The following is a 576716-nucleotide window of genomic DNA, read 5'->3' as shown; positions in this document are numbered from 1 at the left end:
AACCAAACAGTCACACGTTGAGGATAGATAGGCTTTTTAACGATAACTCTTTGGTTTTCCGAGCCCCAGATGAGACAATTTTGCTTGTTGACGAAGCCACCGAGGTGGAAATGGGCCTCATCACTCAAGATGATTTGCATTTGATTCACTCAAGTGAATTTTAATAATTTCAATGTGATGTTGAAGCGTGTATCGTTCCATTTTTATTAATGTCGCAGTTTCTAATTGTCAAATGTCAAAAAATAACAGCTTCAAAAGTAACATCTACCGAAATAGCGGGCTATTCAAAATAACACCTCTTATTGGAAAACCCTATGGAAAACCGGTGGCTACTGAATCTCATGTAGGTAAATCACCTATTATTAACCACACGCGTTTTGAAACATTTCTTTTCGCAGTAAGACAAATGTAAGGAAAAATATTTTCCCTTATTGAGCGGTATGGTGTTTGACAAATACTTCAACGCCGTTTGATGTTTTACTACTACAATGTTGTAGAAAGGAAAAATTGTTTAACAATTCACAACATTTTACTATACCGAAAAAAATTAAAAAAGTAGACCGCAGTCTGCAAAAAAGTAGAAATAAGTTTTCCTGATTCGGCCTATGTAGCTGCGTTTTAGTGTTTGAAATTCATTTGCTTAAAATAAATTTCCATAACAAGGTGAGACCTCTCGACTATCGCGGATAAAAATCGGAACAGTGTCCAATTGAATATTAAAAGGCAGCTATGAGTGTTGGCGTAGTCGCTCATTGATTCAAAGTATTTGTCCGGATGGTAGAAGGAACTCGAACACCGATTAAGACCAACTGCCTGGAGCCAGTGCGACGATGGCATCCCCAATCGTCGTATTTTGTTATGCTGGAGGAAATGGTGAGGGAAAGGATAAGCCAAAGAAGATGTTTAGGAAGTACCTGGCTGCTTATAAATTTGGCCATTTCAAGCAACGTTTCGATTCTGAATGAGATTTTGTTCACCAGGGCAATAGTAATATTAGGTATGAATCTACCACTCATACCGCAAATTAACTACCTATGAATTAATATTATTTCAATTATTTGTGAACTTACACATTCAATTAATATAATATTGTTACGATTTCAACTGATAAAACTACTGAAAAAATACTGTAAAAATAAAATCTAATAACTTGGAGCTATGAGATTGAAAAACAGAATATTTATAGAGTAAAAAAACTAGTTCAAGGCCTCGTGAAAAGTGAAAAGCTTTATCTTTTTTCGACCAAAACAAATCTTCAGAAGTAAATAAAATTTTAAAAGGCCGAGTTCTAGGTATCTTTTGATAAACCAAAAAAGGATAACATCTTTTCGCTTCATTTGAATTTTAGCAGAAGTTAATCCGAACAGACGGAAATACAAATCTCAATAAAAAAACTTTGAAGCAGACAGGAGATATTAAAAATTTCAAAAAAATGTCTAATATTTTTTTTTTGGAATTTCGATTTATTACAAGATTTTATCTTTGAACGATTTGTTGTTCTATTACATCCAAATATCAAGTTTTCCACATGGAGAACGTAATAAGGGTGGGTAAATACATTTAGGGACTTAATGAATGGTTGTGAACACCTGACTTTTTTAAGATCGCTTGTGAGATCAAATCAAATAAGGTTCTGATTCCCATCGAGATGGGGTCTAACAACCAAAGGTAATTAGTCTAGTATAGATGCTACATATTACATTTATCTTTAACTATACAGTAGTAGGCATACACCTTTAGATCATCGACACGCTGCAGTAGCGAGGGAACTCAAATTATTTTCTTTAATTAGAATTAGGGAATGAATTTTTATTTTTTATTTTTATTTATTAATACAATACATGAAAATACATTAAAACATTTATTTATATATGGTACATTACATTACCATACTAGGCGACTGCCTGTTTCATGGTGACCAATGGAATATAGTTATGTGAGGTATAGTGTAAAAATATTAACTAAATATATTAACGTGTTGAAAATAGTAAAGATTACAGTAGAAAATTTAAAACGGAAATGGAAAATATAAAATAGAAAACAGAAAAACAAAATTAAAAAAAATAATAAAATAGAATAAGACATGCTATTGTAAAATAGAAAACAGAAAAACGAAAAAAAAATTATAGTAAAAAATTATAGTAGTCAATTATGTCAGGGATTATCATAGCAGAACATTTCGGTTTAATTGTGCAAAAATCATCGAAGCGCTGCAGTAGCGCAGAAGCCCAACTAGTATTTATAAGAGTTTTTTTTATTTATTTTTAAATTCACTTACGAACAGATAAATTAATAGTGTTGATAAATTTGGGTGAAAAATATGTTTTTTTCGCTTTACGCGAATAATTGTAGAAGCGCTGCAGAAATTTGGGATACAAATTAGTAATGTAATATTATGCATGCCTTCCAGAATGAATATTGAAGAAATAATTTAAACCATGTTGTAAGTACCGAAAAGATCAAATTCATTGATTTAACTTATAAAAGTATAGATTGCCACTGTAGATAATTTGGGGATATTTGACCGTTAAGATGACGGCGCAGATAAGAGATCCTCCACGGCTACCCCTAAGTTTAACCCTACAGGGCCGAGATGGTTATCGTGCGGCAGTAAAGGACGGAACCCTTAAATAAAGGAGCAATTGCTACAAATGTAGCACATTGTTCACTTCGGATGGGACAAATGTCCCGACTGGAGGGAAACAAATGACGGGGCTGGATGTCTTGAGGGGATTATTAAACAATAACCTCCTTGGGAATTTGTTCTGTATTTTGTATATTCAAGGACATGTTTTTCTTTACGATTTTGTTCTCTCAAGACGAGGATTCTCGTCTTCGTTTAAGTAGGTCGTATACCGAGGGTTAAGAAACGATACCACGTAAAAACAGGTTGAACAACTGAAAATTATAATACGTAACACACTTTGTTTGACTATTTAAAAAATGTTTTGTAGATTTATTAATTGTTATTTTTGGAAATACGATGACACAGAGCGAATTAGGTAGGTACGCACGGAGAAATATGAGCATTGCGAATTTATTAAAAATCTCTTCAAGTATTGGTAATCAGGTTGAAAACGGGATTGCAGTCCGTTTCCTGATAAAGTTTTAATAAATTCCTAATATATCAGAACACGTGTTCGTGCACCTGCATTTGTCTTAATAATATTCAAAGACAAAATGCGAAAATATTAGAATTTTTATGAACACGTGTTCCGACATCCTGATATTACGTTAGTATTTTACTGAAAGTTTATTTGGAAACCTATCAAATCATTCGCTTAAGGCCTGCAATCCCTTGTTTAAGTGAATTACGAATAATTTTAAGAGATTTATAATAAATTAGCGATATTCAAAATTAGTCATTTTCCTCCGTGTGTTTGTATACAATTTATGAACTTTTTATATTTTATAAATGAATTTGGGACATTTACAACATGTTGGGAACAGCATAAATGTAAGAAATATTAATTACGAATGAAATAAAAATTCTCATTTTTTACATAATTTGCCCTGTTTTTAGTGTCGGGATTTTCTAGCTCAATAAAGTATTTATGAATGTGTTGCGAAATTATTAATTTAAATGTCAACGTTTTCACAATACGCCTTATTTTGTCTTTTTTCCGTAAAGAAAAAAACTATATATCAAAGCTTGAGCAAAGTCGGGTAGTAATAAATAGCTAAGATTGAAAAGTCTCAACCCGTTGTCCCACGGGTCGGAGAGCAATCGACATAAACCAAGTGCTGTTAGACGAGTTAGCGAGCTTAATTTTCAGTGCGGGGTCTTACAGCATTCGGTTTATATTGATTTTTTACCGACCGGTTGGACGTCGGGCTAACTTTCTATGGTAGGAGTATAAGTAGTAAGTACCATTTGATAAAATGGCACATATTGTTATGTTTGCATATATTTCAATTTCTGTTGGCAAGTTGCCAACTACGTTGCCTCTACGGACTTAAAGCAATAATAAATTTGTTGTTGTTCAAATGAATAGGCATTGCCTCACCGAAACTATGTATTATATAATATTCATGACTAAATTTGTTAACATTACCAACAAACATGATTTCCTGATGATGGACCATGTACGGCTGTCCCAAGCATTGGCTAAAGGAGGTTAATACCACAAAATTAAATCACTACTATATTTTTTTAATGTAGAAGTCTCAAATCATCTGAAATCTGAATAGGGTTAAGTGAAATATTATCTATTGAATTAACTGTACTAGAAAATACTACACTTATCCTAGATTAGTAAAGTCAATTCACCATAATTTTCACCTCACGCACTCACCAGAATAACTAAACTATAGACAGCCTGATAATTATATAATATGTATTACAGTTTCAGTAAATTTCGTATTCGAAAGATCGTCCTTCAAAGTTAAAATTAACCACACACTACCATTTACCACATGCAATCACGACATAAGTTTTCCTGTAAAAATGTTTAAATTGGATTTACGACTAGGATTTTCGATGTGAAACACCTTTTGGCGCAACTAGGAGGGTAGAATGGGACGACGCTGTTGCACGAAAGGACGCTTTAAGCGGCCAGCCTGGCGACGCGTCGGCTCTTTCCGCCCGGCCGCCAAAACTCTGTGCGCTATATTTGATTCTATTCCCACCAAAATAATCACCTCCCTAGTATCTTTCAAAGAACCATCTTGAAACACAGTTTATAACAAACTTAATCGGTAGATATTCAATGTTGTTCCCATTTGACCACAGCGTTGCCGTTGCGTGACATAAGCGATAGTTGTCGGCGCTGCTTTGCCGCTAACTATGCGTCGATTGCCGATTGTGTTGGTTCCAGGAATCTCAACTGAACTTTACAGATAAGAGAAAACTATTCGTGCTCTACAGTTTGAAACTCAACTTCTGAATCAATCGCTATCTTCTTCCACTTCAAGAAACAGTTAACAGTTCCTGTATTGGGTCATTGTAATGTAGAAGACGCACACTTTTGGTGAATGCTCATTGCTCAGTACTGAACAATAAAAAGACATTTTAGAATGTAAATATCCAATAAAAGCATCGCCTCAAAGTCGTACAACACTTCTTTGCAAATTAAAGTTTTTGAAAGTAAAAAAAAAAGTATTGTGTTGCTAATTCACACTTTTAGCTACACCTACCCACCCTGGAGATTCAAATTTGAAAGGAAAAGGAAAGTGGCTGTAACGAAAGGTAAGCATTTAAAGTTTGTTGATTTTGGAAAAATACTATTCAGCTTATTATACCGGTATTTCAATGGAAGGTGCACCGAGGAACTGTCATCATTGATTTCTTTGGCAATGCAAGGTGTCGGTAAATACCAAAGATATTAGAAGAACGAGATGTGCTATGCGCAGTTCGTACTGAGTGGAATTGTTTTGCCGAGTGTCGCCGGTTTTGTTCACCAATACTACTGCACACCTTCGCTTACGCTAAGGTATCCGCACTAATACATAGAACAGATTTCTGTGCGTACACGTCCCGATACCGTTCAAAGTACCCTAATTAGGTTGTACTCCGGCTACTGTCCGGCGGCCAACATAGCATATCTCGTTCTTCTAATATCTTTGGTAAATACACTAAACGCTCGCCAAAAATATGTCAAATGAGAACGTACCGTTTCAACGATTCGTTATGGACTTCAACAGCTCGGATGTGGTATTATTTGCCAGTCTCTTCGTTCCCTCCTTCTTTTTCTCAAAATAACCTCCACACAGCATCCCCACAGACGACGTAGGCCCTGATGGAAATTATCTTTCTCAGAGCCTCCGTGTGGAGTAAATGTAAAAAAATATACAAAAAATCTTAACGTCTTTAAACATTCAGGATGTCCCACAAAATGTATCTCAATAATGCATGTCTCTGTGATCAATAATCTCTTGTGAGTCAAAAATTTCACAAAAAATACGACAAAAAATCATAACTCGAAAACTACAAAAAGTCGCATAACATACATTAGAGTGATTTGGGTAGCCTTAGGGGTGCTCTACCTCTGGACCGCTTGAAATTATTTTTTTTGGTCACCCTGTATAGGGAATATCGTTAAGTAATTACTAATTTATCATTAAAAAAACACCCAAGCGTGAATAGTTGCCATAATATTTGATCAAAATAACTTAAATAGACGTTATAAACAAAAATGTATCAATATTTCTTTCCTTATACTCCACAAACTAAATACATGCCATGATTTTGTTGTGTTATCCTTGCATTTAATTCTAAACAGAAACAAACTAAAATTAAATTAAAAAAGAAAAAAAAAACAGAATGTTGCCGTTCATCAAGATTTCTTTCTTCTTAGCTCCCTTCTATAGAAACCGGATAAATAATGAAGGAATTAACCATTGTTATTGCAATTTATGGGTTAGAGTCCACTGATCTGAGGATCGCTCCTCAACATCCTATCTTGCCAAGTACCTATCGTAGCTGGTGTCGTGTACACCGCTGTAGCAGAGAATAGAGGAATTGTAGAACCTTATCCGTATCCGGCGGAAGCCCCACTATCTGTTCAACCGATACATTATGAAACTAGCAGAAAATTAATAATCTGGGGTCCCTTTTCGTTCTCACTGGAGTAGTTAAATTAGATTAATGTTCCACGTTTAATTATTTGGTTTGTACGGAAAATTAAGAGTTTAATTAATTAGATTAATATTAATTTTCTACATAATTCTAATTTTCTTCATGAGGCTCAAACTACACAAAATTATTTATCGATAAACATCTTGAAAACTACAATGTTTTTTAATTACTAATTTCAACTACCGCTTTAAAAACGTTTATGAATAACATTTAAAGTAGGTGGGTAGTTTAAATTTAGGTTTTCGATTTGGGGCTCGATAACGTACGCAATCTTATCCACAAACATAATGTTTATCGTTTTATATTATACATCTTAGGGTTATCTTTTCTGACATAACAATATGGGAAGTTTTTGGTTCAATAACAAAAATTGTTAAATTCTTAACCGTATCTTTACAGTTTCGCAGCGAGATGAATTCATACAGTCGTATGAATTTTCATAATAAAATTCTTATCTAAGGCGTCGGTATAAAAAACATGAACGAAATTCACATCAGCTTACAGCCATATTTTTACTGGCAAATTTCTCAAAAAACCCAATGATTTTCCAATTTTATTTGTCGCAACGCGGAGACGTTCAGAGATCGTGCCGCCCGTACACAACCCACAACACCCCGTGGAAATCTCGTATTTACACAACATAAAGTTTTATCGTCTGAAAATATACAAAGCGTTCTTTCTTTATCGAAAACGCATAAAAATAGTGGGTGCCGATGTGCAAAAAACATATGGAAATTGATGATCGTGAACAGAAGAATCGATGCGAATGTTTTACCAACGTTCAGCGAATGTTACAATGCCCGATGGAAATATCTCAAAATCTCTTTGTTTTCCAGTGCATTTCATTTGGTTCTGATAGCCTGAATACATTACTCTTCTCTTGAAATTCATCAAAACTGTCATTATGATATAATGGATATTACCTGAAATTGCACTAAATCATTCAGAATCGCAGATGTATTAAGCGAATTGGTAATGGTTTTATTCGTCTGAATAATAAACATCATTTTGTAAAATATTATTCTACGGTATCAATGTAGGTTATGTAAAGTATTATTCATGCATTGAAAATTCTATGTAGCATGCACCAAATAATGTAAACCATCCAATCGACAGAAAACGACGTAAAACTAGACTGTCAATTGGCTAGTGGATAGATACAGTTGCAACCGTTAGATATTTTCTTTATTTTATGTGTCTTGTTTTGTTTCATTAAGAGTTATTAATATTACCTTCTTCTTCAAATATACTTAACAAATACGTACCAACATAAATAAGAGATGATGTATTTTAGTAGCTATTTTTTCAAAGGTATACGTACTACCAAACTAATAAACTTCCTCAAAAGAACTGATTATCATATTATATATTAAAAAAAATATATATATTTGAACTGTCATTGTATTGACTTCAGATATATATAAATGCACTTCATCAAAATGTATGTTTTCATAAAAAAAATATTCGTAGTTTCATCAAAATTATTGTAACGCATTTCAAGATTATCCCGTTCCAAGAGAAAAATATTCAAATCAGTTCGCTGAAGCGAAAGATAGTACCAATTTATTAAATTTTAAATGTAATCCGTTCAAACTTTTCACTCACTTTGTTTTTAATCAACTAATGGAATTTCATCGTTTGCTTCTCTCTACTAGGAGGTAACTAAATCAAATAAAAGGGGAAATTCGAGAACATTGTTTTAAAAATGAGTTCTACGATTGCTTGCTGGGAAAAAAAATATATAAAAAAAACGTTTTGTATTGCCGATTAAGGCGATGCCATACGTAGTAATGCAAAATCATGTGTTTTTAGTTTGAAAATTTGGTCGCCTAGAAATGTTTCAGACGCTTTAATTAAATATTTCAAGTAGAATACATCTTTGCCTTTGAAATAATAGAGTATTTTTTAGATAAGTTCTTTTATAAGCCCAGAAAAAAATAATGTAAAGGCCTATGAAAAATGCTTTAAAGTTCAAAATCTCCTACTTACGAACCCATTTTCGGTTGTAATTTTATTGTAAAGTGTGGGAAAATAAGTTATTTATAAAATGATGGAAAAAAATAAATATTAATGCCTGAACATCCATAAAATAAAATAAAAGGCACTTTTTGGCCATGTTTTTTTCTTCCATAAATCAAAACTGGCGGATGGTGTTAAGCGGGAATTTAAACCTGATCGCCATCTACGTAAGGGTTGTTATTGATAGCGGCTCAATTTAAAATACTACACGACGTAGTGCATCGCCTTAAAAACTTTACTACGCAATTTATAAAAACAAATAGGGTACTGATATCCAAATATACGTATTTTAAATATTGAACGTTATTTTTAAGCAATTGTGTGCTTTGTATAATCGTGTATAATCTGTGGTCGAGGGGTAAGGCTCTCGACTATTAAGCTGTAGGTCCCGGGTTCAAATCCCTTTCGTGCACAAATAAATTTTATTTTAGTTATTTGTTTTATTTCCCAAATTATTAATTTAAAATAATATATTATATGTTAGTCACGTTCCAGAGTGGAAGATACTTTCAGTATCATCATGGTGTAAGACTACCATTAAGAATTGAAACTTTGCTTAGTATGAATTTCGTGTTTGGCGACTAGATCTGAATAGCCAGACATGTTCCCACCTTTCTCCACCCCATCTCTTTTCCCTCTCTTCTACTTTTACATAACATACTCTGGCTCCAGACTTTTGTGCGGTTTCACAGTAAATAAAACTTCTATATTTTATGTGGCTATTTTCAATAATAAATATTTATTATTCATATATTTTTTATATTCCATATGCTTAGTTATAAAAAAATGCACCATCTAATTCGCCAATAAACCGAGCTCTTTATACTCTAAATAATATTTGTCTTTCACTGCCCAAATTCAAACGTGGCATCATGTCAATAATTTAAACTGTTCAATGCGCATACATACAGACACATACACACAAACACTCACACATACATTACACACGTCACACACACCCGTATATACTACACACGTCACTTGGTAATTAAGGAATAAACATACCACTTAGCAGGCATTACAAGGAAACATATCATAGCTATCCAACATGAAGTATCTTATTCCTGTATATTGTTTCATCTCTCTTAATCATGTACTGTTTGTTTCTATAATAAAAAAAATAAAATTTATTGCAAAAAATATTACAATTAGAACTGTTTCACACATTCCTTCCGAATGCAATGTCCAATTACCTGTAACCAGTCCGACCAAAGATATTAGAAGAACGAGATATGCTATGGTGGCCGCCGGACCGTAGGCGGAGTACTACCTAATTAGGGTACTTTGAATACTATCGGGACGTGTACGCACAGAAATCTGTTCTATGCATTAGTGCGGATACCTTAGCGTAAGCGAAGGTGTGCAGTAGTATTGGTGAACAAAACCGGCGACACTGGGCAAAACAATTCCACACAGTATGAACTGCTCATAGCACATCTCGTTCTTCTAATATCTTTGAGTCCGACACACAGTAGAACTTAGTTTACCTCTTAGTAACCAATAGGCATACCCAAAATATACAAAACTGACATCCTCCTTGTATACGGCTAGCAGATTCGTAAATTAACTAATTACTACTAATAGCTACTAATTCCGTAGAAATCACAAGTACGCCTAACAATTGAATTTGTGAGCCACCTGTAGATTTGTTCAAACGGGGACGATTCATTTGATTGACAATCCATTGTTAGCAGACCGATTTCAATCTCCAACGCACAGATGCAATGTAAGCATGCAGAGTCTGTTCTACAGCTATTTTAATAGAGCCTGCTCTAAGGAGCTAACATCGTTGATCCTTGTTGTAAACTCGACGTACTCGACAGACATAAACACGACGGACACGAATGGAACACCCGTTGACGGTTGATCTTGGCTTCATGAGAACGGGCCATTTTATCGACTCGTTTTTGTATAAGTCGGCTCGTATGTGGAACGAGCTACCGCCATCTGTTTTTCCCCCTTCATATAATCCTGGGCATAGAACGCTGTCGATCCGTTTCAGTGTGCTTAGTAATGTGTGTCTTCTTTCTATTCGTGCCTGATACGTTCATAGTACGGTCATGGTATACTCCGGTTGTATGGGCATTTTTTTAAAGTAAGAAAAGTATTTAACGAACCAATTCGTGATATCTCATTAGGTAAAGTTTTTCTTTAATTATTTAGTTTTTTTTCTTTTCTTCTTTTCTTTTTTTTTCGTTTTCTTTCAACGATTACACCAATCATAAGCACCTATTTTAATGACACCATTCACAAAAAAATATGTAGCAAATGAAAATACCGAGGATACCGACATTTTTTAAATAACAAATTCTATGTTTATAACATACTGATACTTTTTTATAGTATAAAGATGTTATATAACAATTTTTTATATGACAAATTCGATGATTACAACATTCTGATATTTTTTTATAATATCAAGATATTACTTAACATTTTTTACATAACAAATTCGATGTTCACAACATACTGATACTTTTTTATATAATCAATATATTATTTCTAATAATTTCAAATAAAATATGGTACCTTGTTTCATAGTAATAACTTATATTATCGAGAGTGACAACTAGTCAGAATCCAAGCTGTGTCTGAAATAATTTAATCAAAATTTTTATTTTTCGAATTAATTAACGAGTGAAATTTCAAATTTTAATATTTACTTATTGAAGATAATATTACCGATTATTAAAAAAAAAAAACGAAACAGAAAAATTAGAAAAAGATATGGTCTTAAGTATTAAATAATTAAATTTTGTATAAGTTTATTGAAAATATCTAAACATCCAGTTACTCCAAAACTATCCCCATTCCGTTCTCTTTTCCCATTTTTGATGTTGTTTCACTGACATAAAAATAAACGCGCTCATTTACGTACCTGATTATACAATCTCAAATCGTATACCTTGTCAAATACCAAAACAAAGCATCTTCTCGAAAGAAGTTTCCGCAATTCATAACCTATTATTATCGCACCTAGTTAATTTTATGATATTCGATATCGTGTTTTGATGTTCAAACATTTTGCAGTCATACGGTAATAACGTTTATAATATGGAGGTTGGGAAGTACTGTTTTAGTATTATTATGAATACTTATATTTAACAGGCCTTTACCCGAATATTACCTACCAACGATACAAGGCAACCAGAAATTGCCTTGTGGTTACTTTTGTGGTTATAATATAGCTATCATCAAACTTCTGTCAGTTGCAATGTATTATCACTCTATAAAGACGATCGCCATTATATCGAAACGGCTCATTTCACTTTAATATTTTGGTGATCATCAATACCTGTAATTATTTTTTGTTACAAATTTCCTATGCAACACTTCGGTACGTCACTGTGCTTAATAATTTGAGAAGACATTAAACCTATGTGGGTACCTTTTTCCTGGCTGACTCTACTTTTAAGAAAATATTGTAACCAACACACAAATATTTCCCAGTTGAACGTAATTCCAGGGAACACTGTAATGTAGTGTAGTACACGCGCGCCCAGTGTCAACTGTTGTCAGAGTTACGTTCTTTCTCTATTTGACCCATGTATACCTTAAGGTAACACAAGACTCTAATAACGGCGGTTTGCTCGAGACTTTCATTTTAATTAATTCCGAAAAATTTGTAACAATAAAATATATATGAATGAAATTTTTATTTAAGCTTTATAAAACAGTACTTTCCCATTCAAATATTTTATATACGTATTACAAGTTTTAACGTTTTTCAACTATAAAATTGGGGGTAAGCGGTAACTTCTCGAGGGATCCAAACAGAAACATTTGAGATTTTAGTAATACGTTCATCACAAATAATTAAAATAATCAGCACGGAAACAAACTGCTACGGCAAAGTCGACCGTAGGTCCATCCATTACGTCGGGCCGCGCGCCTAATATTGTTTTTACATGACTTCATCACTTCTATCGTTAAGCTTCCCGCTTTATTTAAGAGATTTGTGGGGCAAATTTCGGCCGCAGGTATATCCAATATACCAGGGCCGCGCATTGCATATTTTTGTGGGTCGCTTCTTCACTTACGTCTTTAAGATTCCGGCATTATTTTAGGGTATTTTTCGTTTCAAGAGTAACTATTTTTCCTCGATGAAAGTACAATAAAACTATGTATTTACAATTAAGTCACGTAAAAAAATGATAAAGATGTCACATTAAAAGTATCTCCTTTAACTTTAATATGAATTTATTATAAAAACATAATATGTTCATATATTGTAAAATATTAACTACTACACGAGTGAATTACTTTATTACTAAATATTTGTTTCACTTGGTGTAAAATATAATATTAAAATAAATATAAAATTAAAAAAAAAACTCCATTCAATGTTTATACTAAAAAATTGAATTCGGGTCCATTTAGAACAGAGGTTCCCAAAGTGGTCTATATAGACCCCCAGGGGTCAATATCGGCATGCTGGGGGTCTATGTCAGCGAGAAAAAAATTTGGGGGTCCACGAGATTCAAATGGGGGTACACACGAGCGGACCTCCATTTACCTCAAGTCAACATTTAGGAGTACCGTAAATGACACAATAGAATTAACACAAATATAAAAGACTGAGAAATTACTTATTTGATATTTGTATTTTTATATTTCCTAAAGTTGTTAATTGAGGTATACAAATAGAATCTACGTTCCTTTTCTCGTCAGAATTAATTATTCAAGCAAAACATTGCACATTGGAAGCAGCAAATTTTCCTAGTTCCACAACTTGTTTTTGAAAAACTTCCAGGGTAGTAATGACGTTCAACATTTAAATGCACTTCACACAGGCTTCAAAACTAAGTTTGATGACGTTTTGACTATGGAAATGGAACGTTGAAGAATCGGTTATCATGTGACAAGAAGAACTGACTGGGATAAGCACTGTCAAAGAACTTAAGGGGCATTTCTGTAGGGCTAGCTACAGAAAAAATTTCCCGTTGCTTATCCTGCTTCATTTTTATTTGGTGTAATACCTCACGCCCCTGTCTGCACAGTGTAAAGACAGAGGAACTATACCGCCACCCGGTTGTAGGACAGAAAAGGGAAGGGAATCTTTTTACTAAAAAAATAAATGATAATCACATGGGCCGTTAATAGTTTTAGGAAAATTCAATATTCGGCAAGCAGGGGGTCTACGGAAAAAAAAAAAATTGGCTAGTGGTCCACGGGGCAAAAAAGTTTGGGAACCTCTGATTTAGACCCATGTATACCGTATTCGTATTTGAAAATATGTATGGAGTTATGGACGGGTTGTTTCACAAAATTTGAACAGTTCATCAAATTTTAAAGCTTATATTCAAGTTCGATGTAAGTACCATTCAAGTTTTGCTACTATCCAAGTACAGTGAATCTACTGGCCTATGATAAAATAATAAAAAAACTTTAATAGCACTTACAAAGAATTTGGATTTTATCTCTTAAATCTTATGAATTCTTCAAATTCAGTGAAACAACACGTTCTAAGAGTTAAACAATGGTTTTTTTTCTCCTATACATTTTTGACAGGAGGTACTTTCTCTCTGTGCTTCGCTATTAATGACTTCCTTACAGCAATTGCAAAGTAAATATTTGATTATCATTATTTATTCACTAGCTGTTCCCCGCCACGTGTTGCTTTGGCTCAGTCTGTCTGTGCAGATACAGAAAGAGTAGCGCGTGTTTATTTTACGTCCAGGAGACAAATGACATCGATATGATATGGGTATATAAAAACACACTCGTTTTTTAATGCAATGTCGACTCAAAATTTCATAGTAATCGGTGAAGAACTTTGGGATATTTAATATTTTGAACAAACGAACATTTTCATTTTTATTAACATAGATTAAGCTTATTTCAATAAAAATAGAAGAAAGCTTAAATTGTGATTTGCTCCTACATAAAAAAAGTACATTTCGAAAATTCTTTAATAAACTTTAGGAAAAAGTTTTTTCTTATTTTAAAACAAAGAAATATGACTGTCACAAAATAAACCCTTTGGTGGAACTCACCGTTTCTTTCAACAAACAAATATTTTTTTATGAAATGTGACTTCAAAATAAAGTAAATATCTTTCTAAAAATCTGAGGATCAACAAATTTGTCATACCACCATTAAACCACCTCCATAATTGACGTATGAATCTCAGACAGCGTCGGTAATCCCCATTTCCCTTAGATAAGCGTAATATAATTTTCATGACAGACATTTTATCAGTGGGAAATTTTATCGGTTTGTTTTATGCCAGATAATGCAATATTATGCTTTTCATTACATCGGTAATGGCAAGTCTGTGAATATACAGGTATAAAACCAGTATCTTACGGTAAAAGGTTAAACTCTAAGAAATAACGGCTTAATCATTAAGTAATGGAAAAGGGCTCTTTTATGTAAGCGAAATGACAATGTGGCTGTTAAATAAAACTCATTATGGCGCAGATTCTCAGTCTGCTGTGTTTTGCCAACTAGCCATTACGACCACCATCAACAACATTTTTTGAAATTTTCATTAGTAGTTTAGAAAATAAAGTATTCGGTACTAAAAAAGTAAGATTTTTTTTTAAAGAAATACAAACATTCCCGGATTACGAATAACCTGACGATATTTGAAAACTTCCTACTACCACCACAGTAAGCTGAAAAGATTGCTTGTTGTGAATTGAACACACTGCGCCTGGGTGGGACCCAAACGCGATGTCAACTCGGCCACCGACCGATCGAGAAGATATGTTTAGTTTTGGTTTTAAAGATTTTTGTTACAGTATCATTGAACATTTTCATGCTACAATAGTATCCGAGACCTTCAAAAAGTCTCACAAAAATCATCTTTTGCAAAGCTGGATTGCAAAATTAAAGGAAATTAATTAAGACGCTTTGAATATTGAAGAAAAATCGCCCAGCATACACATTTACCATAGAAGTAATAACATATATAATAATCATGTGTATTCTCGGGATAACGCCATTTGAAGATTCCTATGATTTAATTAATTTAAAAAATCTGCTTGGTTTTATAATGAATACAGTAAAAAAGATAATTGGTTGAATGAAATTAAACCTTGTCTCAATGAAAAAAAGGAAAATATAAAATTTGTTATCGTTTCTTAACGCTTTATTGAACTTTACACGTATTAAACTATTTTACTGGCCAATTTAAAAGAAAACAAATCTTTATTTTACCGAGCGTATTAAAGCGAGTGGACATTTTTCAGAGAAAACAAAGCTCGTTATTTAAGGCTGTATAGTGTGTTATGTATAATATACCCTCGAAGTTCGCAAGGGTCTAAGTCTGGGGGTTGGTTGGTTATGTCAGCAAGATTTCCGGAAACGGATGTTGCCCGCGGGCCACCCTTTGTGGCGCCAGCAGGAAACTCAGGATCCCATTGAAAATTACATAAAATCCTGAAAAAACGTCAACCCAAATTACGCAATTTGGGCAAAATTTATTTCTTAAGGAATTAATATTTTTGTGATCCTTATAAATATCATGTTTTCGGATGATTTAAAAAATAATTCGGTCTTAGTAATATTGATAAGGATCACAACATGAAAGATTTTAATTACCGACATCTTTTTTGACATTATTTTTCCTCCGCATAAAGCCCAAAGCAATTGCCATAATTTTTAGGAATTTAAGGAATGTATGAAACAATCTCTTAATCATTTGGAAAGGCAGGTAGATATTTTATACACCATAAAGGACAAGGGAATTGTAAAATAACCACTAAGACTCGGAACAGACACAGAAGATGAATTTTTTATAGTTCGAATTAATTATTGACGGCATATGTTTTTTAATGCGCTTGTTTACAAAACATTAAGTAAAGCAGAAAATTACAACAAAATTCTTTCAAAGCCAATTGATAATTAAAAGTAAACATTGCTGATTCGGAAAATATAAAAAAAAACATTGCAAACTTATAAACGAGGGTCACTAACAAATCTTTCTCAAAAAAGTACAACTTTTTGTTAATTTTTGTTTTACTAAAATTCCTTAATTTTTACATTTTAATAATTGGTATGCCTACAATACATCACCCCTCGACCGTCTCCGTGGTCGAGGAATAGGTTCTCGACTAGTAAGTCGAAGGTCGTGAAACTTTATTTGATTAATTTGTGTTATTTCACAATTCATTAATTTAAAAAAAGTATAAAGTATACTTGCGGCACGTTCCAGAATGGAATATAATCTCAGTATCGCCCTAGTGTAAGACCACCATTCAGAGTTGAAACGTTGCTTGAAATGGCTTTAGCCTTGTTTGGTGACCAGATCTGAAAACCACCTTCTTATCTTTATCGCGTCCCCACTGGCTTGAGCCTAAAATATACCCCTGTTGGGGATACCATAGTCTCACTGGCATACATTTAAAAAAATTATGATTAGCGCAATTTGACATTGATGATCGTGGAAAAATGTTTATGATACATTTTTTACTAATGCGATGACTTTTTACTAACACGATGACTTTTTTTTCATAATAATTAATAAACTAGGTTTATTTCTATGTAAAATTAAGATTGGCAGGATTAGGACGTGTTATTTAGCGTTAAGCTTTGTGCAAGCAGTGCAAAGCGTAATTAAGTTTTGCACCTTTTTATTCAACAGTTTACCTTCTAGTTAGCAGTTGTAGTTAATGGCTCCTTCGTAAATTAACTACTTGGCTTAAAGAGATGAACGGACCCACTAAGAACGTTCAGGTTTCTAGCGGGGTAAGTTAAAATAATCTAGTTACACGGTAAGTTTAAAAAATCTTTTGCGTTGTTATTAATTAGTTTGTTAAAATTTGTTTTCAGTTGTATATATTTTTTCTCTATTCATAAAAATATATTTGAATACAGTTTTTTACATGCTTTTCAACTACCACACTTGACACATGTCCGTATTATGGTAGTCGAAATTTGGGTAAAATTATTTTTAGCTGAAAATATATATGTTCTAAAGGTGTCTGGTGAACACCAAACTGCATTCAAAATGCAATTCACTTTGTATTTAGTATCACGAAAACAATTAATTCTCGTTGGGAGCAAATAGAAAAGCCAAAGAAAAACTCAGACGCAACAACCAGAAGCCGCCCTGTGGCGCCATTCTCGGGTACGAAATAATTACATTTTTACTCAATGGACGAATTAAAGACCATAAAATGCTTTTAACGGAACGTAAAACAATATTGAGATTTAAAATAGCGTAGTTTACCTGCTTTGTCCATCCCAAATACACCTAATATACTGTTTGTGTTGTTTTCATCTATTCGTTTAAATGCGTTCAGTGGCGTTTAAAGTAGTGAAAAAACTATTTAAATTAACATTTAATAAATTTAATTATCATATTCTAAAATTGTTAAGTAAAGTAGCTCTTATATCATTATTTCTTAATTTTTACGTGAAATGATTTGAATATTCATCCAGGTTTATCCATTCCAAAAATGCAACTTCGACATTCTGTAAAAATTGTCAAATTTAAAAAATTTGTTATTATTTCATCACGGACTGTTTGTTTACAGTACTTAGATTATAACAGAACCTGAATAGAACCTTCACAGAAAATGAATGTTAACATTCTTTGAAATAACCCATCCTACTTAGTGTCTTGTACACTTCAATGGTAGATTCTTACTAACATTTCACACTTGTGTGAAAATACACACATTTTGCCCTATTTATTCCTCAAGTTAAAAATCTCTCAAAAGTATAAAAAACTTTGGGAAATTATTTTTTGTACTTAACTAGAAAAACGAAAGTTTTTAAAAAATAAATTCAAATATTGGATTTATTTTAGAAAATAAATTCAACATTAGAAATTTTTCAAAAAATAAATCTTATTTTTTTTTTTAAAGTGGTTCAATCAAATTATATACCTAACAATTTTTGAATTATTTTTTGTTCAAAAATTCAAATGTTGGATTTTAACCATAAACTGGTAGGTATATAATTTGATCGAACCACTTTTAAATGTTTTTCTCAATTAGGATCCTGATGATCGGTAAAAATAAAACGATAAATATGGACAGCAAACCCTGGAATACCCAAAATATTCAACATGTTACCAAGCAACATAAAAAATGGCGAATTACCTAAGAGATTCAGATATATGCTGAAACATGGCTACTAAGCAGAGATACTCTGTATTAGTAATACTATTGATAATGGCAGTGGTTAGTGATAAATATTATGTATTAATTGTATTGTAATTAGTAATGATATGATGTACATATTGAACATATGTTATATTGTAATTGAACATGAACATACTGTTGACAAACTGCTTAATTGCGTAGCACAAAGGGTAACAATTATTTTACAAGCAATAATTATTCGCCTGAAACACTCATCCACATTGAAAAATCTCCAGATAAAAGATACATGACGCCAACGGGACTCATGTATCTTTTATCATGTATCGGGTCATGTATCTTTTATCAGGAGATTTTTCAATGTGGATGAGTGTTTCAGGCGAATAATTATTGCTTGTAAAAAAATTGTTACCCTTTGTGCTATGCATAAAAAAATCTTGTCTTAAACATTAGTTTACCAAAAAAATAATGCTTAATTGCGGTTTAATGGGATTGTTCTTTAAAGAATAATAAAAAAAGCAACATGTATTTTCTATTGTATTCACGTTGGTTTATGCTACTGATATATGAATATACACCTCGTGATTTTTTTATTAACATATTAAAAATATTTAAGTACCTACCATGATAAAACGTCTCAGCAAAATAAGACGGATTTGGTATTTTTGGAATCCGACTGAGAAAATGATTTTGTCAACAAGAGATTACAGTCAAAAGTTTCTTAACGTAATCTTTTGGAATGCTGTTATTATATCTTACAAGGTTACACTTTCTGTTTATTTCTTTGGATAAGTTTTATTCAAGGGAAAAGTGAAAAACTTTTTTCAGAAGTTCGTCACTTCCTTCATATAACCATAGGTTATAGTAATAGTAGCAAGTCTGAAATAATATAGCAAGTCATAAAATAATGAATTTCTACAATTTATATTGACAAAATAATTGGTCTTTCCACAGGTTATGATTTAAGATTTTCACGGCCAAAACTATTTTTGTTATTTGTTATTGGGGTGTTTTGCGGTGTTGCGCTAACTTCTTCTTTAGCCAACGTTTCGGACAGCATTTGCAGTGTCCATTGTCACATCTGCCCTGATGATGGACACTGCAATGTTGTCCGAAACGTTGGCTAAAGAAGGAGTTAGCGCAACACGGCATAACACCCCAATAACAAATAACAAAAATTTCCACAGTTGGTTAGTATTGAGTTACAAATATGTTAGTTACAGTGTAAAATTACTAAAATATTTGTTTTATTTATTTATTACATTACATTAGATACATGTATATAGCAAAAATGACAAGATAATAATATTGCAATAACTATATAAGTATATTAAAAATATGTACAAGAGTTATTTTGAATTTTAGGTCGATATTAGTTCATAGCTAGGCAGATTGCCCGTCCTAAGGAACAAAATGCTGTTAAAATTGCTTAAAATTTATTCTTTAAAATTAAAGTGTTGTTGTATTTTTCTAATCTGTTTAATCTGATAAATACTTAAAAAAACAATTTTAAGGGGGTACCGCTCACCTCGTATATAAATATAATATACATGTCTTAAAGTTTAAAATTATTGTAGAAAATACCTTGAGCAGGTTGAATTGTTATATAAAAGATGAACTATTAATCTAAACAACTTTATTATCATCATTTTATTTGTGCTTTATAGCGAGATGGTTTAGTAAACCTTAACATTCGGGAAAAAGCCTTATATTTAATATTGGTTATACGAGACTAAAGTAAGCTAGCGTTAAATTATAACATGATCATTAGAATGATGTTTATATTGTTTTTTCAAATGTAACTAAAAGTCAATCTTTCAAGGTAAGTGAAGCTGTAATGGTTCAGACAGAATGGAAAATCTAATCAAATAAAGTTTTTTTAAAAGGGTGGTCTTTAAATAGGGCTGAAGGCTGAACCATACTTCATAAAAAAAACATTTTATTTGCAAATAGATACATCGGTTAAGTATGAGATAAAAAGAATATTAGTGGCAATTTAGGTAAAAGTTTGGTTTTGGTACAACCTTTGTTTATTATATATACCAATTAAATTTAAAAAAACACGTGTTTTTTGAGAAACTAAGTTTATGATTCATCAAATATCATCATGAAAACACAAATAAGAAACAATATCGTTATCTTGTAAAGAGAGGTTTTAAAAGTATGTGTCTCTGTAATTTTTCGATTATAAGAGTTGATGGTAAATGACATGAGGAGTAAGAAGAGAAAAATATTGCGTGAGATAAGAGAACCTCGATTACCTTTCGGTCAATGGGAATCAAGATTGATTTGTAGAGCGATGGTTCATCTGAGAGGTTTTTTATGATAATAAAAAGAAAAATAGAGAATCAAACATAACTATCAATGAAGTGAGGCATCTAGATAAAATAAGAGGGAAAATTGGTTTACTATTTAAATTATGATAAGTGTAAAATGTGTAAAACATTTCTTACAATGAGTGTTAAATTAGTTGACGACAATAACACATGGACCAGTGACTGCTGGTATGGGCCGATCAGCGAAGCTACCGCCAATTTGTTCGGTTTTCTACGCAGCCTACTAAGAAAGTTTGTTACTTAGTAATTGTTATTATTTACTTGAAGCTTTTAAATATCATAATTGTCTAAGGCAAAGTGAACAAAAGCTAATTAAAAACAAAAAATTGAAATTTCCCACAAGAGTCCCAACTGCTCTGCCAGTGAGATTATGGCATCCCCAATTGGGGTATGTCGTAAGGCAAAGGTGACAGGGAGGGAAAGGAGATGGGAAGAGGAAGGTGGGGAAGGACTTGGCTACCCAGAGCTGGTCACCAAATACGGTCAAAGTCATTTCAAGCAACGTTTCAATTCAGAATGGTTATCTTACACGAGGGTGATAATGATAGTATCTTTCACTTTGGAACGTGACGCAAACATACTATATATTATTTTATATTGGTGAATTGTAAAATAACACAAAAAAACAAATTAAATTTTCTTGCGCACGCCTGGATTTTAAACCGTGAACTCAAGCTTGCTAGTCGAGGCAAAATAACATCAAATCTAACTGTAAAATATAGAGTTTTTATATATAAGGCATTGAAATAGTATTCCAATAAGCTATTTATTCGCTTAGAAATTAACAAGAGACACAACTTACCTTCAATGAAACATATTATATTATTGACTTCTATTGCTACACTTTCTTATACCCAATTATTTTAACGTACGACGTAACATATTGCGTGGCTAAGTTTTATGTAAGAGAAATGTGACGCGATGCGAGAGGAAATAAGATTTCCATATAATGTACAAAAATTCCAGTCGCCTCGACCAAAACAAAAAAAAACATGTCTAAGTGAAATAAATGCATTGCTCAAAATAAATTGTGGTACGTTATGTAGGTCCTCATAAAATCAATCATCCTTTTTCTACAATTTCCTATTTATAAGAAAGTTGGAGATTACAGCATTCATTTGGTCGACCTTTGATTGCAGTTGCTTGCTTTTTAATTTTTTTGTAGCAATTAACTCAACGGGCAATTTTCCCTTAAGAAACGACAGGTTGTGTTTTAACTTTGCTTTACGGCAAAGGTAATTTTTTTTCAATTGCTTGGAACCTTGTGGCTTCTGAAGTGAATTGGTTTCGAACGTTGGGTGCTTTATAGAGATTAACGAAAGGTTTTTTTTAAATTAACCCCACAAAAGAGGTCATAAGAAAAATAATTTCTTTCAGGGCCTGTATCATCTTTTGGGATGCTGTGTTTGTTTCTGTGGATGTTTGGTTTCCCAAACCAGCCAATCCCGATCTGGACACACCTCAACCGATGAACCCGGGCGCCTCTGCTAAATCACCAAACGTAGCGAACCATTTGGGGTGACCTATGGCAGAGGTATTGGTTATCGAATAAACGGTTCCCGGGGCGGAGGTACCCAAACCCGCCTCCCTAATTGTACATGTACATTTCAAATAACCGTCGTGGTCAAATAGATTCCGATACTTTGGTTAGTGACTAGTAGTACAAAGATACATTTTAAATAAAATACTACACAAAGTTGTTATAAATATTATACCATATTGAAAAAAATCTTAAAATTACTGAAAGTATTTTATCTACACAAGAAGGTGAATACAAATGTTCCTTTAGGAAAAAAAACAGCAAACCTTTTTACTAAACAAACTTACTACCATACCCTCTCTCTTTAGACATAGGTGGAGTGGACGGAATACTTCACAGCTCTGTCTTAACACTGATTAGTACATCGTTTCGGTCCAATTAATCATTATTTTATTTAACTTGATCGTTATGTCTTCTTACTAATATGTACATAAGATGTGTGTTATCCTTACACTACTCTACAAGTTCAAATCACTACCTAATAATAATAATTGGACAATTTATATAACGCCGTTTTTGTGAAAAATAACCTCAATCAACATCTTAAATTAACTTAGTAATCAGAACTTTATAGTAACGTAATTAGAGTGCAGTGTGTTATAAATGAATAATCGAAAACTCTTCTAAAAAATATTCGAAATTCGCTGAAGTAGAACTTGGGACGAGAATCGGTAACTGTAGGTACGCCAGATGTTTTCAACGGAATTCTTGGAAACTCTGAAGGCACTAACAAGTGCCCAGGGTAATTTATTATCCCGACAGTCGCCGTTTATTGCGGGTACATTGCACCACTAACACAATCGCCAAGAACAAGATTACATGGAGATGAATGATGGACTTGAAGAACGTCACGGCGGTGCTGCCAAGGTCTGTTATCTATGTAAGGATACTGTGTCAGCGCTTTATTAGCAGCAGACACATACCTATACGGATGACCAACCTCGTGCTGGCACTGTTGGTGGATTCTCTCACTCTCTCGCTGCAGCAGCTGGTCCAGTTTCCTCGCCCAGCGCCCCTAAGGTGATATCTCACAAAAGCGGCGCTATACAAATTGTCCAATAAATAAGGGCCTAAATGACATATAAATGTGGAGTGATTAAAAAAAAGAATATTTGATTCACATGCACATAATGAATAGTTATATAAATAAAACAAGAGTGTAGTGTGAAGCAAAACTTCATTACGTGGGTATTATAGTATTTATTTTCACAATTCTATGGTAAGAATAAATAATTTTATAATTTATTTGTACTTTTTCTTTGAAGTTAAATAGTAAAACATTAAGTTATACATAATGTGAACTTCTGAACTTAAGTTATTTTATAATAATACTTTTCTGAAGAAGATTATGGTTTAACCAAAACTAGTTGATGTAATGTGTAAATTCTAACAGTGGTAAAAAAAGTATTTCGTTTATGTTTAACGTCATGTCAAAAAGTTCTTCAACGATGTTATTTTATTTAGTTCCCCAAACTAACACCGGCCTTGTTTTTTTCGCATTAACCATATTAATTGTAGTGCATCTATTTTAACTGATTTCAGCCAATATTTCAGGTACACTGACTGCCATACACCAGAATTGGCATAACTGGAACTATATTACGACATTTTATATCTTATGATTTGAGAAAATAAATAAAAAAATCTTGATGTAAGGTAAGGTACCAATAATTTTGTTAATATGACATTACCAAGAATTTTTATTTATTTTTAATAAATAATGGTACACCAATACAATAAATGGGATGGATGGTTAAAAAAATATATTTCCTGGGAGTTGATAAGAAACTCCAGAGACCTTCATTATTTTTTGATAAAGTTATGTTTCGGGAAAATTGTTATTTCGTCCTCGTAAAAGACAATTTCTCAACACCGCGAGCAAACATCGTTACAGGGCTATGGCTACGAAATTAGATTGGGTGGTTTGTTATGGACAAAGGAAATTTCGGCAATAAGAAGGAGTAGGAACTTATTAGGTATTATAAGGAGTACAACATAACGACAATGTTACCAGGTCAGAAATATCAAGAAAGTCTGAAGATCACATTTTATGTTTCAAAAGTTTGTAGGCCTTTATTATAACATAATTATTTTAGTTCAGAATGTAAAATTTTGTTTTTTAATGATCCCATTTTTTATTTTATCTATTATAATAACCGTAATACGATGTCCTGCAATTTTTGCTGTCAAGAAAACCTGAAACTATGTTTATATTCGGTTTTAGGATTTTAAGAGTCTGTTAGAGTATGAAATGTAAGAGTATGAAATGTAAGAGTATGAAAATAACAGTATTACAGTTATACAATAGAAGAATACAAATGGACTTGTAAGTGTAAAAAATGCGTTCATTTCAAAATATTAAAAAAATATAAAATTAGTGAAAAAACGTCTACTTTTATGAAGAAGAAAAGAAAAAAGTGTAAATAAAGTCTTTGAATCGGGAGATATTTTCAATTTGTTTTGATATTTGTTATCTCTTGTGCTATGCGTAAAAAACCTTGTCTTATAAGCATTAGCTTATCATTTATAACTTATATATTTTAACTTGTAATACATTAAAAAAATATATATTTGACAAGTCAAAATATTTCACCAACAAATGTAGATATAATATGTCTCGACGCCATCTAGTGAGAAATTTAGCACTAAAAAGGCCTTTCCTACAAAAATAAAGTTGGTTGCTTACAGGGGAAAAAAATAATAAGCACTAATTGAAGTACTAGTACATATTGATTGAATTACTAGTACATATTGATTGAAGTACTAGTACATATTGAATTATTTGGCGTGATGGAAATAAACCGACGTAGCTCAGTAGTCCAGAGCATCTGACCAGACATCAGAAAGTGCGGGTTCAATTCCCCTTCGGCGGCATTTATTTTTATTTGGGAGATATTTTCAATTTGTATTGATATATCTGGCGACTAATTATTGCTTATAATAATTTGATAAACTAAGTCAATAAGAAAACGTTTAAAAATGGTTTTCTGCTCTGCAAAATACTCCTTTAGTCCTCACCACTCTGAAAATCGTTAAAAAAACGGTTTAAAACTTATAAGATAATAATTTTTAGCTTTCAAAATGATTGTGCTAACATTCTTTTTAAAATAAGAACCTTATTTGCTGAAGTGTAACTTTTGATCATATTAAATCATAAATACATTTTCCCCGTACGACCAACTGCATTAAAGTTAGTCAGTTGGTTTGTATGAACTTAAATTTGTCACAACTTTCCTGAAAGATAAAAACATTAGGAAGTTCACATGTGGGTCCCGCTTCACTCTACCCTTGCAATATCATGAAACTGTATAGTTTGTTGTTGTGAGTTTTAAGTTTTCCACCCCAGGGGCTGCTCCAGTGGGGGGATGCAATATACACCCTCGGAGGACGGGCCAAAAAACACACCCACCGCGATGCTAATGGCTGGAATAAAACAATACGCGAATCCAATGCAATAATACAAAAGGAAACGGTATAATCTTTGATTAATGTGAAAATGGTATGTACGTTAAGTATTTGTGAACAATATTCTTTCTTCCCGGATTCAAGAAAAATAATGAAAGGCGTGCAACATTTCCATGTTTTTATTATTATATTGTAAATTTATTCAGAAAAGATTTTTTTTAATATTGTGATATCAATATTTGATAATAAATTTTGATAAAAAAGCAATAGAACGAGAGAAAACAATATATATACATATGTACACCACTATATCAATAAAATGGTCTAGTGGCGCGGTTATCGCCGGTCAATCCTCTAGCGACTTCATAGTACATCCTTCCTTATTGCCAAAACAACATTTTTCGCTTATTATGATGGTAGTAGAAGGTACCCTTTTAAATCTTTTCAGGTTATTTGTAACCTGGGAATATGAAATTGCCAAAAAAACAATTTCGGTTTACCAACGCCGAGGTGTTAATTAGAGGAACTACGAGTACAAGCATTATGATGTACGTAATATTATATTAATAGACCAACGAATTCAAATTTTAAATTAAAACTTGTAAATCAATATAAAAAAGTGTTTATAATTCTGTAGCAGACCAGCAATATGGATTGTTAGGCGATAAATTTTCTTCTAATGAATCTTGATTTCTCAATTTCAAAACTTTATCCGGGTAATGAGACAGAAAAAAACAATAAATTTAAACTTTAATTACGCATAAAATATTATTGTTCCTAAAGAATATTTTTTTTGTATTAATACATATGAATAAGGATTATGTTAGGACATATTTACGATTATGCACCCAATTCAAATAAACTAATTCAAAAATGTAAAAGAATGTATAAGGTTAAATATATGTTGAAAAAATTGCTATCTGAAAAAGAGGCATTGATAATAAAAAAAGTAATGGTAAAAAAATAAATAAATTATCTACACCTGCTGACCAGCCATGGGTTTGGCTTAGCAGGACTTTAAAGTAACTGTTTTTTAATATGAATACCGCACAAGAGTCCCATCTGCTCCCAACCGTCTGGAGCCGTTGAGACTATGGAATCTCAAATTGAGGTATGTTATGAGGCTGAAGGTAGTGGGAAGGAGATAGAAAAGAGAAAGGTGAGGGGTACTTGGCTATTCAGATCTGTTCACCAAACACGGCTAAAGCCATTTCAATCTACGTTTCAATTTTGAATGGTGGTCTTACACCAGGACGATACTGAGAACATCTTCCACTTTAGAACGTGCCGCAAGTATTAAATAATATTTTTTATTAATAAATTGAGAAATAACACACACATATATATAAAAAAATAAATACCTAATGCACGCCGGATTTGAATCCGCAACTTTAGAATTGCTATTCAAAAGCCTCACCTCTTGACCTCGGAGACCGTCAAATGGAAGTTTTCAAAATTAAAAATGTATATATAAAGACATGATATCTTTACTAATGTGGAGTTATTTAAATCCATTCTTCAATACATAAAGTTATATAAATGACTTATATTGTCTAAACTTTCGAGTACGTACTCTTAATAATCTAAATAAAAGCTTACGCCTCCGGGCATTCCATATATTTTTATCTCGTGGCATATTATAATGAAGGGTCGGTTGCTTCGCGTCCCTCAGCCCGCCGCTCGGGTCCGGGTCGTGTGTGACTTCATTACAGGCCGTGTATTCTGTACAATTAAACCGCAGGATGGACGGCGGTCCACAAAATGAATGTTGACTGAAGAAAGGTCAGAGTGGTATAAAAAATAAATTACATCTCCCTGATTCTAATCTCTGAAAGCGAGAATGTTTACCCGGGAAATTTTTAAAGCCGTGATATTAATCTGCATAATGCCCGCATTTGTATTCATCTTTGGTTTCCGAGGAAAAAATATCCCGCGCGTTTCATCAGTTATATGCGATTGAATTGAACGTATAAAATTTAACGTTGGATTATGAGTTTTTAACGTTTACTTAGTCGGATTTGCAGCCGCAGTTAAGGAATCTCTTTGTTCATATTTTGATATTAAAAATAAAGCAGAAAATCAGCTTATCCAACGAAAAAATGTTTTATGTGCTGACTTTGAAATGTGCTTTAATTTGTCATAAATGGGGTATGATGAGAAATTGTTTGTTTTATTATAAATGTAATCTGACACTATTATTATGCTAACGTCTGAACGGTTTCGGACCTGCGATTGGAAAAATTCAAATCTTATGTTTCGGGTAAATTACGCATAAATTCCCGTAAGTGCTATAAAAATCTCCCTAAATAATTTAAATATGCTACTGATAATAATTCCGCAGGCTACCCGGAGTGCAGGACACGTGATATTTTTTTTGAAAATCATGTTCGGGATATACGTATCGACAATCAATTTCTTGTTCCATATAATGCATTCCTTAGCAAAAAATATGATGTTTATATTAATGTTCAAATTTGTTCCTCTGTGGACGGTATTAAATATATATATTAAGGTTTTGATTGTGCTAAAATCGAAATAAGACAAGAAACCGGAAATTTGGAAGAGAATGCGTTTATTCAATATGATGAAATTAAGCAATATATCAATTGTCGGTATGTAAGTGCCCCTGAAGATGTCTGAAAAATCATATACATGATCAACCTCACTCAATTTTACTTCTAGCTTTACATTTACCGACAGCCAATCTGTTTTTGTAGAGGGGCGGGAGGAACAGGATCTCAGGGAAGCATCTACAATGAACACTTCTTTAAGAGCGTGGTTACAATTGAATCTTCAAGCTATTGACGGATGCTCTATTCTGTATCAAGATGTATTAAATAATTATGACTTTTCAGCTGGTAAAAATGGACGAGGTGACATCAGGGAGGCGGCAACATCATTGGACGAATACCTTCAATTTCTCCGAGAAATATAGAACTGTATCATTTACGGCTGATTCTTAGATGGCTGGAGCTACATCCTTTGAATTTTTGTGAACTGTTGATGGCAATTTACTAGTTACTTTTCATGATGCGGCACGTGAACTGAAGCTTATTGACGACGAAATGGACGCAGTGCATGACGGAGGCTTTATTGTATTTGATGCCTAAAATTTTTCGACATCTATTTGTTTTAATTTTAATACAATGTATCCCTTTGGATCCATTGCAGTTGTGGAATGATTTCAACAAATATATGTCTGAAGATCTTTTTCACCATTGTGTTTAATTAATCTTTGTTTTTTAAATATACCGGATATGTTCATAATAGAGAATTTATCTGGCAGAATACAGGGCTTACCTGAACCCGATGAAAGTTACAGTTTTGGTTTGTGAATGTGAATGATTTAAATGTAATTTCTGAAAACACTTTGAGTGAATTGATGGCAGCCAAACTCTATGACGAACAACTTCAGACATATAATTCTATTTAGAATAAGTTTTTTTCAGATGAAAAAGATGACAATTAATGTTTCTTCATTGACGTCCCAAAAGTTTTTTCAGTCACTTAGACAGGCATTGCAGCTCTCTTGCTTCTAGGTGGGGTAACGTGTCATACTGCATTTAATTTACCCCTTAATTTACAGGACAATACAACATGTAAGGTCACATCGTAGAACCGGAAAATTATAACAGAAGCAGATATTATAATATGGGATGAAGCACCGATGGCCCCAGGTGTAGCTCGTAATTGAGCGTACTATACGTAATATCACGGGAAATGATTCTGTTTTTCGTAAAAAAGTTGTCGTTTTGGGCGGAGACTTTCGTAAGATCAAACCGTTCAATTAAAAAGAAATGTCAAAGCTTTGGAAAGTGATTTTTTTTTCAAATGGTTTTTGGGCTTAGGAGATGGAAAACTTCCTCCTGTAGAAGAAACATTAGAGTGATCTGTGCTTATTCCCCATGGAAATATTTTCCAAAATATTATTCAATGTATTTACGGTGAGACACATACAAGTGCTGATGCTTTACTAATGAGCCAACGTACCATATTGTGCCCCAAAAATAGTCATGTTTGTGCAATCAATGAGGATGTACTTGAACGGTTGGAAAAACAAATTAAGACTTTTCATTCTGTTGATACCATCATTAATGAAGAAGGAGATTAAGATTGTGATGAGAAGTCGAATTTTCCTGTTGAATATTTAAATTCTATAAACCCAAATGACTTTCCACCACACATATTAAATCTTAAAATTGTGCCATCATTATGTTACTTAGAAAATTATCTGTCGGTGATGTACTTCGTAATGGAACGAGAATGGTTGTTTAAATTTTAACTGTAACTTAATTCAAGCTAAAATCATTACAGGGAACAGAAAAGGTACATTCGTTCATTCCTCGAATTTGATTTGTCGGATATGCCAATACCATTCAATATGTGTAGGAAACAGTTTCCAGTCAAATCAGCTTTTTCAATGACCATCAATAAATCTCAAGGACAAACTTTTGAACGGGATTGACTGTTACTTCCTGAACCAGTATTTTCTCATAGACAGTTGTACGTTGCATGTTCCAGAGTACGAGCGTAGTCATCGTCATTAATACAGATTGACGGTTACTTATTGACTAGACAGTGGCAAGTTTTGACAGGATAGTATATGGATAATATGGTTTTTTAAGAGATTTTTTCCTTATGAAATTATATTATATTATGTTGTTAATTGTTAAAAATAAAAGTATAATAAATTATAGGTACTTGCTTCAAAATTTTGGTTTTTCGGGTCCCTTGAAATGAAAATGACCCAATTTATCCAACATATAAGATTTTCCCGCCTAAGAATTTAATTCTTCAGATAGTTTCGGAGTATTTACTAGCCCAGTCAATGAAGGTTTTGTGTCGGAACTAATTCTCCGGAAACTGAATTTTCACAGATGTTAGAAGACCTTTAGACATATATTTTTACAAAAGTCCCCGACTTTCCCCTTTGTGCTTCCTTCCCCACCCCCTATTTAATATATTTTTCAAAACCTTTCGGAATACGCTAATATCTCCTTACAGATTATTTTTTTTTTAGTTTTTAATTAGTTACTCTAAAAAATTGTATTCTTTCATTTTTGCGAGAAAAGCTATACAATCTCTACAATTTATTAGTAAGGGAAAAATATTAGTTTTTAAAATAGTATTTCAGAATATATTTTCACATAACTTTTTCTGAGCCTGTTAACGGCCTGTTAATCAGATTACTGGAACATTTTGTTTGACGACTCCTCCAGGTTGCCCTTGCCTGAGGGATGTATATCGGTCGATTACGCTGATGACAAATTGTTTTTGGTCTCGGGGAACAGCAGAAAAGAAGTAGAGTGCAAAGCTGAAGAAGGTTTAAGTGCAATTTTAGAATGGGGTAAGAGAAATCGTTTGACCTTCGCTCCCCAAAAGACCATGGGTCTCCTGATGAAGGGCTCCCTCAATAGAGGGAGAAATCCCTGCATCAAAATGGGAGATTCAAACATCAAATTTGCGGAAACCACTAGGTATTTAGGCGTTCTCTTGGATCGATCGTCCTCTTTCTTGGCACATGTCAAGAGTGTATCAAGCAGGGCCCAAGCCCTCTTCTTGAAACTGAGAAGGATCTCAACTGCCGAGTGGGGATTGCATTCTCCAGCGCTTCGCCTTCTATACAGAGGGGTGTATGTGTCGCAAGTCACCTATGCAGCCTCTGTGTGGGAGCACCACCTGAATAATGTACTGATCCAGTCGGCACTCAAGAGGGGCCAGCGAATCCCCCTGTTGGCACTCTCTGGTGCCTATAGAACAGTTGCCTCGGACGCTTTGCCAGTTTTGGCCGGCATATTGCCAATTGATTTAGAAATTAGGGAGGTGCTAACAAAGAAGAAGCTTATCAGAGGAAGACCTGCTACTCACCTAGGTGTTAACTTAATACCAGGCGGATCTGTGTCTCTCCCTGCTCTTCTTAGAGAGATGCATGAAATAACGCTGAGTGAATGGCAAGCGCGATGGGACAGGTCAAATTCGGGAAGATGGACTTACTCATTCTTCCCGTCTGTTAAACTCAGAATGGAAGGGGCATATTTAAACCTGGATCACCATGTGACCCAACTTCTCTCCGGGCATGGGGAATTCAGGGGGAGACTTCACAGTCTCGCCCTGTCCCCCCATCCAAACTGCGCATGTGGCAATACTGACCAGACTGCCGAGCATATTCTGTGGCATTGTGAGATTTTGACGGATGCAAGAGAGGAAATATTGGAAGGTCTGAACGTCATCACACGACCGGTATGGAATGCCGATCTCGTTTCGAATAAGGTGAACTTTGAGTGCCTGAGGAAGTTTACAAAGGTTTGGGTAGAGAGATGGCCTGATCTTAGAGTCGCTGATTAGATTAAAATCATTCAGAGTTTCAGGTGCCATGTGTGACTGCTTCTGGTTTCCTCGGTTAATTCTTTTCCTGCTCTCATATTACCTTCGTTATGATGTCTGTATATTTCTTTTTTTATTTTCATTTTATATTAAGGTTTGCAATCACCTTTGCATTATATATTTGATTTTTTTTTTTTTTTGCTGTTTTCTTTTTAATTTTGTCTGTTAATGCTTCTCTTCTTTCCATAGTAACTGCTATTATTTTAATTATTTCCTTTGTTATGATTGTTTCTATTTCAGCAGGATTCCATGCGAGACTGACCCCTTGAGCGATGGTAGTGATGACATCATCGCTCAATCCGTCATAATGAATTTAATTAATATAATTTGAGTTTTTAATTAACTTGTCCTTTATCATTTTTTTTCTTCTTTCTTTTGCTTTACATATCATTAGGAGTGTGTGCAGTAAGCCGGAACTGAACTTTAATCGTCCTGTACCGTCTTCAACCCGTTTTGGGTGTGAAATAGACTTCGTCCCTGCCTAATCAGACGCCTCCTACACCGGACAAGTGTTCACACAGAGTCGACTGCGCCTCCCCCATCGCCATGGCGGGCTTGAGGAATGGCCGAGCAAGCTCGACAACCTTCCGCCCACCCTCCGAATGCCTGACGCTCACTTAGTCCCTAGGGTCTTCGGGCACGCCCCCAACCTTCACACATACTTTTTCTTCAGGGCATAATCAGGTAATCCGGCGGAGAGGCGCGGTAGTCGTTCTTTGTGTACGGACAGACCGATCGCCATGCACATTCTCGATGGGACTGCCAGTGGACGGGTGTAATACTCTCCGGTAATATTTATATATGTTTAAACGTAGATTCCTACAATATAAACATGAATGTATATGTGTTTCCTTTCTTTTTTTTTTTTCTTTCTCTACAGATGGCCTAGGCTTTAAGCAGTTATTTCGTCCTGTATTATTTTTAGGCCTATTTTATTTTACTATACCTGTACATATTTTAATATTGTTATTTGTGTTTTTGTGTAATATTGTAGGCATCCCGCAGCCTAACCACTATGCAGGGACATTGGAGGTCTAGATTCATTTTAAAATAAATGTAGAGTCGTTAAACAAAAAAAATTAGAGTCCTTGTGAGAGCCCTGAAGGAGTAACCATTTGTTACTTATACCAGGGCGGGTAAGCGGTGGATGACCTCCAGTGAGCCTGTTAACAAAAAAAATAAATCAAAAACACTTTTAGACAATATTTTTAACTATAAAATAATGTATATAATGATGGGTTTTCATTTATAATAAGGCACGTAGGCTGTTAATAAGGAGCACGGCGCGCGGCGCCTCGAACGCGCAGCGGTTCGCGGAGCAGCGAGAAATTACAAAAACCTAAGGAGTGTAATGATTAATTCAAGTGTTTGCTTTTTTTTATAACAAATTCATTTAACTTTGAAGAGTTTAATTGTTATTTACCAGTTTTAGTTCGGAGTGGAGGGGGGTAATATAAAATATTTTCCCCTGCCCAATGAAGCGCTTTCATTATCCACTAACCGCCGTGCCCCGGTCTGGCTAAACAGTTATATTATGTTGTATGATTGTTTCTTACTTATTATTTAAATAAAAGTATGTGGGAAATTTATGGGAATCAGTTTACTCATCCCCAACAGTAACCCACATGCTCCATGGACATGAATATTCTCTGGCAAACAGAGCTTACAATTTAACAGCAGCGTCTCTTGTCCACGCAATGAGAGAAGAATACCAAGATATTGATGGGAAATTAAGACAAATAGAAAATATGTATCAAGATTTTGTTACGTGAAAAAAAGATACGGAGGAGGTTAATAATGATGACAATCTAAAAGAGACGATTCCATATACTGAAGCAAGTGAAGACAGGATTAAGGAATCATCGAGTAGAACTGCCAAGTTGTGGCTTTACCTTTTACATTTCATCGACCTCATGCTTAGATTTATATTTGCAGAGAAGTCCGGGAATCAGAAAATGCACCAAAATACTATTGTTGATATGATTCTACCCAGCAGGACATTTAGCATACGCAAAGTCAGCACATATGTACGTTCAAAGTATGTTGCAACTTGAATCAAGAATAACTAAAGAAGAATATTAAGTATTCACTGAAAATGGGTACTTTACAATAAGAAGAAGCGACAAATATTGGTCCGGTACGTGGACGGACATGATCATCGAGCAGTGTCTCATGCGACCAATGAAGTCAGTAGGAGATTTGACACTTGGGCGCGGAATCTCTGACAGCGCTTTGTCAAAGTGGAAACTTGGAACCACTTACTGCGTGAAAGTGCAAGAGAGCATTGAAGAATTCATCGATATAGAATTTAATTTTACTGAAAAGCATGTTGAGCTGCGCGAATCACGGAAGAAAATGGATGAGCTAAATACAGGAAAATATACTTCATGGCTAAGACAGCACAGCCCGTTCACCAAGCTCTCGGGGGAACTGGTGTCTTTATCTTCCGGGTTTATTTCAGATAATAGTGTCAATTGTGATAACGCTTATGATGTGGGCCTGGCAGCTATGCAAAAAATGAAAAGATGTCATTTTGGAGATATACAACTGAAAAGGAAAGACGTGGTGACTACCCAGCAAGATTCAAATCCGCAACTGTTAGGACGAGACAAGTTGCAGTAAACCCCCAGCAGCTATTTCACAGAATACTGTGCATTATTGATAGTCCTAGCAAGCTTTAGACCTACTAAGGATATGAATTGGCTTCAAGACCCCTTCTATTTTTGATGAAGTCTCCCTTCGTAAAGGAACAAATTCATGTATGGCGAAAGTATTCATGACGAAGTTGATTTGGAAAATGCTGCAATAGTCATCGATGGGGGATACCTCCTACACTCTGTTGTTTGGCAAACTTAAACTACTTACGGAGACATCATTAAATCATACTCACGTTTCGTCCATACTAAATTTGGCAAACATTCTATTGTCGTTTTCGATGGATACCCTGAAGAACCAACTGTAAAATATGAAGAGCAAAGACGAAGGTCGGCTAACAACTCATCGTCTGATATTGAATTTTCACTACACGTTGTTTGACTAAGAAGGAAGCTTTCTTATCTAATAAGAAAAACAACAAAAAATAATGATTGAAACACTGTGTCATGAATTTAGTGAATCTGGTTTGAAAACAGTCACGGCCGCAGGTGATGCCAATATTGATATTGTACTAACTGGCATCGAACAACTCATCATGTTCTCAAAAGTGATTGTTGTTGGCACGGATAGTGATCTTTTGGTATTACTTGTAAGTCTTGCTCCTGAAAGAAAATCTATTTTTTCTGTAAAGATGTTGGTAGAAAGGCCCCTTCAAGAACTTAAGAAACCTATAATATTACATAAAGATATTCAAAAACACATGCTATTTACCCATGCCATTACGTGCATCTTTATATGGGTTAGGAAAGATAAAAGCTGTTGACATGATGAAAAAAAAATCCCAAAGCAAAACGCGCAGCTGAGGCATTTCTGGAAAAAGTTTGCAACTGAAAAGAACTTTTTGCAAAATGGAGAAAAATTTGCTCTCGCCATGTATGGTCTTGGTAGCTACTCTAATTGAAACGAAGCTCGATACTATAAGTTTACCAGACTAACGACAAAATAAACTTTTAAATCTAAATTTGACTTGGCAAAACTACCACCGACTTCAGAATGGTGTCATCAACATTTGTTGAGAGTTTATTTGCAAGTACAGTTTTGGTTAAGAAACAAAATAAACCCTATAAACTGGGGATGGAGGTATGAAAATGGTGGAAAGCAGAAATTTTTGAAACCGTTTGCTCCTGATGACCTTCTTCTCTGGTGTCATGTTCCTGCAAGTCTGGATGTGGAAATTTCTGTAGCTGCAGAAAATCTGGATTCACCTGCTCTGCCATGTGCTAAAACCGCAACTGATTATCATGTCTGAACACACCCCAGTATGACGAATAAATAAAAGACTCTTGACTAGAAAATTATTTGAATATTTGCCTAATTTTGTCATAGATAATATTGATGAAGTATATAATAAAATTTACAAACCGTTTTGTCATTATAAAATTTTTAGAGGTATATTTTAAGAAGCTTGTTTGAAAGTAAACCATTTTAGAACTATGCAGTATTTTAAGTGATTTGTTGTTTCGGTATTTTATTGTTGATAGGTGCACAAAATAAAACAAGTGAGAATTTCGACAAACAAATTTTTAGAACTTCGCCATAACATAAGGTCTGCAATATTTTAATGTTGTGAAAGGGTAGTCCCACGCTATTGTAGGTATTTTTGGCTTATTTCACATAACTTTATTTAAATAATAAGTTACAAACAATCACACAACATAATATGACTGTTTAGCCAGACCGGGGCACGGCGGTTGGTGGATAATGAAAGCGCTTCATTGGGCAGGGGAAAATATTTTATATTACCCCCCTCCCCTCCGAACTAAAACTGGTAAATAACAATAAAACTCTTCAAAGTTAAATGAATTTGTTATAAAAAAAAGCAAACACTTGAATTAATCATTACTTTCCTTAGGTTTTTGTAATTTCTCGCTGCGCCGCGAACCGCTGCGCGTTCGAGCTGCCGCGCGCCGTGCTCCTTATTAACAGCCTACGTGCTTTATTATAAATGAAAACCCATCATTATATACATTATTTTATAGTTAAAAATATTATCTACAAGTTTTGTTGATTTTTTTTTTGTTAACAAGCTCAGAAAAAAACTTATGTGCATTCTGTGTGCAAACTTGTTATATTCTGAAAAACTATTTTAAAAACTGATATTTTTCCCTTACTAATAAATTGTAGAAATTGTATAGCTTTTCTCGCAAAAATGAAAAAATACAATTTTTTCGAGTAACTAATTAAAAACTAAAAAAAAAAAAATAATCTGATTTAATAAAACCATTAAGGAGATATTAGCGTATTCCAAAAGGCTTTGAAAAATATATTAAAGAGGGGGTGGGGAAGGAAACACAAGAGGGAAAGTCGGGGACTTTTGTAAAAATACACGGCTAAAGGTCTTCTAACATCTGTGAAAAATTCAGCTTCCGGGGAATTAGTTCCGACATTGGGTCTTTTTTCCCTTCATTGACTGGGCTACTTTGACAATCTTTTGGTAACAGCGTAATATTATTATTATTAGGGTATATTATTTCATAAAGTTATGTGTAAGATTGTAATATGTTGATTTTTTTTTCCGAATTACATATATATACTTTTCAATTTAATTACGATTTGAAAATGAAATCATTTTGATTGAATGAGAGAGTAAACATTTTTCTCATAGACGAGATTTATGTTGGGGTGAAGGGTGTTCCTCTCATTGTCCGCGCTCTGACTACTGCAGAATTTGATACTATTATATATCTACTCATTGACCCATTTTTTTCCCAATATCTACCTATTAAATGTTACTGTTGTTAGTATTACTTAAACTGGGCGAAGCCCAACCAAGTCGCTCGCAGGGCCTAGCGGTTAAAATTATTAAATTAACAATTTTGGTGGTGTCCTATGTTTTTGTGTTCAACACTCAGATTCAATGAACTCTAAAACTAGGATTTGCTTTGGTTTTCAAAAGTGAAACTAATCGTTATAATTCATAAATAATTCTATTTTTGGAATGCGTTTCTTTTGTTTAAATTATTGTAAGATGTTAAGTGTGAGGCAATACTTTTAGGTTTACAAGTCCAATATTTACAATATTCCGTCATGGGTCTGCGCTAGTATTTAACAAAAACAAAAACATTTCCGTTGTATTCCTACGTTTGATTAAATTATTTTTATGAATTTTAAAGCTTTGTGATTTATTACATAAATATTATTTGAAAAAAATGTCGCTTTTAATAAGACTAAGTGGATCACAAACAATGATTTTCACAAATAATATCAATTTATTTATTATAATATTTTATCTGACCTTGACATTTCATTCACTTATTGACAATATTCGTAAAAAAATAAGGATAAAGAAAAAAAACTTTTTCTCCCTGAAAATTTTGACCAAAATTAAATACTTATGGGGTACTATCTCAATCGCTAAGCGGAGACCTAGCAAAGAGATAGTGCAACACTAGTGATTAAGCGTTATTGATGACAACTGTCACTTGATTATTATAACTGCTATTTGATTATTATGACGTTTATATTGATACTCACTATAGTTTTTATTTAACAGATAATTGATTTACAATATTTGTTTTTTTGTCATTTCTTGAACCATAAAAAATAAATGGTTATTCTGACAACAAATAGATAGCTACGCTATTTAAGTCACATGTAAATTGATAATCATTTAAATTATTTACGGTTTGTCATCGTTGGCAAATAATTCTTTTAAATTATTATTAACTATAAACTTTTTTTATTCTCACCCTTTGTACATGTTTTTTTTATATTTTACTATTTATCCTTAACTTTACTTTATATTAAACTTTTACAGTTTATACAGTTTAATATACTTTTTACGGTGACCGGATAAATCATCACATCTTTAAAAAGTTATATAAAGTCATGGAAAGTGATGAAATAAAAACTTTACAAACTAGGTTAGGTAAGGTCAGGTTAGGTTGAACTTTTTTTTCATCGTTTCTAATGACTTTATATCACTTTTTAAGAGTGTGTTGAATTGTCACTGTGTTGAGTTATCATGGAACCACTTTTTACATATTCTTATGCTGTATACTTTTTAACTTTAAATTAAACCTTTACATTTTACACAGTATACTATACTTTAAACTTTATTTTTTATACTTTTACAATTTATAGCATATAGTATACTTTAAACTTTATACTTCATTCTTTGTATTTAACCTTTTCACTTTGTTACGTATATTATATTTAAAACTTTTTTCTTTAGTCTGTATACTTTAAACCTTATACCTTTTAATTTTATATTTAACATTTTTACGTTATCGTAAATTATACTTTAAACTTTCTACTTTATATGTTAATGGAACATGTTGTGCCGTTTGCATTTAAATAAATAAATTCTGTGAATTTGAGCGAACAATTAATTTGTTAAAGCGACCGTTAAACTAGGAATACTTCTCTAATTCATGCTAAGAAATAAGAATAAAAATTCAGACTCAAAGGAAGTTATGTTATTCCATGACCACGGTGTTTATATACAGTGTACACCCTTACCAAATGTTATAATTTATTCACGGGGCATAAAAAGAAAATGTTGGTTTACTGTAATCACGTCCCCTCTTTTATCCTGTCTAAGTAACTCCCCCTAATCTTGACTGCTCTACAAACCGAATGAGCGTTAGCCTAATTTTATTTTTACACAAAGCACTCCCTACTTACTCGGAGATAAAACTTATTCTTATTGCGTGGATCGCTTCGGAAATTATTCAAAAAGGCGCCCGGCCCCGACTCACATACGCATGTAATTGGGCGCGGGCCGGAATAATTCCGATGTCGAGATTACGGCCCTGGACAAATGTTACTTACCAAGGATGCAGCATCAATGTGAAGTTATGCTTAAAAACGTTACAAAACAGATGCTGTTTATGTTATTTCCAAGGCCTCAGCATACAGAAATCGACAATTATCACGTGTTAATCATTTGAATGCGTTAAATCAATATTTTCTTCTGAAGCAAAGGGATTAAATTACTCATTAAAATATAGTTAAGAAACTACCTTCTGCCCGTATACAGAAATTTACCCACTTTCCTATAGTAAAGTATTAAAAACATTTGAGTTATTTTAGAGATTTTATAAAATTGCAGTATAAAGAAAGACAATAAGAGTGATTTGAAATTTTCATGGATTTTCACGTAATATCGTGATTTATTTTGGGATATTAAATCGTGTTGCGCTTTCTCTTTCTATAGCGAGCATTTTGGACTGCGTTACAGTGTTCACAGCCAATGACAGATGTAATGATTGACACTGTAGAATTGTGGAAGGAGGAAGAGCTACACGGCGTAATACCCCAAAATTCACGACAAAGATAATTATTTTCATAAAAAAATTGAACTCAGATACTTAACTTTAGGTGTACCTACTTAATAATCAATTAATAGTATTTAATTAATCCTAAAATAGAAAAACAAAATTCAGTCGACAGATATATTTTTTTATTTACTAGAACCTATTACTTTTTTTTAGGTTTTTCGATTTTTTTAAATATTTTATTTAAGGAATAGCTCAAATTTAAGTCTCGTATTTTGATAGCTTGTGGAGATGTTCGAAATATTAGTAGATAAGTTAATCAGAACAGTAGATCAGAGACGTGGCGATGGGCAAAAAGGGTTTTGGAATGTTTTGTAAAATATTTTTGAACAGTTTCGTAATAAAATATTATTGGAATCGAATATGTTCTTGTGAAAGATCGCCAATCTGGATATTGAATTGAAGCGATACTACCTAAGCAAACCTACAGCACCAAATGAAATTGCAGCCTGCTTTGCAAACCTATTTCTCGGCTTGTCCTTTATTACAATAACAGCGCAGAGTAATATTTTATATTTTAATATATTATGTGTTTTAAATAAATTGTATGACAATGGCTTTGAACAATGGCAACAATGATAAAATACTTGCAAAACTTATAATAAAATTATAAAAATTGATTGAAATGAAATTCTATAAAAAAATCGAAATAATTCAGAGAATAAACTTATCTTTAATTTGCGTAATATAAACTTTACACAAGGTCACAAAAAATATTGTTAATTTTTTTTGCTGGATGCGCTCTCTCAAAGAGACCGTGTATTAAATCCGTTTTATAGTAGGTAGCTCCTTCTCAGCGTTATTCACCTTACTCCACGCTCATACCGCGGAAATTTAGTGGGTGATTAATGATACATTTTTTCATTAGCGCCAAAAAAAGTTAAGATAAATTTATAATATTTAAATGGTTTGCAAACCGTTCGTATTTAATATGCCTTTATATTAAATATTTCTTTGCACTCGTATTTAAAATTTGGGATGTTTTTCATGGCCATTATTTTTATCCGATTAAGTGCATTATACGCTAAAGTAAAGCTAAAACTACACTGTTTTTGCACAACAATAATCATGAATAACATTTCAAAGTTTCGCAATATGAACGTGTTTTATAAATAAAATATTGTAATAGAGTAAGGGGATGAATCTAAACATTAGATCGTTCCCCTCACACTCATACAGCATCTCTTGTTAAGTTTTCATCACGAGCAAATATCCTGATATTTCTGGAGGGTGGTTGGTTGGTTTGGTGCCTGGGGCTAATGCCGGCCAGGCGGGGTATTGAGGCATGAATACCAAGCGTTTGCGGATAAGTCCGGGAATTTTTACCCCAAGAAATTCCATTTGTTTCGAGTCTTCCGAAATCCCGCGGTTACGTGAGCCAATTTGCGGGTTGACCAATGGAGCAAATGAGCTAAACACGGGTGTGAGGGATAATCTCACGTGTGTTTAGCTTTGTTTTCTCTTCTATTCAATGTATTTATAATTTTATCCATCACCATGAAGATACCAGAGTATTATTGTTCTACATTTTGTGCATGCCCGAGATATATTTTTACACTATTTAAACACTTCAGTTTTGTGAAGCAAACTGGCCAGTAACGATATAATAATAGAATCAAAAACTCTGCAACCTTCCACCAACTGGGAGACTGATTCTAAGAAATAAATATCGATTCGATGCATATAAATAAATGTTTTTCACTAGTTTTCCGCCAATAGCAGTTGTTTACATCGTAAAACCAGACATATTCCAAGGAATTTTCAAAAAACCATTTCTATGAATATGAATAGTTATTTTGGGGCAACTTATATCCCTTTTAAAGTAAAAAAAAATAGATATCAATTTAACAAATCAAGGCTGGCGTAAAATTCACATTTTAAATATAAATAACAAATCAAATGCAAGGAATGTATTTTTTTTAAATAAAGACAAGCATTCCGGGTTACGAATAACCTGACAAAATCTCCAACTACTATTACAGTAAGTGGAAAATATTGCTTGTGTCGTGATGGATGACTTAACCAGCTGAGGAGTTAAACTCACGACGCCTAGGTGGGTACCAGACGCGATGCCAACTCAACAACTGACTGGTCAATAATTATTACTATTTTTATTAATAAACAATTTCCTTCTGCAAAGTTAGTACTTGTAACATAAAAGTAATGTTATTAATAGGATTTTAAAAAATCAGCAATACTAGATGACCTTTTGTTTACTGTTAGAAAATTTAAAATAGAAAGATAAAAAAAAGATACGGCATTTGGAAATTGAACCGAGGACATTGGCCTTATCAGGGGCTGCTCTACCAACTGCGTTAATGGGGTCTTATTTAACTGTATCGTACTTCGACTAAGAACTGCCAATATTATCTACATTTTTCTCATTGCACATTTGGTAAAGCAGCGCCCTGGCAATGCGAAAGTCTTGGTTTCCAGTCCCAGTTGTAATAATATCTTTTCTGATTTTAAGTTTCAAATTGAACTTTAAAAATCGTTAATTATAACATAAATCATTATGTATTACAATTTGAGGTTTTGCTCATTAAGTTATTCCAAAAATAAATAAATAAAAATGATCCCATCACGTCGGGGTCACCAATATGGGGGCTATAACTTACCTTTACAGCGCCGACCATTTAAATGTGTGTTGTGATAATAAAAAGATGTAGTTTGATAACTATATGTTTAGTGAAAATACGTTACACTATAACACGAAATTAATATCAGAAGGATTTTATAGGAGCCAAGAACTGTCAACTGCCAGGCCGGACTCGAGAAACAGGAATGGCGTCCGTTGACCGAAACTCGCGAGAGCTCTGTTTTCGGGTGGCGATCCCTAAAAATATGTTTCCATATAAAAATATTATTTGAAGTTGTTTGCCAGTTCTTGACTCCACAAATTAGATTTTTATATTACGTTCACTCAGAACCAGAATGGTTTTCAGTAACGTTTTCTTTTATCCTCTTCAATGCATGGAACCTGGACACAAATTTAATCAAGCGATTTATATGGAATATTTGATGATATAAAATAATGTGTCAAAGGTGCTTCCTTTGAATACCTTAGATATGGAAACACCAATATACTCCTATGACGAAGCGCTAAATACATGACTACCGATCTTGGTAGATATGGTAGAGAAAAAAACCACGACTGTGGCTTAGAAACATTTTTTAAAAGTGAATACCGCACAAGAGTCCCAACTCTTTGTGATGGCCTCCGTGGTCGAGGGGTAAGGCTCTCGACTAGCAAGCTGGAGGTCGCGGGTTCAAATCCCGGCGTGAGCAAGTAAATTTAATTACATTAATTTGTGTTATTCCACAAATTACTCATTGAAAATAATATATCGTATATTTGCGGCACGTTCCGGAGTGGAATATACTCTCACTATCGTTCTAGTGTAAACCACTACTAACCTGTTAACCGGGCGGGACGTATAAATACGTCAAACGTAAACAGTATCGGGTACGGGTAGGACGTATAAATACGTCCTTGAAATATATGTTGCGCCCTGGAACGAGCGGGGCGTATATTTCCGAACATATCACACGGAAATTGAGTTTTTAATTTTTACATTTTTTTTTTTTAAACTCAATGTTTTTCTTTTATCTGTGTGCTTTTATTTATTGTTCTGTAGTTATAACCTTTTTTATATTTTTTGTAATCTTTATGATTGTTTGTAAATATTCAATTTTTTTAATTCGATGTTTTCACTTTTTATGATGCATAAATAAAAATAAAATTAACGTCCACCTGGCGTGACGTATTGATACGTCCTAGTGAAGGAGTTCGCGCCCGTTGTATGCTGCGTAATTCAAAACTGAACTCCCCGGTTAACGGGTTAAGAATTGAAACGTTCCTTGAAATGGAGTTGGCCGTATTTGGTGACCAGATCTGAATAGCCAGGCGCTTCCCCACCTTCCTATTCCCCATCTCCTTCCCCTCCCCACTACCGATAGCCCCACGACATACTCTCTTGTCAAGTTTCAGATTAAAAAATATATTTATTTAAAAAAAATGTTCAAGTATGGCATCAAAATGGTATCCCTAATTAGTGAATGTTGTGAGGCTGAAGGTAGCGGAGAAGAGGAGGTGGAGAAGGGAAAGGTAGAGATGTACCTGACTATTCAGATCTGGTCACCAAACACGGCTAAAGCCATTCAATCAACGTTTCAAATTAGTTGATGTTAACTCCATACAAGATGCCCTCGAAAAAATCATTCAGGGCCTGTCATTAAGTTCAGAAATAGACAGCTAGCCTCCCATAAGAAGGACAGAAAAAGGTAAAGCAGATAGTCTTGCATTTAAAAAATCATGTTTATCACATGAACCTATCCATTACATTATTTAACCCCATATTGTCTCTGTTTCTATCAGATTATTTGATAATGTGGGGAACATCATGTGCTGTTCTCGGGATGAGACCCCATTCCATAATGAATGTGAAAAAAATGTTTTATTTGTATCACTTTGTATTGGTTAAGTTTTTAGATTCTCACGGCCAAAAGCATTTTGGTTGTTTGTTTTTGGGGTGTTATGCCGTGTTGCGCTAACTCCTTCTTTAGCCGACGTTTCGGACAGCGTTGCAGTGTCCATCATCAGGGCAGATCCGGTAGACATCACATCTTCGGATCTACCGGATCTGCCCTGATGATGGACACTGCAACGCTGTCCGAAACGTCGGCTAAAGAAGGAGTTAGCGCAACACGGCATAACACTTTGTATTGGTATACGAGGTTGCAATCAGTTCTGGCTGCCAAAAAACGTAGAACAAAGTTAAAAATTGTTATATAATTTTAGCATTAATGTACCAATACACATATTTGATATTCAAATGACTTGAAAATTTTATCCGATTAAACTATGCGAGTGTTCCTTTTAATTGGTGTTGTTGAAGTCGTCTTCCATGTTAAAGGGGACATCGCACATCTATCCCCGGGGGCGGTTGGCAGAAACAGCTAACTTGCTTGACAGGGACTAATTGGAAGGGCGCGCCCTAAGGTAAAAGCCGCTTAAATATATGACTAATTTGAAAAATTAACCATACTAAACCAGCATTGTCTATAGCAAGATTTTTTTTCAATGTGTACCCTTTTAGTGAATAAAACTCTCTGTTTAACATACATGTATTACGTACATAGTGAGAACATACCATGAATAATTATTTCATTGACTTGACATACCATCATAAATATTTGGCATTGAGCATATTGCTCTGCTACTGCTCCCATCCGTCTAGAGCCAGCGAGATAATGGCATCCCCAATTGGGATAGACGAGAGGTAGTAAGTAGAGGAAAGAGATAGGATAAAACAAGGTGGGGTAGTACCTAGCTATTCGTATCTTGTCACTAAAAACGGCCAAATCAATTTCTAGCAACGTTTAAATTCTGAATGGTGGCTTAAACCATGGTGACACTGAAAGTATCTTTCACTTTGGAACGCGCCGTAAATATGAATTTATAATTTTAAATAAGTAATTTGTGAAGTAACAAAAATTAAGATAATTAAATTTACATGCACACGCCGGGATTTGAACCCGCGAAATTCGATTTGCTAGTCGACAGCCTTACCGAGAAATATATACAAATTAAAAATATTTCATATTGTGCCTTAAAAGGTAGGATTCTGTTATATTAAAATTTATTTTGTACTCTATTTTATTTTATTTCAGCCCAGCATTATTTTATTTTTTATTTCATATTATTATTTTTATAAAATTTTAACATGAAAGTTTAAAGCACCCAATGAGGCCAATATTATCAAATATTTTATGTATTGCATCTAAAAAAAGAACCATAATAAAAAAAACAATTAACTGAATAAGTAACGATAAACAATAATGTTCCGTTAACCGGTGCAAGATTTGTCAAGGAGTGTCGTTGCGTCTCTCCCCACTTATGGTCTCCTGGATCGTGGAAGTAACAACACTTCACAGACGCGTGTGAAAATTAAATTTTGTTCAGCAAAGTGTATTGTGTCTCCTTGTCACCTTTGAAAAACCTTTCATTATTAAAATGCGGTCATTAAATTATATATTTGTGTATTTTTTATTGTTCCAATTTTTTAACTTTCTTTTCTACCTAATTATTATTAAATTGAAATAATTGCAAATAGAATTCATTGACATCGTAAGATTTAAATACAATGGCTTGTTGCAGAGTGGCCTCTGCAAAGACCACCTGTACTTTTATTTGATCGTGACGCAAATCACCAAATCAAGGAACAAATTTAATTTAAAACGAAGAAAGTTAATTGAGGGGAAGAATTTGTAGAATTAAATGTGATGTTATAACATAGTATAATTTGTTCCTCAATAATGAATACAAGGCACGCTAAGGAAATTGTCTGTTATTTTAGCTTTTCTAAGAGCACGGAAAGCTAAAATCACAAAGTATCTAATTTGAAGCTCTTTTCAAAATACACATAATTAAAATTTATTTCTTTTATTACTATCATATCTTGTTTGTGCTTGCTATTTAAATAAACATTGGGATACAATATTACAAGGCAGTTTTTTTGTTTATTATTATATATTATTTGGAAGTGATCGTAATTTATAAACCTCCAACGCGTTTTATTAGTAATTTCGACCAAAACAGATAGATTTTAATTTTATTTTAATTTTATCACCTTTTATTAAAAAATGTATTGACAATGTATTGCTATAATTTTAATATTTTTTTACCTTTTCCAGAAAGCCTAAATAGCTTGTATTATAAAAAACATTAATGTATAAACTACATCGAATTCTAATTGTCAGATACGAGATACTTACAAAAATAATTCAATAAAATTTATACATTAATATTATCAATTTGTTTTTATAATACTAAATAACTTGCATTATAATTTTTTTTAACAATATTAATGTATAAGCTGTTAGAGGAGGTACGCTGTCAAGGCGTTTTCATATTCGCAGTACAAACGTGACAAATATACTATTAAACGCATTCTGCACTTCGCTGTACACGTCAGAATTGTGGGTGGATTAGGTACTCTGCATCCCAATGGCATAAGCTGAAAGTCGCTAACAATAATGCTTATCGTCAACTATTCCGCCTACCGAGATACTGCAGCGCCACGGAAATGTTCCTGGAGGGACGAGTATATACTTTCAGAGCGCTTCTCCGCCACCACGTGGTAAGTTTATGGCGCAGACTGCGCCAATGAAGTAACACAATCATCACTGCCATGGTTGCCTGCATAGAGTCCCCCTGATGGCCCTCTGGAGACGGGAGATGTCCAAATATCGTCCATAAACGGCTGCTTACGTATATTTTTGTGTTTATCTTTTTTAACTTAAATTCCGCATTTTTTTGCCTATCTATGTATTTTTATTTTTCTTATTATAATTATACATATTATTTAAAATACGGAATGTATTGCATTGCACTACCGCTGCATAGATTCTGGAATAAATTGTTATTATTATTTATTTATTTATTAACGGACATCGTCCAAATTACAAAATAATAACACGAAACCAGTAAAATGAAAAATACAGGATTAGACAATGTACATGAAAGTAAAGACATAAGGCAGATATAATATAAGAAAATAAAGTGACAAGTCGAATCAAGTCAAGACTACTACCAATACTGTTTGAAAACTGACTGATCATGAGCTGAAATAAGTATCCTTCAAATGGTTTTAGAGAAATATATAGAATAAACACTATTACCTGTATAATGCAATCACACAAAATAGTTTTTGCAAATAATGCGAATTATTTTTGTAAATAGCCATCGATTTCTAATTGTCAGAGAAGAGACGTAAAAGCTTAAAAGTATATTATTCTCGACAATAAGGCTAAACTAGAAAAAGAACCCGAGTCAAAACTTTAACGACAGCGGTTAGGCAACTAGGCTGCCTTAAACAAGCTGGGATTTTTTTAATGAACAACAAACGAAAACGTCCTTTATGTCCTGTCTGCTCTCGCTTATTGTTTCAATACAACCGTATTTACGCAAAGGTCCCGAGAGAAAGTTGGACTCTTATCTTGTGGAGAACAATGAAAAGAAAGATGCTTAATACTCGTATATTGCCGCGGGACCGTAAAACAAAATAAATAAATCCGTCAACGAACAACAGTTATTTAAGTGTTCCTACGAAGAAAGTAAGGGTCATCATGAAACTGTAGAGCACTTGAATACTTTAGCCGTTTAATGAGGAAAGAAACACTGGAAAAATTCAAAACCATTAATTGTTACATCGATACCATATTTGCAAACAATAATCACACCTGACAAGAATTTTCAAAAAACAAAAAACAAAAAAAATGCGTGACTATGACTATGACTATGACTTATTATGACTATGTTCAAAATGAATCTATTACTAGAAAGTTCTAAGTGCACTCGGAACGCGAGAATGGTTTCCGCTGAGTTGCGTCCACAAATGAGTCCGCAAATCTAAACAAATCACCTGAAAATGATTTTAAGTTAAGAATCCTTGTGAGAGTCCCCAAATTTAATCAAAACTGCACCCAGAAAACGAAAATGGTTTTCGTCCGATTTTTTCAGCTTATAGTCTGCAACAAGAATTTTAAAACTGCGCTTCAAATCAAAACCTCCTAGATACTCGTACACAAGGTTTTGTTAAAACACAATAATGGTTTCCTTCTTAAGGCGAAGCTTAAAGCTAAATCACTATTTTGATTAATCTTTATAACGAATTGGTGTACATTATGAATACAAAAAAAATATGTTTAGATAAATTGAAGGTTTTCCTATCGTTTCGCTTGAGTAGATTACAAATAAAAAAATGTTATCCCACAAATATTATCCCCGATATCCCACAAACATTCAGCTTTTCACTCCATGATACATCGATTGATTATACCGTACCAATAAACAAAAATAATTTAAACAAAGAATTATCTATAATCAAACAAATTGCTGTAAATAACGGGTATGAGACAAAACTAATAGACAATATTCTATAATAAAAAATTGAAACAAATAGCATCAAATAAATTTCTTTTTAATAAATCTAATAATAATATAAATATTAATCACTAATTCCAGTGGCGTAAAGTAATGTATACAAATAACTTTTCTTCTTTAAGTGTAAAAAAATTCCCTCCAGAAATAAAGCCCGTCTTTTATACTAATAATAACTTAGGTAAATACTTAATTAACTTAAAAAACTTAATTGTAATGATTGTTCTGTTTTTTATATCGAAAAAACGGCCCGGAACGTAAACATAAGAATAAAATAACACCTGAGGTGTTTAAATAATAATGTTTTTTCAGAAATCGCGAATTTATCGAATGAAACCATTCATTTGATAAAACCTCTGGGACTAAAATATTACATAAAAATTGAATTGGAATTAGGTTAAACAATTTAGAAGCCCTTGAAATTAAAAAAAGCCGTCAATAATAAATCAAATATAATCAACAATCAAATCAATTTAACTGATAGTCCAATATTTAATTTATTCCGTTAACCTCTGATAAAACTGTTTCCTCCCTTCCCCTTCCCTACCAACCGATCATGTAATCAGTCTACATCCTTTCTCGTTCCACCACCAATAAGGTGTCTGCTCTTTTATTTCTATCTCTTTCACTCATGTCTGTTATTTTATTTCTATCTCCTTCACTCATTGTTTTATTTTCTTCTATATATATATATATATATATGTGTGTCTGTATGAAAATAGCTTTAGTCGATATAATAAGCCCTGACGAAGCTTGAGCTAAGCGAAACCTGGTTGGCTGTTAATATTAATTCATAATAAAAGTGGTGTTTTACAAAGTGTATTTTTTCATTTAATATATAATGTCACATCACAAAGTGTTTGCTTCCTTCGATAAAATAAAAATCCAACAATCAGCTGGTATAAACCGGCTAGAAATAGTGAATCAAAGAGCCTGCCTTCATTTTTCAATACTGTTTGCAAACTGACTGATCATGAGCTGAAATAAATACCCTTTAAATGGTTTTAGAGAAATATATAGAATAAACACTATTAGCTATATAATGCAATCACACACAATAGTTTTGGCAAACAATACGAAATACCACCGGGGTACTGGGAACATTATTCAATGTACCACAGAGGGGTCATGCCATTGCAGGAAATTCGTGTTCTTGGACTTCTGCTAGCGATTAGAGATGTCTGGTTTTGTGCCGTGTCAAGGCATGCACCCTTCTGTCCGAAATCGTTTGCGACAAGGATCAGTTGCGACGAGGGAGGGCGAGCAGAACTTAAATACTATGCATTGTCGTATTGCACTCAAAGTGAGCCCATGATAATGTTGCCCTGCACGTACCAGGTACCTAACTGCGGGTTCATTCAGTTTGATAACATATGAGAATACTGCTTGAAAAGATAAATTAACTAATTAACTCAACTAATTTTATGTCTTGGGTACCAAAAATCAGACCTTTTTTTTCAAAAAGGTAAGCTTTTTTAAATTTACCCCACACAGAAGGTGCTGAGGAAAGTAATTTCCCTCAGCACCTATTTTATCTTTTGGGAAGTCTTGCAGTGTGGAAGGTCTTTTTTAAGGAATATAGGAACCGAAGTTTTGGGAAGGTAACGGGTATAATAGTTGGGTAAAAATCTAGGTATCATTGTGTTCAGGAGTAAAGAACATGTGAATATATCCCTCCCAGTACGGCGCAAGGCGATGGGTCTAAAGACCAGTTGGAAAGGTCAAAGGGTCTCCACCAACTGGATTTTCCCGATCACGCAAAAAGAAAAAAAAAAGATTTAAAAATTAGTACCACACCATCAGTCAGAGGGTGATTATTCAGTGTGTACGAATGATTTTTAGTTGATGCATTTCCACTGGGAAATTTTAATTGACTACAAAATGCATTGAATGATTTTTTTTAACATTTGGACCATAAACGTCATCATCATAGTTGTATGCCTTAATGGCAATCACAATTTTCATTAATGTAACCAATCTGCTGAAATAATAATCGTTTCCAGAATATATGCTAGGTTAGTTAGTGCAATGCAATACATTCCACATTTCCAAATATAAAAAAGGAAATTAGACAAATATTAAGGAAAAATTTACTGCAAAAAATAATAATATATATATACATAAAATGAAATAAAAAAGTAATCAAAAAATTACAATTTAAAATGCGGAAAAGAAGTGAAAAATATTCAACACGAAAGTGTATACAATCCAGCCGTTTATGAAGGAAATTTGACCGTATCCTTTTATTTATTTACCTTTATATAGAGTCCATTAAAATATCATTTCAGACACAACAAACAAGATAGGAAAATTAAATTAATTTGAATAAACCAATTTAATGACACCCCCTGCTACCCTCTCCCCCAAATGTAATGTGAGCCTTAAATATAAGCCTTAACATACTTAAACCGGTTACGGTCAAATATAAATCATAGTGGAAAAAAGTTTTTAAACCTTTTATAGTAATGGAATTCGACAACGGATTGTCAGTATCAAAAATAGAGATTTATTGATAATTTCGATATCTTATCATCGTTCCCGAGCCCGACTGCAGATCGTTAACGTACCAAAAACAGTCCGATTCGAATACAATAAGTACAAATAATCTTTTTCAATTGTTGTTTGTTCGTTGGCGATTTTCAGTCATGCTCGAGAGCGAAGACAAGTTACCTACATGTTTATCAATCGACCGTGCTAGATACCCAGGTTTAAACTCAAATTCTTCATATATGTACCTTTATAACATAATGCTTAGAACAAAGCAACAATACTGAACCTACATAATTTAATATTCATTGATATGAACTGTCATAAAGCAATGAGATATACATTTTTTTAGATTTTTTTTAAGACGAATTGCGTCAGGTAGAATTGTTGCTGCTTCCGGGTTAAATAAACAAAGCATGAACAGGAAAACTTTTCACATTCTTCAGGAATTAAATTAAAGCCTCAAGAATTTCACCCGCCAACTTTTTCCCGGGCTTAACAAAGTGCTCGAAAATTGATTCCTTTTTTTTATTTTTCAACACAGTTTTTGAGGGCATGTTACACAGTGAATTATAGCTCGTTTAGCCAACACGAAGTTATACTTAGCTCCGTACAACTTCTTCAACCCTCCAGGAATCGAGTTTCAAAGAAATAAAAGTAAAGTAAATTATTTCCTGAATAATTTTACCGAACTTGGTGACGTAGCCCATTGGGTAAATAGATTTCACATCCCAATGCTTAAATGTTTGTCTGAAACAATATTTTTTAGTTAATATAAAAAAAATTGATTTCATTATCTTTTGTTTTTATTTTTTAATAAAAAAAAAATATATATACAGGATTTTCGGGGATAAAGCACTAACTTCAGTGGGGTGATTCTACATAGTCTTAGAAGTAGAAAAAGCAAATAACTTTTTAAATTGTTGGCATGGGAAAATAAGTATTCTTCTATGAAAAATATTTTAGTATTGGAAATAAAATAGGATTTTCGAAAAAGTTGTTTTTTTTACTTCTACCATCATGTAGAATCACCTTCCGAAGTGCGTGCACTTTACCCAAGGGCACCCAGTATATTAAATGCATATTGTGTAGTGTGTAGATGCACTATGTTTCACGAAAAATACCACATTTAAAAAAGTGTTCATTATTTCATAATAATTATACACTACGCGTGAATGACATTTTTATTTTCGTTTTATTAACATACACAGGGTAGGATAAACAAACGCTTTTTCAATGGTTCCTAAAATAAAGTAGGGAACTCATCATTTTAATCGACAGGTGACAACCTTTTACTTTTAGATTCTGAATATATAAATGTATGTATCATTATATTTTATATGTATTTATAAGGTACTAATACCCACAACTGACGCGAATAACTTTAGCAAGTAAAAAACAAACATTAAAACGACATTTTGTTAATTTTACTAACTAACCATCACGCCATTTCTCTGAAGGTAGGCAGATAGGACGGACCTCCAAACAACTCGGTTTTTCCACACATTCCTCGCCTCATCCACATTCATACATCGTCTCATGCATACTCTTATATTGCTCTGATTCTTGAGATGGCCCTACTCAAATATCTGATTCACTTGATCGTGCCGTGTCTTCGTCGGGCCTCTCTGATTTCTTTTACCATTAGCGTCATATATTTTATATCTTATTTGATATCTACATTTCTCACGCGACCATACATGGTTTCACCACACATAAACCTCAGGGATCTAATTTCTACAGCATTCAGTCTACAATTCATCCTTCCTCATCAGTTACATGCTTCTTTGCCATACATTAGGGTAGGTACCAGAACTCCATTGTGGTCTGCTAACTTTGCTTCTTTAGATACTTTTTTTACAAGCGCCATCCGTGCTCAGTCATCCATTAATGGAGTTACGTGCATTTACCCTTATTTCCGTATCTGTGTCAAGCTTCCGATTTCTCGTAAACATACTTCCCAAATACATCAAACTCATCCACCTGCTCCAAGTATTCATAATTCACAACTTTATTGCACACTCTATATTATAAAATATAGTTTTTTAAATTAAGTTTAACCCTGAATAGGAAATGTTTTAATTTCATTTTAAGTGCTGTTGTGTGTAAGTTGTATCCCCCGGTAGGTACCTGCTGGAGAACTTTTTCTGCTTAAGAAGTTGTTTACGTTTGCGATTATACGAACATGTTGAAAAGTTGGTTGGCGGAACTTTTCGGGGTAAATGGGGCCAACTTAAAAATGTTGTACGGCTGAGTGAAGTTAAACGATTCGGGACGCTCGAGTGTATGCATTATTACGTTGCTTATTATAAGTATTCTATTATGTTTGGCAAGTTACTCTCTTGTTGATAAAATCTTGTTTTGAGTGTTTGACTTGGTGGACTTTGAAGCACCAAAAGCTTAAATATTTACGTAGCACGTATTTGAGGTAAATATAGCACCTAATAAGATTATTTAAAGAGTATTTTTTGCGTTTTTTATTCAATCACAAGGAGAAAGGATTAAGTTGTGTTTTCGGGATTCGATTTACATTAGGATAAATTAATATAAAATACTCATTGCAAGACTATAAACCAAAACACGCTAAAAATTGTTATTATTACCCAAGTTTGTATCACTACCGACAACAAAAAACGAAGAAACTGATCTGTTTTATCTACAGTTATCACTATGTATTATTCCAAAATATTCGAATAATTTAATAACATTTTTAACGATAAAAGTACTAATAACTTATTAAACACTTAATTAATGTCATCGCTTTTTTACTAATTTAACAGATTTTCAAAATGTCCACCTTCAGCTTGCATCTTGCAATCAAGAGGATGGTGAGTTACTCCCTTAGTGAGATGGAAGGATGCTTGTTAAATGAAATGTTTTACTTTGAATTTAACTGTAATGTTATGAAATGAGGTAATGACAACTAGCTACAAATGACACAGTCTGTACGTTGGAGTGACGCGAGCTACGAATGATTACGATTCGATCCCGAGCCTAGCCGATGTTAGGATGCAGAGCTCAGTCAAGTTTCTTGCATCGACAGAATAATTTAGGAACTCAAACAGTTAACATGTATCCAGTAAAACTTATTTGAAATCATTTATGTTAGTATATATCATGTAATTTTGATGAACCGAGCAAGTTATTGAAGACTCCCGTAATCAATACATTCAATCGAGAATAAATATACAAGTAATTCAAGACATTACAATAAATGAAATTTATTGAAGAAAATTAATACAAATTACGAACATTTAAGAAAACCCCGTGGTAGTGAGATAATGCAGCCATTTATCTTATTTTGGAAGAAATGCACCGATAAACCGCCTATGAGAATTTAAAACACGCTTATAAAAAAATATCAAAAAGTCCCAACTGCTCCCAACCGTCTAGAGCCAGTGAGAATATGGCATCCCCAATTGGGGTAAGTTGTGAGGCTGTAAGCGGTGATGAAGAGAATGAGATGTAGAAGAGGAAGGCGGGGGAGTACTTGGCTATTCAGATCTGGTCACCAAGCACGGTTAAAGCCATTTCAAGCAACGTTGCAATTCTGAATAGTGGTCTTATACCAGGGTGATACTGAGAGATACAGATACACCATATATTATTTTAATTGAATAAATTGTGAAAAAATACAAATAAATCAAACACAATTTACTTGCGCGTGCCGGGAATTGAACGCGTGACCGTCAGCTTGCTAGTCGACCATGGAGGATTGGAAGGCAATATTTTTTTTTATCAAAGCAACCAAAATGTGCTTTTCATTTAATAAACTACTTCCAACTAGTTTTAATAATAATAAAATCCACAGCCTATCGTATCAGCAGAAAAAGCTCAAACTAGTGAACTCTGACAGTCAATAATTGAAGTAGGTTCTGTTCTTCAATACGACGTCAACAATACAATGTTGCTCATTTAGCCAAGACCCGAACCACTCCGCATGCCCTAAGCATCGTAATCAATAGTCCTTCGACCGTATTTGGGTAAACAAAAAGATTAATTCATAATTCGGAACTCGAAGCAAGGGGAAATTACTCCCAGTGCCTAGTGCCTACCTAATATATTATCGAAGCTCGCGTTTGCCTACCAACTAATGAAATTGACGGCGAAATTGGGTCTAACGAGACTAACCCATCAACTTAGGGGGTTATTTTGGTCGTTATATTATATTAAGAACTGCGTAGCGCAAATTATTTATCCGATTATTTAGACGCTGAGTAAGTTTATTGGTGATGTAAATGGTCGTTTGATTCGTTAGAGATAAAATGGTAAGTACCTACACATAAGTTCTAAACTAAATGTTTATCTTGTTTTGATGTAATTTAGGAAAATAATTTTTGATTATAAAACTGAATAATTTGCTATCAATATTTTTAACAACCTTCATAAATACAATTAAAGATTTTAGTTTTTTTAGCTATGGTACATACTTATCCACCTTTTATGGGCTATAAGAGGAGTCATTTTGAAGTAATCTTTGTTTCTTTTGTGGATGTCTTTCCAAAATTGTTAGTTACAACAATATTTTGTGAAAAACAGTGTTTTTTTACTTTTGTGCATTGAGGATTAAACACTATGCTTGCTTAAGTGGCCTCAAATATTATTGTAACATATGCTACACTAAATGAAAACTTCCCAAAAGTGTCAACAAGGAAAAAAATTCTGTACCTATCTAATACGATAGTAATGGCGTGACGATGAAAATATTAATTTTAATAATCTCGTTTTTTTTCTAATTACCAAAATAACAACAAATTCAGTCGTTTTCGTTATTTGATCATAATAGTCACCGTAATACAAATATTCAATTTCATTCTGTTGATTCAACGGGTTCTATTAGAGCAAATATTTTGTTACGATTTCGGTCTAGTTTATATAATTATATTCAAGTAATACTGTCAAAGATACGAATGTAACTAGCAATGTGGTAAATAATGTCCAGTTGAATCATGCTTAGGAATATGGAAGTCAGAGAAGACCTTCGTTGGTCAGTGAAATTTGCCAAAGTTTGGATTCCACTGGCTTGTACTAAAAGTTGTTGATAAATTAATACAATCTAATCAATAATTTTAATAGGTACACGGAGAAAAATGACATAAGTTATTGGTAATTCTGAATGAAAACGGGTTTGCGTGACTTACGAATAAATTAACAGCTTTCCTGATAAACTTTTAGTAAATTATTATCAAAGAAAATCGCCTTGCAGTTATTAAATTACCAAATATTTGAAGAGATTCATAATCAATAAGCAACAGTCACCATTACGTAAACAATAAAAAAATCACGTTACTACCGCACCACGGTTACATAATCTGCTTGATAACCAGAGTCAGTGAAACCTTCGCATCCCGCATTAGGGTTTGTTGTAAGGCTGCACGTATTGGAGGGAAAAAGGAGAGTGACGAGGGGTTTTGGCTATTTAAATCTGGCCACCAACCACTATTTAAGCAATTTAAAGCAATATTCAAATTATCAATGTCGGTGTTTCACCTGGTGATATAGAAAGTATCTATCAATCTGGAACTATACGATATATTATATTTTTGAAAAAAAAAACTACTTTGTTTGTAAACCACTTTATTGAGAACTTAAACACGTATAAAACATTTTTTTATTTTAACTGCTGCTCACGTCTGGAGCCAGTGAGACTATGGCATCCCCAATTGGGGGATGTTGTGAGGCTGAAGGTAAGTGGGGAAGGGAAAGAGGAAGGTGGGGAAGTACCTGGCTATTCAGATCTAGTCACTAAACACGGCTAAAGCCATTTGGAGCAACGTTTCAATTCTGAATGGTGGTCTTACACCAGGGCGATACTGGTAGTATCTTCCACTCTGGAACGTGCCGCAAATATGCTATATATTATTTTAATTAATTAATTGTGAAATAACACAAATTAATCAAATAAAATTTATTTGCGCACGCCGGGTTTGAACCCGCGACCTTCGGAATGGCAGTCCAATGCGTTACCACTGGACTATGCCGGCCGTCAAACATCAACCGGTTCACCTACTCAATAAAGTTGCTTTTACACATTTAATTTATTATTAAAAATTATCACAATTGCAGCATTTCAAGATTTCAAAAGAGCATTTGAAACGATAGAAAGGAAAAAACTTTCGGAAAAATTAGAAGTTATAGGTCTTTCTGAAGTAGCTCTAAATCTTTTCAAAGAAAAAATCCACGAAAGAAAACAGGTAACAAAAGTTGAAAGCTCAGAAACAGAACCAATAGAAAACGACCTCAGTGTTCCGCAAGGGTCGGTATTAGGTCCAATTTTATTCATTATTTACATAAATGATCGAATTGAAACCATAAAGCATTACAAAATTAGATTATTTGCAGACGATACATTAATCTATATTTTATGTGTAGAGTAGAATGATGCAATCAACAAACTAAATGAATACCTATAAAATATAGAAAAATGGTTGAAATTAAACAAATTTAAACTAAATTTTAACAAAACAAAGTGTATGGAAACAGGCAACAAAACGCATAACACAGATTTAAAATTGACAATCAACAATGAAAAAAATTTTAAATTAAAAGGAAATTAAGTACCTGGGTGTAATAATTGATTCAAAACTCATTTTTACAGCAGATTTTGAATATGTGCTAAAGAAGGTATCAAAAAAGTCAACTTTCTCAAAAGATTAAGAAATAAACTAAATGGAAACACTACCGAGCTCATTTATAAAACTATAGTTACTCCACACTTAGGTTATTGCTCTACTATGATATATTTGGCCAATGAAGGAAGTTTTAATAAACTAGATGTTAAACAGAATCGAGCTATGAGATGTATACTGGGAAAAGGCAAATACGCAAGCATTAATCAAATGAGAGAGCAGCTAAATTCGATTCCAATTTAAAAGAGACCGTTTTTTAATGTGTTAATTTTTGTGCATAAAGTCATGAACAAACAAATGCAAAAATATTTTAAGGATGAAATTGATTTTAATAGTGATGTTCATAATTACGAAACCAAAAATGTAAATAGAATAAGATTGCCACATATGAAGAAATCAAAATCACAGAACTGCCTAGTGAATAAAAGACTAAATATGTATGATGAAATGCCTGAATGTATGAATAAACGTGTTTATTGTCAAAATATTTAAAGTTAGAAAATGAAATATTATCATCTTGTTTATATTCAAATGTTGTTTAAACTAACTAATAAATAATAAAAAAATTATCAATATTTTAATAATGTCTAGCAACAGAGTAATTGCTACTTATGGACGTTTACTATAAATTATAATTTATTGATAGAATTAAATATTAAAAATAGCACAATTTAATTTATATAAAAATTACGTGCGTACCAGCGACTTTCAGATTCTTAATCGTAAACCATACTCATCAAAAGTTTATCAAATTTGCATTAAGTTTATACGTTTAACTTGAGTGCAAGAATATATTGATGAGAATTCTGATAACATATAACTAAGGTTAGGTTGATTTAAAAATGTGCATGAACATAATCATCCAAAATAACACCTGGTAAAGAAGTCAGAACTAAATGGTTATAAAAGTTTCGTCGCGTACGAAATGCTAAAAACTTTTGCTAATGCATTCTAGGTTTTAAAATATGTTGATTATACTACCCACATTAGAAAATAAATAAATACAGTATACGTCATTTAAAATGCTTTAGATATAACATTTCATTTATGCCACAAATAGCACTACATGTCGTGTCATGTCATATGATGGTCTTACATAACCAGACAACCTTACCGATGACTACTTGTGTATCATATTTTATTCAACTGGTATGTTTACCATTTACCTTATATAAATACGCAATATTATATCCGCTCACAAAACGTACACGCTTTCGCTTAAATCGAATGAAATATTAAACTAGGTATACATTAAAAATTCTTCAGTTTTCAGACAAATTGAACATTCTTTGTGTGGAATATTCAATATTATGGCAACTATATCGGAAAAGGCTATAATAAAAATACATACCCTGCGGATTAAAGCCTCCCGGTATCCCAAGCGGCAGACGAGCCTGTTCAATGGAATTTAAACCACCTCCTAATATTCTTAAAAGCCTCTAATACATTGATGGATATTTTACTAGATTGGTCATAACATTAGTGCGTTAAAAGTCCAGAATGTCTAGATAAACTTTTACGTACCAAAAATTATTTAGTTTTAGATGTGTTTACCTCATTTTTTTACCGAGCTTGGAGCTGGTGAGACCTTGATATTCCCGATTAAAAGGAGTGAAAACGGTAAGGAGGTGAGGAGGAGAAAAGCCTAGATGTTTGGATTTCCAGATCTTGTTATCACGGATAAAGCCGTTTCAAGCAACTGATGTTTCTAAACTGTGATTTTCACTAAGGCGACAGTGTATATCGCGTATTTTTGTATGTCATTTTAATTGAACTGTATATTGTATTAGTTAACAAGAAGTTTATTAGAAAACTAATATAGGGGGGTTGCTACACCATTTGATTATGGAACTTAAGTGACTGGTCTGAGTGCAGTTCCGCTGATTTTGCAGATTGAAGATTTGCCTAGTGATAGCCGACTTCTGATAGGAGCGAGTAATAAAATAAGAAAAATAAGTACAACAAATCACAAACACAAATAAATTTTGTTGATATAAACAACCTGACTATGCTGATCTTATTTTAGTATCATAAAGGAAATGCGAAGATGAATGTATTTGGAAAAGAAAAGAATTAAATTGAAATTTGAGAAATAAAAAGACATAATAGGATAATTGGAAGAAATAAACAAAAATAAGAAAATAGAACAAAACAGTGGTGAAGTGTATTATATTGTTATGAATATTATCTGTCTGCAGAAGATAAATCCTTTGCTGTTACCGGTTTTTTTATCCGTTTGCGAATTTTGTGTTTTAAATTTTCTTTTTTGACAGTTGAATGTCTTTTTTGGAAGTTACGTAATGTCTTTATTCATAAATGGTAGTTTTAAGAGTCATGTTTTGATGTTTACGTCTTGTTTCGTACTTGTGTTGTGCAGTTTGATAGATGTTTTTGGTAATGTATATAATATATATGATGTAATATCGACTACCATAACATGGGCATGAGCCTAGTATGGTAGTCAAAAAGCATGTTCAAAACTTGGTATAAAAACATAAATGAATAAAGAAAAAAAGAGTTGCTGTATATTTAGTAGAGCATAGACCTTATAACAGTATTGTCGAGAAGCTTAAAGGTTTTTATGTAATAACTATAATAAAGGCTTTTTGAGCACTGTCGAGAGGGTCCACATTAGTTTTGGCAGCCTCACTCCTACCAATCGAGTGATAATTATTGATGGTTGCGAAAGATGGTTTCGTTTTTTTACTAATGGTGGTCTCTAGTACATTTGAAATCAGTGCCTAACGCTTGCATTAAGTTCCTTTCCAGCTTAGACAGTCTATGGCAGGAAAACAGAAATAAACATGTGATGTGGTAATAAATTTACTGATGCATCTCCCGTCTATCGGATAGGAGAAATTGTAAAAAAGAAAGGATTGTGCGATCAGCTGAATATTTTTTATGGAATGGATGAATGGATTTCCGGTGGCACCTTGTTTGACATCTTTAAATGTGAAAGCATAATATTCATTTCAGTTTTTGATGTAGAAGAATAAAGAGAAGAAATGTCAATTAATATTTGGTAAACATGGAATTTTTTTTTGTCCATCTTTTCTTTATGTTCCCTCAGGGTTAGATCGTTGTATTTGTTATAAATACTAACAAATAAAATTACTAAATGAATTATAATTTCCACGTGTTTCGATAGCTCTTGAAAGTGTTATAATATTAACACCACCGTTTTTCCATTTTCCAAATTATGTGTGATAAAGGGGATTTTTTTAAATATAAATTTACCAGTATAGCCGAAACAACGCAACAGAACTACACTCGCACCAATAACTTAGGTTGCAAATCCGTGAGTTAATAAATGACTTTCAAAAATCATAAATATGTTACAGGTCGTATCATGTATTCAAGCTCAAATGTGAAATATTCTATCGAGTATGCTAGCACAATTGTCAAATATTGTATCATGTTTACAAGCACAATTGTCAAAGATCGTTTCATGTATGCAAGCACAATTGTTAAAGATCGTATCATGTTTACAAGCACAATTGTTAAGAATCGTATCATGTTTGCAAGAACAATTGTCAAAGATCCTATCATGTATGCAAGCACAATTGTTAAAGATCCTATCATGTTTGCAAGCACAATTGTTAAGAATCGTATCATGTTTGCAAGCACAATTGTCAAAGATCGTATCATGTATGCAAGCACAATTGTAAAGATAGTATCATGTATGCAAGTACAATTGAAAATTTTGGTAAATTTACAAACCTGATAATTTGAAAAAAAACAACCCAAACACAGCATGACTACCGTCATAATGTTCCCAGCTTACTTTACGAGAAAATGTAATGAACCTTATTTGCATGTGAAAATGACGGTAATCCATTATGGTTTTCTGGCGAGCTGATAAAATTATTATTTCTCTTTGTTGACATAATGAAACACGGGGTGGCAGCGGCAGGACGTGTACAAGATCCCACCTCCGATGTTCACCATATTATTCACCAGCTCGTGTTACTCCGTCACTAAATAATACAATGAGTCCCAGGTTTTGTGATTTATTTTAATGAAATTCCCATCTTTAACGTGGCTTTCGTGAGCGAAAAAATCAAATTTTTATTCCATCAAGCTTTTATTTTTTTGCTAACCACTCCTCAGACCTTTGATTGAATCTTCAAAATTGTTTCGTTTTCGAGTTCAAGTTTTAGGTAATTTTTTTATTTCAGATTGTGGGAAAAAAAGCGCAATCCTCATGATCCGTCATACTTCACACATTCCATAAAGAATATACAGCCGGGTTGTTAAGGGGGCACAAAAGAGTGCTGATACCTACCTTATTATACTGATGAAGGATGAAAGGAGACTGATTGCCAAAGAAATGAGATCCCTGAGGCGTATGTGTGGCAAAAACATGTATGATCGTGTGAGAAATGTGGAGACTCGAAGCAAGCAAGACTGATGGAAGCGTAATGACTCATTACGAAGTAGAAAAGGTCGGGGACGCCCTCCGAGGAAGACATGTCACAAGGCACGTGTGAACCCAATACTTGAGTCGGGTCATGTCTAAAGTCAGAATAACAGGAATAAATGTATGAGACCATTTATGAATGTGAATGGGCCAAGACAAAGTTGTTTGGTGGTCCATCCTCTTTCCATATATCTGCGGAAAAAATAAGTTTAGAAGTTAGTTATGTAAATGGGCAAACCTAGCAAACTTTAACCAGCAATTCACGAGCTTGTTTTAAGTTGAAACTGTAGATAGCATTTTAGTGATTTTTTGTTGAATTTTTTCAGTATTATACAAATAGTAAAAGGGTGTTAAAATTACAAATATATATTAATAGTATCTACTTCACGCAAGTATGGAGGGTCATTACCGTATATTAAAATTTTAAACCTGATGAAAGACAACTGAAGAGAATCAAGTTTTATCCTTTAAGTGGAATGAGAGCGCAAAATAAAGTGTATTCAGCAGAACATTAGGGCAGAGGCGTGCAGGGAATTTCTATCCGGTTTTTTCAATTTCCCAATTCAACACTTTTCAACTGCTATTTTGAAGGCTGAAAAGTCAGTTTTTTTCCAGTTCACTCCAGATTTTTGTGTGTGGTTTTTCTGAGAGGAAATAATTTTTGAAATTAAAAGTTAATAGTTTAAGCTTAACAAAAAATTCACAAGGACGGCAACCCCCATGACAGGGGGTTAACTACTCGATATGTAGCAAAATGAAAATATTTATTCTTATGTAAGATACTCTAAGTATTGTGAATCAATACATCAATAAATTAAAAAATGGCCTTAGCTGCATTTAGAGACCAGAAATAAATCTTTAAAATTCTTCCGAACATTATTTGTAACATATTTCTTTCCCTCTTCCACTATAATCACAAAATTCTTCACATTAAGATGCCGTATTTACTCTAGGCGTCTAAGACACTAATGCGCTATCAGAACAACACCATCATTTTATTATGAGAGGCGGGTTCGACTGCCGCCCGGGAACCATTTATTGGATAAGCAACACCTCTGATTTAGGTCTCTAAGTGATACGCTACGTTTGGTGATTTAGCAGGGGTGTCTGGGTTCATCGGATGAGGCGTATTCAGGATGTGCCTGTCCATCAGTTGCGTGGTTTCCCAGATCGAGAGAGTCCGGTTAGGGCAGACCCTTTGGCCTCTCCACTGGTCTCTTGACGCATCGCCTTGCGCCGCAGTTGTAGGGATATATTCATATTTCCGTCACTCCTGAATACAGTGATACATGGATTCCTACCCAACCCTCATATTTTTTACATTTTCCGAACTTTCAATCTTTCATTTCCTTAAAAAAAACCTCCACACTGCATCCCAAAAGATCACATAGGTCCTGAGGGAAATTATTTTCCTCACGGCCTCCTGTGTGAAGTTTATGTAAAATAAACTTACCTTTTAGAAAAAAATAATTATTTAATTATTGGTACCCATAACATAAAGTCAGTTGAGTAGTAATATATAATTTATCTTATTGAGCAGTATTCTCAAAGGTTTTCAAACTGAATGAATCCGGAGTTAGGTACCTAGTACATGCAGGTCAACATTATCATGGGCTTTAAGAGTGCAATAAGACAATGAATATTATTTACGTTCTGCTTGCCCTCCCTTTTGATTTCGGACTTCCTTTGGATTTCGCAGCCTTTGATTTCGGACGGAAGGGTGCATGCCTTGACGCGACACGGAACCAGAAACCTCTAATTGCTATCAGAAGTCCAAAAACACGAATTTTCTCCAATGACATGCCCCCTCTGTGGTACGTTGAATAATGTGATGCTTCGTATTATTTGCCAACACATTTGCGTATGATTGCATTACACTGGTAATAGTGTTTATTCGATATATGTCAATATTTAAGCTCATGATCAGACAGTCTAAAGTAATTTATGTAAAAAAATATCGTCAAAAAAATAAGTAAATGTTTGAGGCACCCTTCTTCGCCCGACAAAATCAAATCCATTTATAATGAGTACCGTTGCTTCTGAAAACATATATTATTCGAACTAACATTTTCAAACAACTGAGCTTTTAAAACAATGCTTTGAAAAATAATATCGGTATGAATTCATTAAAACATGAAGATTCTAATCCGGGATTTATCTTTTGCGATGGCGAATTAAACCTTTTAAGTCTCTGCCTCTGAAAACAATTTTAATACAAGCAATAAGCGGGCGCAGTTTTTGATAATAATAATTTCTATCAAATAAAATCCCTACTTGATGAACGGAAAGCGACGGATTAGAAGCAATTAAAGGCCTGTGCTCAGAAAAATTTTATGAAAATTTTGATTATTCAAGGTAATGACTTCTCTGTCGTCATTTAAATAGTAGACCGAAGGTGAATAATGAAGGCGACACGAGACTCTAATAACAGGAGTTTGCTCCTCGCTCACATTTGAATTATTATTTTTTTTTAATTTTCTTTATTCATAAAAATATATTAGGATACAGGTTTTTTACATGCTTTTTGACTTATTAATAAAATAATATTAATAATACTTATTTCTGATGAACATATTACTAATATCTCAAATGCTTCTGGAGGGATCCCTACAGATGCAGGTATTAATATTTTTAACATAAAAATATTTTATTTAAAATTTGTTTGAAATTTTTATAAATCGTTTTTCAACTATAAAATTAGCGATAAGTACCAGATTTTATTTTTCTAGACGATGAAGTAGAAACTTTTCAAGGGATCCCTTTAGAAACCATTGAAATTTGAGTAATACGTTGATCAGAAATAATTAAAATATATGGAAGAAACCAATCACTTTGTGGCTTGACATTATACAAAATGAAAAAGTTATTTGTTTTAAACCTTTTCTAGGCCTGCTAGGGCAAAGTCGACCGTAGGTAGGTACGTTCATTTAGCCGGAACGCGCGCTGAATATTGTTTTACATGACTTCATCATTTACGTCGTTAAAAATTCCAAATTCCACGGAAAATACAACCGCAGGTCTATCTATCTACAATAGGGCAATAGACGAGTCAATACAGTATTTTCTCGCCTATTAGCGGCACTACAGCAGTTTTCAACATTTTCAATATTTTATGATTTCAAAAAATAAACGGATACTCGTGTTTACCGACATTGATTCATCAATACGATTGGAAGTGAAATTAAATCATGGTAACCTGATAAATCATCACAATGATAATTCACCACATCTTTAAAAAGTTATATAAAGTCATGGAAAGTGATGAAACAAAAAGTTTATTAACTGGGTTATATAGGTTAGGTTATGTTAGGTAAGGTTAAAAAATTTTTTTTTCATCGTTTCTAATGACTTTATATCACTTTTTAAAAGTGTGTTGAATTGTCACTGTGTTGAGTTATCATGGAACCTTAAATTACATGTCAAAAAAATGATGTGTCTTATTGGTAATGCGGTTTGGCATTATCTGTATTTGAGCACCGCCAAGTAAACGAAAACAAACCAAGTGACGAATTAACGATAGTATAAAACGTTGACTTTCTTTAAAAAAAAATCTTAATTTATCCAGAAATAGGCTCGTGATAAACATAGATGATTGATTTGGCTTATGAAATCCCAACGAAAACGGCTACAGCCAGCGGCGTATCCATTCTTAGTGAAAATTTACACGAATGGAGTATTTGTCTGGAGCAAGTTTATTTTTTTAGAGTTTTCAAAGAATTTGACGATTTCCCTTTTGCCTACTTATCCAACTAACTAATTATCACGCCGTTTCCCCGCTGGGGTAGACAGAGCGGACGGGCCGCCAAACGACTAGGTTTTGCACACACTCCTTGCCTCATTCACATTCATATATCATGACATACGTACTCTTATATCATTCACTTGATCGGGCCATGTTTTCCTCGATTTTTGCAACCATTCACATTTGCGTCATATATTTTCCTTGCACTTCTTTCTTCGCTCATTCGCTCTACATGCCCAAACCATTTAAGCGTCCCTTCCATAATCTTACTCATTACGCTTATATCAGCCTTGCATTCTTTGTGGAACTCCACATTTCTCACACGATCATACATGCTTTTACCACACATACGACTCAGGGATTTCTTTCCTATGGCATTTAGTTTACTTTCACCCTTCCTGTGCCAGTTCCATGCCTCACTGCAATACATCAAGGTAGGTACTATTCCATTGTGGGCTGCTATCCTAAGGCAATTTTTTGTTAGCGCCAACTGCGTTCAGTCCTCCATTTATAAATATCTCTGCTAACTCACGCGAACGTACTTCCTAAATCAGATCATCATTACCTACCGTCATTGATTACACAGATAGTGAATACGCTCCACATTAAAACTTCCAAAACATTAGAAAATTGCAAGTAAACACAACATAAAGTGTCGAAGTAGTTAAATCACTTCATCTTCGAAATATTCAATCAGTTAGATTTTTAAATTATCGTGTGTGCTGTGCAGTGCTGTGTTTTAAAAATATTAAAATAACAATTTTCAACTGGTAAACATACCAAACGCGCAGGCGCATTATCAGTCCGTCATTACTATCGCCATTGGTCGAAAGTGTCGTCACTTTTGAATAGTGCTAAACAGTTTGCGGGAAACAGGCGTTTGTGTATAAACTAATTACGAATAAAGTTAACATATTTTTAACTCTTTTTAATTAAATTTTAATATGGATTTAAACGAGAACTCTCTTAACTATATGACCAAGGCCAAGGATCTACTCTGTTCGCTGATAAAAATTATTAATGACCCCGGCAACAAATTTACGAAGGAGCAAATGGGTAAAATTACCCCGATAACAACGGATCTGTTAGGAACCACAGGATTGATGGCTGTTCGTATGGGAATGTTGGAAGGAGAATTGTCAACATTAAAAAGTGTAACGGATACTCAGTCTATTGTTACTAACCCGACAAATACTTCATCTTCAATAAATGATTTGCTCGCAGAGGCCGAGGAAAGAAAAACCCGGTCAAAGAACATTATTTTATTTAATGTTCCCGAAAGTATTTCAGAATCAACAACAACAATTATTAATATGGACAGCGATAAAGTACTTTCAGCGATTAGTGATATAAATAATGAATTAATACCGAGTGTGGTTAAGTCGTACAGACTTGGTGTAAAAAAGTCCAACAAAATTAGACCGATTAAGGTCGAATTCAATGACTCTGTCTCGGCTCGTGAGGTTTTGACCAGGAACGCAAAACTGAAAAACGGTATAAAGGCCAGTAACGACCAAACACCATTGCAGAGGACTCAACTTCTAGATTTACGCCAACAACTCGAGACGAGGAAGAACAACGGTGAAACCAATATAACTATCAAATATGTGAACTCTGTACCTAAAATTATTGAATGTGCGCCAAAAAACTGAAACAACAAAAAATAAAATGCTACTACCAAAATGTGAGAGGGATCCGCACTAAACTTCCCATGTTGCTGACTTCGGCGGCAACTATCAGCAGTGATATCTTCATTTTAACCGAAACATGGCTCGACTCAGGAATCAATTCGGCCGAATTAGGCTTCCCTAATTTCAACATCTACCGTATGGATAGGAATTCTAAAACAAGTGCCAAAACGAGAGGAGGTGGTGTAGCCATTGCTATCTCAAAATATCTCAGTTCTTCAAAAATATCCACAAAAAACACATCCATCGAGCAACTATTTGTCAATGTGAACACTTCTAGAGGTAAAATAATAGTGGGATGTGCATACTTACCTCCGAATTCTGATGTCCAAAGCTACAGCAATCACTGCGACGAGGTTGAATCAATTTGTGCTAAATATCCTAATACTAAACTACTTCTAGTTGGTGATTACAATCTGCCACATTATGATTGGTGTAATATGAATTCTGTCAATTCTTGTTCTAATGTTAATATTCGTGTTATTAGAGATATGGCACTGTTCTTAGGTCTAACACAATGTAATAATGTTCATAATATAGGAGGTCGTACGTTGGATTTGGCACTGTCAAATGTGTCTGACATCTGTGTTGTGAGAAGTACCGAAATTCTATTACCTGTCGATGTTTACCATCCACCACTAGAAATATGCATGTCTAATCTCAAACCAATTCCTATCGTAAAAAAGGTAGTAGAAACTCGAAATTTCAAAAAAGCCGACTATGTTAAAATTTCAAATTTCCTTAAACAGACTGACTGGTCATTCTTTGATAGCGACGATGATATTAATGTACACCTTAAAAAATTTTACTTCATCGTTAATTCTGCAATTGAACAATTTGTTCCTTTAACGACTTACAGAGAAACTCTATACCCAAAATGGTTCTCAAAAGACCTGATAGACTTAATTTACCTCAAAAAATTATCTCATAAGAGATTCAAACAAAGTCGCCTGGCCATCGATTATACTGCGTTTCAAAAATTGAGGGCAGAGTGCAATAAGCTCTCCGCAAAATGTTACAAAAATTACATTAGTGATGTCGAAGGCTCTATCATGGACGACTCAAATTTCTTTTGGAAATATGTTAAATCCCAAAAAGAAAATGGTACTTACATACCTAGTAGTGTGTCATTCGATTCTAAATTATCCCAAAATCTTCAGGAAACTGTTAATCTTTTTGCTGATTTTTTTAGCGGCGTTTACATTAATGCAAGTGAAGACAGCAATATTTCGTGCTTTGATTTGGTTGAAACTCTTGATATATCTGACTGTAATGTAACCATAGACGATATTATATCTAAGCTGAAGAGTCTTGATTCCCGAAAATCCGCAGGACCTGATAATGTTCCGCCCAGGTTTTTAGTAAATTGTATGCATACATTGTCATATCCTATTCATAAGTTATTTACAAAGTCACTCTCATCAGGTGTATTCCCGGACCTTTGGAAGTTTAGTCTTTTAACGCCCATTTTCAAAAAAGGTAATAAGAGCGAAGTAACAAATTATAGGCCAATATGTATAATGTCTACTTTACCCAAACTTTTTGAAAGCCTAGTACTAGATAAGTTGATATCCCGAATCAATCGAACCATCTCTCCCCTTCAACATGGATTCATTAAAGGTAGATCTACTCTTACCAATTTGATATTGTACACGAATGATATCGTTAATGCCCTTAATGCATCACATCAAACTGATTCCATATATACTGACTTCAGTAAGGCATTTGATAAAGTAAACCACAAAATATTATTACGTAAACTAAAATTGTTGGGAATAAGAGGGAGTATGTTGGAATGGTTTAAGAGTTATCTATTAGGAAGGTACTTAGCAGTCAAGATAGATTCGTTCACTTCTTATACATTTGCTGCCTCGAGCGGAGTACCACAGGGATCTCACTTGGGCCCAATTTTATTTTGTTTGTTTATCAATGATATTGTTAATATTTTTACCAATGTTAAAGTCCTGTTATTTGCCGACGATCTGAAGATATACAGAATAATCAAAGACGATGACGATCGCGCAATTTTGCAGTTGAACCTTAATAAACTATGTGCGTGGTGTTCTGTCAATGATTTGCAACTAAATTTAGGTAAATGCCAGATTATCAGTTTTTACAAAGGCAAAAATCCACTTAATTTTTCCTATTTTATGAATGGTGCTAATCTTCTTCGTGTATCACAGATTCGTGATCTTGGTGTTATATTCCACGAGAGTCTACAGTTTAACGAACACATCGATGAAATAACAAGCGATGCGATGAGAATACTAGGTTTTATTTTGAGAATGGGAGCAAATTTTAAAAGTATGTCAACATTAAAACATCTGTATTGCTCGTTAGTACGAAGCAAATTAGAATACAATTCCACCGTATGGTCACCGTACTACAAGGTCCATTCTCAATCATTAGAAAAGGTACAAAATAAATTCCTTCGGTACATTAATTTTAAAATGAAAATTCCAATCGAATTTATAAATTACAATAACTTGCTTGCTGAAACTAAACTTCTTAAATTATCTGATAGAAGAGTGTTAATTGATTTGCTATTTTTATTCAAAATTATTAAATCTTTAATTGACAGCCCTAATTTGTTGGAACTTATTTGCATTAATGTTCCTGCTAGGCAAACTCGCAGTAAAGATACTTTTAAATTTAACAAGAACCTCAACACTAATTATTCTATTTTTTCACCAATTCCTAGAATTCACAACCTTGCGAATAAATACTGTGAACTTATAGATATATTTGGTTTTGTCAATTTTGTGAGCTTTAAAAGGCAACTTATTTCGATTCTATCGGCTAATAATTAACTTTTATAGCTTTAATAATTTTATTACATCTTCTCCCATTCGAAACCTTTCAAGTAAATTATATCCATATTTGTTTGTTTTTTATTTGCTCTACTATACACTTATAATTGTATGCATATACCTACTAACTACTTTTTATACATAACACTATGTTCCATCTCAGATCTTATTATTTCTTATTCATGTCGATATTGCTAAATTCTATTAGTTTTTGCTTTTTACAGGTGCAACTCTTATTTTGTTTTTTTTTTTTTTTTTTTTTTAAATCTCTGTTATAATGTTCTTTACCTCACGAGTAAGTTACACTCTAATTTATATTGGTTTATCGATTTGTTAAACACACAATTAATACTGGGTTTAAACACACCCACTTACTTACTTTTTATGTTGAACTTTCTTTTACTTACTATTTCATGCTTGGGTATATTTTATATTGAATCCATCTTATTAGTGTTTTGCTAATTTGCACAAAATTTTATTATATGTGTTGCTTTCTTACAATTAACTCCATTTATCTTCTTATGTTCAATTATTGTAATCAATGTAAATGTATATTTTCATGTAAAAGCCCATAAGGGCGTAAATAAAATAATAAATAAATAAATAAATGCACTACTCATATCCGAACATCTGTGCACGCCACTGTCGTAGGTATTGAAAATTCATTGCCTTTTCTCGTTTGCCACAAAGACACGCAAGAAGACTGTGCACTGAAGGATTTTTAATCTACGAATTGGAAAAAAATGCACTTCCATAGAGTCATTCTAGGCTGCAGCCAATTCAATAAGACAAGGCACGATAAGAATAAGAACACAATACGGTTATAAGTAAAGTCTTATTAACAAACCATCATATTTTTTATAGACATGTCTTAACTGAAAACCAATGAGCACCCATACGTTGAACATATATTCATCCAAAGTACTTGTTTGTCGTAGGGACCAAACAAGATATTGAAATGATCAGATCAGAGAATTATCACACAACTCACCCCGTTGCTAGAGTTAAGACCCATTAGAACTACCCCTACCCTTGCCCCGTAGCCCATGAATATTATTTTACATAATCGCTTACATAATTGCGAAAAGGGGGTGAATAAAGACATCAGTGGTGTGGCTTTTCAACTCCCCCTGGAAGAGCTAACAGGGCTTAGGGTGTCAAAATTTCGACGGGACCAGTAGGTTTTGGAGAGAAAATAATTTAACTTTTAATGGGATTTGAATAAACGTGTACATAATTATTTTAATTCGCAAAAAGTTTACATTAACAATTTTTGATCAATTTGTGTTCGAAGATCAATAATAAAGTTATTAGCAGTTTTTTCAACTTCGGTGTAATATTTACAACGCTCTGCTTTTGGTATCATCAAAATAAGATTCATAATGAGGTACCTGCAACGAATATAATAAACCTTTTTGCAAATAATTTTTTTAAATCTATTCATCAAAGTGAAACTCTTTTACCTGTAGAGGCTTTTTTTTTTAAACTTTGTTCGGTTTACTGTTTTTAACAATGTCAGTTTCCAACTTTTCATAGAATTTCAAACAGGTGCACTTTGAACTTATTATTTACTTTTATTATTTTTATTTGTTTATTATTTGTATTTTTTACAATAAATATGCAATGTTTACAAGTCATACTGTTTTTATTTATCCTAAACTTCCATTAAAAGCATTTGCTTGTAGATGGAAGAGGAGTGCACATTTGCGAAAAAATAATAAAACTAGGTTACAAAATACAAAAAAAAATACAAAATTAAAATCCATACAAATTATAATTCTACCTTCCATAAAAAAAATTTGTATTATGAATTAAATATAAATATTCAGTATTTAAAATGTTAATTTCGGATAACGTACCTGGAATCAATATATATTATCAGGTTAAAGTTTGCAACAAAACATAACAAATATTTTCACAAATAAACCAAGGAAAAACACGCTTAAAATGTTATGCCTTTTTTTAATTTAGCGTATTTAGTTATTGTCATGGCAGCAAAATTCACTTTGATCTTTGGGAAATTTAAAATATGTTGGTTTTTTTCAAAATATGTTCACACAGATAAAAAAATCGCTGGTGGAAAATGTTATTTTTGCGCTAACTAAAAACTACAGTATTCCGTCTGACTAGCTCGTTCGTTCAGTCCTTGTCACTCCGTGGCAGGTGAACCAACACGACTTATCACGGCGTGGTGGAGTAACAGATGTTTTAGTGGCAAGACGGATAATAGTAGTTAAGTTGGACAACTAAATAATATAAAGATCGGCTAAATTAACATTACAAAAATAAAGACTACAAGTTTATTGTTCCGAAATAGTGCAAATGCGTGTGAATTGGATTTCAGGAAAATGTAGCAGCAGAAGATAATTGGTGGAAAAACCGTCCAACGAATGAAATCTCATTTAACCATACCATGTTTTTTAGAAGTTTGCGGGAATATTTTCATTTCTGTCAATAAATTCAAGCCTAAGATATAATTTAGTAACATTTTATCTAACTTGTGTACAAACCTATTCAGTCGTTTATGAATACTTACATAAATAATTTCGCTAACCTTTAAAAAAATATATATATTTACGGATTTTGATTTATTTCTTAAATCTCATTGATTCAGGGTATATTCATTATAGTTTTAATAGAATAAAAACTTTCTGTAAACATTTTGAAAGGAAAGAAGGATTTTATGATAACTGATGCTGAAAATTCTGGATTTTTGTTGAATTTTAGGGTATTTTCACAGAATTTGAAGAATTCATCAAATTTCGTAGTTAATATTCAAATTCTGTAACAGTGCAATTCAAGTTCTATTACAAACCAAGTACTGTAAAACGTCCGACCCATGATAAAATGATAATATGATAAATTTTAACCTTGAAATTTGATCAATTTTTCAAATTCTGTTAAGTGACCCGTCTTGAGATGTAAACATTTCTTTCTGAAAAAATTACACAATGAATAAGTAGGTACGTAGAAGTATTTCATTATTTGATTCATCAGTATTTTCATTAGATTTATAGTTATACGAAAAATTTGTACTTAGGTATATCCATTTTTTATAAACATTCTTACCTTAAATTTTCTGAATTTATTCCGTGTGATAAAAATGAATATGCTTCATAAACTTTTTGGAAAGAACTGAAAAACAGAATCTAAATAAAAAGGAAAACTACACCATTTCATAAAACCAAACACACTTAACCTACGCAAAATATACTACCATTTCCACTCCACCCTGAGAAAAATGAAGGCCGGCCTGCCGGACCGTAACTATTATTTCCAGGGAATTAAATATCCGGCAAAATAATTCTTATTTAAAGTCCAACCCCTTCCAGAGCGCTTCCGCTACCCTTGGCGGGAATCCCGGGGGTGTCGTGCGAGAGAAAACACACTGCCAAGCGCCCCTATGCTCGTTCACTGGCACTAGCCGACTGCTGTTTGTATTAATGTGCAAAGGAATTAAATTACTCTCTTATGCATTAAACATTATGAAATTAATACATTTAACTACGGTTTTCTTTTGTCAATTCCATATTTTTTCTTGTATAATTCTATCACTCGATATCCTTACTTGAATTTGTTGTAAGCAATACGTATGTATTATTTGTTAAAAAAAATTGTATTTAATATATTTTGAGTTACAACTTCTCTCTTGGCTCACATTGGCTGTTTTTACAGGTATCTCCAATTAAGGTATATTGTGACCCTAGTAAATAAATTTAATTTTTTATTTAAAATCAATTTAATTAAAAAAATATATTCAGCCGTACAATATACCCCAATTGGGAATGTCATAGTCCCACTTGGGTCGTTTGTGCGTTATTCACATTAAAATATCAATGTATGCTAGAAACATTGCACGATTTAAAGATGATACATGTAGTATGACTTATAGAGGTAAGATAGACCGACGAATTGAAAAAAAAACTGCCGCTATGAGTACACATCTTTTTTGACAAGAGGGTTGTAACGATACAAATATTAGTATTAATCGTTAACTGCTTTAAATGAAAACCATTTGAAATATTTAATTAAATTGCCTTGCATTTTTTACTTACTTTCTGAACAAAATTTTCTAATATATATTATCTTCCGGTGTCAGGGCGACATTATAAAGACGCAAATTACACGAACCAATTGTACGTTAGCAGAACTACACAAGAACAGAATTACACATGGACGAAAATACACGTGAGAGAATTACACTATAATAACACTCGAATAACACACATCAAAAAATCTGTTTTACCAATAAGTTTAATTTTTACAGTCTTCAGGTGCATTCTAAATTTATTTAATGTTGAAAACAAAAATAAAATTTAAGTCAGGTTAGGTTAGGTAATTTCGAAATTGATATATTATATTTAGATGAGACATGAAGCGAAAAAATGGGTTCAAGTTATGTAAATGCAATTACTCTGATTTGGCACCACCTCTAACGCCAAACGACCGGAAAAATAAAATCCGGTCTCTCCGCCCCGATTATAACATTCTTATAGTGGAACACGATTCGGCGGGATATATAACATTTTATACAATTACAATTTTGTGCATTATTATATTCTTTCCTAATGTAATCTGGTGTTCGTGTTTTAAGAAAGGATTGCTCGTTAATATAAGAAAAAAACTGTGGGTACAGTGATATAAAATACAAATATAAGAAGGAAATGTTTTAATGAAGGTATAATTTAAGTGATTTGTTTTTGAGGTGTTATGCCGGGTTGCGCTATTTCCATTTTTACCCAACGTTTCGGACAGCATTACACGTCTGATACTGTAATGCCGTTCGAAACATTGAGTAAATAAGGAGGTAGGGCAAAACGGCACTATACCATAAAAATATTACTTTCATACTTTTGGCCTTGAAAATCTCAATTAATATCCAAAAGAAGTAGAAGTATACGGAGAAATAGAAAACAATTTAAAAAAATTCAGAACTTCGTAAATGATGGCAATAAAGTACATACTTACATAGGAGAGATAATTTTATAGTTTGTTTTGGAAATAGTCGGTCTATAAATATATCTGCGGTATTTACTTATGGTCTAATCGATACCCAGCCGATAGTAGAGAGTAGATAACCCGGAAGGCAGAATGCCTCCACACACTAAGCTTTTGGATTTTAACCAATGAATCTTCAGAGATAAGATCCCGAAAGACAAATTGAATCCGGAACAAGCGGCAAAGTACTTTATGTTAAGTGATGTAGCCTGTGTGTATCTGGATATAACTTGCCAACCTTCAGATAACTTCTTTCGCATTGGAATTGGGGCAAAGTTACGACAGTTAGTTTCGCATGAAAGTTCTTCTATCTCTGTAAGTCTCTCTATGTTACATTAAAAAACATCTGATATTAAAAAAAACAACTTTGTAATATGTATACATTATAACTGTACCTACCTATTTTATCCAATAAATAAATAAATAAAAAAAATGATATAAAATCTAACCCATCAACAATGACATTATAAAAATACAAGATACGTCATATTCATACGAATCAAAAAAAATGTAGCACTGCTTATGAAAATAATAGCCATTCAAAGAAAATTGTAAGATGAATGGCCCGCTAACGTATGTTCACTGGACCTATTTTTGTAAAACGCTGCGTGGTGTCTCAGTAACATGTCTTCACTGAATTAATTCATTTAAACGCTCCAAATTATTAATTATTACAGTAGAATCATAAAACATATTTTTTTCGCTTGTTGATTTGTCTATATCTGTATCTCTCAATTTGTCTCCAAAACGAAATGCTCGTGTTTATTCGTTAATCTGGCGGCGTTGACGTTACGCCGGAAAACCTTGGTGACAGCCGTCTTCCCAGACATTGGCGGGTTTATGCCACAATGACGTTGTAGTCAGTTGGAACCGTTTCAGAATGATGTTAGGTACATGGAGTTAAAGGTCCCATCGTGATTGGCAAGATGGACTACTCAAATTCAGGCGTGGATCGTCAATCGGAGTTATTTTTCTGGAAATACTTTTTGCTAGAAAGGGTTCACGTCGCATTCAGTTACCAAATGAAAGAAGTATTGTGTTGCAGCGGGTTTAATACATAGAGCAGTACATGGCGTCACAATATGAGACAGACATTAGTAGTATTAAACAACACAAAACATGGGTGATAAACATCTCTGGGTTCCGGGGTATTGAAGTTAATATTATGGCAGGACACGCCACAGCAGAGAAAAAAAAACAGGTTAATAGCGAACTCACGTGCATCTTGAGTATTGCGTTGGTTGAGATTTGGGCAATCCCTTGAGTCGGCCAGGCAGGTAAAAATGAACTACCTATCGTTTGGTTTATTCAAATAAGATTTCCATCTTATTCGAATGGGCTGGCTGCTATCCGACGGGAGGCCTTTGGGAGGCGTCTGACTCAAAGCGTTTGAGTCAAACGCGGAAACTTTTGGCACCACAATTGACGTGCCCGAGAACTAGGGGCGTTGGTTTTGTACCGGCGAGTCACGGGTCTTGGCCGCGGGTCTAGTTTGTGCGGCGTTCGAGCACGACTGGCGCCGTTTTTGCGGCACATGCTAAAAACTGGTAGGATTTTCTCCGGCATTTAGTCCGTAACTATGGCTTATTTGCGTTACGTAACAATGTGCGGTTTTAAATAGTTTTTGAAATGAATAATTATGATAAGCAGAAAAAAACTTTCAATTTTTAATGCATTTTTGATGGTATTCAAAGTTTGTGAAAATATTCCACTATCAATCCTTCAATAATTATTATGATGTCATATGAATTTTCACGGTTGATTTAGCGGCGCTTTAAGATACTCTGTGCTAGTTGATTAATACATAACATTCAAACAATATCGATTTGAAAAACACCCAGGAAAAAAACAGTAAAAAAACAGAACTTCTTATTCCTGTGGCAGATTTGGCTAACGTACATATCCGAAAAACGGAGGATTACAAATTTGATTCTCGGTAAAACTTTTTTTTTCGGGGTTTTTCTTATTTACGATAGTTTTAAAATAAAAAATACGAAAAAAAAAATTATATTTTAATACTATCGATTCGAACAACAAATAGTAATCTTCGCACATAATCAAGTAGGTAGCTCCCAAACGTATAAAGCGACGTACTCGTACTTGAGTTTGTGCAGTACTAGCAGCTAGTCACCATTAAAAAATCTGCTAGACCTATACAATTTGCCTAGATGCTTGGAAGCCAAATTTATTTAGGCTTCTATGGATGGCGATTATTTGATATCTATGTGCTATAAATTATACTCTGGTTATGAACAAAGACAATTTTACGTTCCAATTTCAAAGTATCATAGGATTCATCATAAAATTACGACAATCAAATATGGCTCCTTGCCAGGGTTGGCACAATCTCAGTAGAGCGGCTGATTTAAAGCACCACTGCCAGAATTATACAAAAATAAGCCTCGCCCTGGGCCCTGGGTGCTTACATAATATTAGGGGTGCTTCAAGCGCATGTTTATGGACAGCCCTATGAACCTGGAGAACCACCCACAGTTAACTCTGCCAGATTTACCGACTCGTCTCAGAGTTGTAAGGCTAAATTGGCCAATGTTCAAACGCTCGGTTGAAAAAACATGGAAAACCAAAAAAATATATTTTTAAACATGGAAACTGTAAGTAATTTAAAAAAATACTTTTAATACTATAATTTGTGAAACTTAGATAAAATTAGATAAATTACATATTAGGATTAAACGGTGTTAGAAAGAAAAAAACACTAAGCTTTATATTAAAATATTGATTATTTCGTGATTTATTTATTTTTTCCGAAAATGAGTTACTTGTTAGGAGAGGATTTGTTGTTCAACACAATCAAAATGCAGTTTCAAATGTTGGGTAACATTAATCATATTTACTAAGTTTTTATAAAAAAACACATCTTATATAAGAAGCTATATTTCACTTTCACGAAACGAACTAGTGTGAAAGTGACATGTAACAGTAATTACGGATTATACTTATGTACATTGTTATGTCAGATATTAAAGTTCTTAAAAATTGTTAGATCACACACTTTTACTTTTTAATAGTTGCTTTATTAGTGGAAAAACACAAGTTCTCGGTTAGGTTACTCGCATGATATAATAAGGTGAGTCAAAATATTTTTGAAATGTAAAAGAATTGTGGTATGATTCACGAATGAAAAAAAAAACAAAAAGTTGAGTATACTAACTTTATTCAGTTCGAAAACAGAATTTGAATTAAACTACGAGTGTTTATTTTGTATATAGAATAAAGAAAATGTATACCAATATTTATTTCATAGCGATATCGTGATCCACGATATTGTATTCATGAATATTATCAAGGATGTGACGAAAGTTCCTACGTGTAAATTCAATGAGCTATTCGTGTTTACATCCGTTTCTCGCAGCCGAATAAAAAAGTCAAATTATTTATTTATTCTACTTGTGAGTAGTAAAACTCTACTTAACATGTCTACAAAAAGTTATATACTTTATCGACGGACACGCAAAACGCTCGTGAATGCCGGTGGACATTGAAATAAAAAAATAAAAAAAGGTTTACTGGCTTTTTTCGAGATAAATGTTGGTATCTCTCAGTTTATGCGCCTCATCCTACATAAAGTTTAATACTCCTTTTTAATACCAACCGTTAGTTGAATCCGCAGCCGAAATACTATCCGTATTTAGGAGTGGGTACATTGGCCAACATAATCATTTTACTGGGCGTACAAATTCAGCTAAGCTAGAATAGCTGAATATAAAACTAAGCTCTACGGCTCTGCTAGTTATGGCTCTGATATGACATAACTGGAATATCAACTGAAATACTCACAATTAAATTGTCTCATAGGCGTTGAATGCAAAATGGCAGTATTACCACAAATCAGACTAAGTGATATAACTGACCAATAATGATACAATAACAGAACTTGCAAAAGAATCTTCGCAAGGCTTGAAAATCAACTTTGAAATTCGATGCATATTTCAAATTATGTAAAACAACCCGTGTTAAGATAGTATTAGCGATTCTCAAACAAAAATCAGAAAAAGGTACGGGAGCATCTAGGAATTGAACCCAGGACCTTAGACCTGCCGGGGCGCTGCTCTGAAATTGAGCTAATCCGACCCTGTTTCTTTCGATTATATTAAACTGTATCATACTTCGACTAAGAACTGCCAAAATTATCTTCATTTTCTTAACGCATATTTTTATTGGCTGCTATCTTTATTTTAAATTTTCAATCGTATGCCTGTATCAAATAAGTTTGATCAATAACTATTTGGTTTTTACACGAGATCGGTTCATTTGTTTCATCATGTTTGAACTTTTGTTAGCAAGACTAAGGACGGGTTGTTTCGGAGAATTTGAACAATTCATCAAATTTCAACGTTCATTTCCGGGTTCTGTGAAAGTCCTATTCAAGTTCTGTTATTATATCTTTATAGGCTAGGTGCTTGAAAAAACTGAAATTAAAACAGAACTTCAAAAAATCTTTCACAGAACTTGAAAATGAACGTTGAAATTTGATGAATTGTTCAAATTCTCCGAAACAACCCGTCCTAAACCGGTAGGTTTGGGAAAGTCGAATTAATCAAATGAAACTTAATTTGATCACTGATGAAATTCAAAAGAAATAATATGATAAGTTGTTTCATTATCAATATTAAAATATCGAAAAGTATTCAATTAGTTAGAAAATACAAACATGAAACATAAATAAGGCCTCAGCACGGGCAAGCCACCCAGTGAGGCCTACATTACTGGAAAACATAAATTGTAACAAAATAGTGTACCAAATAAAAAAAAAAATATATATATGTATAAAATAGTAGATTTGATGAAAATCATTTTATAATGATATATTAAAACAGTTTAAAACTTTTTTCCACATACTCTATTTTTACCTTGGTAAAGGTAACATAAAGGTACCTTTACCAAGGTAAAATAGAGTATGTGGAAAAGTGAAAAAATATTAAAATTATTGCAATATATCATTAAAATGGAATTCCACCACGGATAGTCAGAGTCAAAAAAAAATGATGTATTTTAAAATATTTAACATGTTTAAATTAATAAATTGTAATAATACTTGATTCTTTTTATTTCATCTTGTTTATGAAAAATAAGGTTTGTTTGAATATTTAAGTGTTATTTTTTATTTATAATAAATGGTTAATAATATATAAATACTTCACTTTCTAACTACATATAATACAGCTTTGTAATACGAATGCATAAGACAATAATAATTTTTACATTACTTTAATATTGATTACTATAATATTTTAATATTACCATTTGTTATTTCGGCTACAGGCATTATATCTAGCTCTCATTCAAAAATTTAGGTGTATTAGATCTGTGAAAAAATTATATGTAAATATACAAAAATCAGTAATTTAAAATACATGTACGATTACGAAATTTTTCCCTCGATCCACCGCCTTGCACCTGAATGGAATGGATGAATTCATACATCTGTCTCTCCTTGGATAAACTGACCCCAGATTCCCAACCACCCCTCAAACCTTTTCTATCCCACAGAACTCTCTTTAATCTCCTTAAAAGATCCTCTACACAGCATTCCTAATAATGATACGGGTCTTCAGGGAAATTATTTTCCTCAAGGCCTCCCGTGTGGAGCTAATAAATAAAATAAGAAGAAGATCGCCATACATCAGTTCCATTTGCGAGCTTTTCAAAACATCATTTGCGGCAAAAACTTGGCACGTAATTCGCATTTATTTAGAAATAAGAATATTTACTCAAATTTGCGAATAAAAGTTCCCGTTGTTAATGATGATGGCGCGAAGGGGATACATAAGAAAGCGTTACGACTAGCCCCCGTTTCCCCAATTTACATGGGGCGGAAAAGAATAATGCTACGCGGTGACATCTACGTTAACTACTCTGAATATTTTATTTTTAATTCCGTTTCCGCTGATAGGCCCGGCTCGGCGTGAAAAGGTTCGAGGGAATATTAAATTTGAATGGCGAAAAACGTGGCCAAAGCACGCGTGCCTAGAATGAGCAATTTGTTTATACCATTCTGCTAATAAATGTATTGTCACGGGACATTCTCCTGATGACAACATTAGCCTGAAAAGAAAATTAGTTGTAGAGGATTACGGCGGCCCAAAGCGCAGAAAGAAATAGCCCCTTAAAATATTCCAGATAAGGATGTAACGGTATGATTTTTCGTTAATCGCTAAGACTCCCGTTATTTGTGAGTTTAATATTATTTTGTTTTTATTAAATGGATTATTCAAGCCATAAATCTTCTACTCATTTTAAGAAGCGCGTGATGGTAATTTTAATTCTATAAAAAAAGTTTTCTCTTCGGTAGGTTAGGTACTTCGTTAAATTATCCCCCAAAAATTTAATTATGAAACTAGATTTTTAATATTTTTGTAGGAAAATGAGGCCTTTACGATGCTTCAATAGAAATAATGTTCATACAGGGTGACGCATAATGATATTTATGGTTTGAATTCGTTATTACCGCTATCCCGTTTTTTAATAATTTGATATCTTGTCTATGATTTAATATTCAATAGCCATAAGAATAAGCCACCTGAAATTTTTTATTTGTCGTATACGATTATTTCTTTTAAATAATTTTCAGGTAAATTCACATTTGTTTTTTATGTTGTCTTATTATTATTTTTGTATTACCATTTGTATAACGATATATGTACAACATTGTATTATTGTTTTGATATTTTCTTTTATATATTTTTATATTTTCTTATTTATGTTACCACCATTATTAAATTACAGGCATTTGCCTAGTTTGGGGTTGAATAGAATAAATAAATAAATAAATAAATAAATTATATGTAAAATTACAAGGAGGAAATCCATAATTGGTTTTATTTGGCTATAAGCTACAAATATATAATTTGAAAAAATTTCAACTGTAGATTTCGCGAAATTAATGAAACTTGAAAATATATATTTATTTTTTATTTCAGAGTAATTGTTTTTTGGTATATTATACAAATAGGGAATTTTATCGACCTAAATGTAAATGATTAAGTCTCGAAAATTGTGGTCATTTTCAACTTTCTCAATTTCGCTCTTTTCAATACATTTCCATCACTTTACGCAAAATTTCTAGTGCTGATACGGATTTCATAGCAATGAATTTAATATTGGTTGTCAGTTTGGGGATGGTGGCTGGCTTATTGAAGTACACTCCTTCTATGAAATAGGTTGAAAGATAGCAGCCGAGAGCTGTTAAATTCGGTGAATGCGGCGGCCAAGTAAGTCACTATTGCGCAAAATAACACGTTTGTCGAAGACGTTGCGAAACAGGCAATGATTTTTCTTCGTTGTTCAGTTGTGCATCGTTCCAAATTAAATTCCCCAAAAGTCTTGTGAGTGAAATTCTGAAAAAAAAGAAACAACAAAAAGTAATAACAAATTTAAACTTTATGTCAATTTGCGCAACAACAAACGTTATGTTAAAAGTTCAGCATAAACTATATACAATTTTTCATAAAATAATTATCATCTGTTTTGTTATAAAATGGGTTTCAAAGCGTGTATCGGGCTAAGTACGAGCAAACAGAATATAATCCATTTACACTACCTTATTTTAGTAAAATCGGTAATTTCCATACAAAGTCAGAAAATCTTTTTGTTTATACAGAAAACACTATCTTATAGTGAGTTCTATCATCATCAAATTTACACATTATTTTCAGCTTACAACTTATTTTTACAAAAAAAAAATTGAATACGGCAAATAATATTATTTTTTTCAAAAATACTACTGAAATAATACATTGAAAACTCGATGTCTAGTATTATTAATCAACTTATATAAAAAAAATATGTGAGAAAAACTATGTCGTTCAATTTATATATACCTTTATTATATCTAATCGTTGGTTGAATAGATACTTCGATAAAAAAATTCCATATTTAAAATATTTAAAATAGAACTTTTATTATTTGAGACTTGAGAGTGGGGCAATACCTACTCTGTACATAATGTGCACTGCCAAGTCCATGAAAAACGACCATTGTTGGGCGGAGAAAGTTTGTGAGGATCTTAGGCGCCCTATGATTAGTTGGGGCCTTAAATATTGGCGCCTGAAAACCTGAATATTACCCCCATTAATAAAACCCCCTCCCTAACACAAAGCCCACCCGTTTCCTTTTCATTTTAGCGCAGCAATTAGCAATAAGAAATGAGCATTATAATTCCATAGAAGAAATAGTTAGATTAGAAAGCGAGCTATAAGAGAGAAAAACATTATTAAGTCATTAATTCCAAGCTAATGCAATAATTGTTACGCAAATTGGCACATTCTGCATGCAAAAGATTCATCAACGGTCAAAGAATGCTGAGTGGGTATTGAAAGAAAGTAATTATGCTACGTGTTGTTAAAAAATTATAAATCCGCACATCAATCAAACTTTTGTACAGCTAAAAATAACTAGCTTGTATACCTTATCTGACGGTATGATTCCAGTTAGGTATTTCAACATATATTTATTTCATAGATTTTTTATCTGCATATATCTCGTTTTCTAGTGATTTCATTTCAAATGCAGCACAGATTAATCTCATCAAAGTGATTCAAAATTTAATTTTTAACTTAAAAATATATTCAATGAAACTCTGCTATTTATGTCTGAGATACATGAATACGCGAGTATCTTTATAGCCATGCTTTCGTTAAGGTTTATTTGTATTTAAAACTGCTTTTAATTTTCTGAATACTCTGAAACTGAAAACGATTGAAACCAAAACCAAGATCTACGCAGTTTCGCCGAATTATTTGTGTTTAATATTGAAACAGTTTCATGATTATTCCAATGTTGTATGTTCTATTGAAATTGTCACTTATTTGTATTGTTTTCCTTTTCGAAAAGCCAAGTTGGAAGTAACGATAACTGAAGAAAGAAGACGAGACGCCAGTGTTATAAATTTGTGATTAACATACACATGTAATTTGCTTTTCATTGGAATTCTCATAGTCTTTGGGAGTGCATGGTATTTCGCTTCTTGGATCTTGAAAAGATAATTTAATAGTGCAAATTGCATCCCCAAGATTAATATTGTCGTGTGGTGAATTTAAACCGAGTCAAGTGGTGAAAATATTACATTAATGGTGATTGTATAAGATACGTAGATAAGTATACATCCGTTACCTTTAGTTGTATTGAATGTTAAAGAAACTAACCTCATCACCAGGTAAAGGTCACATTCTCCTCATATTTCTGTGTGTAATGAAATGATTGATTATTTTTTTTTATTTACATACAGTTAGTTCATTTGATAATAAAACAATTTTTGCATATTGATTTAATTTGGGGTTTAATGCCGGTTTTGGGGTTTAATGGGGTTTAATTGCGCTACTCTCTTCTTTAGCCAATGTTTCGGACAGCATAATAGTATCTATCATCAAGGCAGATGTCAGATGCCTTAATAATGGACACTATAATGCTGTCCGACGAAAGCATGACTGTCTTTTTGTCTTGCTTTGATTTTTGTTTAAAGAAAGAGGTAGCACAACACGGCGCAATACCCTTAAACTATGTCATTATAATATTTTTGGCGGTGAAAATCAAAAATCAATTGATTTTTTTGTTTTAATCATAATTGAACGCATAATGAGGAGAAATCCTGCGCTTAATATTATATTTCGTATTTATCATCTTTATAAGAAAATACTAAGATGTTCAGTAAGTTTAAGTTAGCCTCAAATCCAAATTTAAGATGTTTATAAAAAAGAGTGCGCAGCCGTTTCTTTAAATGTCTATCAAAAGATGAAAACGTTTCCGGATAATTTTGACTAAAATATTGTAATAAAAGTGTTTTCCAGTATTCTTACACGTCAAGTAATCGTGAACACTGATTTTGTTGATAACTCTAAAGTTACCAATGTAGATAAAATATTAATAAAACTTCTTCAATAACTGCAAATTCACTTTGTAGCGTCATTTTAATTTAAATAAAATAAATTACTTTGTATAAGCCACTATTTAATCGAATACATCGAAATGTTTCAAAACCAATGGTTTATTTATATACATACATTATATTTTAAATTATATGAAAATAAAATACTTTTTTATAAGCCTTTATTTAATCGAATAACATCGACATGTTTCGAAAACAATGGCTTCTTCGTCAGGATACACATAATGTTACAATGAAAATTAACAAATTTAAAAATATAGAAAAATGACATGGACAAAATATTATAATGACTGTGATGAATTAATTATGATTTTAACAATAATTATTTGAAATAATATAAATTATCATAAAATGGTCAGTTATTAAATGTATGTATACATCAAAAACTTTTATAAGCTAACACATTTATTTATACATGAAAATTTTTTATAAACTAACACATTTATCTACACATCAAAAACCTTTATAAACTATCTCACTTACGTATACATTAAAAACTAACCCTTTTTTTGTAAATTAACACATTTATGTTAACATCAAAAACGTTTATAAACAAACAATTTTTTAATACATATAAAACCTTTATAACATAAAATTTTTTTGTATAACTGAATCAAAAGGTTAATAAGATTAAGTAACAAGATCAAGTTATTTGTTTTATATAAATACAGCTTTTTTAAGGCCATTTGTACACCATTTCACTTTATTATAATACTGCGATCAAATACTCTCGACATTATACTTTATTATTTAAAAAAATGGGAACTGATTTATCAAAAATTAAGATTTCAGAAAATCCCGTTACGTTTTACGAGCCGGCGCTAGTTTAATTCTATTTTTGAATGAAATGAATAATTATTACTCATTTTAAAGCGACTTATGCCTTTCATTTTAATTTAGTATAACGGCATGTTTGTTTTGTTTGCTGGGTAAAAATGTGAAGACCGCTTATAGTAAGTTTCGAGTTTCAGCGCGGTTGGAATTTTTCCAAAACGAGATGAACGTCAGACATCATTATTTTTGGCGGCAATATATTTACTTCCCGCTTAACATTCCATCGTGTTTCGCTTACTCGGGAAAAAGGGAGTGGAGAGGAGAAACAGTGACATATCACATTTATCATCACGTACATGTAATGGTCCTGCCATTGAGAGCCCCGATGAAGCTTCTCTTTCTACTAAATGCAATGTTTAAGAGAAAGAGGGAGAGGTTATGATGAAACTTTAATCTATCCTTCGGCATTTCTTTACATGTGTTTTTCACGTTTCAGAGTTTTTTTCAAGTGGAACGTCGTCTAGGCTTCTAATAAACAAGTTGGCATTTTGAAGTTGATGGATTTTTGTTGAAGAAAACATCAAATATACGTTCAGCTTGCTGCCAAAAACACTTATATTCAAAGGGTTTCGTGTTTCAGCTTTAGACAAACAAAGCTTATTTTATGAATGAATTATTTAAATTTATGAAAATGTTGTAGGTTCCATTGTATTGTATGGGTACCTACCTATTCGTATATTGAAAAGTGTTGTAGGTACCATTGTATTATATGGGTACCTACCTATTCGTATATTGAGAAGTATTGTAGGTACCATTGTATTATATGGGTACCTACCTATTCGTATATTGAAAAGTGTTGTAGGTACCATTGTATTATATGGGTACCTACCTATTCGTATATTGAGAAGTGTTGTAGGTACCATTGTATTATATGGGTACCTACCTAAACGTATATTAAAAAGAGCAAGATCTTTGAGATGACGCATGCCTAATGGATTTATTAGTCCAACCGAGTAATTTAAAGATACGACATATTTAATATTACATACGATGGCGGTAAATAATTTATGATATTGAAACTGTTGAAAACATATTTATAATTGGATCGGTCGATGGCTGAGTTGACATCGAGTTTGAATCCCATCCAGTCGTAGTGTGTTCAATCAAAACCTCCTAGATCACACTCTTCTATGATCAAGGAGGTTTTGGTTCAATTCTTCGGCTGGATAAGTCCTGCATCACAACACAGGCAACATTTTCCGCTTACTGTGGTGGAAGTAGGGGATTTTCAAATTTCCTCAGGTTATTCGTAACCTGCAAATGTTTTTGTTGTGTTCCCTCCAACAGTTCTCCAACTGGCCACTGGCTGCCATCTTGCTAACTTCCACGCAAGCTCTATGCACTGCCTTCTATGAGTGCATATGTGAAGCTCTTACTCCCCAACAGTTTTTATTTCTTTCAACGAACAAAAATTCTCCATTCCGTATAAAGTTAATGTCAATAACAAGAAAATTACCATATATAACAGATTACACTGCATTGCATTGACATAAGCTGAAATTTGCTTCCAATAATGCTTTTTTATTTTTTATTATATATTACACACTTTACAAATATAAGGCAAAAAATTCTCGATAAACTACTTTTAAGCAGTTTGTCTAACGGGTTCTTTACATTATAAATCTTATTATGGTGAGTTTAGTTACATTTTTACAATTATATGTATAAAACAAAAAAATATAACTTTTACAGAAATATAGTAAAAGAAAATTATGAAAAAGATTAATAACAATTTTAAATGTCTTTAGAATAATATATCATTGTAAGCTAATACAAATTAATTATTTTAAGCCATGTCACCAATTGTTTGTTTTGGGCACAATTTTTTTAATTTCAACAGGTAACATATTAAAACAACTGGGAATCATATAGTTTAACGCTCTTTGTCCATATTTATTTACATGCTTAGGTACAATAAGTCCTTCATTAAAGTTAAAACGAGTATTATGATTGTATTCTAGCCTGTTTATATATAAGGGGTTATTTATGTGCTGAAATATAACTTTGTACCACAAAATGCTCTCACTGAAAGAATTTTGAGACTGATAGAAGTATGGAATATTATGCATTTCTTTGTATAAATTTTTTTCAGCTAGTAATTTAAACAATGAATTTTGCACGGATTGAACATGGTCGATATTAGTTTTACAGGAAAATCCCAAAACTGTTATTCCATACCTTTTTATTATTATTGGAAGCGAATTTTATTTCGGAGATTTTCCTGGATGGATGAGTGAATTCTTTCATAGCACTTCTTTGCCACCCATGGAAAGCTTATGGCACAAACTATGTTAATTGCATAAAACAATCATCACTGGCATGGTTGCCTGGATATAGTCCTCCCTGATGGCCCTCTGGAGACGGAAACTGTCAAATTTCCTCCATAAACGGTTGCTTGCATACATTTTTGTGTTAAACAATTTTCACCTGTGTATTGTTATTTTGCTTAGTGATTTTTTTTACTATTTTTCTAATTCCTATTTTGTTATTTCGAAATATTGAATGTATTGTGTTCTACTACCCCTGCATACATTCTGGAATAAACTACTGTTATAATAATAATTATTATTTTTATAACACAGAATTGTTTGGTTTGTCTTAGTTGTTTTATTATAAGGGTTTGGATTATTATTAGTTATAACAAGCAAAGTAATTCGAAATCTTATTTAAATTTGATTTGTTATATATTTTGTGATTGTTACTAGTTTTCTAATTAGAAACGCAAAACCGCCGGTTCTGAATTTCAGAAAAAATAAATAAAAAACTCTTCTCTTTTGCTAAAGGCATATATTTTTTGCGGCTTTCTATAAGAAATCTCAATGACCATGAAATGCTCCCGTCTTTCACAAGGAAAGCTTTTACGTATTTCATACTCAGTCTGGGAAAGGCTGACATTTGGCAGTTTGGAAATATCGTAAAATCGTAGCTTAGCAAAGGTCTTTATAATCTGTCTGCTAAACAATAACGAGCGATACGTTGAAAAGATATTATTTTATACGCCAGTTAAAAGCATTATGAAATAAAACATTTTTACGGCTGTTTATATTTGCAGACGGCAGGGCTTTATGGAATTAATCATCTTCAAGGCAAAGGTAAGGTCGTTTAATACAGTGGTTAATTTCACAAAGATGGTAAGGAAAAGGAGGCTAATTTATCTCTGTTCCATCATAAACACCGTTCTCTACAGGGGGAACGAACCCATAAGGTACCTTATTACAAAAAGAATGCCCCGTTTTAAGAAACTCAGTAAAGTCTTCATTACATTTCCCATTTTAAAATGTAAATTAAAAAGCAGAGTGTTCTTTTCCCGTAGCTCGTGTAGAGCTCCTGTATCTTCATCATCTTCCCAAGCACCGTTGGAATAATGAAAAGTATGTTTTATACAGAAACAAATAAAAATACGGAAATTAAATCACTAGTGTTAACTTTTTGCTGGGTGTGTATAGTGTAATACTTATTACGCGAGGCGTTCCTCATTCGAAGCATTGCTTAATGCTTGTTTTTTATGTTTAAAAAATCACTGAGAATTTGGCAAGGTGTGTTATGTACTTTAAAAATTTCTTTGTTCCGTTATTTGTTTAAAATGTGAAAGTTTTGAAAAAATATTTTTAAAATTTTTATTATTGCGTATCTACGGAAATCACCCCTGGCTATACCCAGCTGCTTATATCCTGGGTATCACCAATTACCACTTCTCAGAGACACTCAGAGGTATTGAAATAAAATTCTGGCTCAAATAAATTAACTTCCTTTATTGTAGGGCGAGCTGCACCAATTTGTTCATGAACTCACCCGTGGGGAGAGCCACGTTATTTCAAAATATAGTTGGTCAAAATATCGATTTGTTTTTCATTTCCTACAAAACTATTACAAGGTTTTTGTTACTTTAAATACATTGTGTAAACGGTCCAATTATTACGATCTACTTTTAAATCTGAAATGTCATTAAAAAATGCATACATTTAATAAAATATCTATTTGGGTGAGGTATTACCTTAAAAATGAATGTTGTTGTTATTAGAAGTTTGTAAATTGATTGCACCGTTTTTAATACAGTATAATTTCTCTCAAGGCCAAAAGGATGCTGTGGAGGGTCTATTTAATAATACTAATAATGGGATAACTTCCATAGCGCCGTTATTGTGAAAAATCACCTTAAGGGCGCTGTGTAAAGAAAAAAAGGAAGGAGGAGTGGTTATGCAAATGGAAACAGTAAAATGTAGTAATCTGTGTGACGGTGTATCCAGGAGTGAGACATGAACCCGGAAATCATTGCTAAGAACCTGGTTGGCTGGTTCTTAGCAATGATTTCCGGGCTCATGTCTCACTCCTGGATACACCGTCCCACAGATTACTATAGAAATATAGTAAAAGAAAATTATGAAAAACATAAATAACAATTTAAAAATTCTCTAGAAAAATATATCATTGTAAGCTAATACAATTTAATTCTTTTAAGCCAAGTCTTCAGAAAGTTCACCAATTGTTTGTTTTGGTCACAATTTTTTTTAATTTCAACAGGTAACATATTAAAACAACTGGGAATCATATAATTTAACGTTCTTTGTACACATTTATTTACATGCTTAGGTACAATAAGTCATTCTTTAAAGTTAAAACGAGTATTAAGATTGTGTTCTAGCCTGTTTATATATAAGGGGTTATTTACGTGCTGAAATATAACTTTGTACCACAGAATTGCTCCCACTGAAAGAATTTTGAGACTTTAAAAGAAGTATGGAATATAATGCCTTTCTTTGTATAAATTTTTTTCAGGTAGTAATTTAAACAATGAATTTTGCACGGATTGAACATGGTCGATATTATTTTTACTGGAAAATCCCAAAACTGTTATTCCATACCTTTTTATTATTATTGGAAGCGAATTTTATTTCGGAGATTTTCCTGGATGGACGAGTGAACTCTTTCATAGCACTTCTTCGCCACCCATGGAAAGCTTATGGCACATATTACGTTAATTGCATAAAACAATCATCACTGGCATGGTTGCCTGGATATAGTCCCCCCTGATGGCCCTCTGGAGACGGAAACTGTCAAATTTCCTCCATAAACGGCTGCTTGCATACATTTTTGTGTTAAAAAATTTTCACCTGTGTATTATTATTTTGCTTAGTGATTTTTTTACTATTTTTCTAATTCCTATTTTGTTATTTCGAAATATTGAATGTATTGTGTTGCACTACTCCTGCGTACATTCTGGAATAAACTGCTGTTATAATAATTATTATTATTTTTATAACACAGAATTGTTTGGTTTGTCTTAATTGTTTTATTATAAGGGTTGGGATTATTATTAGTTATAACAAGCAAAGTAATTCGAAAGCTTACTTAAAATTGATTTGTTATATACAGATTACTACATTTTACTGTTTCCATTCGCATAACTACTCCTCCTTCCTTGGGGTGACCAATGAGGTATCAGATATTCCCAGGGCAGTGCTACACACACCGCCTCCCTAATTAATCTGGAAATGATTATAGAATTATTTTTTAGTATTTTGTTGTAGTTTTTTACAATAATTAGAAATTTTTTGCTATTTTCATTAGAAAGCATATTAGTTCTCTAAGGGCGCGTTTCGCTTACAATAACAAAATCATATACTGTATGCGAAAAGTAATAAAAAACATAACGTTTTAAATTTAACATTCAAAAAAATTAAGCAATGAAAACTTACTAACAAAACATTCATACCATTCATAAAAATTCCAGAAAGATTAAATCGAAAAATCACCTTTCAAAATATTTAAAAAAAATGACTATCGCCTGAACGAGCAGCTAAAACACAATAAAACAAATAGCGAGAAAAAGTCAGCAATGTTAGAAAAGGTCGTTTTTCTTCGCGCTTTCTGTGCGGGAAGATAAATATTCTGAAATCTATGTACGAGTATTTTCAAATACATGAACGGTACGAAAGGGTTATTAAAGATTTTTATTGTAAAATTAACTCAAAATTTTTATTGGCATGGAATTGGCTTCTGGGTGATAAAACAATGCAACATGGCCCCACGTAAGGAAATTTAAATAAAACAAATTTTTGTAAGCAATAATTACTAGCCTGAAACACAAATATTAATTGAAAAATTTTTCCGAGAAAAAAGATATGCCGCCGATGGGGATTGAACACGCACCTTCTGATTGCAGAGTCAAATGAACGGAACCAATGTGCTACGTCAACTTATTTTTTAATAATTCAATAAATGGTATTATTTCATTTAATTTAATTTAATTTATATTTGTTTTTGAGACCAAAAATTATTGCTTATAATATTTTTTTATTCTTTGTGCTTTGCATAAAAACCTTGTCTTGGAAACATAAGTTTACCTTTAATTAAAAAAAAAATAGTAAAATAAAACATTTTTGTCATTATAGAAATGTGTATTATCATTGATACAACATGTTTTAATGAAGAGAAATAGATTATTTTTTATAAAAATGTATTTTTGTTATTATTAAGTGTATGAAAAATAGGTACTTCAAACATTTTTTGAGAGAATATTTAAAATTCGCTAAAGCCCATTTTTAATTCCAATATCTAAAGGTTTAACCCTTTCACACCTGAATTAAAACAGACAGTGGTAGAACATATTTGATGCTTGATAACAATTAGTGAGTTATTTGAAAATTTTTGGTGTACGTCGAAAAGGGCGTGGTTCGTATACAATGAAAAATCGTTCACTATTCACAAAAAATAGAAAATTTTATTTAATTTTTAAAAAAATATCAAAAAGTAAACATTGAAAAAATACTTTAAAAGCTAAAATTTTAAATATATCTGTAAATTATTAAGAACCTAAAAATAACATTTCAAATAAAAAAAATGGCAACCTTCTTAACTAGAAGATAAAATCTATTTTTTAAATAGCGCGCAAGGCTATTTATACTAGCAATTGAAAAACGAAAAACCTCATTTTTTTATTCGATACGGCGAAAAAATCATAATTCTATTATATATATAAATATATAAATCCAAGGGTGACCGGATAAATCATCACTATGATAATTCATCGCATCTTTAAAAAGTTATATAAAGTCACGGAAAGTGATGAAACAAAATTTTTATTAACTGGGTTAAGTAAGTTCGGTTAGGTTAGGTTTAAAAGAAAAATTGTCATCGTTTCTAATGACTTTATATCACTTTTTAAAAGTGTGTTGAATTGTCACTGTGTTGAGTTATCATGGAACCATTTCCAAGATATACACATTGATTCTACAACAATTGGACAAATTATATTACTAAATAAGGAAAATTTAACACAAATATAATGTTTGCAATCACGTTACGGTTTGAATTTATCGTCAAAATAATACATCAACCTAGTGCTTTATAAATTATTGAAATGTTGTCTATTTTGCCCGTTGTCGCCGTTTCAATAATGAAGCGCTTTGTTTGTGCCTAGTTTCATCACACGTGGGACCGACGGAATAATTGATTTACTGATTAGTAATTAATTTAGCATGAAGAGACAGGTAGTCATTGTTGAGCTGGGGTAGAGCCGTTTTACCGACTATACCTAATTTTCGGTTTTCACTGAAACTGAAGAGAGGATGGTGGGACAAAGAACCGAGGGGTGGATGTTTCTATTGTTGACCGGATAAATCATCAAAATGATAATTCATCACATCCTTAAAAAGTTATATAAAGTCATGGAAAGTGATGAAACAAAAACTTTATTGACTGTGTTACGTAGGTTAGGTTAGGTTAAAAAAAAAATTTCATCGTTTTTAATGACTTTATATCACTTTTTAAAAGCGTGTTGAATTGTCACTGTGTTGAGTTAGCATGGAATCGTTTCTATCATGATGGGTTGTTTCACAGAATTAGAACAATTAATCAAATTTCAAAGTTGATTTTCAAGTTCTGTGAAGGTTCTATTAAAGTTCTGTTATCTCATCATTACTAGACAATTGTATCATAAAACTGAAATTATAACAGAACTTGGAAAGAAGTTTTACAAAACTTGATAATCTCGTTGAAACAACACGTCCTTAGTGTCTTCATAGATATTTTCACAAAAAAGACTTATGCAATATTTTCTACAATATTATAATTAAAAAGTACCTACAGCCTCTTATTAGATGAGTACCTTGACGGATGCAACTTTTAGTTCTCACGTCAAGACTCTACTTTTGTTTTCATAACGATTTTTAAATGATTCTAATAGCCCCCCCCCCACTGTCCCTACACGGCACAACATACATTTACAAATACCATATTCGTAGACTGATAAAATTTTGAACATTTGACCTTTCATGATGTAAAAATATAGTACCAACCTATCCAAATAGATTGGGTTTTTAATGTTAATCTTTCATTGAAAAATTAATAATTTTGAAAACACAAAAAAAAAACTTTCGTAACATAGTTTAGAAGGTTCAATGATAACTCAACACAGTGACAATTCAACACACTTTTAAAAAGTGATATAATGTCATTAGACGATGAAATTTTTTTTTAACCTAACCTAACCCAACCTACTTAACCCAGTTAAATTTTTTTTTGTTTCATCACTTTCCATGACTTTATATAACATTTTAAAGATGTGACGATTTATCCGGTTTACCAGTTTAGAATAACAGCAGAATTTTAGAACAGCAAATATAATAGTTGCATTATGAGGATGGGGCTCAAAAACCTCTCATATTTCGTACTGGAATTGAACAGACCCTTACGGAGTGTTGTATAAGTTTTCGTTAGCATATAGGGATATGCGAATGACCATTTTAATACAGGTGTGCACCGTGGGAAATTTTCAAAGCTAAAGTTTTAAATTAGAAAAAAAAATTATTTTCTGTTATTTCACAATTTAAATAATAATATACTCTCAGTATTTCCCTGGTGTAAGACCAATATTTAGAATTAAAACGATGCCAGGTACCCCACCTCCCTCTTTACCATTTCCTTCCGCTTCCCACTACCTTCAGCCAAACAACATACCCCAATTGGAGAAGCCATAGTCTCACTGTCTCCAGACGGCTGGGAGTAGTTGTATGGTATTCACATAAAAAAGTACTTCATAAAAATGAATAAATACCTCCCGCCTCAAATGATATCTTCTGATATAATATATTTTGAAATTAAAAATCTCTTAAGAGAATGATCGTCAACATTTTGGGTGATTAATTTTTAGGGCCATTGGTTCATCTGGCACTAAACATAGGTATTTATAAAAAAATATAGGGTATTCAAATAAGAGGTGTTATGTGTATTTAAATCCGGCCACAAAATGATTTTTTGTGGCCGGAATAGGATGGTATAAATCTGGACAACGTTTACTTTCAACAAGACGCTACGTGCCACACAAGCAACGAAACTATTGATCTTTTACGGGAAAAGTTTCCGGACCGTGTTATCTCTCAAAGAGGTGATCACAATTGGCCACCAAGATCTTGTGATTTTTGGGGCCACGTGAAAGAGAAGGTCTACGTCAACAGCCCAGCGTCGATTCAAGACCTCAAAAATGGAATTGGTGAGGCTATCGAGGACATAAGACAGCCGCTTTGCGATTTGGTTATGGAAAATTTCATGAAAAGGATATGGTCCTGTAGGCGTGGTCGTAGTGGTCATTTGCTGATGTTATTTTTCACTATTAACGGCATACCTTCTTCTTTATAATGAAATAAACATTTGATCATTTATATTAAAAAATGGCATTTTTCTTTGAATATCAAAATAACACCTCTTATTGGAAAACCCTATACTACCGACACGCCGTGTCTTTAAAATGAAACATTGAAATATTGGAGATTTTGCCCGACGCTGTACAAGTAAATAAAATATAAAATCTCTTCGTAAAAGCGAGTATTTTAGTAAAAGCAAGTGATTATTTTGAGTAAGTTACTAGTATTTTGATAAATTCTAAGGGAAAATATCAACATTAACGGAATTATATTATTTACCTGGCACGTGGATTCGAGGTAATAATTAAAACTAATTGGATACGGTGGTAACGTTGAAACAAAATATTTTATGTTCTTATTACTGCTTGTAAATACAGATAGGCGAAACATAACGCGTTTAAAGGAATTCAAGGCTGTCAAAGAAGTATAATACATATTTTTTCTATTATTTCATCAAAAAGTTGAGTGCAAGTTCAGTTGTAACAATTACTAATTTGAAAATATGTTTTACTGCAAGTTTAGTTTATTTCATTTGCATACTTCAATACTTCGATTTTACTCCAGAAAGACTTGGCACGATCGAGTGAATACTATTCGTATATTTTAAGAAGCAGCATAACATAATAGTATTTATGTTTTAGACATCTTTGTAAGGTGTTCGAAGTTAGGAGTGTGTGCCATGTTTGAATGATGGTTATTTATGTAGGTATTGTTAAATTATCAAATAAACCCTTCAGTACTTTCAACACTTTCGTTCAGTTTGCAATGTTGTCTGTGTATTTCGAGTGGGTTTTATATAAAATGACACTAAACCGCGCTATATAAATGCCATGTTATTATTGTATTTTTTTTAATTTTCGTAAAAAAAATAATGTTTTAGAAACTAGATAAAATTATCTTTCCGGAGTAAGCATTTCAAATAAACATTAGGAATGCAAAATAAGAAAATTTTAATATCAAACGTGAAAAATGTTGTCAAAAATGCTAACCACATTTTTGCTCCCATCGCAAAAAATTGAGAGAACTCGATATATCGAAAACACATTCTTTTTGTTCGGCAAATTTGTAAGAAAACTGTACCTTCACTTTTATCTTGTTCATATAAAATATATATATATTTTTATATAGGTTAACTTATTGTTACGATAGCGGCTCTAAATATGAATTATTCATTTTGGCTATTTTTAGAAGTTAATTTATGGCATCCGGATGAGAATTAAATTCCTAAAAGAATTATCATTTCTCTTTCTAACGTCAAAATAATACGTATTTTCTCATGATAGAAAAAAAGAAAAAAATACTTATATGAATATGAACGCCCGGTCATATATGACCCCAAAACGCTGGAGGGGAACGAAGCAGTGCATATAACTTTTTAGAATTCTCATTAAATAGGGATTGACACAGTTATCAATGGTAGATGCTAATCCGCCATGTTATTCTAATGAACTTCAATGAAAATGTGACACGAACCGCATGCGTTTTCCAACACGTGACGTTTTGTTAGAGTTTTTACTCAATCCATCGTGTTATATTTTAACTGATTCCCGTAAGCTGGAACGCAACGTGTTTGATTGTAGACCCTCCTAAGGAGAAGAGACAAATTTATGGAAATTTGACAAATGAAATTTGGCAGAAATTACCGGTGATTGTAAATCAAATTTGCATTTGAATCAACTGAAGACGTTGGGGAAAGTCAAAGATTATGGACAAAAATGAATATTTACATATAAAATACATCGAAATGAATTTTCTTTCCATTAGGAAACTTGTAACATTAAGTAACTTGTTATTCTTTTTACATCTGCCTGGGTTATAAATTAATATATTTTACATGAAAAGATAAATATTCGTTTTTTCTGCACACTTCCCTCGTCAAACGTTTAAATTCCAAGGGCCAGAATTTTGGAGGTGGGCTAAATTATTCATCACATCCTGGAAACCCTGGAAAAATACAAATCCAAAATGTTTTTATTTCACATTACAGAATTATGTTATAAAAATGACGGAATTTTTTAGATTTTTAACTCAAATAAATTACGTTAAAGAGAAACGCAGACTTCAAATTAATTATAATAATAATTCCCTCTTATACAATGAAGTGTAAGGGGGATGAACAAAATAAAAACAGCACATTTTGAATGAAACGTTTTCTTAATCATCTGAGGACCATATCTAATGAAAGCTTCCTATGTTTATTTACGGAACAGGCAGTACCTTACTTCTTTTGTTCGAGAATGTTGACATTGATACTATTAAGGAAATGTACATTTTTCAAATTATGGTTCTGGCTAAAAATTTATGATTTTAAAAGCGATTTATGAAAGTTTTTGTGGTAATTTAATATTTGGCTGGTTGGGTTCGTGGTTCAGTTCAATTACTATGCAGGGTGAAAAATTATGGGATGGATACGCATTTCAGTGACACGTTTAAAGTAGCTGGTTGGAAAATCAATAAAAAAACACGTCATTCGCATTCAAATGAAGATTAGATTGAAGCACTAATTACCGATCGATGGTAGCCTATTTTTAGTACGGAAACCTCCGAAAGAGAGCTGTAAACATTTTGACTCTATATTTAGGGGTGTAACTCTGAAAAATTATATTTATAAAACACATCCATGTTTAATATTGTTTATTGACCAGAATTGTAAACTTGTAATTCACAACATTCCTTTTCAATATATATTTTCCAACCCAACATTCTTTCACCTCATGTACCAGTATAGTTAATAATATAGTTTTATCGAATCATAGCGCTTGGAATTTTTTCTTCTTGTGCAACCTACTTGTAGGGATATATAAATTTAAAAAAATGAAATCCTTTTTTCCCATTATGTTCGAAATCACATAAAAAGTTCTGGCCGTTACTGACAAAAGTATTGCGGACCTGGTGTAAACGGCTACTGTCGCAATAACCACAGACCGGCCGTGATAGACCAAGTCTTTTTAAGTCAAGTAATTTTGGACAATATGCTGTCCTAGTTCTTGTATATTCAATAGACCTTTTTTGAAAAACTGAGTTACGAATGCCTTTATGTTCATTAGCCTATTGCGCATTAATGAAGCTAAAAAAAACATATTTTTTGGTTTTGAAGTGACATTTTCAGCATTTTTCGAGTGCCAATATCCACTCACGCAACAATGTTTTAGTTATTATTTATTCAAACTCCCGGATATTGAACATTCAAACACGCTATGAATATAACATTTTTTAACATCCCGCAGAACGTTGAGGTCTTAAATGTTCTATCTCCACTTTTAACCAATCAGGAGTTGTAGCAGTTCACTTTTGCCCCGCTACATTTATGGTAATTCTTTACACAACTCTATCTGCAGACAGCTTTTCTCTCTGGGACTCTCGGTCTATGGTTGATGGCAGAGCAGCGCGACTGACGATCTCCGGTCAAGCAGTATCAAACGGGCGGCCTTGGATCGATGACAGGATGACGGGAAGGATTCGAGCAACTACTCCAGACGACAGACAGTACGTGAGATTTTGATAGCTGATTAACTAGCTGTTGTAATCGCTGGTCATCATGTTAACCTTTATACATTTTACAAAGGCTAGTTAAGATGAGCGGCCATGTTGATTTTTAGTTGCTTTTTAAAAACTAAATTGTTCCACTGAAAATACGTTTAATTGCAAATATATACTGTTATTGAACTGAAAAATGACTTCACCGACTCCAAAATGAATAAACCTTAGACCAGTAGCTCAAATAAAAATGTTCAGTCTTAAAATTATGTCATTTGTAGGCTTTGTTACCATATTTTACATGTACTTCTTGAATGAAGGCAAATATGTAGGATGCTTCATTTATTATTTATTTTGTTCAATTATTTAATTATACTCTTAGGCTTTTACCTAAAGTGAGTCTTAATAAATTATATAAGTCCGTTAAAACTTATTTTCATTCAAGAAATACAACAAAAGAGCCAGGACATGGATAAAATGAATAAAAGACATCTACGACACATATTAAGTCCGTTATCACTGCTGAGATCGCTGATGAAAACGAAGTCCAAATCTTTCAATTATTAATTCATTCATTTAAAAGTTTCTGATTTTTGGTTTTTTAGTAACATAAAAAAAAACTAATGTAGGAACTACAATAAAACCAACTGGGTACACGATTAACAATCATAAATGTATTGTTATACTAACGCAGACCCATAAACTATAATTTTCGGATTTTAAAAGCTGAAAGTATTTAATAAAGTAAATATAAATAGTATTTGAATAATAAAATAAAATAATATTTTACTCACGATAGTCAACATAAATATAAATCTCACGGCAAATAAGACCTTTCGAAAGAAAAAAAAATCTTTCTAAAGTGAGTAAACTTTAAAAATCACATTTGTCAAATTTAGGTAATGAAACAATAAAAAACAAACCAACACACATTTCAAATAAAGAATTATTAATTTATTTATTCGATTTAATACTAATCAGTTCCAATTTTTAATTGAAAATTGAACTTGAATAATTTTACGCATCAATCGGGATTTTTTTTGATGGAATACCGCACACAGGCTCAACTGCTCCCAACCATCTGGAGCCAGTGAGACTATGAAATCCCTAATTGGGGTATTTTCGTATATTGTGAGGCTGAAGATAGTGTGGAGGGCAAGGATATGGAGAGAAGAAAGAAAGAAAGGAGGAGGAAGGAGAAGAGAGAAGGTAAGTGAGTACCTATTCAGATCTGGTCACCAAACACGGCTAAAGCCATTTCAATTCTGATGGTGGTCTTTACACCATATCCTCCACACTGAAACATGCCGCAACTAAACTATATATTATTTTAAATGAATAATTTGTGAAATAACATAAATGAATCTAATAAAATTTACCTACGCACGCCGGGGTTTGAACCCGCGACCTCCGCATCTATGGTCAAGAGTATTCCTAGACCACGGAGGCCGTAATACGTAAGATGAGTATTTCACATCACGTATGCACCGACAACTGACAGTAGTATATTAGCGGTAGATACCTTTGTACTTGTACGTTGTTTTCAAACTTACATAATATTTGGATGATTTATGTAGAGCAGTTTTTGTGAAAAATCACCTCAAGGACGCTGTTTGTATATTTTAAAGTAATACTTTAAGTCAACACTAACTAAGATAAAAGTGAAGTGTTTGAAATCTGAAAATCCCCCTGTATGTACAATTTACCACTAATTTGCTAATTGAACAAAAAATACCTCAAACTTATAGGAGCCGAATTGTTCAATCTCCAGATGACATGTTCAATTTCCAAAATAATCGTTCATCATTTTCGGTTCCATGATAACTCAACACAGTGATAATTTAACACACTTTTAAAATGTGATATTAAGTCATTAGAAACGATGAAAAAAAATTAAACCTTACCTAACCCAACCTAACCTAATTTACCTAACCCAGTTAAAAAAAATTTTTTTCTTCACTTTCCATGACTTTATATAATTTTTAAAGATGTGATGAATTATAATTGTCATGATTTATCTTGTCACCATTATTTTCATGCCATGTTCAACGTCCACCTTTAAAGTCATAATATGGGCATATTATAGCTTCAATCTTTTAAAAATGATCTTTAAACATTTCCTGATACACATATGTATTAAACAAAATAACCAAAATCGAGAATGTTTTAGAATTAACCTGTAAAAACAAAAAAAAAACGTCTCCTGTAAAATTTGCTAAATGGTCTATTGAACATACAAGCACTAAGGCAGTGAATAATTAAAAAAATATCAAACCACTACATTTTTTATCTGGAAATTTTAATATGTAAAATTTCAATTAAAGGCATTGCATGAATGAACTGCCAACACCATGTTTGTTTCTTTTACTTTGAAATGATATTTTTTTGTTGAAATCTAGAAAAAAACTAAAACGAATATTTTATGCACAAATTACAAGCAATAATTATTCGCCTGAAACACTCATCCACATTGAAAAATCTCCTGATAAAAGATACATGACGCCAACGGGACTCGAACCCGTGTCCTTTCGATTTCCGGTCGACAGCTCTGACCACTGAGCTATGGCGGCTTATCTCTGATCCGCGAAATAATTCAATATATACTAGTGCTTCATTCAACAATTACTGCTTGTTACATTTTTTCACCTGAAAACAACCAACTTTATTTTATATGAGAAAGGCATTGTAAGTGCTAACTCTCTCACTAGATGGCGTCGAGACAAATTGACTACATTTTTAGGTGAAATACTAGAACTTGTCAAATATTTTTTTTTTTTTTTTTGGTAAACTAATGTACATTAGTTTACCAAAAAAAATATGAAAAAGTCATGTTTAAGTTTTATTCTGTACAAGTAGAAAGATTTTATAAAAATCTAATAATTTTGAAAAAAGAACGAACGCCTGACCGATTTCATATAAAAAATATTTAAGAATTACTTATATTCCTAATTATACAAAAAAACCATTGTACTACCGAATGGTTTTTGAACATTCCAAAGGTTTAGTACTTGTCTATTTTAATATACAAAATGCCCGATGAAGTTTTTCACAAAAAAAAATAAAATTGTCATTTTATAATATATTTAGGGCCAGTTGTGTGGCAATATTTAAACAATTTATCAAATTTCAAAGTTATTAATCTAATTTCGTGAAGATTTTAATTAGTTAGTTGTTTTAACTGAAATGATCACAAAACATGAATTTCAATTTTCAAATTGGATAAATCGTTCAAGTTCTGTGAAACAACCCGCTCTAAGTCTCAGTTCTTTGGAAATATGCATGATAAATTAAAATATAAAAATATTATGTTCTAAAGTTATTAAAAAAAGTAAAAAAATTGTTTTTGTTCATGGCAATAAATTAATGTGACAACATTTAATCATGAAAATAGACAACTTTTCAATACTTTATAAGTCTCCAGAATTATGAAAAGGGCGGTCGAGTGAATACTTTTCTTTCCAAACATAAATATTGTCGTTCCTACTCAAATTTGACTAAGTCAGATAACGCTATCCGTGCAGTAAATCGGCCCAACTTCGCCCGGCATGTTAGCGGTGCCCTTCAGGCGGTAGCTTTCTCAGGATACCTCTGCGATGCTCCGAATTACAAAACTTTCAATGTACATACCAAGATAATTATTCCTAAAATAAAGTAAAATCTTAACGACATAAGTAAAGAAGCCCTGTACACAAATATGCGAAGCGCGGCCCTGGTGTATTGGACAGACCCGCGGTTGAATTTGCTTTAGCAAATCTCAAAAATATAGTGGGAATCTGAACGACATAAGTGATGATGTCGTGTAAAAATAATATATGGCGCGCGGCCCTGCGTAGTTTCTATAGCAGGCCAAGAAAATTGATCTTTCCATGGGATTTATTATAATCATACGAAATTGAAATACTTTGCATAAACCAATTTTAATCACAAATAATCTCCATGTTTCAAGGACAAAGGCTTCTTCATCAAGATAATGAAAATTAACGAATTTAAATTAGAAATTTTTGAATTTGTAAAATGTATTTAAATTTAAAATTTTTATGTTCGGTAACTTTAATTTTCTTAATATATACATGTAGATGATTATTGGACAAAATTAGTTAGTACAAAGTATTTAATTTTCATACAAATAAAATAACGCTACAAAGTAATTTTGCAACTATTGAAGAAAAGAAAAAAAATACTGAAAGCATTTCTGATGAACGTGTTACCAAAATCTCAGACGTTTCTAGACGAATGCCTCGGGAAGTTATTGATTGATTGTTTAGAAAAATAAAATTAAGTGCTTACCCTTAATTTTATAGTCGAAACGTTTTATAAATTTTTCAAACCGTTTCACATAAAACATTTTGATGGTAAGGGACTGTTTTTATTAATTTTAAATAGAAATAACTTACATCCGTAGGGATCGCTCTAAATATATATATACACATTTTGAGAGAACTCAATATTTCGAAAACACATTAGTTTTGTTTAGAAAATTTGTAAGAAAACTTTACCTTCACTTTTAATTCGCTTAAATAAAAAAAATATAAGAAATAGTTTAAGAAAACAAAAGTTAAACCGATTGTTAGGATAGCGGCGCGAAATGTGAATTTCTCATTTTGGTTATTTTTAGGATTTTATTTATGAATTCCAGTATAATACTGTACAGTAGGCAAACTGGAAAGTTTGCAAAAGAACTGCAAAAACGAAAAAAAATAAAACATTGTGTATTTTCGCGTGGTAGAAGAAGAGAAAAAATAATTTTATAAAATATCGTCGCCCAGTCATATATGACTCTAAAACGCTGAAAGGGTTAACTTTATAACCATATCACTTATTAGCTTGTGACCTTTGGTGTTTTCGCCAAACTTTCACTACTCTACTAACAGACACATGTCTATCACATACATGGCGGTGTGTTCATTAGCCCTTTCACACCGCATTATGGTTTCCACATATATAAAATATGTAATACTTGATAATACCTCAGAAAATTATTTGAAAATTTTTGGTACTTTATTTTTTTTTTTTAGAAATTATTCTATGTTAATTTGGATTAACTTTGGATGTCAGAGGGTTTTTTTGTAAATATTTTTTTTATGTAAAATAAAAATAACCCAAAAGCAATACAAATAATTGTTTCATATCAAAAATGCACATTTACAATGCATTGATAATCTCAAAGGTACAAATAAATATCATTTTAACTAAAATCCATTCAGATATAAAGAAATAATCTGGGATAATAAATCTTTATTATTATTTTTTTATTATTTTTTATTATTATTATTTTTTTTTTCTTAGAAAGCAATCATTTTGTGGTTTAAAATTTTAATGAAATTAATGAAATAAAACAATATATATTTTTAAAACTGAAAGTTTTTATTTTGTACCCTGACGATGCTCGAGTGAAGCGAAACCGGTCGGTCTTAAAATTAATAAAAATTCGTCGTTTTAAACAAAAAAAAAAAATATTGTTTAATTTCATTAAAATCTTTTAATATTCGCCATAATAGCTCAAAAAACATGTCCGTCACTACCAGTGTTAATTTGAATGAACATTGAAATTCATTTACAATACTCTGGCGAATTACTGTGAACAGTGAATTAAACTGATGTTATAACTAAAGAACACATCAATGCGTTAAAATATTTGTAATTCGAGTAGAAAATATTGGTATCTCACCTTAAATTAAGTAATCAATGACGGGAGAAATTCGATGAAACTCACAATCACCAGATTTCAAAATATCTATCGTTGTCGTGGCGGGAATAAGGATTTCGCCGAAATTTTCGAAAAAATAGACGCCAAAGATAAGACTACAAGCTATAAGAAAACAAAAACATGGCTTTTCTAAATCGCTACCGTTACGGTAAACAAATCACAAAATTCATATTAATTTAAATTAACACTTAGGCTGAAAGGGTTAAGGCGACACAACCCGGTCACAACAATGGTGACCGGATAAATCATCAAAATGATAATTCATCACATCTTTAAAAAGTTATACGTATCCATGGAAAGTGATGAAACAAAAACTCTATTAACTGGGTTAGGTAGGTTAGGTTTGGTTAGGTAGGTTAGGTTAGGTTAGGTTTAAATGTTTTTGTTTTTAATGACTTTATATCACTTTTTAAAAGTGTGTTGAATTGTCACTGTGTTGAGTTATCATAAAACCCACTCTAATAACGAGAGTTTAACGAGACCCACATTTTAATTAATTCCACGTATTCGTAACGACAATGTTCAGGATGTCCGGGGGTAAAGTTCGTTAACTTCGGGAGGTTATTCTAGATGATGGTAGAAGTAAAAAGAATATACATTTTCCCATACAAACAATTCAACTTTTATACCTAAAAACATTAAAACAACCTTTTTTCCGTTTGATACATACTACGAAAAGATAATTTTATCTAATAAGTGTGATGAACTTGCCCTGAGATAAATTTTTTTATTATTGATTTATTATGGTGAGAAAGAAATTTTCAGTTGATCTCACGAAATAGAGACTTCCAGATGTTGGATAGCTGATTTAAAAATAAGTGTTTAGATTTATTAGGGTAGAAAAAAAAACTTGGAACATGCACTATATCGTCAAAGACCTCCGGGGTGGTTTGAATTCTTAGATTTTATTCAGTGGAGTAGCGACGAATTTAGTTTGGGGCGGATAGAAAAAAAACCCTAACAGAGCCAATAAGAAACAATTAAAATCCGCTAAGCAACGCTACTAAAGTGACTTATTAAGTAGGGAATACGCCGTGAAATATAGTTACGTAATTTTTCTAAGGATTTAGACGAATTATAATTATGAATAGCGAGGTAAATAACATTGTAGCAGGACGAGTTTGGAAGTTGCTTACTTAAATTAAAATCCTGCAAGAAGATTTAAAAATAATACTTATAAATAGAAGATATTTAATACATCCTAGAATTAAATTGGTAATTTAGAAGCCGAACGAACTGATAGGCCGACACGCCACTGGACTGGAAGGGTCAAGTTTAATCCTTTGAACAAAGAATTGGACAGTTTACTTGAGAAGTAACAATTTATTGGTTTTGAAACGATTTAAATTAATGTGACGGGTTCTAGAGCTCATAATTGATGGGGTCTTTTAGTGCGTTTCTGTCCTTGAATACACAAAATTTCAAGAATTCAAAAGACATAAATTAGATATCGCATATGGCGAAAGGCGGGGTTGGTTTGGGAAGGGAGTCTGGATTTGAAAGCGCGGAGAGACGGTCGAGACAGTCAGCGTGGAAAAGCGGGGGAAGATAGTCTAGATTGGGGACAGTTAGCGTGGAAGAACGGGAGAAGGAAGTCGATAGCCAGCATCGGTCAGCGTTGTAGTATAGTCAAGTCGATTAAAAGCTAGGAGATGCGTCAACAAAGAATTTATGATTTATGACACGAACACGGCTAAAGTCATTTAGTGTAGAAAGAGTGGTTTTTCTAACAGCATGGGTGTTTTACTGCATGTGACTGTGTTTGGTTTTTTATAATTATTTGGATTGCACTGAGATGATCTGGTAAGTCCCATTATAATCTAATTATTAACCCTCATTTCCTGTGGATTTCTTAGAGAAATAAATGCGTTCCAATAAATAAAATAATTCAATTGTATTTTGAAGTAAGAGTATTTAACTTGAATACTATAGGTAATTATGTTAAAATCTTCAACAGAAGAATTGAGTTCGGACCCTTTTAGCAAGAGGGGCCATAAATCACCTATTGTGTTAAGGCCTCCTGGGCACTTGGTTAGTTTTAACACTTTAGATTATCGAACAATGCGCACTATTTGGGTTATGAGCTAGACTAATTTTTGCAATTTAGAATGATTTAATAATTATCCAGTAGTTATATTTAGCGTCAAAATTTATAAAATATAAACCATTGTAATTATGCGATGTTTTTATAATCCGGCGAACGGTTATTAGTCGAAACAATCAGATACCTATAGGCGGAGTGGTAACGAATGGAACGGTTAATTTTATGCTTCAATGCCTGTTATTTGACAATGAGTTATCGTATCCTCCTTGGGAATTCAACTTATTCTTCACGGAATTCATAGAATATATTTAATTAAATATAACTTATTCAAAAATCACTCTCACTTAGCCGTGTGCCGTGAGCGCACCATTATTTCAACTATTAGAGCCACGTGCGTATACCTACGTACCACTTATACCTACTTCCAAGTTCGTTTTATGAACTTTGTGAAGGCTACGGTGCATTGTAGTTATTACAGGGGTTTCTCTGTTAGCATATAATTTTAATTCATTTTTGAATCGGGATAACGCAGCGGATTGAAGCTAGCCGCCGAGAGAATGCATCTGTCTAGCATTCCTATTCTGTCAAGTGAGATTTTCATTTTTCATAAGTTTGGCGGGGACGGAGTGTACGAATTTTCCGCAGGCTGTCCTATCTTACCAAAGCAACAAAAGCGAAGGGAACGAAATTTGTAATTGGCTTGCCTAATAGGGACTTTTGTATTAGCAAAGTCGATAACCCTGGGTACCGAGATAACGTCTATTTCAGTAGAGCAGCGCCGGCTTTTCCCCTGCTCAGGTGTGGTTGAGTTATTCCCGTAAAAGCATCGGTTTCTGTCGAAGGTGTTGGAGGACCAGCCTTAGATAGTCACTGGATAGACCCCTGTTTCGAGTATTTTCAGCTGGTGAGAGGACGCTTTCACGGAGTTCCAATCGAAGGGAACGAAGATTGCTAATGGGCTTTCCTACTTGAGTTAGCTTGGTAGACGAAGGAACAAAGCGGATAAGGGCTATGCTATTCTTGTCTGGCGTATGGGGGGGATTTTCTCGCTGACAGAACGAAGGGATCGTGACGAATATGAAGTTGTTTCGGTGATTTCTGACGTCTTTTCTGTCAAATTCAATAAATACTTACCCCACTATAGGAGGAGAAGTCATCCAGAATTAGGTTGGGAATTGACTCCGACTGAAACCGTTTGAGCTGACGGAGATCGGATGATTTTAGATTCACGACCTGATGATTCCAGTATCCCTGATCCTTAGCGCCGGAAATCGAGTATATCATTTTCTACCATTCTTTGATATTTGAAGCGAATGGAGGGTAACAAACGATAGAGCGAATGACCATGACTTTGAAGTGGGGTAAAATCTCCCGTCTCGGAAACATTCGTTTTGTCGGATGGACGCCCTCATTCAAATTAAATATTGAAATGACTTTTTTGAGTGTGGACGAAAGACTTGAAGTATGTTCTGTATTGCACATATGGTAAACATGTGTCATTACCTCTACTGGGACGAGAAGCTGTTTAGACTGGCGCCAGGAGCTATTTGGAGTAGCGTGACTGCAGAGGCGAAGGCGCACAAACTGAAGCTGAATTCATCATTATTCTTACGAGCGCAAACCAGAGGGGTGTTCACGGGATTTCCGAACTCCTGACGTTGCTGATGCAAACCACTTCAGTATATGTTTATGTTTGAGGTTAGTAGAGTAGACTCCTAACTTTCGGCATACTGGCGAAGCTTAACTCATCATCGATTTGGGGGAGGTTGACGCGACCTAAACCTCGCGCTACCCACGTGACCCAAATGGTTCCTGACATCAGGCTATCATGCCCACCGAACCGGAGCAGCTCCTCGTACCTAACGGTATAAAATGAATCTTCATCATTCATCATCATCATCAACATCATCATTTACCACCAAGGACCCACATCCCACCTTCATCACCCTCCGGCAGGAGGCAAAACATGTCATTATTTCATCTGTCGCTGAGCGATATTCAATTAATTTCTCGAGGTGTTGGGATTGGACCATCAACTTGGCTGCTCTCGAGCTGGTCACGTTGATGGATGGGATTTGGACGGAGACCAATCGAAAACAACACATGTTTTGTCTCTAGCTATTCCTTAAAAATACCTACTCATAGAAATAACTCACAAAACTAACAATCCATAGTCAAATCATTAACTTAGAATCTTGTGCATCTTGAATTTAATTGTCCATAGCGAATTTCATGTACTTGTAATAAATTGTCTCATTATATTAGCACATTAACGACTGTAGCAACCTGAAACGTTTGGGCGAGAAAACGAGGTAGGAAAAGGTAGTTAAAATCAGGGTAGTCGGTCATTGTCTTATTTTCAAACCATACAGAATGTAACACGCCTCATCTAAAAAGAACCAAAGTTACCACAACCAATTGAAAGGATCCTTCAATGAATTAATCACTGTCGAAACAAAAAATTGACACAATGTGACATATTAATTCGTTAAGATTGAAGGGTTGATGAACCGTGAGAAGTTGAAAATCAAACGTAACAACATATTAGTTCGTTAAGATGGTAGTGTAGAACGTTAAAAACATTACATAAGATAAAATACTTTTTGTTTTAAAACCACGAGTTTTTAATAATTTTTAGAACCGACCGGTTTTGCTTTACTCAAGCATTTTCAGGGTACAAATCATTATAATTATTAACCGGTCGGTTCTAAAAATTATTAAAAACTCGTGGTTTTAAAACAAAGAGTATTTTATTTTATTAAATATGTCAAACCACAAAGTGATTGCTCTTTACTATACTAATAATTTTATCTAGTTTCTAAAACAGTTTTTTTTTCAACTAAAACTAAAAAAATAAGATATAGATAGCGCATTTGAAATTCACAGAAAACATTGCAAAATGTGATGAAAATACTGAAGGGTTAGACACACAATATTGTCAACAACTTAAAAAACTAAAATTATTAATGGGTTAAATATACGTTAACCGCGAGTGAAACCCTTAAACCTGTCAATTATAATTTAATAACATGTTTTGACTGAATATTACTTGTTGACGTATACCATTATAAACGTACTAGAGGAGACGAATTCCAGCAAAAAGTAATTTATCAACAATGTGCCGTTCGGTTCCTATTATGATAACTTTTTACCGTGTAGTTTTTTTGCAGTGTTTAATATTTATTTAATTTTTTTTAGCAGTGTTTTTAATCTAATTTTTAAAAATGAACTAGCTTTTGAAGGGCCAAACTGAAAAATATATATATTTGTAAGCCCACCCTGAAATAAAAAAACTCATCGAACGATTTTTCACTACTTACAATAACACAATGGAAAGCTATTCAGACTTCACTTTAGATATTAATTGGATTACAGAGTGCAATAACATCCCGGGATATGATAACCAAACATTCGTATCCAAATAAACAGTTTTCTAATTTCATTTGCCAATAAAACTTTCAAAATAAAAATAAAGTCTATAAAAAGTTTTGTGATATATTTCGCATAGATTTAAAAAAAAAAAAATTTATAATGAATACCTCACAAGAGTCCCAACTGCTCCCGTCTGGAGCCAGTGAGACTATGGCATCCCCGATTGGGGGATGTTGTGAGGCTGAAGGTAAGTGGGGAAGGGAAAGAGGAAGGTGGGGAAGTACCTGGCTATTCAGATCTAGTCACTAAACACGGCTAAAGCCATTTGGAGCAACGTTTCAATTCTGAATGGTGGTCTTACACCAGGGCGATACTGGTAGTATCTTCCACTCTGGAACGTGCCGCAAATATTCTATATATTATTTTAATTAATTAATTGTGAAATAACACAAATTAATCAAATAAAATTTATTTGCGCACGCCGGGTTCGAACCCGCGACCTTCGGAATGGCAGTCCAATGCGTTACCACTGGACTATGCCGGCCGTCTAAATATAAATGATTGTTTCACTGTATTATAATTTAAACCCAGGTACCAACTATCAACCAATAAATTCATTTATAAATATATTTTTTATTCTGTAAATGAAGACTAACTCGGGTTACGAATAACCTGAAAATATTTGAAAATCTCCTACTACCATCACAATAAACTGAAAATGTTACTTCGTTTGTGATGGAGAATAATTGAGGAATTGAACACACGACGCCTAGGTGGTACCCAAACGCGATGCCAACTCAACCATTGACCGGTCAGTGAATTATAAATTTTCCTATATAGCTTTAAAGTCTTGAGACCATACCTCATTTACTAGTGCTACGGAATATGAATATCAATGAATTTTAATTATTAATTTTGAAATATTTTTAGCCGTGTTTGGTGCCAAGATGTGAAATGCCAACTACATCCAAAATTTTCTCTAACAATCTACTTCCCTTGCTCACTCTCTTCAGCATCACAATGTACACCGATTGGCATGCCATATTCACGCTGAATTCGGACAAAAAATATCAGGGTTTTGAAATGAATTCAAAAAATTAACCTCGTAGTTGTAATTTTTTTTGGCAAGTTATCAAAAGAAATTAAAAAAAATATAATAGAACTGATTCAGAATTTTAAATGGAAAAGGTTTGTACAAATAGGTAATTTATATGAATGAATAATGAACATGAAATTATGATTCGCATTAAACGTCCAAAATATTTATTGCATGTTGGTGAGGATCGTGTTTCAACACTAACACCTTTTCAGAGTTGGTTATTGAATGACCAAGGTCAATGTTATTTCCACAAGTAGGTAGTTAAAACTTCCAAGGTTACAAAGAAATAATGTAGAAATTATTCCGACAAATTCATCAATCAATGCAAATGGTTGGTACAATAAATTCCGACGTTGTTCCCTTTCCGCCTCCGATGAAACACCGATTTACCACCACGACGATGACGGATAGGTGTCTGGTAACAGTACCGTGGCACCGACGGCACCGGCAAACTATGAGCCTGACTAATTGGAAAAGTTGCCAGTTTCCCAAGCGAAAATAAATACACAGCCTCAAACAAAGTTATCTCTGGGTTTTTAAGCTCTGACATCGGACAAAGGAATGTTGGACGGCGCTTTCATTGCCATTTCTGAAATTCATTAAAGTTGAGTAAAAAAATTGTTTGAATAACACCAGTCTCTCAAAAACAAATAATTTTATAAAGCGATATAATATTTTTAATCATAATATCAATAAAATATATATTGTATAAAACGCATTCTGAAAATATAGAAAGTGTAAAAAAAAATTATTAACTTTAAACTGAATATTCCAATCCAAAATATTAACCATGTCCTTTTGATAAAACAACTTAACTTAATAACGCTGTCAGATAGGCGGATCATTTCTGACCTTTTACAATTAAATACAATTATTAATAATTTTGTAATTATTTTAGTTTCTTCTCAACGGACTGAGATGTTGTTTTTTGTGAAGTGAAAATGCAAAAAAAATAACAATGGCGTTACAAGGCGTTTTATTAATCTCAGCCTGTTGGAGGGAGAAAAAACGACAACCTGCCATCTGTCCTTAAAAGTCCAAACTATGTGAACCACAACCAAACTCAGGTTCAACTTCTGGTTTGGATCTTTACTTAATTTTAACAATAATTGCATTGAAAACCCTGAAATTCTCGTCAAAATAAAATTTTACGTACCGACAAGAAATACGAAGCAAAGTGCTACCTTTTTCTGTGACAATTTTAAAACCAACTATGAAACTCATACACCTTTAAATAGACTACACCATTTTGGCAATAAATTTGAGAATATTGTAGACATGTTTAAAGATTCCGTAATAGTTATAAAACGAAATCTTTTTAATCACTTCACTAAGATGTATGAATTGACGACTCCGTAGTGAATACACTTTTTTTATATTTCTATGCTTCTTATACATATTTTGCTTTCCATAATCGACACTATTAATTTACCTTAATTTAATCATAAATCATTATTTTTTGTTAACTATTTACCTAACGCAACTTTATTACTTATTACCTATCTTTGTGAAAGCCCATGAGGGTGTAAATAAATAAATATGATCTGTCCGTTTTTCTGAACGGCATCACACAACTTGTTCTATTATAGCAATAATCAAAACGTTTAAAAATTAAAATATGTAAATTCAAAAGGAAATTCAATAACTTAAATTTAAATTGCTCTTAGTAAACAAATGTTTGCATTCATTAACTCTTCAGGCCTAAGATATATTAATATACCAGGAGTATTTCCGCTTTGCAATACAATCCAAATAAATGGAAATCTGCCTTTGAAAGGTGATGAAATACTTTCAAATTTTATTATTAAAAATATACATATTTGTTCGAAATGTTAACTTCGCTTTTTGTAGTTTTTAATATAAAAACAATTATTAAAAATATCGTAGTTACATTAGTTTTTTCCAAATTGCGGTCCGAAACATTGGGTTCAGAAATATGCACATTTTAATTCTACCGTGTTTAACTAAGATTTTAATATAAAGGTTGGCGTTTTCTTTTTAACACAATTTTGGTAGGACATATTTATCATCACAATAGGAGACAACAATTTCTGTAAGATCATAATAGTTGTTCCCAAAAGCGAACAAATTTGCCTGAAGGTTTAAATAGGAAAAGAATTTCGATTAGAATTTCAAATTAAACCGTTTATAGTCAAAAATTTAAAAAAAAAAACTCATTTCAAGGTTGTACCTTTCTAGATTCGTATATTATATTGTAAGTCGTCCACGTGGCTAAATAGTGCAAAAATGAATATCACAAGCAATCAGAACTTTGAATAATACGTTAATAAATATCTAGAAAATCACCGGTTTGTTTTATTTGTGTGTGATTAGTGCGGATTTCTTGTTGTTAGTTTCTCTAGGTAACTCCATGGCGCTACCAACTCCGCGGTGCTGACCCAGATGCTAGGTGGGAATTAACAATGGTCCCGTGTAATCCTGTACAGCTCACGTGGCCGGGTGGGGGCAGTAACGTGTCTGTGTCCAGTGTGTATACAGATACACTGTACCAGTGAAGTCAATTTAAGCCTTCAGCGCCGCGTACAAGACGTGTAAAACTATAATTTATGGGCATTTGATGGCAGAAAAGGAAACACTTTTAATTTATTGTTAAAATACATTGAGATTTTTAATAATGATTGGTTAAACTTTTCTTTCCCGTGCTGTGAACTGAATTGACATGCCTCTCTGACATGATTCTAAATATTTAAATGTCTCAGTAAATGGTCACCGGATAACTCATCAAAATGACAACTCAACATATTTTTAAAAGTGATATTAAGTCCTGAAAAATTATGTAACAAAACTAGGTTAGGTTAACATTTTAGTTTTTTTCATCGCTTTTAATGACTTTATATCACCTTTTAAGTGTGTGTAGAATTGTTATTGTGTTATCATGGAACCATTTTGTCGTCTGATTTAAAAGACGCTTGGTAATCAAAGAAACTAGAATACTGTTTGGATCAGATATTATCTGTAAATAACATATTTCTATGTATTGTTATCAAGTTTATTTATTGAACATATTTTAATTTTAAGATTGTTTTTAAAATATTCAATAATACTATCTACTACTTAATAAAAAAACAGTATTTACTATGCGTGACAGGTGTTTTGCCTTCTAAAGGCGTACAGTGTGTTAATGCCTTCAGAAGGCGAAAAAGGTGTAACGCGTAGTGGTAATAACACGGCAAACTTCTTTATGAACATATTTTTGAATTAATCAAATAATAAAATTATTTAACATGCACAAGTATTAAGGCGAAGCTTAGTGCCAAATCACTATTTTGATCAATCTTTATAACGAATTGGTGTACATAATGAATACCTACCAAAAATATGCTTTAGATAAATTGAAGGTTTTCCTATCGTTTCGCTTGAGTAAAATATAAATAAAAAAATAAATAACTCAATAAAAAAAAAAATATAAATTACTAAAAAAAATATTTTTTCAATAGAAATAAATGTATGAACGCGTAAAGGAAACAACTTAAAAAAAAATCAGTATTTTAGCTGATATCTGTTACAGTTTCACTTGATTATTTTTTTTTATTATAAAATTAGTTACAATAGAAATAAAAACCAGTTTTGTGCTTGAAATCGAACGTTTATAGACTCCGTTCGTCAAACAATTTCAATGCTTATTACCTACAATATAAGGTATACCAAGAATATACACATTATTGGCTTGTAGCTTCCTCTTAAGTCAAAAGTAGGAAGATTAATAAATTATTGAATTTCTTAAATGTTTTTTTAGCATTTAGTGAAATATTTTAACCATATTAATTGTCATCAAAATATGTTCAGCGAGGATGGAAAAACACAATCGTTTCATTAACCGAATTCTCTTTTTGAATTCTACCGTTTTCAAATAAATTGTGACCTGTAATACATTTCAACAATCAGGTGGGTTATCAATAACATTAAATATTTTGTGCAATTTCCACTATGCCTACAAAATTAAAGATACAAATCTGTATGAAGGTGCCCTGAAGAAAGTTGTAACTCGGAAAGCCTAAAAAATATAATGAACTCGTTTCTCATGGCCCAGCACGGCGTCACCGGCAATTCTGTGGAAAGGCTGCAGCACCGTGAAAGTGACGGAAATCTTCGATGGCAAGAAACTCTAATTACATTTTAAACTTTTGGCGGGCGGATTTTCCCCCCGTGATCGGTTTAAGTGTGATAATTGCCTTTAAGAGAACGAGCTCTTTTACGAAAAATATACTCATGAGCACATTTAAAAGAAATATATTCATGAGCACATTTAAAAAAAATATAATCATGAGCACATTTAAAAAAAATAAACTCATGAGCACATTTAAAAAAATATACTCATGAGCACATTTAAAAAAAATAAACTCATGAGCACATTTAAAAAAAAGCGGTGGTGGCCATAATATGCTCAATTAAAGATTTGAGTTATGAGTGAGTTAAATAGGTTACCAAAATTAAGAGCATGAAATATTTTTACTTATGTTACATCTCAACCTCTTTATAAAGAAGTAGTGATCATTTGACTTTGCGAAACACTTATTGTTTTTTTTACAGTAAAACAGAAACTAATTAAGTTTATTGTTAAATTCATCTTAATTAACTCATTTTAACGGCTTAACTGTTGTCCCTTAAGACAGGAAGACGTGCGAAATACTAAAGACATCAGACAGCCGCACAAATCTGACATTGATGGAGTTAACCTTTATGTATGGACGTCATATTTTAACAACACTACCCTGAACAAGTAGCCTCACAGGCTCCTATATTAGCAAGTGATTTTTAGAATTATATTGTATAGAATTATATCTATATTAAATCATAGGTTTTTACAAACAAAAATACGTGCATACTTAAATATTTTTTATTAAAAAATCTAGGATCATACAAATTTAGCAATTATTGCACTTTTTGGTAATTTCGGCTATAGCTAGGTTTTGAGCTGTTAAAATCTGAACTTATTTATAAAAAATATACATTTTTATGTAAAATTCTACAATACTATGAAGAAAAAAAATAAAAAATGCATAACAAAAATAATTGACGATCGTTGCACAAAGTATTTTTGGGGATCTGGAGAGAGGCACGAAATGAAAGTCGGTCGTGAAGGTCACAGTGTTTATTTGTGAGTCAGGTAGCCGTGATGAGAGTTGACGTAGTACAGATGTTGTATTCTCCGGATGCAGGCGGTGAGGTGCTGGTCAAGAGCGGGTCAGTGAGTCGACGCCGGACGCTGGTGACCGGACTCGATGACTGTCAGGCACTGGCGAAGAACGTGGGTCTTCAGGTACTGCAGTGCTGACGGGAAGGCCGACGATACGATGGACCTGTCGGCAGGAAGGCCGGAGTTACGGTGGACCTGTCGGCGGTGAACGGGAGGTGCGTAGACCAGTGAGGAAGCTGCGTGTCCTCGTGGTGGTCATAGTGCATGAATGAAGCGCTAGTCAGATGCGCTGGAACCAGGGCGCTATGATCCGTTGTAGCGCTGGCCAGGGACGGCGGCTGGGGCCAAGGCTCTATGATGATATCCCGATGGAGTCCATAACGCGCGGGTAAGTTGAGCCTCGTTGAGCCTTGTTAACTGACGGCTGATTGATAACTGACTGACAGTTCGCTGCGTCGGGCTTATTTATACGACACAGCCGACGGCAACATTAGGTGGGAGGAATTGCAAGAGACACTCGCTCAGTCTGGGCCTTAATGGAACTTTTGGCGGCGCTGCTATTACGCAAAGGCGATAAGCTAGAACCTTCGAGCGAGTTGGCGTAATGTGCCAGACCGACTTGCAACGTATTGTCGTAGGTAGGTCGCGTTGTTTACGATTATTTCTCGGTAGTAATTAGTAAGTACTTAGGTAGGTCAAGCTGTTTACTATTAATGAGTTAATCTGGATTATTCTCTCGACGCCACATATTATTGATATTAGAAAACTAAAAACCCTGCCATTGATCACCCCAAGTGGTTTGTTACGTTTGGTGACTTATCAGGGGTGTTCGGGTTCATGGGGTGAGGTTTGTCTATGTCTTGGCGGTGGATGATTTTGACCACCTACTGTGTTCTCCAGTTGGACTCTCTTGTCTCATTGCCTTGCACCGCAGTGAGAGGGATTAATTCATACGACCGTCACTCCTGGGCACATTGGCCTCCAGATTCCTATCGATCCCTCATAAATCCATTTACTCACAATTACCTATCCTTTTTTCTTCCCAGAACTTTCTCCTTCCTTTCCCTTAAAATCCTTCCACACAGCAACCCCAAAGATGACATAGACCCGATGGGATTTTTTTTCCTCAGAGCCTCTTGTGTGGAGAGAATGAAAAAAATTTCAGGCGCATAGTCTTGCTGCACTCAAAACAAGCATAGGTGGTCATTCAATCCTTCTCTGTGGGACAAAGTCTGCATCTTTTTTCAGTCCTTTGCATGACTGCTGGTGCCTGGACATTGATCGTAACCATATCTTTTCCTAAAACTCAAGTCATTGCTTTCTCCTATTTAATATGTAGATTAGACGTCGTTGCATATGACGCAAACATTACTCGTAATATTTTTCTAGCCGGTTGTTGAAGTGAACTTTGAGATTGTCGATTGGAACCCCAATAAGCGGTTTTACTAATTTCTGCCATTTTTATTAGAAAATCCAAAACAAACATTAACACTTTATAAATATATTTTATATGACAACTGTTGACTTTGCAGTCTGACAGGCCCAGCCAATTCTAAGGTATTACTAACGTGTTATGCATTGAGCGACGCAACCTCCTTCCTCGTTGGTCGGTTTGATGCTAAAACTGAAGCTACTGGGAAGATCAGCCGTGCAGAGCGGAGGAAAGTATGTGAAATTAAGAAACCAGTATTGTTGCGGAGCCTGTGAGGCTAAAAATTCATGTTTATTAAAGCAAATTTCGCTGTCAAAGGGGTATTATTTATGAATATTCTTTTTAATACCGGTTACTACCATTCTACACGAAAATAGGTCAATAAGAAAATAATATGGCAAATATCAGTCAAAATGGGGAATGTTTCGTTGGGAGTGCCTAAAGGATTCTAATTGGAACCGCTACTATTTCATATTAAACAGCTAAAAAAATGATACCAGAAAGAGCTAGAGACTCTAATATATATATATATAGATATATATAAATATATATATTTTCTAATCTACGAGTAATGTTTGCGTCATATGCAACGACGTCTAATCTACATAAATAGGAGAAAGCAATGACTTGAGTTTTAGGAAAAGATATGGTTACGATCAATGTCCAGGCACCAGCAGTCATATATATATATATATATATATATATATATATATATATATATATATATATATATAAATATATAGTTGAAATTAATAAAATACTTCGTTTTTACCACTTTTATTGTTTATAAATACCAACATGTTACATAAGCAACGCTAATTATAATCTATTATTTATAATTAGTATTATTAAAATCCTGAAGAAGTGAGCGTTGCTCATGAAACATGTTGGTATTTATAAACAATAAAAGTGGTAAAAACGAAGTATTTTATTAATTTCAATTAAAATGGTGCCACAAAATAAGTTTGCTGTGTTAGAAGAAGAAATATATATTTAATAAAATTTCTCACCCATTACAAACATTAAATTTAATAACAGAACTAAATTAACATTTATTTAGATGTATTCAAAAAAAATACGAACATAATAAATAACAAATTTCAGGCAGTGGTGAAAATCGCGTCAAGAGACTCTTTGAATCTATAAGATTGCCCTTTGGAATCTCTCCTCGCTGACGCAAAATATATCGATATCGGAAGAGATTTGATTCAGGAGCAATGTTTATACTCCTCCCCACTTGGAGAACCATTTGTAAGACTGGTATAGCTTGTATATTTATGTACCCTATGAAATATTTTTTTGTTTCCGATTCAAAGAATTAGCTGTAAGCTTGATAGTAAATTAAAAAAAAATAGAATTTAAAAAATACGATGAAATAAGAATATAACGCCATATTTTTTTTACAAATTATTGCTCGAAGCAAAAGAGTTTGAGACGAATATTTTAATTTAAATTTAAGAGCCAGTAGAAAAAAGATTTGGTATTCTTTATAGCTTCATGCATATTCAGCACGTATTTTTACTTTTTATAGTGAAAAATAGACTCATCTTCATAATTTTATCAATATAAATACAAAATTTGCTAAACAAGTTATCTTTTCACTTTCAAAATGTGATTTTTCTTTTGAAGTTAACAATTTTGAATGCTCGTCGAAAGTCGAACTTTCTGGTTCAAATAAATTACAACCATATTTTATCGCGCTAGCGGAAACTTCCATATCTCGACATTCAATTTCTTTTCAATCACAATTTAAAATGCGGAAAGTGTCGAAGTTTCCTTTCCAACAGTTTTGCATTCGAAACAGGTAACATCATCAGGGTCGTGATAGGAACTTCCGAGATCTTAACCCTTGAACCAGATCTTTATTTGTTGCTTTGATTATCTATGTACAGGTACACAAAGGTGCATTTACATGCTCTGTAATTATAAACTGATTTTTATATTTCTTAAATTTAATTATTGAAGACAATATAAGCAATTTTCAAACGAAAATTTGAAACAGAAAAATCATACAAAGATACGGTCGCATCTAGGACTTAAACCCAGGACTCTCGCCTTGCCGAAGCGCTGCTTTGCCAAAGCTGAGCTCCGACAAGATCAAGGTCCAAGGTGTATCATATTATTCAAATATTTTTCTTTAAAATGTCGCAATATCTAGGTATATTAGTCATACTACGCTAAAACTAATCGAAATGAGTTAATAATGCAAGTACCTCACGAAGGTAAATAATCAATTATATTCCGTTACAAGCGTCCATAAATATTCTAAGCTATCTAAGCAGTATATACTGGATCGTGAATCAGGTACGGTACTATAAAACTGTGTCATATTTACAAAATTTTCAAACTAAACGTAAAAATAAAACACTCAACATCATGGTTTTTTGATAATTTAATTTGAAAAAAAAAAACAGTTTGTTCATGAACGAGTTCTGTTAGTTAATAATAATAATATTTAAAAAATATATATAACATCATGTGATGGAAAACTTAATGATACAAACAGATTTAACACTTATGAAAAAGCGTGCGTAAGGCTGTATTCTGGTGAAGATACACATAATCGGTCTTGCTTAAAAAACGTGATAAAATTTATTCAATTGATAAATGACCGTGTATGTGAAAACCTCACTAATTGAAACGCAAAATTGTTCATGGAAAGATAATAAGATATGTACATTTTTATCCAGTCACATGGGGTTGTTTATCTGTTGTAAACACTTGAAATAGTAATATTTTTTCAATGTATTTTAAATGTTTTATATATTTCTTCATTTTGAAAATATCGTAAAGAAAATACCATTTTATAAACTAGATAAATTTAGTTCATAGTTAAGAAAATAAGCGTCTCTATCATGTACTGTTATTCCAATAATACAACTCATACATTTGGTTATGTAGTCATACAATAAAACGTTAAAACATCTACCGATAAGGAAGCAATTATGTTTACGCATAACCCTTCCTGTTGGGTCAACCAAACTCAGGTGTTGGGGCTATTTGACTCAGGGTATAGGGTTAGTTGACCATTACAGAATAAAAAGATAAGATAAATGCAGTAAAAAATATGAAAACACATATTTCATATACGGATTATTTATTCAATGACAATTGTGTACTTTTAGAGTTACATTAAAATAATAGAAGGTTATTGTGACTAAAGTGAATAATTTAAAAAAATAAACTTCCTATTCATAATATATTGATAAAAAAATGCTAAAACTTATGGCTTATGGTAAAAAAATAAACATAAGATACTTATAAATAGATAAAAGAGAGATAAATTAGTGGTTATTATTACTGTTAACGATAATTTTATGTTTTTATTTGAAAGCATTATTTCCGGAAATCGACTGGTGAAACAAAAAAAAATTACCGCCATTCGCTTACAGAAAACGCACAATTGTCATATACTACACGATTTGATTTCTTAGGGCAAACCAAAAAACAATCAAATTGAAGTAAAAAATCTACTCACCGAAGCAAATATCGAAAATAATTTCTAAGTTAAACCACACTTTCGTGGCGGTCCAAAGGGACACACATACTAATCCACACCGGCCACATTCCAGACAGGAAGGACTTAGAGTCCCCTTTGTTGAGAACGAGACGAGTTATCACCGATGAGTCTTCTAATAATGCACGAATAGTCTACTAACCCCGGTCTCCCATACATATGTTCCCAGGTGAATTTAGGAATAGGTACCTGTTAGACGTTGTCTTCGAAACTATCGTAACCGGTTCCAATGTTCCAATATTGTTTCAATAATATATTTTGTGCTCCAATCTGCTGGATAATGTTGCTATAGTGAAAGACAACTTACGATATATGAACATGAATATATGAGCATAGGGCAGAAGTGGTAGATAAAGGTAATCGCATCATTTAATATTCATATCAAATTGAAGACCAAGAGTTCGAATCCCGGCGTGCGCAAGTGAATTTTATTTGATAAATTTGTGTTATTTCACCATTCAATCATTTAAATTGATATATAGTATACTTGCGGAAATTTCCAGAGTGGAAGATACTCTTATTATTTTCCTTGTGTAAGACCACCATTCAGAATTGAAACATTGTTTACAATGACTAGATCTGAATAGCCAGGTACTTCTCCACCTACCAAATTAACATCTCTTCCCTCCCTACTACCTCAAATCTCACAACATACCCCGATTGGGGATGCTATGGTCTCACTGGCAGAATCCACATAAACAAAAAAATTGACTTTTAAAAAAAAATCGTTCTTCAAAAAAATATATAAAAATAATATTTTGTTACTCAATGTCTGTTTGGTACCCGGCGGCACGCTTCCAGGGTTAAACAGAATTCGGGAAGTTTTTAGTAAGAGTGATATCACGCCCTCTTGTATTATTAAATGAACAACTTTCTTTGATGCTTTAACTGAGCACCTGTCACAAGTTCCGGAGGAAGCCATCCGCCAAGACTATAGCACTGAACACCGAATATTTTGGAAAATCAAAGAAAAATTATGAGGAACTTTTCCGCTACTTGCGAATTCCTCTGACAAAGCGATTGATTTAAAGAAGTTTAACAAAAAACGTCTTTGAATTGTTGTGGTTTTAAAACATTTCTTGGAAAATTCTGTAAAAATAATATTAGAGCTACAATAGCGTACTTGTTACCTTTATTCAAAAATAGACGTTTCAATAATTTTTATATTGATAAGGTAAATTTCTGACAGAAAGGAACTATAACATTATTGTATTAAAAACTGTAGGTTGCGGGTAAAAGAACCCTAGGAAATATTTATTTATTCATTACAAGATATTATCATTACAAAATGAAAACAAATTTATAATGTTTTATTCCCAGTGAGCTTACAAAACTCATTTCACGAAAGACAACATTAGATTAAAGACAAGACAACATAAACACATTAAAATAAATAAACGCAGAAGTTATTTTGGAGTTCCAAAGAAAGAATGTGTCAGTCATTAATAAAACTGCTGAGGAAATAGCTTTTAAGAGCTTTTGCCAATGTTTTTACAATAGCTAAGGAAGTATCAAAATTTGGACTATTAGCTTTAATTAGCGAATTGACACTATAAAAACCATTGAAATCCACGTTTCTCACTCTCATTTGTCATTCTGCTGGGATGATGGAACACCACATTCCAGTGGTGGTTCGTAGTCATTATTAATAGGGGTTCAATAAAAGTTTAGAGAGGAAAGTTAACTTGTTTTTATCTCCGTTCAAATAAAAATCCATATTTTTTGCTTTATTTTAAAATCCCCAACTGAGGTATGTTGTGAGCCTGAAGGTAGAGGGAAGGAGAAGGGGAAAATGATGTGATAGTGATCATCTAAAATATTCATTTTTAGGCCTCTTAATAATTGACATTTAAGGAATATTGCATGTTTGGTATGCTTTTTGTCAAACAGGAAAATTATGTATTAATATTTTTTTCGGTGTTCGGTGTTCGGCCTTTTTCTGAAATAAAATTGATGTCAAAATAATATAAAAGCTACATAGTGAGATATTGTATAAAATACAAAAGTATTTTCAACGGGGTAAGCGTTCTATAACACGGAGCAGCCATTGTCCACTAATCAAAGGACTCCGGCGATGTTAGCTCAAAAGGACAATCCTTTTTAAAGTATGCTACAGCCCTATCCGTGTCATTTTTACTATATTCAATGTCGTATTTGTTTAAATTTTTGACCTGGCAATTAAAAAAAAATATGATTTGAAATAATGATTTATCACTTGAGATTTTATCATTTTTAAAAGTATTTTATTTTACATTGTTTCTAACAGGAGGCTCAGAAGAAATTAATTTCACTTAGGGCCTTTGTCATTTTTGAGGATGCAATGTTTAAAAAAATATATTTGAATCAGAGGAATTTCGTGAAACGTGAGACACATGAGGGTATTTGAGGGTCAGCGTCTTCAGGAGTGATTTACGTTTAAATCCATTCTTCTCACTGCGCTGCAAGGCAATGAATGAGTCGAGAGAGTTAAACATGAGAGTTCAAAGGGTCTCCCTCAACCAGCCTCTCCCGATCCAGCCCGCCACACAGTAAATGGGCAAACTTCACACCGTGAACCCGGGCACTAATTCTCACTAAACATGTTGAGTTTTTGGTTTTCCAATGAATTCCCAAGACGATGGTACCCATACCCGCCTTCCAAATTGTAAGATATTTAGTAACCAGAAGTCTGGGGTTCATATTACAAAAAAAGATTTTTATTTTGTATTTAAGGATACAAGAACGTTCCAAAATTCTTCTTTACCATCCCTACCTCTCCATTCTTCCTTCAGTCTAACTACATTCTCTTCATACCGTAGTTACACAGCCTACTGAAGTTTGAACTCTTTACGCGGTATCACATAAAACAACACCAGCAAAACTGCCAAAGCAGCTTGTCAGCGGGTCAAACTCACAAAATTATTATAAAAACAATAAATCATAAATATACCGAGAAACCACAATGTACAAAATAGAGATAGAAGAATAACATTAGAAGTGACTGAATTCAAAGACATAAAATACACAGAGAGATAGATATAACATAAGCAACATACTCATATGAATACACAGACTCAAAGGCATACAGCATACTCAAAACACTCAGTACAAATAAGGTATAGTTAAACATATCGCTCGTTTGCTGCAATTATGACACAATTCAAAATAAGCCAATTTGATTTGATTAACGTCGTTATAAGACTTATTCTTGGACTTTATCAAAACAGTGTTTAGGCTTTGACTTGACGTTATCCTCTTCATCTAAATTGTGTTTTACTTTTTGTCATTGCTCTATTTATGTTCGAATGCTCTCTTTTTGCAGTCTTCTTTTTTTCCATTCTTGTGATATTATATTGAATGGTTAATTCGTCCTTAAAATATGAAATAAATAAATCACATCAAAATAATGTATTTCTTAGAAAATCAAACACAATTTGAAGGTATTCAACCATACACGAATGTCGCACATACTGGTACGTTGACATAAAACGTTGTGGGTACACACAGTTCAATCTCGGTCGGCGATAGGAGTACGAAGAAAACTTACCGTGTCGTGTGTTGTTCATGTATTTTGATAAGGGTTGCTTTTGGTATGTCGGTTTCAGTCCCGTTTGTCAGGATACTGGAACACTGAAATACTTCTCGAATAATACTGAAATGGAACTGAAATATAGGCTACAACAACGATGAAGTAAAAACAAGTTAACATGTTAGTTTTCTTATTCGAAAAACCTAACACTAAATTTATTGACAAAGCATTTAATGTAAATAGATAAATGAATATATAATTAGCAACCTAAAATTTAAAAAAAAATAAACGTTTTTGATTTCACCTTTCTGGCAAACCTTTACCTTTCTGTAGTATTTGTGTTTGATTATTTTCAGGGTAATCTTCACTTTGTAGCTCTTACTAGTAACATAAATTTCGAAGTCACGAGTTGAAATATCTTTCTTTACAATTGTTTGAAGTTTTCAAAGATCGCTCGGCCACGGAAAGCCTAGCTTTGTAGCGATCTTTACATAGCATTATTATCAATGCTTATAGAGACTTCTAAAGATAACGCGTAAGATGTCTTTAGTGAATACAATAAAACTCTCCTTGAAAACTTGCACCGACCTGTCCTGCAATTGGATATGAAAGGTGGTGTGGAATGCTGGGGAACGAAACATTTTTTGGCTGGGTAACATCCGTCTCTCAAATAATGTTCATAGGTATGGTGGACGGTCGATAACATGTGATGTTTGGTATTTAAACCAACATTATTAAGTGAAAAGAACAACGCAAGATTAAGGTTTCTTCGATTTGGAGTTCTATGTGAAACCGCAAAATCAAGAAGAAAGTGTTTTAAATATTTTATTTTGTTTGGTTTTACGCCCAGCCTGGCTTGTAAATAGATTTTAAGAACAGAATACACCTAGTGAGCTTTCAAAAATTATACAAAATAATTTTAAAGCATGATATAGCAGACTGATAAACTATATATGAAACAGTATTAGTAAAAAAATTAACAATAACATTAACAATATATAAACTAGAACAATATTACATACAAAAAAAATCACTCAAACTACATTATGTACTAACGCTACTTTAATTTTTAGAATTCAAATGTATGATTAGGTTGTGTATGTATGTATTTTGTGTTGCATTTAATTGTAATTTTTTTCCAATTTAGAATGAAACATTTAAAATTCATTTATTATCTGGGTTTTATGCAGTTCAGCAATCTAATGGTAATAGTTACACGCACTCCCTGTGTGGAAGTAGAGAGGTGGGCAGCGGTGTGATTTACCGAGGAATTCGGCTTCGATCCTCGCTAGAACGACTGTCAACTCCATGGTTTATATTATTTGTTTCAAAACTGTTTATTTATAGTCACATATCCGGGCAAGGAAGTTTGGTGGAAAAAATCCACAAGCTAAATAAAATCAGTATGATATCGGAGAAAAACGTTCCTGACTTTTTATAGTTTTTTAGGTTTTACCGATGGCTTTGGATAAAAGGATTTACTAATGATTTGAAAATGTGTTTGTCAGGATTTCAAGAAAATTATCAGTTTTAAGCAAAAAAAAACATCACTTTAATTTAACAGAATAAATTTTTAGCAATTTAACAGCATTTGGTTCCTTAGGACGGGCAATCTGCCTAGCTAGGAACTAATATCGACAATTCATAATAATACTTGAACGTTTTTTTTTATATACTTATACAGTTATTGCAATATTATTATTTGGTCCTTTTTGCTATATACATGTTTCTAATGTAATGTTATAAAAAAAAAACAAAGCCTATTTTTCAACATATTAAACACGCCTGATATAAAAATATCTGATTACAAAAATCCATAAATAAAAAAATAAAAATATTTTATTCCTTGAATTCATAAATAAAAAGGATTAACACCTGCCATAACATTATTTAAGTTTAAGTTTTCTGCTTTATGAATACAAAATGTTGCTGAAAAAATATTTAAAATTATATTTACACACCGCTACATGGAAAAAAACCCTTCGACGAGTATTAGAAAAAAATAGTATTTCGAATTATGTATTTATTTTGCAGATATCGTGTTTAATACAAATTAATTTTTAAAAATGAATTATGTGAGTACATGTTGTTAGAATTTCACCTTTTCAAGAGTTAATGGGCTAATGAGATAATGGGCTTGTGTTAGAGGCCTTGTGTTTTGCGATACATGACGCAGCCCAAATAAGCAATTAACCGACCCTACTTAAATAATTAAACTGAAAAGTGAAACATCCCGAATTGTGAGTTCAAAAGATAGAGAATATTACTCTATATTAGATGAAAGCATGAAACTTCGTTTCATTTCGGTATTTTCAGATACTATTATCGTAACTCACTTTTCAGAACAATACTGTTAATGAAAAGGGTCTGCACTATTCTTTTCTTCAGTTTTATAACTTCTAAATTAAAAACGATTACAAATCACTACAATGGATGTAGAAATAATATATTGCCAAGCTTTGTTTTGCTATTAGTATTAACCGCTCAAGTGATAATTATGTATAAGTATGTATGAGACGATGTATGTGTGAATGAGGCAGGGAGTGGGTGCCAAGACCGAGTTGTTTGGTGGTCCGTCCTCTCTGCCTACCCCTGCGGGGAAACGGCGTGATGGTTAGTTAGTTAGTTAGTTAAGTGATAATTACCCACATTTGGGTAACACCGCTAATGCCCTAGAGCGAAAGCTACCCTATTGTGGGTAGCTGCAGGCAGATGATTTTTATAAATTTATTTTAAAATTTCCACAATCAGCAAGGTAATATATTTAGTCACTAACTTGATAAGACTTAAGTTGAATACCAAAATATGACACTAATATTCCTGTCATAGAATATTCCAGATAATGTCACAAACCGTATAGTTTGTGTGTATACTTTCTAACAAGTCCCAATCTATTAATGTCCTAAGAATTGATTTTTTTAACGTCTGTGAGTGTATAAATTTAACCAATAGACCATAGACATTTTAAAGAAATAGTAATATACAATATTACCCCAAATAAATAGGTAGAAGGTAGGGCAATTTCTGGTGAATAATGTGAAGAGTTCACACGTTTTTGAATTTTACGATATACAACAAATAATATATATATATAAAACTAAAAAAATGAGATAGACGGCGACGTAAGGTGAATTCACTGGAAATAAACAAAAGCAACGTAGGCAATTTATATTTGTCCGTGTTAATATTGGGAGGTACCTATGACTTTTATCAATAATGGTAATCCCAAACCAAACCCCCAGAAATGCGTTGTTTTTAAATACGCTATCGTTCGAGTATTTAACGTACTTCTTAAACCATATATTTTTAAAATTTAAATAATTTTAAAATTTGGTAAGCCTTAATTAGTTCACTCGAGTTCCTTATTGCGCTTTGCACATTACACATACACAACCACTACATCAGACACAAGTTTGGGGATACTATTAATATATTTACTGACTCCTGACTCTATTCTAAGAATCTAAACCACCACAAAAATGAAAATGAAAATTAAAATTAATTTACAATTAAAATTAAAATTAAAATTAAAATTAAAATTAAAATTAAAATTAAAATTAAAATTAAAATTAAAATTAAAATAAAAATTAAAATTAAAATTAAAATTAAAATTAAAATTAAAATTAAAATTAAAATTAAAATTAAAATTAAAATTAAAATTAAAATTAAAATTAAAATTAAAATTAAAATTAAAATTAAAATTAAAATTAAAATTAAAATTAAAATTAAAATTAAAATTAAAATTAAAATTAAAATTAAAATTAAAATTAAAAATTAAAAATTAAAATTAAAATTAAAACATTTTTTTCAATGCACCCTTCTAGCCTTAACCATCTGGGCGTCATTTTCATAGTTTGTACATTACTCTTATTACATCGCATTGCAATCTTGTCAGGTCTCCTCATTCGTAGTATGGTTATACATAGTTTTACTACAGACAAACATGCCTCAGGGATCACATTTCTACCGCATTCAGTATTCTTTATACTTTCCTCCACCAATCCCAAGCCTCACTGCCTACCACCGGCGCTGCATCAGAGCTCCGTTCCGCGCTGCTTGCCTTGCTTCGAAATTGGACAATATTTCAAACTTTAAATTTTTTAATTAATAATCACCACATACTTTTGAGATTAAAATTTTACGAAGATAAGTATGTAAGATATAATTATAAAAAAACAGATTTAGAATATTTTTCTTACTTCTCTCCACTAAGATTTCCTGTGCTGAGGCAAACTGGGTCTTGTATAGAGGGTGTTCAGCGACTTTATGGTCCAACTTCAAGGCTGGATATTTTTTGTAACTTATATGACGATTGTTTTTAATAAACTATTCAGTTCTTTTTCTGATAATTCCTTAAACCAAGGTTTGCTAGACTTGGTGCGTAGTTATTAATCGATTTGATTTATTGATACCGGGTGGCAGATTGTTGTAAATATTTTCACCCTGAAATTCAGAGAAATTTTTAGATACTTAGATAAAAGTCATAGAGGCACAAAAAATAATTGAATGCGTTTAATCCCAGAAATATGTCATATCAATAGACCAAGAACGGAATGCTTCAGAGAATTTCAACAATTCAACAATTTACCATATTTCGAAGTTAATATTCAAATTCTTTCCACATTCTGTTGGATTAGTACCAATTTGAAAAAGGAATTTTAATATAATATACTCAGCATTTAAATTAACTTCGAAGTATGATGAATTGTTCAAATTCCATGAAACAACTCAAACTAACCTTTCAAATTGCATATATATGTCGCATTTCTCTGAGCTTTGCATTAACAAATAATGGTTACTTAAAGAATTTCAAGACACGATTTTCCTTTTTAAGTTTTTATTTTTTTAAAGGAACTATAAAAATATTATTGGTGTTTTGTAACCAATGTGGGTTCAACCAATTGTCATCTTGGGTACGGAGAAGGTTAAATTAAAAAAAATATTATTATCAGGCCAAAAGAATCCATGCAAGTTACGTCTATTCCCAAGCCCTTGGAACTATTTTCCGCAATTTATTTTTCAACTTAATTGGCTTACCTGTTCTCATAAAAGTTTATTCCATTACTTTTTCCACCACGAACTGAGAGCGGAAATAGATCCTCGCTTATAATATTAGATTTAAGAATTTTCTGCAATTGCTTTAACTTCATTTTTTGTGATGGATCTCTGATACCTCCAATGCAAAGAGTATTTTTTACTGCTTCGTGGAAGACTAAAGTGGAATTTTATGAGAGAAGAAAGATCTTGAATTTCTAGTAATTCTGTAAAATGAACAATACGGTAATGGAATTAAATATTAAACACTGGAATTCACAAGTGGAAATAATAAAAGGAGAAATTATAATAAATTGAAATTTCTTTTGAAAAACGAAAGCACGAATATAATATTAATAATTGAAACCATGATAATATTCAAATATTAAACTTTGGGGATTTGGTAATCAATGTGATAGTCAGAGACAATAAAAGGTAGTGGTTGTGATGTCACAGCATTTATTTGAGTGAGTCAGTAACATAGTTGTGAGATGACTCCGGACCGATGATCATGAAAATCAGGTGTAAGCCGAAATGACGGCGGCGGAGGATGACACAGTGTTAGTGGACACCAGACTTGAGGATGTGTTCAGCATTGGCGAAGACGTGGAGTTTTCCAGGTACTCCAGTGTGAAACAGTGTAACCGAAGGTATGATGGACATGGTCAGCAGATGTGCGGGAGATATAGGCCGGCGACGATGTCGCGTGGCCGAGGCGCGAGGCCAAGGTGTTGCAGGGTCTAGAAACGTGAGAAACGCAGGCCAGTGATGATATCCAGAACCAGAGAGCTGATGTGATCCCGAGGAGTCCATAATCCGTAGCCTCTTTTTAAGGTCTGAGCAAAGACAGGCGTAGTAGAGTAGGTCCGTGGCCTGTAGAGGCGCAGTAGGCAACGAGCAGTCGCTCTCAGGTTGGTTACTGTTGTACTGCTAATTAATGACTGACTGAGTACGTCTTAAGGCGCCGTTTTATAGCGTCCAATGCGTCAAGAATCTTCAGGCCTGCACCGAATGTTAGTATCGTATCAAGTTACGAGTTCTAGCTACGATGTGTTTTGTACGGGCGAACGTTTCCGAATATTCTAGTAGCATCGCTACAGAACTATAAAATCTTGGAAAAGTAGAAACAAGAAGATAAAACTGATGGAATCTTCTGTGGCTGTTGCACTTAAAGTTTTTGTTTTACGTTTGTTTTTTTAAATTTTATTCGGTTTTGCGCCCAAACGGGATTTGATTGTACAGAAGTAATCGTTATACTAAGCACCGTTTTCCTAAGATAACTAAAAATCCAACTCAATAATTTACATTTGATGCCCAGCAATCTGAGTAAATATAGAAAAATATGTGGTATCAAACCTTCCCTAAAATCAGTTTATATACTGTCTACCTGTTGTTTGAGACCAAAGCATACAGATGTGTAATTTTCAGAAATCATTGAAGTACTTAAGGTTGAGCGACCTGTGATAAAGCCGTGTTGGTTAGGAACAATAATGTTGTTGATAGGTTTTACAATGATATTTTGCACTAATTTCTCAAAAAGTTTCGATAAAACAGACGTTATATAAACTGGTATGTAGTTAGATAAATGGTTTTTGTCGCCTTTTTATGAATAAGGTTTCAATAACTATTTTTCCGGAATGAGCCGTAAAAGACCCCGAAGATATAAACTTGTTAAAGAGTTTAAATAGAGGATACATCAAACTACTAACACAAGTTATGAACAATATTGGAGGAATACCATCCGGTCCATCAGATTTGTTGCTATCTAATTATATAATTATTTTATATGGCTTCCATTTAATTATTAATTTACTAACGGACCATGTCCGATTTAAATACATTACATATTACACCAAGTGAAGTGTAACAACAATGGTTAATTTAAAAAAATTACTCTTATGACAAAAATAGGGCACATAAACATAGGGCACATATTTCTGTGTTTCAGTTAATAATAAAATGTCATATGAAAAGGTGAGTGAATTCATTAAGTTGCTGCAATTTCGTACGCATTCCTCTAACATTTTGATAATATTCATTCAGTTTTAAGAGTACATTATGTTTGTTCATTTTTTGCTTGGTTTTTGATAATCTAAGGAATTCCATTAAAATGATTAAATCAATTTCATCCTTTTCTTTTCTTTCTTCCATTTACTTCCAGAGGTCAGTTAAATGTTCCCTTCATTGGAGGGTCCTATCCAATTTCATTTTTATTTCATTATGCTAAGTATTTTTATTAAAAAAATAATTAGTTTCGCCAGCTTTGAGTCTTTAAATTGTACTTAAATAGGTCTGATTTTGTTTAAAATTTTAATACCAAGCCTGTAAATTTTAACTTCAGGTTTGAACTCGCTATTTATTTCACTAACAACAGATAAGACTTTTATATCCTCCAAGATATTCTTCATGCTTGAGATAGTACTAGATTTGAGGACGTTTAGTAAAATCAAATTCTTGGTGCGAGTTTTGATAATAAGATAGTTTGGTTAGTATTTTTGCCATTTGATCTTTAGTGATTTTTAAAGAGGGACCGGTAATGGAACTATGGATGTCAGTGATCTCTTTCTTGGCTTTATTTAAAAGAGAGAGTGCTTCATTCTGATTAATTTTGGAAGCGTTACTCAGAGGAATTCGTCATTATACTCGTTGAATAGAAACACTGGTTAGGGCGAGACGTAAGAGTCACTGCGCAGAGGAGTTTAAATTAATAATTTTAAGACTGTTGATAATAATGTTGGCACTAAAACTTATTTGAGAACACTATTTATTTAGTTTTATAAATTTTGATATATTTTGGACGATACTTGTTAAATAAATTAATTGTTCAAGAACAAAACACACACTTGACAGCTGTCATTGACATGTTATCGTTATAATTATTTTTCTGAATAATTAAATATATATATACATACAAAATAACTCTCTCAGTTATTCACCTCTAATTATTCCACCACTAAATGACCGTCATTTTACTAGATGAAAGCAAATAATCAAGTACTATTATTCGCCGGTATTAATATATCATATTCAGTAAACCGCCTAGTGGATTTTTTGGATTGAATAAGTTTACGAAATGGAGTTTTCTCGCAAACGTTAATATGAAAACTTCTTAAAAAAAAAAAAAAAATTAACGTAAATGAAAAAAAATTATTATATTCACTTTTTTGTTCCATTTGGTAAAAAACACCTTAAAAAACTATCCCCCTCAAAATTATACACGTCTATCATGTACCGTTTTAAATATATATCGAAACATTTATCTATTGCATGATTTGAAGACATTTAGCTATTAGATATACACTGTAGTTTATATTACATTTTTTTAAAGATATGCAAATATTTCCACTTCCACCATTAAAAGCTGAATATATTGCTTTTTCAATTACAGAAGATACAGCCTGCCAAGGAGTTGAACCTTGCCACATTTGTCAACTCAGTCACTGATCCGTTAATTCAAACAGAAATGGAGGAAAAATACGACATTTTTTCAGCTGAATCCATTAGTTTTTCTCAGTAAAAGTTCTCGATCGATAAACACAGACTTTAAAATTGACATAATTTTCAGCTTCGAAAAAAATATTTGTTTTTCATGTAATAAGACCATGTTGTTTGTTTTACATTGTTCAATCGTTCAATAAGAAAAAAAATCTACTAAAGGGAGTTTTCATACTAATTAGCCGAATTTAGTATAATACAGATATGTTGCTGAGAAATACATTATAAATAACACACGTTGTATGTGTAAATTATGAAGTGTTAATAAATAAAATTCAAATACATAAAAAACCGTTCTAACCGCAAACAAATATCTCGTTAAAATGGCCGTTGAATGAAACTTCAGCTTTACTCCGATGCACAATGAACAATGTCTCACTTCTAACATAAAGTTAGCCATTTTCTACTGGGGGCACATTCCCCAACAGTAGGGATATAACGGGTGTCACTGCTAATGCTAGCCGCATTCTGTGACGGTAATTGTAAAAATGGAATATCCATTAGTGCCTTATTCGCTGGAGACACGAAGGGGTCGGAATATCAGGCGGATGTGGAAATAAACGGATAACGCATTTCATAAGTTTTTTTGGGACACCTTACAGTGATCTGAATGTACGGTGCACAATCAATAAGACTATAACGTTATTAGGGCGAGATTACTGTATATACATATTTTTTAAAATTTATTTATTAAAAAAAAACAGTTTTTAACATAAAAAACATACTCTGCACATCTCATTAGGGCATTCTTGTATCAAGATGTGCAGCTTTAAAATTATATCATAAATTCATATACAAACACAAACATTATATGACAATGCCAATATATACATATTTTCATTGGAATAGAATGGCAAACAATTAAATGCAATTAAACAAAAGCATTTCGTGATGTAAGTATTTATCTTACTTTTTGCTGATGACCTCAAAATTTTTACAATTATTCAAAACATTTATCATTGTAATATTCTTCAAGAAAATATCAACAAACATAATTACATGTACGTAATATTGGTGTTTAAATCCTTGCAGTTGACTGGGGTTCGGATAGATCGGACATGAGTAGGCAAAGTTTGAAATACATGAATTATGTAAAGGATAAATAAAATTACATCAAGGATAACATTACAAAGCAAATTACAAACAAAATTAAATAAGGTTTACAATAAAAACACATAAATTTGTTTTTGACCACTATAGTTTTATTTTCACTCTACCGGTTTCGGAAGAACCCTTCCTTCGTCAGGAGAATATTAAAAACTGATCTAAATTAAAAATCTTATTTTCTAAGTTAACTAAGTTAGCAAATTTATGTGTTTTTATTGTAAATTATGATGAGCCACAAAGTGAATGCTTTTTACAATTACGTTAAATAAGGTTTTTTACATTAAATATCAAGTACAAATAACGTATGAACAAAGCACACAAACACTACATATAAAGTGACCGGTCGGTGGCTGAAGTGACATGGCGTTCGGGTCCCACTCAGGCGTTGTGCGTTCAATCCCTCCGCTGGCTAAGTCCTCCATCACAACACACGCAACATTTTTCACTCTCTGTATTGGTAGTAGGAGATTTTAAAATATTGTCAGGTTATTGGTAACCGGGAATGTTAGTTTTTCTTAAAAAAAAGTAGGGTAGCAAAGTACAAACATAATAAAAATAATAAAGTTAAAACAAAGTACAAACAAAAGTACAAACGAAGTGCGTACCAACTCATGTAAAAAGGTTCTGATATCATGTAATTTATCATAAATATTGAAAACGATCTCGTTTTCGTCTTTCTACGCTCTCCGTTGCGTTAAGGCTCCATGACAACGTAGGTATTAAGGCCTTAATAAGCAACTATGGTGACGGATAATGGAAACATCAATGCAAGCTGTGCAAATAATAATATTGCGGGAAAAAATCTCAGAAATGTATTCTTTTTAAAGTTACGACAAAAGAAAATAATTCCCTGTCAAAACGGCACATTGTGGTCGGAGAACCAATCATAATAATATGGTGTCAAAGGTATTTTGTTTAATAACTTTTGAATCCTTTAGAACAATATCACCGGAGAAATTTTATAAAATTAATTTTTTTTTCGTCAAGCAAGTATCTTTTAATTTATCGGTTATTGCTATAATATGAAAATGTATTATACATTTTGTTATTATTCTTGTAGTTAAAGTTTCTAAATATAAAAAGAAAACATATATTGACGATGTTAAGTATTGGTTTTCTATTAATATAACATGAAATAAATACAGTAAAGCTAATTTTACTATCAGAAGTTTGTGAATCTAAGGGAGATTAACTATTAAATCCGGAGATTTAACCCCTCAGATATTTTGAGATTATTGATTTATACAGAAATATTTCCGTACAACATTAATTTCCAAATAGGTTCGCTGTTTTTAAATGTATCCCATAATGAATTACTATTTTTGAAGGCAGATGAAGAGATCTTTCAGATTTAAATATTACAAACTGGTACAATATATGAGAAATAAAACGATTTTTACGATTGTTTTGTTGCTTTCAGATTGTTTTCCTCCTGGTAAACTGTAAATATACCATTTTGTACGTAAATAAAATAAAATATTTAATTAAAAATATTTTTCACTTCATATGAAGATGATTAATAAAACATTCACAAAATTTGACAAATATTTCGCAAGCTTTCAAAATTTTATGGTTATTGAGTTTTTGGAATATATTGTAATTATTTAAAAGTTTTAAGCGTTTAGATGAACATACAAAGCATAGTATTGCCTCTTTCTAACAACTATTATATCATATATTTTACCGTACTACAAAACGAAAATGAACAACTTTTATCAAATCGAGTGAATTTCGGCATATTATGCCAAGTTTGCAAAACGTCTTGAGTGATCGCACACCATAATATGTCATTTTTGACTCGCAGAATTCGCTCATTTATGATTTTTTAATAATGTTGTATAAATCCTAATAATATAAGGTGAACGATAAAATAAAGTATATTTAAATTCTTGGGTATATAGCAATATAATCAGTTTATATGTATTATAATTCAGGGGTATGATTTTTTTTTAATGAGGGCGAGAAATTTCCAACTCGAACATATATTCCAGTTATTGACGCGAGCACTCGAGTGGTTAAGAGTTCATCTCAAAAAATTGAATCATGTTTGGAAGTGGCTGTGTTGTTACACGTTGGTAGAGTGTAATTATAAAATTTTACGATGTGTTATTTAGTTAAAATCCCTCTTGAAATAAAAAAAGTTAGCTCACTGTAACGTCACACCCGACACGCCATAGATTTGGTGCGTTTTGGCGAAAGTTGAAAAATTAAATCTTAAAAAATTTTTTACTATATCATCAAAAACAAAAAATACTGATTTTTAGATAAAGTCATTATTGATTTAAAAGTTGAGTTTACAATTGAAAAGAGTTAATTAATGTATTAATGTACTGATTTTTCAGTGGGAAAGTATTTTAAGGTCAAATATTTTATCAAATTTTTCTGCAATACCATTACCTTTTTATATTATTTTTATGTTAAAAAATTATAATGGTGTTGACGTGAAAAGTATTCGCGCTAAAAAGCTGATCAGAAAACGGTTTAAAAAAGTGTTCTTAGACTGAAAATCTAGTTTTGAAAAGGCGATCATATCAGTTTTATAAAGCATAAAATCCACCACGTATAAATGGAAGCAGTTTGTTTCGAAACTAGTTTTTAATTTGTGGAATCCCCCGAGCAGCCGTCCAATAACATCCACGATCGGCAAATGCTATAACGCGCGCCATACAAGAAGTGGCCCTCCGAGATTGCACGGCGAGCATCGATGAAGAAATAACTAGAATTTCCCGTTAACAAATATTACTGGGAAGCCAGCAAGATGGAACATGACGTTGTTGATTGTGATACCAGGTGAGCCTCTTATAGCAGAGAAAATCCACAGAGATGACCATATATTATATATTGCCAAAATAAATAATATTCCACAAAATGATTGGTTGAAACATGCATTACATGTTGTAGATATAAATTTGAATGATTAAATTATTTAATATTATTAATAAATCTAAACCACTATCCATAACTTTTAATTATCTGTTTATTTCACCCCGAAGTCTTAGTAAATTTCGTGCTCCACGTGGTGACCGGTAGTTGATGCAATCGATTTTAAGGTAAAATATGGGAAATGTTTACCCAAATACAAGGTTTTTGTGAACATCTTTTACCATCACGGAAATTAAAAAAAATGGGTGTGTCAAGCCTACGCAAGACAGAAGTGAAACTTCTAGTATTCTTCTCTCTCTCTCTTTTCATTTCATTCTCTCTTTTTTTCTGTCTATTGACATATTTATAAGTAGCATGTGATAAAAAAAATTAAAAGTTATAAAAAAAGAAAAAAAAAATTAGTTAAAGCGGGGATCGAACCTCGGTTCTTCACGACCACAGTCGTGCGCTCTGCCTGTAGACAGCGAAGATGAGTTAGGAGAGTGAGTTAAACTAGGTATATAATATTAGCTAGGCTCCTATAGCGAAATGATCCCGTTTTTTCGTCACGGTCATGAGTCGGTTTTACTCCGGTCCTCGAAATTGCATGACGCGCGTAAAGAAGTTTCACTTCAAAAAATTCCTGCAAAGTTATGGATGTAATTACGATCTTTTTCAAGCGCGTATGTAATGATTATTTTTATCAACGTCGCATACACCTTGCTAATGTTTTCAGTATTATTAGGGCTTTTTTATACTAATTTTCATATATTTATTGGCAGGTAGAATAGAAATTAATATTGTTTAGTGTTTGCCAACGACCATACCATGTTGAACACACCGGTTCTCGTCCGATCACCGAAGTTAAGCAACATTGGGCGCGGTCAGTACTTGGATGGGTGACCGCTTGGGAACACCGCGTGCCGTTGGCCCATTTTTTATGGTAATTTTATGTTTTTTTTTATTTTTTTATCGTTACTATCATTAATAATATCATAAAATTCTTTAACTTTTCAAGTATGCTACAGGCCTAAAATATTACTTAGTGGATTGATATTATGGTCAACCATTGAAAAAAAAAATTCCTGCAAAGTTATGGATGTAATTACGATCTTTTTCAAGCGCGTATGTAATGATTATTTTTATCAACGTCGCACACACCTTGCTAATGTTTTCAGTATTATTAGGGCTTTTTTATACTAATTTTCATATATTTATTGGCAGGTAGAATAGAAATTAATATTGTTTAGCGTTTGCCAACGACCATACCATGTTGAACACACCGGTTCTCGTCCGATCACCGAAGTTAAGCAACATTGGGCGCGGTCAGTACTTGGATGGGTGACCGCTTGGGAACACCGCGTGCCGTTGGCCCATTTTTTATGGTAATTTCATGTTTTTTTTATTTTTTTATCGTTACTATCATTAATAATATCATAAAATTCTTTAACTTTTCAAGTATGCTACAGGCCTAAAATATTACTTAGTGGATTGATATTATGGTCAACCATTGAAAAAAAAAAATGGGTGTGTCAAGCCTACGCAAGACAGAAGTGAAACTTCTAGTATTCTTCTCTCTCTCTCTTTTCATTTCATTCTCTCTTTTTTTCTGTCTATTGACATATTTATAAGTAGCATGTGATAAAAAAAATTAAAAGTTATAAAAAAAGAAAAAAAAAATTAGTTAAAGCGGGGATCGAACCTCGGTTCTTCACGACCACAGTCGTGCGCTCTGCCTGTAGACAGCGAAGATGAGTTAGGAGAGTGAGTTAAACTAGGTATATAATATTAGCTAGGCTCCTATAGCGAAATGATCCCGTTTTTTCGTCACGGTCATGAGTCGGTTTTACTCCGGTCCTCGAAATTGCATGACGCGCGTAAAGAAGTTTCACTTCAAAAAATTCCTGCAAAGTTATGGATGTAATTACGATCTTTTTCAAGCGCGTATGTAATGATTATTTTTATCAACGTCGCATACACCTTGCTAATGTTTTCAGTATTATTAGGGCTTTTTTATACTAATTTTCATATATTTATTGGCAGGTAGAATAGAAATTAATATTGTTTAGTGTTTGCCAACGACCATACCATGTTGAACACACCGGTTCTCGTCCGATCACCGAAGTTAAGCAACATTGGGCGCGGTCAGTACTTGGATGGGTGACCGCTTGGGAACACCGCGTGCCGTTGGCCCATTTTTTATGGTAATTTTATGTTTTTTTTTATTTTTTTATCGTTACTATCATTAATAATATCATAAAATTCTTTAACTTTTCAAGTATGCTACAGGCCTAAAATATTACTTAGTGGATTGATATTATGGTCAACCATTGAAAAAAAAAATTCCTGCAAAGTTATGGATGTAATTACGATCTTTTTCAAGCGCGTATGTAATGATTATTTTTATCAACGTCGCACACACCTTGCTAATGTTTTCAGTATTATTAGGGCTTTTTTATACTAATTTTCATATATTTATTGGCAGGTAGAATAGAAATTAATATTGTTTAGCGTTTGCCAACGACCATACCATGTTGAACACACCGGTTCTCGTCCGATCACCGAAGTTAAGCAACATTGGGCGCGGTCAGTACTTGGATGGGTGACCGCTTGGGAACACCGCGTGCCGTTGGCCCATTTTTTATGGTAATTTCATGTTTTTTTTATTTTTTTATCGTTACTATCATTAATAATATCATAAAATTCTTTAACTTTTCAAGTATGCTACAGGCCTAAAATATTACTTAGTGGATTGATATTATGGTCAACCATTGAAAAAAAAAATTCCTGCAAAGTTATGGATGTAATTACGATCTTTTTCAAGCGCGTATGTAATGATTATTTTTATCAACGTCGCACACACCTTGCTAATGTTTTCAGTATTATTAGGGCTTTTTTATACTAATTTTCATATATTTATTGGCAGGTAGAATAGAAATTAATATTGTTTAGTGTTTGCCAACGACCATACCATGTTGAACACACCGGTTCTCGTCCGATCACCGAAGTTAAGCAACATTGGGCGCGGTCAGTACTTGGATGGGTGACCGCTTGGGAACACCGCGTGCCGTTGGCCCATTTTTTATGGTAATTTTATGTTTTTTTTTATTTTTTTATCGTTACTATCATTAATAATATCATAAAATTCTTTAACTTTTCAAGTATGCTACAGGCCTAAAATATTACTTAGTGGATTGATTATTTTTTTATCGTTAACATCATAAACAATCTTATATCATTCTTTAACTTTTCAAGTATGCTACAGGCCTAAAATATTACTTAGTGGATTGATATTATGGTCAACCATTGAAAAAAAAAAAGGCGTTAAAAACAAAAAAATAATGTGCGATGGCCGAGAATCGAACTCGGATCAACTGCTTGGAAAGCAACTACGCTGACCATTACACCACCAACGCCAGTTGTCGAGATGAGCTAAGAAGCATTTATATTTTACTTCAAAACTTTGACTAGATCAAATGAACTTTAATCGGTCCCGCATTTTCGTTTCGGTCATGAGTTCGTTTTACTCCGGTCCTCGAAATTGCATGACGCGGGTAAAGAAGTTTCACTTCAAAAATTCCTGCAAAGTTATGGATGTAATTACGATCTTTTTCAAGCGCGTATGTAATGATTATTTTTATCAACGTCGCACACACCTTGCTAATGTTTTCAGTATTATTAGGGCTTTTTTATACTAATTTTCATATATTTATTGGCAGGTAGAATAGAAATTAATATTGTTTAGTGTTTGCCAACGACCATACCATGTTGAACACACCGGTTCTCGTCCGATCACCGAAGTTAAGCAACATTGGGCGCGGTCAGTACTTGGATGGGTGACCGCTTGGGAACACCGCGTGCCGTTGGCCCATTTTTTATGGTAATTTTATGTTTTTTTTTATTTTTTTATCGTTACTATCATTAATAATATCATAAAATTCTTTAACTTTTCAAGTATGCTACAGGCCTAAAATATTACTTAGTGGATTGATTATTTTTTTATCGTTAACATCATAAACAATCTTATATCATTCTTTAACTTTTCAAGTATGCTACAGGCCTAAAATATTACTTAGTGGATTGATATTATGGTCAACCATTGAAAAAAAAAAAGGCGTTAAAAACAAAAAAATAATGTGCGATGGCCGAGAATCGAACTCGGATCAACTGCTTGGAAAGCAACTACGCTGACCATTACACCACCAACGCCAGTTGTCGAGATGAGCTAAGAAGCATTTATATTTTACTTCAAAACTTTGACTAGATCAAATGAACTTTAATCGGTCCCGCATTTTCGTTTCGGTCATGAGTTCGTTTTACTCCGGTCCTCGAAATTGCATGACGCGGGTAAAGAAGTTTCACTTCAAAAAAAATACATACAAAATGTTTTTTCAGAGTGGAATTCCAATATCACAAAAAAACTGTGTATTAAAGCGCTAATCCATTTGCTAACTAACTAACTAACTAACCATCACGCCGTTTCCCCGCAGGGGTAGGCAGAGAGGACGGACCGCCAAACAACTCGGTCTTGGCACACACTCCTTGCCTCATTCACATTCATACATCGTCTCATACATACTCTTCTATTATTCTGACTCTTAACATGGCCCGACTCGAGTATCTGATTCACTTGATCGTGCCATGTCTTCCTCGGGCGTCCCCGACTTCTGCTACCATTCACATTTGCATCATATATCCTCCTTACACTCCTATCTTCGCTCATTCGCTCTACATGCCCAAACCATCTAAGCGTCCCTTTCTTAATCTTACTCATTACGCTTACATCAGCCTTGCACTCTTTGCGGATCTCCACATTCCTCACACGATCAAACATGGTTTTACCACACATACGCCTCAGGGATCTCATTTCAACAGCATTTAATCTACTTTCATCCTTTCTTTGCCAGTTCCATGCCTCACTTCCATACATCAAGGTAGGTACCAGCACTCCGTTGTGGACTGCTAACTTCGCTTCTTTGGACAATTTTTTGTTAGCGCCTACGGCGTTTAGTCCTCCATTAACGGAATTACCTGCATTTACCCTTCTTTCGATATCTCTGTCAGCCTTCCCATCTCTCGTAAACATACTTCCTAAATACACAAACTCATCCACCTGCTCCAAATATTCCCCATTCACAATTATATTGCACACTGTTTTCGTACTCTCTCTTTCAAACACCATTACTTTAGACTTACTTACATTCATCATTAACTCATTCTTCATGCATACTTCGTTCATCCTAGACACGATTAGACATTTGCGTAAACTTAAAAGAATTTTTTCACTTGAATATACGTTTTGTTAGTCATCTTTCAAAATATTTAGACGAATTATTTGTTTACGCCCGTACACACGCAATATAAATATGAATAAATAGTTTTGTACGCATAAGAACTCAATTTTAAAAGAAAGGAATATAAAGCTACTTGAGCTGAGATGTTCAGTGTCACTGATGCAGAGCTGATACGTTCGCAAACTTTAAAACCGCAGTTTTATAGCATCTATCACCCACTTTAGCCGGGGTATAATAAACCGCCGGTGGATCAGTCAAGCCAGCCGGCGAGTCGATAGTCTTAACACAGCTTTCTTTGGGTCTGATCATTAACTATCCTGGATCTTGATTCTTGACAAAGTCACTCAACTCAAACAACGAGTGGTTCGACCCAGTTCCAGTGGAATGTCTTTTAATTTTTGGCGTATGCAATTATGTACCTTCGAAGAGACAAGAATTAGAACATAAACCAATGTATGTACTTTTGACGGAGATTGTGAGCAGTCTGGATTGGAGAATCGATACCAAAAACAATAGCCGGTAATCGAGAGTCGACTGTTTGGCTCGCTGATGGATCAACAACGAGAGTCTGCGACCAACGAGCCAACGAGTAATATCGTTCTAATGGATCAGCGCCTAAAAGTGTTACAACTTTTTTTTCGTTTTCTTCTTATTAAATGAAATAAATAATAAATAAAGAATAAACTTGTATTGCTCATATTTTTTTTTAATTCTACTTAAGTTCGAATGCTGTACCGCAATAAAGTGGTCTTTAGTATGCACTAGTTAGGACGAGCATTTATAAAAAATATTAATTTATTAGGGACCCATTTTTTCAAATGCTTTCTTATACGATTATGCATATTATCAAAATATAGAAATTTTTAAAAACCTTAATTTTTTCAGTATTATAAAACTCTAGTCACATTCAAAGGAAAAATAATATCCTCCTTACCATAAACCTACATTAAATTCAAATTTACTTAATAATCCAAAATTAAATAGGTACATCTTATGTCCAGAAAAACCATAATTTCCATGCCAAAAAACTTTCAACTGACATGCCGTTACAAATGCAATTAAAAACACCATGAACATAAAAAAAGTTTATACGACATGTAAATATGGTTAATTTAACATAAATATTAGGAAATCATTAAAATTATGAAGTAACAGCAACACAAATTACTGTCAATATGAAAATATTTTATTTAATGTTTTTTTATTTTGTGGAAATATTTTGTGTTCATGAAAATGATAAAATCATTATATAACACTCATAAAACAACCTAATTTCCGACTCGGAGCAGTAACATCTACTTTAGTTTGTATTTTGAAATAGTCATTAACAAAAAAAAGAACTACATGTGGGTTAAAACCTAGTTAAAGCCACTGCATATGAAGTTTTACCCATTAACAGGTGGAGCATTGAAACCAAAAAATGACGGTTTAAAAAATTAAGATTAAAACTTTACAGACTAATAATTTCATGTATTCAACACCAATGGAACCAAACTGCTGAGCTACCAGAGCCAGGTCCCTCTTATCGCAAGTTCTACTGATTGCGATTTGAAAATACTTTTAATTTTACAGTAATTGATGCCAGAAACGCAAGGCTTTATTCAAAAGCTTACAAAGTTTTTCACGTCTAAGCTTCTGGTTTTCCTTAGAGATTATCGGTGAAACTTGTGAAACAGTCAAGAACGATACGCAGGCCTTACGGTAATTTGTCACGTGATGGAGGTTGTATAACAATTAACCATTGATTTCTCATTGAAAAGGTGGGATATTTAATAAAATTAATAATGATTAAATAATTAAATAGTATTGACAATAATACAGTCACCTTTAAAAGTGGTGTTCCGGATCAAAGAATCTAAGTTAAGATTGCACTCGTCAAATTTACAATGTTGAAGTTCATTTGACGTTAAGACCGTCGCATCTTCTTGAAAACCAAGTTCCGCAAATCTGAACTAAAAAACGTTTGTAAAATATTTAAAAATCGCCAAATTAACAGCCTGATATAGTAGATACAAACATAATCTAGAATGGAAAAGCTTAGATTGAGTTTCATTGATCGTTGATCATTTATTGTTTCAGAAGATTGAAAAAAGTTAATGGTTTGAAAGAAAAACACAAGGTAAAATGTTAGTCGATCGTTTTTTTTATCATCTAAATTAAAACAGTGTAAAAGTTGGATGAAATGCAATGCGTAAGACAAATACAAATGAAAAGCATTTTCTTTAGATGGAGCTTAAAATAATGTTGTGTTAAGCTGAATATATCATTCGCGGATTCATTCATTTGCGGAGAACGTTGCTTGTGGAATGTTGGCGACGTTAAAAAGCAGAGGACGTCTGGCGTGACGCCTAGGTGAGAATCCAACGCTTTCGTCAACTCAACTACTAACTGGTTATTTGAATTCACAATACTTTGTGTTTAAGGCGATGCCATACGTAGTAATGCAAAATCATGTGTTTTTGGTTTGAAAATTTGGTCAAAATAAAATAAAATGCACTTTTTGGCTATGTTTTTTTCTTGCATAAATCAAAACAGGCGGATGGTGTTAAGCGGGAATTTAAACCTTATCACCATCTACGTAAGGGTTGTTATTGATAGCGGCTCAATTTAAAATATTACACGACGTAGTGCATCGCCTTAAAGTCACTTTATTTTGAAAAAAAAGAGTTATTTGTTCGGTTTTTCCCCTTGTATTGTTATCAATGTCTATACTTACAATTTCAGGTATGAAAAAAATAGTATCGTGTTCTAGTTAAAGCAAATGGAAAGCTGATATACAAATTGAACCGAACTAGATTTAGTTTTCCATCAAATAACTAGGCCTCATCTCGAGAACTTTATGCCTTTAAGTACAATGTACAGTGAGTATTACGTAAACGACTATACGCAAGGTTATATACCTCATGTTATTATTAAGTTATATCGACCTTTTTGACTTTTCAAAATTTGCCCGTGTGACAAGTGGCGTTGTTCTGTTAGTAAGTGCTTTATCCAATAAGGAAGTTTTTTATCAACGGAACTTTTTATATAATTGGTATTGAGGACTAGACGGTGGTGGCATTTTATGCGACAGAAGTCAGCGCTCGAAGCGAAAATACCGAATATTAAAAAAAAAACAAAATCCATTTCACGAAACTATGCGAAAACCAAAATTTCTAAAATAAAATTTAAATTATTGCTTGTTCAATGATGGAGGTCTTGACTTGCAGAGGATTGAAATCGCAATGCCTGTGTGAACCCGATGCCTTCTATTACTCGGCTAGCTATAATAATCCGGATGGTAAGGAAGTATGTGAGGGGAAGGGGAAGTCAAAGGAAAAGGTTGGGAAATTGGCTAAGCGCAGCTAAAAATCATTTAAAATCAAGAAACACCCCCATTAAAATATTATTTCAGAAAAAAAATTAGGGTATCAAAATTTCAGCAAAATGCTGTAACGTACTTTAAACAAAGACATTAATTAATGTTTCAGATGCCTGCCGGCTGGTCCTTGTGCCTATTAATCGTTTAAAATTTAATTTAATTTTGGTTCATGTAGCGTCGCTTCGTTTTCCTGTTATTTTCGAGGAGATCGTAAAGTTCCGCTCGCGATCTGATTTTATTAGTACAGGCATTTTGTCACTTCGTTGTGCATGTTTTGGAGGTTATAACTACAGCACTTTTCATTTTTGATGAATTTTTTATAGCAACACTGAGAAAATATTAGCAATATAAGGTATATTATGCTGTGTTGAAAAGTGAAATGCTTATTCGAGTATAATGGAAAAATAGTAAATAATGACAGGTTGTTTAAAGGTTATAACTGTTGAAAACACAAGATATTAAAATAAACTATAGCAATGAAAGAAAATTAAAGAAAATGAAGTAATTTAAATTGGATCTTAGACTCTATTGCATATTAAATAATTACCGCACTAGGGGACTTGTTAACTTATATTTGGGTCAACAAAACAATGTAATAAATAGTATGAAGTCGTTCTTATTCAATTGCATCCACAATGAGATTTAAATAATTAAAAAATAATGATTGTATGTGTAATTTAATTAATATCATTCCTTGAAATAGTAATAGAAAAACAGATGAATTGCTTCCTACAGTTTACAGCCAATGAATTCACCTACATACATACATACCCTTTATACATACAGACACAACTTTATCCAATTTTCTATGACTTTGAGTGTGTGTTATATGTACTTATGTTTCCTGTGTTATATCTAGCACTTATAATGTTATTCTTCTCTATTTTCCGCATGGTGATTTCTCGTTATATTTGTGCTTTAGATTCATACTTATTAGTGTGAATTTGACCTGCTTAAAAACTACTTTGTCAGTTCAGCCGTTATTTGTAATAAATAATGAAAAACACAATTTAAAAAAAAGTTGTCTTAGAGAAAAGATATTCTAAAATAATGTATTACATACTTACGTGAGTTACAAAATAAATAAAAAAAAAATGGGTGTGTCAAGCCTACGCAAGACAGAAGTGAAACTTCTAGTATTCTTCTCTCTCTCTCTTTTCATTTCATTCTCTCTTTTTTTCTGTCTATTGACATATTTATAAGTAGCATGTGATAAAAAAAATTAAAAGTTATAAAAAAAGAAAAAAAAAATTAGTTAAAGCGGGGATCGAACCTCGGTTCTTCACGACCACAGTCGTGCGCTCTGCCTGTAGACAGCGAAGATGAGTTAGGAGAGTGAGTTAAACTAGGTATATAATATTAGCTAGGCTCCTATAGCGAAATGATCCCGTTTTTTCGTCACGGTCATGAGTCGGTTTTACTCCGGTCCTCGAAATTGCATGACGCGCGTAAAGAAGTTTCACTTCAAAAAATTCCTGCAAAGTTATGGATGTAATTACGATCTTTTTCAAGCGCGTATGTAATGATTATTTTTATCAACGTCGCATACACCTTGCTAATGTTTTCAGTATTATTAGGGCTTTTTTATACTAATTTTCATATATTTATTGGCAGGTAGAATAGAAATTAATATTGTTTAGTGTTTGCCAACGACCATACCATGTTGAACACACCGGTTCTCGTCCGATCACCGAAGTTAAGCAACATTGGGCGCGGTCAGTACTTGGATGGGTGACCGCTTGGGAACACCGCGTGCCGTTGGCCCATTTTTTATGGTAATTTTATGTTTTTTTTTATTTTTTTATCGTTACTATCATTAATAATATCATAAAATTCTTTAACTTTTCAAGTATGCTACAGGCCTAAAATATTACTTAGTGGATTGATATTATGGTCAACCATTGAAAAAAAAAATTCCTGCAAAGTTATGGATGTAATTACGATCTTTTTCAAGCGCGTATGTAATGATTATTTTTATCAACGTCGCACACACCTTGCTAATGTTTTCAGTATTATTAGGGCTTTTTTATACTAATTTTCATATATTTATTGGCAGGTAGAATAGAAATTAATATTGTTTAGCGTTTGCCAACGACCATACCATGTTGAACACACCGGTTCTCGTCCGATCACCGAAGTTAAGCAACATTGGGCGCGGTCAGTACTTGGATGGGTGACCGCTTGGGAACACCGCGTGCCGTTGGCCCATTTTTTATGGTAATTTCATGTTTTTTTTATTTTTTTATCGTTACTATCATTAATAATATCATAAAATTCTTTAACTTTTCAAGTATGCTACAGGCCTAAAATATTACTTAGTGGATTGATATTATGGTCAACCATTGAAAAAAAAAATTCCTGCAAAGTTATGGATGTAATTACGATCTTTTTCAAGCGCGTATGTAATGATTATTTTTATCAACGTCGCACACACCTTGCTAATGTTTTCAGTATTATTAGGGCTTTTTTATACTAATTTTCATATATTTATTGGCAGGTAGAATAGAAATTAATATTGTTTAGTGTTTGCCAACGACCATACCATGTTGAACACACCGGTTCTCGTCCGATCACCGAAGTTAAGCAACATTGGGCGCGGTCAGTACTTGGATGGGTGACCGCTTGGGAACACCGCGTGCCGTTGGCCCATTTTTTATGGTAATTTTATGTTTTTTTTTATTTTTTTATCGTTACTATCATTAATAATATCATAAAATTCTTTAACTTTTCAAGTATGCTACAGGCCTAAAATATTACTTAGTGGATTGATTATTTTTTTATCGTTAACATCATAAACAATCTTATATCATTCTTTAACTTTTCAAGTATGCTACAGGCCTAAAATATTACTTAGTGGATTGATATTATGGTCAACCATTGAAAAAAAAAAAGGCGTTAAAAACAAAAAAATAATGTGCGATGGCCGAGAATCGAACTCGGATCAACTGCTTGGAAAGCAACTACGCTGACCATTACACCACCAACGCCAGTTGTCGAGATGAGCTAAGAAGCATTTATATTTTACTTCAAAACTTTGACTAGATCAAATGAACTTTAATCGGTCCCGCATTTTCGTTTCGGTCATGAGTTCGTTTTACTCCGGTCCTCGAAATTGCATGACGCGGGTAAAGAAGTTTCACTTCAAAAATTCCTGCAAAGTTATGGATGTAATTACGATCTTTTTCAAGCGCGTATGTAATGATTATTTTTATCAACGTCGCACACACCTTGCTAATGTTTTCAGTATTATTAGGGCTTTTTTATACTAATTTTCATATATTTATTGGCAGGTAGAATAGAAATTAATATTGTTTAGTGTTTGCCAACGACCATACCATGTTGAACACACCGGTTCTCGTCCGATCACCGAAGTTAAGCAACATTGGGCGCGGTCAGTACTTGGATGGGTGACCGCTTGGGAACACCGCGTGCCGTTGGCCCATTTTTTATGGTAATTTTATGTTTTTTTTTATTTTTTTATCGTTACTATCATTAATAATATCATAAAATTCTTTAACTTTTCAAGTATGCTACAGGCCTAAAATATTACTTAGTGGATTGATATTATGGTCAACCATTGAAAAAAAAAATTCCTGCAAAGTTATGGATGTAATTACGATCTTTTTCAAGCGCGTATGTAATGATTATTTTTATCAACGTCGCACACACCTTGCTAATGTTTTCAGTATTATTAGGGCTTTTTTATACTAATTTTCATATATTTATTGGCAGGTAGAATAGAAATTAATATTGTTTAGCGTTTGCCAACGACCATACCATGTTGAACACACCGGTTCTCGTCCGATCACCGAAGTTAAGCAACATTGGGCGCGGTCAGTACTTGGATGGGTGACCGCTTGGGAACACCGCGTGCCGTTGGCCCATTTTTTATGGTAATTTCATGTTTTTTTTTATTTTTTTATCGTTACTATCATTAATAATATCATAAAATTCTTTAACTTTTCAAGTATGCTACAGGCCTAAAATATTACTTAGTGGATTGATATTATGGTCAACCATTGAAAAAAAAAATTCCTGCAAAGTTATGGATGTAATTACGATCTTTTTCAAGCGCGTATGTAATGATTATTTTTATCAACGTCGCACACACCTTGCTAATGTTTTCAGTATTATTAGGGCTTTTTTATACTAATTTTCATATATTTATTGGCAGGTAGAATAGAAATTAATATTGTTTAGTGTTTGCCAACGACCATACCATGTTGAACACACCGGTTCTCGTCCGATCACCGAAGTTAAGCAACATTGGGCGCGGTCAGTACTTGGATGGGTGACCGCTTGGGAACACCGCGTGCCGTTGGCCCATTTTTTATGGTAATTTTATGTTTTTTTTTATTTTTTTATCGTTACTATCATTAATAATATCATAAAATTCTTTAACTTTTCAAGTATGCTACAGGCCTAAAATATTACTTAGTGGATTGATTATTTTTTTATCGTTAACATCATAAACAATCTTATATCATTCTTTAACTTTTCAAGTATGCTACAGGCCTAAAATATTACTTAGTGGATTGATATTATGGTCAACCATTGAAAAAAAAAAAGGCGTTAAAAACAAAAAAATAATGTGCGATGGCCGAGAATCGAACTCGGATCAACTGCTTGGAAAGCAACTACGCTGACCATTACACCACCAACGCCAGTTGTCGAGATGAGCTAAGAAGCATTTATATTTTACTTCAAAACTTTGACTAGATCAAATGAACTTTAATCGGTCCCGCATTTTCGTTTCGGTCATGAGTTCGTTTTACTCCGGTCCTCGAAATTGCATGACGCGGGTAAAGAAGTTTCACTTCAAAAACAGAATTGATGCAGAATCCGAGGAAGCGACCTTAAAACAAAGTTAGTATAAATACATTATATTTCCTTAAAAATTAGCTATTATAATTATTATTAAAATTTCATCAAAGTTCAAGAATGTATTATTTAATGTATATTTGTCGCAAAACCTTCAACAATACGCATCATGAAAACAATTTAAGTTGATGACTGTTTCAGAAGGTATACGAATTATAGAAGCTAAAACACTCACAAAATATACATATTAAAACACTCACGAAATGTACACATTAAAACGCCGAATAAGTTTTCCCTTACATAACCGTCGATATCTTTAACCCACTGATAACCCATGCACTAGAAATGCCCTCCATACAGTTTGAATGGAAACCAATGCCGCCGCAGACTTTAATTTTTTTATTCTAGTCCATTTACCCAAAACCTCCTAGATCACAAGGCCGGGACATTCATTTGAAGCAGCCTACTAACTTGTATGAAGTTCTTAAAAAAAAAAAAAATGAATTCAATTTATTCTTATTTATTAAAACATTTTTAAATTCTGCTTCAATTCAGTTTTTATTTTTTTATTTTGTAACTTACATAAGTAAGTAATACATTATTTTTAGAATACCTTTTTTCTTTTTTAAGAAGTATGAAACTAAAGAACAAATGTAACGAGAAACCACAATGTGGAAAATAGAGAAGAATAACATTACAAGTGATAGATTTAACACAGGAAACCGTATACACAACACACACTCAAAGTCTAGAAAATTTTAAAAATTTGTGTCTTTATGTATAAAGGGTTTAATTAATTAAAAAAATGTTTTAGTTAATTTAAAAAAAAATTGTAAAAATACATTTTTTGAGATTCCCACACAAGTTAGAAGGCTGATTTGATTCAGTGTCCCGACCTTTTGATTAGGAATTTTTGATTTACCACGCTCTCTGTCACTCTTATTATACTATTATGCCTGTCATCGTAATTGCCATCCCATTTGACCGAAACAATTGTTTTATAATCCTGATGAAACACAGTTCTGTTTTTAAAATTTAAGCAAACAATTGTGAGACTTTTAGATCACGAAACATGCCTACATCACATTTTTTGTGTTTTCTTTATTCAACGCTATGAGAGCAAGTTGGAAAATTATGGAAACCAAAGTAATAGATAGCCTGCATCTTTATCAACCTTGTTTTTCTATGTGAATTTTCTACTTCTCCATGGCCATTGTTAAAGATAGGCTAAAAGAAACACGCAACAACTAGCCGATCAAATAATGGTACCCGTGTCTGCTGTTTCAAAGGTTTATTGCCTAAATACATCCCTTCCTCTTTTGTTTTGAACTTTTTAAATGGAATTTGTCGCATAGACGCTACTTCATATTAACAACGAATAACAAAAAGTCATTCAATAAATACACCACGGCAAACAAGATTCGGTGTTCTAACTATTAATTTTTTATCACGAATTATATATTCAATTTTTAAATATATTAATTAAAATATACAAAATATCGAGTACCTACCGGCAGATAGGTGATAGGCGTGCGTAAGGTAAACATATTATTACAAAAGCAATCAGTAACTGAAGAAAGCTTTTGTTTAATTGCGCTTGTTTATGAAAAGCTGCAAATTAATAATTTATTTGATAACTTATTGAAATTTTCTTATCGAAGCTTTATTTATTTCCTCATTATAGTGCCAGTTAAACATAAAAATTTGTCTACAGGTTAATTAACAGTTATTAAAACACTTTTCATAAATATAAAAAGACATTTATACCGCTGAAAATAGAGGTAATAGATATAATGCAATTATAACGGAATATAAAAAAAACATAATATTTAACCGCAGTACAATATTATATTAAACGGATAAGAATTTTCTGGTAAGAGCTTTGCAAATATTCCAAAGATGGCGGCCTGTTCAAAATATGGAAAAATTGTTTTTGGTAAGATAGATTTTTATTACCATTATTTTTTTCTTAAATGATTTTACTGATAAAACTTTTGTGAATAAGTAGGTTGTGAATAGGTCTCAGTGACTCAAATGGTAGAGTACCTACTGTCCTGGTAAGACTAGAAGATGAGGGTTCGAGTCCTATTTTATTTTTTGGTATTTCATTCTATTCTAATATTTTATTGAGAGTTTTTATTTTTATAAATGTTGAAATATTTAATTATCTTTTTGGATGGTGATGCAACAAAAAACAATTAATATTATTGTAGAAAGCAATCACTTATCGATTTGACATATTTCCTTTCTAAAAATTATTAAAACTCTTGGTTTTAAAACAAAAAGTATTTTATTTTATTTAAAACTATTAATATTGATTGTGTGGCACCAGTTCATATAAAATATATATTTACATATTATTTAAAAAAATTTCTTTCCGCCTTTTGACTAGAATTAAATAAAATACACATTTTAATTACATGTAAAGAGTAGCTACCTATATTTTTTGTTGGTACTACTGAACTAGGTCAAACATTAGTAGGTCACTTTCTTATTAGGGATTAAATCAAAGGCAGTGTTTTCACACGGAGCGAGATGACATGAAAGGTTAAAATGCGTGTTAGCATGTTTTACTGAGGACCTATGTACTTGAAGTACCTACATACTTTACCATACATAAGGTTTCTTACGTGTTAGGGTTTCGTCATTAAAATTTACACACGCCGTTTTTACGCCACGCACAACAATTTTACTGTCTCCAAAAAATGCAAAATATTACTTTGAACATTTACAGTCTTATTAATAAATAATCTCATCACAATTTACATAAATTATAAATTATACATATATTTTACAAAGACTGTACAATTTGTATTTCGCATTATTACTAATAAAACATGTCTCTAACTGCGATGCGAAAGAACTGACCATATCAAATTTTGGCATACTGGCGCATTTTCTGGCAAGATGAGTAATAAGACTAATATGTCTTAATTTGCGATTTGTGATGTGTGATTAAAATAAGTTTTTCTTCATTATTTCTATTCTGATGACCTATTCAGTAATATATTACTATAATTTAACATATATATTTACTATTATTTGTGTTATTTTTCCTTGGTTTTAATCCATTAATAATGTAATTTTGTATTTTAAAATTCATGTTGCCGGAAAAAGCGAGGTTATGTCGTACATTTTAATAACATAAACGCCTTGTGCACGTGTAGGTAAATACAAGGTTAAAAAAATCAAAGAATATATTATTTTATATTTCTTTAATAATTATATTTTAATTGTATTTAATTGTATGGATGAGATAAAAAGTCAAGCGAGAAGTTACTTGCAAGCTCCTTAAATAAAATACTTTTTTTTTTAAATATTCAACTCTCTGAAATTTCTGTTTTAAGTTTTTTTTCAACTTTTTTCATGTATAAAATTAAAATATTGAAATTTCAAACACTGAAATCTAGAAGGTAATTTATTAGTGGTACTTTTTTACGACATCTTTAAAGTGAAAAAATATAGAAAATTTAAAATACCTCGCAAAAATTCAAAAATTCGATGAGAAATTATAATTATTTCAAGTTTATCAAACGGAAAAGCAAATCTTTTGGCAGGTTAAACAATGTTTAAATCTTATTTGTCTTAACATGAACTGTTTTACGTCACTTTTCGTTTTGCGTTTCAATAAGTGCGTTTATCACATACACGGTCGTTTATCAATTGAATGAAATTTTCTCCACGCTTTTTAATATATTAATGAACATTTTTTTTACTGCAATTCTGGGGAAATAACAATTTGAAGTCTGATACTGTAGCAGATTTTATGGTGAATGAATATTAATGAAGATTGTGCCTTTTTAATGAAAAATTACATTAATTAAATATATGTTTTAGTGATTTTTGTCACAAGATTTAAGGCCTGAGACTACTACCATTTTTTGCACTCTACAATGATTTAAAATGTCTTCATTTAATGAAGACTTCACCCAACCTGAATATTAATACCAAGGCTTTCGTTCTACTGGAATATTTATCACCTAGACGTAATGAAATACTGAACTTCACAAAATAAAATTAAACACACATTTTTGCGTTTTTTTGCATAGATCGAAGAAAGAGGCTAACGTTATGCGAAAAAGTAATCGCTACCTAAGTGAGGAGTGAGTCATTTTGTTACTTTTGTATCGGAGTTCAATTTGTTGAATTCGAAACCATAAGCGTTTGGTCTGTGGGGTATTGTGAATATAATATATGAGATCTTCAGAACACTTCGTATCTACGAAAATCAAAACGAACCCGCCAGTGGATCTACTTGTGGCCGGGAAGATTCTAGACTCTACCAGGCGTAAGTGTCCCTTATACAGGGTGTATCGGCACTAACCCGACAAACTTTAATCAGCTATTCCTTAGCACATTTGGAGTAAAAAATGTTATGGGCACTTTGTTGTCCGGTAGCATTTTTTTTTCAATTAAAAACAAAAAAAAATTAAATTTCCACACTACATCACTGTCATTGGCATTGCTTTTCGGGTTTAACAGCTGTTATAAGCAAGTATGTCGAAAAGCGTCTTCGCTCTTTCGCACACACTAAATAATAATAGTTAAAAATGAGACGAATGGTGCCGTGCCATTTCGTTGTGATTGTAAAAGTGCGCCAATATAGGTACACACGTTCATTATTCAACGGAATTCGAATAAAATATGACCAGATGGGTTTTCAAACATTGACAAAGGATAAAACAGTGGTGAAATGTGGAGAAAATATGAATAATAATTTTTTTATTAAAAAAAACGTTACCTGACAGCAAAGTGCACATAAGATTTTTTACTCCAAATATGCTAAGGAATAGCTGGTTAAAGTTTGTCGGGTACGTGCCGATACACCCTGTATAAAGCGGCTATGTCGAAGTATCTGTTCAGTTTTTGGCACTCAGTCGATCAGTCTCGTTCCGACGTTCAGCTGCAACTACCGACAGGCGGTCGTTCTGCCCCCCCCACGACTCACCGTGCCCACACACCAGGCCGTATACTCTTTCACCAAAAATGAAATTATATTATATTAAATTAAATATTTGTGAAATAATCCGTTATTAAAAGAAGGCTACAATTAACAAACGCCTCTGTGAGAATTAATAGCAAGCCCATTCACGATTACATAATCTGCCAACCAGGTCCACCGCACCTTCAGCTCTTTCCTCACTGGAGCACCTGAGAGACCAATGTTCTTCAATACCAGAGATGAGTCACATACAAGTCTGGTCTCCGCTTCTACGCAGTCGAACTACTTGCTTCACTTCACTCCACTACCGTCCATCTTCGCTAATAAAGGTGTAAAAATATTTTATTTATAAATTTTGGATAGTCGAGACCACAAAAATGTGATACGATCGTGCATTACTCTTATTTTGTTATTTTACAGGCACCACATAAGAGATTTCCTGGAAAGAATTGTTTCTAGCTTGGAGAAATTTTTCGGAGATGGAGATGTTTCTGGGAATAAATAAGAATACTTCAAGAAATTTTAGCTTCAACAACTGCAAAAGAGTGAAGAATTTTTATGTGAAACCGCACAAGAGTTCCCACTTCTCCCAACCGTCTAGAGGTGAGACTATGGCATCCCCAATCGGGGTATGTTGTGAGGCTGAGGGAAAAGAGATGGGGAAGAGTAAGGTGGGAAGTACCTGGTTATTCAATTCTGAATGGTGGTCTTACACCAGTGCGATACTGAGAGTATCTTTCACTCTGGTACATGCCAAAAATATACTATATTATTGTACATGAGTAGGTATATTGTAAAATAACACAAGTTCATCAAATAAAATTGACTTGTGCACGCCAGTATTTGAACCGGCGACCTCTGGCTTGCTAGTCCAGAGCCTTACCACTTGACCACGGAGGCCGTCAGGTGATCAAAAACTGTTGAAAAGCAAACATTGGCATTTTTTCCGATAATTTCTGGCGGCAAAATTTCTGACCAAAAACGCCAAAAAATGATTTTTTTAAAACAAAGTTTTTTTCTCGCTAAATTATATTTAAGCGTATTAAAAAAATAATAATTCTTAGACATTTTTTAATTAATATTACGGTTAAATTTACACAGGTGGGTTACAAGTACCTACTTGGTGTGTTTTTAGCGTCTAGCTTATATGAATCGACAAACTGTTCGTCGTTTCTTTAAAACTGCCGTAAATAAATCGATACGGTTCGATTATCGGATCAGGTGAGGGTTTAGTTAACCGTATCCCCCAGAGCACCTTCAACTCTCTCAACTATAGTAAGCCGCACGCTATAGTAATTCCAAACTTATTTTATTGTTATAATATTATATATACGAATAATACCGACAAAAGGTGAACTAGGGTTACCTGGACCAACAGGCTGCTAATATGTACTCGGGCGGTCGAAGTGTAATGAAGTTCGTATTATATGAGCCAGGAATGGCATGAGCCTGTCTTTCACCCATACATAAAAATTAACAACATTCTGCATGCAGACCGTTAAATTTATAAAAAGTAACTTCAATAAAAAAATTAAAGAAACAGTATCAATGAAATAAAACAATTATTTTATTTTATAACCACGATTTTATTTTATTTATTATGACCGGCTGTTAGAATATATGCATTGGGTTCACATTCAAATTTGAATCGGTGAAAATGTTTTGATGAAGGTTTTTAAGCACTGGTAAAATGTTTACAGTTGCTGTCAATTTGATTCAATTCGACAACATTAGTGAACAGATAGTATCATTTTAAATAGTGTTCTTCGATGTTAAAAGCGGGTATTCTTAAGAATAAAAAAACGTCTTAACTCCCATACAAAATAATGCGCCAGAGACCCGAAAAATAAAAAAAATAAAACTTTATGAATGATTTGAAGCATAAAATAACAATTAAAAGTAACTATAAAATATATAGAGGTATTTAAATTAGAAAGACATACAAAAATTAAAAATCGACTGCAGTTTTTCATTCACCCTAAAAAACATGGACCTTAAAAGCCCTGGACAGAGCATTAGTGTGATTTTGTTTGAATGGCATTGAAGTCAAATGTAAGGTGTTGGGAAATTACCTGGCAGCCATCTTGTATGACTAACTTTTGAACTGATTTGTATCCAAAGTGATGCTTTGAACTATTATATTTTATTTTAGTGTTGTTATTGCAGTTATAACGGCTTATGACTTTTTTGGTATTTGATGATTCAAAAATGGGATATGTGATTAAAAAATTCAAGTAGGTTTTGGTATTTATCATACATCTCCCCCCTGCATCGTCAGGGTACGAATGAAACCAGTAAAAATATGCTGTGTTTGCTTATGATTTTACCATTTAGACCATATTTTTAGGTTCTGTAAATTTGGCACACTATGGCAAACGATCCCTCTAATCGTTTTGGCAAACTTGGCATAATATGTCAAAAATTGCTTGGAAAATTGGGTGGATATACATATATTGAGAAAGACAAAATATAACATAGAAGAAAGGAACAGTAAGATAGCATGTAATTAAAAAAAAAGAAAAACAAATGGCAACAGAGAGAAGGAAACGCTAAATCGAAATAACATGTATGCTTTAACCGTCTCGTTCTCTCTGTTACATAATGGGTAGAATAGAATTAACCATTATGTGCACATTATTTGTCTCTTTCTCCCTGTTACATTACGGGTTATTTGGAAATAACTCTAAATACAAAGTGACTGTTTTCCACAAAAAAAAACTGTGTTGGTAGTTGACAACGGCAGCATGATAACGATTCCTTTCACAGTCCTTTGTTTGAGAATGACGAGTATGTTGAGTGAGCAGGTGGAATGTGTTATTTTTTTTCATTAGTCAGTGCCTCTTCAAGACTCTTTTTTGTATTTCAACAAAATCCAACCTATTGTTATATTTTTCGTTTATTTTCAGATATTTTGTAAGTATTAAAAATATCTAAAAAATCATTGACAATGATAATATCAACAATTTTCAATGAAAATATCTTGGGGTTACTGCTCGTTGGTAGCAAATTTATTGACATTTTCGTGTAATTTATTTAATATGTGTTTTTTTGGGGAAAATGTTCAATTATTTTGGTTATTCAATTTACTACACATTATTTACAGCATGCTTGCAATATTTCACAGCGTTTCAACATTTTTTCCTTCTACTTTCACGATAAAGAATATAATTTACCGCTGCCTTTCGAAAATGAATGCCATTCGTGGAAAATCATTTTATGTATCCATTTTTTATAAGTTTAGCCATAAAGCCATATTATTTCTATTATGTTTCTCTTGTTGTTGGTAACTACCTTTTTTGCATTAACGATGATTTTAATGTTTATCTATTAAAATCTATGTCTGGAATAAGTTTGTTTCCTATTTTGTGTCGTTAAGTATGTTTTAAGGTCATGTTTTTTAAAAAATATTGAACACTAGTGATTTAGAAAAAAATAAGTTTAACATTATTTTCCAAAACCCTGACTTCATAATGAAGATCAAACTTTGAAATTAAGTTAACTTCAAATCATGTTTTTGTAAGTTACCAACTTTTGGAAGCAACCACACGATATGAATTGAAGGGAAAGTAAGATGCAGAAAAATAGGTAACGGTTTCAACTAAGTCTCGAACCCAGGCACGCTATTCTTCGAGACTGGCACTTTAACGACTGGGCCATTGGCACCTAATTACAATCTGCAATTTTTATCAATTTCATGCTTCCGTTTTTGAGTTACTAAGATTTTCTTCAATTATTTCCCATTTGCATATTGTTATTCATATTTTCATTGGGAGTTGTTGATATAATTTTCATCAATGATTACTTATTAGAAGGATGTTTATACGTTTCAATAAGCTATCCTTAATTTAAAAATGTACATACATATAGCATTTTTCATTTGAAAAATTTTGAAAATGGTCAGTAAGCACAATGAAAAAATGTGGAGGGAATGATGGGTTTGCATACTTTTATAAAAATGTATTGTATGGAAACGTAACGAAATACACGAAACACAATGAAAAATCTCACACATTCCACAGCAAACGAGCAAAAATCGCTTACTTACATGATCGATCATAAAAAAAACTACATGAACTACGATAAGCAGTGGCGGCTCGTGACTTTTGTGTGTACTAGAGTGATTATATTATAAAGATGTAGCTGAAAACGAAATTTCAGTTTGGCCGTTTTCTGAAAATACTCTCACAAAAAATCGATTTTTCAAATAAAATAAAAAAAAACATTTTCAGCTACAAAAACATTATTAATGCCATTTTTTGTAATATTAGCAACCCAAAAGTCACAAGCCGCCACTGTTTATAAGAATAGTATATAACATGGATTAAAAGATAATATTTCATGAAAAACACTAAAATACAGTTTTTAAATTTTGCATGAAATTATTATGATAATATTTTCGTCAATCTCGCGATTATCGAAACCTAATACTTCCACCCCTTCTTGGAACATGACAACGAGACACGTGGCCTGTATTGGGGGAAAGTATAGACCTAACCTTAGCAATTAGCTCTTCGTGAGGTGTCACAATTAAATCGTCTGAAAAACTGTCATCCCTTTCTGTGGTTTTCCTTCTTAAAATGCATTGAAATCAAATATTTTCAAATTCATTATCATGTCGGTTGATACTGCCCGGAATCGCCCGGGTGTCATATTTATCAAAATTTCCAATTTCCTTTTTGACATAACGAAAAAATCTGCTTTTTTGACCAAAATAATTATGAATTAATGTGTCACTGTTGTTTTTAAACAAAAAATAAAGAGATGAATTTTACAGTACTTGAAAAAATTGCAATAATTGCATGACACCTTTTCTGATTTATTTATTGAGAGTCATATCAATATATTTACGTCAGGGACACACTACTGTCCTGTGTGGCAGCCATAGTTGGGTGACAATTTTCAAAATATATGCAAATCCAAAGTAACACTTTCATACCCGCATTATTGTTTCCACATATACAAAATATGTAATGCTTCGGTATAATTTTTGATGTTTAATTTTTTTTTCGTTTATTTGGCTTATTTTTAAATAATAAGGTAAAATAAACATAACACAAAAGTAATACAAATAACTGTTTCATGTCGAAAATGCACATTTACAATGTAGTGATAACCTCTAAGGTTTAAAACAAATAACATTTCAACTAAAATTCATTCAGAAATAAAGAAATAATCTAGGATAATAATCTTTAAAAATTCGCCATACTAGTCTAAAATATGTCCGTCACTACCAGTGTTAAATTGAATGAACATTGAAATTCATTTACAATATTCTGGAAAATGACTGTGAACAGTGAATTGAACTGATGTTGTTATTATAAAAACATATCCTTATGCGTTAAAATATTTGTAATTCGAGTAGAAAATATTGATATCTCACCTAAATGAAGTAATCAATGACGGCAAAAATTAGATGAAACTCACAATCGGCAGATGTCAAAATATTAATGGTTTTTGTGGCGGGAATAAGGATTTCACAATGACGCCACAGAAAAGATGACAAGCTATAAAAAAACAAAAAAACATGGCTTTTCTAAATCACTGCCGTAACGGTAACAAAAATCGCAAAGTTCTTGTTAATTTGAATTCACACTGTGGCTGAAAGGGTTAAGACGTAGAAACAATTTTTGTTACCGTTAGGTAACAAAAATCGCAAAGTTCTTGTTAATTTGAATTCACACTGTGGCTGAAAGGGTTAAGACGTAGAAACAAGTTTTGCAGGTAAATTAGAATATACTATTGAAATATTTTACACAAGATGTTACAGCGAACCTTTGACAAGTTTTTCGATTTGACGATTTCTAATGTTGCCTGTTTTCAAAGTGTACATCTTGATGTTGAATTTTAAGTTTCTAATCGGGTTATTTTTCTTTCACAATAAACATTACATATCTGTTTTAATTTATCCTTGCTTTTGAAACTTATCATTGAATCATTAAGTTTGTTAACATAATAAATTATTACTAATATTTCGGGGATTACAACACTTTTATTTAGTTTAAAACTGATTTAAAGCTTGTGATGAAAGGCTTTAAATCACAGTGAAAAAACAGATAAACCATAGCTGCAAAAAAATATACAAATTATTTATGAAAACGGACATGCTAACGACATCTGGCGGAGAAAGAATTGATCCAGCTTGCTTGCAGTAGGCACCTGTAATAGTTGGAATTAAATCAAGGTTCCGGGACGAAAGCAGAGAGGTCGTAAAATTGTCTAGCACGAGAAAGAAACCCCCTTTCTAGGCCTAAAAATAAATATTGAATTTTGTCAACCAATAGATCTAAACAAAGAGCTATAAAATTTTGAGTAACCAATCAGTGAACGGAGGGGCGTGTGTCTACGAAAGACAAAGGAATGAACTATGGACCCGACATTAAAATAGATAATTAACGACATTTCGATTCCCACAGAAATTAGAGGTGAACGCACTTTAGGGTAAGCATCGACTTTCAAGGTGACAAACTCCTGGGAATGTTTACAATAACTGAGAAATTTAGGAGGTAGCGAACCATTGTAATCGAGTGCTTTGAAGTTTTCATGTTGGAAAAACACACACACGAAAATGCAATGAAAAAAATTATAAACGTGATAGTATAAAAAAGGACGGGAAAAGCGAAGGAAAGTTACTGGCGGAATTTTCAACTGTAGTGCAATTATTTATGATAGAAGTAGGGTGTCGAGTTCGAAAAAATCGTACTAAAGAGAGGTGAGAGTTTTGGAAACAATGGAAATTAATCGTTATCAATTTAAGATGAAACGGACATATTGGTAAATCAATTTTGAATGAAAATTTCGCAAAAAAAATAGACATTTTAGAAAAGTGCGGCGACCGAATGGAAGGATAATACAGAGATTTTTGAACTGCTACAAAGGTCCTAGGGACATGAAAATTGAGTATCAGAAGAAGACAGTAAAACTAAACATATAGCGATAGATTAGATTCAGGAAAAGTAGACATTTTACATAATTATTAGGTTAGATAGATATTAGAGCTACACAAGATTACAGAGGGATCGAAACAAGATAAAAGGTTGACGGTCTCATGTGTATTTTGGAATATAAACAATCGAAATCCGAACATGATTTTTATTTACGTTAAGGTAATAAACGATTGGAGAGACGATTAATTTTAACTTGGACCTTATGGAATGTTTATTTAAAGCAAAAGAGATTAAAACTAATGGTTCTAAAATTAAACTAAATTTACGGCCGTAGTACATAAAATCTGAGACGTAAACATATGTCCAGACGTATAATTTATGTGAAATCTTGTAAGTGAGGGATGGAGAATGGGCGGAGATTGGGTCAGACAATAAAAGTGACAGATATCCCAGAGTCAAATTAGGTATATCTCCCATAGAAGTGTGGAAAACTATATATTAATTAATAATAAATGAAGTATGAAATTTTCCTGGAGACCACACACATCGGGAAAAGTGGAGAAAAGATAAAAGAAAGGGTAAAGAACGGAGATAAAGAATAATCCAAGTGGAGAAAAGTGATACAATTCAAATTTATCCGTGAAATAAATAAATACGACTTGGAAAATAATTAGTTATAGAGTTATGAGAAATAACAAAAGAATAAAGAAGACATTGTGCAAGAAAACGTCGCGGATAAAAGAAAATCCAAAAAGATAAGGAAAAACTCAAATCTGCGACATAAAGATAGAAAGTACGGGTGGAAATGGAAAAGCTCATATAAGTGACAATAAAATTAAGTAGAATTTAAACAAATCGAAATTCAAAAATGCGTAGTAAAGATTTCGACATGGATTTAAACAATTTTCGCACGAGATGCATGAAATTGAGATCTATATATATGTTATTGAGGACGGACCTATCGCGAATTGAGAAAAAAAAGGAACGCAAAATCATGAGATTTTAACTACATTTTGTATGAACAGAGGACAAAGGAAGCTTGGGCGATTAACGCAGGCTTACCCGATTTGGACCCTATCGATTTAGAGTCGTGAGATAAAAATTAACCACCGCCCAGAGCCGGAAAACAGAAGATCGTATGTAGGAACAAGTGAAATTAGGGGGAGATGTGTTCGGATTTGCGAGTTGTTAAAAGACAGAATTGATTATCAAAGAAAATTCAGATACGTCTTTTGGAACCTGAGAAGGGTATAAAATGGCGGTGCAGACCAGTTTTCGGGGAGTCAGTCGAGATTTTGAAAACGGAGTTTACGTCGCAGTACTACGTCTATTGGTAAAATTCTAGTGAAATAATCTAAGTGTTAAATTTTGAAAAAGTCTAAGTTTAAATTCTGAACAAGTCCCTGGACTTAGGAAGTTTTGTGAAAAGTTAGAAATTTTAAATTCAGTTTAAATTCCTTTGAAAATCCCATCAGTGAAGTTTTGTTGAGTCAGTTTAATTTAGTGAAAATAAATATAATTTAAACTCAGTGCTTAAAAAGTGTTTAGTGAAGTGCAAAAAAGTGATTACTGAATTAAAAATTAAATCAAAATTTAAAAATAATTATTTCATTCAAAGTGAAGTTTAAAATTCGATTGAGAGTTTTGTCGTTCATTTAGAGTGGATGTGCTCGTGAATTGAAATTTAAAAATAGATTATAATTTAACATCAATTTGAAAGAAAATAAAATAATAATAGAAATAAACATTTACATCTTAGTTTAAAATAAACACAATTTAAACAGTTCGAAAAAGAAATAACAACAAATGCTCAAACCTTTGTTCTAAAAGTAAAAGTTTGAAAAAAATCTAATTTATTAAGAATCGAGTTAATTAAAAGGTTGCGCAATTCGGAAAAATTTTCGTATAAATTTATATAAAAGAAATTTAGAATCAATAAATTGATCGATTAAAACCCATCGTGCGCATAGCGACCGTGTTAAAAGTGTTTGTCGTTCTAATCGGAATTTTAAACATCAAGCCATTATTTCGAAAAAGAATTTGAGATAGCTATCACTCAAAGCCTAAACTAGAAAAGTGTTATTAAATCAACGGGTTTTCTGGATTAGGATTTCGTTCGAAAGAAAAATCAATTATCAGCAAATTTATATGATTCAAGCAAGAATAAAATATTAAATAGGAATAAATAGTCGAAAAGATTTATTTTGAAATTAGTTGTAAAATTCAGTTAATTAGGTAGGATTTTCTTCGGCAAGATTTGTTGTGTGGCACCCAACCGGAAAAATCTTTTAGAGGGTGAGTTTTCCTTTTATAAATGATTTTCAGGCCCAAGGAGTGAGGAGGCACAGCTGATCAATGGTATATCATTTAAATTATTAAAACAACAAAACAAAGAATTACACATCAAAATATGTATATTGTGTATTTGTGTATATATATATAAATATAAAATAATATATTGTATATAAAGAATATATATATGAGTAATGTAATTATATATATGTATTTTATTTATTAATCGAAGCATCGAAATGGTAGCGATTTTTAATCCCTACCCGAGGACATATCTATATTATTGAAAAAGAAAATATGTATTTATTAATATTCCAGACTATGTAGAATCATATATTTTATATTTATTTATTAATATATGTACTCTTTTTTAACATATTTTGACAATCGAGATATGTGTACTTATATATATATATATATTTATTCTTCAATTAAACTCTAGTAAATTTACTAAATTCGGAAAATGAAAAATAGTTTAACTTCAATAAAGGAATTAAAAATATTTAAATTAACTATGCACAGTGAACGGTGGCATAACTGAATCATAAGGAGAGCGCGAGATATTTTAAAATAAACAATCTCACATCTGGGTTAGTGGGTCAGATGAGATGTTTACCCTGTTCAATTTGTTGATAAAACAAAGCATACACTGAAGAATTGGGTCAGTCAACTGCATAGTTTGAAAACGACCTTGGCCATAACTAGATAATTTATCAGGGTTATAAGGATAATAACCAGGATGTCATTGTACAATGTGCAGCGATTTTTGCGTATTCACAAATACCTATCATTCACAAACAACAATTGAAAATCACGGTTTAGCAAGAATTATATCGAAAAAATTACATGAAACATTTGAATACCATTGATTAGATAGTCGCATAGATTTTATTAGTTACCTGAAACAGCTGGAAGCTGCGTGCTTACAAATACCTATCATTCACAATCGACAATTGAAAATCACGGGTTAGTAAGATTTATATTGAATAATTATACGAAACATTTGAATATTATTGATTGGGTGCTCATACAGAACCCCATCAGTTGCCTGAGACATGTGAGAGTCGGGTACTCTCTAATGTGGCAACCAACTACTTGAAACAATTGGAAAATCACGGGATAGGATGAACAAAATTAATGTTGAAACCTGGAGGTAAAATTTAAAACAAATACAGTTCATCAATAGGAGGCAGTGGTCGCTCCTAGAACAAGACCATTAACCAAACCAAATAGAGATGGCGATTCTCTAAAATAAAAACGTCAAAACCAAACAAACAAAAAGCCTGGAGTTCGATAGCTCTCCAAAACAAACTATCATAATATCTTATTCTACTAGTATTTATTAGTATAACCTTATTCTTACGTATATATTCGGTTACCAAGCCTAGAGTTTCGCAGAACTCTTCGTGCGAGATCCGAGCTTGGAATGCGAGGTAGATAGCCTCGTATTGCGAGTTATAAACCTTTCCCAAACTGTATGTATACATATATTTATTCGTATGTACTGTTTACTGGAGGATGCGGACCTGCATACAGCTTGCATTTTAGGTCTTCCGGACCACTCTCGCATCCTCTCTTAAACGTGGAATGAGGATTCACGACCCGTAAGTCCACACCAACCGTGAGTATATGATTGTATATAGGACGAAACCGGTTCGCCCTAAGTAAATTGTAGTCCAAGGAGGGGTCGGAATTTGGGGGTATCGGGACTCGAGGGAAAACTTGAAGGCAGTGCATGATGACGTGGAAGGCTTTTTGGGACGCGATAACTTAGGTATCAATCAAAGAGCCGTGTCAAAGGATTGTGCGAATTTCTCGCTGACTCAAGATCATCTCGTTTACTTGCAGGAGGATTTGGAGCCAAATTATGCCAGCAAATGGGCTATTCCGAGTTCGTCAAATATGCAATTAACTAATTACATTAACCTACTAAATCAATCTTTACATGTACCTTATAGCAGCAGAATCATAAAGGAGTGGCGCCAAACTGACACAAGAGTTTACCAAAATCAAATTTACTAACAATTAACCATTTGAGTTATATTTAATTACCTGTCCAAATAAACATGTATAATATCTTTTATCAGCGTTTAACTACGACTTTGTTAGGGTGCAGGGAATCAGAATAATTACAATAGGAAAGTTAGCTCATTCAGGGAATTCATTTAAGTCTAGGTTTGCAATGGAAAGACCAATTAAATTGTGAAACTCGACGCCTCGATCAGAACCAAGGGGGTTACCACAAAAATGAAGGTAATTAAAATCCTATATCATAAATCAAAAAATTACACAACGTTTGATGGAATTTAATTACAATATAAATACGGAAATATTTGCGTTCAAGTTCGTAAATAACGTATTAATTAGTTAAGTACATATGTCTATAAAGATATATAGTACAAGAGAGTTTTAAGTAGCTTTCTGTAGATACCAAAGAAAAGGGTCCAATTTTCATGGAGGCTTATGTGTTGTAGGGGAGGAATTTTCCATCCCTGCGAACACATATGCAAAGCCTTAGAGAAAAAATTAAATATCGGTCATAGCCAAGAGAGAAGAAAATTTTATATTGTTTTAAACAAATAAAAGAATGGCGAAAAAGGCGAAATATTACAAGCTTAGCACTACTTTTGGAAATAAAACCACAAAACGAACCTGTATTTGGTTCAGGTTTAAAAAAAAATATATGTGACACCTCGCAAGAACGCCCCTGTCTGTACAGTGTAAAGGCATGAGAAGGTATAGGCTGTAGGAAGGTATTTGTTGTTGCGGGTCTTGAAGAGGCTTGGATTATATGAAAGAGGAAAAACAGATACCGGGTCCAAGAAGTGGCCCGTTCTCACGAAGCCAACATCAACTGTTGACAGATGTTCCGTTCGTGTACGTCGAGTTTCACAAGCGTGCATCGGTGCACCGGAGATCAATGGTGCTTGCTCCCTAGAGCAGGCTCCACTAAAATACATGTAGAACACACTCAGCATATCTATATTGCGTCTGTTATCAAATGATTGTCAATCAAACGGACCGCCATTATTGAATATAACTAAAAATGAATAAAAACATTTGTCATTAGATAAGTTGGAAATAGTACTACGCGTACGACTAGTCGGCAGACGATGTAGCACTGACGAGCTTGATCGATGGTCCTCGGTACCATCAACCAACGCGTAGCGAATCGCGTGGCACTACAGCTCTTCATTCATTCACTTACATATGGTTGCAAGTGACCGACGTACGCGTGGCACTATTTACCGGAGTCTCTATGTATAGGTTATTTTCATTTTATCTCTCAAGCGATATATTGGTTTATCATTTTCAAATTGATATAGAATACTTGATTCCTTATTTGATTTAAACGAACGCAGCACATCTTAGGACTTGTAATGACACATTTGACAGAGTAAATTTAATTTGAAAAAGCCTGGCGGGTTTAAGCAGAAACTAAAACCTTAACGCCACCACCGAAAGGAGCGTGTGATCTCGTTTGATTTATGTACAAGGAATGAGGTCTCCTGGACTGCCTCCGTGGTCTCGACTATCAAGCCAAAAGTTTTGGGTTCAAATCCCGGCGTGCGCAAGTAAATTTTGTTTGAATGATTTATTTTATTTCACAATTAACTTATTTAAAATAATATTTACGGCACGTTTTAGAGCAGAAGATACTCTCAGTATCGCTCTGGTGTAAGACCGCCATTCAGAATTAAAAAGTTGCTTGAAATTGCTTTGGCCATGTTTAGTGACCAGATCTGAATAGACAGATACTTCCCCATCTTCATTTTCCCCATCTCATTCCCTTCCCCGTTACCTTTAGCCTCACAAAATATCACAATTGGGGATGAAATAGTCTCACTGGCTCAAAAGCTTGGGACATCGTGGTACATTTGTTGAAATACTAATATCGAAATAAGAATTATTTTATTGAATCGCATCTAATGTGACGCCACGACGCACCATTGCATGCGTTTTACCCAAGTTCCTATCCAAAAAAAAAAATTCTCATTAGCTCTATAAATACAGTACATTTTCATAAAAAAAATGAAGAGACGACCTCATACTAATAACATTTCCAAGACCGTTGAGATTTTTTACAGTAGCCTTGAAGGATTCGAGAGGATCATTAATTACACACTGAAATATGTTATTATGTTACTTTTCCTCTTTTTTAAATAATGTATCTAAAAATATGTAGTTTATATTACATGTGTATTGTAAATGAATACACAATCTGTAATGCAAATTTTGTTTTCTTTATTTTAATAACCTGCACAGTAATTATAATGGTTCATCAAATATAATATTTTTATATGAATTTATTTACAAAAGTAGTTACTAATTTCACAATATAATTGGAGAACAATAAATCGAAATTATTTATTTATTTTTCACCCAGATGAGCTTTGACATGATTGAGGACAAGTTTTATCGTGCTTAATAATAATTATCGAATGGATTTAATTCAAATATCTGGGTCGCAATACATTTCTTAACCACACAATGAATCAATTATGACAATCTGTGTGCCGTAATTTATACCTTATTTTACGGAACAATGTTTGGTGTAATTAAATTAGCAGACCACAACGCACAGCCCCGTATCTTGAATTCGGTCAGACTAATAAATGATTAATGTATTATTAAAGATGTGTTACATTCATTTGGTCAACGTTTAATGGAATTTTGGAGACTTGTAAAACAGAAATTTTATTTTGTCGATATATTTCCGAGAAAATACAAAAACGACACATGACTGGAGCTAAAATATTAAGGTACCTAGATTGTAATCTGTGAATATTTCCTCACTTGATATTAATTTATTGAATAAAACCTTATCCTCAGCACGGGAGATCTGAGTGAGAATATCATTTTTTCTATTTTTTACATAAAAAAAGATAATAGAAATCTCGATATCGTAGAACTATATTTAATTAAAATCAAATTTGATAATATAATTATTAAGTTCTGCAAGTATTTTTTGGTTTATGTTATTTTTAAATCTTTCAAGTCCATTTTAAAACTGCAAGAAAACATACAGTTTGAAAAAGGCCTTGAAAGCTGAAACAGCTGTAACAATAACAAAAACCAAAAAATACTAGCAGAACTTAATAATTATATTATTAAATTTGATTTTAATTAAATTTATAAAAAAATTAAATAGAGTTCTATGAAATAAACAGAAATACAATAAATAATATAATAAAATACTTGCTTAAATTATAATTTGCATACATGGTACTCCCCCACCGTCCTCTTCTCCATTTTTTTACTTTCCCCACCACCTTCAGCCTCAAAACATACTCCAATTGGAAATGCCATAGTCATATTAGCTCCAGATGGTTGGGAGCAGTTGGGACTCTTGTGCAGTATTCAAATCAAGAAAAATGTTTAAAGCAGTAGGTACTTCTGTATTCAACGATGCTATTAGTCGTTTTATATAATTATGGATTTAATAATAACTGCGTTACTAAAAACACTATTTTTAAACAAAATACTTTTATAAAAAAATACTTTTTATTGAAACGAAATGATGCTGTAAACACTGTTTCCGTTCGTAACAGCCCGTCTTGGCCTAAAATTAAGTAAAATAAATCATGCATTGCAAAAAAAAAATATTTATGTAATTTGACAATATTTGCAATTTTTTCATTGCCGCCTTTGTTATTGTATTCTATTTTATTTATTAAATTAATTTCAATAAATCAAGAAATCAGGCAATTATTTTCCGATAATTTTTATATTTTTATTTTCAGTTGCGAACTTACCAAATACAAGAGGTCCTTAAAATAATATATCTTTGATGATTTGTGAATAATGTTATGTCTCTATTGTTTATATTTTTTATGATTTGATTTATATCTACAACCTCTCCCCATGGCTATAAATGTATTGATAAATGTTTTATTTTGTAAATTTTAAGTTTTGTATAATATTATGTTTTTTTATAATTTTTTGATTTCATATTCTTTCCTTACAAATTTAAATTACTTATTCCTTACTATGCTGTCTCAATAGAAGTAAAGTCACTTGGAGGAAATCTATAATTGATTTTATTTTGCCTTTATAATACTTATGTACAACCTAAAATAAATTGAAACTGTCGATTTCCTGAAAATTAATAAAAAAAATTACCTTTTTATAGGCTTCTGGAAATGGGTTGTTTGAAACGAGGTGAAGAGGATTTTTTGGCAATAAACCAATAGCTATATGAGCATTAAAGGAGGTTTTTGGTTTTTGAATAATGTGCATAAATCCACCACATTGCTGATTTATTAGGAAGCCAAAAACTTTTTTCTACTTGAGAATCCCTCTCCTTAATTTTTTATTATCTTTCTCGTGGTGACAATAATATAATATCTAAGAATTTTATATTTCATGTCAACCATCGATGGTGCCAATTTATCTACGTGATGTTAAATTATTTGACGTAGGTATAACATTTATAATAATGCAGATGATGTGGATAGAATCGAACATAATTTAAAAACAAATAAACTTTTTGCAATTTTCTTTTTAAAATGAAAGACAAACATTCCCAAGTTACGAATAAGCTGACAATATTTTAAAATCTGCTACCCTCTACCACATGTTGCTTGTATTATGAAAGAGGACTTAACCAGCCGAGGTTGAGACCAAAACGCGATGCCCACTCAGCCACTGACCGGTCGAAAAAGTTCTTCTCCCGTGCAACAATTATTCTTTAAAAAAAACTTAAAAAACTTATAAGCATAATAGCGGGACGCCCCTGTTAGACAAGAGTATAATATGTTATAAGGACGGTAATAAAGTAATATCGAAAATAACGATTTCACAAAAAAAATTAATAATTAAAATGAAATTTTGTAAAGCCGCGTACTTCACAGTTCTATAACCTTCAAGCCCAACCGCACGAAATTTAACAAATACAGTGATCAATGAAGTACAAGCTTTAATAATAAACGGAATTCTTGAAATTCATATCAATTGTACGATAAATAATTGTTTGTAAATTATTATCGGTATCTAAACAACGACTTATTTGACTTATCGGTAAGCATCTAGGCTATGGGCGTGATCCGTGGATGGTTTCGAAAACCGGCGGAGAAAACGATTAAAAAAACTTTCGCAACCTCACCCCATTCCTTTTCTCAGTCTTTTTCTATTAAAAATTGTTTGAAATTAAGAACTTTAAATTAAAGTGTATGTATTCCAGAGTGGTAGATTGGTCGCCAGTTTAAGAATTAGGACTTCCTTTAGAAACCTGCAGTTGTAGATATATCACGCGTTTTTTCAAAATTCTTTTATATTTAGTGTGGTAGATTTAAAGCCAGTTAAAGAATTGGGTATACCGTTAGAAACCTGCAGGTGTGAACAGCATTCGCCTCATAAAAAAATTGTTGGAAATTTTGAAAATTATGTTTAAGTGTACGTTCCAGAGTGTCAGATTCATGGCCACTCTAAGAATTAGACCTTCCGCTAAAAACCTGCAGGAGTAAACATAGCACAGGCTTTAAAAAATATCCTCTGTCTTCCTAAAATACCAGCTTTCTAAATATCACGAAAACAGGTAGGTTTCAAATTGCCAGTCTAATAAACATAGCACAGGATATGTAAAAAAAGCACTCAGTTGGTTTGAAAAATACCTGACACGTAAATATAGACCATGTTAAGCATATTTAAATGAGCTGTTTGTTTTAAGCGGGTAAAAATAGCACTTGGCATGTAGGAAAACAAGAACACCAGCAATGGAAAATAATGTTCATGAATGTAAATGCAATAATCTACACTGCGTTCTTAACGAAATTGCTGTACAGTACTAATAAAGGCTACTTACTAAACGTAGCGTCTGCTGATGCTTGTTGTTTACGTTATTCTATTTTTAGTAAATTTATCATTATTAGAGTACCTCTCGCCTTGCAGCACCTTCGGTGAATAACGTCAACCTTTCCACATTCGTGCCTCATACCTCGTCCAGGGTCTAGTAGGAATTAGTCAGTAGGAAACAGTTAATACCAGTCCATCGGGCGGACTTATGCTCGAAGTTTTGGGGTATGGGAACCACCAGAGAGTTTTACCTTATTGACGAGCAGTTTGGTCGAGCGCAGGGATTAATGCACTGCTTAGTGCCCGAGTTAATCTCACCCAGCAGACAGCATCGGCCCAATACCGGGAAGTTCATACAATCAGGGCTTCTTTGGGTATTGCATCGTTCAATTTTAGTTCTACTAAAAAGTGAGCTTTTAGAAAAGTTCTTGCGAATTATCATCCATTAAAAAAATGTAAATAATTAATGTGTGATTGGACAATATAAAAAGAAATTACGATTATTCATATATGTAATTTTTTAGTTTTTGAAAAATCTGATTTAATCATCTTTTACAAATACAAAAAGTACAACCATTACTAATGAATATATATTTATCTTTAACCATAATTAAATGAATGCAATTCTTTATTTGAAAATATTTTCGATAGTTGTAAACTTCTGTATTTTTAATACTTTTGAATGTAGCTATTGTTTTCGTTAATGAATTAATGTAAATCTTAGAAGCGGAAATTAACCCACTTCCCGACAATATATTCCCGATACAATTTTGCTGAAACTCGGCACATAAAATTATTGTTGATGACAATGCATTTTATCAACTTTTGGTGTCAATCAAGTACACACGCGAAGATATGCGCATTTCTCTGAAATTGGTTGACAATTCATCAGGCAAAGTCGGTGGCGTGGTTGGATTCGGTCCCTGGGAAGGAAGGTACAATCCTTAGCCATATCAATAAATCAAAAAAATTGAAGAAATTTAAAAAAACTTTATTTTTAGGCTTGATTTATTAATGACTAACTATTTTATGGCCTTGAAAAGTCGTATATTAGCAGATTTATCTGAAAATCATTCAAATTAATCGAAAAATCATGATCTGCTTACCACGTATACTTTTTTTTTACATTAGCTCCTCACAGGAAGCCCTGAGAAAAAAAAAATTCCGGATTAGGGGTGGGTAAAAGTCTGGGGGTCAATACACATCGATACACATACTTGCCTCTCCAATTGTGTACGATACAATTACGACAAAATATTAAAATTGATAATTTTTTTATTTTCTGAGAATAATATTCCTCTTAAGGTTCTATTATTTAATTAGGTGTCATTTAAATAAGTGAATTCCTAACAACCTAACAACAATTTTTGAACCAGAAAAAAAAATCGAGTGAAGTAAAAGTAGGGTTAGATTTCGAATTATTTCGATTGATAGAAGTAAATTTGAAGGTTGAATATAAACTAAACATCATGCAGTAAGATGGTGTTTCAGTGTTATATAAGGCTCATTTTATGGTGACTACCGCAGTTTTATTAATATTTGTTAAAATCTGTTGGATAAACATCTTTCTGTTCCCTCAATTTCTTTTATTCAAGATAAGGAATAAAAAATCGCATAGTCAGTTATTTGATTTGGTCATGTCACCAAGTTTATAATTATGTACCTATCACCTAATGGGTAGGTTTAAAATTTTTTTTTAATTGTATTTACATTTTGTAACACCCTTTGAACACGAAGTTAGAATATGTTAGAGGAAAACGCTATGTACTTAATTCCAGGCTTAGGGTTTAGGGCGGTTTAATTCTCTAATAAATGGAACATATCAAATGATCACAGACAAATATGTTTTATGTCTTTTCCGATTCCGAAAATATGGGTTTGGTTTGGATGGTTTTTGAACGTTTACTTTAAGACCTTTGAATCTGATAAAAAAACACCGTTAGCTTTGAGTGTTTTATGCGAGCAGTTTGATATGCTAATTTAAGTAATATCATTTATCTAATCAAACAAATGATGATGCAAATGTATCACATGATAAGTTGGCAACGCGTTTGGGTCCCACCCTTGCGTCGTGTGTTTAATTCCTCGACTGGCTCCATCACGTAGTAGAAGATTTTCAAATATTGTCAGGTTATTCGTAACTGGGGAAAAACAGGTTTACCGCATGGTTTTCACGGTTCTGCTCAAAATCTTTTATCTTCGGCTGCTGTCAAAAGTCAAATAAATATGTACCATATCTAACATTTAAAGGGTTATGGAACGAAATTTTTAAAATTATTAACTGATTGTGGAAGACAACATTGACACATTGTTTTGGTTATGTCCTTAATAATGAACGATAGTGGGGTAGTCAAACAGCAACAGTTGTAAAATTATTGTTTGTATTCAATAATGGTGGTGGTCCAAAAATAGACATTTTCACTTGATAACTTAATTTTTTTTTTAATACCCGGCAACCCGGGCGTTTATTATAATAACATGATCAATATTACAAACATGAAAGTAACCCGCCTCACTAGAAGATTTCTGTTCTGAGGCGGGTACATATATTTGCTTACACATACACATACACATACATTTATATAAGTATATATATATATATATATATATATATCAATATATTCATGGAGCATTCCATATATAGTTACATAAAAACAGGAATTTCGTAGGAACTTTAAATTTACAAAATGGTAGCGTCTAAATCTCACAATCATAACATATCAAAAAATAGTTTAAACAACAGTATTAGGTATTGATAAACTAGCCATGCGTAAAACATAAGCAGTTTTAATAAGAAAGAGTAAATCCCTGTAAATGTAAATGACACATGTATGTAAATAAGCAATGAGAATTAGACTAAGAAGGGATTGCTAGAAACTTGCTGATGCATGCCCTTTTTTGTGTAGTAACCATGTGTTGAAATGTTTAAGTTAACTGTTTGGGTGTTTATGAGTGTTGCAGTAAGTGGTTTCTTTTAGGAAGGTCTTGAAGATGTAAGGTGCTAGGAAGGATTCCTGCTTTTTGGCAAAGGTTGAATTAATTTTTGGCACTAGAAGTTGATTCTTATAATATAATATATAATTCTTCATAATTATAGCTACATTACATTTAAAATTAAGTAAACGAAAAGTCACAAAGCTTTCCTTCTGCCGTTGTCCCACACTGTATAACACTGTAAGCTGCCCGTGGTGAATCAGATTTAAAAAAAAAAAAAAAAAACTTGCACAGAATAATTATTTTAACGTCCCACCGCAGAATCTTGTAATACTAATAAATATTTAAATATTGAAGACAATATAAGTGATTTCTAAACGAAAATCTGAAACAGAAAAGTCAGAAAAGGAAATGGTCACATCTGGGACTCGAACCCTTGTCCTTGTCTTTCCGGGACAGTGCTCTACCAACTGAGCTAATGGGACCCTATTCCCCTCGGTCACTTTTAACTGTATCATACTTCAAATAAGAACTACTAACATTGTCCTCATTTTTTCACCGCACATTTTTATTGGCAACTATCTTTATGTATGATCGCAAGATTCAAACCGAGGGGAATAGGGTCCCATTAGCTCAGTTGGTAGAGCACTGTCCCGGAAAGACAAGGGTCTTGGGTTCGAGTCCCAGATGTGACCGTTTCTTTTTCTGATTTTTCTCTTTCAGATTTTCGTTTAAAAATCACTAATATTGTCTTCAATATTTAAATATTACAATTTGAGGTTTTACTCAATAAAGTTATTCCGAAAAATAAATACTAATAAATATATTTAATGCACTACTGCCTTATCATAAAATTCCTATCCATCACTAAATTATGTCTGCTTTAGCTTACTGGCTATGCTTATTCTGCCTTAGGCCATTTCACGAAAACCTTAATAAAAAAACATCGATCCTGGTTACTAAAAAATACTTGAGCGATTTGTTCTGTTCATACCAGTTTCAAACGTTATTACTCTGCTAGTAATCGGCTGTTTAACTTAGGTTTCAAATATAAAGAGAACGCTTTTCTGTTAACAGACTGACCTTTGCATGTCTGTCACGCACGTTTAGCTAACCAGTATGTGAATTGTTTTCTAAATTAAATTACGTAGTTTCGTTTTCATTATAAAAGTGACTCATCGCGTCTTCGGGAAAAACTGATATAAGAATTTCAATGTTTTATGTATTCTCAGAAATTAGCTGTAAAAGAAACGCCATTATTCTGTCAAAAACTACTGACAAGCTCCGAATAATATCAAATACGAGTAATTTTGCATAAACAAGGACTTAATTCTAAAATACCTTAAAGAGGATTAACGGAAGGTGACATATACATGATGTTTACATCGATACACGATCAATAAGTGACTACAAAAAACGCTTTGTGTAAATTGATTTAAACACTTTTTTTGAGAATATATTTATTATTTTGATGGATACTCCGTAAAATAATCAAAAATAAAAAGCATAAATTAACAACCACTCGATTAAAGATTAACCAATTTACAAACACCGTGACTATCGTGTAGAAACACAACTTCACTTATCCGAATTATATTTTTTTTTTGCACAACCCGTTTTTTGTTTCGTAGAATAAATGGTTTAATTGTATAAAATATTTAAAAAACCTCGTTCGAAAAATTTGAGAACCGCAAACGAATGAATTTCGTTGGTTTTTATATCTTCACTCGCCAAAATGTTTTTATGAAACCGCTATGTCTGGGTTTGATACTCTTGTACCAAATAATAAATTTTAATTACAATTTTGAAAAAACTCTAACAGTGAAGATAAAAGGATACCACTTTTGGTGTATGCGGGAGCTTGATGTCATACTAGAATTCATTTACCCCAATAACGCACGATAGCAAATCTAATACAACTGATGGCTGCCTATAACTTATGATGGTACAATAGAGTCCAAGGTACATTTGTTATAAATTTACTGTGTAATTTTTTAGAAGATTCATGACTAAATTGGTCTAGACTTAATAAATCACTGAGATTTTACCAAAGCGCATTTATTTTAAGTATGTTTTAAAAAAGATTGCTACGTAAGGTTCAATATAATATTTATTTACGACTAATGCCATAAAATTTATTTTAAAACAAGAGAGTTGAGAAAAGAGATTTTCTTGCTTGATTAAATAATCATTAAAAAAAATATTCCATACGCATGACATAGGTAACTAGGAATTCTTATGTTGTGCGTTATATAGTAAATAATTAAACTATTTTTAGACATTAGTATACAATACAAATATAGAGGTCTGTTAAAATGTATTATGCTGTCTTTTTAAAATTAGTTCCACACAGGAGGCGCTGATGAAAAAAATTAGACAAATTTCTATGACATTTTCTTACAATTTGGTTGGCGGATCGCCCCGGAAACCATTTATTTGATATCCAACACCCCTGCCATAGATCGCCCCAAGTGGTAACCTACGTTTAGTGCCTTAGCAGGGGTGCCGTGTTCATCAGGGTGGGGTTTGTCGAGGTCTTGGCGGCGGGTATGTTTGTCTACCTACTACTTGGCAAGTCGGATCGGAACAGACTAGTTGAGGGAGACCTTGCACCGCGGTGGGAGGAAAGGATTCATTCGTCACTCCTGAACAAATTGACCCTCAAAACCCATACCTTCTTTTCTCTAAAACGACTTTCCGCACGGCATCCCAAAAGATGACATAGGCCCTGTAAGAAATTTTATTTCGCAATTGTGTGGGGTTAGTGTAAAAAAATTTATGTTTTTAAAGTTATGTAACGGTTTTCATTCTAAGGTAGTTCTGATCGTTGCTCTAATTATTTGTGAAAATAAACTTTTTGTTAAAGTCTGTCAAGCACCGTGACTAAACAAAACAAATAAGAATTTTCATACACGTATGTCTTCCCGCAATCATTGGTATATTTATCAAGTGATCATTGCTCCTGTGCGTTTTTATCATAGCTACAAAAATCTTAATTGTAAAGTCGTTGTATATCTTTGTCTTCAGGACAGTTTTTTTTGTCTATATTCATAAAAATTTAAATTGTTATAGTTTTTTGTTTCCACAGCCACCATACTAGGCACGTGCTCATATTATGGTAGCCATATCCGTAGTACTTTGGCTCAACTTGCAACTTATTTCATGTTTGTCTAATGCCCTAGGTTTTCTGCAAATGTCAACCATATTGTAAGTTAAACCCCTTTTACAGAAAATTATAATTATTTTCCATGCATTGTTAATATACAAAGAGTGTGATTTAATATTTTTTAAAACACTTATTTCGGTATTTTACTATGTCTATCCGTAACTCAAGTACGATGATCACTACAACTTTTGTTTTAAATTCAATGGTCATCTTCAAAATTAAGAGTTAGGGGATGTTTGGATAATTCAGACAAGCGATAAAATACCTACCTATAATGTTGCATTTTCAACGTAACATTATTTAAATTGCCATTGTCATTATTGGTACTGATTTGTTGAGGATTCAGACTTTCCGCAATTTTTCATGAGTCTTTAGTTTTGTTCTACGACTTTTACCTGATCGTATTATAAGCGGTTTTCTATTATATTAATAGAATTATTATCATTAAATTTTCAAATCTACGACCGTATTACTTGTTCATCCTTTGCTAGTTACTTTTTTTCGAAATCCTGTAGAGATATTTCCTTATTTAAATACCGTATTGTACAACCCTCTTCGATTTAGATCCGGATCACAGTTTCAGCAAATATCTCTTGGCCGGGTTTTCAAGAACACACGGCAACTGCAATTGGAAGATTATGTAATTTTATAGTTTCAGCTCATTTTCAAAAGGATAAAATTTTTAACCCATCGGCAAATGGTACTAAAAAGTTAACATTATTTGATATTATTAATAGAAAGTACTTAGGTAACAAGCATCGATCCAACGTAAAACATATTTGGAACCCTTTGTTGCCTTATTAAAAAAAAAAATTGGTTAATTTTATACTCATACAACATTTATTTTGACATCACTACACTCGGATTTACAGCGGTCTTTTTAAATAGACATAATACAAAAACCTTTATGGCAATGTACTAAAGAAATATTGGTGGAAACAAGTTATTCTTCGTAAATAATTAATAAGTTAACAGGTGTACTATTTTTAGCGTCTAGTTGTTTTTTAGTGTTTTATTTGGCTATATTTACGAGGTCGTTTATTTCCTTAGCGTTGAATATATTATTCACGCATACAATGTACTAGTTTTGTTTTAGGAACAGAATTTGGATTTGAATGTTAAATTAAATTATATAGCCACCTTTTTTCAGAAAAGTCCTTTGATTTTATTTGACAAATGCGATAAAACAAATGCCAGGACAAAGTAAAAAAAATCCGATAAACTGATTTTTAGTTTTATTTTAGCCTGAAATTCATAATTAAATTGAGTCTGAAATAGCCCCCGTGTGTCTTCTCCTTAAATGCATTGCAGAACATGGTTTTCAAATATATATATATAGATATAACACTCCCTCTTTTTTAAATTAATTTTAGGTTATTGGGGTGAAAAGAAAATGGGGTAGAATGACATTTCATATTCAAATAATTATTCTATCCTTATTTTATTATTTAGTTTTATTATAAAACATTGATATTACTAGAATTTAAACAACTACAAAAAAAGTAGTCATGGTGTGCTGCCATAAGGCGGGTTGTCTGTATGTTCTTCCATGTTTTTTCTAATTTAATAAACAAATCACAATAAAATTCTTTTGTTGGTAAATTTAGTTAAATTTTATTTCAAAACAATACCCAAAAAGATTATGGAAATCAGAACGCTGGCAATATTTCTGTTGGATTTTCTACTTAAAAAGAATTACAAATAAAAAAATAACCAAAACACTTAGTTCTGGCCAGTTTTATTGTTAAAAACTAAGTGTTGAGTTTTCAAAATTTGCCACGGTGCCACAAAATAAGTTTGTTGTGTTTAAGGAATTAAAATTAATACACTGGTGATATGTTTCAGACTGATTTATAGCAACTTCACGCAAAACAGAAGCAGACAGCTTTTTGCCGTGTTTGGTTGTTCTAAGTGGAGGCAAAAAATTTAGTGCGTTGATTAAGTATTACCATAAATATTGGTAAATTTAAGTTATGACAGGCGAATAAAACATATTTTCGTGAAGTAAGGGGAGAACCGTTTAAAGCAACAAGCCAAAATTTCGAGGGATTTATTAACCTAGCGTGCTTGGAGGAAATTGGTTTTCGCGATAGATTAATATAAAATAAAACATATAGCTAGGAAATTTATTTTGCTAACTAGAATTTACTCATTATTTTAGAGAACAGCATTTAAAAGTTATCGTGCGAGAAAGAAAAACTTGGTTACACTAGTTAGAGCTTATCTGAATCGTATTTATCATCTCGCTGCTTTCAATTATGGTAGAAAAACTAATATACTCTTTAAAAATAATGCAAAATACACAAACTGCTCACAGATATAAGCAGAAAGTTTTTGCATTTTTTACTACGGTTTAAGTTAAAGTGGAGTATTTTATGGAATGTTGTACAAACAGCTCAATAATATGAAAGTGTGAACACATAAACGACCTTACATAATAACGGATCAAATTAATTGGGAATACACAACGTGATAACTACACTTGGGTCAGAGGGAAAGATATTGTTTCCTGAAAAATGATGGGTGAATTTCCGGATACAAAAAAAGTGTCTTAGCAGCACAATCTCTATAGAGCATATAATGGAAAAAAAGGACAAAGAAACACAATTTTCAATTAAATTGCATAAATAAGCAAATAAATATCTAGGATACTACATAAAAATATTTTGTGTTTTTTACTTTGAAGCGTAATCATACAAAAACCATTTACAAAGGAATATAACGAAAATAGATGGAATACTTAACACAAATACAAGGTGAAAATATTAATTTAATATGACCCGTCGTATTTAGTCAAAAAATGCTTTATTAATTTCCAATATGAATACACGCGAACGAATGCTAACAAATCACCAACATTACGTAATAAATGTATTAACTATTCATTATCAACGAGAACATAATAATTGAAAAAAAAATTAAAGGAGAAGATTATTTTTTATAAATGAATATAATAATAGTGAATGGTTGATGAACCTGCCTACATTTGCCTATTATTTTAATAAAATACATTAACGCTTTTCCTATTTGTTTGATAATGCTTTAATAATAGAGGCCTCCCTAAAATAAAAATCTTGAAAACAATTCAAAAGTATAATTGATTTATATATTGAATAGTTTGAACACGATACATTTTAAATAGAAATTTAAAAAAAAAAGTATATATATATGGTTAATATATATATATTAACCGATGAAATAAATAGTAGTTTATTGTTTTATATAATTGTCGCACAAGCGTCTCAACAGCCAATGAAACTATGGCATCTCCAGTTGAAGTATTGGCTGACTATGAAGATTTATGGTCACCGAACACGGTTAATATCATTTCGTTAAACCTTTAGATTCTGAATAGTGATCTTTCAGCAAGGCGATACTGAAAGTATATTCCACCTTGAAATGTGCCGCATATTTGCCATCTATAAGTTTAAATTATTTAAATGTGAAACAATACAAAAAATAAAATAAAATTTACTTGTTCTCGCCGAGATTTCTGCCCACTTTCTTAGGATTCGGATGCAAAGTCTTGCTCAGTAAATTGATTTTTTTATTTATTTATTAGTTAGCAATTTTTCACAAGATTCCTTGCTTCTCCCAAAATACGGAACAATGCCTTTGTCAAAAACACTGTAGGTGCGTCGAATATCATATGTAAACTATATTTTTGTTTTTTGTAAAAAATTAAAACAGCATGACGTTTTTTTACAACATTTTATACTACCATTTTTTATTACAAGGGTTTCAGAATTTAATGGAGAAGTTTTACTCAACTTAATTTCAATTTTTTTTGTCAAATAGCAGCTTGTTTGCTTATTACGGCAGTGAACTTTATTACCTTGCACCATGAACCTATCATAAACCATATCGAAATCCCATTTAACCTGCTGTATGCTTGGGAGGGTCTGACAGGCTCAAGGCATTTCAAAAAAACTATAACTCTTTCAAATTTTGTGCGCGAATGTCGTGCGTTCAGTAGCTATATAAACCTTTGTTTTGAGCACTCAATTTTCTTCTGCCAAAAACATGCCATTTTCTAAGCCAAAAATACTTACGAAGCTTCATCATAAATATTATTTTCTAAATTAGGTTTTGAAAAATGGTTCTCATACAACACAAGATGTGTCATTTTGTTTACGAGTTTATTATGTTTCACGCAATTATAAAAAAAGCGTAAATTTTTGTTGGGTAAAAATTAGACGGTTCGTTTTGGGCTCACGGTGAATAATAAAGTCGTAATTAATGATTGCTGTTTATGCTAAATATATAAAAGACTCTTTCATAAAAGAAATAAAAAAATAAAATGAAAATACGGTCATCTGGCATGAGGAAGGTTAAAAACAAAATTGTTTTTTGTTATGTTACCATCCTGCCAGAATGTAATGTCTGATCATATTACCATTTTAGGCATAAATATGTACGGTAATTAATTACTGTAAGTTAATGTGTAATAATTTGTAGTAGATGAAAGCTATAATAATGTCAGCGTCGTAAATTGTGATGATCGAAAGATAAACACGTCTGATTGTTCATGCATCGGCACCCTGAGGAAGACAAACAAAACGAAATCTCTTACAATAATGTCATTTGAGTGTGAGTATAACAAGGAACAACACCCACTCCCCGGCGGGCGTAGCGCGACACCGCTGCCGCCGGCTCGTAGCTCGTAGCTAGCAGCTCGTAGCGCCGCTGCTGACGCGATGCCTCAACCGCCTCAGTCGCGCACCACCGGCCGTAGCGATTACCCGCGTACACCGCTACGAACTCTCCGTACTCGAACTTCTACGATATACACTGTGCGCGAATGCTCTCATACTCTCCACTCGCCGTTCGGTTCCACATCCAGAGTCGTAAAGTTAGTTACGTGCTAAATCGTGGATGTCCCGTTAATGGTTGTACAATCCCGTGATATATTCGGTTAGTTTTGAACGCGAACAGTAAGTACTACGCAAGATATATTATTATTATTCTTTCTGCCGAAAGATATCAAAGTAGATATCTTAGTTACTACTGCAGTGTTATCTTATTTTTGAGATCGTGTTTATCGTCGTTTTTTTCACAAGTGCTTCATTCTACTATAAAATTGTGTTTTTAAGTGTCGCGCTTTACCTAAACCATAAGCATTGTTGTATTGTGAACCCTGATGGTTTTATGTAAGTGTGCTTTTTAATGAATATCGTTAGCTTAATTAAAACATCAATATTGAAAAGACATTGATTTTTTTCCTGTGTGACAAAAGCAAACATTGAACTCTTGAAAAGTGATGACCTAGTTGGAGCCACAGGTAATTTTTTTTTATACCATCGTCGTTAATATTGAAGAAAGACAAGGTAGTAAATGATTGATTTTTGGCATGTTTTTCTAGTTAAGTTTATAAATATATAAATATATATCAAGTCGTTTTCAATAATGCAAAATTCTTATTGGTTTATAAATAACTGTGTAAATAAACTTAAATACATATTTCCCCATATTAATGAAAAAAATTAGTCTGTCAAATCTATATTTTGTAGATAAATCTTACTCTCCTTTTGAACTACTAATATTTTATATCATTGCTTATAACGAGAAATAAAATTAATTAATTTTCTTACACTTTACAAATTTGGGTTTTGATTTTCCAGATAAATTAAGAGTTTGGAAATACTCTTTCTTTGTTGTCATCAATCACTTGTAATTACGTTTTGACTGATTTTACTAAAATCCTCAGTAAAAAAAAACTCGTTTGTAAAAAAAATTGGAACTTTGAAAAATTGCGGTAAAAAAGATATTAATTGAATAAATTATTAACAATTTTATTATATTCTGTGTTCCCGAGAAATGACAAAAACCATGCATTTCTTAATAGATACTTACCGGAAAATTTTTCGTCGTAAAATATCTTGGTACATTCCGTGAAATATAAAAAAAAAATTATGTAAAGCACACAAATCAGAAGCATAGCACGACTAAAAACATCTTATTTTTTTATATTGGCAAGTGTAATTGTTTTTCTGACCTTGCATATATTTCAATACATTCCACAGGAAAGAACAGACAAAACATATTGGCATTAAACAAATTATGTGGGTACATACTTTCCACACCCTGCAAATAACTATTATTTGATTGATACTATACCAAAATAATGTAAAAAATTGCTGTTATTTGAGAACCCTATGAAAATATTTAAGATTTGAAATTAACTCTATTTTGTCTTTAATTGTTGTACTTTAAACTATTGCTAATATGTTTTACTTAGATATAAATATGATAATTAGCAGAATATGTATTCAAACAATGATATTTCTGTGCATTTTATAAAGCATTACATAATATAATTCGAGATCATTTTGCGTATAGCTTTCCCTGCACAGGGTTGTCTGGTTCCTTGAGCTTATTGCATTTCTCACTACGCGACTGAGAGCACTGAGAAAATAATGGATCTAATATTCTTTTCCCTTTTTTTGTGTTTACGATACTTACATGTGAAATATTGCCGTGAAAATATACGTTAGAGAAGTAAATGTTCAGTAAGGTGGGATAAGGAGAAACAAAGAAAGTAAAACAAAGAGACCTGTTAATAGTTTTTCGCGATTTATTCGAAGAAAAGGTTGAAATGTATTATTATAGGTTTTAAAACATTTCTCTGGGAAAGATTTTAATATTTTACGGAGCAGAAATATCGTTTTTCCTGCCACATTTGTTTGGTTGGAAACTTTTTGCAACCTATTTGAGAAATTTTTAGATTTTTTTTTATGTAGCCTTAAGAAAAACTGTCTTTGTTTTCCAAATCACATAACAAGGAATAAGAAAGTCATGATTTTCCCTTCAAGTGGTTTTGCATTTAATAAATAGCATAATACGTAAACTTAATACAGACGATTAATAATTGTCGAGGAGTGATTGCGTAGGGGGTGCTAATTATTATTATTTTTTTAAAATTATTATGATATTGTATATTATATATTATTAATAAAAAAATCAATTCACATCTTTCCATATTTTTTTAATTATGCAATTTCATGCTATTTTATGTAGAAATGTTAAGCATACAGCTGTTTGCTTAATTTGACAGCATGAGGGGAAGTTTTTATTATTCAACATTTAAAAAAAAAAGTTTTCTTAAAGTTGGTTTATTACGTTTACAAGGTTTACTTAAACTTTAAACAACAAGCTTGTTAGTAAAGTATTTCAAACGTACGTATACGTGTAAGCATTTTTAAAAAAAATTTCACAACTCAAGTAATTTTTTAACATTCTATTATTTTTCCTGCCTTATTACCGGGACCATGTTAGCTTATTCAAATTTCACAAGAGGAATTATTTTCTTAGTAGCTACCTGTGTAAATAAATTCTGCGAAATTCGTATAAGCTTATTGAAGAGTACGTAAGAATTTACGTTTTATTCCAGCACTCAAGATTTTGATTAAAGATTTCAGTGGCAGCGTATCAGACCGTTTCATTAAAACAAAGTTCCAGCGCGGTTAAAACAGCGGTTAGGTAGGAGAGGTTATGAGAGCTCGATAAAATTAGGTATTTATATAAACTTCAATAATATTATTAAAGCAATTATCAAACTTGAAACAGGGACGAAAGGGTTCGCCTCTCAGTAAGATTTTGAGCTAACCCGGTTCCACGCAAAAACGTTTTAACTACATAGCTTTTACGTTCTCCAAGTTTCCCCGAGAATCTTTGGGAACTTGAAACTTCCCTTAAATATTAGTCGACCTAATTTAGAGCGGCCCGCCTTTTTAGCAGATTTAAATTATTGAACATTCGTCATAATAATAATACTGCTGAAATTCGGGAATTGTTGTAATAATAATATTTGTTTTCTGGTTTATTCGAACAACCCTCGAAATTTATTGTTTAGGGAACATCAAAGAAATAAACATTTTCCGTTATAACCTTTCCTAATTTCTTGGGTCTTTAAATATTCTATGAAGGAGCATTTCAGTGGTAAATTTCACCTGTTGTTATGTTGATATGAGTTAACGAAATAAAAAAAATCAATCATAGGTATGATTTTAATGAAAAATGATTTATAAAAACTATCTATGGTTCGCCGAGTAATGGTATTTACGACACCAGAACAAACATAACAACGCTTATTTCACGGGTGAATTCGAATTTATTGAATGTTTATTACTTTGTTTCCTTCTATTCAAATGATGGATTTGCTTTGAATACTTCATTTGATCGATAAAAAGCACACGGAACGGGAGAATTTCAAATGCAATGAACAATGAATCAACGGGGTCACATTAATCTTTGATTGTAAGCATTATCGATTACATTTTCATAGAATGTAAGTTGTTTGTACGTAAAATGTAGATACATTCATTTACTCGCCTCCCACGTTGAATCAGTTACTAATATTCTGAAAATTATGTGTTTAATGTACATTTTTGTTGTTTAAGAACACAGTTTTTTATACTGATAATTAACATTTCACGTGTTTTGTTTTTGTTCTATTTATGTTGGTTAAATTTGTGTATATGTTTTTCTTCTACATCACAAACGATGATGTTTTTTTTTAAAGTATGTACTTATACGCATTGTACCATAAACTAAAAGTTAAGAAACTCATTGTAAGATCCTATAAACACAATAAACATTTGTAATATATAATTAAAATTTACAATAAATATTTAATAATAAAATAAAATAAAATACTTTTTGTTTTAAAACCACAAGTTTTTAAGAATTTCAATAGGTTTCGCTTTATTTTATTAAATAGTGAATGCTTTCTACAATAATAAATATTTAATAGTAATATTATTTAATTATACTTATTAAAAAGATACATTACAGTATTAATCTTTAAGATATTCGTTCAAATAATAAAGTTTAAGAATTTAAGACATTTAGTATTTGGTTGCACGTTTTCTCGTTAGTTAAATCACTATACTTTTTTAACATTCTAAAGATTTTAGTCCAAATTGAGTTGAGTGAATTTTGGATATATTCATACAGCGCCCTTGAGGTGACTTTGCACAAAAACTGCGCTTCATAAATCATCCAAATATTATTATTATTATCAGTACCTAAGTAAAGAAAAACACCTTTTTTACAAAATATTATAACAAAAAAAAATTACGCTGTAGACATATTAATATGATGAACTAAATTTTACAATCATGTTATAGGAAACAAAATGTTAGCTACTAATTTAAAAAAACATGTAAAATGCTTTATTGTAATTTTTTTCAGTCCTACTAAAAATATCTGCTCCTTCTGCATATTGGCTACCCGAGATGTTTACAAAGGAGTTTATAAATAAATTCGTATTCGAATTATTGTTGCAGTAAAAGATAGTTTTAGTTGGTGTTATTCTATTAGAAAAACGGAATGAAATCAATTGCAATAATGCGGGCTGTCAATAAGGGGAAAATGACATCAAATACCGATTTTCCGTCGGACAGCTTTATTAATGTTAGATTATTATTATACAGATATAGTTTATATTCTTAATAAGAGTATTAGATTTGTAACTATAATGTCTTAAAGATTTATGCTACATTTTTTCAATAGAATCTGTTTGAACCTCATAATATTAGGTAAGTTATACTCTATTGGGCTCCGAACTAATGAAGTATACACACATTTTTATATTATGTATGTAGTTTGTTGTAGTTTCTTTTGTTGTGTTGGTATACGTCGTGATTGTAATTGAGTGTGGTGTTAGTTTGTGCCGTGATTGGATTACGAGAGTGTTGAATTTATTGCAAATGGTGTTAAATGGAAGTATTTGAGAGTTTATGTGCAATATGACTTTGACGTGTATGTCTATATTTCGTGAAAGATGATATTTTTTGTCACGGATGGTATCTATTGTTAAAAATGAATACCGCGTTAGCAAGAAAAACATATGTGTTTAAACCATTTGTGTATCTATGTAGAATTTTCTTATGAAAACTTTCAAATCATTATATAAATAATTTTCATAACCAAAGGTACTCTTAAAATTCATATAATACAAAAAAATAAACATTTCACCTTTTTTTAATAATAAAAAATTACATCTTTTTTTTATTATTTTATAATTCATTTTTGACCCGATTGCAATTACTCCATAAGATTTCTATATTTTATGCTTTGTGTTATTATATTGAGCACCTTCCTGCCGGAAAAGTAAGGGATGTTATGACAGCAAATCTATCGGAACTCAATTTTTGGCGCAGAGTAAATCTGCGGATAATTGAAACGTTCGATCCCATAGGATTTGCCGAATATTTTTTCAATACAGTGAATAATACTACGTCTATTCCATATTTTGTCATAAAAACACATTGGTTATAAAAAAAATAATTATTTTCATAATAATATTATTATGAAAATCTTTGAGAATATGATTTTTTCAGATCTGCCTTACGAATATCCACGTAAAAATTTTTAAGAAAAAAAAGTGAATGCTTAAATGTCAACAAAAATTCAATAAGTATATAATAAAAAATCTTGATGATTGGTAGAGCGCCGTTTTGGCGTTGTACATTGTTTATACTTCGTACGAAAAAAAAACCTACTCTCAATATATCGGTAAGAGACAACTATTATGATTCAAAACTTTCCGTTGTTTGAAATGGTTTTAGCCACGTTTGTTGACTATATATTACTAGCCAAACGAGCCTTTTTCTTCCTTTTTGGTTTTCTTTTGGCCTCACAAATCCCCCAATATGTATTTTTACATTATTCCACTGGCTTCGGATATCTTGTGCGAAATAACATAAAAAAGTTTTTATTTGAAAAATTATTTTGTCCTTTAAATGTCCTACAACTTTAAGAATGCAATTAAGTTTCATCATCACGGTGACAATTAAGTTTCTTCATCACGATGACAATTATTATTTTAAACAAGTCTCAAACTTGGACAAAGGGAATGCTTAATATTATAACGGCAGAAATCGTCGACCAGTCCAAAGTGAATTTGGCGACAAAATTGACTAATATGATTTTGAATAAGAATAAATCAATAAAATCGGTTGATTTAAATCCTAATGAACGGACGCAGAAATCAAATTAATTTGTTCTCACTTCAATCCTCCCATGAAATTTGTAAACGATAATTTGAGATATTCCAGGATTTCTGACTTTCCCCATATTTTACCCGAGCACAGAAAATTTAAATCAATTATTCAAATTTGTTCGTCTTTCTGTTACTTCTATCTACTATTAATAATTTATCACCGGTAACACTTAAATTAAACAAATTTTCGCGCTCCTCTTGGTTTATCCACCGTTTTTTAATCTGAATTTAATTTTTTTGCCTTATTACCCCAAAGTTCGGTATTAATTATCTTCGCTTCTTCGTAAATATACTAAATTAAAGTATTTATTTTTTATTAAAACCGTAAAAAGGGTGAATTTATCGCTTTTTTCTTAGAAGATTTAATCAAGACTTCAAAATGACTGATATTGAAAAAAACTTTTAAATGTTTGAAATTTAATAATTTTTTAACCAACTTAAGTAATGTTACCATGTAATTGAATAAAATTAATTTACAGGTATGAAAACTGAACAATAAACACTACAAATTCAACAAAATTTTACTTTATTGAAATTATTATATTTTTCCGAATTTATTTAAACTTCCATTCGATTTCGAAAAATCCTTCCACGTCAGTACAAAAATCTTAACAAATATAAATACTAGAATACGTACCTATAATGAATATAATTAAATATATAGTGTTTTAGAAAAATAACTCCAATGAAGAAAGGACATGGTAGCGTAAATAACAAGGTGTAAAAATATATATAAAGATTATCGATTGCACGATAATAAAACTAAATGTTGTCTATCATAAAAAAATATATATAAAGGATTATCGATTGCACGATAATATAACTAAATGTTGTCTATCATTCAAAGAATATAATACTATAAGCTACATGAAACTAAACCATACACATAAAAAATAACGGTCACAACAAGGTAACGAACCCAAGATCTTTTGCCTTAACGGGACAGCGTCTAAACCACTCGATAATTGGGACCAATTTACTAAACGTCATGCCCGTTTTTTTTTATTTTCTGTGTCTTGTTCTGTTTCATGTTATGTTCAGATTTGTAAGAATTATCTTTTTCTTCAGTGGTATATTGCATTGATGGGTAAAACTTAAATAATGTAGACTTCTTCGAAAGTCGCATTCAACAACTGTTTCCTAGATCGGAGTTAAACCTACTTCTGTGGCCTATCGAACTCTTCGAAAGTTTCTATGTTATTAATGTACAGAGTGGGGGTATTTTAATGTTTCATTATTTTTGTTCCAAGAAGGGGAAAGGCTGTAGTTTTCAAACAGTCCGAAAAAGTCTCGAGAGTGGAGGGTGATCTGTCTTTGGCAGGTATAAAATTAAACATCACCGGGAAAACACAATCCCACGCCAGTTCGGGGCAGACTTCCGATTAGACTAAATAAATTACTTCATCGACGACTTTGTTTTAATGATGGTATACCATTTCAAAAAGTGAAATAATTAGGAATGTAATCATTGAAGATAATATTAATATCTCTCCGTTTATTAATAAAAGATTTCGTCGCATCTAGGAATTAAACACAGTACCTTCGCCTTGCCGGGGCTTTGCTCTACCACTTAGTTATTCCGACTTTCAGTAATATCCAAGAACTACCAAAAAGTTCTTAATTTTCTTCAGGCATATTTTTTAACAACTGTTTTTTTATACGTGATTGCATGATTTTACCAGAATGTTATCTCAATCTAGATAGATAGCCGCCAAAATACGCGTTAATAAAATGAAGATAATATTGGTAATTCTTAGTCTTTGTGTGTATTTTGTCAATTGTAGGTACAATTATTGTTGTAAAAAGGGTCTCAGCAGAAAATATATTGTTTTTAAGATTACCGTAATTCTTAAACTTTGAATTATTGAAGAAGAAAATTGTACTAGTACCAAAAAACACTTCATTCATGCAGTAAATTGTTATTTATTAATGGGTTTTCGCAAAACAAGAACAATTCAAATCGTAGTTGACGGCTCTTCTTCCTCTCCGCAACAAATCAATGCGGGGGTTCCACAAGGATCTGTGCTGTTGCCGACGCTGTTTTTGTTGCACATCAACGATCTCGTTGAATGTTCACCGATTCATTGATACAGTGAAGACAGCACGGTTTACGAGAGTTATGTTTTTAACAAGCTCCCTATCACTTTTGGAAAGTTCCCAAAAGGTATGAGACAAAAAGTTGTCCACCATCTTGAGATGGTACGTGGCTGGGGTAAAGCCAATCTGGTTGGTTTCAACGTCTCAAAAACCCAAGCGTTACTGATTTCAGCCAATAGGAAGGTCAAAGACTGTCTGGTGAAATTTGATGGATGCAATCTCCCCAATAAATACTCTATTGAAATGCTTGGAGTAAGTATACCGGGCCAGCTCAAGTATCAGGGCTCTACAGAAGCCCGAGTAAATCTGGCTTCCAATAAACTGGACGTCTTATGAAAGGCTAGCAGTTTCTTCAATAGTTACCAGCTGCTTACCTTACAGAAATCCCAAGTACGCTTAACAATTTAATTTGGGATATATCTCTGGGTTGTAGCCCCACAATACTTGATAACACCTACTTGTTTCTGTGTAAAGAAGGGTGGTCCATCCGATTGACAATCCATTGTTAACAGACCGATTGCCATCTCTAATAGAAGGATGCAATGTGGGTATGCTGAGTATGTTCTACGGATATTTTAATGAATCCTGCTCTATTGAGCTAGCAGCATTGTTCCCTAGTGTACCGGTGCACGTGCGTGAAAATCAACGCACACAAGCGGAACACCTGTTTTCATTTGATGTTAGCTTCATGAGAACGGGCCGCTTCTTCGACTTGTTTTTGCGTAAGACGGCTCGTGTTTGGAACGAGTTACTGGCATCTATTTTTCCTTCTTCATATAATACATTCCTTTTCTAGACCAGAATTAACAAATCGCTTCCTACAGCCCCTATTTTAACTCGCCTCACAGCGCCGCCCAACCGGGCGCAACATAGCTCCACTGCACAGATCGTGGCGCTCTTGTGACGTGTAATAAAAAAATGTATCGAAATTTGATTGTCAAACCATTCGATTAACCAATGTTTCTGCATAACGAATTATGATTTACCCCCAAAACGTTGAATTATTGATTTTGTCTTCATTGTCATTTTTATTGAAAGCGTCAACAATCATTTTGAAATGAGAACATTAAATTCGGGCGATAACGTGTTTATCCAGCGTGTGAGTTTGGTTTCCTGCTCTTTAGAATGTTGCCATGTTTCATTTTAATTCATTCAAACAACCACATGAATAGGCAACGCAAAAACCAAACTAGACAAAACGCAAAACCCCAAGATTAGAATTGTGTTGCCTACCAATTTTTGAGTACTTCTTTTTGTAGCAAAATAGATAAATAATAGCATCATTGCAATCTGACCCAACAACCAATGCTTTGCATGTCAATATTAATGGTGGTACATTTTATTAAATTTAAACAATTCCACCCAAAGCACATCACAGCGAACCATTAACGGGAAAGTAAAAATAATCTCCAAAGAGACTTTAAAAATTTTGGTACCTAACTCTTTTTTGAGTTTTACATATACAGTGGTGAATTTTTCAGGATAGTGGATACAAAAAACTTAATTATAAAAATTCAACGATACTTAACGACTTGACTAGCTACAACATAAATATTTTACAATTTTTGGAAAAAGTGCTAATGGAGACATTATGTTTTTTCTTCTTTTATTATCATTTAAACCCACAAAACTATTTGCGTAGTTTGTCAGCAGCTTCATATAAATAACACTACATTTAGTAACATGGAACATTTTCAAGCGGTATGTATGTATAATAATGATGATGATAAATGACCAGGTAGATATTGACATTAAGATTCTTATATTTAAATTTAACAGTTATATCAACAGGTTAAATTGTAAAAATTTCAAATCAACATTATTCCCTTTTTCTGATTGATTCGTGTATTTTTATGGCAGCTAAAGTAAGTTGTGGAAAGTTTGTTTTTTTTAAATGTCAAATAAATTACATTATCGTGAAATATTTATTATTGTTTTCATAATTTTACTTTATTTTCCATTATTTACGTTTCACTTCTTCCATGTGTAGCACACAAGCATTGTTCCATTATCAGTGCCAAACTGACAACAGTTTTCCCAAGTGAAAGCTGGATTTTGACCATCCCAATAACTCATTGTTTAGTGGTACTACGTTGACAAAATTGCGAAGGGGTAATATGAAAGCATTCGCTTGAATTAAATATCTGAAACGGAAGAAGGAATTTATGCCTCTGTATTTCCGAATCAGTAAGTTCTTTAACAACTTTAATTACAAGCCCTCCTTGTTCCAGCTACGCTACTCTCTACTTCGTGCTTTGTGTACTGTATTTGTGAACCTACGCTTTGCACTTCGAGATATTAAATTATTTGATAAGCTTTACGGCAGAGGTATTACAGCTTGCACTCAGGGATAGATGAGAAGGTTTGAAACACTGTAAAGGGTTCAAATTTTTTAAAATTATTATTTAGGCCACAATCTCTTTTATTGTAGTTCGCGAAACCTGCTTGTTACCGATTTGGTGTATAACGTGATGACATTTTAAATATATGTATATAATGTCTATTTAATATATATATATATATACTTGATTTTTCAAATTGGGATATTATCAAATATATTGATATAAATCACGTGTGGTGAAGGTAATATAAATTAAATGCTCATCATTACTAATACATTTAACTGGATTAGAATTAATATTTTACCGGTCAAAATAGCGCCGCAAATAACAAATAATAAATGTAGAAAATAAAAATCATTTCTTTAGGTTTTTTAGATATAAAATTCTGGAGTACATTATTTTGTTGAATCTTCTAAGATTTAGCCAGAGTTAGCAATTAAAGCGCCCGAAAATATATATATTTACTTGATTACAAAACGTTGACTTTTCTATACTATGTATAAATATAATATGCATGTTTTTTATACATATACCTTCCGGAAGAAATATTATAAGTGAAAACCGTATTAAGTTTTGTTGCGTAGTTAAGGTGAACTAAGCGCACAAACAGACAATCACGAAAAGCTACTTTATTTTAAAATTTAGCAGCAGTTTAGTGATTCCATTTGGTTACTTGAATATCTTTGTTTTTGAACAGAGTAAGTAATTATACGGGACGTGTTTGCCTGTACAAGAAAAGACTAAATAGAAGCATCGGCACACATCAGCCCTCAACATGGGCAATGATCTAAGTAAAACACCGTAAGGTGTTCTATCCAAACCATCATAAAAGAAAGACGATTCAAATCATAATTCACATTTTAATTAGATGTATTGTACTGGTATACAGAACGTACAAAAGGGTGTAGCATATAGTTAGCTATTTTTTACAGCCAACCCAATTCACAAGAAATAGTTATATGTATTTCAATACAACTGGGTTTTAATACACAGATAGAAACGGAGACAATCGGAATTCTTTCAATGATAATTTCAGATTGGAGCACATTATGCATCATCGCGACATACAATACAGCAAATGGCGCAGGCAACTGCTACAGCAGTGGCCAGTTCAATTGGTAGCCAGGAGGAATTGGCCAGCCTCTAGGTTATCAGTATCAGTGGCTAATTCAGTCGGTAGCAAGGAGGAATTGGCCAGCCTCTGGGTTGTCAACATCAGTGGCTAATTCAGTCGGTAGCCAGGAGGAATTGGCCAGCCTCTAGATTATCAGCATCGGTGGCTAATTCAGTCGGTAGCCAGGAAGAATTGGCCAGCCTCTAGGTTGTCAGCGTCAATGCAGCAAGGATTGGCCAGACTTAAGGTGATCAGCGGCATTGGGCAGTTAAGTCGGTAGCCAGCAGGAATTCAGCGGCGGCATGGTCATTTGATTATAAGGGCCGGCACACGGAGACGCCCCACTATGGTAATGATGACAGATGCCTCTGGCTCAACTGATGCCCGCAGTAAACAGCTCATTGCACTTAGTAAATAGCCCTATGTACATAAATAGACTGGAACACACTTACAATACTCGATTTACATTAAATGAAGGAACTAATCGTACCAAAGCATGTAAACAAATATGGAAAAAGAACGCTAGACTACATGATACCAAATTGTTTAAATATGTTACCTGCAGAAATCAAAAAATGTACAAATATAAAAAGAAATTTTTTGTTGAAAAATTGGCTAGCTGAAAGAAATAGTTTGTACTAGACTCTAATACAAACTATTTCTAACTGCATACGCTTTAATTGTTTTTTGTTTTTATTTTTATTGTATTACACCTCTCATGATATGAATGTATACATTTGATATAATCTGTTTAAGTTAAAAGCACCCAATGACAAACTACTTTAAAGTAGTTTATTGGGACTTTTTGATTTTTGTATATTATTTTGATATTAAATAAAAAAAAAAAAAAAAAAAAAAAGTTTGTAATATTTTTAAATGATTGTGCCGTGATGGAGTAAAAGAAGCAAATACAGCTTTCAGTTGACGCTCAGAAATTGTAAGAACAGATCGCGTTGTTACCGGCTTAGTTTTAAAACTTGAATCCACCAATATTTTGTTTTAATTATATTTTTATTTAAAATATCTCCTACAAGCGTTTGTGTGACGTCAGCTTGCAAAAACATGTTTACGTTTTCAAAAGCAGGCATTGTGGTGCGAATATTATTTTGCCCGGTAACAGCTCTGCAGGTGTGCAACTTTAGCCGCGATTGATATTAAATGCAATAAAATCATTTTTCATGCAATCATATAGTACCCCACTGAGAGACAGCCTGGGTTCACATTGCCTCGCAAAACCTGGTCCGCTATCAACAGGTTAAGGTGCTCCTATAGCCGCAGTGCCCACATGATGCACAGATGGGGCCTTAAAGAGTCGGCGATGTGTGAATGTGGTGCGGTGGAGACCAACGAACATATTGTCAACGAATGCCCGCTCCATTCATTCCCCGGCGGGATTGATGAGGTCCACATGGCGACGCCTGAGGCCCTAGATTGGCTTGCAGATCTAAATGTCCCCCTCTGACCCCTCTACCATACGAAAGAAGAAGCTAACTCGAGTAAGGCTCGTTAAAAGTTAAGGAAGTATTTTTTTTCACATTTTCGTGTATGTATGAATGCATCGTTTTATTTTACCTGATTTTTTTTTAATGCATTTTATCAATAAAAACCCTAGCATTAAATGGTTTACTCCATATGCCCAAACTAAACATCGCTTTCTTAATCTAACTAATTACACTTATTTCAGTTTTGCATTCTTTGCCAAGTGAATAGTGGCTATAAAAGTCCTGATTGAATTTTAGAGATTCTATTTCATTTTTGACCGTCATACAAGTTGTATTTTATTTCTGACCACTCTGAGTTTACATCGCGTCTGATTCCCACCCAGGCGCGGGGAGTTTAATTCCTTGGCTGGCTAAGTCCTCCATTATGACACAAAGAAATTATCAAATATTATACGGTAAATCCTTTTAATGTGGTTTTTAGTTTTGGTTTAGCCATCTAATATCGGATACTAAGAAGTATTTATGAGGATTTGATGGATTTTAATTGCCTCATTTGTGTAATAACTGTAAATCGTCTAATTTCGTCTAATAAGCCGGACCACTCTCCGAATATCTTTGAACACGCCTATTTGACTACTTATGTGGTTCAGATTTGCACTTTAGTTTAGTGCATGTAGTAGGAAGAATTCGACCGTAGCTACAGTGGACCATGGCTATGATGGACCTACGCGTAGGTTCATCAATACGCTGAGGCCGGGCGTCGCATACTTTTTTACACGTCTTCTTTACTTACGTCTTTTAAATTACTGTTGTTAATCCAGTGGCTATGCGAGGAGAGGTTAGGCCTGCTACGGACGGAGGCCGCTGAAGTAGCGCAGAACAGGAAGCGCCTAGCAAACGCTTGTGATGGGTCACCGAACCAAGTAGAACAAGAGTAATGAGTAGAGATTCCTAATGTTATTTTAATTTATTGTTTAAGAAAGACAAACATTCCCGGGTCTCACTGGTCCTAGAAGTTTCATTCCATTTAAACGCCCATAGGGCTTTTACATACAATGCAATTATATTTTTTAAATAAAATAACAGTAAAGAGTTTAAATAATATATAAGAATATACAGATTACATAAAATATAAGATTTAACAATGCATAGGTTAACAAAATATAGGTAACATGAAACAAAAGTTTACGAAACTTAGGTAACATGAAATTTAAGTAACTGAAATAAAAATATATGATCTGCCAATATCCTCCAAATCAATTGAATAGAAAAGGATGAAATTGTTGTTCACATTAGCCTATAAACTATGTAACTCTAATTAACAATCTCTATTTCGCAAGATTAGGATAAAAATCGATAAAAAGTCTAATAGAAAAACATTTAGTAAAGTATTACAATATTGAACCAAGTATCACAATATTAAACCAAACATTATAATATTAAACTAAGTATTACAATATTAAGTTAAGTATTATAATATTAAACAAAGTACTATAATATTAAGTTAAGTACTACAATATTAAACTAAGTATTATAATATTTATTTATTTAAACGTATTTTGTACAGTAGTAGAAATAGTTCGCACATACTCCGTTTAATGTTTGCCAAGTTCATATTTGACATACAGATTTAATAATAATGTGTTTATAGGCTCATAGACATTCAGTACCGTTAGTGTTCACGCAATATTTATTCCCTGCACTGTGTAGTCGGTTCATTACTGAATTTATTTCTGCTTTGGTACCTGCAATGTTACAATGGTAAGGTACCTTCTGACGAACCGTTCTACTAGGCACATGGAAGTCGATCAACCTAAGGAGTTCAGGGGAGTCAAACATGTTATTAACAATTTTATAAAGAAAAAAGAGATCAGAACATATTCTTCTTTCTTTTAATGTGGCAAGGCCCATGACTTTCAACAGTGAGGTGTAGTTAATGTTTTCAATAGGAATACCTAATCTATAATTTATGTTACGTAAAAATTTATGTTGGATTCGCTCGATAGATTTTTCATGAATATTGTAAAATGGATTCCAAATGGTTGAGTTGAATTCTAAGTGGCTTCTGACAATGGATGAATACAATATTTTTAAAGTTTTAAAATTTTTTAAATCTTTTGAAATTCTTAATATGAAACCCAACATTTGCATCGCTTTAGTGGTTATATTGTTAATGTTGGAGATAAATGTTAATTTGGTGTCAAATATTATCCCCGGGTCTTTTATTTCGGGTACAGATACTAAGACTTGATTATTCATACAGTATGTGAAAATCAATGGGTTTTTCTTCCTATAAAATTTCATGACTTGACACTTTTTTACATTGAGGGTTAATTTATTTAGGATACACCAATCAGAAAAGCTAATGAGATTTGATTGTAATAATAAGCAGTCATTAATATTGTCAATAATTCGGTAAATTTTCATATTATCTGCGAACATCAAAATAAAGACACGTTTAAATACATTTGTAACGTCATTTATAAATATGTTGAAAAGAATGGGTCCTAGATGTGATCCCTGGGGCACACCGCTTGTAGCTGAAAAAGTGTAGGACAGTTGACCTTTAATGCAGACAGTAAGTTCTCAATTAGACTGATAATTCTTAAACCAGGATAGTACGTTACCGGTTATGCCAATTTTCGCCAGTTTGCTAACAAGAATTTTATGGCAAACCTTATCAAACGCTTTGCTGAAATCAGTATATATAGAATCGACTTGTTGTCTATTAGCAAGTGCATTTTTTATATAATTTTCGTACAGGGATAGATTGGTTAAGGTTGATCTGTTTGAAACAAAACCATGTTGGCAAGTTGTAATGATGGATTTCACGCTGGGGTTTATCTCTAGAAGAATTAATTTTTCAAAAATCTTGGGTATTGATGATTGGATACAAATTGGACGATAATTTTCAATTGCAGATTTATCCCCGCATTTAAATATTGGAGTTAAGTAACTTTTTTTCCAAAGTTTTGGGAAATTTCCCGTTGACAGAGACTTATTAAATAATATGAACAACGGAATGGATAAGCTGTCTGCACAGTTTTTAATCAAGATGGGTGGAATTTGATCCGGCCCGGAACTTAATTTTGGTTTAAGTGTTTTAAGATAATTTGTAATGTCGGTGATGTTAATATTAATACTTGATAATTGCAAGTTTATATCAGAATTAAATTCCGGAATTTGTTCATCTGAAATGTCAGGTTCAAACGCATCTTTAAAGAAATCGGCAAACATGTCAACAATTTATTTTATGTTGCTAGAACTCCTTTGTTTATGATTTATAGTTCCGGGGATCCCGACTTCATTTTTTTTCATAGACTTTACGTGTTTCCAGAAATGTTTTACATCATGATTTATAGTAATTTCCACTTCCATTATATAATTTTTATAACTATTTTTAGACAAATTTTTGCAAGCTTTCCTGACACTTTTAAATTTAATATAATTAGATACAGATCTATGTTCTTTATAGATTTTATGAGATTCTTTTTTACAATTTATCAAGTGAATTAATTCCTTAGTGAACCATATTGGATACGTTGATTCTTTATGTTGGGTAAGAGGAATATTATTAGAAATTACATTATTGAGTTGCAAATAAAAATAGTCAGTATTGTAATCAATATCACCGTCATTTAGACTTGTCCAGTCAATGTTAGACAGTACCTCATTAACTTTATTGTAATCTGCGTTTTTAAAATTATAACAAATTCTTGAGATTTTAAGATTATCATTTCCAGTGTAGGGTATAGAAATTATAAGCGTAGGATGGTGTTTATCTATAGGGACAATGAACTCAGGAGATTTGTATACATTTACATTATCTTCATTTGAGAATATCAAATTGAGAATGCGATTGTTAAGATTAGGTACGTTATTAAATTGAGAAAGATTTAAATAAGAACACATATCCAGAATATCCCTTTCACAATCAGAAATTGGCGAGTAATTAGGATCATTAAACTTACAATTCGGTAGGTTGTAATCACCACAGACAATTATTTTGTGTGTTGGATATTTTGGTTTTACATACTCGACGTCCTCACAGTGATTTTTGTATATCGACAAGTCCGAGTTGGGAGGAATATATACACTGCCAATAATAGTTTTACATGATTTTTCGCTTAATAGTACAAATATTTGCTCAAGATCATAATTTTTATGTTTAATTAATTTAGAGCTAGTGCTTTTATTTACTGCTATTAAGACGCCCCCTCCTCTTGATTTGGCACTAGTATTATGACTCCGGTCCATTCGGTATATGTTGTGATTCGGTAATCCGAGCTCCGCTGAATGAATGGAAGGTTCCAACCAGGTTTCGGTGAGTACGATGACGTCTTGTGTGATGGTTGGAGCTGTAACTTTGAATTTGCCGAGTTTTGATTTGATACCCCTGATATTTTGGTAGTAGATGCAGCATGATCCCGGTTTATGTTTATTAGCTGGCCTCTGTAATTTCACATCTACCACCTTCGTGCGTAATTCTATAACATTTCTGATATTGTGATAGTACAGGTTACATTTATTTAGTTGGAGTTTTTTGGCAAAACATTGATTATTTTGGGGAGGTTATTAATATATTTTATAGTTAAATTTGGCTCGCCATTTTTCTGTCTAGTTTCCAGTTCGTCCCGAAGCATCATAAGTTGTTTTCTTTGTTGACTCGTCTGATCGTTGCCGGCTTTAACACCATCTTTGAATTTTTTGTTATTAATTAAGATTGTCCGGACTAAATGCTCCTCATTAAGTTTTATCTTGATTGGTCTACATTTATTTGAAATTTTCTTCGTTCCCAACCTGTACATTTTAATGTCTTGAGTATTAATGGTTATATCAATATTTTTCAGGGCCGTAGTAACTTTTTTAATATCATCGGAAATATTTATAGATGTTAGATCTGACGTACTCTCCGGGATAATCAAGAGAATTATGTTGCCGAATAGTTGGTACTTTTGTGCAGTTTCACTTAATTAAAGAAAAAAACACTCATTTAACACTCACTTAACACACATTTAATGATATGAATCACATACCCTTAGCAAATATTCGTATCGTTTTCAGTGTAGGAGTTACTACTAAACAAAGATTTGTATCGTTTTCAGCGTAGGAGTTACTACTAAACAAAGATTTGTATCTTTTTCAGTGTAGGAGTTACTACTAAACAAAGATTTGTATCGTTTTCAGTGGAGGAGTTACTACTAAACAAAGATTTGTATTTTTTTCAGTGGTACCGCAACATGATATCAATTTACAAACATAAACACACCCTTCACCACAATCTACAAATCTGATGATGGACACTGTGACACTGTCGAAAACGTCGATTAAAGAAGGAGGAAGACATAATAACCCAAAAATTAATCACCATGGTACTAATAAAATTAAAATAATAAAATATTTCATAATTAAATTCCCGTGAAATTATTCCGGTTTAAGTATTTCCTTTCATCGTTCCCGTTATTAATAATTAGAGAGCTGAGGATATTAATTATACATATTAGGCAAGAATTAATATCGATAATTCCCCTACTAACGTATGCCTAATCACCCCGACTCTAGGAAATCCAGAAATCCTCCCATAGCAGGGGTGGGAATAGTGGTATGGGATTTTATTGGGGCAACTATATTGAGTGGTGCGATTTCACACCACATTTAAAACACACACTTAGTTAAATTGATATAAAATAAGCATATTTTAATGTGTGTATTTTTGGTAGAAAGATATTCATGTAGTGAACATATTAAAAAAAAGATAAAACGTTTTGATGGTTACTGACGCATTCTTTGATAAGACAAATAGCTATTGACGTGTTATTAATTCTTCTAAAACGATATAAATCTTTGTTTAGTATTAACTCCTACACTGAAAACGATACAAATCATTGTTTAGTAGTAACTCCTACACTGAAAACGATACAAATCTTTGTTTAGTAGTAACTCCTACACTGAAAACGATACGAATATTTGCTAAGATTAGGTGATTCATCTCATTAAAAAAAATTTGAAAACCGCACAAGGGTCCTAACTGTTCCCAACATTCTAGGGCCAGTGACACTATTCAATCCCCAATTGGGGTTTGTTGTGAGGCTGAATGTAGTGGGGACGAGAAGAAGATGGGGAAGAGAATGGTCGGGAAGTATCTGGCTATTCAAATCTGGTCACCAAACATGGTCAAAGTCATTTCAAGCAATGCTTCAATTCTGGATGTTGGTGTTAATCCAGGATGATACTGAGAGTATCTTTCACTCTGGAACGTGCCGGAAAAATACTATATATTATTTTAAATGGAATATTAACATTATTTATAAAATCAGTTTAAATATTCAAAAATAAATCACTTCCTCGTGTTGAATTTACCGTTTATTCATTTAAAGTCACAAAAATTTTTAAGACAAACAATATAAAGGAAACAATATAATTCATAAGAATGTTGCACATTCTCTCAAAATGACTAAAATCTTCTGGCGTTAGTGACGTATGTGCTCACATATTTACTGAAATCGTAAATTCTTTCTTTTCATTCGTATGGATAGTATTTTTTTAACCACCCAGTCGTTTGACAAAGGCCCCGCAAATTTATGCTAATTATCAAACATTTTAAAACAGTAATCTGCCATGAGTATATGTGCCTCGCCAATTAAACTGAACACCAACGTAATTCAATACGTACTATGGTTGAAATGAATCTACCTTATATAACTAGCTGCCCATTTCTCTATTCGTACCTACGTCAAATTTTCAAATCTTAAATAAAAAGTTATTTTGTTAACTCTGAAGACAAACTTGTTCGGTTTTGCGAAGAAACAGCTATTACCCGTAGAGTCAATTTGTTCGCTTTTTGGAACAACTCATTGGTCTCATAGAAATGTTTGTGTTTCCCTTGCCATCATAATTAGAAATATGAACTAAAAGGTGTTAGAAAGAGAAAACACCAAGCTTTATATTCAAATATAGAAATAGCCCACAGAATAATTAAAATTTACTCCTTTATGAAACCAACGCATTATGAGAAAAAAAAGTACTTTGTGATTTTTTATTAATTATTTTATATAAAATATTAAAAAAAAATTGAGGTGACGATAAAGTTTATAATACATCTGTCTGGTAAGTTTTTTTCTCTTATAAGTAACTTTTGTTTAGCGCTTGGAAAAAAATATATGTGAGCCATTTTAAATAAAGTTTTTAGTTTTCGTGTATATTCAGAAATAACCCAATTATTTGGATTTTATTGAAAACGGAAATAAACACACATTTTCCAACTTACTGACAGCATTTTTAAGATTTATTTAGGTCAATATGGCAGAGGGTTGAAGGGTTAAATCCAATTACGCAACTTTACATCGTTGCTAATAAAATTGCAACATTCATACCTATTTAATTTGTATAATATTTATTTATTTATTTGTTAAGACATACACAGTACAATTAGATATTTTTAGTTATTACCTATTAGTACCTATTACGTATGTCCATAAAATATCATTACGTAATTTCGCCTGAGATTGTTATAAAAGGAAGGAAGTGTGTGGATAATAATAAAAATAATAAATGAATTGAAAACAAGAATTATAATAAGCTCACGAATTGTAATTGACTGTTAATAAATAGGAGTTTTGAAAAATGATGTGAAAATATTTGTGAAATATGTCACGCTAAGAAATTTAATAAGTTAGTTTTGTATGTTAGAAAGGAATCATGAAAGATATCTAAATGAAGTAATTTTTCGTAATGGGTGTATGTTGTGATTGCGCGAGTAATAACTGAATTGTTTGCTGCATTGGTATTGTTGGCTTCAATATGAAATAGTGTAGTGTGCCTGGTACGCCTCGTTGGAACATTTAAACCAATGACGGATAGCAATTCGGGACTATCTATTTTATTATTAAGCAGATTATGTAGAAACAACAGGTCTGACAATGGGCGTCTTTTTTGTAAAGTTGACATATTATTTGTAGTATTGTTGTATTTCTTGAGTAAATTTAATAGTGATTCGTTCGACAGTTTATTTCAATCAACCAATAAACACGCATCCGGGGCTTACAAAAAATTTACTTACAATTAATTAATTTACTTGCGAAAATGGCTTTAATAAAACTCACTTACAATAAATGTCAACCAAACGAAATATTTAACATTTTCAATAACAGCCAGAGGACAACCAGCTGAGGATTATGCTCTCAAAATACATAATTGTAAGGAAAAAACTTAACGCAATCATGTCACTACCCCACCATAACACCCTCCAGAAATATAAAATATCTCGGCGTTGAAATCGATGAAAATTTTCGATGGGACACTCACATAAATAGCATTAAAAAGAAACTAACAAAGCTCATGTACTACTTTAGAAACGTACGCAATATACCAAATAAAAATGATATGTATAAAGTCTACTATGCTCTTTGCTAATCATGCATAGAATATGGGATTATTGGATGGGAATCTGCCTCAAACTTTCTTAAGAAATTTTTTTTTTCCTTTCTTTGAAGCAGCTCGTTAAAACACAAAAAATAATAATAAAAATAATCCTGAAAGTACCCATAAGGACTCCATCATAAGAAATTTTTTAAAAATTTAACGTGTTCAGCATTATAAAACTGTACTAAAAAATGCACAACTCAATTTTAAAGAAAAATATGAGTACCTTGCTGAACAACACACCTACACTATAAGGACGAAATCCTCAAATCTACTAAACATTCCAAAATTAAATACATCTATCGGCCAGAAAAACCACTATTTCCATGCTATAAAATTATATAATGCCCTTCCTATTGAAATTAAAAACATCATGGATATAGAAAAGTTCAAAAAAGACATCAAATTATGGCTAACTAAACATGAAAATGAGGAAATCATTAAATTTATGAAGTAACCCCAACGCAACCTACAGACAACAAACATTAAACTTTTTGCTTAATTTATTTTGTATTTTGTGGGAACCAACAAATAAGAAGATGAGGAAATCATGATCAATACACATACAACAACCTACAGTCCGCCTCGGAACAGGAATACCTTACTTTATAATGCCGTTAAATAAAAAAAATAAAAAAAAACCTCTACTAACAGAAAATTTGTGTATTTGTCCTCCTGCAAAATTACAGTATTATTACTACTGCATGCAAATTTTCTCTGTTATTGTATAAAACGATAACTTTTTAGAGTTAAAATTTTAAGCCCAGAATAGGAATTATTTTATAATTTTACTGTAAATTTATTACGATTAAAGTTGTGCATTAAAATAAATTTTAATTTAATAAGAATGCGTTAAATTTTTTATAATCTTACTCGTAATACGTTTTTGCCTTACCAGGGTCGAGATTTCCATTCGTGGTAATAACCACTAAATTTATCATGGTAGGTATAAAGCCTAAAATTTAAAAAAAATATTTAAAAATAGGCATTTGTTATTTAATCACCTAAGAAATTAATCGCAGTGTATAATTTTGAAACCGCACTCTTGAATAGTTATTATTTGTGACTCGTAAGCTTTATGCTTACCGTTATCGATAAATTATCAACCTTCTGTAAATAGTTATTGTAAATTGATAAAGATATATTCTTCGAATTCACATAATTTTTAGTTATTTTAATATTCCCTTTACCTTGGCAATAATGAAATGCAATTATTATATCCGGAACTCGACGACCGGTGGGAATGTTGCGTTATTTTAACTGTTTTTTTTAGTGGAAGGTGCTCTGTTCCATTTCTTATGTTTCGTATCAACGAAAAAATGTTTTTTTTTCTAGATCCTGTTTCTCCCTAACTCTCTATTAAATGGATTATTTTCAAACAAAATATTTTCTGATGTAATCTCTCCACTTCTGCCCTGAGGGAAATATTCGACATTTTCAATGTCACCTACAGACAATTCAGTAACTATCTTATAACGCATGTGACAAAATAGTAAAACTGCCTGTGTAAACCTTTTAATTTGTAATCTTCTCCATGATATATTGGTTTATAACCGTTTCATGGAGAACATGAAAAAATAAATAGATAAATAAATATTAGGGTATCCTGTATGAAAATATTTAAAGACATTTGAGTTAAGGAATTATTTTGAATTATTATAAAAAACAACGTTTCCTGCCCTGCAAAAAAACGATGTCGCAAGAAGTATCAAGTAAATTCGCGTTTCTGTAAGAAAATCTAATTCCACTATAAGGACAGAGGTCTTTACTTATGTTCCAATGTCACAGAAATATCATCCATCTAGTTGAGACGTACGGTCGTGTCAAGCATGGTCAACCTTAAAGGGCTAGCGGGGTCTAAATGGGACAAGCGGGACACGTAACGGGTGAAAGCAGTCCAGAGCGACCACCGTAGAGCCATAGCAACGCGCCGTAGCGAACCGCTACGACCGGACAACTAATTGCACTCATCAATCGCGGAAGCGCATCTTATTCGCCGGCAATTACTTTCGGTGTCCTGACAGTTCAGTCACCAGAGGACGCTTTGTAGAATCCAGTTATTTTATTTTAAATGAAAACATGATATTTTTTATAAAACTAAATACTATCGCTCAAGAAATTTAAGAATCAGTTTACTTTTATTTATTTTTACATATATGAAAACATAATATTTATTTGTTTCATTATTGCAAAAAAGTCCCGTTAAAATGCTAGATAGCAGATTGTCAACAGGTTCTTAATAAAAATCTACTTTATAATTAAAAAAAGTTTGGATCTATGCATATATCATTTTTTGAAAGTGAATACCGCACAAGATTCCCAACTCTTTGTGAAGGCCTCCATGGTCAAGGGGAAAGGTTCTCGACTAGCTATCTGAGGGTCGCGGGTAGAAATACCTGCGTACGCTAGTATTTTTTGTTTGATGAATTAGTGAAAAATAATATACAGTATACTTGCGCCGTGTTCCGAAGGTGTTCTCAGTATCGCCCTGGTGTAATACCACCATTCAGAATTGAAACTTGTTTGGTGACCAGATCTAAATAGCCAGGTACTCTCTCACCTCTTACTCATCTCCTTCTTTTCCTCACTACCTTCAGTCTCACTGTACGGGACGTGTTTGCCTGCACAAGAAAATACTGTAAATAATAAGTACCGGCACACATCATACATCAATGCCCTCAACCTGGGTAATGATTTGAGTAAAACACCGTGATGTCTTCTCTCCAAACCGTCATAAAAATAAAGACAATTCTAATTGAAATTCACATTTCAATTACATGTATTTTACTGGTACACAGAACGTACAAAGGGGTGTAACTTAAGGTAGGTATTTCCTATGTTTTACAGCCAACCCAATTCACAAGAAGTAGTTATATGTATTTCAATACTAATGTGTTTTAAAACACAGACAAGATATTAATAATAGAAACTGAGACAATCGGAATGTTTTCAGCGATGATTTCAGGTTGGAGCACATTGTGCATCTGTTGATTGTGATCAGCACGCCATACGATACAGCAAATGGCGCAGGCGACTGCTACAGCAAATGGCCAGTAATATGGTTGGTTTATAAACTACGTTGTCCGGTACCCGCGCGGCATTTCTCTCTCATTGTACCTCGCGCTCGTTGCCTTTTCTTTGTTCTACTATTATCTACTACCGCAGGACGTGTAATCAATGTAGACAATGTTTCAAAGAGAAAAGATCTTACAGTACAGAGCTGAAGAAGTTAACCTTGAGAAAGTATATTACCTGGTTGGTGTTTGGATCTCAAATTCATATCATATTCGATCTCAAGTATTATTAATACCTACCTTGCTACCTAGCTACCCTATATTCTAATATTTGCTGAATATTGCTGTGGAGCATACGAGCAGATTAAACTCCAACCTCCCTCCGATCCCCTGAGCACGTGTTTCAAGTCATAACAAATCAGTACCCACTGCGAGTTCCTATCGCATCAGGACCGGAGGGTTCCAAGCTGAAGAGGGGTGGTTTCTCCACAGCTTTTACCTCTTTGATGATGACCCACGGTGATTTCATTATAAATATACACTTGGTTGTGATACAGTTCTTGAAGAGCTATTGCCTTGTCGGTATTGCCATTCCGATTCCAACGATTGGATTTTACTTATACATACCTACCAAGTATTCCCTCTCTCCAAACTACGTCAGGTTAGCTGGCACGTTGACCATAAAGCGGTGTCTTGAAGTTTGTTGTTTGAAGTCTGCCGGCAGATAGTTTTGATTTTACATTTTGTTATTTCAAAAAAATATATCACATATAGTTTGAAAGTTGCGTCGCTTGAGATTCAAAAAAATTGAGCATATGTTCTTACACGCAACTTTGTTGCTATATTTAAGATATCAGTGAATAAAGGTTTGGAACTAAGTGGTTAGAAGTATTGGGTTCACGCCTGGATTCCAGCGGGTTCAGTCTTACAAAACCACACAAACAAAAAAAAATATAGTAGTAGGGAGGATTCAAATATATTCATGTCATTCATAAAATGAGAGTAGTTGGTTTTCAATACACCAAAACTTTATACTTCAGTTTTGTCGTTCGTCAAAAATTGAGCCTAAGGATTACTTGCCTGGAATTCTAGTTTTTTCCATTTTTCAACGGGGATCGTTTATACAACCTTTAAGCAATTTCAAAGCGTTTTACTTCTATACCTGTGAAGTCTCAATATTCTTTTTTCGGTCTACAAAAAGCACATAATCTCGGGTAAATAAAATATTAAGCACCCACGCCAGAAGAAGAAAAAAGAAATTGTTCCAGTGGGTAAGTGATTTTCTCCAGCTTCAAAGAATTTATTTAGTACTTGACGTGGTTAAGTCATATGTTCCTGGCATTTGCTCTCCGCTTCGTAAAACATCTCTCATGCTTGTATTTACGAGAATTTTTATTTTGAATTGCGCCAAGCAATAAAAGTTACTGAGCTTACTCGGTTTCTGAAACCACCACGTTACGATGTGAACCACTTATTAAATGGTAAATGTTATATATTTAACTTTGATTAAAAACCTTGTAATTATGTATGTAATGCTTTATATCTGTACCTCAGAAGTCAAAGGTCGGTTGTCACATTTTTTAAATTGTTCAGGAGAGAGGAAATAGTAAAATTTTTTAGGACAACCGTCTTTATACCTCTGTGTAGATAGTGAAAAAACTAAAAAAGTCTCATACATAACTCATTTTCACAATAAACTTTACAACCAACCTTTGACTTTTGAGATACAGATTTTAACACGATTTCAGAGAAAAGTAATTTGTAAACTGTGAAACTGAATTTTCTTGAAATAAATACTTCCATGACTGGGAGATCTTTTATTCTTTAGTCTTCAATGTAGCAACTCTCACTTAAATGAATCTGATGCCTACCACCATTGTCATCTTTATTTACAAGCCATGTTTTAGGCAATACACTGCCAATTAAATAGACCTGTTTTGACTGTGTTTAACATGAATTTTATAAGTGGCCTTAGTTCATGCGAAAGAATGAAACCATTTACTTAGCGTTTTTTATAACGTTTCTGAAATATTTTATATTCTATATTGAAAAAAAATTAGTGATGATATAAAAAAAATAATGTGGGATATTTACAATTATAACATAGTTTAAAACAATATTCTTCTATGTAACACAGCGTAACAATTAAATTATAATTCGCTAGTTCAAAAATTAATGATTATTTAGGCTATATAAATATAAAGGCTGGAATATTGTTGCCTTCATTAGTAAATGGGTCTTTTCACATTGAAATTGTTGTCCCCGTCAAGCATGCAGTACGGCCTGTAAATAAAGATGGTGGTGCTACTACTGTGTTTTAACCACTACCACTATTATTACGCGAGGAGCAGTGAGCGGGTACTTGATTTTGTAGTTTCCGGTCGTTCGGCGCCAGAGCGTTGGAAGTCAAATTGGACGGTTGGAGATAAAAAATTGGAACCATTGTTTCTCTTCGTGTCTCATTTAAATATGATACAGCATTGCCGATAGTCTTAATTCCCGACAAATCAATTCTAATTTTGAAAACGATAATAAAAAAAACTGTTAATATTATATTAACAGAAAGTACTTTATCGTTTGTCTGGATTTTCAATTAGAAAAAAATTAAGCTTAAATTCAAAGCAAAAGTTGTAGAGATAATTTTACCAGAATTGCAATTATTAACCTAAATTAGTATTTTTGATTAATTAATTTTCGTTATATCGTAAAATAATCTAATGAATAATGTTGCTGGAAAATGTCTACGATTTCATATCGACATAAAATAAGGCGCAAAATGGAGTCATACTAATTAATTACGATGTGGGTACATTTAAAACGCATCACAAATGGAAATATAATAGTCTACTTTCATTACTTCATATTGAATCAAAATGTGAGTACAGTATATTTTTTTAAAGGATGTGGAAATTACTATTGATTCATACTTTAATATTCAAAAGAAAATGTTTACAGTAAGGCTTAACGTTGGCATTTCAGCTATGCAATTCCAAGGTTTTTTGAAGCTCCACATCGCCCGAGGTTCGTTTATGATTTATTTTTAGCTTGGTTCGTAGGATTATTGAAAGTGCTTCAATATTTTGGTAAAAATACATTTAATATATAACTAACTTCATTATGTATTTTATAATTTTTTAGAACGATCCTTGGTTATATTAATCAGATTGGGACATTTTAAAAATCACCCTGGTGAAAAACAACCAATCTGCTTCAAGTACTGCGAAAGCTCTTTTAAGGCAAATTTTAATGCTACATAACTATTTTCATTGATCTTTATAATGAATTGGTGTACATTATGAATACCAAATACATATGTTTTGGATAAATTGAGGGTTTTTTCTAACGTTTCGTTTGAGGAGAATACAAATAAAAAAAAAATAATCAATAAATAAATATAAATGTAAACTACTAAAAAAAAATTTTTTCAATATAAATGTATAAACGCGTAAAGGAAACAACATTAAAAATACAGTATTATATCTAAGATTATCGGTGACAGTTTCACTTGATTAGCTTTTTTGCTTTCTTATAAAATAACTTACAAAATAAATAAAAAATCATTTTTGTGCTTGAAATCGAAAGTTTCTAGACTCCGCTTGTCAAGCGATTTAATACCTATTACCTATAACATAAGTTACACCAAGAATATACACATTTTTGGTTTGTAGCTTCCCTTTTAAGTTCTGTTATGATTTAAGCACTGTGAAATAACCAGCCCCTATCATTTACGTTATGTTATATTGTTGTTTTTAATTTATTGTCTTTAGTTTAAGTTACTATTGTTTTTAATTAAATTAAAAAACTTATTTTAAAAATCCAAAAGTGCGTTAATAAATAAATAATACAATAATAACATAACTTAAAGAGAACTTTCACAGAATTTGAATATTAACTTTGAAATTTCATAAATTATCAAAGTTCTCTGAAACGTCCATTTCATTCCAACTAATGAAAATATATTTTATAACTAACTTCATTATGTATTTTATAATTTTTTAGAACGATCCTTGGTTATATTAAGTTACTATTGTTTTTAATTAAATTAAAAATCTTATTATAAAAATCCAAAAGTGCGTTAGTAAATAAATAATACAATAATAACATAACTTAAAGAGAACTTTCACAGAATTTGAATATTGACTTTGAAATTTCATAAATTATCAAAGTTCTCTGAAACGTCCATTTCATTCCAACTAATGAAAATATATTTTGTTAATTGTTGAGCATGATATACAGATCGAGAATTTTAAGGAAAATATGTTTTACGTTCTTAGCACAACACACTGATATCAAGGAAGTCCTGTCGGTGTAATTATTGGGGATAGATTTTGTCACGGAAATTTTATGCTAGCTTTGCACATTTTCCAAATCACCCACTCTTTGACAATTCTAGTTAGATTCATTTATCGAAAGGTACAGCTTTGCACTTATCCCCGTAATTACTTTCACCGTCCCTAGCACCTCATTACGGCACCCTAGACTCTAGCACATAGTACTATCTAGGTTCGATGTCTATAAGTAAGGACAAAACGGTACGCTAACATAAACTATGGTTGGTTTAGATATTAATTCCTTGCTGTTTTCAATGTCATAGAGCTATACAAAGAATGTGGCAGTCCAATTGTCGCAATTACAGAACGTTAAATCAATCCGTTTGAAAATTTAACACCTAGTTAGGTACCTACTGGACAAATTGTATTGAGTGCCTGACTTAACTGGTGCTACACCATTTCTTTTGCAGTATGCAGGTTTTCGAACAACGATAAGTTATTTGTCAGGTGTGGTCATGGATGTATTTTTGCACTTTGGTTCAATACAATAAAATTAGTGACGAGATGCTAATATTTTACCTAGTGTTATTCAATGTTGAAAGCGGGTAATCTAAATAATAAAAAAATGTCTCGACTATCATACAAAATACAGCGCCGGTTGAAAAAGAAGTATTTTTGTGAGAATAGTGACTGGAGATGTCAAGTCTCCAAGAGTAAAAAAATGTTAGGTACTTGATGATTTTCATGTAAGGTGGTCATCATTGATGAAAAAACTAATGACCATCTATAAAAAAACAAAAAAAAAAAAGGATTGGAGATCTTTTTTGTCATTATAATTTGTCATACCCTGATTATGAAAATGAATTTCTAAGTGATTGTAATGGCAATTGATGATGGCATAATAATTAATTATATTTATGTAGAATTACATCTCGTCGCTAACTAACTAACTAACCGTCACACCGTTTCACCGCAGGGGTAGGCAGAGAGGACGGACTGCAAAACAACTCGGTCTTGGCACACATTTCTTGCCGCATTCACATTCATACATCGTCTCTTATATACTCTTCTATTATTCTGACTCTTGACATAGCCTGATTCAAGTATCTGATTCACATGATCGTGGAATATCTTCATCGGGCGTCCCCGACTTCTGCTACTATTCGCATTTGCGTCATATATTCTCCTTACTTACTTACCTACTTGTCCAAACAATGAAAGCGTCCCTTTTTTAATCTTACTCATTACACTTATATCAGCCTTGCACTCAGCGGATTGCCACATTTCTCACACGATCATACATTGTTTACACACAAACGCCTCAGGGATCAAATTTCTACAGCATTCAGTCTGCTTTGATCCTTTCTCTGCCAGTTCCATGCCTCACTTCCATACATCACGGTAAGTACCGGCACTCTTTTGTGGACTGCTAGCTTCGCTTCTTTGGGAATGTTTTTGCTAGCGCCAACTGCGTTCAGTCCTTCATTAATGGAGTTACCTGCATTTATCCTTCTTTCAATATCTCAGTCAGCCTTCCCATCTCTCCTAAACATACTTCCTAAATACACAAGCTCATCCACCTGCTCCAAGTTTTCCTCATTCACAATTTCGTTGCTACCTCGGTACATTTGAGAAATTTAAGCGAACATCAACATTCTTTTTAGATTTTGCACAATATTGTCGAAAGTAAACGAAAATTTTTAAGAGAAAGGTGTTGAGAAATATGAGCAACGTACAAAGACATATGAATATATAGACTAGAAATTAAAGGTGAGGGGTAAAATCAACTGTTGAAGAACGAAGGGGGTAAAGCTGACTGTGATTCGTCAATAAATCAATCTGACAGTATATAGGCATCTCGCATTATAATATCACCATTTAGTTCTTAAAAGTAAAATCTGCTTTTGAATGAATAGACATTTTTACATGGGAGCGCAAATTACTCGCCACGTTATGAACAAATTTGCGAAGTCCAAATTCGGCAAAAAAAAATTCTTCTATTTTCAGAGTCGAATATTTTGTTTACGTATTTAGTTAAGACACTTTTATAAGTGTTCATAATTTACTTCCCAGTAACAACGATGCGCACACTTGAGAATCGCTACATTCGACCAATGTTGGCTCGATGTGATAGTATATGTTTCAACAACTGATTCATATTATACGACGTGAATAAGCTTAAAATGATGCTTACATATGGAATGTAATACGACAATTGGGTTTATTCTCTTTTTCACATCTATTTTTACAAGTTTTCATATCACAAGCCACTATTTTGCCGTGTTATTTCATAAAATGCCTCGACCATAGCTCGACGCTAGTTCAAACAAAAATGATGACGTCACATTCTCAAGATTCACGGGAAGCCATACGCGAGCCCAGCCGGCTCCAATGGAACCGGTATGGGGAGTGGGGAATAATACGCTTTTAATCACTTAGGGCAGGTCTACTAATATTCATATGTCTATGGCAATTTAAATATTATCAATACGTATTTTAACATAAGATCCGCCCCCTTTTGTATATTTGACCCTATGCTATGAATTTAATGAGTATTTTTATAGAAGATAATGTTTAATAGACTAATGTGTTTTGTAATTGATTACATACTACTACAATTTCTCGCCAGAGTCGCCAAAATGAGAGCTATTAAATTTTCTCTACCGTAACTAAATTGCAAAATATATTGACTTTTACGATTGGGTTAGGTAAGTTTGATTTTGGTACACCATTAGTACGAGTAAGGTGGGTCTTTTATATTCTGCGTGATGCATAGGCGGGGACAAAGAGTCGGCGATGTGTGAATGCGTTGCGGTCTACCTTACATGAAATCAACAAATGGTCGCTCCATTCACTCTGCGGTGGAATTGATGATGTCCACAGGACGACGCCTAAGGCCCTAGACTGGCTAATATACCTACGTATTCCCCTTTGATTCTCCACATAAATAAAAAATAAGAAATGTATGAAAATTAAATACTTTGTATAAACTAATTTTAATCAATTATAATCGAAATGTTTCGAAACCAATGGTTTGATCGTCAGAATGGTGAAAATTAACAAATGAAAAAATATAAAATTATGAACAGATAAGTACTGTAGACAAAAATTTTATAATGAGAGGTGATTAATTGCTTATTATTATATAGGGTAATTCCGGGGGAGATGGCCCTAGTAACTTTAAGACTCTATTGTGAAGAAATTATGATGAATAAAACATTTAATCGCTATAGAACATAAACTTTATTTATTAATCTTATCAAATATTAACGATAAATCACTTCAACTAATGAAAACAATATAATTTTAAACTTTAAAAAAAAACTAGGATTGGCCATCTCTCCCAGAGTGTCCGGGGGTGATGGCCATAGTGGCAGGGGGGAGATGGCCAGTACTTTTTTGCCTTTCCCTTTGCCCTTGTGACATTTTAACTCCATTCTTTTCTTATTGCCTCAATAAGAACACATGTCCTCAAACTCGGTGCAATTTTCATGCACCCAAAGCATGCAAATATTGCATTGTATCCAATCTTCAACTAATTGTGTCCTTTAATAATTATCACCGCAACCTCTGCAATTATCTTTTTCTCTATCTTCAGATTCACTTTCAGAGGTATCGTTGAAAACGATGGGAATTTCTTCACAACTGCTATCAGACAACCTACGAATTGCTTTTCGTTTCTTAACAGTATTTTTTTTCTTAGGTCTTTCAGACTTAATTTTCGTTTTTATTATTTTTGTTTTTTTTATCTTTCTTCCCTTTTTTCCTTTTCATTTTCTTTCATTTTTCGTTTTTCCATATGCTCTTCAAATGTCAAGTGAATGCTTACTTGTTTGGCTTGTTTCCGAACCTGGTTTAGTTTTACAGGCAGTGGAGATACTTCGTTCAGTAATCTAGTCGGTGTTGATTGGTTCACAGTCTGAAAGGATGTACTTGGGCCTGAATCTGAAATTGATTGGACCTGCGCTGCATGTTCGATGTTTCTTTCAATAGGTTGCTCGATGTTCTCACTAAATGCGTACTCCAGAATGGCTCCTGGATTTAATGGGAAAACTCCTGCTGCCCTGAATCCTGATATTTCATTTCCACTTGTCACTGATTTTCCCCAGGCTTGGTTTAATAAGAAGCCAAATTGTTGTCTTGTTAGACGGCGTCCGGGGTGCTGTTTCATCCATAACCTGCAGGATTCGTAGAAGAAAGTTTTCACAGACTTGAACACAGCCACATCCAGTGGCTGTAGATAGTGGGATGTGTGTGATGGCATTGACAGTAAAACGATGTCATTATCATTAGTAAACTCTAGCATTTTAACTGAGTTGCAGTGTGTAGAATGACTGTCAAGCAAAAGGTTTTCGAGGAAAGAAATGCGATTTAATCCATTCTAGAAATAGGTCAGCGGTTATATAGGCAGATTTTTTGTGACATATAAACCACTGAACCTGGAGGCAGTCCATCTTCAAATTCAGGTTTCTTCCTTTGCTCTTTCATAATACATGCAGGAGGTATAAAATTACCTTCAGCATTGCAGCAACCAATTACCGTGATCGTTTCTCCTTTTTCTGTAGACGTTGACATAGCTACAGCTTTGGAGCCTCTTTCAGCCAAAACGTGACCTGGTCGATTATTCAATTGCAACCCAGACTCGTCCATGTTGTAAATATGGCCAGGTTTATTTATTAGGTCATTATCACTGAAAATCCTCTCAAGCATTTCAAAATAGGCGTTTACTTCTGCTTTATTCATCCCTTGACTTCTAGCATATGACACCCCTTCTGATTTTCTTAATGAAATATTGGAATTCCTTCTCAAAAACAATTGAACCCAATCATAGCCCGCCTTCTCAGATTTCATATTGAATCTGTGTTTAATTCCTAATTGCTCAGCATACCTACTTGAATGAAATTCTTCTTAAATCATCGATAGTCAACGGAAAGCCTCTCGATTGCATGTCTTTTATATGCTTGCTCAGTCTTTTTTCGTTATCTACACCAAAGGTTGATGATGGTCCCATAGATCACTTTGTGTATTTGTTTTGTTTTAACCTTCTTTTTAGTGTTTTTCTTGGGATATGGTAGACAAAAGAGGCCCTATAAACAGTCATCCCTCCACTTTGTACTTCTTCCATAGCATTTTTTAAGTCTTCTTGGCTCCAGGCACCTCTTCCAGCAGCTGCCTTCCGTATGTATTGGTTAGGCATCGGTAGAAAATATTAAATATTAAAAATAAATTAAAATTAGGACATTAAATTTTATGGCTATCTCTCCCGTAAATACTATGGCCATCTTTGCCGATTGTCCGGGTGAGATGGCCACATGACATAATAAAAGCAACTTCTCAATTTATTAGTTAATTTTGAGGTTAGAACACGAGAAAGTTTTTTACTTCACAAAAAAATCACGAAAACGGGCAAAACTTTGAAAACTTTAACGTAAGTATGTTAATATCTTAACCCCTTTAGCTTAAATCGAACGTGTTATTAAAAAACAATGTCTAATTACTCACCTTTCCATAATTTTTACGCACAAAACTCCGCTAATACTTGTTGCCCGTGCCGAAACGAAGCGAACTGAGTTAAAAGAAGCGCCATCTATGAATTATTCCTACAACTTTTTTCTATTGGCCATCTCTCCCGTACGGCCATCTCCCCTGGAATTACCCTAACAAAAAAATACATTAAATAAATTAAATTATAGTTATAATAATAACTAAAATGCATATATAACAAAAATTAAATTAAAGGTATCATAAATATTAGTATCAATGCGAACATAAATTTGAGAGATGGCCATTTTTTTTTGGTTATTAACCTACCGACAGGCGCGCCTTGGTGAATCAATCGCAAGACCGGGCGCGTGCCGCACTGCATGCGGTGTATCTAAAATGCAATATTTTCAAAATGTTGTCGTGTATATGAGGAAAATTAATGTTTAAGACGGATAAAGTTGTTTTGCATAATTCAAATTTATTTAGAGAATCACAAAATACAACGTAGTGTCACTACAAAACATTAAATACAGAATGCAAACATGAAAAAGAGATATAAAATGTTATAATAATAAATAGTGAATAATCACATTCCGCTTGACAACTTTTTTAAACCCTTACACTTTTTTTTTACAATTTTTCTTCATTATTCGGACAAAGAAACCGTTTATGTCAAAACATGTCGATTACTGATTAAAAGTTGTGTTTACAAAGTATTTCATTTTAATACAATTAAAATGACGCCACAAAGTTATTTTGCCACTATTGAAGAAATAAAAAACAGAATTTTTAAGTATTCACAAATATACCTATGCATTGAAACATAAAACGGGTAACAATTTGGCACTAAACTAATATTTTTAATCATTATTTATTAATTATACTCTAATCGATTAGTTAGTTTGATTTTAAAAAAATGTGGATACAATCTAAAACACTAAAAACAAGACATTTGCTTACCATTCTCGTGGCATGATCCAAGAATTAAAAAATAAACTATTTACTAAAATAATTTCACCATCGTATTTATAACTTAGGCGCGTTTTTATTCAAAGCAGTTAAATAATTAATGACAATAATAAAAAACAGTAAACAAAATATTGTTTTGACACCTAAAAATATAATCTTTGGGTTTGAAATAAAACGGACCCAAAATAATTCAATTATAATGATAGCTAGATAGTTTGGAAACAAGTCGTGCTTTCAATAAAGTGTCTTTGTACGGAATCACGCTTCTGTTCTTGTTTAGCTCTGACAAAGTTTATAGGCAGATTTAGTATCAGGTGTTGTTAGGTGAGTGTGAATAGGTACCTATCCTGGCGCCATTCAGCTCATAGGTGATTACTCCGACTTCTGAATACACAAAACAAAGTTACGAACGAGTAGGTAGACCTCCTATGTACAGGATGTCAAGAATAAACTACTACACAGATTTACAACCAGTGATTTACGTGGGAGCATAATAATGTACCGTTGCTTGAAATCTGTACGTTCGTTTTAATTTTTGCGTAAATTGTAACTAAACAACATACTTCGATTTTTTTTGTGGATATCTATGGATATTTGGTGGAGTCTCTACTGCTCCCAACCGTCCATAAAACCGGTGTGAATATGGCTGTATTTATAATTAGGATATATTGTGGACTGAGGTGGTTGGGAGGAGAAGGAGACGGGGAAAAGGAAGGTGGAGAAATACCTTGCTATTCAGCCATTTACTTTTAATAACTGAATGGTGGTCTTTCGCCAGGGTGATACTTACTGACAGTTTCTACTACTCTAAATATACTATACAGGGCATAGTCTATGATACAGGGTATAACGATACACATCTGCCTACCTTTATGCGGTGATTTCTGACATTATTTGGACTACAAATGTTAATAAAATTATAGTTAACGGTGACATGTATTGTCGTTGTTTTTTTTTTTTATTATTTTGACGGCGCGCCGTCGCGATATTTGAGGATAGTAGAGGAAGATTCCTGTTAAAGGGAAATTTTTCTGTTAACCTTCATAATTCGTCTGTCAAAAGTAAAATGGGAACAGTCATCTGTGTTTTACTTTAAGAAATATTTAAGCTATAAATATTCCTTACAATTTTTTGAAATTATCAAGCACAAGAGCCTTAAAAACCGAATTAGAAAAAAATTAAAACTGTCCCTTTCTTAAGCATCTCACTTTGAAAAAGACACTGGCATACCTTGAACGAGACATTCGTCTAACGTAGTCTGTTGGATAGGTAGAGTGATTTATTTTGTGAACAATCATAATATTACATATTTGTAATAAGCATTTACTTTGTGGCTCGTCATAATTTGCAATAATTACAATTATTTACAATATCATAATGTCATAATTTACAATAATAACAGTTTTAATATTCTCCTGATGAAGGAAGGGTGCTTCCAAGACCGGTAGAGTACAATTTAAATTAAAGTGGTCTAAAACAAATTTATATCTTTTATTGTAAATCATAAAATTGGTTGATACTTGTATCTAAGTATATCACGTAGACATATTGTTATTTTATTATTGTAAAAAAAATCTAAAAATCACTTCAAAAGTGTTTCAGCTTAATTTGTGGAGAAATATTGTGGCTGTCTGATGGATATTCTGGGGTTTCTTTTTAAAAACCCACTAAGCCAATGTATACCAGTTCGTCCACTCTTCCGATAAATTTATCGTCGACGGCAATCCATCACCGCGTAAATCATATTTGGCCACTTTTCAGGAGAGACATAAAACCACTTTTCTTAATATATTTACATCGAAATCGCGGCAAATCATTTTATTTTTCATGTTCAATTGTCTTTACAATTATGTATTTAAACACATATACGTTTTTAACCGAAAATAAAATAATAAATGACTTAAGCGGTGATGTTCAGTAAAATACGGCAAAAGTTTAGACTTACGCGGAAATTTATTCTTGTTGGGAGTTGTGATGTTTGGATACTCACATAAAATAAACGAGACAAACATACTCCAAAAAATTTTTTTGTTTAGAATATGAGAAGATTTATTGACAGGCGGCCCTTGAAGAAAGACATTCACACGGAACAGGGCGCAGGGACGGGCAGTCGAGTTTGGAACTTGGGTGGATTGACAGTCCCGAGAAAGGGATACAAATCAGAAGTGTTGTTTGAAATTGCAGTTAATTATTGAATTCAAATGGTATTAGAGAATATTGCGGAATATTGAATTAAAGTGAAAGATTATTGATCCGGTGTTTGTGTGAAGTGAAAGTGATTCGACTCAGTGGGAAAACAATTAATAATAATGACAATAATAATAATTGGATAATTTGTAGAGCGCCGTTTTGTAAAAACCCACCTCAGGGGCGCCAGGTGTTGTGCAATCGCGATTGTGTTATAGAGTTGTGTTGATTTAAACGTGATTTCGTATACAGTTCGAACTAGATTGCTTGTCTTAAAAACATGAAAATAATAAAAATATTGGTTGCGTTTTAAAATAGAGTGAATGTACTTAAAGGCAGGAAGTGTTTAATCGGGCTAAGTTATTGATTTGGCGAGATGGCATTCTATCCACGGAGACCGAAAACCAGAGAATCAAATAGATTATTAACTGTGGGTTCGAATCCTAACAGATTAGGGAGGTACAATTTTATTTACAGGAATATTTAATTACCCTTTTATAAGCGTAGGGAGGAGGTCGAAAATTAAAGTGATTTAGCTATATAGTGTAACCAGGTAAGCTTCACGCTGAGAATGAGAGGTGCCTAACTGGGTGAGTTTTTTATATTATTTATTAAATTCCAGAGGACCCCCTTTAAAAGACGGATACAACTAAGTTTACGACACCTGCCGCCCAAATAATGTTATCATTAAAAGGAATACCCTAGACGGATTGTCAATCAGCTGTGAGTGAGAGACAGGCCAATGACTTTTCATATATAGGCCGAGAGGCGCGGAGTACAGTCAGTCAAAGGGGAAGTTTTGCTAGCGTATGCCGTCCCAAATTGAAAGCGTTCGGATGCAACCAGACGGAACAAAATGAAAACTTTTCTTCTGTTATTTGACTTTTCTAATTAAATACTTTTCATCTATTGTTTGACTTTCTAAGTTACGAATTGGGATGCACGAAAACAAATCTAAAGTCGAAAGAGGGAGATGGTAATCTCCGAAATAAAACTACCAACCGAACAACTTTTCTCAACAGGTATCTTTCGAGAGGTAGGCAGCCTCTTTAAATTAAATGCAAAACATCAAACCAATTATCCGTTTATACCTTACCTGAGAGGATAGGTATTCAGTAGGAGTTACCCATACCTAATACACGAGGATGCTAGTAACCTCATAAAATAAATACTGGAACCAAATATTAAAATACAGACAGTCCTCATCCCAAATTTGGCATATCGAGTAGACCTTACATATATCTCACATGATAATTGGCTGAATGGGTAGGCACACAACCTATCGTTAATAAGCGGGCAAAATGTCGACAAGATCGTCGTGTGTTATATATGTATTGACCTAGAAAGGGATGTAAATCCCCGACGGCGTGGGAGTTACAACGTTTTCTGGAGGTGGCACGTAACTTAGGACCTTGCGTGTCACATTTTCGCGACTAGATTCGTGATAAAGGGATGTTATGGTTTTCCCCTTCTACACTCAGTAAAGTAGTTTATCCTGGAGGTGTTTGAGATTGGGGCAATTCTGAAATTGGTGAAGAGACCTGGTTTTCTTTATTCTGGCGTGAAGGTTGCCGATTTGGAACAAGGGGAGACCCGGCCGGTTGTGATATCCAGACACGCAGATATCGATCGCCTTGCTCAAATTATCATCCATCAGTTTTGTTTGGTAAGCGGAGGAGCCAATCTTAACTTGAAAAAAAATTCATTTCCTTTCCTCTCCTTCCCCTCCCGAAATATATACATGGATGGCGCCGACAACTAACACCATAAATTTATCGTATGTATATCACATATATAAAATCTAACACTTTATTAATTCACATTACCCTACGATAGGTAGAATCGAGTAGCTAGGGGGGGGTGAGCAGGCGACTTAGAAGATAAGGTTTATGAAGTGGTTTTGAAAAACAGCGGTAATGGATTCAACTCACTCTATCTCAAAAGAACCAAGGGATACCACACAAAACATAAATAACTAGGTTTCTAAACCGAGAAACAAAAACCCAACACAACGTTCGGTGAAGCCTTTTTATACTGAACCGTCACGTGAAATGAGTACGTTCAAGGTCGTACGTCACGTAGACAAACTAGGATGTACACACTTGAAGGGGTGTGTAATAAAGAAAAGACGGCAGGGAGGACCTTCCTACCCCGGATATATATATAACCAAAGCCTTATGGAAAAGTTACCTACGGGACTTAAGGAAAATGTATCGTAGAAAGAAGAGAAGGAAAAGTTTGAAGTAGAAAGGGCAGATCATTACATCTGATGCCGCAAACCAGGAGAGATAGATATACAAGCTGGTTTGAGTTCATTGCTGTTGTTGAAAAAAAAAAAAATGGATTTCATAAACCTTATTAATTCACATTAACAGCAAAAGAAATGGTACCTATCGTCAAAAATGATAACAGAGACATCGTACTTCAAAGGCGAAATAGAATAAACAGACAGACCCGGAAAACATTGAATTCATTGTGACGACAAAAAACATCTAAAATGTTCATAAACAACGAAGCCAAAGGATAAACAAACATCGAAATCGGATTAATTATAACACAAGAATAAGATAGCTGGGACAAATCTAAAATAAACATTGCATCGGATATCGTGAAGTATATGGCATATTTTATACCGTTGATATTAGAATAACTGTAAACAATTATTGTTTATTCCAGATCTAAAAGGCAGAGAATGTTTAAGTCATAAATAACACAGACGGACAAAAAACCATCGGATCACAGCCGAGGACACAAAATAAATCAACATGAAAATAAATAACACTCGAACATAATACAAATAACGCATTGAGATGAAAAAAAACACAAAGTTAAGTCAAGTACTGTTATGTAATAAACAAAACTCGGAGTTTAAAATTCTAAAATAAACAAGTGTGACATGACATATTGAATTTCTACCCATAGCGACACGAAACACTTGAAAAAGCTGAGGGCGGAAAAAAACTCACCAGTAGAACAAGCCGATAATCACGGAAACCAAAAAATAAACAGATGGTAGGTTGCGAAGAAAAAACCGAAGAACAGGGGCGCTCAACATTTTGGAAGAATTAAAATAAAATTTAAAATAAAAATAAAAAAATAAATACAGAGGTATTCGAGAAACGTAAATTACCTATAGTTATTTCTAATCCCATCGACTAACACGAGGAAGCGAGATTACCCGCTGGGCTTAGAACTAAAGGGAGGCTGTGATGTTTGGATACTCACATAAAATAAACGAGACAAACATACTCCAAAAAATTTTTTTGTTTAGAATATGAGAAGATTTATTGACAGGCGGCCCTTGAAGAAAGACATTCACACGGAACAGGGCGCAGGGACGGGCAGTCGAGTTTGGAACTTGGGTGGATTGACAGTCCCGAGAAAGGGATACAAATCAGAAGTGTTGTTTGAAATTGCAGTTTATTATTGAATTCAAATGGTATTAGAGAATATTGCGGAATATTGAATTAAAGTGAAAGATTATTGATCCGGTGTTTGTGTGAAGTGAAAGTGATTCGACTCAGTGGGAAAACAATTAATAATAATGACAATAATAATAATTGGATAATTTGTAGAGCGCCGTTTTGTAAAAACCCACCTCAGGGGCGCCAGGTGTTGTGCAATCGCGATTGTGTTATAGAGTTGTGTTGATTTAAACGTGATTTCGTATACAGTTCGAACTAGATTGCTTGTCTTAAAAACATGAAAATAATAAAAATATTGGTTGCGTTTTAAAATAGAGTGAATGTACTTAAAGGCAGGAAGTGTTTAATCGGGCTAAGTTATTGATTTGGCGAGATGGCATTCTATCCACGGAGACCGAAAACCAGAGAATCAAATAGATTATTAACTGTGGGTTCGAATCCTAACAGATTAGGGAGGTACAATTTTATTTACAGGAATATTTAATTACCCTTTTATAAGCGTAGGGAGGAGGTCGAAAATTAAAGTGATTTAGCTATATAGTGTAACCAGGTAAGCTTCACGCTGAGAATGAGAGGTGCCTAACTGGGTGAGTTTTTTATATTATTTATTAAATTCCAGAGGACCCCCTTTAAAAGACGGATACAACTAAGTTTACGACACCTGCCGCCCAAATAATGTTATCATTAAAAGGAATACCCTAGACGGATTGTCAATCAGCTGTGAGTGAGAGACAGGCCAATGACTTTTCATATATAGGCCGAGAGGCGCGGAGTACAGTCAGTCAAAGGGGAAGTTTTGCTAGCGTATGCCGTCCCAAATTGAAAGCGTTCGGATGCAACCAGACGGAACAAAATGAAAACTTTTCTTCTGTTATTTGACTTTTCTAATTAAATACTTTTCATCTATTGTTTGACTTTCTAAGTTACGAATTGGGATGCACGAAAACAAATCTAAAGTCGAAAGAGGGAGATGGTAATCTCCGAAATAAAACTACCAACCGAACAACTTTTCTCAACAGGTATCTTTCGAGAGGTAGGCAGCCTCTTTAAATTAAATGCAAAACATCAAACCAATTATCCGTTTATACCTTACCTGAGAGGATAGGTATTCAGTAGGAGTTACCCATACCTAATACACGAGGATGCTAGTAACCTCATAAAATAAATACTGGAACCAAATATTAAAATACAGACAGTCCTCATCCCAAATTTGGCATATCGAGTAGACCTTACATATATCTCACATGATAATTGGCTGAATGGGTAGGCACACAACCTATCGTTAATAAGCGGGCAAAATGTCGACAAGATCGTCGTGTGTTATATATGTATTGACCTAGAAAGGGATGTAAATCCCCGACGGCGTGGGAGTTACAACGTTTTCTGGAGGTGGCACGTAACTTAGGACCTTGCGTGTCACATTTTCGCGACTAGATTCGTGATAAAGGGATGTTATGGTTTTCCCCTTCTACACTCAGTAAAGTAGTTTATCCTGGAGGTGTTTGAGATTGGGGCAATTCTGAAATTGGTGAAGAGACCTGGTTTTCTTTATTCTGGCGTGAAGGTTGCCGATTTGGAACAAGGGGAGACCCGGCCGGTTGTGATATCCAGACACGCAGATATCGATCGCCTTGCTCAAATTATCATCCATCAGTTTTGTTTGGTAAGCGGAGGAGCCAATCTTAACTTGAAAAAAAATTCATTTCCTTTCCTCTCCTTCCCCTCCCGAAATATATACATGGATGGCGCCGACAACTAACACCATAAATTTATCGTATGTATATCACATATATAAAATCTAACACTTTATTAATTCACATTACCCTACGATAGGTAGAATCGAGTAGCTAGGGGGGGGTGAGCAGGCGACTTAGAAGATAAGGTTTATGAAGTGGTTTTGAAAAACAGCGGTAATGGATTCAACTCACTCTATCTCAAAAGAACCAAGGGATACCACACAAAACATAAATAACTAGGTTTCTAAACCGAGAAACAAAAACCCAACACAACGTTCGGTGAAGTCTTTTTATACTGAACCGTCACGTGAAATGAGTACGTTCAAGGTCGTACGTCACGTAGACAAACTAGGATGTACACACTTGAAGGGGTGTGTAATAAAGAAAAGACGGCAGGGAGGACCTTCCTACCCCGGATATATATATAACCAAAGCCTTATGGAAAAGTTACCTACGGGACTTAAGGAAAATGTATCGTAGAAAGAAGAGAAGGAAAAGTTTGAAGTAGAAAGGGCAGATCATTACAGAGTTAGGTATATAATATCATTAGGTATAGTTTTAAAACACGGGAACGTGGAAACAAATGTTATTTTTTTTTTTTTTAATAATAATAATATTTTACAACAAAGTAATATTATGTTACATGACATTATTTAGACAAATAAAATAGTAGATAGATACCTTATCATAAAAATACACAAAATTATTAGTTACTCAATGACACCGACAATCATCAACGTAAAAATTTAGCTCATCAATTTTTTTATTTAAAAAAAATAGACTTACACTGTAGGTACCTCGTGTAATGTTAAAAATATAAAAAATAAAGTTATTGATATAGTAATGAATCATAATAGCTATGACAATCTTGCGGTATTACAGATTTCAGTTCATGTAAATGTTTCCACATGGATTCTTTTATTTTAATTCTATCTTTGTAAATATTTGGAATCTATATTATCTTTAACTTTTTCTTAATGTGCCTTATTTTTACGTACGATGTGTCTTTTCCAAACCTCATCGCTAATATTCCCAACGTCGTGACCACAACATGTGTCACACCGATCTTTTTTGGGCATAAAAATACTCATGTTTTCTTTTTTAAACACATTTTCGAAAGTTCTGCAACTCATGGGACTTCCTACATTTTCCTTACAATAATCTAAATACATATCATACAGTTGAGCCAAGCTTTTGATTATTGGTTCTAAGTACAGCTTTTTTGTAGATTTTCGACAATAGTGCGATTCGAGTTTTGGAAGATCGTGAAAAAACTTCAGTAATAACATTTTTTTAGAATTTTCTCCTGTTGTTCGTCACCTGTTCTGATTCGTCATGGATGACATCGGAATCATTGCAGATTCTGATTTTTCTGCCCAATACCTAACGGTCCATTCCTTAATCCCCAGGGTATTCAAAAACGAAATTTTGCAAACTTGGGCTGTAATATTTTCAATGGGCAAAAAATACACCAACGTGCCTTGTCTACGAGAAGCACTTGTTTCCGATCTTCTTTGTTTGGGTTCTTTTTTCATTACATTAGATGCAACAAATTGTTTTCTCTGATCTCAATTTAGTTTTGACCAAAACATTTGGAAAATAGATTCTCTAGAACCTTGGTTAAGTTTGGGACAGTTTCGTAGTTTTGATCGAATGCACATTTTGGATTTGCAAGCTGGACATATTTGACGAGCTTCTTTAGGCACATCGTGTGCCATGTTGAATTTCCCATCTTGCAGTAAACTTCTTCTGTAGCCTAAATAATCTTTCCCTTGCATCCTCAATTTCTTTTTTAATAATCTTGATAAATCTGCGTGTATGTCGCCATCACTCGGCCGATTTGATGGGGATGCTATTATTTCCGAGGGAGATAATATAGTACCTGGTGTAGGAGTACTGTAATCCACCACCTGCATTTCAATTGAAGTTGAATCAACTATAATCTTTTCATTATTTATTATGACAAAAGATGTTGAATTATTATTAATGACATTAGGTAATATGTTGGCATATGTATTCAGGAGATACCATCGAGATCAACTCCGCACTGTCTTCTGTTGTTGGTGGCTGATTTTGGGAATAATCAAGAAAATTCCAAATTATTTATATCAATGTTTTCTATATTTTCATTTGTAGAACATTCACCAACTTTTTTTCCACTGCCCTGTTTGTCAGATAATGTATTTATTCCGAGTTCTTTGCACATGGCATCAACAAATAACTCATCATCGCCAGAATCGAACATTTTGTTACTGAAATAAAAAATAAAAAAATAATTAATATATTTGTTTCGCTATATACTATTAGTAAAGTAATAGTAAAGTATAATATATAATTATTAGTAAAGTCACAAAAATTAAAAAGGACAAATCAAAAAATAATGAATCAGCGCGTATCTCACGTTTTCCGATACAATGAAACGAATCATTGCGAAGTGTATCAACGCGTAAGTTCATAATGATTAATAATAACGTCTACCGTGTGCACAAAACAATGTTTGCAATATATAATTACTTAGTCTCATAATACATACCTTTTGTAAGACATCCGATGAACAGAAAACTCATAAATTTAAAAAAAACTGTTGTAATCAGCGAAATAACGCGTTGCGGCAATGACGGTCATGATGACGGTTGGTCAACGACTGAGATAGGCGATGATTTTACCCAAACGGAAGGCAAATGAGATGCGCGGTGATACTATTTTCGTTGTAGGACTATTTCCTTACATTGAAAAAATCCTATAATAATCCCAACGATGTAGGTTTATGACCGCCGTCGAATGGCATTTCAGGATGACTTACGCGGTGATGTTACATACGCGGTGATGGAATGCCGTCGACGTTATATGATTGACCATAGATAGTTGAAATGTAAGCTTTCTTGTTTGGATTGTAGTTAGTGCATCGCATATTTTTCCAGCGGTCTTTTAATATGAAGCAATGATATCTTCTTGTTTCAGAAAAACACTTTTATTTCTTATATTAGGTCTATAATAAAACTTCTTACCACGAGATATCGTCCTTTGCCTATTTTACATGCCTGGCAAGCGCAGATTATCCTATTCCACATATTTTGCAACCGACTTCACACTTTGTTGTTGTTGTTACAACTTCATCGACCGCAGCTTCAATTTGTGCTGCAGTTTTTCATATTTTTGGCATTGATACGAATAGTAAATCTCATTTAAATAAATCTAATGCGAAGGTGTAGGAATGTTTCTTCAACAAAAAAATAAATATTCCATGAATGGCACTCACTACAATGAAAGGGACGTTACTTTCGTAATAAGTGCACGTGTCCGTTTCAAAGAAAATCGGGTAAATAACTTAAACACGATACAAAATATACTTACACTGAAGCAAATAGGCAAAAGTACCTACAGACAAAAATATTTAAATGAGAGGTGATTAATTAGTTATTATTTTAAAGATTCTATAAAATTAATTAAATAAACATAAAATAATTCATTATAACGTTTATGTATTAGTCAAAAAAGGGATGGTTATTTAAAAAAAAGATTTTCATTAATATTTACTTGACGAAAAAAATTACGTGTTTCCAAGATGTGGTTGGAAAATTCAGAATAGTAATTATTTTTCAAACAAAATTATTACCTTAAAAACATCAAAATTCTTGGTCGTTTACATTTTCTACACATTTTGTTATTTACAATGTTTCGGACCTTGAAGGTAAAATGTTTTTGACTTAAACCCTGCATACCCAATTTGTACCGATTTAAAACAACTCTCCCGTTAACTCTTTAAGTTTTTAAGTTACAAAAAAAATATGTGTTATTTTTTAAGATAATACTTGTACATTTGTTATGCCGAAACGTTGATTATATGATATTCATAAGCTCAGAAAATTATCAAAAACACGTTTTGTTTTATTATTTAATATGTTACAAACATGAAAAAATTACAGTGTGTGTTTAAATGCAACCAGAGCATTTTTCAAGAGATTTTTGCTCTATTTCAGTCGAGTTTTATTAAATATTTTCACCTATTTTGTTTAATTATCATCGTTTTTTGTAATATAAGTGCGCTCCCTCTAACATTCGTATTATATATCTTTCTTTCAAACCATCTCTGAAGACTTACTACGGAGCCTTAATGGATATGACTGTCTAAAAAGCTGAGTTTTGGTGATATCTACTAAATAACAGACAAATATTGTCCACTTCATTTGATTTTTGTGCGAAGGCATATTCCGATATAAACACTATCTTCATACAATAAAGAAGAAAAGTGCCTTCTTAGGCCAGTGCAATTAGCGCCAAAAAGGGGGTCGCGATCGAAGTAATTCCGGTAGTCCCAATTTTTTTATATGTTATATAAACTGATCCCCTGATGTAAAATCTGATTTTCCGACCTTGGCGCACCTGTGCTCGCGCCGCCATTTTGAAAAAACTGGCTGAAATCGGGCCAAAATCTAGTTTTTCCCAAATATCTCATTTCCAATGCAAATTTTGGCTAAAGTATCTTAACAAGTATAATATAACATAAAATAACCTACAACTTTTGTTAAATAAAATTTCTTCTATCTCTAATAGGTACCGAGGTAGAAAGTCGTAAAGGTGCGTATATTTTTGAAAAAACAGGTTTTTTGCGGGACGAAGTTTGGTTTTTTATAAATACCTCGTTTCCAGTGGAATTTCATGAAAATTTTATTGATACCAATTATGTAGAACATAAAATTTAAAAAAAAGCTGTGCCGTTTTTATGTTTATATAGTTTTTTACCGATATAAAGAATAAACAAATCTAGGTAGGTACGCACAGAAAATCTATCACGGTTTATTATCACGTTATTAGATTTTTTTTTGCATTTTTAAATACAAACATCTATAAATTTACTAGAGGGCACTTCGGTATGGGGGGGCTACCCCTTACCCTTCTACTCCTCCCCTCCGGTTCCCTTCAGTTGCCGCATGTCACGTGTTGAGCCTGGAGCGGAGCTTGACAGCGTCAGTGTCACAGCAGCGTTCAGTTCGAAATGATTCAGTGCAATCGAGTATGAAAGATTTACAAAAGAGGGCTACTTTACGATCCGACGGTCTCATAAATTTTGGTCAGGGATTTGGTCTGACATGACCATCGAACAAACTCTGATGAGATCGATGAAAACATCTGGAGGTTTGACCCAAGGACGGGGAATCACAGACAGTTCCATCCTTCGTTGGACTGCTGGATTCGTTTATCTGCATAACATTTGTGAGGGTACCGAGTCATTTTGTGGGATTGAATCAGGAACGTCAGAGCAACATGTAGAGATGAGGCCTGCAAGAATTTAGAGGGATGATCGAGACGTTCAAACTCTCATTGATTGGTTTGCTTGCCATGAACCATTTCCTAAAACAAACGTGATTATGTCTATTAACAGTGGCACAATCGGGAATAGCAAAGTCACTTGTCACATTGCTGAAAAGATGGGGAAATTAGCTATGTCTAAAGTTATCAACAAGAACTTTGGAAACCTACACTTAAAACGTAATGATGCAATAGTTTATCTTGCGGCGGTGACCAGCAGTGTCAAAAATCAGGGTGTGACTATGTCAATAGATTTATAAATGCTATTCCATCGTATGTGTATTGCCAAAAAGTCTGAAAGTGAACTTAAATAATATTTTCAATATGAACTCTCTCCTGTACCATTGTGTCTTTTCTCAGAAGAAGGCATGCGCAAAAGAACGAAGTCTATATTTTATTCATCATTAAACCCTCTACCAAATAATACAGAACTGGGAAGCAGTAAAATACAGGTAATTGATGGAGGATATTTACTGCACAAAGTTGTATGGGGCTCGTGCTCAACCTTTTTCAGTAATTTTCCAGCAATATGTCAGATATGTACAAAATCACTATGGATCCAATGCAGTAGTGGTATTCGATGGATACCCAGATTCTATGGAAAAGAAAAGCACTAAAGGGGTGGAAAGAGCACGGCGTGCCAGAGTTACAACTTCTGCTAAAGTTTTGTTTTTTGAAAGCATGCACCCACAAGTGCCACAGGAAAAGTTTCTGGGAAATGAGAAGAACAAGTCTCGTTTTATTTCCCTACTCAGAACCTCATTTGCACGATCCCACATAACAACAGTACAAGCTGAAGAGGATGCTGACGTTCTCATAGTGAACACAGCAAATTCATTGTCATCTCAACATGATGTAGTCATAATCGTTGGTCAGGATATTGATCTGCTGGTACTCCTCACAGCTCTCTCACCTCTCAACGTATATTACCAAAAAGTTCTAACGCGTTGTACTCGAAAAAATGTTTTAAACACATTGAAATAGTTGAAAACATTTTATTACTTCATGCCATAAGTGGTTGCGATACAACTGGAGCTCCGTTCGGTCAAGGCAAACACAAATTTTGTAATATTCTTCTCAAGAACCACTCAGTGAATGAACTTGTTCGTGTATTTCAAGACCCAAAAGCAAAGACAGAAACAATCCCTTTGGCTGCCGAACAACTATTTGCACTTTTGTATGGCGGCAACGAGAAATCAAATTTGGAAAATTTAAGGTACATCATTTTCGTCAAAGGAGTAAAAAAGAACAAATTCAATTTATCCAGGCTACCACCCACCAAAGATGCAGTCCAGCAACACGCTTCAAGAACATACTTGCAAGTGCAGACTTGGCTTGATCACGATAAAGATCCGACTGAATGGGGGTGGAAAAAGGATGCTGTTGGGTTACTTACTCCAGTAACAATGTTGAAGGAAGCTGCACCTCAGGCCTTGCTGAACTTCATATCATGTCAATGTAAAAAAGGTTGCGCTGGAAAGTGCACCTGCAGAAAGTCGGGTTTGAAATGTTCCCTACTCTGCATTCATTGCAATGGCAACTCCTGCGAGAATGCTGTAGAAGCCTTCGTTGATCAAGGTGACAGGAATATGATGACCCAGTCGCCACAAATTTGGGTGATAAGACAGATGAAGAAGCTATTCAGGGCCAGAAGTAAGAAACTATAGTCAAGGGCTCGTACTTCTGTCTAAACTGATCTACCATTAATTTTATTTTTTGTTATGCTGACAACTTAACTAATAAAGAAAAGAATGTCAATAAATGTTAATTTTAAGAAAATACCTTTTTTTTATCTTTTTTATGTATCTTATCATCTTAATTGTATTAATAATCTTAAATGTATGTTGTGATTATGTTGATAGGCATGTCAGACCAAGCTGCGAGCACAAATGTAGTGGCTTGGCCTATTTTAGTGGTCTTCCCATTGGGAATGTATGGCGACCGATATGCTGAAATAGTCTATCTACTATATTTATAGCTAGGTCTGACACAGGCATGACGATTGTTGTCAACGTATATGTTCTTAGAACAATAATTGTTAAAGAAAAATAAAATCAAGGAATGCCAAGTTTAAAACACCTAACCTCAGTTTCAATTTTTGGCCTGGTTTTGGTGGATTAGAGTTTGGATACGTAATAGAGATAAAAAATATAAATTATATACCTATTTCTTTAACGAAATTTTATTTTCTACAAAATTATTATCAATAAATTTTTCACAAAATTGTACTGGAAACGAGGTATTTATAAAAAACCAAACCTAGTCGAGCAAAAAACTTGTTTTTTCAAAAATATACGCACCTTTACGACTTTCTACCTCGGTACCTATTAGAGATAGAAGAAATTTTTTTCAACAAAAGTTGTAGGTTATTTTATGTTATATTATACTTGTTAAAATACTTTAGCCGAAATTTGCATTGGAAATGAGATATTTGGGAAAAATTAGATTTTGGCCCGATTTCGGCCGGTTTTTTCAAAATGGCGGCGCGAGCACAGGTGCGCCAAGGTCGGAAAATCAGATTTTACATCAAGGGATCAGTTTATATAACATATAAAAAAATTGGGACTACCGGAATTACTTCGATCGCGAATCGCTAATTGCACTGGCCTATCTGTACAAAATTTAATGGAAAAAAGTGCAACTGACTTAGTACCTTTTGGTTCTTTACCATTTGGCACACGATCTGTCCCTCTCGCACTTGTCTGAAATTGTAAGTAATTAGAATCATTTGACATAATCACTGACAACCCTGTCATTGAAACATTATTATATATATGATATATAACTCCAATATACACTTAGTAGTTGGCAAATTTCTTGTATTCTCCAAGCTGTTTGCAATAAATAAAATACATATTATGATCAATGTATGATAGTCACCCCTTATATTAATTAAGTAACGCTGAAGCTTACCCGTTGAAACAGCAAAGTTGTTGTGTAATATGTACAAATATTAAGTTTATTGCGAGGGTTAAACAAAGCTTCGGTTTGTGATCATCTGTCACCTCAGCAGTGGAGTTCTAGTAGTAACTAGGCGCTTGTAGTCTGCACGGTGTTCTGTGACTCTCCGTAGATACTGCGAACTACTTGCGCACTTTGAACCCAAACAGTCACAGGAACTTTGGAAAGTTTCTCCGATTATTAACTGAGGAGCGGAGTAGTAATTTAATGATGTGGTAGAAGCGTCACAGCCACTGAAGAGACAAATCAACAGAAGATTGTTGTGGGCGTGTCCGTCTGCCTAATTTACCTAAAATTTTGAATAAATTTAATTTTTTGAACAAAAACGTAATTTCATTGGCCAGTCTTGAAGGCCAGAAGTGTAAAGCATATTAAATAGGCAAATTATTTAGGTGGGATAATTCATTATTATTTGACGTTTCATTTAAAGCAGACGTTTGGTTTGTCCAATTATTGCCATTATTGAATATTCGCAAATCAAATATATTTAGGATTTGGGAGGCGGATGTGGGTACCGTCGCCCCTGGAAACATTCATTGGATAACCAATACCTCTGCTATAGGTGACCCAAAGTGGTTTGCCATGTTTTTTATGTCTCACTGGATGAGTGAGACTCCTTTACTTCTACAGCCGGACTCTCTTAAAAAATTTCCTTGCACAGCAGTGGGAGAGATAGATTCATTCATATGTGTATACTGACCCGCGGGTTCCTTCCCACCCCTCATGCATTTTTTCTTCCCAGAACTTCCTTTCCTTCCTTCTCTAAAACGACCCTTTACAGAGCATTCCCAAAGATGACATGCGTGGAACTAATGTAAAAAATTATATGATAATATATATTTGGGGTAATAAGCATTGTGGCGCTTTGTCGGATTTAGCCAACGTTTAACCTTGCACTTTTCATCATTCACATCCGCCATGATTTTGAATATTGCAAGGCAATCCGATAAGTTGGCGATGAAAAGCAAAAGAGTGCAATATGTCTAACTACCCCAAATCTCAATCCTAATTGTGCTGATATTAGAATAGAAAGCGATGGAGTATTTCTAGAAGAATGGAAGAGTTCGAATAAAATGAACACAAAACAAAACTATTTAAATTCAAAACAATTAAGTTGTGTGGCTGGAAGATTTTTATCCGAAACTATTTATGATTATTAATGACGGTCTAATGAACTGAGATTTCGTCAACTCGACTTGTTTTGTATTATTAATTATGTTACTAATAGTTATTTGACCACAACTCACTTAAAACATTTAGCAATTCATACAATAAAATAATGAATACAATGCAAATAATTAATAATTTAATATATATATTTATTTTATTTTATTTCATTTATTACAAAATAATACATTACAAAAGTTATAATGTATTATTCCCAGTGAGTTTATAAAACTCATTTCGGGAAAGACAACATTATATTAAAGACAAAACAACAAAAATAAATTAAAATAAATAAACTCAGGAGTTATTTTGGAGTTTCAAAGAAAGAATGTATCAGTCATTAATAAAACTGCTGAGGAAATAGCTTTTAAGAGCTTTTGTCAACGTTTTTTTGTTCGATGCTGGAAATTTTAGATTACTAGGTAATGCGTTGTATTGCTACTGTGCAATGTATTGTAAGGAGTTAATTCCAAATGTCGTCGTGTAAGTAGATGACGATAAGTGTATTTGATTTTGTGATCGTGTTTTGTGCTGGTGTATGTCGGAATTAAATACTGGTTAAGTGTTGGTGTGTGAGGAGTGTTGAATTATTTGTAGAATGCCAGTTGTCATGTTATACTTTGGCAGATAGTATAATAAGCAGATAATTTTAATAAATATATTTGTGTAATTAATATTATTTTATATATAATAATGTCAGCTTCCCAGGAATGATTTTAATGTCTACTTTTTCAAAAGCTGAAGTTCATTTCATCTTTCCCGGGCACATTGTCAAAATAAACATTTTTTTCATATATGACATTTCATAAGCATTTTCTAGTCTCCGTATTTTATTTTTCACAAAAACTTGCTTTTAAACTTGTATAAAGCTGATTATTACTATCGCTAACTTCAAATAGTCAAGAATTCTCGAGTTCTTTTTATAAAATCATTCATTTTCATAAAGTTATTTGACATCTTATATAACTTTACTTTCTTTACAAACTAAAGACATTAGGAGAATACCTGTAAATGAATTTAAATGTTAGGTGAGGTTCTATTTATAAACTCATTGAAACCATATTTTTCTCATTTTGATTTACTCCTTCCCAGTTTAGAAAGATTTATTGTCAAGCAATTTTCACTACAAAATTTTAGTAGTGTAACATGCAAGGATGACCCACCTTATGGCGCGTTCTCATCTGGACTATTCTCTGTAAATCTGTGATCAATTTATAGAATTTAAGTCGAATCAACTTTTGGTTTCAATTTCATACATATTTCTGTTCTCACAGATGTATTTCATAGATTGACATAGATCATAGAGTATATCGGGTGTGATCCCGGCATTAGTAGAATGCGTTATAATGTATTTTATTGCTATACTCTCAGTATCGTTATAGTGAAACACCATTATGGGGTTTTTTCACAAATTATGAATATTGTTTTAATATGAAGAAGATTTTAAAGTTTATTTTTCTGTTTATGATTATTATACTAAAATATGTACTTAATTTAAAATTATTGATTTCAAAAACCATCAAAACCGCAAATTCCGAAACGGTTCAAACTAGATATAAAATAATTATGAAATACAAAACGCCAACATCGCCTGGCGTGACGTAAACGCCGCCAAATTCAAGAATTGAAACAATTATATCGTTTTTTTTTTAAATAGCACGTTTTAAATCGAATTAAAATTTATTCGTCAACATAAAAATATTGAAATTTCCTTAAAAAAACAGATAAAATATCCTACTCAAAATCGAAGCGTTGCGTTGCTTAAAATAGCTAAAGATTGGACAGATGAATAGTTAAGTTCTTCCCCCTAACCATCTCTTTTCGTTCCCCAATTCCTTCAGCTTCACAAAACACCCCAATTGGGGATGCCCCTATCTCACTAACCCGTACTGTTGAGAGCATTTCTAACTTTTGTGCGGTATTCACAATAAAAAAAGCAAATAAATTAACTTATTATATTGAAAACAATCTCAATTATAGTTATTTGGGTAGTGATTATAAAGATGTTGATGACATGTTTAACGGATCATTCACTAAATATAAACAGGTCTCAGAAGAATTTATATCGGAAAGCAGGTCAACAAATTTTGTTCATCAAACTGCCTAACTCGACTAATTTCGTTAATTTATTTTACAATGTATTCCCAATCTACTATTTTTTCATCTTGTATGATGGAGTATTTTGTTACGTTATGTGAATATTTTTGTGTTAAAAAAATAAACATGTAAATATAACACTAAACAATTTAAAAAAAAAAAACAGAATTGAACCACGATCATCGGCTTTTAAGGCAACTACGCTGACTATTGCACTACTTACCAACTATTGTATATTTTATAATGTTGCGTAGGTACATCACATCCGAAATCATTTTGTTTATATTAATTTCGACATTTCTGATAACATCTTGTACTTGTCTTGCTCGTTCCATTCTCATTTATTTTGAGACAAAGCACAAGATGTTTGTAAGTTTGTTGTTTTCTTTTGGTTTGTAGGAGAATTTGTACGAAATAAAATTCTAGATAAAGTCCAGAGCGGAAGCTCAAACTGTTTGGTTTTAGGTATTTTTTAGCAAGCGAAATATTTTCTGATCAGGGTATTGTGACAATGAGGGAATATTGAAATATTTTCTGCTCATAGTATTGTGACAATGAGGGAATATTGAAATATTTTCTGCTCATGGTATTGTGACAAAGAGGGAATATTGAAATATTTTCTGCTCGGGGTATTATGATAAACAGGGAATATTTAACGATGTTGATTCCAAAACTGAATTTTCTATACATTGTATTTTGAAATTTTACATACAGAAACATGACACCAATAAATTAAATAAATAATTAATCTTCTGCCTATTTGCTTATACATATATTGTTGGCTTAGTGGAAATAAGGGACACATTTTTTATTTGTTAATAAATCACTCGGATAATTTAAACAAAGTTACGATTAACATGTAATTTTTAAAATAAATAATATATTCAATGTTAATCCACAAACTTAATTAGACCAAATAAATAATTAAATATTTTGATAATGATTTAAACAGATGGAGGGTTTGTACATATTACGATAAATCTTACCAGGGCTGCCTTAAGTTTTTCTCAGTAATTATTTTTTCTTTACTAATATTCATATTTTTTTATGAAGGGGATTGAAATATTGACACTCCTTAATAGAAATAACATCTTGGATCACAGTTTATTACTTTGGTAATAAAAAAATTATGTTCGGTATTTTTTCTCCAAATTACAATTAATCAAATCGACTATTAGCGCCATTTTTTTACATTTTAACGGTCGTTGATATACTCCAATTCTCAGCATGTTTCAGTTTGCGATCAAATTGTGACCAGCTGTTAAGCATAGCGGCTGTGTTGTAAATTGGTGTTTAACGGGGACCGTTAAAAAAACGAAAACGTGAAACACACCACTCTATGCAAAATCGAATCAATTTTGGAACAGTTAAAATTATCATGAATCACTTTATACATGAGAATATCATGAAGAACTACAGAATATGCTGTAAATTCATCATCAAATTATCTGGAGTTCTATATAGACGGTTGCCAACCGCTATTCTTCCAAAAATGGTCTGTTTCTGTTCTCAACTATTCTGTGTTTAACTTCTTCCTTCTACGGAAAGGTACGAAAATATTTCTCCCGGTTTCTGAAGTTTGGCTCCACGTCATAGAGGCTTAACGGATATTAAAAACGTTTGTCACTCTCCGCTGGAAAAATATGTTGCATTCGTAGAAATACAAACTGGGAAATTTTCCTTTTTTTAAAACAGTTTGAAAATAACTGGTTAATTTTAATATTTTTTACGTAAAATGGTTGTAGATGTTCTAAAAATTCAATCTAAAATATACCTGCGTGATAAATTACTCCAAAAATTTTCACAACTCTTGTGATTTTGTGGAACTCCATTTAACTTTTCTGTTATTTAAAGACGCATTCGGTCATCTTACGTAATCATTAATTGGGGCTTCACGACAGCAATCTTATGAAAATATATATAATATTTTTTATTTCCATCTTTCTAATGTTATTTGTTCACAGAGTCCCAATAGCCCTAAGAGCCGAATATTAAATCCCTAATAATTTTTTGTGACTGAAACCTGAAATAAACGGGGATGGGAAGTATGAATGTGTCATTTTGATACGTAAATGCATTCTTTACACTATTTTAAAAATGTGAGTATTGCACAAGAGTAATTCCCAACTACTCCCGACTAGAATCAGTGAGACTGTGGCATCCCCAATTGGGAAATGTTGTGAATCTGAAGATAATAGGTTGGGAAATGTGTGGTGAAGAGGAAAGTAAGGAAATACCTGGACACGAATGAAACCATTTCAATCAATTTTTTGTTCCTTAAAAATTCTAACCAGGGCGATACTGATTATTGCCAAATAATAAAATGCTTATAGATTAATTAAAACAAATTTCATGAGAAATATGAAACTATTGTAAAATAAATAAAGTTATAATTTTAAAACCCAGACTTCTGCATCTGGAGCCAAGAAACTAACATCTACGGCACGGAGGCCATTGTATTTGTCGTCAATTGATATATTTAGTGAAAATATTGAAAAAAAATCTAACAGAACTTCACGGGTGATTGCATGAATAACTTCTTCTCTTTCAAAGGACATTGAAAATAAGGAAAATTAGCATATTTACACAGAATCAATAAGCAATAAATGAAAAAGTGATCAATTATTTCTGTTCTTCTTGTCTCTTTAGTTAATCAATTCAAGAACACATTCATTAGATGCATGTTTATATCGTGTATAGTGAGACTATGCAAATTTGTAATTATGTTGCCAATGTGCGTTCAGTGTTTTGTTAGCTGGCTGTCTATTTAGTAAATTTTACTTTAGAATGTTAGAAGCTGAGCAGTGGAGAGAACATCAAGATACATTACAAAGTGGAATTATTATTACAAATTAATGATGTCAATTCTACACACTGGCAACAAAATTCTTGTAAAATTATATCAATTTCCCTAAAATATACATCCAAGCTTTATTCCGAAAATGCTACCCTACAAATATGTTCATCCCTCTTTATGGATATTACACCCTAATTTTGCGAGCACAAAAGAATTATTACTTTATTCAATGAAACAAACGCGTTTTAAACTCGTATAATTAGCCTTTTCTCCCAAAACCTACACTTATGTACAAATAATCACAATACCAAACAACGTCGGTTCCGAACCGCAAGTTTATTATATTCAAGTACACACACTTTAACATAACTACTGAACAATTTGTAACAAGGCTATTTATTTCCATTGTTCTTAAGTTATCCCTATGCAAAGGGTAAGCAATCAATAAAATAATAATATCTAGGCTTTGATCTGATCTGATCGAAGAGATTCTGAAAGATGAACATGAATTAAAATAAAATTAAAACTGTTTATAGTATTTAAAAAGCATAACATTATTGCTGTTACTCGTCTGCTATCTTACTAGCTGAATCCATTTAAACTTGAAAAATAGATACCCGTTAAAAGGATAGTTTTGGCAATTCATAAATTCAAATATGAGTTTAATAAAAATGTCGGAATATAATATCGTTTCAGAAGCTCACTTGGTAGAGTGTTGATCCTAGTAAAACTGGAGAAACCGATGTGAGTTGTTGTTATGTGTTCTTCATTGATTAAGTATTTGTTTTCTTTTTACTACTTAACGTAAGTAATACGCAATAATAAGTGATTTTTGGGTGTTTAGAAAATTCAAATGGAAGAAACTTTACCAATATAAATTTCTCCTTCTTTATAAGGGACATTAACAACTTTTTACTAAATATTTCTCGAGAAAGTACATAGTATTATTCTGCTAGAATGTTAAACTGATGGACGTACCAGACCTCAAACCTTAAAAGTAATGGTCGTAAATCACTTTCTTGTTGACTTCTAACTTCTAACTTCTCGAGAAACTAAGAAAATAGTGAAAATAAGATGTGAGAGTTCTTTATTTTGTATAAAATACAACTTCCACTTTATATGAATGGTTGCTTGCCTATAATCATCACGGGATGAAAATGCAATTTCATATTAGTTTTAAAATTCCAAACTCGAAAAAATAGAATTGTGGACAACTATACTCACAATGAACGATGAAAGAAAATAAAAATTGATTATCAACAGAACAGCAACTCCTGATAGGTAATGCAGAATAAAACCTATTGAAATCGAACACAAATAGTTTTATTTCTATTACATGTTGTTGGTATGATAGTGGTAGTCTTTCGATATTACCCCAAGATAAATTATTAAGTTTATTAAACCGAGTACAAGTTTACTGATACGTCTTGTTTAACTAACAGCTGGGATGTGAGAGAGCGATCTAACTAGTACATTCGCATTTATAACTCTATCACCTTTCTGTTTAGATATGTACTGACAGAGTCAACCACACTACTTTTCAATAGTAATATAATTCTGTAAAATTAACTAAAAAGTGATTTTCATGAATGCAAGCTTAATATCAGTAATGAATGTATGTTTAAATCAGTATTTCACAAAGTGGTCTTTATCGATTTCTAGTGGTCAATTTCGAACTGAAGAGGGTCCATGTCAATGAAAATAAAAATTGGGGTCAAATGGGGGTTCACGAGTGTGGAAATTATACATTTGAGATATCAAATGTGCTAGAGATAAGTAGTAGCAACGCATTGCGCCTATACTATAGCAACGTTTGACCAAAATTGTAAAACTCGTTTAATTCTTTATCAACAACAATAACGACTAGTGGTGTTGTGTCTACGAAAATTTATAAATAAAATAGAAAAAGAGGATACGAAAATATTGTGGGATATTATCTCTGTTCTAAGTGTATGAAAGAGACATCATGATTATATTTAATAGTTTAAATGGGAAGGTCTTCGTTTGTTCCATGTCTTTTTACCAGTAGCTTCAGCATAAGTAACATGTATCAGTGGTGCGACATTAAAGTGTAAAAATCGTACCTACACTCGAGTGGTACTCGAAACCTACCATGTTATATTACTGAGACCATCCACTGATCTTTACCAGAAGATCACCAAATACTTACAGTGGATCCAGTCTTCCATAAGTAAGTGCAGCAGGTCACTACAGATTAGCACAGTCAGAACATTACAATCTCATACTCTTTGTAAATAAGATTTCCGCAGTTGTTATGTCTTCGCTCTTGTATTTTTAAAGCTTAATAGCTTTCTTAATCAAAAAATCCTTAAATAACCCCTTTGTAATGTTCAACAATTAAAAGTACGGATATTTTTAATATTTCGTTTTTTTTCAATTATGTCAGTTTATTCCTGCCTTTGAAATTTGAGATTTAAATGCCGACTTAAGGTGCTTATTTTTGATAATGTTATAAAAACTCTGACTTAAATTAGATTGCGTCGACTCAACCTAAACAAAGATTTTGTTACAAGAAAAATGAAGTTAAAAATACTTAATCCAATTTGAAAATGTACACTTATTTAAATTTTCACAATAATTTTATGGAAGAAGAGATGAGAGAAAAAAAATTGAATTCTTCTGTTGAAAAATATTTTTCGACGGGAAAATAAACATTCGAATTTCGAAAAAAGTTATTTTTCTTTTTACTTCTACAATCATGTAGAGTCACCTCTCGAAGTTAGTGCACTTTACCCCCAGACACCCAGTATTACACTGTGAAAAATGGGTATTCAAATTAAAAATTCAAATCAAAAATTCAAATAAATCAAATTATGAGGTTATCCTGTTTAAAACGGGATTGCAGGCCGTTTCATTTTCAAACCTAATACTACGGACCGGTTGTTTCAGAGAATTTGAACAATTCTTCAAATTTCAAAGTTAATTTTCAAGTTCTGTGAAAGATAAAGCTTATTCCAAGAATAATTAATAAAATAATAATTAAAAGTCAAGTTATGTTGACATTTCAGTTTTGTTAAGTAACTGGCCAGAAATGATATAATAACGGAACTGAACACAAGCAACATTTTCGGCTTTCTGTGGTGGTAGTAGGAGATTTTCAAACATTGTTGGGTTATTCGAACCTGCGAATGTTTGTCGTTCTTTTTAAAAATTTAAAATTTAAAAATTTAAATTTAAATTTAAGACAGAACCTGAAAATGAACGTTGAAATTTGAGGGATTTTTCGAATTCTATTAAACATTTAAATTATTTCATCGTTTTAAAGAGGTTTTAATAAACTTTTAATGTTTTTTTGTCTGTAATTTTTCTCCGTGAAATACATAGATACATACATGCAGGGTGTAACAGCGTATACTAAAGGATTTTAAACCGATGGATTTTATTTTAACTAAGCATATTTGTTTCAATTAAAAACAAAAGGAAAAAAATCTATCACGCGTTGCCATTGATCGGATCTAGTGATTTGGTTATCATGTTGTTGTTACTCAGTTACCGTACTGCAGGGTTACGATTCTCCAATTCAGGCCACTCGCAATCGCCACCGAAAGTACATATTGGTAGATGTTCTTATTTTTGAGTCTCGACGAGGGTACATACTAACATACGCCAAACGTCAAAACTCATTCCACTCGACCAACGAGTGGATCGAACCACTCGTTGTTGAGAATTGAGGCCCTAGAACGAGACGGAGTTCGCATCACGTGGTGCTTTTTCATTCCAAATATTATGCTAAGGAATCGTTTAGTTAAAACCCTTAAACGTGCTGTTACGCCCCGTATATGCTGAACGGTAGAGAATATAGAGTTACATTACCATTAAAAATATATATCTTTTTCCTTTCATTGTATATTTATTTCAAGTTTATTTTTAAATAAAAAGAAAAAATGTATAAAACAATTACAACTTATCAATTGGTAATAAAACAAAATTCTGTTCATTGGAATAAAAAAACAGCCTCATGTTTGAGAGATTAATGTAGTAATCATACCGAAAATTATTTCGTCAATTATTTGTAAGAATGAAAAAATATAATCTCCACAGAAAGACAGAAAAACAATAATTATTCCATAATGTATTTTACTCTGTATCCCAACGGTGAAATGAGCACTTAGAAATAACTCTGGCTCGGTGATTCCTTTGAGCACTGCGTTACACGTTGGTACATTGTCGCTTGTTGTACGCCCGGCGGCGAACGAATAAACCACCCAAAGTTCTCTTCTATAAACAGTAGTTGTGATACATAGCGCCCTCGCAGGGGAATGTTGGAACAAATTCTTGTAGTAAACTGAACACATTGCTTTACTCCAAAGTAAATTTTTTTTTAATATTATTTACTTGCGTATTAAATGCGTTCTAAATTAATTAAAAGGATTTACATTTAAAAAAATGGTAGCAGATGCGCGTCGTTTGCATATAACTTTGATGAAAACCACAATAAATTTAGAATGATAATATGTACTTGTAAAATATTTTGTGATTAGATATGACTTAATTTGTATCTAGTGAATCTACCTTGCAAACTTTCTCTCTCCGATGTAATTTCCCATCCACTCTCACCTTAGATAATCAAATATTTCCATGCAAGGGATGCGGGGGACGCCATAGATTAAAAAAGCCTACTTAAACTACGTTAATATAATAGGTAGTTAAAATAGCTTAAGGCGATGCACTACGTCGTGTAATATTTTAAATTGAGCCGTTATCAATAACAACCCTTACGTAGATGGCGATAAGGTTTAAATTCCCGCTTAACACCATCCGCCTGTTTTGATTTACGCAAGAAAAAAACATGGCCAAAAAGTGCCTTTTATTTTATTTTGTGAATGTTCAGGGATAAATATTTAATTTTTTTTCGATCATTTTATAAATAACTTAATTTTTCACATTATACAATAAAATCATAACCGAAAATGGGTTCGTAAGTAGGAGATTTTGAACTATTCAAGCAGTTTTCATAGGCCTTTACATTATTTTTTTCTGGGCTTATAAAAAGACTTATCTAAAAACGACACGATTATTTCAAAGGCCAAGATGTATTCTACTTGCAGTATTTAATTAAAGCATCTGAAACATTTCTAGGCGACCAAATTTTCAAACCAAAAACACATGATTTTGAATTACTACGTATGGCATCGCCTTAAGTGGGTTTAAACTATGTTAATAGGTAGTTAAATAGATGTTTAAGTAGGTTTAAACATAGTTATAATATATATGTAATTAAAGAAATCGATTTAAGAGGCAAGTTTGGCAATTATTTGTGAGTTAATGGTAGTTGTTAAACGGATATAACGAAATTTAAAATATGAATTTATTATGGGTTTTAATTTTAAATTGTCGCTTTTAAATTTAATTTTTTTTTTAGAATGTTTTATTTTCTTATGAATATATTTTTTTTTAAATTGTAGATTAGGTATTTTTTTAATTAAGATTAACAATCGAAAAATTGTCAAAGTTGCCTCTAAAATCGTGAAAAGTTGTTATTTTTAATGGCCAATATTTTCTAATTTAAAACACAAATAAATAAAGCAGCGCTTATTCGTAATAGATATTTGCTAAAATTTTTGATTAAAAAAATATATTATTTAGTTTTGTCAAGTATTTTGGCCTGAAATCGAAATTTAAGTTTTGTGTTTTACTTTATATTTAAATTTAGAAGTTAGACAAAGAATATATTATATGTACATCTCCAAGAAACGTGAAGGCTATATATAGGTACATATTAAAAATATATGTAATTTAAATATTTCAAAAATGTATGTGTTGTTTTTAATAATAAAATTTGAAAGCTTATTTCATAACCTTTCAAAAAACAGTTTTTAATTTTCAGATACGTTCAGAAATATTTCATTAATTTGGATTTTATTGCAAAGCGGAAATACTCCAATCTTCTGAAAAAATATGCCAGAGGCCTGAGGAGTTAAAAATTTTTAGAAAACATTGTTTTTTTTTCGAAAAATATTAATTTTAACTGTATTCAATAACAGCACGTAGCACCATAAGTTAACAAGGTCACGTGAAACCGCCCATTACCACTAAAGTTGAGTTCCTAGCTGGAGTGTTCGGTGTACGGTGTAGGGTATATGGTGTACAGGCGCATAGAGTTACAAGGGAGGTGTTACGGTGTTCTCCCCAACACAGTACCCACACTGCCTAGTAACTGCCTAATAACTGCCTACACTGCCTGCTCAATGTGTAATATACAGTGGGTACTCGGGTTCAGAAGGGGCATTTAACCCAACAATAAGTGACTGTGGTGTTATGCAAGTTTTGATATTGTTGGCAACGCTGTTTTTGTTGTTGTTGTTGTTTTTTTACATTAACCCCACACAATAGGCCCTGAGGAAAATAATTTCATTCAGAACCTTTGTCATCTTTGGAGATGCTGTGAGGAGGGTCTTTTAAAGGAAAGGAAATTGTAGGTAGGAAAAAGGTAAGAGGGCTGGGTAGGAATCTAGGTTTCAGTGTGTCCAGGTGTGACGGACGTATAAATCAATCCCTCGCGGTCGAGAGTGACCAGTTGGGGATTTCAAAGGGTTTCTTAGGCCTGGTCAAACTGGCTTTTGCCGATCCGGCCCGCCATGCAGGAGGTGGGCAGACACATTCTGGACTAAAACTAGATACACCTCTATGAACCCGGGTACTCTTGCTAAGTCACCAAGTGTAGCAAACGACTTATGGTAGAGGTGTTGGTTATCCGATAAATTAACTTCTCTCGATCTCGAACGGGTCTCAATCGGTCTCAACCGGTTTCAACTCGGTCTAAACCGGGAATCGAACCAATAATCTCTGTCTTACCGAGACAATACCTCAACCAACTCGGCCATTGTGAACAAATTATTTTACGTAATTTTTTGTCGATCTCATATTTCAAATGCAGAATTAACAATATTAAATTCAACAAATCTTTCCCAACACTTGTCCCGGTAAGACAAAGATCCTGGGTTCGATTCCTGGTTGAGTCCTCACCTTTTGATTTGTCTGTATATCGGATCGTCTTCATCTGTTTCATGTCCCTTTTAAATTTATTAGTATTACCTTTGTCTTCAAGATATAAGATACATTGATGGGTAGGTAAAACCTTCAAAAGTTATAAAAAAAAGTTAACCCAATAAAATTGAACACTAGTATTAATCACTTTAAACACTATTCGACAGCTGGATTAAATGGCGTAAACAAGTTAAAAATACCAATGGGTAATAACAATTGTGGGTACCTCACAAGAGTTCCAACTGCACCCAACCATCGATATGGAATGAAATTTGACATGCCCAGGGAATGTTGTGAGGCATACGGGTAAGGGAAGTACCTGGCTATTTACTTCAATTTCACGTATTGAAATGGAAGTCCCTTCCTGCAATTTCACGTATTGAAAAGTTTTTTTTTCATGCTACAATTTTATTGTCAAACTTGTACATTATACAAATGGACAAAAATGTAATACTGCATTTTGTGTACCCTTTACCTATTAATATTTCCTAAAGTGAAAAATTAAAGGTTTTTGGAATATTTTTTTAAAATTACTAATATTGAATAACTTCATAGACTGCCCTCAAATGTTAAAAGTTATAAATATTCGTGTTCTTGTTAAATCTACTCAACTCTACTATGTTTTCACACTGTGACCCTAGCACTAACTATTCACATCACTCTGCAATCCCAATTAGCGGTATTTCTCCGAACTGCCAATACATTTACAGACCCTTACGATATGTTTAAAACCTCTCCATCCTAAGCAAATCAAAATCAATTTTTCTGAATATCACTGATATGTTTCCGTATTATACTTATAAAATGATGAATATTTATGGTACTGAAATGTTAAATTTACCGATATGTTATTTCTGTATAATGTTTTCAAACTTTTGACATGTGTAATGTTTGTAAAAACTAGAAGTATATAAATAAAAACATTCCGAACACGAGTAAGGTGGGTAGAATTCCCAGTAACAATTATCCAATTTGAATAATAACACTTCTAATTGAATAATTCTTCAGAAACTTTTTCGAATTAACCACTATTCCTTTTATGTATTCCTTCGGAAGGAGTTTGTACTTTTATATAAATAAGGGGAATTCTACCCACAGGTTGAAAATTTTCTAACTTGGCAATTCTTTACTAACTTTGTGAAAATAACCATAATTACTATTATTTTTCCCATCGAAAGGAGGTTGTACCTGTGTTTTTATAATTTCATAAAATAAGATATATAATTTTTTAATAACAATTATTTTGCTGTTGATTATGTTTGTATATCTGCCTTTGAAGGAAAGCGATAATTTAGAAAAAGGTGTGTTTGCAGAAAATGTATGCTTTTTTTCTGAATTACTTTGTAAATCGCTCTAAAAACCGTACACTCATTTCATTTTATCTCTCTTCAGTTTTATCGAGAAGCTTTACACATGAACACTCATCCATCATTTTATTTCATGACACGCTTTCAATTTGCTTAAAAGCATATTGAATATAAATTTTTTATCCTTTATAACTTCCTAATATTGTACATTTCATGCCAAAACTAATCTAATGCAATAAAATGACAGGTTTGTGTAATTTAAAACAGAAAATCTCAATTCATGAATGAACATTAGTGAGATATTTATGTACCTAGTCAACATTGATAACCGGTAAATGATTATTTTTAAACAAATATTTTCGAGGAAGGTATTCATTATTGAAAACTACGGTAAATAACATTGAAAAAAATACGCTCTAGGTTACGCGTGGTTTAATTAAATAGGTAATAAACGGATATGTTAACTAGAATAGAGAAGATACAGGTGTTCCAACCACAACAAATATTAAATATTTGTCAAAACATTATAAAAGTAAAAACAAGAGTCGTACAAGATACTATATTAACAAGATTAGTAAAATTAGTGTTACTTTTTAAAATTTTACTGAAATTTATCCCTTCAACAAAATTTAGAAAAGCTTTCTTGTACCTCGATCAATAACAAATTTAAAGAATCTTTCTTGTACCTCGATCAATAACAAATGTTAGGAAGCTTTCTTGTACCTCGATAAATAAAAAATGTTAGGAAGCTTTCTTGTACCTCGATCAATAAAAAATGTTAAGAAGCTTTCTTGTAACTCGATAAATAACAAATGTTAGGAAGCATTTTTTTTATCTAGATCAATAAAAAAATTGACGATGTTTTCTTGTGCCTCGATCATTAATAAATTTAAGGAAGCTTTCTTGTACCTCCATCAATAACCATTATAGGTAAATTCAAGTTTTCAAATAAAAGTTTTATAGCAAAATTATGCTTTTGTAAAATGATAAGTATTTTTTTTCTATTTGTTTACAACGATACGTGTTTTCATTAAGTAAATGGTGACGTTTATTTTCATAGAATGAAATATTTGCCTTCTTTGAATTTCGCAAAGTTATTACACGTTTCCCTTCCATTGTTCGGGGTTGATTAAGGTCTCCCTTTGCTTTGTACAAAAACTTTTCTTTTTACAATCTGCTGCCCTTATTAAATTACTGTGGCAACTTTTGTTATTTCGCTTTTTGAAATATTGGAGTCTTTGAAGCCCCTCATGCAAACGAATAAGTGAGTTTGCAACATCTTAATTGAATTTATTAAAAACGCCCTTTCTCCCATTAACGATACAAACGAGAATATTTCGTTTCAACTTAATGTTTCTTTTCACATCGTTTTCAAAGCAATTAAAACGCAATAATGGTGTTAACATAATAATGTAAATAATTTTAACTTTCTGACTGACATACATTTTGCCAAGCAACGATGCCTTCATAGCCAAAAAATTGAAAAATTTATATATTTTTTTTAATTTTTGATCTAATTAAAAAATCTTTTTTACAGTTATTGTAGTGTTTGACAAAATAAATGCTTCCATGTTTTATGATAAGTGGATATTTTTCGATTGAATACAATTATTTGACTGAATACTTACACTTGCATGCGTTTTACTAAGCTAGCTGCCTGAAAAACAAATGTTTTTTTATAATTACTGTTTGAAAGCGATAATAATATGTATTTAGTAAATATTAAATTTGACTAAAAATTGAGACAAAGCGTAAATTAGAAAATAGTGAGTCAAGATCAAAAAACCCTCATATAAATAAATTCCGATTGCACCTGTATACGCTTAGGTGAAAACGTGTCAAATTTAGATTTTAAAAAGATTTAAATATTGAAGACAATATTAGTGATTTTTAAACGAAAATCTGAAACAGGAAAATCAGAAAAGGAAACGGTCACATCTGGGACTCGAACCCAGGACCCTTGTCTTTCCGGGACAATGCTCTACCAACTGCGCTAATGGGACCCTATTCCCCTCGGTCACTTTTAACTGTATCATACTTCGAATAAGAACTACCAACATTGTCTTCATTTTTTCACCGCACATTTTTATTGGCAACTATCTTTATGTATGATCGCAAGATTCAACCCGAACTAAATGCAATCCAGACAGCGTCTTTTAGATAGACCTATCTTATTTTTTATTTTTAATGTGCGACATCTGTTGACTTTTCTGCAAGTCTAGAATGAATATTTATTTTTCGGAATAACTTTATTGAGTAAACCTCAAATTGTAATATTTAAATATTGAAGACAATATTAGTGATTTTTAAACGAAAATCTGAAACAGGAAAATCAGAAAAGGAAACGGTCACATCTGGGACTCGAACCCAGGACCCTTGTCTTTCCGGGACAATGCTCTACCAACTGCGCTAATGGGACCCTATTCCCCTCGGTCACTTTTAACTGTATCATACTTCGAATAAGAACTACCAACATTGTCTTCATTTTTTCACCGCACATTTTTATTGGCAACTATCTTTATGTATGATCGCAAGATTCAACCCGAACTAAATGCAATCCAGACAGCGTCTTTTAGATAGACCTATCTTATTTTTTATTTTTAATGTGCGACATCTGTTGACTTTTCTGCAAGTCTAGAATGAATATTTATTTTTCGGAATAACTTTATTGAGTAAACCTCAAATTGTAATATTTAAATATTGAAGACAATATTAGTGATTTTTAAACGAAAATCTGAAACAGGAAAATCAGAAAAGGAAACGGTCACATCTGGGACTCGAACCCAGGACCCTTGTCTTTCCGGGACAATGCTCTACCAACTGCGCTAATGGGACCCTATTCCCCTCGGTCACTTTTAACTGTATCATACTTCGAATAAGAACTACCAACATTGTCTTCATTTTTTCACCGCACATTTTTATTGGCAACTATCTTTATGTATGATCGCAAGATTCAACCCGAACTAAATGCAATCCAGACAGCGTCTTTTAGATAAACCTATCTTATTTTTTATTTTTAATGTGCGACATCTGTTGACTTTTCTGCAAGTCTAGAATGAATATTTATTTTAATATAATATAAATATTTAAATATTACAATTTGAGGTTTACTCAATAAAGTTATTCCGAAAAATAAATATTTAAAAAGATTATTACATTGTTACAATTATATATAATAAATGGCATAAAAACGAACTATATGTTTAAAATATTTCTACGCCAATAAAATGAACTAACTTAACAGTGTGGTGAAGAAGTAAAAAGTAATATCATATAGTATATAATAACAGAGGATTTGATAACAAAAACAAAAAATATTGCTTGAAATGAATAAAATGCATTTTATTAACGATATTACGAGTGTTCAGTTTTTTTTTATTATCAATTTAAATTTTTACTTAAATAATACCAATTATGTTATTTTTTATGCTTCCCGGGAAAACCATTAAAATATTTTATTCCTTTGTAAATCTAATTACACGTTTGTACAAATTTTCCCGAATCTCGCCTTTACACCTCTTTTATCTTATCATGACTAAAAAACATAAATTGGTAGGTACCTAGTGGGTAGGTAATGATTTTTGTTAAAAAATTAAGTAAAAAAATATTTAAGTGTCGTCATTGCTTATGTAGATACGACAAATAAAATCGCTAAGTTATTACAATCTATCAAATGAAACCTTATAGTTAATTTAGCCTTAATTTTATAAGAATATGTAAACGGAAAGTAAAAAATCTTTTAATTATTGAAGATAATATTAGCGATTTCTAAACGAAAATCTGAAACAGAAAAATCAGAAAAGGATTTTTTTTTATATTAACTCCACACAGGAGGCCATGAAAAAAATGATTTCCCACAGGGCCTATGTCATCTTTGGGGATGCAGTGTGGAGGGTCTTTTTGTGGAGAGGAAGGAGTGAACATGGGTCTTGAAGAGTCCCATGTTGTAGGAGGGAGGAAACACAGAGGCCGGCAGTTCGTTCCACAGCCGAGCTGTTGAACTTAAGAACGAATCGTAGAAGCGACCCGTTCTCATGTGACAAATGTCAACCGTATACAAATGTTGGGCGCGCGTTTGGCGTGTATCCCGACTACGCACCGGTGCCGAAGGGATCAATGACGCTAGTTCCTCAGAGCATCTTCCATTGTAATACCGATAGAACAAGGACAGCATACCTACCTGACGCCTGTGCTCTAAAGATTGCAGTCCGTTTGTTAAGATTGGGGAATCTATCGAACGGACCGCCCGTTTTTGCACAGAGTCAAGGGTTTTTTTCAGGTATTTAGGGGCTCCAGACCAGAGATGGCTGCCAAATTCGACAGTAGGGCGCACTTGCTATTTGTACAGGGTCAGCAGTTGTGTACTATTAAAGTATCTGCGGGCCCTGTACAGTACGCCCAGCTTCTGAGAGGCCAGCTTTACTCTCTTGCTTCGATGGAGCCCCCGTACCTGAGCTGGTCACTTATAGTTAAACCAAGCATATCAATGGAAGGCCTGTTCGGAAGATTGCTTCCGTTGAAGGAAGATACTCTCAGTATCGCCAGAGTGGAAGATACTCTCAGTATCGCCCTGGTGTAAGACCACCATTCAGAATTGAAACGTTGCTCCAAATGGCTTTAGCCGTGTTTAGTGACTAGATCTGAATAGCCAGGTACTTCCCCACCTTCCTCTTTCCCTTCCCCACTTACCTTCAGCCTCACAACATCCCCCAATTGGGGATGCCATAGTCTCACTGGCTCCAGACGGGAGCAGCTGGGACTCTTGTGAGGTATTCACTATAAAAAAAATAAATAAAAAAAAACTAGATTATCATTTAGATCCCTTTTAGACGTAATCAGACAGGATTGGGTCTTTGAAACATTAAATTTGACGAGATTATTTTTACCCCAGGAGGAAATACTCTCGAGATAACCGTCCATTCTCTGCTTTAAAGCCCTCCAAGCCGTTGGAGTTTGTGTGCCCTTTGGGGGCTTGTCAAACAAAAAGCTATCATGAACTGTACTGTCATCCGCGTAAGAATTAATCGGTGCACAAGTCAAAAGGTCATTGATGTGCAACAAAAACAAAGTCGGAGACAGAACCGATCCCTGTAGGACGCCAGCATTTATAGAGTGTGAGGATGAGGTGAAACCGTCAGCAACTGCCTGAATTGACCTATCCCTTAAAAAGTCAGCAATCCACGTACACGGGGATGCGGAAAGACCGTAAGAAGGCAATTTGTTGACAAGTCGTCGGTGCCAGACCCGGTCAAAGGCCTCGGATATGTCTAGTGCGACCGTTTGGGTCTCACCGTGACGTTCTAGGCACCGCCCCCAAACATGCGACACATACGCGAGAAGATCACCGCGCGAGCAGTTTCACCGGAATCCTTATTGACGGTCGTTGATAATTTTGTTCTTCTCGAGGTATGTGAACAGTTTGTCGTTGATCACACGTTCCATCACTTTGGACAGAACTGATGTGATCGCTATGGGGCGGTAGTTGGCCGGGTTGGAGCGGTCACCTTTCTTGGGAATAGGGTGAATGACCGCTTTTTTCCAACCAGAGGGCACAGTGCCACACTTCAGGGACATTTTGAAGAGCTTTGTCAAAACTGGAACTATTTCCGCAGCACACCTCTGCAATACCAGGGCAGGTATTCCATCAGGTCCACTAGCTTTGTTAACATCGAGCCCCCGTATAACGTGGAGTACATCCCGATGCCGGATCCTCAGCTTTTTCATATAGAAACCGCAGTAAGGAACCGACGGCGGAACAGCACCTCCGTCATCGAGGGTCGAGTTTTCCGCAAACATTTTCCCTAATAAGTTAGCCTTTTCGGTGGCGGTGTTTGCTAGTGAGCCGTCAGGTCTGGTAAGAGGTGGCAAACTGGGTTTGAAAAAATTCCGACCTATTGAGCCCGCAAGGGACCAGAATGCTCTGCTGCCATGCGGGCAGGCAGCCAGCTTTTTGCTGATCTGCAGGTCGTGTTCGAATTTTGACCTATTAATGATTCTTTTGCATTCCTTTGCCGATTTGTTGTATGCTGGTCTGCTTTCGGGCGTTCGAGATGTGTTGTAGGCTCGGCAAGCCGCGTTTTTTCGTCGAACTGCTTCGGAGCATTGTCGACTGAACCACGGCTTTGAGCCCACACCAGTTTCTTTAGTAGTCGATTGTATGAAGCCATACATCGCCGATTTGATGACTTCACCAATCTCCTGGGAACATCTTGAAGGGTCCGAAGTCCGAAAACAAACAGCTGACCACGGAAAAGCGTTGAAATGGGCCCGCATACCGAACCAATCTGCTGACCTATAGTGCCACACTTTTCTCCTCAGCCTCTCATTGGTTGGTCTGAGGCTAACGGAGATTGATGTCGTCACTAGGCAGTGGTCAGATGATCCCAGAGGCGCTGTGACGTCAATCTTATAACCGTGTGGCACAGTAGTTAAGAATAGGTCTAACAGATTGGAACGGTGAGTCTGGACATCAGGAACCCTTGTAGGCTCCTGAACCAGTTGCTCTAATACGTAGCAAATGGCAAAGGATCCGAAATCAAAAATCCGCCTGTCAGCCAGCCGAGTCCGTTGGGCCTGAAAACTTCAACCATGGTTCGTTATGAACATTGAAGTCCCCCAGAACAATAAACTCGGCCGAAGGGTAGCGGGGCAAGAAATCATCAATAGTATCTCTCAAATGTTTGAAGAGCTCGGAAGTGTCTGATTCGCTATGGTTCGGTGAGCGGTATAGACATGCGTAGAATCTTGCCGTACTGGCAAAATCGACGTGCACCCACATTACGTCGAATCTGGAGTTTTCCAGACTCAATAGTCGTACACAGTTGACGTCAGCTCGACTATAGAGGCAGACTCCTCCTTTGAGTCGGTACTTGCTTGCAAGGGTAAAGCCCGGGCAGTCCAGATAGGAAGAGTCTGGCGGCTCGGCTATCTGAGTTTCGGATTTTTTTTGGGACGTTGGGACAAAAGATGGTGATGAACAGAATTTAAATTAGTGTGCAGACCGCGAATGTTGGAAAAATTTACCAACAGTTTTGGCCCACACAGGGGACGCCTGCTACTTGCCGCTGTAATGATGTTAAGTTTGTTTTTATGTATATTCATGATTTTAATTTTTTTTTAAGGGTATGAGGTGAAAGGAAGGTCTGGAATGGAAAGGTATGAGGGGTGGGTAGGAATCTGGGGTTCAGGCTGTCCAGGAGTGATGAGCGTTTGGTTCCAGCCCACCCACTGCGGTGCTAGGCGATAGGCTGGGAGAGTCCGGCTGGAGAGGGCATTCAATGCTCCCCAAACGCTGCTGCTGGGTCCCCTCCGGTCACGAACCGGCACAACAGCAGTGGCAGGGTTTTTTCACTCGCTGATGGGGCAGCCCACCCTTAGTCGTGAGCCTGAGGGTCGGGCCCCTGTACTATCGAGCGGCCCGGACAGCGGTAACCGGTTGTAAATGGTCTCCCTCAACCAGCATCTCCCAACCGGCCCGCCACGCAGAAGGTGGGCCGACGCACCCGCCACCAAGACCTGGGCAAACCTTAACCCATGAACCCGGGCAACACTGCTAAATCACCAAACGTAGTGAACCACTTGGGGTGACCTGTGGCAGAGGTGTTGGTCATCCAATAAATGGTTCCCAGGGCGGAGGTACCCATTCCCGCATACCAAATTGTAGATAGAGGATACGGTTACATCTAGGACCTAGAAAAATCAGCAAACGATCACATCTAGGACCTAGATGTGACCGTATCCTTTTCTGATTTTTCTGTTTCAGAATTTTGTCAAGCAATCGATAATATTGTCTTCAATAGTTAAAATATTACAATTTGAGGTTTTACTCAATAAAGTTATTCCGAAAAATAATTAAAAAATTCTCGTTTAACGGGACCAAAATTCTCCTCGTTCTCAAATTGATTGAGAATAATTCGACAAATCTTTTTTTTTTCGATATTTTACCTGGCGCCTTTATATGAGTAAGTACATAATACTACGGCCATCAGAAAGGGTCGACATTCCGAAGTATAACTAGCTGGAATCTATCAATGTTTCCGACGTAACAACCTCTTGACATAAGCAAGTGAAACTGCGTACAGTTATAAGGGCACAAGTATCAACTTATACTTGAAAATATTGACACGCTATCCGTCAAAACTCTTGAAGTCGTTACTTATGACGTGTATTTCTGCCTAAAAAATTAAAGTAGAAGTTTTTTTTCACAAAAAGTTGTTCGTGGCACTTAAAATTGAGCTAATGTGCGGAACTTCAGAGGTGATATGGAAAAAAGGCAATAGACAGGTTCATATACTATTATTAATGGACTTACCATATAATTTCCTATCGATTTGTGAACAAACCATCCTTCAAGTACATACAACCTAGGAAATTCTGTTTCTGTTTTAAATAAAGGCTACATACCTACATGATAAATTGAAGATTCTAAAACTTGTCAGACGAAAACGTGATAAAATATATGTTGTAATTAATCATAATTAAAAATTATGTCAGAAATTATTTTGAAAGAGGTTAATGATAAGGTATTTAAAAAAATAGGTCTTAGTACAATAATTCGACAGCATAGAAAAAAGGCAATCCAAACAAAGAGAAAACAGTATTTTTTGTAGATTTCACCAAAACATTCAGAAAATTTGTTTTTAAAAAAAATTCGCTGGTTCGACCCGGTCAAAACATTTCAATATGGGAAGTTTATAAACTGGCCAATAATTCTGTAACCTTAGAAGGTCACTTCACATATAACTTTTTTTACAACTCACCTGATGCAAGTGATGCAGTGGCGGCTATCGCTAAGGAGGGTTGGAACTGCGCACTGCTTAAACTTAGGTCAATCTAAAAATAATAATTACATACCACAAATTACAACAAATAACAGTCATGAAATGAATACCATTAAATATTAAGTTTAATTCAACCGGCTTAAATTTTCGTTATTCCGCTTTTCACGCGGTGCGAGCGGATTCCTTATCGCCCACTAAGGAATGCCACCTAGCAATATCAATTTATTGTTTTTACGCACATAATGTGATTGTTGAGAATTGTATTGAAATTTCTCTAAAACATGAGCGGCACTCATAAATGCCTTGGAACTCTTCGACAAGGCGGAAATATCCTAAGAAGCAATACATTAACTTGCCGCGCTGAGATGGCACCTCTTTAGTTTTCAGCTTGGATACGGATAGTTCCAGCAGGTCCGATATAAGCTCCAAAATTTCTGAAATTGTTTACCTGCACCTGGCGTACGGGATAGACTGACGATCTTTTAAGCCCACTACCAATTTTTGTGAGTACCTACAAACTGCCACTGCAAGTAGCAACAAATAAAGGCTCTTAAAAATATAATCTCACTTTCATAAATTCTAAGAACTGCGATACTTATAAAATACTTATGTTTAATCTAGGAGACGAAAATAGAGTTTATTGAAAATCTTTTTTTACTAACGAAATCGTATACCATAATTTTTACTTTAAAGAACTAGAATAATACACGTTGTACGTGCGATCTATTGAAGACGGAGGCAACCAGAAAACACAAGACAAAAAAACCCCAGACGTCATTAAGGATACGTCATTAAGCTCACTTCAGCTGAAGAAGAATCTAGAAAAAGATTTTGACGTGACCAAAGAAGTAACAAAGGGTTTCCATATGTTTTTTGTCCAAGAGTTGCTGATTATACTAGAGTTCACACGAAGAGTTATAAAATATTTTTTTTTTGTTATGGTTAAAGGGCAATTTTCTAGTAGTTTTTACTTGAAATTACGCCAATTAAACTGTATAACGCGGCTTAGGTATGCCTGTAGAGGGTCATTCTTTGCGGAAATTACATGTTATACATTAGGGTGTATCGATTTTTAACTTTTTTTTTGTTTTCAAATTCCAAGTTGAAAAAAAGTTGCTACTAGGTACTACAACTTACCACAAAAAAAATTGGATTTTTAAAAAAATGTTTAGGTCTCCCGCACAAGGCCCAAAGTTTTAATTTTTTTCAAAAAAATTTAAAATTTTTTTAAAATTAAAAAAAATAAAATCGTAACTTTTGTGTTTATTCTAAGTTAAAAAACAGTAATATTAGGGAATAAAAATAAATAGGTAGTTTAAACTTTAAAAAAACATGGTTTTTATATGTACACAAAATTACGAAATTTCATCAAAATTAACAAACTTTAGGGCTTGTGCGGGAGACCTAAAATCCATTTTTTATAAAAAAAAATCGTTTCTTACTTATTTTTATGCCCTAATATTACTGTTTTTTAACTTGGAATAAACACAAAAGTTACGATTTTATTTTTTTAAATTAAAAAAAATTGATATTTTTTGAAAAAAGTTAAAACTTTAGGCCTTGTGCGGGAGACCTAAACATTTTTTTAAAAATCCAAAACTTTTTGTGGTAAGTTGTGGTACCTAGTAGCAACATTTTTTCATCTTGGAATTTGAAAACAAAAAAAAAGTTAAAAATCGATACACCCTATTATACATATACATATCTATTATCTAAGGTCTCTAAATAAAATGTATATATTGTATATATGCAAATAGGTACGAATATTTCAGTAACATTGTTTACTGAATATCTACTCCTTAAAACAAAATAAACACTTGTAAAAGCGTCATATTTATGCAAAGATATTGAACATTTAGATTCGCCAGTGCGGGGATCATAAATCGCAGTTCTTGGTGCAAATCTTGTATTTTTGACCAAAAATCCAAACTGACCCAGAAATGTGCCAATTTTGTTACATACCATAAGTTCAAATCAAACTTTGCCAAGCAATAAGAAATTTTGCAGAAAAACCGACAAATAAATCAAGGAATGTGATTCAAGACTGATCACTTTCATAATTCATTTTCTATCTACTCATACTAATAAACGAAACGGCCCGATGCCGCGATGAGCAGAAACACGTTGGTTGAAAAATCGGTACTAAAACATTTATTAGAATCCTGAAGTCATGGGTTAGTGTACAATGCCAAAAAAATATCTTTGATATTTAGTGGAAGTAACAGTTGTTGGTCAAATATCAACAGCTAAAGTAAATATAAATAAATAGAGAGTCAGAGAAGAGCCAACATGCTTGCCGGAGATTAAACAGGTGTAGTCGTCTGGTAAAGAAACGGATATTCCATATATAATGCACTTGCCTGTACAGTGTACACTTGTGAACTCTGGCCTAGAATCACAGAAAGTGTAATGAATACACTCCGAGTACAGAATAATCACGAGTACAGGATACTTTTTGACCATCCCCGGGCGAAGCCGATCCTCTCAGATGTTTGTGGAGGGAAAGGTCCATGGTTTTGCTGCTTTGATGCACCACACCGTAATCAGATCTAGTCAGAAAAATATACAAGTACATCCAATGTCCTTTTTTTTGCTTTTACGGTTTTATGTCATCATGTTATTATTTTAAATTCTTCATTTCTTTCTTTTTACATTATTCAAACATTGTCTTATTATCCCTTATGTGGCTGACAGAGCATTGCACACACATCTGTTTATTTTAAATGGTTGACTGAGCATTGTACATACCTCTATTTATTTACATGACTGACAGAGTATTGCACATGTCTCTGTTTCTTTACATGATTGACAGATCATTGCACACACCTCTGTTTCTTTACATGGCTGATAGAGCATTGCACACACCTCTGTTTCTCTACCCGATTGACAGAGCATTGCGAACCCCTCTGTTTCTTTACATGGCTGACAGAGCACTGCACACACATCTCTTCCGCTAAATTAAACAAACAATGTAAGAACATTTTGATAAAATTTGAACCCTTCACAATGTTTTAAACCTACTACATAAACATCAAACACTAGTTGATGTTAGTGGACGATCGACATGTTTAAAAAATACCAAATAATATATTTATCTAGCAATATCGACGCTTACAAAGGACGTGTAACTTGATTACTTGTTTACAGTTTAATTCAATAAAAACGTGCATAATTTTAAAGATTTAGAAAGGCAAATGTTTTTTTTACACTAGAGAAGAAGATATTAATAATAAATCTCAATGAAACATGAAGTAGAACAACTCAAAAAATAAAAAGATAACGGTCACAACTAGGAATCGAACCCAGGATATTTTGTCTTACCGGGAAAGCGCTTTAACCACTCGATCATTGGGACCTAGTTATTAAACGTCATTTTTGTCGATCTCATGTTTCAAATTTAGAATTAACAATATCATCTTGCAACCAATTTTTTCCCATATTTTTGCCGGCTGCATTTTTAAATGATCTTAAAGTTTCTAATGAAATCGATTTATAACCTAGATAGTGTCTCGGATAAACAAATCCGATTTTTATTGAAATGCATGTGCAATTTTTTTTTTTAATTTTTATAATATACATAGACTGTGTTTTGATAAAACCCTTTAAGTCACATATTTTGGGAATGTTATTTTCCAGTGGTTTCACAAGGAATAGTAATAGTAATCTTCAAAGTACGACATGGTAAGGTATTTTGTGATTGGAATTTGTAATACTAAAAACCAAATGTATACTACAATTTTTTTGTTGGAATTTTTGAGTAGATGAAGTTACTCAACCATCATTTTACATTAAAAAAAATTGAAAAAGAAATAACCATTTTGATACAAACTTCAAATTTTTTATTAGTTTTACGAATTTGTAAATTTGTTACTTTATGTCGGCTCCTGTATTATGTGGCTTGAAGGGTTTTACAAAACCAGAGTCAAATTATTTACTTATCGAAGAAGAAGATAATACAAATAAGTCTACACGAAACTTGAATCAGAACCAGGCAGAGAAAACAAAAGATAACGGTCGCAACTGGGAATCCAACCAAGGATCTTTGTCTTGCCGCGACAACGCCTCTAAACTAAAGACTCTCGGCCATTGTGCCCTGATTTTTAGCATCAAATTTATCGATCTCTTATTCAAACTCAGAATTAACAATATTATCCTCAACTAATTTTCCAATATTATTATTATACAGGGTGTCCGGGGTAAAGTGCGCTAACGTCGGGAGGTGATTTTACATGATGGTAGTACAAGTAAAATAGATAAACGACATTTTTCGAAATTCCCATATTTATTTTCATATACAAAAATATTTTTCAATTTAAGAATGTTTATTTTCCCTTACAAAAAATCAAATAATTACACTTAAAACTACTTAAATCATTGAAATTTCTAAAAAAGTCGTTTCTTTCTTCCTCTTTTTTACTTGTATTATCATGTAGAATCACCCCCAGAAGTTAGCACTTTACTTCCGGATACCCTGTATTATTAATCATTTTTCAATACGTATGCAGTTATATTTATTTGCGCGTAAAACGAAATTTATACTTCCTACGTTGAAATACATGCAAAAAAAATAAGGGTCAGTTGTTTCACAGAATTTGTACAATTCATTAAATATCTAAGTTATTTTTCAAGTTATGTGAAAGATCTATTTATGATCTGTTATTTTTTCACTTTTGTTGACAGAATGGCCCATATATAACTTGAAAATTTTACGTATTGTTCAAATTCTATAAAACAATTCATCCTAAGGGATATTGACAATTGATGATGTTATTGTACAAAGCTAGTATAACCTTTAAGACGGGTTTTTTAGAGAATTCTTCAAATTTAAAGGTCATTTTTGAAGTTCTGTGAAAGATCTTTTCAAGTTCTTACACTATTTCAGTTCTCTCAAGCAACTGGTTTATAATGATACAATAACAAAACTTGAAGGACTTTCACAGAACTTGAAAATGAAAGTTGAAGTTTCTAAAAGTTGTTCAAATTCTGTGAAACATACATAAACATTCACTTTCTTTAACTTTAAATTGTACGTTTGGAAGGTAATCTTATTTAAGGCGATGCACTACGCAGTAATGCAAAATCATGTGTTTTTGGTTTGAACATTTGGTTGCCTAGAAATGTTTCAGATGCTTTAATTAAATACTGCGAGTAGAATACATCTTGGCCTTTGAAAGAATCGAGTATTTTTAAGATAAATTTTTTATAAACCCAGAAAAAAATAATGTATAAGGCCTATGAAAACTGCTTTAAAGTTCAAAATCTTCTACTTACGAATCCATTTTCGATTTTTATTTTATTTTATAATGAGGAAAATTAATTTATTTATAAAATGATTGGAAAAATCTTAAATATTTATGCCTGAACATCCACAAAATAAAATAAAAGGCACTTTTTGGCCATGTTTTTTTCTTGCATAAATCAAAACCGGCGGATGGTGTTAATCGGGAATTTAAACCTTATCGCCATCTACGTAAGGGGTGTTATTGATAGCGGCTCGATTAAAGATATTACACGACGTAGTGCATCGCCTTAAATTGTTTTTGTTGTAATTTTTGCGAGTATTTATAAACCAATAGACTTATTTCCAAGGAATGAATTCACTAATAAATCATTCACTGAAAAAACTTTTTGTGTATATTATTAACTTTGACAGTATTATGCCGCTTTCCATATCGACATGAAAAAGAAATAATTACATGGTTGAAATGTAAAATATATTGATTTAACCGAAATTGGCGTAATATAATTGGTAGCAGTATAAAATATTAAAACTTTAACTGTGCAGGTTTATTTATTGGTTATTCGTACTTTATAACAATACCAATAATATAACGTCAATTAAACCGCCATTTTCATTGAAGGGAATATTTTAAATCAATTTCTATTCATTTTATTGATCAAAATATTTTATAAATCTGATATATTTAAGATTTTATGCCTAAAACAGCAAAATATTTTTTTCTAAAATAAACTAGCATAATATTGTTCTTCTGTTTTTATCCTTGAGTAATAGTTAATTTCTTTTTGTTTGTTACAGGAGCTGGATTGAAGGAAATCAGTGCAATGCCTTTAAAGATTCAACGCAAACTCAAATAATTCCATAGAATCAAGAAAATGTTTACTATAAATAAGTGAAATATTGTGAAAATAAAAAATAAATTGTTATTTTGTGCCTCTCAATGAAGAGGCATCAATAACATTATATTTTAAAATTAAACAATCAAAATAAAAACAGAGTGATATCTCGGTACTAGTTCGGTACTACTAACTAAGTCACCATGAAGCCGGCGCATCTGATTATTTCTCTCGCTGGATTCTTCTCCCTCTCAATGACTGATGCTAAAATAGGTAAGTTTATATTTATTTTCCAAAGACCACCAAAATTATCAAAATCTGACGGGGTACGCGTGACGCCATACGTACCTCGGTTTTATCGGTTAACACTACGGTCAATTCCACTCGGTTTGGTATGAAATCAACAAAGCCCGTGAATTCTTTTGAAATAATTTGTTAATCACAGTGCAACTTCGGACAACATTGTCCACATTCTAATGCGATGTTAGAACGTTAGAACCCGCCGATCAATCACAGGGCTTTTTTTTCTCGATTGCGATTTTTATGGTTATAAATTACTATTTAATAATTATATATAATATAATTTAAATATCCATAATCACCTTTGTTAAACTATATGCATATATGTTTTTTGAGCCCTAATATTTTTATTCATTGCGGTCCATCGATACTAATTCACTATTTGCCATGCCAGATTTAGTCTTACAAAAAAACCAAAACAACGATTTGATAAAATACTATTTAGATATTTTATGAACACTTGGTATTTTATTTTGTTCGCTTCTTGTTAAATAAATAAAAATATTTTTTATTAATTTCTTCAATATTTTGAAATTTTTTTTGCTTTCTTGAGTACTTTTTACTTCTTGTAAAATACATAAATTTGTTATTTTAGTACGTAAGTTTATATTTTTTCTTGTTCTAAAATAAGTTTAAATAGCAAATCGGTATTAGGTACTAACATCTTGCAAGATTTACATAAAATAAAATATCTATTTTTCGGAAAAACTTTATTGAGTAAAACCTCAAATTGTAATATTTAATTATTTAAGACAATATTAGCGATTTATAAACAAAAATCTGAAGCAGAAAAATCAGAAAAGGATACGGTCACATCTAGGACTCGAACCCAGGACCCTTGTCTTTCCGGGACACCGCTCTACCAACTGACCTAATGGGACCCTATCCCCTTCGGTCACTTTCAGTTGGTAGAGTGGTGTCCCGGAAAGACAAGGGTCCTGGGTTCGAGTCCTAGATGTGACCGTATCTTTTTCTGATTTTTCTGTTTCAGATTTTTGTTTAGAAATCGCTAATATTGTCTTCAATACTTAAATAAAATATCGTTTATCCCACCTAAACTATTTTGCATTGTACATATAATACAATTTATTTAGAATTGTGTAAGAAACATAATATGGTGCTTTGTTTTATATTTTGAAAACATAATTAAGATACCTAACGGCAAATTAATTTTACAAAACAATATTCAACAGCTTAAATTTTAATTCCCAATTCTTAAGCGATTGTTAATATTCGATGTTAATTGGTGAGATAATAAAACTTTATCAAAGAGCTTTCTATTTCTTCTCTGCCTTTTGGGCTAATTATTTCAGTTTTAAGAAAATACCTTACCCAAACAAAATTATAAAATGGAAAATTCTACGGAATTTTAATCATGGCTTTTCATTTTTCTATAATAAAAAATGCTTTGTTAAGGCTTTAGTAAATTTAAAACAGAGTGGATGAAAAAATATAAAACACCTTCTTAAAACCGCCTGGTAGTATCTTAGTATCGATAGCTTAAAAAAAATTGGTATTATTTTTAATTTTCATTTAATTTTTTGAACTTTATTTTAAATACTAACCTTTGATGCATATAATAATATTAAGATCTTTGTCTTGCTAGCAATTTTAGGAGATGAAAATGAAAAAAAAAAATTGTTCGCTTTGACAATTTTAAATGCTTGTAGCTACTACACAATATGCGAAATTTAATAATTATAAAAATATTAAAATATCCTCCTGAAACATGGCCGGCTTACCTTTATCATTTAACAAAACGATAAAAGCTGAATAAAATTTTGTAAGTACTGCCTTCGTTACGATAAAGTTACGATATAATGAAAAAAAGTATAAGTATTAAACATAATAGCTAACAATGACTAAAGGTATTGCTAACAATAACTCCAATAACTTAATCAAAAAGAGTACACATTTATTCACATCACTTAACTTTAAACTTCTTTCACATTTTATGTTGTATGTATAAGATTAATAACACCCCTCAATTAAATTCATATTTTAAAAGTATTTACTAAAAAAATTGTGGCAGTGGGTCCAAAATAAACATTTTTTTGAGTAACTGCTCCTAATCTCTAACGTGTGATGCTACAAAATCATCGCACTCTATATATAATATATATTTTCTATATTAAAGTATATTACTATATTAATTAATAAGGTTAAAACCCTCCAGTTCAGTGTTTGGAATAGGCGTAGGCGTCTCTAATTTTTATCAGATTTAGCTATTCTATGAATATATTTTTAATGATAATGAACTTAACGTACAGCGTGTAAATATAAACACAATAAAAAGTATTATAAATAGTAAATACAAACCTTCCAACAGCGAATTAGTTAGAATAACAATACATACACAAGCGAAATTAAAGTGTGGGTTGAGAGAAAACAAACCAAAAATTATTCTAGGTAACTTTCACGTAGTCAAAGTCTGCAGATCTTTTCAAATCATCAACCTATCTACTCTGCTTCTCTTTCCTAACAAAACTAAATACTGCAACGTAGAATGGGGCGAATGGAGCATATTTAAAAATGATGAAGTGAATGGTAAATTAAGTTGGAGACGCCGGAGGAAGACATGACACGGTCAAGGGAATAAAATATTTGAGTCGGATCATGTCAAGAGTCGAAATAATGGTAGAGTATGCATGATCATACCATTATACAATGGGAGGACGCAATACAGTAGTATCAGTTATACGCGCCCTACTTGAGGCGCTGTATCTCTTTCTAGAAGCCAATGTTCACTAATACGCTGATTTATACAATTTATTGGGTTTACGACCGGCGATCGCTGCTTATCATCTGTATAAAATAACTTACCAAGATCACTGATAAAGCGGTCGAGTGCAACAGAGGGCGACAAAACTTAGAAAACATTCTATTTTTGCTGACATAATCTTGGAGTTCAATATAGGCCAACCTCATCAACTGTAGAGTGGGACAATATGTTTGTAAAATATAAGGCGTAATTATAGTTCATGAACTCGTACTTCAATTGATATTAGTCCATCAATAAATTATCTGACAATTTACGTAATTGGCATTTCTTTACGCCTTGGAAAGGCTAACGTGGTAACCAGCTGGCTACTGTCGTCAACTTAAATCTTCAGTACAGTACAGAGCCACGACCATAGTCTGACTCATACAGATGTATGAATTTAAATGAAACAAGAAGTGTGTACTAATCTGTTTTCTGTGCCTATCTAAACAAATAATGTTTTGCACCATACCTATATGTCTCAATTACATAATGTACAATTCAAATCTGACAGTGTTTTTGTCTCAGTTTTGTGACAAAAGGTTAAAAAAACTAAAAAGTTTAGGTGGGAAACATTAATCTGATGCGTGTTTTGTTGTATATTGGAATACGTCTGACAGAAATGTACTTCCGATAGGGAGGAAATGTCTCTTGTCAGCTAGAGATAAGGCCCGGCCCTGAGGGGAGTAAACAAAGCGTTAACTGATACGCGGCACGCTAACTTCGATAAATACACTTTGGTTAAGTGCTCCGAGAGCGAGGAAACCTCAAATACTGCAATCGATCACAAAAATTCTCGGACAATATTTTAGATAAATAAAAATGAATGGGTTTTCAACATCTCTATTCCAGCACTAATATTTTATGGAGCGTGATAAAAACTTACTACTCCTCCGTAAGGAAAAAAATGTGAGTTGTGTTTTTCTAGTATTTCGATAAAGTACTGACTTTATAAACACATATTATACGTAAAGTAATACTGAACTTTCTTTTATTTACATTAGCTCTACACAAAAGGTTCTGAAGAAATTAATTCCCTTCAGGGCCTATGTCTTGTGTCTTGTGTGGAGGGTCTTTTTAGGAAAGGAATGATGTGAAGTTCTGAGAAGGAAAAAGTAAGAAGGGGTAGGTTGGAATCTGGGGGTTAGTGAGTCCAGAAGTGACGGACGTATGGATCCATCCCTCATACTGCAATGCAAGCAATGTTCCGAGAAAATTCTATTGGAGAGGTCAAATTTCTCCCGCAAACCAGTCTCTCCCGATCTGGCCTGCCATGCAGTTGGTGGACAGACAAATCCGCCGCCAAGACCCGGATAAATCTGACCCAATGAAGCGGCCACCTCTGCTAAGTCACCAAACGTAGCGAACCACTTGGGGTGACCAACGGCAGAGATGTTGATTATTCACTAAATGGTTTTAGGGTGCGGCGGTAACCATACCCGCCTCCCAAATTAAAAATTATAAACTTAATATAAAGTTTCCAAAACAACATTTTTTGTTGTTGAGAGTAAGGTTTATTAAATTGATTTGAGGATAAAATCTCTCAAACTACAATTTAAATTTATCATATTTAATAATTTAAGTTTTGTGAAAGTTCTATCGTTTTCTCATTATTCACTTATGGGCCGGTTAATTACAGTAACAGAACTTCAATAGGACTTTAACAGAACATGAATATTTACTTTGAAATTTGTTCAAATTCTTTGAAAAAATCCATCTTTATTCGCAACTAAGTCGTCTAAATATGACACACGTATCTAAGATAGTTATCAATATAAAAAGAGACGCCCACACATACTTTTAATTCTAACCGATGACGCTTCAGTTCCATGAAAAATATTAACTTTCTCTTCATTATTTACAACATATTTGAAGGGTTTACCTTCATTGTAATATATCATTAAAGCAGAAGAAGATAATACTTATAAATCAAAATGAAACATGAAATAGAACAAGACACAGAAAAACAAAAAAAAACGATCACAACTAGGAATCGAACCCAGGATCTCTTGTCTTACCGGGATATGCGTCTTAAACCACTAGAAAATTGGGACCTATTTACTAAACGTCATATTAGTCTCATATCTCACATTTCAAATTCAGAATTAACAATATCATCATGCAAATAATTTTTCCAGTATTTTTGGAATTTATTTGTTAACATTAATATGTACTATTTCACGTTTCGTTTTGATATATTAGTGCTCTCTTCTTCTTCAATGATATTTTATTTATGACACTTTGAAATAATGTGCCTAAAAAACGTAATACAAGTTTAAATCCCATTGTAAATCTGAGTTGGTTACATCAACTAGAAATATTTACGTATATGAAGAGTTTAAAAAAAGTTAGCCCAGAAGTTATAATAGCTGTAAAGCGATTCTATGTTTTGTTCAACATTCCAACAGTGGATATTCGCACCATTTTTATTTTGGGATCCAATCATAAAACCTAAGCAAACGTTCCAGCTGTATTTTAAGATATTTTTTTAGTCTCTTCTTTGCCTCGCCCGTAAGTAAAGTACATAATGTTTCAGACCTTCGTGACTCTGAGGCATCGATTTTTTTAAAAGGCTGGCCTTAGAGCAAAAACTCTCACACGCTTTATGATGCTTGCCCTTAACAATCTGTATTAATTGCGCTAAATGTACTCGAGGAGAAATACACTCCAATGTTATTGTGTTATTATTGCAACGTGGAAATTCGTCTAAAATAATTATTGAATGTTTCAATTAATCTTACAAAAATAGTGAAAGTCTAAAAAAGCAATGGTTTGACTGAGGATTGAAAAATCCTCCCCAGGGACTGACTAAAGTGCATACCGCTACCGGCCAAAAAATTTAAGCCAAATCCGAAATTGGATAAGACCGAGATTTATTTCGTATGTTAACTGTTGTAATTTTTTAAATTAATTGTTCAATTTCAGAAAAATGCGTGTGTGTACTTAAATGCCACCACAAGTTGATAGAATACATTGTTATCGACAACTACTCTGATCCTTGGGAAGTTCACTTCATTCATACATTCATTCGAAAAACACAAAAGTAATATTTAAATAGATTTATTTAAAAATGTTATCTTCGAAATGTTTTACCATGTTTTGTAACCCTAATACATAAATATAAATAAATAAATATTGAATAAATTTAATGATTAAAAAAAATTGTTTTAAATCACTTCATTTTGGAAAATTTGATAATATTTTAGTAAGGTGGTTTAAAAGTGAATAAATATAAAACTGAATTTGAAGTGAATTGATAGGTTTTCTTATAAACTTTAAGTAAAATACGATTTGCTATCGTGATGTCGAAACACGTGTTCATGAAAATTTTAATATATTGGCATTTCGTCATTGTATATTTTAGAAAAATGCAGATGCATGAATACGTTTTCCTACATATTAAGAATGTACTAAAAGTTTAATAGTAAACGAGCTGCAATCCCGTTATAAACTGGATATTATTAAATTAGCAATTCTCATTTTTCTCCTTTCGGCAGTAGGGCCTTTTGTAGAATATCAGAAATTTCATAACTGAAGTACAGCTTTATGCAAAGATATTAGTTCTTCTAATATCTTTGGCTTTATGTCAAGTTTCAAATGGTTATTATTATTGTATCATCGAGGTCCTCTGCCACATACCTGTATACAACAAACGATTCATTAATTAATATGCGTAGAAATTAATTTCACGGTGTTCATTGAATAATAAGTAATGTTAAATTCTATCCACTGCAAGCGATAGCACACCATACAAAGTCATAGCTTCGAAAATCAATCAATTTGTAATTAAAGTGCGACCGACAAGTGGTTGAGCCTGTGAACCCGCGTATTTCCTTTGCCAGTCATGGCTGGCGGTGCCTTCGCCCCCGGGGAGCGTTTTATCCCTAACGAATCAATTATAAATTGATTAATCCACACTTTGTGTCACTCGCCGGCTACATCTAACGGTAAACAGTCAGTGGCCATGCTATCTGCCCTTTGATTGGCCGTTCTCATTAATCCGCCTACAAGTTGGCGAACTAGATTCAAATATTTATGTACGGCACGAGGGGCTAATGGAAAATGTCTGATGGGGTAGTTATGGTGATTCCGTACATTGGTTATGAAAACAAACTCACAGAAAGTGAGTTTGCACAACGATCGCAATGCGTGCTTTCAACCCCTGTTGACATTACTTAGGTATTTAAATGCCTACCAGATTTTTAAGCTTGTTTTCGTTTGGATTTTAAAACAAAATACTAGTTAAAGCAAGCCCAGAATAAAGCTTACCAAACGATTTGGGTACAGATGACGTCACAATATTTGTCAATCTCTTCGCAATAGCGGTGCGGTCGGAATTGAATGACGATTAGATATAGATCTCGATTTTTAAATCGAAATAATAAGAAAATCAACCCGTTATTGCCTTTTAAACTGTCAAGACAAAAAATACTTAAGAATACTAGCTTACAAATCTGGATTACATCGGAATCTCGGTAACTATACTGAAAGACTTACTCACTTTAAAGAAGTCTCACTCGCCAAAAGAAGAAACATATCAGATATAATCTCTCTGTTTAAAATAATTAACAATGTGTAGGATTCATCTTTAATTAATCAAATTAACCTTAATATATGACCGAAATCAACAAGAAACCCTGTAACCTTTTGGATCGATACTTGTCGTAGTTTACACATCTATGCATATATTATGCTTATGTGTGTGTTTGTATTTAAATGTGTATGTGTTTGTTATGTATTTATCTATGTATGTGTCTTTAGATGTGTGCATGTATGCGTATATATACATGTACGAGTATAATATATTTGTAAGTATGCATGCATCTTTCTTCCTAATAATTGATTTCAATCCTCCTTGTTTTTATATACATTCTTGATATCAAATTTATTTTAACTGTAACTAACCAATAACTATTACACAAAGAATATTGAGATGAATATTGTGCTCACTTATAGTTAGAAACATAATTATAACCATGTATAAATGTAAATTTCTGTAAGAAGTATGTGATATATGACTTGTCTGATGCAAGCAAATAAATAAATAAATCAAAGACATCGTTTGAAAATTTAATCATGAATGGCTATTATTTCGTAGCTCTTACGATTATAATTTAATAAAAACAACCAAAATACAATTTCTATAATATTTGCTCATGTCCTTTTTTTCTACTTCTGATTTGTGTTCAGTAATTAAATATGAAGCAAAATTAGTAATAAAGAGAGCAAGAAATAATGATGAAATATTATTATTTCATCTCTTGGGCATGACTGACAAAACATAAATTATATAATTATCATCTCACATAACACTATTTCAATCGTTCACAATCAATTGATTGCACCCACACAAAATGTATAAAGATAAATGTACAGGCGTGATAGAAAATTCATCTTCATGATTATAGATTTCGCCCGTTCCCAAGCCATTCACGAAGCGTGCGTGAAACTGAGATATCGATCTCTCAGGGCGACCTATATTCCCCTAAGGAACGAATCGAGGTTCGGAGTAAAAGAATCATGGGGATGAAACGGAAAACCCGGGAGGTTTATTGAACGAGGGTTGGGTAATGACGAAGTGCCGTGCATTTTTCACGTACCAGTTCATTGAGTTACATCAGATGGGAGCACGTGGAAGTACCCGTTTTTGATGTGCACCATATTTCACGGGCGCTGTTACAAAACGTATTTCAGATAAAGTGTTTCGGAAATAAATCGCCCCAAAAACATAATATTTTACTGGTGTTTTTCTGCAGACCGAGTAGCATCACGTATAGCGTTGATGCAATGTTTTTAAAATTGAAATTGTGAAAGTGAATTAATGAACGGTGATGAATCAGGTTTAAAGACAGCATACAAATCATTTCGGAATATGGGGCGAACAAAATTAAAACCCAGACGTGGTTTCAGCATTTTAATGATGTTTGAACATTAAACACCTTCCTTACTATGGAGTAAAGATAGCTTCCCATAAAACTGAAATAACAAAATTTACGAGAATAAATAACTTGTCAGGTATTTTCTAGGTTAGTGATTGGTTTTTAGGGCTATATTTCTCAGAGAAAATAATTTCCCTCAGGGCGTATGTCATCTCTCGGGATGCTGTGCTGAGGGTCTTTTTAAAGGAAACAAAGAGAAGGTTCTGGTAAGGTGAAAGATATGAGGGTTGAGTAGGAATCAATGGCTCGAGTGACCAGTTTGAGAGGTCAAAGGGTCTCCCAAAACCAGCCTCTCCCGATCTGGCACGCCACGAAGCTGTTGGGCAGGCGTATCCCGAGCTCACCTCACCCGATGAACCCTGGCAGCCCTGCTAAGTCACCAAACTTAGCGAACCCCTTGGAGTGACCTATGGCAGGGGTGTTGTTTATCCAATGAATGGTTCTCGGAGCTAATATTAGAAATATACGTTACGTTAGAAAAAAAAATATTTACAATATATAAAAATATATTTAAATATATACAAGATCTATGAAAAGAGCGATGGATTTATTTCCCCGGTCAATATTATTTGAAATAATATCTGTCAGCTTAGCAAAAGCATTTTACGTTCATGGACCTGGTTGAAAACCTGTTTTTTTATAGGATCGTATGAAATTCTAGGTAGGTGCTGAGATGAGTTTTGTAATATATTTTCATAATGATTTGAGGAGAGATTTTGAGCGATAATTGTGTACTTCCGATTTATTTCCATTTTTATGAATTGATATAACAATTTATTGTTTTAAGTGGTTTGGAAAAATGCCCGACTTGAAACTAAGATTGCAGATTAATGCAATAGGACTTGTTCAAAGCGATTTCAATACTTTAGCATATTTGAGGAAACTTTGTTTGGCCCACAAGCATTCGATGTATTTAGTTCGTCTATCATTTTTATGAAATCTATAGTCGTTGTTTGTGTCTCATCTGTTTTAAGATTATGAACATTTGAGAGTATGTTGGCTAGTTCAGATTAATTTTTTTACATTTATCAAATATTTTGTTCACGAGTAAGCTCTCACTAAAGTGAAATAGTCGTTAGCAAAATTAGCCATACTTTTAGGGTAAGAAGTATTTATTTTTAAAAGTCTAACGATTGTATTAAATAAGATTTATTAAGTTAAAATAATATCTGGTTATCTTTTAGCATTTTTGTGAAGATAATTGCGTCTGATAGATTTGACGAGGCCAGGATAGATCCATGGCATGAGTTGATATTGTTTGTTCGGAATAACTTTGCTGTCAGTTTTGTTAGTTATGTAGTATTGCTAATTCATAATAAAACTCCTGCAGTACTTGGTCAGTATATATGGTATATTACGTTTTGCCACTTTATGTACGCAACTCTTCAAGCATGCTTGTATCGAACATGAACAATTGTTTTATTGCATTAAATTTTAATTGGGACTAAAGTTGAACACCTGCAAGTTTGATGACCCCTTTTTCCAAATCATGATATTTACCAGTTGAAATATCTATCAATCTGTTACCAGGCGGCAAAAAGTCTGAATCTAACATGTTAGATAACCCTATTTTCTAAAACAAAATCAAAATATTGACAAAAAAAATCGCTGGGCGAAATAATTATTGGCACTAAAAATACCTGCCTTTTGAAAACGTGAACATGTTTTTTTATGTATACCAGTACAATACTTGTAATTAAAATGTGAATTTTCTCCAAATCTCCAATCTGAAATTATCATTGAAAGAATTCCGATTGTCTCAGTTTCTATCTGTGTATTAAAGCCCAGTTGTATTGAAATACATATAACTATTTTTTGTGAATTGGGTTGGCTGTAATAAATAGAAAGTACCTATAAGCTACACACCTTTGTACGTTCTGTGTACCAGTACAATACATCTAATTAAAATGTGAATTTTGATTTGAATCGTCTTTCTTTTATGATGGTTTGGATAGAACACCTCACGGTGTTTTACTTAATTCATTACGCAGGTTGAGGACTGATGTGTGCCTGTGCTTATTATTAACAGTCCTTTCTTGTGCAGGCAAACACGTCCCGTACAATGCTGCTGCTATTAATTCTTGAAATATATTTATTTTTAGCAGGGGCGCAAGAATTAGTTTTTAGGCCTAGAGTTGTGGTATAATGCTGTGTGTATACCGTAATGAGTCTATAGAATTAATGTGATTTAAGCAAGATTTACTCGGGCCTTATACTCTGATGAGTGTGAAAACATACATAATCATCAGATTGACGATGATTGTCTAGAATAGTGTTAGTATTCAGGTCTCCGATGATTATTTGCTGTTCTGGGTTATTTTTGTGGTTAACGATAGAATGGAGTAAATTTAGAAAGCTATCGATGTTGTGGAATGATGGTGATTTATAGATTGCACATGTACACATGTTTTTGTTAAGCACAATTATTAGACAGTTTGCTTGTGATAAAGTAAGTTTGTTAACTTGCGTTTGTATACCATCTCTCACCTAATATCAATACCGCTAGCTTTATTTATAACATTAGTTGAGTGATACTTAGTTTAATTTTGTATCTCTTTGGAGGTGTAGTATTTATTGATCCAGCACTCAGTAAAAAAAATATGAATGTATATTAATAGTCGAATGTAAAATTGTGTTGTTCTAGAAATACAAGGAAGTCATCAATGTTGTTCATACTTCTAATGTTCTGGCGTTTGACTTTTTCACCGCACAAGTCCCCAAAAAATGATTCATGCCTTTAAGATTATCAATTACATTTCTGTTACATGTGAGTATAGTTTCATCAGAGATATCAAAAGATTAATTTTTTTTTCAAAGTTATTTAATACGAAGTATACCCACCACTATAAAATTTGGGATCGTGCATATATGTGCATATATGTGTAATGTATGAGGAAAATAAAATGTACATGTTTGTATCTGTAAGCCTTGTAATTAGTAAAATTTGGGATCCTACTTATTTGTGTGTGTTTTATGACTAAAGTAAAATGTGTGTATGTTTTATAATTACTAAATTTTGGGATCGTATATATTTGTATGTGATGTATGAGTAAAGTAATATGTTTATGCATGTTTTAGTAAGTCATGGTATGAGAAGGGTATTTTCAGAGGTGATGTGTATAACTTGCGATTCTGTGGTTTGTCGTTTGTAGACAGGTCTCGCTTTTACCCATACGTAAGCTAGTTTTTTTTATACCGTCTTCTTTGCTAGGTTATTAATAACACCACTCTAAATTTTTCAGTGAATATACGAAAAAAATCTCAAAAATTTGAGATTCGGTTTAGTCAGTAAGGGAGATCGTTATGAAGCTTGGAGTATGCAGTATAGAGGAGTGTTTGGAGATCTATGTGAAATCTTATACTGAATAGTTAAATATAAACCGGCAGAAAATATAGAGGCGGCCAAAACTCCAAGGGCTTCAAAACCGATGAGGAAAATAGCTTTTAAGCAACAGATATCGAAACTTATATTTTAACGATATCATTTTTTTGATAAAATATTAAAGCAGTCCTAGCTGCTCTGATCCAATGGAAATATGATGGTGTTATGTTGCGAGAACAATAGTGGTATGTTGTGTGACTGTAGGACGAGTGCAGGGAAAGAGATGGGGTATAGTAAGGTTGGGCTACTCGTGTCTGGTGAGAACCATTTCGAGCAATGTTTTGATTCCGAATGGTGGTATTACGTACTTTCTTAGTATAATAATGAGAGCGTATTTACCACTCTGAAACATGCCGCAAATAACATTGGATAGGCGATGACGTTACAATACATCACGGCCTATTAATGTCTCGCAAAATTAAGGGAAAATGTGACAAGTAAGAAACTCTTATGTTCCAGTAAATTCTTAATCCAAGCGTTGTTCATGTATGAAAAATATAAACATTCAAAGAATATGTATGCATGAACGATATAAACAAAGTGACCGCGTGGCGTTTTCGTATCTAAAAGTTTTATCCAATAATATGCACTACACCACGGGCGTGAAGATACGCTCACTATACCAATACGGAATACTGTATAAAACGACCTACTGTTAGTAGTTTGTCTTTATTATTATACATATGTGGTGCTACAGTTGATGTCTCATTTTCTCAAAGCTGACACTTGTACAAGCCCGTTCGCATGACGGATTTTAAGGTGTCACATGATCTAGTCAGTGCCATTCCATAATAGAGCAACGACGGTGCGCAAAGAGAGACGATTGTTATTGAAACTCGTTGTTGCTGATTTGCGTGTTGTTTTCACATAATTATTTAAATAAACAGAGTACTTAATTAGACTATTTTAAACAGTGAAGCTTACTAAGCGACAGCACAAACCTTAATTTGGCGGTTGTGCGTCCTGGCCTTGTATTATAGTCGGCCTTTCATTTCAATGACACATAAAAACTTTCAGCGGGAAATAATCGATATAATTGTATTATTTATAATAATCGAAAATAATAAATAATTGCGTGTAATGTAAATTCAATGCTATTCCTTGGCTTTTACTACTCCGGAGTAATGTAATACTTTTTCATCATACACGATAGTATTTTGGCAAATTTCGAATGCAATTAACTTAGAAGTAGCACATGACCTTACGCTACGCGTGACAGTTTAGTACTAAAACTACGACATTGAAAGCACGACAATTATCGTTTTTTTTTTGCTTGCTACTTTAAGAGTTCTACAATAAGCCAACACATATTATTTTGTTTATTTTTTACACATATTTTTTTGTTATCATAGGTAAATTACCTTGCACAAAGAAAAATGAGAATTACATTGTTTTTTATTAATTGTATTTTAGTTTATTGGGGAAATAAACAGTTATACACGTTTTATATACGGAATTACATTTTACATGTTTGCATGAAACAGTTGTTTCCACAAAAAGTCATGTTACATTCAGAAAAAAAAATTATAAGGAATCTCTTCAAATTATTAGTAATCCGGTTAAAAACGGAATTGCAGGCCTTAAAGAATGAGTTAACAGATTTCCTGGTAAACTTTTATCAAATAAAGAATATATATGCGTATTATCCAAGGTGGATATTTTCAGTTGCGAACTTACCAAATACAAGAGGTTCATAAAAGAATATTTCTCTTACTGTTTGTGAACAATGTTATATCTCTATTGTTATTATTTCTATTATGATTTGATTTATATCCACAACCTATCTACATGGCTATAAATGTTTTGTTTTGTAAATTTTTCGTTTTATATAATCTTTTGTTTTGTTTAAATTTTTGAATTCATATTCCTTTCTTATAAATGTAATTTACTGATTCCTTATTATACTGTCTCAGTAGAGGTAAAGTCACAAGGAGGAAATCTATATATAATACTTATGTACAAACTGAAATAAATGAAAATTGTCGATTTCCCGAAAATTTATAAATAAATAAATTATCACGATATCGGAACACGTGTTCATGGATACCCTATTATTTTCGCATTTCGTCATTATACATTATCAAGACTAATGCACGATCATTAACACGTGTTCCGATATATTAGGAAATTACAAAAAGTTAATCAGGAAACGGCCTGCAATCCCGTTTTAACCGGATAACCAACAATTTGAATAGATTCGAAATACTCATTTAAAATACAAACTTTAAAAAATAATTTTAAAATTCTTAATCTTCCACACAGGCTACAAAAAAATATCTAATTTAATATTTTATTATTATAAGAATAAATATTATGAATTTAAAAGCAATCAGTTAATTTTTATGAGCATTATTCCATTTAGTAAATTGTCTTCTATACTCGCAGAAGTCTCCAACAATTTATAATATTATAAATTAATTATGGTAATTTCAAGTTAATTTCCTACCAAAAGTTCTTTTCACAAAGCGAATTTTTGAACCATAAAATTCCGTTTAATAATATTTTATGATGAACATGAACTTTCACTCCCTAACTCTGACCTTAGATCGTTAGTGAGCTTTCGAAGGTAGCCTTCGCAACAATGTGCGGCGGGTTGTACTTAACTAGGTCAGAAATTAGCATTTTAAAAGCTATTCAGCGCGATTTACGTGTGATACCTAGAGATCTATACATTAAAATGTGTAGACTTAACAATTTGAATGATAACTAGATATTCATTAGTATTTTTGAATTTACTTCAAGTGAAAAAAATATTCATTGTACTTGACAAAATACACGGGCTTAGCTTATATAAAGAGTTAGTACCTAGTTATGTTAATGCTGAGTATAAAATGTTCAAAATTTAGTACATATAAAATAATAGGTAGGTATCTAAATAAGAGTATAATGTGTGATATGTTAGAGTGGATTCGATTTTCTTGATTATATCAAATACTGTAGATCAGCGTTTCCTAAGCTTTATTTTCTTTTTGAGATATTGATATTCTCAAAAATTATTTCTAGAATTAATTAGTTAACAATTCGGGAGAGAGACCATTCACATGTTCTGAATGCAACTATTTACGTTTCTTAACACTATCACTATCTAAAAAAACATATCTAAACACAATGAAGTGTTTTAATATTGAAAAATCAACTTAATTGCCAAAATTGCTTAAAGTCGTTGAGAAAAAAACCATTTCTATATTTGAAACGAGGCTGTCATTAAATTTTTTTTAAAGATTCACTTCCTTACTAGCTCTGGAAAGAAAACATTTCAATGTTATAAAAGTAGTTAAAACCAAAAATTAACGATTGCAATGCATGAAGGTGGTCGGGAGAGAAATCACTCCAATTTCCGTACGCAAATATTGATTTTTTCGAAATCTTAAAAAAGTGCATTCTTATGTCAAGAGATACAAAGTTTACAGAGTTTCGGTAGATTTTCTACGAATATCATTGGTTTTTTCAAAATATAAAAAAAATTGATTTATTGCATCGTCCGTGACGGAACGTACGCGACTCGTAGTTTGGAAAACAATGGTGTGGATTGATTATATTAACCGTGGTGCTAGAATTTTTAGAAACTTATAAAGGTGTTTTAAATTTTATACAACTAATTAAGAACCGTTTACCATACAAAAATGGTTGAATATAAATTGTGTAAAACTTAAAAACACATTGATTACTAAGGGGGCTAATGTTTTAAAAAGTATTGGATATTTAATTTAATGACGAAAACATAATTATAAATTGAAATATTGATAAAATATTTTTTTATTTTAATAAGGTTTAAATCATTTACGGCTGGTTAGTGTTATTATTATTACGATGATGTGATATCCATTGAAAAGTTTAAAAAAAAAATAGACCAAGAGCCATGTTTTTTTAAGGTTATTGTTCAGCATGAAATAAATTGTTGACGTGTTTTGACTGAGAGCTAAAGTTATTTCTGACGCATAGCCACTAACGAACCCAGCTAGTAAAACCACCAGTTAATATCCCGTGAATGTTTTTAATAAATAGCAGGCAGCTGTGAGTTTTTTTCTGATAAAATTGTTTGTATTTTCAAATATCACGGACATAAATACAACAACCATTTTCTTTATGAACAGACCTTGTAATAAAATATTTCAAAATCATGTTAGCAATACTTATATTTAGAACTAGTATTACATTTATTTTGAGTATAAGAGGCAAAACTTTAGCAATCAACTTGTTCTCATCTTCTAAAGCAGGGGTAGGTATCCTTTTCACCGTCGGGGCCATTTGGGTGTTTTTATCGTTACATTCTGAACACAAAACCGGTTTTAACATATGAGTTAATTCTTATGCAAGTTCCCAACTTTAATTCAAACTACAAATAGAAAACGAAAATGTTTTCATCCAATTTTTGCAGCAATTAGAATTTTAAAACTGCTTTTTAAATGTGAGAATAGTTTCCTTGATAAACGCGTCTGCAAGTGAATTCACAACTGAACTTTTATCTACAGGTGCGTCCCCAGTTTAATTAGCATTACATTCATAATTTCCTATCAGTTAAGTAATTATAACTTAAAATTTAAAATGGTTGTTGGACCGCCCATTAATTTGTATCTAAACTGCTCTCGAGTAACGTAGGTGCGGACTAATTAAGTATTTGTCAGTTTTGTAACACCTTTCTGTAGGTTTTGTATTAATGTCTTAAAAATTTTCGTGACACTCCGTGAAAGAAATCCGATCTCGAATTCAGAAAGTAATTTTTATGCACATTTTTTGGGGTTAGCAGGCCGCACAGTGCTCGCGGGCTGCATATTCGCCACCCCTGCTAAGAGTAAAATTCTAAAAACGTTGTTCATCATTAAAATATTTCATAATAATATATGGTTTGGTACTAAATATTATGCTGCTTAGATTGCTTAAGGCAAAATTCGTAGAAAAAAACTTTAGACTGTATTTTTCAAATATAAGATTCGATGACAAATGTTTCATGTCAATCTTGTCATATTTTATAAATCATCGGGAACACGTGCAAATTTATTTAAACTTTTATGAAAGCTTTTATATCACTGTCCGTAACCGGAACTGTATTCTCCTCAATGTATAGGTACTTATTTTTTAAACATAGTTCTATTTATCAATTTACATGGAGCTTGTAATAAAGACATATTCAATTTATTAGAACTAGCTGTACCCCACCATGCGTTGCTGTAGCTCAGTCTGTCTGTGAAGATAGAGAAACAATATATTATGTATATAAAAACACACGCATATTCCAATGCAACATTTTGTCAAGGTCTTTTAGATAATAGTGAAGATCTTTCGGGTATTTAAGATTTTGAACAAACGAACATTGACTTTTTTATTAATATAGACTAGATGACTTCTACCCGGTGTTGTTCGGGGGTAGTGAAAGGTTTGGAGTAAAGTTTTGAGGTTTTTAATTATGGTATACCTTAAAATTGGGTGTACATATTTTCAATGTGGAAATAATATCGAGTTTGATCACCTTCAAGCAGCTTAATCTAGTTCAATCAACGTTTCGAATCTGATTGGTTGTCTTTCGGGACAAATATTTAAAAAAAAAGTGAATACCACACAAGCGTCTAAACTGCTCCCTACTAAGCCAGTGAGCCTATGGCATCTCCAAATTGGGCATGTTGTATGGCTGAAGTTATGGGAGTGGAAAAAGAGCCACCAATACGGCTAAAGCCACTTTAAGCAACATTTCGATTCTTTCTTTCACCAAGACAACAATGTGAATATGTACCACTCTAGAACGTATATATGTACTATAATTTATTTTAAATGATTCGTTTAGTGATAATACAGTTTGATTAAATAAAATTTACTAGAGCACGCAGGGTTTCGAACCCGCGACTTCCAAATTCTTGCACGTCGACACCGGAGGTCGCCTTGATAATGATAGAATCTTTCACTCTGTGATGTGAGGACTGGCCATGTGCAGGCGTAATTGGAGAAGTCCACCCAAAGAAGACAAGGTGCCGATAATAACCTAATGCCTGATACAGCGCCTTTGAGATTTTTACTGGCGACCGGCGCCGTTTGACTCAGTCCAGGTAAATTGATTTGTGACTCTAAATTTGAAAGGAATTGATAAACGTCGCTACATACCCAGTCTCTAAAGGCATTTCCAGGATGAGAGGGGACTAAGGGCGGGCGTTTCAAATTAGTTTGAATTTTTTTAAACCTTTTGATACTATCGATACGTATAAATACATTTTCTATTGTTTAATTATCAAAGCAACTACATTTTCGTAATGTTTTATTTAAAAATTGCTCGCAGGTTCATGAATTAATGAAGAAAATGGAGGAATATATAAAATAGAATTAGTAAAAAACTATTCCTAACAAATCTTGTTAATATTCGCACATGTTAACACTCTTAAGAAAGTAAAAAAAAAAAATTATTGGTACATTAGAATTTTTTTATAAAAAGGTGTTTTTTGCACACGTTTTGTAACGTGAGCCGGACTGGGTGATTTACCCGTGTTAAGGCCCCAATTCTATGATTTTACGATACAAAATAATTTCTCAACAATTTTGTCACAAACAAATTAGTTTGAATTGTCGTATTCAGTAATCAAATATGCTGGCAGCTAAATATAGAGTAGTTATTTTCATTTTCAAATGTATCATTAATTCATTGAAATATTCCTTTAGTTACTAGAATTTAAGACAAATTTGAAGTTTTCGTTTTCGATTCAATAGAAACATCAAAGGTATATCAAGTATTCAGTTAATGTGTTGTTTGTACACTAATTACATTCGATGATTGAGGTTCGACACATACGCATAATTATTCATCCCATAATTTGTTTCGAATTTCAATTTGAAGTGTTTGTGCTTTAACTGTGTTGATTTATCTAAGTCATTCAACGCACCAGATCATCTAGTCTGAAAGTAGTTGGAACGAAGGGATTTTGTATTAGTTAATAGCGTAAAGTAAGTTTTCTCAGAACCTACGTCATCTTTGGAGATCATGTATGGAGAGTCCTTTTGAGGAGAGGAAGACCCATGTTTTGGGAGGGAAGAAAAACACAGAGGCCGCAAATCGTTCTATAGTCGAGCTGTTGAACTCAAGAACGAATCATTCAAACGATCCTTTTTAGTGGGCAAATTTCAACCGTGCACAAATTCTGGGCGCGTGTTTATCTCTATACACCGGTGCCGAAGGGAAAATATTCTAGTTCTTCGGACCGTATTCCATTGAAATATCAGTAGAACAAGTAACATATTTCATCCTGACGCCTATGATCTAAAGATTGCATTCCGTTTGATAAGATAGTTATGTTTTTTTTTTTTTTTTTTTTAAACTTCCGATTTAGTTGTCCGGGTTAAGTCTTCCCCAAAGGAAAACTTAACCCTTCCACTCACTTTTCCACAAATGATCAGCTAGTCAATCAACACTATGTAAGTGCATTATATAAGTAAAATAAATACAAAACAATACAAGAACAACAACACGTCAAATCACCAGATATCAAATGGGAAAAAAAAAAATTCACCGTCTCCAGATATTTTCATATCAGAGGGTTCGGCTCGGTAGAACTTCTAACAGGGCCTATAAATCCTACTGATCCCTCAACATAAATATTTAAAAAATCTTTTGTTATCCTACATGTATTCAAAATGACCGACTTTTGCATCTTTATATATAAATTTTTTGATAGATCTAATACGCCTAAATTTTTAATTAGAGAGCTAGGTAAAATGCCAGTAGCCGAAATAACGAATGGTAATATTTTTATAGTCTGAGAATGCCAAATTCTTTTTATTTCATTTCCTAAATCTGTGTATTTTCTTATTTTTTCACTAACAGATTTTTGAATATTACAGGAATTTGGAATAGCAACATCAATGATATAAGTTATTTTTTTAATTTTGTCATGTAAAACTATATCGGGTCTATTATGACTAATCGCTCGGTCTGTTAGTATAGTTTTATCATAATATATTTTATAAAATTCGTTTTCTAAAAATGAATTTGGTTCGTATTCATAATATGGTACTACATTACGGCAGTCAATCAAGTTATGTTTAATTACCAAATTTTGGTGAATTATTTTTAAAACTTGATTGTGCTAATAATAATACTATTCCCATGGCCAAAAGCATTATTATAATTGATATACCAATTGGCGATCCCTTAATGAGTTCAATAACTCTTGGGAATACAACATCGTTTTGTTGTATGTTTAAAAAAAAAAAAAAAAAAAAAAAAATAGGTAAGTATTGCACTTCCTCCTGATTTAGGAGAATCATCTGCCATGTTTATAACGGTTAATTATCCCAAAAATCATTAATTCTGCTAGCTAATGGATTATTCATCTTTAAATTCGAGTCCAACGCAACCATGTTTTGTTCACAATTCTTTAACAACTCTTTAATTGAGAGTAAAAAAAAAATCAATGTCTGTAACTCATAAATATACTCCCAAATAAGTCGAAAAACTTTTAAATCGAAATCCTGACTGAAGCCTGGTTTTAGTAGGTAAATTATTTCGTTCCATGTTCGTCAAAGTTTCTCCAATATGATGGTTAAGTTTAAACACCCAAAACACGTAAAGTTATAAGCCCGTGTTTATGCTTTAGACAAATAATAAGACTCGGATACGGTGTTGATACCACCGTACTGTGAAAGCTAATTAAGAAAACATCAGAAAACAGCTGAGGTGCTGAGAAAGACACGTGTCTGTCACAGCTGCCGCGAAATATTCGTAAAAGCCTTATTAATTTTGTGGGAATAGATAACAACAATTTTATTCTTATTATGAAAGCTCTTCGGTGTTGCTTTTTCTGATGAATTCATAACTCCAGAAATACGGTAAAACTGAGCCTTTCCATTTGTTAATTACAAAGACGAGAGGATTTTTTTATATTAATATTAGCAAAAATAACTACACTTGGTTTTTCCAATTTTATAATGTTTTGTTTGTGGTTTTCACACAATCGTTGCAAACACCTGGAGCCGGCGGGACTATGCCGAACCCAATTCAGGTATATTTTGAGGGTGATTAGAAAGTAGGAGGAAAGCGATGGGGAAGAGAAAAAGTACAACGTTAATCAGATCTGGTTACTAAATACGATTAAAACAATTTGAGCAAGATTTTGATTCTAAATTTTAGTCTTTCACCAGTGTGATACTGAGACTACTTACCTGGCTGAAATTGTGCATGGACATGTTATGAGTCTATAGGATAGGTATTGTTGAGGAAGGTCTTATTGGAAGTATTATTTTTTTGAATTTTTATTTTTTTATTATTAGATAAAGAAGTATAAATAGTGTTCGTTTATTTTCTCTTTTTTTTATAAATGCTGTGGTCGTGTGTCTAAGTCCATTTGTAGATAAAAAAAGCATATGTTACATAGTTCAAATTTTCTAATTTTTAATAAGTTAATCTCTTGGTATAGTTTTATTGTGGGGGTATCTGGGTTATGATTGAAGAGGTTTTTTTTCCGATCAAGTATTTGAGTCTGTGTTTCCGCATATTTTCAATAGATAATTTAGCAGTCAGCGGAACAACGGTATGTCCTCTAGGGGGGCATTGTGAGACAATGAGTAGTAAAAGCAAAGTGAAAATATTTTTCATATTGGTTCTCATCACTGAGTAAGCAAGGGTTAATTTCTGAATTTTAGTTTTTCGCAGGACGAAGAGAAGTGTGCTGTGAGGCCGAAAGTTGTGGGGAGGGGAAATAAATGGGGAAGAAAAATGTCAAAAAGTACCTGGCTATTCAGTTCTGGTCACCAAACACGGTTTAAGCCATTTTAGAAGTAATATTTTTACTGTGAATGATGGTCTTAAGGCGAAGCTTAAAGCTAAATCACTATTTTGATTAATATTTATAACGAATTGGTGTACATTAAGAATACTAAAAAATATGATTTAGATAAATTGAAGGTTTTCCTATCATTTCGCTTGAATAGAATACAAATTAAAAAATAAATTATTCAGTAAAAAATATAAATGTAAACAACTAAAAAAATATTTTTTCAACAGAAATGGATGAACGCGTAAAGGAAACAACTTTAAAAAAATACATTATGGCTATAAAGCCACATTATGGCTATAAATATAATACATTATGGCTATAAATATATATACAAAATGGCTATAAAGCCAAGATTATCTGTGACAGTTTCACTTGATTAACTTTTTTGCTTTCTTATAAAATTATTTACAAAATAAATAAAAACCAATTTTATGCTTGAAATCGAACGTTTCTAGACTCCGTTTTAATGCTTATTACCTACAATATAAGGTATGCCAAGAATATACACATTTTTTGGCATGTAGCTTCCTTTTAAGCCAGAGCCGTACGAGACTATCTTCTGTTCAGTAGATTTTCTGTATTATTTTGTTAAAATTAAAAAAAAAAACTGACAAACAGTCATTACTAATATTTGCTTTACCGCATCTCTTGCCAGTTGTTATCATCATTTGAAACAATATTCAGCAGTAAAACAAAGTCATGCTTTATTGTTATCCATTACTATCCAAAAATCAATAAATATTTGGAAACATGACCAGTAGATTTTTTTGAAGTGAAACTTCTTTAGGCGCGTAATGGATTTTCGGGGACGGAGTAAAACCGAGTCAGGATCGACACGAAAATGCGGGTACCCCCACCACCGCTCACCGTTCACTGTCCCTCTCTCACCATATGCGCTTGTTGAGGTGGGGGAGCCGCTCACGAACGTTCTCTCTCTTCTCTTCTTTCCTCTCTCTCAGACACCAGCGAACTGCGCCACGCCAAGCATCAGCTGCTTGGTTAGTATACTGCGTCGTGAGTGTAATACGAGTGAAATACGTAATTGATTGTGGTTCATACGGTTTGGTACAGAATTTCAGTGTTAAAAATGAGTAGTGACGAGATAGAGGTGATGAACACATCATTGTCATTGTAATTTCTTTGTAATTTTTAATTGTAATATTGTTATTTATGTAATATTGTATACTTGTGAATAAATTGAAAATTTTTGGAACTATACATTAATCGAACGTCATTCATCTATAAGAAAATATTAGAAAAAGCAAATCCATGCTTCGTCGTTGAATTATTTAACCTCTAATTTTCAAACTAACCTAAGAGAGAAAATAGAGATGATGAAATGAAAATAGAGAGAGAGGAATACTAGAAGTTTCACTTCTGTCTTGCGTAGGCTTGACACACCCACTTTTTTTTTCCATTATTTCTGGCTTTCACCCTTCAAGGGTGTTCCTGGCCATCATTTAAAATTATTGAGAAATGAAAAGTGAATTTAAATATTAATTTTATTTAAATAGGTAAATTTCAAAATTATAGTGAAAATTGGAGTTGAGTTCAGATTTAGAAGAGATGAGATGTTGAATGGAGGGGAGGTAAGTACTTGTACTTTGACCTCTCGGTGAGAATCTTTGACCTCTCCAAGTGCTATCTGGACCCATCGCCTTGTGCCGGGAAGGGATATATTCATATCTCAGTCACTCCTGGACAATTTGATTCCTAGATTCCTACCTAACCTTCATACCTTTTACCTTCCCAGCACTTCTTCTCATTCTTTTCCTTAAAAAAACCCTCCACGAAAGATGCCAAAAGATGACATAGACCCTAAGGGAAAATATGGGCCTCCAGTGTGGGGTTAATATTAAAAAAAATTAACCACACGGATAGATCAAGTCTGCTACCGCAAATTCGACCGAAGGTCCATCCATTACTCCGGGCCGCACGCCAAATATTGTTTGTATATTCACCATCACTTATGTCTTTGAGATTATCGCTTTATTTTAGAGATTCACTAGGGCAAATTCAACAGCAGGTCTGTCCAATATACCAGGGCCACACGTCGCATATTTTCGTGCATGGCTTCTTCACTTACGTCGTTAAGATTTCGACTTTATTTATTTAGATGATAATAAAAATAGCGACATGTCTTCCATGCTTAGAAATGCAAACCTTCGTTAATTTCCCAGAGGACTTGAAGGTTCGTTAATTGAGCCATTCTGTAGTATTTCAAATTAGATATGGTTTTCAAAAGGAGTGCGATGGTTTCATGTAGCTACTTGGGCTATTTTATCAGTGAAGTAATTAGAACTACAATTTATTTTAAATAAAAATATAAACATTTATTCAATGGAAGATGTTATGACGACCTTCACAGCAATGAGATTATGGACTATTAAAAATTAAATTGCTAATTTTATGAGGGTTTCTCATTCTTGAGTTCATATTCAAGATTTTGCGTTAGACTGGCTGTAATAGAGTTAGATCTGAATAGTCAGGTTCTTCACAATATTCATCCTTACCATATTCTACTCCTGTCCACTTTTAATTTTTTATTTAATTTATTTAAGGCGAAGCTTAAAGGCTTAAGGGCCTTAAGGTATACCATGAATAAACACATTTTTGGCTTGTAGCTTCTTCTTAACATCCAGAGGGCTTTCACATACATTAAGAGGTTTTTATGAATCACAACATTAAGCTGGGAATAATACTACTGTCTTTAGTTCTCTTGTGCGTTGTCAAATACAAACGGTAAAACAGATTAGTGTTTAAAACCCTGGTTTGATTTTTCCTTTCATGAAGTTCATCCTGCAAATCTGTCATAAATAGACTTGCAACTTCGATCTAAGTTATTGGCAAAATCTGTATAACCTTTATTTATTTTTTAAATTGATACATATTTTTGCTCGTCGCTTACAAAATATTTTTATTTTTTATTATCTAAACCTGCCCATATATACTATTTTGGTTTTGTAAGTAGATTTATACGGTTTCCTAATCTACTACGGAAATTGCATTTTGGACCTTCGTTTTTATTGTGTTATACTTTTTTTAAACTATTCACTGATGTAATAATTTGATTTAATTTGATTCTAATAATTTCGAAAAAATTATGACCAAGTAATTTAGATACATTTTTTTTAATTTTTCGTTCCGGTGTTTTTTAATTTTTTTTTGTATTTTTAAATATTTATTTATTCTTTAAATATAATATTTTAAAGCAATTTGCTATTCAGTTAGTTAATGAATGCAGAATAAATAGATTTTTTCAAATTCTAACGAGTATTGATACTGGTCTCGGAAAATACGTCGTCTGGTAAAGCGGTAAACGTTTATCTGGTATAATAAGTATTTTGCTATATTATCTTATGCAGTACAGTACTCGTGGAGTAATATTTCACAAAAGTTTCAATGTGAAATTTACCAGGTGTTGAAAATTTTATTTGTATACATAAATACATGTAACCCATCTTACGTATTCTCGAAAAGGAATTAAATTTATAACAGTGTGTGATATATCCACATAAGTTTTAAGTAAGTAACAACCTGAATCATGTAATACCTGACACGTGTTCTGTAAAATGACACTTTGACGATGACATTAACCCACGTACTGTGGAAACATGTTAAGTTTGTGCACGTGCATTACGTTAAACTTTCCTCTGGGAGGCTTACAATTTGGATCGTAGCACGAACGCGAAATCTTTATGTTTACTGACATTATTTGGTTAAGTTCGAGTTTCCATTTTGCATGAATTCTGTTCTTTGTCACACTAACCGGAAAACTTAGGAACTTGAGATTATAACTGCAGCTCTACAGAGGTGTCTTTTCTGACATTGTCAAGAAAATCTTTCTATTCTCGAATTATTTGTACGGTTTTATTTCAAATAAATTATATTTTAATGAAAATGTCAATAATTTATGAATGAGTCTTTTAATATAGACAATTTCTTCTTTTACTTTGATCTTCTAGTCACACAATAGGAAAAATTAGTATTGTGATTTATTAAAATGCCGTAAAAATGTAATAGCAGGTCGCTTCCTGATGAACTTTTAGTACTTTCATAATATTTCTGAACACGTGTTTATGCAGCTGCATTTGTTCTAATATTATATAACGATGAAATGCAAATTTTTATGAACACATTTTCACATGTTTTTCGATTAATAAGAAGAGATTTTTAATAAATTTGCAATATTTTATATCAGTAAATTTTTTTCGTGCAACTCTGCGAGTAGCGTGAGGAATATTGCGAATCTACCATAACAGTTAATAATCTTGCAATAAAATTTTAAATTTTTTTTTTCCAAAATTATTCTGATTTGCAACAGTTAACCTGTAATTTAAAACACAATATACTATATGTTATTTTCTAGAATTAATCGAGGGTTAACTTACGACCAAACGTGATAAGAATAATAATTAGTTATAAAAGTATTTTGGCATCAAATTTTATTTAAAGAACAAATTATCAGCCAAAATCCATAAACAAGAAAACAAAAAGATGTGTGGCGTTAAAAAATGGGAGCTATTCTATTTTCACAAAGGTACGAGTATTTTATCCCGTTTTGAACGGCCAAAGAAAATGTCATTAAAAATGAGATTAAAGTAAAGCAGGGTTCTGGCGTAACTTCTACAGGACACCTGACCCTTTTGGTTCATCTACATTGATTCTACGATAGGCTCTCCCCTGTTCAGGCAACTATGCATAATAAATTCTCAAATTTAGCCAAGACTGACCTTCGGACGATATTTTATACCAGGAGGTCTGGAGGGTTCATAAAAACGCCTAAGGTTCATAATATGAATAATTAATCTCGAGGAAGGGAGCTAACAAATATTATTCTCTAACAATTTTCCTTGTTAACCTTTTTTATGCCTGACATTGCTGATTTCATATCTTTGTAAAATTACAACTCCGTGAGCAAAAGGAAAAAAGGATGAGTAAAAAACGGAGCCTTGATTTAAGAACGAAAAATCAGATATTACTAAGAAAAAATAGGTTTGTCAAGAATTTTTTTTGGGGAATTCGTGGAATAAATTATAATATATACATATGAAAAACACACTTCGAAAAAAATATACATCGGAGTTAACAAATACAACGTTCTCATTTTACTTTTCATCCGGCACTTAGATATGGGGGTACATGAATTAAATAAGAATATAAGAGGGTATAATTTTTTCTCCATCGCATTACAAAAGTTACTTAGCTATTTTCTCAAAATCATCCCATTTTCCGGTTACTCTCTCCTGTCAGATGATGACTACGAGTAATGAGTTAATATATTAAAGCAATATAGTTCTTGCTAACTGCGACCTAAAATTATTCTTGTAAGTTTTGAAGCCAAGAGGTGTGGCAACTTAGTTTTCCATTCCTTCCATCAATCTTCCCTTAGATTATCAGTTACTTTCATCGACGTATTGATACATCGATGGATACTCTTCGTTTTGAACCCCCTTCTTCCTACTTCATGTTTTTATGTCTTAAAAATAATAATCACTTTTTAAATTTAAAAAATGTATTTTTTTAACTGAAAATACAATGTTATGTAGGTGCAAGAACACTGTTTTCGTATAAACAACCTCACCAGGCTGATATCCCATCGTTTTTTTCCTTTAAATACCTTTTTTATTATTATGTTTTTCATTCAAGCATATTGCGAATTTTAGGTACCCATCTAACGCTTATACAGCAGACTTTAGAATTAAGAAGAAAAGTTTTTTAAATCTTTAACAAACCTGATAGTTTGACGTTCGTTGCGTTGCGGAAGAATTGTTGAGAACGAAAATGTTTTCAAGATAAATTATGAATGTCGTAAAAGGAAATTTAAGTGTTTTTATGTGTTATATTTAATTTTATTAAAAAAATATTTAACTTTAATCTCGTAAATGAGTTTAAGATTGCGAGCTAAAAATGGTGAACCTCGTGGATTACTTTGAATTTCGTTAGAATTCGATTCTTATTTTTCACGCAGTCCGCATAAAGTAGAGTTATTTAAATAATGTACCCTTATTTGTAGTAAGTTTGATTGCATGAATATGTAACCGATTCAGCGATCAGTGACACGATAAACGTCAAATTAACAGAAGCGAAAGGAAAAACGTAACACCCTTTTCATACATAGCCGGCGTCGTATTTCCTCGAATAATTACGTAATTACGGAAAATAACGCAATTTACAAGCAATAATACCAGCGGTTATTCCCGCCATGTCATCGCCAACTTTGTTTTATTTTTATAGAGCGTGTATAAAGGAATGCCGCCCTCTAAAACCAACAGAATCGTGTCCTTTATCAGATTAAAATGGTTATTAACACACTTATCTGAACTGCTTTAATGTTGGACTTAGTGGAGGGGAATGCTTCTGTAATTTAACTTTTATTACAATGACTTTTTATTGAAATTTATTTCGAAAATCGCGATATTAGTCGCCATTTTAAATCTCGTCAGCGTTTTGTGTAAAGGTATGAACGCCTCAACACATTTTTACAAAAAAATCTTTTGATACATACTTCTTTCTTAATTATTTTTTTTTTTGCGAAAAAGGTTTCCTTTTTTAAATGATGTGTTGATAATTTTTAAAATATGATGGAAAAATTAATAGCGCGGTCGGATTTGAATCTAGGACCTTTTCCAAACTTGTTTCTCCAAAGAGCCTGGAAAGTAAAAATAACAGATTTTAGCACAGACATAGGAATTAATAGACGAGAAGATAATGGCGAGGGGTAAAATCAACTGTTGAAGAACGAAGGGAGTAAGGCAGACTGTGATTCGTCAATAAATCAATCTGACAGTAAATAGGCATCTCGCATTATAATATCACCATTTACTTCTTAAAAGTAAAATCTGCTTTAGAATGAATAGACATTTTTACATGGGAGCGCAAATTACTCGCCACGTTATGAACAAATTTGCGAAGTCCAAATTCGGCAAAAAAATTCGGTTCCATTTTCAGAGTCGAATATTTCGTTTAAGTATTTAGTTAAGACACTTTTATAAATGTTCATAATTTACTTCCCAGCAACCAACCAGCTTTGTGTTTCGCGTCCAGACGTTTCTCGATGTGATAGTATATGTTTCTAAAACTGATCTATATTATACGATGTGAATATGCTTAAAATAAAGTAAAATAATGCTTATATATGGAATGTAATACGACAATTGGGTTTATTCTCTTTTTCAAATCTATTTTTACAAGTTTTCATAGTAAAAGTCAACATTTTGCCGTGTTATTTCGTAAAATGAACCGATGATGCCTCGACCATAGTTCGCACAAGAATGATGACGTCACGTTTTCAAATTTCACTTGAGGCCATATGCGAGCCCAGCCGGGTCAATGGAACCGGTATGGGGAGTGGGGATAATACGCTTTTAATCACTTAGGGCAGGTCTACTAATATTCATATGTCTATGGATTTTAGAGTGTTTTTATACTCGAGTCCATATATTTCAAATAGTTTTAGTTTTAGTATTGGAATATCCATTTCACAAAAAAGAACATGTTTTATTAAAGTTACTCTTCGTCTTCATGCAATGAACCGAAGTAATAATAATAATAATAATATTTGGCTAATTTATATAGCGCCGTTCTTGTTAGAAATCACCTCAAGGGCGCGTTACAAATATATTTCTTAAATAGTTAACACTAGAACTACTGACTTAAAACTAGTGACTTACGTCTGAGACTTAGGACGGGTTGTTTCGGAAACTTTAAACAATTCATCAAATTTCAGCGTTCATTTTCAAGTACTGTGAAAGATTTTTTCACGTTCTGTTTTGTCAAGCAACTATAATGATATAATAACAGAATTTGAATTGGACTTTCACTGAACCCGAAAATGAACGTTGAAATTTGATGAATTGTTCAAATTCTCCGAAACAACCCGTCCTCATATCTAGAGACTTACTACAAAGGCCTATAACTACTATCTTAATAAAATATATATTTACATATGTAGAAACTTATAACTAAAATTAACATTAAAAATCTAATTTTACAAGCGCCAGAAGAAGGAGGAAGTTCTATAAGGGTGTTTATAAAATTAGTTTTTTTTTAATAGCTGGAAATATATCTTAAATGGATAATGTATTTCCTGTAAAACTATCCGAAAGCTGTATTTTCTCATACACAGGATTCATTATTTTTATTTTTGTAATAGTCAACCAAATGTTTTAAAGATACTACGTAGGTTATTACCATTAATTACGAGTTTTTTTCTAATCACAAGAGTTTTAACAAGAATTTACCTAACAAGCCTCGTGAGGACATTACTAACCACAAATATCATATTCCATTAGAGCCTCTGAAGGACAGATCTGACTGACCATTCATTATAATAAAAGTATTTTTTTCCATAATGCGGATATATATTTTGTTCGACAGTAGAAAGAGAAATAATTAAAATTCTCAAATATTTCTACTTGATTACAAAAAGTTGTTCATATTTTTTATTGAATAAACGACATGAAAATTGAAGTGACAGTTTTCTGACTAATTCCTTACACAAAAGGATTGTATTGTCATTTCTAAATTGTTCAGTTAATTAAGTTATTGACGTTTGGAGGTAAAAAAGTTTCGATAAGTTTTTTGTCAATATTTTCATATATTTTATTAAGTAATGTTATTTCTTAGAAGTCAATGTTTTTTAAATACAAAGATAATTTAAACTCATTTCCCAAAATGAGTTTTACTTTAAACTATATTAATTATTATTTTTATTAATCAATAATTTATAAAAAATAAAAATGTTAAAATAAAAAGATATTTAAGATAATCTCTCAACGATAATTTTAACTAGTTTCTAAAATTATATTTTTTACGACAACTTCAAAAATAAGAAACATATATCACATTTAAAAAATAAAATAAATACACAAACTGTGTGTTTGAATGTACTTATTTTTATACATAAAATTAACTTAGGGATGATGTCTAAGGAACTGAAAAGAAAAATAAATTACAATAACGAGATACACGGACACGGGACGAGAAATTCTAAGCAAATTAGATTGCCAACAAGAAAAAAAACAAGCACCAGATGTACCAGGCCGTTCAACTCTATAACAAAATCCCGAAGGAAATTACTGTGATAGAAAATATTAATAAGTTCAAAAATGAATTAAGAAAATATGTCTATCTCAGTTATTAATGTTTCTTTTTTTTGTGACTTTAGTGAAATATTTAAAGAAAGATTATGTTTGCCAAACAATGTACATGTAAATATGTTTATAAAACTATTAGCACACACGAAGATGTGAGCTAACTTAAGATTAATAAATAAATAAATTTAAAATACCACGGAAGCATTACGAAGATGAAATTTCATTGTATCGTTGGGATACAGTGAAAAATTAATCGTTAAAGACTTAAGGGTTAATATACATCAATATTTTGTGGCCTACCAAGACAATATATTTTAATTTATAATTCACTTGAATACACGTTATGTTTTATTCATCGCTAATTCACTCCTTAGCGTTAATTTAATATAATGAGAATAAATTACTTTGTATAGACCACTATTTAAATAAAATAATCGACATATTTTCAAAAAAATGGTTTCTTCGGTAGGATAAACGAATAATAAAAATTAACAAAAAAAATCACAGCAATTCTTATACTTGATGGAAACATATCGATTATTTTAATTAAATCATGGTGTATCAAACCTTTTATTTTCATCAAACGTATAATGTTTTTTTAAATATCATGTTTTTCCGCAGAGTCATTTCATCTCTTTTGGAGAATTAATGTTTAAACAAAACAGATTTCCCGGAATCCACTTTAACAGAAAAGGCCTTGGCGATGCGGAAAGAATCCTCTCTGTACTTATAAAGGAATCTAATCGGAATTGTTAGATCTTTCCAAGTCAGCAATCTGCAGATTAGTTCCCTTTTATTCTGATGTGAAGGGATCTGTTATAACATTTTATTAATTTATATAGGAAAAGTGGAAATACGCATCAAATTGAAATATGTAGGTATATAATAATATTTGATACATTAAATTAAATGTAATGTCTCTAACTCTAATAGATACTTTATTAAATTTTCAAATGCTTTTCAAATTTACGAATGGCATTTCACATCGTTATTTTTTTTCTTTTCAATTTACCTGGTATGGTTGTTAAATAAAGGTACCAGAAGACATACCAACACTTAAATAACGATTTTCGTCTTTCATAGAAAAAATGTATAAATAAATGTATATGCTTTGAAAATATATACTCTTTAATCGTTATTGTCCATTCATACGAGATTTTTCCAAATTACGAAGACTTGTTTTAGATATAGAAGCGGTACTAATATAAGTGGTAGTTTGGAGATATTTAAAATATGAGAGATCGTAATGAAGAATACCAACGGCATTTTTTTACTTATATAATTTCATGGTTTATATTCTGCTATCTGATACTTTTCCCCATCTTAAAAGATAGACCCCGCAGAGTTTGGGCGGAGTAGTGGCACATTTATGGTGAATCCAAGGAAACTGCTGTGCCTCGATACAAGAATTTGCCATAAATACCGTGTTTTAAAAAATTCAACTATTTTCCAAAAAGAAAATCCTCACTTATTCGAATGAGAATTGGAAATTGCTACGTACACTCGCACATATTTAAAATGCACGTGCTTTACTCACCAGAGTGTACTTTTTGTGGTCCAGAAGTCGAAACATTGGATCACACATTTTTTATCTCCCGCTCAAAGCAAATATCATCTCTTCCATCAAACCTCATCTAAAATTGTCTCCCCTTGAACATCTGAACTCGACTCCAATCTTCAGCATGATTATTAAATTTGTCTATGTAATTGACGTATTTATTCGCATTTCCTTTCTCCATAATTTGAAATTATGAAAAACACTCTTTGTAAAATATGAGTTATTTGTATTTTACCCTACCGTTTGTGTAATTTATTTGTACTGAGAAAAATACAAAGAAATAATAAGAACCATGATTGAAATGTATTAGAAAACGACCCCACGGCCCACAGCGCTAACCGCACACTTACGGCATATTGTATAGTGAGTCGATCGGCGGCTATTTTATTTAGTTGCGTTGTCGATTTGGTGTAGCGATATGCGGAATCTGATTAGGGAGTCACGCGTGGTCCCGCCCCGGCCGTACGAGCCCGCCCTAGCGAGCAGCCGCCCTAGCGAGCAGCCGCCCTGGCGAGCAGCCGCCGTAGCGCCCAACCGCCCGGGAGTAACCCGAGGGCGGTTGTCGCAGGAGTTGAGATATGTGAACCGTAAACTTCGATATTTCGTTTGCCACAGTTAAGTATTTTTGATTGTGAAAATTGTGTTGCTGTGAATAATATCGGTTGCTCTATTTAATGGTATATACGTTGGGCCCAGGTTATTGCATTTACCCGTGCCCACGGTAGATCATTTATTTTTAATTATATTTGCTTAAGCAACTGTTTTTATTAAAATCACCTGAATTTTTCAGAACAAAGGGTTCCTTCATCAGGGTACAAAGTATAATGTGATGCACTACGTCATGTAACATTTGGAATCGGACCGCTACCAATAACACTCCATAAGTAGATAACGATAAGGTTCAAATTCCTGCCAGCCGCCTGTTTTGATTTATGCAAGAAAAAAAGATTGCAAAAAATATGTTTCATATTATTTTGCGAAGTTCAAGCACAAATTCGTAACCTTTTTACGAAAATTTTCTGAATAATTTCATCTGCCACCTTATGATAACGGAAAACCAGTTATTAAGTAGGAGATTTTTATATTAAGAACAGTTTTTATGGGCCTGATACATGATTTTTACTGGGTTTGCTAGTTAAATGCTCGATTGTTTCAAAGGCGGAGATGTGTTCTACTCGCAGTATTTAATTAAAGTATCTAAAGTATTACTTAATCGAATTAAAAAAAAACACAGTCGATTTAGAATAACTACGGAGTGCTTCGCCTTAAAAAGAATGTAGTATTACTTTTTATTCTGATATTTTTAATCAAATAGTTTTGTAATATTTTTTATTAAATAATTTTGAAATATTTTTAATAAAGTAGTTTTGAAATATTTTTGATTTTTAAATATATTTTATCAAATAGTTTTGAAATATTTTTAATTAAATAATTTTTAAATACTTTTTATAAAGTAGTTTTGAAAATTTTTTTCATTAAAAAGTGGTTTAAACAAAGATAATTATTTTCATTTAGTTAAAGAATCACTTCACTAGTTACATACTTACCAATTCAAATACTAGTCAACATTTTGTGTCAATTCTTTTAAAACGTTTTGTAAGGTATGGGTACCTTCAAAAAGTTTTGTTGTAGTGTATGAGTTTTATATTATTAATTCAATAATTAATTATTAAAATAATTATGGATAAAACTATATAATAATTTTAAGATTTTCCACTAAACCACCGAAGAATAAAAACAAAACATTGATTACTGCAAAAACACATTTAATATTTCACCGTAACGCAATATCAATGCAGGTTCAAGAATTAGAGAATATAGTCGCGAGAAAAACATATTCCAATGAGTATATTTTGCACAAATTCTGGAAACACAATTTCTTAAAATCATTGATGAAGTATACGAGTATAAATTTATTGTTCCACCCTAACCACCCAGCTACCCTCTGCCCTCCGACCCCGCCTACCACCAGCCGCCCTTCGAGTGTTGGCAGCAATAATAGTAGGCGGCGTGATTTACGACCGACCAATACAATTGTCGTGATTTCTACGACGGAAAAGTATCGAGAATGATCCGGATCAAATGGGGAATCTATTCGGTAAACGGATAATCAAATGACGATTTGGAGAGACGTTGTATTATGGTTCAGTTTATGCGAAAGGGAACGATAAAGTGTTACCTTGCTAAACGAGGTGACAGTACAGTACAATCAGTACTAATTCTCTTTAGATTGATTATTATTGGAACAATACAGCTAAACTCTAGAAGATTCTAGTTATTTATGAATAGGCAACGATTATAATGTTAAATATTAATCGAAAAATGATTTTTTTTAAATAAACTAGCTTTGGTAATAAAACATAGAGTTAAAATACAACTGATGTGGATAACACCCACAACAAGTCACGGAATATTGGATACCATTTTGTGTTAGAATTTCTCACTTTCGAAAATGTTTACTGGCTTTTCGTTTAGCAAATAATTTCAAACTTACTTAACATGCAATATAACTACCACTTCCACTATATAATTATGAATTTAATCATGGCATTTCAACAAGAGCTTTAACTGTTAAAATTGTAATCAAGGTTTTCTGTGAATATGTGAGGTAAAGAATAAGTATTTAAGAAGGTGTTATTCGTAGATATCTCCGAAAAAATTTCCAAATTTACAGACACAATGACATTATTAATTTTTTAGAGACAATATGATAAGTGAAAACTTCATTGAGTTATTCTAAAACTTCTTAACCAACCGACAAATCCACGTTTAAACTTTAAATAGTAAAAATAATATTACAGGAAGAATTCCACAGGGGTGAGATTTTGGACCATTAGTGTTTTATTTTGTAGTAAAATATTATATTTTGTAAGTTCTACTCATATTTGAATGACAGAACACTTTCTTTTTTATAACCAGAAATGATTTTATGCAAATTTGTCTAATCAACCTGTTCACCTTGAATGAAAAAATCACCTCATCTGCAAAAAAATCCCAAATATTTTTAGAAAGCATATCTGTATAAAATGCAGGATAATTTTATTGCGAAATTAGTTTTTTGATCATGAAGAATTAAAAAAAAATGTATGTACTTTAACGATCATGTCACTTCGTTTCATTAAATTTAAATGTCTTTACCATGATTAAATTTCACAAAGTTTTGTCCTCTGAAATGTCCCATTAATTTTCCACAAGCCATATTAAAATATATTTCACAAAGTTCCGCTATAGATTGTGTGAAATACCCAATAAACAGCACGCCGTATCTCCAACTCATGTGACACTAATAAAACAACCCGTGGTTAAGTTAAGACATCTGGAACAGGCGTTCAATAGATTCGCTGCTATTGATTTGGGCTCACGAGCATGAATTGATCACCAACAACAGAACGACGAAATTTCCCCAAAATTACATTAATTAAATACAGTCTGCTAGATTCCCTAAGTTTTATTCAATAATTCAAACGCAAACTTCTCAAAACTTCTAATTCGTCCATCTAAAGGCAGTTTAACTACCCCACAAAATCAATGATGGCAAATTATTCGAACCAATTTTTCTTTCAATATTTTGTATAACTTTCGGAGAAGTGAACACAAAAAAATAAATTGTAATAAGATTTAGGATGGGTTATTTCACAGAATTTGAAAAATTTATCAAATTTCAGAATAGATTTTCAAGTTCTGTGAAGGTTCTTTTCAAGTTCTGTTTTTCATCATTGTTAGCCATGTGTTTCACAAAACTGAAGTAATAAAAGAACTTGACGAATATATTGATTGAAGGAGTTTTTATATTATTATAAACGCTGTGTTTACATAACAAACCCACCAAACACATTAATAACATTTTTCTCTTCTTGGTTATTTTGCAATTAACCCAATTATTTTTATAGTTTTAATTATAATCCGACCAGGTTTTGAATTATATTTCAGGTTGACATTTGAGATATTAAAGAAAGCAAGAAGAAAAAAAAACATATTACAGTAAATAATAAAATAAAAATACAGAAAAAAAACAGAAAAGTTCCAATAAACTACTTTTCAGTAGTTCGTCGATGGCAACTTTTCACATAAGAAATATTAAAAAAAAATAAAAACTTATTTTACTTAATGACAACAGTGATAAAAAAAAAATAACAATTTGTTTTAAAAATATAAAAACATATACACAACAGTGATAGTATCTACCTATAGTTTGTATTAGACTCTAATACAAACTATTTCTTTCAGCGAGCCAATTTTTCAACATAACATTTGTTTTTACATTTGTACATTTTTTTATTTCAGCAGGTAACATATTTAAGCACCTAGGTATCATGTAGTCCAGTGTTCTTTGTCCATATTTGTTTAAATGCTTAGGTACAATTAGTCCTTCATTGAACGTAAAACGAGTATTGTAAGTGTGGTCCAGTCTATTTATGTATATAGGGCTATTCATATGCTGGTATTTTTTTATATCCAACAAAGAACATTAATTTTTTCTGATTATTATCAGTGTAGCTTGTTGGCAAAATAACCGATAATTTAAAGCAACACAAACAACTTTAACTTCAAAAAAAAGTTTTCAAAAATAATTGTGTTTTTAAATATTTTTATGGACTTTCAACTTATAAATGAGTATAAAAGTCGTAGAATGGTACGTGATAAACAATGTTAAACATAGATTAATAAAAACATCACGGCCACTTTGTTCTTTGAAATATTCCAATCCTTCCAACTCCAATAAAAGAGTAAAACCTTTTCAAAGCACTTCGGACTTCACGTTTCTTAAAACTTGTAAAGTTCCATGTTTTGGCTTCTTCTTGAAAAATACAATTCTAATAGATTGTTTTCCACTGTTTAACATCTTCCAAACAACTTAAACATTTTCAACAAAAAGATAAACTTGTGTTCAACTGGATAACATTCAAGAAAATGATTTTTATACGCGATCATATTTGCATTGCACGTGGGGAATTAAATATTTTATTCAGCGAATTTTAAATTCTGTTTTCTTGTTTTGGTACACATATTTGATACAGGGTAGTTGAACGGTATAGAATAAATACTGTAAATTTTTTTCTTACGTCTTCTTTAATTCAATCATGACTTTGATCTGACTATTAGCCATCACTAAGACGAAAGATCTGTTTGGGTCGTCAGGTAATTTTTATTTCGCAACCAAGGACTACATACAAAAAAAAGTATTTTGTCGAAAGGATAAATAAAATTTTAAAGGACGTTGTTTAAATAATAATATACCTAAATATACCTAATATTAATTTAATATCACCATTAGTTCATCCCGAAGAAAAAACCATTAGTTTCGAAATACGATGATTATTTTGATTAAATAGTGTTGCGTATGAAGTAATTTATTTTATTACGATTAATTAAAGATCATATTCAAAATGTATTGACTTTATAAACGGCTATCATAAAACGGGCTTGGTAGTAAATTTTTTGGAGAGCTCAAGATATATTATGTTACACAAAAGGATCATAAAAATGGACATGTAGAAATATATAATGCTCATTGCCTGTAATTGTGAATATACGCCCATGTTTATCCAAATGGGCAAGATAGGTGGCAGCCTTGGTACATCCACGAATTTCATTTGAAAGTGGCTCAATTACCTATCTGTCAGGCGTAAAGCGAAATCTTCCAAAGAATCCAAAAGACGTCCTATCGCAAAAGACATCTAAATGACTTGTATAAATGGGCGTATAAAAAAATACATACAAATGATTTAAATTTACATTAACCCCCGATTTCTTGTATGATTGGTACCTAGGTATCTGCAAATATTTTTTTCTTCACGGAGTCACGTAGCTTTGAAATTGCCTGAGAGTATAATCAGGAAAGCTGTTTTTCCTCCGAGTAAAAAGGTAATATTATATATTTGAGATCCAAGATAAGAAAAGGGAGGAAAGTAACTTGCCCCGAGGGAGAGAACTTTAGCAAGACATAAAATCGACCCAAAGTTTGAAGGACAATTTGTTGAGAAAATAAACGACAAGACCGACACAATAATGCCCGTACGACACAAAGGTCATTTTTTTCGTTTCTAGCGTAGTTTTGTTAACAAACACATTTTTTCACAAAAATTTTATTTCTGTTGTTCTAAAAAATGAACGCACATACCATGAAAATCCGGGGAGATAAGCAGTAAGATCTTATAATTTTCTCATTAACGGAAATTTACTTCGTTTGGAATGATTTTAACATTTTTATAAAAAAGCGTTTAAAATTTCAGTATATGGTTCCACAGTTATATGTCAAATATATGAAAGTGGGAGTAAGTAGTTTTATTATAGACTTTATTAAATTGAAGCCAATATTTAAGCACTTGAGAAAAAATATGGTTTTTGTAGAATTTGGACCACAAATCTAACTCTGGAATTCTTTTCTGGAATACAATTTTAATCTCAACCTCAAACAATCAGAATATATTATTTAGGCGATTATTCCCAACGCGTGCGCGTGCAGCCTACCCTATTTTTCCCTAGGAACCCGCCTCCGTCCCGCGGCGCTTTTGTATTCATAGCAGGGCTCAGAATAGGGGCGCACTTAGCCCATACAGAGGGAGTTGTTATATGCGAGATCCTTTGTCGTTCGTTTCGTGAGAGCGACCAGTACTATTCCTGGTTATTTTCGCTTATTTTTCTGAATTTTCCGAACTGATGTCACATAAATGCCATCAAATTTGTGTAAACGTTATTACAAAAAAGTCCTCAAATTATATGATCGGGTTTTTTATATTTTTTCTTCTGGTCTCCTGACCTCCGTGATCGAAGGGTGAGTCTCTCAACTACCGATCCGGAGGTTGCGGGTTCAGATTAAAGCGTGCGCAAGAAAATTTAATTTAATTAATTTGTGTGGTATCATAATGAACTCATTAAAAATAACATAAAAGGTTTCCAGAAACTCTTAGGACGGGTTGTTTCGGAGAATTTGAACAATTCATCAAATTTCAACGTTCATTTTCGGGTTCTGTGAAAGTCCTAATCAAGTTCTGTTAGTATATCATTGTAGGCTAGTTGCTTGAAAAAACTGAAATAAAAACAGAACTTGAAAAAATCTTTCACAGAACTTGAAAATGAACGTTGAAATTTGATGAATTGTTCAAATTCTCCGAAACAACCCGTCCTTAGTAAAATCGCGAAACTGGTGGATCACAATATATAGAGAACAAAAAAAAAAAAAAATTTATCTTATCTTATGCAGCCGGGTCCATGCTTCGACAAATTTTAAAAGCATTAAACTGCTGATATTTACCCAGTAGCAATTTGTTTTAAATTTGGGTTTGAAAAATCTAACTTTGGACTTGAATATCTCCTTTCTCTCCCCACTACCTTCAGCCTCATAACGTACCCCAATTGGGACCTCCATAGTCTCACTGGCTCCGGTTAAGAATAGTTTACAGGCTTTGTAGGAGAAAATTTCTGCTGAACTGCAGTCGTACCCGTCAATTAGATTACAAAAACCAGCAGATTTTACGTCTAACGTGTAAAGAAGTGATGTTTTTGAAAACAAACAAAAAATTCTTTCACGTTATATTACTGGTCATTCAGCCGAATAATACTATGATTGATGTTGTTCCTATATTTTTTTAGAATATTCTTTTATTTGCTATTATAGCGCAAATATGGACAAATTGAATTGAATATCCCATTCATGTAGCTATGAGTAAAAATGTATTTAATTTTTATTGGAAAAACTTTTCTTTCTCTTTTGAAGGTTATACCGATCAATATTATAATAACAAATCTAAACAAAACATGAAATAAAACATGACACGGAAAATGAAAAGAAATAAATATTTCCCACATATAAAATACGGATATGTTTATCCGAGACACTATCTAGGGTAGAAACCAATTCTTTAGAACTCTGTGATCATAGCCAAAAATATGGAAAAAATAGTTAGAAGATAATGTACGGGTAAACAACCCAGTGAGGCCAACATTACCGAATTAGAATATGAAATATTGTAAAATAATGTATCAACAATAAAAAATTAAAAAATGTTCTTAATTCTGAATTTGAATTATGACGTATAGTAATTATGCCCCAATGTTCGAGTGGATAGACATTAGTAGAACCTTCACAGAACTTGAAAATCAAGTTTGAAATATAATGAATTGTTCTAATTCTGTGAAACAAACCGTCCTTAATAAAATAAAGTAAAATTCATTTTTATATTGGAATAACTTTTTCCAAAACTTTGGGAAAAATTGTGAATTCTGAATTTGTAATACGAGATCGAAAAAATAACAAATAATAATTAGATCGCAATGGCCACGAGGATAAATATATTTTTCCGGTAAGAGAGAGTTTCTGGATTCGATTTCCAGTTGAGACTGTTATCATTTTATTTTGTGTCTTGTTCTGTTACATGTTTTATTTAGATTGTTAATATTATTTTTTTGAAAAAAATGTGATTATTTCTATGTTTATGAAGTTAATGCAAATGTACAATTGTAATTTATTAAGACTAATTTTCTGTAAAATCCCTAAGTGAAAATTTTTTTTTTATATTTTTAGTTAAAAAAAATGTTATTGGAGACCAAAATGCTAGCATTTGTTTGGCACCAAATATGGTTAAAGTAAGTCAGGTACGTCCCTTAACACCCTGTGAAGGTTATTATATATATATATATATATATATTTTTTTTTTATTTATTTATTTAACGCCCAGAGGGCTTTTACATGGTTGGTAGTATAATTTTAATTTGACAAATACTTTCAAACATAAAAAATAAGAATAAAATTACATTTGATAAAAGCTATGCAACAAGTCATACAAACACAAGAAACAAAAACAGAAAATTACAGCTATTTGTTGGTTTACATGATGTGTTTAGGAGTATTGTTGAAATAAATGTTTTAAATGATCCACAAAACTTGCCAAGTTGGTATTGAATATGTCAACATCACCCAAGTAATGATTTCCCATGGTGTGAAGTCGTTGTATCGGAGAGTGGGCAATGTAGTTAATAGTTAATTTTATAAGATGGAGACCAAACTACTGAGTTATATTCAATTAGACTTCTTACTAGAGATACGTATAATAGTTTAATGGCTTGTAAAGAATTAAAGTTTTTAGTTGTTCTTAATACGAAGCCTAGTGTTTTCATACTTTTGTTCACAATTTGATGGATATGTTTGGTGAAACTTAGTTTTTCGTCCAAAATAATTCCAAGATCTCTCATTTCCGTGACTCTTTCTAAAGCTATGTTATTGATGGAATATTCGAATAAAACAGGATTTTTGTTTCTGAAGAAAGTCAAGGTTTTGCACTTTACTACATTTAGAAATAAATTATTTTGAACGCACCAATCTTTAAACTTACTAATATTTGACTGTAGTATATGGCAATGATTTATATCAGTTATTTTCTTGTATAGTTTGACGTCATCTGCAAAGAGCAATACCTCGACATCGTTGAAGTAATTGGTTATATCATTGATGAAAATGAGGAACAAAACCGGGCCAAGGTGACTACCTTGCGGTAGGCCACTGGTAGCCCGGAAAGCTTTCGACATCCAAGATTTTATTTTAACGAACAGTTTACGATTTGACAAATAGCTACTAAACCATTTTAGCATGTTATCCCTTATTCCTAGAGCAAATAGTTTTTGGATTAGTAGTTTATGGGATACTTTGTCGAATGCCTTCGAAAAGTCTGTATATATACAGTCGACTTGTTTATTTTCTGCAAATGATTGTATAATGAAGTTTTGAAATACCGTTAAGTTAGTTGCGGTGGATCTTCCTTTGATAAAACCGTGCTGTTTTTGATTAATTTATTTTATTAATTTGGGATAGATTTCATCAAGAACCAATGATTCAAAAAGCTTTGGCAGTACTGACTGTATACAAATGGGGCGATAATTAGCTATGTCAGTATCGTCTCCTTTTTTGTAGATCGGTGTAATGAAGCTAGATTTCCAGCGGTCTGGAAAATGTCCAAGGGACAAGAGACGGTTAAATAGTAATGTAAGTGGTTTAGATAATGTATTAGAGCATGTTTTGAGGAATATTGGTGGAATGTTGTCTGGGCCAGCGGATTTGTCAGTGTCTAAGGAAAGTAATTTTTGTTCGCAACACTTTTGTGTGATTTGGCAGTTTGTTAAGTTTGTGGTCATATTAAATTTGTATTCGGGTATTTTATCATCTGGAGTGTCTTCATCATATACATTTTTGAAGAAGTCCGAAAAAAGGTTTACAATATCCTGTGTATTGTTTGCACTGATTCCATTCATATGCATTATTGGCGGGTAGTCTGTGTTTTCATTGTTCATTTTTTTAAGAAATTTCCAAAGGTTTTTGGATTTAAAGACAGTGTCCTCGACAGAGATTATGTACATTTTGTAACATTGTTTGGAAAGATCTTTACATTTTTTCCTAGTTTCGCTAAAGATTATATAATCATTTATGGATTTACTTTGTTTGAATTTTTTGTGTTGACTCTTTTTTTGCTGAAGAGAGGCTGTAAGCTCTGATGAAAACCAAACCGGGTAGGTATAACTTCTTGGTGTGTAAAAAGGTACATAGGATTAAATAGTATTAGTAAAATATAAATAAAGTTTATCTAACGATTCATCAACGCTTTCATAGGATAAAAAAGACCAGTCTGTATTTGAGAAATGGGAGTTAATTGAGTCGAAGTCGTGAGTATATATATATATATTGAAATGTACTTGAAAGGTACTGAAATAAAGTACCTCGGTGTAATTGTAGACCAACATATGAAATGGAACAGACACATATGTGAACTTGTTAAGCGTATTAGAAAATGTATCTATATATTCATTAGATTAAGAAATGTTCTCAAGCTAAACAACCTGAAAAAAGTCTATTACGCACTAGTCCAATCATTACTTCAGTATGGAATCATTGGGTGGGGCATATGAAAAAATTTTAAGCTCTGTAAAAGTGGTACAAAAACTTATTATTAAAGTAATTTTGAAAAAACAACCAACATTCTCTTCAGCATCATTGTTCAAAATTTTCGAAGTAACAAAAATAAGGTGCATATGAAAAAATTTTGAGCTCTGTAAAAGTGGTACAAAAACTAATTATTAAAGTAATTTTGAAAAAACAACCAACATTCTCTTCAGCATCGTTGTTCAAAATTTTCGAAGTAACAAAAATTAAAGACCTTTATAAAAAAGATGCAATATTACAAATATATAAAGAAACTGTAATAAAAAAACTTAAATTTAACTCATCCTTAAGGCATAATTTTAACATCCAAATTCCTCTATTTTCAACACAACAAATGCACAATAATTACATTTACAAAGGCATAAGATATTTTAATAGTCTTCCCGAAGAAGTGAAAAAAATACCAGATTTTATTTTATCTTTAAAAAAAATTTATATCACCTTTCAAATGTTATAACTTCAATTCATGTTACAACCAAAATTAACGTCACAATCCTCTTTTTAGTTTATATTTATTGTACTGTATTTATGTTAATTACTGATATAAACATGAAAAAATTGTGAAATAACTCCTACGCCAATCTCAAGAGCTAGGCACTCTTCATTGGAGTAGAAATTCAATAACATATGTTTTTCACTATTACCTATTATTACCTAATTTTATGTACAATGTAACAATGTTATAAGTTAAACAATAATAAAAAATAAAAATAAATATTATATACTAGACCATCCAATTAGGGTTTTGAGTTTTATGGTTAATAACGTGCTTCACTTCTCTATTATTGGAATTTGTGCCAGAGCTCCAAAAAAAATTTTACGCTGCAGGTAAAATAACTGCCGCTTATTTTATCCCGTGCACAACATATCAAAAGTATTTTATTGGCATTTTTATAGGTCTCCCTTCCATGAACTTTTATCATATCGCAAGTTTAACCCGTCTGATGGTGTATTAAAAATACCGTTAATAGAAAAACGTAAAGGTTCAAACATTCCTTTGTTGGGAATAATATAGTGCTCAAAAAAATTAAATAAATTGAAATAAATAAGTAGTGTTCTGCACCTGTTTTCTTGTAATATTATACATTGGATTAACAGCTACTAAATGACAACATTTTTTTAGTTAAGAAAAACATTCAACACTAATTCTAAAAGTTCTGGTTAGAAGTTCGACAAAACAAATATTTTAAAACCAAGTCCACAACGTGCAAAAACTTTATTCCAAAAATATTTTATTTAAAGTAAAAAAAAATATATCTAAATACACTGCCCAACATAAATACTCAACCAGAGCAGTAAACCAAAATATACTAGTAACTCCCAGTTTGAACAGAGAAATATTAAATTATATGCTACGAAATTATACAATGCTCTACCAAATCAAACAAAAAAAAATAACGGAAATGAATATATTTAAAACACAAGTAAAACATGGGTAAAAGAACAATGTTATATTCAATTTACAAACATTATGAAAACGATGTAAAGACAACTTGAAACTAAATACAAAAGTTTAAAAACTACAGGCCGCCCCAGAACAGGAAACCCTAGTGAGGAGGACTGTAAAAAAAAAAGATTTTATACTTATATTATAATTTACACCTACATCATGTACAAATTGCAAAGTTACAATTGCAACTAAAAAAAATAAACAATATATGTAAATAAATAACGTTCTTTCAAAAAAAATAATAATTCTAATACCACATTGCATTGGAGTCCAAGTAAAGTAAATCGTTTTAGATTTTATTGGAGAAATAAATATGTGGATTTAACAACCTTCCAATCTTCTTCAGGAATGATATAAATTGAACAAATACACGTGTGTGGAATATAATGTGTTAGATTTAAAGTTAGGGAATATTTTACTTGTTAATGTCTTGCCATAATAAATATGAGAAAAAACCCATTGCATTATTTAAAAAAAAGTTAGATTGATATAATATTCAGAAAGAGGTGTAATTGCTAGTAACATTGTATTTCTTATCGATGTCCTTACGAATAACGTTTGAATAAAGATCATTTTTTTATCTTCGTGAACGATGTTTGAAAATAATTTTAGTTTCCACGAATAATTCCTCGTCTGTAATAATTTGTCTTTTGAAATACTGTACAGTAGACCCCAATAAATCAAAGAAAACGTTTAATTAATGATTAGTAAAAGGGATCGCAATTTTCTATACTTTACAATACACTGCACGACTAAACCAAAGTTCTAGAATTAATTAATTTTCCAAAAGGGCAACAAATCTGCCTCTACAAAGGTTCCAAAGGGTGAACCAAATAGTTTTTGTTACCTTATTTATTAGTTATTGGTCTTCAGTTTTAGACCCGTATTATTTACCCTTCTGAACCAAAATTATTGAGCCCCTGTGTTTCAACCACCTTCAAATTCAACAAAGTCACAAATCAACGATTATAGCTGCATTATGTTTGTACTGGACGGGAGTCCACACAAGACTGTAGATTTGGGCGCTGGTTCCAAACCGTGTCTTCAGCCAATGAGAATGGTCCTTTACGGCCGATGATGATGATAATGGTACGAAGTTATTTCAATCTGCCTCCCGCACCCAGTGCTCGGTGAATGTTGGGCACTGGGTGTGCTGTCGTCTCTGCTCGCTTCTGGCGTCAGCGGTTTTCCTGAGCAGGGCCGGCTGGTCTTGATGAGGTAACACCAGAAGGTTTGAAGCAGAATACTAGGCGAGGTGAGGCAGTTGGTGGGCAGGAGTCACTTGTTGAAAATAAAACGCTTGTTTTGGTGGTAAAGATGAACTGATTTAATATTTTTATGAGGCTGCTTATATTCAATAAGCTTGACTCGCAGCCGACATTTGGTTGTCGGCCGAAAAAGGGTGGGGATTCTATCCGCGCCACAAACGCGTACAAAGGCCACCGTAAAATGTTGCATATTCATTTTGCCGGTGGTATAGCTGAAGGCAGACGCTTAAATTTAGGAGTTTGCAAAGATTTTGCAAGCTCGCCTGAATTACAATTACATAGTTTTATTACATAGCAGTTATAACAATGTGTATCTTGACAAATAGATTTTTATTTTTTCAAGATACGACAAAAAATAAGAAATGTTTGTAAAATAAAAGTGTAAAAATGATCTTGAAGCGATCAAATTTGTAAAATGGTTAAGTTTGTATTTTTTGCAGGTCCCCCTTGATATAACGCTTAGAAAAAGAAAAGATTCACTATGTTTCAAGGTTCCCGGATTTTTGTAGAGGCAAAATAAGTAAAAAAATAATTGTACAAAAATGATTACACAAATTCGTTAAAAAACGGCATTTTAAATATCTCCTCAGTGGTAGCACATCGCAAATAGTGTTTATTTAACTACCGCCGAGGAGATGTACCAGTAAAAAATAGGTATTTGTAACATTTAATAAATTTTTATTTCTTAGTAATTTTGTACATAGAAAATCTGAACATCGTACCGCTCGGCCGGGGTACGTGCGCGATACGTAAATAAATATACGATACGATAATAAATCTGGGGAAACACATGTGAAACATATATAATCGAACTAAAGGTAACACAAAACAAAGTAATCAAAAAGCTATTTCACTTCAAACCTTTGCCCCCCAGACAAAATTAAAAATGAAAAAAGTATAATATGTACATTTAAAAAAAAATTGTTCAGTTTTATGCTCAATCAACAAAACAATGAAAGTGAATAATATCGGTGTGTAATATATATGTTATTTCTAGTTAAATAAGTGAAAATGTAATTTTCTTTTAGCTAGAATAAAAAAATAAAAAAATTGACTACCGATGCTTTTCGGAGTCAGATTTTTCAGGCCATTTCAGCCGAAACGGGATACAAAATAAGCAGTGGCGGGGAGTGAGGATTTCGCCAGTGGCGTGGAGTTGGCACATTTTATAAATGTAAACATATTTTAACAAAAAGAAATAATGTGGCCAACAACGTCGGTTACAATGATTGCTATTTGAACGGCCCCTCGGTTTCTAGGTCCGTTTTAGCGATTGATCAGCCATCAAGCAAAATAAATATTCAAAAATAGTAAAAATGTAATTTAAAAAAATTTATTTAATATTTTTAGCGCTGAACACAGTGAATGGTTACGCCATTACGCATTATACATTAATTTAAACACACATCTCATGCACACATATGTACATACATGCGACCACTGTACTTAGATACTATTGTTGTTCCTAGTCCTACCTTCCTTTTATTCCCGAACTCTTTCGCTGCACATTGTGCAATCAGTCTGTTACAATAACCCGCACCGCATCGCTTACCCGCTCCCGCGCGAGATCTTATCATAGCTTAAATCGCAGGCTGAAGCATGTTCATGAACTGATTTACCTTCATACAATAACACGCGCACTTCTAGTGCAAAACCGCTTTGTGTTCAGTGCCACCGCCGTGATACCTGAGGAGGATAGACAGGAAGAAAACGAGTGCCCCTTTTCCCAATTGTTAGTCCTTCCTTATTCCTACAACATATTATTGTCTCATGTGCAGTGGTAATTACACTAACATTCAAGGTCCTTCGAAAAACATTTTTACACTCCTTAAAAAACATACCATAAAACCTTTTACACACCACTGAAGGTATAGCCGATGTTAGTGTGTGTGCCCTTTTTAATCAATAATACATTTAGTACATAGGATGTATGGTTAATTTTGTCTTATTGCGGGTGAAAATGTACAAAAAATATATTAAAATTATTTTTTGAACTGTTTCACAATTTAAATGCATTTCTAGGGCCTTTGAGGCCAAATTTTATTATTACAATTAGTACAGATCATGCTTTTAGGATTTTATTTTCACCCTAATAAACGTGATTCGGATATCTTCAAAAACGGTTCTTCGATATATCTACTTAACCTTACTTTTGTTAAAATTAACTCTTCTCACATTATTTACCGTACGCATTTCAGTAGACCGAGTGAGATCATCAATTAGAATTAATGTTTCCACTAAGGGGCCGTGGATTGATAGATCTGCTGACCGAGAAGAGGTTACTTTATTGGCGTTGAAATTCTGGACTTCTAATTCTTCGGTTTAAGTCACTCAGCTAAAAAATCTGTTTCGATATACAAATTAAATTACATAAAGTATTTACGACTTTCATGATACGGGCATAGGCGTCGAATTCATTATGGATGAACTCAAATAAAATGTAACACGTGAAAAAGTAAAAAAAAAAAAAAAATTCCCAACAACGAGCATTTAATATTATTTATAATATTAATAAATACGATATCTTTTTATTGATATATTTGTGTAATATGAATTCTAACCACCCCGAGGCAGCAGAAATATGATATATATATATATAGAGAATGTTATAAGGGTCAAGGAAAAGGCTAAAGGAAAGAGGAGGGTTGACAAACAATACTAAGAAACTCGGATCTGGTCCTGAAACATAATTAAAAGCCATTGTTATTTCGACGGTCTCTCAACATGCCGATACTTAGGACGGGTTGTTTCGGAGAATTTGAACAATTCATCAAATTTCAACGTTCATTTTCGGGTTCTGTGAAAGACTTATTCAAGTTCTGTTTTATATCATTGTAGGCTAGTTGCTTGACAAAACTGAAATAAAAACAGAACTTGAAAAAATCTTTCACAGAACTTGAAAATGAACGTTGAAATTTGATGAATTGTTCAGATTCTTCGAAACAACCCGTCCTAAGGGTTTATTTACCCGAGATTGAAATTCAAATAATATGTACAATTAGGTATTAAATACAAATTTAAAAATGTACTGTTAACAACCAAAAATATTTTAATGACCCACATAAATTTTTGCTTACTTTTAGTACCAGAGCCAAGGAGCACACCGCGATACAGGGAGGTCATCATAATCTTAAACTATAATTATAAAACGGAAATATGGTTCTTCCATGTTGTTCTGGTTGTTCTCTTTATCTGAATTTTTTTTGGTGAGTGTTCTAGATTGAATGCAATTCAAAGAGTTGGCGATCGTTGGAATATTGATCGAACTGTAAAAACTATTGAAAAATGGGTTAAAACTCGGCTGAACCAGAGAATCAACTAACAAGTTACAACTAGAAAATCAATATGCTTAATTTCTACATCTCTCCTAAAAATTATATTTACAGTAAGATCATTACATTTACTTTAATAACCCGATCGTTTTAATTTGATTTTGACATATATTGAATTCAATGAGTTACCTAAAACAGATACAGGTTATGTAACCAGGTATTAATTTTTCAATTTAGATAATAAGCGGTCCCTATGTCTGCAAACTTCTCGCGAAGTTCTATACATTATTTAAGAGTTAGTGGAAAAATCCCGAGAGTAACGCGAATTACCGAAGTTTGACCATCCAAAAGTTACGCCGTTCAGAGTTACATTTCTGGATAATCTTTATCGTACCGTCGAACCCCTCCCATTGAAAGCTCACTTGATAACTGAAAGCTTTGGAAAAGTAAGCAACTCCTCAACAAAACCACAGTAAACTTACCTCAATATGTATAAAATAATATAAATATATTATTAAGGGAAGCGAGAGGGGGACAATTGGAACTGTAATATCAAAGAATGTTGCGAGGTTGTAGCATTTACGGAGGGAAAGGAAGTAGAGTTTCTTGTGGTTTTTTTTATGGACTGCCAACTTTCTAGAGTCAGGGAGATTATGGAATCTTCTTTGGGTATGTTGTAAGGCTGTAGAGCATTGGAAGGAAGGAAAATAGGGAAGAGGGGGGTGATTTAGAATCAATCTGGCAGTTTATATAATAATTATTTATAATTTGTACTGCACAGGTTTTATGAAAACTGACCCACAAAAGCGTTGTAGTATTATATTTGGCCGCCTAATAATGCAAATTTTCCTACGAGCATAAGATTGGAACTAACGAATAAAAAAAACATTTTTCTTAAGAGTGAAAAAGATGCTGATGCATCAAAAAAGATGATTTCGGTTTTTTAAATATAATATTAGGTGACCGGATAACCCATCAAAATGATAATTCATCACATCTTTAAAAAGTTATATAAAGTCATGGAAAGTGATGAAACCAAATTTTTATTAACTGGTAGGTTAGGTTAGGTTAGGTTAGGTTAGAAAACCAGCAGAAATTTTAAAAAAAGTAGTACATAACTACTAACCCTGCACAAATTGCAGATGCGCCCACGGTTGAATTCAACAATCACTTATGGTACGGACCCTCGATATAATTTAAAAAGTTCCATGATAACTCATTACAGTAACTATTCAACACACATTTAAAAAGTGATATAAAGTCATTAAAAACGACGAAAAATAATAATTTAAACCTAACCTAACCTTACCTAACCGAAACCTAACCTACTTAACCCAGTTAAAATGGTTTTTGTTTCATCACTTTCTATGACTTTATATAACTTTTTAAAGATGTGATGAATTATCATTTTGATGATTTATCCGGTCACCATTTTAAAAAACCAATGAATCTGTGCAGAAACGGGCTGTTCGTTTGATATATTCTCCTATCTTAACAGACGGATTGCAATCTTTGGAGCAGAGGCATCGAGTGGTAATCGACCTATAATCGGTATTTCAATGGAAGATGTTCCGAGGAACTAGCGTCATTGATCTTTTCGGCACCGGTACACGGTCACCAAATACACCAAACGCGCTCCCAACATTTGTACACAGTTGACATTTATCACATGAGAACGGGTCATTTTTATGACTCGTTCTTGAGTTCAACAGCTCTAGCCTTTATTTTTCTTCCTTCCTAAATATCTTCTAGACATGGATTCACTTCTACTGTTCCACAAAAGACCCTCCACACAGCTTCCACAAAGATTATAGAGGCCCTGAGGGACATTATTTTCTTCAGGGTCTCCTGTTTAGAGATAATGTAAAAAATATATTTTTTAAAAGATATCGTTAAAAATTAATAGCCGAGTTCCTAAACTAGTAAGCAAACCAATGGCTATTCTATTTTGAATTGCAACGGAAGATTTTCCTCGCAATAATGCAAATCTTTGGAAAGCGAATAAAAGCATCATGATATTCATTTGGCATAGCCACCGTATTTGTACACAGAATCATATGACATAAGACCAGCATTCCTATTCCGCTCAGTGGCGTACGGCATAATTCCCAGCCCCCATTTACAGCCATCGGGGGCGGAATTATTCCAAATCCCCCTCCCCCAACCCTCGCAGAGGCGTGAAATAATTCCGGACAATAAAGTGCATTCTGCAGCGAAATAGTTGCGGCCGCGCGCCGCTGGCTCGGACCCAACTAACTAAACGAACGCTCAAAAAGCCCGCATAGCTATTTTTAATGGCACGCCCCTGTTTTTAGCGATACTTGCGAATATTTTCAGGCGAGCTTTTTTCCAGCAATACTTTTTCCAACAAAACATTGATTAAGTTCTCGGAATTTCTGTGAAATAACTACGTCACAATCACACTTTTCTTGTTTCAGCAGAGTTCTTTTTCTTTTCAGCTGTAATTAGAAAGTTTTTTTATAATTAAAATTTTTCGACTTTCTACCGATTTTGCTTCTTAATGTCTTGTCTAAATAACGTTTCTGTTGTTTTTTTCGGGGCTCATTCCAAAAACAAAAAATATTATTCCTAGGCATATAATAAAGCATAACACAAGAAGTTTCTTGTGGGCGTGTTTCGTGATCCAATTAGTCGCCTAATCTAGGCTTAAATTTCTAACTCAAAACTGGGGTTAAAAAATGTAAATGGGATGGAGACAATACAGACTCTAAAATATCATACTAGTGTAGGTGAGTGCTGGGCTAGCGGGCTAAATTGGACATTATTTTCCATACGTTATATGCAAAAATATACAATAATTATATAAAATCCTAAATTGAATTAACAATACCAGCGAGTGGCGTTACGGTGTACTTTTCAAAGCGTAAATTGTTTTATCAACAACCTTCGCTGTCAAAAACTATGGTGATTTATTTTGTTATTTGTGGCAGGCAAGAACCATGAGCGTCCGCTGACAAGTAGACAAAAATTGAATTTTATTTCCCATTAAAAAAGCATTACCAATGTTAATTTAGTCAATGTTGACTAAATACAGCAACTCAGGTCAATTCTGGTTTATGAAAATTAGCCTTACATATTTTTTTTCTTCAATTTTGTTTTTAATTTGTTTATTGTACTACCCTGAAAATGTACAGAAACAAGGTAAAAACACAAATAAATTCGTGTGAAAACGTTATACTTTAAAGTATAGATAAATAACGCTTAATGAATTTTTCGGACTACAGTACTATTTTGCTTCTGATATTTGGGATACAAATATCATAATATTAACATAAGCATAGACATTTACAATAATATAAAGACATTTACAGATCTGGCCGCCTATCGTAAGGTAGCCTTGTAGGTCCTTTGCTATTCCTACTTTTTATTTTTTCGATGTATACTCTTTGCTGCTGACATAAAAAATACAAAAAAAATTCCAATATTGATGATTGCCAAGACTTTTGATCAAATTTAAATGAAGTGTATATTTGGTATGTAACGAACAATCTTTTTATACATATTAACAAATATAAATCAATAACTTTACAGTAAAAATAAATCTTCAATAAGTTTCAATTATGCGATGGACCATATACAACGCGAGATATTAACTAAAATTAGAGAACTCGAAGATACATTTGATGGAAAACTACAATTAGAACACCACCTAAATCACATTCCAAATTAAAGTATGAAAACCTTAGGTTTTTGCTGAAAACCATTAAAAACTTTAATTCATTTCTAGTTATAAAAAAGGTATTTGTCTAATCATTTCGTAGTCAATTAAAGTATAATTATCATTCAAATCAATCCAATCCACGTGAAAGAATTTAGCGAACGTTTTAAAGATTTATCAATTTTAAGTTAAACATCCCCTCAGAACAAATTATTTGCACTTTTTTTTAATACCTTAAATGTACCTATGTTTGTTTTAAAATTTCTAAATTCAGAGTTCAACTTTGCGAATCTGGTCAATTTAAGAGTACCCAATTGACACACTAGGCATAATGATCTATTTCAATATCATCATTCACAAAAAAATATGTACCGAACTCGACTATTCGTCGCCTATATAGTTTAACAAATGAATGTACCAATAGGCTTTTGTGTGAAAAAACTATGTAATACAGGGCTTACATAAGTGTAATGAGTAAGATTAAGAAAAGGACGCTTAAATGGTTTGAGCATGTAAAGTGATTGAATAGAGAAGTCGGGGACGCCCAAGCAAGACATGGCACGGTTAAGTGCATCAGATACTTGAGTCGGGCCATGTCAAGAGTCAAAATAATAGAAGGGTATGTATGAGACGATATATGAATGTGAATGAGGAAAGGAGTGTGTGCCAAGACTGAGTTGTTTGGCGGCCCGTCCTCTCTGCATACCCTTGAGAGAAAAGGCGAGATTATTAGATGGTTTGTATACCAATGATATTTACCTTTTTAATGTTACAAATTTGATGTTTAAAAAACTTTTTTTTTATATCAATATATTATTTCTGATAAGTAAATTACATATTTATATTTTTTTTGACTAATTGTAAACCAATGTAATGATATAAATTATTTTTTGCAATCATTGTTTATAACCATGTACAAAATTGTCAACATTTCGATATACCCAATGTAAAGTGATGGACATACGAGTATAAAGAATATTATAAATAAATAAGTAAAATTAATTTTTCGACAGGAATCTTCCTCTGTATAGTGTATAACCATATTACAACTGAAATATAACTCGGGGAGAATAATAGAGCAACAACTAATCGGGAGTAATGTTATTGCTCCATTCCTTTCTGTTCCCCGCATACAGAGCGTGCACTGTAAAAATGTCTTCCACGTAATAATTAAAGAATATTATTTGTTTGCAGGTTTCTTCTGGCACATAACAGACCTGCACTATGACTCCCTGTACACTACGCAGGGTGACACTAGACGAAGTGAGTATTATGCTTTGAGTTATTTTTAAGAGTAAATGAAAAATAAGTTCTTTTGATTAATAATTTTATTGTTATAAACGTATGTCTGATCTTATGTGTGAAGGAGACAGCCTGGCAGATAAGGACAAACAAGATTAGAAAGAAAAGACAAGGTTAAAAGTAAAATATAAATAAAAATTTCATAATATATTTTGGTAATGTGAAGAAAAGTCCCAACTGCTCCTAATCGTCTGATGTCAATGAGACTCGTATGTGTGAATGATGTGTGAATGTCGTGCGGTGCAGATCACCGAACATGTGGTCAACGAATGCCCGCTCTATTCATTCCCCGGCGAGATTAATGAGGTTCGCATGGCGACACCTGAGGCCCTAGAATGGCTCGCAGACCTAGATGTCCCCCTCTGACCCCCCCACCATACGAAAGAAGAAGAATGAGACTCTGATTGTCCCCAATGGTATCCTTAATTGGGGTATATTCTGAGGGTGTAGATAGTGGGGAAGGGAAGGTAGTAAAGTACCTGGTTGTTCAAATCTCGTCAAGAAACACGGCTAAAGCCATTTTAAGCAACATTTAAATTATTACTGGTGGTTTTACATCAGGGCGATATACCCCATATTATTTTTATTGAATAAATTGTAATGGCACAGAAAAATTAATTAAAATTCACTTCTCTACGGATTGTAAGACGATAACCTTACTCTTAGACCACGGAGGCCTAGTAAAATTTTATATTATATTACTTTAATTGTCTGGGATAATTTTCGTATTTATAATTCGTATAGCGATGAAACATTCCGAATTACTTTATTTTTTTTATAAAGTATCAAAATTCGTTCAATTTATTATATTATTCGTGACTTTTTTTAGTAAGTTTAGTTGAGTGTGATTGTAATGACATAAGTTTGATATTTATGTTTGTATGTTAGATGTGTGGTGGGTTCTTTTAGAATAATTGTAAAAAAAAGGTTGATTTTTTTATATCCCCTTTCTATAAGACCGAAATTCATTTAAACACTAACCCACAAACCACTGTGTTTAAACACAGAACTAAATATATATGTAACAACTATAAATCAAAAAACTGAGGTGATGTTGCGATATTGACTTGCTTCATCAATCAACTTGGAAGTTGTTCCCCGCTTTTGGGACCCTGAACTCAACCAACAACAAGTTTGTCCGCGCTCTCATGTCTTGTAACATATTCGAAATTCAGAGACAAGTCTCAGGCATTTCATTGAGACCCTTGTCCGCGTCCTTAGGTTGTTTCAAATAGTTTTAAACATTGACAACTATTTCCTTACTGATCTTAAATAAATCATTTGGTTCTTCATCAATTAAAAAAATCACTAGAGAACTTTGGTACACTTCCTTTTAAACGAGAAACGATTTTTAGGAAGTAGAACTTTTTCCAACCAAACACGCAGCCAAATGTAATCAACAATCTTCTTCCGCCATCCCATCCCGTATCTCTTCAACATATCACACATACCGTTATGTAATCATCTACACAATCTAAACATGTTGTGTAGTACCTACGCACCATGATAAGGGCCAGGTCGATTTGTTTGTTAATACAAATAACACCACACAAGGTGGTCAGACATAAGTGTAAGCTCTATCATGTTGCAACTTTAAACTGCAGGACATTAGAATCTCTATCATGTAATCAACTAAACAAATCTAAACATGTTGTTTACTACCTACGCATCATGATGGGGGCCAGGTCAATTCGTTTGTTAATACAAATAACATCATACAGGGTGGTCAGACATAAGTGTAAGCTCTATGATGTTGCAACTTTAAACTGCAGGACATTATAATATTGTTTGTTTTGTCTTTATGTACCTCAATATACCTTCCATAGATATTAAAAAATTAAATTATTTTGTATTTCACGTCTTTCTTAATTTGTTCATTCCCTTTGATTGCAAGTCACAATGAAGCCCAAACGTACATAAAAGCCGTAACTGTTGCTCAGGCCATTGGTGCTTTTATTTCAACTGAGAAACATAATTCAGCAGTGCTATAATGTACGCTATGATTCCTTTGTTAGACTCTACACTCCGGTCGTCGCGTTACCTTCTTTCTCCTGCCTGCCCCATCGCCTTTTGTCTCTGCGATTTTCCGCCCCTAAGCGCCGTATTTAGCCCACGCTCTTGATAAGTAGTCTCCACTTAAGTGATGAAGACAAAATACTTCACGCGTCTCGCGGGGTGTGTAATTTTTTTTATATTTTGTAACTTGTTGAGTCGGTTTTTTTATAAAATTATGATCTAGTTTCAAAAAACACTAATTGACTGACAATCAATCAGACGGACCGTCCTCTTTTGCACAGAATCGAGTATGTTTATCAAATGTTGTGGGGATCCAGCCCAGGAGTTGTCCCCAGATTCATTTGTTGGGCGTATTTCAAAATTGTATAGGAAAACAACTGGTCACTATTAAAAAATCTGCAAGCCCTATACAGACGTCCAGTTTCTTGGAAGCCAGATTAATTCATGTTTTCATGAATCCCCGACACTTCACTTAAAAAAAATTACCAGCGACTACACTATTGTATTAAATCCTCAATTTATTGAAAATCTCATCTTTCCATCAGTATTCTCATCATTCTTATCTTTCTTAACTAAAGATAAAATCTGATAGACGTATGTTGGGCCCTTCAGGGGCATGTCAATCGAAATATCTTATAAAAGTAAATTGGCCACACCGGTTTTCATTCAAATCGGTATAATTACACTGGTGACCGGATAAATCATCACAATGATAATTCATCACATCTTTAAAAAGTTATATAAAGTCATGGAAAGTGAAGAAACAAAAACTTTATTAACTGGGTTGAGTGGATTAGGTAAGATTCGGTTAGGTTAGGTTAAAAAAAATCGTTTCTTATGACATTAGGTATATCACTTTTTAAAAGTGTGTTGAATTGTCACTGTGTTCAGTTATCATAGATCCATTAATCTTTGCATATATTGTACAATCCAAACTAAACAACGAACATATATTTTACAGTCCAAACTAAACAACGAACAATTATTGTGAAAACTTACTTTTGTATGTTCATATTAAAGTTTTTTTTCTATATGTATAGAAGATATCAAATGAATTATAAATCGCTGTCAATTGATTTTAAAAACAGTCCAAAAGATAATTAATTAATTCATTAATATCCATTAAAACTGGAAGTTGATCACGGAGCAGAAATTTCCGTGGGTATCGATCTAAGTGACAGTTCCATCTGTGTAAATTCCGGACAATATTGTTTATTTTGCTTTGTTCCCGAAAGTTTCAGTTGGAAAACGTTATGATAAATAAGAGAATTGAAGCTAATGATGGATCGTAGACAATTATCACGATTGGACGCGTCAAAACGAAATCGTTTGATTTTGAAATGCTTCTCGACTATACTGCTTCAGTCTTTGTTAAATTGAAAATCAATAATGTACAAAAACGAGAAATCAATAAATTTGGTATTAAAGCTGAATTTAATATTATTTTATGTTGTTATTTCCTGTTGGATTTTAAAAACTGTACTAATGAGTGAAATAATTAACAAGGGAAATATCAATACTTTTGTGTTATTCATTGTACCATAAAATTCGTTAGGGTTGTTATTAGATTTTTGAACAATAGGGAATTCTCGTGCATTTTGTAAATAATTTATTTCAATAAAGATAATTATTTTATTATGTGCCTCTTTTTTTTCTTTTTTTTTAAATGCATTTTCAATTTTTTGTAGTTGTTTTAAAAATTGCGTGCTATTTCGGCTCTGAAAACGGTCATGCGCCATTTTGACCGCTACGTCACAAGTGCTACGTCACACCTTTGCCGCTGCCGCCGCCATCGTTTGCAGGATCTACTCGGGCCGGTCAATAGTGACGTCATCGTTCGCCCTTGAACGCTTGATCAATCATCGGGCGTTTTTAGCTGCATTGAAATATTTCGTTCGCGCCTGTTTTTAAAGTCATTATAACTTTAATAAATGATTTTTGAAAATTATAAAAACTATGTATTTTTGTGTCTGAAGTGTTCCTATATGTGAATAACTAATAATAAGTGATTTTTTGGTGTGAAGAGAATTCCCTATTCACTAAGTAGCTTTTTTATCTTTGTATGTTGATATTTAGAACTCGTCATAACTTTTTACTCACTGTCATATGACATGGAAACGATTGAAAAAATTGCATTTTATGGGTGTCTTATAAAAAGTAAGTACTTGAGACTTTAAAGAAAAAATAAAAAATTCTTAAGATCCGAGATCATGTGGAAAAAAACCTGGAAGGAACGTTTTTATAACTTTTGATTTTAATGTTGTATCATAGGATTATTATATATTTTATATAACTACTCGGTTAAGTCTGTGTGGGTGAGGAATATAGATTTAGGATAGAGAGGCGAAGGACGGGAGTAGATATGTTATGAGTGTGGTCGTGGCAATTATGATATGCTGTGATCTGCTAGCCAGGCGATATTTGATAATGATGCAACCCCTCCTGCCGTTGTCAATTTAAGGAGCTGCTGAGATCACGTGGTTGTCAGGTGACAGATCTCGTACAAAGAAATGATATTCTGCGGCAGCTCCCCAGTTCATCTGATCCCCTCTCCTGCTATTGCGAAAGGAAGATTATAGCGTAGTATGAAACCTCAACATATAATCTTTATAGGCGACGCCAAAAAAGGTTTGTTGTGTAACCTAACTTAACCTAAACGAACGTAAGGTACAAGCGCATTCTTTAGTTTGTCAGACTCTACATTCATTCACAAATTTTGTTAGTTTGGCCGTTTATCCCAATCACATTGCACAGAGAACAAATAACAACATGTATTTTATAGCTTTAAGTGTCCGTTCAGTGCTAAACATCCCAGTCATTGTTTTGTCGATACAATTAGAGGATTGTTATTGTTTGCATTAATAATATTGCCATTGTCATTGCTGGAATTATCATTGATAATGGCGCTTTCAGATATTCCATTTCAATTATTGGTACGGAGGCAACGATATAAATCAACGTTAGCAATAAACTTGCCAATTTGGAAAAAAAATGATTGGATAATAAACACTAAATCATGTTGTACTATAGCTTTAGTCGCTCATCGCATGCAAATAAATTTTGTGGACTGTAATCAATATGTTTTGGTAACCTTTCATAACATATTTGACACAACTATGTATTTGGGAAGCGGGTAAACATTTAGTTAAATTGGGGACTGACTTATCTCTGGTCTTTTGGAATAAGTCTTGTGAGAGATCATACTCGTATGTAACTTTCCAGGTTGTTTTAGCAGACTCGATATTAATGCACTCTGAGGGTCACTTCAATAAATAGTCACTGCAAGAACTGCCTTATAAAAATGGCAAGGTAATGATAAATTGTCACTGAAGTAAATTGAACGGCATAGGTAATTGGTATGTTAATAGTTATGAATAGTTGCGTCAACAATAGCTTTTAAAGGTCCGGTCAGTGGTCGAGTTGGCAACGCGTTTGGTCCCACACAGGAGTAGTGCGTTTAAGTAGTACTACGTCGTGTAAAATTTTAAATTGAGCCGCTATCAATAACAACCCTTACGTAGATGGCGATAAGGTTTAAATTCCCGCTTAACACCATCCGCCTGTTTTGATTTATGCAAGGAAAAAACATGGCCAAAAAGTGCCTTTTATTTTATTTTGTGGATGTTCAGACATAAATATTTAATTTTTTTTCGATCATTTTATAAATAACTTAATTTTCCACTTTATACAATGAAATCATAACCGAAAATGGGTTCGTAAGTAGGAGATTTTGAACTTTAAAGCAGTTTTCATAGGCCTTTACATTATTTTTTCTGGGCTTATAAAAAGACTTATCTAAAAAATACTCGATTATTTCAAAGGCCAAGATGTATTCTACTCGCAGTATTTAATTAAAGCATCTGAAACATTTCTAGGCGACCGAATTTTCAAACCAAAAACACATGATTTTGCATTACTATGTTTGACATCGCCTTAATTACTTGGCTGGCTAAGTCTTCCATCACAACACAAGAAACATTTTTCGATTACTGTGGTGATAGTATAATATTTTCAAATATCGTCAGGTTATTCGTCACCCGTAAATGTGGTGATTCTTTTAATATAAAAAAAATAAATAAAGGTAGGTGTTAAAAATTAATGGCACTAGGGTTAGTGAGATTGTAGATTAAAGTAAACATTTTTTTTTTCACACTAACCCCACACAGGAAAAAAATATTTTCCTATTCTATTTTAAGGAAAGGAAAGAGAGGATGTTTTGGGAAGGTAAAGTGTATGACGGTTGGGTAGGAATCTATGGCAGCGAGGGGTCGCCAGTATGGAAGCGATGTGTGGAGTGTAATTTACGGTGGCTGCCGGTACCGTAAATCAGTGTTCAAGGAATTTGGATGGTTGAAAGATAAAGGTCTGCGATCTTTGTTGAATTTATTTGCGAGAATGAATTTACAAGTTATGCGATCGCGTAGACGGTGGTAGTGGAGAGTGGTGGTCTGGTCGAAAGTTGAAACTAGAATGACGGAGAGTTGTCTTCCCGTTCGCGCCTAGCTCTTCCGGGGCTTCAGGCGGCGGAGTAATTATACAAGTGTTATCATATGTGGGATGAGTTAAAGTAGTCCAGGATGTGTGTGTAGTAGGATGTGTGTGTCCAGGAGTGACGGACGTATACATATATCTGTCCCACTGCGGCGTAAGTAGATGGATCGAGGGACCAGTTGGAGAGGTCAAAGGGTCTTCCCAAACCAGCCTCTCCCGATCTGGCATGCCATTCAGCTGGTGGGCAAGCGCATCTCAATTACACCTCACCCAATGAACCATTGCACCCCTGCTTAGTCACCAAACATAGCGAACCACTTAGGGTGACCTATGGCAGAGGTATTGGTTATCTAATAAATGGTTTCTACCAGTATAATACTTGTAATTAAAATATGAATTTTGATTTGAATCGTCTTTCTTTTATGATTGTTTGGTTAGAACACCTCACGGTGTTTTACTTAAATCGTTACCCAGGTTGAGGACTGATGTGTGCCGGTGCTTATTATTAACAGTTTTTTCTTGTACAGGCAAACACGTCCCGTACAACAGTACTTATTTTATCAGAAAATTTGATTCGTATCTTCGTTAATACTCATTTTGCCTGTACCATGAATTCCACGTAAAAATGAATACGTCCGGAATTATGTAATATACATGGGTCTATTGAATTTTTTTCTTCGTTATGGATAAAGGAAATCAATTTAGGTATAATCAATTTGTTATCCATACCTTCCTGGGAGTCTATGAATAAACGTTTATTATTTTATCTTGTTTAAGTATTTAGGCCTTTGACCGGGTCTGGCACCGAGGACTTGTCACCAAATTGTCTTCTTACGGACTTCCCGCATCCCTGTGTAGGTGGATTGCTGACTTTTTAAGGGATATGTCGATTCAGGCGGTTGCTGACGGTTTCACCTCTTCCTCGCACTCCATAAATGCTGGCGTCCCGCAGGGATTGGTTCTGTCTCCGACTTTGTTTTTGTTGCACATCAATGACCTTTTAACATGTGCACCGATTCATTGCTACGCGGATGACAGTACAGTTCATGATAGCTTTTTGTTTGACAAGCCTCCAAAGGGCACACAAACTTCAACGGCTCGGAGGGCTTTGAAGCAGAGAATGGACGGTTATCTCGAGAGTATTTCCTCCCGGGGTAAAAATAATCTCGTCGAATTTAATGTTTCAAAGAACCAATCCTGTCTAATTACGTCTAAAAGGGATCCAAATGATAATCTAGTCTCCTTCGACGGAAGCAATCTTCCGAACAGGCCTTCCATTGATGTGCTTGGCGTAACTATAAGTGACCAGCTCAGGTACGGGGGCTCCATCGAAGCCAGAGTAAAGTTGGCCTCTCAGAAGCTGGGCGTACTGTACAGGGCCCGCAGATACTTTAATAGTACACAACTGCTGACCCTGTACAAATCGCAAGTGCGCCTTACTGTCGAATTTGGCAGCCAACTCTGGTCCGGAGCCCCTAAATACCTGAAAAACGGGTGGTCCGTTTGATAGATTCTCCAATCTTAACAAACGGACTGCAATATTTAGAGCACAGGCGTCAGGTAGGTATGCTATCTTTATTCTATCGGTATTACAATGGAAGATGCTTTGAGGAACTAGCGTCATTGATCCCTTCGGCACCGGTGCGTAGTCGGAATACACGCCAAACGCGCGTCTAACATTTGTACACGGTTGACATTTGTCACATGAGAACGGGTCGCTTCTACGATTCGTTCTTAAGTTCAACAGCTCGGCTGTGGAACGAACTGCCGGCCTCTGTGTTTCCTCCCTCCTACAACATGGGACTCTTCAAGACCCACGTTCACTCCTTCCTCTCCACAAAAAGACCCTCCACACAGCATCCCCAAAGATGACATAGGCCCCGAGGGAAATCATTTTTTTCATGGCCTCCTGTGTGGAGTTAATATAAAAAAAATCCTTTTCTGATTTTTCTGTTGACCCACGTTCACTCCTTCCTCTCCACAAAAAGACCCTCCACACAGCATCCCCAAAGATGACATAGGCCCCGAGGGAAATTATTTTCTTCAGGGCCTCCTGTGTGGAGTTAATATAAAAAATTAAAAAATAAAAAAAAATTAATCAACTATCGAATGAGATCCATTTAATTAGAAAAGGTAATAAAAGAAAAGGAAGGCGTTGATCTAAAAACAGTAGCGGTAGGGTAAAAAACACTTGAGACAGACAGTGGTTTGAGATTTGTTTGTGGCTAGAATCACGTGGTCTGGAAATGGTGTAAGTATTAAGTATAATTTGATGAAAATAAAGAGAAGAGGGTGAATACGTGGAACTATTGTTTTAATCAAAGAAAACGTGTTACTACTACAGACACGCAACAACTTTGTTATCTCACCCACAGTAAAAGATCCAACAGTGGCACGATTAGGTAACGATCTCAAAGGCTAGGCAATTTTTTTTATGTAGCCCCACACCGGAGACTCTGAGGAAAATTTCCTTTAGGGCTTACTTGTTCTTTGGGGATGCTGGGTGGAGGATCTTTTTAAGAAAATAAAGAAGTACTGATAAGTAAATGGTATGAGGGATAGGTAGGAATCTAGGGATTAATGTGTTCAGGAGTGACAGACAAATGATCTATCAAAAGAGACCAGGGGGAGAGGCAAAAGGGTCTCCACAAACTAGCCTCTCTCAATCCGGCACGCCATGAAGCTGGATCTGCAATCCTGAACACACACCACGCTATGAACTTGGTCACCCCTGCTAAATCACCAAACGTAGCAAACCACTCAGGGTCACCTATAACAGAGGTGTTGGTTATCCAATAAATAGTTCCCGGGGCAGCTGTACGCTTGTTTATGATTTTCTTTTGGACCCATCTATGTCAAATATGCATGCATTCAACAAAATTTTAGTATTTTGATTACTCATGAACTAGATAAGATATACTTTCAGTTTTTTGTTTTGTTAATTGCCCAGGACTAAGACCGAAGATTCTTCATGTGATACTCGCCATGAACATAAATGATTTTCCTATGGTTTGTAATTTTTATTATAATTTGCTTAAACTTAGTACAAATTTCCGACAGTTATATTGTAATAATGTATACCGTCTTATAATATTGTCTTGTTGTTTTATTTGTTGATTTTTTTTGGCTAAAAATATTAAGTACAAATAATTTTAAAAATAATAGAAATCAGATTTGGTTTCACATATTGCTCCACAAAATTGGAAAAACGTTAATTAAAATGCATTAGAACTCACAGGTTAAACAAACTTGAAACAAATATTAGTAATAACAAATTCAAACACGTAAAGTAAAAATTTTAGTTCAGTATTCAAACGAATAATTTATAATAATGCCGCTCATGACTTTTGAGTGTAATTGATGACTTAGTTTATAAAATCTATATCATTAACAAAAGAATTTTTTATTATTTTCCGAAAATTTCTATTTTTATTGGAAACATTTGCTGGAATTTACGATGGGTGGTTAAAGCTGTTCATCGGAATAAAAAATGCATCTTGAATTTTGGAAAAACTATTGTTCTAAAAAAAAATTCTATGATTAAATCATCGGATTACTTACTCCATCTCCTTCTCTTTCTTCTGCTTTTTCCCTATCTCTATCCCGTTCTTCTTCATTTTGGTTTATTCTACTACTCAAACATAAATATTCCTTCAGTTCCCCATAGAATTACCAAAAGAAAAAAAAGCTCGATAAAAAATGATTCTCCTTGCTCAAATTAAAATTTCAAATAAAGTCAAATCACAAAAGTTTAGTTTAAGTTATCCTAAAATTATTATTTTCAATTATTATGGAGAAAATTATTGGCAGCATTTGATTAAATCAATGTTTAAGCTCTCTAACTAAAAAGTAACTGTGGATGACTGCATGTCAATTTTTATTTGGTAATGCCTCTCTTTAAAATTTCTACCGATGCAATATTACGTTTGGTTTCAAAGCGAAATGTACTCTCAATATCACCCTTCTGAGAAAATACTTTCAGGGTCAATAATCTAAAATTGTTTTATATTAACAATATTTTTATAGCCAAGTTTTTTACATTACTCTTTCCGTACTTCTTTCAGTCTCATAATATATTCCAAAAATGGGCTAAAAATAGTTTCTCTAGCTCCAGGCAGATAGGGCATAACACACATATTAATAAAGGATATATGAAGGCCAACAAGGGATAAATAAAAACTCAAAGCGTGTATACCAAAAAAACAAAAGAGAAGCAAGTTAGTAAATCATCATACTTAGCACATTTAATACAAAAAAATTGATAAAGAATTTGACGTACAATCAACACTATGTTCGCATTAATTTATTAAATGTAATTCACCGTGAATATTTCTCCGATATTAGAATTTATTGGCAAGGTTTAGATGTGGGATGACAATGAGAGGATTTCATAATTACCATATAATTATATATTTTCATAAATTGTCTAGAAATAGAAACATCAATTAAATCATTAACAAAAAACCCAATTCTTGGATTTGCATGGAGAAAAATGAGTAGGTATGGTTGATTGATTTAAATAACTGTTAAAAATGTGATTGCAATCAGGTGCGCTTTTCTTTATAAATACAATGAAGAAATGCGACAGTATTAATTTTTCTATCATCACGGGGTTCCAAAATTCTAATAACACTTTTGTTTTTTACAGACAGTTTGTTAGAAAACCTGTCAATTCATTCGTTAAATGCCTGCAATCTCGTTTTCCCATTGGAAAACGAATATTTTGACTAGATTTTTAATAAAAAAGCAATATTTTGTATCAGAAACTTTACTCTGTGTGGAAAAATATAGCCATGAAAAGAAAATGACCAAAGAATACGACTTAATCAAATATTATGCAAGTCATAAAAATTATAGAAACAATTAAACTTAATAATCAACAGAAAATTAAAAATAATTAGGATTATTCTCTCCTTGGCACAGAACTGAAAGCATTTTTTTAAATTTAATTAGACTGTAAACAAATCACCTAGTTCAACATTCTAGTTCAACTCATAAGTAAGTAATAATCTAATATATATATTTTTTTTTGATAATTATTGGGTTCAGTAAATGTCGGCTTAAAAATAATACATCTGTTAAGAATGTATAAAAATTTAAAAGTAAAGATTTCATGAAAGTTTAATTAAAGCCCAATTAATTAAAAGTACCTTTTGTTCATTTTTTAATTCCTTTTTACGAGGTGGACCTAAATTTGACGTATTTATAAAACTGTTTTGTTAAGTTCTTTGCGTAAACAAAATGATTTTCAGAAATAATTTTTTTGAATTTATATTGTATTTTTTTTCTGTACGCGAGAATCTTATTTAATCAGCTTCAAAATGATGCCCAACAGAGTGGCTATATTCTAGATTCAAAACAAAACAGTTGGGTCTGCTCCTGTCAGTTAGATATTTGAAATATTTTGATATTGGTAGAAAACAATTCTTAAATAAAACAAAAATTGTTTCATTAAAATTGAAAATAGATTTGTTGTTGATGATTTCATATTTTGTTATTTGGCCACGTATTTGTTTCGAAGGTTTCATCAAACGAAAACAATGTATTATTATAATATGTGCTACAGAAGAAATAAAACCGATATGTTTTGTCACCACTTCAAACAAAATTCACTTTTTCCTCGTGAATTTCGAATATTTCGCTCGTTATCCGATCTTGTCTTCGAGAGAACAAATAGGTTTCTAAGAAATAAGCACGAAATCAACGTGCGGGTAGTATTATTATTCAAAGTTTCTTCTATGAATTTTCTACGTTTCCGCACGCTCAAAGGAGTACAGAAAACCTTTTCCCGACACCAAAGGAATAAGATTGAAAGAAAGAAGCTTTGACTATTTCTACCTTTGCACGATGAGGTAAATCTGAAAATGAATGCAGGCAATAATTTTTCTAAGGAATGAGATGAATTTAACCAGAGCACGTTCTCCTCAAATCTGTTCCGGGGGAATTATTTCCGAGTTTTCAAGCGAATCACTCCCGCATTTAGTTTTCCATATTATTCTGAAATCTTCAAAAAAACTTGGATGAAATAAGTACCTAAGTTTAAATCATCATTTTTATTGTCCGAATACATTATTGAATCGAAGTCAAGCGTGTTGATAAGTTAAATAAAACTTGGATTAATAATTATTTAATGGGTGATAAAAATTATATTAAAGAACAATTATTATTTACCCCTACGAAAACAGTGTAAAGAATATTTTATTAAATTTATTGGAAAAAACTTTTGAAGTTTATTAAAAGGAAAAGGAAGAAAAGACATTAATATATTATATTATATATAGAATAAGAAAAACATGGTAATATAAGAAATATTTTATATTCGACTTGTAAATGTATTATTGTTGTATTAACATTTGGAAATTTTTATATATACTTGCAATTAATATCATTTATTTTTATTTGATAAAAACGATAATAAATAGATAATAAAACATAAAACGAAATATAACAATTCTTAAACCGTTAAGCTAAAAATGATTATCGTCCACTGCGGTTCTTTCATGTGGTTCGCGATGCGAGATTTGGAAGGACCTTTTGAAGAATGTAAATAAGCCCATTGTTCTTATACTCTTGCCAAATCGATACACTTCTCTTTTATATCTTGGATAGAGGTTATTTAAAAAAAATGCTTTCAGTAAAAGTCGATAGTTTAACGTTTCTTCTACTAAAATAGACATCAATATTTTTTAAACAACTAGGAAACTAATAACAATACTGATGATTATAAAACTGGACATACACGATGGAGCCAATGAATAATAAATAGCCTCATGCCGAGCGAAGACTGGGGAAACTCAGATAGTTCGAGGTGGCTCGACAGACTCTGTTTGATTTTCGGCGAGTCCAAATTCGTCTGTCTATCGTGTTTGGAACGTATCAAAATTGATTCAGTCTGTTGTAGTGTGTTTAAGCTTAAGGATTAAAACCTCCGCTCTGCCCACCATACACTATACATTCACAATCTCGGTAAAAGAGAGTATTTGCGGCCTGTCATGATACGCCTTACGGTTAGCGTCAAGGAATTATACGAACTCACGCACTCACGCACTCACGACCTCTTGTACCACTCGCACCATACACGCTAATAACTTAACACATCGCTGAAAACATGAGCTATTAAACGATTTAAATCATTTTACAAAACACGCTTTTCAAAAATCCCAGTCAAACCCGAAACAATTCGTTTCTCAGCACGAGAAACTGACTAGGTTCACAGTGAAATCACAAAAATGTATTTTTTTAAAGTAAAAAAAAATACCGGAACGACTAAAAAATATTCCTACGTAACTGAAATAGTTGTTTGTGGGATGATTGAAGACTTATTTTGCAGAGGATTGTGAACCTCTCAGACTACTCAAGTACAAACTAGTCGATTTGTTAACAAAATTGGTGAAATAATTTATTGAGGTGGTTTTTTTTATTAAACATTATGTATTATTTTTTTTCCTTAATGTTTCTACTTTGATGGCCTAAAGGCAAAAGAAAATATAATTGAAATTTATTATCAATGTTACGTTCAATCAACGTTTTTCGCACGGAAAAACGTTGATCTGGTCTGGCAACATAATTGTATGTGCATTGTGTACATAATCATATACGTAATGCCCCAATCAAAACTGAAAAATCAACAGAATTGAAAAAATTTAATGAGAAATCCATTGATAAAATATAATACCTAAATGAGGCTAGAGCATATTAATAAAAAATCTGTCCAAACTGTAGCACAAAAATGACTGCCAAAATGGCGGCAACGCCATACAGTTTACATTCAGTGGCTTGACATTTTATTCACATTTGGGTGCCACAATAATTATTCCTTACTTATCATAATCTATTTTATTCTTAATAAAACACATTTTTTTTTACAAAATTGAATTAAAGTATAATATATTTTACTGACAATAATTAGTGCTCTGTTGTAAATAATGGGGATGTAAAAACTAATTTTAAAAACAACTTGGATACATCATTTTTCATAATAACCCTTACGTAGCATCTTGAATCCTTATTTTAAAAAAACTTTACATTGTTTTTAAGTTATTATTCTAGGTTTCTATAGTAAATAATGAAGAAATAATAATAAATTTTCAAAACAACATATATGCATCTTTTTTCATAATAACATTTACACTGCATCTTGAATCTTTATTAAAAAATATTGTTTTTAAGATAATATTTTATAACTAGCCGAATATTCTATTAACCATGGCGTCACAAGTAATACTGAACAGATGATTGAAATTGACAGTGTATTTAAAAAAAAACTTAAAAAAACGATAAAACTACTCTAGTCTTTCTTACAGGGGATGCGCGATGGCAAAAGAAAAGTGCAACTGTGCGATGCTAATAAGTTTTCTTTCTCTGTATTATTAGGATATTTCCTCTATTTATTCTCTGTTTAATGAAGAAATCATACAATTTAAATTGTAATAACGTTCTAAATTTGCCCGTGGGAAACGAATCTGCAGCATTGCAAAACAAATTCAGAACCAATATAGCATAAACCTTCAGATACCTTTTTGTCATCCTTAATGAGCATCTCAAAAAAACAACGGCACTGCAAAGTTGCGCCAAATGTTGCAGAAACTTTGCACATAAAATATAGCTTAGCCAGATAAACACGACATTATAATATAATAATACTATGCTACTACGTAATGCAGCCAAACACACGGTTTAAAAAAAGACGTCCTAGTTCAGAACAGAATACAGTTTCCCTCCAGATCTGGACCGGGTCGATTATTCCTTTTTTGCACTTAGCTACGGAGAGCAGATCTGTGGCGAATGGCCCCCGAGGGAGACGTTATATTTTGTCAACGGTCATATTTATACGACCACCAATATATTATTATGTGAAGGGGTATGGCTTGGATTACTGAAGCGTTATATGAAAAATATTTTAAGGCATCCAAAATTATGGCTTTTCTGAGTCACGCTGAATGAATACGAAATATCTACATATTATCAATATTACTTATTTATTTATACGCCCAAAGAGGTAATTACATAAAAATGGTAAAAAGGAGAATATCTGTTTTATATAAGAAATAATAACAGTATGCAGATGTTATCCATTATAAAGTAGGTACAAAATAGATCTATGAATACACAAATTCAAAACTGTGATTACAAGTGTAATGCGAATATAATGAAAAATAAATCTAATTTTTAAACAATATTAGTAAAACGTAACAATAAAATAGAATAAATTAGAAACTAGAACAAAACTACACATAAGACGAATGACTAAAACTACAATACCAACTTTATTATAATTTGAAGACTTCAACAAAGTGCTGGTATAGGTTACGTTAAATTCTATAAATGGTGTCATTTAATGTTTGGGGATCTGGCAAGGATACAATGAAAGGTGATGTGTTGTGTTGTGTCACCGCGTTTAGTCATTGGAATTGCACATTTGGGAGATTACACTGTACCGATGAGGATGACACCAGGTGTAGACGGCGATGGCGGCGGTAGAATGGTCGAGGCGCGGGTCAGTAAGTCGACAACCGCGTTGGTGGAGATTGGACTCCAGTGTGAACGAGGTAGCCGAAAATGGACCAGTTGAAAGATGAGCGGGAGATGCAGGCCGGCGACGATGCCACGGGACCGAGGCGCAGACCGTCGAAGTGGTCGCAGGGTCTAGGCTCGTAAGGTCAGCTCTGACCAGGAACGATGGCCGGGGCCAGGGCGCTGATATGATCCCAAGGACTTCATAATAAATTGTAGTCCATGCAGAGCCGGGGTAAGTGATGGTCCTGTAGCAGCGCGGTGAAGAAAAGGCACGCTTCAGTATTCAGTGAGCAGTAACGGCGCTCGCATTGTTGGTCACTCGTAAAACTGCTAATCAATGACTGACTAATGATCTCAGCGCAAATCATTATATATTATAATGCATGAAATGCGAATGAAAAAACATTTCAGGTAACTGTAGGTAGGAACGCCAAACGCTCGCATTGCGTCTAGAGTGTTCCCGCTACAATGTGTTTTGTATTTTCGTTCGTTCCAGAAAATTCTCGTAGCATCGCTACAAATATATGAAAAGTACCCCCAAAACTTGTTGCCTAGATCATGCATCATATTGGTTAGTGAGTGTGTCTGATAGTTGTATTTGTATTACAGAAGAATATTACATTTCGTGTTGTGTTTTTAGTCAGTATATGAAATTTTATAGTGGCTATGATGGCAGGTCTATCAATTGAATTTTTAATGACTCGGTGCAATACAACCAGGTCTGACATAATTATTCTGTCTGACAGCGTTATTTTATGCAATTCATTCATCAAATTAACAAAATTTATGTATTTAATTGGAATTTTGAGCTTAAATAATATGTAGGTACCTAAGAAATTTGTGCTGAACTCGTTATATTGTTGGAGTGAACTTTTTACAAAGGGGAATAAATTGGTTAATGATATTCCACTTGATTTCTAACTAATGAAATTTAGAGCTTTCTTATACAATCTAAAGACTAATATGTTATCAATTAAAGTTCTGCAAAGGACCCAAGCATCTTTAAAGCCTTATTGGTTTTATCATTTATGTGTGCAATGAACATCAAATTTTCATTGAATATCACACCCACGTCACGAACTTGCGACACCGGTATTAATTTAATATAATTATTTTATATTTATTTGAGATATTATAACGAGGTTTGGAAAATCTCATCCCTTGACATTTCTGAATGTTCAAAAATAAGGCATTTTAAAATTTTCTTTAACATTTGGCAATCGTTTACATTTTGTATTATTTGATCATTTTTTAGTCATCTGCAAATAGTAGGATTTCAACATCTTTAAATTTTGGTCATCAATGTCATTGATGAATAATATTGGGCTTAGACGGGACCCTTGAGTAACCCCACTTGTTGCATCAAATATATAAGACTGTACAGAATCAATATTTACGCTAATCACCCTATTACTAAGGTCACTAACAATTCAACTCAATAATAATTTACCTTTGATGCCTAACAATCGGAATTTATATATAAGTATTTTAGGTCAAACCTTATCGAAAGATTCTCTAAATCGGTGTTTATATTGTCAACTTGTTGTTTGAGACCAAGAGATTCAGATATTTAATTTTCATAAATTATTAAATTACTTAAGGAAGAACGACCTGTGATGAAGCCATATTGGTTAGGAACAATAATGTTCTTGGTAGGGTTTACAATGATATCTCACTCTATTTTTTTAAGTTTTGGTAAAGTAGACACTATACAAATTGGTCTGCAGTTTGATGTATCGATTTGATCGCCTTTTTATGAAAAGGTTTGAATAACGCTTTTTCAACTGAGCCAGTAAAAATCTATAAAATAAAGACTTGTTAAAGAACCCGATGCAAATTCATGCAATGCCCGAGAATAATATTGTACAATGATAGTAATAATATATTACTTTGATGATTTGAGTAGAGCCGTATTAGTGAAAAATCACTATTAGAGCGCTGTACAATTTTTTTTAAAAGTCAATATTTTATTGTAAGCATATTTTCAAAGCGATGAAGTGAATCAAATAATAAAAAAAAGAATAACAGATAAATATATATGACATGATTTACGGATGTGAACGAAGCAAAGAGCATGAATCGATACATAATTGAGTTATTTAGCTAATTAGTTTTATCCAATGAAATTATAATACGTATTACGCTATAAAAATCTCAAAGCAGTGTGCAAAAAGTACATCAATTATAGTGTTTTCGATTTCGTAGTTTAGTACGAAACTGTCACTCGTCGCGTAAGGTCGTGTGCTACATCTAAGTAGATTGACTTAAGAAAGTGCCAAAATGCCCTCGTGTGTGACGAACAGGTGATTTAATTACTCGCAAGCACTAATAAAAGCCAAGGAATAACACTTTAGAATTCATTAATTTTTTTTATATATTTTTTAATAATGCAGTTTTTTATGCGTCAAATAGGAAATACAAGGCCGACTAGAATAGAGGCCTGGGAGTGGCAGATTAAGAAACAGAGCTGTTACTAACTAAACTTCACTATTTAAAATAGTATAATCACTCTGTTTATTTATATGCTTTTGACAACAAATATCAATAGAGTCGCTGCCTTTCTCCAACTGTCGGTGCACTATTATGACACAGCATTGACTTATCACTTGACACCTCAAAACCCGTCCAGCGCTCAGGCTTGTAACTCGAGTCGGCCTCCACGCAACTTTTGAATACGAAAACGCTGACCGCTCCTATCTTTTTGTTATGTAATATGTGATTTGACCGATAAACATATTTTTTTTTATGTTTACCTTGCTAACATGTCCAACTTTTGATATCAGAATTCACTGGAAACATTAGAGAGTTTTTCATACTTGCCACATTTTATCTTAATTTTGTGAGACAAGAACAAGTCTAGATTTATTGTAACGTCATTGGTTTTATCCGAAAAAATCAAAGCGTGTTTTCTCAAACTTTCGCTCTCTTTGAAAAGCATTTCAATTGAATAAAGTTCAAACACGATCCAATATCTGTTTTTTGCGTACTCTTACTCCAGTCTTTGCCGCCATGTCTCGAAAGTCCTTACGAACTAAATCAGATCATTCACACTTATGCACATCTAAACAACTTTCAAAACATATCCAAAACACCTGAAACACCTCATCCTCCAAGTGAAATGAGTTTGATAAGTTCGTTTTCTCCCCTTGAAAAATTGGCTTCACAAAAATAAATACACCCTCACCAATACTTAAAAACCCCAGATACAATATCTAAGGCTTTAAAAAAAACAAAAACCTCTATAGCATGAAAATGGTAAGGTTTAAAACATTTCTGAAAGTGGCTATAACCCGCAGTTGTATTGCCTCATTCAAATTTAGAATAAAGGGGTTGAACTATATTTTATTTGTAGTTGGAAGATATAATTATATTTTTTGAATGTACAGAGAAACGTGATGATTGTCCATAACCTCAATTGAAATATTTATACCTACAGTTCATGTAATGATCGTACACTTTCTTAACTAACCCTCCAGGTTTTTAAATATTTTTACTGTCGAAGTCCAAACGACATGGTGAATTTTCTTGGTATTTTGGAATGCTCCCAAGGTATCTAATACGTGCTACATATTACTTATTTTTAAGTTGTCGTTAAAAGAAATACTATTTTAGAAACAAGATTAAATTGTCTTGAAATATTTGCATTTGAAAAAAACATTGATATTTCTAAAAAATAATTTTTTAATATCAAACATGAAAATGTTAACAAAAAACTTACCTGGACATTTTGACTCGGAACGTTCATAATTTTGAAAGAATTGGATATTTATAAAATTTATTCATTTTGCGTAGGTAATTAGTTATAAAACTTTCACTTCACTTTTTATGCCGTTCATACAATAAAAAAATATAAATAATTTTTTTAATATTTCAACTATTAAAATAAATAATGCCGCCAATTCGCAATCATTCACTTTTATACAATTTTTAAAAATTTTATCTATGAAAAAATGTATAAATATTTGATACAAACTGTGAAGAATAATTATTTATCTTTCAAATAACGAACATATCACTTATCTACTCACTATACAAAAAAAAACTTTGATGATGTATTGACGCCCCGGTCAGATCTGTCCTTCAGAGGCTATAATGGAACATGATGTTTGTGGCTAAATGTTTGTGGCTAGTGTTTCTAATGTCCTTCCGAGGTCTGAAGGGTTAAAGTATCTATACCTACGCGTTTATGGGGTGATATATGTCTAGGACTTGGCTGCGGAATCGTCTCTCCACAAAGAGACTGGTTAAAGAAGATCTTTTGACCTCTCCGGCAGGATTATCCCGACCTAACGCCATGTAGGTACCGCAGTGAAAAGGATGGATTCATACCAACCACTCATACGTTTTTCTTTCCCAGAATTTCTTCCCTTTCCTTTCTTTAAAAATATCTTTCATACAACGTCCCCAAAGAACATAATTTTTTAAAATTATTATTATTAACGTAATTTTTTTTAAATGTTTTACTCTACAACATATTATTAACTATTTTTTTAAATATATATCGAGTACACAAAGTTAAAGGTACATTCCACTTTCAAATGTGGGATGGAACTACGTGTGTGACGTATATTATGTTGTGACACGTGCTGGACACATTTGTCTTCATGTTCGGTGTTCGCACATGGCAGCAAAAGCTTTTATCTCAAATCTCAGGAAAATTAATATTTATCACCCTAAAATGGCCGGAAATCCGAGCGCAGATGGAAAAAACTCATCACATAACGAATGAAAAATTTATGTTCATCTGTTATGGTGTAGAATTAAGTTCAACTGTTTTCATGCAAATTTTTGTATTTGAATAGGTTAATTAGTGTTCTTAGGAAACAATATAATAATAACACTTATGAAATCATCCCATGTGGTACAGATTGAATTCTCAGCTAACTAAATTTTCCATCATTGTACCCGAAGAAAATTTGAAGATACAACATTTTGTTAATTTATTAAGAATCTCTTCGAATTATTCTTAATACTGTTAAAAACGTGATCGTGGGATTTCAACGAATAAATTGACAGGTTCTAATAAACTTTCAGTAAAGTACGAATATATGCGTTATCGCGACGTCAGAACACGTGTTTATAAAAATTCTAATATTTTCGCATTTCGTCATTGTAAGGACAAACGCAGGTACATGAGCACGTTTTCCAGAATATTATATTAAAGGTTTATTTGGAAACGGCCTGAAATCCTGTTTACACGATTTTAACAAATCAGCAATACTAATTTTTCTCAGTGAACAATCAACATATCTCACCTATTATGATCTTAACCTGGTGTAAGTGTATGTGGATAAGCACTTTTCTGTAAATTCCTGCCTTGGGTTTTTCTTTGTTTGTTTTCTCTAGTTGTTAGTTCTACTTAATCTCCCTCTATTTTTATTTTTTAAGTAAATAATGTTGTTTTTTAGTATCGAAATAGCTATGTAAAATTGTATTACCTCCACTTTATATACTAAAAGTATCTCCCGTCCATAGACATCCAAATTGATGGACTTGCCCTGACATAAAATCCGGTATCATTCCGACGAAATAAACGCAAGCCACGTGACCATACGTTTGGCATCAGTCATATCAATTTGGATGTCTATGCTCCCGTCCCAAATGAGTTTTTTAGCTCATCGGGATTGCTCTAGCAAGAAATAAAAATATTTAAAAAAAAAATTCATCAGTTGGTATTGACATTTGACAGATTTTGCCTCCAAGGGTGGAAAAAGCTACTCTCGCCAAAATAACCTGGAGGTCATATTTAACAAGAGTGGTAATCAAATATCTTAAAGTTTTACGTGTTTTTTTTATATTGTGTTGAAACGGAACGAATGTTCCGTAAATAAATTTTCGTGAATTGGAATTGAGAAGTCTATAAACAGTATTTTTTGCATTATAATTTATCGCTGAAGATTTTAGCTATGTGGTCCTAGCTATAACCATAGTGGTGAAACTTTAAGTTATAATTCCATAACATATGTGCATATTTTAACACGAGCACGTTCTGATCCATCTAAAATGTATCGATATCTGCTTAACACGCACCCATATAATTTCCTCCTTCCGGGTTAAACAATTATTGTGTTACTTCTTATTCTTCAGACGAAGAGGGTAATCGAATCAAAACTTTTCCAATCAACTTTATTGCCCATTACAAAGTTACACTATAACTTTTAGAAAGTAAAAAGAAAGGTAATGTTAACCTGACCCAAAATTTTTCAAAGAGTTGTGTGCAAACAAGAATAGTTTTTGAACAAGTGTCATTGACATCCTCAAAGATATTAGAAGAACGAGATTTGTGCTATGAGCAGTTCGTACTGAGTGGAATTGTTTTGCCGAGTGTCGCCGGTTTTATTCACCAATACTACTGCACATCTTCGCTTACGCTAAGGTATCCGCACTAATACATAGAACAGGTTTCTGTGCGTACACGTCCCGATACCGTTCAAAGTACCCTAATTAGGTAGTACTCCGGCTACGGTCCGGCGGCCAACATAGCATGTCTCGTTCTTCTAATATCTTTGGACATCCTCAAACTGATAAAAAAATATTTACATAATGAAAAGGAATGTTTACACCAATTTGGTTCCTATATTTTGGGCGGTACTGAGAGTATATTCCACTGATAATGAAATTCATGAAAACAGAACAAAACAATACGATGTGATCTCGGGGCAACAGAGTGGAATCTTTTGCTGGTTATGGCGCGTTCTCACTTGATCTATAATTTGGTCTATTTCATAGAATCTATGGAGTGGATCAGTGAGAACAGTCTTATCTACGAAATAGAAACTCAAAGTTGAATCGCCTCTACTTTCGTTCTGTAAATTTACCTTACATTTTTGAAAAATAGCATATAAACCTAACCTGAAGTAACCCATTTACCTAGTTTTTTTTCATAACTTTTTATACCACTTTTCAAGAGTGCGTTGAAGTGTGCTGAATTGCCACTGTCCTCAGTTGCACGGTTACCAAATTGACCATAGATTCTTAAAGAATTCATCTTTTAACCCAGCATTAATAAAACCCATCCAGACTAGCTTAAAACTTTCATAAAAAGTGATGTAAAGGTGTATTCAGTCATAACATTCAATGAACATGTCTAATATGGCATCAAGTAAATGAATATTGACATATTCGAAGCTTGCGTCAGGTCAAAGTAGATGAAATGTAAACATGTCCAGAAAAAGCTCTTATTCATAATGAAGAGCACTTCCATATATTGTGGATATATTTGAAAAGGTGACCGGATAAATCATCACAATGATAATTCATCACATATTTAAAAAGTTATGTAAAGTCATGGAAAGTGATGAAACAAAAACTTTATTTACTTTTTTTTTCATCGTTTTTAATGATTTTATATCACTTTTTAAAAGTGTGTTGAATAGTCACCGTGTTGAGTTAGCATGGAACCATTTGAAAACCCCCATTAGCATAAATAAGATTAATAATTTAGTTCGACCACAAAAGTTCAAAGTTTTTTTTAATTTTTTTTATTGGTTTTCAAGCTACAATCCCGTTAAACTGCAATAAAGCAGTTTGTCAACAGGATGTTAATGATCAATTACATACATACACACATACTATTATTACTATAACTATACAATTAACACATCTAAATTAATATAAACTGTCTCTTCTTCATCTATCACATCTTCGGATCTACCGGATCTGCCCTGATGATGGACACTGCAACGCTGTCCGAAACGTCGGCTAAAGATGGAGTTAGCGCAACACGGCATAACACCCCAAAAACAAACAACAAAAAATAAACTATCTCTATTTAGTGACCATTGTTTCAGCATATATCTCAATCTATTTGTAGAATCGCAATTTTTTATATTAATGGGTAACATGTTAAGCATTTTTGGCACGTTAAATTCTAGGGTTCGCCGTCCGTATTTATTATTATATTTTGGAACAAGCATTCCTTCATTCTTTGTAAACCTTGTATTATATTCATGTTCCACTTTCTTTATATAATCAGACTGAGATATATGGTGAATTAATATTTTGTACCATAATTTAACTAATAAAAAATTGTAATTATGTTCATATCGTCCACACGGTGCGGCAGTTGTAAAGCTTTTTATACTATTTAGTTTAATTACAATCATTCTCACAACCTTCAGACTCTTAGCTTACAATACAACCCAATTCAATGGCATAAGCTAAAAGTAATGTTCAATAATGCATGTCGCCAATTATTCCCTCCTCCGATACTGCAGCATTTCGGAAATATTCTTGGAGGTACGAGGGCACTCTTTCAAAGCACTTCTCCAAGTGAAGCTTATGGCGCAGACTAAGGGCGGGTTTTTTCGGAGAGTTCGAACAATTCATAAAATTCTATGGAACACCTATTCAAGTTCTGTTAAAATATAATTATAGGCTAGTTGCTTGACAGAACTGAAATAATAACAGAACTTGAAGAAATCTTTCACAGAACTTGAAAATTTACTTTGAAATTTGAAGAATTATTTACATTCTCCGAAACAACCCGTCCTAAGAATACAATCACAACTGCCACAACTTCCTGGATGGAGTTATTCAAAATACAAAAGGTAATGAGCCCATTTAATACAAACCATCCCATAGAACCATCTTAGAAATATTTGAAATTTCTCGCTCTAAAATGAACAAATTTAAACAATGCTAAATGAATACTTAAAAATAAAATAAAAAGTGATGTTAACAGATAAAGTTGCCACATGGGAGTCGCCAAGCAAAAGATACCCCCTTCACCAGCATATCGTGACGTCATATACGCCATTTATAGTAGGGAAGGCAGAGGAAATCGATTCTAGGTTCTACACTCAGGAATGGTTGTTACTTGAAAATGTCGTTAAAATATTCACGGATCGACATTTACTCAGGAAAAGGAATGGCTACTCATCAAAAACAAGAATAACCTAGTAATGTATGGGCGGATATCCTCTGCAGGCTCGCCTGTGTAGGGAAACAGCCAACAAATTTCAGAAGTTTTTAACATATGGAACATTAATAAAGCAGAAAACTTACATATTTAAACTTGCATACGGGAAGTTTTGAATAGTGTGTTTGAAAAAAAATCAAAATGTCCTGTCATACAAAAAACTTTAATAAGTGATTATTTATTTAATTTGTTATTTATTCATTTTCGGGAAATAGTCAGTTTAAATTTTCATATTTTGTACATAACTAACTAACGTTAGGCAGTTAGGTAGGCAGAGAGGATGGACCGCCAAATTACTCGATCTTGGCACACACTCCTTGCCTCATTCACATTCATTCATCGTCTCATGCATACTCTTCTATTATTCTGATTCTTGAAATGGACCAAAACAAGTATTTGATTCGCTTGATCGTGCCATGTCTTCCTCGGGCATCCCCAACTTCTGCTATTATTTACAATTGCGTCATATATTCTCCTTACACTCCTTTCTTCGCTCATTCGCTCTAAAAGCGCAAACCATCTAAGCGTCACTTTCTGTGTAACATAATACTCATATGATGCAAAGCCTCCCTTTCTTAATCTTACTCATTACGCTTATATAAGCCTTGCACTCTTTGCGGATCTCAACATTTCTCACACGATGATACCTGGCTTTACCTCAGGGATCTCATTTCTATAGCATTCAGTCTACTTTCATTCTTTCCCAGCCAGTTTCATGCCTCATTTCCAAACATCAGGGTAGGTACCAGAACTTCATTGTAGACTGCTAGCTAAAACTGAATTCTAGTATAATAAAGCATAATAAATGACCGAATTTCGCATTACAAACTACACTCACTGACGGTCAGACGTAAACTTTCTGACTTACTGCTCCTACACAAAATTATACATGCATCAGTTGATACACCAAACATTTTATCCCAAATTAACATCAATATTCCATCAAGAAAATCAACAAGGAGGATGAAAGACATTTTCTATATTAAAGCCTACCACACAAATACAGGATATTTTTCCCCTGTTCCGCGAACATTAAGAAATTATAACATTATACACGGCTTTAATAATGAAATAGACATTTTTAATGACCAATTTAAACACTTGCTAAGCTTGCTCTAAGCTGATATTGTGATGAAGCCCTTTATTTAAAGAGAAGCAACATTGTACCTACCTACTCAATGTCTCACCAGTACAGGTGTGACAATAACAAATCGTTTATGAACATATTTGTACTTACCTTACCCATTCTTATTTGTTATTTACTTCTGCATATTTAGCTTATTCATTTTGTTACTATTTTTGTTATAATTGTTTTGTTATTATTATGTATTTAAACATCCTTGTATGTAAATTCTTGGGCACCATGCCTGGTTTATGTACTTAAATAAAAATAAATAAAATTAAAAATTAAATAAACTGTTATAATATTTTGAAAATGAAGTTGAAGTACATGGTTTTTATCAAACATACTTCTCAGGGATCTCATTTGCCAGTTTCATGCCTCACTTCCATTCATCAGGGTAGGTACCTGCACTCCATTGTGGACTACTAGCTTCGCTTCTTTGGACATTTTTTTTTTGTTAGCGCCAACTGCGTTCAGTCTTCCATTAATAAAGTTATCTGCATTTACATTTCTTTCAATATCTCTGTCAGCCTCCCATCTCTCGTAAAGATACTTCCCAAATACACAAACTCATCCACCTCCTCCAAGTATTCCTCATTCACAGCTATATTGCACACTGTTTTTGTACTCTCTCTTTCAAGCACCATGACTTAAGACTTACATTATTCATAATTAAATTAATACATACTTCTTTAATACTAGACAGGGGAGACTGTAGATCTTCAATTCTGTTAGCAATCAGCACCGCATCTTCAGCGTACAACAGGCAACATACAGATTAATTAAATTCTCGCCCATTCCCACCTCTTTCAGTTCTTGCACACAATTATCCATGTATAGATTGAATAACCATGGTCACATTAGGCAGCTTTGCTTAACACATTTTGTGATATCAAACCAACCCCATTGTTGCAATGCATGCAACACTTTCCTCACGCACAGACGCCATTGTGTGAGATTCGTTTTCACTCTATACTTGGACAACACCTTCCATAGCTTTTTACTGTCGACTCGGTCGTATGCTTTTTGTAGATCTACAAAGGCTCAGAAAAGTTTCTGGTTTTTTGCCAGAAACTTCTCAGTAAGCATACGCAATGAGAAGATCTGGTCCATGCACCCCTTTGCACTCATAAAAGAACCTACCACATCCCATATTATATCCTTTGTTTCCTTTCCTACCCTTTCAATCAAAATTCTACCATACAACTTGCCAACTGAACTTAGCAGGCTAATAGCCCTATGACCATGTATGATTTTGTGCGAAATGTGGAGATCCGCAAAGAGTGCAAGGCTGATGTAAGCTTAATGAGTAAGATCAAGAAAGGGACGCTTAGATGGTTTGGGGATGTAGAGCGAATGAACGAATAAAGGAGTGTAAGGAGAATATAAGTTGCAAATGTGAATGGTAGCAGAAGTCGAGGATACCCATGGAAGACATGGCACGACCAAGTGAATCAGATACTTGAGTCGGGCCATGTCAAGAGTCAGAATAATATAAGGGTATGTATGAGCGGATGTATAAATGTGAATGAGGCAAGGAGTGTGTGACAAGACCGAGTTGTTTGGCGGTCCGTTTTCTCTGCCTACCCCTGTGGAGATACGGAGTTAGTTAGTTTTTTTTAGTTAAGTTGAAGTAACACATAACAGTACTGTGCCTTCAGTACACATGCACAGCAGGGTAGGTAAAGATTACCCATATTGCTTACAACCTACGCACACTGTTGTATAGTATGTGCATATATATTGTGAACGTTCACCGCATAAACCTTCCCGACCAAACAAAAACTTCCCTTACAACTGAACTTCCCACTTGAAGTAACCCACAAAGAGATTTATTGGATCTCGTTATTCTCAAACGAAGGGTGAAATTAAAGAGAATGCAGTACGAATGCGTTCACTTGTGTTGAATGATAAGGGCAAACGGTTTTGTGCTGGTGGAAAGCACGATTAATGGGTTGATCTTAAACAAACTTTTACGATTTGTCAAAAAAAAAACGATTCAGAGAATGCTATTAAGTAGTTCTTGAGCAACGTTGTCTAATTATTTATATATTTTTTTTGTTTTATGATGGTTTTACCGATGTTTCCAAAATAATCCAGATTTAAAATACCAGTAAATATTCAAATCGGTAAAAAAAATAACAAAAATCAGTCAAGGGAAACATATTTATATAGATAAAAATGTAAATGTTCGTTTGTTCAAAATCTTAAATCTCCGACAGTTCTTTACTGATTGCTTTGCAACTTCGACACAACGTTGCATTTGATTGCGAATGTGTTTTTATATTTCTAAATTATATGGATGTCACCTGTGACAGGTAAGGACATATACTTTTTTAAATAGCGCCATCTGCTGGACGTAAAAGCAAAATGCGCTTTCTGCAAAGACCGACTGAGATCTACATAAAAATACTAAATAATATTAAAAAACTCCCTCAAATGATAAATAATACAAAGAGAACTAAGAAATACAAGAGACACAAAGAAAGACACAAGTGACAAATAATATAATTAGCTCAACATATTTTTGAGCAATAAAAGAACAGTTTTTCTAAATCCTTATAAATAATCGACAGAAATGTCTACTTCAGCACTGAGGTCAGAGTGTTAAAATAAGTGATATTCACAGACATAGGAATTAATAGACGAGAAGATAATGGCGAGGGGTAAAATCAACTGTTGAAGAACGAAGAGCGTAAGACTGACTGCGATTCGTCAATAAATCAATCTGACAGTAAATAGGCATCTCGCATTATAATATCACCATTTACTTCTTAAAAGTAAAATCTGCTTTTGAATGAATAGACATTTTTACATGGGAGCGCAAATTACTCGCCACGTTATGAACAAATTTGCGAAATCCAAATTCGGCAAAAAAATTCGGTTCTATTTTCAGAGTCGAATATTTCGTTTAAGTATTTAGTTAAGACACTTTTATAGATGTTCATAATTTACTTCCCAGCAACCAACCAGCTTTGTGTTTCGCGTCCAGACGTTTCTCGATGTGATAGTATATGTTTCTAAAAATGATCTATATTATACAATGTGAATATGCTTAAAATAAAGTAAAATAATGCTTATATATGGAATGTAATACGACAATTGGGTTTATTCTCTTTTTCACATCTATTTTTACAAGTTTTCATAGTACAAGTCAACATTTTGCCGTGTTATTTCGTAAAATGAACCGATGATGCCTCGACCATAGTTCGCACAAGAATGATGACGTCACGTTTTCAAATTTCACTTGAGGCCATACGCGAGCCCAGCCGGCTCCAATGGAACCGGTATGGGGAGTGGGGATAATACGCTTTTAATCACTTAGGGCAGGTCTACTAATATTCATATGTCTATGGTGATATTATTTTTTACTGTATTCAGGTGAAACATACTTTGGCTTAAACAATGTGTATTTGGAAAATTATTTCAATATTGCTAAGACTTGCCGTAGTGTCAAGATGACCGTAAAATATTTTATGTAAACAAAAGATGAGTTACTTGCCCTTCTAATTTTAAGTGCTTTAAACATGATTTCAGATGGTTATGTAGACCACATTTGAAAGAACCAATAAATTAAGAAAATCGGATAATTAATGCAGAAGATTATAACCGAACCAACAACCTATCATAATCTTTCTCATCTTGACCATAGGTACCTCTTAATCATTTATAAGGAGATAATAAGTAATCAAAATAATATAACTTACCTTATGTACCAAATAATTACAATCAATTGAATTCATCTGCATAAGATTACAGATTCTTACAAAGGAATTTTGCTTAAAATTTATCTAGCTATACGAAACATTGAATGGGTCACAGGAACGCGAGCATAAAAATGTCTTCATAGATTTCACAAAGAATTTTATTCCACGAAAGACGGTTTTAGAAGTGCATTTAATTGGATATCTGAACTTCCATTAAATATAAAAACCTGATCCAAAAATATCTTATAGGTGCCCAAACTGAAATGTCGTATTTTTCCTTTCATTAAGTATTACGCTTGAAAATATATTAAATACAAAAAATCAATATTGGTTTCGTACTTAAGTTTCTTACGGTCTACTTTGAAACTTACTAACGTTAGCTATGTTTGTTTTGAAACCTTTCATACCTTAAGGAATTTGTAAGCTCTTTCAGAAGATAAAATCGTCGAATTCAGTCGGAAAATTTTATGAAAGTTAATGTAAGGACATAACATAAAGTAAAGTGGGCTTACTTAGATAACTTGTTAAAGTCTATAATTCTGGAACTTGGGTTTTGAAAAGTGGTTTCACTTAAGTATCTTATAAAAAATAATGTGCGATCATTTCTACCATCATAATATTACAAAAGTTTTATGGTTGAAAACGATTCGTTTCGTTGACTTGATCTTAGGCATAGCTTATGGAACGAGCATTCATGTTTTTCTTCACCATTTTAATCCTTGTCAGACAAGAAAATCAGGAAAGGGAAATAATCTATGAAGAGTACCGTCTCCCTCTCTCTACAAGCAACTCGCATTGCAAAATAACTATTTAGTCCGCGAAAGTGTAATCTGTTACGAATAAATTACTAGTCCTTTTTAAAAACGGCGCGCAATTGCAAATTGCTGACTGCCCCGAAAACCACGGCGATGCACTACGTCGTGTAATATTTTAAATCGAGTCGTTATCAATAAAACCCCTTATGTAGATGGCGATAAGGTTTAAATTCCGGCACACCTTTGTTTAGATTTATATAAGAAAAAAACATGGCCAAAAAGGGCCTTTTATTTTATTTTGTGGATGGCATAAATATTTATTTTATTCCGATCATTTTATAAAAAACTTAATTTGCCACATTAAACATAAAAATCATAATCAAAAATGGGTTCGTAAGTAGGAGATTTTGAACTTAAAAGCCGTTTTTATAGGCCTTATACATTATTTTTTTCTGGGCTTATAAAAAGATTTATCTACAAAATACTCTATTGTTTTAAAGGCCAAGATGCATTCTACTTGCAGTATTTAATTAAAGCATCTGAAACATTTCTAGGCAACCAAATTTTCAAACCAAAAACGCATGATTTTGCATTACTACGTAGTGCATCGCCTTAACTACAAATTCCAAATCAGATGAACAAAAGGTCGAACTTGTTTCCAAATCTGAATATTTGTTACATTATTTAGTTGGACACTTTAACAAATGTATTATAATTTACCCACCTTAGTAATTTTTAGCGTAGCTACGCAACCCGGTTTGAAGGCGCTTCGCTTTTTTCGTCCCACAAGGGACTGCCCTGCAAACCGTCGTCTTACTTTATCGAAATTTATTTTTTTACGCAGGGTCAGTCAATGTAAGTTTTTCTGCGTTTTGACTGATGTTGTAGATTTTTTAAAGCATTCTAGAGCTCTCCTTGTGCCAAAAATACGGTCACGTGGTTTTTGCTTCCAACTCGTCTAAATGATACCCGGCTTTCATGTCAGGGTTAGTATATCAATTTTGATGTCTGTGCTGTCTCTCTATGACTCGCAAGACCAACATTATCCAATCGGGTAAATGGTTAAAGTTAGCATTATTAATAGTTATTACCAGTTCTTCTTTGAAGCTTTATCGAATAGAATAATATAGATTTACATTTATGGGAAAGTGAATATGAAGATTTTTCTTTATGTTTATGGTATGGCTAGAGTATGGCTGATGAAACCTTGCTGTCCCATGGGCATGAGACCTCCTGAAGGGTCGTGGTCACTTGTCTTTCGTAAAATGGGGCGACCCGAAATAAGTTGGAAATCCCTAGAATAGATGAAGTATTCGAACCAAAAAATTATAAAAATTCTACATCCGACATAGGTTTCCAAAATATATGGCGAAATATTATTTAAAAAAAATTGAAACCTTATTGAAAATTATTAATAGTCGAAAAAAATTCAAGATACCTTTTAGTTCCTTTTTTGGCCGCTAGCCCCGTCATCTCGAAGCGCCGTTGATTAAGGATGTGAGACCTTGATTCACAATCGAAACCTTGCTTGAAATGGCTTTGTCCGTGTTCTAAAAAGCCAGGTAATTCCCCACCTTCCTCTTCCCCTTATCACTCCCCTCCCCATGACCATCAGTCTCTAAACCTACCCTGATTGGGGATGTTTTAATCTCACTGCCTCCAGACGATTGGGAGCAGTTCTTACTCTTCTGCGGCTAACATTAAAAATATAAATATTTTGTTTCAGATTGCTGGAGGGTGGACTCCCACGGAAGTTCCGGATACCACAGGCCTCGCGGCCGGTACGGTGACTACGCCTGTGACAGTCCGTGGGCCCTCATCGAGTCCGCTGGCCACGCCATGAGACTCAGGCAAGGGGACTCCGTTGAGTTCGTCTTGTGGACGGGGTAAGGAACTGCAACATACGTTTTATTTTAACATACTTCTATTCATAATAAGATTAGCAGACAAGTAAGAGCTCATATTATGGCATATGTGTAATGTATCCTGAATAATAGTCAGTCTAGCCCTAAATCGGAAGGTGATTTTTCATAATGTATATTGGATAGATTATAGATAGACAAATAAATAAACACGGTGAATAGATTATAAGTTTTCTTAATAGCTGCGTACAAGGTGGTTTATGCTGGTTTTTTAGTGCGTTTTTGTGACCTGCAGGTCTATCACAGTGAAATCGATAAATTTAAAATGTTGGATCGATAGTACCGCTGATTTTATACTGATCCATAAAGCCCTATGTCAATGCGATTTGACAAAATGTGTCATTTATGGTCAGTTGGCGATGTTTTCCAGCACGGCCAAAATTCGATTCAGACAGTCGGTAGACAAAAGCGCTGCTTTTAGCGAGGCCTCCAAGGTATCCAATAAGCTGTCAATATGCATGACTTTTTATATAATGTCGTTTGTTATGCAAAATAACTGGCTAATTCGTGGATGGAGGTGAAACAGATAAGCTTTTAAGTTGGAAAAAATTGTATACACGACCCATGAATGGTCGAAATGCGATCAATTTATTCCGTTCCAACTTTGAGGAACAAATGTTATTAGTCATAACTAAAGACCTCGTGAACTAATTAACTACATTTTAAGTGTCAAAAAATACATGCGGATTGCCAATATACATTAAACTTATTATTTAATTTCGATAATATTAATTTATTAGTATTAACTACTTTTAGCCGTCAGACGTTAATTCATTTGCCAGTATTGCCAGCATACATCGATTTGCATTACCAACATTGGTTGGTGTGTCAGGTGACCGGATAAATCATCAAAATGATAATTCATCACATCTTTGAAAAGTTATATAAAGTCATGGAAAGTGATGAAACAAAAACTTTATTAACTGGGTTAAGTAAGTTAGGTTAGGTCAGGTTAAAAAAAATTCTTTTCATCGTTTTTAATGACTTTATATCAATTTCTAAAAGTGTGTTGAATAGTCACTGTGTTGAGTTAGCATGGAAGTTCGACCGTGCTAGATAAATCGCTACAAATTCATCGGTAGTTCCTCCTATAAAAGGATGAGGACTGGCAACACTAGCATAATTTGACATTCCGAATCATCAAACGTCACACATTTACGTCAAAACCTTAATAAGCATTGACAATCCGTATTTATTTGGTAATTTTTCGATGAGATTTTTGTATCCATTCTACGAGTTATCCCTAAAAAGTGTCTGAATTTTGCCTCTCCAAGTTCGAACGGATTGAATTGATCGCATAAATGATGTCTTTCAATCCTAAGAGCTCGTTAATCTGCCTCCGTTCATAAATAAATCAGAAAGTTTGCATAAAGAACGACACTATTAAAAAAAGTTGCGTATATCAGTTAGCCAAATTTAACTGACAACCAATGAAATTTGGCGGGATATTTTAACGGGATTTCTTATCAATCGATGACCGTGATATGGAATGTTTCTAACTGACCAAAGCAACATTCTCTGGCACGGATTTAGTTAATATTTTATTAACACAGGGCATTATCGATCGTCCGTGCTAAAACTCCAGGAGTGGCTAAAAATAAAGAAATACACAAACAAAGTGTTCGTGTTAAATCCGGGTCTCCTGCGCATGATTGTTTTTTTTTACATTTACGAATTTACATGTTTTCCGTCGTCCACGGAAAGTAAAAATGTGTATGGCCACGTCCCAGTGTTTCAATGATTTAAAACTTTTTTGCAGAGGAGACTCATCATGAAAAAACAAAAATGAACCATGCGGGAGGTAATAAGACTAAATGCTTCTTTCTGATTGAGTCAGTTGAAATAAATCAATAAATATATAAAATTGGGAAGTTAAGTTATTTCCCGTGATTCTTTACGAGTAACAGCAACTACTTATGATATTTTTTATTACCATCTTTAATAAATGATAAACGTATGTATACAAGATAATTTTTTTATGCAACCCACAAAGGATATCAAATTATTTTCAACAATGAATCACCCACATAAATTAAAAAAATCTTCCAAGTAAAAATACATGCCACCATCGGGAATTGCCGGTTGCCGGTCAGGTGTGGCTTATTCAAAAACCGCCAATTTATTCAATTCGTACTGGTATTTTTCAATCAACAATTGCTCATTATATTTTTTTTACCTGTAACCAACAAACTTTCTTTGTTTGTGGGAAAGGCATAATGCTAAATCTCTTACTAGATGGTATCGAGACATAGTATATCTTAATTTGTTGATGAAATATTTTGACTGGTCAAATGCTTACAAGACAAGGTTTTTATGCGTAGCACAAAGGATATCATACTATACATAAATTGAAAAAATCTTGCTGCGGGTTCAATTCCCGCCGGCGGCATGTATTTTTTCTATTTATAAAGGTGTTTTAGGCTAATAATTAGTGCTTAAAAATAATAATTTATCCTTCGTGCTATGCATAAAAACCTTATATTGTTAACATTAGTTTATCAGTGAAAATATATATATTTTTTTTAATTGTTTAAAAATATTTATAACAATAAAATTAAATTTTCAAATCGCAATCTTTTTAATGATTTCCGTATCACAAAATAATAATGTAGTCGAAAAGGTTTCACTAACACGCACCTCGATTGATATGCAAATTAATTTCTGATTTTATCGAGCGTGAGATTTTTCCAACGCGCATTAAGGATTTTTTACACTCATGATGAATATGAATGAATTCAGTTTAGCTCTGAGCTAATGATTTTTATGTATTTCATTCCTAAAAAACGTAGTTTTAAGAGAATTCATTCAAGATGTACAGTATTTGCAATTTCTCCACGAAAAGTTTTTAATATAATAAGGTATTTGTTGAAAGAAAGTCAATCATGAATTTCCACATGAACTAGGCAGTTATATAAATATTATTTCGAGCAAAATTAAATCAAGGCCTCCGTGGTCTAGAGGTAAGGCTCTCGACTAGCAATCCAAAGGTCGCAGGTTCAAATCCTGGCGTGAGAAAGAACATTTTATTTGATGAATTTGTGTTTTTTCACGATTTGATCAGTCGAAATAATATGTTTGTACATATTAAAAATATTTTTTTATTGCAAATTATAACTTTTAAACATAAGTTATAAGATGATATTCTCACTAATAATATTAATTTTTCGTAGAAAATTTCTTCTGAAAGCTTATCACTTTGTGATGTCATTATTTATTAAATTAAAATAAAAATAACTTTTTTTACATCACTTTAATATATATAACCTATAGATGTTTCATGAACAAAATTCACTTCATCAGGAGCAAGTATATACTACAATACATAGCAATCGTATAAAATATATACTTGCTTTTAGTATATACTTGCTCGTGATGAGGTGAACTTTGTTCATGAAACATGTATAGGTTATATATACTTAAGTGATGTAAACAAAGTTATTTGTGTTTTAATATAATACAATAATATCTCTGTATCAACGATGGAAAAAAAAAATTAATGTCCTTGAATGTAACCGATTTCCATCATTTTATGTCCGAGTTTTAATAATTGAGGGCATTAATTATGTGTCTATCCCGTCCAAATTGTGAAACAAAAACAATGAAATCTTACAAACAAAACCCGAGTATCAATACAAAACTACAGAGAAATGTTAATTTCTGGAGAAAGTTCCGTGACTTTTGACGTCAGCATCGACAAATTCAGTTGTACCAATGAAACATAGCATTTTAATGTGATGGTGTTTTAATTGTTTTTAAATTACGATTTATGAATTCTACGCATCAATAATTATAAATCTATATGAATATATTGTTTAAGTTATAATATTTTTCACTGGAGTTCTTTACTGTGGGGAAATAATTACTTAAACATTTATGTTAGTGTTATTCTCCATAAATACCTATATTTCTTATTGCGTGTTGACCACGACGGTAGCATCAGCTATCAGTTATATTGTATAGTAAAAAAAAGCCTGGAGAAAAATATTTTCAGTAGTTTTTCGGGGCCTGTTATTTTTTTAACGTTATTTTCTCACCCATTAGAGCCAAGGATAAAGCCGCCTTCAAAGGAAAAACATAAGGGCTGTTACGCGTTTCGCTGAAGCCGTAAACGTCTGCTGTCACTTTTGAGCCCTTCATTTCTTTTGTGGCATACTTAACGTGAAAAGATTTTGAACATAGGTATCACTTTATTGCCGTTTGCCTTTTTGAGTTGGATACATAACCTTGTACATATATGTTGCTGACTGATAGATTTTCGCTCCAATTTTTAAATATTTAATGAAAATTAGTTTTAAATTGTATTTAACATCTTCTTTGGCTATGAATGTTGTTGTGTTTCCATATGGTACACATGGTGGATTGAAAGGGAGATATGTAAATACGAATGTTAGAGCGAGCGCGCTGATATTAAAAGAATCGATAATAATTTAGCAAAAATGGTTAAAATATTTTATAAAACACGAATCGTTTAAAGTAGAGTAAAATCTCTTGACAAATGCTTTAGTTGCATTTAAAGATACACTGTGATTTTTTTCATACCTATAACATTATAAATAACAGAACAAACGTGTTTTTAAAAAATTTGGGAGCTCACTTTGCGATTTTTTTTCTATCGAAGGAATTTAATTGAATTACCGTTTCGGCTTTAAAAACGTATAGATATTATCTTAAAAAATAAAAAATATTTTTTTAGGAATTTAAAAGTATTAACAAGAAAATGTTTTAAATAGGTAGATGTTTGAAATTCAAATTTTACAAAATTAATTGTTCAAAAACAGTTTGGAGTTTTCATGTATGTGCACTGGGATAAGTGCATGTACAACCTGTAAACAAATAAATAATATATCTTTTAGAATGCAGATGCATCTTGTTTTTACAAGTAAATATCGCACAGGAGTCCCAACCTTATGTAGCCGGTGAAACTCTGGCATCTCCAATTGATGTATGTTCTGAGGCTGAATGTAGTAGGGAGGAGAAGGAGATGGGAAGAAGGAAAATGAGTGAGTACCTGACTATTCTGATATGGTCACCAAACGCCGCTTAAGCCATTTCAAGCAACGTTTCAATTGTGAGTGTTGGTCTTACACCTGTGCGACTGAGAGTGTCTTTCACTCTTGAACTTGCTGCAAATACTATTACTATTATATACTATTGTTGTTTGGTGTTAATGTTAAAAAACTACGTGCGCAAGCCGGGATTTGAAGCCAGGGCCTACGGATTGTTAGTAAAGAGCCTTACCGCTCAACAGCGGCCATCAAATCTATTAATCATGAACTTTAAAAAAATAAAACTTTTTTATTTGTGGGAAATAACTGCAAATTTGAAATATTTGTTCCATAACAAAACAGAACACTTTTGAAAGGTCATATAGTAATTAAGTACGGGTTTTTTCACAAAATTATAATAATTTATCAAATTTAAAATTCAATTTTCAAGTTCTGTAGAAAACTACTCGAAAATTTACTTAAAAATTTGTTGAATCATTCAAATTCTGTGAAACAACCCATCCTTAATGTGATGAAAAAGAAACTAGCGTAAAAACCTAACCTTTATAACTTACTAGCACAAGAATCCCAAATTCTCCCATTGGAGTATGTTGTGGGGCTGAAGGGGGGGAGGGAAAGGATGTGTGGAGAGGAAGGTCGGGAAGTACCTGGCTATTTAGATCTGGTCACCAAATACGGCTAAAGCCATTTCAAGCAACGTTTTAATTCTGAATGGTGGTCTTACACCAGGGCTATACTGAGAGTATACTCCACTCTGGAACGTGTCGCAAATATAATATATTATTTTAAATGAGTAATTTTTTAATTTTTTTTTTAAATTAAACATCTATTGCCGTACAAATAAAATTTATAAAAAAAGTTGTAAAAAATATTTTTTACTAGGAAATCCATAAATAAATTTAATTAAAAAGTGATTTGATCATTCATAAAATTTATGTGTTTAATATTCATTCAATGTTTCATCACTTAAACAACCCAATTAAATATGTTATTATCTTTTGTATTAATATAATACAAAAATATATAAAATATTCACCTCCCTCAATTTTATTTTCAAATATAGGAATTCAGTTATAAAATTGAACTCTACAAAATTTTGTCCATTATTTAAAGAAAACCCATATAATCTGAGCTACTTAGATAAATGGACGTTTAGATAGAAAAAGAAAAACACTGTTTTGCAAGTTGAAAAAGAATAAAAAGTGAGATCGCAGAGAGACATTAATTAAGTACTCCAATTTGTACACGAGTAAAAAAACACCGAGTTAATTTAGATAGATGGTCTTCCTTCGTAATCTGATTTTCATTCCGAATCGAAGGGTGATATTTAAAGTGTCTACAACCAATTTGTATTCCACAATGTTTTTGAGAAACGTTACAATTGGCCGGGGGTAGTGATTTACGTTTGACTCGTCGGCGGTAATTATCGCAAACGTGAATGTAATCAAATTACAAGAACCACAATTTTGAGGGCTGGGCCGAAAGGCGTATTCTGATTTCGATGGGTTGTTTTGCAACAGGAAGCCCGGAGAATTGCCTGCCATTATTAGCTCAACTTCTGTCATGACGTTAGGCTTACATATTAATTACTAATCTATGATTAACTCCTTCGGAGGTTGTGATGGACTCGCCCTGGGATAAATTTTTTTTATTGTTGATTTATTATGGTGGGAAAGAAATTTTCAGTTGGTCTCACGACATAGGAGATTACCAGATGTTGGACAACTGATTTTAAAACAAGTGTTTAGATTTATTAGGGTAGAGAAAAAAAAATAAGAACATGCACTGTATCGGCAGAGACCTCCGTGATGGTGGTTGATAATAGTAAGCCGAGCTAAAATGCTGGTGGGCCAACACGCCGCTGGACTGGGGGTAGTCAAGTTTCATCCTTTGAACAAAGAATTAGACTTTACTGGAGAAGTAACAATTTATTGGTTTTGAAACGATTTAAAATTAATGTGACAGGTTCTAGGGCCATAATTGATGTGTTCCTTTAGTGCATTTCTGTCTTTTGAAAACAAACGCATTCAGAATTCAAAAGAACATAAATTAGAAATCGCATATGGTGATTTGGGGGGTTGGTTTGGGGAGAGGGAGTCTGGATTTGAAAGCGCGGGGAGACGGTCGGGACAGTCAGCGTTGAAGGTCGGAAGAAGCAAGTCGATAGTCGTGGTTAAGGAGCGCGGGCGAATAGACAGTCAGCGTTGAAGATCGGAAGGAGGAAGTCGATAGTCGTGATTAAGGAGCGCGGGCGGATAGACAGTTAGCGTTGAAGAACGGAAGAAGGAAGTCGATAGTCGGTGGTTAGGAAAAGCGGTTCAAGATAGTCAGTTTAAAAGCGTGGGGAGGCGGAAAATAAAGTCAAGGGGGTCAGAGTTTCAAGGTCTGGGAGACGGTCAGGAATAATCAGGATCGGTCAGCGTTTTAAGATAGTCGAGTTAGTAAAAACTAAGAAGCGCGTCAACAAGAATTAATCGTCGGGACGCGAACACGGCTAAAATCATTTAGTGTAGAAGGTGCGGTTTTCTAACAGCATGAGTTTTTCTGCATGTGACTGTGTTTGTTTTTTATAATTATTTGGATTGTTGACACTAAGATGTATCGGTAAGTCTATTATAATCTAATTATTAACACTTATTTCCTTAATGTAAACCAAATAATCCAATTGTATTTTGAAGTAAGGGTATTCAACTTGAGCACTATAGGTCCGGACCTGTTAGCAAGGGAGGCCATAAATCACCTAATGCGTTGAAGTGACCGGTTCTTGGCGATTACAAAAGGACTAAGAGCGGTTACCCTGAAGCCGCTTAAGATCATTCAACAATAGACATTGTTTATGAGCTAGACAATTTTGTTTTCTGCAATTTAAGATGATTTAATAATTCTCCAGTAATAATATTTAACGATTAGGTTATACGGAATTCATAAAATATATTTAATTAAATATAACTTATTCAAACATCACTCTTTTCATTCATTTTGAATCGGGATAACGCAGCGGGTTACAGCTAGCCGCCGGGAGAATTCATCTGTCTGGCATTCCTATTCTATGAAGTGAGATTTTCATTTTTCATAAGTTTGGCGGGGACGGAGTGTACGAATTTTCCGTAGGCTGTCCTATCTTACCAAAGCGACAAAAGCGAAGGGAACGAAATTTGTAATTGGCTTGCCTAATAGGGACTCTTGTGTTAGCAAAGTCGATAACCCTGGATACCGAGATAACGTCTATTTTTGTATAGCAGCGCCGGCTTTTTCCCCTGCTATTGGTGTGGTTGAGTTATTCCCGTAAAAGCACCGGTTTCTGTCGAAGGTGTTGGCGGACCAGCCTTAGATAGTCACCCGGAATAGACCTCTGTTTCGAGTATTTTCAGCTGGTGAGAGGACGCTTTCACTGAGTTCAGATCGAAGGGAACGAAAATTGCTAGTGGGCTTTCCTACTTGAGTTAGCTGGTAGACGAAGGAACAAAGCGGATAAGGGCTATGCTATTCTTGGCTGGCGTGTGAGGAGGATTTTCTCGCTGACAGAACGAAGGGATCGTGACGAATATGAAGTTGTTTCGGCGCTTTCTGACATCCTTCCTGTCAAATTCAATAAGTACTTACCCCACTATAGGAGGAGAAGTCATCCAGAATTAGGTTGGAAATTGACTCCGACTGAAACCGTTTGAGCTGACGGAGATCGGATGATTTCAGATTCACGACCTGATGATTCCAGTATCCCTGATCCTTAGCGCCGGAAGTCGAGGATATCAATTTCTACCATTCTTTGATATTTGAAGCGAACGGAGGGTAACAAACGATAGAGCGAATGACCATGACTTTGAAGTGGGGTAAAATCTCCCGTCTAGGAAACATTCGTTATGTCGGATGGACGCCCCGTTCAAATTAAATATTGACATGACTATTTTGAGTGTGGACGAAAGACTTGAAGTATGTTCTGTATTGTACATATGATAAATATGTGTCATTACCTCTACTGGAACGGGAAGCTGTATAGACTGGAGCCAGGAGCTATTTGGAGTAGCGTGACTGCAGAGGCGAAGTCGAACAAACTGAAGCTGAATTCATCATTATCTTTACGAGCGTAAACCAGAGGGGTGTTCACGGGACTCCCGAACTCCTGACGTTGCTGATGCAAACCACTTCAGTATATGTTTATGTTTGAGGTTAGTAGAGTGGACTCCTAATTTTCGGCATGCTGGCGAAGCTCAACTCATCATCGATTTGGGGGAGGTTGACGCGACCTAAACCTCGCGCTACCCACGTGACCCAAATGGTTCCTGACACCAGGCTATCATGCCACCGGACCAGAGCAGCTCCTTGTACCTAACGGTATAAGATGAATCTTCATCATTCATCATCAACATCAACATCAACAGCTACCACCAAGGACCCACATTCCACCTTCATCACCCTCCGGCAGGAGGCAAAACATGTCATTATCTCATCTGTCGCTGAGCGATATTCAATTCATTTCTGGAGGTGTTGGGATTGGACCATCAACTTGGCTGCTCTCGAGCTGGTCACGTTGATGGGTGGGATTTGGACGGAGACCAATCGAAAGCAACACATGTTTTGTCTCTAGCTATTCCCGAAAATACCTACTCATAGAAATAACTCACAAAACTAACAATCCATAGTCAAATCATTAACTTAGAATCTTGTGCATCTTGAATTGAATTGTCTATAGTGAATTTTATGTACTTAATTTGTAATTAATTGTCTCATTATATTAGCACATTATCAACTGCAGCAACCGGAAACGTTTGGGCGAGCAAACAAGGTAGGAAAAGGTAGTTAAAATCAGGGTAGTCGGTCATTGTCTTATTTTCAAACCATACAGAATGTAACACGCCTCATCTAAAAAGAACCAAAGTTACCACAACCAATTAACAGGATCCTTCAATGAATTAATCCCTGTCGAAACAAAAAAATTGACACAACGTGACATATTAATTCGTTAAGATTGAAGGGTTGATAAACCGCGAGAAGAGCCAAAACAAACGTGACGAAAACATTAATCCGTTAACGAGAGTAAGGGGGACGGGAAAACATTACAGTGGTGCCGTGACCAGGAGGTGGGGTATTAAAATGTTTTACATTCTGTTTGGTTCAAGACAATGAAAAAAATATATAAAAAGCCAGGGCTAATAGTTCAGTATTTTAAATACAAAACTGCGAAAAGTAGTGAATTTCTACAGTAATAGTTGAGCTATACGTAAATTTATCGGTAGGGTAAAAATCAGTTTATTTAAAATTCCAAATAAAAATATCCGAGCGAAATTTTATGATGTTATCCAACCTCCGATAAGACATAGTGAGTAAAGGTATTACATTGTGGAGGGAGAAAATAGTTCCTTCAGTAGTAGACCTAACACCAGCGCATTAGTTTATTTGCTTTAAATGCTAAATATCCGAAATAAAAATATCCGTGAATTATAAGCCGAGAATAAATTAGGTTATTTAAACTTCAAATAAAATTGTATCCGTAGTAAAAATATCCGTGAATTTATCAGTAGGGAATAAATTAGATTATTTAAATTTTGAATAAAATTGTAAAACAAAATTTTGTATTGTCATCCAACCTCCGATAAGACATAGTTATTAAAGGTATTACATTGTGGAGGGAGAAAATAGTTTCTTCAAGTAGTAGACACAAACCCAGTTCATTCTAGAGGCTGATGTCCAACCTCCGATAAGGACTGAATTAACAGATAAAACTTTTTTTATGTTTCCTTATTCATTGAAATTATTTATTAAATGCATTTAGGATTTTTTCGACCACCATGCTAGGCACATACCCGTGTTACTTTGGGGGTAGAAAACCAGGGACAACAAAAAAAAAAAATCACTTATGATAACAGTTTTTTTTGAAGTTCAACTTTGAAATGAGACGGAAGGGAGAGTGCAATTTAAACAAAACATTTTAAAGTCAATAATACGTACGGTGAGAAAGACCCTAGGGCCAAGACGGTTGTAAAATCATAACAAAGATGTATTGTACTACTAGACCGGAGCCTCTCCCCGGGGACAAAAATAAATAATAGCTTATTACGACACTTATTACGAACTTGACCGTTATAAGTGGGTCAACGGACAGGATGCTGGTATTTGAATGTTAACAATGTTTTAAAATAAGTCAGTTTCAGAATCCCAATTACGGAAGTAGAATCGATTAAATAAAATAAAAAATATATAAAAATAAATTGAAAGTGAAAAAAAAAAATAATAATAATAAGAAAAAAATATAATATCCCAAAATAGAAATCTAACATAGGTGTGCTACAGGGAAGAGATGAATTTTTGATAAAGGTGCGAGAGTTTGTAGACAAGGGGCTACAGGGAACACCGAGTAGGAGCCTGAGTAAATACGGCAAGAATTATAATTTGAAGAACGGAGTATTGTACTATCTCAGCGGAGAACAGCGGAGTGTACTTGCAGTCCCACAAGAGATGGCGAGTGAGCTAATTAGATACGTACACCTGGAAATCGGCCACGGAGGCGGATATAAAACCATAGCTGCTTTAAAAGACAGGTACTTCTGGCCAGGAATGAGTAAGCAGGCGAAAATATTAGTGCGGGAGTGTGAACTCTGTCAGCTGTCGAAACAAGAGATAAGGCCGACAGTGGGACCGGGAAAGTCGATCATCACCCGAGAAGTAGGCGAGCTGATAATGGCAGACCTCTACGGGCCACTACCTCGAAGTTTACTTGGAGTTAAGTATATATTCGTCATTCAAGACTCTTTCAGCAGATATATAAATTTGTTTAGTTTAAGGGTTGCGAACACAACAACAGTTTTAAGGTGTCTGGAAAAGTTCCTGCAGGTTATTAAGGCAACGGCCATCTTGACGGATAACGGTACACAGTTTACTTCAAAAAAGTGGAACCTTTGTTTAAGTAGGTTAGGTATTAGAATACTGCATTCCTCGGTGCATAACCCGGGGCCCAACATAACCGAACGCGTCAACAAAGAATTAGGGCGTATATTTAGAATCTATTGTCACGACAAACACACCAGATGGACGACGCTGTTGCCCAATATTGAAGATACTTATAATAACAGCATACATTGTAGCACAGGGTTTTCTCCGAATGAGATAGTATTTGGAAATGGGCCTAGGTACAGTCTGGATAAGTATTTGGACAATAGTGTGGTACCTATCGTAGATTTAGCAAAAGTAAAAGCGAAGGCCTACGAGAATCTGCAAGCTAATGCTACGAAAAGGCAACATTACTTTAACATGAAGAAGAGACTAGCCGTTTATGAGATCGGTGCAATAGTAAAGCTGAGGCGTTTCACACAGTCGGACCTTTTGAAAAAGAAGACAAAAAAATTCTCATTGTTATTTGAGGGGCCTTACGTCATCGGGGCCACCCCCTATAGCAATACTTATACACTGGTAGACCCAAAAACTAGGAAGATTAGGGGTAATTACAGTGCCATACATCTAGCGAGGTATTACGTTAACAAAGGCGAGACACAGACTAGCGGGGACAAGTGCGACTAAGAGAAAGAAAGGGGAGAGCGTATGAATGGATCAGTTAGGAGTCAAAAGGGCAGAGTAATGGCTTTGATAGTTTATGACAGTAGGACGGTAGTAGTATTAATAATTGTGTTTCCTTTAAGAGAAAAATTGGATTTAACAAAGTAAGGGCAGTTTACACAAGGTTAAGATTTTATTGTGCAAGGTTATATAAGGCAAGATGTTCCGTTAGAACAAATAGGCGAGACTCTTTATTGAAAGCCTTTCATAAATGCACTTGAGAATAAATATTGTTGTAATTATGATTATCTTAAGAAATGCTGATAAGCAGTAATTATTTGGAAAAGATGCTAGAGAAAAATAAAATACTTTGTTTTGTAGGCACTAGTTTGTCATTAAAGAAAAAAAAAACATTAATTTTAAGTCTTTCTTAAGTCAACGATAAATGAATGTTAACAGTTTCAATGTGTTAGTTAAGCAACAGATATTTCAATTGTCTTATTTTTTTTTTGCCAAGTTGTACACCGGTCGTTAGAGAACAGCGCATTCAAACTAATATTGACAGAGAAAAAAATATGAAAATAATAATAACGGAAAAAAAAAAACACACAAGGGTTACAAATAGCCATGAGGGCACGCGTGACTGGCGACCGCTGAACACTAAATTATACTCGCGAGATTGTGGCACGATCTTTGTTAAAACATTGTACGAGAGGCTTTGGTCAAAAGGTAGAAAGCCATCGGGTTAGCGCGGGCGGGTGCGCACCCAAAAAGAAAAAAAATAAATTTATATACATTCTTGCACATATTGTAATTACCCAGGTGTGGCCTTGTGTTCCATTGGGAGTATGTGCAAACATGCACTCCAGACGCGATAGTTATTGTGATTACAATGTTTTGCAAAGATCGAGCACGGTCAACAAAAAAAAAAAAAAAAAAAAAAAAAACGAAAAGAATTAATAGAAAAAAAAAATCTAAACAAAATACCCAACGCTTAAAAATGCAAATAATTAGTGCGAAATAACTCTCAAGATCTTGGTTACTGTATGCTCAGTCATAAAACAATTAACAACGGCAGGAACACACAAAAAGTTAACAAAAGGGCCCCATAACGGACCTACCAGAGGTTTAACTGATAGCGTGCGGCCAAGAAAAAAAAAATACTAAGAACGTCAAGTGAGACAGGGGCGGATTGGGAGATCTTTCGTAGAAAAAAAAAAATATATATAAAAAAATAAAATAAAAGGTAAAAGGGATTAGGAGTTTTAACAATTTTAGCGACAAGAACAGGGCAGTGGGGAGCAAGTGAAACCTAGGAAGGTTTGGAAAAAAAAAATGTATTATTGGCGAGTTCAAACGTGTTCTGCTGCTAGGGTGATGGAACAATAATAGCTGACAATAGCTTATCTCCGTATCTACTCCCACTATTATTTTTCCAGAAGGGAGCTGTGATGGACTCGCCCTGGGATAAATTTTTTTTATTGTTGATTTATTATGGTGGGAAAGAAATTTTCAGTTGGTCTCACGACATAGGAGATTACCAGATGTTGGACAACTGATTTTAAAACAAGTGTTTAGATTTATTAGGGTAGAGAAAAAAAAATAAGAACATGCACTGTATCGGCAGAGACCTCCGTGATGGTGGTTGATAATAGTAAGCCGAGCTAAAATGCTGGTGGGCCAACACGCCGCTGGACTGGGGGTAGTCAAGTTTCATCCTTTGAACAAAGAATTAGACTTTACTGGAGAAGTAACAATTTATTGGTTTTGAAACGATTTAAAATTAATGTGACAGGTTCTAGGGCCATAATTGATGTGTTCCTTTAGTGCATTTCTGTCTTTTGAAAACAAACGCATTCAGAATTCAAAAGAACATAAATTAGAAATCGCATATGGTGATTTGGGGGGTTGGTTTGGGGAGAGGGAGTCTGGATTTGAAAGCGCGGGGAGACGGTCGGGACAGTCAGCGTTGAAGGTCGGAAGAAGCAAGTCGATAGTCGTGGTTAAGGAGCGCGGGCGAATAGACAGTCAGCGTTGAAGATCGGAAGGAGGAAGTCGATAGTCGTGATTAAGGAGCGCGGGCGGATAGACAGTTAGCGTTGAAGAACGGAAGAAGGAAGTCGATAGTCGGTGGTTAGGAAAAGCGGTTCAAGATAGTCAGTTTAAAAGCGTGGGGAGGCGGAAAATAAAGTCAAGGGGGTCAGAGTTTCAAGGTCTGGGAGACGGTCAGGAATAATCAGGATCGGTCAGCGTTTTAAGATAGTCGAGTTAGTAAAAACTAAGAAGCGCGTCAACAAGAATTAATCGTCGGGACGCGAACACGGCTAAAATCATTTAGTGTAGAAGGTGCGGTTTTCTAACAGCATGAGTTTTTCTGCATGTGACTGTGTTTGTTTTTTATAATTATTTGGATTGTTGACACTAAGATGTATCGGTAAGTCTATTATAATCTAATTATTAACACTTATTTCCTTAATGTAAACCAAATAATCCAATTGTATTTTGAAGTAAGGGTATTCAACTTGAGCACTATAGGTCCGGACCTGTTAGCAAGGGAGGCCATAAATCACCTAATGCGTTGAAGTGACCGGTTCTTGGCGATTACAAAAGGACTAAGAGCGGTTACCCTGAAGCCGCTTAAGATCATTCAACAATAGACATTGTTTATGAGCTAGACAATTTTGTTTTCTGCAATTTAAGATGATTTAATAATTCTCCAGTAATAATATTTAACGATTAGGTTATACGGAATTCATAAAATATATTTAATTAAATATAACTTATTCAAACATCACTCTTTTCATTCATTTTGAATCGGGATAACGCAGCGGGTTACAGCTAGCCGCCGGGAGAATTCATCTGTCTGGCATTCCTATTCTATGAAGTGAGATTTTCATTTTTCATAAGTTTGGCGGGGACGGAGTGTACGAATTTTCCGTAGGCTGTCCTATCTTACCAAAGCGACAAAAGCGAAGGGAACGAAATTTGTAATTGGCTTGCCTAATAGGGACTCTTGTGTTAGCAAAGTCGATAACCCTGGATACCGAGATAACGTCTATTTTTGTATAGCAGCGCCGGCTTTTTCCCCTGCTATTGGTGTGGTTGAGTTATTCCCGTAAAAGCACCGGTTTCTGTCGAAGGTGTTGGCGGACCAGCCTTAGATAGTCACCCGGAATAGACCTCTGTTTCGAGTATTTTCAGCTGGTGAGAGGACGCTTTCACTGAGTTCAGATCGAAGGGAACGAAAATTGCTAGTGGGCTTTCCTACTTGAGTTAGCTGGTAGACGAAGGAACAAAGCGGATAAGGGCTATGCTATTCTTGGCTGGCGTGTGAGGAGGATTTTCTCGCTGACAGAACGAAGGGATCGTGACGAATATGAAGTTGTTTCGGCGCTTTCTGACATCCTTCCTGTCAAATTCAATAAGTACTTACCCCACTATAGGAGGAGAAGTCATCCAGAATTAGGTTGGAAATTGACTCCGACTGAAACCGTTTGAGCTGACGGAGATCGGATGATTTCAGATTCACGACCTGATGATTCCAGTATCCCTGATCCTTAGCGCCGGAAGTCGAGGATATCAATTTCTACCATTCTTTGATATTTGAAGCGAACGGAGGGTAACAAACGATAGAGCGAATGACCATGACTTTGAAGTGGGGTAAAATCTCCCGTCTAGGAAACATTCGTTATGTCGGATGGACGCCCCGTTCAAATTAAATATTGACATGACTATTTTGAGTGTGGACGAAAGACTTGAAGTATGTTCTGTATTGTACATATGATAAATATGTGTCATTACCTCTACTGGAACGGGAAGCTGTATAGACTGGAGCCAGGAGCTATTTGGAGTAGCGTGACTGCAGAGGCGAAGTCGAACAAACTGAAGCTGAATTCATCATTATCTTTACGAGCGTAAACCAGAGGGGTGTTCACGGGACTCCCGAACTCCTGACGTTGCTGATGCAAACCACTTCAGTATATGTTTATGTTTGAGGTTAGTAGAGTGGACTCCTAATTTTCGGCATGCTGGCGAAGCTCAACTCATCATCGATTTGGGGGAGGTTGACGCGACCTAAACCTCGCGCTACCCACGTGACCCAAATGGTTCCTGACACCAGGCTATCATGCCACCGGACCAGAGCAGCTCCTTGTACCTAACGGTATAAGATGAATCTTCATCATTCATCATCAACATCAACATCAACAGCTACCACCAAGGACCCACATTCCACCTTCATCACCCTCCGGCAGGAGGCAAAACATGTCATTATCTCATCTGTCGCTGAGCGATATTCAATTCATTTCTGGAGGTGTTGGGATTGGACCATCAACTTGGCTGCTCTCGAGCTGGTCACGTTGATGGGTGGGATTTGGACGGAGACCAATCGAAAGCAACACATGTTTTGTCTCTAGCTATTCCCGAAAATACCTACTCATAGAAATAACTCACAAAACTAACAATCCATAGTCAAATCATTAACTTAGAATCTTGTGCATCTTGAATTGAATTGTCTATAGTGAATTTTATGTACTTAATTTGTAATTAATTGTCTCATTATATTAGCACATTATCAACTGCAGCAACCGGAAACGTTTGGGCGAGCAAACAAGGTAGGAAAAGGTAGTTAAAATCAGGGTAGTCGGTCATTGTCTTATTTTCAAACCATACAGAATGTAACACGCCTCATCTAAAAAGAACCAAAGTTACCACAACCAATTAACAGGATCCTTCAATGAATTAATCCCTGTCGAAACAAAAAAATTGACACAACGTGACATATTAATTCGTTAAGATTGAAGGGTTGATAAACCGCGAGAAGAGCCAAAACAAACGTGACGAAAACATTAATCCGTTAACGAGAGTAAGGGGGACGGGAAAACATTACAAGGTATGCTAATGGGTTCGTTGATGTCAGTGGTTCTCGATCTTTTTTGTAATTAAAATATATTTAAAAAAAAACGATTTAAATTAAAAAAAAAAAACATTTTCAGTATCTTTTATTGTGAATAAAGAGTCTTTATAACAAATTTATCCACGCAAATAACAAAAAAAGTACTTAAACACACTCTTGACTGCAAATTTTTTAGTTTTTGAATGAAGTATAAGTAACGTCGCCAACTACTATTAATTAATAAAATGGTGAGAATTTTAAAATTTTGAGATAATATTTGGAACTAATTTACAGAGATAACAAATAAATGCATTCTTTTTCGATATAAAACAAAAAAAAACAGTTAGGACGGGTTGTTTCACAGAATTTGAAAATTCTAAAACTTTAAATGTAAATATATAAGCTCTGTGAAAGTCCTATTCAAGTTATGTTATTATCTAAGTACTGTGAAACAACTGGCCGATGGTAAAACAGAATTTTAACGGAATTGAATTTAAATTTCGAAAATTGAGGAATAGTTCAAATTCTGTGAAACAAAAAAATCCTTAAATTACAAATTTCGACTAGTATTGTTGGTATAACGAATTGAAAGTTTCAATCGAAAATCTAACACACGAATCGCAAATAAAATTGAAAATGCAGCTACGCTATCGTATCAAATAACTTGTTTGTCTCTTCTTATTATTATTTAATTGCGTTCCCCTTCATAACTTATTTCTTGAACGATAGGCAAGCCACAATTCAATCAATTGTATGTACCCAGATTTTGTTTTAGAATTTACAAACTATTGCAAATTGTTTTAATTTTTTCGTGTCCACCAATTCTAATATAATCTTTGCAGTTGTATCGATTATTTTTCGATCCTCTCTAGATTTTTTACGAATTTTCAAAAAAATTATTTGCACTTTTTATTATATAATGTAGGTAAATACTATTTAATTCAGCTTTTGGCAAAAAACAATCCATTGAGACCCAACAATTTTCAACATTTAAATAATCTGATCCCATAAGTCACTAACATTATCCAACAGATCTTAACTAAGGGAATACGAAATGAGTTATAGGAGTTATTTGCCTGAATCCGGCCCTTGCCCAGGGAGAAAAGGGATTTCGATCATAATGTTTTAAGAATAAATCATCATGTTTTACGATACGGTTTTACATCCGGGTAGCTTCTTGGTTTTTGTACTTGTACCTATCAGGAAGGTTTATAGTCAAGAATCACAAGTATACAGGTTATTTAATTAGTTTGAACCACAGAAGCATATTTTTTTTATTAATATATTTAAATTCTCTAATTATTTTTTTAATGATAAACATGTAATATTTTTAATTCATGAACACCAATCAATGAAGATATTATATGTCTCAACGCCATCTAGTAAGAAATTTAGCACTAACAAAGCCTTTTTTACAAAAATAATGTTGGTTGTTTACAGGTGGAAAAAATATAATGAGCAGTAATTGTTGATTGAGGTACTATTACATATTGAATTATTTGACGGGTTGGAAATAAGCCAACAAAGCACAGTGACTTCAGAGCACCTAACCGGACATTAGAAGGCACGGGTTCAATTCCCGTTGGCGGCATTTATTTTTACTCGGGAGATATTTTTCATTTGTATTGATATTTCAGTTATTGCCTATAATTATTTGTTATCCTTTATGCTATGCATAAAACCTTGTCTTATAAATATTAGTTTAGCATTAAAAAATTATAATATTTGAACAGTCAAAAATATTTCACTAATAAATGAAGATATTATGTGTCTCGACGCCATCTAGTGAGAAATTTAGCACTAACAAAGCCTTTCCTACAAAAATAAAGTTGGTTGTTTACAGGTGGAAAAAATATAATAAGCAGTAATTGTTGATTGAGGTAGTACATATTGAATTAGTTAGCGGGTTGGAAATAAGCCGAGAGATCAGTGGTTTTAGAGCACCTGACCGGACATCAGAAAACACGGGTTCAATCCCCGTTGGCGGCATTTATTTTTACTGGGGAGATATTTTTAATTTGTATTGATATTGCTTATAATTATTTGTTAAATTTTCAAAGTCATGCTAGCAAAATGAGGACTTTTAAATTCGAATTTAATCATTGAAAGCAGGCCAAATATCGAACAAGTTGATAGTTTTTTTTTTACAGTTTTAAAATAATTTTTTTTTTTATTAAAAGGTATGTTCAAAATCCAGACACTGACGAGAGGCAACCTGTTCGATATTTGACATGCTGATATAGGCCAAGTTCCGTAGTACCGCCCTTTCCAAATTATTATTTTATTTTCACGTACATACCTTTGATATAGTCGAATATCCTTTGAGTCGCCGTTGCGCAAAGGTAAGATCTTTAATTCATTAGTTGTCTCTGCTTCGATTTGCAATGAAGATAGAAAAATACGTTTGGAAAATTTATTTCTTTGGCAGAATTTTTAAAGAGGATTGTGGGATTGCTTTGCTTCTCGCTATCTAAATCGTCCATGGTGAAAGTAGTGCAAACATTTCGTGGAGGCTTTAATTCAGCTGTGGTTCGAGTATTCATTATAAACAGATTAGCCAGCAAAGAAAAGATAAAAACAACTGATATACGCATAGTTTTTCTCCAGTTTGTTGATATTAAAAAAATTAAGTTATTAAAATATTTAGCTAAAAACAGAAGTAAATTCGACCGGTCGGTAGCTGAGCTGACATCGCGCTTGGGTCTCACCCAGGCGTACTGTGTTCAATACCTCGGCTGGCTAAGTCCTCCATCACAACACAAGCAACATTTTCCGCTTACTGTGGTGTTAGTAGGAGATTTTCAAACATTGTCAGGATATTCGTTACCCGGGAATATTTGTCTTTCTTTTAATAAAAAAATAAAAATTGTTAAGGTTATATTACGGTGAAGGCCTCCGTGGTCAAGGGATGGAGTCCTCGTCTTCTAATCCGGATGTTGCGGGTTTGAAACCCAGCGCGTCTACATGTCACATTTAAGTCATATAATATAATATAACAGTCTTTCGTTATGTTCCAGAGTAGTAGATACTCGCAGTATCGCCATTCCAGACCACCAATCGTTTGAAATAGCTGTAAACAGGTTTTCTTTCTCTTTCCTATCTCCTTCACTTCTCCATAACCTCATAACATACCCCAATAGGAGATTACATAGTCTCACTAGCTCCGGTCAGCAGGGAGCAGTTATTACAACCTCTCTGCCTACTCCAACTTAAAGGGCGTGATGGTTAGATTATTTTACTTAGTATAATATGAGGTAAAATTTACAGTGTTAAATTCATTCCAGGGTACTCAAAACTGTCTTATGAAAGGGGATGAAATATTACCAAGTCACATTTTAAATTACAGTGTCTGACACTCCGTATACCTTCATTCGCAGTATTTCGAAGAAATTGTCCATAAATTTTGCCTACGCCGTATTTATGACCTCGAAAACAGGGTGTGATTATTCATTGATTTAAAGTTTCAAACCAAATAGAGGAAGACGCTATTCACTTCTGTTTTATTAAAAAAATTGTTAATGTTAATTCCTGTATTCAGCTGAATCGTAAAGTTTTTGTGGCAAAATCAAACGTTTTCTATTATTTACGACGTGCACAAAACTTGTGTTTTTATTTCATTGTTTAATTGTTGTAATTAATTGTTTTTTTCATGAAATTATGCGTATGATTTGGTTTAAGAAAAGGGAAATAGCTCATATGTATATTATTTGAATCCATTAATATCCTTGATCACTGAGTACTGGTTTATTGAAAAATGCTTAAGGCCCCGTAGTAAGCCTTCAAGTATGGTTTGAAAGGGAGATATGTAAATAAGAATGACAGAGGAAGCGCGTTTATGTTAAAAAAAGATAATAACTAAACGAAAACGGTGAAAATATTTAATAAAACGCGACTCGTTTGAAATAGAGCAAAAATCTCTCGACAAATGCTGTAGTTGAATTTAAAGATACAAAGTGGTTTTTCTCTTGCCTATAACACATTAAATAACAGAACCAAACGTGTTTTCTATCGAAGGAATTTAATTGAATTACCGTTTCGACTTTACAAATGTATCGATATTATCTTAAAAAATAACATATTATGTGTTTTTTGGGACTTAAAAATTTAAAGAGTTAGCAAGAAAAGTGTTATAAATCAGTAGAAATTAGGTATGCGGGGGTTTCATTGCTAATTGATTTTTTAAAACATAAATTATTTTCAGCTCATGTTGTAACTTCCATAAAATAAAACTTTTAAAATAACATTTGAATATAAAAAAATGACTCTAAATCTTTGGGTTTACCGGAGAGTAAAACTAGTCAATATTGATTTTTATAATAATTTATTGCCGACTCATATTGTATAGAAAATATTGTTTTCGAAACTTGATCATTCAGCGAATATTTACATAAATTTCGCATTTATAAAACTATTCATATTTAGCCTATTTAGACCGTGGTAATAAGCGCTTAGTTGTTTCACCATTAAGTTAAAATTCTTCTCTAAAAGATCTAAGTAATAGTAAATTTTAATCAAAAGTGTTTCTAAAAAGCATTTCGTAAGAAGTTTAACTGTAACTGTTGAATAAACGTTCTTTCAGTTTCTGCGGGCATAAAAAAGAAGTGTAAATATGTCGTAACTTCACAGGAGGCATTGTTTAATGGACTCCACTCACGGAAAGGGGCATTAAGTTTTATAAACTAAACACAACCATCGGGGCAACTTCCGGGAAATGGTGTTCCATTGCCCGCAGGAAATGAACAGAATTTTCAGTATTAGATATTCGGTACTAATTTATTTGTTTCCAGCGCTGAATGGCGGCCTGTTATGTTGGATTTTTTAGGAAACGGAAAAAATAAATCTGATTTGGGTCAACACACCGACTGAAACACTGTGTCACTGTCAGGATGGGAAGAAGAGACATCGCCACGCCTTAAGCCGATAATTTTAACAAGAATTCAATAATATAAATGTGGCACGGGCGCATATAGCACAGTTACTATTATGATTTCAACTATAAGGTTGCTAGTAAATAACTCATAGAATATTATTTCATAATTAATAACTTTTTTATATACATACATTAAAGTTTTACGATAAATATTGATTTAAAGCCCCTCCATATTTTATAAAAATATTTTTATCTTTTTTTTATCATGCGGAAAGATGTAATTTTTTTAAGTTATATGAGTTGGGTGCCATTAATAAAATCCTAAAAATATCCAAAATGAATAATTCATATTTTGCCCCGCTATCGTAACAATCGGTTTGACTTTAAAATTTATTAAAAAAAAATTATTACATGAACGAGATAACAGTTTTCTTACAAATTCCCCCTACAAAAAGAATGCGGTTTTGAAATGTCGAGTTCTCTAAATTTTTCTATGATTGCAGTAAAAAAATTAAGTAAAAAATGGTTAGCGTTTTTGACAACATTTTTTACGTAATAAATTTTCATTATTTGAAAATAGTAATGTTTATTTTAAATGCAAAGACCGGAAATATAATTTTATCAAGTTTCTAAAACAGTATTTTTTATGGAAAATTTAAATTAAAATGTATATAGCGCATTTGCACTACACAGAAAACATTGCCAACTGAACATAGGATTTGTAGGATTTATACTACTCTCACATTAGAATCATTTGCTTGTGGCTGGAAGAAGAGTTTGTAAAAAAACTTCATATTCATGACACGTGCATATTTTTTAAAATTTGTATACATCGTAATCATGCTAATAAAACTAAAAGATATGAATTTTTATGAATACATCGTAATCATAATTAAAAAACTAAAAGACATACATATTTATTCATATATCGTACATACATCGTGATTATAAAACTAAAAGACATACATATTTATGTATACATCGCAATCATGATTACAAAACTACACCACATACATTTTTATGTATACATCGCAATCATGATTATAAAACTAAAATACATACATATTTATGTATGCATCATTATCAAATAACCAAAAGACATACAACTTTATATATTTACAGAAGAAAATATAATATTGGAGGATAAATAATATAACATTATAGGATTATTTGTGTTATTTTCTGGATGGGGAGCATTTTTTTTTTATCCATTTCTCTAAAATATTTTTTGATATTGCTTAATATTTGTATTCATCACTCATTAATTATGTTTGACTTATACATGTAGTATTTTTTCAATGGAGAGAATTTATAAACACGGATCATGATCCTTGAGTCCTGGGTCTCCATGCTGTCAAAGCCTGACTTTCAAGCGTAAAAAGAACCCGCTACCTTGCGTAAATTAATAAGAGCGTAATTATATATACATACCTCCCTGAAAATGCCCTGGTGTGCATCGGTTTTGATGGTATTTTGATGGAACGTTGACGGGAAGGTTATTTATTTTGCCCTTTTGCTAGTTTGGAGTAGATTAGAGCATTGTGCGTGCTTCATGTGTACATAACCTTTTCGGAACATTTTCAATTGAAATATGTAATAATTTCATTTACAATGATAAAAATGAGTATTGCCAATTAATTAAAAAATCTTCAAATTATTGGTAAACCGGTTAAAAATGGGATTGCAGCCCGTTTCCTGATAAACTTTTATTTAATTTTTAATATATCGGAACAAGTGTTCATTCACCTGTATTTGCCTTGATAATATACAACAACAAAATGCCGATATATTGTAATTTTTATGAACACGTGTTACGATATCGTGATGTTGTATTCTTATTTTACAAAAAAAAATATTCGGTAACCTATCAATTCATTTGTTAAGGACCGGCAATATTAGTAGTTTTTTTACATATTAATTGAACTCACTGTGGACAGAGTACCTTAAAAGGGAGGTTGATTTATGAAACGGATTGTGTTTTTACATAATTTTTATCTAGGAGAATACAATAATATAATCTCACATGTGCTGTTTTTATGTTTCCATCAACGCCCTTAGAATTATCTGTTTTATAATATTCACCCAAGCTTGAGTCACTTAGGCCTGATTGGCCTGTGTATTAATAGTACTAATAGCGCAACTACCCACAGTTTGATCACAATTAAATACGAAAAACTCATTTGTTCCAAATTCAAGAAGTTTTAAGTGTCCGTTCTCACGTAATTAATATAATTTCGTCAAAATTTCCCGGCAGTTTAAGACTGTCTTAAGTTAATTGCCAGTCAATTTAGATAAGATGTAATTTTTCACGAAAACTTTCTATGAAAAGAAGAAATCTTTATATAATTGAAACTGATGATTCTCGCAAATTTTAATTATAAAACTTAAAGAGAAACAGATTTCGAGTATATTTAGGTAAATAATATCCGACTTAGATTGATGAACGGTAATGATTCTAGGATGACTCTGCAATAAACGTTATTTAAGAGAGTAAAACGTTTCAATAATTGGGGAAAAGGTCTCGCTCAGAAGAACTTGGAAAAGAAAACTTTTACCATCTTCATGGAAACAGCCCATCTCAAAAATGTAAGCTGTAAAGCGATGTTTTTTATCAGAACTTTATAAGTCTTTTCTGGATCGCTTAATAAACTCAAACAGAAATTAGATAAGTCATTCCCGTCATCACATTATATATTTATGAAGCAATGGTAATGTATTATAATCGCAAAGTTGAATCGATTCCAATTCAATCGATTGTAATTATTTTGGTTTAGAGATGAGAGGTTTGAGTAAGATTTTGGCGGTGACCGGATAAATCATCAAAATGATAATTCATCACATCTTTAAAAAGCTATATAAAGTCATAGAAAGTGATGAAGCAAAAACTTTATTAACTGAGTTAAATAGATTAGGTTATGTTTAATTTTTTTTATCGTTTTTAATGACTTTATATCACTTTTTAAAGGTGTGATAAATAGTTTTTGACATGATGCTTGCCAATTTTCAATGTGCCATTTTTGACTTCACCCGAGCAACTTCATACATATTATATATATAATTTAAAAAAAAACGTTTTTTAAACAATAAATGGTATGGGCTAACATACGGCGGAAAAAGTGGTTTAATAAAAACTTTCACTATATTACTAGGTTTGGTAATAACTATCACTATATCACTGAGTTTAGTAAAAACTATCACTTTATTACTGGATTTAGTAAAACTATCACTATATTACTGGGTTTAGTAAAAACTATCACTGAATATAATTTATTACTGAAGGCTTGATGAACTATTCATCGTTAGGTAGTAGTAAATTTTATAAAGTAACAATGGGAAAAAAATTAAGTGGATATCGAAAAACTCATTAATCATACATAATCCAGAACAGAGCAATGTGAAATTTTACATATAAATCAAAACAAATCGAATATTCTTAAGGATGCAATAAAACTAATAATTTTCTATAATGTTTCCATTTTCATCTATAAAGTTTTTAACAATTTACCACAGACTTACATTAAAGTCAAACTACATCACTTTTTTTATTTTTATTGTTGATACATTTTTTTTTGCAATATTTCATATTTCAATTCAGTAATGTTGGCCTCACTGGGTTGTTTACCCGTGCTGAGGCCCCCATTTTATAATTTAAGAATTTATACATTTAAAAAAAAAAAGAAAAACAACATTAAAATAAAGATAAATTTAAAATAAAAATAAAGATTAAAAATTAAAATATAATTATAACACTTAAAGAAAAATATCAAAAGAGAATGTAAATCGGCATTTATAATGAATGATATATGTGTTTGTGCGTGTTGCGTGTTTTATATATTTTTTTGTGTTGCGTGTATATGTTTTATTCTTTTATGTTATAGAATTTTGGTAATATTGTCTTTTTGTTCTTTAATCCATTTTTTTTATTTTGTGTTTGAATTTATTTTTATTTTCCTCAATTTTTGTTTCAAGTGGAAGACTGTTGAATGCTTTAATAGCGTAGTATTTATGGTGTCTTTGTCCAAAGGTAGTGTTTACCGTCGGAGTTTTTATGTTTTCTTTGTACGCTTGTCTGACCGGTCTATTAGTGATATTTTGTGTTTGTTGGGGTTTGTTTTTTTGGTCGAAAATGTAGTTTAGTAGTGTTTTAACATATAATTGGCGTATATCAAGTACGTCACAGCTTTTAAATATTTGGTCTGTGTCGGTTAGTTTATGTTTTTTGAGTATTACCTTTAATATCGTTTTCTGTGCGATTTTTATTTGAGCGATAGCTGCGTTTGTTGCTCCTCCCCAAGCAATTATTCCATATTGTATTATTGATTAGCATAGTGCATAATATATTGTTTTCAATTGTTTTATTTTATATATGTTTCTTATGTTTAGGAAAATGTGTATTGTTCTGAGGAGTCTATTTGTGATTTGTTTGATGTGATGTGTCCATCTAAGATTATGGTCAATTACGATTCCTAGATACTTTATTTGTTCTGTTTTTTCTAGAAGGGGGCAATCGCAGATGTTGGTGTTTATGCATTCGTGTATTTTTATGGTGTTTGTATTGTTTTTTGGCTGTCCTGTGTTAGTTATGCTGTACGTTGTAAATTTTGTTTTCGATATGTTTAGTGTGAGTGTATTTGAGTCCAAACATTTTTTCACTTGCGTGATTCCTAGATTCGCTATGTTATAAACTTTATTCCAATCCTTAGATTTAAATAGTAAAACTGTGTCGTCTGCGTAACTAATTATTTCTCCATCTATTTCCATGCTGCAAAGTTCATTTATGTAAATTATGAAAAGAACGGGCCCTAGTATGCTTCCTTGTGGAACTCCGTGTGTAATCGGCAGTGGTTTGCTAGTATAGTTATTAATTTTGACTCTTTGTGTTCTGTCGCTCATGTAACTTTTTAATAGTTGTAGTTCTTTGTCTTTGATACCCATATTTTCTAATTTTTTAAAAAGTGTTTTGGCATCTATTTTTTTCGAGTTAATATTTAGATGTTCGATAGTATTTTTTTGTTTGTATTTTTGTGTGTATGTAACTTCCTTTAATATTCTCCATATTTCCTTTGGGTAATTGTTTGCTTTTTTAAGTTTTTCTTTGTAGTAAATTACAATAAAGGATTTCACACACAACATACAAGACTGAAAAAAAATTAGACTTGAAAATCAAACAAATCAAAAACACTAAATTGTTTACCACATTCAAATGTATAGCAGCGTCATTACCAGTAAAATATAAATTTATATAGATTAAGCATATTTAAAGAATGATATATAAATCATGTATGTGAAAAATATTAGAAATAAGCAAAAAGGAAATATATTTTAATTTATAAATATGTATTTTAATGTTTATATTGGACCACATTTAGTTGAAATATTTTAAGTTTAAAGAATAAATAAAATAATTTAACTAAATAAATAAACACCTAATATAAAATATACTATAATTCATTCCCATCTAAATGGTTTGGTTAATGTGTAACGAAAAATAATAAATTTCATTAGCGATTTATCTGAAATCTAAAGTACATTCTCACAATATTGCAGATTTAACATGTTCTAAATATTGTACTATATGCAAATGCAATAGGTACTACGTGAAAATCACATTAATTTTGTGCTTTTAGAACCTTGGCTTCCCCAGTGATTCCTTAATATCTACCATGGAGAAGGCTAGGCTGTACCGGAACCGTTGTAGGTTTTTTTATTTTTTTTTTATTCTAGATAAAAGAAAATTAAATTTTTCACTTATTAAACTAGAAATAAAAATACACTACACAAAAATATTATTCACTTTCATTGTTTTGTTGATTGAGCATAAAACTGGACATTTTTTTTTAAATGTACCTATACTTTTTTCATTTATAAGTTCGTCTGGGAGGCAATTATATATGTTGCTCCCCTCGTAACCAATGGATTGCTTGCCATAATGAGTATGTATGGTGTTTAAATGTATTATGTATTAATGTATTATACGGGATCTGTAGGCCTATACAAGAAAAAATAATAACTGTAAAATAAGCACCGGTACACATTAACCTTTTTCCTTTGTAATGATTCAAATAAAACACTTGAGATATTTCATTTGAATCGTAAGAAAATTAATTAAACCATAGTGAAAATGAATGGATTTTCGACTCTTGTAGTGTTTTATACACGTATATGAGAAATACGATATTTTCGATATTTGCAATTAACATAAAATTGAAAACGCCTTTGTAAAGATGGTTGGTTTTCTATTGCTGGCGCAACTTTGGCTCTGAATCCGTGCGCAGTCTCTGTCGGTAACAGTAGACGGCTTCGAGGGAAGGGGTGATGCTCGCTGACTGCGTTTTGGGGTGACGTCAGATTGAGGCTGGATTGAAATCAAAAGCAGCAAGTTGGATCTCATTTGGCGAGGCGGGATCAATGAGAGAGAGCAGCGGTAGGTGTTGACTGGTCCAGGGCTAAAGACGAAAGAGTCCGGGCCAATTTGGGCGCTCTATGTATAGGCCGCGTCGCTGGCCCGGTTTATCGCTTGCTCATTTTATGTTTGTTCGGCGTGAGCTTTGCCGTGTTTATCTCAGAAATAAGTGAACATTTTATTATATCATTCCTCATCTGCCTCTAAGACCCGGCCGAAACCACGCTGTCGCAATATTTTTTATTTGTTTGTAATAAATCACATTATTTAAGATAAGTCGTCAAATCTCTTAAGATTTTCGATTAATAAAGATATATCTTAAGTACTAAAAGGTTGTCATTATATGAAGATTAATAAAGTATACATGTAAGCATATTGTGTAAAACTAATCAGCTAACATTGTCTCCTATTATAACAGAAAAGTCTTCTAAATTTTTAGTTTTTTCAAATCTCTTGGATGATGTTAGCAGCGGAAGCAGGCTTTTTTGCTTAACCAATCAGTGTGCCCAATTCGTATTTGGGCAGGGGTGATAAAATGTTCCATTAACCGGCAGGGCAAGTTTTTTAAACATCAGATTCTTATCTTATAAGCCTGCCCTAAGGGCAGGCTTATCAACATTCGTTTTTAAGCGGTAAATATTATGGAATTTGTTATATTATATCTGGCACAGTTAATACAATTAGTGATAATATGTACAAATATACTTTTTTACATAATTGCCTACAATATTTAACTTAATATTTATATTATTTAAAGTTTGGATGAAAATAAGATAATAATGACCGTTCTTAAAAAATAAATGAGAAACCTTAAAAAGTTGAATAACTGTTTCGTTTGCAACTGAGCAAGCTTTAAGCGTCGAGAATAATACTAATAATAACTCTACACAACTTAAGTCCGCGTTTAGATTTCAGCGTTGATTATCGGAAACGAACCCTTGCATGTAGCGTGTTGGCGCTATCTTTTGATCATAGCAGTTTAAAAAAATATTCGCATGATTGTTTCAGCCTTGACGTTTAATGGCGATTGGAAACAGGTCTACATCGCCATTTATCTGAGTTTCATTATAATATTATTAGGTACTATGTTTTCGAGTTACCTATTAAAATTTTAATATTTTTTTACTAGCCATGTCAATGATTATTATTTGATTTGTTGTGTTGAAAACCTGTTTTTTCATCACTAAAAAAATGTGTAAGGATTTATATCATAAGTTTGCTCGACTTATTCAATCATCCTTTAAATATCTGTTACTTTTTAACTCTCTTTTTTATTTTAATTGGTTAGACAAAAATACACTTGGTTATTAACTATCTTGTTGTATGTATTAATTAATTTAATTGTATTTCAGTGATGAATATCAATTTTTTGAACCTGTGGAAATTAATGGGACGATTCTAAAATCAATCGAAATCTCTTTGACAAACAACATTATGCATGGAGTTTTTATAACTTGTTAAAATTGTAATATAAAGCCCCCTCATACCCAATTTCTACCGATTTATAAACAAGTTTCTCTTTAACTCCTTAAGTTTTAAGCTCCAAAAAATATGTGTTTTTTTTTACTTAATATTTTTATTTATATTCATTATAATAAATATAAGTGGGTACAGTGGTGTTGTATGAATTAAATATGGGTACAAAATATAATTATAATTGCAATCTCACTAAAGAAGAAACTGGTTCTTGTGCTTGGTTAACGAGTTATATAGAATTATAAAGAAATTGAATAACATTATGCAATAGGTATATATAACAGGAGCCATTGAAACTTTTGGGTCATATCTATATGTGTATGTGTACATATGTATGATTCTGTTACATACTTAATAATGAGCAATTAAGAGAGTAATTAGAAACACCTATATAAAGTAGATATGAATATACACTAATAATAAACATAAAGTAAGGGAAAAACAGGCAATTATTTAGTTTTAATTTTTTTTGGTAAACTAATGTTTTTAAGACAAGATTTTTTTATGCATAGCACAAAGGGTAACAATTATTTTACAAGCAATAATTATTCGCCTGAAACACTCATCCACATTGAATCTTTTATCAGGAGATTTTTCAAGTGTTTCAGGCGAATAATTATTGCTTGTAAAATAATTATTTAGTTAATTATTACTGACAAGTAAAACTTCAGTTTTAGTTTCAATCGGAAGTTTGTTGAAATACTATATTCCTAAATAGATATAGTTGTTTTGCATTAGTTTGGTATTAAATTTTAGTATTTTGATGTTGTATTGATTTTTTTTAATAGGTGGGTTTCGAAATTTTTGATGATATTATCTTTATAAATTTAGATGATTGCATTTTTCTTGAAGATATCCTTTACTCAAGGCACCCCTAAATCTGCGAATAGCGTTTCTGTGGATATGTGGATGGTTTCTTTAGAATTACTTTGATGATTAGCTTCTGTATTATTAATATCTATTCATTTGTTATGTGAAAAGTTAATCATATGAAATTCCGACGATAGAAAAAAAATCAGAAAGTCAGCTCCGAAAATTATTTAAAACACGTTTTTTCTGTTATTTTAATGTTTTAGACATTAAAAAATTCAAAGTGTATCTTTACAAAGCATTTGTCGAGAAGTTTTTGCTGTATTTAAAACGAGTCTCGTTTTATAAAATATTTTCACCGTTTTAATTTTTATTACCGTTTTTTAACATTAGCGCGCTCCTCCTAACATTCATATTTACATATTTCCCTTTCAAACCATCTTTGAACGTTTACTCCGGGGCCTTAATATGCGTTAAATTTTACTTTAATTATGTAGGAATACCTTGTCAGAAAGGGGGTTGTGCCTAAATTTTACTTTGGTAAGAATATAAAAATTAGATTTTTTTTCATTATCTTTTAATTTTATTTAATAATTCTGATTGGTAATTTATATAGTTCAATTTAGTAGTGAGTTTTTTTTCATGGCTTGGTAAAAACACAAGTTTTGAATTTGGGCTGTTTTAAAATTAGGTTTAATAAATTATGACATTTGCCATGGTGCCATTTCTCATGAAATCGTAGTATTCCTGATTTTATTTGGGTTTACTTATAGAAATGATTCAATAAATTCAAGACAATTGTAACGAAGACAATTTATATGCAAAGTTACCATTCAAAATTTTGACGTTATTTTTCAAGTCTTTACTTTTATTTCTTTGACTATACGCGTTTTGCTTGTATTTTTTTTGTATATGTAACACATAACTTACCGTAATTTAATAATATAATTTTCAAAGGAGTCGCGATTAGATAACTATTAAAGGTGGAATGAATACAAAACTACGATTAAAAACTATAAATAACGAAAAAAAAATGTATTGCGTTCACTGATCTTGACGGAAGTGCCTCATGGACACACGCGTTTCTACTTTGGCAATTTTTTTAGGCGGTTTCTTTCACACATTATAAAAAAAATACCTACGTTCATTACAGAACAATTAAGGCGATGCACTACGTAGTAATGCAAAATCATATCTTTTTGGTTTGAAAATTTGGTCGTCGAGAAATGTTTCAGATGCTTTAATTAAATACTGCGAGTAGAATACATCTTGGCCTTTGAAATAATCGAGTATTTTTTAGATAAGTATTTTTTAAGTCCAGAAAAAAATAATGTATAAGACCTAGGAAAACTGCTTTAAAGTTCAAAATCTCCTAATTACGAACCTATTTTCGCTTATGATTATATTTTATAATGTGAAAAATTAAGTTATTTATAAAATGATCGGAATAAACTTAAATATTTATGCCTGACATCCACAAAATAAAATAAAAGGCACTTTTTGGCCATGTTTTTTTCTTGCATAAATCAAAATAGGCGGATGGTGTTAAGCAGGAATTCACACCTTATCGCCATCTACGTAAGGGGTGTTATTGATAGCGGCTCGATTTAAAATATTACACGACGTAGTGCATCGCCTTAATTGTTTTTGTTTTGCATTTTGGTAACGGTTCTTGCTTATTAATTTTGCATTTCTTTCATAGTAATTTAATGGTTTTAAAACTGATAAAAGTAGGTAACCAAATGTAAGAAAGTAAGTACGTAGCGTGTCGGGGTAATACACAAGACAGCCATTGCCTGAAACAAGAGGATAAGTCGTTACAAGAAGAACAATGAAAGATACGAATGGAGACCTGCGAAAGCTTCTCAGTCTTCGTAACAGAATTACTTTATTCTGGGATGAAGCCGAATTGTTTCAAAGAAAGGTTCTCATAATGCTGTGACGCTCACAATACAAATTCCATGAGATATATAAAAGATTCACAATTTGAAGCATCGTTAGGGGTGTTTCTTTGAAGATTAATAATTAATGCTTCAGAGGTGGGCTTAATTATTAAGCCTACCCCATCAAGCACAAATCTCCACTAACCTTTCTAATTAGCACGAACAAAGCATGAATGTCCGACGATTTGTCTACAGTACGATTTTAAGTGAAGTAATATACATTAACGCTCTGCGCGATGTATTTTGCCATTTTAATGACTTATAATTTTACCAAATAATGGCTTCGTGATCTCGGAACATTAGAAGGAATTACCGAAATAAGCGAGTCTTCTCTTTACTGACCCTGGGTCTAATTCGCTGCCAGTACTTTTTTTTTATACCGAAATATTATGATGTTCCAGATTATTGGTAAGAAAAATAACCCCAAGCACGTAATACAGAAATTAATTTGAAAGTAATCCGTATATTCTTACGAAGGTACAAAGCAGGGCTGGAAAATTAATTCGAAAAAAATAAGCGATAAAGTTATATTACGATAACATATCTTAAGTAACGACCCACTTACGTAAAGTTTTGTAAATTTCGCTTTGGTATAGACTAATTAGTTGATTTATCAAATGTGTATATAAAAATTAATGTTTCTTCGTTTGTTCCCTATAGACTTCAAAACTACTGGATCTATTTTGCTGAAAAATTCAACGTTTGTTCTTACTAGTTTCAGTAGCGTTTATAAAGTAGTATGGATGGTAAAAAAAGTCGGGGACACTCAAAGAAGACTAAACGAATTATCTCTGCACTGGAATGAGAACAGGAGTCGAATATAAATCGATAAAATATATATTTTTTTTTATATTAACAATTTGGTATACAGGTATGAATTGTGGAATTCGGGGACGCCTGAGGAACACAAGAAACAAAAAATTATAAAAAGTAAACTTTTTCATTTATTTAGAATAATATTATTTCCACCAGTGAACCCAGTGTTCTGGTATACTAGAATTCACAACATTAAAACTTTACTCCAAACCATTCATAACCCTGAGCAACGCCGGGTACAGTCGGCTAGTAATTGATAAAAAGGGATTCAATATTCCATGAAATTTTTATAGCAATTGGTTAAACAATCATTACTAGAGCAGTTCTGCAAAAAAATAAAATTTAATTAAATTGAACGTCAATTTTGTAGTGCTAACATCACAAAATATTCAGTATCAAAAATTTTATATTCCTACTAGCGTTAGTTATTAGGTACGTTTGATTTGACGTTTTACGCATTTTAATTGTTTGCAATTATTAATTAATTAAATTGATTTCAGTCGAATGAGCGCCCATAATGTTGTGACTTTGTTGTCATCTCCTTTCATGAAAACATAGATCATATTTGTGTTTATCGGTTGGAAATCAATTGGCAATCAATTATCGCCTTTACAAGCTCCCTTAAATACCAAAAGTAATAAAGAGCCGTGACATACACACATTCCCTTAATCATATATGTAAAAATGTACCTATACTTCATCAGCTTTTGCGACAAAAGAAGAGTTTCTTTTTTTTTTATAGTGAATACCTCACAAGAGTCCCAACTGCTCCCGTCTGGAGCCAGTGAGACAATGGCATCCCCAATTGGGGGATGTTGTGAGGCTGAAGGTAAGTGGGGAAGGGAAAGAGGAAGGTGGGGAAGTACCTGGCTATTCAGATCTAGTCACTAACACGGCTAAAGACATTTGGAGCAACGTTTCAATTCTGAATGGTGGTCTTACACCAGGGCGATACTGGTAGTATCTTCCACTCTGGAACGTGCCGCAAATATACTATATATTATTTTAATTAATTAATTGTGAAATAACACAAATTAATCAAAAAAAAATTTTTTTGCGCACGCCGAGTTTGAACCCGCGACCTTCGGAATGGCAGTCCAATGCGTTACCACTGGACTTTGCCGGCCGTCAACTTCAACGCTTTGTTCACCAATTGCAGTAGCGTTGCTTTTGTCATTGGCAGTCAAAAGGATATTTGTAACAAATAATTCACCACCTCGAGCAACGACTTCTAGTATAATTAAAAAATGTTTTTCCTTTCTTTTTTATTACAGAGACGCAATATCCCGCGCCAACTGGAAGGCGGACGAATCCCTCAGACTTCCGCTGCTCCGGAACTTGACGGACCTGCTGAGCAGAACCTTCAGCTCTCAGTTCGTGTTTCCGGTGCTTGGACACGAGGAGCCAGACACGTTCATGGACCTTAAGGAAATGTGGCAGCATTGGCTTCCCACAGAGGCTCTGCAGACCTTCGAAGTTGGTATGTAATAGAAAAATAATCTAGAGGCCCCTTAAACTTACTAAGATATTAACCCTCGGCATACCAAGATGCAAATCGAAACTCTGGTTCCGTGAAGGGTAACCCCGCATCCCAATGAATTTTATCATTTCAGAGCATGTTTTCACATTTATTCGCAAAATTAAATTCCGAATTATTCTTATGGCTTACACATTTAATGTGTTTCACGAAATAATTTTTATAATATAGTTAATTTCATTTAAAATAAATCTTCATCAACGGCCCCTAAACCTTAAAGTCATTTACCTTCTGCATGCCAAGATGCAAAACAAAACTTTGGGTGCCATGGGGGATGATTCCGCAACCCCATCAATTTTATCATCTTAATGCAATTTTCCCCATTTACTCATAAGCTTATGTGCAAATCATTCTTACGGTTTACACATTACCATCTTACTAATTAGATTCTTATACGTCCGTTCAAACGTTGGTGTGGTAAAATCGGTCTCGAGCCATGATTTAAGATCGTAGCAAATTTCATGGTTATAAGTCAAGTTTTTCACTGTTGACTTCACGCGCCGTGTAACATTTACACATTTTTTAGTAAGGCTGTATAAAAATGAGTTTTAAGTTGTTCACTTGGTTCCATGTGTACTTCACGTTTAAATGTCGTTTTTTTTAGAAAGTATACATCGTTAGTTAATTTCACAAAAAACCATTCATTCATCAATGAAAGCGGCTTCCAGCCCAACGGCTTTTGTTATACTGACTTGCTTGCTTTTTCAAGTGGTGGTAGAAATCTAACTTTTTAGTTTTATTTTTGTCAAAACCGTCCGTAGTTAGATTATGTAATGTTTTTAAAGTCCCGCCTTGGTTTTTTTATATCGAAATTGCATTAATATAATTTCTTCCGTCTGATTTGCAACTTCTCGCGGTTCATCAACCCTTCAATCTTAACGAATTAATATGTCACGTTGTGTCAATTTTTTGTTTCGACAGTGATTAATTCATTGAAGGATCCTTTTAATTGGTTGTGGTAACTTTGGTTCTTTTTAGATGAGGCGTGTTACATTCTGTATGGTTTGAAAATAAGACAATGACCGACTACCCTGATTTTAACTACCTTTTCCTACCTTGTTTGCTCGCCCAAACGTTTCAGGTTGCTGCAGTCGATAATGTGCTAATATAATGAGACAATTAATTACAAGTACATGAAATTCTCTATAGACAATTCAATTCAATATGCACAAGATTCTAGGTTAATGATTTGACTATGGGTTGTTAGTTTTGTGAGTTATTTCTATGAGTAGGTATTTTTGGGAAAAGCTAGAGACAAAACATGTGTTGCTTTCGATTGGTCTCCGTCCAAATCCCACCCATCAACGTGACTAGCTTGAGAGCAGCCAAATTGATGGTCCAATCCCAACACCTCCAGAAATTAATTGAATATCGCTCAGCGACAGATGAAATAATGACATTTTTTGCCTCCTGCCGGAGGGTGATGAAGGTGGGATGTGGGTCCTTGGTGGTAAATGATGATGTTGATGATGATGATGAATGATAAAGATTCATCTTATACCGTTAGGTACAAGGAGCTGCTCCGGTCCGGTGGCATGACAGCCTGATGTCAGGAACCATTTGGGTCACGTGGGTAGCGCGAGGTTTAGGTCGCGTCAACCTCCCCCAAATCGATGATGAGTCAAGCTTCGCCAGTATGCCGAAAGTTAGGAGTCCACTCTACTAACCTCAAACATAAACATATACTGAAGTGGTTTGCATCAGCAACGTCAGGAGTTCGGGAGTCCCGTGAACACCCCTCTGGTTTACGCTCGTAAGAATAATGATGAATTCAGCTTCAGTTTGTTCGCCTTCGCCTCTGCAGTCACGTTACTCCAAATAGCTCCTGGCTCCAGTCTATACAGCTTCTCGTTCCAGTAGAGGTAATGACACATGTTTACCATATGTGCAATACAGAACATACTTCAAGTCTTTCGTCTACACTCAAAATAGTCATGTCAACATTTAATTTGAATGAGGGCGTCCATCCGACATAACGAATGTTTCCGGGACGGGACATTTTACCCCACTTTAAAGTCATGGTCATTCGCTCTATCCTTTGTTACCCTCCGTTCGCTTCAAATATCAAATAATGGTAGAAAACGATATCCTCGACTTCCGGCGCTAAGGATCAGGGATACTGAAATTATCAGGTCGTGAATCTGAAATCATCCGATCTCCGTCAGCTCAAACGGTTTCAGTCAGAGTAAATTCCCAACCTAATTCTGGATGACTTCTCCTACTATAGTGGGGTAAGTATTTATTGAATTTGACAGGAAGGACGTCAGAAATCGCCAAAACAACTTCATATTCGTCACGATCCCTTCGTTCTGTCAGCGAGAAAATCCTCCCCATACGTCAGAAAAGAATAGCATAGCCATTACCCGCTTTGTTCCTTCGTCTACCAAGCTAACTCAAGTAGGAAAGCCCATTAGCAATCTTCGTTCCCTTCGATTGGAACTCCATGAAAGCGTCCTCTCACCAGCTGAAAATACTCGAAACAGGAGTCTATCCAGGGTAACTATCTTAAGCTGGTCCTCCAACACCTTCGACAGAAACCGATGCTTTTACGAGAATAACTCAACCACACCAAGAGCACGGGAAAAGGCCGGCGCTGCTCTACTGAAATAGACACTATCTCGGTACCCAGGGTTATCGACTTTGCTAACACAAAAGTCCCTATTAGGCAAGCCAATTACCAATTTCGATTCCTCCGCTTTTGTCGCTTTGATAAGATAGGACAGCCTACGGAAAATTCGTGCACTTCGTACCAGCCAAACTTATGTGAATGAAGATCTCACTTGACAGAATAGGGATGCCAGACAGATGCATTCTCTCGGCGGCTAGCTTAAATCCGATGTGTTAAGTCCTCGAATATGAATGAAAATTATATGCTGACAGAGAACCCCCTGTAATAAATACAATACACCGTAGCCTTCACAAGGTTCGTAAAACGAAGTCGGAAGTAGGGATTAGGAGTACGTAGATATACGCACGTAGCTCTAATAGTTGAAATAATGGTGCACTCGCTGTACATGGCTAAGTCAGAGTGATGGTCGAATAAGTTATATTTAATTAAATATATTTTATGAATTCCGTATAACCTAATCGTTAAATATTATTACTGGAGAATTATTAAATCATTTTAAATTGAAAAAAATAGTCTAACTCATAACCCAAATAATGCGCATTGTTCGATAATCTAAAGTGTTAAAACTAACCAAGTGCCCAGGCGGCTTTTAACTCTTAAACCCTACCACTCTGGGAATGTAATTATTCCTACCACGGGGTACTGAAGTACCCCGCGCAAAAAAAATGAATAAAATAAAAGTCTTTGATATTTTTTTGAAAATTAATTTTATTATGGCAAAGTAATAAGAAAAGACAATAATTTTTTTTAATAAAAACTAATAAACATTTTTGTCGTCACATGAAGGACAGATTTTGTATTGATGGTCAACACAAATATGGCGGCGACAAGTGTTACAGACAGATCGAGATTTTCTGTCCTTTGTGCGCGGACAAAAGCAGCAGCGACCAGGTTTGGGATTATCAGGGACCAGCCTACGATCTCCAATATGAATATTCAAGACTGCACGTATAGTTTCTCTGGTATCCCGGGGTAAACTTGGCTATTGTAATTTTGCTCTGATATGAGGCTTTATGAGTGCCATTGACAAACTCACGCCGCTTGGTTAATTTCTATTTATCAATGTTAGTTGACAGCTTGAATAAGACCCAAAAGTTGACACCAACGGCATTTAGCAACCCGTAGAAGAGACACACGGGCCACCTTTTGATCTTCCTGGATGTCGAGTACTTCTTACAAAGTTGGTCGAACACATCCTCCCCGCATTTGGTTTTATTATAGAAATGTATTATTTCTGGAAGATACACTTCACTATCCTTGTCAGGACTGTCATGCATGGTGGACAACATGATTACAACTTTCTTCTTAGCTGACTTCAGAGGACAATACGACAAAAGTGTGAGAGGTCAATCGTAGGCAAACATTGATGTGCATCTCTCTCGATTTTTCGTGTCCAAGAAAACCTGAGGAATTTCTCGTTTATTCTTCTTTACAGTTCCAACTAATGCTTTACCTTTTTCCAGTAACTTCTTGGCTGTGGGTATAGACGTGAACCAATTGTCATATGTTGTCATTGTCAGGTTTTTGTTAAGACGATACCAGGTGGGTGCAACAAAATATTGCGGCGAGGCATTCTTGAGCGAGAAGGCTTAACACTAGTCCACTTATGTCGATTATTATGACCTTTTCCGTACAGAACTAATGGAGAATCTAGCACACCAGCCCCGTCATTGTCAGGCATTAAATACTCTTCATCTCCTTCCACACTATCTTTATCACCGTCTTTGTGAGATGCGACTTCAAAATGGTCCCAGAAATCCTCGATAACACCGTCGGGCTCATCTTCTGAATCTTCTCCTAGGATTAGCTCTTTGTCGTCAGAAACCAACAAAGCAGCTGCAATTTCACCCCCCCCCCCCCAAGACTTCGAGTCTGGGATGCCATATCTGAAAACAATACAACGCCTTATTACACTGCAAACACTCTCATTACATTCATAACACATTATTAGTCCATGAATGTCTCGTTATTGGGCGCAGGCCCTGCCTATCAACACTGTACTCTAACCATTATCACAGAGTAAAGTAAATCATAAATAATGTGTAAACTTACCAGAGAGATGTCGATAAACAACTTCAGTTATTCAAGTATAACTGGAAGGAAGAACTAACACTATTCCTACCACGGGGTACTGGGGTACCCCGGAACACCTGTGGACGCGAATGCACTTGCCGGGCGGTCACGGCTTACCGACGTACCTACGCGCCAATTATCGAGAGTAGATTAGCTAGAGCGATTTTTGCGACAGTGCAATATTGTTAAAATTGTTGATATTTTAAACACCAGTGGGGTACTCCAGTACCCCAGGTAGGGTTTAAGAGTTAACACAATGCGTGATTTATGGCCCCTTTTGCTAAAAGGGTCCGGACTCAATTCTTCTGTTGAAGATTTTAACATAATTACCTATAGTATTCAAGTTAAATACTCTTACTTCAAAATACAATTGAATTATTTGGTTTACATAAAAGAAATAAGGGTTAATAATTAGATTATAATAGACTTACCAAATTATCTTAGTGTCAACAATCCAAATAATTATAAGAAACAACCACACTCACATACAGTAAAATACCCATGCTGTTAGAAAAACCACTCCTTCTACACTAAATGATTTTAGCCGTGTTCGGTAACATATGGTAATTCTTGTTGACGCGCTTCCTAGTTTTTACTGACTCGACTATCTTAAAACGCTGACCGATCCTGATTATCCTTGACCGTCTCCCAAACCTTGAATCTCTGACCCCCTTGACTCTATTTGACCGTCTCCCAACGCTTTCAAAACTTGACTTATCGAACCGCTTTTTACCCTCGACCGTCTCTTAGCTCTCCCCAATCTAGACTATCTTGATCGTCTCCTTGCGCTCCTCAAGCTAGACTATCTTCCCCACCCCCTTGTCTCCTGCCCCAACCCCCAAATCAACTCCGCCTTCTCCATATGGTGACACTTAATTTATGGTCTTTGAATTCTGAAAAACTTTGTGTATTCAAAGACAGAAACGCACTAAACGACCACATCAATTATGAGCTCTAGAACCCGTCACATTAATTTAAATCGTTTCAAAACCAACAAATTGTTACTTCTCAAGTAAGCTGTCAAATTCTTTGTTCAAAAAAATGAAACAAGACCCTTCCAGTCCAGTGGCGTGTCAGCCTACCAGTTTGTTCGGCTCCCAAATTATCAACACGGTCTAGGATGAATTAAATATCTTTTATTTATAAGTTTTATTTTTAAATCTTCTTGCAGGATTTTAATTTATTTAGGCAACTTCCAACCTCGTCCTGATAAAATGTGATTTACCTCGCTAGTCACAATTATAATTCGTCTAAATCCTTAGAAAATTACGTAACTATATTTAACGGCGTATTTCATACTTAGAAAGTCACTTAGTAGCATTGCTCAACCTAGTTGAATTGTTTCTTATTTATCTTGTTAGGGTTTTTTTTCTATCCGCCCCCTACTCTGGCAAATCTGCTTATACTGCACTGAACTAAATCTGAGAATTTTGAAGTACCATCACGGAGGTCTTCTGCTGAACGCACGGCATGTTCCAAGTTTTTTTTCCCTACCATAATAAATCAATAATAAAAAAAAAATTATCCCAGGGCAAGTTCATCACAATTATGGAATCTTCAAATTGGGGTAGTATGTGAGACTGAAGGAGCTTGAGACTTGGGTACCAGGAGATTCAGATTTGGTCGCTAAAGACGGTCAATACCATTTCAAGTCATGTTTCGACACTGAACAGTGTTAATTCTCCAGAGAGATACTAAGAATACCACTCTGGAACATGATGCAAATATGTTAAATAATATTGATTTCATAGCAATAATCTTATAGAGTCCATACCTGCCGCGATGATGGACACTATAACGTTATACGAAATGTTGCCTAAAGTAGAAGGAAGCTCAACACTGCAAAATATCCCAAAAACTAATCACGATAATAGTGTGTTTTATTCCGCCCTCTTCGCTTTTTAATGGCCAACATTAGTCCAATGATTGCCTTATCGTAGTCAGTGGACGTCACAGATAAAATTGACGGCTCCAGAGAGCACAACGAAATTCTTTACTAGCCAAATCTGATACCGCCAAAATATACTTGAAGGTGTGTGGTCTGGCCGATCAAGTATACTTGTGCAAGTCTTCAGCTCAAGTATACTTGGAGATGTATGGCTGGCTTACTATCATTTTAAAAATTACTTTTACGATAGAAGTTTGAGCATAGTTTTTACACTTATTTATGTTAAACCACTAAAAATAAATTTCCATTTATAAATACTTCTGAAAGGATTTACTTTAGAGAGGTGTAATTTTAATTTAACAAAGTTCAGTGTTTTTTTAGCATTAACTTACATTGTAGAAAATTCGGTATCGTTAATTTAATTCAAACACCTCTACGAGTAAGCTTGAGGCCGAACCGGCATTATTGAAATATTACCATGCTTAACACTTATCAAAGGGGAACGCAGATAATATAACACTCAAGTTAATAAGTTGAGAAATGCCGACTTCATAGGGTTAATGACCCTCGACCTGGGCAATAACTGCAATGGCAGTTTAATCACATTTTGCCCACTTTTGGGTACACTGCATTAGTAGTAGGTACCTACCTATGTAAAGCACTAAGAGAACTTACCGATATAAAACATTTCTAATTTTATAAAAGTCTGTTCAAATCATTCGGATTTCTGTTTAAAACAGTGCTGATAGGTTTCTTGTTAAATTTTAAGTAATAATGTATAACCCGACGTCGCAACACTGACAAAAATCTGTATATTTTTGCATTTCGTCATTACTAGACATCGGATTATATGCATTTGCATATTTGCATATGCAAATGCATATAACTCTCTAATTACGACGTTAATGCATATTTCCTTTTTTCCCAAATCGTGCATATTTCGTTTAATAGCGGGAGGTATCATCTACGCATAGGGAGCGATATATAGTGAATTTGATAGTTGGAAAACTAACAAAGGAGCCCTCTATTCCCCACTTGGTTCCCTGTAAAATGTTAGAAAAAACAAATCATTCAACTGTTGCTCGTTTCATAAATGATTCCATAAGATCTTTGTTTCCCGATTGTTCTGTGGATGAAAAAATCTGCATGTTTGTTTCTGATGCTGCGCCATACATGGTGAAAGCTGGCCAAGCCTTTTTATCCAAATTTACTACACATTACCTGCTTAGCTCACGGGTTTCATCGCCTTGCAGAAGAGATACGGCAAGAGTATGGGAATGTTAATAAATTGATCTATATTAATCTCCGTCGCGTGTGCAGTCTTATAAAGAGCAATTGCCAAATCTAGCATTGCCACCAGAACCCATAATTACTCGATGGGGTACTTGGCTAAAGGCAGTATTATTCTATGCTGAAAATTTTGAGGTTGTAAAACAAGTAGTTGGGCAATTTGACAGTTCTGAGGCCATTGCAATTCATTTAAGCAAGCTAGCATTTGAAGACGCATCCATTAAACAGAATATCGCCCTCATCTCAACACATTTTCACAAGTTACCAGATACCATAAAAAAATTGGAAACAAAAAACCTTCCTCTACTTAAAGCAATAGAAATACTGGAAACAATGATCGAACTCGCCAACGCCCTTCCTAATTCAATATCAGAAAAGATTCGTAAAAAGAGACTCTCTTTTGCTTAAAAATCCGAGTCTTGAAGATATGAAGAACATTCTTTAATTAAGAACGGTCTTTAATTAAAATATATAAAAATATAAATGGTTTTTTGATTTTGCATTGTGCATATTTTGGGCAAATCAAGAGTTTTTAGTGCATATTTCGGCCTTTTTTAGTGCATATTTTGGCACTTTGTTAGTGCATATAATCCGATGTCTAGTCATTACATATTAAAAGAGCGAACGCAGGTGCATGAGCAAGTAATCCGATATACACGGAAAGTGCAAAAATATTATTAGGAAACGGCCTGTCGTTCCGTTTTAGGAGTTGAATAAATCAGCAATACTTATTTTTTTATGTGTGCTAGGATTAATAATTTTTTTTTTAATCAATTTGAAAAATTTACATGAAATGAAACTTAGCTTTTTTTGTATTTTAAAATTCACTACAATATGTGACTTTGAGATGTTGTCAAAATATAACAATTTTACTCTGATGAGTAAACATAGTTACTTTTGCGTAAAGCAGAGTGGAATATTTCCGCAGCCGCCTTAGTAAATATAGATAAATTGTCAAAATTTTTAAGTTCAAAATTCAAGATATTAAATTTCACGAATGTGGTACCTACAGCTTGATATAATTTAATATAACTTTGCAGTTAGTGGCGTTCCCAGTGCGTATTGTGGATACTAGTGCAAAATGTATCTCGGAAGGTGTGTTACGTGGAAAAAATAACTTTCACACCATTATTGGTTTACCTATTTGAGTCGCTTTATCGTCATCAAAAATACTAATTTAGTTTATCTGTAAGCCCTGCGTAACTCTGGTTCAATGAACTAAAATTTGCTTTGAATTATAATGTCATTATTAAAATGGCAACTGATTTTTTTAGCAATTCAGATAAACAATTGAAGTACCTACCTATAATATAATATTTATAACCGAATTTTTTTTGCTGTTTTCAAAATAGGAACTGATTTGTCAAGAATTCAAACTATCTCATGATTTTATAATATTGACTTTTTTTTATATTTGTTTAAACGGTGTAAACGCTAATACTATCTTATGTCTTTTTATTCCTTAATTTTTATATTCTTATATTCTATAATCCTATATATATTTAACTCTTTTAGATTGCATTACTATGAATCTAGTATTCTAACGTAATCAGCGATTACTCGAGAGCTCTCTACCATATTTTAAATCTCTTTATTCTTATAGTTAATTTTTTTTTGTTTTTTATAAAGTGGCATTTTTGAAGTGGCATGGCGCGATTGTCTAATGAAAAAATATAAAAAGTGTATTCATTTTAAATGTACCAGAATAACTGCGGAAATCGGAAACAATACTAACATACGTATACAAAGTAATTATTTGTTTTTGTAATTTAGCTTCTTGACACTCTCTGAAGAAATATCTGAGATGACCGCGTGTCTCCAGTCCAGTCTTCAGCGACAAAATGTTTTAAATTTTAAATGTTTTAAGTTTTAAATAAATTAAAAAATTATATAAAAAACATATTGATTCGGTTGGTAACTTTTGATAACCCTGCATTTATTTCATTTAGTAAACCCTACAAGATTGCATATTCACTAACTGAAATTCTTGCTGAGAGATTGCATTTCAGACATTTCCATGCAAATATTTGAAATCAAAGAGCACAGGAACGCATTAAGATGCGATTCCGTTTACACTCTGAAAATATGCAGCGACCGTAAATAATATGCAGTTTACATAATGCATGAAATTCTAAAGATTTTAATTCGTGTGAAGAATATTGATACTGTAGATTTTCCATTATCTTTTAGCATTTTTCAATATATACATGAAGACTACCAGATTCAAATATTCATGTATTTTTTATAGAATTATAATCATATTACAATCCATATTTCACAAAATAATATTAGCAAAAAATTATAAAAATTATTTTGAAAATTTTAGTTTGAGCCCATGAAAACGACACTACACATCATTAAAAAATTTAAATGTTATTATGAACTTTTTCAAATGTAATAATTTACGCGTATAATTTTATAATCGCGTACTTATTTGAAGTAAGTGAAGCTTTTGGTTAGTTTCTCATAATTTTTATTCATTCTTAAAATAAAAATAATTTAAAAGTTGAGATGGTTTCAATTTAATTGCATAACTAATTTTGTTCTTATTAATCCAAAAACTTGTATCTCTGTTATTTCTAATTTATGTAAATTATGGTTGGCATTGTGTTTATTAACGGAACATTCTCAGAAAACTACTTTTAAAAATAAATCTAAATAATAAGTGATAAGCTAAATTAAAAAGAAAACTAAATAAATGTGCAAAACAAAAAACAAAATGCATTGTGACAAGAGTCATGTTAGAGATTGAATAAAGAACGTTGAGTAATGGGAACTTGGACAGTTATATTCAATTTATGAAAGAGTCAAACTATCCCACTCACAAAGAAAACACGAATTTCCACTTATCCTAATAACTATCTCACGTTTCCAGCCCACATAAATATTTCTTCCTCGTATTTACCTATCCACAACCAACAATAATACATTTTTAATCCCAGTGACATCAGGTGTGAATTTTATGGAAACACAACAAAATGTAGAAATTGTTTTGCAATTAGTAACGCTTTGGCAGGTAAAACTATTAAGTTATTTTAAAATGATCGAAAAAAAAATTAATATTTATAACCTGAACATCCACAAAATAAAATAAAAGACACTTTTTGGCCATTTTTATTGTTTGTTTTTGGGGTGTTATGCCGTGTTGCGCTAACTCCTTCTTTAGCCGACGTTTCGGACAGCGTTGCAGTGTCCATCATCAGGGCAGATCCGGTAGATCCAAAGATGTGAACTTTTTGGCCATGTTTTTTTCTTGCATAGATAAATCAAAACAGGCGGATGGTGTTAAGCGGGAATTTAAACCTTATCGACATCTACATAAGGGTTGTTATTGATAGCGGCTCAATTTAAAATATCGCCTTAAAAATAACACCTTTTTTTGGAGATGTTTTGTCTTCACCCTTCGAGGAATCAACAAAATACAATAAAAATATATTTTTTTTAAAGAAGACAAACATTCCTGGGTTTTGAATAAAATTACAATATTTGAAAATCTCCTATTACAACCAAAGTAATCAGAAAATGTTGCTTTTGTTGTGGTGGAGGACTTAGCCAGCCGATGAATTAAACACACTACGCCTGGGTGGGACCCAAACGCGATGTCAACTCAGCCACCGACCGGTTAAAAAAACGTTTATTCGTTATTTATGTCTTTATTGTGATTTAAAATATACAAATAAAATACGTATATTTTAGATTACAATAAAGTCATAAAACATGAAAAAATTATTTTTTTAACGAAGAGAACCACCCAATGAAACTGATGAAATAAGAATAATAATGTTAAGTTTCTGTATTGAAACGGTGGGTACATAAGTGATCAGAATGTAGTACGGAGAAATAGTGTTCGATAATTTAAAATAACATCCACCCTAATTTTACAAAAACACCCGCATAGGAAGATAATACTCGTAGCTTAGAAGGCCAGTAAAAACAAGCGAATCGGAGAAAAACAATGTTGAACTGGGAAAGATTTTGTGAACACGGAAACCAAGAAAAATATTTTTTCCTACTTCGTGTGAGACGATATTATAAATAATATCAAATATGATTTTTTTAGTACGCTTAATCCATAATATATATTTTGGTAGAATTACACAGACATTATTTTATATATATATAGTCAATACCTCAACTAGTACCTAATCTTTATGTTCAGTAAGTTACATATTATATGATATAAATATATGTTTTAAATAATAGTATTGAGTACAGGATCTCAATAAGTTCATGTTATTCACGCTCATAAGGTTTGTTTATTATTAACACAATTCTCACTAAGAATTTTCAACTTGAAATGTACTATTATACACCTACCTATAACCATTTACTGTGTACCTCATCTATTTTAAGTCAGTCACTAAATGGATAAGGTAATATTTGTTTTATATAAGGTAATATTAGTTGCTGAAGTGTTTTGTATTTTTTTGTGTTGTGACCGTTGTTTCGGAATTAAATGCCATTATCAAACACATTTCATTGATGATCATGGATCATGGTGATGGTGATTTGCTGTCTTAACACATTTTATTAATGACTGAATAAGTAATTTTGACATCTTGTCAGCGATGATTTGTTGCGTTCCGCCTTTGTTGATCATCTATAAAGTCTGAGATAATATTTCAACACAATTCAGGGATGAAGATAACAATAATTTGTGCTTCCCCACCATGATTAACATATTTCGAGATAAATAATGGAAGCTCTTATAATTTTAAGATTTCACGTTGAGCTTTACCGTAAGCTCGTCTTCTAATATCTCGCTGAGAACACTGTTGAGCCTTTCTGTGTAATGCATTTTGTGAAGTTTGCTTTTGAAAATGTCATAAATCATTCAGGAACTTAGCGAGAAGAAGATTTGATGTTAAAGCTAAAGATAAAGCTCAAGTTGAAGCTTACAAAATAAGCGCAACGCCATTGCTTAACTTTTTGCACACCATTTAATAGCGTCAACGTCAGTAAAGTTGATCGTCGTATCTCTGAGATTACGATTTACTGGCTAAAGCAAATATTTTAGCCTGGTTTGCTCATTTAAAAGTTTACATAAAATAGTTAAATACTTTCTCTCTTGGAATAACCAACCTACATGGTTTTTTTTGCAGCAAAATGGGATTTCAACAAGTAGGGTAGACCGAGGCTATTCGGATCATTTTTTATGTTTTCTTGAAAAAAATTAAAACTAATGCATTTTCGAAATTTTTATTTATTTAATATTAAACATTTGACATTTTTATATGTTTTAATTTTAATGATCATAACATAAAGTAACTTTAAAAAAACATATGACTATTACTGTAGACCTCTCCACCGATCCGAATCACCACATATATATGTGATGATTCGGATCAGTAGTGGGGCTACAACAAACCCAAAAAAATAGTTAAGTATGAAAGAAAAACAAAAAACAAAAATAGGTTTTAGAACCCATAACTTATATGAAAGAATCATGACACTTATTACACTCTTATTGGCTTACACACCGCACAAATAAAAACTTACTCAAACACTTTCTTGTCGTAACATTTTTTGTGGCACCATTCTTCGCAAGAAGAACATTGAATCCAATCTTCCTTTGGAGGATGTTTGTACATCCTCTTCATTGCAATAAATGCAAAACCACTTTCTTAAAGCCCCAGCCGATGAAGAAGCTGTTATGGAAGATTTTTTAACTTTAAGTCCCGGTGTACCTTTTACTTTGAACTGTAATTTTGGGCGATTTTTGGTGGCATTTCAATCATTAATTCATCCTTCTTACGTTTACTCTTATACAGGACAAATGGAGGTATTAATGATCCAACTGCATTCATATAAGCCAAAATAGTTATATTTTGACATCGCTCGACAATTGTCATTGATTTACGACTTCTCTTTTCAGCAATAATATGCGGTGGACAATTATTTAGGGGAATGCCGGTTTCGTCCATATTATAAATGCATTCTGGCCTTCCTTGTAATTGACAGTCTCTTATTACCTTTTCCAGTGCGTCATAAAAAATTGAAAATTTGTCTGGATCCATTCCGCTAATGCTTGCTTGAGATAGTCCTTCTGGTTTTCTTATGGAGAGGTATGGATGACGCGTAAGAAAATGATGAAACCAATCTTGACCTGCCATTCCAACTTCTGAATCAAATCTTCGTTGAGCTTGATTACCAAGACGATTACAATAATCAAAAGCGTATTTCCTGACCATTTTTGGAGTAATGCCGAATCCACGTTTAGATAAATAAACCAACCTTTCCCCAAACTGTTTTTCAGATTCAATATCTATTGCAGGTCTTGCTCCTGGATTAGAGATGATCCCGGTGATTGAAGTCGTATGTCTTGTAATGTCGTGTATGGGATTCCGTAGCTCACAGCAGCACTGCGTAATCCCATTTCATCGGATTTTACTTTCCTAACGGCTTCACCCATTGCAATTTTCGACCATAATTGATTAGTTGTCTTTTTCACATAATTGCACACCATCTGTTTCAAATAAAAATATAAAAAAATTAACGCATCGAATTTTGAAAGCACTAAAATATGATCCAAATAGCCCCCCAACCGTCGGTCCGTTTAACCTCACATTTATCAATATGATATTTACTCAAAATAAAGTACAAAAACATACAAAATGCAATTTATTGCGCTTTAATTCTGTTTACTGTGCATTTGATTGATAAATATATAACATATGAACATGACTAAATAGCTTACCTTTTCAGAAAAAACACTAAGAACGCAGAGAACAATATTACATCAGGCATTTATTTGAGACGTAACTTGTACGATCTTCACACGTATCGATTTTTAGCAGTCAACCCACGCAATCTGTAATATCGGTAATTTTACTATTATGGCATCCGGTAGATGGGGAAGCTATGTCTTAATTCTTTCATTGTCATTTGGTTACAATAGCCGAGATATATCCATATTGCTTAGCTTGATCCGAATAACTCACCTGATCCGAATAGCCTCGGTCTACCCTAAAGCGTTTTTTCAAATTAAAGCCAGAATAAAATTTATCCGGTTTTATAAACATTTATTACACCGTGTTCTAAAACAACACTTCTTCTGTGGCTTTCCATAATAGTAATGAAAATGATGTAAACACATTAATATTTTTTTTTGCGGGGAGATTTTTGCCATGAGGAAAAAATTATATTTACAATAATTGTAAGACCGTACTTTATTTCGTTTTTAAGGTTTATTTTTAAAGCCTCGAAAAAATAATCGAAAGAATTCACAAAATGATTAGATAATAAAAAAAAAACTAAATTTTGTTTCATTTTGAAATAAAAAAAAACTTGTGAATATTTTAGAACACATTCATTGACAACTCTGGTCCACATTCACATTTGAACCGATGAAAATATTTAATGCCAGTTTTTGTACACCGGTAAATTGTTGATCAGGTGCGGTCATGGTTGCATTTTTGCACTTTGATTCAATACGATAACATTAGTGACGAGATGTTTACATTATACCTAGTGTTCTTTGATTTAAAAGGTATTCTTAAGAATAAAAATCGTCTCGACTACTATACAAAATACAGCGCTGTAGGTTTTTTGAGACTGGTTACATCGCGGGCATTTCTGAAACATTGAATATAATTCTTACCATTACAACTAACTATAATAATAAAAAATATAAAAGCATTTTAGCTAAAATGACTTACTGATAAAAAATGGACTGCAGTTCCTCATTATAATCATTTGTGTTCTTGGTTCATTGTAAGTAAAATTGAAAGATAAATATTTAATTGAGTTTTCTCGAAATTAACAAAAATTTTCGTGATAAAAGTTAATATAAAATTGGTAATTTAGAATTAAATCGATCCTGAACAAAGAACAAATTTGTAACTCTACCTTAAAACGTTAAGTTGTCTCCAGCTTTTCGAGCAGTCTAAGTTTTCGGTTACAATTAGAAACAGCAAAGCGTCCTTAATACCTCAACTAGTTTCTACCCTTTGTCACGAGGAATGTCGAAGGGTTTGTTAGGATGTGTACATAGCGTCAGTCATTTTACTTGGAGTTATTTACTCAAGGGGGGGAATTTGCCGAACGCCGTCACAGCTCCGCACGGTGGTGACGCCCGGGCTCTACCACAAGCCTATCAACGTGCAACCAGTTACAAGCCGCCATCATGCAGGAACCTAGCGACATACAAGCACTCAAATATAGTTAGCATATTTTCGCATAAAAGCCTTCAAAAGTCTTCCGTAAATAACGCCACGACTAGCGAACGCCTTTTATGTAGATGAGAAGGAACTTCTGAATATTTGATTCCATTTTCAAGCTAAACAATACAGCTGCTTGCATTTTGAAACACTGTTAAATATCTTATTCCGAGTGATTTGATTTGCATTTGAAAACAGTCATAATGTTCTATAATCTGTTTATCTGTGAACGTAGAATTGAGTTACTATTTTTCTCGAATATGTAAATAACAACGAATTATGAAAAGAATTTTTCACTTCTGCTAGTTAGTACAACAGTGAATTTTATATGTCAAAGCTGTTATAAATTAATTATTCATCATTCTGTTAAAGATTTTTTTATTTGAATACCGCACAAGAGTCCAAATCGCTCCGTACCGTCTGGAGCCAGTGAGGCTAAGGCATCCTAAATTGGGGTATTTGGGGAAGTGGGGAAGAGTAAGGTAGTGGAGTACCCATTTAAAACCCATTTCAATTATGATTTGTGATCCTATACCATGGCAATACTGAGGGTATTTTCAACTTCAGAACGTCGCATAAATATACTGTATATTATTTTAAATGAATACATTGTGAAATAATACAAATTCATCACATAAAATTTATTGCGCACGCCGGGATTTGAACCCATGACCATCGAATTGACAGTGGAGAGGTTTATCCCTCGACCACGGAGGTCATCAAAAGGGGAACAAACTAAAATATTTTATGACTTTAAATTCAAAAATTTACTTTAACTATTTCCACCTATAAAAGGTATTTTAAAACAACAACAAATTTTAAATTTATATTCAACTAGTGCTAAGATTTGCAAATGAGGTATTACCAGAATGAAGACAAAAGCTCAAGCATAAATTTTAATGTACTACGCAAATCATCGAAAAATCACGGGATATTTTAATTGTTGGAAGTATTTATAAAAAAAAATCTTTGCCGAGGATCATTGCTTTTTTAAATAAAAAAATTACCTATCAAACGTTTGATAATTTTTTCGTACGCTCTTTTTTTTCTGTTATGGGTTTTATAAAAAAAAAACAATTCCAAATTTGTTTAAAATGCTTAACTTGTAAAAACTATTTTCAGGAGGATACTACACCATCGAACAATCGCACAGTAAGCTACGCATCATCGCCCTCAACACCAATCTAATGGTGGGCGGTAAGGAAAAGCTGAGAACAGACGACAAGGAAACCGTTCTAATGACAAGGCAGTGGGAGTGGCTTGAGAAGACGCTTGCTAAGTCAAGACAGAATGGGGAAATGGTAAGCTGCTTAATCAATTCTGTACCTGCCTGTTTTACTTTAGTAAATCATTTTTCAAACAGTATTTTCAATGCAATTTGCTACGGTAATATACAACTGTCAATTAATGTCATAAATTAATTTATTCTATCATGATAAGTGCTCTGATAATTTAATCACAAATTATTTGGTATAATATTAAATTTAGTTTGTAGGTTACATATTTCGCATTTATCGTACCGGCTGCGCCAATGTATTTTATAATTTTATTTCAGTTGTCTTTTAATCATTTCCTTATACATATGATATGTAGGTAGGTACTAGGTATATTCAGGGTGTTTTTTTATGGACGTACTTGACTTACTTTAACCAGTGATTGCTGATATTGCTGTTAAACAATTTCATAAATTAATTTATTCTACCATGATAAGTGCTCTGATAATTTAATCACCAATTATTTGTTTTAATATTAAATTTAGTTTGTAGGTTATATATTTCACATTTATTGTACTGGCTGCGCCAAAGTTTTTTTATACAGGGTGTCCGGAAACTCGTAGTACAAGCGGGAAACTGGTGAATCTACATCACATTTGGAGTCGATTTTGTAGTATATATTTTTTTTATTTGAGCTTTCGTTATCGAGTAAATCGAGTTTGAAGTTGATTTTTTTTTTTTTTTTTTTTTTTTTTAATCAAATTCTTATAAATTATTACTGAAGATCAAAGTACCCAACTAATTAAAACTATTTGAAAGTAAAACAAATGAAGAAACTCGGATTTGAAGCATAATTTTGAAATCACCCTTCATTTAACCCGGTGTAATCATAAAATATTTCTGCTCTGCAGGGTTAAAACATCTGTTATTCAACCTTAAACACCAGAAAAAACTTTAACCCTAAAATAGCCGAAAAATATATTTTTTTGGTTTTTTTTTTTTTTTTTGAAAATGCTCAAATCAAAAAACTTTATGTTTTTTTGGGTTCCCCATGTGGTGTAGATTCTCCAGTTTCCCGCTTGTACTACGAGTTTCCGGACACCGTGTATATTTTTTTCAATCAAAATTTGAACATTTACTTATTCGTGTAATATGTAGGTAGGTACTAGGTATATTCTGGGTACTAAGAGACTAACTTCACTTACTTTAACCAGTGATTGCTAACATTACTTCGAAAAAAAAAATTTTGTTCTCCAGTGATTTTTTGTATGTTTTATTTTCATCTAATAACATTAAAAAAATAGTAGGTACTGGACAGTTAGGGTCGGGAAGGGTTTGGATCGTTACTCGGCTGAATTACCAGTGACGATATATGGAATAATTTTTTGTTGTTGTTTGTTTTAAAAAAAAAATCATAAGTGTTAGCGGAGGAAAAATTTTCTCACAATCACCGCTTTAAATAATTCAAGTATATTCCTTAACAACCTGCATATTGTTTATCATGTTATAGTATAAAATAAGATTAATTCTCTCACTGTGACATCTTGTCGCACGAACTTTGAACCTGTGCTCCGCATAAATTATGGCAACTAGATCTAGACCTGGGAAGCAGTCAGCCTAGAAGTTAATGTTATGACTTATAAGGTGGAGTATCTATCTGCAATAATTGCCCAGCTAAAGAAATACAATCGTTCAGCAAAATTCACTAATTTCTGACCAAGGTGGCATCATTACTAAATTGTGCGTCAAAATTGTTCAACTGGAAGTTATAAGGCATAAATACAAACCTAACCAGGAATCGACAACTAGATAGCGGCAGCTCTACAGAGACAGGACCTCCCCAGGAAAAAGGTAAAGTGGGGGCGAATGAAAAAATCTTGATTAGCGAGAAGCTAATTGTTGCTGCTTCTAAAAGTGAGAGCTATTGCTCTACCTTTAAAAGCGAGGATGACATTTATACTGAGTGTAAGGCGGTTAAACTTGAGTCACGTAAATGCCTTCCTATCATTACAGGAACCCCAACTGATTCAACATTACGTGCAGTAGCACGTAAGTTTTATTAATTTACACTGAAAACGAAAGTACCAGTTATCGATGACTACCTAAATAAGATGGTCTCTGCCAAATTTGAGGTAATGCAATTAAACGTTCGTGAAGACAACAACTCGTTTAAGATAAGCGTCCCAGAAGAGAACCGAGAAACCTTTCTTAACTCGTCGTTCTGGCCAACGGGTATAGCTGTAGGTAGATATTTTTTTTTGTATACAGTTAAAATATTTTGTATAGCTAATGGCAAGCTTAGATATATTATCCCAAAATATTCGTGGTCTGAATACCAAGACCAAATAATTTTCGAAAAAATTATTAATACAAAATCACGAAATTATGTGCTTGACGGTAACCAGTTTGAGGTCCTCTATCTTCGATTCGGAACTATTCAACAGGAAATATACTGTCTATAGGCGGGACAGAGACAACAATGCACTAGGAGGTGGCATATGCATAAGGGTCAAGAATACACTGACTTTCCAAAGACTGCGAATCTTTGTAACAGATGATGAACATATATGGCTGAAGGTGACAAAAAATAAAATTTCAATGTGTTTATGTGTTATATACTTCTACTACACTGATTATATTGACCAAGTAATTAAAAGTATTTAAAGACAGAAACGTCATTATAATGGGTTTTAATTTTAAAGAGAAAAGCGAATAGGTTATTTTAGAGTATTTAAATTTGTTGAATTCCAACAAACTTAAACAACAAAACGTAATTAATATTTTTAACAATATTCTTGATCCAGTATTGTTGCACGAATAGATGTGACGTCGATCTGATAAACTTTTGATCCCTGAAGATAAATTTAATCCGACCTTTGCAATTTATATGAAACTATCCAGGACAGCACGCAACCAGCGTCAGGCGGGAAATAACGCTACACGCCCAGCACTATCTACCTACTTCCATCAGTTCCAGTACAAGCAAGCAAACATGCAATTAATACGTGACATATTCTCCGAACTTGACTGGAACTACCTATATATGATATCTGACTTAGATGATGTAGTCGCATACTTAAACGATGTGTTATTCAGAGTTTTTTAAACAAGTGTCCCCAATAGAAAATATATTGTATGTTAAATGTTAATTATCCAGTCTGGTTCTTTAAAACTATTATTAATAAATTAGAAAGCAAAGAAACTCTTATAAAAAGATACAAACTGCAGAAGAAGCAATCAGATTCTTAAAAACGAACTCAAAAAAGATATGGCAACCGCAAAACGTTAGTATTTAGAAGAAAATCAGTTTGAGATCAAAGACGATATGAAATGCTTTTGGAATTTCATTAAATCCCTAAAAGTAAATCCAAATTCTCAAATCAACTTGAGCGACGAACGTGAAATAATTTCCAAGCTCGAAATAGTTAGCTTTAAATTTGCAGAATACTCCAATCAGTGAACAGCCAGACAGCCCCGCCACTAAATTTAGACTGAGGAACCCTGAAATATCATCAAATCTGTCTTGGGTTAACCTGCTCAGAGGAAGTAGATGCATGTATTCAAACTCTAATGTCTGACAAAACTGCAGGCCCAGACATAATACCCCCTAATATAATTACTTACAATGTCAATGACCATTACTAATCCTCTGAGCTATATATTTAATCATAGCAAATCGACTGGTTGTTACCCCTCATTCTTGGAAACTCTTGCGCGTAATCCCAATTTTGAAAGCTGGAGACAAGACTGATATAGATAATTACAGATCTCTAGCCATACTGTCAATGATATCAAACATATTTGAAATGATTATTTATACGAACATACAATACCACATTATGCCTTTTCTATTAGAAATCCAACACGGTTCTATGCCAAAAAAATCCGCAATATCTAATTTTTTGACATTTTCATAATATAATTGGTGGCCATCGGCCTAGACTCGAGACACCAAACAGATGTAGTGTATACGGATTTTTCCCTGATCGTGTTGATCATGAAATTTTATTACTCAAAATATTCAAACTTTGCTTTGATCAACAAAGACTTATATTCTTCGCCTCCTATATGAAAATTAATTAGTTAAATCCAGAAGCCAATACGTATTATTAAATGGACATAAATCTAAAACAGTCCCTGCGTTGTCAAGTATTCACCAGGGATCAAACCTTGAGACGATATTATTCTACATACTCATAGACGACATCCGGGTCTGAGTAAAATATGTAAGATATCTTCTATTTGCAAATGACCTCAAACTTATGATGGAAATATTATCTTATCAGGACTGCTTACAAATGCAATCTAACGTTGATGCCGTAGCAGAATGGTCAGAAAAAAGTTTGAATTCAATATTTAAAAAATACACCCGCTCTCAGAAGCCCTAAGTTTGCGAGTACAGCATTAAAGGGCAGGGATCTCGGTATCGTCTTTGAATTCAAACTAACATTCTTGGACCACATAATACGGCTCACTCAAGCTTGCTACAAACTCTTAGGGTTATCAGAACATGTAAACAGTTTAATGACCCGGATGCAATGATTGGCATGTTCTATGGTGTAATAAGAAGAAAGTTGGAGTATGCTACGGGTGTGTGGACTCCGCACCAAACTAAATATGTAAATATGCTGGAACAAGTCTAGAAATAATTTCTCATTTTTTCCTATCCATATATATATATCCTATCTATTATTAGACTTACTTGAGACAACAAATGGATTAAGCCTAGGAACTAGATGCTACGCATAATAATATAATGAATAAACTTGCAATACATAATTTTGACATAATTCACAACTACATTGATAGTTTATTCCTCTTGGAATGCTTGCCCTAAAATTTTAGCCGTAGGTAGTCGGCGCCATGACTTGTTCAAGATACCACATGCCAGAGCAGCTGTACTAGCACAACACATCATGATTCGAGTAATGGCGCTGTTGAATGAAACAGCCTTAAGGCTTTTTTGTATAAATATTTTCCCAAATGTTAAGGACGGGTTGTTTCGTAAAATTTGAACAATTCATCAAATTTAAACAATAATTTGAAGAGTTCTGTGAATGTCCTGTTCATTTTTTGTTATTGTATCATTATAGGATAGTTACTTGACTTAGTGAACTTGAACAGAACTTGAAAATTAACTTTGAAATTTAAAGAATTGTTCAAATTCGCCGAAACAACCCGTCTTAAGAGTGTCAGAATGAAAATATTGTACTGTAACAATCTGATAAATATTGATATTTTAAAAAACCTGTTGAATGAGAATGTGTACTGACTGAATAAACTACTAAAAAATTCCTTGATTCCGCAGACTAAAATATACACCTAATATAATTGAAAAATATTTAGATGAGTTTGAAACATAATTTTAAATTATAATGAAAAAATATTAAAAAAATCTTTTAATGTAAATAAATAAACATTACGAAAATAAATCACTCGGTATCCACCACTATCTAATCAAAATAATCAACATGTTTCAAAACTAATGGTTTCTCCGTCTGAATAAACGCAAATGAAAAAATAAATGTAAGAATAGACAAACATATTAAGGGGTGGTAAATTAATAATTATTATCGTAAAAAAGTTAAATAAATTTACTGTAAAATTGGTAATTGTACTACAGTAATCAAAAAATTTAATAAAATAATACAACTGAAAAAATAAAAATGTTTACCATAAAGTTTGTAAATTTTATTTAATTTATGACGATCGATACAATTCAATAGGTACTATCGTTATGATTAAAAAGCGGTGTTAACGAAGTGGTTTATTTTTATTAAATTAAAACTACCCCACCAAGTGAAATTGTAATTTTTGAAGGAGTGACAAAATAAATATTTTATAAATACAAAATCCAAAATCGATGATTTAAAAAATATACATTTATCCATAATAATAAAATGAGTGTTCATTCTTGTGATTAATGATAAAATTTTATCAAAAAATATCATCTGGAGAAAAAAAGAGATCTTATCAAGAAAATAATCTAAATCGGAAAGTATTGATTATGAAATTACCCAATATTAAATGTTTTAGTAGGGCGAGTAAAAAATAACATGAAATAAAACACTCCATTCAAATGAACAATTTCAAAAGAACCTAATTTTTGTTTGCATTAACGATTCTGTAATGATGAACATTGAAGTTGTGAAGAATGGTGAATTTATGGCGATCGATATAATTTAATATCAGAGTTGGAATAAAAACCGAGATACGTGGTTGGAACCCAACCGTTAGGAAGCATGTATTTAGACTTCGTAACACGTTAATGTAAAAACGGAAAAAGCGTCATCTTTTAAGAAACATCTTTTGGCGCGCCTAGGGAATAAAACAGACTCTGACGCGGCAAGATGGGACGACGCTACTGCATGAAAACGTGTCGACGCTCTCGTATGGAACAACAATTCGTTCGGCCAGCCTCGTGACTTGTCGGCTCTCTCCGCCCGGCCGTCAAAACTCTGTGCAGTATGTTTGCTTCTATTCTCACCAAAATTGACAGTGGATCTTTTCTAAGTGAAGATAAATTTGTAATTTGTAAAATATTTATTTGTGTATATTTTATAAATAATAAAATAATCGTATTATTATATAAATATAAGGACTTATTTGCTTTCGTTTTCACTTCCTTCAATAAAAATCATGTTTCTAATCTGCCAGGCGTCCCGTGAAGGCCATATATTTTGTGAATTTTTACATCAAACACAATGCACAGTTTTTTTTAACAAGCCCTCCTCTCAGGATTACAGCTAGCCGCCAGGGCCGGAACTGTCACAAGGGTTTATATTTCCTGTCCATTATTTGTTTATGAACATTTTTACAAAGAATAGATTTAAATAATTGATACTTTTATCTAAAATTAAAATTTGGCATTCGTTAGATTCGTTGTAAAAAAACATAATAAATATATTTTTTTGGTAATAAGTATCCATGTTCTTCAACTGTTCTAAAAAGGTGACATTTCTGCAAATTTCATAGTTCTGTGAATGTTCAATTCAAGTTCAATAACCCGTAAGGTACAAAAAAAATACAGTGTGTGGCAAGCCTACGCACGACGGAAGTGAAACTTTTAGTATTCCTCTCTCTCTCTTTTCATTTCATTCTCTCTTTTTTTCTGTCTATTGACATATTTATAAGTAGCATGTGATAACAAAAATTAAAAGTTGTAAAAATATGGTATTTGAACCCGGGTCCTGCATAACGAGTGTCGAACGCTCTGCCTCTAGACCGCGAAGAGAGGTATCTCGCGCGACGAGAACCGCGTATGCAACGTGTACTCCTCAATCGCAAATTTTCGTTTTCAAACACGGCTAATGAATAATATCACATAACGTCTCGTTAACGCTTTATATAGGGTCGAATCGAAGATATATCGGCAGTGTGAAGTAATATCTGTCGTTTTTCAAAATATTTCCGTATATTCGTCCGTTTTGGAAAAGATTTATCGTGTTTTAACAGTCTCATACCCGTATGGAGTCTGAATTTGAAAAACATTTCTAAATTTTGAAAAACTCACTTACGGCTGTGTTTTTTACTAAAAAAACTTGTTACGCACGTCTGCGAGGGTAATTAGTCGCGTTATCGGCCTTGATTAGTAATTTTAATGATTCAAAATAAAAATAATTAATCAAAATACCGAGCGACTCTACCGGCTCGATTTGTAAGCTATATTTCGACCAAAATATCATATAGTCAAAATATCTAAAAGTCGCAGCACGAGAGCATTTTATCACTTCTCTTCGTATTAAAAAAATCACAAAAAGAAAAAAAATTAGCTAAAGCGGGGATCGAACCTCGGTTCTTCACGACGAGAGTAGGGCGCTCTGCCTCTAGACCGCGAAGCTGAGTTTGGAGAGTGACCTAAACTAGGTATATAATGCTACGGTCCTATAGCGAAATGATCACGGTTTTTTGTGACGGTCATGAGTCGGTTTTACTCCGGTCCTCGAAAATGCATAACGCGCGTAAAAAAGTTTCACTCCAAATTTTTTTTTATCTAAAAATAAACCCAAAATACCAACTTCGGTTTTCCGTGAGCTATAATGATCCAAAATGCGTAATGTAAAATATTCATGCGTAAGGAACTCAAATTTGCATTGAATTCAAGCGTTTGGAATTGAACGAAAAAGTAGGTACTTACACATAGAAAATAATATTATTTTTAATATTAAACAAATAGTAAATCTTTGTTTGGAACGTGCCGCAAATATACCGAATATAATTTAAATGTACCTTATATGATTAAATTGCGAAATAACACAAGTAAATCTAAAAAAATTACTTGCGCATGCCGGGAATTGACTACAGAAGCCGTCAATAATTGTACTTAGTAAATTATACAATGATTTTTCTATTAATAAACACTCACCAAGTCATTAACGCCCTTGGGGTGATTTTTCGCGAAAACGGTACTATGAAAATCATAATTTTTGTTATTATTATTGAAATAAAAACCGTAGACAAAATATGTCGAGTTTCCCAAAAAAAAGTTTTTTTTTAAATTATTTCATTAACGATCCTATCCGCTTTTTTGCAACTCTGGCGTAAATAAATAAGTGTTCCCACATTGAAACGGCCATAGGAAAAACTCTCTCTCCCGTCTGTGGATCACTGGAACGCTTTTTCCTCGTCTTCTTTTTCTTACATACGGGCTGTCGAAGTATTCTGGCAATCCATCACTCGCTTCTTACCTTACCTTACACATACTAGCGCTGTGCCACCCTCACAGAGTCACTCACACATTCACACATCCTCTACACTCATTCATACTCTAGCCATCTCACCCATTATATTACCAACCTCATACAGCTTCACTTGTCTCAATACTGGCGCAATTTCATTATTCTCGTGGTACTAGATGTACAGTTGTGTTGCGGTAATGTGTAGGTGTTGGTAAAACATAAAATATTATATACTTACTCTTACAGTTTTATGTAAGTATAGGTTTATTTATTTCATTGATATAAACTATACTAGGTGGCATTATCTGCTAACAAAAGTCAATCCAATTACTTTCGTCTTTAGGATTTTCTAAGCAGAACATAATCGTATATACCTATTGGTCAGTTTTTTGTCATGGCACTCTACAGTAGAGTGACGATCTATGTATACCTATATATATATATATATATATATATATATATTTTTAATTTGGGTATAGTAATAGCATAAAAAAGTTGCTTTATATTATTTACATTCTCGTAAACATACTTTAGTCTATAATAAATATCTTTGCCCGGTAATGTATGATGTATGAATGTGAAAAAGTGTCAAAATAAAATGAAAATATTATATTCTTAAAATTTAAGTTGATTAAACATTATTTTTTTTTATAAAAAAAAAATTTAACGGTTTGTTTGCATAATTGGATTAAACGGGAATTTCTGAGCGCATTGTGGCAAACAGGCTAACATTGTTGCTTTTCTTTCACTATTTTCGCTAAAGCTTCTACCGAGAGCAAGCATACGTAATTATTTATATTTATAACTAAATGCAAAGTAATTTAGTGTACAGAAATTTATAATTTATGGTTTTAAGAGTTATGCGTATAGTTTTTGTTTTAATTTTCAGAGCTTCTTCTGAATTATATTCTATTTATTTGTAGAAATTACCATTTTCCTTGTGTTTAAGGTTAATAGGATGCATTATACATTACTCTCATATTTTTAAAATATAAATGCAAAGTTGGATCCAAATATTATTTTTAGTTGGAAGATAAATGATAAAAAAGCAAAAATAAAAGGTGGTTTGAATAATTCATTCTGGAATAAACAATTATTATTATTATTTATAACTTAAGATACGTTTAGTTATAACTTGTACGATATTACATGATTGTTCCCTTATTTGATAATGGAGGTTTAAACTTTGGGTTGAAATCACAAGGTAAGGCGCATCTGTTGTAATGTATTTCAACAATTTATCTACATGTAAAATTCATCGAGCTTCCCACGGTATATTTATTCAAAGTTTGATTTGCGTTGGATTTCAGTTGATATAATCAGCGTATCTTGTGTCCATAAAACGTTATTCATTTGAACTTTAAATTACGAGTCTCCGTTATATAATTCGTTTAAGAGATCCTAAATTTAGCATTTTATTTGAATTACGGGTAAATATTTTTTCAATCGTTTAGTAAAAACAAGCAAAAGTAATTGTTTTTCAATGTGTTTAAAAATACATGTACATCTTTTAACAAAATATCAACTGTGATTTTACAAATGTAACCATTGATGCAAATAATTATTGTATTCCTATATTATATCTCGATTCAAATTTATCGTGTTTTTACATGTTTATAATAGAAAAATCATGACCTTAAAAAGCATATTTTTTATCGAACTGTTTGCACGATCAATCATCTATTTTGCTCGAGGTGATGTCGAGAGGAGAGTTGAGCGTGGAGATTAGAAAATTATAATATAAGAAAAGCAGAAGACTGTGTATAAATGTGAATTAAGTAAAGTATGTGTGCTAAAAAAGAATACTTGTTTTCCATTTCATAATTGCTGTATATGTCCATTGATAAACGGCTTGACAAATGGGTGATAATTAACAAAATCGGATCATGTATTTTGCTTCGAAATCTCAATGATTGGGTAGTTCCTGGAAAAGCCTAGTTTTTTTTCTGCTTGAACGGTTTTACTCCTGTATTTCCTTATGAAGACCCTCCACACATCATTCAAAAATGATGTATGTATAGGTACTGCAAGATCTGGGGATTCCCTCAAAATCTCCAAAACTAAGTAAGTATTATACAAATAGTGATAAACGAATAGTAAAAAAACAGTGTTTTATTGTGATTTATTTAAAGATAGTGTCACGAAGTAATTTTGTAATTTATTGAAGAAAAGAATAGTAAAAATCAGGAAAAAGACCTTTGCACGAAACTTACTACGTACCATGTTAATTACCGCTAATGTTTTTTTATGATAAACGAGTCCCCTCACAAAACAGACAAAGAATACGTTAATAATGTTAACAGTAAACTTACGTGGCAACGTGTTCGTTAATTGCAATATTCTAATAGAGTAATGAACAAATGTCTTATTAGCACTTGTCCTAATTATTTTAAAAGAGTAGTAAAATATAGTTAAATAATTTACAATAAGCAGAGATAATTAAGGATGCGTTATTTCACTTAATTTGAACAATTTATCAAATTTCAACGTTCATTTTCGGGTTCTGTGAAAGTACTATAAAATTTCTGTTATTATATTATTATAGGCTAGTTGCTTGAGAGAACTGAAATTATAACAGACTTTGAAAAAATCTCTTAACGAACTTGAAAATTAACTTAAAACAATCCGTCCTTAGTTTAACAAGTAATTAAACTATCAATTGTATATTGTATGTTGAAACACAGTTTGGTTTTACCGACTGCAGAGGAGAAAATATGTTAAAGAAACAAAATATGATAAAGTTTCTGAAATCAATATAAGTTTTCGTTATTAACTTGAAATCGTAAAAATTCATAACATTGTATTTATTTCACTGACAAACTCAGTACAGAGGCAAATACAATTATTATTTGGTCATCAATTGTAATTTGAATGAAGAGCAGTAGGTAGGTACTTAGTTACGTCATGACAAATAAAACGCCGATTCATTTATTTTGTACCACTGAAAAAATGGGTATTTTATTTTTATATTAAAATAATCCCTAACGAATTACATAAAAAAAGTTTAGACTTATTAGATGTTATTGTATTAAAAAAATTTAACCATAATCTTATGAAGTATTTAATTGTTGAATTTTATTAAAATTCAGCATCTAAATGCATTTTGTCTTAAGTCTTGAAATATATTTAACGTGTAAATTCGAAGGGGTCCAAGGTTCACAATATTAAATTCAGTCGTCCTTTCACAGGGGTCAAGTCCGATACAAGGGTTGGATGAATTTAATTATTTAACCTTCGTCAAGAACGCCTTACAGAGTATTTCACCGTTTTTACAAACAGGAATATAGATGACTCCAACATAATTTTTGCATCGCTGGTTAAATTACTAGTGGCAAAGGTCTGACTGAGGCAGTTTTACGTATCACATCAGACTGTTTGTTATTGTGATGTATTTGGGAAAAAATCTCAAATATTTGTTACCTGTAAGTCCCAATGACACAACGGAATGCTTCTCAGGTGTTTTATATGCTATACATTTAAAGTTGTCAAACATTAAACGGTCTTTTATACTTACTGCTCAGTTAATAAGGAAATCCAGTTATTACAGTGTGTTGTTACTGTCTTCCAACAGTCTATAAACAAAAGCTGATTATTAAATAGAAACAGGCTTATTGAATTATATTATTTGGTAGTGGGCTATATCCTATCATTATTGCATGCCCTGCCCAGCAGAGCCGTACCGGCTTTATAAATCTTGTTATTGACAGCTTTTCTAAGAGTTGGTACAGCTCATAGACGAGCTTGATCGGTTAAGTTAGTTTGTTCCCCCGGGTCTATGTAAAACGTTGAATTTTCGAAAAATAATTACAAATCATTCTACACTTCGTGAATAAGCGTTCCTAGCTAAATTTTGATTTTTATAATGAACACCGACCATTTTTTGTTTTCTAAGATTTAAGGCAGTCGTATTCAAAATCTAGGTATGTTATTAGTAAACTTAAGCATGTTCCTTAAAAATCAGGTAACATTAGTAAACAATACCTAGATTCCAATTAATTTAGAAACTTCTTCAATAAGCACCGTCCATTTGTTATTTACTCTGTCATGCAAAACATTTGTTCTGTTATGTAAAATATTTGCTCTCTCATGCAAAAAAACATTTGCAATGACATGAAAAACATTTGTTCTGTCGAGTTAAACTCTTGCAAAAAATAGCTCTGTGATGCAAAATATTTGCTGTTTTGCGCAAAACAGTTACTCTGTCATGAAAAACATTTTTTCTGTGATGTAAAATAAATGCTCTATCATCGTAAAACATTTGTTCGGTCATGCAAAACATTTGCTGTATCATGCAAAACATTTGTTTTGTCTATTGGTATCATGAACTGGTCATGGTGTAATTGTTGTAAGGTTAAATTTTCAAGGGGTATGGACGAGGTATCAATAGGATACATATTCCTCGTTTTTGGAAATGGTAAATGAATAAGATTATGTACCAGTAATCGCCTATAATCTGGAGTATTTTGGCGAACCACATAAGCTGCTAAACAATACATACTGACAATTCTACTGGAGTTAGTATATATTTTTACCCAAATAACGAAGAAAGAATTACCTACTTGATTTGATTATTTTCTATAGATATTAAGGCTTTTCAAGTAAGGCTGTCTTTCAAGACAGGATAAAAAAATGTATGTAGGTATAAAACGGGATCTTTTATTGTATGTTTATTCCTTTCTGTTTTATCATCTTTGTCTGAAATTCAATAAAAAGAAATATCTTATCTAAGAAAATGCGGCTTCACTAGTTGTCAAAATCGAGATGGCTCTGTAAATAAACCTCTCAGAATCAAGAGACAACCATCGCCGTGTTATTGATATTTGGAGGAGACGGAATCAAAAGATTTTCTCTTTTCCTCTTTTATGCATGATAAGAAATCTCACAAGAAAGACTTCATACATTCCACTGTAAATGGTAGATATTCTTTTATTTAAGATGAATGAAAAACTTCGATACACTTTGTGGTCTACGAAAGATTTAAAGTGGGGATTTGACATCGTTGTTTTTTTTAGTTGTAAAAATATTCAAACATTCTTGAACAAGCTTGATATCAAAGTGTTTTGTTAGGTTCATTGATTCATTGCCTACACAATGAATCTCGCCATCATTTCCTTGAAAAGAAATGTGGCTTAGTTATCAACAACGATAATATGGGATTTCAAATAATTCACATTCTTTTTTACGTTTTCCATGCCTGTTGAAATTTATTATTGCGTTTTATTTAAAAATAGAGTAATTTCATCCAATAGTTTGTACACAATTGATTGTATTCGTAGATTTACAAAACTAATAGTAGGTACTTTGTAATTATTAGACGGACGGGGGTTAATTTGAAAACTATATTGATTTAAAACTACGAGATTATCAAAAGTGCACTTCTGCAGAGTTATTACGAGCTACAGCCTGCCCGGTGAAGAATGTCCTGATGAGAGTCAATCTCCGTTAGTAGAGTTCCCTAGATATAGAAGAACTTATTTATATTTAATATTAATAATACACTTACATGTCGCAGAAGTAATAAATGACATATTTTGAATACAAACATTGGCCATGTATTTCAGAATAACATAATGATATCTAATTTAAACTAGATGTTCAATGTACATTCAAATAAAAATGATTTCGTCACACGGACAAATTCCTAAAAATATAGCAGGTAACGGTAAATCGAACTTTTTAACACATTAAAATGTTTCATTGTTTTCACCTGACACGAATATATCGATAATATCGGGGTTTAGGATCACAGGGGCCTATCAAGAAACATATAGTTTTGAGATAAACGTAAAGAAAAATTAGAATGCTCATATGCCCAACTATAGTAATGCGACATAAGACTCTAATAACGTGGGTTTTCATCGTGGGAGAAATTCATCATCTAGAAAAATATATTCATCCCTTATTAAGATTTATTTGGGATATTAGATAGGACTAATTCCACCGCAAGTCTGTCTAATACACATATTTTTGTGCAAGCCTGCTTCACTTACGTTGTTTAGATTCTGCTTTTATTTTAGGGTATTGTCTCGTCTTAAACAGCTGCAAGTACGGGATACTATAATTATGATTATTGAATTACCGAAACCAAGCTCAACCGAAAATACCAGTTCGCCCGATATGAGAGTCGGATAAAGCCGAAATCCGATTCGGATACGAAATGAAAAATTATTCCGGAGCAAAAATTTTGCTGACACATTCAAAGGTGACATTTTAATATGATTTTATTGGAACCACGAATGGATACGACACAAGAATGACAGTTTGATGAATGTGCCAGCCAAATGCAGTAATATTTCAACAGATTACGCTTTATCCGAATATATTCACGGTGTTACATAAAACGAAAAGAATTGAGACACTTTATTCGGAACAATGTGAATTTGAATCACTGGTTTGATGTGTGTACCAACATTGAACAGAATAAAAAGTACCTGTGTTTTCGGTTACTCTCGTGGCTAAGTTATCTTAATGTACACGTATTAGGAATTAAATAGTTATTAATTTTATATTTTTGCATCGAGACTGGATATCTTCATTTTGATTTATAATTGACGGTCTTGATAAACAATAGATCCGCTGTAAGCAGTTAGTTATGCTTTTGTTTTATTTCAAAGACGGTCTGCTCGGTGTTTTCGTTGATGATATAAAAAAAATAAACACGATAATAGCTTAACAACGACTTATAATATGGTAGGTATGGTAATATAAGTGGTCGTATTTTACTGGTGTTATAGAAATGAATAAAATATGATTTGCAGACACATCATGTTTAGTCTAACTGAGAATTTACAAGTTTTGACGAATAATATATAAGGTTACTTGATACCAAAGATATTCATTATTCCTAATCAAACTACTAAAGGCAAGGCTCACGCCAAGTGAGAAATGAAATACATGAGCTGTGCAAGAAAAAAAATGCAGGTTCAAATATTACAATTTAGAGAGAATACATATTTTATTTAAATATCTTTTTGCTTTGTCGTATATATTTTTTTGAAATTATCTACATCTAATTACATTATTCTTATAGTCTGGGCTAAAATCAAATAAAATAAAAATGAAACTTACAAGTTAATCTGTAATCTTTCTTTTTCTACCATATTTCTTCTTTATTTCAATGTATAAAGGAGAGAGTTTTATTAAGTGCAGACGGGCGGAATAGATATGATTATTGTATACAAATCTACAGTTTTTTCCCAAGATGATATTTTGTGAAATTGACCTTCAAAACGAGAGGAAAGTCTAAAACTCACTCCCATCCCCCTTTCCACTCCTTAATGCAGTATTTTTGTAGTTTTAATGGATTTTTGCACACTTGACGTTCAAAATAAGTGGAAAATTACTGTCGTCATTTGACGCAGGTGACTTCAGCTGTATATCTATATTTATATATAAACAAGTAATCCGGTGTGGTTTTGTTTCTTACAAATTTAGGAAAAATTGGGGACGCCCCAGAAAGACATGGCTCGATCAAGCAAACCCGATAATTATGTGTGTTAAAATGATGCATATGTGAAGATGTATCTTTTTTATTTTTATTATAGTTATATGATCGGTCGGTGGCTGAGTTGAAATCGCGCTTGGGTCCCACTCAGGCGTAGGGTGTTCAATTCCTCGGCTGGCTAAGTCCTCCATCACAAAACAAGCAAAATTTTCAGCTTACTGTGGTGGTAGTAGGAGATTTTGAAATATTGTCAGGTGATTCGTAACCCGAGAATGTTTGTCTTTCTTTTAAAAAAAAAAAATATATATATATATGTGACCTGTGATGAGGTGCACTAAATTTTATTTGTTTTCTTATGTCGTTTTTAATATTTTTTTTCAGAATTTCTTTATTAATCTCTTTTAGCCAGATTTTAATTCTTGATTTGTAGTCATTCGAATTTTCTATTTGCTTCATATCTGTGGGAAGGATGTTGCGGAGTTTTATTGCAAGATAAATGTAGTTTCATTGTCCAAAGGTGGTTTTATGACTTGGAATATTTTTTATGTCATTGTGATTTGATGTAGTGTAATAAATATGCGGTATTGTAGATGATTCAGCATTTTCGAATAGTTTCTATGCATAGCATAATATTTGTTGTAGGTACATCAAAACTATTGAGAATTTTAATTGAATACGTTCTTATGGGTACTTTCAGTATGGTCTTTATGATTAATTTTTACATTGTGTTCAGGTTATGTATATACTTAGATACAGCAGATCCCCATCCTATAATTCCATATTTCATACGAGAATGACATAAAGCGTAATAGACTTTTTCATGTCCTTTTTACTTACCACATTTTGTCTGTAAGGTTGTAAGACTGTACAGTTGATGTAAGCAAAATGGATAAGATAAATAGGGGATGCTTAGATTGTTTGGACATTGTGAGCGAGTGAACAAGGACATGATTGTTATCAGAGTATATGATGTGAAAGTGAATGGCAGAAGAAGACGAAGATGCCCGATGGTGATATTTATGGTACGATGAAGTGAGTCGAATACCTAAAAAATGAACTTTTTCCAACTACACCCAGTTAACTTAAATTCAAAACATTACTCCAAACCATTCGTAACCCCCAGCAGTGCCTGGTTCACTTCAGCTTATACATAACAGTTATACGTAAAATAATTTTCTGCTATTGTATCTTTTCTGTTGATCAAATATTATAGGTAGCATGACAATAACTGTAAGAATAAAGACCCTGCGGGAAAACAATCTGGCAACAAGCTAATTCTGAACTAAGTCCCATTGAAGGAGTTGAAACGGAGCTAACAGAAGGTGGCCGAATGTAATGTGGAAGACAATGGCTAGCATTGCGAGCAATACAAAAATTATGTTTTCAATATTATCATATATAAATATGTACATAATTTTAACTATCGGGCTATTGCCCGGTAGGTATATAAGTATTTTTTAGTAATGGTATCACTAGGCATAGTGATTATCTACTTGCCTACAGAATGCACACCGCTGAAAAATAATGATTGCTCTTCTAACATATACGGCGTTGAAAGGAAAATGAAAAACGAATTGTTTGTTAATAATAATAATAATATTTGAATGATTTGTATGGCGCAGTCTTTGTGCAAAATCACCTCAAGGGCGCTGTACAAATATATAATACAATTCTAAAATGATCTATGTTATTACTAACTATATATCGGGATAATATACAGTACAATACAATTTGACCGGTCGGTGGCCGAGTTGACATCGCCCTTGGATCCCACTCGGGCGTAGTGTGTTCAATTCCTCGGCTGGCTAAGTCCTCCATCACAACACAAGCAACATTTTCAGCTTACTGTGGTGGTAGTAGGAGATTTTCAAATATTGTCAGGTTATTCGTAACCCGGGAATGTTTGTCATTCTTTAAAAAAAAAAAAATACTTACCTGGTAGGTCACTTGAAATGAACACTTAAATAACATTAACAAATTGTTTATTAGCAAAATTTATATACAGGATTTAGGACATAATTGGATTTGGACTTTCTCTCAGGAATTGCATATTAAATTTAAGGGTATGACAGCTTAAAAAGGTAATTTTTTATTTAAGACCTGAATTCTGTTGGACTTGTTATGGATCTTAGTTGCGGAGGGAGTTTATTCCAAGACTTCGGCCCAGATACTCCAAAAGCGCAATCACCAAATTTAGCATTTGGCTTGCGCTTAGGTTCTATCACTCCGCCTACAGATGCTGATGTTGCTGATCTAATAGTCGACTGCCACAGACCAGTGTCTAATAAAGGAGAAACATCAAAAAATTCAAAAAAATTGTGAAAACTAATTTTTATATATCATTATTGTTAATATATATTACACTTACCTTTTTTATTAAAAAAAAAAAAAAAAAAAAAAAAAAAAAAAAGTGTTTTCCGGGACGTATAGTTCAGAGATGTAGGGTAAGGCCATCTCATTGATGGATTTAAACACCATCCAGCACAATTTGTACTGGATTCTTTCAGGGAACTTGAGCCAGTGAAGGTTTACGAAAGGTGTTCTGAAATGTGCGAATATTTTGAAACCCCGGTTATGAGCCGTGCTGCTACGTTACTTTAGTTCTTTTAAAATACGCAAATAATATTGATTGAGGGTTTTCACCATAATAAATAGAATGTGGCAGAAACAACAACGTGAGCCGAACGGCTTGTGAGCCGCTGGTTTGCATGTTGGGACGTCTTTTTTAGCGCCGACGAACTGATTCTTAACCGGATTCGGAGAAAAGCTTTCCTGTCGGTCTTTCGAGAAACATAAAGGAGTTTGCATCTCATATTGGGATGGCGTTGATTGTGGTTCGCTGTGCTTTTTATGCAATCGAACCACCTGAGCCGACCCAGGCGTCTATTTATCTTGCGGGTTGTTTATTTTATTTAATTTTAATGGTCAGAGGAAAATATAATGATACTCATTGATATTTATATTTGGACAACATTGAATGTAATTTAATGATAAAACCAAATATTTACAGTGGGATGCCATTTTATTTTAATTTGATATCAGCAATTAAATTTTAATTATAAATTAATCTTTAAAAATATAAGGAAATGCTGGTATGTGTGTTCACTGTAGACTCAAAACTACTCGACTGATTTTGCTTTGTTTGGAGTTTGTTCTAGTTAGTGTCATGAGTGTTTAGAGTGTGATTTGAATGAGAGAAGTCAGGGACGCTGGAGAAAGACATACGAATTGTCTCGACAAAGTCGATATAAGACGGCCTCCATGATTGAGGGGTAAGGCTCTCGCCTAGCAATACGTAGGTCGCGGGTAAGTCCTGGCTTGAGCAAGTAAGTTTATTTGTATTGTTTCAATTCAAATGTCGGCGGCTCGTTTCAGAGTGGTAGATACTCTCAGTATTGCCCTGGTGTAAGACCACCATTAATGGCTAAGCCATGTTTGGTGACCAGATCTGAATAGTTAGGTTCTTCCCCATCTACTTCCACTCCCCGGCGACCTTCAGCCTCACAAAATACCACAATAGGCCACTTGACACATTTAAAAAAAAATCGGTGTTGGCAATAATTCATATAAAAACATTATGCTATTGTAAAAGCCATTATATGGCGTTTGAACAAATAAATAATTTATGGGAGCGAAAATATTTTTATTAAATAGCCAAAAATCTGTTTTAAAAAGGCAGCCGGTACGGAACAAGGTGCCAACTCGTGGGGATATTCCCAAATTACGGGGAATTTCTGAGAATTAAAAACAATTGGGTATTTTGTGGTGTGGGGAAAATGCCTAGGATTCTGCAATATGAGAACTGATGTAACTAATACCGATTACGAGAGCTTTTCCTAATTATCCAACTAAATTGACAAAAAATGTTTACAATTAAAAGTAAGAATGAACTATTATTTTATTTAATTTCGCAACAAATTTTGAAAAAAAATCTAATTTTTAAGCCCGATGTAAAAAGAAAATGACTAGATAATAAAACGTACCTATATGCTTTACGTAGAATTTTGGAGGTAAATTTGTGGGGATTTTTTATTGGGGGAGTTTTAGTAAACATGTTTTTTGGTCTGTCAAATTTCTATGATTTTCTACGGCTCATAATATAATGCCTTCAAATAATAAAAAAAGGTTCAGTTATACGCACAAATTATTAAAACAACTCAACACTAAATACCTACTTTTTAAGTGTTTACTTAAAACTTCGAATTAAATAATTGTCTCTATGCGATGATTAAGTTAAAATGTTGTTGAGTTGTTTTTTTAAAGAGCCTTTGCATGCAGCGGAATTCGTTATCAAATATTTTATCGGGTGAAATACATTGGATACCTCAATTATGAAATAAATACATTCCGTTTTATCAACATGTCCATATTATAACTACAGGGTTTTCCAATAATAGGTGTTATTTTGATATTCAATCGAAAAAGATCAATGATTTCGTTGCTCCAGCCTCATTTTCGAAAAAGTAAGGTCCAATGTCTCCGCCGGACCATAAACCGCACCAAACAGTCACACGTTGAAGATAGAGAGGCTTTTCAACAATAACTCTTGGGTTTTCCGAGCCCCAGATGCGACAATTTTGCTTGTTGACCAAGCCACCGATGTGAAAATGGGCCTCATCACTCAAGATGATTTGCATTTGATTCACTCAAGTGAATTTTAATAATTTCAATGCGTTGTTGAAACGTGTATCGTTCCATTTTTATTAATGGCGTAGTTTCTACTTGGCAAATGTCAAAAAATGACAGCTTCAAAAGTAACATCTACCAAAATAGCGGGCTATTCAAAATAACACCTCTTATTGGAAAACCCTATACTTACATATAGTTAGTAAAAAAGGCGTTCAAATTTACTATACTTTTTATGCAATGTAAGTTAAATGCAATGACGTCCGCAAGTTTGTATGCGACTGACGCGACAGCTCGTAAAACAATTTTGTGCGGTAAATGCTGCGTCATCTCTGAACGATCAAATCATCCAATTTCAGTCATTTTTCAAACCATAAGATTACTTAATGATTTTTGAAAACAACGCTTGCACAAATAAAATAAATTAGGTCATCATAATTAAACTATTCACGATGTTAGTGCATGTCATGTAATGTATGTAAAATGTCGAATATACTTACGAAGATGTCAAAATCAACGGAATATAGTGTTTCTATATTTAAAAATAAAATCAGTGTGGAATTTTATAAAAAAACATTTCAAAGACGGGTCGTTTTTCCCAGTGACGTCACAAGGTAAAATAACGGAATTATTTACTTTGTTTAAAAAAGAACTGTAAATTTCTAATTTGTTTAGTAATATTTTCTTATTCGTAGTAAGAACGTCCAACCACATGATTTTTTCAACTCATTATAAAATTCGTACAAGTGGCCGATTGTAGTTGGGTCTGTTGTACGGTATTCACTAAAAAAAGTGAAATCATTTTTTTGTAATTAAATTTAGGCTTAAACTATTATTTTCTATAAATTAAAAACCAACTCTAATTCAACTCTAGACTTTTATTTTGTGATTTGGAACACGTCATTAATCTGAGATTTTCACGGCGAAAAGAATTAGTAATAATAATAATTGGATGACTTGTATGGCGCCGTTTTTGTGCAAAATCACCTCAAGGGACTTATTAAAGTGATTTGTTTTTGGGGTATTATGCCGTGTTGCGCTACTTCTTTCTTTCTTTCGACGTTCAACGTTTCGGACAGCATTGCAGTGTCCACCATAAGAGCAGATGTGTATGTAGCGCAACACGGCATAATACCTCAAAAAAAATTACTATAACGTCATAAATCATACATCAAATAATCTCCTTGACCGGATACGACAAATAATTGTGAAAGTGGTTATGAATTTATCCCCAATCGACACGTGTTTTTCAGCTCAAAAATTGTTCACAGGCCGTATTAACCTGGCGAACATATATTATGGCCAGCTGAAGTGCTTTGAGGTAATAAAATTTAGTTTTTTGCATTGAAAGTGAATGGATTTTCACGATCCACTTGCAATAGATTGAGGAAATTTATTTCGTCGGACCGAGTTAAATTCACCGTTGTGTAATTTATTTTGTAAATGATTTTTTAAAATTTTATTTATGAGAGGAAAATATGATATTTATGTAAGGTCGATTTTTAATTTTAATCTGACGTTAGTAATTTACTTTTATATACTAAATAATTCATTCATAATTATACACGTTAACTTCCCCGTATTTTTTTTTATGTGAAAACGCAAAAGAGCCCCAACCGATTCCAACCGTATGGATCCAGTGAGACCATAGTATCCCCAATTGTGGTATGTTTTGAGTAAGAAATGGGACAGAGGAGTGTGGAAAAGTACTTGGCTATTCAGATCTTGTCACCAGATACAGCCAAAGCCATTTCAAACAACGTTTCAATTCTGAAAGGTGGTCTTACACCAGAGCGATACTGAGAGTATTTCCCACTCTGAAACTTGCTGCAAATGTACTGTATATTATTTTAAATAAGTAAATTGTGAAATAAAACAAAATAAGTCAAATAAATTAACTTCCGCACGCCGGGATACAGGTACTGTACTTTAATGAAAATGGTTGATTCGGTCAACTAGCACATTGTTGTAATTGGTGTATTCGGTCAACCACTAAATTTTTGCAAGAAAACACCTGGTATATTGCATATGAATACCGTATAAGAGTCCCAACTACCCAGAGCCAGTGAGACTATGTCCATGACATCTCCAACTATTGAGAAATGAGTTGTGAGTCTGGAGTGAGAAGTGGGAGGGAGAATGCAATGCGAAAGAAGATTTTGTTGGAAAGTGCCTAGATATTCAGATATGATCACTAGGTTACACGGCTAATGGCCGTTTTCAGCAACTTTCTAAATTTGAGTGTTGGTCTTTAACCAAGACAAAACTGGTGATCAACACACTCAAATTTATTTCAAATGTTTTAATAAATAGTGAAATAAGAAATGTAGATAAATAAAATTTATTCGGGTCTCTTGTTTAGTTTTTACATAAAAAAGTTTCGAGTAATAATTACTTCAAGAATTAGAGTATACGCTATTATTTTTTTAATTACATACACTTTTTGACTTGAGCCTTGAGACTAAAATATTTTTTTTCTTACCTGCCCTATTTTAGATCACAGTTTCCAAAATGTTAAGTTGATTCCATTCCATTATAATCCACCCACTCCACTTACCGGTGTTCAACGTGGCACCGTGCTTTATTAAAACAAGAACCTTTTGATAAAAACACTTATCCGCTTAGGAAAAGGCAAGTTACTCTGCCATTGTTCCCTTTCAAGCAGAAAGGGAGGATTTTTATAAACAGAAAACTTCTACTCGTTAAGTGTAGCAATATCCGACCGGATATGGGAGAATAAAAAGACAGTTTCCTCATTTTTCTAAGAGGCCATTTAACTATAACATTCAGCCAGGGTGTTATAAAAAAGCAAAGAAACAATTGTGCTTTTTTTACTAGAATGTGTCGAAAGATAAATGAACAGTATCTTTTAGTATCTATGGACTATAAAAATATACTTAAAGCCGTACTTCCAAGATAAACATTTTCCCTTATGTAGTAGTAAACACTGAATATATAATAAATACTAGCAATGCCTTCCATATGGATTTAAATGGACACCAATATAATTATATACTTATTATAATTAGATCAGGGCGCTGTACTTACAAATATTACTTGCTAAGACTTAGATCTTTACTGTCTTAGTACCCGTTCTAGCCCATGTAGTACCCTCTCTGTCCATCTTAAACTTGCCTTACATTGTATATCGGCATAACCTTTAAATTTCATAATGGACATTCTGGCCGGATAGGCCAGACAAATTACGAAATTCACAAATTTCGTATATCCGGTATTCTTATGATTCGAAGGTAGCACAACTTATCTACATTTGCGTTTTGAAAGTATTGTTAAGCCTCAAATTGAAACAATGCTAATTAAGTGGTAATATTTGGGAACTACTTTATATAGTTGGAATTCCACTCATACCTTCATGTCATTTGGACGAAAAAAAGAAAAGATGTTTAGTTTCTGTGCTGATAAATCGGTGTTTATAGGGTGACTGGATAAATCATCACAGTAATAATTCATCACATCTTTAAAAAGTTATATAAAGTCATGGAAAGTGATGAAACAAAAACTTTATTAACTGGTTAAGTAGGTTAGTTTAGGTTAAAAAAATTTTTTTTTCATCATTTCTAATGACTTAATATCATTTTTTAAAAGTGTGTTGAATTGTCACTGTGTTGAGTTATCATGGAACCGTTTATTGATATATTATTTTTATAAGTAGGTACTATAATTTAAAAAAAAATAAAAAAAAAACAAAAAAATCTATGCATTGCATTACTTACATCTCTAGGTGCAACCTGCCCAAATCTCAGCGTGCGCAATATTTTTTTGATTAATTTGTGTTATTTCACAATTTATTAATTACAAATAATATATAGTATTCTTGTGGCATGTTCCAAAGTGTAAGATACTCTCAGTATCGCGCTGGTGTAAGACCACGATTCAAAATTGAAACGTTGCTTGAAAAGACGTATACTATGTTTGGTGACTAGAGAGTACCTGAATAGTCAGGTACTCTCCCACCTTCCTCTTTCCCATCTTCTCTCCCCCCCACTACCTTCAGCTTCACAACATATTCCGATTAGGGATGCAATATTCTCGCTTGTTCCAGGCGGTTGGGAGCGGTTGGGACTGTTGTACGGCGTTCACATTAAAAAATGTTGTGTGAAATTTAAACTTGCGAAGAAAAATCATTAATTTATTTTGTAGTGTGTAAAAGAAAAAACAACGAGTAGATTTTAGACTGAGACCTAATATATATATTTCACTTATATATTTATATATATATTTATTTAAAAAATTACAAAGGTACCTATGTATTTATTTTCGATTGCTCTCGCAAAACCATTAAAAGTCAAATAGCGTCTAATTGAGACCCAAAGCTTTTAAAAAGAATTTATTCCTACAATCAAAACTATGAAACTTTTTGATTCAAGAAAACTAAAATATAGTAACACATTGCTATCGTCATCTGAATGACTGCAATAATTCATACAAAGCTACAGTGAATACCTTATTGAATTGCTAAGCTTTGTTCGTTACCACTCGTCTCTGAATCCGTTTGAATAAAATGTACATCGTGAGATGTCGTGCAGCCGACACGTCTCATAATCGTATAAGAGATGTAGGAATCTGCAAAGGAGTCGTATCGAGAAGAGGTAGGGACAGCGCAATATCACTTCTGGAGACGGGAATGCTTGAATCATGAATGCGCTTGGCCCAGAATTGTGTACCTACCTGTCAGTGATCGCCTTCCCGCACATGCATTATAGATTTTAATACACCTGTTTGTATGTTTCTCTGCAAATATTATATAGTGCAATCCGTGTGCACAGAAGATTGCGCACATCAGGAACTGCGACAAAAACATTAGCGTTTGCCCGATAAGCTGGTACCCTAATGGCACTGTTGTGTAACTGATATGACTGGAAAATGAAAATGGAATTCAGGGCAAAGCTGGAAGAACGGGAAACCATTTTTTTATTTAAAAATAAAGGGATATGATGTAAATCAGAGGAATTAATACAAAATATCTGCATAAATTTAACCATAAAAAACTACAATATTTAATTTAAAATTTATTGGAATAACTTTCATTGTATCGTTTCATGTATCGTTTAGATCTATTAATATTATCTTCTTCTCCAATGATCAAATAAATAAAAACTGTAAAATGTCATATTTACATTTACACTCTCAGAATTAATAAATCGCTCTTGAAAAATGATTTAAAAGCTATTCTGTGTAAACGCTCCATGATTGGTTCGACCAATCATGGAGCGTTTACATCTCATATTTGCGTATAGTATCTCATATCATTAATTACTCTGTGTTAAGTTTCTAGAATGTAATAACTAAACATCTCTGAGAATCTTTTTCTGCTAGCATACTTTGCGAATAATAGAGAGAGAGAGGTCGCCAAACAGTTTTGCCTTGTTTTGTTTGGAATGCTGATCTGAGGTTCTGTGATGATTTTTGGTTGTCTTTTTAGATTTATCGATTTTTACATCTTAAATTGGGTGACTGTCTTCATTAGATAAATATACAAACTTATATAAAAAAACATTTCAATGTAATGTCATGTTTTTAAACTAATATGTCATAAAACAGATCAAAATCATAGAGCTACAATTAGAGGCGCTACCGCGTACTAATATCTCCTTAAAACTTGTTCGACTATTAGAACGCGATAAGCGGCGCGCGTAGACCGAATTTAGTAGTTGTAGTTAGAGCATTGGGATAGTTGGAAGTAACACAGCGGAACCATTTTTTTCCCTTCGTGTCTCATCTAAATATAATACATCAATGGTCAAGATGGCATCCACCATCGAGTAAACTCTTGGAACGGTGATAAATTGTTTCGTAACGCTTGTATTTTTTACGCATCGGTACGATACTTTGATAATACATATTACCTCCTGACATTTAAGAAGGTTTTGTTAAATTTGAAGCAGTAAAATTGAAATTATTAGCTCATAACGCAACTCAAATAACAGTACGTCAATCGCGACAGCGACCAAAATCCTTTTTTCCCAAAATTAACGTTTTGTTCGACTGTCAGCTACGTAGCTATATGGATAATACCGTTTAAACCTCAATATCTTGGGATGTTTTGGCGGGTTTAGAAAATTCTTACGTTAAAAATTGATTTCAGTATGAAATTTACATATAAAAATTTAGTTGGACAGTCAAAATTGCTAAAAAGTTACAAGAGTTCCTTATTGAAGAATCTGAAAATTGAAAATCTCACAGACAGAATCGTTCAGAGTACGAATGACGTCACGCATCCCCCCTCGCCTCTAACCGCTAGGATTATGGTCATTTTGGCGGGTTTAACGAACTTGGAAAAACAATGGACTCGAATTCATTACTAACATAAGCACACATTCAAGTACGGTACTTGCCTTATTGGACCATGTCTGTTCTTGTGTTTTTTCCAAAGGTCTACAATTTTTAAAGTTTTTTTTGTATTTTTTTTACTATCCAATATTTCTTCATTTCGTCAGATTTTTTGTAAAATAGCACAAAGTTAGAATATATGTAAGACGTGTATTCACATAACTTTTCGTATTTCAAAGTGGGCGTAAATTTCAGCATAAAACGTGAGATACAAAATACCATAGATTCGCGAGGGAAAAAACCGTGCTTAGAAAATTTTCTTGTCAATAGAGCTTTCGATGAAGATATATGTGACTGGCTTATAAATGTGTTCACAATATGTGTTGTGCTCCACTACGTGTTTGGAAAAATATTTTATAATACTAACGAAAAATTGGCCGTAGGCGTTTCCCTTGACAATGGGCTAAGCTGAAGACCGAACGTTTTCAGCAGCACGTTTACTTGGGAAATATTGTAGCAACCGTCCATTAAGTTGGTTTTTAGTTTATCCTAATCAATTTTTTAAAGTTATTACAATGAAGTATTGTTGAATTGATTTGCGAATCAAAGAAATTCGACAATTTAGCTCTCCACAATTTTTTTATCAAAAATACTCTTACTTCAGCATTTGGAAAATGATTAAAAAAAGTGTACGCTAGAGGTACTTTCATGTATAAGTTCATGTACCTAATATTTATATGGTGCTCGATGATGTTTTAATTTTAGATATGATCAAAATTGATCAAACCCTGAAATGGGTCATGAATCGAAGTTTGAAGGGAATCATTCAAACGCCACAATATCATAATGGTTTTAGTAATAATATCATAATCATCGTTTTTACGGTATAAACAAGCAAAGTGTTTTTCAATGATTATAATTTCAAAGTCACAAGTTCAAATCCTTGTTAGGCATTTGAAAGCATTTAATCCAATATTTCGATTGGGAGATCAATACGGTTCGCTAGACATACTTTGTAGGCAAACTGAAAAGTCTGATCTCGGCGACAATTAAAGAAAGCCACTGAAATCCTAGATTATCTGGTCTCGATAGTTCCACTGATCAGGATAAGCAGCGCCCGGGGCCACAATGTACTCTTATCCACTGAAAAGCAAATCCCTAGAAGTGTGATCTTTACCGAATTGAAAAAAAACTTATGCCGCTGATTTATTTTACAAAACTTTTCGGCCACCAGACACAGTGAAATTGATTAGCTGCTCAAATAAGAATTTCACCATTAAAATTTTTGATCAATTACTTCCGCAAAAATTGAGCTATTGGTGATACGGATACGCCCACAGAATACGCATTTGACTCGTTGGTTCGAGACAGGCGAATCAATTTAGTTAACTGCTCAAGAAATACGTTCGATATTTGAACCTATTAGTCCGATCAATTTCAAAGGAAGTTAAAAAAATTGCTTACTTCTGACGCACGGACAAACCCACAACATATTGCTGTCGGTTAATATTTATAACTTTCGTGCTCTCAAGTGATAATAGCGAGCATAATCAAAAACTTTGTAGCTACTATGACTACTGTCCGCCTTGATATTTGTAAAGATTAATGTGGCAGCGATGTGTATGTGCGTATGAGAGCTATACTTATTTGTAATTTACGTTGGCTGCCCGAACCGTAAATTGTGTTCAGGAGATGGGAGATTGAAATGAGTGTCGGCACAATTAATTAAATTTATTCGTGAGGATGAATATTACAATTTTACAGAACGCGGAGACGGTGTCAGAAAGAGTAGAGAGAGTGGCGGTAGGATCGAAAGTTAAAACAGGAATGGAGATTTCTCTTCTCCAGCTCGCTTGCATCTTGCAGCGGATTAATTCACGATAGTATTGCCACATGTGGGAAGAAATAAAGAAGTTTCACATTAATATAACACGATTACCTTGTATTTTTGTGTCCAACCCACGTACTTGTAACGACAAAACAATAGCGAAAACGTTCCTGTAAATATACGTTCATGATCTAAGATAAGCTGTAAAGCTTAGAAAAGCTATGTTGGCTTCGTTTTATCTTTTCATTCATCGGTGACATCGGAAAAATCTCAATATATCCTAAAATTGAACTACCTAGAAGTTAGGAATACAATTTCTATTAACATACATATACACTGGAAAGCTAATTCTAATAAAAGTGTCAACAAGCTTAAGTTGTAAATTGCAAAAATACTACGTTTACGAAACACTATTCTGAAAATACGTTTTTCTATTAAATTTTAGAGTTTGTATTCCATTTCCCTGATAAATGTGTTTTAAATTTGAACACAACTGATAAACATTTTTTTATGCAAAGTTAATCTATAAACGTTTATTCCACTGGAGCGTTCTGGTGTATAATCAAACCCATCCTTTAGCGCTCCGAAATATTTAAATGTTTAGTTTGGAAATTTCCCGCCCTCTTTAAAAAAAATTATGTCTCTGAATTTTAATATGAAGACATATAAAGTGTTTATAATGCTGGAGAGTCATTGAATGCACCTGCATTGGATCATTTATTGCATATGTTTAAGATGCATGAAAAAATCATTAAAATTCATTTAATTTATAAAGCGTGGATTCTGATTTTTATTTACTTTAAAACTGCCATTTGTGATATCTACTTGGAGCAATATTAAATATTAAGACTAATTTGTGTCTCTGAACTAGTTGACTAACACAGCTTTAAATTCTTATATGCATTTTGTAATAAGTAAACACATGATTTGTAAAAAAAAATATTTCAATAATTTTTGTTCATGGAATGTCAATAACAAATAAATCGGAAGAGATGCGAGACATATTTTGTAAAAGTGTGAAACTATTGAGTTAGGTTTATGATTAATCTAAGATTTTAACGCGCTAGAGCTTACAAAATAATCGCAGTAAATGTTTTAAAATATCTCTTCAAATTGCCCACATCTTGGTCAACGTGAGCTTGCGAGTGTTTACAAATTGTCCAAAATGTAACCATATACGGTCCAATGGTTATTAAGGTTGTGTATTAATATAATGAACGTATTAAGATTTACTGGCTACCTTTAGGAGCCGATGTTTATTCGACGTTTTAATATATTTCAATGTGTTTCTATAGAACTGAAAGAAAAGTGCATTTTAGTGAAAGAGAAAAAGGTTATTTGCGATTTATACCTTAGATCTTAGATCTCCGAATAAATCATAGATTGTGTTATAATTTCACAAGATTTTGGTCGCTAGTCTAAATGGTTTTTAGAAAAAATACACTTTATAATTTCTGCAGAGCTCCATTTGACGATCGAAATGATTTTCCCATGTCAACTGATGAAAGTAAAAAAAAAATCCTATTGAGGCATATTTAAAGAACTCTAAGAAATCATTTCTGTAATAAACTCTCGAGCAAGATTGAAAGAGACTGGAAAACTTAAGAGTGTTGTTTAGAAAATTGAACTAAGATAATTTATATAATTTTAGTCAAGGGCCATTAGATTCGAGCTGAGTTATTTGTTTTACTGAATATTTCTTTTTGGTTGTAATTGCTTTGAAACCAAGCGATAATAATAGCACTATTAATATATTGCGCTGTGTTTCTATCGCAGAAAAGATAATAAATAAATGAATAGAAATACCATCTATGTAAATTTGAATAGAAATACATTCTTTGTTGATTTGGATGTAAACCAAGCCGCTTCTGACTTAGTATCTTTCGTTTTTAGCCCAGTTAGCACACTCTTTGATTCTCTTATGCTTGCGTGGTATTCTAATATTGTGTATTGCCATCCGACTTGATCGAAATGAAAACTTTCATACTGACAATGAACGCGGTCTGATTATAACTAAAATGTGTTCATTCGAATTTTTTAAAAATTTCCGCACTCTCTTTTTTTGTTTCTTTATTTCTCATAGTATATGCTCAGCTTTTAAGCCATTTTGGACTGCACACCACTGTATTTAATAAACTCGTTTATATGTCTACATGCGCATACGTTCATATTATAATAATATGAACATTTCACGTTGTCATGTTCTTAGGCTAGTTCTGCTGCATCTAACCGCATATCCGCTCACTGGACTTGTCAATGAAGGAATTTTCGGTAAATTAACTTTTTATTTATCTTCACTTATTTTTGTTTTGTTAATTATTTCTCTTAATAGTACGTTTTCTTTGTTTGTTTTTTGCAACTTGAAGAGAAGACTTGTTTTTTATATTTTATAAATAAAATATGCCCATTTGTGTAAATAAAAAATAAAGTAAGAAGTATCGAAGAAATATTTCCACCGATCATTGCATTGTTTATTTGTTTTATTTCAATGCCCACAAAGGTGTTCGGAAGATTCCAAGTTGTGTGAGACGCAACCAGCTACAAAGCACTCATAACAAAAGTTTTGTATTACCAAACTTTACCCGGAGAAATCTTGGTGACTGAGGGGATGCTTTCGTATTGAGGTCGGCTCAATTAGAAACCACAAACAGACCAATTTTAACCCTTTCCGGCAAACAGAACTGGTTTCACTCCGTTACTATTTTGGTCATTTTAGTGCTGTTGCTGTTATTGGACTATATTATAATAATCTGCCTGCGATGCAAGCTATCGAACAGCTGTTTACTGACTGTGATAGCAGTTTAGAAGAGAAATTAGTTAAAGATTATTTCATTATATTGCATTGTTTCTCCTTAACATAATTATTAAAGAATGATCACATAATTTTGGTTTATTGGAGTAAATTTTAATCACTTATATAAATCAATATATTATATCATCGAAGAAAAAGATAAGATTAAAAAATCTAAGCGAAACATGAAACAGAAGAAATAAAAGTAATTAACGGTCTCAAGTGGGAATCGAACCTAAAATTTCTATCTTACAGGGACAACACTTCTCGGCCATCGGAACGTAATTATTATACGTCATTTTTGTCAATCAAGATAGTAATAATTCCATTTATATCTTTCTATCACGTTCAATGTCTTAATATAACAGTAAATAATTTTTATATTTCTTCATACTCTAATTAATTTCTAGGCCTTAGCATGCTATTTCTGAATTGTTTTCCGGAAAAAATTAATATGAAAACGAAAGTATCTTAGGTAAGAACATAATATTATTACGTATTTTTTTTAAAAATAAACAACGGAAAAAAAGCATAATATTATTTTGCTTGCTTAAATATCCTCAAGCTAATTAGTAAATATGTTGATAAACTAACAACAATTATTATCTTCTTAGGATGGTTATTTTGTTTTTAATGTTTTTTTTTTTTGAAATCGGAATTTGTAGGTAGCTGCAGCAAGTAGCTGAAAACCAAATACGTTATATGTACATACCTAAATATATTTTTGATCAAAATTATGATAAAGAGAGGCTAACCTAAATCCATATTGGGATCCTGAAAGTTCAACTTGAAAAATTAACGACGAAGAAAACTTTCTGCCCACAAATCACCGCGGAAAGTTCAACGCACACAATTCACTGCAATTTTTTATTTATTTATAGATACAAAAGAAAGTACAAATTACATACAAGAAAGCTTTGCGTATCCAACTATGAAAGTTTCCCGTTCCAGGATAAACAAATTGACAGGTGTAATTCATATTATTCCTTAATAAATGTACATATATTGCATTCGAATTTACAGTATATGAGATAAGTTAGGTATTTAGTAGTAATGAAAAGTAGAAATAGAGATTTTTTGTTGTTGTTTATAGTTGTGACAATGTAGAAAAAGTAACCTGGTAGCATATATTATATTCGGAATTTACCAAATTAACCTGGTAACATATAATATAAAAGGATTTACAGTGTTACAGATAAGTTAGGTAATTGAACAATGTAAACCAGGTACCTGATAACATGTTGGAGAAATGACATTAAGATTTACATCATAAAGAGATGAAGTTATGTTTTTACAAGTAGTGAACTCATAATACATAGTACACTTATAGGAGAGTCTACACTAAAATTAGAAACAAATATTAGATATAATTTACGTATGTAATAATATATATATGTTTTATAAGCGTTGTATTTACAATGTGTAATAATTTATGGGCAAACATGATTATTTTCACTGATTTCAGACATATTTTAAGTAGTTTATTTTATTATACGACAAAATGAATATACACTGAGCTTACATCATTGAACCGCTCCTGCTTTGGAAGTATATTTATAACTGAAACAGTTTATTCGTAAGGCTTTTATAAACATAATACAGATAAAATATCGCAGAAATTTACTGCCTGGGTACATATAATAAATAAAATTAGATACAATAAATCGACTTACTTCATCTTACACATCCAGAGTCTTAACTTTGTTGGTTTTATAATGGTTTACATTTCACCAAATGAATCAGTTCTATTTAACGTCATAAAATGTATTAAAGCGAACTAATATTGGAGCATTGTTGAGGTAAATATATCTACAACATCAGAGTACATGTTTCCTCAATTTTGGATTCATCTCATAGACGCGTAATACTGCGACGTTGTAGAAGTGTAGTTTTGTTGGTACTGTCTTGTAACTTTCCTGCCAGGAACATGGAACGAAATTAGATGTAACAACTCATGGATATTCATAATTAACGAATTAATAATTTGAAAAAAAAACACAATAAATCGCAAATAATTCATCGTTCCGATAATTTTAATAAATTTAATGAGTAAATAAGATAGCCGTAATCTAGGCATTGAAAGAATACCCAAGCTAAATGTATAAACCTTAAAAAATTTTTTTGAATTCTTTCAATGGTGTGTGAATGAACTTCATAATTTGGAAACTTAACTGTGGAATCATACTCGATATGACTCCTTACTAGTGACAATGTTTTAATAGTGTAGTGTAGTATTGTGAAAATAATTAGATCGTCTTAAAATAAAGCCCAACATTTTCAAAGCTTTATTGGATATGATTTCTATATGCTTTATAAAATTGATTTATTACACAGTTTGGTACAAATAATAACCGAGTATTAACAGTAAATAAATTTAATAACATCTCTGTTAGTTAAGGCGATGCCATACGTAGTAATGCAAAATCATGTGTTTTTTGTTTGAAAATTTGGTCACTTAGAAATGTTTCAGATGCTTTAATTAAATACTGCGAGTAGAATACATCTTGACCTTTGAAAAAATTGAGTATTTTTTAGATAAGTCTTTTCATAAGCCCTGAAAAAAATAATGTATAAGGCCTATGAAAATTGCTTTCAAGTTCGAAATCTCCTACTTACGAACCCATTTTTGGTTATGATTTTATTGTTTAATGTGGCAAATTAAGTTATTTATAAAATGATTGAAAAAAAATTATGCCTGAACATCCACAAAATAAAATAAAAGGCACTTTTTGGCCATGTTTTTTTCTTGCATAAATCAAAACAGGCGGATGGTGTTAAGCGGGAATTTAAACCTTATCACCATCTACGTAAGGGTTGTTATTGATAGCGGCTCAATTTAAAATATTACACGACGTAGTGCATCGCCTATTATTACTAATTAAATTGCATACAGTTCCTGGCACGGTTCAGACATTTTATTATAGCTACAGAACATTCCGCGGCGAATTTTCAGATGTGAATTTTTGAGTTGAATTTTTCTATTATTATTTTCCTCAAATATTCATGTAGGTTTTATTACAATGCCACGTTTTAATGGAATCCATTTTAAATATTTGCAACTAAAATGTACAAATAAGGTTTTGAGATATCCATGAAGAAAATTATGTACCACACTTTACAGCAGGTTTGAAGTCACAGACTTTAAAAAAAATCAATAGGTTCAAAAATCTAACTCACTTTAAGTCTAAGTATCGTCTTTCAGGATGATACAATCAATGAGTTATCTGAACAAAGTTAACAAAGCCGTTCCCTATATTAATTTCTGATTGGCGAACGAAACTTAACCTCTGTGATCTCGCGGCAAAAATAAGTTTCGCATTTTAGCATAAAACCGTTGTCCCAGCCAACTTCCGCCTGCTCAGTAAAATATGATTGACCAAATCTAACTTCCCGGGGCTTTCAGCAATTAGCCACATAATTCTAGATCCATTAAACCCGCCACGTTGCCGGGGCAAACATTCAGGAGCTAATACTCTATTAAGGCTCTGAGCAATACGGTGAGGGCGTACCTGTGTCGGAGCCTGAACCTTCTCACGCAAGGCCCTAGTTTAATTTAAGTTTCAGAAAAGTTAAGCGAAGAGAAGACGAAAGCCATAAGCTGTAAAATTACTCGCTTCCCGCAGAAAGCTTTAGCGAAAATAAAGTTGAATATCGAACAGCATAAACTAAATTGTGGATACAACTTTGGCTTGAAAATATTTGATACACATAAATATGAAATATATATTTTTGTGGAAATTATGAAATACTAGCGCAGACCCTCAAAAAATCACGGCATATTATAATTGTAGGATTTGTGAAGCTGAAAGTAATTATTACAAGAAAAATGTTTTCATCAGAAAGGATCTGAATTTACCTGTCGAATGAACAAAATTACAACAACTATCAAAATTTAAACAAAAAAATGCACATTTAAAATATGAAATTATAATTTAATAAAATAATCTTTGTACCTACTGTATAGCTTCTCTAAATTGTTCTTACAATCAGTTCCCATTTTTTTTTTAAAGTGACCCTCAGTTCCTGAGGTCATTAAACCGGAGTTCACAGAGACACTCCTTCGGAATTATTATTTTTATAATTTATAAGAATAGCAAAAAGGGCAAATTGTCTTCTTACAAGTTTAAGTAATGTTTAAAAAAATTAAAACTAATGTAATGGTTTTTATTTATTGTTTTTGTATTCGCAGAACTTTTAGAAAATACATTCAAATATATTATAAATGTTTAAACAAAGTTCAATGTTCTTATTGAGTTATTGTGATATTTAAATTTTAATGTTGTTTTTGTGACAACTGTTTCGGTGTTCAAGGCCATCATCAATGGTTATTCTTTATTTAGCGACTTATTTATCCGATTTTATTTACAGCTAACATATTTTTATTTGTATGATGATTAATTAACTTGTCAATTAATTGAGTCTTATTTTTTCCTCTAATGTATATATTGTATATAGGACTGTCGTAATTGTTTTATAAGAACGTTAATATTTAGACCCTTTCATACCGTGTATATGTTTGAAAATTCATAGATTTGAGATTTTTTCCTCACTATCTAAAGCCTATAAAAATTGGCGGTATTTGTTATCCAATTGCCGGTATACAAGTGCCGGCGTTAATCATTTCAATTTTTTTTTAATGATTTTTTGTTTAATCTTGACCGAATCTTTTATCCCTTTTTTTGTCTTTTTTTGTTTTGAAGAAATTTAGAACCTATTTTATGTCTAATTTAAAAAAAAAAAATTTCGTTTTTGGTATTTAGTGTAAAATTTATCATTTTATGCGGAACACGCCCTGTGACCTAATGGTAATTCATATGAAAGTAGCCATAACATTTTTTAAATACATTTTTAAATAAATCTACCAATTTTCATCAAGCATAAAATGTGTTATACCACTGCCAGTTTTTATTCAGGTCTCAAGGGGTCAACTGGAGTTCGTTATTACGCGGTTATGAAAATTAATTTTAATAAAAAAAAACTTCCGTATTTATTCAGTCCTTTGTCGTCTTTTCGTATTCTCTGTTCAATTTTCTTTTCTTATAAATCATTTTAATTCTTAGTATAAAGATGTAAATAACTATTTTTTGTCTCAAAGAAAGATCTGGAATTCATTAAAAAATGGTTACGAAATATCAAATCTCTATGTGAATCGAATTTGTTTAGTTGGTTTATTCTGAGAAATGTTTTTTAATTCGTAAAAAGATATCGACATATTACGCGTAGACGTATCACTATCGATATAATGTGTATACATCACAGATTTACGTACCTATATATAAAAGAGATTAAAACATTACTGATCTTTATTTTTCCGACTTTATGTCTGGGTTAAATCTTCCCCACAGGAAAAACTAAACCCTTCCACACACTTTTCCACAAATGATCATCTAGTCAATCCACATTATGCAAGTGCATTATATAAGCATAATAAATACAAAATAATACAAGAACAACACGTCAAATCACCAGAGATCAAATGGGAAAATAATTCATCCTCTTCTTTGACTCCAGATATTTTCGTATCAGAGGGTTCGACTCGGCAGAACTTCTAATTGTACCTATAAATCCTACTGATCCCTTAAGATAAATATTTAAAAAATCTTTCGTAATCCTACATGTATTTAAAATGATTGATTTTTGCAATTTTATATATAAATTCTTTGACAGATATAATACGCCTAAATTTTGAATGAGAGAGCTAGGTATAATGCTAGTAGCCGAAATAACAAATTGTGATATTTTTATAGTCTGAGAATGCCAAATTCTTTTAATCTTATTTCCTAAATCTATGTATTTTCTTATTTTTCAGAAGAAAGTTATTGTCTGTTTCAGAATCTATTGTATCATTTGTATTGTATCGTATTAATTATTAATGACAGATTTTGGGAGGGTGTCATATTACACTTGTAGACATGGAGTTGGGTGGGTTGGGCGATATATCCATGAAGTTTGGTTTTGTGATCCAAAACTGCAGTTCTCTGAAGTTGGACTGGCAGTTAATTGCATTTATTGACCCTTTGAAACTTGTAACTGCTATTACTATCAACTTTGAATATTATTAGATATTAGAATACAGAAACTTTGGTAGACTGAAGCCAAAAATACCATATTAATATCATCTTATAATGCAATGAAGCTTATTCCAGAACACGTTATAATTATTAAAACTAAACATCTGTTCTGGAACAAGCATCAAAACCTGGAAACAAATAAAACAAAGATGGATTTTTATTATTTTAGTATTCTCAGAAAACATTTGAGAATTTGTGTTCAAAGCTCAACTGAATGCATTATTGCATGCAAGTCCGTTCCTTCTGGTAACTAAGAAAACTTCGAATGCTTACTTTTCTTCAGCACACGTGTGGAATCTCACGTGCAAGTGTTGTACTGAATTGAACACCGAAATTGACGGAACTTTGGAACGGAAAATTGGGAAAGTTTAGATTTATTTTTCGCAAATTTTCAACTCAAACGTTCTAGATTTAAACACGTATTTACTTCAGAAAAAGTTTATAACAGATATATAAGTTTTCCTCTTTCATTATACGTAAAAAATATGGAATTCACTCGAATTCTGTCACTTGCACTTACTTAACAAACTATTCGGCATTTGAGATTCTTTATCCTTTTTACATATTTATCATATATACGAATTTTACACTTTATTTTTCAATAAAAAAAGCAATCATGCATGCCAAATAGCATGGTTTTTGTGTTATAATAAATACCCTATAATACTAGAGTGTGCTGAAGTAGACATTTTCGTCGATAATTTATATTGATTCAAAAAACAAATTTAGTTTGTTTTTAAAAATATGTTGCACTGATTATACTATGGATTATTTGTGTCTCTATTTGTGTCTATATTTGTGTTTCTATTACATACATAAACTAAAAACAACAGTACCTTTGTATGGACACGATATATTTATCCTTACCGAAACATGGCTCATCCCAGAAATAAAATCTCCAGAACTTGATTTTACAAACCACAAGATATTTCGGCGTGACAGAAATTCAAAATCTAGTTCTAAATCCAGAGGAGGTGGAGTTCTGATAGCAAGAAAGGAAAATTTATCAGCGAAAAAACTAAACACGCAAAATATTTAATTGCAACAATTATTTGTACAAATTGTTACCCCCATGGAAAAAATCATCATTGGAACTATATACATACCGCCAAACTCCGACATTCAAAATTACAAGAAACATTGTGATGACATTGAATTCCTTATGCCAAAAAATCCTACGTCAAAAATAATTATCGAAGCGATTATAATCTTCCCAGTTTGAAATCGAACTCCAGTGACAGTGGCTCTATTACTAATGAATCTTCTAATGACCCAGCACGTGAAGTGATAGATATGATCAAATATTTAAATCTACACCAATATAATTTTGTATACAATGAATGTGATTGCCTTCTAGATCTAGCCCTTTCAAACTGCTCTAAATTATGTGTTTAAATGTCAAACGATCAGCTCGTACCAGTAGATAATCATCATTCTCCCTTGCACATTGTAGTAAATATGAACACAAAAAACACCCATTAAAACAAACAACGCTCAACTTCAAAAACGCCGATTACGATTCTATTAACTATGAACTCACTAATACAGATTGGACCTGTTTGACTGATGATGACATTGAACAAACCCAAGAAAAACTTTACCATACATTTTCCGAAAATATAAAATCTCATGTCCCCTCGTATATACCAAAACACAGAACATATCCAATTTGGTTCTCCAAATATCTTGTACTATTACTCAAACAAAAAAAACAGTCACATAAAATTTTTAAGCTTACTCACCAAATATATGACTACTTAAACTTTTCTGAAACGAGAAAAAATGCAAATCACTATCCAAACTGTGCTATAAAGCACACATCACCCCCATTGGGAAAAAAGCCCTAGGATCAAAAAACCTGTGGGACTTTATTAAAAAATTAAACAATGAAAGTACCGACTACCCTCCCACAATGCATTACGATGGAAAAATAGCAAATAGCACCATTGATATTGTAAATCTGTTTGCTGATCATTTCCAAAGCGTATACGAAGACGAAATATCAGATAACAACGTACCATCGTATGTATATCAAAATACAATACAGTTACAGAACTACCGCATTACACGGGAATCATGTCTTAACAAAATCCTTTCCCTCGACTCTAACAATTCTGCAGGTCCAGAAAACATACCGCCAATATTTCTCAAACAATGCGCACATGCAATATCAGGTCCACTCGCCGCGCTATTCAACCACTTACTTTCTTCTGGACATTTTCCAACCCGTTGAAAATCTAGTTTTATTACCCCTATTTTCAAAAAAGGTGATGATACAGACTTAAAAAACTACCGTCCTATATGTATACAATCAACACTTCCACAATTTTTTGAATCCCTTTTTCTCGATATAATTTATCCATCAATACTCATTGTAATTGATAAAAACCAACAACGATTCGTTACTGGAAGGTCAACTGCTACTAACCTGCTACTCTACCACAACTATATTACGGAATCTTTTTCCAACAAAAAACAAGTGGACAGTATATATATACAGACTTTTCAAAAGCTTTCAACAAAGTATCCCATAAATTATTGCTTAGTAAACTCTATGCATTGGGAGTGAGAGACAAGTTGTTGGATTGGTTCTCGAGTTAATTGTCTAATAGAATTTTATTTGTCAAAATTAAATATTCCAAATCTAAGTTATTTTATGCAACAAGTGGCCTACCTCGGCCCCATTCTCTTTCTTATATTTATAAATGATATCATAAATCGTTTTGACGATGTAGAAGTTCTGCTTTTTGCCGATGACATCAAATTATACAAAAGAATATCTAATATAAGCGATTGCCTAATCTTACAGTCAAACATCGGAAAATTACATTATTGGTGTATAGCTAACAACTTATTTCTCAATATTGATAAATGTAAGATGCTAACATTTTGTCGAACAAAGACCCCACTATTATTCACATACACAATAGCAAGCGAAATCTTAGAAAAATTCAACGAAATTCGGGACCTTGGAGTTATGTTTGACACTCAATTATATTTTGTAAATAACATGCAACAAATAACTAACAAAGGTATGAAGACACTGGGATTTATAATCAGAACCATCAAAGACTTTGACTAGTTAGAGGTTATAAAAATCGTGTATCTGTCGCTAGTACGCAGCTTGTGAGAATACAATTCAATAGTGTGGTCCCCATACTACCAGATTCATATAAAAAAAATATTGAACGTGTGCAGCACAAATTTTTACGATTTATTAACTTCAAATTACACATTAATACACATACGTATTCAACACATAAACTATACATTCTTACTAAATACACTTAAAATACATTCCCTAGAAAACAGAAGAAAAATAAATGACCTAACTTTTTTTATTTAAGATTATTAACTCCAAACTAGACTGTTGTGAACTGATGTAATTCATAGATTTCAGAGTAACTACTCCAGCAACTAGGCAAAATGTATTATTCTGCAACAACAACTTTAGTACCAACTATCACATACACGCTTTCACACACTTGGAAACAAATTCATCTCAAATATCGACATATTTAATATTAGTTTGCCTCTGTCCAAGAGATACCTGAATGACATTTTTATGCAGCATGTTTAAAGAGCGATTGCGTATATTTGTTGTTTTTTTGTAGATATGTTGTGAACTTGTTGATTTAAAAAAAATAAAAACCTTCTGTTGTCACTGTATTATGCAGTAAATTATGTAAAATATGTATATTAATTTAAACGCCCATGTTGTCATTGTATTATGCAGTAAATTATGTAAAATATGTATAATGTTTATACGTATATCATTATAATGTACGCCCTGATGGGCGTTTAAATTAATAAATAAATAAATACATATTTGTGACTCCATTTGGTCACTATTTGTGCCCTTTTTGTCTCTTTTTTTCATGTAATTTTATAAAATTGTATTTTTATTTTTAACTGTTTTATATTTTAACCTTTAAAGAGATGTATGACATTAATGTATACTATGTCTGATTAGATGTTTGTAATTGTTGTACCTGTTTGTTTTTTAACTGAGTTTTCATAAAGGGATTGTTCTCACGTAAGTGAGATCGTCTGTAAAAACCCAGTATAAATATATATTTATAATACTCCTAACTCTAGTAAAATACAGGCAAGATCACTAACGCTGACCGCCAGGTGCGCCAATGTAGAATCTTGTAGTTGATATTCCTTTCCAACATCATTAATTTTTCTTTGAATGGTTTTAAATAAGTAGAAATTGTGGAAGTGTTTTGCGCTTTCTTATTTGTATTTTGAATAATATGGAGATATATACATATATATTTTTATAAATCTGTCAATATTTTGTATCATAGGTTAGTTTTAATATCATCCTAAAGAAGGAAGGGTGCTTCCGAAACCGGTAGGGTGTAATTAAAATTAAAGTGGTCTTAAACAAATTTATATATTTTTATTGTAAATTATGACGAGCCACAAAGTGAATGCTTATTACTAATATGTAATTATTTTAAGGCTTAACTGGCAAAAATTGTTTCTTTCCTCCAACAAAAAAAGTCCCGACAAGGCTGAGGTCCTGACTTCAATCTTTAGATGTAACCGAATCATTTTCCATTTAAATTTTTCGAGTCGTTAATATTGTATTCAATGATTAAATATTAAAATTTGGGATTTCACTCATTTATTCATTGCAAAAATAATTCTTAGTTAAAGTAATCCTCATCAATACATACACGTAATATTCAATACAATATCACCTTCGGATAGTGCCATTAACGATCTGATAATATATTATATATTGTTTGAAATATAATCTTAATTATTTCCATATCAACTGCCTTGTAGAAGGTCCCTCATATCCACTGTTTGTAGAAGAGGCATTGTGTCAATAACGCCGTGAGCACGGAAGCTGGTTTGCATAGTAATTATTATTACACGTACCGGGGGAATGTACGAGTAGGTACATTACAATTTACCTAACCAAGCTGAGTTCCAGTGAATTATTAACATAAATTTGCAGGCATTCTAATTACGATATACGGCAAAGTATCACAAAAATTCTTGTAAAATGCAGCAACAAAATTGATGAACGAAAAATGTACATAAACATACTCTATAGAATCTATGGCAACCGGATACCCAGCGTTTTGCAGCAGCAAAATTTTTAAGAAAATTATAATTTTTAAAAATATCTAGAAAATTAGTCTGAATACATCGACGGAAGACGTTTTATAATTTTCTCACCGCTTACATCAAGTTTAAGAATAGAATTAGTTCACATGGTTGAATTTAGCCTGGAATTTTGAAATTAGCACAGCAGCTTTTCTGAAATGTTTATATCATTGCAAATTTTTTTAGCTCGTAACCATATTTATATCTTGAGCTATTGTATCTATCTTCCTTTGTCTTTATTTTTACTATGTAAAAAAGAGTGGCCGGTGCAGGTGTAACTTAAAAATACTTTGTTGTATGCAGGAGTGTAATTGTCAACCTTTGGAAAGAGTAGACATTATCAAATAAATTAGCTTAATAATTGATAAAAAAAATAATTTCAATGGATAATTATATTAGTTTATTTTCAAAATAAGAAAGCTAGTCTACATCTTCAAGTCTCTAAGAAATACATTGGATATAGTTATATTCAAAACTCTGTATTATGCGCTTATTCAATAAATGCTTTCATATAATGTTGTCTGTTGGGGTTCTTTTCACAAGACTACCCTAGAGCCTTTATGTTTCACAAAAAATAGTATTAAATATATGTTTTAAGAAAAGCTGTATTTATTCGTCACAGCTATTATATAGTTAAAGTAAAATTATGTCAGTTAGGCAGTTGTACATAATACAGGCTCTTTGTAAATTTTTCAACAACGTTGATACTGCCAAAATATTACATCAAGTGCGCAACACTAAATTGGGCCCTTCTTTAATGTTAGTTGGTGAAAGCCTGAACATCCTTTTGAAAAAATGTGTTTTTCTTAAAAATTTTATAATATGCGTGGTGAAAATATAAAAACTTAAATCTATTCAAGAAAATGGTCAAAAACTATACTAGCTGAGAGTGGTGATTTTGGATTACCAACCAATATCGTGGCTTTTGTCATGAATCACCTTAGAAACCCAGCATTCGATAAAATCTATCTATGTATGTATAATGTACTTTAATTATTTGATTAAATATAATTATAAAGCTGCTCATCTCGACATAGAAATTCCCTTGTGAAATGAGCGGCGGAGGATTCTATTGTAATGTACCATTTTATGAATTAATAAATAAATAAATCTACAAATCTACAGTTTTTCCGAGATTGATAAAAACCGACTTTCAAATCGAGGGGAAGAATACGTTTTCAAGTGATTTCGAAAAACCATTTCCATCTCCTTTTAACACCGCTTAAATGAGAATTTTGATGGTTCTCGATAAAATTGTACACTTGACTGTCAAAATAAGAGGAACATTATATTCCTGTTTAAATCCGATTTTGAAAATATATATATAATCTTGGTACCATCTTTATAAACAATTTTTCAATAAGAAAAGAAAAAGAATCAGAACTTAATTCCCCAGCGAAGCTGTGCACTAACTACGATAACTTACCCGTGGGATAGAGCATTCAATATTATGGTGTTTTAAAATTGTTTCAATATTTATTACTAAATAGATAGTTCTGCAAGAAGCATTTAAAAAATTAAACCCCAAATATTTTAAAGAAAAAATCGAATATTTAAAAAAAAAATTAAATAAGCACGTTCCTACTCTTCGGGAACCAGCTTCTCATATTACAGATTATATTTATAAAACGAGCTCCTTACATTTGCCGACATATAAATTAATATTTTCATATGTTCCTAAGCTCAACAAGTTTTAAATTCCGACAAAGTTTCGCCATCGGCAGCTCGATCCCGCCAGTATTTTCATCATATAAAGTTTAGCTATTAGAAACTATGTTTGCGTAGGGTAGCTACTAGCTACATAGAAGCGAGTTGGGTAGTGGCGGGTAGTTTCTAACAGGGGGTTGGAAAAACCTCAGCTTGTAATGTGTAGGCACATGGTCCATGGCTCGTGTATCCCCGTCCTCCCCACCTCCTCGCACAGTGGCCAACTATTGGGAATAGCTGGATAAAGTGAAATCATGACGTGTGTGATTTAGTTATTGAAAACTTTCCGATATTCAAAGTGGCCCACATGAAAATTAAATAAATCAAGTTCTGTTATTAAAGTAAAAGACCTATTTAGCTGTTGTTGTTTTTAAACATTTATTTAATTATTTTTTTTAATTTAAAAAAACAAACATACTCTGGTTACGAATAATCTGACAAAAAGTGAGAATTTTCTACTACAATACCACCGGAGTAATTGAACATACGACCCCTGGATGGGACCGAGATAAGATTATAATTCAGCCACTGACCGATCTAAAGATATTATTTAATAGCACAATTTAATTCACTTGCTTTAACCATTTAATTATTTTTTTCATCAAATTTCTACGAAAAACCTGAATGAGGTATGCATAAATTTTATGGAGAGCCAATCAGAGATTCAATCACCACAAAAAAAAATACTCTCAAGTTTTCGCAGAATTGGTTTATATTTTTGATGTTTGTTTTGTCAAACGCCATAAGTATATACCTACCTAAGTAATAACATTATAATGAAACTATTATGGTATAACAAAGATGTTTATGTTAATCAAATAAATCAATGGAATTGTATAGCCCTGATACACATATTAATATTGATTCACTTTCATGTTATTACCATTAAATAAAGGTTCCCTGGTACTTATGTATTATTGTGACAATTATACTATGGTTTAAGTCTACGATTCTGTTATAAATCTACAATTGCTGCAATTCTGTTGTAAGTAGATTACATTGGTATATCTTCTGCTATTTTATCTGGTGTTTTTTTATATGACTCTATTGAAGTATAAAGCTGTACTAATTAAACGTTTTAGCAGTGCATATTTTAACGAGATTACTGCATAACATGTTTTTTGATTGTTTTTTTCTTCTTGTCTTTTATTAACTTTGTACAAGTATATATCATGTTTTCCTTTGTCTTGTTTATTTATATAATCTTATAATAATTGTTATTTTCTTTCTTCTTTTTTTCATTGTACTATGACTGTCAATTAATTTGATCGATTTGATTAATTTGATTTTTTTTGTTTAATTTGATCAATAACTAAATAAAGTTGATCGTTGTTCTGTGAATAGTCATTTCAGTGCGTGTTTTGGTTTGTGGAAACACAGCTTAGATAATCGAGATAGCTGTGACATGCATTATTGCCTTATCTAGAAAAGAAAATCAAGAAAATAGAATAGAATAGTATATAATTTATTAAATAAAAGAATATAAATACTAAAGAAGATAATGTCGTAATCAGCAAAAAGTTTATATTATGAACATCCAGGATTGCTAAGGTTTAAGTGGTGCCGAAGGTAGGGTCTTCTCATGTATTGTCATAAATAAAGCGTTGGTAGTAAATTTGGATAGGCCTGTATTCATCATAGCAATATAAATAATAGCTAATAATTGAAGGGTATACTATTTTGGTGTATTATGACTATTTACATTGATGGGTATACTATTGAAAAGTTAAAGAAAAGTTGTTACAGTAATTTTTATTTTTTATATATTCAATAATATTGTTATTGGGTTTATAAAAACAGTTTATTTTTAAACAAGTTCTGCTGTGTAATTATTATTACGCGTGACAGCTGTTTCGCCCTCTGAAGGCATTCTCAAACTGTGGGTAGCCCACTTACAGACGATACATTTATTTTATTTCTAGGTAGGTATTTTAATTTCAATTACTGATTTCTTAATTGATTTTTGAGTAAAATATTAGAAATTATTAATGGTTATTACCCCAACAAAGTTTCCCCAATTAGTGTAATGTTTAAATTTGACTGAATGTCTTAATGTTAGTTATTCCCAAACGATGACTCATAGGGTTATTTTAATAGCATAATTAAGTACTTCATAGTGTACTCATATTTGCCCTAGGTTTGAAGATATCTAGTAGGGGTGAACGAATTATATTTGTTTGTTCATTAATTAGAATAGCTTTCGGATTATTAGAGTTTTTGTTAATTTCTAACTGTTCTAAAAGATTCAGTTTACGGCCTTTATTTTGTACGTGTAACGGAGTTGGTTTATTATTATCATTAAGTGAGTGATTTTCATCTAGGAGATGTTCGGCAAATTGAGATTGCATTTTATTATTATTTTTAAAAGATCTTATATGTTCTTTGAACCTAGTGTTAAAGGACCGGCCCGTTTGTCCAACATAAACAGCGTTGCATTCGTCACACTGGAGTTTATAAATGCCACTATTTTGTAATTTGAGTACCTTACTTTTTGAGTTTTTAAGAGATGATCCTAAGTTATTATTTGTGCGGAAGGCAATATCTAAGCCACACTTTTTGAGGACTTTGGCAATTTTATTAGATGTCTGTCCGATGAATTCTAAACACCCGAATTTATTATTCGTCTTATTATTAGTCGCTGGGTAAATTAATTTAAGGTTATTTTTGTGTTTGTTATTATTAATTATTTTTTCAATGTCTCTACCCTTGAAGCCATTATTTTTAGCAATAGTTAGGATTGTATTTTTTTCCTTCTCGTATGCTTTCTTGTCGAGTGGGATGTTATTAAGCCTATGTACCATTGAGTGGTAGGCAGATAATTTATGTGACCATGGGTGTAAAGATTTATAATTAATGGTCGTATCTGTAAACGTAGGCTTACGGAAAATTTCAAACGTATGTTTATTATTTTCTCTACCGATTGTTAGGTCTAAAAAATTGATTTTATTATTACACTCTCTTTCAACCGTAAAGCAGATTTTACGGTTGATGGAGTTAGCAAATGTGACAAAAAGATCTAATTGTCTGTTGGTACCTTTCCAACAGACCAAAATGTCGTCAACATAACGAACATAGTAAATGATGTGTTTGTTAAAGATTGAATTTAAAATTTGTTTTTCAATGTAATCCATAAATATTTCTGCAAGAAGTGGACTGAGGGGCGATCCCATTGGTAATCCGTCGTTTTGTTGATAGAATTTATCGTTAAACTCAAAGTAGTTAGTTTCCACACAAATTTTAAATAGATCGAATAATTCTTTTTTAGTAACTGGGTTTATATTAGATTTGTCTAAAATATCTTCAATGATTTTAAGGCATTCTTGAATAGGGATATTGCTAAAGAGACTGACCACGTCTAAAGATATGAACTGGCAATTGTGCGGTAGATTTATGTTTTTTATTTTGTTTACAAGTTCGAGAGAATTTTTAACGCTATGTTTTGGGTAGAATTTAGTTTGTTGTTTGAAAAGAAAGTTAAGTTTTTTGGCGAGTATTGTCGTCGGGGCGTTTATAAAAGAAACAACGGGACGTATGGGGATATTATCCTTGTGAATTTTAGGTTGTCCGTATAATGCAGGAGTCCTTGGATTCCTACCACTTGGTAGGATTGCCTACCACTCAATGGTACATAGGCTTAATAACATCCCACTCGACAAGAAAGCATACGAGAAGGAAAAAAATACAATCCTAACTATTGCTAAAAATAATGGCTTCAAGGGTAGAGACATTGAAAAAATAATTAATAATAACAAACACAAAAATAACCTTAAATTAATTTACCCAGCGACTAATAATAAGACGAATAATAAATTCGGGTGTTTAGAATTCATCGGACAGACATCTAATAAAATTGCCAAAGTCCTCAAAAAGTGTGGCTTAGATATTGCCTTCCGCACAAATAATAACTTAGGATCATCTCTTAAAAACTCAAAAAGTAAGGTACTCAAATTACAAAATAGTGGCATTTATAAACTCCAGTGTGACGAATGCAACGCTGTTTATGTTGGACAAACGGGCCGGTCCTTTAACACTAGGTTCAAAGAACATATAAGATCTTTTAAAAATAATAATAAAATGCAATCTCAATTTGCCGAACATCTCCTAGATGAAAATCACTCACTTAATGATAATAATAAACCAACTCCGTTACACGTACAAAATAAAGGCCGTAAACTGAATCTTTTAGAACAGTTAGAAATTAACAAAAACTCTAATAATCCGAAAGCTATTCTAATTAATGAACAAACAAATATAATTCGTTCACCCCTACTAGATATCTTCAAACCTAGGGCAAATATGAGTACACTATGAAGTACTTAATTATGCTATTAAAATAACCCTATGAGTCATCGTTTGGGAATAACTAACATTAAGACATTCAGTCAAATTTAAACATTACACTAATTGGGGAAACTTTGTTGGGGTAATAACCATTAATAATTTCTAATATTTTACTCAAAAATCAATTAAGAAATCAGTAATTGAAATTAAAATACCTACCTAGAAATAAAATAAATGTATCGTCTGTAAGTGGGCTACCCACAGTTTGAGAATGCCTTCAGAGGGCGAAACAGCTGTCACGCGTAATAATAATTACACAGCAGAACTTGTTTAAAAATAAACTGTTTTTATAAACCCAATAACAATATTATTGAATATATAAAAAATAAAAATTAAAATGGAGTTCTACAAATTAAACTTAATAACAATAAATATATTGTTACAGTAAAAATTAAATAAAATCAACTCATTTTGATCTGACGACAACCATCTGCCCGTACAACGATAGTCGAATTAGTATTATAAGATGTCAGATCTTTCTATATTATTGCAATAAATTTTGGTACGAAAGTAAAACATAACAGTTGTATGATATTTCTCGATGTATGAAGTTTGCCAAACGATCGGTGTTTGTTTCCATGATATTGACAAACAAACAGCGTTTGCTTCACGTCCTGCAAAGCCTTTAAAGCTACACCGTTGCTATTCCATCACGTTTATTTCCTTTGTCCGCATCTTTTCCTCTTCAGTTTATTGTATATTCAATGTGCAAATATAAGTGAGTTAAGTAGTCTGAACAAGTTAAAATCATTGCTTTCTGGAAACATCACAATGTTTAGTTGATTATTTGTGCAATGATTTTGATGCTTAAAAACAGCATTTTCTTCTCTTTGTGTGTCTTTGGCGTCTATAGAATCTTATTTTAATAATACATAAAATTTTGTTTTTCTTTCCTTTCAACGAGATAAATACACAAAAATAGAAAACTTAAGTCACTTAATAGTCATCATCATTATTCCTTAACTATTCGGTTTTTTTCTCTCTTCATTGGGATTAAATAATTTAAGAAAAATACAATACATTTTAATAACAAAAATAATATTTGAACATGCCACTTGACTAGAAATGCCTTCCTGAGATGTATGGAATGTTGCCACTGACTTAGTACATTTTGGTTCCAGCCTATTTGATACGCGCTCTGTCTCTCTTACTCACATCGTATATCTCCTTCCCATTTTGGTTTCACAATTATGATGAAATATAGTTTTGTATTGGAAATTTAGGGCCCGATTTACCATACTTTTGGATCACGACACCCACACAAATCACATTTCTTGTGTTCTCTTTTATCCTGAAGTGTAGGTATATATCACATAATATATATTTTATTATGAAATGTAGGTATAAACCACAAAATATTTATTTTATAAATTACGATTACAAATATATTTTTTAACTTTAAAATATTATTAATTAGTAAGATCGAAATACTAATTCAAATCGTTTCCGCCGCTCAACACATTTCTTGTACCTCTCTCTCATAAGATTAACAACAACGTACTTTAGAGACAAACTAGTTTACAATAAACACTTCCACCCACTCCACACAAGACAAAACGAAAAGTCAAAAATAATAACAAAAAAAAAATTATTATCAACAAATCAAAAACACAAAATCGTTTACTGTTTATGAATCCAAATGTATAGCTTAGTAGCTTAGATTTAATAGTACTAATCATGTAGTGAAATTAAAAATGTACCTTTATTACGCAAATTCAAATAAATATCTACATATGCTTACATTAGACTACACGAAGTGGATCTATTTATGACTGGTCGGTGGCCGAGTTGACATCGCGCTTGGGTCCCACTCAGGCGTAGTGTGTTCAATTCCTCGGCTGGCTAAGTCCTTCATCACAACACAAGCAACATTTTCCGCTTACTGTGGTGGTAGTAGGAGATTTTCAAATATTGTCAGTTTATTCGTAACCCGGGAATGTTTGTCTTTCTTTTTAAAAACAAAAAAAAATTAACCGTAATAAAACACTTTAATTTTATAATAATCTGGTATTTACTCATATATTTTTGCTATTATTTGTACGAGTATAGATAAGATTTGATAATGGTTTGATCGTATTAGAAATAACTTTAACAGAAAATACAAAGATATACAAGGTATTTTTTTTCCTGAAACCCTCTTTCTCGTTCAACCATAACAAGTGGATTACAAATATATTATATCCAATGGAGAATTTTTTGAAATATAATGTAAATTATTAAAAACGTTTAAGATATCGCTTGTCATAATATGCTATATTTATAAAACCTGAAAATATGGTATAAAAGGTGAAATCTTGGTTGATTCATTGACTTTAAGGCGCATTAATAAATTCATATGTTTCATTATTAATATTTTGAGGAATAATATAAATGAAATAAAATGGTAAATTTATATATATACACGCGAAAGCGTTCAGTTTGAGACAAAATTCAGGACATAAGGCCTCTGAAGATGGACAGTGAGATCTGTCCAAAACGTCAGGAATTAAAAAGTCATTTTAAGGTCTACTTTACGCGGGTAAACCGAGAACATAACATAACATATATATATATATATATATATATATATATATATATATATATATATATAATAATATATATATATACATAACATATATACATATATAACCAATTGCTCAAGTGGGGGCAATATCCAACGCTCTCTAAATGGCAGTTTTTGCTTAATGATGGGAATACTGAAACATTTTCCCGTTTAAGGCTTTATTCCGTCGTGTCTATAAAAATGACTATTTTAATTATTTCCAAACGAAGACCATTCATCATCGTTAAATTAAACTGACATTCTTGATGGCATTTAAATTTAAAAAACCTGACAAATGAACCACTGAAATTTAAATGAAACTAAATTTCTAAATGTCCTCCCACACGGACGGTGAAGTATCATACCTATATAAAAGCAAATTTTTCACCGTTGCTCACAGAATATAAATACGTAAAGGTAAAAAAACTCACCCATTCGGTTTTATTGCTTCAGCCTTTTTAGCAAAGTTAATTATTTCTTCTTTTTAATGTGAGTGCTTGATGAGAATTACTGATTTCATATTTCAAGCGGCAGAGGGTTTTACCTGTAAACCGGATCTAACACCTAATGATTAAAAAGCTCGTGCTCATAAAAAGGTATGAATAAAAATAACATAAATTTTTAATAATCTCAACTGTAAAAATATATTTATTCGTTCTCAAACGGTTTGTTTTTTCTGAGAATGAAACAATTTAAACATTCTTCAATTAGGGATAATTTCAGATTTTTTTCACAAAATACACTTTTTAACAAAAAAATATGGAGCCGTAGGTAAAACTAGTATGATTTTGCAAGATAAGGTCAAATATAAAATTCCAAGACGGTAACTTAACGAAAGGTTTCTTGGTTAGTGCTTTTTTAAAAAAATATTATGAAAGTAAACAAGATTCAATAAACAATTGTGTAAGCAATCGTGAACATTTTTACTGATATGAAATTTTATAGAACGTTCCATTGCTTCGATACAAAAACAGCAAATTTTATTTTATTATATGGATATAAATAAATTATAAAAACCATATAATAATTTTCAAAGAAATCCTTTCGCCTGTTTATGTGAAAATATTTAAATAATGTCAGTAGGTACATATCAGGGTAAATATTCGGAATCGCTGACCACGCTTAGTTGAATTATTGTAAATGGATGTCATCCCATTCAACGAAAGCCAAAGTTATAATGATTAAAACAAAAATTTCCCAAATGAAGATAGTAACCTATTATTGTAATTAAGATGAATCAAAAAGTATTTATTTAAAAAAATGGGTGACCGGATAAATCATCACAATGATAATTCATCACATCTCTAAAAAGTTTTATATAGTCATGGAAAGTTATGAAACAAAAACTTTATTAACTGGGTTAAGTACGTTAGGTTAGGTTAGGTTAGGTGAAAAAATTTTTTTTTTCTTTTCTATTGACTTTATATCACTTTTTAAAAGTGTGTTGAATTGTCACTGTGTTGAGTTATCATGGAACTAAAAAAATAGTGTGGCCAGCGATCCCAAATAATTACCCATACTATTTATGATTTGTGATTTTCATTGCCAAAAGTATTATAATTATTTGTTTATGAGAATATTCTGCCGTGTTGTGCAAACTCCTTCCTTAGCCCAACTTTTTGGACAGCAATACAGTACCCATACTCAGGGCAGATGTGTAATTACAAATCTGCCATTATGATATATACACTGTAATGCTGTGTGAAAGGTTGGTTAAGTATGTTTGCATAATACCCCAAAAAATCATTATATAAGTACATTTTAGTTAAATCCATTATAACTACCTCGAATCAGAGGAGAAAAACCAATTGTTTTGAAATTAGACGTCTCGGATTCGAAACCACATGTCCATGATAAAACAAAATTGTTTGTGTTATTCTTTTTTCATTTCAATAAAATGCATCTAATCGCTAGATAAATGTTTAGTAAGCAGATATGAACCATAGCCATTGCAAAGTGTCTTTTTACTATTTAAATTTATTCCCACACTTTCATCAATCTCTGAGCAACTACAAATAGGGATTTTAAGAGCTTCTGGCAGTGGTAATTTGTTAATCGTTATTACTTTAAAAAATTTACAGCAATCCTTTGCATCCATTTTCATACGTGCGCAAAAGTGACAAATGCTTAGGTGTTAAACCAAATTATAATATTTCCTAGACAAAGTATCCCCAAAGATGACAAAATTCTCCAGAGACATCATGGCCGCCATTGTGAAGTTTTAATAAAAATTTGAAGTCAAAAAAATTTAAAAAAATTACGTTCTAATTTTGAAAATATAGGTTGTAAAAAAATTGAAGGTTTAAATTATATCGTCGGCATACTAACAGAGGTTTTATCAAGAATACTTAATACGTAATCAATGTTACGTACCAACCATAAAGGTGGTTTATGGAACCGGGCGTAAGAAATATTGCTTGGATAAAAATGGTTTCACGCACATAAGAATGTGTTACGATGTCGCCATAAACAAGGGTTAAGAATTCCACCCAGAAAGATTCGGCCTTCAGCGACGAATGGCGTTTGATTAGTGTGTCACACATACCAGTAAATACATCTTGGTATAAATACAGCCCCCCGGTCCAGTTATAAAATATGATCACGTTCTATAGGACTGGCGCGGCAGCTGCAAGTCCCCATTTGTATTCCAAAGCCGTCCGGTCATAACATCACGCCTGATTCTCAATTCCGACATTGGAATAGTGGAACGGAATTCGTTATGTCTATTTAAATCTTGACACGGCCGGTCCGGCCCGGTCCGGCCAGGTCCTGGGACGCTAGACAATATAATAAGCTGAATAAGCTCTAATGCGGGCGCCGCCCAAAACAAATTTTCAACTCGGAGGTAATCAGTCAGTTTCAATGTAATAATCCAAACAATATAGTAAGGCTTTGTTTTCTAATCAGTTCGTTCAATATCATTCATATTCTCGCAAGACAATCCTGGTTTGACAATACCAGGGCAGTACGGTATTTTGCTAATCTTTACATTTAAATGTAAGTCAGGAGAAACCACTTATTGGTTGAATAATTACACATATTCTACTGTACATAGTCAAATATTATAACTGTTAGTTTTTCAAAAAGAAAAATTCACATAAATAAAAAGCCCCTAGAAAATATCATCCGATTGTGGAAAAAAAATTTAATCTTCTACCGATGCAACTTTGTTTTTTTTCCATATCGCTCCGCAAATATATCTCATATGTACCTACACTTCTTCATAAAATCTTCCGAAATAGTTTTTGAACCAAAAAATGTAGGTTTGTTGATACAAGTAGGTATCGGGAAATTTGTATCTAGGTACATCATCTCACAAAATTATTCTACGTGAACGATATAGTGATTAACCGCCAAAAGAATTCTTTAAAAATTGAAACACCATATTACAAAGAAGAATTGTAAAGTAGTGATAGTTATTTTATAAAAACAAAAATAAAGTTTCATCTTGTCAACAGTTAAAGTAACTGCCCAAAACCAATTGGATGTAAATGCAAAGATGCAAAAAGTTCTCTTGCGTTTATGTTTAGTGAATCACACAAGAGGTTCGACAGGTTCTGTTGAAAACAGACGAAGTTTTTTGTTTAGCAACTTAATTAGGAATAAATACCATCAAGTATGAGCCACAACAAAATTGAAATATCACTCTCTTGATTTTCCGAGTTAGAGAATTTTTGAGTTACAAAATTTCATACTTTGTATGAAACTGTAAACAATATTTAAAAAATGCCGAAATAAAGGAATTTCATTAATATGGATATTTATATTAACTTTAAACTTCGTTTCGTATTTAAATTTACCGATTTGGGAGGAGGGTATGGGTACCGCCGCCACGGAACAATTTATTGGATGACTAACACCTCTGCCACAGGTAACCCCCGAGGGGTTCGTTACGTTTCGTTACTTAGCAGGGGTACCCGGGTTCCTGGAGTAAGATCTGTCTTGGTCTTGGCGGTGGATTCTTCTACTCATCAACTACGTGTTGTGCCAGATTGGGACTTTTGACTTCTCCAGCAGGACTCTCTTGACACATCATGACACACATGAAATGGACTCACACGTCCAATACTCTTGGGCACATTGACTCCAGATCCCTACGCATCCCTCATAACTTTTTCCTTCTCAGAACTTCTTTTGCTTCCTTTCCTTAAAAATAACCACTACACAGCATCCCAAAAGATGACATAGGCCCTGAGGGAAATGATTTCCCTCAGAGCCTCTTACGTGGAGATAATGTAAAAAAGTCTTTTATTAGCACAAAACATAATTTAAATAAATTAATTTTTGGTTCCGATAAAATTATTGGTCACATTATTTCAGCATGCAACTCATTAAGAATCCATCTTAATTGAAATAGCTGAGCGACGGGAATTTAAGCATAATTAATAATAAATTTCTACTGAGCGTTTTCCGGCCATTCGCTAATTTAAATTCATGTCATCCATTTGTAGCAAACAAACACGGAAACACTGCACGGTGTGGAATTCCCTGTTTTAAAACAGAGGTTTAAACAAATTCTCGGAAAGTTTGGGAACGAAGCAGCCGCACCAGTTAGCGTAATAAGTGCAAACTTGTTCACTCCAACATGGTCCCTATTAATTATGACCATAAATATCAAAGTTGCAACAACTAAATGCGCATGTGTCATCTTATTTATAATGCTTTGTCTGCGCAACTCGAATACTATTTCAAATTTAGAACGACTGTTGTTTACGAGGGCGACAAATGTGATAAACTAACACACTCGTTCATAGTTGAATTTTGGTAAAGATGCAGAAGGAAACGTTGTTCTATTTTGAATATATTAAATTTAGTTCATAAAAAAGTTCTTACTCGTAAATTTAAAGAGTTTTGAGATGAAATGGGTAATTACATGAGTGCATAGAACTAAATTTATAATAAAAATTGCTGTTTACCCGTTGCAGGCAACATAATGGTAAAAATGAATGAATTTAAACTGATGCACAAAAAATATGATTCGGTGTTGAATTTAGATGAGGCATGGAATGTTTGCCTACAAATATACTAATATATATTTGTTTGAATGTGGATGAAGAAAGGATTGTGTGCCAACACTTTTTGTCAAAAACTAATGGGTAAAAATGTGGTGTGTGATATATTGTTAAAATGTGCAGAAGCAAGAGTTGTGTGCTTACTTTTATATTTTTGAATTGAATTTTGAATGTGGATGACGCAACGAGTGTGTGCCTACTTTTAAATATATATGATTTATGTTTAAATGTAGATGAAACAAGGCGTGTATGCCCACAATTTTTTTTGAATATATGCAATATGCATGTTTGAATGTGTGGGCCTAAAATAAGCATTTTGCCCGTTGCAGGTAACTAATTAGGTGAAGAAAATTATTCGTTGCAATGTTTGAATGTGAATGAAGCAAGATGTGATACTAACAATTTGTTTTTTGCCCGTTGCAGACGACACAACACAAGCTCTTAGGATTGTGTGTATTGATGCCTATGGTGATTGATGCGTAACGTCGCGTCACTGAGAAACAGCAATTTGTCAATCGGTACAGCCATATATGACAAGTAGTGTATTTTGATATCCATTCGGGTACTATACGGTTCCATTCATTAAATACATAATTTAAAAGTTAATATTTACAGTACCTACCTACCCAGTACACCAATCTATTCTAATGTACAATATTTGAAAAGGTACCAATAATAATTATCGAGTCGTAATTTAAATTTTAAGGTTTTTTTAAACTTTGAACATTTATGTAAAGTGAACTTTTTTGAAATTTGAAATTTTTTTAATTTATAATTTTGAATATTATATTCTAATAATTAAATCTAGCAACACCGAACGATTTTTACTTCAGTTTCCGTGAATGGAACTTGAAAAATCTTGCTCCAGCGGATGGAAATAGTACTGAGGCCGTTTTTCACAGACATTAAAATTTTTGTTCGTTAAACAAAACTTACTTTGATAACCCACCGCTAGATGTCTGTGTTAAAAACTTGAATAGAATAGATTTTTTTAAATTATTTTTCGATATGTCAAAAGTTTAACGCGTTGTTGCGGCATAGTTGTAATGGAAAGTATTCATTGCGACCGTTTCTTAGCGTTGCAAAACCTTCTGTCAACGATATTTTCCGAAATTTTAAACCGTAAAGTCGTTTATTTTGGAGCACTATCGTATACCGTGAGACGACTGCGAAAACGATTTTTTTTCGATTCGACTGAATAAAAAAATGCTCGTGGCTGATTTATATTGGCTGAATCAATATTCGAGGTAAACTAAAAGTTGAAAACCTCCGAAATGCTGGTGAGAAAAGTCGCTTTTCACGTGCAAGCAAAATTGAGTTTGCCCACGAGCAAAAATGAATCTCACTGTTGTCTATACGTAAAGGAAAGAGAGGTCGTTTTTCCGAGACAGCACTGCCCTAAAAAATATCAAATCAAGGTTATTATATATATGGTAATCATATAATAACCTGTCACTTGGGTCACTTACAATAATGCAAATCACAAACTATTCCACCTACCGAGATACTGCAGTGCTACGGAAACGTTCTTGGAGTCACGAGTATAATTATTAAAAACCAAAAATAAAGTAAACATTTATCCTAGCGAAGAAACCATTGGTTTCGAAACATGTCGATTATTTTGTTTTATTTTATCCCTGAATTATGGAATAAATCGCACCTCTACATACCTCCTGGAATAAATTTATATTTTATTGATAATAGAATAACAATAATAAATCTAAACAAAAAATTAAACAAAATATAAAAAGATAACGGTCTCAACTAGGAATCGAACAGAGGATATCTGTCTTACCGGGATAACAACTCTAACTACTCGGCTATTGGGACCATATTAATTTATGTAATTTTTGTAGATCTCATATTTCAAATTCAGAATTAACAATATTATCCTCAACTAATGTTTCTCATACATATTTTTAGCTGCTATTTACATTTTTATTTTTCTGTGTCTTGTTCTGTTTGATGTTTCGTTTTAACTAATCATTATTATCTTATTCTTCAATTACATTTATGGAAACAACCTTCTATACAAAAGAAAGTTATTCCTGAAAAAATATTTTATTTTTTAAATATATTTTTATTCGAAAAACTTTTCTTTAATAACTTTTGGAGGTTATACTTATCAATGTAGAATATAATAGAAGAAGAAGATAATACAAATAAATCTAATTGAAGCATGAAACAGAACAAGAAGCAGAAAAACAAATGGTAACGGTCTCAAGTGGGAATCGAACCCGTGATATCTGTCTTATTGGGACAACGTCTCAAACCACTCGGCCATTGGGACCTAATTGTTTTATCTGATTTTTTCGATCTCATTTCAAATTCAGAATTCAAAATATTATCTTGCAACTAATTTTTCCCATATTTTGGGCAGCTATCTTTTTGAATGATTACTAATTTCTAAAGAATTGCTTTGTAAACTAGATAGTGTTTTGTATAAACATATCCTATTTTTGTTAATAATTTTTGAACCCGCAGAAAGAGAATTTATTCCTCGCTTCTACTGAAATTGATCAAATATTTTCACACGTCGAAATTCTTTCTTCGAAAGGAAATCATTTTCATTAGCTTGTCTATAGCTAAGGAGTCATAAGGCCTTATGCAAATTGGCACCATCACTTTTATTCTAAATCTGTATATATCACACTTCCGGGAAACATCTTTGTTCAGTGAGGTGAATGCGTAGGCTAATTGAGTTCTTGGATAACTGTTTTATTGCATTAGTTCATTGGTTATCTTACATGTCTGCCAAAACAGTTAACATGTTTTTATCAGTGACTGTTTTCTAATCATTACATTTTTATCATAAAGCACAAGTCAGAAATACTCGTACCACTTGCAAGTGTTATCGGAATGCTCGAGGCATTGGTCGCTGGGAGAGGAAGTAATTCCTGGCTAATAATATCTGATCACCTGGGCAGCACAAAGCCATTTACAAACAACGTTTCTATATTGAATGCAGGCCACAAGTCAGAGCAGAACTTGAGTCTTCGGTTAATTTACGTTAACGTTGGAAATTGATAAGATGTAGACAAAATCAAGCAGTCATCTATGCACCTTCAGTAAGGTACAATTTACATGGGGAATCATGCATAGAAATTAAATTTAAGTTTTCCCTGTGTAGTATTTATCATTCCAAGTATATTTACAGCATTGCGTGATCTAGTATACGATATTAAATGAAACTCTACACAAATTATTTGTTGTTGCACCTTATTGACGCCCTTAAACATATTAAACTCATTTTTAATAAAAAATAATTTTAGACACATATTTGCCCATAAAAGATGATTAAAAAATCGGAAATCATTTATGATTTCTCAAGGTCTTAAGAGTAATTTCTTTTTGGGTCTTACATACAAGCTAAAAATATGTCTATTTTTAGCTAGCCTAATATCACCAAGAATAATATAGATAATAGACATAAATATTGCTCGGCAATCGGAGTCTATAAATGATCAATATAAGCGCCAAAGTGGTATGTACTTATTTGGTGAATAATAATATAAGAAAGAAAAAGTCTCTCAAGAGAATTTTTAAAAAGATTTTTACAATTAAAAAATTAATTATTTAGTAGTTAAGGAATATATTTTTTTGTAACGTATTTACGAATTTTATTTTATTTTATAATAACGAAACTGTAGGAAAAGCTTTTATTCATTCGAAGCATATTTTTGGTAAGCAGATTTGTTGTAAAGATTAATCTTAAATAGTGATTAAACCAATGGCTTTGCCTGTATATATATTGATAGGAAATTGTGTTAACTTTTACATCATTTTATATCAGAAAAGTTTTTAGGCGAAAGTCTCGCATTTAATCCCAGTTATTTGAGCTTTGTTCGATAACACGCACAAAAATGTTCAACAAAAATTGTAGAAATTACTTAACTTAACCCGAAAAAGTCTCTGCGGGATATTGATAAACTTTTCATACTAAAGACGAAATATATTCCAAAAAAGCTTCTCTTTTTCTCTCTTTCTCTCTCTCTCTCTCTCTCTTCCATTTTGTTTCGTAACTACTTGCATTAAGATTTTTTTTATTTTTGGTAGGGTTTAACATGTAGTTTTTCATTAGCTATTTTTCTGCATCCATGATTTCATAAAATGTGTAATTAACTTAAATAATTAAAATAAAAAACTGTTTCTTTGCGTATTTCATTTTATTCTTACGAACACGCCAACCGGTTTCGGTACAACCGTGCTCTGGTCAGCGGAGATAGAAACGATTTTTTTTGGTAAAACCAGTTGTCTCTCATACATGTGATGTTCATAACGTAATTAGATATCCTTTTCAAAAGCACGGTTGGCGTGTTCATATAAATGAGGTTATTATAACAAATTTTAGGTTCAAATATGCATATGTATTTAAAATATAACATAATAGTATACGTACAAAGTTCTTACTTCTTACTAAAGTTCTAAGTTCTTACTAAAGTTACTATAATATTTCAAAACAATATTAGAACATATTAGAACCATTTCATATTCTACGGGAAACATAATTCCGTTTTCTAATTGGCGTGCGTACTTTATGAAAATTTTACTGGCTCTAAATATTGAATACACCTACCTTTACATTTCATGAAACCGAAAACTGAAAACCATAAAATATTCCATTTTACAGTGGAATTATCCGTCACACGCCAACAGTCGCCGGCCCAATTTAACACCCATCAATTACAGCCAATTTTGAAAGTGCCTGTAATACATAAAGCTGTTGCCGAGAACATTCCAGATAACTGGCTCAATTATACTTGCGAACAAGTCTAATTCACAGAGCATTTCCGAACAAATTAGCCCGAATATCGTGCGTTCGATATGGCCAACACGCTTGAGATAAGCCAAAGTCGCCCCTACTGTGCGCTTCAATTTACAATCGAAACATTCAATGGGTACCTGGGTCAGGTCATCGATAAGTTGACGCCTTTAAGGCCCAATTTCCCTCGCTGGGTGATGGGAATCGTTGGGCACACCTGCTCCGACTTGTATGCAAAGCGGACTCGAGTGTATCCAGAGTTGGCCGGGGAAATTTGTGGCAGCCCTGAATTGCTAATGTTAATCTAGTCTACGAGTATGATTCGCCGACATCATTACGGAAGATTTGTCAATAAATAAATCTGGAACGGACCTAACTGAATTAAGGATTTGAGCCAAAAGCGGGTAAAGCCGGTGAGTTTCACTTCATATTTGATGGGAAATGTGCGGTAGGTACCTAAATAGATTAAGATGTTCCGGTGAATTGTATTATTCATCAAGTGGATTTTCCTTCACGCGACCTCTAAATAGGTACTTTAATCATAAATAAAGAATATATTTTGCTATATATAATAGATATATTATTTTAGCATAGTTTGATCGGAGGTATGATTAAACCTACTGAAATCTCTGAAATTCGTTGAAATTTTTTCCGAAAACTGAATAAAATGAAACGGAAATTAAATATTTTCTCCACGGCAAAAATCAAGCATATTCGTTTAAATATTTCATCGTAATATTAAAAATTGTCTAGTTTACAAAATATATAAGTGATACATTTAAAAAAAAGGGTAGTTTGTTACTCATAAGTATTATTAAACTATACTAGTTGTAGTTGTACTTTTTGTACAGTAGAAATGTGTTAAAAACCGTTCAAATTATTATAATACAAACGCATTTTTCTTTTTTGTATTTTATTTAATGTAACCATGTATTTTATAACTGCTTCAATGAAAAACAAAATTAATAATTTTACTATGAAATAGAAATTTTAGAAACTTTTAACATTTAAAAACATTTTTTTAAATGTTAAAAAACAGTAAACAAATGCTGCTACAAAAAATATATTTTAAAAACAGAAAAGTTAGATTTTTTTCACTTTGTTAGAAGCTTTTATATTTTTTTTCATTTTTCTATAATGGTAAAATTTTTGCTTCTAGACCACTGATAATTATTTAAAACTGTAAAAAATTTTTCACGCATATTTTTTTAATAATTTATTTTTCTTTAACCTTTACACAGCATCCACAAAGATGACATAAGCCATTAGTGAAATTATTTTCCTCAAGGAGTTAAAAATGTAAAAATTATAATGAAAAAAGAGCACTCAACATGACGTACATGTCCGTAACATCAAACATTTTATATTTTAAATGCATCATAAATACTGGACATTTTCATATTTCCTCTAGGATTGATGTTACAAGTTTCAAAGTAATGCAATGTTTAGTTGTGCTCAGTTTACTACATCACCCTACAATAAAGTTTTATTCGGCCCAGATTTCCCTGTAAGGCCGTAACTCAAAAAAATAAATTCCCTCCAAAAGCGATTTACCTTCAGAGATGTTCAACTCCCGGCCACGACGAAGGGTTCAGCTTCCCCTCTTCTATATATTTCAGGAGGACAAATGGCCATTGATTCCAATCCCCATGCCCTATGCCCTCAGGTCGTGAAGCTACATTTCAAAGGGACAATACTCAAATTCCTGTGGCGGAGAAAATATTCGATAGTCATGATTACAATATTTTTTTGAAAATTTAGAGTATTTTTTTATAGCTCTTAGTTGTAGACTATTCCTCTAACTAATAAACGTGTTTTCAATCTTTTTAAACTGATAAACAACTATTTACAAGTGATTAATAAATGTATAGTTATGCCCTTCATTGCAGAGTGACACTCGAGATTTTGATGACGCCCCCTTCGCGGATTGTGTGAATATAATATTGTTACATTAGCGACTTTTCCTTTAAGACGACACAAAACTCTAAAATACATAGTGTACTATGTATTATAAGTTCACTACTTGTAAACACATAACCTAACATAATTTCATCTCTTTATGTTGTAAATCTTAATGTTATTTCTCCAACATGTTATCAGGTACCTACCTGGTTTACACTGTTCAATACTACCAACTTACTTAACTTATCTCAAACACTGTAAATCCGTATATATATTATATGTTACCAGGATAATTCGGTTAATTCCGAATATAAAATATGATATCAGGTTACTTTTTCTACATTGTCATAACTACAAACAAAAAACTCTCGATTTCTACTTTTCATTACTACCTAACTTATCTCTTATACTGTAAATCCGAGTGCAATATATGTTACCATGTTAATTTTTACAAAGCCACTATTACTACTACAAAAAAATAAAAGTTATATATATATCATTAACTATTATTATATTATTCATTACACAACTTAGTTGAGAGAAAAACAAAAAAAAAATGATATGTAATTATGTACACTTCTAATGGAATAATATGAACTACACCTGTCAATTTGTTTGTTCTGGAAGGGGGAAACTTTCCTAGTTAGGCAAGCAAAGCTTTTTTATATTATGTTATTTGTTCTTTCTTTTGTATAAATCTATAAATAAATAAATAAACAGTCGGAATCTTAACGACGTAAGTGAATAAGGCGTGTTAAAAAATATGCGACGCGCAGCTCCAATGTATTCAAGGGTTCTACGGTCGAATTTGCCTTAGCAGATGCTCTACTATAAGTGGGAATCCTAAAGGCGTAAGTAAAGAGAGCGTATACGAATGGTTCCATGCTAACTCAACACAGTGACTATTCAAAACACTTTTAAAGTGTGGAGTTAGGTTAAAATAATTTTTAACCTAACCTAACCTAACCTAACCTCACCTAACAACCTAGTTACTAAAGTTTTTTGACATCACTTTCCATCACATTATATAACTTTTTAAAGATGTGATGAATAATCATTTTGATGATTTATCCGGTCACCATTGTAAATAACTTAGTGAAAATATTATTTAGTAACTTCTTACCGTAGTAAAAAAAAAAACAATTAAAAAATCTGGAAATAAAATAAAGGGACCACAGAACCACATTACGATACCACCCTTGAATGGAGTACCTACCGACAGAATGGCTTGAAAAGAATAACAAAGCTTTTTCACGTGGTTATTTAATTTCTGTGACCTTGGGACAAATACACCTGGCGTTTATTTACTCATCGCGTGCAAAGCGTTGAATCAACCAAGCATTAAATAATTTTCAAACCTGCACAAGTTTTTTTTCTTGATATCTGAAATTAAAATTATATAAAATATTCCAGTGGGGACTACTGTTAGATTTTGTATAAGCACGACACACTTTTGTAAACAAAGAATTTTAATATAAAGCTTGTAACTGCAGCTGTGAAAGGAGAAAGAGTAAATGCACCTTTCAAAAACTATAAAATTATTAAAAAAGGAATATTAAAATAATCTATATACGAGTATGTTTATAAAACTGATTTTTTCTTTGTTTGTCCCCTTTAGACTTGCAAACTACTGGACCGATTTCACTGAAAATTTCAATGATTGTTCTTAAAGGTTTTTAAGTGTGTTGTTTGAATGTTAGAAGAAGTCGAGGCCGCCCGGGCGACCTAATGCATTATATCTGCACTGGAATTACATACGGAGCCGAATAAAATACGACAAAATGTAGTTTTTTAATAGAAAAAATGTAATATACATCAGTGAATGGTGGACGTGGTGGAAGTCGGAGATGTTTGAGGAAGACGTGGCACCAACAAGTGAAACAAAAACTTAAAATTTCTTAAGAATAATATAATTTTCAACTCAAAAATAGATACAGTTTTCAGTTTTCACAACCTCAAAGGCTCACTCCAAACCAAAATAGACCACCTTCATAAAAAATAACTTGAAGATAACATTTTTTTTATTTGGTATAATATTTTTTTACATTTCAAAGTTTTCCAGTAATGTTGGCCTCACCTCATTTTACAGATGTTGTTGCATTTTGGGTAAACATATCTAGCTCGGCCCGATACTTCCCAAAAACTAGTGTATTTGAATAGTATTTTATTGATTTATCGTTTTTTTATAAACACGCAGAGAAAAACAAGTTTTCAGATATATAAAAAAAATGTCAAACTTTCACAATTTTTTTTATTTAACGACAATATAAAGTAGAGTAAAAAAGATACAATATTATGTAAAATAAAAATATAAAGTGATGTAGTTTGTTCTCAGTCCTCCTCACTAGGTATTCCAGTTCCGAGGCGGACTGTAGGTTGTTGTATGTGTGTTGGTCATGATTTTCTAATCTTCTAATTTATTGGTTCCCACAAAATATAAAATAAATTAGGCAAAAAGTATTTATGTTTGTTGTTTGTAGGTTGCGTTGGGGTTACTTCATAAATTTAATGATTTCCGCATCTTCATGTTTAGTTAGCCGTAATTTGATGTCTTTTTTAAACTTTTCTATATCCATGGTGTTTTCATTTCAATAGGAAGGGCATTATATAATTTTATAGCATGGAAATAGTGGTTTTTCTGGCCGAAAGATGTATTTGATTTTGGAATGTTTAGTTGATTTGAGGATTTCGTCCTTATAGTGTAGGTGTGTTGTTCAGCAAGGTACTCATATTTTCCTCTAAAATTGAGCAGTGCATTTTTTTAAGTACAGTTTTATAATGCTGAACACGTTAAATTTTTTAGTAAATTCTTTTGATGGAGTCCTTATGGGTACTTTCAGGATTATTTCTATTATTGCTTTTTGTGTTTTAACGAGCTGCTTCATGTGAAGGTTTGAGGCAGATCCCCATCCAATAATCCCATATTATATGCGTGATTGGCAAAGATCATTTGTATTTAGTATATTGCTTACGTTTCTTAAGTAGTACATGAGCCTTATAAGTTTCTTCGTAATGCTATTTATTTGAGTGTCCCATCGAAGATTTTCATCGATTTCAACGCCGAGATAATTTTTATTTCTGGAGTGTGTTATGGTGGGGCAGTGACATGATTGCGTTATTTTTTTTCCTTGACAATCATGTATTTTGAGAGCATAATCCTCAGCTGGTTGTCCTCTGGCCGTTATAGAAAATGTTAAGTATTTCGTTTTGTTGACATTTATTGTAAGTGTGTTTTGTTTGAGCCATTTTTGCAGAAGTACAAGCCTATGGTCAGCTTCTTTGTAATTGGTTACCCAATCACTTTCACCTATTAAAATAATGGTGTCATCGACATAACAAATTATTTTTCCTTTTGTGTGTAAGTTGCAGATATCGTTAATATAAATCACAAATAATAAAAGGTCCCAAGACACTTCCTTGCGGTACACCATATTTTATTGAGAGTGGTTTATTTTTATGCTTTTCAATTTTAACACACTGTGTACGTTCTGACATGTAACTAATTAGCAGGTTTAAAGTTGTGTTTGACATCCCGATATATTTAGCTTCTTGAAAAAGATTTTATGGTTTATTGTATCAAAGCTTTTTGCCTTTTGTAGGTCTATAAATATCGCCAAAGATTTATTTCCCTCGTCTAAACTTTTCGTGATTGTATTTATGATATCCTTTATGGCGTCGGTAGTACTCAGGTTTTGTCTAAAACCATACAGAGTTTTCGATAATAGGTTATTATCTTCTAGGTACTTCATAAGTTGTATTTTTAGCACTTTTTCCAATATTTTAGAAAAGGTACTTAAAAGGCTTATCGGTCGAAAGTTATTGATATCATTTTTAAATTTATTTATTACTTTCTTTATATATATACTAAATATATATAATGTTAAGAAATAAGCTCAATTGTACCTGATTTCTGATGTAATCGGTCAAATATTCATTCAGTTTCATTTTCATATAGCAATTTTCTGTCTTGAGAAGGTTGTTGATTGTATTTACCGGTGTAGAAATCAAAATCTGTCACGCCAATTTAATTTTAAATCGGTATTATTTACAACACTTCTAATAAAACATATATTAAAAAGACAAAAGTTTTACGAGAATATTAAAATATTGATTTTAAGGTATTCAGCGACAAAATATTTATAAATCGAAAATGAATTTGGTGGTAAAAATGGAGCAGAGGGACGTTAAACGTGTGTTATAAATCACCGTCTTAATGCACCGACATCTGATTTCTTGTGTGGGAGATTGCTGGAAATGATTATCAAATCCCAGCGCTGCAGCTATCAATCAAGCCGAGCCTACTGCCGCGGCACAAAGTGCCTGGGAAGCTTAATAGCTTTGTTTCAAGGGAACGAAAAAACTTATCTTCTTTGTAAGAAATGTAAAAAAAAAACATTCAAAGACGTTAAAACACAAATAATGTGTTTGTATTTGTAAAAATTTATGTGGGGAAGTTTTGATGGCTTTTAAAGGTTTATTTAGACACTTGATGTTTCCTAAAGCATCTATTATCATCAATCGTCGATTACGAGTCATGATGTCGGTGGAGTCCAATAATCCGAGATCATTAATGAATTGAATTCAAACTTTAAACGTATAAAGGACTCTGATCTGATTTGCATATTCAAAATTATCAACAGTATTACTGACACACCTGCTTTGTTGCGACTCATCCAGTTCAACATCCCGTCCCTTGGACTCCGAAATAATAAAGTGCTGTTCGTCAATCAGTATTCCACTAATTATGTTTACCATTCTCCTTTGTCCAGAATGTCAAGACTTGTAAACTCACCGTCAAGTTTTGACTTGAATTTTTTGATGTAAGTCGTAATGAATTTCGACAGTCGATACAAAATGTGTAATTTTTAAAGCCCTTTAAACCTTCTTCATGCATGTAATTGTCTTGTAACACTTGAAATTGTCTTCCGTCTGCACTTTTTATATTATAAGTATATTGTCATTGCTCATCTTTTATATATGCTCTCCTTTCACTGCCATCTCTGTTTTTTATTCGTGTAAAATATATTAAGGCGATGCCATACGTAGTAATGAAAAATCATGTGTTTTTGGTTTGAAAATTTGGTCGCCTAGAAATGTTTCAGATGCTTTAGTTAAACACTGCGAGTAGAATACATCTTGGCCTTTGAAATAATTGAGTATTTTTTAGATAAATCGTTATGTAAGCCCAGAAAAAAAAATTATAAGGCCTATGAAAAATTTCCTATTTACGAACCCATTTTCGGTTATGATTTTATTGTATAGTGTGGCAAATTAAGTTATTTATAAATTGATCGGAAAAAAATTAAATATTTATGCCTGAACATCCACAATATAAAATAAATGGCACTTTTTGGCCATGTTTTTTTCTTGCATAAATCAAAACAGGCGGATGTTGTAAAGCGGGAATTTAGGCCTTATCGCCATCTACGTAAGGGTTATTATTGATAGCGGCTCAATTTAAAATATCACACGACGTAGTGCATCGCCTTAATTTCTAATGGACTATTTGTCTGTAAATAAATAAATAAATTAGGCTTTCGGTTGTCGGTGCATGGGTGTGTGCAAGTGCGTATTTCTACTTAACACATTAAATTATTTAAGATCAATTAACTATTAACTATTTATTTTCGAAATTGGAAATGATGAAATTAAATCATTTCGGAGAAGCATTATTTTGACGACCCTACTTAAATAGTTGTCTCCATTAGATATTTAAGTTGAAATAAATTGTTGTTCTTTAAAAATTCTTTGCACGAAGCGGTTTTCAACAATTTTACCAACTATTCTTGATTTAAATGTTTATTTTTTATTTAAATGTTTTTACGATTTCGTAATTGTTCAAGTTAACTTAACATGCCTAAGGTAAATTTCATCTATTCAAAATAAATTTTTGCCATTCTCCTTTTTGATTATCCAATCCAAAATATTTATGATATGCCTAGGTACCAGTGACGGTCGGTGACTTTTTGTAGAAGGGATGCTGGACATCAAATGTTTGTACTCGTACTTACTACGTACTTGATATCAAATATGTACATCTAAACGCTAGCCCACAAATAAAATACAATAAGGTACCGTATAAAATTTTCTCCATAAATCCATTAAGCTCCATAACTCAATATTTCCAGTATCAAGAATAAGATTTTTAGACAAGAATAGACAAGAATTTTCCGCAAAATAGCCGAGACACAAAACTTTTTCGCATTAATGATTCAATTATACAACCACACAAGTCACTATTATCATTTACAGCTTAAGAACACGTGGGCGAAGTATCCATCTTATTTTTATTTATCTAAACTAACCAACTAACATGTGAAAGAACGTAAGTTCTAGCATTCTTGGATACGGTTTACAGATCTCTTCCACACCACAGTGTGTATTACGCGTTTCACAGTATTTGAGAATGTATGTGTATTTAGAATCTCCCGCGCTGTTTGTATCGTGTCATTCGTTGTGCGTACACAGAAACGGAACGATAATATGCACGATGTCTTATAATAATAATATTTGTGCGATTTTTTACATTGCCGTTTTTGTAAACATTAAGGTCGCTGAAGAAATATTAATATATTTAATTTGCAGTATTGCTGTTTACGGCTAGAAGTCCAAATCTTTTTACCTACTCTAAAATGCAAGAGATGCGAAGCATCAGCAGCATGTATGGATGGACCGCGCCTGCTAGGTACAAACATAAAAAAACTGTACAATTATTTTGAGTAGAGAAATGATTTTTTTTATTAATACACAATTATTGATTACACGGAAATGTTTTCAGATATACCAAGTGTGACACCTATTAAATTTAATAAACCATTTACTTAGTTCGCTCTCAACCTTAATTCACCCATATTTACATGTCATGTCGTTGCTTAGTAATATACGCTTATACTTAAAAGATAATATATTACAATAATAAAGGGATGTAGGATGGGACAAAACCCAGGTTAATCATGCGGAAAAGATTTAGGAAATCCTTGTCGGGAATCTAACGGTAGGTGTAAGTTATTAGTTATGGTAATTACTCACGCATAATCGTATTTTCTTAATATAAACCTTATTAAAGTAACTGCTTGTGTACATGAAATATGATTAATTCTCTTAGTCCGCCCTTTTTGCGTCCGATCCACGAGAATTTGTCAGGTTTAATTAGAGGTAGACAACACATTTATCTTTCTGTAAATAAATTAGCGGATTCTGTGTGTCATATAAGGGACATTGAAAAAGAGGACGCAGCATTCCAAAGCCATAATTAGAATAATCCCTTCAAAGCCGTTACAATAGAGGCTAAATTTCCCTAGCTAACGCTAGCTTCGTTTGTGGAAACGTTTGTCGTAATAAACGGAAGCAAACTACACTTCAGCAAATTACCTTCCTAGTATACTTTATTCTCCTGTATTGGAGATCTTAAAATGCCAATTAAATACCCCATTTTTATTCGGAAATAGAGGTCTTCATCAACAAATCATTGAAAAAAATTATGTTTTATGTGCGTCCTGCGAAATTCTGGTTCCATGAATTAAAATAAAAATCATTTAACGGTCATTTAATTGGAACTTAGCGTGTGAAGAATTCAGACAAGCGATAAAGTAGGTATCCCCCTACAGAAATAATATATTTTAACAGGAAATTATGTTTAATATCATTTTCAAATACGGAATTATAATATCTCGTGATTTCTGGACAGATCTGCTCTAGAAATATTATGTTTATGACAAAGAGTATTTAAATAATTAATACCTATTCTAAAACAACGACAATAATTATTTTTTGTCTATGTACTAATATTTAGACTTGACAACATTGACACATAACGCACGAAAAGCTGCAAGACTTTTATCTTCCTTTACATTTGCGGAGAGCTCATCGTCTGCAAAAGATATTATATTACTGTCTATAGTTTCTATGTCCAAATTCAACCAAAGAGTATATTATATATACGAGAAGATAGGAGCAGAATTAGAACACTTCCTTGGTGCACACGGAAGAATATTGGTAAACGTTTACTTCTATATTCCCGATTGGACTGAATAAGAGATGTTTGCAATCTCTGTTTGAGGTGGTTTGTAAACCATACCTTCTATCCTAATCTGTTGCAGTTTTTTAGAGGCATGGGGTGTGAAATTGTATTGAAAGCTTTAGACTGATCTAGAAAGACAGCAAAAGGTTGATTGCCTCTATCGAGGTTATCAGATATCAGTTTGGTAAAGGTTGCAATTGCAACTGCAGTACTACGATCTTTGCAAAAACCATACGGGTTATTTGATACGATTTTACTGTCCCCAAGAAACTTGAAGACTTTACTACTTTTTCAATGATTTTGGAAATTGTGTTCAGTAGGGATATTGGCCTGTAATTATTAAGGGAGGATTTGATTTGAATATGGGGATGATTGAAGAATATTTGAGAAAGATTGGGAATATGCCAAATTAGAGGCTTAAGTTTATAATATGCTGGAGAGAAAATTTTTCAAGTGATAACTAAGTTTAGTAGATATTTTGTCTATTCCTGTTGAGTGGCAATTTTTTAATGTTCAAATGATTTCTATGATTTATAGTTCTAGTTGTGTGGTTCTTAAAGGGAAAATATCTCAAAAGGGGCAGGGATATTTCTTTTGCGAGGTCATGTTCTGAAACATGATATCTGGCCATGATATGATTGGAAAGCTTAGGACCGATTGAAGTAAAAAATGAATTGTAATGATCTGCGATTTTTTCAGATTCATTACTTGTATTATTAGTAAGTGAAAGGTCTTAAATGTTAATCTTATTGATGAGTGTTGTCATCTGTTTGGTGTAAGATATGTCAATAGTAATATCCCATATTTTTCTCATATAATTTTTGCGTTATTGATTTTTTATTTACAGTAATCTTACCTGTATTTTTTAAAGAATAAGTTAAATTCATAGTCATCGGGATTTTTGCGGGTTTGCCTGAAATTTATCACACGTATGGATAGAATGAATTATACCAGCAGTTATCCAAGGTTTGAGTTAGTGTCATGGCGTTTAGTTTTGTGAGTTGTGTTGGATGTGGCATTGGTTAAATGGCTATGTAGTGTGTCGGCAAAAGATTCGCAGGCAGAGTTGGGATCATTCTGTTTGTAAATATTTGACCAATATTCCTTAGAGACCAGCTAAAATACTGAATTATAGGATATTTTCTTTTGTGCATCATTTTGTGTATGTTGTGCGAAAGAGAGGTTATGGTGGCATAGTGGTCTGTGTATTATATCAAATGGAAAATTTTGGACAGAACGCAACTTTCCGATGCAAAATCGAACGCATTGACCGCTAAGCTACTCGTAGGTCGGTTTGTTGGTTAGTTCAATACCAATTCAGTCTTTAATGATACCTAATAATATAAGACAAAACCTTCTCCACAATATCATCTCTACGCGTACTATTTATTATGAAGGCATCAATTAAGAATTTCATACCTCTGCCTTACGTGCTCAAGTATTATCACACGAATAATTAACTTATGTGAGAAATAATAGTACGGTGGAATAACCTAGTTAAAATGATCTCCGACTCTACGAGTCCTTAAATATACTTAAATTAAATCTCTAAAACAGGACAAGCTACCGAGTAGCTAAATCACGTCGGAATTAGGGTTAGCATTACCAGGATCGCAGAATGGGTTAAGTTGATATTTCGCCAGTGCTAGTAGTAACTAAGCCAATATGAATAGGCACCATCTGGAGCGCGGCCGCCACCGCAATTATGGTGAAGTCTCGCCCATTAACGCGATTAAGGCATCTCAGTTTAGCTACTGCGATTGTTTTCACTTACTCCATCTCGCTGTGTTCTCCTGGCACTTTAAACTCTACTAGTGGGTAGGAGGTGCAGTGTGAGATTTTCAGCATGGAAAACTAAGAAGGTTTTGTAGATGGGAAACAGTTAGTTTAAACAAAATTTTAATGTAATATGAGCGTTAATCGAATGATATATTATTTAGACGCCATTATTGTAGTTCCAACAACTTAATTTTGTAAAATATTAGATTCACCAGGACAACACTGGAGAGTATCTTCCACTCTATGCTTACTCCAATCTTATAATAATGACATATAAAGTCGATGATATTCATGATACTAATACCGTTATATCTTTCTGATAGAAACCATTATGTTATATGATGGGTTTTTCTGGCCACTAACCAGCTCTAAGAATAGCACTATTTAATATTTAGCATTATCGTTAAAACAACAGATTAATTCGTAAATATCAACGAAACAAGAGAATTGATTTAAAATCACAAATATCAAACATTGTAGATGAAAATCGTTACCAATATGCTTACTAAGAAAGTTGATACCAAATTTTGCACACTACAAAATTTAATAAGCAAATTCTCATACATAAACGTAAATAAAAGCCTATAAAACAATATTTTAAGAATCACAAGATTTTATATTCAGCATTCACCATTGTTCATCCATTTCACCTACGAATGTCTACAAAAAGAGAATTCAAATGTTTATTTTATCCTCGACAAACTATTATTTTGTGCCCTATGTCAATTCTACTTGTTTTTACATAAACAACTTTTAGGGGCGCTTTCTTCGCGGCCAATTGGAAATCGATAGAAACGACGTGTATTTGTGGAAAGCGGCAGAGACGACTTCGAATAAAGGAAAAAACAACGCCATAAACGATGTTTTATGAGATGTTTATATAATTTTAGATACACGGGGTTATAAATGCTGTTGCTAACTAGTACCATATAATATTTTTAGAATTCATTATTTATTTATACATTTCAAATTAATTAAAACAGTACGAAAATAAAGTGTTGCATTTTATCGTGAATTTCCCTGAGGAAATGAAATCCTTGAGAGCGCGTGTTATATTTGGAGATGCTGTGTGAAGGGTATTGTTGAAAAAATGAAGGTGTGAACCTGGGTCTTAAAGATACCTATATTAGGTTGTATGTAGGGTGTTTATTAAATAACACGTTTAGCGTGTTCCTTTGAGTATCTTCCATAGAAATACCGGTAGAAAAAGGACAGAATACTTATCAGACGTATATGCTCTTAAAATTGCAAATGTTTGTTAAAGATAGGAGAGACTATAAAAATCTATCAAAGCTTTTTTCAGGTATTTTGAATCTCCAGACCAGAGGTGACTACCAAATTGAAGCGTGAGGTACATCTGCAATTTGTAAAAGCTTAGCATTTATCTACTATTTGCCGACCATGTACATTTAGTACGTATAGTTTCTGAAAGGCTAACTTAACTCTGGATTTGATGGAGCCCCCGTGCCCGAGCAGGTCATCTAGAGATACACCAAGCATATTAATGGAAGTACCCAGACATTATTTTTAAATGTCTTTGAAAGCAAAACGACTTCTAAGCGAAATATATTATTTTTATAAAAAAATTATAAACACCGTAGTGGCAGAAGTATTTACGTAAAAAAATGTTCTAAATACCGCATCTCTTTTATTAACTATATGGAACAAAAGAATATCCCCGGAGAGGCAAATACATGTGAATTACGGTAAGAGAAATGGGACAATATTTACGAGAGGAATGACGATCGATTTACCGCCGATGCTTGGCAGAAACATCCTATCAGAATGTGGATAAAAAATACTTACTTTTAAATGAAATCTGAGGTGTATAGGTACTTAAGTTGTTGTTCTAAATTCTAAACAAAATTTACCATCTGAAAATTAAGTAAAATTTTTTTTCCACAAACATAAATTTTTAATTTTTAGTTTGATTATTTTGTGATGTCTTATGTGTTACCGGTGCAAATTAATGTGTAACTTTCCATTTAATAATATGTATATATAATTTTCTTTCAAACTGCCTGGTTTCACAGAAAAAATGGAACGAAATATATATCGTTTTGACATAATTTTAATGACCATTGGCAAGTAAGTCATGCAGATTGGGAGATACAATAGTATAATAAGCTTTAGATGACAGAGGTAACCACTGATAATAAAGGAATGAATGCTTTCCATGATTGCTGAGTTTTCAAAACCCATCCACCAATCAGTCTGAAGTAATATGCACATCCTTCTTACGCGTAGATACTTTATTCTGAGCACACCCTAGAGAAAATCAGTAAGATAGAGCCACAGATATTCACTCACCCCCAGGTATAGACATCTCTGTAATTTCTGCTGAACTCTCCCATAAGTGAATAGTTTACCTGGTGTGGGCTCCAAACTTAGGACTTTCTTTCAAAATTCTACTCCTTCCTGATGAATGGAATAAAGATGATGAGAACCTGGGTATCTTTAAAAATCCTTGCAATTCATTGAATAATGCCCAGTATTCTCTATTAAGTGCCACAAGTCATTTCAATACGGGCACTCAACGTCAGCCTACTAACGATTGGTCGATTACTAAACGAAATTACTCGAACTACTAGTCGATTGCAGTAATCTTATGTTTTTATTTCTAAGAAGAGTTTAGGTCATCAGCGAAGAAAAAAGATCTGCGATGCTGAATAACTTCTGAAATATTGTTAATCAATTTTAAAAAAAAGAGAGGGCATAAATTTGACCCTTAGGGTACTCCTGATGGCACGAAAATAGAATACATGTAAATAATGCACATGACACAAACTGGTTCCAGTTTGCAAGAAAGCTAGCATAAAAGTTGAGTAGTCATAAGAAGAATCCTATTATAGTCAGTTCATTGAGTGAGACGTCGTGATTAACAGTCTCGAAGGCATTTGAAAAATCACTGTACGAAAAATCTACTTGGTGGCTCGTATACATATATTTTGAAATGTAATCAGTAAACACCAATAAGTTCATTTCTATTGATCGATCTTTTCTAAATCCATGCTGTTTCGAAATTAAGAACGGAAACGATTCTTGTGGAGTGAATTTGTGAAGAATTGATTCGAACAACAAAGTCGATGCAGACGGTGCACCGCAGTGTAATGAACGTATGTCAGAGACTATGTTATAAATGAAAACGTATGTCACTGATTAATGTACGGATATATAAGCAGGGTTTCATAGGCATATACATTTGTTATTAAGCCTTCTATTTTGACCATGACGGTTGTATTTTAAATATATTATACTTATTGTAGGAGTCTTTGTTTTATGGCACCAAAATAAAAGAAACACCAAACAAATATTTTTACATTTGACGCAGCCGGTAGGAGTTGAAAATACACTACAAAAACTTATATTTGAAATTTTTCACGCTTTTCTCTATACCGCTTTTAAAAATCGGATTTTTTTTATATATTCGTACAATTTATATGCTGATATATAAAACATATTTTATTTATGTTAATTCTTAGAGCCACTAAATTGACATGATCATTTTTATTCCACGTTGTCACCACTGGCTGTCAATGTGACAGCGAGGTTGAAGCTTGACAAAATAAGTATTCCCGCCGTATCGGCCGGAGGTCGGTAGGGGTAGCAACACCACCCCTCGCCCACACCCCTCCCCTTCAGTCAACCAGCCTGGCTAGGTGGGATGTCTGAATGCAAAGTAGACATTGATTGAAGGGGGAGCAGCCAACGTTCTTGGCATTTACTATACCGATACATCCACGCAGTATGATTACAAAACTCCTACAACTTTTTTCACATTTATTACCTGTTTGATATTCACATTCTATCGGACAAAATATTGCACACTGTTCTTAAAAGTGACTTTCCTAATACAGCATATTTTGTTTTTGGGAAGCTGGTATGGATACCACCGCCCCGTAAATCTTTTATTGCGTGACTGACACCTCTGCCATTTATCACCTCAAGAATCATGGAGTGAGGATTGTCTGGGTGTTGACGGTGGATGCGTCTGCCCACCTTCTGTATGGCAGGCTGAATTTGGATAGACTTGTTGAGGGAGACCTTTTATTCTCTTTAAGACTCTCTCAATCAATCGTCTTGCACCACAGTAGGAGCGATGAATTCAAAAGTCCTTCGCTCCTGAACACACTGACCCCCAGGTTCCTACCCACCTCTCATTTATTTTTCCTTCCCAGATGTTCCTCTCCTTCCTTTCCTTAAAAAAACCCTCCATATAGCATCCCATGAGGTGACATAGACCCTGAGGAAAATTATTTCCTCAGAACCACGTGTATGGAACTAATGTGAGAATAAACTCACTGTGGGAACAATATCCAGCATAGTTTCTAAAATCTCACAGTTTCATAGGGTATATACATAACCCAAAGACACATCACGAAATCACTGAAATATACTATATAAAAATGAATGTTTGTTTGTCCCCTATAGACTCCAAAACTTCTGAACCGATTTCGTTGAAAATATCAAAGTTTGTTCTTATTAGTGTTTAGAGAGTGGTTTGAATGGTAGAAAAAGTTGGGATACACGTAAAAGACTTAGCACACTATCTCTTCACTGGAACAAAATACTGAGTCGAATTAAAATTGATATGATATGGTTTAATAATAGTAATTGTTATATCTCTGCCTTTACTTGCAGATTTCTGTGTGTTGGTAACTCTCGATTAAGTAAAAGGTTCTTTACAATAATTTCGTGTATTTATGTTACAATAATTTAAGTCTAGATTTGTCTACACTGTTCATTACCCGAGGATTGGTAATTATCTGTTTCTGCAAGCTTGAAGTCTGACAAGGATACCCCACAGGTAATTGCTACACTCTAGCGACATCTGTCGGACTCTGGAGTAAGCTTTCTGACTGGTGTCATCTATCGCTTGAATACACAACTTTTTACCATACATCACTGTAACAAAAAGGGATACATTAGCAAAGGGTAGAAAAAGTCAGAAACGCCCGAGGAAGACTTAACGCATTAACTCTGCACTGAAATGTGATACGCAGTCGATAAAGTGCAGTTTTTTTAAACAGTAGCAATACGGTATTCAGTAGTGAGCAGTAGTATGGCTGGTATAGATCGCTGCTTACCTTCAGCGATCGGGCCAACTGTTAATCTGACTCCAATTCTATAAATTAGAAATCTAATTGAAATATATTGATATTTATTGTTAATATAAACGTACACTCAAAGGATTAGGGAATAAAAAACAAATAAACTGTCAACGAAGGCGGTTAGATCCAAAATGATATAAAAATGTCCCTTTGGCCAGCGCTTTGTTACTTCGAGCAATTGGCGATCCTCTAAATATTGCCAGCGGCAAAAAGGAATATTCCGCGTACATTATTCTTAGTTCTTATTCCCTACAGTAGAAGAAGTGGGGACGCCCGAAGAAAATATGAATCAAATAATTATTTGTGGTAAAACGAGAAGTAATTAACGAAGAACCTGGTGCAAGGAGAATATATGACATGGATGGTCAAAAAATTGGGAACGCCAAGTAAGACATGGCATGATCAAATTCTCATGTACGGTAAAATGTGGCGTTTGTGATGAACAAAGAAAGGATGTAAGAAGAATGTATGACGTTGAAATTAATGGCAGGAAAAATTGAGGATCCCCGAGGAAGACATGTTGAATTGAAACAAATACTTATTATAATAAAATAATGTTATACGGTACACTAAGTCTATGAGGTACACTTGAATTTACAACCTCAAAACAAGACGCCAGAGGATGAAATTATTTTTGCTCTGAGACGAGACACGGAGTTGAATAAAAGTCGATATTAACTATGTTTTTTTTAATAGTAACAAAGTGGTGTACAGTAGTGAACGGTAGAAAATGTCGAGAACGCCCGAGGAAAACTTAACGCATTATCTCAGAACTGGAATGACATGTGTAGTAGAATTATTGTCCATGTGATGTATTTTTTTAACAGTAAAAATGTAGATTTCATAATATTACATGAAATAAATTACAGGAATCAAATAATTATTGGTGGTAAATTGAGGCGCACTTGATGAACGAAGAAATAGGTGAGAGGACAATGTATGACTTGAAAGTGAATGGTTGTAGAAGTCGTGGACATCCAAGAAATAAATGGCCCCATCAAGTGAAAAAAATACTTATTATAGTGCAATAATATTATTTCAACTCTTAATGTACGGGACGTGTTCGCCTGCACAAGAAAAAACTGTAAAATATAAGCACCGGCACACATTTACCTTTGTCCTTTGTAATGATTCAACTAAAGCACTTGAGGTATTTCATTTGAACCGTTACCGAGTTCAAATATGATTTAAGATTTTTTTTTTTTTTTCACGGCCAAAAGTATTTTTGTTATTTGTTTTTGGGGTTTTATGCCGTGTTGCGCTAACTCCTTCTTTAGCCAACGTTTCGGACAACATTGCAGTGTCCATCATCAGGGCAGATGTGTTACCGAGTTATTTAAAACACCATAAAAAAGCAGGGAATATCGACTCTTGTAATATGTTTGCATAAACGAATGCGTCTTGAGAAAGACGATATATTCGACATTTGTAATTTGCGTATTCAAAAGAACGCCTTTATAAAGACGGTTGGATTTTATTGCGGGTAAAACTCCTTGAATGCGTCCAAACTCAGTCAGTAACGGCTCTGCGACATCGGGGCCAGTGAGCAGGCCAGCTCAGTAGGCAACAGTAGATCCCCTCTCCGAGGTTGGCTATCAGGCAGGTTCAGTAGACAACGAAAGTGGAGCGGGGGAGTGGGGGAACCGGGTTGAAATCAAACACAGCGAGTTAGTTCCCAGGTAGCGAAACGAGTAATGGTAGAGCGGCCAGCGGTAGATGTTGCTCCTTCCAAAGTTTGAAGCGGAATAGAGCAGGAAACGGTTTTTGCGGTGTATTTATAAGATTCATTACGACCGCGTCTCCGACCATTGTTTGTAGTATCAAATTCCCGTAACGAGCTTGGCCTTTTTTTTGCTATAAAGCTCGCCACGTTGTAGGATTAAATCTGTTTATCTCTCTTTTTATAATATTAGACCTTGTCTACCGCTGACGTTTTGCCAAAACCACGTCATCGCAATATTTTTTATTCGGTTATAATAAGACATATTCTACAAGATAAGTGGTCAAATATCTGTAAGATTTTCAGAGTTTCGCTGAGTACATAATGATTTTACGTGAAACATATTTTATTTCTATTCGAGCTTATTTAATTAACATGTAAGTATCTTTGTATAGAACTATTTAGTTAACATTGTCTCCTATTATTACAGAAAAGGCTTGCAAATTCTAGTATTTTTTCTGAATCTCTCATTGCCTGTTGACGGGAGAACGGGTTTTTTCGGTAAGCCAATGAGCGTTTGCTTTGCTAGAGCGAGATAGTTACTTGCGTTAAGGCGAGACAACTGCTTTTCCAATTGTTGTGATAAAATTTACTGTTAAACGGCAGAGCAGGTTTTTAAACATGAGTTACCTATATGTAGGGCAGGTTTATCAACATTAGTTTTATGGAAGGTTTTGCATAGTTTGGGACGGCATTTTGATGTGTTTGTTATATTTGATGTACATGTTATATTGATGATGCTGATGACGCTCGATACACTTAAAATGCACCCATTTGACAGGTAACATATACGCAGTCGAATAAAAGTTGATATAGTATAGTTTTCGTAGTAACAATGTGGTATGCAGTAGTGAACGGTACTTATCACATTATCTTTGTACGGAATTGATATGGTGTAGTTTTTTTTTAATAGTAACGCCCAAGAAAGACACGGCACGATCAAATAATACATTAGCTTATACAAAGCAAACATTTCAATTCTAATAATAAATGTTCACCTTAAAAATAGACCCATTTAATAGAATTCACAACATCAGAACCATTCATAATCCCGAGCAACGCCGGGTGCACGTCTGCTAGTTAACAATACATTTACTGAGACACAAAATATTAATGGTTGGGGTATTCATTATTTTGATTTAAGCTAATCCTGGAAAATTTTCGACTTATCAAGTAATAAAACATGTTATTACTTATAAGTAAAAAAATATGTTATTTATTACAAGATTTATTAAACCGAATGAAATAATTGTCCTCGGAGGCTTCCGAAAAGCCGACGAAACACCATGTAAAGATTCCGTGATGAAAAAATCAGCGAAGGTTTGTCTTTTTGCTCTAAAGAAGGATAAGCCTACCATAAATCAAGTTCTCCCTTTTGAGTGTGTACCAAACTAAGACATTTTGAGAACCAGGGTTGGTCATTTCGGTGGATTTCATCTCAGCTATAGAAAAGTTTGCCAAGCTCTTGAAAACAATGTCACCTCAAACCAGCACGAACAGTTAGAACGTACTTAATTTTGATAACTTTAACAAATAAGGTGTACTGTCTAAATGATTTCCTTTTAAGTTTATTTAAAAACAATAAACAGAAAACAAACATTTTTAAGCCTAGTAAATTTATATCATCTGAATTTGTACGCAGTTGCGGTTCGAATGCTGTTTTTACCATAATCGTTTTCATAGGAACGAATTTTTTTAATGTGAGAACCGCACAAGGGTCCCAACTGCTCCCAACAGTGTAGATCTAGTGAGACTAAGGCATCCCCCAATTGGGGTATGTTGTGAGGCTGAAGGTATTGGGGTAGGGAAGAGGATAGGTAAGTACCTGGTCACTAAACACTAAAGCTGTGTCAAGCTGCGTTTCGAGTGGTGGTTTTACCAGGGCGTTACTAAGAGTATTTATGACTCTGAGAAAGTACTTCACTATATTTCCTATTATTTTAAATTAATAAATTGTTATATTTATAATGGAAATCAGATTAAAGAATCTCAAAAAAGAAAGAAAAGGATTCAGTGGTATCTAGGAATTAAACCCACGACCTCTTCGTTGCCAGGGCTAATTCGACCACTGATCTAAATGGACCATATCATCTTACGTTATTTTCAACCTTTTCATACTTCGACCAAGAGATACAAATATAATCTTAATTTATTTAACGCATATTTTTATTATCTGCTACCGTTTTGTATCATTGCAAGGTTCTACCCAAAATAAATTCAATCTAGATAGTGTGTTAAATAAATATTTCCATTTTTATTTTAATGGGCGATATCTATTGAATTTTCTAGAAGTCTTTGATTAATATTTTTCTATTTTTATAATAACTTAAAGAGTAAAACTTCAAATTGTTATATTTTATCATTGAACACAAAATACTATATTTATTGATTGAATATTACTATTTGAGGTTTAACTAATTAAGTTATAATAAAAAATCGTGAAATAACACAAATTAATCAAACAAAATTAATTTATTATGCGACTTCTGGAATCGTGGCTAAGGATCGTAATCGCTCCACTATAGAGGCCGTCAAAATTATTAGTTTTAAAAATTCAGTATTTTTATCCAACAATTGAAGAAAAATATTTCTTTCGGCAAACCCAGTACCTAGTCTCGTATCACCATTTGCTACTAACTCGTCGTGCCATGTTGCACGTAGGTACGTTTTACTTAGCTAAACATGTGTAGTACACGTTACTATTGATGTGAAATTGCCAAGCTTAAATTTAATATGCAAATTGTGGATTTCGATACTATAACACGAGATTAACAAAGAGATTGCAGTAAGCAAATAAAATTATTTGATAGTAACAAGAAGGTTATGTACATTCCATTTGTGCAAATTAAGAGAAAATTATTGATTGATTATTAACAATTTTTAAGAGGAGAACATTTTAATTTCAAGTTTAAGGGGTCAAATCAGTTTAAATATATGGTAAATTGAATGGATACGAAGATAGCCGATGTTAGCCGATCTACTGGCGAGCATCTTCATTGAGCAATTCAATTAGATTTGTAATTATGAAATTATAATAAACAGATCGATTACCTCACAATGAACCGAAGTGTTATTGAAATCTTCCGATCATCTCGATCAAGTGCATAGCTAACTAAAGAAAAAAAACAGAGAACAGCACAGAAAAATGCTTATTCGTGTTAAATTTTCCTAAAATATGAATTTCATCAAATCAGATCCAATTGTTGGAAGTTTTCATAGTAAAAATCTTTATTATTAAATAATAATAATTATAATAACATTGTAGCAACCTCACTGTCTAACCCTGTCAGATTTATTATTCATGGGTTAAAGACTTTTTAATCCCAAGCGCCGTTGTTAACCTAACAAGCCCAAAGTTTTGATTCCATCCATCAACTTAAAAATCAGGTAATACCATACACAGACTCACTCCGTATGTATCATAAATTTTCCATTTTGACGCAAATGAGTACCTAGAAAGGTTCATTGACATACTAAATAACCCCGTGGTGGTAAAATGTGGGTCGCATAATGGGGAAGGGATGTGGGTGGGAAGGAGAAGGAGTATGTGTGGAGGCTTCATGTGGGAAGTAGGCGGGGTCAGGGCGGGTAACCCCACCAAGGGGCTAATCGTCTGTAACAGAGGCCGCCTTACAAATCGTCATCTAGTTCCGGTTTGTTCCATTTCCAAATTTTTGACGAACCGAAGAAAATTAAAAGTAAAACGAATTTTTAACATGCGATTTGAGGCTAACAAGTCATTGAAACGAGGGAAAAATTATTTATAAAAATTGTTGCATGTGAGTCTTTTAAAAAAAGCTTTATAGCATAATTATAAAACTTAAATTATACATTATGTTTTTTCTTTACTGTACCGTAATATAACAATATTTTTTGTGATCGCTAATTTAACTGTTCAGCTCCAAGTGGTTTTTTTTTATTGATCTCGAACCTTTAACAGAAATAAAGAGAAAATATTACCTAATTAAACAAACAATAGCAGTTAAACACGAAAATAAATTTCACTTTGTGTTGTTTTAACATTAAATTTCAATGTTAAACAAGTAAATATTTAAAAAAAAATTTTCTCTTTAGTTAGTATTTTTTTATTTCATGCTTGAATTCGCAAGTAGCGACGAGTTCAATATCACACAATATAACTGATTGATTTATAAAACATTATAAATAATCGATTTTAAACAGAGATTCCAGAGAATGGTTCTTTCTTTCTACAGAAAATCACCGATCTGTGATGTTCTTTATTTATCTTCCTCTCGTTTCAGCTTTTAAACTTTTGTAACCAGCATCTGAGAATTATTAGCTCCGGATAAGGACCGATGCTTCGGCGACCTATATTGTTTCTCCAGCCGGTATTTATGGACGGGTCTTTGAAAAAAAGTTCACATAAATTCAACAAAAGAAAAGATACGATCCAGATACGAAGCTTAATCGACAAAACTCTTTTCGGATTGTGAACACAACTTGCCACATTATCGTTTTCCATTTTGTTATTATTTCTGATAATAAATCATTAAATTGAATGTGAATGTCAATTATTGGCTATATATGAAACATGTTACTTTTTCGCTGATTCAAACAGTATTTCTTTTTGATAGTATTTGATTTATTTATTAAGACATACACAATAAGATACGGTAAAGGGTATTTTTCAATATTACATAGTTTTAGTACCTATTACGTATGTCCATAAAATATCATTTTGTAATTTTGCCTGAGATTGTTATGAAAACTAATGATTTAAAAAAAAAAATAAAATCAATTAATTAATTAATTTAAAATCACATTAGCTATTTAGATAATAAAATTAAAAAAATAAGTTATTTTTTCAAAACTATCAGGAATGTGCTCATTAAAAAAGACTTAATCAAAATCTACATGGCTCTCTGCCAATCACTGTTAGAATACGGTATTATCGGATGGGGCAGTGCAAATAAAAACATACTAAATCCACTTATTAAATCTCAAAAAGCCATAATGAAAATTATACTGAAAGTTCCTGTAAGAACTAGCACTAACGAAATCTTCACCAATCTTAACATCATGTCTATTAAACAACTATATTCTAAAACTATACTCATTTACATTCATAAACACAAAACACAAGAAATAACAACAAACACGTACAATAGAAACACTAGATCTCATGATCAAAAACTTATCCAACAAATAATTACTAATACAACTTTTGGGCAAAAAAGCTTCTTATATCACAGTATTAAACTCTACAACAAAATACCACTCACACTCAAAAACCTCAACACTTTAACATTTAAATCTGAAATAAAAAGCTGGATACTTAACATAGGAAGATCTGAAATAGAAAATTTACTGAAATCAAACACAGACTAAAACAGAATCAACTGAACTATACCAAAAAACAGTACCTTACTTATTTTAAAATTACTTAAAAAATATATATATACTACATTATACTTTGTTGTAATATTAATTTCTTATAATTAAATTATAATATGTAAATGACATCCTCAGCACGGGAGATCCCAGTGAGGATATCATTATATCTATGTGTTACTAAGAAAAGAAGACAATAAATCATTTTTATTATAAAAAACTTCCGATTTAGTTGTCCGGTTTAAATCTTCCCCAAAGGAAAAACTTAACCCTTCCACTCACTTTTCCACAAATGATCATCTAGTCAATCAACATTATGTAAGTGCATTATATAAGCAAAATAAATACAAAACAATACAAGAACAACAACACGTCAACTCATCAGAGATCAAATGGGAAAAAAAAATTCACCGTCTCCAGATATTTTCATATCAGAGGGTTCGGCTCGGTAGTACTTCTAACAGGGCCTATAAATCCTACTGATCCCTCAACATAAATATTTAAAAAATCTTTCGTTATCCTACATGTATTCAAAATGACCGACTTTTGCATCTTTATATATAAATTTTTTGATAGATCTAATACGCCTAAATTTTTAATGAGAGAGCTAGGTATAATGCCAGTAGCCGAAATAACGAATGGTAATATTTTTATAGTCTGAGAATGCCAAATTCTTTTTATTTCGTTTCCTAAATCTGTGTATTTTCTATTTTTTTCATTAACAGATTTTTGAATGTTACAGGAATTTGGAATAGCGACATCAATGATATAAGTTATTTTTTTAATTTTGTCATGTAAAACTATATCGGGTCTATTATGACTAATCGCTCGGTCTGTTAGTATAGTTTTATCATAATATATTTTATAAAATTCGTTTTCTAAAAATGAATTTGGTTCGTATTCATAGTATGGTACTATATTACGGCAGTCAATCAAGTTATGTTTAATTACCAAATTTTGGTGAATTATTTTTAAAACTTGATTGTGCCTAAATGTATACTCGGACGGTGCTAATATAGAACATCCAGATATAATATGTTCTATAGTTTCCGGAAAAGCCAAACATTTTCTACACAAATCATCAATTTGATTTGTATCTTTGATTATATGCTTTCTATAATTTTTAGTATTAATGACTCTATCCTGAATGGCAAGCATAAATCCTTCTATTTCTGCGCTCAACTCTCCAATACTCAACCATTTGTTTGACGAAATTTTGTCAACATACGTTTGGTTGAGATAATTGAAGTGTTTTGCGTGTAAAATTTTATTTGACCAGGAATCTAATAATTCCTGGTTGGGATTTATAAAAATGTTGGCATTCTCATCGTATAAATTTAAAGGTGTAATATTTCTATCTGCCTTGCAAATTATTTTGTGCATTTCTGAGCTATGAGCTTTCCTATGGAAAAAAGTTCTTAGCATTTCTACCTGATTATGTTTCAAAGAAGTTATTTTGATTATACCTCTACCTCCTAAATTTCTAGGTAAATTAACTCGTTCTATAGCTGAATTTGGATGATGGCAATTAAACTTTGTTAGCGTAGTTCTAATTAATCTTTCTAAGTTATCTAAATCTGTATCAGACCATTTAATTATGCCAAATGAGTACGTTAATAGAGGTATTGCCCAAGTATTTATTGCTTTTACTAAATTTTTAGCAGATAGATTGCATTTTAAAATTTTCCTGATCCTATTGTGAAATTTAATGCTAATATCATTTTTAATACTACTATGGTCTAATCTATTTGATTGTGGGTATCCTAAATACTTATAAACCTCATCCCTTTTCATACTAGTAATTTTGAAATTTCTAAATATACTCTCGTCCCCATCTACAATTTTGCCTTTCTCTATATGGATCGTTCTACATTTATCTAAACCGAAAGTCATTTTGATATCATCTGAAAAGTTTTTAACTACCTCGATCATTTTCTCTAAATTTTGTTCAGAATTCGAAAATAATTTTATGTCATCCATATATAATAAATGCGAAATTGTACTACTCTCCCTTGTATTACCCTTAACTTTTATTCCAAACTTGCTTTTAATTAACATTTTAGATAGAGGATTCAATGCTAAACAAAACCAAAGAGGACTCAATGAGTCTCCTTGAAAAATTCCTCTTTTAATTGAAATGCCCGGTATTACTATTTTCTTACCTTTTAAATTGATAAGTAAATTGGTATTCCAAAAGGACATAATATTTTCCAAAAAGCTAATAATAATGGGGTTAATTTTATATATATTTAATACTTTGATCAGCCACGAGTGCGGGACACTATCGAAAGCCTTTTGGTAGTCTATATAGCAAGTATGTAAATTACGTTTTCGAGTTTGAATCTGTTTTAGAATTACAGAATCAATAACTAATTGTTCTTTACATCCCATATGTTTTCTGCGACAACCTTTTTGTTGTTCAGATAAAATATTTTTTTCATCTAAATGAGTATATATTAAATCTGTTAAACAAGAGGTCAAAATTTTGTATATTGTCGGTAAACATGTAATGGGTCTGTACTGAGAGGGATTATTAATATTTTCGCTTTTGGGTAACATATAAGTAATGCCCTTAGTTAGAAAATTTGGAAAATTTTGTGGTTGACTGACAAATTTTGAAAGATTTTTTGCCAAAAGAGGATGTAAAGTAGTCAGACGTTTGTACCAAAAATTATGTATCCAATCGCAACCCGTGGCTTTCCAATTATGAGTATTTTTAATAATTTTGGTTAACAATTCAACCGATATATTAGAAAAACTCATTTGTTCAATGCCTGAAAAATTGAGTTCTTCATTTTCTATCCAGGGAGTTGACTCGTTATGTTTTATATCTTTACTCCAAATTTTAGTCCAAAAATCGCGCATATCTGATTCAGATGGCAATGGAATATTATTATTCGAAATAATATTTTGTTTATCGTCAAGTTTGGAATAAAATATTTTTTCATTTTTCTGGAATAATCTATTATTATTTTTTTTATTATACGTATAATTATATCTTTTTAATCTACTAGCTTTTACCCCTAATTTTTGTTTTAATAAATCCAATAAATCATTGATTATATTTTCATTATTATGACTATCAATGTTATAACCAAATTTTCTACCAATTTCATCTACATGTTTCAAAATTTTCCTACTTCTATTTCCATTTTTATATTCTATTACTCTAGCTATGTTACTTCTTAAAAATACTACATCATTTTCTAATCTGATCTGCCATTCTGGTTTACTATAACTATATGATCTATCGTCAGACGATGATAATTTCATTCCTAACTTATTACAAACAGTAATCGCACTAGCGTATACTATTGTATGAAGATCTAAAAAACTAATTTCGTCAAATATGATTTTTGGTAAAATTATGTTATTTAATTCAAAAATTAATTTAGATAATTTCTTTGACGTATGCAATTTCGGTAATTTTGGTCTAACTGTTGGCTCTACATCTATATATCTGTTTATATTATTATGAAGTAAGTTAGCTAATTCTACTATATTTTCATCAACAAAGTTTAAATTTGCAATGTTGATTTCCCTAAGATTATAAATAACGTCTAAGTTATTTGAATCTACTGTAATATCATTGGACATTTCGACTAGAATATTATCCAAACTATCTACATTCAATGCATCTGATATGACATTACTTGTGTTAATTTGTTCTAAATTATTTCCTCTTTGCAATCTATCTGCTACTTCTCTTTTAATCTGTTCTAATGTGACTACAGAAATTAAATTATTTTTGAAAATAGCTCGCTTTTGGTCTGCTAATCTTTGTTCGCTTACTTGGGCAATCGGATAATTTTGTGAGAAAAGTAAATGTAATTTTTTCCTGTATAACAACATATCTGTTTCTACTTTGGTTACATAAAAATATGAACGAACAATGAACATATTGACATCGTTCGTCCATTTCATACGCTGTCTAGGAATACCTGCTTTTGTTTTTTGGGGTCTTAGACTATCCATGTTCATCTGTACAGATGACATAATAATCCCCTGTTCATCTACGTTGGTTGCAAATGACATTGTCATTTTGCAAAACAACTTGGAGATGATTGTATCTTTACTACTACATTCCAGTAACCAAATCAATAAATAATTTTCAATGTGACTAAATTAAATATTCTAATCAAACTACCTTTCGACATAACAAATCTATAATTTCCAATTCCAAACTACCTTTCAACATTACGAATCTATGATATATTATATTCCAGAAAAACGTTATCAACATAAAAATATACCATTAAAATATATTTTTATTTTTTTCAAATGAATGTCAAATATTGTTGTTTACCTTGGTTACTGGGGTCCTCAAAAAAAATTTTATTTTTAAATCCTATTTATTTACCTAAATATACTATGGCTTACTGCCAGTTTATTTAATGCGTTATCTGATATACTCTTCTTTAAATATTTATATTTTTTGGGATCAAAGCTAATTCTTTTCTATCTGATATTACAAAAAAATAATCAGAGAGCAAATGCAAAGTATATGCCTAAACTAGCGTTGCTAAGCGATTATTATTATTATTATTACTATTATTATTTTAAGTTAAAATCAACGAATTTAAGTTTAAATTTATGTATGAGTAGGTAATAATTATAAAAGGAAGAAAGTGTCTGAAGAAAAAAAAATTGAAATCAAGAATTATTTTTTATTGATATTGTAACTATGATATCATTAAAGAATATTGCTTTCCTAACTAACTAATCGGAAACAGAGAGGACGGACCACCAAACAACTCTGTCTTGGCACAAACTCCTTACTTCATTCACATTCATACATACTCTTCTGTTATTCTGGTTCTTGACATGGCCCGAGTCTGCCATGCCATGTCGTCTTCGAGCGTCCACGACTTCTTGACATGGCCCGAGTCTGCCATGCCATGTCGTCTTCGAGCGTCCACGACTTCTTGACATGGCCCGAGTCTGCCATGCCATGTCGTCTTCGAGCGTCCACGACTTCTTGACATGGCCCGAGTCTGCCATGCCATGTCGTCTTCGAGCGTCCACGACTTCTTGACATGGCCCGAGTCTGCCATGCCATGTCGTCTTCGAGCGTCCACGACTTCTTGACATGGCCCGAGTCTGCCATGCCATTTCATCTTCGAGCGTCCACGACTTCTTGACATAGCCCGAGTCTGCCATGCCATGTCGTCTTCGAGCGTCCACGACTTCTTGACATGGCCCGAGTCTGCCATGCCATTTCGTCTTCGAGCGTCCACGACTTCTTGATATGGCCCGAGTCTGCCATGCCATGTCGTCTTCGAGCGTCCACGACTTCTTCTACCATTCACATTCGTGTCATATATTCTGTGCACACTCCTTTGTTCATTCACTCGCTCTATATGCCCAAATCATCTAAGCGTTCGTTTCTTAACCTTACTCCTTATGCTAATCTCCACATTTCTCACACAATCACAGGTATGTAACGAATATTCGATCACAAAAAAATACCTGCACAACTCGTAGAACATTCTTCAACAACATTCATAAAGTGTATTTTAGTAATATTTCATCACAAGGATAATTTTTAATCACATACATTTACTTCAAGGATGCAGCTCTTCTAACATAACTGTACCTCTTTTTTGTCTTCACTAAAAAGGGAGTTAAACAATTCAGCTGATAGCCATGTTACTAATTGCATAGTTAAAAATCAAAAATATTCAGCACAATAAATCCACTAAGTCACAACGAAATTTAAAAGAAAAAACATTACCGGGTTACCTGACAATATTTGAAAATCTCATACCACGGAAAATCTCCTACGACGTCTGGGTGGGACCCGAAGGCGATGTCAACTTAGCCACTGACCGGTCATATTATTTTTTTATATTGGTGTTATTCTTACCATTCGCATTTTTTCGCGTTTAAAATTCATTCTGTTGTCGCTTTACGCCTGTATCTAGTCAGTCTTCATTCAAAAACTTCCCGGCAAATAACGAAGTTTTTCTTTCGATAAAATGGATCATCTATCAACTTCCATATCATGATTCATGATGTTGTGGAAAAGTTTTAATATAATAGATTTATCCATCTTGCTTTGTGTGAAATCTCATTGGATATAAGATTTGCATAATTTCGTTTAAAGACATCGTATATTTTTTTAAAGATACAGACATTATAAATCAGACATCGCTTTAATTATGAAACGTCAAAAGAATCTTTAATAAAGCTCCGTTTTTATTTATTTCGCCATAGTAAAAAAAATATCGAAAAAAAGTCATTACATAATATGTATTAATCGTTTTATCTGATGACGTCTAAGCCCTTTTACCAATTTTGTTTTTATATGTTTTCGAAACATTCATTTTCATCAACTTTCAAGAACATACAAGCAAACGAATGGATTTTATTTATTTTACTACCATTCTATAATATTAAAGGTGACAAAGACGTTTGAGTTATTTATAATCATCAAACCAATTAAACCACACCTTTTTTCACGAATGTCAGACGTAATTTATTTGGCTGCATTCCGAGTTGACTTTTCAGTTATCTGAACCACTCCCGACCCAATTCTCCAGCAGTGTTTATGGCGGTATAAGCGCGCAATCTTCGGCTTGATTGCCGATCTGGAACCGATTTTCACCGAATCCAATACAACCGCGGGGGAAAACTACCCCCTGTAGGGTTAAAAGCACACCCCCAGGTCTTCATTAATCCCCATTGTGAGCAAATGGCGCCGGCAGCGTCGGAAAAATGTGGCGTGTGAGAAAAGTCTCGCGAACACCGCCAACTTATTCTACGATCCTGGTATGTTAATAGGATTTTCCTCTAACTTTTCCCGACCTATAAATGTGGATAATTTACGAGTTGTTGGTACCGTATATATTGGAAAATAAAATATTATATGGGATATACTTTATGGAGTCGTAAAAAACTCTGGATAGCTCAATTAACAACATAATAAAAATACATCAACAACAGATCTTTGGATTGACGTGGTTGAATGAAAACAACAAATTTTCAGATAGAAGGAAAAATATAATAGGGATTTTCTTTTAAAAATCAAATGAGAAGGAAAAAATTGTTTACTCACTACAATTACAATTTTACCAACAAAGGTATTGAATGTATACAAAATAAGGAATTAATTCATTATCTAGACTGTACACATCTGTGAATATTTTATCCGAAAGAGATAAACGGAGACTAGAGGCTTTTGAGATGTGGTCCTATAGAAGACTGTTAGGAATTTCCTGGAGAGACCATATTACAAATGAGGAGGTTCTCCAAAGAATCGAAGGAGGGAGGCACCTGCTCAGGACCTTGTCCGAAAGGCGTGCAAGATGGATCGGCCATGTTATACGACAAGAAGGCCTCTTGCATGTCATAATGGAGGGTATGACCGAGGGGACCAACTCTAGGGGACGCCCACGCCGAGAGTACCTGGAGGACCTGCTGGTGGACGTGCGCTGCTCATCATATGCAGAAGTCAAAAGAGCCGCACAAGACAGGGAAGAATGGAAGAGGAGATTAGATGAAATTGCTGCAAACCATTCCCAGGATTGAAACCAGAGAGAGAGACACATCTGTGAGAAGCTACTATGGTTTAAACCTCAGAAAACTAGTCCTAAGGTGAGTGAATGAGAAGAATTTCTAATTGTAATCGAGACGGCCTCCGTGATCGCGGGTTCAAATCCTTGCGTGCGCAAATAAATTTTATTTGATTAATTTGGGTTATTTCACAAATTACTTATTTGCAATAATATAAAGTATATTTGGGGAACGTTCTACAGTGGAAAATACTCTTAGTATCGCCTTGTTGTAAGACCATCATTCAACTCTGAAACGTTGCTTGAAATGGCTTTGGCCGTTTTTGATGACCACATCTGAATAGCCAGCTACTTCCCCACCTTCATCTTCCTCATTTTCTTCCACTCCCGATACCCTCATAGTAAAAATGGTTTTAAATTTAAATTAATGAAGATGATTTGTTTTATCATATAATAAAACCGATTTGTTATAGTTAGGCAACAACCGTAACTAACAAAAAACAGTATTTTTCATTGATAAAGATTTTAATGGGAAATCACACAGTTGACTGGTTTTGTGTTACAAAACGTAGCGTTTGCACACAAACATCGCGGATTCATTCATCTGTAAGCTAAGTCCTATACTATTAGAAAAGTTTTGATTTCATCAGAGCATAATTTAAAATTTGGTCAGCTTTTTTCGTAATGCGGATTATTAATTTTTTAGTTTTTTTAGAAAAGTGCAATCTATTTTCTAATTAGAAAAACTCTTTATTCACATAACCTAGTTGAGAGGAAGTAAATGTAAAAAATATATATCGACTAGATCGGCCAACTTTAACAATTATTTATCCACTTTTACACTTTTTTTATTATTGTTGTTTTTTAGACCATTTTTTTACAGACGTAAAACAATATAGCGGACATAGTATGTTGAATTTCAATTACTTTCAAAATTCTATAAACTTGTGTACATGTGCCTTTATGAATTATAATGGAGAAATTACGGCAAGCGTTGCTTTCTTTGTTAATTTCCAGTGTTAGGTGATGAGAAATGATAATAAATTAACTCATTGTTTTTGTAGAACCGTTTTCTTGGTAAAATCATTTTGCCAACCCCTATACCATGAGTTCAACATTTTTATGTAAGATTTTAGCAGTACGTAATGAATTAATGTATAATTGACGAAACATTAATTCAAAAGGAGCGTTTTTTCTTTTAGTACAACCTCGTGCTAAAAAACTTTTAAAGTAAAAATACCATCATTGGTTTAATTCGTGAACAAAGCAAATTGAACTAGTATTTGTGTATTACTCACAGGGCTGAAGATGTTGAGTGTTAAGCAAAACTTTGTTCTCCGGCAAACAAGTTGATAGCATGGTAGGTGGCCGTATTGATTCTCCTATCCCAGAGCCGCTATCACAACATTTCACGGACCAATGCACTAAGAGAACTTTGGGTCTCCAGTTTCCTTTCGTTAAATCCAAATCTCCCAACTTTGAGATTGCTTAATGGCTCCACCCCTCCCCATGAACAGAACGAACTGTTTCATGTACACAGATTTATAATCACAAAGACAGATTCACGATAACTTTAGAATTATTTGACATTCATAATGGAGCACTCAGCATTATACGGATACTTGAATAGTGGTTTGTTTGCAGATTCCAATAACTTAACTGTTAATTATTATCTACAGAATATTAGTTTATTTATCTCCTTTAACCAAAATAACGTACTGCTAAAATCTTATATTAACGGTTATGTGACATAAAAACTCATAATAACTAGATTGATAACAATGAAAAATCTGCAGTTAGAATTAAAATTTAATATTTTTTTTAATAAAAATAATAAACATCTTCAAAAGCGACGATGAACTGCGACCGTAAATAAATAATATAACTGATTAAATATCCTTTAAAGCAAAATCACGATTTTTTATTTAAATTATGGACACGTTTAATGCAATTGTATGACATATCACTTTAACCCGATCTTTAGCATAATTTAATATTACGTAAATTATAGATTTTAAAAAGTAAAAATGTAAAAATAAAATTTGGTTGCAAAACATAACTTGAAACACAACGTGAAACTAACATTGAACATATATTCTTACTGGGCATGGCTTGCATCAGAACGAATCGAAATTACAAGGAAACAGACAAAATTACCAAAAACTTTCGTGTGCAATAGTTTAATTTATTTCCGTGAGTATGTGTGTTCTTTATGTTCATAAATTAATTCTGCTTTGAAATCGGTACTAATTATCAGAAAATAAATCGCCGATAAAGTTCTGTAGTATCTGCCTACTGAGCCTCACCAGTCCGGTCTTAAATCTGAAATTTAACTTTATTCAGCGGGTGGAGACGTGTTATCTACCTCGGAGGCAAAGTGATGCCAGGGGTGAAATTTTATTTATTTTTATCAGGTTTAGAACAGTAAAATCCATTTTCTCGCAGATTGTGGCAGAACGAGGGAGGGTCAGGGCCAGAGGCGTAGCTTTTGAACTAGCCGACTTTAGAAGTATATCGATTTTCTTCGCAAAGGCCATTAACCAAAACAAATTTAAAAGCTTGCTTCCTTTTTTAAAACTCAATCGTAAATCAATGGAATAGAGTAAGCTAATTTTGTTTATAATATATTGTATTATCTATTTTATGTGTGTAATGACAATGACAATTGTATAACGATTTCTGTAAACTTTCATCTCAACTATAATGATATATTGATAAATTATAAATAATATTTCGGGGGCTAAGGATCCCAGGGGCCTAGCTACAAAACTATTGCATTGAGTTAAAATGGTTTCGGCAATGCCATAATTATATTTATAAGTGACACAAAGCTCTATTTTGTGCGTACATCTGTTAAAGAGATACAGTTGGGCATTCAGTTGGGAATATGAGCATGCCAATCTTTATTTGCGTTTATGTCAAAACTATGTTTTGTAGATAAGTCCCTGTGATCCTAATCCCAGATTTAATCACTGACTAAGGTAATATTTACAACTCTCAATGAAAATATGATTGATTTAAGGCGAAGCACTACGTCATGTAATATTTTTAATAACAACCCTTACGTAAATGGCGATAAAGTTTAAATTCCCGTTTAACACCATCCGCCTGTTTTGATTTATGCAAGAAAAGAAATGCATGGCCAAAAAGTGCTTTTTATTTTATTTTGTGGATGTTCAGGCATAAATATTTAATTTTTTTCCAATAATTTTATAAATAACTCAATTTGCCACATTATACAACATAACCGAAAATGGGTTAGTTAGTAGGAGATTTTGAACTTTAAAGCAGTTTTCATAGGCCTTATACATTATTTTTTTTTGAGCTTATAAAAAGATTTATCTAAAAAATACTCGATTATTTCAAAGGCCAAGATGTATTCTACTTGCAGTATTTAATTAAATCATCTGAAACATTTCTAGGCGACCAAATTTTCAAACCAAAAACACATGATTTTTCATTACTACGTATGGCATCGCCTTAAGTTTCATATTTTCACTGAGAGTTGTTAATATTATTTTTACGTCAGTGATAAAATATTACCATGAGGCTTACACGCATAAATAAGTTATTCCATTATTTTAATAATGGTAATATTATCGGTTAGTTGCGCGTACGTTCTAGCTAAGCTCTGCATCTTTGCAATAACAACATGGTCCGCCTATGACGATGAAACTAGAAGCAATATAAATATTGCGAGTTTAATTGTTACGCGAACCTTCGTAATAATTGAATTACGTGTTAATTGGACCGTTATAAAAGCTGATAAAAATTAAAATATAAATTAAAATATGAAAAAAAAAATTAACCTCTCAATACTTTCAACAACGTTTTCTGCATATTTTAAATGCGATATAGCTATACTTTTTTTATTTTTTTGAAGTGAAACTTCTTTACGCGCGTCATGCATTTTCGAGGACCGGAGTAAAACCGACTCATGACCGTCACGAAAAACAGTGATCATTTGGTGGTGGGGATACGGGACCCCCACCACCGCTCACCGTTCACTGTCCTTCTCTCACCGTAGTCGCTTACTGAGGTGAGGGAGCCACTGACGAACGTTCTCTCTCTCTTCTCTCTTTTCCTCTCTCTATAGCCAACGACGCCACGCCAGGCATCAGCTGCTTGCTTTGTGTACTGCGCGGTGAGTGTAATACGAGTGAAATACGTAATTAATTGTGGTTTATTCGATTTGGAACAGAGTTTTAGTGTCAAAAATGAGTAGTGACGAGATAGAAGTGAGAAAAACATTCATGGCACAAGAATAATGAAATGAAAAGAGAGAGAGAGAAGAATACTAAAAGTTTCATTTCCGTCGTACGTAGGCTTGCCACACACTGTTTTTTTTTTACTTTCCGTAAAAACATATGCTTTTTTTAAAACAATATATCCATTAAAAATGAATTTCTAACAAATAAATTATAATTTTCAAACGTGAAAAGTGTTGTAAAAAACGCTAAACACATTTTTAGATAATTTTTTATTCCAATCGTATAAGAATTAAGTCATGTAGCAGGCACTACGAAAGAAAATAGACAGAGAGTGTGAAGAAAGAGGGTTGGGAGCACACAGTTATTCTAATGTTCTTACTTTAACCAATTTCGTTTCTGGAAACCCAAGCAATATTTCTGAAAATTGTTGGTAATTTTGAAATTGTCTTCCATTCCGCAGGTTGGTATTTATAATAACAGTGGGGATGCTAAGATATAAAAAAATGACTTAGTTTATAAGTAAATGTCGCCAAAAAAATATTTCTAGTAAATATTTTATGCAGTATCCGTCTTGACGAGCACCAAATTCTTCGAAAGTTTAGTTATCTACCTTAGTGATAGAGGCGTGGTAAATTACTTCTAGAAAGTCGCGAATGATAAGTTTTAACAGCTATTTTTGCATCATCATCAATTTTATTTATTCTTGGTTCCAGAGTATCAATTTTCCCAATACAGGCCGCTCGCAATCGCCAAAAGTACATACATTGGTCGACATTTTTATTCCTGAGGTTCGTCAAAGGTACATACTTACATACACCAAACGTCAAAAGACATTCCATTCGAACAACGAGTGGGTCTAACCACTCGTTTTTTGAGTGGAATGACTTCGTCGAGAATTGAGGCCTAGGGTTCTAGATTACGCCAGTGTTACCCTGGTGATAGACCAATTTAATACAAATACTTAAACATTGTTTTGTTCAGATATAGCAAACCTACATCTCTACCTTCTCCTGTACATGTTCTACTTTATTTTTCTTTACAAAATTCATAATGTGGAATGCCATAGTCTTACTGCTTCTGTTCAACTTGGAATTCACAATTCAAAAATATTTAAAGGCTTCCTGAATATTTGGGATGCAATCCAATTGGGAATGGCAAACTTCTTCTTATGTAAAGTAAAGCGCGTGGCGAAACGTGTATACTATGACCTTTTCTTAGTGGTAGATACTCTCAGTTTCACCCTTATCAAACACCACCATTAATATTCTAAACTTTGCTTGAAATGAATTTAGCCGTGTTTGGTGACCCAAGTTTCTCTTCTTCATCTCCTTCCCTTCGCACTCCCTCCAGCTTCACAATATATCACAACTACGGATACCGAACATTCGGGAGTAGTTGGGGCTGGTGTGCGGTAAATATATTTCTAAATCTAGTAATTTCAAGCTACGCCACTGTTAACGAGATTAGATGAATCTGGGATTACGCGAAGATTCATCCACTTTGTAGGGGGTGGTTATTTTTTAAACATTTGCTTTCTTCTTCTTTATCAGATGTTGTCTCCCCGTTTAATCCTGTTTTTTCCTTCCTGCCTATTGACCTCACTCCCCTTCAACCCGCTTCTCCCAGCGCCCCCTTTGCCACGCCAACTTGCGCAATAAACTTTTTTCACCAGACGAGTTATAAAATAAGCGAAACAAGAAATTGTTCACGTTTGAAAAAATGCTTTCAACAACCGAACGGTATTCGGATATTTGTTATTTAGACTGGCCAATTAAATTATTGACATTGCATACTTAAAATGTACGCAGCAATAGATGTCATGAAAGTAAGTATTTAATGAATATTTTGAATGAACAACTTTGTATTTATTGGCTTGAACCACTATAGATTTATTTTTTTGACTAACGCCGACCGGTTTCGGAACAGAACTTAAGGCAAAATATATTTAAGAATGGTTTATACGAAACCGGTCTGAGTTTATCAAAAAAAAACAAATAATATGTTGTAGTTCAAACAAAGTTAAATTGTTTCATTTATTCATTAAATCATTTTTGTTACCATTTTGGGCAATGATCCTTGAAAGATTCAATTGAAAAAAATAACCATATTAGTCCCAGAAAGTGGTCGTACGTAACGTCATCGTTGTGGTATCTTTTGTATTTATAGTTTTCATAAAAGAAGTGTGTTAAGGAAGATAATTCGATGACAGAAATACGACCTCTCTATGTAATATACTAGCGTTATCCCAGTGAAGAGAAGATATTTTTGAAAAGTTTATTTATGCATTTAGGGTCCATTAAGTGTACTAAGAATTTTATTTACTTTTGATCGAAAATTTATTTACAAATTTCACTAACAATTAAGTACCTCTTATATTACCAAAGATAAGGTAAAACTGGGCATAACAGAAATTCCGTATTTAAAAACATAGCTTTATAAAGATAGAATTTTTATTTGTCGAATTTTGATCGCATCTTTCGAAACGTTGCCAAAAACAAAAATATCATATAATACTAGCGCAGAACTAATTGAATTATGGTACCGCCGCCACCGGAGCCATTTATTAGATAACCAACACCCTTGCCATACTTAGGTCGCTGCAAGTGGTTTGCTATGTTTGGTGACTTAGCAGGGGTCCTCGGGTTCATGGGGTGAGGTTTTGTCTAGGCTTTGCGTTAATGGGTGTCGGGTTGCTTGCAACGGGCAAAAAGCTAGTTTATTATTATTTCTGTCTGGAAGTGATAAATCAATTTGAAACTTTTTATTTTCAGAAATCAATACAATTAGTAAACAAATTCGTCCTAATACAAAAAAGGATGCTGCGTTAAAGAAAACAAATTTTTAATTTTTTTCAACTATAGCAAACACAACGTAATATACATTGAAGTGTATCAATGGAAAGGGCGAGAGGCATAATTTTTAATACATTAATTACAGTGATCAAATTATTTCTGTTTCTATTTTACAGTAATTCTAAAGCTAAGACAGGAAAATCTCTCCTCGCAAAACATACATTTTATGTAAATAGATACAATTCCTCCTTCCGCGAGAAAATCGATTTGTGAACAAAAGAGATTATGGTGGGAAATAAATGGAAACTTGCTCAGAAGAATTCGGTCAGACATTTTGTCTGGTTTTCTCGTTTGAAATGTGCCACGAACACTAAAGCTTTTTATTGCACTTTTGAAAACCATGCAATTTTATTTTACTTCTCATCTTGAGAACGAAAGAGAATCAAACCGGAAATAAATTAAAATATAATCAAGTAACAAAAATATTCATTAATCTTTGTATTCCTTATTTAAAATGATGTTCTTTAATTGTTGACCTTTAGTTAATCTTAAGGCGAAGCTTAATGCTAAATCACTATTTTGATTCATCTTTATAACTAATCGGTGAACATCATTAATACCAAAAAAATATGCTTTTGATAAATTGGAGGTTTTTTCTATCGTTTCGCTTGAGTGGAATACAAATAAGAAAATAAGTTATTAAAAAATATAAATGTAAACTATTAAAAAATTTTTTTAAACAGAAATGTATGAACGCGTAAAGGAAACAACTTTAAAAAATACGGTATTATAGCTAAGATTATCTGTGACAGTTCCACTTGATTAACTTTTTTTGCTTTCTTATAAAATTGTTAACAAAATAAATAAAAACTAGTTTTGTGCTTGAATTCGAAAGGTTCTAGACTCCGTTTGTCTAGCGATTTTAATGCATATTTAGCATTTTAATATACACATTTTTGGCTTGTAGCTCCCTCTTAACATAACCTTAGTGGATACCTATATTTTTAATATTTTATATTTGGGAGCGTATTTTCTTCATAATATTGAAAATAAGCAAATTATTATTTTTATTATTATTAAAAATTAGTGGAAAATATATTATTCTAAAGATTTAAAAAAGTTTAATTTTTATTTCACTTGGCTCCTCGAACGTACCCGACTTATATACTATTCACTACTGTATACCACTAGTTACTATAAAAAATTATATTATATTGACATTTATTCGACTCCTTATCTCATTCCATTGCAGTGTCTAAGGTCTTCTTCGGGCGTCCATAAATTTTTCTACCGTTTACTAATGTATACCACATTTTTACTGTAAAAAAATTACGTCTATCTCATTCCGGTGCAGAGATAGAATGTTCAATCTTCTTCGGGCGTCTCTAAATACTCCCGACACTATAGGAACATGTTTTAAAATTTTCAACAAAATCGGTCCAGTAGTTTTTGAGTCTACAGAGGATATACAAAGAAACATAAATTTATAAATTAATACCAGCGATACTGATAGAATGTACTTTGACTTAAATATATCAAATCTACAGGTAATTACTGCTACTGAGGAACAACGTTTCCTATTCGTAGATAAATTTAATGAAAGAATGATAGTTAAAATTGCATTTAAAAATAATTTTATGTATGTAGAAAGATTATCGCACTAAGTTAAAATAAATCCTGGCATAAACATTTTATCTAGTGTGTTTAAGTATTTTATATTTTCATTCTAATTCTAGTGAATTTATGTTCGCAAACGCTTTGATTTTGCACTTTCTTCTCTGTGTTAACGCCGTAGAACCTTCCCTAATTATAACAATCAATTCCACGTCGCAGGAAGACAATGACTTACTTCTATGTCGCCGGACGCTATAAATTAACCTTACCCCTTGCAAATCGATTCATAAAAGGGAAGATTCACGTTCTTTCTTTGTCTCATTTGAGTTCTTATCCCCTTTCTGCTGTGATTTGCTCTACCCTCTTCGTTCCGCTTTGAGCTCCTCTACCCTTTCGATAGCAGAAAACCATTCAAACCAGAGACAATCGGCAATTCATGAACAAGTCTGTTCGTTCCTCTAGTCTTTTGCTGAAGGGCTTCCTCTTGACCGGTAGTTTGTTTTACAAACTTTAACTGGACTTTGTGTTCCGCTTGGAATCCCAAGCGAAATATTTTGGTGCACATAAAACATGTACAAAAACGAAATAAAATAAATTATTTCTACAATTAATCTATGATACTTGATAATGAGGATGAAAATAAGTCAATTACTACTCATTTACCTTGTTATGCAATAACCTACATTTATAATGTAATTACTTCTATATTAATTTATTTGCAAATCCGTGTCGTTTTTAACAGATGTATATTTTTAACAAGCAAACATTTGTGTGGATTCCGTAGCAGTTGTTGAAATGCTATAGAAAATAGAAATTTCAATAAACAATATTTTTTTGGAAACCTTACAGCTGCGTTCTTCTTTTTTTGTCGTTCGGTAGAATCAGTTATATAAGTTAAACGCCATCCCGAGAGTTAAAAATATATTCATAAATATTTATGTAATGGCCAAGATTGATTCATTATTTCGTTCGAATTTAAAAATACCGTGTAAACAAGACTTTGATAAAAAATAAATTAAAATACTTTTATTTCTGTTGACAAAATTCCCTGCTTTATCGTCGTTAAATTTATTATTCTCTTTCAGAATTCCAAATAATGAAAATAACGAGTAACTGTCGATTTGCGTTTCCTTTTTCAATTTCTCCAGAACTTGATATCTTGGAAACACCCCCTTGACCTCTTCCGTAATTGTAACCTCTCTTCTATAAGGCATTCCACTTATTCCACTCACAATACAAGTGTCAAATGAATTCAAATCATCTTGACAGTCTGGAGTTGGAAAATTCAGAGCGTACCACGAGGAAACCTTAACTTCGTGGCATTCACGGACACATAATTCTAGCTAGAGTAGATAGTAGCCGAGCTAGACGTTACGGATGCTACGACAAGAACCGGAGGGGTGAAATATTTTAGAAATCGATGTTGCAATTTGTTTGTTATGACTGCATTACTTCATACGTATTTTGGATTGTACATAAAGTCACGTGTAATTATTTATACATGAAGTTGTATCAGTAAATAATCTACTTTATGGCTAGAAAGAAAGTGTTACTGTGATTTTTTTTAATTACCGCAATAACCGCTCCAAGACGTTAAGATCCAGTGGGTTGACATTTCCAACATGGGGTTATTATGGGGCTGATCATAGCGAGGAAGGGGAAATAGTTAGTAAAAGAGAAGGTTTTGAAGAACCCAACCATTCAGATCTGGTCAACACATACGTCTTATATCATTAGTAATATTTCAACGCCGATGATGGTCTTTCAGGAAAGCGTTTCTGAGAAAATATTTTTACCGATATCATTCCTTAACACCTCCCAAGTGTTCCAAGAAATCCATCGTACATTTGCTAGTAGCTCGCAACACTTACCCCGATTTTAAGGAATTTCGAACCATAAGAAATGCTCCTAGCATAGTAAAATATATTTTATTCACTCAGCAACGAAATAATGTATCTTAATATTATTTTACCTTATTATTACTAGCTATATAAATATGTTTATTTTATCTATGAAAAAGCACTTGAAATGTCGAAAATCGTAACTTCAATTTTTATTATTCATGATCTTGTATTTTTCTATAGGAAATCCTTATATAGCTTATTTTTGTTGTGAATTTGTTTAGCTGGAAACTCAAAAATATTTTCATATGTATTCATTAAATTATGTTTTTTTATAACATAAGAGAGAAATTTTTGTTATTTGTTTTTGGGGTGTTATGCCGTGTTGCGCTAACTCCTTCTTTAGCCAACGTTTCGGACAGCATTGCAGTGTCCATCATCAGGGCAGATGTGTTATTTAATTAAATTAAATAACACATCTGCCCTGATGATGGACACTGCAATGCTGTCCGAAACGTTGGCTAAAGAAGGAGTTAGCGCAACACGGCATAACACCCCAAAAACAAATAACAAAAATACTTTTGGCCGTGAAAATCTCAAATCATATAAGAGAGAAATATTTTTTTTTAAGAATATATGTAGCCATTCTGGGGAAACTACATAGTACAGTGTAGACGGTATAGTATACAAAAACATAATTTTGCATAAATCTAGTAATTTATTACCAATAGGGTGTCAGTCGGCGTATGGAAAAAGATTGGCTTTTTACACCTACAATCCAATGGTAAATACATATAGTATATATTCGTATAGTTCATGTAATTTAAAAAAAATCTATACTTGTGTGATTCGGTCATTATACTGCTCTTCTTTGCTAAAATCGATGAAGTAAACAACTAACTAACCACGACGTCGTTTTTCTGCACGGGTATTCAAATATGATAAACCGTAACAAAACTCAATCTTGGCATACACTCCTTGCTTTAGTTACATTCATACAGCTTTCTTTACATACTATTCTTAATCTTAAACATTGCCTGACCAATGAATTGAATCAATTTAAAACAATGGCATAAGAGAATGAGATACTTTTTCGGATGGCAGAATCTAAATTATGTATTCTGAAAGTATTGGGTTCATTGAGGTGGTATTCAACTATGTCTACCTTTCGTTGGTTTCTATCTTCTACCATTCTACTGCCAGTTAAGTCTATGTACGTTGTCTTACCGCAACGTTTTCGTATCGCTTTCGCAACCGCCTGCCTTATCGATTGCCGCCCGGCCGCAAAGTGCCGCCCACCTGGGTTGATTTAATTACGAGCCTTTTGGTGACAGCGCGGAAGAAACCCCAGGGTCCCTTTGCCCCTTACCCCGTCCCCGCCCATTCACCCGCCCTACATGCAACCTCCCAACGCCCCCCACATCTGGCAAGATCTAGAGGTTTCAAACATCGAAGGCGCATTTCCCGGGCGCTTTCATATTTTATATAAGTATTTTGGTTTAGAAATCGGAAAAACAATTCTTACGAAAACTTTACCGAATGGTTTTTTGCAACGTTTGCTGTCTAGTATAAATAAATGAACCAAAAATTTTTACTTTTTCCCAAGATTTTTTCTTGTTAAAAGAGGCCCGAAGTATTGAAAACACCTTGGAATCAAATGACGTCACGGTAGTTGTAAGTCTATCTAAATTGTCCGCAATGGCTTGCCGATTGGTGAAGGGGCAATATGATCTGTCGATTTTAATTTCAATTTTGAAAATCTATTCACTATTTGAAATAATTACCAGGTACGAATAAAACTTACATGTCCAGAGCTTATCTGTCTTACTCACAACCGCGGTTTAAATTTTATACGGGTATATAAGGTAGGGAGAGTGAAAAACGTTACTCATAATCGTTGCGGATGCATATACCGGCCGTATGCCAGCTGTCAGGTTATATCGGCTACCCTCTTATACTAAAGCATCACGATAGTGCCGGCAATATAATGAATACCCGAATTTGTCGACTTTTTTTGCAAAGTTGTAAAAATTTCGATCGAAAATGTAAAAAAGCAGTAATACCCATTTACAGCACTATCTGAGGGATATTTTAAATCGAAATATCGATTTACCGAAGCAAATACCGGACGCATAATCCAATTAGCCAGATTTGGACGCAAATAATAACAGACCTCAATCAATGACATTATACTTGTCATTATTTATGATTCTGAAAAACATTCATAAACGGAAGAAAAAAGTGGTTTAGGCTTATGTTTTTTTTGGAGTAGTATTCACAAAATGACGCGTACTTATAAACTCTGTATAATTGTTACCAACAACAGTACTGCAATATCAATGATATGAAAATACTTAAATACCTAGACCAACAAACTTTACGCTGCGAAATCATAAAAAAATTACGGGGTTTGGTACTTGTTGCTTTTATAGTTAAAAAAGAGCTGACTTTAAATATGTTTGCAAGTCAAAACATGGAAAACAGTTATGAGGAACTCTACTATTTAACACGACTGCCCGAACCAGAATAAATTTCGTATCCGGTACGAAATCTGAAAAAGGGTCGCGAGTCCAAGTGTGGCAAGCCGATAAATATTGCCAGTACGCAAAAATTTAATGTTCGCAAGTAGTTCCCACAATGGTTTGGGCTTTGGCTGCAAAACAGCATGAATAGATTCAAGAAAAGTAGACTCAATAAAAAAAAATATTTTGAACAACAAAGATTAACACGCAAAAAATTAATCTGACCAAATACACCAAAATTATATGTATGGTCGTCAAAATGTTTGAGAAACTTATCGATGTTCACGTGCCAAATACCTGTAGCTAGAATCTGATACCCGCCGTTTGTCTTAAAGTGAAACGGGTGACTATAAATCTAAATGTCGTGTTTCCAGACCACCACCGCCCCCTCAGAGGCCGAACCGAAGAACTACCTCACTACTTGGCTCTTGCAAGAGACTACCGGACCCTTGTTTCATTAATATCGACACAACTCCGTAGTCAAAATGCTCACCCTCTGCTTTATTTTCATTAAAAAAATAATCTAATTATAATCTAAATCTAAAAAGTAATCTATAAAAAAAAAATTATGCGTACCTATATGGTATTATACGAATCTACCCGCTGCTGATGCAAGAAGTTTTTCAGCAGATCGTTTTTAATATCAACACTTGACTTCATAAATAAATAAAAATACCTGTACAGCATTTTTGTGATAAGTTTTACTGTGCGTTATATTAGCAGGTTAGGCGAGTAATAACATAGTTTAAACTATTTTTAAATTTGATCATTGAAGCAAAAGATAAAACTACTTTTGAATCAAAATAAACATGAAACAGAACTAGACACACGTGATAAAAAGACAATGGTTGCAAATGGGAATCAAACCCAGTATCTCTGTCCCACCGGGACAACGTCTCTAACAATTCTCCAATACTCGGCCATTTTGTCAATAATTCATAAAATATTATCCCCAATTAATTGACCTGTTGAAACCGTTAACTTTTTATTTTCTGTGTCTTGCTCTCTCTCACGTTTTCTTTAGATTTATAAACATTATTTTCTACTTAAATGACTAAACACTACTTTCATGGATTTCAACTTTAAAAACTATTCAACACAATATTAAATATCGTTAAATTACCGGATAATAATGAGCTTTTTACTTTTTAATTGCTAATGCCGCACAAGTTCTCAACCTTCTGGTGATAGTGGGACTGTGGCATCTCCATTTGGGGTATGTTGCGAGGCTGCGATTGTGGGGAGACGAAGGAGACGAGGAAGAAGAAGGTTTGGAAATAACTAGCTCGCCAAACTTGAATTCGGATCTTGTCAATAGGAAAGTGCGAGTATCTACCACTCTTCACCTCTTGATTTCATTCATTTTTTTATTTCAAAACTACGGTGATAAATCGCGGAATAGTCTGAATTCTCAACAAATCAGATAAAATTGTAAAAAATGACAGTAAAAATAATCGTCTTCGAAAAACATTATTTTATGGGTGCTCTATCGCTTGTCTGAATTATTCACAGAATATTTTAAAATTTCGGAAATTACACTTAAATTCAAAGCAAATTTGACTTCAGTGAATAACTTGAATAAATTTTAAATAACTTAAGCTATTTGACACTTTCTAGACGAAAGAAGAATAGTTGAATCTTAAAATTCATTTTAGTTCTTCTCAAACGTTATCGTTTGCACCACTGAATAGATAAGCAGATAGAAGTGTATTGTAAGCGTACGCAAAATATATTACATCTACGACACTATGCGGAATTCCTAAGAAATGTGGTATATATCGAATTAAAATAGAACTAATTTATCCAATTTTTGTGTCGTCTTGACTGGGGGGCTTCGTACATATAAAATTGACTCTATTCTCAAAATAATTTCGTAAATTAAAAAAATACATACATATCAGTCTCACTGCTATATGTTTACTGGATGATCCACAAAATGTAATAATACCGCGAACAATGAGTTATTATTAATAATAATTAGAATTGCAATTTTACTCATGTGCAAGGGCTTGTATTTAGTAAAATAAAAAGTCGACTTACTGATAGAAGTCATTAACTAACAATATTTTGATTCTAAGGTAATTGCTTTTAAGGTTTGAGCTACCAGTTATATATTCAAACTTACATTTTCTTATATATTAGAACGGCTTTCATCTGGGAAACTTTTTGTTTTATTGAAATAAATAATATTTAATTCGGGAGGCGGGTATGGGACCGCCACACCGGTAGTCATTTGTTAAATAAACAACACATCTGCCATATGTCGCCCCAAATGGTTCGCCACGTATGGCTTTTTAGTAGGGGTGCCCGGGTTCATGGGGTGAGTATTATCATTATGGAATGCGTCTACTCACTTCCGGTGGCGGGCCGGATTGGGAGAGTGTGATTGAGGGAGATCCTTTTACCTCTCCAGCCGGAATCAGGCCCATCGCCTCAAACTGCAGTGGGAGAGATAGATTCATACGTCCGTCACCTCTTTCCTTTTCTCCACTTTCACTTTTTAAAAAATCATTAAAACGGCGCATAGTCAATTTTTTGCAAAAATCATGTAACGACTTTTGTCTGGCAAGAAGTCACCAAAATATTTATATGGTGTTTATCCCATTATTATCTCACTTTCAAAAGTCACCAAAATATTTATATGGTGTTTATCCCATTATTATCCCACTTTCAAAAGTCACCAAAATATTTTTGTGATTTTTATCCAGCTTTCTTAAGTCATCAAAATATTTTGATGATTTTGTATTAAATAACAATTATTAGTAATATATTGTACTATTAGGGTGCTCAATTAGCAATTAAGCCCGACAAAAAAAGAGGATTATATTGTGACTTCAACTCAGTTTTGACCAAAATGCCACATACCCTACAATCTTAATAATACCTCAAACTTTTGACATTTTACTAGTGTTGCCAAGAGGCGTCCTAGCAACATAAATTGTGCGCTTTGGTTTCTTTCATACATTTTAATGGATTTTATGTGAAATGTATTATTTATTTTACTTTAATAATTTATAGAAATCTAAAAAAAATAGGTAACCAGCTTACGACATTACTGATACTTTTGATCGTACATAAAACACCATTAAAGCTGCTTTTACTCTGTCTTTGATGATTTAGAAGAAAAATAAAATATTTAATAAATAAATTTTACAATTTTTATCAGAAGTTCTATTTATGTAAGCTTTAATGAGGACTAAATAATATTATATGGTATTTATTAATTTTGTAATTATTTATTTATTACTAATTTATTTCTTTTTCCACAATTATAACTAACCAGTTTTTTGCCATTTTTTAAAACAACATCTAGTATTTTTAGTGTTTGTTATTATTACATTTGTATACAAAACACACATAACATACTTTTAGAAACATTTGCATATATATTTTAAATCAATATTGAAAAAAATATTAATTAGAAAACACTAAACACCGCCACCAAGTACTAAATAAATTCAACTTGCAGCCATTTAAAGAAATGTCAACGTCAATTTACTTCACTGTTGCCCCTTGCAATATACTACACTGATGCCCCTTGCAATATACTACACTGATGCCCCTTGCAATAAGAGTTGTTGATATTGCCAATATTTCACAGGAGTTAGAAATTATTTTTAATACTATTCGGTATTTTTTGAAACCGACGAAATTTATTATTTTCTTCGTGTAGAATCCCTCCATTCAAATAAATTTCTGCTGCAGAAACAATTTGTTTAATTTTAATAGAAAACACCAGCATTAATAGAGCGCACGAAACATTTGGTAAGTTCATTTCATTCCCGCATTCAAAGGTGGATAAGCCTAAGCTAGGAGATAATTATTTTCTCGTGGATGCGCACAGTTAAGCCCGGTTATTCGGAGATGTGAAACGATTTAGCCTTAACGATTTTACTCCAAGCCGTTAAGGTGTTAGATTCTCTAGCTGTGAATAAAATAAATGACATAATTTAATATAATTCGTCTTACAATATTCAAATATTTAAATATATTAACATTGCAATTTTGTAAGCGTTCTTTCGATCAAATTCATTGTTTTTCAATAATGATAAAAATTCAATGTGTGAAAAAAAGTGTATTTATATTGTCGACAAGGGTTCTCAAGATTTAATATAATACTTATGCAAACCATGTATTTACTTAAATAATAATATTTCTGGGGTGACCTTCGTTACTTCAGATTACTCCCATGATTGTGTTAATACACAAATCAGTAAAATCTTTTATACAAATCTACTGAAATAATTATGTTTAATTCAAACACATATCACTTTTACCGCTGGAAATCACTCAAAGGTTGTTAATAAAAATTTTAATAAAAAAAACCATCAGATTATCCAACCTCACAACTTTTTGAAGACTTTCAAGTCCCACCACTAAAAAATACATACACAAAAATACGCTGCTTCAAATCCACAAAGATCTGTATAAGAAGTCACATCATGCCATGGTTCGTGTTGAGAGCAATAGGCAAAATACAATGGGTCGCTTATGCACTCCATTAATGCACACCAGTTTTGCACAACACTATTACACGTACACTGGAGTGGTGTGGTTTAATCAACTAACGACAGAGATAAGGTTAGAACCGGACTATAATAAATTTAAAAATAAAATAAACTTCACTACCTTAAATAATTTAGCGAATTAGAATGACGATGACATCTCACTATATTACTTTATATATTATTATAAAAAATATCTTCACTTTTTGTGTTTTCATGATTTTTTTTTCTTCTATTTTCATATGTATGTTAAGTTTTTTTAATTTTTTTCCCTTTACACACGAGTTTTTGACTCTTGTAAAGGAAAACACTTTTATTTAAAAAATGTTCTTATGTAAATTTAAATAAATAAAAAAAAAATATATATATATGTATAATTCAAAACAAATTAGGGTAAACATAAACAAATAACATTCAAATGAATACGAATACACATATTTTATGGAATACACTCAACTCCACAAAAGTATATATGGTATCAAACTTTTAACTATCAGAAATAATATTTTGCTTTTTAATCTATAAAATACAACAAAATAATACACTCACACAAAAAATTAAACTGCAGATATCACAATGATACCATTATTTATATGGTTACAAAATTTTAACTATCAGAAATAATAATTTGCCATTTAATCTATAAAATACAGCAAAATCTAATACACTCAAACACAACAGTTATAATTCAGATATCACAATGATACCATAGTGTATATATGTATATGGTATCACACTTTTAACTTTCAGAAATAGTAATTTGCTCTTCTATAAAATACAACAAAATCAGATACACTAAAACACAACAGTTATAATACAGATATCACAATGATACCATGGTATATATATGTTATCAAACTTTATGTCTCAGACATAATAATTTGCCCTTTAAACTATAAAAAACAACAAAATCTAATACACTAAAACACAAAAGTTATTATACATATATAATAGGTAAGCAAACGCTGTAGGAGATAATCTACCTTCTTCAACGAATTTACCATTAATAATACTAAAACGTGACTTTTGTAATATCTATAGTATGATGTGTATTTGTGGAAAGTTAAAAATAGTAATGCATACTGATTCCTTGCTAAGTTTATCTCTTGGGAATACAGATCAATTAATAATCCAGGTAATTTAAAATAATATTTCAAACAAACTAGACATGAAATCCCAAGTTCATGGCCAATAGGTATTTACATATATTTTGATAAAATAATTGTTATAAAGCGAAAATATTTTTTACTATTTTACAAGGTATGATTAATGTGTACATCAAAACCAACCAGGTTTGATGCAGCGTTCAGCTCATGCAAACTATTATTCAATAAACTTTGAGTGCAGTGGAGTGATATCATAAATTTTCTTGAAAATTCACATAACCAGTGGCGGGTCCCAGGTACGAGCAGTTATCACGACATAAACAACGGGCACGCTACGTAAATCAAAACTAAGAGGTCCATAAAAATACTACCGCATCAACGTGAAACTTACCCTACAGCCAATGGGATCAATAGCAGTACCCAGGTGAGAGTAGGTGAAAAGTAAAAATCTAAAAACTGTAAATATACGTCACAACGTGTTGATCTTAAGACAAGTTTTCGTAGGTTTTCTAGACTTAAAGTGGGTGATTTAATTCTGTTGAATTGTTAAACCATTGTAAAAGATTTTCCTACAAAAGAACGCATAGTATTTTGTTCTCAATAATCGCATAAATCTATCCACTGTTTGCTGGTAGTGACTATTGTGCAGCCAATATTAGGGGAAAGGAAACGTTTTTCGTACTAATAAAACATCCATTGTAAAATGTGAGGACTTTTATGAACACACAAAAAAATTGATATTTTACTTATTTTTTTGATACCTTTCAATCATACGTTAATAGCCTACAATCTCGTTTTTAACACGAATACGAATAACTTGATGAGATTTTTAATAAATAAAAAAAAATAAAAATTACACCAAGAAGTTTTCTCCGTGCATTATTTCATGGTAAGTCAAAGATGTAGATTTATTAAATGTAAGTTATTTCTTCATCCCTCAATAATGAATCTATTTCCAGGCGCTCTAGTAAAACATATTTAAGTATTCCTACGAGAGATTTTTTTACTGAAAACTTTTGGATTACTTTTTTTAAATTTTTTTTTATAGTGAATACCTCACAAGAGTCCCAACTGCTCCCGTCTGGAGCCAGTGAGACTATGGCATCGCCAATTGGGGGATGTTGTGAGGCTGAAGGTAAGTAGGGAAGGGAAAGAGGAAGGTGAGGAAGTACCTGGCTATTCAGATCTAGTCACTAAACACGGCTAAAGCCATTTGGAGCAACGTTTCAATTCTGAATGGTGGTCTTACACCAGGGCGATACTGGTAGTATCTTCCACTCTGGAACGTGCCGCAAATATACTATATATTATTTTAATTAATTAATTGTGAAATAACACAAATTAATCAAATAAAATTTATTTGCGCACGCCGGGTTCGAACCCGCGACCTTCGGAATGGCAGTCCAATGCGTTACCACTGGACTATGCCGGCCGTCAAAAGGATAGATGATTTCGAACCTATTAGTAAGTGCTGTAAATAGACACGCATATGTCGTTTATATGTAGATAGTGTGTATTTTGTTTAAATGGTTTATTTGAAGCAATGGGGTAGAAAAATTATCGTCACACATAAATGCTGTATCTCATAATATAGAAATTTCCTTACCCGATCGAAAGCATTTTCGTGAAAAAAGTTTCCCAATAAACAAGGCGTGGTATGGGCGAGGAAGAAATTTCGCTTTGTAAACAACACGTGGAAATATGCCACGGTATAACTATTTGAAAAATGATCATTATAATGCAAACTAGGTTCAAAGTTTGTTATTGCATGTCAAACGAATAAAATCTTGTTGTTTCCAACCACATTTCTTATTAACACATATTTTTGAAAGCGTCATACATTTTTACGACTCTTTCGAAATCATTGGAGACGACATTTGGTAATATAAATAATTGTACGAAAAAAATGCTTAAGATGTTGCATGCCTTATAAAGTTTGAAAGTATGTATTAAAAATATATTTGAATTTAGTTTTTACAGTCTTAAATAAATTTAGTACAATTAATAAAACAAATGAAATTAGTCATTTAAAGGTGAAGTAAACATGGAACCAAATGAACAACTTAATACTCTTTTTTATACAGCATTTCTAAAAAATATTATGTGTAAATATTACGCGGCGCGTAAAGTCAGAACAGTGAAAAGTTTAACTTATTACAATGGCTTTTATTTGGTTAAACGGTCTTAAACCAGGCTCAAGGTCGGCTTTACCGTACTAACATTGAACGGGCGTGTAAGAATCTAGATAGTACGAAAGATTGTTTTGTTGACACCGGAGTTTTTTATAAAGAGCCTGTGAGACAACTCGGAGTCAAGTAAATGTAATTAAAGCGAAATGAAGCTAAAAAACAAAATAAAAGAAAAAACAAAATGGATATTTTTATCAGGTTACACATAGTCGCTATAGAATCAATACACCAAAAACATTTATAATGCAATATATTCGAGTCCAAGCATTTTGTTAAAAGCTTTTGTTTAAAGATTTCAGGATCAATTCTAAAGCATGTCAAAAAAATGTCACCGCATAGCTCAAAGATATTATTCGTTGAAATTTCAGCATTGGACGGTTGTATTTTTGTTTTTAATAATGTACTTACAAAATTAAGTACTTCCAAAACATATTTCGATGAACATTTAAATATTTTTTTTTGTTAATTATTTTTTTTTATAAATGTTTTTAAGAAGATGGAGATAAAAAACTAATGAATATTAATTACATAATAAGTAATAATACTGTCAGAAAATCACAATAACAAGAGCGTAGTAATAAGTATAGTTCAATCGATGTTTATAGTAATAAGTATAATTCAATCGATGTTCATAGTAATAAGTATAGTTCAATCGATGTTTATAGTAATGAGTATAGTTCAATCGATGTTTATAGTATTAAGTATAGTTCAATCGATGTTTATAGTAATAAGTATAGTTCAATCGATTTTTAACACTCAGTGTACAAACTAAAATTCAGTCTATTAGAATATTTGCAACAGATCTACAATGTATTTTCATGTGAAATTGACCGGTCAGTGGCTTAGTTGGCATCGCGTTTGGGTCCCACCCTGGCGTCGTCCGTTCAATTCCTCGGCTGGCTTCTCCATCACAATACAAGTAACATTTTACGCTTAGTGTGGTGGTAGTAGAAGATTTTCGAATTTGAATAGGTTATCAAATATCAATATTAACTTTCAAGTTCCGTGAAAGTTGTTTTCAAGTTATTTTACCATATCATTACGAGCCAGTTACTTATCAGAACTGAAATAATAACAGAACTTGAATATTAACTTCAAAATTTGATGAATTCTTCAAATTCCTTGATACAACTCCGTCCTTAGTAATTTCTTTAAATAGCCATTATTTAGTTTTACCAAACGCAACAAACTGTCAGTACTTACAGTAATAAAACGTAGTTAGTACTTAATTCCCTCATGAACAAAGTTACTCAATTTGTTTCAATTAACCACATTCGAAATATTACATCAGCCCGACTATTTGGTGTTTATTTTTCCAGAAGGGAGACTAGTGGAGAACGGCGAGCGGAGAGTGTAATAAAGTTTGCGGAACATTCGCTGGCTTATGGCCTTTATTGTGCAAGCAATCTGCAAGTTTAACCACGTCATGCGGATACGTGCAACTCTGTCTGGGCTAATAAACGTTCCCGCTGGATGAGGATGGTAGGAATAAGAGTACTTGTGCAGAAAGGGGTTCAACATACGCGGATAAAGCTTGAGTCCAACTTATTCCTAACGTTAGTTTGAGCTCATGCTTACTTCAAAATAACTAAAAATGGGTTCCATTACAGGACAGAACAGTCACAAAACAGAACATTGAAGAAAACTGATGGAAAGTAATGATAACTAAAAAAAATGTATCAAATCTTTGTTTTGTTTTGTCACCGTTTTGTTTGATTCGGTTACAAAAAAATAGTAGGTTTTTAATATATATCACCTTTTTAGTAATATTCGGTAATATATTCAATTTTATACCAAACTTTGAGATATTATGAGCCCAAGCATTCCCTTTTTCATTCTGCTTTGGGGTCATTAAGATTGCATTCTGTTTTCTGTTTTAGAAAAACAATGTTGTCGGTTCTGTTCCGTACCTTTCAATCGACTTTACGTACGGGATAGATACTAAATAGTATCAGATAGTAGAACTAAATAGTATCTGATTGATACTAAATAGTATCTGATTGATACTAAATAGTATCAGATAGTAGTATTAAATAGTATCGGATGGATAATAAATAGTATCAGATAGTAGTACTAAATATCAAAAATTTCAAAAGCTCCTGGTTATATTAATTTTGTATTTTAAAAAGAAGATTGTGGTCGAGCATATACATAACAATGCTCATAATTATTGATGTTCATACATATTATGTAATGTTATATTATACTAGAAATGTCTTTTGGAAAACCATTTTGAAAGGTTTCTAAGTAATGAGATAGGAAATGATTGGCCCGTTAGAATAATTTATTGTAATGTGTATTCAAACCTCACCTCCGATTTACTAATAACTCATTTATTGATATTATGTAGAAATAGTTCGATCGAAGATACTCGAGTTTTTCAATGAGTAGTATTTAACATATTTTAAAACATGGATAACAAAAGGCAATGTCTTTGATAAAGTGAATGAAGGGAAGAAATTTAAATGATGGAGATCTGAATGTTGTATTCTCAAAAAAGTTATAAGGAAGACTAGCAGTACAACATTATTGGTATCTGGTACCAATCCTAATACAAGGAAGGAAAAATCTAGACTGAATGCAAATGAAACGAATACAATACGATAACATTTTAACATCCATTTTTGTCCTTAGTCCATACAGAATAAGAATAGCACTTGCTCGTTATTACTAAGAATTTTTGGAATTTTCTACCGCCCGTAAGCCAAAGCATTCGCATTCCGTAAACTGCAGAACAGAAAGGAGAGAATTAAAAAATATCTTTTTGTTTCTTTATTGCGCTTTTCCAGAGGTGTGTTTAACATTCCCAATTGCTTAAATTATCATACTGCACAAAATAGAAGACTTTTGGTCGTCTTTTTATGATTTTTTTTATTAAAATTGATAATTACAACAGCCATTCTTTCCTGCGGCTGTTTTAATAATATTGTTTGTATTTTTTTAACTATTTATTTGTAGGTACTTCTTTTCTGTTAAACTCAAAAAACAGTTTTAGTATAAAACCTTATCGTTAGGGCACACATTTAACAAATTGACCGTTTTACAATAAAGTATATACTAATTAGGTACATCGGATTAGATTAGGAACAAAGTTTGAAGAAAGTGTTGCAAAAAATAATAATCACTGAAAGATCAAAACACCTTTTTTATAGGAAGCTTTTCACATGAAACAATTTTTCACAAAGCGTACTTACACTATTTGTCTAAGCGCGTTCGTTACAAAAATAAAGCGTGGCCATTTGCAAATCTGTAAACTTTTTCTGTACCTATTCTTTATTAATTTGGCAGGACTAAAAATAATCCGTGTTTTTTTTGCCTATGTAAAAACATTTTAAATAAAATTTTCTCACAAAATTTTCATTTTACTTTTTTAAAAACGTGTCATTTTCTAGGATTCATATAAATCTATATACTTATACAGATTGTGACAGTAATAGTGAAAATTGATGATGGAATAAAAATTCAATAATTTATGTATTTTTCTTCTGTGTATGATGAAGGTCAAAGCAAAATTCGTAGAGTTATCGTTGCGGCATTGGGTAATAAGAGAAAAACAAACTTATATTATCTACATTAGAAACTTCCTTGTTCGTAAGAACTTTCCACTATCAAATCCCTTCACTGTTTTCTGGCCAAGAATTGTAAGCTTTTCACTCAGTTAGAATTGTGCTCAGGTATCTATCTAAAAATCTTCTCTCTATAAATATTATATTATACGTTTATCTTGTAGGAAAAGCAAGCAACCTTTAATTGCAAACGATTTCTGCTGCAGAATCGAATGCTCGCCACTCAGGGTACACGGAAAAAAATAACGTGTTAAAAAAGTGATAGCTTGCTAATCTCCTATTAAATTATTAGTTATTAGTCTTTTCCTAATAAATGTCATGACGGAATGCGACTATATCAGTATATAAATATCTGTTTGAATACGTGTTCTGTCGTCCTCATAAAACATTCACTATTAACTGAAACTTTTTTAGGAATTCTTTTAATTCATTTGTCAGTAAAATTCAAAGTCCTGTAGTCCCGTTTTTAACAGAAAAATAATTTGACCAGATTCTCAAAAACTCACTTTTATTTCATGTCAGTAAGTTTTCTCCGTGTAGATGGATGAGAGACGATACTATCAAACATTCAGGTATATTTAGCAAAATGTTCTCTTTGGGATATATTATAAGAAATGTTTCCTCTAATGTGTGCGGTTGTGTGGCGCCCAAGATACCGCACACTGTTTTTATCTTCCGCACAAATCTCCAATATGAAAGAATATTATCTATAATATATAATTTTATCTACGAATTTTATTTGCGCAATAGCCTTTTTCTTCCTTTCTCATCTTGCATAGATAAGTTCATAGGTCACACACAAAAATAAGGAAAAATTAGAGGTTAAGTTGATTATAAAACGTAAATACCTTGTTCAATCATAAATTCAACTATTTCCTCGTAGAGAATTTTATGGTCGTCACTCAGCTTTACTATCTTGTTATTCGTGAGATGATTTAACACACGAATTGTGGAGAATTCTTTACGTCCCGTCCATTGTTCTCAGAACCCGAGGGTCTCACCATTTTATCATTTCGTTTCACAGATTGTATGTTATATTCGCAACACTGACACGTTGTACGTGGCTCGAATGACACCGTAAACAATGGGAGAATTTTTCCGTGAAATGCGCTTTTCGCATTGCAAACACGATAGGGATTTTTTTTACACACCGTGTCACCAAAATCATCAGAGCCCGATTCATTTGTGGAGGAAAAAACGACTATTTTTGTACCTACATTTTGGCCATCACAGAAAAAAATATCGGCCCGCCTGTGACAAGCTAATACACAATTCGAATTCAAATATGCTTGCTTTTATACATTCATGTCGATGTCATTTTAACAACTCTGTTGTGGAATTTTTTTTTTAGATTAGCAAAATAAGTGTTGTGAAATCGTGTGTGAACGTGTCAATCCCTTAGTACAAATTGTTGTTGAATTAGTAGCTAGTTACTTAAATTAATTTCTAATAAAATAGATAATATAATAAAGAAAAATAAAAATATTGACATACGGCATCGTAATTTGAGGCGACAACTCAAATTATTATTGATTCTCTCCAAAAAGCACAAAAATAGTAATACTCACATGCAACCGATAAGATAGTTTTCATTTCGACTCTTTATCGAGTATAGTATATGAAATATACGTTAACTCTGTTTAAAAATTACGCTAACACATTTTTTGTACAAATACAATTAAAAACATTCTGACAACACAATCACATCACCAAAAATATAACCAACTTGCACTACAATACTTACACTTACACTACATACCTAAACTTCGTACTACATCAGCACAAAGACAATTCACCTACCTATGTAGCTCCCAAAACCTTCAACCTTCTCCATGTTATCCTAAAAGCCGAAAGTCAGCTAGCTCCATACTTTAAAAAAACGCAAATAACTCTGTGAACCCTTACACCTGCAATACGTTTCAATCACAACACCAACACCGCATTATACACTTTTACACTGGAATCTTCTTTCACAAATCTCTTACATTCCCCAGTTGTATTAATTTATATAAAATATTATACTGATTAATGTCACACGCCTACATCCCTACCTCCCTACATCCCTACACCTCTACATTCCTACATCACTACATCCCTACAGCCCTACACCACTACACCCTACATCCCTATATCCCTACATCCCTACATCCCTGCATCACTACACCCCTACATCCCCAAATCCCTACATCTCTGAATTCCTACATCCCTACATCCCTGCATCACTACACCCCTACATCCCCAAATCCCTACATCTCTGAATTCCTACATCCCTACATACCTACATTCTACTAAGCTTAATGAACTTTAATTTTAAAAAATGGAACTGATAACACTATACATTATGTTAGACAAGCAATAAAGTATTTAACAAATTACAATTATTTTATTTTCAGTATTAAAAAAACGGTTATTCTGTTTTTTTTATTTTATTTTTTACTATAGCTACTATTTAAACATTCTACATGCAAAATATTATATTTAATAATAATATATTATATTATACTATGTTCCCAATCGCAACAGCAGACAGACGCTTATTTTTAATCTCCGTCATTGTAAGACCAATTTCAAACAAAAGTCATTTATCTACAGATCCACACATTCATTTAACATAAATTATTTTAACAATATTAACATTTTTAACTTGACTTTACGCGACATAAAACAAAAACTCAATAATCAACAAAACTCAAACTAGAAGTTCAATTCCTATATATTCCCGTCCTTAATCCTTATCCTATATTTCCCCCTCCTCCCCCGCCACCATTCTTTATTTTAATATTTTCTGACTAAACAAGAAATTAATTTAAGAGAACATCTCTATGACATTGTACACCTTACCATTAACTATTCATCAGTGGAAAGTTCATAATTGGCATAATTAACTATATTATTATTGTATCATTGTATAATTAGAGATTTGCTGTCAACTTTTCCTAAAATGTATAAATAAATAAATAAATATACAAATATATACGTACAAGTAAATTGTATTTCTTAGTCTTCCTCACTAGGGTGACCTGTGCTGAGGAATTCTCCTTATTAATTTCTCTTATTAATTTCTATTTTATTAGTTTTTTACGTCGTTTTTAATGTTTTTTTCGGAGTTTTCTCATTAATCTCTTTCATCCAGATTTTTATTCTTGATTTGTATCATTCAAATTTTCTATTCGCTTTATGTCAGGGGGAAGGATATTGTGAAGGTTCATCGCAAAATAAATATTTGCTAAATAATATTTAATAAATACTCTCATATTTGAAATGTGAGTTTGTTTTGTTTAATTTTTTTACAAATTTACCTGGCAGATTAAGTGTACAGATTTTTTTAATGTATATAGACTAATATAGCTACTTTCATTATTAAGAAAATCGTTAACGGGATTTTTTTCTTCCTGTTTCAGGTGTACATAGTAGGTCACGTGCCTCCCGGCGCCGACGAGCGCCAGGGCGGCGCGCCCCCGCCCCCGCACGCCGCAATGTCCGAGGAGAGCAACCACCGCTACCTGAAGCTGGTGCGCAAATACAGCCCCATCATCGCGGGACAGTTCTTCGGCCACTTGCACTCGGACTCTTTCCGGATCATGTACAATGAAGCCGGTAGGTGTTAAGAATTCTATTGTAGTTACCTAATGTGCCTCCAAGGTATCAAGCAAGGTTGATTGATTAAAACCTACCATAAAGAAAACCCAGAAATTACTAAATCCGTTATCTATGGCCAGTTAGCACAGTCTCCTGAGTGTCAGATAAGCTTTGATCAACTATCAATATACACAAACTTTAGAATAGTTTTTATAAAAAAAAACTGGCTTATTAGTAAACGAAGGTGAACTAACGAAGCTCTCAGAATTGAAAGAAGTCGTTTTCGCGACCAATTGAATTCGTTCGAGTTTGGAGAAGCAAAAATTGTTCAAATTACACAAGTTATAGTAAAAGACCTCATTAAATAATAATTAACTCATTTTTAGTGTTAAAAAGTATGTACAAAAGTAATATGATAATCTTCCAACACCCCCTAAAGGATTGGTAAAGAACAAAACATTGAAGTGTTCCGTACTAAGTAAAGAAAGTCTATTTTATTTTAGTTTTAATCATTGGTCCGTGGTAATTAACCCAGTGTCAAGAATATTTCGAAAGTACTAAAGGAGATATTTAAAAGACTAAGAAAAATTTCCAAATAGGATAAAACTAAAAATAACTTTATTTCAGGAAAACCCGTATCTTGGGCGATGCTGGCGCCCTCCGTGACTCCTCGTCGAACGAACGGTGGACCCAATAACCCTGGTCTTCGACTCTACAAGTTTGACTCCGATAGAGGACAGGTAAAAAAATCTGATCGTTTTCTTCGTAATCCACAGTAACTACATGGCTTACGACGTTTTATGTTTCATTCCGTCATTCGTTTGATTCATTATGTCATTCTTTATGGTGAAGAATATATTATTACAAAACAGCATCAATCAAAAAATTGTGAAATTGCTTAAAATTTGGTTTTCGATGAAAAGGGGAAAAAGGAAAAAGAAGAATTTATGGGATGGTAAAAGACGTGAGGGTTAAGTAGGAATCTAGGGATCAATGTATCCAGAAGTGACGGACATGTGAACATATCCCTTCTTTGGCGCAATGCCATGGGTCACGAGACCAGTTGGAGAGGTTAAAGGGTTTCCCCAAACCAGCCACTCAGGATCTGGCATGCCACGTAGCTGGTGGCTATTCTTATCTTGAACACACTTCACTCGAAGAGCCCGGACACCCCTGCTAAGTCACCAAACGTAGGGAACCACTTGGAGTGACCTATGGCAAATGGTTCCTCGGGCGGCGGTTCCTAAGCCCGCCCCCGAAATTGAAATAAAGTCAAAAATGAAATCATGCGGTTGCAAAGGGAAACTAACTAAACTAAAAAAGTGAACTATTAATTACATATAACAAAATACATTTGAAGGACTTGATGAACAAAGGGTAATTCTTCATTGTAAATAAAGCACTTTTGAGAAGTTGAATTCCATTGATTTATTGTTATATTTTTTCATATTTTATATTGCTATGGACACTCTAAATAAATCACTCAACCAACGGACAGCGAATATAATAATTACTTCGTGTTTCAGCTTAATAGCTAGAAATATTGAGGAGAAGTGAAGTTCTCTAATTTAATTCAGACCTTAAATAACCTGGTTTCACTGCCCGTAGAGAAGGGATAAAAACAACAAATCATTGTTTGCTAACTACTTAACTAGCACCATCTATGTTCTAAAACAGCTAATCTCTTAATTTTATAATTGGTTTGAAACTCAGAGCAAATACTAACAAATACATTTTTGAAAAATTAATAACATAATATATTCAACCACACAACTTTTATTATTCAAAGCGGTTTCCAATTTAACAATAAAGATGAGTACATTTTATACAACCCTTCAATACATTTTATTTACCATCGTACGAGTATTCTACACGCTACTCATACAAATGTACAGAATTACGTCATGTTGAATTCCGTTATTTGCTTTCAATCCTATCCGAATATTTCGTGTACACCGGGATACAAACATTTCGGTAAACCGCCATCCAAAAGGCTAAAAGGTCACGACGTACTCTGGCTAATGAAAACAAACATTTTTGTTTGATTTTAATATAATTCTGTGTTAGTTGGCGCACAAATATTTCTATGAAGTACCTATTGACAAGTAAGATTTATGTTTTTTAAATTACAGCATAAAACATTGAGTATTTCTGCAATTTATGTTAGTTATGGAAAGTATACATCAATTTAATTAATCGAAACGAGTTTCATATTGTTTTGTTTAGGGACTAACTACCACATGGATTCCTCATTGCTCATACGGATTTAAACAATTTTCAATTACGGAGGCGGGTATGGGTACTGCCGTCTCGGGAACTATTTACTGGATAACCAACACCTCTGCCATAGATCACCCCAAGTGGTTTAGTAATTTAGCAGGGGTGCCCGGTTCAATAGAGTGAGGTGTGTCTGAGTCTTGGCGGCGGATGCATCTGCCCAGCAACTGCGTGATGGACCAGATCGGAAGAGGCTGGTTGAGGTAAATCTGTTGACCACTTGCAAGGTTCTTAAAAAAAACTACTTACTTACCTATGCTAAGTAAGTCTTCGGTAGAGCAATTTCTCGTTCTGGGCGGGGGGGATCACTTTTAAGGTCTTGATGTATTGTTAAATAAGGTACAAAATCAAGATAAAGATTTATTTATTCGGTTTATTCGGCCAATAACACATATTATATACTACAGACATACACATGTTACACATAACGGTTTACATCACGATCAGCAGGTAACAGAATGATTCGATTCACGTCCTAGCTAGTTACATATATGACTCAAATTAAATGAAGCTTACTGCAAGAGGGGTCGTGAGACCAGAAGACGCTGGTCGGTGCAGGGCGGCTGACGAGGGTGGGATCAGTCTACTACGCACGCCCAGTCCTAGGACTGGGGAGACCGTTGGGCATAGGGCGGCAGACGAATGGCGGAAACAGTTCAACGGCTACGAATGACAGGTCAGGTCATTCGTAGTCGGGGATGAGGCAGCTCTATGGTTCACAGGATTCACGAAGGGTACGGCTATTTTGTCCACAAATGCGGCGTGAGCCATGGCGTCGGTGGCGAAGGCGGTTGGCGAGGGTGGAAGTAATTCAAAATTCGCAACAGGTGAAGTAACTGGTCGTAATAACACAGCGCACAACCTTTTGTTACCATATGACATTTCCAGAAGTACGTACGAACAAAATTTTAAATTTTTACCCTCAACACACTATAGAGGTATTATGTGGTAGGAGTTAGTCGTTACAAGAGTTAATAAAAGGTTTAAATGAAGATTGTTTAATTGTGCGCCAAATAAATTTCGTAATTTAATTAAAAACGAAGGGCTATATTTGTATTGTAATTGTAATTCCATGTGTAATTCTGGCAAAATTTATATGTGGGTATCAAGTCTTCGTCAAAAAAGCATACCTAAAAAGAGTATTGGATATATTTTTTTAAAAGTGATTATTTTTAAATAAAGACAAGATTGTAACAGGTAACAAATATTTGCTTAGTCAAAGCAGAATTTAATAACCTATGTATAATAAAAAAACTTCCTTAACTTCTCTCTGCTCTGAATATAGGTTGTTGACCTGCCTATCAAAGAAAAATAAAACCGTGTTGTATTAAATTGACATTTCACTTTACTTGGTATAAAAACAACGAAAATATCATTTCAAACTACCATTTATATTGCCAACATATTTTTTCATAATTATTGAATTATTTCATAGATTTTGTAAATATCAAAGCACATGATTAATATGTACTATCAGCAATAGGGTGAAACCGGTCCAATTTAAAAAAGTAAAATGGAAATATTTTTAATGAATTTTCGTATTTATAATAATATGGTTGGTTCATGGAAGCATAGACTTCAATATATTCCGTCTATAAGCAGAACACTGTGAAATTTAGGCTTTTTTCTAGAAAATACGGAATGATTTTGTCTTGAAGTGAAACACGTTCCGAGGGTTGTTTATTTATATAACAGAGTTGATTGACTGACAGCATGTTTGCCAAATGTGAACATAGACTCTCGTCTTGTTTACTCATTCAAGTTCATTAGTTCTGACTTTCCGGGCAATTAAATAAGGCCTACCCGGCCCTAGTTAATGTATTGACAAATTAAGTTATCTGTAATGGTGAACAAATTAATTGAATTTTTTAAACAAGTTTCGATCAAGACTGTAAATAAAAAGTAATTAGTCTTGGCTCAAATTAAAAAGAAAAATACCAACTTGGACAACATTAATGACAGGTTTCCACTACGACACTGAAGACATCAATAGTTAATTACTTTTTTTTAATTGTGTGTTTTTTACCCAACCGTGAAAATTTATCCTTTATACAATTTTATTTTTAAAAATCTCTCTTTTATTATGTATAAACTAGTTAATGAGTAAGAACGTTTCCTTTTAAAATTGTAAATTTGTGTTAGAAGAGTATTTAAGCTGGGCGCCTTAAAGGTATCAGTGGATCTTTTTCAACGTTACCTGAAAAGATCTTGTATCAATGTCTCGATTTGCATCAAGTCTTAATCTTCATTCATCGGGAAGGGCAAATTAAAATGTCGTTACAGTTTCCTTGGCGTTGATCAAAGTAAATAGGAGGAAATACAAGAGCTGTCAATGTCCAATAGATATTTGTTAATATTTTTTTAAATTGAATGATAAATATTTCATTATGCTTTGTAATTATTCTTCGGACGTTCGAGAGTTAGTTGTTGCCATTTTGATGTTGAGATTTACATTGCACAGCGTTGATCTGATATGACCCCAGAGTACTAGTGAATTGGACCTCAACAACGTGTCCCGATACGCAGCGACTGTTACTTGATTAAATATAATTGTATACTGTCCTCGCTTTCCGAAATAATATTAAACATAATAATTTCAGCTGTCGGTGCTTGGATGTATGCGTGACTTGAAATCTTATTCCTACGTAATGCGTAAAATTATTCAAGACAATGATTTCTTCATTTAAAAAATTGGAAGTATAAGTCACTATAGAACAAATAGAAGTGGGTGTCAAATTTATATTAGTAAGATAAATTTAACACCCATATTGGTATACTTTTCTCTACTATCTGTTTTAATCAAATTATGTGTACATACATAATATAATTATCATATCTAATTGATATGCTGATATAATTGATATGCCTATTCTATCATGAACTCTTTCCTGCATTTTTTTCATTTATTCTCAAGCAAAGAATAATGAAAAATACAAGAAAGTCAATGTGGGCGTGTTTTGTGATTCAGACTTTGGATAGATTGCAGGTAAATTTTAAATTCGGTCTCTCAATACAAATTCAAAATTAAATGTAATGACCAAAAACGTTGTCATACACTATTAGATAAACAGAGTACGCAATTTTGAAGTCTCAATCAAATAATCAAAATATTCAGTGGTGACATTGGTTAATATTCAAATCTGCACGGAAGACATTTTTATTTGATAGTATGTGTGTATTGGTGACCGGATAAATCATCACATCTTTAAAAAGTTATATAAAGTCATGGAAAGTGATGAACAAAAACTTTAATAACTGGGTTAAGTAGGTTAGGTTAGGTTAGGTTAGGTTAGGTTAGGTTATGTTAGGTTTAGTTTTTTTTTCATCGTTTCTAATGACTTTATATCACTTTTAAAAGGTGTGTTGAATCTTCACTGTGTTGAGTTATCATGAAACCGTGTGTTTTATATATTCAAAGAACACAAAAGATTTTAGCACTCTGAACATTATAAAAAAATGTTGTATATAATCCGATAACACTAGGTTGTTCGAGAATAACTTGAAGATTACTGGAAAAAGGAGTCCCCAGGAAGATTGACAAGGGACGGGGTGGCACAGATATCTATTCGAATCCTATTGCCACCGTTACTCCTTAAAACCCCCCTGTCCTCCCCTTTCTGCCACGGAGCTGAAGAACCATTGTAACAAGTATAATGGGGTCCGCTTGCATCATTAATCTTTGTCAGAACCCAAGGGGGTGTATACATTTCTGTGAGCTAATGCTCTAATGTATGATGCGTAGAGTCCTTTTGCATTAGAGTATGTACGAGCACAGTTAATTATAATGGCCATTTGAATTTACTGTAACTCGTCGGCTCTTTCTGCACGGCCGCCAAAACTCTGTGCGGTACATTTTTGACAATCTCATTAAAATAGGTCTATACTTAATGATGATGAATTTTTAATTTGTAACATATTTTTTATGTATTTTTTTATAATAACAAAATAATTGTTTATAATCAAGAATATAATGACCTACTTTTGGGTTTTACTTCCTTCAATAAAAATTCATTTCGATGGTTCACATCTGCCAGGCGTCCCGTGACGGCTGTTTTTTTTTATTTCGTGTAATTTAATATTATATAACAAACATCGCAACTATTATTCTGAACGGTTCCATGCTAACTCAACACGGTGAGTATTCAACACACTTTTAAAAATGACATAATCTTAAAAACGATGAAAAAATTTTTTAACCTCACCTAACCTTACCTACTTAACCCAGTTAGTGAAGTTTTTGTTTCATCACTTTCCATGATTTTATATAACTTTTTAAAGATTTGATGAATTATCATTTTTATGATTTATCCGGTCACCATTCTGAACATCTCAAGAGTTCTGAGTTTCGATGTTTACGTTAAAGTTTTTTTAATAATTGTCAAAACATATGTAAAATTAGAGGGAACTTACAGGAATATCAGGTCACTACCAAACTTCTACTGATTTGTAGCACACCATTCGAACTACCAAGAGGCTTGGTTTTATAAGATAACATAACAAACACAATAAAAATATTTTAAATGATGTGCTTTTAATACACAGAGAAATGATTTACTAATGGTAGTATAATTAAGATCATATTAAATCTTTTTTTTTTCAAACGGATTTTTAAAAACCGTAGATATTTTTACAGATTTCCCTGCAATTATTGAATCTACAAATACACTTTTCTGCAAATACTTACATTGTTACAGCATAATGAACCAGATTACAAAAAAAATCTAATGATTAAGCACATATTTTTATATTTGACCTTTTAAAAAGTTAATTTTATATATCGTGTAGGCAGATAAGGCCTAAACTTTTTATGGGTGACGATAATGAGAATTTTCAAAATACTTTTTTTTTGATTTTAAAGAAAGAAAAAGACTATTTACTGTTCCGCTTTCGATTTGTAAGTTCAACGACCTTGTTCAAACATTCTAAAGGTCAAATTAATAGAAAAGCTTTTGAAAATAACGAGAATCAATCACCAATATGTAGGTAGTCTACCTGTGTATTCGTTGACATTCTAAATGTTTGCTTTCATTCACTTACCAGCTTACTACCCAAATGATAAAATAACACTCAAAATAAAATAAATATAAATCTTTTTTTCATCGACTTGCAACTTTTTTTTTCACAACACGAAATAAGTGTGATAAAATTTCCTACCTTTTTGCTTCCTGGTGCGTTTGCAAAATTCATATATCGCTGAAACGTTGGCTTTATTCAAGATAGTGAAAAAAATGAATAAATATTCTTATTATTATTGTAGAAAGCAATCACTTTGTGGTTTGACATATTTAATAAAATAAAATACTTTTTTGTTTTAAAACCACGATATTTATTAATTTAAGAACCGACCGGTTTCGCTTTACTTAAGCATCATCAGGGTACAAATTAATACTAAACAAGAAGTACATAATGTGTGTATATATATAAGAAAATATAGAGGGAGACAACATGATACAAATATAAGCAACACAAAGACGGTCATAAAATACATTAACATAAGTGCACAAGTAATGGAAAAACCGCTAGATAATTATGTAGACTAATGGGTTATATCAATAAATCGGGAGAAACAAAGCATCAACTGGCATGGTGGTAAGGAGGTAAGGAGAACTGGGATTTTTTTATGGGTTTATTGGAAATAGACCTAATATTGGACTACTTGATATGTCTAATTGATTATTAAGTATCTGACTTTTGGTTTTTACAGCTTTTTTAATTTCTAGTGCCTCTAAGTTGTTTAGTCTGTTACCATGCCCGTTTTTATGTACGATGTTAGCACCGGTGCTATGACAGAATGTATGATCTTTATCGATCAAATGATTTGCGAATTCAGAAAACCCGTTATTATTGAGGCAACGAAGATGCTCCTTTATCCTAATATTAACATTACGTGATGTCTTACCGATATAGAAAGCCGAACAATTATTGCAATTTAATTTATAAATCCCCGAATGACTTAATTTATCGTCCTTATCTTTAGAATTAATTAGAAATTTACCTATATTGTTATTAGTATAAAAGGCCGGTTTGACTTCAGAAGGAAGGTTTTTTACACTTAAGGTAGAAAAGTGATTAATAAATAAAATTCGCCGCCATTGATAATTAATATTATTATCATTGATTTGAGGACAAGGACTAGCAAAGAGGAAGCGATTAATGGCTATTTGTTTTAGCTTTTTATTTAAGATTAAATCTATAAAATTTGATTCATAGCCATTATTTACTGCTATGTTTTTAATTAGTTTTAGTTCACTATCAAAATTACTATCGGACATTGGAATTGTGACTAAACGATGGACCATTGAATGGAATGCGGAGTGCTTATGTGAAATAGGGTGATTGGAGGTGCTGTGTATGACAACGTCAGTATAGGAGGGTTTACGAAAAATGTTAAAATTAATTCTGTTATTAACGATCGATAAGGTAAGGTCTAAAAAATTTAAGGTTGAATTTATGCCTATTTCTAATGTGAATTTAATCTTATTATGAAAAGAGTTTATAAGTTTGAGGAAGGAATTCAGTTGACGCTTAGTCCCTGTCCATATACACAAAACATCATCAACGTATCTTTTCCAGTACAAGACATTTTTAATAAGATGCGAGGTACTAGATAAAATTTTATTTTCTAAGTTATCCATGAATATATCAGCAATCAGAGGACTGGTAGGGCTCCCCATAGCTAGGCCGTCACGTTGCTGATATATAACATTATTAAATTGAAAATAATTTTGATTCAGGCATATATTAAACAAGGAAGTTAAATCTTTTATAAAATCTATAGAGAGATCGGAACTATTTAATAAATCAGAAATTAAACATTTACTCTCTTCTATGGGAACATTGGGGAACAAATTTACAACGTCAAAAGAAATTAGTGTAGAATTACTAGGGAGAATCATATCTTTCAATTCTTCTACTAATGAAAAAGAGTTTTTAAGGGTATGTTTAGGTGAAAAAACATTGGTATTTTGAAACAAATTAGTAATAACGGATGATATTTTAAAATTTGGGGCGTTACAACATGAAACTACTGGCCTGACGGGGCAATTATTCTTGTGTATTTTAAGGAACCCATATAATTTAGGAGTTTTGGGATTTTTAGTTAAAAATTTAACTTTGTGATATGATTCATCTTTGAATATTTTAGTTTTACATGCTTGAAGTGTTTGTTTCACATTTTCTTGGAACTTATTGGTTGGGTCTTTCGCAAGTATTGCGAAATTGTCACTGTCAATGAAGTCCGCCACTTTAGAATTATATTCATTTCGAGGGAGTATGATCACTGTATTCCCCTTGTCCGCTTTCGTGAGGATCAAATCTTCATCTGTTAGTTTGGCACGAATATTCTTCACTATAGTCAACTCAGGATTTGGGTTAGGTTTAAATTTAGGTATTATTTTTTGTAAAGTTTCAGCACTTTTGTAACAGAATTTTTTCGGTTTACCACATAGAGCTGTGTCTATATCCACTGCTACCTCTTCTATTGCCGCATTAAAATTATTATTCGAGTATTTAAGGTTATATTTTAATCCCTTTGCCAATAGGGATATCTCCTCAGGAAGAAAATGTACAGAAGACAGGTTCTGTACACGGTCAAAAAATGTGTGGACCGACTTCGGGTTACTAATATTAATATCTGGATTATTTATACGGCACAAGTTCTTGAGTTTTTTATTTACTGTATTAAGTTTATTAAAAGATTTAACTGACACTAGGTATCTCACTTTGTCGTCAAATAAGTCCCATTCGACTGGGTGCAACTCATACACTAGTTCAGTATGTAATAGTTTTAAATTAAGTTTGATATTATTACGTCGTTTGTATTCACATTTTAGATCCTCTTTCAACCACGCCAATTTAGCTTTATACATGGAAGATTGAGGAATTAATGATTGATTTTTGGCGCTTTTGAACTGCGCATTTAAATAGTTAGGAAACACTTTCATTTTTATGCACTGTTTGAAAAAGTATATATTAATACACATCACTTTATACTTGATTGAAAAGTTTTTATACATTTTTGCTTTTTCGGCCGTACTCGCCAATTTAATATTATTGTAGAAAGCAATCACTTTGTGGTTTGACATATTTAATAAAATAAAATACTTTTTTGTTTTAAAACCACGATATTTATTAATTTAAGAACCGACCGGTTTCGCTTTACTTAAGCATCATCAGGGTACAAATTAATACTAAACAAGAAGTAAGTTCTTATAATATATATAAGAAAATATAGAGGGAGACAACATGATACAAATATAAGCAACACAAAGACGGTCATAAAATACATTAACATAAGTGCACAAGTAATGGAAAAACCGCTAGATAATTATGTAGACTAATGGGGTATATCAATAAATCGGGAGAAACAAAGCATCAACTGGCATGGTGGTAAGGAGGTAAGGAGAACTGGGATTTTTTTATGGGTTTATTGGAAATAGACCTAATATTGGACTACTTGATATGTCTAATTGATTATTAAGTATCTGACTTTTGGTTTTTACAGCTTTTTTAATTTCTAGTGCCTCTAAGTTGTTTAGTCTGTTACCATGCCCGTTTTTATGTACGATGTTAGCACCGGTGCTATGACAGAATGTATGATCTTTATCGATCAAATGATTTGCGAATTCAGAAAACCCGTTATTATTGAGGCAACGAAGATGCTCCTTTATCCTAATATTAACATTACGTGATGTCTTACCGATATAGAAAGCCGAACAATTATTGCAATTTAATTTATAAATCCCCGAATGACTTAATTTATCGTCCTTATCTTTAGAATTAATTAGAAATTTACCTATATTGTTATTAGTATAAAAGGCCGGTTTGACTTCAGAAGGAAGGTTTTTTACACTTAAGGTAGAAAAGTGATTAATAAATAAAATTCGCCGCCATTGATAATTAATATTATTATCATTGATTTGAGGACAAGGACTAGCAAAGAGGAAGCGATTAATGGCTATTTGTTTTAGCTTTTTATTTAAGATTAAATCTATAAAATTTGATTCATAGCCATTATTTACTGCTATGTTTTTAATTAGTTTTAGTTCACTATCAAAATTACTATCGGACATTGGAATTGTGACTAAACGATGGACCATTGAATGGAATGCGGAGTGCTTATGTGAAATAGGGTGATTGGAGGTGCTGTGTATGACAACGTCAGTATAGGAGGGTTTACGAAAAATGTTAAAATTAATTCTGTTATTAACGATCGATAAGGTAAGGTCTAAAAAATTTAAGGTTGAATTTATGCCTATTTCTAATGTGAATTTAATCTTATTATGAAAAGAGTTTATAAGTTTGAGGAAGGAATTCAGTTGACGCTTAGTCCCTGTCCATATACACAAAACATCATCAACGTATCTTTTCCAGTACAAGACATTTTTAATAAGATGCGAGGTACTAGATAAAATTTTTATTTTCTAAGTTATCCATGAATATATCAGCAATCAGAGGACTGGTAGGGCTCCCCATAGCTAGGCCGTCACGTTGCTGATATATAACATTATTAAATTGAAAATAATTTTGATTCAGGCATATATTAAACAAGGAAGTTAAATCTTTTATAAAATCTATAGAGAGATCGGAACTATTTAACATATGGGACAAAGTGAGATACCTAGTGTCAGTTAAATCTTTTAATAAACTTAATACAGTAAATAAAAAAACTCAAGAACTTGTGCCGTATAAATAATCCAGATATTAATATTAGTAACCCGAAGTCGGTCCACACATTTTTTGACCGTGTACAGAACCTGTCTTCTGTACATTTTCTTCCTGAGGAGATATCCCTATTGGCAAAGGGATTAAAATATAACCTTAAATACTCGAATAATAATTTTAATGCGGCAATAGAAGAGGTAGCAGTGGATATAGACACAGCTCTATGTGGTAAACCGAAAAAATTCTGTTACAAAAGTGCTGAAACTTTACAAAAAATAATACCTAAATTTAAACCTAACCCAAATCCTGAGTTGACTATAGTGAAGAATATTCGTGCCAAACTAACAGATGAAGATTTGATCCTCACGAAAGCGGACAAGGGGAATACAGTGATCATACTCCCTCGAAATGAATATAATTCTAAAGTGGCGGACTTCATTGACAGTGACAATTTCGCAATACTTGCGAAAGACCCAACCAATAAGTTCCAAGAAAATGTGAAACAAACACTTCAAGCATGTAAAACTAAAATATTCAAAGATGAATCATATCACAAAGTTAAATTTTTAACTAAAAATCCCAAAACTCCTAAATTATATGGGTTCCTTAAAATACACAAGAATAATTGCCCCGTCAGGCCAGTAGTTTCATGTTGTAACGCCCCAAATTTTAAAATATCATCCGTTATTACTAATTTGTTTCAAAATACCAATGTTTTTTCACCTAAACATACCCTTAAAAACTCTTTTTCATTAGTAGAAGAATTGAAAGATATGATTCTCCCTAGTAATTCTACACTAATTTCTTTTGACGTTGTAAATTTGTTCCCCAATGTTCCCATAGAAGAGAGTAAATGTTTAATTTCTGATTTATTAAATAGTTCCGATCTCTCTATAGATTTTATAAAAGATTTAACTTCCTTGTTTAATATATGCCTGAATCAAAATTATTTTCAATTTAATAATGTTATATATCAGCAACGTGACGGCCTAGCTATGGGGAGCCCTACCAGTCCTCTGATTGCTGATATATTCATGGATAACTTAGAAAATAAAATTTTATCTAGTACCTCGCATCTTATTAAAAATGTCTTGTACTGGAAAAGATACGTTGATGATGTTTTGTGTATATGGACAGGGACTAAGCGTCAACTGAATTCCTTCCTCAAACTTATAAACTCTTTTCATAATAAGATTAAATTCACATTAGAAATAGGCATAAATTCAACCTTAAATTTTTTAGACCTTACCTTATCGATCGTTAATAACAGAATTAATTTTAACATTTTTCGTAAACCCTCCTATACTGACGTTGTCATACACAGCACCTCCAATCACCCTATTTCACATAAGCACTCCGCATTCCATTCAATGGTCCATCGTTTAGTCACAATTCCAATGTCCGATAGTAATTTTGATAGTGAACTAAAACTAATTAAAAACATAGCAGTAAATAATGGCTATGAATCAAATTTTATAGATTTAATCTTAAATAAAAAGCTAAAACAAATAGCCATTAATCGCTTCCTCTTTGCTAGTCCTTGTCCTCAAATCAATGATAATAATATTAATTATCAATGGCGGCGAATTTTATTTATTAATCACTTTTCTACCTTAAGTGTAAAAAACCTTCCTTCTGAAGTCAAACCGGCCTTTTATACTAATAACAATATAGGTAAATTTCTAATTAATTCTAAAGATAAGGACGATAAATTAAGTCATTCGGGGATTTATAAATTAAATTGCAATAATTGTTCGGCTTTCTATATCGGTAAGACATCACGTAATGTTAATATTAGGATAAAGGAGCATCTTCGTTGCCTCAATAATAACGGGTTTTCTGAATTCGCAAATCATTTGATCGATAAAGATCATACATTCTGTCATAGCACCGGTGCTAACATCGTACATAAAAACGGGCATGGTAACAGACTAAACAACTTAGAGGCACTAGAAATTAAAAAAGCTGTAAAAACCAAAAGTCAGATACTTAATAATCAATTAGACATATCAAGTAGTCCAATATTAGGTCTATTTCCAATAAACCCATAAAAAAATCCCAGTTCTCCTTACCTCCTTACCACCATGCCAGTTGATGCTTTGTTTCTCCCGATTTATTGATATACCCCATTAGTCTACATAATTATCTAGCGGTTTTTCCATTACTTGTGCACTTATGTTAATGTATTTTATGACCGTCTTTGTGTTGCTTATATTTGTATCATGTTGTCTCCCTCTATATTTTCTTATATATATTATAAGAACTTACTTCTTGTTTAGTATTAATTTGTACCCTGATGATGCTTAAGTAAAGCGAAACCGGTCGGTTCTTAAATTAATAAATATCGTGGTTTTAAAACAAAAAAGTATTTTATTTTATTAAATATGTCAAACCACAAAGTGATTGCTTTCTACAATAATATTAAATTGGCGAGTACGGCCGAAAAAGCAAAAATGTATAAAAACTTTTCAATCAAGTATAAAGTGATGTGTATTAATATATACTTTTTCAAACAGTGCATAAAAATGAAAGTGTTTCCTAACTATTTAAATGCGCAGTTCAAAAGCGCCAAAAATCAATCATTAATTCCTCAATCTTCCATGTATAAAGCTAAATTGTCGTGGTTGAAAGAGGATCTAAAATGTGAATACAAACGACGTAATAATATCAAACTTAATTTAAAACTATTACATACTGAACTAGTGTATGAGTTGCACCCAGTCGAATGTGACTTATTTGACGACAAAGTGAGATACCTAGTGTCAGTTAAATCTTTTAATAAACTTAATACAGTAAATAAAAAACTCAAGAACTTGTGCCGTATAAATAATCCAGATATTAATATTAGTAACCCGAAGTCGGTCCACACATTTTTTGACCGTGTACAGAACCTGTCTTCTGTACATTTTCTTCCTGAGGAGATATCCCTATTGGCAAAGGGATTAAAATATAACCTTAAATACTCGAATAATAATTTTAATGCGGCAATAGAAGAGGTAGCAGTGGATATAGACACAGCTCTATGTGGTAAACCGAAAAAATTCTGTTACAAAAGTGCTGAAACTTTACAAAAAATAATACCTAAATTTAAACCTAACCCAAATCCTGAGTTGACTATAGTGAAGAATATTCGTGCCAAACTAACAGATGAAGATTTGATCCTCACGAAAGCGGACAAGGGGAATACAGTGATCATACTCCCTCGAAATGAATATAATTCTAAAGTGGCGGACTTCATTGACAGTGACAATTTCGCAATACTTGCGAAAGACCCAACCAATAAGTTCCAAGAAAATGTGAAACAAACACTTCAAGCATGTAAAACTAAAATATTCAAAGATGAATCATATCACAAAGTTAAATTTTTAACTAAAAATCCCAAAACTCCTAAATTATATGGGTTCCTTAAAATACACAAGAATAATTGCCCCGTCAGGCCAGTAGTTTCATGTTGTAACGCCCCAAATTTTAAAATATCATCCGTTATTACTAATTTGTTTCAAAATACCAATGTTTTTTCACCTAAACATACCCTTAAAAACTCTTTTTCATTAGTAGAAGAATTGAAAGATATGATTCTCCCTAGTAATTCTACACTAATTTCTTTTGACGTTGTAAATTTGTTCCCCAATGTTCCCATAGAAGAGAGTAAATGTTTAATTTCTGATTTATTAAATAGTTCCGATCTCTCTATAGATTTTATAAAAGATTTAACTTCCTTGTTTAATATATGCCTGAATCAAAATTATTTTCAATTTAATAATGTTATATATCAGCAACGTGACGGCCTAGCTATGGGGAGCCCTACCAGTCCTCTGATTGCTGATATATTCATGGATAACTTAGAAAATAAAAATTTTATCTAGTACCTCGCATCTTATTAAAAATGTCTTGTACTGGAAAAGATACGTTGATGATGTTTTGTGTATATGGACAGGGACTAAGCGTCAACTGAATTCCTTCCTCAAACTTATAAACTCTTTTCATAATAAGATTAAATTCACATTAGAAATAGGCATAAATTCAACCTTAAATTTTTTAGACCTTACCTTATCGATCGTTAATAACAGAATTAATTTTAACATTTTTCGTAAACCCTCCTATACTGACGTTGTCATACACAGCACCTCCAATCACCCTATTTCACATAAGCACTCCGCATTCCATTCAATGGTCCATCGTTTAGTCACAATTCCAATGTCCGATAGTAATTTTGATAGTGAACTAAAACTAATTAAAAACATAGCAGTAAATAATGGCTATGAATCAAATTTTATAGATTTAATCTTAAATAAAAAGCTAAAACAAATAGCCATTAATCGCTTCCTCTTTGCTAGTCCTTGTCCTCAAATCAATGATAATAATATTAATTATCAATGGCGGCGAATTTTATTTATTAATCACTTTTCTACCTTAAGTGTAAAAAACCTTCCTTCTGAAGTCAAACCGGCCTTTTATACTAATAACAATATAGGTAAATTTCTAATTAATTCTAAAGATAAGGACGATAAATTAAGTCATTCGGGGATTTATAAATTAAATTGCAATAATTGTTCGGCTTTCTATATCGGTAAGACATCACGTAATGTTAATATTAGGATAAAGGAGCATCTTCGTTGCCTCAATAATAACGGGTTTTCTGAATTCGCAAATCATTTGATCGATAAAGATCATACATTCTGTCATAGCACCGGTGCTAACATCGTACATAAAAACGGGCATGGTAACAGACTAAACAACTTAGAGGCACTAGAAATTAAAAAAGCTGTAAAAACCAAAAGTCAGATACTTAATAATCAATTAGACATATCAAGTAGTCCAATATTAGGTCTATTTCCAATAAACCCATAAAAAAATCCCAGTTCTCCTTACCTCCTTACCACCATGCCAGTTGATGCTTTGTTTCTCCCGATTTATTGATATAACCCATTAGTCTACATAATTATCTAGCGGTTTTTCCATTACTTGTGCACTTATGTTAATGTATTTTATGACCGTCTTTGTGTTGCTTATATTTGTATCATGTTGTCTCCCTCTATATTTTCTTATATATATACACACATTATGTACTTCTTGTTTAGTATTAATTTGTACCCTGATGATGCTTAAGTAAAGCGAAACCGGTCGGTTCTTAAATTAATAAATATCGTGGTTTTAAAACAAAAAAGTATTTTATTTTATTGAATAAATATTCTATCATCGAAATTAAATGCTTTTTTGTTATTCGTATGTGTTTTTTTAAGAATTTGTTTGAATGAAAATTGTGGGTGGAAAAAAATAGTAGTCGAATATTCATGTTTCGGTGAACTTTTGTGTAAGCACTTGCAAACGTACCTTACTTATATAAAACTCTTACAACATTCTAGGTAAGCTAAAATATTTGGTACACTGCGCAGTTTTGCATCTTCATTAGGAATATGTGTACGTCAATCGAATAATACTATACGTTTATCCCGATGAAGAAATCATTGGTTTTGAAACGACATGTTGATTAAATAGTGGGGCTTAAAAAGTTATTGATTTAATTTTTTATTAAAATTTTACCATAAAGTTTTTTTTATACATGCATGGCACTGAATTCCATATAGCTCCACTTTTAGACTGCTCATCCGGAGTTATTCTAACTTGCTTCAGAGTCACCATTGTGCTGCCGATCAATTCCAAAACGGAATAGTAATCCCGGTACCTTGATGAGGTTTTTTCAGTGAATGTTCCCGTTTTTGGTAGTCTTTGGTATTCCATTGGGCGTCGATCCCCATATGCAATTATTGAAAAGAACTAATGAAATCGGTTTATTATCTAAATAACCGTTTATTGTGGCAGTTTAGTTGAATCAAAACAATAAAAGCAACTATTAAATATCTCGGTTAAGAGTCTAAGCAATTGTGAATCTTGGTTATTAGTCTAAATGATCGTTTATTGTGACAGTTTAATTGAATTCAAACAATAAAAGTACTTACGAAACATCTTAGTTAAGAGTCTAAATAACCGTTCACTGTGGGAGTTTAGTTCAATTCAAACCTTAAAAGCACCCACGTGAAAAATGCTTAAGTTTTTTAAGAGGAAAGTGGAACATGAACACAATAGTAGGTTCACAAAAAATGAAGGATTGCTTGTACAAAAATATAACAATAAATACGGACAGCAAACCCTGGAATACAACGTGCCCAAAATATTCAACATACCATACCATACCAAGCAATATAAAGAATGGCAAATTACCTAAGAGATTCAGATATATGCTAAAAACATGGCTACTAAGCAGAGATACTCTGTATTAGTAATACTATTGATTATGGCAGTGGTTAGTGATACATATAATGTATAAGTTGTATTGTAATTAGTAATGATATTATGTACGTATGTTATATTGTAATTGAACATCCAGTTGACAAACTTCTTAATTGCGGTTAAACGGGATTGTACTTTTAAGAACAATAAAAAAAATTCCAATATGTATTAGGGTTCCATGATAACTCAACACAACGACAATTCAACACTTTTTAAAAAGTGTTATAAAGTCATTAGAAACAATGAAAAAAATTTTAAACCTAACCTAACCTATTTAACCCACATAATAAAGTTTTTGTTTCATCACTTTCCATGACTTTATATAACTTTTTAAAGATGTGATGAGTTATCATTGTGATGATTTATCCGGTCACCAATACACACATACTATCAAATAAAAATGTCTTCCGTGTAGATTTAAATATTAACCAATGTCGCTACTGAATCTTTTGATTTCGATTGAGACTTCAAAATTGCGTACTTTGTTTATCTAATAGTGTATGACAACGTTTTTGGTCATTACATTCAATTTTGAATTTGTATTGAGAGACCGAATTTGAAATTTACATGCAATCTGTCCAAAGTCTGAATCACAAAACACGCCCACATCGACTTCCTTGTGTTTTTCATTATTCTTTTTAATATCATAATAAATTTAAACGATGATAGTAAGATATCTATGAAAATATAGATGATTTAAAAACTAAAAATCCAGAGTTCTGTGAATGTTGAGCCCACTGAACCTTGTAATCCTCAGGTATAATAACAAGTCTATCAAATCTATGCTCTGTACAAACTTGCTGAATAAGCCTTCACAGAAAGTCTACAATATTCCAAGGGTAATTGATCAAAAATATTTTTCTAAAGATCGTACCAACATTACGCTACAATAGATTGCTTTCAACAATTCCTAATTCAGTTGGATAACGTCTATGTATTTATGATAATGATAGTGCCTACATATTTTGACTTAGCTAATAATAATATTCTTGATATTCACTTTTAATAAGACTTATATAAATTTACTATATTTATTTGTCCAACCATCTCTAACACGCTCAAATTAATAATGGGAGTAAACAAAAAAAAATCTATAGATGCATACTTGATGAAGTAGGTACTCCTCGACGCAATGTTTAATTGCTATTATGCTTGCAGTTTTGTTGCCATCAATCTATTGACAATATTTTGAGTAAGTAAGGAGACATTGTCATTACAGTAAAATGATTTATTGTTAGCAAACAGCAGTAGAATTTTAGATGTTTTCATTTAATGTTTCGCCTTTTTTTGTTGTTTCGATTTTATGGACAATATTACTGACAATTCAAAAAAAATAATCATAAAAAACTATTGAAATAACGAAAAAAAAACATGTACACCATAAAAAAATTGTTATGCTTGGTAATCAAAAGTCGGACGGGTTTCAAAATGTCAATACAAAATATTTAAGTTGTGTATGTAGGTACGAATGTAAGAACGATGTATAGAAGTGGGGCCCTCGGAGAAGTACTTGGAGAAATGGAAAAGTACAACATAGATATACTAGCAGTGCAGGAAACTAGATGGATAGGCACTGATACATTTGATACTAGAACGCATACAATAATGCACAGTGGCAATGAAAAACACCATGAGTTCGGAGTAGCCTTCATCGTTAATCAAAGATTAAAGAATCAAGTAATTGGTTTTAAGGCTGTAAACGAAAGAATATGCATACTCCGCATAAAAACCAAATTCTTTAATATTTCCATCATAAATGTTCACGCTGAGACAGAAGACAAAGATGAAGCAACTAAGGATACATTTTATAACAAACTGGAGCAGACATATGACACCATACCATCCAATGATATTAAAATGGTTATTGGAGACCTTAATGCTAAAATCGGTCAGGATCCGGCACACCAACAGGTTACAGGAAAAAACAGTCTTCATATGGAAAGCAATAACAACGGATCAAGGGTGATTGACTTTGCAGAATCACGAAACATGATAATAGCTTCAACACAGTTCCCAAGGAAGAATATACATAAATGGACATGGACATCACCTGGCGGCAGATACCATAATCAAATAGACCATATCCTAATTGAAATAAGAGGGGCGACCAGTATCAAAAATGTAAGAAGTTACAGAGGAGCTAACTGTGATTCGGATCACTATTTGGTAGTAGCCAGCTATAGATGCAGAATAGCAAAAGATAGAAGAGGAAATCAGCCAAGTATCCCAAAGCTAAACATCGATGCTCTTAAAACACCAGAAGGATTGGATAGATACCACGACTCACTGTCAACAAACCTACCAAACCAACTGAGTGATCAGCTCTCCTCAAACAATTTAGAAGAGGATTGGACCAGTCTGAGAGATGCACTGCTGACAGCGGCAGAATCAGGCATTGGAAATAGACCTAGGCAGGTTAGAAATCCCTGGTTCGACGAGGAGTGCATACAGAGCGTCTGCAAGAAAAATGAGCTAAGAAAATTATGTATAGAAAGAGGAACAAGATCAAAAAGACAAGCCTACGAACAAGCACGAAGAGATGCTAACCATTTGATTAAAAGAAAGAAGAGACTATATTTTAACAACATATTGTTGAAAATGGAAAATGATTTTGTTAATAACAATCCACGTGAGGCATATAAAGGCGTCAATGTATTTAAAAAGGGCTTCAAACCCAACACATCCCTGTGCAGAGATAGTAATGGAGACATAATAGGAGATAAGGAAAAGATTAAAACTAGGTGGAAAGAATACTTCCAACAGCTCTTTAATCCCAATAACAACCTGACAGTCGAACCAACTCACATTCCGGAGGAGCTAAATAATGATGAAACGACTAGAGCACCATCGGTGGCAGAAGTAAGGGCTGCCCTAAATAAATTGAAAAACAATAAAACACCGGGAGGAGACAATATCCCGGCAGAGCTCTATAAATATGGAAACGAAGATCTGAAAAACCTGCTACACAATCTTATTGTTAAAATATGGACCGCCGAAAGAGTACCAGAAGAGTGGCAAACTAGTATAATATGCCCCATACATAAAAAGGGAGACAAATTGAAATGTGAAAATCATAGAGGAATATCGTTACTTTGTACAGCGTATAAAATCTTCACAACAATTTTGAAAGAAAGACTAGAACGTCATTCAGAGAACTTGCTGGGAGAGTATCAGGCAGGTTTTAGGAGGGGGAGATCCACCACTGATCAACTCTTTACTACTCGACAAATCCTGACAAAATGCTGGGAATTCGATATAGATATATATCAACTATTTGTTGACTTCAAACAGGCATATGACAGTATAGATAGGGAGAAAATATATGAAATACTCCTAAATTTTGGTATACCGCCCAAAATAGTCAAGCTTGTAAAAGCAACGATGGTTGGATCACGATGTCGAGTAAGGATAGGAGGTGAAACAACGGAGGATTTTAACGTCTCCCAGGGGCTGAAACAAGGTGATGGCTTAGCTCCCACTCTCTTCAATATAGTTCTGGAGCACGTCGTGAGGAAGACAATGATTGCTACCGACTCAAACATTTGCTACAAAAGCAATCAAATAGTTGGATATGCAGACGACCTTAACATTGTTGGAAGATCCTTACAGGCTGTAAGAGAGGTGTTTGACCCTTTGGAGACTGCAGCAAGAGAGGTGGGCTTGCAAATCAATGAGAACAAAACTAAAATCATGATGCAAACCAGAACCCCACACCGCAGAATAAAAGATAAAGTGAATTTTAAAAACTCCTATAACTTTGAAGTGGTCGAAGAGTTTGCCTACCTGGGCTCCATCATAACGCAGGACAACGAAGACCCAGTAGAAGTAAGAAAGCGCATCACAGCCGCTAACAACACTTACTTCGCGTTGCTGCCAGTGTTCAAATCCCGAAACGTCCATAGGAAAACCAAAATAACCCTGTATAAAACAATTATTAGAACGGTCTTGGCCTATGGATGTGAGGCGGGAACACTGACAGCAAAGTCTGCGGAACGGCTGGACACCTTCGAGAGAAAGGTACTTCGAAGAATCTTAGGAGCGGTGCGAGAGGGAGAGGCATGGAGAATCCGCCACAATAAGGAGCTATATGACATCTACCAAGCTCCCAGACTCTCTACTCATTTACGGCTCCAAAGACTAAGATGGGCCGGACATGTGCACCGAATGCCAAGCACACGTGTACCAAAGAAGGTTCTAACAGGACACCCGGGAGGCAAACAAAAGGCGGGCAGACCTAGGCTGAGATGGGAGGACGATGTCAGGAAAGATGCCAGAGGACTACTCCATGTTACAGATTGGAAGACGACGGCCGAGGACAGAGGGCGGTGGAGGCTCATGTTAAAGGAGGCCAAGGCTCGAAATGGGCTGTAGCGCCATTGAAGAAGATGTAGGTACGAAACTACCAAATTATCCGCAATTGCGTTAATTTTTTTTTTCTTTATTCGGTGTTTTTATTGGTTTTTACAGTTTTTAGGTTTGTAAAACCACCAAACTAGGCACATGCCCGTGTTATGGTGGTTGATTAAATATACAGCACATAAAAAACAATAAATTAAGTATGAAATATAGAATAAATTAAAATAAAATAAAAAAGTATACAATTTAAACTAAAATAAAGAGTATGTAGTTTCAGGTACTATGTGAAATACATTAAAATAATTTGAAAGGATATATCAAAAGATTGAAATATAATAGAAAATTTTAAAAAGTGTATAGAGTAAGACATACAGTAAAAAGTAAAGAATTTAAGAACAAAATAATAATAATAATATAAGAACAAAAGCACTTATTCCAAACGCACACAATAACAGGTTTGTAAATTTGATATTTCCAGCAGAATATTAAACTGTTTTTGGCAGACGCCAAGTAAGCGCCCGTAAAGTTTTAAACATAAACTTTCACATTTAAGATTTTAGCTTTAAGCTTTCGTATTTCGAGCTTTGAGCTATGAGCTTTGAGCTCTGATGGCGTGTTTCGTGATTCGAAAGTCGGACCGATTACGAATGAATTCAAATTAAAAATATTAAAGCATTGGGCTTAAAGCTGTAAAATCAAATCTTTGCACTTAAAACGTTGAACTTAAGGCTTTGAGCTTAATGTTTTGAGCTTAAAGATTTCAGCTTAATATTTTGAGCGTCAAGCTTTGAGCTTTGTACAATGATGTTGGTGCTTTAAGCTTTGTTCTTATAATTGATTTAAAGAAAATATTCAAACGCATTGCAATGTTCAGTGCGTATTCCAAGAAATAAGATGAATTCAATTTTTATTTAGAATTTAAAGATCAAAAAAAGGCAACATTATCGTGAAGGTATCACAAACATTATATATACTGAGAATCTGTTTAACGACAGTACAAGTTTGACAAGTTTCAGCACATTATGAAGTTCATTACATGGTCGTAACAGGAACCTTTTTGATGTAACAAGCCCTTTCAAGATGTGAGAATAGTTTGGTAATTTCTTGATCATGATCGTGAAAGGCGTAAAGGCTTGCATGTATATGTGAAATATTTGGTTGCCAAAATATGTAGTATTGAAGGGTATTATTGATTTTGCATAAAATATCATATTTCTTTTTCCTTCATGAATAATTATGTAACTGTTTACCTATTTAGTTTCTTTGAGAAATTGAGAAGTCTGGTGGAAAACTAAAATCTCCAATATTCTGTAATGTAGTAATTTTCTGATAAATAGTAAAAAGAATACTAATAACAGCGGTGTTTACAAAGTTATAATGTTTCAATATCAAATCATAAAGAATCTAAAACTAATATGATTTGAGATTTTCACTGCCATGGTATTATTGTGATTTATTTTTGGGGTATAATAGACACTGTAATGCTGTTTTAAACGTTGGTTTAAGAAGAAGGTAACGCAACATGACATAATACCGCAAAAATCATAATTATTCAGGTTTAAGAATGGGTTATTTTAAATCTCATAATTTTTACTGCACATTTATTTGAAGCATTTGCTTGTAGATGGGAGAGGAGTGTATATTTGGAAAAACAATTACAGTTTAAATTAAAAAATGATAAATGTATATTTTTTCAACTGTATTCAGTTATGGTTACATCTTAACCATAATTATAAAAAATTACATATTATAATATATTTATATATTTAGGAAGAAAAAAAGTCAACCTGTAAAATACACTATAAAACATCTATTTCGAAATGCATTTAAAAAAATATTTCAATAAGGATTGAACCTTCCTACCCAGAAACTGGAGTTGACAACTCTATTATCCTCGCCAAATGCCGATCGGGTAGGGTCAATATTTATTTTGTAATGTAATTCTGCTGTAACGTCTACTTTCATAGAAATGCGCATATGTCCGTCTGTGAGTACGTGATTGCCACCTAGAATGCATTGTTATTATTAATTGATTTAATGCATTGTTTTTGACAACGAGTCAATCTGCTGAGTTTGAGTTCGATCGGATGTTGAGAAAGGTGCTATTTTCCCCTTTCAAGAGTAACGTTAATTCACTCACTAATTGAAAATATATTTGATTGAAATAACAAAATGCAACATAATTGACATTTTAATATTTCAACTTTTGAACATCAATTCTAGTATGTATCTAAAATTTCAGTCCGTTTGGCTGCATAAATCCTGAAAAAACTGTTTCCAAAGTTCGAACCCAAGTCTTGCATTTGTCCCCGTCAGACGGGTGATTTTTCAACAAAATCCATCACGATTGTCATGTTATTACTGATTCAACTTCAGGCTATGAATTCTAGTACTAATCCAAAATATTAGTCCGTTTGGCTACATGCATCCTGAGAAAACTGCTTCCAAAGTTCGAACCCAAGTCTTGCATTTGTGGCCCTGAGAATCATTTTTCTTCCCCAAATGCCATTTTACTGATATTTTTTTATTGATACAACTTTATTTTATACATTCTAGTATGTATTCAAACTTTCATTCCAATTGATTGATTTGATTATTTGCATGATTTTCAGGTGGAAATAAAGGAGGCTTTTTTTTACTATTTCTCTAAAATATTTTTTATAGAGAAGAATATTTGTATTTTATCTTTAATGTTTCTGATTTCATTTGGTAGTTAATCAAATAACTATTTTTCTTTGTGAGTTTTTCTGGTGTTAGGCAAAAGACGTGTTTAGTTTAGTTAGGGCATTTAAAAGTACACTTAAATCTAGAAAGATTTTTAGTTATGGATGAAATAATATAATAATACATTAGTCAATTCAATTCCAGTACTTCCGTTTTGTAGGATGTGTTTTTTTAATTTAATTAATATTTAATAATAGTGTTGAAAAAGCAATTTTTTTCTCTTTAATGTTGTACTTTACTGGATACGCAGAATATTTTAAAAAATGGTTCTGCACACAGAGGTCTTAAAAATCAATGCATTCTATCAACTTTTCGTAGCAATCACGAAGTTAATATAAGCAACATTTCTCGGTCTTATCCAATCGGGATATGGTTCGGTTGATATAGTTGTCGACTCCACTTCCTGGGTACGAAGGGTCGATCCTCAGTGAAAACAATTTTTTTTTAAAGTCGTATTAATATAGATGTTATATAATTTACAAAACCTTTTTTACCGGTTGATTTTTTTAATCTAATGCGTTCATAAACCAAGAAATCTTTTCGTAAATGTAATATCTTTTTCGCCTTTACGATACATTATTTAATAAATTAATACTTCAAATAAAAATCCATGTATGTGCGCATATCATGCTAAAAGGTCACCGTAAACGCACAATTTAGTCACGTTACAAAGAAAGAAAGATCAAATCATAAAAAAATTTCCACTTGTTTTGAAATATTACGTAATTTAATAATTATTGAAACCACATTAATGAAAATAAAAACATTCACACAATCAAAAAGTAAAGAAAAAAGTGCCGCGTGGAATTATCGTACTTGGATCTTCAACCTGTCAAGCGGTCGTATTCTCAAATACACCATGTCATCACTTTTCCAAACTGAGACAGTTAAAACTTTTTTTGTATCCATCCAGTAGGCATCCATTTCAATGTTTGTATATTTTCCCTAGGTTCTGGACTACACGCAGTTTTACCTGGACATCGGCAACGCCAACCGCCTCGGGGAGGCCGAGTGGCAGCCGGAATACAACCTCACTAACTACTACGGTCTGCAGGAGATCAGCGCCAACTCTCTGCACAACCTGGTGGAGAAGTTCAAGCAGGACAGGCCTAGCGCCAACTACCTGTTTTCCAAGTACGTAAATAACTGACACCTAACCATCACGCCATTTCTCCGCGTGGATATTCAGAGAATATGCAAATACATAACTCTCTCTCGGCACACACTCCATGTTTCATTCGCCTTTGTACATAGTCTCAAACATACTCTTTTGTATTTTATTCTGACTCTTATCAAACCCTATTTAACTTTTATTTTGATTTGATTTACTTGATCGTGCCGTGTCTCTACCATTCGTATGCGTTCTTATTGCACACCGTTTTCCTTTCATCCGCTCTACCTACAAACCATCTAAGAGTCCCTTAAATTTACCACTATGCTAACATCAGCTTTGCATTCTTTCTGGATCTACACATTTATAAAATGGTCTTACAAATTTTTGCTTGACATACGCCTCAGGAATATAATTTCTACGGCATTCAGTTTATTATCATGTTTCATCTGCCAGTTCCTTGCCTCACTGCATAACATCAGGGTTGGTGTCAGCACTTCATTGTAAAATGTTAGCTTTACTTTTTTGGAATATTTTTTTTCCATATATATATGTTTTTTTATGAGAGCCTTATCTATATAATTAACGGACCTGATATTTCACAGGAAATTGAAAATCGACTCTTTGGAAAAAAAAAAGAAGTTCCATCTAACGCAGCAATGTCATGCGGTAATGGGCTATGAAGAGAGCTAATTTAAAAATTAAACCATGTTATTTGAAAGAAGTCAAATTTTCTGCAGTGTCCTGGCTTAAATGCGTGGAAAAAATCTACGAGTATCGTAAAAAAATTTAAATCGATGATTATATGAAGAGTTGTAGACGGTTTATGGCAATAATTTTTGACGACTTGTTTTTTTGATAACTTGTTTTTTTGGATATTACATAATATATGTTGATGCTTTTATCTCCTTTCTTTTATTTCACCTAGTATTTATAAAAATAACATACAATATAATTTTTTTATTTGTTTTTTTATCATGTATTTGTAAAGTAATATTGGAAAGAACATAATTTTATAGGTAGAAACTTATAATTACTTCCATGTGTAATTCCGTTCGGATGTAATTCTGGCAATGAAATGTAGCTACATGAATTTCACGCCTTTTGTAATTTCGTCCGGTAACCCTACTTCTGCTACTTCATAATTAAATTTTTACGGAACCCTTTAATATTTTTTTTCAACCGTTATATCGAGAAAAATATTGTAATCCCCTAAAGCTTGTTATTTGGATTAAACCAATTATTCGTTCAACGAACACCATAAAAAATTCTAGTTTTATTTAAAGCAAAAAAAAATCTTCTTCTACAATATGCCTTATTTTATTAATTGCGAAAAATTCACTACGAAAATATTTGGGGGGATATTTGATTAAAAATGTCGTTTCTGAGTTTTTGTGCCAACTTTTCGATGACCATCAAGCGTTTAAGAGGCAGATAACATTTTGAAAAAAATTCATAAATTAGTAATAATTGACTGAGAGTTTTAACTCGACTGTTTTACATTTCGTAAATTTATTTGTGCACTTCTTCCAGTTTTTTTTAAAATATTTCCAACACGCCAAGCCGACGTGGCTCAGGGTCCAGAGTGTCTGACCAGACATCAGAAGGCGCGGGTTTGATTCCCGTTGGCGGCATTTATTTTTACTCGGGAGATATTATCAATTTGTATTGATATTAATGGCGACTAATTATTACTTATAATAATTTATTATCCTTTGTGCTATGCATAAAAACCTTGTCTTATAAACATTAGTTTATCAATAAAAAATAATAAAAACTTTTTGACTCCGGTTACATACATTTGATAAATTTCATCCACACGAAGGAACACAGATACGCTCTCAGTACACTAATATCGGCTTACCTCTTCAGTGCTAAAAACACCATCAGTTTTGAGTTCCTCAAAAAGATAAATTCTTGGAAACTTCACTTTTGATGATCTTTTATTCGGAAATTGTGTTTAAATGTTTTTAATGTCAATCACATAATGTAAACATAACAAAAATAAAAGTAATGAATTAGATTCAAGCAAGTATTTTTTTCACCTCAACGTAAGGTTACTTTCTCACGACTGCCTAACGAGAGTTCACGTGTATCACTCATCGTGTTGACATCCACCGCGAGTCGGGAGCCCGCGGGCGGATCACAGAGCACAGAGCGGCTCGCTTAGCGGAGTTAGCTAGTTAGTAGTTATACGATAGTGGAGCTAAGTGTTGTACTGTACATAGGTAACTGTAATGTAGAACTGTGTTCGCCAGTGGGGCTGGAATCCCGCGAGACAACCTGAAACTTTGCGGCCTTAGCTAACCCGCCAAGTAGGCGAACTTCCTTCTCTCTGAGCGAAATTTGAGATTGTGCACCGGCATTATAATGAAGCATATTAAATTCTAATGTGCAGTGAGAGTGTACTGCACTTTTGACTGTTTTAAGTGCACATTAACCACGCCTTTAGTATGCGAAAGTTGCTTTATGAATATTACGTTTTCATCGCGATTTGTTTTTTATTTACTTTAGAACTTTTTTTTTTTTTTTGTGAATACCGTAGAGCCAACTGTCCACCGCCAGTGGAACTATTTCATGTTGGCTATGTTTCAACGATAGAGGCAAGAAAAGAGGATAGTTTATAAGTACCTCCTGACTCATTAGATCTAGTTACTAAACACGGTTAGAGTAATAAATAACGTTTCGATTCTGGTACTGAGAGTGTCTATAGCCCTGGAAATATATATTTCTTAACATTTGCTACATTATTTGAAATATCACACAAACTTACTAACCATCACGCCGTTTCCCAGAAAAGGTAGGCGAGAGAACGGACCGCCAAACAACTAGGTCTTGGCACACAATTCCTTGCCTCATTCGCATTCATACATAGTTTCATACATACTCTTCTATTATTCTGATTCTTGACATGGCCCGACTCAAGTATCTGATTCACTTGGTCGTGCCATGTCTTCCTCGGTCGTTTCCGACTTCTGCTACCATTCACGTTTGCAAAAAACTTCATAGAGTTTCAAATAAATTTTATTTTATTTCCTTATATCTTTATTTTTATTTTATTTTTTATTTTATTTTTGTTTATTGCAGAAACAAACAGTACATAATTACATAGATGACAATAGTTACAAAGTTATAAAAGTTAGTATAATAATTGGTACCAATGACATGTCGCTGACATATATACATAGGAGGTATATTATACATTTACGGTTAAGTTACATTTTCAAGTTAAGTTAATTAGTGTGCTGGGGAAGGAGAGAGGTGTGTGTGAGTGTTTGTGTGTGTGTACGTGTGCGTGTGTGTCTGTGTGTGGTTGTATGTGTTATGTTGGCGAATTTAGTGTGCTAAAAAAGTTTTTCTTAAATAGGGGGAGAGAATCAAAAAATATATCGGTACTTGTGCTTGTTTGAATTGAGTTGAATGTTTGAAGGATACAAGAAATAGGGGAATTGGCTGCAGCGTTTGTATTATTACTTTATATCTAATCGTCCTTTTAAAAATATACACGGGGCTTAAAAGTTTTGTTTGTTTCATCTTTAAAAACTACATTCTTTATTAATTCTTCACCTACAAATATTTTAACTTTACACTCAAAATTAATTTGTCAAAATCATTGCACTGAAATACTTATTGTACATTTCTCTCATCAATATCAGAACAGGTTACTGGTAAGGATAAATCTTAACCGCTTGGCTACTAAGTTCGTCAAATGACATCGGCGTTTTTCAAAAGTGGATCACTAGGAAATGAAAGACCTTGTGAAACAGATTTTTTTTATTATTTATGCATTGATTGATTGATGTACTTTTCCACGTTTTCACTTTATAATAATTATTCAAATTCAAATTCAAAAAAATATTTATTGCACAAAAATAGTACAAAGGGTATAACTTATAGGTTACATCCTATTTCTTCCAGCTAACCCAACAAATACACATTATATCACATAACCCAACAATTACATGTTAACAAATAAATAAAAATAAATAACAGTAAATAAAAAATAAAAAAACAGAGGTATTTAATTTATGTAAGGTATTCATTCAAGGTGTAGTGACATTTGTTTAAAAGAAATGTTTTTAGTGTTGATTTAAATTTAAGTGTGTCGGTTATTTGTTTGATGCTACGTGGAAGGTTGTTATATATTTTAATGGCCATGTAGTGTGGTCCTTTTTGAAAAATAGTTTTGTTTGCTTTTGGGATTAATAGGTTTTCTGTGAACCTTGTAGCTTTTCTTTTATTTACGTCTAATCGTCTGTATAGCCATAAGGTTTAAAATTAAAACTTTTTCTTCTGCTTTATTAATATTTTGGTATCATTTTTTCGTTCAAACAGTGTACACAATGCACAACACACATTACCAATTAGCAAATAAATAATTACATAGCTTCGTTCAGACCGTCCACACAATGCAAACACAAATTCCCAATTAGCAAATAAATAATTACATAGCTTCTTTCAAACAGTCAACACAATGCACAACACACATACCCAATTAGCAAATAAATAATTACATAGCTTCGTCCAGACAGTCCACACAATGCACAACACACATTCCCAATTAGCAAATAAATAATTACATAGCTTCGTCCAGACAGTCCACACAATGCACAACACACATTCCCAATTGGCAAATAAATAATTACATAGCTTCGTCCAGACAGTCCACATAATGCACAACACACATTCCCAATTAGCAAGTTGGGAATGTGTGCTGGGAATTTATGTGCTCTGCTATAAATATATATGTTGATTCTTGTTACCTCGCATGTCTACCTCGTGTGTCGCGTGCTTGAGTAGTGGGCGTGAGTATGAAAGTAGTGATTAAATTTTTTTTTTTTAATTTATCTTCCTAGGCCATTATAAATTTAAAAACAAATTAAATGATTTCCATTATTCCAGGTATTTCCGGGCCAACTCCGTGCGAGTGCACGACTCGCCCGTGGACGTGGGCTGCGAGAGCACGTGTGCTCACGCCCACTACTGCGCCATCACCCGGGTCGACTACGGAGACTTCAAGCGCTGCGTGGACACGGCAGCTAGCGCCCTGGCCTCGAACGGCAGTTGCCTGGATAGAGCCTGGAAATTATTTTTGGCAACCCTGTTTTTGTCCATACTTAATACACTCCTTAGGCAACCTTTCAATATCTATGGCATAGTTTTATCTATATGAAATGTTGGCCTATTTATGATATGAAGGGTAAAAACCATAATTAATATTGCATATTGTAGTCAAAATGTTTTAGAGGATAAGTATGTATTTAATGTTTCGTTGTGTTTTTTTTTAAACTTATTAATAGTTGTCTCTAAAAAATGATTGTTGCTTTTTATATTGATTTTATCTTTGATATTATACTGATATTAAATTTGGTAATAATACGGTGCAAAGGTAAATATGTTTGCGATCGCCTCGCTTGACGGATAAAATGAATAGATTTACGAGCAGAAAGATTTATTGACGTGTAAAATTATTGTACTATAGATTAATTTGTGTAAGAAAAGACCAAAAGGAGAGCCAAATGATTTCTCTAAGGAAAAAAAAACTTTCTTAATTTATAAATTTATAAAAGTTCTCCAGTGAAATTAATAAATTTAAATCCCCATGAAAAAAATATATTTTCATGCCAAGTAAAAAGAGTGGGAGCTAAATAAGATTAAAAAGTAAAAGATTAAAATTTAACTTCACTTACCTTCTCTGTGTTGATCTAAAACATCACGTACAGTTTAAAAATCATTTCTGTTAAAGCACAAGTATAACTTTCATGTCTTTTGAAAAGCGTTTTTAACTCAATGAAAATAATGTGATGCAACAACTGATTAAGTATAAAATACTTGCATAATATAATACACTTTATGTAAATAGAAAATAAGCGTAAAGTAAGTGTTTTAATCGCTAGGTGTAGAATTTATGCATAATTATTTAAGAAATACTTAAAATCAAATAGCTTGAAATCTACGTAACTAATAATGGCAAACACAAATTTTAAGTAATACTATTTTTGACTTTGAGGAAAGGTTTTATAATTTAATATTCATTTTGTCGGGTCGCGTAAATTTTCGTTGTTTTTTTTTAGTTTCCAATTTTATGAAAAAGTTATGTTGTGTGCAAGAAGGAATAAGTAATATTGGACGATGGCCATTCGGAATAGAAACCTTGGTTGATATGACTTTAGCAGTGTTCATTGACAAAATATTAATTACTTGATACTTTACAACCTCCATCTTCTCCATCTTTCACCCCTTCTTACTTATTTCATCCCCATAATATTTCCATTAATTAAGCAGTGCCACAACCATGAGAAAAATAGCTAATATTGAATATTGCAAATTTATTAAGAATCTCTTCAAATTATTTGTAAACTGGTTAAAAACGGAATTCCAGGCCTTTAGCGAATGTCATATTTAGTTAAATATGAGCTTGTTATCACAATGTTGGAACATGTGTTCATAAAAATCATAACATTTCCGCATTTCGTCATTGTATGTTGTCAAGGAAAATACAGGTGTAAGAACATAAGTTCCGATGTATTAGGAATTTTCTAAAAGTTTATCAGGAAACGGCCTGAAATTCAATTTTTAACCGGATTACCAACAATTTCAAGAGATTTTTAATAAATTAGAATCACTCAGTTTTCTCCGTGTGGTAGAAGAGATTCTTGTGCAGTAATTACATTTTAAAAAACATATATTTTGCAATATAAAATGTAGGCTGATATTTGCATTAAATGTTGTTTGACAATTGAAAATAGTGATGTAACGCGTTTGGTCCTCGAAATTTATTACAACTTAAGAACAAGACTGCAAATAAAACATCAAAACCGTTTTCAAAATTTCGACTTAAGTCATTCAACATATTTACTATTAACCTTAAAAATATTTATTTAATTTAATTTTTATTAAATTTTTGGAAGTTTATATCATTTTTTAATTGTTAAATGAATGTTCGTTGCTTTATATGCTCCAATATATGCGTGTGTTTAAATGTTGAAGATAATAAAGAAAAAGTGGACTTTTGTTCCCAACTTAATCCAAAAATTGACTTAAAGAAATATTATTTTTAACCTTATGACTGGGTGTTAATAGTAAGATATTTCCAAAAGTGTGTATTTCAAATATATATAACCTAACCTTACCTATGGTCATGGGTTGACGAAAGTAAAATATCCACAATATATATGTATAAATATGATAAAAACGTAAATTTACCTAATAGTTCAGTACCTACCAAATTTTGTATAGCTTTTATTGAACAATTTTTTTAACATTGATTTTATTTATTAATTTGGCGCAGTCAACCCAAAGCCAATATTTTTAGGAAATCTATTTAATACTACTCTTGGTGTTACTCAATCGTATAAACGATGTATGATAAATATGTTTAAGAATATGAAAAAAAATATATAATTCATTTTTTTATACCTAAAAAAAAATAAAGTTGTATGCCATACAATTGTTAATGTATCTTCATGTGCCTAAGGCCCGATACTAGTTTTTTTTGTAGGGGAAACATGTTGCGTCGTATATTTATTTTTGGAAAAACTTGGATTCGGATTAAACTAAAATGTGTTTGTTCGGAAACATGGATGGATCCAAAAACATTTATGTTTGGTGAAAAAATTGATCCACATACATTTTTTTAGAGCGGTAATGGTTTCGCATAATATTAATTATTTATTTGTGAGTACATACTATTTCCATTCATGGGATGAACATTTATTTTCATTAATAAATGCATGCAATGAACATTTATCAACATTGATAAGTGCATGAAATGAACATGGATCTACAATCTTGAACTCGATAAATGCATTTTTTCATTCACATTGTGTAAAAATAAACGCTTTTGTGGTCGATTTTGTTCTTCGGAACAAACACATTCTCTCTTTATTTTAATTTATCCAGTAGTAAAATAAACCGAATAAGTACTAAATACTAAATACCTTCCGCCTAACCTACTGATTATAGTAGTTTTCATAGAGTAATTTAAAAGTGATAATTATTTCTTAGTCCTGTTTTCAAGCGGAGAAGCGGGCTTTCTAAAATAAATAATACCTACTTTATTTAAATTAGTTTGACTTTCCTGAATTGTAAAACTTTGAATATTATATTTAAATATAAAATATTTATATTTTTTGTCAAGGATTTTGAACATTATTATGTTATTCTCAGTAATACTATTTCCCTTTAATATGTACATTTGATGGACATTGTTAAGTTCATCAGTTTTTATTGACACCTACATTTAAACAACTTGTAATAAATGGTGAAATATTTTACTAATTATTCTATAATATTAAACATTTCCATACGAAAGTGTTGTCAGTGTACCAATAAAGTACTATTTTCATAATAAAATGCAATATATTTATTTTTTACAATCCCACCGTCGATGATGCAATGGCATTTTCCCAGATTCCGCCATTTCAAGAAAAGAGATGTAGGTAAGTAAAATGTATTTTGTAAATTTTCAAGATATAAAGCAATTTTTCCGTATAATTTTTGTCTTTTTACTTTAATGTCATATCTACCTTTGACTTCCCCAAGTTCAACGACTATGTTTGAATGCCCCGAGTTCAGTTTCTACATTTGACTGCCCCAAGTTCAATATCTATGCTTAACTGCCCCAAGTTCAATTTCTTTGTGGGACTGTCCTTAATATAACTTCTGTGTTTGACACCACTACTTTTTGTTTACATAAAATTCACATGAAATTTTATAATTCTACTATCAACGCGGATGGTTGCGCGTAGTCAAATATATTATTATCACAGTAACCACTAAACTGCAATCGCGAACGCCGAGCGACTTCACCTTGCGCGCGAGTCAACCCATTACGGACACGGCCATAGACAACATTAAAACCGAAATACAAAATATAACAATGGTTAAAGATTCAAAAGCTAGAACTAAATTGGAATCAAATGTCTACATGCTTGAAAAGATTTCTAAATGTAAAAAAAAACAATGATGGTGATGTGGAATCTTTTTATGACTCACTAGCCAGTACATTGCAAAGTTTGAAAGGAGGAGAAGTCAATTTTGTCATTGGAGACTTAAATGCCAAAATTGGTGAAGGTCGCCGCTCTCATATAGTAGGTGAATATGGCTTAGGCATAAACAATCAAAGAGGTGATAGACTATATGAATTCTGCCAGGATAAAAATATGGTTGTATTAAATACCTGGTTTAAACTCCCGAAAAGAAGGCTTTACACGTGGAGATCACCTCAGGATGGAACAATCTATGATATTGTCAGGAATCAAATTGACTATGTGTTAGTAAACCATACATTCAGGAACTCCGTAAATAGAGTCACAACGTACCCTGGTGCGGACATTGGTTCTGACCATGTTTGGTTGACTGCCGATATTGTTTTACGCTTAAAACAAATAAAAAAGCCCAAAACCAAAATTAAAATGGATATCTCGAAACTCCATGAAGAAGTGGTCAGAAATAGGGTCAGAAATCTCAGACTTTGAACGATAATATTAGGCTACTCCCTTGTGATCCATCGATAGAAATACAAACACAATGGGATAACCTTAAGTCAGTTATACGTGAAACCTGTGATGCAAATTTGAAAGCTGAAAAGAAAATTAGAAAAAAGAATTGGATGACTGACCACATTTTGAACTTAATGGATGAGAGACGTAAACACAAACATAATGAGACACAATATAAAAACTTACAGAGAACGATTAGACGTGAAATTAAAAAAGCCAAAGAAGAATGGATGAACTCACAGTGTGAAGAACTAGAGTCGTACAGTCATAGTTACAATGCATTCAAACTTCACAAAAAATAAAATAAATTACAGGCACTTCTAGAAGAATTACTCCATCATGTTTAGTTGACGATTCCAATAAAATAATATTGGATGAAAAATATATTTTACAAACAAGGGAAAAGTATATTCACAAAACATTCAAAGATATTAGACCTGACATTAATATTCACAATGGTCAATTGCATGGACCATCGATTTTAAAATCAGAAATTTTTCATGCGATAAAGACTTCAGACAATGGAAAAGCGTGCGGACCAGACGATAGTTGAGGTGTTGAAGTTCTTTAATGATGAAAATGTTGACAACCTGTTGAGGTTATTTAATTCTATATACGACACAGGGAATATACCCCAAGATTGGCTAAAATCCACCTTCGTGACATTGCTAAAAAACAAAACCCTAAGAAGTGCAGTGACTATCGATTAATAAGCCTGATGAGTCATGTCCTTAAATTATTCCTTAAAATAATACATGCCAGGATACGCAATAAGTGCGAGCAGGACTTGGATGACACTCAGTTTAGCTTCAGAAATGCATTTGGGACGCGTGAGGCATTATTGTCTATCGATGTACTATTTCAAAAGTGTCGTGACCAAAAAAAGGAAGTTTTTGCCTGTTTTATTGACTACAAAAAGGCATTTTACAGGGTAAAACATGCTGACCTAATGAAAATGCTTGCGGATTAGAACGTCGACACCAAAGACCAGAATTTTATAAAAAACCTGTATTGGTTCCAAACAGCAGAAATAAGACATGGGAATGAGAGATCTAATGCATTTGCCATTCAGCGTGGAGTACGTCAAGGCTGTATCCTGTCGCCACTATTGTTTAATCTCTATTCCAACTTTATATTTAAAAGAACCCTAAGTAATACTGAGAAGGGTCTTAAGATCAACGGAGTTGTCATTAATAACATAAGATACGCAGATGATACTGTATTACTAGCTGACTGTATCGATAACCTCCAAGACCTATTAAATCTTTTTAATAATGCTGGTGAGCAACTGAGCCTAACAATCAACGTCAATAAAACAAAATGGATGATATTTGGACGACTAGATCACTCTTAATCAGTGATACAGTTAAATGGTTGCAATTTTGAAAAGGTTGAAAGATTTGGATACCTCGGCAGTATTCTCACGGAGGCTCTTGACCCAGATGTAGAGGTTAGGTGCAGAATTGAAGCAGCAAGAACTGCGTTCATTAAAATGAAATCCCTCTTCTGCAATGATAATATCAGCTTAAAACTAAGGCAGAGAATGCTAAAATGTTATGTGTGGTCGGTCTTGTTGTATGGATGTGAAACATGGACCTTGAAGGTAAATACCATGAACAGGTTAGAGGCTTTTGAAATACAGCTTCACCGGAGAATACTCAAAGTCCCATGGACCGACATGATCACCAACACAGAAATTCTCAGGCGGGCTAGAGCAGAGAGAGAACTGCTTAGATTAATAAAAATCAGGAAAATTTCATATCTGGGTCATGTACTTCGAGGGGAGAAGTATTACTTGCTCAAGTTAATATTGAAAGGCAAGATAGAGGGTCGCAGAGGGCCTGGTAGGAGACAAATGTCTTGGCTGCAAAATATACGAGAGTGGACCGGCATTAGAAGTGTGGAAGAGCTATTCCGGGCAGCGCAAGACAAAGAGACATTTTCTAGAGTGATCGCCAACGTCGGGGGGACCTGATACGGCACATGAAGAAGAAAAACCCAATGTTATCACTGCTGTAAATTTTTGCACACAGCGTCTAGATGTTTACATCGAACAAATCCATCGATATGCCCTCAGCCAAGGGATAAAACACCTGTTCGTGCAAATTGCACATCACAAAATTAAATATATGGCGAAAAAAATAGCATAGACCACCAGGCTTTTGGCAACTCGTGTCCTACAAAAATAAAATGCTCAAATTAGCAAGAGACAGGATCGACTACGCATAAAAATGACAGATTTGTGGATAAAAAAAAAATAACATTAACGAGAAAATATATAACAGTGTTGAAGAATACTGTCTCCACCAAAACAACCTCAACTACAGCCCACTAATTCTACACATGAACATTAGAGGCATAGATCGAAACATAGATGAATTTGAAGCAACAATTAATAATGATCTCAAAAAGCCGGCATGCATTGTGTTAACAGAAACTCATTCTCAGTTAACAGAGTAGTGAAGTGATGTACTATATACCTGGATATAAATATGTGTCAACGACAAACAGAAAAACAAGAACAGTGGCATCGCTATGTTTGTACAATATAATTGTAACATTTTGTGCACGGAAGAAATGATAATAAATGTAACTAACTACGAGCATGTTCAAAATAAGTATTACAAAATCGCGTTGTATTGTCAACCAATCAGAAGAAATAAATTAAATTAAAAAAACTTAAGCTAAATATTACATCGAAAAATCAATATTCTACACAAATATATGATTATAACATAAAACTTGTGTAAGAATCTGACTCCCTTATCAGTCACAATAACTCCTCTTTTCTGATAAGGTATACATGACCAATTATGATCTGAAATGTAATATTGTTAAATTTTATGTATCTATATTTCTTATATTACAACGATAAATAAAATTTAAAAAAATATCCTCCAACAATATATATGCCTACGATAACACAGATAACGTTGTACACAACAAGAGAAAAATTTATTTTGTAAGTATTAGAACACATTTCAAGCGTGACTTGACTTGAGAGCAGCCGGCAAATCGAGATTTTGAGGAAAACCATGGAAAATATAAGATTGTTCTCTTATTATTTGTCACACTCAAGTCACTAATTTGCTGATACTTGCTATATAGATAGAGCTCGGGGTACGTGTGGTTTCCTTGGTTGGTTGCGCGCAATGACGAACGGGGCCAATCAACGGCTACAGCCGCAGACCCGGCGTGCGCTGTTAATTCCCAAAGTGGCAGCCAATAAGCCGATGGCGCACTATTGTTATTCTTATGATTCAAAACGGCTACATAACATACTAGAATACTTATATAAATAGATAGGAACTATTTTAATAATAAAAAATGTTGTTTATTGTTGGGAAGTAAGAGCTTCACAGATCCACTCATAGAGGGCAGTGCATAGAGCTTGCGTGGAAGTCCGCAAGATGGCAGCCAGTGGCCAGTCGTCGCCAGGGCCAGTGGGAATGCTCCCAGATAAACTTACTGTTTGAGGTCTCAATTAGCCAGCTTCTAGTTAGGTCGACTATCGAATCACCATTGTAATACGCGAAGTATTAATAAATTCTTGATTTATCACAAAGAACCATTTATTTATAATCTCTTTCCACGACGAGTTGGAGAACTATTTGTGGGAACACAAAATTTATTTAAAAAATAACAATTAATTTAAAAATCACAACATTTGTTTAAATTAAAATAATTTTTAAAGCCTAAATTTGAGGTCACAGGAATTGTTATTTATGAATACAATTACGTTGTGATCTAAATATATTATAAATAGTAATACAAAACTATCAGTATCACGTTTGTACTTGTTACTTTTTTTGTGTTGTTGTATTATTTATACTTAAAGACCGAATCAATTAGTGTCGTTTAAGTACATTTACTATTTCAATACTAGTATGTAATAATACCATTCCTCAAAATATGAATACTTAAACATATAAAACTGCTTACTGCTGTTTGACGCCAATGAATCCACTTAATTTTCACAGTTTATCTCATATTCTGGGTTCTATAAATTTGGCATATTGTGGCAAGCGATTGCCCTACAATTTTTGCAAACATGGCATAATATGCCAAAAATCACTCAATGATATGTTAATGGCATATGTTGTGCCGTATACATCGACACAAGACACTACAACTGAGAAAAGGTTATCTCTATTTTCATTTAAATGTACCTACATAGTTTTGAAAAAACATTATGTAATAACGTTAAGGTTGGTAACGCATGGTACCTAGATTGGTACTTAACATAAACAATTTCGCACAGTAGTCATTGCATGGCGTCCAATTTGTAACAAAATATATAAGTTTTAGTACAAAAAACGTATAACTTTACAGTTCTGTTATATGTGTGTAGTGAACAGTCTCCGGGGAAATCAAGACTGAGAATCCCTAAGGACGAAAGACCAAGAGTGTTTTTCAAGTAAATTGTACTGGTTTAAAAACGAACCCCAAGGTTCATAAGAAATTATATAACCTTTTTGTTTCAATGTTTGGAAATACATTTTTCATGATTAATGTCACGGAATTAAAAAGCTGGGTGTTTCAAATTTATGAAAGATTCTTTTGTATATATGTGATTATTTTCTTGCAAGTGAACTTATTGGTATTATTTCATGGAGATGACTAAATCTTGAGACTTGAAACACGAGTCAATCAGGATTCCAAAAGCTAGGCATTTTACATAGGATCAATATATTCAATAAAAACCACCCTTTTACTCTGTATTCACCTTGATTTATCCCAACCACAAGAACTACATGGCTACTTCAAGAACTATACTAGTAAATCCCTTTTAACATTACCTTCTCTAATCCGCCTCAAAACGTCGTCCAACAGTGCGACCAATGTTCTGTTCGAATATGGGTAATTTACGATATTGGTTTAATCTGTCAAAATCGAACTCTCTTTTCAAAGTTTTAAAAAACATTTGTCAAATATCAAATCAAAACAAATTATATGAAATCGTTTTTCTTCTAGGTAAAGTGTGGTTATGAATAATTGTGGTATCTCAAAGTCTCGTAAAAGTCAGTCCATAATTTTAATTGATCAATTAGTATATTCAAACTTTTTGAATGGCATTAATTGGAATTTAAAACAAACTTTAGAGTTTAAAATCAAGCAATTCAAAAGTTTAGGTCCAGTACCCAACGATTAGGTAAAACTTACTATTCATTCTTTTCCGTCATCGCAAACCCAAATTTTAATGTTGGATACCTGAGTTTTGAGCAAAACGGTCCCCAGCGAAAAAATACAGATTGCTGTCGTTTTTATGTAGGTTTTTATCTCAGATGCTTTTTCTTATAGCTGCACTAACACGTCAAACTGCTTGTCGCTAGAAATAAAGGATTTGTATATATATATTTTATTTATTTTTTTAATTTATTTATTACTTGTAAATTATTTAACATTTAAAATGATAACAATATTCTTATATATATAATTTTTTCGTTATTATTTTACTACTCCATAAGATGAGCTCCAGGAGCTCGTGTTTATGGGAGGAGTATTTACCTTTAGTTCTAATGATTTTTTTAAAAATAATAAAAAACTTTTGATATAAATACAAACATAATATTAACATAGGTACACAAATTAGAAAAGTCTGTTTTTAAAGATAATTAAAATAATATATCTTTTTACAGATTAAGTAAGCGTGAGGAAATTAAGGGTACAATATATCAGGTAAACAAATTAGAAAAATAGTTTTTTAAAGACAATTAAATTAATATATATATTTTTTACAGATTGAGTAAGTGTAAGAAAATTAGGGGTACAATATATCATTATCCAATTTTAGGGACTTAATTAACTTTTTGAATTGTTCATAATTCTCAGTTTCGGTTACACTAATTTTATTTTTGGACAATAATATATTATACCATCTCACACCTAAATACAAATAGTGGTGCAGAGCCGTGGTCGTTCTAAGCATAGGAATGGCTACTAAGCCATTAGTTTTGAATCTATTGCTTATGCTATCTGAGGGGTGAACTTTATAAATAAAATATTCTTTATAAATTTGATATAAGGCGATTATCTTATACAATTCTGTGATAGATGGTACATTAAATTCCCGAAATATCTCTAAAGTAGGGGAGTGATATTGTTTCCTTAGGATGATTTTTATAATTATTCTTTGAATTGTAATTATGGGCTGTAAAGAAGCCTCAAAAGCCCCTCCCCACCCAATAATCCCGTACTGCAATATGGACTGAATTAATGCATAATAGACAATTTTGATAGTTTTCTTATTTAAAATATTTCGTATATTATAGAAAATATAGATAAGATATATACATTTTATGTATTCTAATGGCTAGGTTAGGTTAGGTCAGGTTGAAACCTGAGTTTTGAGATGGCGGGAAGGTAACTTTGTGGTGTTATCCGAATTCCTCAAATAATGACAGTTTAGATATTAATTCTCATAGAGGCAGCTCAAATTAACGCCTTTTATTATATCCAATGGAACTGTTTCCAAAAATAGCCTATTCCTTGGAAAAATAATATCAGGCAATCCAGTGACAGCTAGTCACTGGGACAAAGTAAACGTGACAGCAATATCGACCCTTTTTAGCTGTTACAGACAGTGCCCATGCAACGGTAAGGGAAGCCTACAATGTCACAGCACATGTCGCGCATGTAAGCATGTAATTTTAAAACACAAAATTGAAAAATTAAGAAATGTTTTAGGTAGAAGGACTACCACTTTAGTTTTGTCAAAAATTTCACGTTCCAAAATGGCTTCAGAGATGTACACGAAATTGGGTTCTTAAGTTTCAACTTCTGAACTTATTTCTTTTTTTAAATAACGGAGGGCGCCACATCTGTCTACAGCAAACAAAACTTTTCGGGTATTTAGATACTAATATTAATCACTGATAATAAAAAAAGACCAATACTTCTTTGGTCAAAAATTTTACATAATATAAATTGATGATAGTACAGTAATACGCAATTAGCAATTATTTTTTTATTTATTTTTTTATTATTTTTATTAGGTACAATATTTTTTACAATTCAGGTTTTCCATTAATATAGGCCTCACTGGGTGGCTTGCCCGTGCTGAGGCCTTCATTTTATAATATGAAATATAAACTACATAATGCATTTAGTGAGAAAAATTATACATTTAAAATTAAAAATACATAATAATATATTTAAAATTTTAAAAAATAGTACATTGAAAATAATCTTGTGTGTTTGTTAGTGATGTGTGTTTATATTGGTTTTGTGTGTTACGTGAAGGTTTTATTTGTATTTTAAGCTATGGAATTTTGGAAATATTGTCTTTTTGTTCTTTAATCCATTTTGTAATTTTGTGTGTGAATTTATTTTTACTTTCCTCAATTTTAATTTCATGTTTTAAACTGTTGAAAAGCACACTTGAGGTAAATCTTCACATAAAAGCTCTATATAAAGTAATTATTATTATGGCACAAGAAATTATTTTTTATCATACTGGTAGAAAGAGGAAGGCAGATATTGTGAGGTTATTCGTAATCTTGAAATGTTTGTCTTTCTTAAAAATTTTTTTAAAAAAGCCAAAAATAATTTAAACAATACTCAGTTTTCAATAGTAAAATTAATCTATATTAGTCCACGTTTTAATAACTTATTTATATAAGTAAATTATAATAAACATTGGGTTATGTAGGTTTTCTGAGGTTGGGGGAATAATATGTTCAAGCATTCAAAATATAAGTTATTTGGAGAAAGTAGATAAATTAGACATTAAAACATGTAAATTGATAAGGAAGAGAATATTATGTAACAAAATTAGAAGCCAGTTTTTTTCATTGGTTGGTTTATACTTTTAGTTTTTTTAATCAAAATTATACATTATTTGTAACACAAAATTACATTGCCATATTTCTTGTTATCTAATGAGTAACTTTCTTTTCATTATTTTTTTTCTATTTCCCGTCACAAGGACACAAATTATTAATAAAAATGTAAGTTTTATAGTATTTCGGAATATTATTATGTGTAGGTATATTGTGGTAACAATATTTAAATTTAAATATACTGAAAATAAATTAATATTGATAAATGTAAGGGTATCCGAACTGCACTGTTATTGATTTGTTGCAATTTATAGCTCAAATCTTCGATTCAATCTCACAATTTCTATTCCTCTGTACAAGATTTCGTGGCTTATGCGGAGGCCGTTAGAAGCAAAAACTATTTATTTATAATAATTAAAATAAAATAACTTTGTTTGAATACCACTTTATTGTATATATTTATAACCAACCGGTTTCAGTTCAACCCGAACCTTCATCAGGGTTAATAAAAACCAAGTTAAAAACCAACCACCAAAGTTGATGTTCTCTCTCCCTCTTCCAACTTAACTATAAGTACCCATACACCTCTGTAATTAATTTAATATGTTTTTATTTACCCTGATGAAGGTTCGGGTTGAACTGAAACCGGTTGGTTATAAATGTATACAATAAAGTGGTATTCAAACAAAGTTATTTTATTTTAATTATTATAATTATGTATACCCACAAAGTGTTTGCTACAAGTGAAATTTTTTTTTTTTAATTTATATTTATATCATGATGTCGTGTTTAATACGATGGTTGATTGCCGCATTACATGAGTTTATAACCCAAAACTAATGCCAAACTGTTTAATTACCCAGCGTTGGAAATAGCGCTTCCTAATCTTGTATCGGAAAACTTGTACACAAAAACATTCGTGATGCTACCCGCCTCGTAAAGTTTTACTTTATATGGGCTGCTTAGTGTTATCATCCCAATACCTGTTGTGATTTCACAGACGCTTGGTATCATGCTACACCCTCATAAATATCCCAAAACAGCGAGGAGTGGCGCTAGAGGGGTTGATACGGAATTCTGCTGTTTTAGAACACAATTTCGTAAAATATTCTTCACAATACCATTTTCAGCGCTGTTACTGTGTAAAGAACGGCAAAGTGTGCAATAAACTTGTGTCTAACAGACAAATGAATTCTGCATTTCAAATATTTTTCAGCGTAGTCGTCTTTAAATAGATCAAATAATGTAAAATCAAAACCCTTTTTAGAAGAAGTGCAAACGTGGAATCACACTTTTAAAACCTGATTATGAAGGAAGTAGTAACAAAGATCTTTTCAAAGACGGAATATTTTATTAACGTCGGTCACCATTTAATTTGCTGATGATTCTGTGTCTACAGTTTTCTATCTACCATTAGAACCACATAGTTTTAAATGCGTAAACTAAATCCGTCAGAAAAATGCATGTTGAGATAGTGAGCTTAAGATTTAAGATTTAAGAAGTCCTACGTCTACGTAGTGATAAAATAAAATATAGGCCTGATACAGGCTGATGAGAACGACAAACTTAGGGTGAAATGTATGTTTTAAACCCACGGATAGAAACGCCTGCATGTCTATTCAGCGACTAAAGCATTATTTAAAAGTTCTAAATTTTTACAAGTATACTAAAAAAGCACTGTGAATTGTACTCGTAGTGAAAGTTTTTTTGTTGACAATTTCCATGTATTTGACATTCGTGTCGAAAAATATTCAGTTTTTCCATGAAATTTTCAGCAAGCGGTGATTTGGCTTTAGAGTTCAAAGGCTTTTTGTGTCTTCCATGTCGCTTTTGTTAGAGTTCAAGCTTTCGCCTTGCTTTGCTTTCATTATTCGAGTAAGCTTCATCACTACTTTTCTTTTTTATTCAATATGATACAGCACAAAAGAGTGTCAACCGTCCGAAGCCAGCGGTATTATGAATTCCCAATTAGTAGAATGTTTTGAGTATGAACGATTTTGAGTTGGGAAAGAGACATTAAGATAAAGGTATACCTGGCTATTGCTGGGGATAACTCGACGTATTCAACATGAATACAATCGTTTCAGGCAATGTTTATATTAAGTTCTCGACAGGGAGATAAAGACAGTTTCTGCCACACCTTTTCCGAAGTGATTTTAATTGTTATTAAGGTATTTTTATGGGTATAATATTTTGTTTACCCTCTTTGGGATTAAAAGCTACAACCTCCGGTTTCAAAACTAAGAAATTCACATTTTCCTTGGTACTACTTTTATTCTATAAACAATACCATAAAAGATCCAATCATTTTTCGTTTCCGCGTAAATGGTTTTATATTAAAGGGATCGATTGTTCAATAATATCCTGTGTTCTGTCTCTCGGTGATTTACTGTACCTACATTTGAATACTGGGCCTAATTTATTCAAAAACGTTGATAAGAAATCAACGTCCATTTTTTTAATGGGATGGGTTCCATCAACTTTGCCCTCGGTACTTGAAAAAGCAATTTGATTAATGACAAAACCATTGACCACAAAAATAATCAAATTGAATGAGCCAGTTAACAAAAGCCATGTGCCTGAAAGAATTCGAGTTTTTTTTTTGAACTCTCAAATTCTTTCATGGAAAATCAAACATGGCGTTAAATAATGTACAATGCCTGACAAATTTCAGTGAAATGCTTGATTCTTGCTGTGATTAGATTTAATTTTTTTTTCATTCGGTATTTGTTTGAAATTCAATATTGTTGGAATTTTTTAGTAAAAATTTTTATTGATGCGTGGAATGAACGTTCTATAAATCACTTACTTATTTTAGTTATAAATAGTTGAATTATTGACTTGGTCCTGGTAAGAGTGGATTTACGCAAGATTTCTGGGTAAAAGGAGAAAAAATCTCTTTGATTCGAAGAAAATTACAGGATTCGTAGGGTAGAACCGCCAAGAGAAGATAAATCTAAAACAAAAGTTGACAGATGAATGTATAAAACAGGACACCGGAAGGCCTACGGGGAAGATGAAGCAAGGTCAGGGCATTGAACTCGAAACCGAAAATAATGTTATTGGAATCAAATGGTATCTGCACTGCGGCGTTTTCCCCTGCGATGTCCAATCATCCCTTGAATTACAAATTCTTGAGAGGATTATTTGTAGTTAACTCTTTTACTGTTTTCATATACCACAAACATTTCAATTACGGTACCGTATTTTTTGACGATACTAATTGGGTTTGACTGTGATACGTAGAGTATTTAAATATTAATGTTGCTTTTATTCAAAGTCCTTTGGAAGGCAGAAAGGAACCAAACGAAACATATTAAATTGAAATTTAACCCCTTGGAAAGCGTTACGATTTATTTTTATTTTTTATATTTACTAAGTAAATAGAAACAATTTGTACAAATTTAGGGTTGTCCCACAAAGCTGTCATGTGGTAGCTTGCCTGTAAGTTCTACCAATCAAACATTCTACAAAAACAAGTTATATAGGTAGATACATATAAAAAATTCAAGGGTATACGAAATTTTCGTACATTAGCCACAGCTTTACCATTTGAGAGCAGTCTCTCATTTTTTTTTCAAATTTAATGTTTTATTGATTTTATTAATAATCACTGGAATTTTATATTCAAGAGAACGGCTTCCATATTCATTTAATATTCAAGGAGTTTTTAGGCTCTTTCCTTCTTTAAATCTTGTGGTATGTTTGTGTACCAGTGGGTGTTTGTATGAGCTTTCCCCCATGTTATCTATAATAATAGTGAACCAAATGAAACCTTTTAGGTAGGCTCTCTGATCCATATAGTACTCTTAAGTTATGTCTCTGATTGTAAATATTAGATGTGACAAAATTTTTACTTTGGCAGTTTGTAAATTTTGATTATATTTAATTTCAATAGTGCTTGCGTGTCCCCAAGTTCGAATCACGTATCTAAGGATGGATTCGACCATAGAAAAATATAATAGTTTAAGAGTGCAATGAGGCAAAATAAATTTTAAATTGTAAAAGTTACAAGCTAAGGATCTGAGCTGATTACAAATTTTGGCCACTTGTTTATCCTACTTAGAACTATTATCAACAATTATTCCCAGATAAGTATATTCATTTATGAAATCATATTTTTCAGAGTCGAAAATATTAACAATTTTTCTATGGATACAATCAAAACTATGATCTGTTATTTTAGGTATATTCCATATTTTCAAACTCGGTGATTTTATATACATGCATTTAGTTTTTTTTAACAGTAATAATTAGTCCTACATCATGGGTCCATTTGAAAAGCTCGTTAAAGTCTATTTGTAATTCTTGTATAGCTATTAAGGGGTTTTTATTGGATACTACAAGAGCAGTATGATCAGCAAAAATGAATCTACGAGCTTTTTTGAAAATCTTACACAAGGCAATATTATAAATTATAATATATTATTTTGGACCTAGAATTGACCCTTACGGTACTCATGATTTGATTTATCTTGATTGACTAACTATATTTAAAATTTTCAGACTCATTTTTCTTTTTGATAAATAGTTTTTGAAGAATAAGAGGAGTTTTCCCCGAATTCCTATAATTTCAAGTACTTTAATTATTTGTATATGGCTGAGTGTATCGAAAGCTTTTGAGAAATCAATAAATAGAACCAGTATATGTTGTTTAGAGTTAAGTTGTGAATTTATACAATTAAAAAAAATTTCAAGCAATTTATCGCAACTTTTTTTTTTGAAAACCATGCTGGCATTCATCAATAACACTCAGATTTTTTAAATATATATCTAAATGTATAGATATATATTTTTCCAAATTTTTTTCTAATGCAGATAGTATAGAAATCGGCCTGTAATTATTTATTTAGGAGTGATTTCTATTTTTAAAGATAAAGGCCTAACAATGCTATATTTTAATTCATCAGGAATGTAGCTCGTGTCAATTATTTTGTTAATTAAGTGGTTAATTACAGGACTAAGTAATTTTACATACTTTTTTAAATTATACATACGAATTTAATCTACGCCTGTTGTCTTGGAATTTTTCATACCTTCGATAATTAATTCAATTCGCTTTGCATTGGCTCTTGGTAGGTACATTGAATGATGTTAATATTCCTGCACGTATTCAGACGCTCGGACATTACATTCATGTAGTAACTTATTTCCTCCCTCATCAAAGAAGTCTGCAAAATTTTCTGCCACTACCTCTGTCGAATTAGACTTTAATATATATAATTAGACTTTAATATATAATAAATATTTTGATATGACTTCATCACAACCGGATTTATCTTTCCTTCCTCAAACTTTATTAATTTGATTCCAAAATTTTTTAATGTCTTTGAAACAGTGATTAAATGTATTGTTATAGTATATTTTTTGTGTTTAATATTAGTTTATTTAATTTATTTCTGTATTTCTTGAAATCGATTTCATACTTTTTGTTGTTAGGTGAGTTTTTCCATTTCCTCCAAAGAGTATGTCGTGTTTGTATATTTTCAATGAGGCTCTCATTCATCCATTTTTTGGTAATTCCGATGTTATTAGTTTTTAATTTTGTGAAGCTACTTATTTCAATTTTCTTTTTAAATTTCGATTTGATTTCTTCGTACAAAACGTTTGGTTCTGATAATTTAGCATTTCATTCCAGTCGGTGATTGAGATAAATAGTTCAACCTTTTTTTCGGAGAGTACAGTATAGTACTCAGCGTGCGATTTGTCTGAAGTGTATTTATCGTAGGTACAGAAATAAATCGTCGTCGCAATTAGGTAGTGGTCAGCTATTATTGATTCACATAAGCATGTACTGGTTTCAATGGTCTCCCTCTCTCTTATATAGATATGATCTAGACAAGTAGCCGTTACATAGTTTGACAATACTGCTTCTCGTGTCACATCGTTTATAGTTTTAACCATTCCGAAATGAGCCATTAGACTTTCATATTGGATTACTATCGGTTCGAGTTCATTTAATATGTTTATGTTCATATCACCAAGTATTAAAATGGATTTTCTTTGATGTCAATATTGCCCCATATAGTTTCCAGCTCATGGAGAAATAATTTTTTATTTGTGTTCGGTGGTCTATAAACACATTCAAATTTAGTTGTTACTATATTTATTTTTTCAAATGTAAGATGATCCTTCACGTTTACAATAATTCCGCCTCCCGATCTTTTAGTACGACAAAAGTAGTGAGAGTTAAAACCCGATATTTTTATATTTTTTTGTCCTACCATTTAATCAGTATTTATTTATTTATTTTGTAAGAAACAAACAGCTTTTATATAATATACAATGATAGATATAAATATACAAGTTAACTGAAGTCAAGCCACAGAAGCCATTTTGTAGAGATTTACATAATTTTCATTTATCCACGTTTCACATAGCGTGATTATATGTCAATATTTCGCAAGGAACTACAAATAATTAAGACGAAAGTATCCCAATATTTTGATAAGGATCGAATATTTAGGTTAATTGCAGTTATATTTTTATTTCCTAATACATGTTTATTGGACCAGTTTTCAAAATTGTGAGTACGTTCATAATCAATTTCTGAGATGTCAAAATCTACGTTCAAATCATCCATAATGAATAATATTTTAATAGGCGGCAACAGTATGTAAACAAGTGTGAGGATTTATCAAGGCAAATAAATTGTATAAATATTTTTACAGAAGTAAACATTACTAATATATTCCTAGTTAGATTTTCGCTTTGTTCAGAAAATTGTTGGTTAAATGACTGACAACAATACATATTTTTTCTACATGTATGAGTATACCTAGGATAAACTAACATCAATATACATTTCAATACTCCCGTGTTAACACTGTAGTTACCGGACAATAAATTAGAATATAATATATTTAAAGAAGAAAAAAATATCAAGGCTATATGATACTCATATTTCGGAAGTAAAAGATATACATTATAGAGCTTATCAGAAGAAGATGTTAAGTATTTAAATGAAGTTTTGGTTAAAAGCATTGATTTTTTGGAATAATAATACATATAAACATACCTAATAATAGTCTATGCGACTTTGCGCGATATGCATAATCTTTTTAAAGTAAGTGCAGTTTGTGTTGTTTGCATTATGATTAGTGTTAAGGGTCATCTTAAAAGTAGAGTTTTGTTTGGGCATTCCCTCCATTCGTGATCATTAGCACAATGTAAGCAGGTCGCGCTTTTATTTTTGCTTAAACATTTCAGTGCAGTGTGTCCAAATTGTAAGCAGTGGTAGCACTGCTTCAGGGGGTTGGCATCTTCCATTCGTACTCTGCTGAATCCTATATTGATTTTTTCCTTTTCAATGAGGTAGGACCTCAGTGCTCCGCTGGTTTCCAGTATATAGTTAGTGAGTCCATTTTATAATTTAGGTTTCAACATTTTTATTAGTTTTACAGTGTTTTTGTATCATTTTCCATAATATCTTTGATACCATCATTTTTGGTTTTTAAAGCCTCGATTATATCTTCTTCTGTCAGATCTGCCTGTAGATTTTTTACGAAAATTTTTCTTTTTTAGTTCTTCCGCAGCCATATTTTTTTTGAGCGTTTTGTTAATTTCATCCGTCATTTTTTCTGCGTGAACGTAGGGCAAGATTTTATCAGTTTGTTTTGAGCGGCTTTACGAACTCCATTTACTGCAATGCCTAAATTTTTATTTTTTTGACAATTTGGTCTTTTATTGCGTCTGATGTCATATTCGTATTTTTACTTTTAATAATCAATGAATATTTCAATTCCGGGATTTCTTATAGTCGACTTGCATAGGTTTTTTATTCCATATAACTCGAGTTTTCAATTGTTTTTTTCTAATTTTTCTATTAGTTTGGTTTGCAGAAAAACGATCTCATTTTGAAATGAAGTTTTTTCGTGCATCCATTTTTCTTCTAGAAGTTTGATGTTTGTTTCCAGATTAGTTTTGGTCTTGGATTGTCCTGTTTGGACAATCTTTGAGATTTCAAGTTTAATATTCTCTGTTATTTGCAGCACGTCCATAATGGGTTGGGTTTAGTGACCGCAGCCACCTTACTCGCGGCAAAATACTAGTAACAGTATTACTATTCTCTAATATTGTAAAGACGAAATTATTTACGTATACGTCCACATATAGCCTCTGTGGGCGGAAGAATGAAGAAGTTAACTTCTAATAAAATTTAGAGAAGGTTTTTT

The 576716-nt window shown here is 32.8% G+C and overlaps 1 protein-coding gene and 12 non-coding genes across 13 annotated transcripts; all 13 read left to right on the top strand.

The window, feature by feature from the left end:
• The first annotated feature begins 138972 nt into the window (after nt 1-138972).
• On the top strand, nt 138973-139091 carry LOC149422974 (5S ribosomal RNA). The gene has a single exon (XR_016302356.1). It is a non-coding gene; the product is annotated as a 5S ribosomal RNA (ribosomal RNA).
• Nucleotides 139092-139414: 323 nt separating this feature from the next.
• On the top strand, nt 139415-139533 carry LOC149422973 (5S ribosomal RNA). Its single transcript, XR_016302355.1, has one exon. It is a non-coding gene; the product is annotated as a 5S ribosomal RNA (ribosomal RNA).
• A 700-nt stretch (nt 139534-140233) lies between these two features.
• On the top strand, nt 140234-140352 carry LOC149422972 (5S ribosomal RNA). Its single transcript, XR_016302354.1, has one exon. It is a non-coding gene; the product is annotated as a 5S ribosomal RNA (ribosomal RNA).
• Nucleotides 140353-140675: 323 nt separating this feature from the next.
• LOC149422971 (5S ribosomal RNA) lies at nt 140676-140794 on the top strand. The gene has a single exon (XR_016302353.1). It is a non-coding gene; the product is annotated as a 5S ribosomal RNA (ribosomal RNA).
• Nucleotides 140795-141116: 322 nt separating this feature from the next.
• On the top strand, nt 141117-141235 carry LOC149422970 (5S ribosomal RNA). The gene has a single exon (XR_016302352.1). It is a non-coding gene; the product is annotated as a 5S ribosomal RNA (ribosomal RNA).
• A 674-nt stretch (nt 141236-141909) lies between these two features.
• On the top strand, nt 141910-142028 carry LOC149422969 (5S ribosomal RNA). The gene has a single exon (XR_016302351.1). It is a non-coding gene; the product is annotated as a 5S ribosomal RNA (ribosomal RNA).
• Nucleotides 142029-148459: 6431 nt separating this feature from the next.
• Nucleotides 148460-148578, top strand: LOC149422968 (5S ribosomal RNA). The gene has a single exon (XR_016302350.1). It is a non-coding gene; the product is annotated as a 5S ribosomal RNA (ribosomal RNA).
• Nucleotides 148579-148901: 323 nt separating this feature from the next.
• Nucleotides 148902-149020, top strand: LOC149422967 (5S ribosomal RNA). Its single transcript, XR_016302349.1, has one exon. It is a non-coding gene; the product is annotated as a 5S ribosomal RNA (ribosomal RNA).
• Nucleotides 149021-149342: 322 nt separating this feature from the next.
• Nucleotides 149343-149461, top strand: LOC149422966 (5S ribosomal RNA). The gene has a single exon (XR_016302347.1). It is a non-coding gene; the product is annotated as a 5S ribosomal RNA (ribosomal RNA).
• A 674-nt stretch (nt 149462-150135) lies between these two features.
• Nucleotides 150136-150254, top strand: LOC149422965 (5S ribosomal RNA). The gene has a single exon (XR_016302346.1). It is a non-coding gene; the product is annotated as a 5S ribosomal RNA (ribosomal RNA).
• Nucleotides 150255-150577: 323 nt separating this feature from the next.
• Nucleotides 150578-150696, top strand: LOC149422964 (5S ribosomal RNA). The gene has a single exon (XR_016302345.1). It is a non-coding gene; the product is annotated as a 5S ribosomal RNA (ribosomal RNA).
• Nucleotides 150697-151019: 323 nt separating this feature from the next.
• LOC149422963 (5S ribosomal RNA) lies at nt 151020-151138 on the top strand. Its single transcript, XR_016302344.1, has one exon. It is a non-coding gene; the product is annotated as a 5S ribosomal RNA (ribosomal RNA).
• Nucleotides 151139-184374: 33236 nt separating this feature from the next.
• LOC149422962 (acid sphingomyelinase-like phosphodiesterase 3b) lies at nt 184375-559503 on the top strand. Its single transcript, XM_089632399.1, has 10 exons — nt 184375-184928; nt 264619-264929; nt 319240-319308; nt 351602-351761; nt 386778-386983; nt 404202-404380; nt 524659-524854; nt 525464-525576; nt 551097-551281; nt 556161-559503. The coding sequence occupies exons 2-10, from the start codon at nt 264860-264862 to the stop codon at nt 556429-556431; spliced, it is 1449 nt and encodes a 482-aa protein (XP_089488525.1). The 5' UTR covers nt 184375-184928; nt 264619-264859; the 3' UTR covers nt 556432-559503.
• The last annotated feature ends 17213 nt before the right edge of the window (nt 559504-576716 follow it).

Source organism: Hesperophylax consimilis, chromosome 6 (assembly GCF_061612785.1).
Source record: "Hesperophylax consimilis isolate HC1 chromosome 6, BYU_Hcon_1.0, whole genome shotgun sequence".
In the NCBI taxonomy this organism is placed as follows: Eukaryota; Metazoa; Arthropoda; class Insecta; order Trichoptera; family Limnephilidae; genus Hesperophylax; species Hesperophylax consimilis.
This window is presented reverse-complemented; position numbering and strand designations above follow the sequence as displayed.

Coding starts and splice junctions, on each gene's coding strand:
- LOC149422962 (XM_089632399.1), top strand. CDS start 264,860: ATGAAGCCGGCGCATCTGATTATTTCTCTCGCTGGATTCTTCTCCCTC. Junction 386,984..404,201: donor TCTGCAGACCTTCGAAGTTG/GTATGTAATAGA, acceptor AACTATTTTCAG/GAGGATACTACACCATCGAA. Junction 404,381..524,658: donor CAAGACAGAATGGGGAAATG/GTAAGCTGCTTA, acceptor TTCCTGTTTCAG/GTGTACATAGTAGGTCACGT.